Consider the following 569,806-nt stretch of genomic DNA (forward strand, 5'->3'; position numbering starts at 1 on the left):
AAATATTTTTTGCCTTGTTCACCTTACATAGTTGAGAGGTAAGACAAAACCTTATAGTGTCAACAGTTAGTACAGCAAGTCTGAGACATTAAGACAGAATTTAGCATGGTATTGGCAAAGTGTGCTCCAACTGGCAAGCTGAGGATCTCATTATAAACACAGCATGCAGCAACAACAAAAACAAGGACACAACTCTGCCTGGTACTAAAGCTGAAAACTTCCCACTCAAAGATTGCCATAACCAGCAGCCCCAAAATTATCGCCGAGACAGGGTCTGTCCACAACTGCAGTGCAGTACCAACAACTTAAATCTGACTTCCAGTCAAGTTTGAAGCGAAACCTGGCAGCTTCCCTTATGAATGTCCTTGAAACAGTGAAAACTTTCTTTACACACTGTACTAAAACATGTAACAGTTTGCTAAGAAACAAATACAAAGCTGGAACGAGTTATCACATTGCTCAAGTAAAACTTGTAACCCAACTTGTGTTGGAGACAAGCACAGCACTGCATTTCACTACCAAAGCAAGAACACAAAACAATTCACCTGCATTCCTTACATCTGTTTTCACAGCTGGACAAAACTCAAGAGGTTGCAACATGGCCATCAGGAGATAAGCACGCTACTATTACATCAGAGAAAAATCCCCATCCCTCCTTCCCTCCCACACACACCTGCACTTATCCAGCCTAGCCAGCTCTCCTGTATCATCATGTCTTGCTCCATTCAGCGGTACTTAGTCTGATCAGTAAGCAGACATTAATCACAGATATTTAGCTGAAACATGGGGACCAGGGCTGGCATAACATACCCAAGAAGCATCAGCACCCCTACAAGACTTGGTTCAAGCACTCCAGACCACCTAGCATGAACGAGGGCAACCTGACTTTGAGACAGGAGAGTGTGCCATACTTAAAGGAATGCTTCCACAATAGCTCCAGCACAGAACAGCTTCACCTGAACTGTTCAACCTGAACTATTCTAGTGTACTTAAGCTGCAGGCAGGCCAACAAGATGGAAAGAAAAGAATCCAGCCTTCCTCAGCCCTACTCCTGCTTCCAAAAGATTCACAGCTGAAACATCACAGCGCTCTGGCTATTATTTGAGAAAGCACTGTAACATCATGAGTGGCTTTACTGTAAACTAGAATGTAACAGCTGTTAAACAACAATTAGTAATGGTACAGGAGAAGTTATAGGCTTCTCCTGTTACACATTTCCCTGTAACTATTCTAATCTTGCACACTGCTTTATTTCATTGTACAGAAAGCTATTCTACAGGCATGAAGGGATCACCCATATCTTTACAGGCAGACCCTGTCAGTTATGTTGTTCCATTCCTAAAATACCTAAGCAACTTAACAGTGACATACTCTCATTTCCCTCATTAATGACACAGCGACCTTAAAGGCCATTTATTACAGGTGCACTGGTACACTTCTGACCCTGACCAAGTTAAGCAATAACCTAATACTTTAAAGATTATTAAGCCACATATTGCTGAAAACACAGACAGAACCATCAAATAAAATTCAGCAGCACTAGGAGCAGAGGAACGGAAAACAGAAAAACAAATACCCAAGCGGCATCACGTTCTCAGTTCCTCTCTCGGTGTCTGGCAGCATCACAACATTAATGAAAGAGCTCAGTAGCTTTTGCCTATCCCTTCCCTTTAAGAAAGTCAGAGCAGCAGCTCTGCACCTGCCAGCTTACAGCACTGTCAGCCTTCCCAGCTCCTAAGTGGCTTGCAGAAGAAGCAGTTTGAACCAATACTGCCACATGGCATCTGCTAACTTTGTTTAATCATGCTTAGTTCCACCCTTCTGTTTCCAAATAAAGTGCGAGTTGTTAGAAGTTGTTCAGATAGCTCAGCGTTTGAATGCAGCACTAAAACCTGATGCAATTGAGATGTGCATTTAAGCCACTACCGACTTTGCAAACCCCAGGTTCCCCATCCAGGCGATACTGCAGACCTACACTCTGAAGTTTAAGCCATCCTTGAGAACTAACCCTATAAAATGTATATATATTCAAGGAGAAAAAAAATAAAACCCACACTGCGCAAACTCCAGCCCATCTGAGGCTCAGCCCAAGCACAAACGCGTCCCATCGCTACCAGAAGACGCGTTAGGAGCGAGCAGGGCGCAGGGCACGGGCTCCGCACGGAGAACGGCCCAAGGCTGAGCCGCTGCCCGCGCTCCCCCAGCCCCCGGCGGCCCGACGCCAGGCCCGGCCGCCGCATTCCCGGCCACGCACGCGGCGGCCGTACCGTGCCGTGCCGTGCCGCAGCGGGGTCAGCAGCCCCCAGCCCGAGTCCGCAGCCCCTCTCCGCTCCGCAAAGCGCCGGGCCCGAGCCGCGCGGGCAGAGCGCGGTCACCGCCACCGGGAGCGAGCGGCGGGCCGGCTGGGCCGGGCCGGGCCGAGGGGACGGCACTCCGTCCCCCGCCGCCCTCACCCCGCTGGGGCTGGCGGCCGCCCCCGCCATTTTGAGGAGGGGGGAGAACCCGGGGCCTCCCCCGGTACCGCCCGCGGACAGTTCGCGCCGCACGGCCCCGGCGACCTCGGCGGAGCTCCCGCTGCCGGTCCCCACCGCCGCCGGCTGCCCGGCGGGCCGCGCTACCTGCCGGCTCGGGCCGTTGGCGGGCCGACCCCGCGCGCCGCGCCGCGTCCCTTTCCGCCATCTTGTCCGGGTTTAAAATTAACTCGCCGTGACGTCAGAGCTCCGCCGCGAGACCTTTATCGCCCGGCGGCGGCGCGCGGGGCGCGGGCACGGCGGGTCCTAGCGCCTCCGGCTGCACGCCGCAGGAGGGGCGGCGCATGCGCAAGATGCGGCCCTGTCGCCGGCGGACGGGGAGATGCGCATGCGCGGTTTGCGCTTGACGGGTGCCTAGGTGCGAGGGGACTGTCTCGCCACGAGGCGGGCAGTGCCGTCCAGCTGTGCCTCAGCCGCTGTTCGAACTGGCGGAAAAAAGGCTTTAGGCCTTCGAGGTTGCCCCGTTGTAGAGGTCATGTAATACGTTTGAGTAGTAAATCAGTACGTAAGGTGGGCAACAGCCTTACTGAAACCCATCTCACTGCAGCGATGCTCCTTGTGTAGATGTTGCCTTTCTCAGGGTCCTGAGCTATGTGAGCTGAGACCGTTTCGGGGACACAGATTCTGAGTGGCAGCAAGCTAAAAACACCAGTGCCTAAACAGGTGGAAGGAAAAGTCAGACATTAAACACCAGTGTATTCTATCATGGCCCCTGCGAGCACTCCCTGAACCTGCGCTCCCTGCTTTCAGTAGGGCACAAGAGTCTTTGTGTCATCGGGACCTGTCACACTGGCACCAGACCTTGCCTCCAAGTGTCAGAAAGAGATGGCATAACTATACAGCTGAGGTCTGCAGAAAGAAAACAGTGGCTTGCATAAGTTACATATGCAATACTGTAAAGCTGACAAGAAGAATTTTACTATGCTGTGTATTTAAGTCAGCACAAATGGAAGCAGAATGCCAGCTCTGTACAGAAGTGCAGAGGAAAACACTGCCATCGGTCTTCTGCAGTTTAATATCCTCCACTTATCTGTGGCAGCTTTCCATAGCAAGTGAGTGCGTCATTGCCTGTCCTTTTCACCTCAGCCCAAGTCAAAAGGCAAACTTTCCTTGACATCAGAAAGAAACCAGAGCATACTCTGCAAGTTCTGGATTTGTGACTTTTAAGAAAGGAGGGATTCAGGGGTATTTCAGACACATACAGGTCAGGCAAATGGAAATACCTTGAAGTAAAAGACACTGAAAGCCAGAAACCCTGTTATGAAAGACAGAGTTAAGATTCAGTAACTCAGTATGAATCTAAAGAGCTGGAAAAAAAAAATAAAATAAAAATAAACAGTAGTTTCCAAGTTCTGTTGCTTACAAGTTGATTGTAATCAATTTTATTTCTGATCAAGTCAGAACAGTTCGCGCAAAGAAGAGTTTGAAGTACTGCATATGCAGATGGATAGATTTCTATTCCATGCAGTAGGATTTACTGCTGCTGTAATGTGAGAACAGAAATTAAGAACGCAGAGGTCAGAAAGCCTAACCTTAATTCTGCCCTGTTCACATGAAGAAAGGAGACATTTTCTGAGCTGAGGATTTTGCCTCCAACATATTGACTCCTGCCTGCAAAGGTCCCCAGTTCCACCACTCTTCCAGTTGCTTGCCACTTGTCACTGACCTAGGCTAGCAAGGACTTAGTAGTGAAGCTGCTTAAGCCAAGCACTGATTTGATACTAAGAAAGCCCAGATCAGATTCAGATTCTTTACACTTTAACCTGCATGCTACTGGGTTTAAGGCAACCTGCACGATGACAAATCAGCAAGCCCACCACCCACCTGAGTCACTCCAAACACCATGCTGGCACTGGGGAACAGTGCAGTCTCCCATCCTGAAGGGCTGAGGGTCCTGAGTCAAGCTGGAGAGGTTTCTGCCAGAGGTACTGAGCTTAGCTATATCTTTCCTCATTTGCTTGGGGCAGTAGAATCCAAACGAATGTTAAGGCCAGCTTCAGCCTTCCCTCCAGGCTGCAGAGGGGTGCAGACAGAGCTGAGGAGAGCCAACTGTGAGAGAACAGTGGTTCTTCTGGCAGCCCCCTCAGAAACAAGGCATCTCTGGGGAGTGGCTGCTGCCAGGGGAGACAGTGGTGAGCCTCTATCTGACCAGAAACCACTGAAGGAGCCACGTCACTGAGATTTCCAAACAGTCTCCCATTAGGAAATCCACCCAGATCTCAGGCGTCCTCAAGGAGTCAGATGTTAGCTAGAACAAGCCCTGCAAGACACCTTGTATTCCTTCTCCACGTGAAGACCGCCCAGGCTACAGATGGCTCTGTAAGAAGCCATGCTCCTGCAGACACACACTGCCAGGTTATGCCTGAGCTGTCTGGCATCTGCTTCACCACCTCACTGAGGATTCCAGCCCCACAAACAAGCTTGGCTTCCAATGCATCTTTTCTCACCAACATTCAGTTTCCCATGATGATCTCTCAAAATGAGGGATGTCTGCAACCATCGTGCAGGTGACCTCAAACTTCTTGTGTCTCATTTAGAGTGCTCACCACAGCCCTGGGCTTGTACCTATTTGTGTGTTTGCTGCGATGAGTAGCAAGCACTTGGCTTGGGGTTTGCCAAGGTGAGAGCAAGATTGTGCTTAACAAAGATCCATACGTGGTTGGATGCTTTCAGCAGAGTGCTGAGCATGGAAACAAGGGATACCAACCCTACCTGGGCAAGCAGCTTCCCTGCAGAGAGCTCTGAAGAAGCAGAGAGACTATCGGGAGCAGAAAGTGAGCTAGGAAGAAAAAAAAAAACAGTTCACCAGATCTCCTGAACCTGCAGCTGTTCTGCATGCTCAGTGGAAAAGGCATTGCAGCTGGCAGCAGAGCACACACTTAAAGGCAGAGAGCAGCCCCTCACATACCACTCATTTATAGAAAGCCGAGTGGGAGACACATCCCATCTCCTCTGGTGATGATTCAAGAGCTGCTCCTCTGGGGAGGAAGGATGAAATAATGTTGAATTTTAGCTGCTGTTAGAGTAGCTCAGAGCACGTTGCTAGGCACCAGCTGCAGGAACTGCCTGCAGGTGCTTTCACAGGAGGGACTGGGCCACTTTGCTGGTCTCTCCTAAGACAAAACTGGGATTGCAGCCTTTGAAACAGGACATAATCCATTTTCAGCCTGAAGGAATTGTTGCACAATCTTTCCAGGATTAAGGGCTTACATCAAGGGGCTGTGGCACTGCCAGAGGAACAGACTCCAGAGTAATACTCTGTGAGGTGGTGGCAATCAGAGAGGTGAAAACAGAGAGGGAGTCTTCGGCCCTGTCCTGCCCTGCTCTGACTTATCAGCGTGGTTGAAGTTTTCAGAGGAGTGAATAGCTATGTGGTTTACTTCTGCTGGTGGAAATGAAGATCTCTAACCAGATGAAGCTTTCATGTGCAAGCATTTTCTCAAACCAACTCCTATCATTTGGGTCTCTATAAACACGGTGCCATTCCCATCTCACTGCTATGCAAGAGCATAATGAGATGAGGACACTTCAAAAGCCAGGGCTACAAAATGACTCCCTTCGAGGCTGCTTACAGAACACCAAAGTACCTGCAGCAAAGAGAAGCCGCTCTGCCTACAGTCAACATGCTTCCCTGGGCCTCGCCCTGAGGATGTCTGCCTTCATTTGTGACTGCCTCTGTGTTCAAAAATGACACCAGCCTGGGAGTACACACATGTTAAATGCCAGCATGATGCCAGCTTTTCCACACGAGTTTTTAACTGTCTTTTCTCACCTGATGTGGGCCTCTCCACGTACCTCCGGGGTTCAGGCCCCTTTGTTGGCATTTCCTAATGGCTGCTGAGCACAGGAAAGCCCCCACAAATAAAAGACTTCTCTCCATAATCCCTAATCTCTAGCTCCCAAACCTCTTGTCTAGAAAAAGAGGAATTTCTCTAGCTGTCAGTGTGATGCCCATCAAATATCTTGCAGGTATAATCAGTCCAGCCACTGCACCCGTAGGGCCTTTCTCCCCAGCATAGAGCTATTTCTGCTCTGCTTAACACAAACAGCAAGACACGTGGCTCAGGGAGGGAAGGGACCCCGGTGGTGACTATGCAGTGGGTGATACCATGCTTCAGTACACACTGCTAGTGCTTTTCCTGCATAAAAAAATCTGGATACCAGATCCAATTTAAGATTAAAGTACTCCATCATCACATGAGCATCAGTGTCAATTCAGAGTCTCATTTGAAAAAAAAAAAAAAGCTTAGTAGACATTTTATTATTTAGTATAATACACTAAAGACCAATTGCTTAGTCTGCTGCTTTTTTTTTTTTCTTTCTTTTTTTTTTTTTTTTTTTGCTAAGAAACATTCCTATCAGCACAGGCTGTAACTTTTAGAAGAGGTTATTTGTCTTTGCAGCTTAACTGGTCTTTCGTACCACAAGCTAACTCCTCTACCACAGGGAAAAGCATCACTGTGGTATTGATTTGAATGAAGCGGTGCAGCTTTATTCCTGGGGAAGGTATTTCATATTGAGCCCTGTGCAGGCAGACCTGGTTCCAGGTTGTTTGCAAGACTGAATGCGACTGCCCCACTGTACAAAAGGTGCTCATTACACAGAAGAGTTTATTTGCATCCTTCACAGCTACATGACTCAGGCCCTGCTGGGCGAGATTTACAGGTCTCTTAAGAAAGTGGGTGGTTTATTCCCAGGGTTTCACGTGGTTTCCTTGCCTGCAGGTCCAGACTGGCTGCATAGTGATGAATTAGTTCAAAAGAGGGATTCTTCTGTGAATTCCCATGACACCAAAGAAGCTGAGTTGCAGCTCTCATGATCCTTTCTGAGGAGGCAAGCTCTCACCAGTTCTGTCCCCCATGTTTCCATCCCCACACCCTTGAATCAGACTACATCAGCCCATTGCCCACATCAGGGTAGGTCTGGATGCAATGCAGCCACAATCCACTGTGCTCAGCTCTCCTGAGAGAGAGAAGATTTGGACTGTTGTGGGCTTCCTCACCAAAGACACAGCTAGCAAAGCCTAAGCCTCAAAAATGTGGTGGCTGCCAGCAGGAGCTGGTTTGAGACCCAGGAACAACAGTGCCTTGCTCTAAGAAACTTCCAAAGGCACCATGGGCCTATGACAGAGTGCCCAAAGCAGAAACGCCCCCCAGGAAAGACAGATACCCAAGCTCTGCTTTTAGCCAGGCCCAAAGCTGAGGCACGGTCCTTAATACACCAGTGAAACTGCCTGGATTCGATCTCTGGCATTAAATCAAACCCTGGGGCTGAGACTAGACATGAGACATCATACCTGCTTTACCATCTGCATTTCCAGATTCAGTCAACCCTAGCCCTTCCCCAAGCCTAGGACACAAAGCAGAATGTGCTGTTTAATCACTCTGGATTAGCATGCAAATTTAATATACTTTTAATGAAAACTAGAATACACCCCAGAAAATAGCATTCAGTTTTTCTCCAAGTATCTTTCAACATGTCTGAGTTGTGGGCCAGCACCATGGCCACAGGCACATCCTGCCTGGACACTCTTCTGTGTAATCCACTCTAGGGAGCCTGCTTTAGAAGGAGAGTTGGACTCAAGGATGGGGCTGAGATAAGGGTCCTGTTGCCTTTGGCTTCATACAGGCCTGATGGAGAGGTCCTCCTGCCTCAAAACCTTTGTGTGACAAAAGAGAGAGTGGGAAGAGTAGACCACGGGCAAGGCACAGTCACAGGGCAGGTACCTGTCAGCTCCATTCCTGCTCCAGTATCACCGAAGTGAAGCACACAGAAGCACAAGTTTGTTACAGGGGACTGCTTATTCAGAGCGTGTCTCCAGAAAGACCACTTTTCCAGAAGCAAAACAGACCCAGCTGCCATCCTTGGCATCTGCTCCATGTCAGCTCACTCTCTGCCACAGAAGGCACAGCATAACACCAGCTTTGGTCATATCTAGGGAGTTTGACAGAAGTTTCCAGAGGCTTATCACAAGAGAAGAACCAACACAGAATCATTTCAAAGTATTCATCAGGGTGATATCACCTATTTCAAGCAGATAAGTAACGTTAACTTAAGTGAAAGAGAAATAGATGGAAAAGGAGTTTCATTCCTTACCTGATTCTCCCCTGGCTAAATGCAGCCTGGCTGCAGTAGAGGGCTAGCTGCCCAAGCTCAAATTCATTTGAGATCCAGAGATTAAGATACAATCATTTGATCTCAGATTAAACAGTGGATGAACACTACAAAGGATAGCTTAAAACATTTGGAAAGGTGTTAAGGAAAATCAAGCAGGATTAAACAACAAAATAGCAGCATTAAGCCAGAATGCCTCCCTGGATCATGAAACTAGGCACCAAAGAGCACACTATGTGCCACAGCTTTGCAGCACTCGGGTGTTGAGCGATTCACTGTAAAGGAGAAGCAGAACAGCCTGATGTGAGAGGCGGGTAAGCTGCACGTGCAGTGCCAGTGATCTGGCAGCTTGGGGTCCCCACTGCCTCTGGTATAGAGCAGAAGGGATGGCAGGACACCCAGCCTATGACTCCCACCTGCTTTGTGAGAAGTGCTGCAAAGGACATGAAGGTGAAAAGTGCTTGGCATCATCCCCAACTTTGTTGTTCCAACATCAGCACACGCTTCCAATTCCCAAGCCAGTTCCTGGCATGGCCCTGCTGCTTGCAGCCTTTGGATCTCAGAGCAGAGAGAGGCAGGGCAGCAACAGGTAAAACCAAGAACCTAGAGCATCTTGTTCCTCCAGCTCCACAGAACCACACTGATGGCCAGTTCTGCACCTACTGATGCAGGATTTAGCAGGGCACAACACGACTGAGGGATAACTCAAGCCACCTTAGTGCCATCCAGCCATCCCCCAACATTTCTATTTCTCACTCCACAAATTGAAAACAGGGCCTGGCAAATTCCTACACCAGATTGTTGAAGTGCCCTCCCTCACCCTCAGGGGAGCACAGCCACTTGCCAAATATCCTCCTTAGGAAGAAAATATCCAGCAAAAATAGGCTAACTAGCTGTAAATATGTGCTAAAGGACAGCAACCTTTTGGCAGTAAAGCTTAGGCTCAGAGCATAGCATGACCAGTTTCCAGCTTTGCTTTGGGACCTTTCCCCATGCCACAAGTGCAGCCTCTCTCCCTGGATTTGGCCTCTACTTCCTAGGACAAATTGTCACAGCATCCTGGAGACTCTGCTTGTTTGCAACTAAAACAGATCACCTTTGGCCCTTCCTACACATTTCCCAGTGTTTTCTATTTGCTTTTTTCAGCTTCTTTGTTCTGCAGCACGTTTGAAATCATTAGCACGGTGCCATAAATGAGACCCAGTCCCAGATGGCCAGCAACAAACAAAATTGGTGCCCGAGAGTGTGACACTGGCCTGGGCCCTGTGTGCTGGTAACTCTGGAGGGCTCATCCTCACCCAGAGGGGTCCCAGCCCCAGCTTTTCCCTCACTGCAGCTCTAGAAGACACAGAGAACAGCTCCTTGCTGCAAACATCATGATGCTGGGTTTGCAAATAAGTTGTGCCACTTGAAAGGCTGTTGTGCCACACAACTGGAAATCCCCAAGGCACAGCTAGAGAGGGCTCGAGTGTGGGATGCCCCAAAGCACATAACTGTTTTTTTCTGCTTCTTGTCTGGGGATCTGAGGTCCTGCAAAGCACAGCCTGTTTTCCAGGCAGCCCTACTGCCAGCAACAGCCACCTGGCAGGCACAGTGGCCCTGAACGATTATTTAACAGCAGATTGTATAACCGATGTTACATTTCTGTCAATGACCTCAGCCCTGGGACATTTCCCACCCAGAAAACTTCCATCTAATCTTTCAGTCTTGGGGGGAGCAACCTTGGGCATCTGACACCATCCCTCAGAGGGGACCCAGAGCTGCCTGGCACATCCCAGATGCACAAGGAGGAGGAGGAGAGGGATCTTAATAATCTACTGAAGGCTCAAGGATAGACCCACCCGATTCAGACCCATCTCATTCTGTAATTGATTAAAGGCAGGCTATTCTGAAGCCTTATTTCAACAGATGCAACAGGGAACTTGTTTCTGAGCTTGGCTCCAGGTTGTCTAAACTCTCATCATGCCTTCTTAGCTGGTCCCAGTGTCTGTGGGCATCTAACCAGAATATAAGCAGGGAGCTGCTGGGAGGATGGAGAGCATGCACAAGCTCCTTCCCACCAGTACTTCTGTAAGGCTGCAATAGACTAGATGGCAATTATACACCAGCTGAGCTGGAAATAAAAAAAAAACTCCTGCTTTTAGACATACTTGCCAATTTTTTTTTTTCAAACGCCATTCATAAAACTTCCAAAGGTGAACCTGCTCAGGGATGCAGCAGCCTACAGAGGATTTTGCAGCAGCAGTCTGACTTCAGGAGCCTGCAGTTTACAGCAGAAGAGTCACAATAAATAAATGACTCAAAAGACAAAATCTGATTAAAAAAAATCCATTACTCCTTCCACAGTTGGTCAAGGGAAACAGCTGCTGCAATGCAATTAAGTCTAGCCATTAACCAAGGGGCTGGAAAGGCACAATGCTCATTATCAAGCCTAAGGTCAGCACTCAGAGATGCCTTACAGGTAGGTGTCAGTGCTTTTGAAGAAGCATGCTGGTTCTTTAACCCAGAAAACTTTGAAACAGTTTCAAAGCCAAACTGACCTCCTGTAGGCAATCCAAATCTCAGCTAGAGGAAGCAGCTGCATCTTGCTAGGAGTAATTTGATTTTGCAAAGTTGTCTTGCTCCATTTACAGCCCACAGAAATCAGCTTTGAGCTGATCTTTGGATTTTAAAAGCTTAATATGCACACCACAAATCTTTGGATCCTGGGTGTGCTGCAGGTGAGCTCCCCAGACCTGCACTGCTCCTGCTGGTTGGCACAGCCCTTGCCTGATCTGCACCCCCACTGATGTGGTGCAAGACTCACACTTTGCACTTTGCCCCTCACAGGAAGCAAGAGCAAGCAGCAATCCTGCAAGGGATGCTGGGCATAGGAGGCTGAGGGCACAGAGCACTTGTCATATGGTTCACCTATCAGCTCCAGGTAAAGGGTTTGCCCAAGCAGCATATCCAGGTGTGTCATTCCCTTATAACATATTTGCAGGCTCTGTTTGCCAGGCTGCTCCACAAGCAGGAGTTTCTACACTGCACAAAAAGCCATCACTGCTTTTGCCATATGATGAGCACACTGATCCAGAAGCATTTTTAGGCCTTCAGGATTTAAGCCACAACATTGCACGAGAGTAAGATTCATCAGGTCACAACTATTGGAGGCGTCCTGTGGCATGGAGAGGGATCCATGGTTCACTCCTGCCAGCAGGACAAATGTCGTGGTGTTCAGTACCCGCCACAAGCTCCTGGGAAAGGGGATGCTGGCAGCTGCCTGGCTTTGTCTGTTCACTTCTGTCCCCAGCAAGGCAGCCCCAGGGCAGCTTGTGCAAGAAGCAACACAGAGCCTGGAGGCAGAGGGCTGCTAGAAATGACAAACTGAGCTTTCACAACTATTACACAAAATCCATGGCCACGTGACCTCTGGACTCAAGCTGCCCCTTAGGGAACACATGCTCTGGACAAAAGGAAAATAACAAGCACAAATCCAGAAGGAGAGCGGAGCAGGGAAGAGCTCAGGTTGAATCCAGGGAGTGCAATGGCACAGCTCAGCCAAGGTGCACATTTGTGCAGACATTGTGCAGCGTGGTGAATAACTAACACCATTCTGAAATTCACGCTGAAGCCAGCCTGTGTTACCTTTAATAAGGACGGAAAACAAAAAGAAGGCAGAAACCTTCTCAAAATAACCACGAGTTGCATCATATCGAAAAATGTGGGGGGTTTTGGGTACACAGTACCTGGCTCCAACATTGCAGCTGGTCCCAGTCTGCCAGGAGCAAAAGGCATCATGAAGGAAGCTAGGGAATAAGTCAGAGCTTGAAGCAAACAGATGCTGAGACCAGCCTTGGCTGAACTGCTCTCTGGCCCAAGGCAGCCACCACTGTAGCATTCATGTTCCTCTCCCAAGAGCATCTTCCTTCTGCAGTCCATCACAGCAATACATCCCCATACCTCTTCACCAGAACTCCATCCATTTAACAATTAATGGAACTCCTCTGAGGTCCCAAGGCCACTGCAGGCAGTGCTCACACATTTGGTTACTAGATCCATTTGCATTCTGTCCCCCTGTGGGGGACCTATTTGTCTTGCATTTGTTCTTCCCAATCCAGGCTGCCATTTATCCATTTTCACTGAAATATCAAGAGCATTTGTACACAGTTGGAAGCACATCAGCTCCCTTCAGAAAAAGGGATGAAATAAACTACCGGGCAAGGAAAGATGGTTGCTTACACAAGAGGAATCAAATCCAAATTTCTGAGTTATCTGGTGGAGCTCTTTTGCAATACTGTTCTGTAGGAGAGGGGTTGCAGAGACATCTTAGCTCACAAGCCAGAGCTTGCAAGGCTGCAGGAAAGATTCAAACACTGTGTTTTCCAACTTGGATTCTGTATAAGCCAGAGAGGATTCCCAGGCTGAGGATTGGTTTCTGCAGCTTAAGTCGTATGCGCTGCCCACACCAAAGCATAACAGTGTCCAGCAACATATGAGCTTGCTGCCCATGGCATGTTTCTTGCTGCAGTCTCTCTTCTCTTACAGATGTTTCAGAAAACTGCCCCACATGAGCCAAAGTGGCTGTCCTGCCAAATAACAGAATCCAAACTCAAGCAGCTGGGAGTCCTTGTGCACATCTAACCTGATACAGAACTGCAGAAGAGCATCCCATGACCTCAAGCAGCCTACAAGCACAAAGCAAAAGCAGCATAAAGGCTACGTAACTTCAAATGCCACCATCCCCAGCCCAGTAACAAGCCTCTGGCTGCAGACCCCTGCACACAGGTGAAGTCTCAGGAGAAGTCGATGCCCCTAGCACTGAACTTGGGACAAGGGGAGCAAATTCCTTGCTGCCACCTGCTGTTCTCCACCAGCAAGGCAGGCTCTGCCCCACCATCTGTGAAGTATCAGAGACCCCAAAGCCTGGCCTGCAGACCCAGAGACACTGTACTGGAGAAACAAAGCCCATAGCTTACTTTCTTAATCCTCCTGGTCACATGCCTCAAAAGCGTGTTTGATGGAATTGTTGAGCTTGAATTTCATGCCAAAATTGGACCAATGTTATCCAGACTCTAAAGAGGTGTTTTATTTGCATTCCTTGTGCAAAGGAGGCTGAGAAAAAGCAACATGAGCACATGTAATTCAGAAACAGTGTTCCTGGATGCAGGAGCCAAGTAGGCACAGCCCAGCTGACGTAGTCTGGCACCAAGAGAATGTGAAAAATACATACTGAAAGCAGTTTTTGCATGTTCTTTATTAAGTACCCTATCATTTATTTATAGGCAGAACTAGAGGCCCTGAAAGCAGCCAGGAGAGGGATGAGAGGCATAACCCTATAATGGGAAGTCTGCAGGGAAGGATTTGCAAAATGCAGTTGTGGTAACAGCTCTGTCCCTCCCTGCCCTCACCTATGCACTTTCACCAGATTCCCAGCAGATATCAGCAAGTCCTCACCCTCTAAGCCCATGCAGAGAGAGGTTCCCACTGCACCTGCCACACACACCAGAGCAACTAGTCCAGTAACATTCCCTGCAGTGCCCTGGGCCTCCCTGATCCAAGACAAGAGCTGGCAGAAGGGAAAGCACCCTGTCTGTGCCTGTGAGAGCCAGTATGTGCACAGTTCAGTCAGCCACATGTGCCCATGAAGGGGTGAGCAGCTCTGCTCCACCCTCCAGCAGGGAGCCATAGAGAACTGGCAGGGGGAACAACAGGAACATTCTGCTGCACAGAGTTGGGCCTCATCTGTTCAAGACAGGTGCACAGAGCTATCTTATAGTGCCTAAGCCACCTAAACAACACAATGAAATGCTTCCATTTTACAGCAGTCAATGCTCCAACCACCTGCATGATCAAAAACTAACCACCATTGCTCTGAAAGCTTTCTTGCTTTCCAGTCTAACAGCACGGACATTCATGGCTATTGTGCACTCAGACTACTGGCACAAGTAGAGTCAGAGGTGTGCCAGTGTTTCTCTTGGCCAGCTCCCAGCTAACCGGGCAGATAAGAGCAGTATCTCCCAGGTGAGTGCAGTATCAGCCTCTCCACTTGCCCTTTCTTTAGACTTCAGCAGCGAAACCTGGACTTACTTGGAAAAGACACAAAGCAAACATGCTGCTTATCATCTAGGTCTCAGTGTTGCATAGCCTCAGCCCCAAAGCTGGCTCAGGGTTATCAGCAGTGTGTTTTGCAAAAGACTCCTCACAGAGCTGCAAGGACAGGTGTGGACAAGTTTCTGAGCTGCTGGTGACACCTGTTCTGGGAAATTGGTGTCAGGGTTTTACTGTGCCTGCCTTGACTCAGGAGCTGGCCTCCCAGCACAAACCTTACATGCATCTCAAATGGAAGAGGCTGAAGCTGTTGGAAACACTGATTTTCACGGTCTCTAATAGGAACAAGAGGTTACAATCATTAGGGAGATGGGAAACAACAGCTCCTGTAGTGGACAATGATAGAAGCAGCCCAAGCTCTTGCAAAATGGCTTAAGGGCAGCTTTGCTTTGGAAGCGACTGTTCCTAAAGCAGTTTCAAGACTAGCCCCTCTCAAATACCAGTCAGCTGTGAGCAGCTTATGGGGGGTAAGTCCCAGGCCAAACCTGTTGCAATGGCAGCATGCTACAAACAAGAAGCAACTGTCCACTTGGAATACAAAGCCTGACCCCATATGCATACCAGAAATGAACATATGCTATCAGGGTTCCTGAACTCCACTCTGCTCAGTGTTAAAAGAGGCTTATTCTTACCAGGGTCCTCACTGGAAAGGTCCACATGGGAGAGTTTCTGGAATGCTGAGTCTGTTTTCAGCAGTAAGAAATGAAGATTGTGCTGGTTGTTGTGGGACCGGTGCTACTGCCCATTCTCTGCCAGCCTAGAAGAGTAAGATTAGTTCTTGCTGACCCTACATTCCTGAATATCCTTGCTAAGTTTCCTAAGAAGTTCCAGAATGTGTAGAAAGCAAAGACAGATGTCTACTTTAGCAAATTCACATATCTTTGCTAGAAAGCTTCAGGAAATAAAAAGAGAGAACTGTGTTTTTGCTGGCTTTTTTGTTTGCTTTGTTCTGCAATGACATTGTCATCAAAGAAACAGATTCTGGAGGTAATGAGAGACAGGAAGAAAACAAATGGCGTATTACAGCCGGTGCTACAAAAGCCACAGAGTCACACTTAACAGTTAACTCAGTGTCCATACCACAAAAGACATGTGGAAGTACCATCACCTCATCTATCTTTGTGGAGAGAAACTTGCCCTTTAGGTGTTAGAGTAGATTTTCATTATTATCAGATAAAAGCTATAGCTGACAAAAGCAAGACTAGAGAGCATATTATTGTGAAACACCTTGGAATAATATCAATAGCACATTCCTAACCTGAAATGCTGTGGTTAGTTCTGCTTGCTTCATGTTCAGAATACACAAAAAGGAAGACTTAGAAGCACAGGAGTCTCTTTCTGCAAAAACAGAAAAATGAAAAACCTCTACAGAGCTATCAGAAAACGTGATAGTAAGTAGAACTACAACGGTTGCTCCAAAAGTAATGCCTCCTATTTCCATGGAAACTACAACAGATACAAAAAGCACTGTAACACTATTTGATAGTTTTGTAGCAGAGAATTTGCTCTATTTTTTAAACACAGTCGCCACCATTAGCTACGCATTTTCACCAGTGATGAACAAGAGCCTCCATGCTGCACTTGTTAAAATCTGCACAGCCATCTGGAGCATGACTTGTCTTTCACATCACTGTCACCATCACTGAAATGCACCACCCACTGTCTCACTGTGCTCACATCCACTGTCTGGTCTCCATAAATGTTCAGTAAGTATTGATGAATTTATTTATTTATTTATTTTGCAAGAAGGAATTCAGTTCCTCTCCTTTGTTTCATATGCACTTCCATGTCAGACACCATTTGGTCAGACTGTCCCCTTGCTGCCTCTTGTCACATATCAAGAAAACGCCATGGGACACTGCTGGGATAGTTCAATTCTCTGCTCCCATACCACCAACATCCACCTCTGAACATGGGCCAACTTCATAAAATAGGAGGCATTCCTTTCAGAGCAGCTCTTTTAAAATATTCCTGTTTAAGATCTATCTTCAGAACTCAAGAATTTGTTTTTAAATTAACACCATCACTCCCTGTCCACTCCCACAAAATAAGTAAGTGAAGTGAATAGGATTCCCAGCTCAAACTAGGGTTTTATGTTGCCATGTTTCAGACAGAAGCTACACAGTAATTTAAAGAAAAGACTACTTAGGTCACTGTTCTCAGACACTTTCCTGAAGCCTTTGGACAGGACGCCTACTCATTTAATCTGGATTTAGCAATGCTGTGGTTAACAGAAGATATAAGCATGAGCTATATAACATGCAAATCCTCACATCAGTGCCTTAAATTTTAGAAGGCCAGAAGTTCACATGTAGAGAACAGGGACATAATCAAGTAACACAAACGCACTTCCTGAAATATCTGAAGCCTGCTGCATTAAGAGCTTAAGTGAAAGAAAATCAGTCCCAAGGCGAGAAGAGTTTTAACAACCAAGCACTTCAATTTTTAGGGGCTTATTTAACTACAACCCACTTAAATTTGAGTGGAGCAGAACTATCTGCAGCTTAATTTTCTTACTAGGTTAAAGGAGGATGATCCCTTTAATGGAGAGAGGAAATGGTGGCAAGAGAAAACAAATAGGTAATGGCTTACGTATAATTGATTAATTACATCCTGCATTCTGCAGCAACTGCTAGCTTCAGCCATCCCCCATGCTATAAACCCATGTTATATTCTGAACACTGCTATACAACCCCTGCCAGAACCAATCTGCACTCCTGAATGCATGGAAAACAGGGTTAATTGTCTTGCTTTTTAATGTGCCACGTATCTGCTGGCTCCTCGTTGCATTCCTGCAGTGCTCATTCCCTTGCATGAAGGTCCATTCAAGTTGCAGCTGCTCTACAAATACCAGAGAAGGAAAAAGTTAAATAAATCATGCCAGAAATTAAGATCTCACATCAGCAGCTGCAACGGTCAAAAGAAAGAGAAGTGAACCTGTCTGAATTAATGCATGGCTCTAGCCCAGGGAGCTGGCTGTGAAAGACCAGCACAGGAAGGCTTGGCACAGGGCAGATACCAAGGCATTCTGAACACAAGAAAAGGGACTGAGGTTATTTCCTTTAGAGAAAGGGAGCCAAAGCACAAGTAATCTGGCTATGCTAGGTTCCTCCACATCCTGTGGGAATCACAGTCCACGGATAAAGAAACCTTTTATTTTTAACAGGGAAAGCACATTATGCATTAAGAGACTTAATGGAACACAAATATTGCATGCTTTTAACTCAGTTACACAACTACCGAGAAATGGAAACTCTGCAAATCAGATGCTTTAGCTGAAGGACTTGGGGCCCTTATCCCTCACCCTGAACAGCTATTTGTTATATATCTCAGACTTTGCCCCACACCAGCTTTAGCAAAGTACCTGAACAGCATGCCATAAATAGCACCCTGCCATGTGAACACAACCCATCACCTTTCTCCACAAGTTCGTTTTAACAGTGCAGCTGAGAACAAGATCCTATTTTACTACATACTTAATACACAGAGTGAAACGGGTAAAAAAAAAAAGCAAATGTTTTGATTTATAAATGAAGGATAACAAGTCTTTCTCAGTCTAGATTTGCTTTGTGAATAATACTAACATTCTTCACATTCCAGTCCATTCCCAAACAATTCCTTACAGAAGCAGAGGTGAGCTGGAAAAAAGCCACGTTGATTTTAAACATGCTCTTAACAATTTTGAGCAAAAATGGCACAGGCTATAATTAACGAAGAAAGCAGCAATCACCTCACTTTCCAGGCACGATGGCCTTGCAGGTGAGATCCTGTAAATCAGACCTCTTCATCTGGCTGCAGTTTAACACCCAGCTCTCTTCCTTGACAGCACACAGCCAGACACGGAGGAATGTGGGTCTAGTGAACTGAGCTCACCCCTCATCCATTTGAGCTCTCTTCCAGAGGTCTCACAGCAGCAACTCTCCCTTGCTTGGCTGGGACTGCTGCTCACTTTTGAATTTCACAACAAGCCAGGTCACACAGCACATACTGCTCACGTGCTCTTATTCAGTGAGGCCTTCCTTGTGGGTCATGGAAGAACACAACCTACAGAAGTACCAGCAGCAAACCAGCACACACCTGAAGCACACTGTAGAGCACCAGGGAAATTATTTTTCTTTCTTTGGGACCACTGCCACCAGGGGAACCAAACTGAGAAGATTTGTTTTTTCGAGGCTGACAGATTTTTGTATTAAGCCACGTAGTCAGAGGGCAATACCGGGTTTTCCATGACAATACAACAGGGCATCAAATATGCAAACCACTAAATGGAATTACTGCAAGGCAGATTTTACAGCAGGATTAAGTTTCCTTTCAAACTCCAGATCCGTAGAGGTAGAAGGTCCTGAACTTCAGCACTGTCACATCCAGTTTAAGGTTAAAAATCAGAACAATATTTTCTGCTTTAAGAATTCTTCACATAAAGTGGAGCCTATATCCAGGTTTTATTTTTCCATGCCTTCTTGATGCTCCTTCTGGCCAGAGCCATGCCAATGTAAACAAGATTATTTGTAATTCCACCTCTGTAATTGCCAAAACAAGTAAACCAAGAGACTGGGTGGACATAAAAAGGTGGATTGCTCAAAACTACTTAAGTATCTACAGATGTAAGAATATAATGTATTTTCAAAAGAAGAAAACCCAGAAGACACTTAAACACATCCCATCCGAGGAGCAGGAAAATATACTGAGAAAGTGCATTCGTGTTCTCAGAGTTCAATGAATTATTTAAAAGAAGAGACTGAACATCTCCTGCTAAGTCATAATATTTAAACACGTTCAAGCTCTGTTCACAAGAAAACACACAATAGGAAAAGGAGCAAGTTAAATTTAATTACAACAAAGAGGGTTTCAGCTAGTTACAAGCCAGCTTACCCAATATCATCCCTTACTCAAAGACAGACTTAGAGACAACATATTAAGATTTATAATTCCTTTCATGAAGTAAAACACACAAACATTTCCTGAATGTTTTCTTTTAAATCTTTTCTTATATCACCTTAGCACACTACCTTGCTGTGGTGGTATAGAAAAATCAAAAAGCAACTCTTCCCAATTCCTGCTTATAAGGGGAAATAAGTTAAAACAAACAAATTAAAAAAAGGTATGGTGAGAGAAGATGAACACATCTCCCAGTATTTCATTTGCTTCCAATGAAAAGTTATTGATTAAAAAATAGAACATTTTTTTTAAGCATTTGAACAGATATGATATATTACAGTGTGAATGCAAGCTGCTTGCAAGCAGGAAGCATGCATAGTGTTGTTCACTATTATGTGCATATGGCTTATGCAAAAGGGACAGAAAAATTGCATTGAGAGATCTTAATACTTTAATTTTAATCTAACAAATACGGTAAGTGGGAGGCTGACAAATTACAAACTTCATTCCTGCTAGAGAAACTCTTTACAAGCTCCACTGCTTTGGCTCTATCCTACAGAGCAACATAATAGGTGAATACAGACCTTATTTCTGGAAGGAGGAGACGAACCTCATTCCTCCCTGAGAACAACTAGCCAGCCTTGTAGGCCAGGAAATGACTATTTTCTTTTTGCAGCCAAACACCAACAAGGAATTTTTCATCTTCCCAACTTTTACGTGGAGGAGATTATCATTTTATGTAGAACAAAGGTTGAACAGTTCCTTAGTCTCTTCTCTTTTTCTTCCCCACATCACAGGCTACTCATTTTGCAAAACAGGGCCTTCCAGCTGATATCAATTCTTCTCAGATACACTTAGAACTACTCTGTCTTCTGACTGATCTGAGTAGTCACAAGAAAGATACTGTTCACCTGAGCTTCTTAGGCACTGAATGCTGGGATCCATGGAGGACATGGAAACATTAAAGTGCTTTTTTTTTTTCTCCCCTAGAAACCTGAATGCTTTTAGGGTCACTTCCTACCTCCCAAAGTGGACCAACAGATAACATACTATTTTCAATGCTTGAACAACCAATTTGACTCTGAAACAAAGCAATGCAACTTATGACAAAAGAAACTGGTATCTGCAGAATATTCTGATGTAAGATAAATTAACAACTGAGAGACATTTTACAGTTAAAAAAACAACATAGCACAGAACATTTCACTAGTACCCAGTGGTAGTGTTGGCAAGTAGCTGGATCTGGCACCCAGCCTTCCAGGCTAGAGCTCACTAGAAGCTGTTTCTGAGGGGGAAACACTAAGGCTGAAAGAACACTAGTAATGCACCTAAAACGAAAGCCAGTTTGCCACTTTCCATACAGGAAGACAGTATTATTCCAAACTCTATACAGAGAGAGGTGTTAAACAGCAGCTGTCCTTCATCTCCCAGTTCAAACACGTTAGAAGCCTGCTCTGAATTCACGAAACACTCATTATCTGAAAGATGAATAAAACGGAGGTAGACATGATGAAAAATCAATTACAGTTGATGAGAAAACCCAAAGGACAGTTGACACATTTTTCCTGGTATAATTACGTGTATTTGTCTTCAAATTAAGAATGAGGAAAATCTAGTCAGTATTTAAAAACACGTGCCATGCCCACAGTCCGTAAACATAATGCAACATGTTCTAGAGAACAAGCATATTGTATTAATATATCTTGTATGGATACAGTTGAAGTCCATAAAGATAGAATGAAGAACTTGTGTGATAAAAGAAAATGTGATGAAACAATTTCTCTTCGATCAGTAAGAGCAAAACTAAAAGAGCACTAGCTACTGCAAATTCAGAAAGGGGAACAAACATGAGGCCTACAGCAGCAGCTCCCAGACCACCTGCTTGGATTCCCACTCCTGAGGGTTGGGCCCAAATACAATGAAGCTCCAGTTCTAGAAGAGAGAATAGAGTCTCCAAAGTGCTGGTGCAACACAAATCTTCCCCAAAGTGAAAGATTTCTCATCTGATTAGTTTCACATCACCTGATAGAGCTGTATTACCCGAACCCCACCTACATCACTTCAGTTTAAGTGAGAGGCCAGCCATTCTATTCACCCTGCGTATCCTTTCATCATCATCATAGAATTAAGAGATATCAGACAAAAGAAAACATTGATATAAAAATCCAGTGTACATAAAATTAACAACCCAGGTTTAAGAGTGCCGTGGGCTTGCTTTTTGTTTTAACTTTTTCCCACCACCTTTGTTTCTATTGTGATCAGTCTTCTGTTCTCAACTATCCAACTTAGAATTCTAAGTTTAATAAGTCATAATAACTATTTTAAAAGATATCAAGAGGATATGTTAACACCAAAGATTTAAATTTAAAGTTATGGAAAATGAGGATGAACACATTGATACAGGCTTGCAATTTTAATTTTAAAAAGGTCCCTATGGGGGGACTAGTTATAGATGGCATCATGCTAATGCAAACAGAAAATAGGTTTGTTTTTTAAAAACAACACTTTAAATAAGTATGAATTCACACCATACACATGTATATGTAATAATTTTCTATGTTAGCTTTTTTTAAACTATAAATCAAGTAAGTCTATACTATTAAAAGTTCTGTATGTGCAACATTAACCTGATGAAAGCATTTTATAAATACAAGATTTTTAGAACTGCAACGTACTTCACTACGTAACATACTGAAAAACAGGTTCTACATTTAAAATTCTGATGTAACAGTTCTATCTGCCCATTAAGACTACAAATGAAAAATACTTGCTAAGCTTGAACATTATCAAAAATGCAAATATATTTCTATTTTGGAAGAAAACAATTAACATTTTGAAGTCTGAATGGTACACTGCCTTGTTTACGCTACTGGATTTTCTTTAGACATCTGAAGATACTACACCAACAAAATACAAACTTAGTAGTAAGCTTACAACACGTACTTAGAGGCAAAAAGAGAATTCTGTTTTGTATTTAAGAATGAACATCCATTTATTATAAAACAAGATAAAAGATATTAGAATTAAGTTGAAACAAGGCAACGTTAGAGCAACCACTTTAGAGCTTTGTGAACGAAGTGTAGTTTCAAACTTGCAAATCAAGGTGAATGTAGCTCTTAGCATGCAGTCCTCTTCTCTATAAATGTGATGAAGTAGAGAAGCAAAGCTTCAAGGTATAAGGGTTAGAGCCATCTGTCGGGAGACAACACAGAACATGCTCAGTGAAGCGCCATGCGTATGGCTCTCCTGCTGATCAAGGAAATCATCTTGCATGATGTGACATGTTTACCACAGAAGATGAAATGCTCCCCAAACCCTCGATGGCCCACAGACAGCAGATGATCTGTAACTAAGTGCTCTTCACAGTCTTATCAGCATTTTTCAGATGGAAAAGCAACGCGATGAATCTGATCACAAAGGAGTGCAGACAGCATTCCAAGATGTTCTATACACCAGAAGACTTTACAGTTATTGCTGTCTGCCTTCCCAGCTGAACTATTTACGAGAGTAGTGTTGAACAGAACTTCCAAGCAGAATGCATAGATATTTAAGGAAGTCAAGATGCAATATGTGGTATTTCCATCAGAGGCAGAGTGACACTAGAGAGTATTTATGCATGTCTGAAGAATAAAGAATAGCAGGAAGCCCAGCACCCCCCCCTTCAGGACTCTCCAGAAAGCCAAGCATAAAACAGTGCCCCTTTACTTGGAAAGGCTGCTAAGACATAGCAGCAGCACATATCTGGGTATTCTCAGATGATGGAAGATGCATCCTCCTCGTTCAGCCAACTTATTAGATTAAGTCTTAACCAACAGTTCTTATTTGAGAAGGTTTTGTTACTGTTGCATTTTTTTAATATTATTTTTTTTAAACTTCCTATAGCTTCAAAACATATTTTTAGTTCTACAAGCTGATTCAAAAGCTAGGAAGAAAGAGTGCCATTTAAATAAAACGTAGTAGAACCCAAACTGCAGAGGATTATATACACTGTATTAGATAAATGATTGTATATAATCATACATATACAGCACATATACCTATAATGAAAAGAATGCAATTTCTGATGCACACCAAGCTGCTGAAACTTCACCTTTTTTATGAAGGCCATATCAACATGAAAGAAAGCAAGAAAAAAAAAAAAGATGATAGCAGTAAGATCAGTAAAACTAACTTACTTGGGACTCTTATCTGGTAGTGATTAAGTACAGTGAGAGCTTCCACTGCATCTGTCTTACATTCCCATTCCAACAGGCCAGAGAGTGTTTTGGCAGAGGCTGTCAAAATAAGAAGGAAAAGAGGGGAGTAGGATCAATAACTGGAATTCAAATAACCCCCCAAACATGTCAAAACTTACTTACGTTTTGGATCAAACACTTTGTATTTAATAAAGCTGAGAACTTCATGATCCTCACATAGCTGTCACAAAAATAAAATAAGATGTAAAACCTCAGCAAAAATGTACATTAATACATTAGCAAAAATCCCAAGTTCCTGGAAGAGACACAGAAAGGAAAATACTAAGTCTTTAAGAGAGCTTCCAAGACTTTATAACAAATAATTATTTCTAAGAAGCATGCTTGGATTGGTAACTCTATAGAATACCATCCTGTAGTCTGAAAAACAAGGCTTCTCTATTTGTGCTTTCCTGAATATTTTATAGGCCCAACTGTGAGAATACAGATATCACCATTTCCTCAAGCAATTCATATTTGAAAAACAGCTTATTCTTCTTGACATTCCTACTTCAGCACAGCATCTCAGAAGCTGCACAAATAAGCACACAACTCACACACCAGAATTAACTTTCAAGACTGAGCTCAAGCAAACGAATTAAAAAAAAATAAAATCAAGTCTCACTGAAGTGAAAAAGAATTACCACTGCCACCACTGCCTGCTATTGCATGTTTTAAGCATCCAGTTTTCATCAAGAACACAAGCATGCAAAACATCCCATGTGTACATTTCACTCCATTCCAGAACATTTTATCAGTCATCAGAATAATCATCTTGGAGAAGACAGTAAAACTTTTGTTGACTGTACTCTTAATTTTAAAAGAAAAAAGATCTAAAAAAAAAATTCCCCCCCTTCCACAAAAACCTCATTAAGACTCTCAGCTTTAATGAGAAACAAGATGTTAGAAGTAAAAAAAAAAATCAGAAAAATATATATAATAGCTGCTTCTATAGAGAGGCTCCAAGAATCAATTATTTTCCAGCTGCTGTCCCAAAATGAGCCCAGTTATTTCATTTTAAAAGTAGCATACCATACAGATAGAATAAGGCCCCAAAACACTACATGCCACAGTAATTTCAACTGCCTACCTTCACAAATGTTTCTTCAGTTACGCACAGGGGAACGTTATAATAATGCAGCACACAAGAGGGTGGTTGGATGATATTCTTGGATGCTTGGCCAGCACTGGTGAACCGATTATTCTTACTCATTGCAAAATCCTTGTAACTACTCGTGCCATCCTCCAGCTCAAATATCTGGCTTGGAACTACTGAATGCTGCTTAGAAACACTGGGATTTAAGGAGATGTTGTGAAAGCTTTTTCAAACAATCAAAACTTACACACTTTGCACAAAGATTATTGCTCTAATTGGAGTAAAACAGACATTTCTTTACAACAGTTTCAAAGGAGAACAAGACAAGTTGGATTTGATATCTTCCTAAAACAGCTGTATAAAGGGTAGACAAAACACATTAGTGAAGACAACTTAGAAACAGCCAGTCCATATACTAGTGAAGTATCTAGGTGTTATAAAGTTGCAGTGATATTAACAGCTGTCACATTCACAAAAACATTTTGGTGAAAAATAATAGTTGTAAACTAGAAATCACAAATCTAACAGTGATGAAAGAAGAATTGGATACCCTGTCTTTGTAACTTCATTACATCTGCTTACTAGCTGACCATTAATTGTATAAAATGTATTTACCAGACGTTAAGTCTCTTTCCAAATAACTTGACGTTGTTGAGATGTGTAACAGCTCTTTCTACAGCATATTCATCACCCATTTCAACCAGTGCTGTACCTGGAATCGTCTTCATAAATTTCACCTAGGGTAAATGAGGAAAAAAGTGACGTTGCAACAAACTGACCAAAATAAGAATGGTCAGGAATGACCATCCCAACGAGACTTCTTCAAAACAAATAACAAGAAAAAAAAAAACTAACAACAAAAAGCCAACTGCAGTAGATTCAGTTTCTCACAGACGATGCCTTACCTTCTCAATGTTTCCATACAAGCAGAAAAGGTTGAAGACCCTTGAACAGTTCATCTTTAGCTGATGTAACCCACTAACCATGACAACTGATCCAGAAGGATTTCCACCATGCATGTATGAGGAGGATGCCTGGGGCAACGGATAAGCAACAAGTTCGGGAGTGTCCCGAGATCCCATTCGGTAGCGATTTGGTAATGGCAACAAAGGACCATGTGAAGGACCTACAGAAATGAAAGATCGCGTTCATTAAAATGGCAGAAAAAAATGCATGACAGCATTTTCCATTAATTCTTTTTCCAATTTTAAGTTAAATTCTTTCACAGTATAGTTTTTATATACAAATGGGAAAAAAAATTGGTCTTTCAGTAATTATTTTAATGATGGCTTGAATTACAAGTTATGCTCCTTCAGACTTACCAGTTTTCTCAAAAATACTGTCTTCCCTGCACCATATCAAAGTTTAAACTTCACTGAATGAATTTGAATATACATGAATATTTAAAAATATACCTAATTACCTTCAGCAATCCTGTCATTCCTACTGATGGTGCTTTGTAGCAAAAAATAAAAAAAGTATTTAAAAAAAAATTACTACAAGGTAGGAAAAGTGAAAAAAGAGTGCAATTTCAGCTCGTGCTCAGGAGAGAAGGTGAATGATACAGCTGTTTTTCCAGAGACACGATAAAGTCAGGAAACTGCCTTCCTACAAGCAACTTATTTGGAAGAAACAGGAATTCTTAAAACACAGCATTCATGCAAAAGAAAACCACCCTGTTTTCCACTACAGGTAAAGTGACAGGTTTCACTGCATTACTCCTTTCTCTGTCCTTGTTCACATTCCCCCTCCCCACCCCACCTCTCTTTTTTTTAAAATAAATGAATTACTAGTATACATTGTTTATAGAAAACATCAGTGTTACACAAGAGAGGATCCCTGATTCTCTGAGAAAATAAATATTGCGAAATTCACAGAGTATAAAGAGCACCTTTTGTTTTGTTCTCCCCATTTAAATGCAATAATGAGGGGAAGAGCACCACGGGAGGATACAAGAACAATACTTAAGGAGAAAGTGTGCATCAAAAGGATGAAAAAAGAAGGGCAGCAACACAGAGCAGAATACAGAAATCCTGATTATTTGATGAGCCTTTGGCAACAGTAGGTAAAAGGCCAACGTAAGTGATAAAAAATACATCTGAAAAGAAAGAGGCAAGACAAATCACACTGTTTTTGACAATTAGTTTCTTAACCCTTTCAGTCTTGACTGAAATCATGAAAATTATGGCAGCCCTTCATTTACAGGTAGTGCTGGTAGTAACTGCAGCGTTTTCCAGCACTAATTCCAAAACGTCATTCTTAGCAAGTCACACAGCTGTACCTTTTCAGAATTAGCTAAATTAAGAGAAACACAAAGCCCACAATTCACAGCTTTGCATGCAAAAACATCAAAGGGCTCTGGGTTGCATCAAACCATTGATCAAACACTGCTGCCACTTTCTGTAAAAAAATGGCTTCCCACTAATTATGTTATTCTCTGTTCACTGCTAGGGCAATAGCAACTAAAAGAAAACATTCTTCAAAGGAATACATTTGCAGAGCTGGATGCTCTCCGCAAAAAGAAGAGTTACAGCAAAAAAGTCACAATATATTTCAGTCCACTGCCATCACTTTTGTACAGACTGACAACACCACACACACAGGTCAGTGTATTACTCATAGTTTAGAGGTCCAGTTATACATTGATTGAATATCTGGAATTCCACATAACACATACAGAAATCAAATCCATCTGTCATCCTATGTTACTTACCATAACTATCATGTCTAAATGACGATGGGTGCTCTCCCAGAATAGCTTGCCTCTGGCGGCCCTTCCCTCTGTCTAACATATGGGAAGGGAAAAAATACAATTCAGTACGGACAAGTATGCACTTGATTTCTCCAGCTAAGACACAAAGCTTCTAGTTAAGAAGCAAAAATGCAATTTGAGTCCTTGTTAATTTTAACAATTTCTCACTGATTATTATTCTAAAACCACAAGCTGTAGCCCTGGGACATCAAAATTAAACAACTGTCATTTGAATAACAAATTCCGTTTAAGTTGATTGGCAGTAATGGCCAATGAGGAGATGTAGACGTTTAAAGTCTAAGGTAATACCCAATAGCTCTCCTAAACAGGCACCACACATTAGTATAGATAACGACATACAGCAGGATTTACCTATGCATCTCTTAAAACAAATTTGAAATGCAGTACTTTTGAAAGACAGTACCTGAATCATAATATTAGCTTCAACAGCAACACATTTTCAAAGTGGGCTCCTTTCAAGAAGTTTCAGCATAAGCCAACAACAACCTGTATTACATGGTTTCATAATCAGTAAACAGAGAGCATTACATACGTGTACATATAAATTTACAGAACACCTACTGATTTAAGGGCGTGCTGAAAGGACTGTACATTACTGCATTATCAGCAGCTCATAACAGGTTGACTGAAGAAAAACATCACTGAATAATGCACTTAGCAAAGGTCAATCCTTTAAGAAAGCCAAGTTCTCTGCGTTATAAAGTTAAGCAAAGGGTCTACACTACTGGAAGAAAGCTGCGCATTACAGTCAAGGCTGCACTTTCTACTCAGATGCACATCTCATGGCAAGGAAAAATCTAAACTGGTCCAGATTTCATTGTGGTAAGTAAAAATTGATGACTCACATTTAGACAAAAATGAAATCCATTCTGCTACACTGAAAAGATGGGGCAAGTTATTTTTCAGTTTAGCACAGATCCAAGGAAATTTAAATGTGACTGCTGAAAACGGCAATTCAGCCTACTGCAGCTAGAGGTATTTCCCCTGATAAAAGAGAACTATTCATGATAGACAGCACAACAGTGGGAAATGAAAACAGGTGCCATTTCTGCTCAGGAATTTGAGAACAGGTTTCAAGTCAGGAATTTACTTCAGAAATAAAGACCGAAGACAGAAAAGTGCTGGCTGCCTTCAACCATATAGAAAGATAATTATTTTTGCCAAGTTTTCTTTTTCCCTTCTTTTTTCAGCTACCAGCTCTGAATCTCTTAGCTCTGGGAAGTAATTACACAGTCAAATAGGATATTTTGAATATTTAACCAGAATGCACGAATCATCTTTCAGAAAAATATTTTTTCACTAAAGTCTGAGGTGTTAAATCAATCGAAAGAAAGCACAGTAATACAGTGAAAGATGGTAGCTTTCAAGTAATTCCAGGATAGCATAGTTTGACAAATATTTCCTCCTGGTGGTGGAACAGTCCACTACCCTCTCCCATCCCCAAAACTCGCTCCTTCCTTCAACAAACTTAACTGTGCCAGCAGAAATATTTTGTGCAAACAGGCAATGAAAATGAGAAGTGATCTGGGCTATAAATATTTCTGAACGAAAAAATTCTTTATAATCTTCATATAATCTAATAGGAGTATTTTTTTTTAAATCACCTCCTTGAGTTGCTGACTAACCTGGTATTACTGCCAAAAAAAATGTTCCAAACCAGTTTGAACTACCTGGTTAAAAGCCAGTACAATGCTAAAAGACAGTTAGGCATTGTTTTTTGGGGGGAGTTGTTTGTTTCAGTTGTTTTTTGCCAGTTCAATTTAATGCAGTAAGGACTCAGCCTCAGGCACTGTTAAAAAGTGCACTGAGGTAAGAAATGCTCAGAGGAAGTATGTAATTAGTTATCACAGATAAAATAACTCTTCAAAAAATAATTAGCAAAACACATATCCATGTCCTAAGATTGGTGGGAGGAATTAAGTTCTTAAAGGCATATTATTAGCATGTCTGCCCTCAAAATGAAATTCCCCTGGGCTATAATCTTGTTTGCTGAAATCAGACCCCTACAGTTTCAGTCAGATTAAGTTCAAAAGCCAAACACTGCTGTAGGAGCAAGCAGAAGCACATGCACCAGAACTCTCTCCAAGCAAGTCCTGGATTACTTCAAGCACACAATTGCTCTAGCTGCCTACTTTCCTTTCATTGTTCATTCAAAAATTAAGATTCTCATTTTCTAGACAAGTGAATGTGGACTGTAGTAAATGAAAACTCATGCTACATAAAAGGAAAAATGATTGGATTTGTACTAAGTGCAGTACAGTGATACAGAGATAGGTATTCAGAGTAACAAAAAAAGAAAACAAAAGAGTAGAGTTCTTGAGAAAGAGCAAGTTGTACCTATCTGAATGTTTTCATTTTCCACTGTTTTATTGCTTGGGGAAAAGTTAGTTCATACATCTCTGCAGGCCAATTAAGTAATGTATTTAGGCTCAACATATTACAAGTTACCCTCCAAACACTCCAATGATCGGAAGATATGAGGGTCAAACCAATCCATCAGATTTTTCATATTCGATCTTTTCTTTTTCTTGCCCTCAAGTTTCTTGACTTCAAGAAGTTGCTTTTTTGAACTTAGGAATTTGAGAAAAAAATTAAATCCTCATAAAAATAGCCACGAACTATAAGCTGCAACCAATACTGTAGCTCCCTTGTTAACTTTTTACAAGAACTTCATTCTGAAAATTCAAGCCCTATGTTTTCAGTTGTACAACAGTTTTACAAACCCGGTGTCTTGCAGAATTACTTTGAAAGTGCATGTCACTTGAGATGGCCAAAGCCCTGGCTCTCGTATAGCCTTTGAAAAGTAGATACTCTGACTTGGACATCTCTTCACTTTTCTAACTTTACATTGCACGCATTACTGTACAAAAGTTACTGAACACTGCACTCAATTATTACACATTATTATCACTTTAAGTAAACACTTTACAGGAGTCAGGCTACACAGCAGTTTGTCTTTACATAAGTAGTCATAATTTCCCACTGACATGAGTCAAGGTTTGGAGATAGTTACAGCTGAATACTGAAGAGGCAGTATGCCTGCATCAATTATGAATCTCCCTGTTTTAATACTTAAATATAACTGAGGGGGCCTATCTGTCATCGCACTACTCAGTTCCAACTATCTATAGATCAGGGTGAATCTCTATTCTCTGCTACTAGACAATATTAACACTGTTAAGACTGAATGCAACTCTCACATACAGCAAGTAATAAAAAAAATTACAACGTCAATGATATCAACAAGAGAGGTTCTTAATTTTGGAGGCTCTCAACTTTTCAGTTTTAATTTTAAGGGAAATATGACCAGCATACATACAAACTTGAACAGAATGGGTACAGTCTATCGTGTTATTCATCCCATACAAATCTGAAGTACTGAAAGTGTCCTCCTTTTAAAAACTTGTGGAGTGGTGCATGCAGTATGCAGACAAGGTGAATTGCAAGTCTGAGGTTTTTCAGAGGGTTTGGTGTTTTGTTTTGGTTTTGCTGATGCCGATGTGGTGCATGAAGAAGTGTAGAGTCAGCCTGCTGAAGTCCTCTATCCTTCTTAATGCCTCGTCCAACATAGGGGAAAAGAGTCCTTTCGAAGGAGAAGCAGTGTGCAAGTTTGTAGTTTGTAAGGAATAGTCTGTATCAGGTTTCCTCTCCTCCAAAGAGAGAGAGCTGCTTGGAGAAATGCAAGTCCTTGAGAACTGCGAAGGTGCTTGCAGGTGTGGGCTTCTTGTTGAACTAAGTGTCTCAAGCACACGGCAGTAGGGGGCACTAGGGCTCAGGGTTTATTTCCTGGGTTACAGGTTGGCTTGCGAACACAGCCTTCAGCAGCTCTGGCTCGCTTTGAAATGTCTATTGAGATACAGCCTGACCACGTATAAAGGATTGTCATTAGTACAGTCACACATCTACAGCAATAACATAGGAAAACCTACCTCGTCGGCCCAGATACGGCTTTGTGTAGTCCCAACTATCGTTGTCGTTTCTAATGACATTAAGTCGAGTTGGCTGTTCAAATAAAAGTAAAAGTGAAAGATGTTAAGGATGGAGTATGTGCGTTTTGCCAGTAAAAGTAAGAGAGAAGGTCCAAGCATTACCCTTGCGTATTCAATTTTTAGTGTACAGCATCCCGCATAGATATCCGCTCCATTGAGTGCTGCTTTCGCCTTCTGGGCACAAAATACTGATTCAAACATACACATGTTAAGGATTTTTCCCAAGGTCCCATCCATGCCCCTTTCTTCTGAAATAGCTTTCTTTTTTTAGGCTGTGAATATTCTGCCATAACCAAATCTTACAAGAACTCTGAACAGACTTCAATATAAGATTACTCACAACTACACATGGGTTTACTTACATTAAGCACCTAATTTTGATATGCAAGCGGTACATAAGGTGAGCATTCATGAGCAAATTCTTCAAACAGATTCATTTTTGACAGGAATATTCTGATGGATTTAGTAAATTTAAGCAGAGGACACAAACTGTCAACAAGCCTTCAGAATATTTGGATCACAATCAAAATGGAAAGGTCAAGCTGCATCACTGGGAAAGAAATGGGAGTCAAAGGGTAAGAAGGCATGACTTAAGACAATGCATCTATTGTAAAAGCTAGCATTAGCTAGACAAATGTGAGCAGGGAGTCTCATTAACTCAGTAGATACTCTACAGTGAAAAGACCTAAAAGAGTACATTCTTTTAGGTGAAGAAAACCACAGAACCAAAAGGGATGCTGTGAATGAACCAACAGCCAACTTGCATCAAAAATACAGTAAGGAGATTAAATCTATTGTCCAGGCTGCAACAAACAGGTTATTTCATACCCTATGCATACCAAAGATTGGCTCTATTACTAGCAGAAAAAAAATACAAGAGCCTTAGCTCATGGCAATGCATGATCTCATAGTCAATAACACTGCATCAGACAGCCCAAACCCTGTAACAAACCAGATATTTTTGTGCCATCATTTGATATAGTTACATGAAATCTTGGAAGTGCTGTAGTTAAGATGATTCTGCATATTTTACTATAACCATGCAACCCAAGTTCTTCCACTGCAATGAAGGTTCACAGTAGAATTTTTTAACTGACTTGAGACTGCCAAAGGTTAGAGCAAGAAAAGCTTCTCACACCTCTAGGAAATCGTCAGATGCTGGCTAGAACTGTGGGAACACATCTCCAAGAGTGATGTGTAATGCTACTATGGGAACTGTTCCAAAAGTAATGCCTCTTGTTTCATTATGTTTGCCCGCAACATCCGAGGAGGACGGTGGTGGTGTGGCAGTAGAGGTTGAACCTTTCCACTCATATTCCATTACATTTTGTTGCCATGCGACAGATGGCAGCAGAGGGGCAGTCTGACACAACGGCACCTGATGTGGAAGTGTGCATGGAGCAAAGGTATGCAACTGAATTCCTCCGTACAGAAATACCTGCATCCACTGATGCTCATGGAGACCAAACAGTGGATGTGAGCACAGAGAGGCAGTAAGTGGTGCATTGCAGCAGTGGCAACAGGTAACAGTGGGTCACCTCCACTGGTGCAGAACTTTACAAGCACAGCACACGGGCTCTTGTTCTGTGCTGACAAAAAACACATAGCTAATGGCAGCGACTGATTAAAAACAGCATTCTATAGTTGAGAATTTGCTCTATCAAACAGTGCTATTGTGCTCTATATATCTGTTGTCATTCCCCTGGAAATAAACAGGAGGAATTACTCTCAGAACAACGTACATAGCACTGAAATTTGAGTGAATTTTGGAAACTTTCAGACAAGTCTTGTCTTGAAGCTTCCCCCAGCAACTATTTATTTATATTGCTGCATTACTTTGCTTACGTTTACAAGTTTTCTTTTAACTGCTGGTTGTATGGTGGGTTTTTTTTGTTGTTGTTTTTTTGTTATTAAGTAAAAGCCACATTGTATAATTTAATTCAAAAGGACAGAAACATGGTAGTTTAGGGTCATCCCACAGCCACTACTTAAGTTATTCATATGTTACAGAAACAAATGAAGCCTGCCATGTGGAAAGCATGCAAAACATCACAAAATAGTACTTGAGATTTCAGTACAATTTTCTTTGAATACCATCTACATAAAGGGAAGGTAATCAGTCTCCAGGAATAGATCTATTCAAGTTCTATGAACTAAGACTTAATCATAATCAGACTTTGGACTCCGCAAACAACAGTAACACATTAACAGCATTCACACAATGTACAACTTAATGCTATAAATACAATAAACAGTAGGACCTCAGTTGGTCACACATTTTATTCAAGTCAGAAAAATAAGCCAAACAGTATATATTAGAACTATTTTAGAAGAATTTGAAGAAGTTAAACTGTACCTCTCCTTACCAACTCCTTGAGAGTCCACACAGCTAGAAATCACAAAACATTTTTGCCCAATGTATTGCCAAACTCGAGGCATGTTTCAGGTCAGTAATTATTAGCTTTAAGGTCACTTATAATCATGATGATTATTAAGATCATTGCTGACAGCATCAACTCCCTATAAACATCACATAAGTTATATTTTCCTTACAAACATCTGAAACGACAATATTTTGGATATAAATTTTAAAGAGATTTTTGGTCTCGAAAATCAAGTAGTATTTTCCTGACATTCTCATATTAAATCCATCTGCAGTTGAGAACCTACAGGAAAAAAAAAAAAAACACAGTCTAAAAAGGATATTCGACCATAGCTTGTATTCCATTCCTCTTGAATATAACAATGCGCTGAACTTTTCCAACAGGGTTGCACACAGTATATAAGACATCCTAAGGAAGAAGAAAAACTGCTTCTATTAGAGCAAGAATTCAAACATTTTAGGTTTACAGAACATTTTCTTACATTAGAGTTTAAATGCTCGTTAACTTTTAATTCACAATTTTCTCTATACAATTTCTACTTTTACAGTTAGCATTTTTACGGGGTAGTGTAGCATGGGCAGTCAAATCTTAACAAAAGGAAAAAAAAATATCCAAGAAATTACTTATATAAATTAGTATCTGTAAACAGTGTAAAAACTCAATACTTGGATGCATGTTTCAAGACAGCACTCCCCTTTCATCATGCATGTAGAAGCTCTACCAAAGGAAACAGAGACATGATGATGCTGTAGTTACAGCACAGTCCATTTCATAAAGGCCTCATAGGTGAGGTTTTGTTTTTGCTGGTGCTTTGTAATAGTTCCTAGTGAGACATACCAAGCACACCTGACTTTTTTGTTGGTACTTTACAGGTGCTGAGGGGCATGGTTTAGTGGCACGGTGGTGATGGGCTGACAGTAGGAGCAAGTGATCTTAGTGGTCTTTTCCAACCTTAACAATTCTATGGTGAGCACTGGAACAAGTTGCTCAGAGAAGCTGTGGGTGTCCCATCCCTGGAGGAGCTCAAGGCCAGACTGTATGGGGCCCTTGGCAACATGATCTAGTGGAAGGTCCCCAAGCAAAGGGTTGGATACGGATGATCTTTAAGGTCCCTTCCAACCCAAACCATTCCAGGACTCTACAGAATTGCCCTTCCTAGTTGCTACAGACTCAATTAGTCTGTACTATCTTTGATGAGCTCTGGTGCTTTTAAAGTTATTCTGGAAATACACAGTCTTCTGCTACTCACTGGTATACACTAGACAGTCAGGAGGCAGCAGAAAGGAAAAGAAGGGGGGGCTTTGGTTTTTCTAAAGAGCTGCTGTACTAGTAGTTTCACATTCGGAACTCTCATCAAATACTCCCAGCCAAGAATGATGCTTCTGCTTAAACAGCTTATTCAAGCATCTGCATTGATCTCGGGAGCTTTTACAATCCAAGTGTAAAATGCATTAATTAAATAGCTTCCAAAAATCTGTATTACGCTTACATGCAAAGAATAATTCAACTTCACCAATTAATTTGTTCACACAGATTGAGGCAGGTCTATTTTTAAACCTGATTAAAAAGTCATGCCTTGCCATGCTTTTCTATAAAGAAAACTTTTGAGAAGAAAGCGAATTCACTATCTACTAATGAATCAGAAGGCAAAAAACTTATCTACATTCACAACACAATGAAGCAGAAAGCGTGATACAGAACCAATTGTTTGTAATTAAGTAATTCCAGAATTGTTAAGCTCCAATCAACTTGCTAACATAACATATTGCACATAAAACAGAATTGAATACTAAAGTTGCATGGCTCCACACAAGCCAAATGCTTGGAGTGGTCCCTACTATCCAATATCTACACATTTCTCTAAGATTAACTAACTTACATATATACCAGTTTAACAAGTCAGCTTTAAGGAGACATGCTTTCATCTCCCCCTTGACCTATTCCCGAGTAACTTAACATAGGCTGTAAGTCTTTATGAAAAATATAAGCAGATATTCCATGCCAAAGTTATTACATGTTCTTTAATACTAGCAAAAAAATATCAGTACCATTAAACAAAACTGCAACTGTATATCAAACAGATACTGAAAATAATTTTATATATTTATATATTATAATCTATAAATATGTTTAAACAATAATTTTATTTGGGCATCAGCCCAAATAAAAGTGAGACAGATTCCACTAAACTAGAATTGATAATCACAGATCAAGGTCTCAGCTTTCCGCAAAGAAAACACTTAAGAATGAATGACTGACTGCAATAAAATAACGCTTTCTTACTGGAAAAAAAACAAATGACTTGCTATTTAAACATACCCCCCTCAGGGCATAAAGGGTAACAACATTCAAAGGGTAACAACATTCCTGATGTTATGGCAACATATTTGAAAATATTTTTCAAGTATGTAGCAACTTAAACATTACAAAATCTTGACCACTGAAGTCTTCAAATGTATTGCAAAATATCTGCACACCAGGACTGAACCATCTTCAAAACAATAGAAAAAAAAGGAACAAACTTTTTTTCCAGAACCTGAATTACACTTACATGAAGATCATATAAAGATTTGATAAAGATTTGGTAGATGACTAATCCTCAACTCAAGATTAACAGTGTAGAATTTAAACAAGTATGCAGGTTGCTCCAAAAGTAATGCCTCCTGTTTATTGCCACAGAAATAACGATAAAAATAACAGTAAAATTATTTGATAGAGTAAGTTCTCAGCTACAAAACACTATTTTTCAGCACAGTCACTATTAGCTATGCATTTTTGCAGTGATGAATGTGAGCCTGCATGCTGTACTCAAAAATCTGCACCAGCAGAACTGATCCACCACTACTGTCACCACTACTGAAATTTGCCACCCACCACCTCACTGTGCACACATCCACTGTCTGGCCTCCATAAATGTTTAGCAAGTGCTGATTAATGCCAATGGGTGAAATTTGCTCTGTATGGCAGAATTCCACACCTTTGCTCCACACGCTTCCATGCCAGACATCATTTTATTAGACTGCACCTCTGCAGCCATCCACTGCACAGTAACAAAACGAAAAAGGGATACTGGCAAGAAGATTCAATCTCTACTGCCAAACCACCAGCGTTTTCCACTGGTACTATCAGTTGACACCATAAAATAAGAGGCATTACTTTTGGAGCAGCCCTCCCACCGCACAACGGAAATAATGTAATAGAGACTGTCATTTCCCAGTGTTGTATTACTAGATAAAGAAAAATAAAGATAAATATACCACTGTGATTGGGTAGAGAGGATTCTGGATTGACAACAGGAGAACTTTATTTCCGCCAGATGGGTCATCGGTGTTCCCCGGCCGAGTGATCCTTTTACTTGTAGAGTAGTTGAAAAAAGCTTGCTGTCCCGCAATGTATACAGGTTCATCTGCTGCAAATGTCACACATTTCTTGGCACTTTCTACTTTTTCAAACTCTACCAGAGCCTGACGTTTAAACGGCATCATCATGACGTAACTGGTGAGAGAAATAATGTAGTAAATTCTCCCATCTGCTTACTCTGAAATTCAGCAAGTCATACGTGACACGTTCTGCTTTCCTACACAAGTCCAAACAAGGACATAAAAGGAAGCTAGGTCTTTTGTGCTTCCCAAACCTGGTCACGCATTTCTAAAGCACTCACATAGAAGAAAGAAATGCATTTACCAGAAAAGTAACAAGGAGTTGAAAATTTATGGAAAACGTATAATACATAAGAACATTGAACCAGCACCACAATTAGGTAATTATTTACTAGGATTACAACTTAAAAGTTTTAAAAAAGCTCATTAAAATCATTTATGACATAGAGGATTGAAGTAAATGCCAATTACAAAAAACATTAAACCTTGATACACTAAACATATAAATTCAAAAGATTATTTTTCTCCTGACACAAAACTACTTTGGAAGAAATAAACAGGAGCATTCTAGTTAACCAAACTTTTTTTCAGCCAATTTCTTTTTTGGAAAAGGTAAATTCTCAGGCTAAAATGTACCTACTTGTACTCCTAAACAAGCTTCTGACTACCTCATTTTATTTAAGACATTAATGCAAGTGCTATTCAGTTAGATGAATATTTAGAGAATGAAAAATACCACTGTACTACTTCCAAAACTTATTTAACTTTAATAGTGGCATATAAATGAAAATAGATGCATGGTTCTAAAGTAAAGAGTTCAGGATAAACTTGCTCTAACAACTCACTTTTACTGCTCTGCTTACAAATGCTTTGACATGGAAGAGGCTCTCTCTGAATAACCACTCATCATAAGCACTCCCTGCTCATTCTGTTCTGCAGTTCAGTTTCGTTACAGTTCGTACTTCAGGCTAAGACTATCAACTGCAGTCTGACAGCAGATACTAGAGCATGCAGACAAGCTAACTGCTTAACCAGATTTCTCACATGTACAAAAATAGAACCTTCACACAGCTAGAAAGTTGTTTTCTTTGCTAGCAATTAAACTCAAGACTTGAAGTGGCCATCATAATATATTTAAAGAGATCCAAGTGATTTTTAAATAATGCTTCCAACTTGTCAAGGGATGTGACTTTACAATGTGTGACGTACCATATGGTTCCAAACTTTTCAAGAGCTTCCACAAGATCTGCTTCCACAACTGATTCACACAGCCCTCGGACATGGACGACCGGAGAAACAGAGACTTTGTGGTGACTTCCCCCTGCATCCTAACAACAAAGCAACAGTTAAAATTCAGAACAGAACAAGGAACATCGATATCATTGGCTAAAATTATTTGGCAGACGCTACATTGGGTCCCAAAGCAGCCATCTAAATGTACAAACTAGAAGTACATTAAACAATTCCACTTTTCTTTCCAAACAGACTGCAAAGTTCAATCGCTGAAGCCTACTTAAAATATCTTGCAGACTTGGTTAATGTGTTTGCCTAGGCAAGATTTTTCTAGTATAAAATGTATTCTAAAAAATTTGCTTGAGTTAAAGGTCTTCCACAGTATCTGTTCAAAACAGAAGACGACATCTCAAAATGCACAACACCCAAAATATTTTTGACACCCTTCCTGTCTGTTTATGACAACGTTTGAGAGAAATCTTGTTTCCTGAAGAGGTAAAGCAAAAAAGCAGCAACAAACAAGGCCCAACAATAAACGCAGTCAAAACTGGCTACTTTCCTAGTATGTGCAGATCTGAGTCCTCTGGTGCAAGAAAATAACAGCTCAGTCCAGCACTGGAAATAAACCAGCACTCCCTTGTAATTTAAGTGCTCCTCACATACAGAGATCAAATCTTTTAAAAACATACAGGTGGGCACACTCTTTCTTGTCACCTACAGGCTGACCGTCATCAACATTTCAGCCCTTGTACACAGGCACACAGAACTGCCACTATAATGTTTCTCACTGAGCTAGCAGAGCTCCCGTGAGACTCCATTCTGCCCAACTGAATGATCTGGGCAGAGATCAGTTCCACCTTCCTGTGTGAAGCCTGAAGCAGGGCTGAAATGCACTTTATTTACTCTAAGCCAAGAGGAAAATAAAAATTTAATGAAACAATATTAGGCAATCATGAAAGAGATATGCAAAGGAAGACTAGACAGAACGAAGACTGCATGAAATACACTGTACCTGATAACAGGCAGATTTAATTCAGGTAACAGCAATGTCAAGATATTGTACACAAATTCAGCTACCATGTCAGTGTATCTAGCAAGCTGAATTTTCACTTTTTTTGTGTTAAGAAATACAGCATCTACTGGAAATCAAGAGAGAGATTCTCATCTGCAGTACAAAAGAGCTTTCAGCTCCAGTAAGCACACGCTACACGCATTCCTCCCTTCCCTATCTTTTTAAATAACATTTCCCAGGTAATGATAAATGGAGTCTCCTGCATCTAATACCTGGGTTCCATACACAGCTCTCCCGAAACAACTATTTCCTCCCTAATCTGAGGATTTGATCATTCTGTGTGAACTATAAACCAGGCCGTGGGATGTTGTCAGACTGCAGAACAACCTGCTGCACAGTTTTTTAGATCTTAATTCACTTCCTAGCCATTTGCACTATGGAAGCATTTTCAGTAGCAACATACTTCTTTGAATAAGAGCTGAGGCAGCTGTGAGTAAACACAACAAGTGGTAGTTACATAATCCTAAATTAACCACCCAAGGTCTGGTAGCAGCGATCAAGTGACTAATAAAGGTTAAAACTTTGAACTTCAGGTACTCAGAAGGAACAGAGCTCCACAGATACTTCTATTCTCAACTTCTCTCTTCTTTACCCACACAAATTTCAAAGCTGAAAGAAGCACCTGAAGAACCCTTCAAGAGAAAACAGTAATTACCACTTTTTCCTGCAAAGTCTAGCGCTCTAAGATGTTAAGACAGCAGGTAGCTTTACTTTATTTAGAAGTCATTAAATCAATTATTCATTGCCCCACATACTTGTTACTGTATTAAGATCCCTGTTATTGCTATGAATATGCATTCCCTTTTTTTTCCTTCTTTTAATGCATTCAAGAAATTGTACCTAAAAATATTTCATTGTATATCAGACGGTAAACATAGGCAATGGTTTTCTCACTGAAACAAAGGCTCACTAAAAGGAGCTACCTTACTGAATAAGCACCCCATACAAGCCAAGTTTTCCCAGAGTATGCATCCTAATGGTATGTTACATTTCTCTCCTTTCCAGTTCAATTCCTGCTCTAGTTCATATTTCTTTGTCATGCATTTCCTTTTGTATTTGCATTTATTAACTGTCATTTAAGCTTGCCTACTCGTGATATAAAGCTTTCTAGCAGTATTACAAACATTTACTTCTATGCTTGCACTCCTGAATCCATTGCACATCAGTTACATGCATGTTACATGCACTGCAACTGGAATGATTCTCAGAACCATCTGCAAACAATCTGTTTTCTTTTATAGTTAAGATGAAATTTGGCTTAGAAGCATTTTTCTCTCATAATGCTACAGAGAAAGCATTACTTATTAGGATGTAGTACAATAGGAGATTAAGCAAGAATACATCATAACACTGCTGCTATTGTAGAAACTTACACAAAAGCTTGAGAAGGCAGTTATTTCTTTTTTCTTTTTTTTTTATAACAAAAAAAAAAGGCGTGAAATCTCAGTAACTTGCCATGAAGTTGAGGCTTGCCTGCATAACATTTCTGTGTAACTGTCTCATCACAGTGTTTACACAGATTAAAGCAGTGAAGGTACAAATGGCTAAAGCAGAGGGCCTCTGCTCTCCTCAAAATAGCCTCTGGCCAGAAGCAGAGGAACATAAGAACGAAGTGTAAGTCAGCCTGAAGCCAGGAAGTCACAAACTGACATTCACAGAGCATATTGCTGAAAGACACCAACATGTGCTACTGGCATATGTTTGAGTGCAAAAAAGTATTCACAAAGGCAGACACGTGTACTATCATCAAACAAGTTTTGTAGCTACCAAGCTGCAAATCTACAGCAATCCTTGATTTCCCCTACAAGGAAAAATAAGGTCACTAGACTAAATGAAAATGCAAATGTGTCCATCAGCGTAAAACACCTTCGCAGCTAAGGGCAGAACTCATCCCGCTGCCTGCCATCATCTCTTTCCACAGATGAGAAACACAGGACTTTGACCAAGGTCTCACAGTCACCCTATCTTGAGAAGTCTACACATGCTACAGCTGGCACAGAGAGCAGCTACATCAAAGCACCTGCTCACACACAGATGAGCCAACGCCAACATTTCTCTGCTTACAGAGGGGTCTTTCTGTAACTGCATTTTTTACAATGGCACAGGAGCCCCATGCCTAACACTAGTACGATGCCCTCCAGCAGAGCCAGGAAACAGATCAGCTTGTGTTACTGCTGTGCTTGCTAAATATATATTGCCTAGGATGTCTTCCGAAAGCTCCGTAACCATTTCTTGAAGAATCATTAGCCGGGCAGACAACTCAGTTCTTAAATAGATAATGGAAACTTCCTCTAAGTGCTCAAGACCAGTAACAAGAACAGAAAAGGATACCTCGGAAAAACAGCTGCCAACATAATGTGTAACATTGAAACTGTGCTTCCAGGGGAGAAGGAAGCGCTACAATAACTGCACCATGCTTCATGTGCTTGCTTATTTCATACACACATGGCTGTAATGGAAGTGGCTCCAAAGAACAACTGCAGCATTTTCACATCATCCCATTACTGACCTACATACTCCTAGGTGACATTTACAATATGTCACTGGTGTCTCGCTAATAAATTTTGATTCATTTATTCCAAAAGAAGTAGTAAAGGGCTCTAACTGTATGAAGTCTCTTTTGTTCACTACCTCTAGATCAGAGAACTTTGCACTATTTGAAGAACACCTGTTCTTCAGCCTTTCTCCAGACACTTTTCTAGTCAGTATGTTCATCTGAGTTCATATTACTTCTGTTGGACCATCTGCTTCTTTACTGTTTTTCTGCTCATCTCTTCCATCTCTTTTTACTGCAGAAGGATGCTATTCCTCCTTCACATTCTCTCCCCTAGGTACCCAGATACCCTGCTCTTTAATTTCTCATCATTCACATCATCTTGTGCACTCAGCTTCTTCCTCTCACTCCCTCCTTCTTACGTGCTCTGAAGTTGCTGTTATATTTACAATGGCAACTGGAGTGAGTTCAAAAAGGTTGCTTATTTTGAATGTAAGTGCCTAAAACATCGTTAATGCCTAACTGTGGACACAGCTGCATTCAACCTCCTCATGGGATGTCAAGGGTGGCTCGAATTACCATGCTATAAAGGCAAAGTGAAGGTACACAACGCATTCCCCAGTAATGTCAGCTCTGCCCATTGGAGGTGATGAGATAGAGAAAGGGCTTTTCTTAAGTACATGCAGCACGCATTTCCTGTACACTCTTCAGATACAATTCTATCATTATTTTCCCCTCTTCTCAGCACAATCCAAATACGTCTCTCAAAACTGAAATAAAACAAATATCAAGTATTATGAAGAGTCTGTTATCAGGAACAAATACCTGAGGTGCTGGAAGAGGAACTAGCCTGAGTCACCTTCTTTTGGAGGACGTTTTACACTTAGATGGCTCCATAACAGACTTCTAGGCTCTGAACCCATTGCTTTCTAGCTACTGTTACTGCCTGTGACAGGCATGAAGCAATTTATTCCCAAGGTGTGCTGCTTTCCATTCATTGCAAAGCAAGAACATTGCACATCCGAAGTTACAGCAAAGCAGCTCAGTGTAAACTTGCAGTGTCTATCTAAACTTACGTAAACATAAAACCAGGTTTCTGCATTTTTACACATCCCACTTCCCCAAATGTAAGAACCATCCTTACCTATTCTTCAGTATTTCTATAAAGTATATGAGAGACAGTGAGGCAAGTGAATGCTGCAAAAGAAAGTTAAATAAATATGACACTAACTAATTGAAAAAAATTACGTGAAAAAGAGAGCTGAAAGGCCCTCCAACCACCCTCAAACACAGCTCTTAACCCTATTTCCCACCCCACTTTCTCCCTGGGTCCTGACTCTCTGCTACAGCCCAAGTCTCCCCACCACACAGCACAGCCTCTGCAAATGTTGTTCTTCCGAATCTCACTCTCCCCCATAGAATACCACTACAAAACCACTTCTATTCCTCTCCATCAGCACCCTGGTCGTGGCTCTCCTTGCTCCTCAGCACTCAGATAAGCCAACAGTATCTGAGCACACACCCCTCAGCTGTGTGCAGGGTCCGTACTGGTGGAGAACAGAGAGAAAGAACATAAGAAATATTCTTACCCATCTGTAACCTGTGTATCAAGAAAGACTTCTAGGTACCCATTTGCAGAAATACAGAGACAGTAAGGGGCTCCACAACTGACAAAGCAAACCCAGAGGAATGGGAAAATACCACAACAATAAATACAGCCCAGCAGGGAGATCCTGCCAAGGGGACAACTAGCAGGTTCCTCTACAAAACAGCTTTTATCTCACAATCCACATGAAACTGTGGATGATTCACCACTATTTTAGGACACATTAAGAGAGGAAAAGCATGAGGTTAACAAACTCCAACCACTCTTCCTTCTCCAGTCACCCATTTTCCCATTTCTCCTTCTTAATTCCTCATTCCCTACTGCTCTTTGTACTTCACATGTTATTTTCCTGCTCTTTTCTGAGCAGCCCAGCATACCTGCACTTATTCACTCAGCCTACTCCTATTTTGTACATCTTCACCTTGAATCAAAACTAACCTAAGAACATTTGTCTGGGAACAAAATAAGGATGGTATGTCTTAAGGAAAAAGAGAATCCATTTTCCACACTTTTTTTTTTTAAACCAACAATGAGAAAAAATAAAAATTCACATGAACAAACTCTAGCTTACAGATAGTGGCATTTTTCTCTTCCAAGCTCCAGACAGAAGTGCCCAGTTGCTCATTTTTCGCATATCCTCTTGATGTTACAGTTTGCTCTTAAGAGCCTAGTGTGATCTCTATTATCAAGACAACTGCTACCTCTCCAACAGTAGAGCTATCAATACAGCTTTGCCAACAAACCATCATAGAGCATTTAGAGAGTCAAGAGCCTGTGACCACGCACCCTCTTGAGGCACACTGCAACTAGCACAACACGCTGCTTAAAAATCCTTCTCTTCTAGACACCTACGTGCTTGTTTCGGTCTCTCTGCTCACAAAACACAGCCAAAAGCCAAAACGTCAGGCTACAGACATACTTTATCCTCTTGTTACCTAGCAGGGCAGGGCTGCATGCCCTGTGCATTAACCAGAGTAAACTGAAATACTACGGTCAAAATAAAGACAAACAAAGCCAGAACCCAAAATGAAGAGAAGTTAAAAATAATAACTGCCTAATTTCCAGAAACACCCCAGAAAAGAAGAAAGGTAAGAGGAGTATCTTGTTCCTACTTGGAACTATCTGTGTGATGTCCAGCTCTCCTGTATGACAAAACATTGCATTACAAAACGTTGTGATAATTTACACAAATGTAAGGATTTAATTCAGATCCATCCTCTAAGGGTGCATTAGTAAGGCTTTGTTGCAACAGAGCTGATGCTCCATGACAAGGTATAATACTTAGAACTCAAAAGATGTGACCACTACAGTTTAGTAGGGAACTCTTCTATGCATTCAGCAGGTAATCACACTCCATCAAGAGCTGATGTTAAGAAGGTAACAGAAAAGGTGCTTTCACTAATTCATCCCGTTGTTAAGCAAGTTCATTTTGTCACATCATAATACAGAAGTACTTTCAATATCAAGGTCTGCCATGGAATCAAGCTTCCATCGATCTTGCTTTTTCAGGGACAAAGTGCCATCAGGAACTGAAAAAACAGTTCAAATCAAGCGGGCAATTTGGCGAAGAAACGCAGGGTCGACACAGAAGTGCCGTTAGCCCAAATGGATGGGTCTCGCTTGATACTTCGACACGAATACACAAAGAGAGAAGCAAAACAAGCACAGCGAACTATAAACCCGGTCCTCGGCGGGGGAAGCACGCCAGGTCCCTCGCGAACAGCCTCACCGCCGAGCGCTGCCAGACAATAAGGGCACGCAGCCGGATGAAAGGAACCCTCCGCCCGCTTTCTTCCCCCGCCGTACGTTTCTATAGTTACACTCAGCAACAGGGCGAGCGCAAAACTTGTCACGGCGACATCCAAAAAGGCACCGAGCAGCAGCCCACCGAGCGGCGGCAAGCCCCACTCCTCGCCACGACCCACCTCGCTCCCGGACAGCCGCCGGACCCGGGCCCGCCCCGAGCCGGCAGCCCACCGCCGCGGAGCCGGGGGGTGAAAGCAACGCACCCCCCGCCCCGGAAGCAGCTCCGTGCCCGGGGGAAAGGGCCAGCGGGTTGCGGCCTCCAGCAGGCCGCGGGGCGGGGGGTGGGCACGGCGGGAAGCCGCCCAGAAGGCCGCCCCGAGCCGAGAGGCCCCGCTCTGCGGCCCGGAGCGTAGCCCTGAGTGGGGGGCTCATCCGTCCGCCCCCACCCTCCTCCCCGGCGGCTTGCTGAGGGAAGGAGCCCTCACCCCGCCCGAAAAGCCGCCTCCGCGCGGCGGAGGAACCTTGTCCCGCCGGCTCTCGCTCTCCTCAGCGCCGCTGTACTCGATCTCGCCTTCCTCAGCGGCCGCGCTGGGCTTCAGCCGCTTGGCCTGGCTCTCGTAGGCGCCGTCCTCCTCCTCCTCTTCTTCATACCGATCCCCGGGCGACGGAGACGACATCGCCGGGGAAGGGGGGGACGGAACGGGCCGGCTCCTGGCGGAGGGCGCACACGCGAGCGGGAGGAGGAGCGGGTACGCAGCCCGGCGGCAGCGAGCGCCAAAGATGCTCTGCGCTCCGTCCCCCCGCACGCCCCCTACCCGCCCAGGGAGCGAGTCACGCCTCCCCGCCGGTCACCGGCTCTGCGATTGGCTCCGAGCCGGGGAGGGAGCGAGGACTCCTCGGCTATTGGCTATCGTGCACGCCCATCGGCCGCCGTCGGCGCTGCGATTGGTCGAAGGGCGTGCCCGTCACCGCACAGCGAGGCTCCTCGGTGCCGCCCACCGCGGCTCCTCTCCATCGCTCTTTGATGTGTGAGAGCCCGGGAATACGGCCCTCTCCTCACGCGGCCGTCTCCTCCCGCCCTCACCGCCGTCCGCCTTTGTTTCCCTCGCGGCCGATAAGGGAGCGGTGCCCCATACTACCCCGCGTCTCCTACCCCAGCTCTTCTGGGGACGGCGTCCCGCCAGTTGCAAGGTCACTGGGAGTCTTGCCTTGATGTTCCTACTTCGCACCCAAGAATTTACTTACCATACGAAGTAAATGATTTTTGTGTGCTTAAAGCTGTAGATTTTAGCAGACATTTACGTCACACCATTGCAAAAAAATAACAGCCTGAGAAATCACAGAACATACCAGAGTTATGGTCAGAAAATGGCATAGAAAGGCTGTGATAATTTTTGTACTAATTAAATGTGCTTTTCCCCTGTGTATTCGTAATCACGTTTCTGAAAATGAAGAAGTGACTTACTGTTGGACAAAATCTATTTACTGAGTGTTCAAATAAAAGTTTCAGTATGTTTCAATGCAGCACATAAACCCTGCTTTGATGACCTAATGTTGTATTTAATTATCCTATGGTGGAGATATTAAGATATTTTTCATATTTCAGTTACAACATTGAAGCATCTGCACCAGGATACTGTGAGCAGACTTGATCCAGTTCTTTCCTCTGTTGATGCTTCAAGTACACAAAAGGCAGGAGGAAATATGGAAATACATCCCTGTTATATAAGTTTGCAAGTATCTGACTCAGCAGTCGATTTGGTGTTATTTTTCTTCTCATATCTCCTCCTTTTGTATAAAACAGAGAGAGGGGGGAAAGCTGCCAATACCATCTGAAATAGGTTTTTTTCATACCATTTTTATTACCTGGAGCTGATAAACAGAAGTCATGGTTTCAGTCCACTACCCTCAAATAAGAAAAGCAATTATTGTTATTTACTTACTACTACATAGTCAAGTACAACCACATAATTATATAAAGGCCAAAGCAATGACATGAAGAAAAATCCTCAAGCCCTGTAGAAATGTAAACCACCTAATTATGAACATAGTTTGGAAGCACATGTTTTTACCAGTACAATTTTCCTCCTCTCCTCTTCTCCTGCTGCCTTGTATTTCTTACATTCTGTGCTGTAATTTACATTGCATTAAGCTATTAGCTCATTGTAGCGAGCAGTGTTTCTTGCTGTACTAATATATTACACATCCATTACTAAGATTACTGTATTTAGGTACCATGGAAATGCAAGTAACAGCCAGAAGAAAAATGGGAAAAGGTTTTTGTTTGCTTGATCATAAGTGAAAAACAATTAGCATTCATTGATTCAATAATGGCATTTGTAGGGGAATGTTAACAAGAAAGTACTACCTAAAAATGGTCTGAATATGACTTTCAAATCTGAGCTGAAATGAGTGCTTTAGCCATCACACAATACAGAGTGACTTAGGAGTGATAAGACACTGAGACCTGATCTACAATTTTCTATTGGGTAAAGAAGAGGTAACAGAAAAATGGGTCAGACCACAGATAAGGCAGTATCCTGTCCTGAAGAGCAGCAGGTGGGCACAGCAAAATGGAAAAAAATTGGATGTATGGAGTCAGTGTTCTCACTTTGTATTTTTCAGCAGTTGCATGTTTAAGGAACTTATGAGTCAGAAGCCACTTCCATATATTTCTGTTTAGTAAATACCCTTGAGCATGCTTTTGTCTACTTTTTTGGGTCCCATTTATATTTTTGCCTCCGTTAGGCATCTCCCTCAGTGATCATGTCTCTGATTTACAAGTCACACTGGTAAAAGGTGACTGTCATCCATGGAAACACCCACTGGAGGTAAGGGAGACTTTACTGCCAAAGGTTTCATTCTGCAGTTCTTGTTCACTTGAAACTCAGCTGCTCTGACCATGTAAAGCCTGAAGAATGACAGAAGGTTTGTCTTGTAGGGGTGGATGACAGCCCCTAGAATAATCTGCACTGCTAGACTCCTCATATTCAAGGCTTAAGGTCTCCTTTCCAACGATGCTGTTTAGTGTAACTTTCACACATTGGTCATTTCAACTCATACCCTTTGCCAGCAGCTTCAGAGCCCACTGAGGGGTGGCGGACTCACTCAATTATGTGTACAAGATAAACATGTAGCATGCAGGTTGAATGTGAAATCTGCTGTGTAGCAATGAAGGGGATAGTTACATCAGTGTTCATTATCTACAGCTGTGGCATGAATGTGCAGGGGTTTTGTTCCCTTTTTTGCTTTTAGTCTCATCAGCGTAAGAAGTTGGTGTTCTGCCTACTCCCCGCACTGGAAGTTACCACTGCCTTAGCTGCAGTGGGATGGGGAAAACACCATTGTGTCTGGACAACCAGAAAATTTTGTTTTTATTTTTGCTTACTTTTGTTTGGATTTATCCATGCTACCCTCTAGGCTGTAGAGCTCCTGCGATCCTCTTTATTTTCAGTCCAGTGACAAGTTATAGATGTCTAATTTGGGGAATTCATTGCAAGATTTTAAGTCAAAAAAAAAAAAAAAAAACAGCTGCACTAACCACGCCATACACTAGTTACTGCCAAGAGAAACTATGCCTGCTCAGTGTGTTTGATGCTGGCTTGAACACCTAAATTGATGTGCACTTGGGTCAATAAGCAGCTGTGGTACAGGTAAGATCCAGCACTCAATAACTTGCCTTGCAGAACAGAATTTACAAGCCTTGCACTATCACCAGCACTTTCAAAACAATCACAGATATGATATTTATTGTTTCTCAAAGTATCAGATTGGAGTCTGATGGTCAAAAAAATTTACTTTTGTTTTGGAAAAACAAAATTCTTTCGCAATTTAAAAGCATAATTCTTAAATGCACCAGTACTGGGGGCAGCCCAACCCTAGTAAGATCACATATAGGATCCATAAAAATCTTACAAGTAGATCTCATGTTGTCTTTTGGCCTGACAGAAGATTTTCAAGTGTTTTAGTTTGTTGCTGCAGTTTTATTTGCACAATTTAAAAGTGCAGCTGCTGCTTGCTTTCTCCTCAGACTGATACAGCCACTTAAACGAGTTACATCGTTCACTGTTTTTAACTTGTTTCCTGACACCTGAGCTAACAATCTCAGAACTAGTATTCAGACCTGAGTACAAAATAAAATTGCATTATCTGTGGCGTCAGGCCCTAGGCATTTCAAACAGTCCCTTGAAAAGCACTAAGAGCCACCTTACTAGTTGGCCACCTGGCTGAAAGCTGTTTGTGTATCCACCCTCCACAGGAGACCCTGTTCACCTCTCATGGCAGCAACACACTTTCCTACAGTAGTAAAAACACTGAGAACAGGTCGGTCTTTGAGCAGTGGAAGAAGTGAGGAACGCACTGCAAGGATTGCTGGGGCTCTTGTGCAAGTGGTAGGAAGGCAAAGACAGAGCTCTTGCCTGTAGCCTGTCCAGTGCACCAAGGCATGCTAAGAGACCTTGATGAAAACAAGCCTTTATCGCAAGATAAGCATGGGAAGAGAAGGAGGGGGAGGGACAAAATACGATTGCATTTGTATCCTGGCATTTCATATTACTTACATTTTTGTCTTTGCACACTATTTTTATTTTGTAATCTTGGCATGCACGTTCTTTGCCAAACAGATAAGCAGACAGCCATTCTGTGGTATTCCTCAGATGCATGTGCACCAAGGGCACAGCAGCAAGCCAGAACCATGCTTGCTCACAGGCCTCTGGCTGCGAGCTAATGCAGCAACACCAAAGATAAAAGTTCTGGTGTCACAGCTCTAGCCTGTTTGTATGTTTGTTTGATTTTCACCTTTATTGTTTCTCTGGTTGGCAGTATTCAGTCTTGGATGAACAGTGAAACGTCTGCCTCTTCAGTACTTCCTGTCTCTGCTTAAGATCACCTTTCTCTGCGTAAACACAAGATACTGCAAGTTCTCCAAGACACTGTAATGGAACTTTCACATCCCCATCTGGGATAAGTTTTCTGGTTTTGCTTCTTCTGGGCAGTTTCAATAAATAACTGCAGTTCTGAAATCTCTTCCTTTTGCTATCAAGCAGCCCATCTGTCAGCATGTCCAAAAGAGACAGGCAACTCCGTCACCAGTAGAAGAATGCTGTCTATGCCTCAAAGCATCCACCCCACTCTTTGCAGTAGCACAGGGCTCTGGGGTAGCTACGCAGAGCAGCATAGGTGTGACTGCCTTACAGTCCTAGGAAATTTCCTTGCAGAGCTTCTTGCCCAAAATACTCTTGAAGCAGTTTCTCCTGCAGATTAAACATGCAGCTTGCCCATCGAGTGGACACAGTTCATGTCTTTAGTGAGGCCTAGCTCTAAATGGCTAGCTGTGGGCAGCTGAATAGCCAGCCATGGGCACACAATCCAGGCACCAGAAGAAATATTTTTTGGTCCTGGGTGTTGCAATGCCCAAGGCAGAAAATGTCACAACACTGGATTTATCTTAAGCAACAGTTCCCAAAAATGAGCGGGGTTCAATTTGTGAAGCAAGTTGTTTCCCAGAATCACTGTTCAGTAAGCTCCTGTGAAGATCTACCAGAAAGGATATGCACTTCTAAAATAGGCATTCAGTGATGTTACGTGGTTTGTGTCTTGCCCTTTGATGATGAAAACTTAACTGGAGCATTAGGCTCAGTGTGTAAGTGAAAGAATGTCTGAGAGTCAGGTGCTTTCCCACAGGTTATTGGATTTTATTTCTAATCTTGCTCTCCTTTGTCTCCCTTCATCTGGGATGAAGCTGTGTCTTTGGACTGCTTGGCTTGCTGTGGCAGGAAAAATCAGTGATGGATACTGAACTGACTAATAAGTGAGATCGTCTATGTGATGGGCAAGGGTGCAGAGCAGAAGTTTCCCCACTCAAGCACTTGCAGAAGATACTGCCTTCTCTGCACCAACCAATATCTTACAAACTTTATTGCCTGGGCCTCCAGAGGGACCTGATTTGCATTACACAGAGCAAGCTCTTTGTAAACTCAAAGCAGCTCTGCTTAATTATGCCATTGTGCTGTGTGTGATATATGAAGGTCCCAAAGCAACACAGTAGCGCATGGATTTTATCTCCAGGAAAGGGAGGGGGGGATTTCACAGGGAAGAAAATAAAAGAAATCCCATATTCACTTTGCCCTAACTGACAGCACCTAAACCCATGTCAATAAAATGGCTGCTGCTGCTGGCAGCAGATGACGACAATGTGGTTGAGGTGGAGAAATCAGCCAGTCATGGTATGCAGACACATGAGATCAGCTTTCCCCTTAAACAACTCCAGCAAAACTGGAGTTGTATGCACAAAACCTACAAACATGCAACATCTAAATTGGGAAGGAGGTAAATCCACACGTGTACATGTGTGAAACAAGTTCTTATCACTCACTGCCTGTAAGCCAAGTGCAGCTGCCTCACATCCGAAGGCCCAGTTTTGTCCTGTGGTTTCCCCAAACACCCTCCTCTCTGCATCTCTGTATGCTGCTGCTACTCAGACAGGAACTGTTTGAGTTTGCTGCCTTTAGCAGACTCTGCAGTTCTTTTATCTCCATTGGCATCTCCCTGCCAGTTGCCAATGCAGTCATGCACACATCTGAAAGCGAATTTTCTAGGACAGCACAGAGTTTACGCTGTGATACAAAATATTTTCCCTGTTAGTTTTTTCTCTCATCCAAGCTCCTCCTGCCTCCTCTTCTTTTGCTGCTCCCTGTCTGCAAAAGCAAACCAGTGCTCGCTGCTGCTGGTTGGACCCTACGCAGGCCGCGTCCCGTGAGTCACAAACCTGACCACCATCCCAATGCTTTTTGAGGCAAGTGCATCTGATGGTTTCTCAAGTCTCTTGCTCCTGCCACTCCTCTGCCTCCTTGGCAGACAGCAGAACTACCATGCCAACCAGGCCTGGAGCCCGAAACTATCTGTAGACCCACTAACTTCTCCAGAGCTGCAGGTCCATAGAGCACGTTCTCCCCGCCCAGTACTTTCACCAGTGAGAATATGTGGAATGAAACCGAGCTGGCCTGCTTGTCACCTTCCTGCTTGACTTGCGTAGGTGCTTTTAAAACCCTGTAAAGCCCCCACATGTTGCTATGTAGTGTCTCCAGCACTAAAATTGGTCTCAGTGTGAGCAGTCCCACAGCCTGTCAGCTTTCAGAAGCAGAAATGGAAATGGAACTCAAATCTTCTTCGCTCCCATCAGAAACCTCAGACGCAAGTTCATCCTGCCATTTCGTAGGCAGTTTTGATTTCTGAACCTTTAGACCTGTGACACATCCTCTGCAAAGCTTAAATTCAAAAGTAGCTGCGTGAACAGAGAAAGGAAGGTCTGTTTCAGAGTATGCAAGCATGCTCCCCAGCCCCCAGTGCAACATGGAAGTGTCTCTGGCTCCTGGCAGCCCACACAACAGCAAGTTGCAGGAGCTGCAAGCTATTATTTTAGCTCCCAAGAAAAGTAATTACTATAGCAACCGGCACATCCGAATGGCTCTTTAGCTGCTGCTGAGGCACAAACAGCTCGTGCACAAAGGCACATCTGAAACGTGCTGTGCGAGGAGTGCTCTTGGGCGGCCGTGTTTTTTGAAGAGCTTTCTGAAACACGTGTAACTGGATGCTGATAAACGACTGCTAGACCAACAGCAAGCCACAGTCCTAAAATAACCTAATCAATGCCTCGGTGTGTTTGCCTCTGAAGAGATGAAGCTCAAAGCAGTGCGGGCTCCATTTTAAGGCTGTGTGCAGCAAAGCACCCAGCAGAGCTGAAGACGCACTTGATAAAACAGGCAATAAGATGGAGGAGGGGAGGTCTCCCCTTTTGTTCTGCTCACAGATGGAAGCTCCCTGCAGCTCCAGTATTGGCTGAGCTCCATCAGCTTACACAAAGTTTATCAAAGAAAAGGATTTAATTACAGGCTTGCAATACTGAGGAGGTGTAACAAGTGATGTGTGCCTTCTCTGCTGTGTCTATGCAGCCATCAGCTCCAGCAGAGCTTGTCTCTGGCTGCAGTGTTAGGTTCATTGCTGTTGTCACCAGCAAAAAAGGAATATCAACAATAACCTGAGCTGTCCTTGAGGATTTTTTTGTGCTCGAGTCCTGAAGTCTTGCTCTGAATCCCGCATAAGCTGAACTAAAGACAAAAATATGGAAGTGTAGTAATGTAATCTATTACAGAAGCATCTCAGAACTGACCAAAACAGGATCTTGGGCAGAGGGTACTGCACAACAGTGGATAAGAAATAGCCTCCATGTCCAAAGAGCTTCCAGTGGCCAGCAAGGGAAACATGCAGGAGGATAAATGACTGTGTCCCAGGGATGATTTTGCTGTGCCAGGAGTCAGTCCTGGCAAGTGCATGGCTGCACCAGCTGAGTGTGTGTACTGTCAGTAATGAGGTTATTGGTTTTCATGTGGTCAGCTTGGCTTGGCCGTGCTTCCCCCGTTTCAGCTCCCCGAGAACCACACTGCTGCAGCTTCTCCTCATCGAAAAAAAAGGTGTCTGCAAAATGAGAGCTCTGTGGGACTTCCACCTCTGTTGTTGCCTGTGAAAGTCATACAGAGAATGGTTTCTTAATTGTTCCAAATCTAGCTGTGATCCGTGGCTTTGTGATATAAAACTGGTGCTGAAGTCTGGGCCTGAAGTGTTAAATCTTTACTGAGCTTCATTTTGACACTGCTGATAAGAAGGGATCTTGTAGTTCGAGTTTGGAAACACCTTTTTCTTTTTGTTAACTGTCACCTCTTAAGTAAAGTCACTTTATTTTGGATTAAAACAAACAAACAAACAAAACCCACAACATCTAAAAAAAAAAAAAAAAGAACAAAACTAAAGGAATCCAAAGGAAAAAGCACAATCATATGTAAAATGATGCCTCATTTCTGCCTTGCAACGCTGTAACTCCCCTGCAGGCATCTGGAATTTCCAACTTGCCAATCTCAGAGAAATATCTGTAATTTTTCTCATAGCAAATTTATTTTTTGATAGTGCACAGTGCAGTAAATGGCTCCCTCTCTGAACAACAACAACAAAAAAAGAATATATATAAAAGTGCTTTTTAATGCTATGCATTTTTGCTAGGATTTTGGTAGAGGAAAGAAAGGAACAACCACTCCAAGACTGAATTCCCAGTTCTCCCTTGCTACTGAAATCTCTTGCCCAGATTAGAGGAGCTGGACCATGCACACAGCATGCCTTCATGTCATGCCTAGGTCAGCCTGCAGGGCCACTTACGGTGATGGAGCTGATAAATCATGGAAGAACAGAATCATCTAGGTTGGAAGAGATTTCAGGATCACCAAGGCTAATTGCCTAGCTCAAATACTGAAGGCTGCTTTTCTCCGCTCCGATTCTCTTCCATGTAAGATGTGTCCTTGTGCATGCTGGTGTCTCTTCTGGTTTACCCACCAGCTTGAAAATCTGGTGCAGGGCTCATGAGCAGATCTGTCTGTGGTATCAGTCTTGCACCTGCACAGTTTTAGATGTCGGGGCCATAAGGGTGTGGGAGGAAGCACCTGAACACAGCAGCCTGTGTTTTACTGCAGGCAGAAGGGCAGCGCCGGCAAAGTACAGGCTGCACAGCAGCCCCATGGAGGCTTTGTTTCTCGGGCAGTTTGAAAGCTGTGCTGTCTTGCCTGGGGGGAAACACTTGTTGGAGATAAATGTTTAGAGACTGATCATCCCCACTCTCTGCCCCCAAACAAACAAACAAACCAACCTGAAAACAGGCACTCAGAAGAATGCGTGCATTGATTACTTTCATATTCCTGCGTTTGCTTCTCACTGAGGTTGCTTGCCCAGGACAGTGGGAAGCAGATATTTCAAAACATAGTGTGTAACGGAGCCCAGACCATGGGCACGCACCTCCAAAAACTCATTATCCCCTCAGCATGCACCCAAGCCTGCCAGGCAGCAACTGCGCGGTGTGACTCCTCCCAGCCCTGCCACGCTGGAGGCAATCATGTGATTTTTGGGACTCTGCTCTCCGTAACGCTCTTTGCTCCACTCCCGGCCACCCTTGCTTCCTCCCGGACTTCCTCCCCTGCAGCCGCGCAAGGACAGTGTTTGGGGAGAGATGGTAGAGGTGAAGAGAGAGGTTTTCGGCCACATGCCCCCAGAGGATGGCGGAGGGGAGGTGGAGAAATTTGTGCTGCAGTCAGACAGCGTCAGAGTGGAAATCCTGTCCCTCGGGTGCATTATCACCGCACTGGAGACAAGAGACAGGGCCAAGCAGTTTGCGGACATTGTCCTGGGCTTTGACAAGCTAGAAGGTGGGTCTTAATCTGTTTCCTTCCAAAAAAAAAAAAAAAAAAAGAAGAAGAAGAAGAAAGAAAGAAATCAGACAGATTCCTCTATTACTCCTACTCTGTAATCTGCTCCTGAAGGTAGCCCCAAATAATGGACTGTATAAATAACAAGTCTTGCTCCCTGTCCTGGGCTTAGCAGTGGATGTGGGGACACCAGTGGCCCCAGGTTGCAACGTGCCCCTCTAACAGGTCTGCCTCATTGAGCTTTTCTCCCAAATTTGTAAACAATGCAAGTTTCCCCCCCTGAGCTGTTTCAAACACAGAAACACAGCATCATCTGTGTTGGCAAGCAACTTCAAGATCACCGAGTCCAACCATCAACCTGATTTACTGAGGCTTAGCACTAAACCACATCGCTCAGTGCCACATTCACATGTGTGCAAATGGTGAGCTGTGTGCCCTGTGAGACACTAGGACTGCAGCCCCTGCATAGTACTGGGAGGATGCTGAGAGGGAAATCTCTGAGCACAGCGGGACATGTGAAGCACACAAGCACACCTATGCTGCCCTGCTCCTTCCATGTAACAGCACACTGCTTTCTCCATGCAGGTTACACAAGGAAGCACCCCTTCTTTGGAGCTGTGGTAGGCCGTGTTGCCAACAGGATTGCCAAGGGGAAGTTCACCATGGATGGAAAAGAGTATCAGCTGTTCCTTAATAATGGGCCCAACTCACTGCACGGAGGAGCCAGGGGCTTCGACAAGGTGAATGTTGGGCTGGTGGGTCCCATGGCTTTCAGCACACAGCCTCCAAGGTTGTGGCAGGGATATGATGTCTCCCCTCCCAACCCTGCAGGACTTTCTGGTGGTTATTGAGTTGGATCAGCTCCCTGAAAGTGCTGCACGTGCAGGAATGAGGGGAAGACAAGATTGTGCTGTTTCAGCAGCCACAAACTACTTGACTTGGGTCAAGAGAGTCTGGAAAAGTGTTACTGTTGGGCAGCACCATCAACACAGTGTGATTAGATTAATGTCTGTGACCTGGCATCAGACCAGGATCAGACACCCATGGGCTCCCACTGGATGCCTTTCAGTCAGGTGACAGCCACCATGCAGCGGCCTGTGGTCAGGCATAGCGCAAACAAGATGCGATAGCTCTTGGCTGTGACTATCTTGGTCATCTTCTCAGTTTTTCATTATCTTGCAGACATCAGCGATCAACATGTGGCCTGATGGTACATAGCTTGTAGCCATGCTTTGTGTTGGCGATACTTGATCGTGTTGCCGGGGAACTGGAAAACTTAACTCTCCTAGCTCTAAAAATAACAACATCCATGGGCTTATTGACCATTAATAGATTTCCTTTGATGAATTTAAGTAGAAACTCAGATATTGAACCACAGAGTCCCAGAGCAGTGGGAAATGCAGCTGAACTGCATTTGGTGCAGTAGCACTTAGCAGGAGCTGCTCCACAGCCTGGTTATCATATTTGGCAACCTCAGTTCCTGTGCTGGATGAAAATGTTGCATTTTGATGAGTCCCCTCCGCTGTGACCTCTGCACAAGGCATGAGAGCAGTCATTCCAGAGGTGTGATCCTGCTCCTGCCTCTAGATCTGTCTTCTTTGGCTAGAAGTAACTATCCCTTAGCTGCAAACGTCCAGGCTCAGTGCCATACATCAGGTACCACTTAGCCTAGCACAATTTATATTTACATTGCTACCAGTGCACTAGAAACCAGCCCTGAGTTAGCCCAAGAAAGGCAGCAGCCTGATGAGCTGATGTTGCTCACTGAAAGGTGCACAGGAAAGGGAATAAATCCAACTGCAGAGCAAAAGTCAATCATAGTGTGGACCCTCTGAGGCATGGAGTAACAGTGTTCAAGAACAGACCCCCCACCAGAGCAAACTGCCTCCTCTCTTCAGTCACTCATGGAAAAGCCTGTTTTCCTTGGTCACCCAGAGCCAGCAGGCTAGTGTTTGTGTTTTCTACTACTTCAATTTTTTTTTTTTTCATCAAGGAGATGTTGTTTTTGTTTTTTTTTTATTTCCCTAGGAGAAAGAGCAGAGAAGATGATCAACAGAAACCTTTGTTTCAGTGCTCACTTCCCTGTGTGCCTTTTGTTACAGCCTAGGGAAGGACAGAGGGGCACTACTCTTCCTAACACATTGTCCTTGCAGGTTCTCTGGAGCCCCCAAGTCCTCCCAAATGGTGTCTGCTTCTACCGGCTCAGCCCTGATGGCGAGGAGGGCTACCCTGGTGAGCTGAAGGTCTGGGTCACCTACACACTCAATGGCAGTGAATTGGTTATCAACTATCGAGCCCAGACCAGCAAGAAGACACCCATCAGCCTGACAAACCATGCGTACTTCAACCTGGCAGGGCAGGTAGGTATGGGGAGACCTAACCCCATAGAGGGGGTGGTGCAGAGGTGAAGAAGAAGCTCATGCACCCATGGGGAAGGGCTTTGTGTGGGATCATTGGGACCAACATGGTGGCCTCAGCTGTCAGGTCCTGATGGCAGGAGAAAGGGTAAGGGAAGCCAGTACTGACTGCTTCAGCATGTTCCCATCATCAAGCATACAGGAGTGTTTTCAGCAAAGGAGAAGAGGGAACTCAGAAAGGTGATGACTCATGGGGACAAAGCAATGAAGGGTGTCCGAGCCTACAAGCTGCAGCAAGACCTCATGCAGATCTCAATAAGAGCTGCATTATTCCAGTGCTTTGTGGACAAAGTGACCCAGTTATGAATATTACCCCTTCTTTTGTTTGCAGCTGAGTAGTTTTCCCTATCCTGGTTGTGGACTCTTGAAGAGATTACACAGGAGGTGTAAAATTGGCATCTGCTAGTGTTGGACTGGTATTTCTTAGCTGTCCTCTCTGAACTCCCTTGAGACAATGCACTGAAACCCCTGTCTGGAGGGTGCAGCTGAGACCAGACAGTGTAGCAGCTAAAGACCCAGGTCAAAATGGGAGAAGCAATGTCCTAGCAAAGGGATGTGATATGGCCAGAGTTGCACAGTGGAGCATCAGTGGGACGTAGAGCAGACCCACATTGGTTGGCACTGCACTTTGGTCTCCTGCACCTTTATATTTATAACTAGGGTTGGAAGAAAAGGACCTAGGCTATTAACTATTGCTGGGCAAAGGGCACAGGGCAGGAAAGCATGAACAGAGACCTGTGAAAGGGTTAGTGAGAAGCTCTTCTCTGCAGGTCTGCTCATGCTATAGCCCTAAAAATGGCCGCGCAGTTGTTAACTTATTCTCAGATTGTCCTCCCAGCCATACAGCAATATCAACACCTATGGAATGCAGCTTAGGCATATTTCCAGAGGAACAGGAAACCTTTGGGCATGAAACTGCTGCTCAGATTAGACAGTAATGAGCAGGTTCAGCATTCATCCTCTTCCTGCCCAGCAAGTCCCTTGCCAGCATCCAGGGAAGAAGAGGAGCATGAGACACGAGGCAGGAGCACAGGCTGCACTTCCCACCGTGCTTACTTCCTTCCCCTTTTTGCCTGCTGCTGTACGCTAGCACATTTAGGCTAGCCAGCTGGCAGTGTGTTGGTGCTGGGCATGGTGCAAGTTCAGGCTGATAATCCTGTGCAGGAGGTCCCACGCAGCCTCTCACCTGTGCTGCGCCTTGTTCTCTAATGAGACAAGGTGGAAGGATGCCCAGGAGGTGTCCCAGGCACTACCAGATCAGCTGCAGCATACCACACCTGGGCGTTTGAAGACCCCTGCAGGAATCCCAGCATTTCCCTTCTTCCCACAGGGCTCACCTGACATCTACGACCATGAGATTTCTATTGAAGCGGATTCCTACCTGCCTGTGGATGACACCAAGATACCAACCGGTGGGTGGCACGTAGTGAAGAGAGCTTCACAGATGGGGGTTTGTACAGAGTTTGGCTTTACCATACTCCTATACTGGGATTTTCTAATGGGATAATGCAGTTGTACTTCCACAAATCATGTTCCTGTAAGATCAGCCCGTGCCCAAGCAGGAGAGCTCCTGGTATCCAGGATCCTATGTGAGCTGAGCCATTTCACCCATCTCTACAAAGAGACAGGGGGCTAGCACTGCTGGCTGGGAGCCTGGGTGCACAAACCCAGCACTTTCCTTTCCTGTCTTTAATGTTCAGAAAGAGGAAAGCCTGAGAAGGAAGAAAGCACATTTTGCATGCTAAGCAGGTTAATTCAACGAGGGTGACATTGCTGTTTTCTCTGGCCTCAGAGCACAGAAGTAGGCTGGCAGCTTCTTGTACTCCATCTTGATTTAGGGATAGAAAGGAGAAAACAGTTTCCTAGTTGTTTCTGTTTTGTTCTGTTGGCTTGTTTTTCCCACCCCTGTTTCTCCCTGTGAAAGATCCTGCCTCCAAGTTAAACAATCTGAGCAGGCTGAGGCAGAGCATGCATTCCTGGTGCCCGCTCCAACACCCTCTTGTTGTGCTGTGCAAGCAACCACGCTCAGCTGCAGCAAGAGCCAACCTCTATGCAAAACAGATCTAACACCAGGTTTTATGTAGGAGGAGGCTGTTTTTAGGAATCAGAAGTATTATCTCACAAAAAGGAAAAAGAAGCATCTAACTATGAGACAGAGAAGCTTAAAAAAAAAGTAAACGACTTTTTTTAGCTCAGGGGTCTGTTAGAAGAAGTGTTATGCCCACGTTTACCACCGTGCACTTGGAGGAGCGGGGCTGAAAGTTGCAGCAGCTTTTGCTCAGCCTGCTGTGTTGTTAAGCTGGGGAAAAACTCTGCTGTAGCAAACCCGCTGCCCTGCTTCTCCCTGCTGCTTCTGTGGCAGAGCTGTTTCTACTAGGGCACTGGCAGATTGGTTTCACAACGGTTGCTCTGGAAGGTTAGCAATTACATCTCTCTTTCGCATCTTAATTGCAGCTAGTTCTCTCCCCAGCTTTTCACAGTGCCTGCTCAAAGCTTTGTGTAACCATAGCCCTCGAGGCTGATAAAACGGCGTAAGGTTTTAGCCCTAGAGGCTAAGACAAGATGTGTACAACTGTTAGACAGAATGCTTGCATGCAACGGTGCGCTTTTAACGTAAGTGCCTAAATGGTGGTGCCTCAGCCTGGCACAGCAAAGGGCTTCTAGTGTGCAGGGGACTGGGTGCAAGCATTGACGCTGCTGCTCTCCTGGCCTAGGGGAGGTGGCTGCCGTGCAGGGCACTGGCTTTGACCTCCGTCGGCCGGTGCAGCTGGGGAAGCACCTGAAGCAGTTCCATCTGGACGGCTTTGATCACAACTTCTGCCTGCCACTGGGGCCGGCTCGGCGCCTCGTGGCCAGGTAAGGCTGGGAGCCCTGAGGGTGCCCCTGGGACACCAGCACCCACCCACCCACAGCATTTTCTCTGCAGGGCTCATCACCCACCCAGTGGCAGGACCATGGAGGTTCACACCACCCAGCCTGGCCTGCAGTTCTATACTGGGAACAACCTGGATGGCTCCCTGAAGGGCAAACACGCTGCCGTCTACCCCAATCACTCAGCTTTCTGCCTGGAAACCCAGAACTGGCCTGATGCGGTCAATAAGGTGAGCTGCTCAGGGTCTGTGGCTTCTGGGTCTGTTTGGAGAGGTGTGAGAAACACCCAGGGTGGGGAGATGCCCTGGAGTGCTGCTCTGGGAAGGCTGCAGGGACACAAACCTCCCTGGTGCCACCACGCTCACCAATGCTCACCACCTCTCCACAGCCTCACTTCCCCAGCCCCCTGCTCCTGCCTGGGGAGGAATACAACCACACCACCTGGCTCTGCTTTGGTACTGCCTGAGGAGAGAGGCCAGTTCCTGCTGCAGGAGGGGGTAAGTATCTCCAGCAGGTTCCCTAGAAATCCCTGCAGGTGACAGACATTGCTTTGGAGCTGCTCCAAAACCCACTTGGAGGCTTTCTTCTTCCTCTCTGCATTCTTTTTGCTTTGACTCTACTGCTGTCTAGTCTCTACTGCCCCCCCCCTTCTTCCCAGCCCTACTGCTGCACAACAGGTTTTGTTCCATAGAAAATTGTTCTGAAAACAGCAGTTCTCAGCCAGAGCTCAACCTACAGCAGGGGACTGATGAAGACACTGCTCAGCAGCCATTAGTAACAGCATCAGCTAGTCCCAAAACAGCGCTAGAGGCGCCAGCTGTTGCTTTACTTAGCCTTGCAGAATTGCCCTGTTACTCAAGGTCAGCTAATCCAAGGGTGCCTTGCAATCACATCTGATGGCAGTGTCCCACTGACACATGTACAGCTTTGAGGAGGGAAGGGGTGCTGGGATTATTTTGGCTTGCTGCCAGCTCCTCTGGCTCAACTCCTGTTTTGAAGCCAACAGCAATAACTGCACAAGAGCATATTCCACATACCCCGGCTACAGAAACGAAACAGAAGCCCTGGAGATGACTTGAACCCAGAGAGGCAGCAGAGACACCCTAGAAATGTCTAGTAATGTCATTTTGGGGCATGGGATTTATTGCTGCCCCTTCACGCCTCTGCAGTGCTGCCTGTCCTTTGCATCAGGTCACAGCAGCCAGCAGAGCTGCCCCGACAGCACAGCCCTGTCTCCTCACGCAGGGATCTGTGCTCCATGGTGCCTCCGGGTACTGAAAAACAGGTACCAGTACAGCTGTCGTGTCAGTCTGCAGGTTTATTGGGGAGCAGGTTCACCTCACGAGTACAGAAGAGAAAAAAGCTGATGAAATTCCAAAGCACCAGCAGCATACACGTGCTTCTCACCAGCTATGCTATGAACTGGGCAGGCAGTACACAACCAACAAGCATTCCAAGCACAAGTCACAGGCTTCAGGTATTTTTGTCAAATCATTGCAGGGCAGTATTTGTGCCACCTGCTGCTCCTCTGGCAGCATGTTATGAGTATTGCTAGAACGTCCATCACTGCACCTGGCCAATGAAGCACTGCTAAGCACCACTGCGGTGTCCACATGGACACCAAGCACACCAGGATGACGGATAAAGGCCAAAGCCTGCTGCAACACGACAGCACGTTCAGCACCTGTGCCATGAACTTGTTAGTAACAGGAAACCAGATTAAAAAACAAACAAACAAACTCCACAGGTTACGAAAGGAGTGACTCAATTTTGCCATTTTCTTGCACGTAAGAAGCTCTGTTACAGCACACAAAATGAAAGCAATCTACCGTTAGAGATCCCAGAAGCCCAAACAGGACTCGCTTTGTCATTTCAGTGCTTTAGGCAGAAATTTGTAGTTCTTCGCTTTCCTTTACCGCCAAAACTGGCATTTGTTTCTGGTAGATCTCTCATCACAGTATAAAAAAATAAATGAATAAAAAGTCAGCTTTTTTCCCCTCCACCAAATGTTAGTTTGCTCAGCGTAATGTTGTTTCGTCTTTTGCTGTGATCTGTGTCAACAAAGTGCCTTATCATGCAACTCTTGACTACAGAATGAGGACAAGTACAGAGTGACAGATCTATATACACATCATTAAACCTGCACGTGTGCAGATGCTGCAAGAAATTAGCTTAATTAACACGAGCGTCTCCAGGATTTGGGCTGCTTTAAGCCCATTCCCATTCTGTGCAGCAGGACTGAATTCCTGAGGTCAGCTGTGAGAATCTTTCACTCAAAAAGTTAGAGCCAATGGCAGAAAGCCTCAGAACACCTCCTTTTGGTCTCCCAAACACAATCCTAGGTTACTTCAGAAAGTAGGTCAGACCACCTGACATCGTCCCCCACCACAGCACATGCTTTGAGACATCTGAGGTTTGCTTTATACTGGTAGATGAAATAATTCAAAATGCAACAAGTCAAAGAAGCACTCAGGTTATCACTGCTGTATGTTTAGATGTTTCTGCAGATGTTACTCACTTAAAATAAGTGTTTTGAACAAAAGCTCACTGTTAAACTTTTGGAATCTTGTATGACAACTCCTCGGGTGCCAGAATGAGCTCAGCAGAATAATTACATCAGTGAAGAAAACTACTGCCCATAAAAGCCATACAGGAATAAGAAAAACATATGCCAGTTTTTAAACATCTGCAGACAGAGGAGATGAAGTTCCATCCAGAAACCAATGCCTTCATCAGAAATGATCCAACAGTAAGTGCAAAGTGACTAGTTTGTGAGATGCCAGTATTAGTCATCCCTTTAGACATCACCCATCCATGTCACACGGCACAGCTAGAATTACCCAACCCTTAAGAGAAGCAGCAGGGTTACTACAGAGAAGTTTTAGTTAAAAATACACATTTTATTTCAATGTGCCAATAAAAAAGTCCCACATTTTCATATCACAGGAAGTTAATTCATACAATAAAAAGAGACCTGTGCTAGTCTATTGGTGCGACTAACTCAGAAGACCCAGATCATGCCAAATTTTAGTTGATATACTCTTCTATCTACATTCTTACATTTACAAAGACACCACAAAATCCCTTATAATAATGTAAGCAAAATAACTTTCTTCCTAAAAGGTTAAATTCATAACTTTAATCCATTCTTTCAGGGCTTGCACTTCTCTGAGGGCTTCCTGATGGCGAACGACTGAAAGGAAAAGAACCTGCAGTTAACATTTCAGCAGTGATCTGGGATTCACAAACATGGGGAAAAGAGCAGAAGGATCCCTGCACTACTCAGGAACCCCTCAGGCACTGTGTTTTTGTTTTTTTTTTCTTTTCTAAATCAAATAACCAATTACATTGGCAAAATACGTAGGCTAATGATGAGACAACAGATTTTTTTCACTTCCACCTTTTCCAAATTTCTCTGTTATTTTTGTATTGCAATGTAAATGAGATCATTGTGAAGGCACCAGAACTGTACAACTGACAGTGGCTTTCACAGAGGGCAAGCTACATCGTTACACAGCAAGATGCCAAAACCTTTTAGTGATTATGTAGATGTAACAAGGGTTTATTCAATTCACCTGTAACTATGAGGTTAGAACTGATAACTGAAGTTAATTTTATTTTTTTTTTTTAAAGCTGCCTTGGGAGTTGTAAAATCATGTAAAAATGATTTAAAAATATAGCTGCCTATTCTGTCACTACATACATGTCCACAGATGGAATTATTTCCAGCACTGTTTTTTTTTTTTTTTTTTTTTTTTTTTGAGGGAAAAAAACCAAACAACAGCAGTAAAATCAACATGCTCAATGTTCCCTTCCCAACTGATACCCGAGGTTATTCCACTCTACCTTCCCAGTCTCACCGCAGCTTTTAACAAGACTCAGAGCTCATGTTTATTCCATGTTTCAAGCTCACTGTGCAGTAAAGAACTAGTGAACTCTGGTTAACACAGGAGCAGCCAAAGGCAAAGCATCTAACCAGCACACTGAGGAATTCCTTGTTACCACATATCTATTAGCACACAAACCACAACCACGTTATCTCTGGCAAAGAGATCTCAGAAAATACTTCCCAGTATTTTCCTACAAGCAGCAGTCATGCTCCTCAGCAAATAGCACTGCAGATACTGAAATGCCAGTTCTACAGTCTGTGTTACTAGCAGGGGACCAACATACCTTCTCTTTGGAGACGGTGATCGGGACTTCGACCGACTGCCAAAACAGAACACAGTTGTTGCAGTATGAAGTTAAAATACACACACTCACATATGCAAACAAAACAACCAACAAATGTAAGAACCACAACAGCACAGCAATGGAATTATTATGGGATTCTAGATAGAAGCTCCTGAACATGACAAAGCTTTCTGATCAGCTTTCACACTGGGGGTGAATTCTCCATTCATTTAGTATGTAGACTACATTTATGCAATCATCTTCAGTGAAGAAAACAGGAAAACAAGGGGTAGTACTGAGGTGAGGCATCAAGAAAAAGAAGTCAGATTCCTTCAGGTGTTTTTTCAGCAGCATTAATAAAACCTCTTATCTGATGGTTGGGAGAATAAAACAGAACTGAGCACAAAACAAGCAAGCAAAGGAGTGCTGTGCTAGAAAGTGCAAAGATCTACTAGAAAACAGAACGATGGATAGAGAGCACATTCTAAAGACCTGCAGAGGGAATTTTACAATCACAGACATATCTGAAATTGATTCATTGGGCACTCATGTTCAAGGGATATTGCTTTCTCTGAAGGACCAGAGGCATTGTTAATCACGAGAAGACAGCACTGAATTCTAGCTGCCACTGTAGGCTTCACCCCTGTATGCTCACCTCTTAGCTGGAGAGCCAGATTTCGATCTGCCGTGAGACCTAGACCTACGACAAGAAGAGAAAACAGCTCAGCAAGAAAGCCAGCAGCATGCCTATCACCACATTCGAGAGAGCAAGATTCACACTAAATATGTAACAGCCATAACACTGAAACGCAGACAGAATGCTGGAAACTCACACGGCTTTTCCTAACTAACTTTCACAAGAATATTTCAAATGGATGCTGAACACATTACTCTGGACTTTGGTCCCAGGCTGTAACTTATGTATGCAGATGCAAGTGGCAGGGAATATACACACCACCCAAGTTCAGACCAGCATCTTCATACAGCTCCTAAAACAACACACTTTAAACTTGCAGGTGTTATGAGCTTTAAGCAACACCTACCACCATGGCTGAAACTAGCTGCAGGCACTATGCTCCTACTAATGTCTGCTTTCCAGGGTACTCCATCTTCTGTATGCACCTGACAAAAATATTCTTTCAGATCTGTCAAATTTAAGCCCTGTGAAAAGACTGGAAAAAACATCAGCTTCCTTGAGATAAAACTGCTGCACCAGAACGCTAATGTCACTTAAAAGAACTGAAATGTGTAAGTTCCCAAAGGAAGTGTTCTACTTTCCATATCCATGCCTTTCCGTAACTGCTTCCAGATGTATGCTTTGATGCCATCAGTCCAGCAAACATCATCTAATACTTTTTCAGTCTTTCTTCCCTATGAATCAAGAGCATGCCTGCAGGTGTTTTGCATTCCTTTGATTTCTTCAAGACAGTAATTGTCTTTCAGCTGCCTGATGTGTAAATTTAACAATGACTTCATTATAAATTAAACACCAAAGTTTTATCATTTCTCTGTACTTCCCTCCACCTCAATCGCTTAATTAATAAGAAATGTGTCCCAATACAGAGTGCGAGCAGCATCCTTTACACTGCAGAAAGCAATCCTGGTACTAAAAGGAGAAAATAATGGTAATAGCATCAAGAATTTTTCCACTTGAGGACCCACTGGCCCTAGCTACTTTCTGCTCATCACGCTCAGTGAACAGTGAGGAGCCACAGTTAAGTCACGCTGCAACACCTGGTATTAAGATTCAACACATTTTAGCAACAGGGAGAGAAAAAGTGCATCTGATGAATGCAAAAGCATCGCCCAGATACCTCAGGCAAATTCCCTTCTCTTTTCACTAGATTCTGAACCATTTGTGTGACTTTCTGCTCCTAGTTGAGCCATCTTCATCTCTCCATCCCCTTAGGAAGTCCCGTTACAGCTCTCTGCACCACTCCTCAAAAAACCCTCTACCACAACCTTTCAGTAATGAATTTTTCATCCTCAGCTGTGATTTTTTCATTTACTTCCCTTAGCTGAAGACTCCTTTCTTTGCTTTGTCTCTTCACTGCTGTGTACTACATTTCTCATGTCTAAGAACAGTCTTTAAAGCAGAACAGCAGCCCAAGGAGCAGGCTGGGCAAAGAGCAGTCGCCACTGAAGGAGAACCTGAGCTTCCTCCTCTTGTCCTACAGCAGTGATCTGCAGACATCCCGTTCACCTATGCCAGCCACGTTCTTGATAAGCACTCAAGAAACATGCGCTGTGCTCACTTAGCATGGATGCAATAAACCACAATAAGGAGCATTAATGGCATCCCATGCTTCTTTCAAATCTGTTATCATTCTAAAGGTACACTGGATGGTACAAAATAATTTGGCACTAGTTTATCACACGCTTAATTCAGCAACTGCAAAGTGACACTTTTGAATAGACAAGTACTCCAAACAGTTGTAACGAGACTAGAAAGTCCTTCAGCAATTTCCAGGTTACATGCATTACATACACGCTATCAGAAGGGCACCTTAATTTCTGACAAGCAACTGGAAGAATTCAGAGATTCCTATGTGCTATGTAGAGCAAAAGAAAAAAAAAATCAGATAAATTCTAATGTTTGCTGATAGACAACTAATAATGCAAACTAATCAAAACAGTACTTCTGATCACCATAAGGACCTAGATATCACCAGCGTGTTAAACACACACACACAAACAAACCAACACTAAACAGACCAAACAAGACAAAGGACAGTCTTCTGCACTAGTCTGTATAAGCTTCTGTACCCTGAGATACTAGAGAGAGCGTTTGCTTTTTCCTGAAAATTTTAACAGATGCCAGAAAAATTCAACAACTTTACTATGCAACCCTCAGCTACAGCAGTCTTACCTGCTTCGGGGCCACGTAACCGATCTGGACCTCGACCTGGACCTTGATCTTGACCTAAGAAGAAAAAAAACCACAATCAAAGTCAAAGACTATTACAGCACTACATAACATCCATATGTTGAAACATAAATCCTGCGTGAGTGTTTGGCATTTTAGGCATCAGAATTCAATGTGGGATATACAGCTCTTTAAGGTCTCAAAAAATTAATAAAGGATAACTAAAACTTTAACTAGAATTATCAGACTAAGAATACTTCTAGAAGTTTCCGAAACAGCAAAAACAAAACCGAAAGCTTCTATGAAATTATTGCTTACCTTGATCTCTTCAAGGACCCTGATCGAGACCGACGGGGAGACACAGACCTAGACCTACGAGGTGAAACCGACCGTGACCTACGATAGGAAGCAGACCTGGACCTGCAGAAAAGGTCAAATAAAATTATTGAGTTGCAGAAACAGTCCTAAGCCAAACAAAGAAGCAAGAAGAGGCAAACGTAAGCATACCTCCTACCACGACTTCGACTGCGTGAGCGAGAATACCTTCTTCCTCGGGACCTGGAGCGGGATCGAGACCGGGACCTGGTTTTAGGTTAGAGAAAACACGTATCAGAAAACAGCCTCAGCCAACAGTGCACGTGAGGCCCTGCTGAAGTCAAAACTTTCAGACAACTAAATAACTAGCATCTGTCAGTTGGAAAAAATGCCTGGGCCTACTCGTCTTGAGCAATTTTACTACCTAGAAAAATGTTAAAAGCTGAATTACATTGCAGAATTACATTAGAATAAAAAAATACTGTAATGCGTATTTAAAATAAACCTTGCAAGTTTGCAGGTCGACCCTCTTTGGCCCAAGGTCTAGCAGATCTAGACGATCTAGAAGTATCTATAGCCGATCGCTGCATCTAGGTGTTCTCTTCAATTTAACGACGATCAAACTGACAGCCCAATGAGCCAGGGTGAGGCTTGATTGACGCAAGAAGATTTTTCTAGCTGGGAATGTGGTCAATCTGGTGTTCCTCTTTCTAAACCGGAGGGGGGGACCCCAATTGAAAGCCAAATTTACTGTTACGGCGGTCACCGTCTCAAATTTTCTGCCCTTAAAGAATAAGGTGGAGCTAGGAGGAGATGGCTCGAGGGGATCTGGCCTCTTATGCTGATCACCTCAAGGTCTAGGAGGATCTTAAGTGTCGGATTTGCAAGGCGCCTCAGCATGAAATCTTAAGGCTCGTGACATTCTGAATCAAGGCGACTGACTCAAACGAAGAAACCTGAAAGGTTTTGACCAGGTTGATTATTAAGATAGCAACATTGGATAGAAATAGCAACATATTGTAATATACACCTATACATTTATTCTAGATTTAAAGTTTAAAGAAAACTGGTGTAACGTTCTGCTCTTTGCTAAGAAGCGCTACACAAAGTGAAGCGGCGAAGCAGCCCCGCCGCTGCATCCCGCCCGTACCTGCTCCTCCTCCGGCGGCTGTAGCGATGGCAGTCGTAGGCATAGTGGCCTTTCTCACCACACTCATAGCATCTGTCGTTGGGGTCGAAGGGGCGGCGTGCAGGAGGCCTGTCGTAACGGGAGCGACGGGGCATGCCCGTCGACACCTCCACCCGAACCCTGGAGCCGCAGATCACCCTGCAACAAGTCCGCGATTGCGGAGTTAACCGCTGCTGCTTACGGCAGAACGACGGAAAGGAGAGGAACCAGCGACCAAACCCCGACTGTCTGTCCCGCCGATGGCACCCGCAACGCGCACGTACTTGCCATCGAGTCCACGGACGGCATCCTCGGCGTCCCTCGGGTCTTCAAATTCCACGAAGGCGAACCCCGGCGGGTTCCTGGCGATCCACACGGTTCTCAGCGGCCCGTAGTAGCTGAAGGCTCTCTCCAGCTCGCCTTTGCCCGCGCCCGTGCCCAGGTTCCCCACGTATACCTTGGTCTCTGCGGGCGGAAGCGAGCTCAGTGCCGGGGGCCGCCATCTTGTCCTCTCCTCCCGCTCCTCCCGCCCGCAGCACGGCGGCGGCACGCGCTGCTTTCCCCCCGCTCCCCGGCGGCTGACGCAAAATGGCGGCAGCGGCGGAGGCGGCAACGGCGGCCGCCTCGCTTCTCTCTCTCTCTCTGTCTCTCACTCTCTCTACCCCCGTCCTTCCTTCTTTCCTCCCTCGCTCGCCGCCGGCTCGGCTCCCCTCGGTAACTCCCGCCCTGCCGCGGATCCCCGCCGCCCCGGGAGCTCACCGCCTCCATAGCGGCCGTAACGCGACATCCCAACGGCTGCTCCAAACCGCCGCTCCGCGCCGCGCACGCGCCGGACCTCCCGTCCCCTCTGAGCCCACGGCCCTCACACGGCGCGCATGCGCGCGGGGCGGCGGCGGGTGCCGGAGGGCAGGGCGGGAAGCGGCGGTTGCTGCGGCGACGGCGGTGACGGCCGTTATCGCCTGAGGGCATCGTGAGAAGGCCCAAAACTCCCCCTTTAGCCTTGCACAGTATCGAATATCTCCCGCTACGCGTCCTCAGTTTGCAGCCTCGTGTCTGTCATCCATGAATCTCGCTCGCAAAGCGCTCCGGCTCCGAGCGGTGCTCGGGCTCCGTGCTTTCTAACGAGCCGCGGGGTCGGGCTGGGCCAGGAAGCGGCCGCGAGTGGTGGCGGATAGGGCTGGAAGTGCACGGAGGAGCCTCGCTCTGCTTTGACGTGAAGGGCAAAGCGAGGGGGCTCGGGGCTTCTGCTTGTTGTAGCCGACATGAATGAGTGGCAAAAGAAAAGCCCTCTAGACTGGGAGACCTACGTGAACAAAAGGGTGAAAGTTGCAGCAGATGAGAAAAATGAATATGAAGGATGGGTCTTAACGGTTGATCCGGTGTCTGCCAGGTAAGTATCGAAACTTATGTTTTCATCAAGCCGAGAGAGAATATTTCAGGAAAATAAGATCGCAAGACTGAGGCAACTTAGGTGGAGCACAGCGTGCTTGTTGATGCTCTGTGTCCTGTGTGTTTAGGTGGCAAGGCCCACGAGAAAAAGGTGCTGTAGTTGATGAGTCCCAAATCCACATTAATTAGAGCACTTCTCCTATGAAGACAGGCTGAGGGAGCTGGGCTTGTTTAGCCTGCAATAGAGGGGGCTCTGGGGAGATCTCATTGTAGCCTTCCATTGCTGGGCGGAGCTTACAAGCAGGAGGGGGACTGGCTTTTTACACGGTCTCATAGTGACAGGAGATGGAGAAATGGCTTTAAACTAAAAGAGGGGAGATTTAGGTTGGATATCGGGGAATTTTTTCACTGAGAGGGTGGTGAGGCCCTGGCACTGCTGCCGAGAAGCAGCAAGGCCCCGTCCCTGGACATGCTCCATGCCAGGTTGGGTGGGGCCCTGGGCAGCCTGAGCTGGGGGAGGCAGCCCTGCCCACGGATGGTGGTTTTTAAGGTCCCTTCCAACCTGAGACATCCTATGATTCTATAATTAATCTCATTCAGCGGGCTGATAAGTTTGGGGATTTAATAGTACCTGAATTCAAGCTGCCTTTGTTGCGGATCTGGCATTGTCACTTAAAAGTGCTATTCCCTTGTTTAAGAGTGCCTTTAATAACATAAAATCCTGCTTCATAAAGAGAGCAGGAGGACAGGAACATTCTTAAATGTGTTTGGTGTTAAACCTCTTATCCTCTGTCCAGAATTCTCATGTCAATGCTCTGCTTTTCCTTCCAGCAGACACCCATGAGGTGCAGTGGCTGTAGAACAGGAAGCAAGGATAATTACTAGAGGTTGAAGCAGAAAGTGGTAGCACAGGTCTCTAGCATCTCAAATGAGCAAGAAAACAGGGCTTTAATCGCACCGGAGAACAGGCTGAAATTTGTCTCCTTGATGTCAGAGGTTTTTCTTACCTTTTCACTTGGAAGCTTTCTAATATGAACACAACATAGAAGCTGGAAACAAAGGCGTCCAGATCATGACATGTTTCAGAAGAAACAGTGGTTTCAGCTATGTGGTAGCTCTCACGTGCTTATATTCTCATGGAGATGCTTTTCTTTTTGATAGGAAAGGTCTGTTAAGCTGTGAATGATTTGAGGGATAGCTCAGGCTGAAATCAAGCGTATTTCAGTGGATATATCACAGAAGGTCTTTCTCTCCACTAATGATGGCAACAGCATAAATGGCTGGCTTAGAATTCTGCAGTTTCTCTGTCCATGAAAGGAAGGGAACGTTTTCTGATTCTCTTCTATGATATATGAGGCAACTCTAGAAGTATAACAAGTTCTTTTCCTGCCTGTGCTTTAGGACTTTTGGAATATAAATGCCATTAGGAAAAGACCAAGAAATGGTCTTAAACAGCTACACCATGAGCCTGTCCCTTCTGCAATACTCGAGCTATAATAGTTAGGAAGCTAACAGAATTCATTAAAAGAAAAAAAAAATATTACTATTAGGTCAATAATTAAATATTAATCTTTTAGGTTCTGATGTGACACTGTTAGCTGCCCCATTGCATTATTAGCTTTTAAGTGACTGTATGAAGGTACTGTTTCTGAATTTTTGAAGACTTAAGCAAAGGTGGGAATGCTGCCCACAGATATTAGATTCCCAGTCCAGATTGTGATGCAGACCTCTGCTTTTTTCTCTCTTTCTCCTTTAATGTAATGTTTTGCTTGTTGGCATTTAGAGTAGTTTAAATTCCAGGCCAGAAATTACCCAAAGCCCCACAGCTGCACTGTTTCAAGAAACAGTCAGTTTTTTAAGACAAATGCTGGGTTCTCAGTATTGCCTGATCACCTAGATTGCACCAGAGATTCTAGCGCTCACCTCCAGGACTCTGGGGCTGGGTCTGTTAGCCTTCAGCTCAGCACAGTCAGTCACACATCCTTCTTTCCCTGACAGCATCGTCCTTGCAAACTTCCCAGAGAACGAGCCGGTGTCCATTGTAGTTGTGCTAGGCCACGCCATCCAGGAGGTGGACGTAATACAAGATGCAGATGATGAAATGAAGGCACGGCTTTCCTGCATATTTGAGCCTGAGGAAAGCAAAGCTTACAGCCCAGAGCAGCTCGACAAGAGGAAGAACGACTTGAAGAACTGGCTGGAAACAAACCACATCCCCGTAACAGAGCAAGGCGAGTCGGGAAGGACGCTGTGCGTGGCAGGGGTGCTAACCATCGACCCACCGTACGGCCCGGAGGAGTGCAGCTGCTCCAACGAGATCATTCTGTCTCGGGTTCAAGGCTTGGTACAGAGCCACCTGGAAAAGCAGCAGTGATGTCTGCCTAACGCAGCACGGCCTGCCTGCCCCTCATCGGGAACTGCTGTGCTGTGCCCAGAAGTGCTGGGTACGGCTGCTTTTAGAGAAAGGACCGCAGTAAGGGACGCAGACAGAGCACAAAGCACACACGGTGATTTTGAGTTACTAAACAACAAATGGAAACTGCGTTTAACTGCTGTATTGCTGTATTTTTTCAGTGTTGTAAAAGGTGATACATGACAAACACGAATGGTAGTCCCCTGCCTTGGAGCTCATTTCCTTACTTCCCTAGTGGAGCCATCCTCACGTGTTCATTTGAGCAGCATCTGCAGTTATCAGAAAGGGTTCTGATGCTTGTGCTTCCCAACCCTAAAGACTGGCTGGAGAAAGCTTTTTTCTACAGCATTTTTATTGTAAAAATGTGAACTTTATGGCAAGGTCTGTGCAGGTACTCGAGAAAGGCAGCAGCAAGCAGCAGGTTTTAACAAGGCTGTTCCCTACCTGCTTTCACCATTGGGAGCGGCAGCACTTGGCAAGGCCTCGCTCCTTACAGCCTGCAGCTCAACAGCTGCTGGTTCCTCTTTAGGCTTTGGCACAGTTTAATACTAACACGTGATGTAGTGATTACTGTATGATTAGTACAGAAAAATACCAGCGCAAACAAACACCTTTAGAAAGCCCAGTTAGAAGGCTCTCCCCATCCCTCCTGCGGCTCATTAAGAAGTATTTCGAGTCAGCGAGCTTCCTGCGGCCGCTCAAAGCGCTGCCCACGCCGCGCCCCGCTCAGCGCCCGGCAGCTGCCGCCACGCAGCGCCTTCCGCGTCCTATTCGGACGCGGCGTACGCTGCTGACCGCTAGGCACCGCTCGGCGCATGCGCGGCATCGCAGCCGTTGCTCTCGCGAGATCCGCGCGCACGCCCGAGCGCTTGGATACTCCCGCCCCGCGTTCCCTAGCGACCGCGGCCCCGCCCCGCCGTGCGGCCGTTGGGGTGCGGCGCGCAGGCGGCTCCTCTCTCTCAGGGTTGCGCTTGGGGCTCGGCCTGTAGCTGGGACGATGTCGCGCTACGGGCGCTACGGTAGGCCGGGCAGCGGCGAGGGACGCGAAGGGACGGCTCAGTGCGGCGGAGGGCGGGCGTGGGCTGCCGCTGGCGGCGGGCATGGGCGGCACAGGGAGGATTGCCACGAGCCGGGCCGAGTGGGGAGGCGGCCGCTCTGGGGCGGAAGCCGTGAGGAAAGGCGGCTGGGCCGCAGAGCGGCTTTCCGGCGGGGAGCAGGCTTGAGGGGGGACGGGCGGCGCGGCGCTAGCGGAAAAGCAGCAAAATGGAGGCGGTATTAAAGATGGCGGCGTCTGCAGGCCGTGGGGGGAGGGGCCGCCGCGCCGCGTGCGCGTCTCGTGCCCGGCACTGCGCCTGCGCACTGTCGCACTGTCGCACTCGGACTCCGCTGACATGGCCGCGTTCCCCGCAGAGACCAAGGTGTACGTGGGAAACCTGGGCACGGGCGCGGGCAAAGGCGAGCTGGAGAGAGCCTTCAGCTACTACGGGCCGCTGAGAACCGTGTGGATCGCCAGGAACCCGCCGGGGTTCGCCTTCGTGGAGTTCGAAGATCCGAGGGACGCTGAGGATGCCGTGCTCGGCCTCGATGGGAAGTACGTGTGTGCTGAGACCCCTGTTTGTCCCGCGGCCGTCAGCAGCGTGAGCTTCTGTGAAACGGGAGGAGGGAAGAAAAGCGAGTTAACGAGCGCTGTGTCTTGCAGGATAATCTGCGGCTCCAGGGTTCGGGTGGAGGTGTCGACGGGCATGCCCCGTCGCTCCCGTTACGACAGGCCTCCTGCACGCCGCCCCTTCGACCCCAACGACAGATGCTATGAGTGTGGTGAGAAAGGCCACTATGCCTACGACTGCCATCGCTACAGCCGCCGGAGGAGGAGCAGGTACGGGCGGGATGCAGCGGCGGGGCTGCTTCGCCGCTTCACTTTGTGTAGCGCTTCTTAGCAAACAAAAAGCCAGTTTTAACTCTTAATGTTGTAAGTCAACAGGTGTATATCACAGTTTGTTGCTAATACATATCCAATGTTGCTATCTTAATAATCAACCTGGTCAAAACCTTTCAGGTTTCTTCGTTTGAGTCAGTCGCCTTGATTCAGAATGTCACGAGCCTTAAGATTTCATGCTGAGGCGCCTTGCAAATCCGACACTTAAGATCCTCCTAGACCTTGAGGTGATCAGCATAAGAGGCCAGATCCCCTCGAGCCATCTCCACCTAGCTCCACCTTATTCTTTAAGGGCAGAAAATTTGAGACGGTGACCGCCGTAACAGTAAATTTGGCTTTCAATTGGGGTCCCCCCCTCCGGTTTAGAAAGAGGAACACCAGATTGACCACATTCCCAGCTAGAAAAATCTTCTTGCGTCAATCAAGCCTCACCCTGGCTCATTGGGCTGTCAGTTTGATCGTCGTTAAATTGAAGAGAACACCTAGATGCAGCGATCGGCTATAGATACTTCTAGATCGTCTAGATCTGCTAGACCTTGGGCCAAAGAGGGTCGACCTGCAAACTTGCAAGGTTTATTTTAAATACGCATTACAGTATTTTTTTATTCTAATGTAATTCTGCAATGTAATTCAGCTTTTAACATTTTTCTAGGTAGTAAAATTGCTCAAGACGAGTAGGCCCAGGCATTTTTTCCAACTGACAGATGTTAGTGGTGTGGTTTTGTTTTTGGTTTTGGTTTTTTGGTTTTTTTTTTCTTAGTTGTCTGAAAGTTTTGACTTCAGCAGGGCCTCACGTGCACTGTTGGCTGAGGCTGTTTTCTGATACGTGTTTTCTCTAACCTAAAACCAGGTCCCGGTCTCGATCCCGCTCCAGGTCCCGAGGAAGAAGGTATTCTCGCTCACGCAGTCGAAGTCGTGGTAGGAGGTAAGATTCCTACTGCTGTGGCATTGCTCTTTATTTTACTCTTCATCCCTTAGTGTCCTTCATGAAAAACACCTTTTGGTATTTTCTGTTCTTTTGTGGTTTTTTTTGTAGGTCAAGGTCAGCTTCCTACCGCAGGTCCAGGTCAATCTCTCCTCGTAGATATCGATCATTTTCACCTCGCAGGTCACGTTCTGGCTCTTTGAGGAGATCAAGGTATGTGCTGCCTCTGATGCTGTGAGCTCACAACACTGCTGAAAGGATTGTAATTGCTGGAATTAGTGCTAAGTTTGCATTTTTTGCAGTCCATAGTACTAATAGGAAGCTTCAGGGAGCAAAATCCCAGAGCTCATCTGAATGTTTCTTCTGGAGTTCAAAACCTGCACTTGTAAATTAAAAACTGCAGTTTCTGGTGTTTTTTTCCATGCTGCACTGAAATTAAGGGTGTGAATTTCATCTGTGGCTAAGGCTTTCTACCTTTTCTTAAGCAAGACAGAGTAATGACATTTAGCTAACTGTGGCAGCAGGATTTCATATGTGGGTGATAGTACTGGCAGAATCTACTGCAACTTTCTAGTAATATTGCCAGTTTTGTGGAAGTAGCTGAAGTAACTTCAGTTATTTGTGTTACACTGGTGACTTCAGAGAACCATACAGCTGAGATCCTTTGGCACAAGTCACACAGTAGCTGATCTTTCACTGCTCTTTTTTAGATCTAGGTCCAGATCACGGTCAAGGTCTCGATCTGTTGTATGGCCACGAAGCAGGTAAAGTGCTTGTTCTAATTTCTTCTAATTGACTGCAGTTGAAGACTTCTCTTGCTGTTTCTTTATCTTTTTCCCCTCCCCTGGAAGGCATTAGAAGGTTGTACAGCACCCAGGTTATAGGGTATATGCACTTATACACCTTTCTACAGACCATAGTATCAATGTGCAGTATGTGACTGCATCTATTTATCTTAGAACCATAAGCAAAGTATGCTTGTGATATCTTTCAGTGGAGAGAAGTTTAGAAAGCTATTTGGTTATGCTTGAACTTGCACCCTGCGAGAAATGTTGGCATAGTTTTTCTCTTGTATTTTTCCCAAATGCTGAATGGAGTGGGTGAAGAAGCGAGGCATTCATTAGAGGACTGGCTGCTTTAGGTCTTGCACATTGAGCCTTTAAGGGATGGTGGCCGTTGGTTACATCTGGAGCTGGGCTGACATGCTGCTTCTGTGTGGTAGCGATGCAGGACATGAGCAGCCAGGTGCAGCTTGCTGTGGAGCAGGGATGCTGCTGTGTTGCTTGGTGACTTCTGCTTCTGGAGTGGTCTAGTTCCTGCAGGGAAGATGCTTAACGCTTTCTGAAATGCTGATTTTGTATGTCTGCAGTTGCAGAGGTGTAGCTGCAGGCTTGAATTACAGAAACATGGTGAAAAGGGTAAATGGTCCTGCTTTCTAGAGCCTCTGATTGCAGTGCTCATGTTGATGTGCTTCCCGGAATGAGGGTTTGCTGAAGTTTGTAGTAAGATAGTAATGCTCTTCTGAGTTGCTTTTGTGTTACTAACCAAAGGAAGTTGTGCTGGTGTTACAAAATCCACGTTCTGGGTAGATGTGAGGAACTCTGCTCTGTGGACCCCAGAGGGGATAAGGGGACTGCTGGTTACAGTGTTACTACTGATACAGATGATAGCTCAGTAAGAGGAGTGTGAAGGTTTAAAAAGAGTTGTACTTAATTATTTAACTTCGGCTAACAGTATCCACATAGCACATCTGTAAAGTAATAGGCAAGGTAAAAGCCAGGGTGAACAGCTGCAGGCAAAAAACAAGAAAACAGTCTTCCTGGGGAGTCAGAATTCAGCAGTGTGATATCACTGAGTATTGGAAAGCTTCACATTCCAGTTGTTAAAAAGAAGCAGCCAAAAGAGCACTATAATGCTCTTATAATGCAGTGTAATGGAAAGTGTAATGGAAAGTACAGCAGAAATAGCAGGGTGACACAATCCTAGGCTGCAGCAAATAAAAACAAGCCTGACAGAGAAATGAAAAAAAATCTACTTACCTTTGGAAGGTCTCCAGCAGGCAAGGATCTCCAGTGAGATCCCTTGGCCTCCACTGCCAACCCTTAAATAAGGTCCAGGAAGGGGTGTATCCTGGCTCCACCCCTTCTGGTCACTCAGGTACATTGCATGCAGCTGAGCTCCCCTGGGTTGGCCCTGCCTTCCCACCAGGTGCTCCATCACTGGTTCAGGCTGTGACTCAGCATTTCTGACATGTGAATGAAAATTGTATGCTAAGTAGCATAGAAAATACTTGAATGCCTATATAAATGTGCAGAATGCACGAGGAAAGTGTGAGGTAGATCTCAACCCATAAGATAACCCAAGAATAGTTCACAAATTATGAAGTCCTTGTAGCCACATATATAACACAGCTAAAATGCTATTTTAATTGGGATAGTAAATGAAGACTGTTTACTTTACTTGAATAAAAGTGGCATTGAGAACTGAAGGATGCATCAGCTCTTCAGCACGTGGCTGATTCACGTCCTAATGCGATGCTGAATTAAAATCTTACCTTAAATGGCACTTGTAACTGTTCTTCCATTTGGGAAAAGGATATGGGGGTGGTTGGGGCTTCTGTTTTATAGAAGCGGTGGGCAAAGCTTTGCTGGGGAGCTTCTGGTGTGTATTCTGTTGCTTCCTGAAAGTGGAGTCTGGAATAAGAGCTAAGGCATTCTTCAGCAGCATCATGAGGAAGGGCCACCAGCCCAGAGCAGAGCATTCCTCTCTGGTTCGTGATGCTATGTAGCGTGGAATTGCTGTTGCTGGTTAAGCTAACTTTCACTGTATGTGCATGCCACTGGCTGCTTTGCTGAGCTTTATTTTTCTCCTGTTGTAGGTCTGGGTCCCATGGTAGATCTAAATCTGGCTTACCTGCTAAAAGGTGAGCGTATGAACACAACTAGCACTCTTTTTTTTTGTCACGATTCCAGATCCTTTTGGACCAGTATTCCAGTTGCATGTAGAAGAGTCTCTTTAATTACTGTTTTTTAAACATACCTTTAATATATATATTTTAAATTACTTTAGTTTCTGTAGCTGATTTTTGCGGGTTGGTCCACCATTCTTCCAGAAGGATTGTGGATACCTAGTGAGCTGTCATCTAACCCACGACAATGATGGCAAAATATTTGGGCAGGATTTGGGGCACATCTTGCCCTCTCTCTGTTGTCAGTCCTGTCTTTTCTTCACTCGTTTCACTACTCCTGCTGTGCAGGATTGCTGCTAGCACTTTGTAGCTGCTTCAAAGCTATGGTAGCTTTCTGCTGAGGGCTTCAGCTTTCAGCAGTTTTCTCTCGCAGCTGCGGCTTCTTGCTTAAAGTAAGCCTCTACATTGGGCATATCAGCAGCATTAAGGTACACAAAATATATCAGACAGTTGTTACTGCTCTAAAATGGTCAGAAACATCTTGAGTGTGTGGCAGTTACTACATGAAGACTTACATTGCTTTTTCTTTTTTTTTTTTTACAGTCGCTCAAAGTCCAGATCACCATCTCCAAAGAGAAGGTAGGAATAAAAAATAGAGCACACCATACAATTACACTGAACTGTAGTCTGCAGTGGTTGCTATATAGGTTAACTTCTGCAAAAATCATCAACTTCTTTCCTTGTGAACTGTTAAAACTGGAATTTGCATGGGTGCTTTTCTTCTGTGACTCAGAAGTTTATAAGAAGGCTGTTTATTGAGAACGCCCGTGTAGGTGTTTAGTGTCCACTTACTGTTGTTACTTGGAGTCCTCTAAGGTAACCTACTTCAGTGAAACTTGGAAAGGAGAGTAGGAAATGCAGGAAAATGTAGCAAGTAATGGAGGAAACAAGATGGGTCTGAACACAGCTGGAAAAGGGGTGATGAAGTAGGAAGGAAACCATCAGTATTTAGCAGGATTCACATCTTGCTGAACCTTCAGAGTTAACTCTTAACTCAGGCGCACAGCTGCACACTGAAGTAAGACAGTAATAACCCCCTGGTTATCCTCGGTGTAACCGGGGGATGCAGACAGTGGGATTTCAGTAGCCTGTCCTACACACTCAGGGCTAGCTCCAAAATGGAGATGTGTAGATTACAGCCCACCTTCACCTTGGCAGGTAAGAGTCCACCTGTGCACGGTTGGAGCCTTACTCCTTTTCTGTTTCTCTTTCAGTCATTCTCCATCAGGAAGCCCTTGAAGGAGGAATGCATGTCTTAAAAGAATGGATTCAAGTTAAAAGGTTAAAGTTTAAGAAGAAGATTTATTTTGTTTACATTATTACAAGGGATTTTGTGGTGTCTTTATAAACGCAAGGGCTTAGTCCTAGAAGGTTGTTTCTACTGCCTAACAACAGGCATGAATTTGGATCTTTTAAAAGTAGACTAATGCAAAACTCCGGTGTTGTGTTAATGTTCAGTGATCTGGAAATATAGGGCTTTTTGTATTTGGTGCATTGGAATAAACAGTGCATTTCTAACTAAGAGACACCTGGCACTAACCCTGCTGTCCATTACTGGTTGGGTGACTGAAGCAGGCTGAGAGCCGAGTGCAGAAACACAAGGAGTACACGACTTCTGGTCCTTTCCTCTTGATTGAAGGACCAGTGAACTCAAGGTAACTGGAATAATTCTGGATGTAAACTATTGAAGTAACTAGCTTTAGAGTTCTTGTTTTGTATTCCAGTTGTCCACACAGTTAAAAAAGTACTGCTATTTTGGAGGGAGTGATGTTTATGATAAGGTGCGAGAGCCAGTGCAGAAGAAAATGCATCTGGGTAGTCCTTTTAGGAGAAAAAAGCTTTTCTTCCAGACTTCTTTGCTCCTCTGCCTGGAACTGGTTGGGAAGCAGCTCCCATGAAAGAGGTTAGTGGTGGAACACTGTGTGTATGGAAATGGAGCACTGCTGGAAGGGGGGAGATGCTCTTCCCAGTCACTAATGCCAGCACTGCTGCTTCGTTCAGAGTCAGTCACCTGGATTTCATGTGGTTCATGTCCTGTTAGATACTGACCCCTGAGGAAACGTGGATGCAGCTCAGTAGTAGCGTGGAGTTTGTGCTTCGGGGGGTGTATAGCAGCTGGGCTCTGGCTTTTCCTCCTCCAACTGTGTGGGGAGTTGGAACAGCTTTCCTGCCCTTGGTGTGCTGTAGCTTTTCAGAACAGCTGTAAACAGTGGCACTGGGGAAATAGAGACGTTGCACAGAGGGGCAGTGGTTACCAGCATACAAGTGTACCCGAGATGCATATGGTGTTGAAAACTACTTCATTGTGTATGTGTATGAATGCCCTAGGTCTCTGTAAAAGTTAAAAAACAAAACCATAAACTGAGTTCATGCTTGAAAAAAGAAGTCACTGCTTCGCTCAGATGAAGTAAATTATAGTGTACAAAGGCTTTAGCACGTCCACACATCAGCCCCATGCAGACACCTGCTAAAGGAAGCAGTAACAAGTGCCCCAGCTGCTGGAAAGGTCAGTGCCTCTGTGCCTCTGAGGAGCTGTCAGCCTGGGGGGGGACGAGGAAGGGGCACTGCTGCATTGAACCCCTCCTGAAGGAAGGTGGCAGGGCAGCCCAGGGGTTTGTGAGGAGGGAAAAAAGGGTGGTACCTGCTCCCATCTCCTGATTGCATGGATGTGCGTTATTCTGCCCCGGCTCCATTTATTCTACCACCATGCAGGGCACTGGGATGTTCCCTGCGTGCTCCCTGCCCTGGGTCTGATGCTTCTAAATACAGCCTGTAGCATCTACTGCTGCCCTTGTCCCCATGCCTTTGCTTCAGGCAGAATTCAGCATGAAATGGAAGACTCCTGCAGACTAGTTCCCATCCAAAGCACTGCACTCGTTGATGGCTGCAAAATCCTTTTATTGAAGAGGGATACCATTTTGAAAGTGTACAAAAGTCCAAAGTGAGAAATGGGGTCCGTTCCTATTGCACTGTACAGCCAGCCTGTATGTAGCCACTGTCTGACCCTGCGCAGGAGTGACTGCCACCTGCACGCAGAAGCAGCATGGCTTCTGACTGCCACTTCACACAGCTAATGGCTGCACGTGGTCCTGCACACCAAGAGCTCCTCTGAAGTGCTTTTAAACTCCCATAGAGTAGTTAGGTTTTAAAGCAGCTCTTTGCCAGCCCTCAGAAAAACCAAGCAGCAGCATCCAGGTACACAGCTGCAGAACGTGGTGCTACTGCTGACGTGTTGTCTGGCTGGCATCCGCAAGGTGCAAGGGGAAGTACAGGAGAGCCTGTCCTACTGTAGCAGTAGCCTTGGTACAGCTTTATGCCCTTTGTCTTCCTCACTGCTTCTACACTTTAACTGCTCTCTTGAGAAATGCCTGCCTGCCCTCAGCTCGAAGGTGGCAGAGAAGCAGCCCTAGAAGCATTTAACAACCAGCAGGACATTCACCCAGCAATGCCATTTTTAGTGGGCTACGGCAGTCCCTCCCCGCTGCGTTCTGCAGCTCAGGAGGCCTGAAAGGCCCTTGCAGGGGAAACAGCCACTTTTTCCTGCAGTAATACATTTGAGGCACAGCATTTTGTGCTGACACAGTCAGGCTCCTGCTTTGAGGGCTTTGGGTTAAACTGTAAGCAAATCATTTCCTGCTCAGGCAAAACCAACTGCCTCAGTGAACTCACCAAAATGTAGAACCGAGTTCAAATCAATTAAGAGCAGATGCATTCACAGATTATTATTAAAAGCAGCAGCTGTGTAGCAGTTTTGTGACCAGAACCCCTTACTGCCAATACACGGTTTCATACAGTTGGTTTCTATTCCTCCTGCAATATTTGCCATCTTTCTGCCTCCTACTGCAAGGCATGCAGTAATCAACAGGCAAGCTCTCTGCAAACTCAGAATACAAACCCACACCAGCCAGCAGCCAACGTGGTCTTCCAGAGATGGGCACCATGCTCTGAGATATAAATAAGGACACGGTGTTACCTGCCGTGTTCTCAGGCTGCACCGACTCAGACAGCGTTCACAGAAGGCCGCCACGCCTTACTGCGTGGTCACCAGCTTTACAATCATGCCGATGATCCGAGACCCACGGGGGCACATGCACAAGTCCATGCTGGGATTCTTGATCTTATCCTGCAGCAGCTGGTCGAGTTCACAGCGCAGCTCTTTGACCAGCTCCGCCACCTGGCACGCACAGCACAACACAGAGGTGAGCACGCAGCTCCTGAAACGCACCTGCCCCGCCGCAAACACGGCGCCCAGCATTACCCTTGGTGTTACCTGGTGGGAGGCTGCCACAAACCGTATCCACCCGTCGTCCAGGGAAATGACAAACTCCCCCTTGTGCAGCTGCATGTGAACCTGCCCGCCTCCCAGCAGGACCAGCGGGTACACCGACACCATGCTGCAGTCCCGGATGAACACGCGGCTGGTCTTGATCTTCTCGTGGTACACCAGGTAGGGGCTCTCAAAGTGCCTGGTCTGCAGTGGCAGAGCCCAGAAGAGCGTGGTTAAATGCAAAGAACCCATACACGGCCCCTACAGCTCATCTCTGCTGCAGCCCATCTGGGCAAATACGGGATTGGCTGCTCCTCATAGGGCTGCAACAACAGCAAGCGTGCCTGCACATTTCACAGGCTGTTCTGGCCACAACAGCTGCCATCAGCTTCCCCAGTTAGCCCTGCTCCTTCCCACTGCAGTGAGCACATCACCAGTCAGCTCATCACCAACTTCACCTCACGGCCCCCAGCTCTCCTTTCCACACCAGGGAGATTTGCACATGCAGACTTGTTATGCTCTTCTAAAAGCAGGAGTGACTGAACAGCTCTAAGCCTTTACAACCTCATTTTGCAGTTAATGATGAGAACCCCAAACTTGAAGCAAGTAATTTCTAGCCTGGAAAAGCACAGAGTCATCAGATATGAGGCAGACCTCATTAGACAAGTGCTACCCTCTATCACAGAAACAAGAAGAGATCTTATCCAAAACTGACTGTTAAGTTAGAAGGGAATAACAGTTCTGAGGACCTGTGAGGAAAAAGATCTGAGTATACCCATGGATTATTTATCAGTACACAACTTTTCAGCCTGAGGAGTGGTTGGATCACCTCTGTGTATGAAGGCACTGTGCGCGCATCCCATCTTAATAGCAGGGAGAAGCCAGGGAGCTCCACAGCTGCATCTGTGTGTGCAGCTTTGCAGACACCCCAAAACATTGATGGGGGTCACTTTGTCTCCTAATTCTATTCCAGAGGGTGCAGTTCCACTCTGTGCCCAATACGCCATTATTTAATCAACAGGGACACTTCAATCATAAAGATTTTTTTTCTTAAGCTTCAAAAGGGACCCTCACTTCTCATGTGTTCACAGAAAGGCAATTTTTTAATAAAAAAATGAAAAAAAAAAAGAATCCTGACCTGATAATTCACTGATGAAGGGTGAATGTGAACATAACCATCGTTCTTTGTAACAAACTTCAGCTCTTCTGCTTTTGGTTGCATTTTGACAGCCCCTGTACTGGTCTTGTGGTATTTGCCCTCTGGCTTTTTCACCTGTGTGGTGTAAGACAAACAGTTATAAAAACCCGCAGTACCAGAACGCTAAATTCACTTTTGGAACTGTTTTAGTAGTAAATGACTCAAGCCACTTGTCAAGAGACAGATGCTGTACTGAGCTGCTGACTGAACACTGAGTTCATTTCTAGCCACCTTCACCTAAAAAGTTGTCATTTATAGTAGGTTCTTAAACATTTGCTGCTGGCATTCACACGGCACTAAAAACCTGTAGGAACAGCAGTGGTATCGAGCCATGCAAACAGGAGGTGGGTGACCTGGCTCCAGCACAATGAGCACCAAGCTCTGGCAACCCGAGCAGGCTGTGGCCTGCCACAGCTAACCACTGGCAGTGAGGACACACTGAGTAACAGCAGCATTCTTAATGGAAAGCAGCAACTTCCAAGGGGGAAAAAGCATTCTTTTACCTGGACAACGTTGGGATACAGCGCAGCACACAACATAGCTGAGATCAGCTTGATGTTCTCTGCGTTTGAATTTGCCTGCGAAATTAACAGACACATTAGGTATGCTATAGGTATAACACTGCTTCTGGAATGAATTTGCTGCTGAAACTGGCTTCCTTTCCTAGCTGCACTGTTTACAGAGAAGGAGCAGTTGGTGGTGTTAAGGTCTCAGACTAGATGCAAGTGATGCACGTTGTCCCACTGCACAGGGAGACACTACAGCTACCAAGCCCCTGTTGCCCCAACATGTAGCCCCAGGAGATCTCTGGCTCAGCAGGTCCTGCTTTCTGAGGACAGTCTGCAATGCTGAAGTATTTCACTGCCTGCCCTGTAATGCAATTCCATTCCCAAAAATAAAGCTTGCACTAGTGCCAGCATTCAGCCCAGTCCATGAATCAGACCTGTCTTCCCAGCACTCGCTGCCACCACGTGTGCCAGGCCAGCAGTGTTTCACTTTCTCAGAACATCTCCACACCTGCTCCTGTTCTTGGGCACATAAGGTGTCAAGTAATTGAGGCTAATACCATACAGGGAGGAAGGTCTTAACAGGCAGGAGGCGGTTTGTTGCAAAGCTGTGTCCAGAAGCACACCAGGCCAGAGCTCCCAGCTGGCATTCAGGCTGCATCAAAAGCTGCAGCATCTGCTCAAAGCACCGACATGCTGCAGATTACCTCTTCTCCTGTGGCATCCAGGACTCCATCGCCTCCCTGGGACCACTTCCTCTCAATGTCCCTGGCTCTTAACCCCTCCTTCACAAACCCAATGTCGGAAAGCAGCTCTGTGAACTGTCTTTTCAGACTGGCAATTTCCTATAAAGAAAGGTCAGTGATGAGAGACCCACAGAGGCAAGAGAGCCAACAGCTTGCTCGGTCCAGGCACCAGAACTCTGCCTCGGTGTCCTCAACCACTCCCTGCACATGGCCACAGAAACAGACTGACCTGAAGAACTCTTCCCGATAAGAAGTTCTCCCTGCAATAGTTGTAGCTTGCCTGAGAGCCCTCTTTGGTGCTTAAACGCCACCCCTAAAGAAAAGACAAGAGCAAACCTTGAAGTATCACAGCTAGAATTTCAGTACATCACAGATCTGACAGGCTAATCATTTTTAGCTCACCTTATATGCCTGGAGAAGAGCCAGATAGTCGCTGTTTCCTACTGCAAAGTCCAACTTCTTCTTGTTTGCTTCTTCCCTTTTATCCCATGGGGACACCTGGAAAAGCAGGAACAGATCAATCTCACAATGTAACTGCTTCTTACACTCGCTTCCAGCTCTTACACCAAAGCTGGACAAAACGGACTGGCTACACTTAACATTTGTTAACTCGTAATAACTGCATTGTTTCTATTACTTATAAATAATGTTTGTGTCACTGCTGCGTGATTTTAATCGTCTGCTTAATAACCACTCTTCTGATGGGCACTGCATTAAGCACATAAACAAGGGAGGCTAAAAAGGAGAATAAAAGCACTTGAGTGAAGTACGCTGCAGCTTACAGCAGCATTCCCTGCTATATGAAAACGTTCTGCTTCCAAAGCTGGCAGCACGACTAACAATACTTACAAAGGGAGACTTAAAAGCCAGACTGGCTGCGATTGTGAGTGCAGGATCCAGGCAGCGGAAGATGGTGCCAAACAGCATTAGTTTGCCAATCCTGACATCGACAGGCAGGGAGGCCAGGTGATATCCCAGAGGGGTGAGCTTTTCATCTGGAGTTAAGGCTCCTAAGTCTTGTAGCCGCAGCTTTGATGCCCGCAAAGACTCAGTTCTGGGGGGCTCAATTAGTTGTGATAAGACAGAATGAAGGCTCTGCGCAGAAAACATCTCCAGAATCTTAATTCTTCAGGAGGGGACAAAAAAATTGAAAGAAGGCAGCTTAGTTCCACAGATGTGATGCCAGAACAAGCGTTTCTCAGAACCACAGAAAATCTGTTTTCAAGAACACAGCCCCTTGGAGAAGTTCTGTAAAGCATGACTAAAGTCAGCACAGTCAGGAAGAACACATCCTTACTTATCACACGGGGTTTTAAAATGAAGCTTTTTCTGAAAAGAATCTTATTTCCTTTTCATTTAAGGGGACACAGAGTGAGGAAAGAGCAAGAAGGCCTCTTCATTCAGTATTGGTGGTGTTGTGCTGGATTTGGGTTGTGGATTTACTGCACTGCATTGCCCAGCAACTCCAAGGGGGAATTTAGCATAGAGAGAGAAACATCTGCTGTGGGTCCTGAGCACAGGAATGCAAATATATTCTCAGGGGTGAGAGAGCTTTTTCTTAGTGCCAAATAAGAGCTAAGCATTGTACAAGTAGGGAGAGCTGGGACACAGCACGATTAGATCTCTGGATACTTAGACTGTGATAGCGAGATCAAGAGAAGCTGAAACCTCCAAAGCAAGCTCCTAAGTTTTGTGATGCTACTGAGGGAACTCAATTCCGTAACAAGGGCATTTCGGGTGCTTCCTGCTGGAGAGAGGATGGTCTCTCAGGTAGTACAGAAACAACAGCTCACCTTAGACAAAGCTGCTCCAAGGGCACTCTCTGTATTTCTGGTAACTGCTCTTTTATGAGCTGATGGTTATAGTGGTGGCTACTGAAAAGATGGAAGCAGACACCTGAGGCTACGCGGCCTGCTCGTCCTTTCCTCTGCAGAGCGTTGGCCCTGGACACAAATGTGTCCTCCAGACTTTCCATTCCTTTGCTTGGGTCATATCTGCAGGGGAGCAAGGAACAGGCTTAGATCCGTGGGCAGAGTATGAACAAGCTGGAGCCGAAGCAGACACATGCTACCAACCTCCGTACGGCCCTGATTCCCACCCCTGCAGCTCATGTGGGTCCAGACTGGCCCCCCACCTCCTAGCAGCTTTCTGCAGATGAAGCTCCTTCAGGTTCTTCCCAACTCTTTGCACAGAGCAGGAATGAATCCCAGTACCTTTTCTCTTTCATCTTTCCGGAGTCAATCACATAGACCACATCATCAATGGTGACAGATGTCTCTGCAATGTTGGTAGAGATGATGATTTTGGTAACTCCTGCAGGAGGCCGGAGGAACACAGACTGCTGTTCTTCACTGGACAGTGAAGAATGAAGTGGATAAACAACGCACCTGGAGGGAAGAGACGAGAGCATGCTCAGCACAGCTCGGCTCTTTCCCTCCTGGGAACACTCTGCCTGGATGCACTTTTGCACTGCTAGCACCAGACACTGCACACAGCCATTCCAATTTAGGTAAAAGAACAGCAAACCTCTCTGCCTATCCACTTTAAGACATGCTCTAAGGGAAGGAGGAGAAGTTTGCAGAAGGGACAGGTCTCAGAATGGAGCTGAAAAAAAACACTGGTTCCCGTGGACAGTCTAAAACATTCAATTCACAATGCCAGACTGGAAAAGATCACTCCAGTCAACTTTGTCAAAGGCAGCTGTGTAACTACTGTTTAGTCAAGGAGATCCAGTTCCATCTCCAAGTAGCAATCTATCATCAAATACAACCGCAGCAACAGCTGAAGGCTTTTCAGGAGACCTTCTGAAAGAGAACAACAGCTGAGGTGAAGTTTTCAACAGTCCACTGGGTCGTGTGGAGTGCAAAGTGGAGAAACTCATCACTAGGATCTCTGAGAACTACAGCAGCTAACAAAACTGACACCTTTCCAACTTCTGAGATGAGAAGAAAAACCAAACAGAGCCTATCAGTGAGACAGTCGAGCAGGAATTACCTTGACTGGGTCACATCACATACTCACACATCTAATAAACTTAATTTGTCTCTTGATAAAGACAGGAAGCTGCTCTTTAATGGGTTAAGACATCACTTGGGAGTTTTTGTGCCTTACCTCTTGCTGTGCCTGTTATTAAAAAGGGCGTTTGACTGGAGCTGCTCGTAAAGCATCTTGATTTCTGCTAGACCAGGCAAAAATATCAACACAGCACCTAAATATGTCAAGTCAGAAAAAAATAACAATCACTCAACAGAAATAACAGTAGGATATGTAGTTAACGTGCAGAGGGCCCAAGGCAAAACTCCTACTACGTGCTGCAGTTCTTGTAAAAAAGCAAACAGGCTGCAACCATTTCTCACCAAAGACTTTTCCAAAGTAGGCAGTTCTTATTTTCCCCATCCTATGCATACTGGGGTTTTTGTCACTCAGAACACAAAACATTATCCTGAGGCTGTCTACAAGGGCACAATCTCTGAGAATCTACTTCTGTTCATCTCCTACTGTGAGATACCTGGGGGGTACGAATGTTTGCCATCAACTATCCACTCCAGCAAGGCTTCAATTAATTCCAGATTAACTTTGTCCAAGTCCATGACAGACATTGTTTTCAACACTGCCTTGTTAACCCCTGAGGGAAAAGAAAAACAACACAGTTAAGTTCATCTCTCTTAAGTACACGTGCTGGATATAACCAACCAGAGTGGCTGCATAAACACACACAACTCAGCCTCAGCAGCACCTGGTTTATGCCAGGCAGAGGCAGCCTCAAAAGTCACTGTGTTCCAGCTTTTCTCATACCTTATCAGGGTTCACATCTGCCCTGTATAGAACCTAGACCAGGATTTATCTGTGAGCTGAATAATTCACATCAATGGAGGGATGGCAGGAGGGAGAAGGAAGGGATTGTCCCTTCCTCTCCTAGGAAGAAAGGCTGAGGGAGCTGGGCTTGTTTAGCCTGGAGTAGAGAAGGCTCCAAGGAGATCTCACTGAGGTCTTCCAGTGCTTGAGGGAAGCTTCTAAGCAGGAGGTAGATCTGTTTTTATGTGGTCTGATCGCGATGGGACAAGGGGAGATGGCTTTAAGCTAAAGAGGATATTTAGATTAAATGTTTAGGGGGATTTTTTTCCACAGAGGATGGTGAGGCCCTGACACAGCTGCCCAGAGAAGCTGTGGTGCCTCATCCTTGGTCAGGCTAAGAACAGACTGGATAGGGCCCTGGGCAGCCAGGCCCACGGCAGGGGGTTGGAAGTAGATGATCTTTAAGGTATCTTTCAATCCAAGCCATACTATGATTTACTGATACCTTCTTAGGCTCTCTCTTCTCCCTTCCAATGTTTCTTAACATCAACTCAAAAACAGACGAACCCCATTCTGAGATGCTAAACGTCCAGCAGGAATATGAAGAACAACTGAGAACAATGATCTCACTCACTGCCACAGGGGAGCTCACCACGATGGTGTGCAGCAAGGAATTATTCAGGACAAAACACAGGGAGTATTTTGATGTTGAGGGAGGGGGAAGTTAATGGAAAGGTCTGCCCACTTCATTAAGCCTTCCACAGTGACATGTCTTCTTAGGGAAGGCTTGTGATGCTGAAGTGATCTTGATCCTCGAGGCAGATGCATGCTAAGCATTATATAAAGCTGCTCCAGCAAGAACAAGTAAAGAGAGGAAACTCCAAGTCAACAAGCTATCCAGAAGGGGATGGAAATAGACAGCAGCTGAAAATCACTCCTCTTCAGACACTTAAAAACTGCTTGTAGTGCAGATGTTCATTATGGTTTAAGAAAATGAAAGGGCTTTTTTTTGTTACTTCAAAGCTTACGAGAGGTTTCCCATCTCATCTAGAAAGCAGCAACTTGCTTAGCTTCACAGCCACAGAATTCCAAATTCCACACCTGCACTCAACATGCAGTACTACCTTTTAGCTAGCATAACATGTTGGCTTACCAATGCTATCTGCAAACCTACTAGATTTAAGAAAGGGCTCACCTTTGTATCGTTTAAGTAGCTGCTTCAGAGTTAATTTTTGGTCTGGGTCTGAATCCTTGACAGCTGAGTCAGTGTCCTCCAGCAGGCCAGCACATCTCAGGTCCTCCTCCACCTCTTCAAATGCAGTTCTTTTGTGTCTTGCAGTCTGTTTGTTTTCTTGCTTTGTCTTGCGCCTGTAGGGACTGCTGTCCTCTAAAACATACCTGAGAGCAGAAGAACCTTCAGTGGCACAGAAAGAAGCCCAGCAGTCTCCATCTCATAATTACCAATAGAGACAGAGTATCAAAACTATGCGAAGTTCCTCTCAGATTTGCATGTCATTATATTTCACACTTAAGGCAATTCATGGCTCCAACTCCACTGTAAGGACAGGTGAAGCAGTACTTCTGAAATAGGTTCAGTTTTACTGGTGGAAGGGCATGGCAAAGCAAGCTGTTAGGCCCCAGCACAACTCAAGTTATTGGGTAACACACTTTAGTGCAAAGGAGTTCCAGAATAAACTATGGCCAAGGAAGTGCAATCACTTGCACTACGACCCTTCTGTTCCACGCTAGCTAGTCCTCAGTGCTGAGAGTTTTAGCCAGCTTTGGGGTGAAGGGAGAGGTGTCCTGCCATACTGGGACACTGGTCTTTTAGATGAGAAATACCCAGAGTCCAAATGTGACCTAAACTAAGTGAGCAGCTCAGAGCAACGATCTGCATTTAACTTAAAACAGCTGATCCATTTACTATGCAATTCTGAGCTGCTGTGACTCTCCAGTAGCCACAGCTGGTAGCAGGAATCTTTGTCTCACCTGCTGCAGGGTAGGGATTACAAAAAGGAAATATTGCAATTTTTTACTTTTAGCGAAGCAATCTAACACCTTATATTTCATTTGCTTGCCAATATCTTACCAGCACTGAAACAAATGAGTGGATGAGGAGGTATGTCAATACATGAGCACTAACAAACTCATCATGGTAAAGTTCATCTCTTCTTGAGTACTGACATGGTCTCTAATGCAGAAAAGGTTGTTTTGGCATGGTACTGTACTCCCTGCAGCACTATAAGACATTGTGCTGTAGCAAAACTCTGGGTCTTCAAGCAATAGGGATATCTGAGAGTATCTCTTTTTCATTATTTTATTTATGCACAGATGCAGTGCAGTCAACAGTGCAGCTTTAAATGTCAAATACATCCGGGACAGTTGGGCAATTTTGTACCTTGTCATTGCAATCACGTCTTCCAGAAAAAATTGATCCACAGGAAATGTTCGACCTAAAAGGGAACATAAGAAAATAAATCTACATGCCACAGAAGAGGGAAAAGACAAAAGATGTCATGCTGCCTATGATTTCACAAACTGGCTTCACCACTTTCATCCCTAATCCACCTTTGTGACCTAAAAAGCATAACGTGGGACTCATCTACATCCATCTGTGCTCTTCAGCCATTTCTGTCTAAAACAAACAGCAGATGTTTTCCAAGCATGCTTTGGAAACACACACATACACGGTGGTCAGAGAAGGGCTGACCCTTACAGGAAGTTTGAGCTGTGGTGAGATGAGCTCAGGGAACCATGACATGTATGTCATGTCACCTTCAGCTTCTGGGGAGGGAAATTCTGGCAGTTTAAAAAAAGCATCAAAAATAGTCCACTTCCAAGACTTTTCTGATAAATCTCATCAGCGTTCCTGTTCAAGGCCCTGTAATTGCAGGTACTGTAGAAACCCACATCTGGCAACTATTAGAAAGTTAGCTCTTTGCTTAGAACCCAAGTTAAAAAGATCTTCTTCCCACTCAATACTGATAATACACAGAAATACAGAAACACTTCACACGCAGAAGAAACAAAAGCAAACCTCAAAAGCAACAAATACTGATGAAATAAAAATGACTGCTTTCACCTGGTATGTTAATAACTGGACAGGAGTGAAAGTACTGAGAAAAAAGCTCTGCATTCAAGGTGGCACTCATTAGGATAATGCGCAGGTCCGGTCTCTGAACCATGATATCCTTCAAAACCAGCAGTAAGAAGTCACTGAAGAAAACAAGCAAAAAGACATCTGAACTTCTTCAGTGTTAGTTTTCAGATCTCTGTCTTCCCACCCTACTCCCTCTGCTTTCAGTAGCATGGCACTGGCATCACCATTACAGCACGAGCTTCTTACAGCAGCTGGAGGCTAACAATGCAGAGAGTTACTGGAAGCCAACCTACTCAAGTAAGGACAGGCAGTCAGCAGATAGCAATGCCTTGAACCAGTTTCAGATGAGACAAGGAAGGCAGTGATCACTGTCATTTTGCTTCATTTTGCTGATAGGATGAAACACAACCCACCTTTCTTCTGTTCTTTCATGAACCTCATCAACAATAACGTGTGTAATTCCCTGCAGAGTCAGATCACCTTCAAGCCTTCTCAGCAGCACTCCTGTAGTGCAGTACAGCAGCCTGGTAGCTGAGGACTGGAAAGGTAAAACAAAGCACTCAGATGGACAACTTACAATTAAACCCAAACAATCTGCACAACTTAACACAGTTCAAAGAGTACGTGGGGCTGCAAAGCTTCCTGAGAGCTGGGTGTGATAGAAAGGAAGCGAACAATACTTGATGGAGACAAGTCTGGACAAGTTTCCTTTGCTGATTAAAACTTAAGAGCACCTGCTTCATACCAAGGGGGCACTGCCAACTGTAAGTGGTAAACAAAGAACTGCTTTTCCTTTGGAAGCTGCTTTGGGATAACCAACTCCATCCCTAGAAAGATTTGGTGAATGTGAACAAGCAGTTCTAAATGTTTATTGGAAAACTGGAACGCAGATAAAACGTCACTTCTAGGACAGCTGCTTACATTCAACTCCCCCTTCTGGCTCCACTTGGAGATGAATGGAAACAGGCACAGAAATGAAGTCAGTAACCTCAGATAACCTAGAGGAAAAGTATTCCCAGTGCTGAGCCTCACGCTCTCAGACCCTTCACCCACTGTCTCAATAGAGACAAACAATACAAGACAAAGAATTGCACTCTTTCTGTAAATGGACTGTGCAACTTGGGGTGAAATAATTTATATATATATATAAAATAATATACAATATGTTGATACTGACTTGCTGAACTCACTCTAAGGTGGATATAGGACAGAGATTCCATATCACAGACATGCACTGAACACATTTCAATAGAGCTCAATGAAAGCAAACAAGCAAAGCATACACACCTTTACACTTTCTAAGCGGATCTGATAGCCAACAGTAACTCCAACCCTTTCTGTTCTCTCTTTGGCTACACGTTCAGCCACAGAAATGGCAGAGATCCTGCGGGGCTGAGTACAGATGATGTTTGCAACTGAGTTTGGAGAACCTTGCAATGAGGCATCCAAAATAAACTGAGGAATCTGAGTGGTTTTCCCACATCTGCATGACAAAAATCAGGCATCAATTAAAACACAATGACAAAAACCAAAACTCAACAAAAGGCACACACCTTTCATCCACAGAAACTGGCTGCATTCCACCTGCAATCTGCTTTCTTCCATTAATGTCATATTTCACATGGACTTCATCTAAGATTGCTGCCACTGGTCAGGGATGAGTGACAGCCCCAACCTTTTCTTCCACATAAACTTTCAAGCAACTAATTTTTGAAAAGGCATAGCAAGAGCAGACTTGAATCAAGTACAAACAACCTCTTTTGGGGCACCACAGTCTGGAAAGGACATAAAACCATTACCGAGTGTCCAAAGGAGGGCTACAAAGGTGGTGAGGGCTGTAGAGGGCAAGGAGCCCAGAGCACAGGAGGCTGAGGGGAGGCTGCATGGCAGCCCATGCCTTTCTCACAAGGGGGAGTGGAGGGGCAGCACTCATCTCCTCTTTCTGGTGACCAGTGATAGAACCCGAGGGGACAGCATGAAGCTGTGAGACAGCTGGATGTCATGAAAAGGTTCTTCACCAGAGAGTGGTTGTGCACTGGAACAGGTTCCCCAAGGCACTGCTCATGGCATTGAGCTGCTGAGCTCAGGAAGCATCTGGAAAATGCTCACAGACATAGGGTCAGACTTTGGATGGTGCTGTGTGGAGACAAGAGTTGGACTCAATGGTCCTTACGGGTCCCTTCCAACTCAGAATATTCTATGATTCCATGTGTTTCATATTCTGTGTATCGTTGATTACATGAAGTCTGTATGCACAATCACACTCTTACCCTGTCATGCCACTCACAACAAGAACTTGGTGGCTCGTCAGCAAATCAAGAATAGTTTCTCTCTCTTGCCATGCAGGGAGCTTCTGCCTTTCATGCAACATGGACTGAAAGTGTCTAGAAGACTGAAACACAAAAACAATTAAGAAAGTGCTATTTGTGGTGTCCTAGATTCAACAGTATTGGATATTAGCAGCCCTTTTGACCTTAATGAGACATTCTGCATACAGTAACCCAGTTTTTTTTCTTTCCTTGCATCAAACTTTTCTATTAAGTAGACCAAAAGGATATTTTCTAAAACTCCAAACTAATGCTGCTGTCATTCTCTGAAGTATTTGATGTATCTAAGCATGCAGAAGCAGACTGAGCAAGCTTCTTCCAGGACAGGCAATCTGACAGTCAGGTGAAGGGTCCCAGATATCAACTACTATTGATTTTTCCCTTCTCATTATCCAACAGTGGTGAAACAGCTTGGCAAGATTCCCTGCAGGTTGCTCAAAGGCAACAGAATCCTATCTGATGAACCAGCAGCTGAGAACAAGATGCAATTTGTTTGTAAACAACTAACACAAATAAATAAACCTAGTCTGTATCTCTTCTGAAACAACGTTTGGCACGGTGTATTTCATCCATTCTCTTTCAGGGGAAGTACACAACTGGTGACAGATGTTAGACACGTTGCCTGCCAAACTAATGGAAGATGAGCAACTTGGAAGGAACAAAACAAAAAGAGTGACACAGCAGCCCACTGTTTTAACTGCATGCATGAAAAGAGATATTCTGCTTTGTGCACTATACCTTTTTCAGCCGAAATTGCATACAGATTTTAACGTTTTCATTATACAGAGATTTTGAGTGGACATCATACTTTCTCGAAAGCTTTTTCTTGAGGTTCACATAACTCTCATTCTCCACAATGACTTGTTGGGGCTCATCTTCCTCCTCTTCTTCTGGCACCTCTTCCTCTGGAGGCTCTGACACTGCTGGGGCTTGAAACAGAGAAGATACATTCAGGTATTTTCAAGGCAGATAACTCCATCAGCACAATAGAGAAGAGACATACATTCCAGTAATGGCCTCAGCAAAGAGCCTTGCTAGACAGAAGAGGACCTGTAGGACAGTTTTTGACATGCATTCAGTTCAACAGCACCAGCAAACCTCCCCTCACCCCATCAAAGCACAACTTCTCCAGCTCCATCCCATTTGTCACATCGTGTCCCAGCTGTGCCATGCAGCACTGTGGTCTGTGTGGCCATGTGGCAAACCTGACTGGGAACTGGTCTGCTCCAATTCACTGCACAACTACTGGTATGCAGCACTGTGATGGTAACACCAGCCTAAACTGACTAAAACTACACCGTAACATTAAGTGGTAGGCCACTGACAAGGACTTCTAAGCCAAGGCTGAAACTGGATGTGACACTTTGGTACTTAGTGCCTAGCAATTCAAATAGGATTTGCTCACACAGTAAGCCACTCCTCAAAAGCTTCAAGGCTGCATTTTTCAAAGCCAAGTGTTTTATAACACAAGGAAATTTCTTTGAAAGCTCTGATTTCCATTTCTGAAACAAAGCTATTTTTCTGAGGAGCTGTTAAGAAATTGTTTAATCTATTTTCCTATAACAAAATAACAACAAAAAAGCCAACAAAAAACAGGCTGATGCTATTCAGGTGCTCTAAATTGTGATGACATTATTCTTGCAAGGTCTCTTTAAGAAAATTTACCTTAGATAAAACAGCTTTGGAGTTGGGAGTTGGAAGGTGAACTATGCCATGCAGTTGCTTGTTACTCTGCCAGAAGTGACACAGGGTCACAACTCTCCCCATGATATTTCTCTAGCTGCCACGTGCTTGCAAAAGAATAAAAAAGAGGTACCTAGAGAACCCTTCTAGATTTGCCTGCAACACTTAGTACACGTGAAATCCAACTTACACAAAATTAGTTTTGATTTTTTTTCCCCTAAAAAGATGTTGCTGTGTTGATGAGCAGCAGATTTGTGAAAGCTTATAAATAACCCTCCCCATTACCTTCCAAACACGCTTCTGAATGCACGCCAGGTCAGTTTCAAGTGAGCTCACACCACATCTCTCCATGGCATTTTACCCATTATGTCAGAACACAATGTATGTACACTATCAAGGCATTAGCTGTGCACTCCTTTACCTCACTTGCAGCCAACAGAAAACCCTTCCCCTGCAGCTCTACTAAGCGACTTCCTGAGGCACAGATTATGGACCTGGCTCCCCACATGACCCTCACCTCCAGAAATAGATTTGGAACAGATGCCAGAATTGTGCTCCCTGCCTTCTCTTTCTATGCCCAGAAATCCTAGATGAAAATGTGGTGTACCTTCTGATATCTGATGTGAGCCAGGCGCAGACTCTGTGTGTAGCTTTACTGGAGGTGGTGCCAGATGGGAAACAGGAGGAGCACTGTATCTGTGCTGTGTGTTCTCAAGTAATTCACTTATTTCAGATTCATCTTCTAGGGAAGTCACTAACGCATACACCACCGGTTCATTGGACTCTGCAGCTATTAGAGCCTTTCCAAAAAGGAATTCAGCAATGTGCAGACGACAGGCAAGAGGTAGATTCTCATCGGTGGTGTAAAATGCCACAAGAGGTGCCTGGAGTGGATACTTGTTTTCTTCAGGAAATCTTACTTCAAGTTCATATACGGGACCATCGCTGTTAGGTCTGAGGTGAGAATCATCCACGGAGCTCTTGGCTGATCTCAGTGGGTGGTTTGGAGGGAACTCATGTCCAAATCTGCATTTCGAGCCAAATCTGCAGCCTCCTTGGAGATAAAACTTGCATATTTCTTTTGAAGACTGCTTGGCCGTGTCCCTTGCACAACCACCCTTTTGTTTAGATTTGCTGAGCCTGTTTGTTAGGTACTCCAGCTCCAAACTAAACGTCCAAACTCTGTTCTGAATTCTTTCTACGAATTTTTCTCCGTAGATTGATCGTAGGGCAAAAGCTTCTTCTTGTCTCTGCTCTAAACATTCTTCTCGACTGGTCTGAGCAGCTGTTGCAGAAATCTGCATCTTCTCTCCGTATCTCTCAGCAAAGCACTGCAATAGCAAATGCTCCAAAGATGCCCCGATGTTACCATTGCAGGATCTCAGTACGGCTCTGCAACGCTCACTGTCAAACCCATACCTACAACACAGAGACCACGTGGCAACAAGTCAGTGACAGAGTAGGAATATATAACAGCAATGCTGCCTCAGCTTTCCCAATGCTTGTTTCATTATCTTAGAGAAAGAATCAAAAATTGTACTACAAAAATGCCAGAACTGTTTAATTTCATAAAAGCATTATTCTAAACTCACCCACTTGAGGATCAAACTTTGAGGATCAGACTTAGAAGTTCTGAACACAGACTCTCCCTGGAGTCAAGTGGAATTCCAAGCACTGGGGGTTTATAGCGCTGAGACAAATAACTCACCTCCTCAGCATACAAACGAGTCACTGAGAATAATCACCTGGAGAGTTTGTGCACAGCAAATGGAGACACTTCACTTTCAGCAATTTTGTGCGCAGCCGCCACAGCGGAGGACCGAGGTGTCACGTCAGAAACCTCCTGATCTGTTGACCAGCACTGCTCATCATCGAGGTAATCAGGTTCATCGTCTTCACCAGAACTAGCTACTCTGATAAAAAGTGACCAAATCAAAGCGAAACAAAATTATACTGCTGAATAGATACAACGCTGTGTCCCTGCAATTTCCAATCCTCCACGTTAACGAGGAATTGTACCTTCCCTTTCCCTGGGTTAACATCATAGAAGAACAGAGTAGATTCAAAATCACATGACTTGACATCAAATTAAAAGTGAAGGGGAAGAAAAGAATACCATTTATTTTTCTAACAGTGCCCATTATCGCATTTAGAAGGTTAAACTAACTCTGATTCAGGAGCCAGATCCTGCCCTTGAAGCTCTCGAAGGAGTTCCTTCACTCTTCTCTGATTTTCTGTTGTCATATGTATGGTCTGCAGAGGCATTTTGGCTTCAGGTCTTTGTTTCGTTTGCCCTCCTCTTCTGGCAGAGGCACTTGATCTAAAAATTAAAAAAGAAATCAATGGCTTATTTGCCTGTGGCTACTAACATTGGCTGAACAGTGTGAAGCTGAACTTCAAGACTCAACTGAACTCTAAATGACAAAACAAGAAAACCCTGTACTTCAAAACAGACACTCCCATTACCAAAGTGGTGTGCACCTGGATGAATGAACACAAGAATGACTACATGACCACGATGTGTGCGCCTGTGTCACATCCAAAGTGATTTAGGTATTCTCAGACTACAGTACACCCAAGTATTTCAAAGCTAGACAGGTCACAATAGTTTTAGGATACCAAATTCATCCAATTGCTGCTTTGGGATACAAATAAATAAACATCCTGTGCTTGTGAGCATCTTCTGATCAAATATGTTTTGAAATTACTTCATGGGCAAAGAAGAAAATCAGAGCTTCAAACCTTTTAAGAACCTTCCTAGCTATAAAATGCTAAGTTTATGGAAAAAATACAAGGAAAGGTTGCTTCATACTCGAAGATACAGTTTCAATATCCCTTCACTCTTGTACATATTCAAATGCACCCAAAAACACGGCTCCAAATCATCCCCCAACACTTCTGTATTTCCAAACCCACAAATAATGGAAGGACCTGGTTTCCAGCCTCGGTTCCTCGAAGAGACAAAAATCATCTCCATCATCCCAAATTTTGGTTGAACATTTCCTATTTCCACCAAGCTGAGGTTTGTTTGAACGGCCGCTGCTGCCTCCTCCTCTTCCACTGCTGCCACCTCCTCCTCTCCCTTTTCCTCCTCCTCCTCTTCCTCTTCCTCCTCCTCTGTTGGGTCTTCCTCTCCTCTTTGCTCCTGAGCTCATTTTTTTTTGCTGAGGAGGAGGAGAAAAAAAAAAGAGCCCTTAGTTATGAAGGTGACATAGTACAAAATAACCATCTGGGTGCACGCTGCTCTTCCAAGAGAAAAACAAGAGAAGCTCTCTTCTCAAAACACAGTTAATCACCTGTGTGCTCACACACTTACATGCACCTGAAGCAAAGCACATTCCTCCAGAATACTGTTACACAAGTTCTGTGGTTTTAGAGCACAAAAGAGATCCAAATTTTTCTCACAGCGACTCTAATTGCAGGTCCTGAGAAAACAAGGTGAGCATACCAGCAGTGCTGCCCAGCCCCAGAGCCTCAGATCTGTCACTGCGATGGTGTTTCCTTGAGTGTGGGAGTGCAAGGTGCAAACCTCCGTGGGACATTTCACAGCAGAGACCTTAAAACCGCTCCTGACCTACCCGTTCTAAAAAGAGCAGCCCAGACAGCAGAGCAGCCAGGCAGAGGGCTGGCGAGGGAACCCTCCTCACAGCAGGACCTTCAGCAGCTCCGAGGAGAGCCCCTCAGAGCAAAGCAGCTGTTATCGCTGACAGCGGAACCCCCCAACATCAACATGTGCCCCAGCACCGCAACCCTGCGAGGTTTTTTTTACAAGGGCACGTAGTAATAGGGCATGGGGGTTGGTTTTAACTGAAAGACGGCAGATTTAGGTAGGATACGAGGAAGAAATTCTCTGGCATGAGGAGGGCCCTGGCACTGCTGCCCAGAGAAGCTGCGGCGCCCCATCCATCCCTGCAGGCGCCCATCGCCAGGCTGCGCGGGGCCGCGGGCAGCTGAGCTGCTGGGAAGCGTCGCTGCCTACATCAGGGCATGGATACAGGCGGTCTTTAAGGTCCCTTCCAACCCAAAGCGCTCTGTGAGGGCTGCTGCAGGGACAGCCGAGCACCTCAGTGCCCCCGCTCCCCTCAGCCCAGGTTCCCGTTCCCGTTCCCGTTCCCGTTCCCGCTCCCGCCGCCCTCCTCACCGGCCCCGCCGCTGCTCGCCTCCACCCGGAAGTTGCCGCCTTCCTCTTCCGGTCCGCCAACCTGCATAACAACGGCGGACACTTCCGCGTGGCAACCGCGGAGGATGCACTATTCCCCCCCGACCCTTCCTCCTGCTGCTCTTGCTTTCTCAACAGGCGCTGCCGTTTTTAAAGCGTCTTTCACGTTCCCATACAAAACAAAAACAGGGCAGAGGAATAGCCCCGCGCTGCTCCAGCCAGCTCTGCTCACCCCACGGGTCCAGCTGGGAGCATCCTGCCTGCAGGAGATCCAAGAGGTGCCCTTCAGGAGCTCATAGTTGCTCTTTTGTTGCCCCAGTGATGTTTTAACAGAAAATACCCCGCTCTTTTCCTAGAAGGGGCATGCAAAAATACACCTGAGGGTTTGTTCCAGTGGAACCCGGAGTTCACACCAGTTCCAATGGAGTGATGCTCCATTGTAAGTATTCGTTCATTTCAAACTTTGTCTGGGCTTGGAATGTCCCACCTCACCCAATCCTAGATGCATGGAAGGGAAAGCCATTACCTGAGAAGGACTAGATCAACACCAGGCTCTTCTTCCACTGGGGAACCTTATCACAGCTCAGCCAGAAGACTTCAGACGTGGAGTATTTGGACATCTTGCTGCCTCCTCAGGCTCCCACGGATACACCAGTCACTGCTGGCCCTGCTGAAACACCAAGGCAGTGGTGCCCTGCTAATGGGCTGCGTGTGCACAGTGTGCTGGACACATCCTACCTGTGTGTATATGTACCCCACACACACCTCCTTTAACCAAACAGTACAGCTCTGGCCATCAATAGATACACCACTGTTTTTGGCTGTCCTTTGTTGAGTTCTCCAGATGAATTATTAAATACACAACAGCTTCTTATTTTCTTGATACTGGAGACATCTCTGAAATGAGAGAAATAAGAGACAGAAGTTAAGAAATGGCATCTTTATTAGATTTAGTCTGTCCTTTTCTCACTCTTATTCAAGAACATATGCTACAAACATGGCTTAGTGGTCGAGGCTGAATAAAAGAAAGACTTGCTTTGCCTTGATTCACAGAAAGAAATTCCAGAAAACATAATTAACCCCTCAGGCTGTCAGCGTAGATGAGTTATTTGTAGAGCTGGGGACAACAATTCCCTGCTGCACAGATTGTAAAGGTCCTGTGAGATTATCAGCAGAGGAAAGATTTAATGGATGCTTGGGCTGGCTAGAAACTCCAAGCTGTTCTCTAAAATGCTTTTAGAGGCAGGAAGCTGTCTAAATCTTAAAAACAGTCACTTACCTGAATAGGACAGCAGGCTCACAGGGGTGCAATCTGAAAGAACACTGCCATAAAAGGAAATAATACCATAAACATAAACATCAACTCTTTATCCATCATCTCTAACTAAATGCAGGCGAATGGTACTAGAAGACTAGAACATCCTTCTGGGGCTGTTTATGAAGGTGAGTTCAAGAACAGCATGTATCACAGGGCAGGAACCTACACATTTCCAAGTGGAGCAAAGTACATTGGACCATTCCATGAAAACAAGTACGTTTGAAGTGGACGTTTTTTTCTGTGAGTTTTGATTTCATAAGGTACAAAGTCAGCATAAAATTGATCCAGAGGGGAGTATGTTTCCCTTGCTACCACTGAAGCGTGCACTGGCTACCTGTGATTGTGGATCCCAGCTATACCCATCTCAACAGATCAGCTAAAAGCCAGTGACCCGATCTCAGTTTTCAAGATTGTTATCACAGACACCCACTGTTTGTTGTGTTACCAGTCTCTGAGCTCAGGCAGAATTCAGAGGAATAGAACATTTCAGGCCCCTTTCTTTCAAGCTGTCTGCCTATAGACACATGCAGAAATACAGAACAGTTCTGCCCTGATTGTCAAGTTTTTGCTTACTTTTTGAGGTAAAAAAAAAGGCAGACCTTTATTTCTATCTCTCAGAATTAAGTATTTTAGTGTCACTCATATTAAACAACATTGAGCTAATTTAATTTCAATAAGGGTATTTTGATTTGCAAAAATGCCATATATTTTCCTAAGAAATTTATACCCGTTTCATAATCCACAAAACAGATTTAATGAGAAAAGTAACTGTAGAAATTCATATGAGAATGTTCGTGTTTATTCCCCTGCTGACCAAAAAAGAACTGCCACAGTAGTACAGAAGTATGGCTAATTTTTTAATAATTAGACACTAAAGAAATTAAGCATTTGCAGAACATGCCCGAATACAAAATGGGAATCTGTTATATTAAACTCAAATTTCTGGTGGAAAGTTGAAGACATTTTTCTCAATTACCTGGCATGGTAATATTTGCCACAGAGCTGCTGCCCTTTGTGGTCACACTGAATGTCAGATGTGACATCTATGTGAAGCCTAACACTGCAAATACTCATCACTGTAGAGAGGGCATTCAGCACCAGATCACGTGTGTAGCTTTACAGTTGTTTTCTTTCTTAGGGTGGTGGTTCTGTCCTCGGGATCCAGCCCAGCACAGAAGGGCCAGCACAGTGCTTGTTGCTGGCAGATGACCTGCATGGAAAAAAAACCAAACAACACTGCTTCAAACCTGTGATTTAATTTAATTAAAATCCTGCTGCTGATGCACCCTGCTCTTTCTTTCTTGACACTGGTTCCTGATCATTAGAACATGGTGCTCCCTGGAAGCCCGAAGCAGGCTCTCTTGCCAAGCTTCAGGATTGCTAGTTTCCACCTACTCACACAAGCTGGGAATCACTTCACCAGATCACTGCAGCTTTCCTAAGAGAACACAGATAGGCAGCACCAGGAACTCACTGTGACTACCGGGTGTCTTTATTTTTAAGGGAAACAAATCTCCAGTAATTGGTTTTAGAAGTTATTTCCCCCTCATTTGCAAGCAATACTGATACATAGACATTTCTTTATAGTAGGTCTCAGGTATAACGATGAGCTTGGTCACAGCCTTCAAAGATCAGAAGAAATATATACAATTTATAAGAACTCAGTTAATGTGGCAGTTACTCTTCTTTCCACTGGAGGCTGTAAAACCTTGTGCTTTGTCATAAAAATACATAGAAGGACAGGTTAAGGTTAGGAGAAAATGAATTTTTACAGCAATAGGGTCACACCACAACTGGCTGCATGCACTTAACATACCTTTAGAATTCCCCTGCTGAAAGTCAGAGTAAATATGACAGAGTAAATATTAATACCTGTCCATTTCAAATCACCATTAGGAGTACTAATTTTTTTTTCCAGTACAGGCTATATGCTGTCAAGATGTTGATGTAAATATACTTTTGCAAAGGAGTATGTTACTTGGCTGTAACCAAGCTCACCTGCGCTACCTATGTGCTTCATAAGTCTTAATAAGTCATAAATCATAAAGTCTTAACCAGTCATAAATCAAAACTTTTATATGCTACTATGTAGGAGAAAGTGAAGGCATGTATTTGGCCTAGACTGCAAGCATTCTGATTCCTGGCAATTTGCTTATCCAGATTGTGCACAGATCACCCTGCTGCCACAGTCTGACTGCATGCTTTATCAACAGGCTGGACTTCTGTCGTTACTGGATGGAAGGTGAAGGAGACTTCGTAGATGAAAATGGAGTAGAGTGGACTGGCACATTCAATTGCTCAGCAGCAGCAGGACTGAAGCAGAAGCTGAAAATGTAGCTATTTGGGACTGTCAAAAGCAGCCCCATTTGATTTCATTCTAGGTTCAACAGCTATCACTTATTTCTTCATGTATTTATTAAAAATAACACCTAAGGTCACTTGTAAATAAAAGGAAGTTACTTTTCATTGCAGATTGATCAGCTGAAGTAAACAGAAATGGGGTTGAATAGGTTAAATTTAGAAGTAGAGCAGTTGATGACTGCAATTCTTTTTTTATTTTAACTTCACCTAGAATTTCTTTCTTGGTGGGTTTCAAAAAACAAAAAACAAACAAAAAAAAACCAACCAAACAAACAAAAAAACTCTTAGCAGGAAATTAATCCTAATTTATGCTCAACTTCTCCAGTTTTTTCCCTGGAAAACAAACCTGCCAACCCACAGAAGCCTTTGGAAACACAGTGCTCGTGTTTGCACTAAGCCAGGCACCACGCAGTGGGGGCAAGACAGAGAGCAAGCACAGCAGCAGCGTGGCAGCTACTCCTCCCAGGTCAATCCCATAAAACCCAGGCTCCAGCAGTACAATGCTCAAAAATATGTGCCAAAGCTAATTTTCTCTGTGCGGGAGGGGGAGTGGACAAGTGAGCGCACAGAGGAGGCTGACTGCTGCCACTGTTCCTTGCAGAAGATCTAATGCAATAAAAGAAATACACCTCTATTTTTGTTTGGGTTTGTACTTCAAAGCTCTCTTCGCACTACAAATCCAAATACTTTGATATAGAAAGAAGGAAAATTGCTTTCCAGTTAAAAAAAAAAAATAGCACACCAGCATTGTCATGAAAAAATATGCATTTAGTCTTTGTTTGCCAGAAGTTTAGTGGAGCTTTAGTAAATACCTGCCCTTGCCTCCATTTTCAGACACAATGGACAAAAGGTATTCCTTCACATATGCCTTCAAATACTCAGCACATTTTGGTATCATTTGGAAAGCCTTGGGCTTTGTAGTTCCTTGGCAGAATGAAAAAGCCAGCACGTTATCAGCACACAGAAACAAAGCTGCCCACTGCTCATGTTCACAATATAACCCCTTGGGTTACACTTACAAGTATTCTTCAAAATTGCCATTTAGTTGTGCTCAGTTTTATTGTGTTTTGCTCCTGAAATAACCAGGTCCCAAAAAAGAAACACAGTGCCACTGAATTAAGCCCTCAACTTCAGAGGTAGCAACATCTTGCACAGAGCTTCCATGAACCCGTTGAGTTTGTCCTTTCAGCTCCTTAGTGAGGACTCCCTATCACCTCCTTTTATCTGTGCTGCACAGTAATTACACTAACTTAGGTTTGCTGTTTCATTTTCTGCCTGAAGGATATCTTTTAAGCCAATATTTGTCTTTCAGTGAGAACTTGTTCTTCCTCTTTCTACTCTATCCCCTCTTTTGTGCCTCTGTTTTGGATTAGCCCATTGGACTACATCAAATCTTTTCCTGACACCTCTGACCATGCGTCACCTGCTTTCTCCCTATATTTTCTTCGTGTTTTCTCCACGCCATTTGGTGCAAAAAGCCCTACAGGACCTAAGTGAATAAATATAGACATGGAGGGCTGCTGCCTCCCTCTACCCCTCCTACCCTTTCTTTCCTCAAAGGAAAATTGTCATGATCTAACAAGAAGCAGAAGATACACAAGTACTGGTGGTTCCTGATCCCCTGCCCTGGCTCTCAGCCCAGAATGAGAAAATGCCCGAGCAAGAAGCTGTTTTAGCCCTAGCATCCCTAATGAGGCCATGCAGGGGAGGGTAGGGGGGTGAGGGTGTCAGGGGGAGCAGGGAGGAGCTGATGCTCTGTGTTGGCTGCCTTGCTTGGGTGCCATGGGAGGTACTTACCAGCCTCTGAGCTCATCTAGGTGGCACAGACCACACCAGTACTCAGCTCACACCACACAGCCATCTCAGCCAGTCATTTCACAAGGCTTCTCACACTCCCTTTGCAGCAGTTCTAATTAAGCAAGAAAAAAGTATTTTCCCCTTCCAAGTGCACAGTCCTGATTTTTGCACGGGGATGCAAGGATGTGACCCGAAGATTATATAATTAGAAGGCATTTGTTATGCCTGCATCTCAAATCAGTGATTAGCATGTGACAGTCCCATCCTGGGAAACATCAAGCCACCATTGCTCTCTTCTCTCTCCTTTCTCACACAGCGTTAATTCCCAACTCTGGCAACCACCAGTGCTGAAGGCTCTTCAACTAGCCTGGGGTAAGTTTAAAACGTATGCGGCATGGGATGAAGCATGGGATTAGTAATACCATTTTTCATATTGCTGGATAATGAGTGAGCTGCAGGTATTTCAAATGCATGTAAAATGGTATAGAAAATATTTTCTATCTTCAATGCCCAGTTGTTTCCAGCTGATTTCTTCTAGGACTGTGAATGGAGATCCAGCTTTAGCATGCTGGAGAATCTTGTGAGGCTGCATTTACACTAAGGGCTATAGAAAAAGAGGTTTAAAAGACCTTTTCTGCTTTTATTGTTCAAGAGCTAAACTGGGGTCTCTTGCTAGCTTGAAGTATTTGAATGACAAGTGTGTTAGAATTAGCTGGAAATAAAGCATGAGACTGATGAGAGTAGATTAATGATTTTTTGCTTCTCTAAGAAGGACTGGAGTTGTTCCCAAAGTGGGATATTTAAAACAGCAATCTCAGCTGGCAGGATTGTGAGACAGTCCCCAAGAAGATGCCAAGCATTTTTTTTTTTCGGAGATCTATGTGTGTTTAGCAGTATCTACAGAAGCAGCAAAAGTGCACATGGACTCTCCTGCACTGTTCCTCAATTCATGATTCCACGAGCAGAGTGGGAAAGAAAGCCAAATGAATAACTGATGTCCATCAAGGCAAAGCTGTTAATTTACCTATCTGTATGCTGATGCTTGGAGCATTTGGTCTTTTTAACAAGTGATCCTATGTGCAGTTGATTATTTCTGCAAGTTGTGTCATTCCATGTTGGGGGAAGCAAGTGAAGGGGGACCATGGTCACACACAGGCTGAAGGACCTGCTTCCTCTCCATTGCCCATGCACGCAGGGAGGGCTCTCATCCCTGCTCTGTCGTAGTGACAGCTCTCTCCTGTCTTTGACCCTGTGCTTTGGGCATAATGACAGGTGATAAATGGTCCACCCTCACCTTCTCCCTTGGGGGATCTCATGGGAAGCAGGTTCTCACTCAAGGCTCTGTAGACTTTCACGTGTTGCCTGCTCTCTGGCTCCTGCAAGATTCCAGGGCAGCATTCTTTGCTGGACAGTGGTGGACAGAGTCATGGGGATCACTGATGGAGAGGTGGCACTCAGCTTTGCTTCTTGGGCTTAGCAGATTTTTGTTGCTGGTGAAAGATAGGGATCATAGGAGAAAATACTTCCTTCAGCTACAGTAGAGCAATCTGCTGGCTTTAACACTCTGCAGTTATTCAGGGGAGATTCAGGTCGGATATTGGGAAAAAATTCTCCTCTGAAGGAATGGGCACTGGAGCACCACTGGGAGGTGGTGGAGTCACCTAGAGGTGTTCAAGGAATGCAGAGATGTGGCACTGAGGGACATGGTTTAGTGGGCAACATTGGTGGTAGGTGGATGGTTGGATATGGTGATCTTAGAGATCTTTTCCAACCGTAGTGGTTCTATTCTCTGGTCTTGATGAGCAGCATGGAAAATGAGTTTTAATGCTCAGCTCTGAAGAAACAAGTATCTTTGTAGTTTCTTCTCCCTGAAGTGGGGGAGACGTGGGCTTAGGTTGCAGGCAGGCTGCTGACAGCTTTGTATGTTAAGCCTATCCAAAAGAACACTAACATCTCTCAGCTACTTACTGATGAGGAAAGTGCCCTGTGATGGGCTGGCATGCCAGGCAAACCATGGATTTGCTGTAGGTAAAGGTCTGACAGGGGTTTACAAAATAGCCCCACAGAGGATAAGCAGGGCTTGTGCTCACTGCTAATGTGCACATGCATTCATGTATGTGCATAGGGGAAGGGAAAAAAGGAGAGGGGTTTGTTTGCTATTGAGAAAAAAAGGTGAAGGGAAGGGATACTCTTGCTGCTTTTAGCTGCCTCAAAGAGGTCATAAAGGAGCTGAAGTCCAGACTCTTCCCAGACAGGGACAGTGAAAGGACATGAGACAAGTGACACAATCTGCAGCAAATAGGAAAGTCCCAGTTGGGGATAAGGAAAAAATATTCATCTCTAGTGTACTACTAGAGGACCAGAGAGACTGCAAGGCCTCCAGAGTGGGAGATACTCAAACTTCACCTGGACACAGCCCTGAGCCACGTGATGTAGCTTGGCATTAGCCTTGACTTGAGCAGGAAGCTGGACCAGGAAGGAGGCACCTGCTCACCTAGGTGCTGTATGAGCTTAAGATCATCAGGCTGAAGATTTAAACAAGCAGCTCACACGCAGGACCTCAGGGCAAACGCTAGTTCTGTTTTCCAACCTTTCTGGCCCCCTTAAGGATCAAATGAGATATTGCTTATCCAGCTCAGGCTGATCGAATCCTTTGTCCCAGGGAGGACAGGGTTAACTGTGGAGGAGACTGAGGACAAGCACTTGCACCAAATCACAGTGAGGTCTTGTTTGTTTTAATGCTGAGAAAGGACTGACTACTTTTCCTCCAGCAATTCAAAAGGAACATGGACAGACAGGCAACTCTGTATATTCATGGAGTCCAGCAGCGAGTCCTTAAATGCTGGCAAGTAGCCAACATAAGGCAATTATTTAATGAAACAAAGAACCAGGGAGTGAGTCAGGAAATTGCAGGCTGCAGCTAGAGGACACATGAAAGACAGTTACTCTAGTAAAGTAAGGAAGATTTTTCCAGACCCGTTTAACCAAAGTCAACCTACTTTGCAGTGTGGTCATACAGCAGAGCTCCTGGTGGTGCCTGGAGCAGGAGGGCACGGTGGCATCCCTGGGGTCCCAGTTTCAAAGCTTTATTCCTGTGCTCTGCAGAGAACAGAGACCATGCTCAAGCACTGTCCCTGCTTGCATGAGTGTGATGTGGATGCTCCTCAGTTAGTTCTCCATGGTTCTTCCTGCATGGAAACTGTTTTCAGCTCCTTCTATAATGAAAAAATTCTGCAGATACCAGGAATCCACAGTATTTTTACATCCCAGAAGATAACATGCAGTGGCAACAGTTCCCCTTCCAGTTCTATGTGTGACTGAGTTGAAAACACATGAAATCAGTCGATAGGTAACAGGGCAATGACATGTCCTCATAAGAGCTGTTCATCTACAAATATTCCTTCTCTCTAATTAAATCTCCAGGTAGGTTATTTTTCCCCATATCAGAAAAACCTCATTCTTTATACTGGAGCCAAGAGGTTGTGGGACATTACCTGTAGCATATCAGATGGGGGGATGCCTCCTGTGAGTTTCTTCCTCATTAAGTGCACTGTCCCTAATGATAACTGCAAGTTTCCTTGTGTTACTGGAGGGTCACCGCAGACCTTCTTCACATCACATCCTTCACTCTGCATCACTGCTGTGAGGTTGACTGCATAGCTCCTGCTGATCTGCTGGGGCAGAAGTGTGACCTAGACAGAGACACAAGCATTCTGAGGCCTCAGATGACTAGGAGGAGCTGGCCTAAGAGAAGAGGCAGACAGAACATGGTAGAACAGATTGATAGTTTAATTCTGGCTTTTTCTCACCTTGGGTACCCAACATTGCAAACTGTTTATACATACTTTTTTCATGCATTAGATTCCCCTTTCCTTTCCTGTTTAAAAATGTGCAGAAGCATGGGTCACAGTTTCTCCTTTTTGTCTGTTTGGAACTTTTTGGATACACTTCCTTGGAGAAGAAAACCCATAAGAATTCCCTTGTGTAGTGATACAGATAGCATATCAATATAATTAATTCCATACTAATTGATTACTATTAATTCTTAAGAGTTAACTATTACATACTATTACATATTGCTACAACTGGTACAGTAAAATACTAATAATTTAATAGCAAAGCCATTAAGAATGTGGGGTTTTTAGAAAACAAACAAACAAAAAAAGAATGTCTGGAAAAAGCTGTTTTCACTGAAAGGTTTATCACAGAGAAGGTTTCAGTTTCCTTCAGACCTGTTTTGCCTTTCTAATTTGTTCCTTTTCCCTCATCATTGCAAAAAAAAAAAACAACAACAAAACAACCCTGAATTCTGCAACCAGTTCCTGGTGTTAAAGCAGCTGGTGTTGGTTCACTGGCCCAAAAACAAAACCCTCAGGAATTTGCTATGGTACTGACTCTAAACTGGCAAAACGTTTAATGACAATCATGCTATCAAACAAACTCCTACAAAATTGAAGTCTGGTTCACTCAGACATCAAAATTTTGTGCCTTCTTCTCAAGACTACGGAAGGAAGGGGTAGTTACTTTAAAAACAACAGTATATTTGTGTGTTTCAGAAGCAAATAACATTCTTGCTGTTCCTCAAGAGTACCATATGGAAACTTAAATCACTTTTTTTCCCTGCTAATAAGGGCCAGAGCACAGGGGAGGCTGATGGAGTCAGAACTGTTCAGCTTGGGGAAGGGAAGGAGACAGGCTTGTCTCATGGACACAGTGAAAGGACAAACACAAGTCAGGGGAACATCTGAGCAATCAGCTGCGTAGCAAAAAGCTGGTTCCTTGATCTACAGCACCCATGCCAGTGTTTATGTGCATTTCACTTTCCAGTATACATCTCATTTTGCTTCTGCATTCAAACAGGAAGCCTCTTGATGAACAAATGGTTTCTGTGGGATTGCATAGTACTTCAGTCACCCATCAGCACAAGCACGAATGGCCTTGGGCTGGGAGGGAAACATTTGTACCAGCAGCCCAATCTGCTCGCAGAGGCTCTGTGAACCCAAACAAACACTTAGGATGCCTCGTTCCCTCTCAAATCTCTCCTTCTCCCCTTGTTTTCCGAACTTTGAGCAACTCCGCTCAATAAATCCTTTTTACATCTTTCTGCACTCAGGGTTCAGACCAGCTGACCCATCGCAGGGCTCACATGTGGGCAGCTCTAAGCCATGGGATGTTCCCAGTGACCAACCAGAACCCTCCAGTGTGAGGACAGAAGTCCCTGCGAGGACGCACACCTTATAGCAGCCATGGACACAAACAAACAAGAAGGTAAAACATCGTCTAATTTCACTTCTTGATCGTGTGAGAGATAGGAAGAGAACTGCTTTCGTAAGACTAGCTCCAGGAGAGCACCTTTTAGCAACTGCAGGTAAATGCTCCCTTCTTTTAGTTTCGTAGAAATACTTGGGGTTTGAAGTTTCTCCATCTTGTTTTAAAAACACCTCCCTCTTCCCCTCTGGAAAATTATCTCATGGCATAAGTAAAGTGCCTTATGGGAAGTCATTCCCCTATCTTACCTTGGGACAAACTGAGACCTTCAGCTGTTGAAAGCTGCATCTTACTGCAATGAGGATCTGCTTCTCTCCCTTGCATGCTTTGTTGCATGGGGTTCTTATACACATGAGTACCACAAGACAGACTTCTCTGCCAGTCCTGGCCTCAAAAGCACCAAGATGTAACTATACCACACTCCCTGCACGCAGAAAGTCCTGCTACTGTCAGCAGCGTTTCTAGGAATTGTGGTTATTGGCTTAAGGTGCTCTTCTTGGAGAGGACTGTGGGCCTGGTGGTACTTGTTTTTCACCCCAAACCACTTGTAGGACCGTGCTCTGCCTTGCCACCTGAGAAATGATTGTGTTCATATGCTGAGGAATTCTTCAAACTATGAAGAGCAGAGGGGGCAGCCTTCAGGAGTGCCCACTGCTGTCAGCTCAAGAGAGCCTGGACTATCTCTCTTCCCCTAAAAGATGTTGGTGGTGCCATGGCATGGGTAATGGAAGAGTTAATTCCTCTGTTATTATTATAATAATTTGACTAAATTAGGTCTGCATACTTAGGCCCCTGCACTGTAGTACAGTCTGAAAAGGAAATTATCTCAAAGATTTTTTCCAATTAATTGGTATGCCCCCACGGGCGGCAGATGTTCACTGCGGGAAGTGGGAGGTAACCACCAAGCCCCTTGCTTCCCACAGAGCGAGGGAGCCATTCTCTGCTCCAGCTCTTGGCAACGACTTTGCAAGGTCGACCTGGGTAGGCCTGAGTACATACAAGTTTTAGAGAGTACTTCTGCCCACACCCATGGCAAAGGCGGGAGGTAAGAGCACAGAGACAGAGATCCTCTCCATTCTTCTGGCCTTTTTCAGTAGCACTTCCCCACTTGGAGTGCGCTTGAAGACATTACAGACTGATCCATCTCCAAACCCAAATGAAAGATCAGTAAAAGTTTCTGCAGGGCTGGCTCAAGCCCTCTGTGTTATACATTAGCTTGAAAAAGACTGAAAGAAAACAAGAGAAGTGAGCGACCATGGCCCTTCCTCCTTGTTCCACACTTCCACTTGTCTCTTCTAATTCTAATGCTAATTCAAAGCTCAGCATCCAACATATCCAATACTTTGCAAAAACAACATTTCCCTGTCCTCCCTGTTCTTGATTCACATTGTGCTATTTATTAATAAATATATCCTCTTGCTCTATTCTGATCAGTCATTACCACCCCACAGTAAGGCTCCAGCATTACCACTTAGACCAGAACACACTGGCTGCTTTTTCAGGCCTTCACTTTCTTTCCAAAGAAAGTTTCATCATTCATCAGGCCAAAAAAAAAATTGGTTTCAGTACATAGGGTTGAATTAAAAAAAAAAAAAAAAGAAAAAGAAAAAGAAAACAGACCCTGGAGGACCAAAATATACAATAAAAACAACCTGTCATTTAGAAGATGAACCTTGGCGCCTGATGAGGGCTGGCTGGTGATTTTTGACCCCAAACAGCTGACAGTTTTGGTGATGGCTACCTCTCCCAGTCTGTTTGCTGTCCTGTTTTCCACAGGAGAAACCTTGGGGCATATCCCCTGGAGGGTCAGTGTCTGACCCTAAAACAGAAACCCATGGCTGTGAGACTGGCCAGCACAGGGAGTAAGTGGCACATGGACAGAAAGGGGCACAGGGCCTCTCCTCCTCTGTTTCTCACTTCTGTGAGTCACTGGGGAATTTGCTTACATTCCTTTGAATCAGGGCAACTCCTAGAGACTAGAACAGGGCCAATGTGTAGGTGCCCTTGGCAGTAGCCAATATTCCCCCTCAGGGGCAAAGTAATCAGAACGTAACTGTGCCTTGTATAGCTCTGACTTCTAGACTTCAGCTTTAGTATTTAATGTATTTTCTAACTGTTTAGAGCTCTCCCTGCACACATTTCAAGCCTCTGCAACACCAAATTTCTCAGGTCCTGAAGGCACAGGTGGGTAAGTGACTGAGCACGTGCAGCCAGTATAGGAAGAGGGAGCCTGGCTCCCAGAACTGAGCACAGGGTCACTGGCCACACTGGTGACTGACAGCAGAGAGAGATTAAGCAGATTCTTAGAGGCAACAGGAGACTCACCGTGGAAATTTATGTTGTCAAGAGGAGGCAATGCAAACAAGGAACTGGGTGGGACGGTGTTTTCTGGGAGGTGAAGACCAGCCAGCCTGATGTAGAGAATAAAACTTGAATTGATGGCAAACAGACTGCAATCCCCTCCAAGTGTCACGGCAGTGCAACCAGCACTAAGTTCTGATGGATAACTGAAAGGTTTATGCAAAGAAGAGACAATGTTATAAAAAAAAATAATAAACATATTCTTTTTCGATCAAAAACCCACTAATGTCTAGAGATTGTGTCTCTGGAGTGCCCAAATGACTTTTGTAAATCAGATACAAGCTCCTCCGTGAGCTAAGTATCTTTCAGAAACATTAAGCCTCACTCCATTAAACAAAATCAGCTGGGAATCACAATGCCACAAGAAAGCAGGAATTTGAAACTAATGAAAAAGATAAATATGTATTTGGCATTAGAAAAGATACCACTACTGCATGGAATGTGTTTTGACAAAACATAACTCAACTCTCACCCCCTCATATGGACCAGCTCTGGACAGAAACAGGGCAGCAAATGAGGTGAATTTAACATCTGGTTTAGTTGAGCCGTTCCCATTTTACAACTGCAGTTTATTTTACAAACTATATGGTGTCCACCCCTTCTACAGTGAGACTTGAGTCCTTTAAAACTGATTTATACCTCAAGAGGGACTTTAAACATCTCTGTTCCAGTTATTTATAGCAACTATAATAAGTCATTTTAATTGACTGAAGTTCTTTATTCCCACAGGAGAGACTGAAAGTGTGCCTGTGAGTACCCCTGCAACACAGATTTCCCAGGTAAAGATGAGCAAAATGCCCTAAATAACTCTTAAGCTTTTAAAGATTTACTAATGGATAAGTAGTAGTTACAGCTAAATTAAGTGGAAGGAAAAATGTAGGCACTAATGAGGAACATGACTAACTGTAAATGGCATCTAAAATACACAATACTGCATGAATGTGTGTCACACACATCACATCGAGGGTCTCATCTTAAAAGACACTTCAGTAATATCTCTGCTCACAACCAGTTAGCTGTGCCTAGACAGGTGATTTGTGTGCTCAGCTAATTAACTAACTGGCATCATTAGCATCAATTAGAGAATGTCTGTTCACTGAGCCGGAGGCAGATTTCATGGCTGAGCTCAAATGAACTTTCACCAAACCCATGGAACCACCCCAGGAGCAAGGACACACTGATTGCCACAATGAGGGGAGAGTGGGGGGTCTTCCCTAGCAGGAAGGAAGTCTTCTGGGGGCTCGAGGTGATCCCAGCAGCCTCATGGCTCCTTGGACCATGGAGTGCTATTGCCTATTAGACCAGGTCAGCTGGGCAGACCAGAGCATCAAGTCTTGCTGCATGGCTCCCCAAGCTTGGAAACCCTGTATTTGACTTCATGTGGGCTCAAGGTGATCAGGATTTCCAGAACTCTGAAGTCTCTTTGAGTTGGCATTCTTGCTGCTATTAGCCACTGTGGATATGATGAGATTGTATCATGACTCAGGAGCATCGTTCCTGTAAGATGCAGTTTCAGTGCTTCCAGAGTGATGTTTCCTAGGCACTTCCAGTCTGCAGGAAACACAGTGGAGTTTTGAATGCCTTAAACCTTGATGCAGTTTGATCTGGAACTGTATCTAGCAGTTACACATTTCCCTGAACTAGAAACCCTGGCTACCACTAGCCTTGTCACCACAACACTAAATGCCCATAACTGCTTGTAAGAGCACCGTGGCAAGCAGCTGCAGAGTTATGGGATGCCTCTTGCCATAACAGAGAAGGTACTGCTTTCCATAAACAAATTGGTGCTTGTTTTTCTCCCATTCAGATGGCTCCAAGCCAGAGCTGTGACTGGGCTGCTGAAAGGCCCAATGCAATGCATGAAAAGTCTGTGCACTGCAGGTGCTTCCTAAATAATCCTTTAAAGTTAATAGCTGGTTGTCCCCTCCTGCAACGGCCCTATGGACACTGCAGTGACCAAAAAAAGGACTGCACGGCTGTGAAATGAGCTGAAATGTGCTTGCAGCCTGCTTTAAATATATTCTTCTTTTCTGTCCTTACCTAACTGCTTGCTGTTTACTCCCACCGTCATTAGCTATGAATGTAAATAGTTGATATTGTCTTAAAGCCAGGCTGTAAATCAGCACAGCTCTGTTAACTTCACACTATGAGGCATTCCAGGTTTTCCTAATGATGGGCCATAGTTGTGCTGCCTTTACTAGCGGTTTTGACAGTCTTCAGCTCAAGGTCTCTAAGAACAGGAGCAGTGCTAGTGTAAGATGCCTTAACAGCTGCCAAGGGCTCTTTGGAGAAACAGAGTCCTGGACAGCTTGGTACTGTCCAGCTCAGCCTGGACTGAGGGAGTCGTGTGAACACAGCTACTAATGTAAGCCCTTGCTTCCACGTGGACACCCTCTGTAGCAGCCAAGGCAGTAAACACAGCTCACCAAGGCCTATCATCTGCTCTCCAAGGCTTTTCTCTGTTTTGCATCCCAGGTCATTTAATCCACAAGCCATTTTCATCTGATCATGATGATCCTCCTGAGGCTGCCTCAAAGCGTGAGCAAAATTTCATGCAGCAGGGATGGTCACCATCTTTTGCAAACAGCTCAAACTGCTGCCACCTGCCAAGGGAGGATGGGAAGGCTTTGAAGTTTCGCTGCTGCTTCTGCTCCTGAAAGCAGCATCTATTCATTCCACACTTTGGGGCCAGCACAGCAGGTGAGACAGGAGTAGAGGCTTGGCAACGATTTTTCAGCCAATACACACCCACTCTAAACATCTAAAATCAAAACCATGCTGAGAAATGGTTCTTGTCCTCTGATCTCACTTTTCTCAGGCCCCCCTGCCACCATTACTTCCTCATGGTCACGGTTTCCCCACTCCATGTTGGTAAATGCTTGCTCCACTGACCAGGGGCACTTCTACAGAGAGTTCATATTTCCACTGGGTTGTAGGTCAAGTGAAAGTCACAAGGGACTGCTGCACACTGTCCTCTTGAATCATGCAAAGATGAGAAAAGAATCCTTAATTTCCCCATGCAGGGCCACTCACAGTGCACAGAGCATTTATTTGATCTTGTAGAGATTTTACTCGCAGTTGTTTTTTTCTATCTACAGCTGAAAAACTTCAGGTAGGCTGACAAAATGGGTGCATAGGCCCCACAAGAAGACAACCTGCTACAGATGCATAGCACTGGAACCCACACTGCACTGCTTTGTCAGGTTTAAAGGCCAGATTCCAAGTGCAAGTGTGGGCTGAAGTTTCTCTCTCATATTAAATTATTTAGATGCCTAATTGCTTTTTTGGAACAAGCCCTTCTCAGTTCTTGGACAGGTTGTAAGGATGTGCTGTGACCATGCAGATTTATTTGTCCTCTAAGCATTAGATAGTTCAAATTAACTTGCTAAAGTGTGTTTCTCTTCAGCTTCACTTATTCCCATGAATAGGTGAGCCATGTAACACGTTACAGTCGAACTCTTGCCAAGTTTCCATCCTGGGATAAAATCTGGTTTTTGTTTTGTTTGTTTTTGTATATATTGCACTATAGAACCCTTAGAAACACTGAATCAGCTTAATTTTCCAAGGGCTCACAAAACACTGAATGCTCTCTCATCTAGATGATTATGCTTGCAGGATAAGACATACACGAGATGATGCTTCACAGGCTTCCATTTATTGCAACAGCCCATGGGATTTAAAGGAGTTCCCACCTTTAGAAAGGAGCTCAGACTAAAATTCAGTGCTCAAGCACAATTATGCACTCGGCAAGAATTCTAGGATAACGTGTTGCTCCTACACCATCCACTTAAGTTTGGATGAAGCTTGTATCCAATGCTGCAAGGTTGTTCATGCTGCTTCTCTATGCTCCAAGCACTGTGGGCAGCAGAAGAGGGAGTTCCCAGGGTTTCAGCACTTCATGCAAGCTCTGGCAAGATGTGGCTGACGTGCTGCTGCTTTCATCCATCCAACAACAAAGTGAAATGCGAGTATAAGATGCATTTCTGTATCTGAAATGACCATAGCCAACTGCATGGGGCCAAGAAAGGATATACCAGGCAGGACAGACACCCAGAGCACTATCCTGCCGGATACATGAAAAAACTAAACTAGCAGAGTGACTAGAAAAACAGAGACTGGCCAACAGTGAGCCTCAAAATAAAAAGTGTCTGTCTGCTCTTACATCCATTTGCTGAAATGCAGGAGATAATTTGGTCCAGTCTCTAGTCCAAATCTCTCTTTTGACTACATGAACTCTGGTTTCAGTACACACAGACACTGAATTCTACATAATGGTCCCTGTTGGGCTGACTCTGCTGATGCCTAGCAGTTTTGGACTCTGAATGTCTGTCACCCCCTTTCTGCAAGCATCTCAGGATAATGCCAGGCTTGTGGGATAAAGCATTTCACTTTGAGCTTACTCTGCCCAGACTCAGATACCTCCAGAACCAGCTTCCAGACTGCTCCACTCCTAGTTAGCACAATGCGGAGTTCTGAAGCAGATCTCTAAAATGGAACTGATGAATCATATCTTTTAATTCTAAGGAAAGCATAAAATGCCTAACCTCAGTGCAGGCTAATACAGAAACTCTGCTTTGGCAACGTCAGCTTAGCATGTAAGGGATTGGCCTGCACCAGTGAGCGAGGTCAGGAATATTAACATTTTGCACATTTGCAGTACTTTATGATTCCACACTTCTCCAGGCACATACGATGTCTGATGATGCCAGGCCCCACTAGGTGCTGGTAAACACACAGATAGCAGAAGCAATGAGGTCTGCCTCCCCTCGCAGCCATAGAACCAAGCAGCCCTCTCAGTGCTCACAGAGGGACACTTCCTGTGACATTCCTGCATCACAGGAAAGTGGTCACCATAGTACACTGCAAACAGGCTCAACCAAGGGATCTTGAGCTCCAGCTGGCCTGGGGAATCAAGACTGACTGCCTGAGGAGGGGAGATTTTCTCTGCTCTCCCTTCTGTTCCCCCCTGCCTTGTTCCAGCTCTTGTCAGTCCAGCTCTTCCTGCCCAGGCTGCTCTGGGAATGAATGGGGGACCATGGGGTAAGCAGTGGGGTACAGGTGGGGAAATCAGGCAGACATCCTCTGTAAAGACACCATTGGTCTTGATCAGAGGAGGATGGTGCATGCCATTGCCCCGAGGTATCGGAAGCCATCTCTGCTCCATTTACAGGACTCAAGCGCCTGAGTTCCCCGGGGTGGCTGTCCTCTTACCATCAGTGCTCCTGGTTTGGACTCAGTTTATAACCAGATGTTAGGCCGAATTTCTGTTGTAAAGGTAAAAAAAAAAAACAACAACAATCACTGGTATCAAAGCGCCTTGTGCCGCGTCCTCACTGTGGGCTCTGTGCAGGCACGAGTGCCTTGCTCACAGCAGTGGGGGCAGAGTTGAGTTGACAGCCCGAGTTAACCCCAAAGAGGGTGTCCCTACTTGGCCCTCCACAAGCTGCCTGCCTCCCCTCACTGCCCACCTCCAAATGTGCCTTGTCTGCTCGCTGTGCCTGCCTGGCTCACCCTGCTCTGTTTCCTGCTTCGCCCAGCTGTCAACCAGCTGCCTCTAGGTTAGGTCATGAGTTCTTCCAGCAGTGCTAGGGCCTCTAGAGAAAGAGAACAGGGAGACTGGGCACAGTGTCTATGCCAGAGAAATACCCCCCAACTCCTTTCCCTCCAAGAATTAGAGAGCAGTCTCCTTCCCTGGGAAGGGCCCTCTGAAAAAGAACAAAGCTTCTTCACAGCCCTCTGAGAGTGAGGTGTTAGGTCTGTCTAGGGAGAGCACCAGCCCCATCAGCATATGCGAGAGGAGGCTTTGCTCAAAAATGGCCTTATTCTTGATTGCTCAGCTGCTTCTGGCATTGATAACCTGGCTGCTGTTATTGCAAAGTGCTTGGCATGTTTCAGGCTGTCCCCTCCTTCTGGAGACAGACAGGCTGCAAACCTGCCACGGAGCCTGGCAAAAATCTGGGTCCAAAAAGCGGCCCACCGATTGCCCAGCACAAACACTTCCTACCACGTGCTGCGGCTGCAGCAGGAACCAAACCTCCCCATGCATCCCAGCCATGAAAGGAGGAGAAAGAGAACAGCACCTTACAGGAGGGGATGCCTTCACGCCAGTCTGAACCACGGGTGACTCCTGGGGAGACAACCACCTTTCTCTAGGATGAGAAACTGTACCGCTGTGTTTGTGGTTCCTCTAGTTGCAGGCATTAGCCTCTGAGTTGAAGGCGGGTTTCACAGAAGCGATGCAGGAGTTGTCGCGAATCCAGCATGGCGAGTACGCCTTGGAGGAGAAGGTCAAGAGCTGCCGCTGTGCCATGGAAGAGAAAGTGGCTGAGATGAAGAACTCCCTCAACACCTTCAAGGTAGGAGTGTGGTTGGCAGGGGGCTGCATATGTGCCCCGTTATCTTGAGTGGCAAGGAGCTCTCCCCTGCCTCCATCAATCCTTCCTGTTCACAAAGAAAATGAGCTGCCAATCGTTTCAGATGTATCTGGTGCAGCTCCTTTGGCTCTGCGTCTCTTTCCAGACCTTGAGCTCCAGCCCCACTGTAACCTGTGCCCTGGCCTACTTAGCCTTCTCCAGGAGCACAAGTGAGGCCGCAGCTCTCCCTGGGACAGGTCTCTTGCATTTCCTGTGGGAACCAAAGCTGCTGGGGAGCAGGGCATTAATACGTAACACCAAAGCTTTTGAAGTTGTTCATTCCCACATGGCTGGGAGGAAGTGCTGCCTGGTTTGATCCAGCCCATGAGGATTAGAAACAAAGGACTGGGGAAGAGTGCCTAGCAAGAGGGCTTGATGTGTGCTTTAAACCAGCCAGCATCTCCATGCAGAAACTAGACAACTGCCTGTGAGGAGGCAAGCTGAGGAACTGCTTTATTGTTTTAATGGTGAATTTTCCCCGTGGGGTTTTCTTAAGTCAGTAATACTTTGTGAAGTGAAAGAGGGCTGGAAAAGGCCTGTGAGCATCCCTGTGGATGGGGGAAAGATGGACAGCACCAGGCTAAAGGACCTCTGCTGTCCCTGCTGAAAAAAAGCACAAGGGCACATGGTAGAGAGCAGACAGAAGCAGGGTTATCCAAAATATTGTTACAGGGGAAAAACAGTTTTAAAATCCAGATACAAGGAGTTATGCAAGCAACAGGAGGTGCAAAAGCTGACCTTCCTCTGCCTCATGCCTATGCTGACTGTCTAAACATTAAATGACCAGTGAACTCACTTCCTTGCTCAGGGGAAACCCTCTTTCAGCTTACAAGAAACAATTTGAGTCTTGATGAAACCTGCAGGAACTTCATGCATCAAGAGAACTCTGTGTATGTGTACAGCTTGGGTGAAACGGCCTGAGGGAGGATGTGCTGACAGTGAGACACACACAAGAGGATAGAGCAGGACTCCCTTTCTTCAAAAACCACAGTAGAAAGGCAGCTTCAAGGCCCTACTTCAACTGGTAGTGGATGAAGCCCTACATCTTTATCTTCTACCAGTGTCATAACCACATATGATCTTGCAAAGGAAAATCACAGAGACACCCTCGTGAAGCACCCTAAAGCACCTCCAGTCCACACCAGCCAGCATTCAAAGCTGTGCTCTGTAAGGTTGATGGGCACAGCTGGAATGTCTGCACTTTTGCTTGTTTCTCAGGAGGAACTCAGTGATGCAAAGTCAATGATTGAAGAAATCAGTGCCAAGCAGGAGGAAATGCAGCAGAAAATTGAGCAGCTGCAGCAGGAGAAGCGTCGGGAATCACGGAAAGTGAAAGCTAAGTAAGAGCCTGAACTCCAGAACTCCAGAAGTAATTAGTGGCGGTGTTCATTTTGTTTCCTTACAGTATGATCTCTTAATCTTTTCCTGGTTGGACGTATGTATAAACGTAAATAATTACTGGAAGCTCCAGCCTTCAGTTCCCTCGTGGCTTTTAGACACTCTGACCACAGTAGATATGCAACAACATCAAGATAGCTCCAGCATATTTTGGGGAAATCAAGTCCTGGTGAAGACCTGCTCTAGGGATTTACTAAGGCAGGAATCGAAAGTCAGGAGCCCTCACTGTTGAAAGCTACTGCTAAGCTGACTCTATCCAGACAACAGCACTGCAGTTTTCCTTCCCTTCTCCTGCTGTCTAGTGCACAGGATTCTGAGTGATCCTGGCAGTGCAGTCATGTCTTGCTTTCCTATCCCCAGTCTTTTCTTCTTGAAGCAAGGATACAGCTCATATCTGAGCACTACTGTTACTGTGAGTAGATGGACTGCTCATCCACCTTGGCCCTGATTAGCCTCTCTCAATGATGGATGTACAGCTGCCTTGATGCAAGCACTTTGCAAATCTAGGCTAGCCCCTTAGCTAATTAAGCCATTTAATTAGATGAAATACGCTCGGCAAAAGAACAGAAATAACCTACTCCTACAGTCAGTGAAATTACATCCATAACACTGTTCATGAACTGCATGCATAAAAGCCAACTCCTTTCCTCATCTTCGCAGGAGCTGTACTTTTTCTGACTGCTTGTACTCATACTGGTGTCAGCCACGAATGTAGCATAGTAGCTTCTCCTGTAGCATTCATGTTTTCCAGCTGTCTCATTCTTTGTGTTTGTACAGAAGAGCACAGAAGGACGATCACAGCTCACAGACAGTGCCTACACCTCTCCAGGGCAGCCCATTTCGATCCATAAACCTCCCAGAACCTGTACTGATCAATGAAGATTTTACAAGTCTTTTGCACAACGTGACTTATGAAAAAGGTAGGAAAGAAAATAGGCAAGTGCAGTGCCTTTCTTAGAAAAAAAGTCCAGGAAAGGTTGTTAGATTAAGAGGGCACTGAGTTTTGCTCAGGTCCCAGCAGCAGAAAGAGAACGGGGATGCTCCCTGTAGCAGCACGGCTCCCAGGTCTGTGCACACACATCTATGTTGTGTCTCAGGAACTCAAGCATGGCTTTAACACTGGCCTGGATTCAGGAGATGCTGCTCTGTGAAAGTGACCCCAAAAGCCATTCCTTGCTTACTCCAAGGCAAAGGGAACTAGGCTGGATCTTATTCCCTGTAATGCTAGAGGCACACACACAGCTGAACAGAAGCCCTGATGGAAATACTACAATCTGTCGAGTTGTTTTCATGATAGGGAGCAGGGCACAGAGGGGAGGATCACAGGAACTGGGTTGACAGAGAACACCTAGTGTCTTTAGAGGGACACTTGTGGTTGATTTGATGATGCGTTGTAGGAGTTGATACATACACACACTACTAGGGGTATCACTGCTCTTTGCTAGCTATGGAAGCTGCTGACCTATAGCAGCATATATACCTATACACCTTGCTCCAGGAAAATAATGCCAACTGCTAAATGCTTATAAAGTGTGGAATGAAGGAAAGGTGATGACCCGGTGCCTTTTTATCCTATAACTAACTTGGAGGGAAGGGAGACTGGATGGAAACCATGTACTGTTTTCTCCTCTGTTCAGCTCACCATCTGGACAGTCACCCCCCTGTCTTTCCTTGAGCCCTCTCCCTTAAGACTCTTGCTGTCCCTCTTTCTTTCCAGCCATCTCAAACCTCCACTCTTCAATAAGCTCTTTATCACCCCCAAATAGCAGCTGTGTCTGCATCAGGTATCCATCCTTTTGTTCTGCCTGCTGGGTGTCACCTAACAAAGGGCACTTCCTGAGCAAGGACAAGCCAGGACTACTCAGGCTCCAAGGCTGAAGCACTGAACATAACTGAAGCCCCACATTAGCCTGCCTATAGATGCCACTGACACAAAGACTGAAAGAAAAGCCACAACAATAAGGAGCAGCTTTCTTCTCCGTGCAGGATCTAACAGGGATATTTCCACACTGAAAATGTGAAAGGGTAGAAGATCTAACCATACTGACTGGGTTTGGAAGGAAGAAGCTTGTTCTACAACTATATTCTCTCATGTTTTCCTTTTCTCTTCAACAGTGTCTGACACCAGGATCATGCCGATAGGAGAAGGAAGTGTGAAAGTCATAGGAGGTCCAGGTAGGAATAAACTGAACTGTTGAAAAACAATGACAACATTTGCTTTACTTTCCTTAAGAAATGCTTTGAGGAAAGCATTTCTCAGGAGCTACAGTTGAAATGTCAGGATAAATATGCATCCCTGAAGTGCCAAATAACTGGTGGACAATGCACAGCACTGACATTCAGCAGGAAAAGCCTTTCTGCTGCTGCTGTTTTTGCAGGTTTTAAGTGCCTCTGCAGAAAGAAAGAGTGGAGGCTTGCTGATACAACAATAGTTGGAAAGCCATTCTGCCACTCGGGAAGAGATAGCCTTTGCAGTGACTACACACTAGTAGATCTGTTGAAATTATTTACCCATCAGCTTCCAAACGGACTTCTCCTAGACATGCCTGAAATAGCAGCAGAGAAATTGCTCAGGCAAAAAGATAAACGAATAATTAGTGAAGAGCTTAGTAAGGACACAGTTCTGGCCAGCAAAAGGACACATGATGCCTGCACTGTTCACTTGAAGCATTTGCTGTTCTGCATAGCTCTTTTGCTTGAATCCACTTGAAGGAAAAAGAGAGAACAAAAGATACAGAATGGTTCACTGCAACTCAAATTCAAACTATTTTCATTAAAGCAATTCCAGACCAGTGACACTGATGTACCCTCTCCTGTACATTCTCTGTGATTTAATAGCCTCAGACTACTGCTTGCATGATCACTAATGAAAACTTTAAAAGCTGTGACAATGTACACCCATTAAGAGGGACACTTAAATTGAAGCACTGAGAACACTTCAAATTCCTTTTCCTTTAGATAGATAATAATGCAGGTTTACATACTAGCTGGAGCAGAGTGAGCTAATGTCAGCTGTCACACTCCATACAACTGTTTGTCATTGCAGGAGCAGCCATAGAGACAGATGACAGCCACAAGCCTTCACTGGCTGCAGATGGTCAGACAAAGGTGCATCTGCAATCAACAGTATGGAAGCAGCCCAAAGACACCAAGGACTGGGGAGATGAATACATTTCCAAAGAGCAACCAGAAAGAGGGAAAGACGTGGGCCAAAGCAGATACAGCTCAGCAGACAACATCATATGTGAACCCTCTTTGGCTGGTAAGGACAGAGGCTCACAGCTGCACTCACACCTGGCATGAGCTGGTGATCACCTTTCACAGCTGGAGACATACAAGGCAGTTTTCTCTGGTTGGAGGAAATGCCTCAGGGTCTCACTTCTCCATGACTTCTGGTCTTTCCATTTGCTGGTTAGTGCCATCAGACAACACACAAACGTGCTCTGTTCTCAGTACACTCATGACCCCTTCCAAGACCTGCCAGGTTCAGAATATTAGTGGGGCTATGGACAGTGTAGCTAGTAACGTGGGTAAAAAATACAACTTGTTTTGTGGGAAGCTGGATCTGAATCCCTGGCATGAGTTGTTTTGCCTTTGATGACTTGCTTTTGTTTTGTTTTTTTTACTAAGATCTTGGAGGTAAACTAGAATTCCTGGGGCAGAACACATTTGCTTTGGAGCTTTCTTAGTGAACAGTGTGACTCCAGTCATCACTGGGGCACACTGTAGCATGAGGCTAAAAACTTGGTATTCTGGGTAAAGCTGACACAAACACAAGACATTGATCTCCTTTTCAAATCTTCATGATTTAATGCCAGATCCCCAGGGGAAATGCACTCCACCATGAGGGAGGCTGTCCTTTTTTAAATCCTACTTTTTTAAACTTAAACATTATTTTCTGGAAGTCAAAAGGCAGAACATCGCTTTGGAGCTGCTGGAGTCAGAGAGGAAGTATGTCATCAACCTTTCCCTAATCCTGAAGATCAAGGCCACGTTGCAAGGGCCAGATGTGAAAAGGAGCACCAAAGATAGAAGGTACTTCCATTTAGTGTGCTCTCTCTAGGGGATTTTTTTCAGTCTATTCTTTCTGATTCACCCTCTCTCCTGCTTTTCTTTTATCCACAGAGATCTTTAAACACTTATAGCTCATTTCTAGTTAAAAATTGGAGGACTGGAAGGTTTTTGCTGTGATTAAAGACTTTCCTGTCTGTCCTTGCATCCCAAGCCCTTTTACTACCACTTCAGTCTCCTGGGTCCGATCAGTCTCCTTTTCCTCCTTCCCATTTGTCCTGCCTGGGTGGGAACAAAGCTCATGCATTCACTGCTTCTCCCAGACCACAGCTCCAGTTCTACAGGTTAATGTAGGTGATAACCCCCTTGCCAGTAGCTGCCATCCATCAAGAATCAATACATATAGGCAACTCACATGTACTTACGTAGAGACACAAGATCTGTGGGACGCACCCAACACAGCAGTTCAAAACATCATTTCCCAGAAGGAGACAGTTCCTTCAGTTGTCCCCATTCCTCAGTTTTGGCCAGGGAGTTCCCAGCCTGGAGCTCTCTTTTTCTTGTCTCTTTTCACCAGCCCTAGGAATCATTTGACCAAAGTCCACTGTGGAACATGTAGTTGATGTGGACTCAATTGACAGACAATACAAACTGAAACATTATAGTTTCAAGTTCATTCTTACTTTTACTCTTTTTTTTTCTCCTGGGAACTTCTCATCTGGGAAAACATATTTGACATCATCCTGATTATGGATGAGATCAGGGCAAAATAACAGAGAGGAAGTAGGACATTTTGAGCAGTACTGCACCAAAGGGCTTGAAAATTATGTGGTGCACAAATCTGGGAAGCATTCCTCCAAGCACTCTATGGGATGGCTCACAGTCATGGTCCTGCTCCATCAGCCACAGAAGCTTGGGCTTTTCAGTTCTGCAAATTCCAGCCTGTTATGCAGAGCAATGGGGAGTCAGTCTAAGAAACCTTCTAAACATTGAACAGTAGTCTACCAGAGAGGGTATTTGTATGTACATAGCAGCCTGGTGCAGCCTGGTACAAAACAGAGCTTCCCAGTGAAGGCATGGAAAGCAAGCCCATGCTGACCACCCATGAATGCAACCTTCAGCAGTGCATGCTTAAGGCTGAGCTTCTGCTCTTGGTAACTGGTTTGATATCATCTCCCTACAGTTTCTTCCCCAATTCTTTGCGGTACCTGGTCCAGCAGCACGTTGATTTACTTCACGCTCTCCAGGAAAGAGTCCTGAGCTGGCCACGCCAAGGAATTCTAGGAGACATCTTCCTGAAGTTAACAAATGATGAGGTATGTTATAAAACCTCTCGACTCTTCTGTTGTGATGCATGACACTGTACTGATGTCCCACAGGTGGGCCAAGACAGCAGGACAGCCGAAGGGCAGTACTGTGAAGCTGCGGCTAAGGCAATGCCTTTCAGCCAGCCCCAGGACACAGTAGCCCCCTCTGGTTGCAGCTCCTCTTGGTCAGAATATCCACATGCTAGACCCACCCAGAGCCCCACAGGGACACAGCACAGTGTGATAATGATAATACATTGGTAAAGATGAATATTTATGTATAATAATAATGCACAAAACCCAGACCTGGCTGGAGAAGCCACATGTGAGCCTTGAGAGCTTAGGTGACTGTACACACAGTGGAGGTGTGAAAAGAGCCTTGATTTTTCAGACATTCCTCTCCTCCAATACATTTTGCTCAGAGTTTTGACGAGCAGGTAGGCAGGTTTCTCATTCTATAATGATCTGTAGCCCCCAGTAAAACAGCCCTGTCACTCTAGTGTTATGTTGTCTATTTCTTCATAGGCTAAGCACCTCCTTCTCAAGGTGAAGGGTCTGCCCAAACCATAGCATGACCTTTCCTAGAAAGATATGTTAAAAACTGCTCTGGTGCTCTATGAATTTTAAGAATCATAAGAAAAGCTTCTTTCTCACCAACCTCCCTGCCTCTCCTGCCTGCTCTGATGTTTAACACATTGTGCTCCACAGCTGATCCATGTTACTAAATTGCCTCTCTTAGGAAGTCCCTGAAAGCTTTACATAGTCAGTAGCTCTGCTGCATTCATGAGCTTCCAGAATTAACAGAGGGGAATCATCAGTTTATTATGCTGGCCATCTCAATGACCAAATATTTCTCTTGATTTAATTTGTTCTTTTGTTTCTTTTTTTTTTTTTTTTCTGTTCATAAGAACAATTTTCTGGACTACTATGTTGCTTACCTGAGGGACCTGCCAGAATGCATCTCTCTGATCCACGTGGTCATCTTGAAGGAGGTAAACTTCCTGCTCACTTCACAGACACATAATGGCAACGTGCACGCCTGGCTCTCTTCCTGTTCTACCTTCCCAAGACAGGACTTTCCTGACAATCCAGTTGTTCTGTTACTGACAGTTTCCTGAACATTTCTTTCCATGGCTGACATCACCTATAAAAAGTAGCTTTAACATGGTCACTGCTGTGTGTAACATAAATTGTATTTCCACTGAGACATGGTATCTCAGATCAAATGTTATAGAAAGCTTAACTATGCACATGCTATCCAGATCTGTTTTGGCCAAACAGAATGTCTCTGACAGAGGAACTGTCTAGATAGGGACACCAACACTAAGGTTCTAAGTGCTGAAGCACTTCTTGAGAGAGAAAACAGTCTGAATGGTTCAGCTTTAGACATCTGACCTCACATTATTAATTCTTGGTTTAAAATAGGGAAGTTAAAAATAATTAAAGGTAGTCCAGGAAGTAAACCATACTATCTTCTTTCCAAGACGACTTAAGAAGTCAATCTCGTTTAGTTCAGTTCTGTTTGGGACTTCATTCTGAACAGCAGTGTCTACCTAGGCCTTCCAAGAAAACTGACTAGCATGTTTCAAATATACACCCCTACTTAATTATGCTGAGTGTCTCCCACAAATAATCCTCTGGTATTGCTTGTAGAAGTGTGAAGATCACTGCACTATCACAAGCAACCACTGCTTGTCCGCTGCTCTTCTGTGAATCACTCTAACTACTTTATGGTAAAGCACTTGCTAACGCCCAGAACTGGAAGCAGATGTTTCATAGATGAGAGAGATTCTGAAGCTGCTTTCTCTATTTCAGGTAGAAGAAGAAATCAAATCAGATCTCTACATTCTGTTCTTCCATATAGTCCAGCGAATCCCTGAATACCTAATTCATCTACAGGTATGGCCCCAGGATGGAAACTGTTGTATTTAACCCTTATAACAACACATGACTTAACTCAGATCTGAGACACAGGTCTCTACAGAGCTTCTAGCTAACTCAGTGGGCTCTTATAAAGAAAAAAAAACCAAAAACAATCACCATCAGAAACAAAAGGAAAAGCCAGCTGACAGTGTCCAATTTTCATGTCTTACTTGAAGCTTTTTTCTGTTTGTCATTTTTGACCTGACAGAAGCAGCGCTTCCCTTGAGAAGCCAAAAGCTCAGTAATTAACTCCTGTAAGAGAGCTAGCCTCTTTGCCAAGCTGTCTACATGCCTTTTAGCTTTTGAGGACTAAGGCTAGGAGTGAACTATGCAGAGCTTGCTTAAAAACACAGTTTTGCTTCACAGGAGGATAATCACAATTGTACTGAAATATTTCAGACAAGGCAAATGTCACAGAACCCTATAAGAACCAAGAGACTGGTTTATTTCTCCAATGCTAAACTCAACCAGTGCATCACCCACATCTCCCATGATTACATTTATGGTGGTCACTCATGTATTTGCACTGTAATAGTAGATTACAGGACCTGTCCAAGTCGCACAGAAACTGGCACTGCCTAGAAAAGCTCCCACAGTGCATAGAGCAGTGCCACGTGTGCTCCAGAGTGTCAACTCACGGTCCCAAAGAGCACCTTTTCTCCAGTAAGGGTTAGGACATCCCTCAAACTGCCTGCTCTCCTCTGTGCCCCAGAATGTCCTGAAGTTCACGGAGCAAGAGCATCCTGATTATTACCTGCTGCTGGTGTGCGTGCAGCGTCTCCGGGTTTTCATCTCTCACTACAGCCTCCTCTTCCAATGCAATGAAGATCTGCTTATACAGAAGAGGAAAAAACTGAAGAAGTAAGCACAATATCAGCTCATTTTTTCAGTTACCAGGGAAGGGGAGGCGTGAGGGCAGCCCAGTAACATGGGGCTTTTTTCCTAGATCAACAGACACATTACTCCACTGAAATAAAACTAAGCCCTGTGCATAACAGTGCTGGAAAAAGCCATTTTTCCTTCAAACAGAGGTCAGATTTGCTGTGAGCCTTTCCACCTAACTCAGAGTTAAAGAAAATTCAGTTTAACCTTTCTATAGCAGCCAACATGCATTACCTTACCTTTGCTTTAAGGGACCAAAAGTTGGCCCTCAGTGGGAGAATACATTGGAACTTAGCTGCCTCAGCAGGTCAGGGTATTGATGAATGCCCAGCCTGTGGCCTGTAGCCTCTTACAAGCTAAGCAAAAGACTGAGAGAGAGTAGTGTTTTTTGTGTTTCCTGGGGGAGGGAAAAATATTCCATAATTGCTGGGGAGGGACTGTTTTTAAGGGAGGGATTAATAACAGGACAGGAAGCAGGACACCTTGCTGATCAGGACAGACTAGGTAGAACAGATCCATCCTCAGGGTGGGAAGAGGTGCATGGGAATATTAAGGACCCTTCCAGCCCTGTTTACTGTGATCTTACTTGCTCGTGCTCATTCCCTGCCTTATTTCTTAGCACGACGATGGATTTCTCCTCCCTCAGGTCATCCCTGGTGAAGCTGTACAAAGGTCTCACTTCCCAGTGTACGAGCCAAGAGGTTTCTCCAACACCCAGCACAGCCTCTATCCGTGACAGTGGGATTCACTCTGAAGAGGCAATGCAGCCATTCCAACCAGCACCTTCCTCTGGCACAACAACCCCGTAAGCCATATTGTCCTAGCAGAAGGCTTTCAAAGCAGGCTGAAAACTCTTTCCTCACCACTATGCCAGTGACACTATCTAGCAGTCTGTCATTTGCAACACTGCTCCCTGTGTACGTGCAGAGAGATGAAGGGCTGGCTCCTTCCTGCCATCCCCTGCAGGCAATGTTTCAGAACCCTACCCACAGTTGCCAGTGCTTTTGCTAGCTGTCTGCACACTGGGGAGGACATGTATTTGGTAAGGCTGGCATCAATTTGCATAACTGCACTTTGTGTTATTCACTGCTGTCAATATCACAAAAGGACACGACCAAGGACTCAGACAAGTAAAAAATGTGCCTTTCTATACAATGGGACTCACTATCACAAGATGCAAATCCACGTAGGTTCAAAAAGTTACAAGAATAATTAAAATAATCCTGCATTCTTTGGCTATTGAGAGTTGCCAGCAGAGACGATGAATACTAGCATGCTAAGACTTACGTATTTCTTAAGCAAGCAATTTGTGGCTGTAGTGCTTTCTTATGTTATTTGACATTAACAACAGTTTGGCTCTATCTTTCTCAGTGCCTCTCAAGTTGTAGTGTTATTAGATCAAGCTTTAGACTCCTTTTCCCCAGACTATCCAAACCAATCTTCCTCCAGTTCACAGTCACTCCAGGCTCCGGCCTTGGGAGCCTCAGGTGACACCTCCCCAGCTTTCCTATATGAATCTCAAACCAGGGACCCAAATGGGACCTCATCAGCACTGAGCAGATGTGGGGAAAAACAGCACCCCAGATGCTGCTGGACACACAGCTCATAACACAGTTCCAGATCAGATCTGCATCCCCTGATGCAAACTCTCTATAAGAGCTCTCCAAGTACTTTCAAAACACTCCTGGGGACAGAGTTGAGAACCTTGTCCCCTCCTGGGGACAAGAGAGGAATCTTAACCACCTAAAAAGAAAGTCAGAACACAGGAAAATAAGACATAGCTGCTACATTACAGAAAAAGGGGAAGGAGAGTAAAAATCCAGAATGAGGATGAACAGGAGAAAGAAGCACCAGTTGGCATTGCCTCTGTGTTTTTATACATTTTACAGTATAGAGTAAAATGTCAGTGAAAGTCCTTAGACAAACAATCCTGCCCATGCAAGTTTGCTCCTGCTAACCCAGCTATGTGATTTCTAGTAGCAGCAGCAGCGTTACTCTTCTCCAATATATTAAAACATGTTGGGGTCATAAAGCCAAGAGAACTGGGTGGGAGTGAGATGGGGAAGAGATGTCTCTGTGGTCCTCCAGTATTCCACTTTTTTTTCTGTTTTCTTTCCTTATTTTAAGGCATTTGATGCCTCAGATGAAGAAACCTCAGCCAACTGTCCTGGAGAACATCCAGGCTGTAAAGCCCCCTGACTGGGAAATGGAAAGTAGAAAACATGAGAGGCCAGAGAACATCCTTGCATCCTCTCAGCTCACAGAGCAGGAACTCAAAGCTCTGACAGCTCCTTTACAATCCATCCCTGAAATGGAATATGAAGCACCACCCGCCGACGCAGTGGGAAACCCAGAGAGAGCCATCAGGACCTCTGTGGAGCTGCTGCAGGATGCGAGGAACTTTGCACCAAGCTACGAAGAGTTTGACTACCCTGGGGAAGTCTTCACCATGCCAGGTCCCTATGAGGACGATACTTTCCAAAACATCGCTCTCTTTGAGAATTGCTCCCCAGCCTCCTCAGAATCCAGCTTAGACATTTGTTTCCTTAGGCCCGTTAACTTCACGTCAGAACCAGAGAGGACAGATCATGCCTTACAACCATTGCCTAAGAGCAGTACTCCTGTCAGCAGCAGCACTTACAAGCGTGAGATGTTCCACAGCAAAGGCAAGCAGCTGAGCAGGTCTCTGAAGGAGCTGCCAAGGAGCGCCGAGGGCGTGAGCTCCAGACTCTACAGCACACGGAGCAGCAGTGGGAGCCGGCTGCAGCAGAAGCAGGAGAGGAATGTCCAGCCTCACATGATCTCAGCCTCATCTCGAAGCTCCCAAAGGAGCTACTTCCCCCCACAGAGAGGAGCGGGTGAAAAACCAAGCTTTTTGGAAGTAAGGAGGCTTAAATAGGAGGAGGAAAAAAAAAAAAAGCACGTGGTGGTGCAGAAGCAGCGACAGCAGCAGTGTAAAGATCTGAGATACAGTTAGGGCTAGCCAAACTAGCTTCCAAGTTCACACATTCAAAGCCCTCATTTGCATGTATGTGCCCAAGGGAGGGAACAAGACACAGAACAGCTCCTTTTCACACACATCTTCCCCAGGGACAAACATGGGCTTGAGGCACTCAGCTGGCTGAGTGACAGTGAGAACACTCTTGAGATGCATGAGCCTCTCATGCATCTCTAGCTGTCACTGAGCTTCCCCCATGAGCAAATGTTCTACCTCATCAGGGTCATTAAGCGTGAGCAAAGCCATTCAAAATGAATTCTAGAAGGTGGCACCCAGTTAAAAAGGTGACTTCTGACCTTCTACAAGGAGAGCTGGGTGAAGAAAACTGACAGATTTAGTATCAGATCCTCAGCTGGTACAAACTAGGATGGCTCTGCTGAGCTCAGCCCACCCATTTATACATCTAAGGATCTGGTCCATTGGTTTTGTTGCACCTGTGTTTGCTGGTGAACCATTAAGCCTGAAAAATTGGACAGGGCCCAGCAACCATGTCCTCATCCCTCAGACAGCCACTGACATGGCAGGGAGCACTCCAGCTCATCCAGATCTTGCAGGAACAATATTTCTGTAGCTTCCAGTGCCTGCTCAGTCAGTTTTGGGCTTGTGCATTCAGACCCTGAATGGACATCCAGGCCCCATGACCTCCACCTTTCATTGAAAAGAGGCTGAGAATGCTGTGATGTGCTTAGTTGGCTCCCTCAGTGCCACCTGGAGAAACACCTACCTGTTCAAACAAGATAAGGTGCAGATAAGGCTGTAAATGCAGATGATGACAGAAGGAAATTTCCAACAATCTGACTGGAAAGGAAGTAGGAAAACCTCAAAAGAGAAGAAAAATGAGTGAGTGAAGGAGGTGATAGAACAGGGTGGATGAGGAAAAGAAGAGCCAGGGGGACACAGCCCACTCAGAAACAACACCCTGTGAGCTGCCTGGCACCTACATGCACACAGCTATGCCCCACAGCAGGGTGTAGATAGGGAGCAAGTCCCAAATCACAGGTCATGCTCACCCCCACAGAGCAATGGAGACCACTGTGCAGTGGTGGACATAACTGTCCCCAGAGCAATGCTGAGGGGAACTCTGCTCTCTCTTGAAAGGGGAAGAGAGATTTTAGTGGTGCATTTATCACAATGTGTGTGTGCTACCAAAGCTTCCTACACCACAGACGTAAAACCAGGGAGCAGCAGAGCAACAGAAGAGTCTTTCACATCGTATCAACTCAGGAAGCTTCCCAGTCCTGGGGTAAAGAGCTCATGAGCAAGAAGGGGTTGGGAAGAACCTGCTCCTTCAACTCCTCATGCTGGCTTGCACCCTTGTTGGAAAAAGAAGGGGCTAGTAAAACCACCTAAATCAAAATCTAGCAAGGAAGGCTCCAGTTCCCTCTAAGAGTGCTTCTCTCCACTCCTCTGCCAATGCCTCAGCTTCAGAGCCAGCAACAAGCTCTATGCAGAGGTACCAATGCTGCTGAGGCCCGAGTGATGTGTTGTCTCCCAAACTTGCCAGCACCTCCTGACCCACCAAGTCCCTCCTAGCAGAGAGTGAGAGTGAGAGAAAAAGAGAAGGGGACAAGGATGTGAGGTTGCAAATGCTGGTTAAATTGTCTTTTCCCTTTTAGGAGCTCCATGCAGAAGACAACACCAGGTTCTGCCAGAAGGATGACAATGAGCAAACATCCTTCAGCGACCACAACCCACGGCACGAGCCCAAAGGGGGTTTCCGGAGCTCCTTCCGCAAGCTCTTCAAAAAGAAATAAGCAGTCCCAAGAAAGGCAGGCCACAGCTCAAGTACGACAGTACTTCCCTTGGTCCCTAAGAGTGGAGACAGAGAGCAAGGTCCCGAGATGTCCCCTGACTGACATAATAGGTGGAGGGGTGGGAGAGAAGACTGTCACAAATGCATCCTGCTCTTCCTAGCACAGGGGAGGGCCAGGCTATGGGGTTGAAGCAGAGCTCAGCCAGCAGATCCAGTAAGCAGAGGAATTTGCTAGCTTTTACTCTTGCCTGACCTAATTTTCTTCAGAGTTTTGGAAAGCTTGGGCCATATCCATCCATGTTCTCTTCCCTCTCATCCCCCCACAACTGTTTTTTTCTGTCATACATCTTCACTCTTCCAAATTCTAGCCAGGTCTCATTCAGGCTCACCCACAACAGACAGGTTGACCTTGTAGCCTTGGCATCATGGCCAGAAGTCCAAAGTTCTCTTCTTTCCTCCACTTCCTGAAGAAAAACCACTCACAAAGATGTCTTCCAGAAGGCCAGCCCTCAGTACCCAGCTGGTTAGAGAAGGTGTAATAAGCATCATCTGAAGCACCTGGACTTTGTTCTGCTTAACCAGCAGTGTCTTCTCTTTTGGACTGAAATCCTCCTCCACCTTTTAATCAACATGCTGTTTCTCAAACTGCCTCCTACAGTACAAATTTCTGCTCTTGCTGTTGGAATTGCCCAAGTCTCCACACAGGGGACACAGGCTGAGCACAGGGCCTGTCACAAGAGACAAAGACTCTTCTAGATGCTACACGTAACATGGATCGATGCAGATTATCAACACGGTCAACTAGCATCATGGCTCCTGGTCTGCAGTACATCTTAAAACACTCTTGACTAGCTCTCTTTGACCTGACATCACTTTACAAGCCCCAGCACATGAAGCACCCTGCTTTGGAGCAGAAATTCCAGAAAAAAAATTGAGACACTAGGGCAGGAAAGCTAACAGTGCTCCACTTTTAAAGTCACAGCATTCCTTCAGGTGCAAGGACACTCCTCCTCCCACAACAAAACCATGTGCATGTCACATCCACATCTCCAAGGACAAACCCATAGCAGTATTCTTCTCTGTGTATGCCTACAGATTCTGTTACAAAATACAACAAGGAAAGGGAATCAAAGCCCTCTGTCTTATAGCTCTCCCACAGTGCATACCATCTTCTTTCTCCTCCTCTGCTGAAGGAGAAGAGGTGGCTGGAAAAAGGGTCATTTCAGCTAAAACAAAAATAATCTCTTATGGCAATCAAAGTTTTCTCAACATTTCAAGAAAGTGAGCACACTAAAACTACAGGGATTCAAATGCTTCAGCCTATGTCCGCCTGTTAGACTTTACTGGGCCCAAACTGCTCCCAGAAATTCAATTCACTTTCTGAAAGGCAAGAAGGGGTCCTCATGTTTTTTTCCTTTATCTTTTGCATTTAAAAACAAAACAAAAAACAAAAACCTTCCCAAAATAGTTTCAAGTTTTTAATTACGGAAAGAATTCAATCTCTTTCCCTCTCCTGCATATCTTCATTATGAGTTCTTTGACCTCTCCCAGCCACAGCAGTTCTACACTGACCACCCACTTATATCACCAAGACCCTCCTAGGATTTTACAGGTCTCAGCACAGACAGTGCATGCACTAGAAAGAGAGATGTAAGAAGAGACAGGTTCTTATAACTGAGCCATCATCAAAGCCTGTTTGTTTTGCAAAGAAACTGTGAGAACTGCTGGTTATTATTTCTATACACAGGCCTACTTGTTTGTCCATGGAACCAGAGTTTTATTGCTAGGGATGGGTTTCCATTTCTACCCTGCCCTGTCAAAATGTAGGCAAATATCTCAGGAAAGGGAATGAGGAAGAAGGCAGACAGAAGGCTGGAAGAACATGAGCAGATGCATGCATAGTCTAGGTAGCTAGAAAAAAGAATGAGGTGATGAGGCAAGCACAGCCAAGTGCAGCTGCCCATCTCCACCCAGAGCATTCAGCTACAAGCTCTGGGGATGCATACTGTGCCTATGCCTGTGCCAGTAAGTGGCTCTCAAAACCACTGCTGAGCACTTTGCTGCCCAAGCCACAGGTGGCTACTCAGGCCACTGATGGGAACTGCTACACATAACTAATGTAGCCTGACTCTCCCTTTTCTGTACAGACAAAAGCAAAGCAATTAATACTTTTTGTGACACCTGACACCCCTCGCCTCCGAGATGACTATACAGTGCTAGATACTGTTTAAAAGAGATGGTGGATTTGGAGACCCTGGTAATCCTGTGTCGTGGTTTTGTGGTTTTTGCTGTGTTGACATCATGACATCATGGCGCAATACAAACATCCCAAAGTATTCTTTGGATTTTAAACTTTAGGCCTGTAATGCACTAATGCTCTCTCACGGGCTCTGATTCTTGTGTCTTTGGGCAGCACACAATGAGATTTCTATTCCACACAGAACAAACTTGCTCCTCCACACTTGCCAGGCAGTTGTCAGGGCAAAAGAGGGCAAAGAGGAAAATCTATGCTCTAAAGTTGTCTGTGTAAGGAAATCCTTCCAAAGTGGCAGACCCTTGCTTGTAAAATGCATATGGATTTTAGCTTCTGTTTTAGTGATTTAAGGCATGGTCAGAATTGATGGTTGTTATTCCCGATTCTGTTTGAGTTCCTACAGATTTATACTTATCATTTGAGATATCCTGAGTATTTCCTTGTAACTGCTCAGAAACTATAAAATGTAAATAAAACAAACGAATGATGCTCAGCACCATAAAAGAAACACAGCCTCTTCCAGCATCGAACCCAACTTCACCTTTAGCACATGTGCGCTCTGAATTATTTTAATTTCTGTGCCAAATAAATGTTGCTTTTAAATAACGCTGTTCTCTTTTTTTTCACTCAGCTGTAAGACTGCATCCATTTAAAGGAGAAATATACATTTCCTTCAGTCCCTTCCTGAGGCAACATTACTGACAAAACTCCATTCCTTTGTGCAGCACACAGTCTCGAAAGGAGACTTCTCCATACACCTAATTTCAAGACGGTTATACCCAGCACTCAGCTGAAAACCTCTTGCTCCCTCTAAAGCTTCCAGTCAAGATCTGATTGATCCCATTTGTTGGTGCAACCCTGAATGACATTTCTTCATTGCCACTCTTCATCTCTTTCTGCTGCTTCTGTAACAGACACAAGAGCCTTCACAAAAGAAATCCCACAGGCCTCCTCCACTGCTATACACATCACTGTAATTTCAACTACCCATCTCAGTAAGAGATCTTAGTGTAATCCTGTATATCCCAAGCTGCAGTGTATCATAGCTTCTTCTGTGTTCCTAAAGTCCTTTCACCTCAATACAGGTTATGCAAATAGTTATTGGTAAACAACATTTTCCAAAGGTGACAGTTGCTTTTTTTCATGCTGCTTATAAAGTATTTGGACTCTGTTCAAATCTGAACAGGAAAGGGAGCTAGGATACACACACAGCACCATCTTCAATCTCTTTGTGATTCAACATGGAGACGAGATAGAAGCTTTTATATGAAACCAACAAAGACCTTCATACAGTAAAACAAAACTGACAGTATTTACCCATAGGCTGCAGAACCTGTGTAACAGAAAGCCACAGAGCTGGAGCAACACTGACAACAAAAAATCCCATAGCATAGAACAGTTAGAAGATGCCATCACCACCAGGAAGCCATTCCCCTGCTGCACACACACCTTGCCTTTTACTCCATAGAGCTCCCCTGCTCTGTAGTTACTGTGTATTTCACAGTTTTTCTGCCTTTGAACAATGCCTAGGTTTGAAGCAGACTCACAGCTGTCGTCAATGTAAAGCACGCAGTATTAAATTTAAGGCAGCCCATCTCGGATTACTAAGACTTTCAATGTACCTTACATATTTAAAAGTGTACACTCCTAGGAGTACATAAGGCTCTTTTATTATTTTTAGAACACGTGTTTTAGTGCCAAAAGGTAATAGCCACTATTAAATTTGCACTTGAATGCATTCTGAAAACCACTGCAGACACAGCATGCAAAGATCCCTTTCAGACAATGAGGTACACAGGCCATCAGATGTGCCCGAAGAGATTTACTTTGCTTGTCCTGGACTGCCACAGCTTTTAACATTCACTGATTTTGGCAAGTAACCATGTCAGTAATCGAAGAAAAATGGACACAGATGCTGGAGTAAACAAATATAGTGGAATCCAAGGATCGTTCTTATGAAAAGAACAACAACAAAAGGATAATTCCCAAGTAGATTTGAGTAAATTTGTCCAAAACAAATCCAATGACATGCACCTTCAATTCTCTACCTTCCGTTATCCTTCTTTTTAAAAATATCACTGGTGTTCTTTAACAAGAGGCACATTTGGCAGCTACTGAAACTGTCATGCATCTGGCACTTTGCACACCTTTCACTCTTTCGGGCACCTGGTACATCATTTCCCATTTGCTTGCTAGGAAGTCAAAAGAAGCAACTCTACTTTGTTTGCCTGATATTGCTGCAGAGTTGGCTACTTAATGCACTGGTTTTTATTAAAGGCAAAAGGGATATTTGCCCACAGTTGACAGAAAAACGCACTTAATGCGCTTGCAATAGAAATTAAGGCACGGGATTTACAAACTAAGTTAAAAGCACTTTAGGCTTTACAACAATATTGGGCTATATGTTTCTCTCCTTAGGGAACAACAACTGTAACATCTCCAGCTCACCCATCATCTAGGTGTGGAAATGACAACTCAACAACTAAAAAAGGGTATTTCAAGGCAGCAAAGACCAGCAAGATTTTTCAAACTTTAAAATACCATCTTAAAACGTCATTCTGACTAAGCTGCATCTTCCTGTCTGGAAAAGACATTAGCATTCAAGAGAAAGACAAGGAAGGACCTTTACATGCTGCAGCTAAGCACATTGCTCACAGCAGCAAAGCTTTAAGAAACATTTTGTTTCACTTGCTTTTAATTTGTAAAATAAACATTCATGAATGGGGCGTTCTAGCAGAGCTGAAATGGCAGTAATGCTAGAAATTACCAGCAGTAGAGGCTGCCTTGATAAAATGCCACGCCTCACAACTGGACAACAGCCACAAAGTGAACTCATGCTTCTTATGATGCAACACAGCCTGCTGGGATGCACATTTGATCAAGCAGCTCTTCAGCTTGAATAAAAACCCTCCCTTGTGTGCAACAAAATAAAACCCTGTATCATAAGCACAATAGTCTACTGATTTCAATAGTAACACAACTGCTTTTGAATCAAACCCATAAGAGAAAAATAACTATGACAAGAAAACTATGATGTCCTGCGGAAGAAAATGAACAAACCCAATCGTGGTTCACTGATGCACTAGACTACACATGGAGACTTTGAGGAGATACAGCACAAATGAAGTACCACACCTCTAAATTTTTTCTGACCTCTCTAACCACTTAAACACTTCATATTTTTAAATGCATGCCTACACAATTAGCTGCTGTTTCAGCCAACTTTTACCCATGTGTAAAGCACTCCAGATATACAGCAACTCACCTGAGCCAGTGACTAGCCTTCAAGCAAACACAGGTTCATAGGTTCAAACATGTTTCTTTATCCAGAATGTCATCAAATCAGACCATTCCAGAGTCATTTTAGCCAACAGCCACATAACATCATCAAAATGACTTCATTTTCCATGTGAAAAGTATTGTCAGTAAAGCAAACATCAACCAAATAAAGTTATTGTAGGTTAACTAATTATTAACACAAAACTGCCATGAGACAAATCAGAGGCTTAGAAGTTGTATTCAGAACTCCCACCCTAAATGCCATAGGTTTGGTTCTTGCTCCTTCTTGTCTGTAGCTGAGTCAACACAATGATTAGTGCACTGCATGACTGACCTGTTCTGCTGGGTTCCCAAGTGCTAAACTGAGGTTCTTGCACGACTACCATTATTGCCTACTGTCCAAGTACCCCACCAATAAAGGAATTTTATCCTCAACTGCAGGGATGCAAGTCAGCATCCTGCCCATTTCACAAAGGAAAATAGAGGCCTACAGACAGCCAAGAAGCCTGTTGATTAACAGGCTCAATGTGAGGTCCTCCCTTCTAGTAGGACCTCCTCACCAGCCGAACATTCCTTCTGCCTGGTCTGCCTTGACTACTAAATAGCACAGAAGGAGATAGATCTGAAAGTCTGAATTTAAGGAGCTTTTCCTGATAATCCATGGATGTGCTAATACTTTATATGACGTTTTCAACATTATGCTCATCAGGTTGTTCATATACAAAGAACCAATAATCTAAATTACACCTCCTGTAGGCTTGAGTGTTTCTTCCAAGCTCCCATGTAAGAACACTCTCTTCTGAAGCCAAGGTATAGAGATTTTCATTTTTCTTCTTTTACCAGAAAAAATGTTTCAAAATAAAATTTAAGACATCAAAAAAAGAAAACAACTGACACATTACAAAATTTGTCCATGATGAAAACTGCCGTTTTTGTTGATGGGATCAAAACACTTTCTGAAATGTAAAGACCACACAAAAAGATAAGGTGCATTGATCAATGGCATTGCAGAAAGCACTGAAGAGGTAAGCTTTATCACCAGTCTACAAACATCATCCCTAATGACAAAGCTTTTCAAGATGCTGAAATGTATTCTTCCAAAGATACAAGACAGAATTTTACTTTGAATTTTACTTTACCCACAAGCCTTATTAACTGAAGATGAGATACTTCACAAACGTACTGTAACGATGACTATAGAGCTTTTCTTCAACAGCTGGCATGCATTACTGTATTATCTAGAGTTAAAAAACAGTGCACAGGTTTATGGATAATCCATGTCATGATACTTATGCCAGTATATGTTCTGTCATGTCCATTTCAGACACAGCAAGCTTCTGTAAAGATTAATATAAGTTCAAATTTCCCTAATATGTGACATACAAGAGGTCTGAGGAAATCTTACATAATAATTCACTTTGGGATTAACCTATCCTCTGAGACATTACTTTGATACACATGCCAAAACCAACTTCTTTTTAGACTCCTATATCTGAAGTACAAAGACTGAACTAGGAAAAATGTACCACGAGATGTGCTTTCATACCCTCCAGTGCTGAACTAAAAAAAAAAAAAAAAAAAGAGTTGTAATTTGTCCAGGTAATAATTTAACATATGTCAGCCAAACATCTTTGCATCTTTATTTCAATTAAATTAAAAACAATCTGCAAGTATATTTATGCAACATTCACTATATACACATGATTTATGCAACTGCAAGGCAATTCTATGTATGCTGATTAATCTATTGTTAGTAAAACATGACAATAGCTATGGAAGTTGGCCAGTGAGTGCTCTTTCTCACAAGTGACTCTTTTCATGGCATGACCAAAAAAAATAGCTACTAGCCATGAAATGGATTATCAGTAAACCTTAAAAAGAATGTGACATAACCTAGCAGAAATTAACAGTCTTCTAAATGTAGTAGTATATTTATTTCAGATGATAGTGCTGCCTTTTAAAAAAAATTTGCTGTCATTGTAATGATGTAAGACTTCCATCTGCTCTATCTAAAGAAAGCAGTAATTAGACATTATGCTTTCTGGCAAAAATTTATTTTTGAACTGGCACCACAATATTTCAGAAAATAATAATAAAGTACCTCTTTGGTGAAGCCTAGGTACCCCCTACTACTCATCGTAACAACTTGTAAACAGGACGCAATACAGTGCTACGCCTCGAAGTCTAACTCAGTTAGGTACCACAGATCTTCCTCACAGTCCTTCTCACAATTTTAGGAAAGTATTTTAAAGCAGGGAGTAAAGCAAAAGAAAATTAAGAAGGATATAAAGTTCCCTGTTTGAGATTTAAAAAAAGTGCATAATGTTTTCATTCCAAAAACTGTGCCACTGTATGGAACTGATGGATACAAGACTGTTTTCCTTCCTGTACTGGACATTATAGATCGTTACACAAATACAGTCTCTGCTCATTGGCCAAAGAAGTCCCTCAAGTCTGTTTTCTGGTACAATCAGTTGTCCAATTATCTTAGAACAATGTCCTGCATACTAAAACAAGAATAGCAAGTTAACCAGTTTTTCCACTCGAATGTCTGTTTTTGCAATTCCATTTCTGTACACTGCATTTCCAATTTATTGGAGAGTTTTTAGTGTTTGGCATATACACATCCCAACTCCTTGGCACCACCAGGTTCAGTGCATCCATTGCCAGCAACAGACGTAGCACCAGGAAAAGGCAACTCCCAGCGCAGGGGACAGTTCAAGAGGAGTGGGCATTCTGCAGCAAGGGCGGTCCGTCTCGATGCATTGATGGGTGTGTGTGCTCCCTTTTGTAAGTTTTTGGAGGAAGCTTTGGGATATGTTGAGAAGTGCTTTGTCGTGGAGGAACAGGTGGTCCAGCGACAGAATGGAGGTCCGCATCTTGTTGTATCAAAGGCGGTGAAGGAAGATGCCTCCGTGCTACATGTGGAGAAGGTGTCTGAGGGGGAGGGGGAGTAAATGGAGAGGGACTGTTTGGGAAAAAGGTGTTACCAAGTTCGCTTTTTCTCCCCAGAGGTGGAGGCTGGAGGTGTAGTGGTGAGCTAGAGAAAACATCTGGAGTTCGCACAGGTTCTCGTGGTGGTAACACGGGAGGGCTTTCAGGGGGGTCAGAGATGCAGGTCCGGTCAGGCACCGAGTACCTTGGTGAATACACTTTAGAGGTTGGTTGCCTAGGAGGGATTGCTGGCGGGCTGTCCAGGTGTGCAGAAGTAATCTGAGGTACACAAACATTTCATTTAATACAAGTGGCAAAGAACAAGACCCTGGGGTGAAATGGAAGCAGAACTCCTACCCTGCAGATTGATTTATCTAGTTAAGCAGAAGACACAGCAAGCAAGTGTGCAATGAAGATGCGGAGTAGCGAAGCAGTCCCTGAGAAATGAGTTTCTCAGCATGATGCACATAGAAAAGACAAGCAGAGTGGATGTGCACCAGGGGAGAGCACGGGTGTATCAATACATGAGTTAATAGCTAGGGATGCAGGGGATGAAGATGGATTGAAAGGGAAAAAGGCAAGCCAAGGAATGATCAGAGCAACATGCTGGTTCCAAATCTGCCTGCTAGGTAGGTCTAGGTATCTTCCACTGCCTTCCCAGTAACAGGCACCAAGGATGGATAACAGCACCAGATATTTCTCTAAGAAAATGAGGAACAAAGATGGGCAGACGGTGCTGAACAGAGTTAAAAAATAAATGACGCTCAGAAGATAGAGCTAAGTAGAATTATTGAAGTCAATAGTTCCCAAGCTGCAGTTCACAATCACAGGGTAATTAGTCTCCACAACCCTAACATGTCTGTAACATTTTCAACTGCACTTTCATAGGAATGTGACTCATTAAAGTCTGCTGGCTGACAGCACAGTCACAAGTCTGAAAAGGACATCTTGCTTTAGAGGTACATAGAAGCTCTCTTGAAAGCCAAAAGACATATATGCTACAATGGAATTTTGAGTGGGGTCTTCAAATGCATCCAATTCTCTGTAGGCATCAACCAACTCCCACTGAAATCAAGAGAAATTTAACGCTGTCTAAAAGAGAAGCTAGACTGGCTCTCAAATGCAAAAGGAAAAAAGTAGCAATGGCTCAAGCAGGCAGGAAAATAGGACAGGCAATCAAAAATGAAAGCAACGAGCACCACAGCATCCAAAGTCAAATATTCTACTGAATTATCTCAGGTGACTAAGGAGCGTTTATCACATTCCAACATTATTATTCTTCAATTCTTTACCCCAAACTATACAACCTCAAATAATCTTATACAACAATTACGGCAAGCAGAAACACCTGTCTGAAGCTTTAAGTTCTTATAAGGGCTGATTCAGAGTGAATCAGCGGGCAGGGTGGTGATGCTGAGCTCTGCAGGCCTGAAATACATGGTTGCTTACTGTTTCACATACAGTTGTTCGAAAATGCACGTACTACCTTAAAAAAGTTTCTTTTTCCACCAATAGTCTCCTCTTTTCTCCTAGAAAAATGTCCTTTTTAGCTGTAACTTACTTTTGATGGGGAGGATTCAGCTGGGGCAGACTCTGGTCTTCTTCGTGGAGGAACTGGTGGGGGAACGTGAGCTTCATCTGAAGTTTTGGTAAAGTTTATGGATGACACAGAAGCAGATCCTGGTGAACACAGAACAAACATTCTCAACAATGAGTTTTTGTTCAATACAGCCTATTTCCTTTATCACACCAATAAAGCTGCTATTAAAGTCAGCGTACCTTTACTTCAGTAAATTACTTGTTCATAAAAAGCAGCGTGAAGCAGGAAGGTGTTAAAAGAAATATACCACTGAACAGCCATCTAACTTGAAGATTCCCAACCGCTTTTCTGAACTGCAATAACCTCTGTGACCATCAATTCTTGCACTTATGTAAGTAATCCCCAAGACCAAAACCCACATCACAAAGCTGTTCTTGTATCACAACAGCACTAAAACCATATCCTGAGCTTGTAGCTGATGTGTCAATCCAACAATGAAGAAATATTTTCTTATGAAGAAGCATTCAGGAAGCCAGCCTGGACTCAGCAATGCCACTGCACTGCTAAGCAACTTCTGTTTTTATCAAGTTACTTCACCTCTTTGTGGCAACCCACCCAACGAGGGACTAACCCAGTATTTCCTTTGAAAGCCCTCATACATTACAGGGCACTGTGTCCTGTAAAAATTACTGAAAGCACACCATAAAATATGCAACGTATCGTGGATTGCATGCTGGTGAAGAAAGAAGAAAAATAGTGTGATAGGTCTTGACTGATTTAAAGCAGGACAGCATACATTTTAAGTTATTCAGGAAAAACACTCATGTGCCCTGAAACTGACTTGTAATGGCAGGCAGCAGACTAAGACACCTGCAAAACATCCATGCCCATTCTCACGAGTCAACAAGAACACTCACCAGGTACGTATCTGGCAGCAAATGCTACAGTGTTGGCTTGGGACATACAAAGAAGATGCACAAATGTCTTTCTGTTTTAACAGTTTCTCCAAACACCCAACACGGCTAATTCTGTCCAGTTTTTCCATTTACAATAAGAACTACTAATAAAAATGCACTGAAAGAGTAGCAAAATGCACTGAAAGATTTTCCTGCCACAAGGAGACAAGAAGTGACTACATTTTTATAGTCACTTAAGAAGACTAACCATGGTTTTATCTGCTTAAGATAACAAAACCTAATACATAGCCTTTGCAGACTATCTATTACCACCTACTTGCATGAAAAGGACTTGAAGGATCTGAGTCAAACACACTACAGGCATCTGTAGTACTTGAAGTAGCAGAAGCAGGGGGTGGGGTCAAAGGCGTTCGTGGAGAGTTTGGTGCAGATGCTGTAGCTTCTGTCTCACTCTCTGGGATGCGGCTGTAACTGATTTTTCTTGGTTCCTGCTGCAGGGGTGTAGGATGTCTCATGGTACCTGGCCTTGGATTAGATGGCCGAACACCTGGGGACTTGAGAGGATAGCTGTACTTTTTGGGCTGAAATTAAAAAAAGAGAAAAAAAGACATATATATTTTCAATAAATTGAAAATACAAAAAAAAAAAAAAATCACTGGAACATAGTTTTACATTTATTAAGTTAGAGACCTAAGATGAATTCCATCTTTGGAAGACAAACAGGGGGGAAAAGAATACAAATACTAACAAATCTTGGTGGAGGCTTCACATTTCGTGGCTCTATCTCTAGTGACTTGTTGAACAGATAATCTGTAAATTCTGTCTCCATGCTGCTTCCCATTGGATTCAGGTTTTCAAAAAATCTCTGAAATACAAGATGGTAAATAAAATTCACATCAAGTAAGATATACAGTGGAAGCATCACAGAAATAAGTGATCCCAGCTGTTCCACAGAAAAAACACTCAGGTCAGTAGTGAGGATAGATTTTTAAGTTACAAGTTTAGTACACTGCCAGCACTCTGTTTGACATAGTTAGCACTGTGCCTGGCCTGAAGAACTAACTGTGCTAGTACCCTAAACATTTTCTTCAGTGCAAAAATTAGAACAGATTAGTCCAAACACCTTCAGAAGTTGTTGTACACAGTCCTTCTCTACACTGATTCAGGGCAAGATTGCTCTCTGAATGATTTTGTCAAACTCCAAGGCAGAAAAATAGCAAGAGAAGATGTTGCTAAGTCTCTTAAGTCCTATGGCTCTTTCAGAGTATAATGCTGTGAGCACGTTTAAAGAAAAAGAAGAAAATAAAAGAGGATTGCTTACAGATGAGCACCACAGATCAAGCAGCACAAACACAATCTGAGACAACCTGAGACATTGTGAGCATCATCACCACCAATACATGAAGTAGGTAAACTTGAAAATGTAAAGGAAATAACGAAGGAAGAAAAAGACAACTGGGCTCACTGCAAGCATGTGACTGACTAAAGACAATAAGAACCTGGTAGTTTCTGTTCCTCTTTAGAACTGACCAAGATTTATTGACCAGAACCCCAACTTTTCTCCAGGGGAAATTAACCCCCCAAACTCCTTACTCCTTCCCCCTGAAAAAAAAACCCAAAAAAACCTGCAAGCACTGAGATTACTTCCCTTCTTACACACTGGACAGAGATTTTAATGAGGGCCTTTTGCTCATTTCTAATGCAGTCCATCCTTATGGCCTATCAGCTGACATAATCACACACAAGTACCTCAGTGTGAAGAAACATGGAAGCGATGTCACTTACCCTAATGTCAAATTCTACTCTTAAACAATATGGCTGGTTCTGGTACTGCTGTATCTCTCCAGTTATTTCAGCTACTTTTCTTCTCTTGCTGAAATTTATGAGTTCTTTTCCATGTCGCTTTAGAAATTCAGGGTTGCCTTCTTCTGTCTTTAAAATGTTGGTTAAGTAAATTCCTGAGAAGAACACAACAGATTCTAAATATGTAGTACAGAATAGAGAGGAAGGAATACGGATGGAATACAAAGAATTCTTTAATAACAATTTCTGTATTTTAATTACTTAGAAAAATTCTCAGTTGGGTTCTGTTAAGACTCAGAGCTCATTTTCAAAGCAATAATTTAAATATGTTCATGTTCCTTCTCCTGAAATCTGCCTTTTGCATCAAAATCTTAAAGCCATTGCAACTTTCCACAGTTCAGGAATGTCACACAGCTGAACATTACTACCATTCTGCAATACCAGAGTACAATGAACTGCTTTCTTTGAACTATTCTTGCCTAATTCAGCCCTACTACACTAGAGACTCCAGCTAAGCTCAAAAAATATTTGAATGTTTTATTCTTCTGTTCCATTCCTTCCTTCCTAATTACATCAAATTGTGATGTTAAAAGGGAAAAGAGATCTCCCAAGTCCATGAATGACCTATGGAGAACTGCCATTATGACCCCTCTGAGCATAGCTTAAGAGAACCATAACTCTTCACTTGTGGTCCTGCTAACCTAACCTACTTATCTCTGAAGCAGAACAGAAGTTTTCTTAGTTGATCTCATCTTTGTTCTGCAGAACTCTAGAGTATATCTTCCCAAAGTCTCTAAAAAGCTACAAAAGCTATTAAACAATTTTCTTCCAGTTTTGGCCTGACATCTACGCTGAACAAGAGCAATGTAATGTGAGAATCAGAAATGATCAGCAACAAATGTCCAAGCAGCTTGCTACAGAACAGAAATGCTATTTGCATAATTCTTTGGACATGCTGAGTATTAATATTTCTAAAAGTGCTCATCTTCCACTTAAGGCAGTTATGATCACAACACAGTTCAAACTGCATTTGAAGTAAAGAAAAAAAAAGAATACAAATATAAGTAACATATTCCAGATAAACTTATTTTTCCCACCAGTAACATCTGTAATTAATAGTCAATTTAACATTTCTTTCACATATTAATCACCAATGATTTCACTTTCAGTCAGTCTTGTTTCTAGTTTAAGCAAGCCAAGGAAAATGCTTTGATGTCTGAGCAGTTGAAATTCAAACCCGAATATCCTGTTAAAACTGACTTCTCACTATTGTTCACAATACTTTCCAAATGTTCACACACAATACAGCTCATCGAGAAACAAAGGTACATACCAAAAAAAGGCACACAAGGAGGATTAATGGACCTGAGTTTTGCCAAGTATTTCTTATAGTGATCCTCACTCAGTTCGTAAGCTTCTTCTAAAATCTTCTTCTGACGACTTGGAATTTGCTAAAGAGAGAGGTGAAACAGGTTCCTTGTAAAGACACTGTAATGGCATAGGCCAGCAACAACAATGACAGTAATGGTCTCCCAATGATGCTTAAATCAGTGACCAGGAGGATAGTGCCCCAGCATCTCAGGATCTTGTTAACGTTTTCTATCTTTCTTAAGCACAAATTGACTTATTGCTTCTGAAACCAAGAAAAACAAAACAAAACAAAACCCTCTCTCTTACATCCTAAATGATTTTTTTTTTTTTTTGGGGGGGGGGGAGGAAGAAAGGATTTCCTTTCCCAGCTCCTTCTATGAAGGACATGCCTCACACAGGCTTCTAGTTAGCTAAGGTGTACTGCATTACCCTTCCATGCCAAAAATGGAAAACATTTCACTGTACCTCAAATGTGTGATCCAACCTATACACTGCAGCAGAGTTCATAGCACTGACAATCTCAAGGACACCATTGAAGTTGTTTAGCTCTTGAAAAACTTGCAGGATTTCAATTATTCGGCTCACTACAATTACTCTTTCCTCTAGGTTTTCCGTTTCTACAATGCACCTAAATAAACAAAAATAGTTGGTTTTGTACTGAACTGTTCTTGAAGCTGGTAAAAGCAAATACTAATTTGTAACAAAAAACAATAATGAGAGGTGTATCAAATTATTCGACACAGTCTTGAACATTTTTTGAATAAGAACTGTTTCTAAGAAAACAAAGCTGAGATAACTATGGTAGAATTCTCTCAGTGATCACCCGCAGCATCTAAACACTACTTAATCTAGAATTTTTCACAGCATACTTTTGAATGTACTGTAAATGTTCAGTAATGAAGTACGTGCAGATTTAAGAAGGTCACTTACTTTTCAAACCACAAAGTAAGATTAGTTGTATGCCTTATCATTTTGAGAAGATTGGGAGAATTAATTTCTTTATCTTCCTTCGTCCACACACTTCCAACTAGTTCAGATGGCTGCACAGCTCTAAGAAAGTAGATGCATGTATTAAGAAAATCTAATTACAAGTATGAAAGATATTTTTCCAACCCTTTTTACTTCCAGGGAATCTGAAATTAATACTTGGAACTGAATTCTCAAGGTATTACATCCATGATCTCAGGCTCAACATGTGATTTGGGTGAGTGGTATTTTCATGTTTGGTTGTTTTTTTCAGTATGTAAATATTTTTCAGTTTATATGGCTGTTAACCACATCTCTTCTAAATAGAGAATGAAGTCCACATCCCATTCGCCATAATAAGACGTGAGCTGCCAACACCAGAACAACCTCCCACAGACATCTGATGAGATCTGACACGTTCCATAATTTATTTCACAAACTAGGATATGAAGAAAACTGATTTAATTCATGTTCATACTGCTCAAAGACTGATCTGCTTGGAAAGTATCAGGAGAAACCTGCAGCACAATGCAGTTAAGAGTATGCATCAGATACTGCATGTTGACTTGGAGAGGGTAAGATCTGGCTTTCAGAGAGTGGTTTTAAGACTTTTGTTTTCTGAAAAAATAACAAATTAATACACAACACTGGCAAAGTCCCTTGACCTACCGTGGGGCTTCACAGCAGGGGCCCGCAGAAACAATTTCATGCTGGAGGACATTTTGTGTTTTGTTTTGTTTTTTTTGTCAAGTGTTTTTCAATGGAGGAAAGTTACCTGTAAAAATCTGACTCAAGTAAAGTGAGCTGCCGAGCAATTTCTATTGGATGCAAAGTGAGCAAGTCAAAAGTCTCTGTGTGTCCTGGTTTGCTTATGTGCCATTCAATTGCAGGAGGTGGGCTTTCAAAAGTAATGTTGTGACTTGGCCCAATGGCTTGTGCCTGCTTTTTCCGGTTGATTATCTTTGTGATCGATTCAACCCATTTCTTCATTGCTTTCCCTGGCAGACAGAGACAAAACCACATTATAGTTATTCTTTCTACTGTTTTCCCAAAGATATCTGTAATAACTGGAGATTTTCAGTGAAACTCCCTTCCCCAGTACAGCAGAGCTATCCAGTTCTTTAGAATTGCATACATGATATTTCCCCACATCTCTCAAAACTTTCAAATATATAAAGAAGAATCCCTCAACAGCCAATGTTAAGCACGACCACTTTATTTTTCTGACTTAATGATGAGTTTATGGAAAATATCTTTCTTTTGGACAAAGCGTGCTTCTGTGAAAACCCTCAACTTCACACTTCTGGCAAGAGTACTTGCTAATGTCAGATCACAAAGGACAGAAGAATGAAGAAGGAGAAGCTCAGTTGCATTTATCATCAAAACCGATAATTAAATCTGAAGGGCAAATGCCCGTTTAGCCCTACATGCTGAGAATTTTACACATAGGGTGGCAAATTCATTGAAAATTTACCAGTAATTGACATCCAACTAGCTGGCTCATTCTCTACTTCTTCAATGGCTTAAGAAGCACTGAATACTTCCCCAGCCCAGTCTTCTCCTACAAACTGTTCCTGTAGCTGGTCCAGTCGTTCTTACAAGGGAACAGGAAAGACCTGTACAAGATGATCTACAGGCCTGGCATGAAGGACTGTGAAACAGTTGAAAAATCCTTGTTTTAACAAAACAGTGCTTTCTACAGCCAAACGTGGCCAAAGCAATTATTCTATCCTGAACATCACTCAATTCCCATTATTTTTTCATAGGCTTCAGTCACGTTATTTGATAGAACTTATAAGGATGTAAATGCAATACTGTTTCTTCTGAACACAAGCCAGACTTTCAAGACTAGGTTCAAATATTTAATAAGAAGCATGTTACATTTTTCTTTATCCAGACACTGAAAGGAGAAGTGATTCCTTTCTGTACATATGCTTTAAGAGAAATACAATTAAGATGACATAAGTACCTCGCACTGTTCCAATGAATTCCTCCAAACGTTGCAGAAGATCAGCATCCCTTTCGAAGTCATAGAAGTGGTGCTCTACCCAGTGTCGACATACATTTAATACTCTGCAAAAATAAAGAATCAATCCACAACATGGTCTATCTTCACATCTAGCATTTCAGAAACTTTGCAAGTCAAGGGTTCACAGAAAATCAGAAACAGGAGATCAAATGGAATAATTCTACTGTCCACATTTCACCAGCTAAAAACATATTTTACTTTAAAGAAGTCACAGCAATGATATCATTCATTTAAAAAAAATTAAGATGTTTTCTACATAATCTTTGTGGGAAAGTTATGCCTTGCTGAAAGACAGATTCTGTAAAAGCATAAAAGCCAAGACTACGTACGCAGTTTAATACTCAGCAAAAGAGTTTACCAAGGCCTTTCATGCCATGAATTCAAATTCCCACCAAATTTTCAAAGTGCAAAGCCAAAATAGCTGACTGACCCCTATGCTGCCCATTAAAGCATCTACAAGAAAGGCTATAAAAAAAAAAACCCCGGCAGCCAAAATGTGGAATTACTAAAACTTAAAAGACACTTTTGCTCACATTGCTACAGTACTCACCGTAGCTGCACAGGTTGAATGTACTCCTTCCTAAATCTTTTTAGCTCAGCACTAAGAGGCTGGTCTCCGTTCTCCATCGCAATACGATCAGCTTCTGTTGGCTCAGGTTCTGGAATTTCAAATCTAGCACAGAAGATGGGGATAAGAGCCAATCACATCACCTATTACAACTAACCTTGCTCATATGAAAAAATGTTGATTAAGATAACTTGAAATTCAGATGAAACTCCACGTCAGGATCTTATTTTTTGGTAACCACAGGAAAATTTCCTAAATTCAATAGCAGTACAGATTTCAGAGACAAAATAGTGCTGCCCAAATAATCCTAAAACTTCTGAGTATAGCTTGTGCATTTTATCTGCAATCCTTGGTACCCTTGACTCTTCGACATCTTCTTAAAAATTGTTTGGAATGGAACAAAGCCAACCAGAAAAAAAAGAAAGTCTTACAAAGTCTACATCAAGTCAAAATTGAAACAAATAACACACTCCATTTGAACAATATCTTAACAGTGGCATACCTTTCTATTAGCAGACTCAGCAACTCCTGGGGTTTACAGAAGGATCTATATGTTGTGAGGAAAGTCCGAACAAAGTTGGGATCTACAAGAAAGAATAATTATACACTCACATCAGCAATTCTCTAGTGTTTTATACTTACAAATAACCTGAAGTCAAATCGTATCCTTTAAAATTAAGGATGTTAGACTCCTGTATTTACACCAAAGACAACATAAAATAAAACTGCTTTGGTAACAACTTGGAAACACTTAAAATAGCAAAAAAAGCAGAATTTAAAAAGTAATTTTGATTCTGTTTGAAAAACACGAAAAATGACTTAATTTCCCTTCTGTTATAAGAAGACTGGATTTCTTTTGAAACACTTTGAAAATATTAAATAGATGAGTTTATGATTCATCAAGTAAACAACTTTCTTTTCAACCAGTGTCAGGATAAAATAACAACTCAAAAGACATAGCAGGTAAATTTGCATTGGATAGAAATGGCGTAACTCTCTGGCATGGAGATTGTTTTCTCCAGACTGGTACAACTTGTGCCCAGCTCGTGTCTGCTAAGGAAGATGAGGTATTTTTTCAGCTATACCAAGTTCATTTTTCTTCAAGAAAACAAATATTTCATATATACAGATTACATACCACTTTAAAATATTCAAATTAGTTTTAAAAACAAAGTAAGTATTGAAAACAGAAAACCAAAGCATTTCCCTTAATTACAAAAGCAAACCCATTTGTTTTCGAGTATGAGGAAGTACAGTGACAGTTTGCTGGCACTACACAGAGCTGACTTGAAAAAGGTTAACACTGCTATCACTAAAAGTTAATGAGCAGGTTGCAATGGCTTTGCACATTAAACACGTACACGGATTTTATAAAAACAAAACCAAATGGGTTATTTTTCTCATACAGAGTGGGTGAACAGCATACTGGACTTGAAACAGGAGCTCCTGCAGCCTGTTATGCAAAAAAACAAACAACAACTCTGCATTATTTCACCTAAGTTTATACATCACAACTACACCATCAAACTTGTTTCATGACCTTGACAAAAATCCTCTTTAACTATTCATGTTGTCCAACACAAACACTCAACCTTTTCTGAAACCCTGCTATGCTCTTCATTAAGGCAGCAGTCTTCAGTGACACGTCGCACAGATTAGTCATGTTTGTGCCATCCAGCATTCCCTCGCATTTCTGTTGTATGCTTACTCCTATTTCTTGAATGACACCTTGGCTAGTCTGCTTTAACTTCTTTGATTCCTTCATTACTCATTTGTTCTTAATGTGATCTCTCTCCTACCTCTTCTTGAAACTGCACTTTTCAAAGGCCAAACTCCAAATCCTTCTGCATAAAGAATGTTCTTTGTGTCTCCAACCTCATCACAAAAATGCATGATTTTTCATGCCCTAAAATCCAAGTGCATAACTACAGTCACTCACATTTTCACAGCTTGCTTTCTGTAGACTTCATCCACCCTAAATGGTGTTCTTCTATGTGAAAGAGAAGCAAGCTCTGAGTCTGGTCTGTTGTAATTTACAGGTAGAGTCAGCGTTTAAACCCACAATACATACTGAATGTCAAATGAAGTACATCAGAAAATCAAATCTAACCTTGTTATCTCACGAGCAAAATCTGCAATTCAAAACTGTGTACAATATGTGAGCAAGTGTTAAAAAAAAAAATACCGACAACACTAGTCAGTCAGGATGTCTGCTCATGTGATAATTCTCTCTTCAATACAGCCCATTTTAAAGCTAAAAAAGAACAATAACTTGTTCTACAAGGATTTATAAATAATCACCCTTGAATTCCTTAAGAAAGGAAACGGACACTATGATGACGCACAAGTGCTCTTAACATATCAAAGCTTTAAAAATAGAAGAGCACTGCCCTATAGATAAAAAAAATGCCCTGAGTTTCCAATCTTGGTACCACCTAGCCTAGCTGCTCTTAAGCAAGTATCAGGAAAAGGAGGAGACCAACAACACAAGAACACACTAAAACTAGTAAAATCTACCGAAGTATGCAAATGGAGTGAGAAGCTGAATTTCCAATGGAAGGGCAGCTTCCCTCAGGTTGAAATTCAAGGAAAGCTGCTTGTGCTGAGAAGCCTCCTTCCCAGCTTGGCTGCTCCAGCCCAGGACTAAGTGGACTCTCTTCTACAATGAAACAGAAAAATATCTGCTGAAAAGCAGTTTTGTGTCTCATCTTGGAGGTGAGGGAGGAAAAGCAAAAGGTCGAACGCTCCTCTCTACTGTCTCCCGTGGATCTTCACACTGGACAGAAAAGCTGATATACGAGCTACAAGAACATCTTAGGAAAGATTCACAGCTACTCCAAAAAACTGACTTGAGACAGATCCAGGACTAGCATAACCACACTGCATCTGAGACAGACATCAGAGAAGTCAGGGCTTGCCAGTGTGGTGCAAGTCAATACTGTTATTTCAAGATTAAGATCACATATGCACAACCCTATTGTGGAGCAAAAAAAGAAACAATGACAATCTGCAGCTATTTGGCTATGTACCACAAGGATAACCATTTTCCTACATCTCAAAGCAAAAGAGAAGCTCCACACTCAGTTGCACACGTACAGAAGAACAGCTAAAGGGTTACTATGGAAAGTGGCTGACCTCCTCACTGCATTTCACCAAATGCGACAAAACACTGAATGATTTATGTAGGAAATGGACCTCATTTCCCGTACATGAGCCTCTTTTGCTGAGTCACTAAATCTCTATTCCTTTGTTTCCCTGGAAGAGAACAGCAAAGAAATGTGGAACGACTACATTTCACCCCTGTAGAAAACCAAAAAGAAGGCATACAATGGAAGATAAGGATTCAGAGAAATGAGAGACAAACTAGCAATTCAGCACCAGATCCATGTATGTCGTACTCACATCTCTAAGGTTAGAAAGATGAGCTAAATTCACCATAGGATAACCCATTTCTTTTCTTTTTCAGGGGGAGAGTAGGTTAAAGTGTTTCAAACTATCTCGCAGTATCCATATTGTCGGGTCACATCACACAATGGTTATGTTTCAAGCAACCTATTCAGGCTTTATTAAATAGAAGCTGTTCAGATCAGGGATTTAAATGTCTGCAAGAACGAGTATATCCTGTGTGCAAAGTGCAAAAAGCAACACAAGAGATCTATTTCAACAAGCCACGTTCTTAAAAAACAGGCATTCCTGCTGTATAAGGGAACTGCAGAAGACAGCTCACAGCTCGCTGGACAGACAACATGTGGAAAACACTGCCAGTGCCTGAGCCAAGGGTATAGTGAGAACCCTCTGCACCCCTCAGCGGGATGCAAGCTGCCCAAAGCAAAGGGAATGCATACAAGGGCAATAAATGAAATACTCCTCCTGCTAGCTCACTGCCAAACACAACTTTAGCTTTTTAAAATAATCTTTGTCCTTTCTCTAGGGTGGAACTGCTCTACTTCCAAAAAAGATCAAATTATGTCATAAATCGTGCCTGTAAAATTTGAAGCCAACAGCCAAACGTTGATAAAGTTAAAAGAAAATGAAGTCAGGCACAAAACTGCTCTAGTAAAAACTGTCAGCAAGATAATTGCATTTGTGTTTCTAATAGGTGACACAAAAATTGTCACTGAAGGAAGTGTGGAAAAGTGCAAAAAAAAGCAGCAAACAGATTTATTTACAGTTGTCAAAAATAGAATAAAAAAAATATAAAAAATCCCACTAATTATATTCTGCTTACTCCAAGCTTCTTCTAAAGTAATATTCCTGCTTTATTCTGGAATGCAATTCCATTGAGATTGAGCTGCAGAACCATTTGTTGGAGTAAGGATAGACAGAAAAAAATGCACAGCTGAATAGGATAAGTACCTATACCAAGATGCATAAAGGTTCAGAATCACTGCTTAGAAAAATCCTGGAAAAATTATGAAGAAAGACTACACATGCTGAGGTTGGACTGGATGAGCCATTTGCTTTCACATAAATGCCATTCATCACACATAAATGTGTCTTCAAGAAAGGCAGAAACCTTTAAACAAAATTTCTTAATTCAAATCCTCACTTAAATTCTAATCAAGGTAAAAATTTACACAAGCGACTGCTTCAAGGAAGCTGTTATTTGATCTACTTGTTACATGTCAATGTGGACATAGGCAGAGGCTCACAAAATACAACTCTTAAGTGAATAAACTGAGCCCACAGCTCTCATCTGCAGTGCCAGCCCCATGCGTGCCACCCTGCCTGAGAAACATCGAGGGAGGGCAATTCTTGTAGCCTGGGCCATACAGGAAAAAGTGCTGTCTGGAGCTCAGTTCCTGCTGGACCCTGCCCCCCACCATTCCATGCATGAGAATAACCAGATGCACATGCAAATCCCACTACGGTCAGTCAAACTGGATTCATATTTTCAGCTGCTGCAGCTACACAAGCGCAAATTTTGAATTCCAAATCTTAACTCAAAAAGCATTTCAAATACGTACGTGGCAGAGCGTGTTTGTTTTCTACACACAGTATGCATTTTGCTGTACTTAAAATGGAAACAAGAAGCATTAAGTAGTCATCACCTGCTCTGGTTACGAAGTGCCTCACCTGCATACATGTGGTAAGTCAGCCTCTCAATAAGTTTGACAACAGTTCCCGCCTTGATGATGGGGATTCCAGATTTGGGCTGCATGTTTTCTTCAAAGACAATATTCTCTTCAGAGTCAGGTTCTGCAAATCTGTACAGTTCAGGATTTGGAAATCTCATCTGCTCCTCTTTTTCTTCCTGCAACATCGTTACATCCAACATCCTTTCCAGCGTGCTTCTGTATTGCAAAGATATCAACGCTGCCATCCAGTTATTTTTCTCTTCAGCTGATTTAGCAGCAAAAATAACACTGTTCTCATCTTTTAAGATGATTTCAAAAGCATGTCTGTACTCATTAGTGTCGTCTTTATCATTGATTTGTACCTTTCGCATGAAGAACTTTTCCTTTAGACGATATTCTGCATTGCTAGCACCAGGAAGTCTAGGCTGGCCGTGATTTGACTTGCAGCAAATCATCAAGCCATCAAATAGAAATATGTGTCTCTCATGCTTTGCTCCTACACGTGTGAGTGTTCCTTCCATGATGAACTCGTTGCAGCACTGTCCGATGTCCTTACCCTCCCAACCATCAATATTTTTCTGGATTTCATTCATTTTCTTAATTGCTAGCTGTTTCCCCTTCATCTGCTGAGTATAGAATCGGCATGCAGATTCACTTCAGTGCAGGATGGGAGAAAGGCAGCTTATTAGTATACACATATTTAAAAACACAGCCACCATAGCAACAAAAGTACAAGATAATCTTTCCAAGTGGTGAAAACCCCGCTGAGAATAAGCACCCAGTATCAGGATCTTCTCCTGAAAGCACCACTACAAGGCTTGACAAATTAAGTTCTCCATTTTACCGAGTTTTTAGCTTCTGTGCAACAGACGTTATACCTAAATGCAGACAGCCAGAGCAGGAAAGCTGTCAGTGCTTCCTAGTCTAACACATCGCTCATTTCCATAGCTGACAAACTATTTGAGAATATATTAATTTGAAAGAAGCACATTCAGAGAAAGTAAGTTGCTAAATTCATTTGTGTCCAAGCTCAAAGATTACACTTTACAGCAGAGAACTTGTTTAGCAAAGAAAACGCTGAAACAATTTTCAGAACAAAAGCAATACTTACATAACAGGTTAAAAAAGTACTAGCATTAAATCAATGGCAAATAGTAAGATCCAATAATTTACTACAACAGTTCTACTGATTCTGTTATCTGTATACCTATTTCCATTATCCAGCTATAATCTTAATTAGCTACTGCATATAAAGCTCTCCAAATCACTTTAAGTAGTTTCAAACTCAAGAACATTCCCTTCTAAGCAGACATAAATGCTCTTTAAAAATATTCTTAGATTGGTATTCATTATCTGAGTATAACTAACCTGCAAATGTTGTAGCTTTCTACTTTCAAGTGAATTTTCAGAACGTCTCAACTACGAGTATGGAAGGACACACAGAAATTTGAACAGTTTTAAAACAATAACAAATTATCTTGGCTTTGATGTCACTTCCTCTGAAAAGCAGGCTTGTCACAAACTATTTTGTTCATTGTTTACTAAAAGAGGAAACTGGGAGCCCTGGATTTATAGCAAAGCGCTAAGAGCAGAAAGCAGGAAAAAATGGAACTGTGTTTACCTAAGCCTTCGTTTTGCAAGACTTTTGGAGCATATCCGTTCCATACTGCTTTGAAGATTCAGTAGGGCTGTTATTGCTTGCTTTAAGCACTCTTTATCCTCTTCATCCTCACTTTTTTCTTCTAGTTGCTGTGAACATTGAAAGTCAGACACGTAAGTATGACAAGCATTTTGGTACGTGAAAATCCCAAAGTTTGACCTAGGAAGAACAAATCCAACCACCTGATGATTTTGCACATTCCTGTTTGCTACTACAATTAACAGAATAACAGGTGCATTACTGATACAGGCAAGAGAAACAATTCTCTAGTAAGAGCTCAATCTCAGTTAAGACAAGAGCAGAAGTCACCAGTTCCCCATGCACAGACAAACTAAGGCACACTTTTCTACCTCAAAACTACTCTGGTTCACCTTGCATCCTCAGAGACCCTTTAGAAGCACCACCCCTCTTAAAAGAAATGGGGGATGAAGGAGATTCACTTCTGTATTACCCCGCAGCATGAGATAAAACGTTGTTTGTAACAAGTAAGTGGAACACAGCCAACAGACCAACAATTCTTGTTCCTCCTCCACTCTGTAGCTGATTAAGATTTTCCTCACTGACTTTTAATGGTGGAACATGTGAAAGCCTATGAGAAGGGACCACTTCCCTCAGCCACACTGCCCACATGCTTGCTAGTGCAGCTAGGGATCCAGTTGTCTGGCTTGTGTTCAGCTTGCGGTCCTCCAGGACCTGTGACTTGTTCATGGAAAAATAAAGGGGAAGAGATGGTAAGAAATAACCAGAGGAATGGTAGGCTGAAGTGTTCTTCCATTATAGTCTGCCTGCTCATCAGAAAATGGGCATCTAACTATGGCCAGCTTGTAAAACCAAAGTACATAAAGTGTCCGTGCAATTAGACAACAACACTGATGCCTCTATTTACTAACAAGAGTGTCCTTAAAAGGACAAAGCAACACATTTATAAACTAAAACTATCGTAGGAGGGTTAAAACTAATATTTTGTACCTAACTGGCTACGACGTGAGTTGTGCAGAACAAGTTCTACTATGTTTTTATACTTGAACATTTATACTTCCATTTTAAATCATGCAGTCTACAGATTAAAGTGTTTCGTGTTATAGTCAGTGAAAAAACATCACTGCCTACAGCAGCAGCTTAGATGTAAAACCTTGTTATCCCTTCAATTATTTACAGGATTAATTGGTTTCAGACTAATACACCACCAAGAGTTGGCTCCCCAGTACTTATTTATTTCGGCAGAAGAGGTAAAAGTAAAGTGGTATACATCAGATTAACAGACATCTTTGGAGATAGTACAACTGTACCATTTGCTACTGAGGGAAACATAAGAATAGTCCTCTAAAATCCAACTAAATACAACAAACCCACTACCGACATTTGAACGTGCCAGCTAATGTCATTTTATTTTTCCCTGACCACAGTTCATTATTCAGTGCAACAGCTGTCAATGCCACACCATGCTTTAGTTGCATTTTTTAACGTAATAATAACCACAGCATTTATTTTAGGCAGCTTTGGTTCACGAGCACCATCTGCCATACTTTCACCCTGAACAGCATTAGCCATGAGGGCCTCATCATGAGACAAGCACTAAAACAACAGAACAGCACAGTATTTGCTTCCAGAAAGGGAATATATCACTCTAAGCAGGAACAGTCCTCCTCCATTGTATCTGCTCTCTGGATTTAACAAGCAGGTATTGTCTTCCCTTCAGTTGTGTGGACCACCTGAGTAGAGAAAGGATCTCAGACAAGTGAGGTAGGTGCAGCAGTGAAAGCAGAAAGCCTTAAAAAAAGCTAAGTAAAACCTCGTTTGAGATTTTACACCATTCCCATTCAGGAGTCCAAAGAAGGCTCTCTGTCTTGAGCAATGACTTAAATATCCCAATCCAACAGGGAGAAGAGAGTACCCTAGCATAAAGCAGAATAAAAATGGTCCAGGTTGGATATTAGGAAGAGTCTCTTCTCAAAAGGAGCAGTGAGGCACTAGAACAGGCTGCTGAGGCAGATGGTGGACTCACTCCCCTGGAAGGGTTCAATATGTGGAGATGTGGCACAGAGGGACGTGGCTAGTAAGCATGAAGGGGATGGGCTGATGGATGGACAAGACAACTTCAGTGGTCTCGCCAGTGTTAGTGAGTCTATAATCCTATATTCCAAAAAGAGTTGGAGGGACCTTTCCTACATCCTTTACACATTGAAAGAGCACCCTCAGATCTTCTCCAGCTGAACAGCCCCAGCTTTCTCAGCCTGTCCTCGTAGAGGAGGTGGTACATCCCTTGGATCATTTTTGCAGCCCTCCTCTGGACGCACTGCAGCAGGTCCATGTCTCTCCTTACTGGGGACCCCGCATCTGGATGCAGTACTCCCAGTACTCCTCAGTACTCTGAGCTCTCACAGCTCAGAGCAGAGGGGCAGGATCACCTCCCTCACCCTGCTGGTCATGCTTCTTTCGATGCAGTCCAGGATACTGTTAGCTTTCTGGGCTGTGAGGGCACATTGCTGGCTCATGTCCCAATTCCCATCTACCAGTACCCTCCAGTACCCTGCGTTTTTTGATCTGAAGAGCCCAGGATTGGTATTTCAGATGGGGTCTAAACAGGGCAGAGCTGAGGGGACACAGCCTAGCAGCATCCTTATACTCCTCCCTGGGGACCTTTCTCTGCTCCCACCGCCTGTGCATTTTTTTGTCTCCAGTTCGACCAGCAGGTCCCAGTTCAGCAATGCTGATCTCCTGCTGTGCTTTGCTGATCTCCTGCTGTGCTTCTACACCTGGGAATGGAAAGCTCTTGTACCCTAAGGAAAGCTTCCTTAGAGATCTGGCCAGCTCTGCCCTGCTCCCTTGTCCTTGAAGACAGAATCCCAGGGGATTTTATTGACTAATTCCCTGAAGATGCTTTTTCAAGTAATTTTCTTCTCTTTACAAAGATCTTGGTGCTCATCAGAGAAACCCAAAAGTAAACTGTATGTGTATAGTAGAAAAAGAACTGAGAAAAAGCAGTTGATTTAACAACACTTCTCCATCCTGAGCCAATGGAAGTAACTTATTTTTCCAACCATACGTACAAACTCAGCCTAAGTCCAACTACGGTAATTATACTCCAGGTTTAATATTTAGAAAGCAGCATGTTGAAGCATGAATTATGGGCAGACTAACACAAATGGCAAATCATAAGGTGCTTTAAAGACATTCCTCTGGAACACAAAAATGAAACCTCAAAGTTTTATTTTCTGCCCTTATCTAATTACCATGAAATGCCATCAAAAACGGTTCTTAGTCAAAACTAAGCTAAAATTGCAGCTGCCTTTTACCTTACACTGACCCTCAGACACTTGGGAAAAAAAGGTTATAGAAAGTGAAACAGCAACACAGGATATGCTTGCGAACTACTCTGCAAGTATCACTGATTTTTCTGTAGATGTGCAGTGCCCCCTAATGAATGAATCAGGTAGATGTTAGCAAGCACAATTTTCTTCTTTTAGTACTGTCTCCTGTGAACACATTACAGAAAAGAGGAGTGAACTTCTGATTATCTGGAGTAGTACTATTAAAAATGTAATAATGGCTATAATCTCATAAGGGAAGTATTTGCTAATCAAAATTATTTATTAATTTTATAAGCATAGTAGCTGCTCCAAGCTAATCAAGGAAAACAAGGTTGAAAAATAGACTGCCTATGGAAAATGTCTAATAAAGATAAGCAGACACTGAAAAGATATCAAGAAGTGGAAGATGAGGTATTTTGCTGCATAATACAAGAACTAGATGATATTTATAAAGCCAAAATAAAAGGAAATTCCAAACAGATACAAATGAGATCCCTTTTCTACACTGCAAATACAGACTACTAAGTCTTTTCTCTTATCTGTCGGGGACACATTCATGCAAAAAGACAAAGAATTAAAAAATATCTACTTATGATGATAATATGCAAATACAGCAGTACGAGTGAGTGTCGTAAGAGGTATAAATGCTCGTAATTCAGGGCTTACCTCATGATTTAGGCTGCTGCTTCCCTAGGAAACTAATCTAAATCACTGCAATTTGTGAACTACAGGTTCCCTGATTCATCTGAGATGAGACACCACATGTAAAAGACAACAGCATAGACAAGACAGGCAATGTGAAGCCCAAAGAGACTCAACAAAACATGTGGAGAGCTGGCAAAGGAAACCTGGTCTGTAGTGCCACCCCACTGCCTTCTCTGTAGTGCAAAGCTGGTAAGTGAGCAACGTGACATCCATGGCAACTTGAAGCATGCTGACATCAGTTACTCCAGCTTCTGTTCTAGTGCCTCATCACTTTCTGCAGTGTTCCACGAGAATGAGGGACCGACTGAAAGGTAATCCTGAACCAGATCTTTTATGAGAAGGGATAAAAACAAACAGGGCTTCTCCTCTTACAAATGCAGGCTGATAGATTTGCTAACACTGCAATAAAACAATTCAGGAAGCCAGTTTTCCTAATAGAACTGATTTCCTGAGAGCTCCCTGTCTTTACAATTCCTCCAACTGCAATTCAGCCCAAAGCAGTAGCATTCTGGGAAAAATGTACTTTCAAATCCAGAGATCTCTCTAGTATTTAGATGAGAAATCATCTGCAAAATCAAGCAGGGAACATCACAGGTGACACTACATTTCTGGAAAAGGCAAACGGTCTACAAGGCACTTCACAGTTAAAGAATAAAGGAAACTCAATACTCCTGAATGTGCATCCATCTGCTGTAATGTACTGATTTCAGAAGTCGTTTTTCTTTCATATAAACCCAGACAATCTTGAGCACAGTGCAATAAAAATAGGCATACATGTAACTTTATTTAGATTTGCATTATAGTATGAAGCTTATTTCTAATAACAGTGGAAGAACTTGACAAATTACCAAAATAACAGTAAAATCCTTTTCTCCTCTCAAAATTTATTAGTTTAATCTAAGTTTTAAAATTAAAATGAGAATTCCTATGTACTCTTACATAAACATGTCCAACATCAAACCCCAGATACAAGGTAATTATTTCCAAAAATTCCAGCATTTTCTTGGATATATATATCTTGATAAACAGAAGCAAAGAAGCCCTTATTTCACATCAAGTCTTAACTCTCAGTGTTAACATGTGCTCAGCCCATTGATTAAGTGTGAGAACAGAGGAAAATCAGTTCAACTTCTGCTACATGTGTCCCGACGCTTGCACAGCTGGACTACACGACTTAAAGCAGGTCTGCAAGGTATGTGGAAGGTATCAAACTCCACTTGAGTACAAAAAACCAACACCATTCAGGTTAAAGAAAGGAGTAACAGAAAGGAATTGCTGCTTTGTTTACTTAATATGGATGCTCTTATTGGAGCAGGGAGACAGTGTGTAGGAATTAAAATAAATCCGCACCAGGAACAAATTACACTACACTGAAGTGTTCTTTGTCAAATTAGGATGGCTGCTGAACAAAAGCCAGGAAGAGCTATTCAGAAACGTACATCACAGAGAAGTCTGACAGGTGATGCTTCTCACCAGTTCAACATTTCAGTGCTCCCATAACAGATTTCATGTGTCAGTCTGCCACCAGCATTCTCATGAATGGGTAAGGCCTGTTAGAAGACTGCATTTCAGATTAGATCTGCTCAAGCTTTATTGCAGTCTGCAATATTTCAGTGGAGAGCTGTTCAGCTGGAAAGAGTAAATTTTACTTTGGGGTATTTTTATTTACTTATTTTAAAAGGGCAAAGGAAGGGTTTCATGTATGTGAGCAGTTCTCCTTACTGAGCTTACATGGCCAACATTTACTTCAGCAAGGAATATATATGAAAATTAAGCCTTGTTTTCATGCAAACTTCTTGGTGTTCTTGATTTCCTAACCATACAGGCTTTCTGTAGGCAATTAACTGCCATATATGCACTTTAAATGCCAAAATTTTGTTACTTGAAAAATGCCTACCTGTTTACAGAAAGCCTTCTGAGACTACACGTGCTCTGCATTCTCTGAAAATATTTTTTGCATATGCTATCTCTTCCAGAGTTGATTCATTATCTTTCTGCAATAAATATACAAGTCCACACAAATCCTTCCAGAGCTCTCATGCTTTGTAATTCTCTTCTTTCTTACTGTCACTTCAGTTTGTCTCATAATTACCAGACAACATGCAAAGTACATTAGAAAACTAAAAACAGTAATTTAAGCTGATAACACTTAATCAGATCTGTATTTGAAATACCAGAAAATATTTACCTATGTGCTTCCACACTTGTATTTAGCTCTCCTACTTTCTTCCCCAACATTTTCCATCACAATAAAGGCAATTTAGACTGAAAATATCTTACTTTCCTCTTTCACAACTCAAAAGTAGACTGAATTCTACTTTCACTGCTCCAACACAACTTAAGTCTGATCCTTGCCAGCTAAATCTGCAAGGCCATGAGCTCAACTACATAGCACCTCTCTCTGCATTAAAGCCTATCAAAGCCTATTCATTTTTGAATGCCACTCAGATGAATTCAGTTTCAGAGATCATTCTGGGTAGGAATGGTAGAACCTTGTTGATTTATTTAAGAAAGGATTAACAAAAAATAGCAGAGGAAGTGAGGGACAAGCAAGACTCCATCTGTTGACTTAGTCCATAGAAACCAAGAACACAACGTGCTGCATTATTTGTTTGTTATTTCTTACATCTTTCCATCAACTTCCACTGATGGTATCAAAGCACTGAGAGAAAACTTCAAACTTTAATACTGGAGAACTACAAGGGCTGCTCCAACAGTAATGCCTCCCATTTTATTATGTTAGCCCATAACGTCAGAGGCCAGAACACCCAACAGTGGATGTGAGCACACTGAGGCAGTGGTTGGTGTTTTTCAGCAGTGGCAACAGCACATTTGTACAATTTAGAAGTAAAAATACCAAAACTTGCTTAAGTTCCTATAATACATTTGCCTAGTCTCACAAGAGCTTGGCCATGGGTATTCAATTTGAATTTTTGCCATGTATGATGGAGCTACCTTACCATCATTAGCAGCGGTCACTGAGGACTGAGAATCAATCGTCAGCTCCAGAAGGCAGTCTGCCCACTACAGCTTTCCTACTTTCCAAAGTTCCAGGCAGATCTGCCCTGCAGGTACTGGTAGAAGATGGACCAGAATGTAGGGCACTGGAATTCTGGATGTAAATGTGTAATTGAAAAAAAAGTCAGCAAGTAGTTAACATTGCACTTGACTTCTCCAAGGAGGGCATCACCTCGATAAGGAGTGTCTGGCCCAGAGCCAACCTACTCCCTGCTTCATGGGACCAAAGTGCACCATTTGCTGGTCTGGTAGCAGAACGGCAATAACACTGCACAGGCAGCACAGCGCAGGGCAAAGGGAAGAATTTTTACCTCTAGCTCTTCTGAGGTTTCATTCAGCTTTTGCAGTAAAGCAATTTTAGTAGAATAATAGAGAAAATACTCTACAAGGTAATTCCTCCTCATTAGAAAGCTTCCTCCATAATAGAAGTCTGCTTTTCAAAAGCCCAGAAGCATCTAGGACAAAAAAACAACACCAATACAATAGAACATCACAGCTTTATTATACGTGGCTGTCACCAGCAAATGAAGTGATAAGGATGCCAACACATGAATCTCAGATACAAGATCCATCAGAAATACCACAGCTAAATGGACGAAAAATATATTCTGGGTAATTTTTTCAATTAGGAAGTTACCTCAGAGAGACTAATTAGTAACCACATTTGTGGGAAAACTGTGCACACGCATAAGACAAAGTTTTACTTTTCCCTTATCTTCCTCCCTTTGGCTGTTATGCACACAGCTGACTTAGAGGCCAAGCTTCTGACATTTAAAGGAGAAAAGCAAGAGAAATGTTATCAAGAAGAAGATTACAGAAGAACTACAGAACCTCATTTACCTGCATGCACCTCCAACTCCCACCACTGGAACAAGTTCAACACATGCATAACACTGCAGAATTTAAGTCTTCATTGTACATTAAGTCTCCGTAGCTTCACAACACAAAGAAGTTGCTGAAGTTTTTCACCTACTGCTCCATTCCAGGAAGCCACCTCAAAACTGAGACCAATTTTGACATCATCCCATCTTTTGTCCTCCCGCTCATATGCCATGCAGACCCTAACAGTTTTGTCAAGCTACATGTCCTCCCCAACAGGTCACCAGCTGTTGCAGAAACACAAATCTGCACATTATCTTTAATAGAAATAAAACAAAGCCATTCCCATCTGCAGTTAAGTATACAAATATATGTAAAACAGTAACACTTCCACTCTTACTTCTACTTTCAAAATGACACTGTGCATACAAGCTACTGTGCTTGGAAAGAAGCACATCAGACTACAGAACCTATTAATTACACTGCCAGCTCTAAATATAAGCAACAAAGACAATATTTCAGGACGATCTGTAATTGCAGACATCGTAAAAACTCAGCAGACTGCCCAAGTTCAACTATTAGGAGTCAGTAATTCTCCACACTAAGGTAATCCAAGCCCAGATACAGACTGGATCACAAACCAACTTCATTATGTGTTATCACAGAATTGCTGAGGTTGGAAAAGACCTCCAAAGTCATCTCATCCTATCCAACTGTGCACCTCCCACCAATATTGTCCACTAAACCATGCCCCTCAATGTCCTTCTTGTAGTGAGGGGCCCAACACTGAACACAGCACTTGAGACAGGCCCTCAACAGTGCTAAGTGACGATCACCTCCCTGCTCCTGCTGGTTGCACTGTCACTGATATAAGCCAGGATGCCAATGACCTTCCTGATCTGGGCATGCTGCTGGCTCATGTTCAGCCAAATCACCAGCTCACACCCCCAGAACCTTTTCCTTCACACTAGAGGATGGGTGGCTTCTTACCTTGCAAGACCCTGCCAAACCAGACCATTCTTTTCAAGTTATATTAATATAGTGAAAGAGGAAGACAAGAAAAAGTTTAATTGAGGAATACTTCCACTCAAGCTGAGCTGACAGCCAGTAAAGAGTAGCAAGTTATTTAAGAACAACATTTGGAAAAAAAAAAGTAAAAAACACAAAATGTTATTGTTGAAATGGAAGCATTCTGCAAATTTAAGCCTATTATAGATAGAATTCAAGGTTAAAAATATTTGTTAAGAGACAAGAACTTTCCATTCTACAGTCACGGTAGCCAAGTCTGTAAATATCTCTCTTGTCTTCTAGACAGTATTATTTTAACCAAAGTCTATATATGCTTTGAGTCAATAATTAGTTCTTGAGTAATCTTCCATTTAACCAAAAGGATGGAAAGAGAATCGCATCTGCACACACATTTACAGCATCTCAAACAACGCCCAATTCAATTTTAAAATCTTGCAAGCATCTTTAGCAACCCGAGGTCATGAATACAGCAGAATCCATACTGCTCCATATTACAGCTACAAGTCCCTGTCTAGTAAAGCCTATTCAAAGTATCTGCAAATTTGCACAAAGGCACAGTCCTCACAAGAAGTTACTTTATATGCTTCATTTCTTACATAAATGTTTGGGGATTTTTAGGCTTTTTGAAAGAGTGCACAGCCCTTAGTCACATGCTAATTTTTCAACAAAGTTACAGCAAGGAGCTTCAGCCAAAAATAGAACATGTATTTGTGTGCTCCTGGTGCCCTGCCAGACTTCAGGAGGGCTTTAGTTTCTAAATATGATAAACATCGGTGGAGAGAAATTGTTTGTTTTTTTCTGTAGTCTGCCTTGCTTGCAGGTAACTTTGAGATGTATTTTAAACAAGTAACTTCAAAGCACGTAAGGGCAGACAGCACACAAAGAAAAATGCTAAGCCCTTCATCCTTCAGAATTTCATATTCAAGAGAAACCTCTTCCACTACATACAACATTCTGCCAATATTCTGTTTCCTTGTCTCTAGAGATCCCTTTCTGTACCATGTAATTCAATTATTCATAGATACGCTTACCAACGCTAAATCAGGTTTCTTACCATACAAAACAGTTCAATACAACCATGTAGGCAGGATTATACACCCAAACAATCCCCCGAGTACCCTTCTGCAGCAATTTAGGTCATTTTTAAATACAACCAAGCTGGAATCTGTCTGAAGATTCCAGATGTAAGAACCAAAATTGCCAGAATAAACCATTTGAGGGAGGTATTCGTATGCTGTTTGCATATATGTACTGACAGATTACACTACTGCCATGAAAGCTACTGTCTCAGCTCACATGCACTTATTGTCCATCACTGTCTATCACACGCATCTCATGTGGCAGATCACAACAAAGAAAGCCTGTGAAGTTATTACCACACGCTGAACAAAATCCAACTCAACAGTACCACATCTACTGGGGGTAAGAGGTGAGAAGGGAAGAATTTAATATAAAGCAAGGGTATGGAGCTGTGCAATGACCTTCCAGAGCTGGGCTTATTTGAGAACCCAGTTTGCCCTACAAGAGATGAAATATGAGCTGTTCCTCCCTCCTTCCCTAAGCATATTCACCCTCTCTCCTCTGTTGAATTCACCAATGGCAAGATGTAACACAGGATGCTTGTGTTTCGGGTAGCATTAATTTATGCCATGTCTACTATATAAGACAATGCCACATTCATGTAGAAGCATGCAAAGCAATGAGGTAGTGTGCTTTAAGACTATACAACAACAACACAAACAGAGGGATCTTATCTGTGTAGGCCTTTAAAATACAAAATAGAGACATGCTGCATCACACCTTCCCTTCCAATGAATAGTGAGAAAAGGAAATGTTTCATATGTTAAAGATATCTGAAAAACTGGAACAAATCCATGAGCTAGACAAACAGATGAAGCATAAGTTTCAAGAAAAAAACCAAACTGTTAAGTTACATCAGATGAGCTACGTGCTAAAACTGTACTTTTAGACCTAAATTAGTAAAGGTGGTGTTGAGACTGTTTTAGAAATGACCTACTTGGTTATCTCTCAAGACAACCAAACACACATTCACATTTTCCTTCTCACTTCTGAGCCAAGCTACCTCACATAATTAACATGAAGAAGTTTGGAACACCTCAAGAATTTAAAGTCAAGATGGAGATTCTTCTTGAAAGGTTTACTCATAATGCTCTTAAGACTATTTTTCAATGCTAATTAATAAATCACTCCTAAAAAACCCTTCTATATCTATTTCCTATACATGTGCATATTATCCAATCTTTACTGTTAGCATACCAATGTCAGGGCTTATTTCAAAGAATTTAACCAAGCCTTCCTGGGCTTGTACACTTGTATACACTTGTATACCCACCTATCACTGCAAGGTCACCACTTCATGAGTGTAAAGTCTGAATAAAGAAATCTTACGGCAGTCTTAAACGTACAAAATGACAACTTGAAAAAGTCTTGAGCATTTTCTGTGATACAGCCATATGCCATTATCTTTCACCACTGTTTATCATTCCAAGAACATTAATACCTATATCCCTATTGATTTCTGAATTAACGGTGACTTGATAATTCAACACAAAAAGCATCAGCAGACATATAACAGTTCAAGTACACACAAGAATATATAGCTGTCCTTTCATTCAAACTATTTTCACTCAGTGGTAACGCACTGGAATGGGCTGCCCAGAGAGGTTAAAGATGCCCCATCCCTGAAGGCATTCAAGGCAAGGCTGGATGTGGCTCTGGACAGCCTAGTCTAGTGGTTGGCAACCCTGCCCACAGCAAGGGGGTTGAAACTAGATGATCTTTGAGGTCCTTTTCAACCCAGGCCATTCCGTGATTCCATTTAAAGGTAAAAGGTTTTACATCTAGCTGATCTCATAAAGCTCTTGTATCCAACACAGAGAATGATTAAAAATATTGAGAGTGATACAATGTTCTTACTTTTAGTAGCTCAAAATAATGAAGACAGTGGTAAACAGGGGCAAGGAGCAGCCGGGGTAGAACATACTGAACAGCTTCTTTAAAGCCTTCACCTATTGACTAGAAAAGAAATAAGTTTCAGTCTTAAAACAACAAATGTATTGAAGCAACAATATAATGCAAGAAAAAAATAATATAAGTACAATTCTTGCTAAAAAAGAAAGTTACCTGTAAATAAAACGCTGCTCCTGGCTTTGATAATTGACTTAGAAAATGATCGTGAAAACCAGGTCGCAAAATATCTTGTGCATACGATTCGTAAGGATCAAATGCTAGTTCCTATGAAGAAATAGGAAACTTATTTAATAACTAAACTTATCTCTGAAAGAAAATATGCTGGAGAGATTTGTCTGTCTACTTATTCTAAAATGTAGAGATGAATCAATACTGTTAAGCACTTGGCTTTGCACTTGAGTCTCATGAGGTTCCCCTCAGCCCACTGTTGGAGACTGTTTAGGTCTCCCTGACTGGCACCCCATCCACTGGGTGTGCTGACTGCATCACACAGTTTGGTGTCATCCTCAAACCTGCTGAGTTTACACTTAATCCCACCACTGATGTCATTGATGAAGATGTTAAAGAGCATCGGTCCCAGTACTGAACTCTGAGGGACACCACTTGTCATGGATTTCCATTTGGACATTGACCCACTGTCCACCACTCTCCGGGTACAATCTCACAGCCAGTTCCTCATCCACCTAACAGTCCACATACCAGACCCATATCTTTCCAACCTGGAGAGAAGGATACTATGGGGGACCTGCCAAAGACCTTACTCAAGTCCAGGTAGATGACAACACCTTTCAGTGACCTATAGGAATCTCCTGAGCTACTTCAACCACAATAACTGGTCCTCCCAGCAGATGTCAGCACAGTTATTCTCCCAGAAACGACAAGGGTCTGTGGTAATGAGGTAACTACTTGCATAAAGAAGGCTTTGGCCAGATTTTGTTTGGTAAATCTTTACAGGAGCAGCTCATCCACAAGATTCCTGTTGAAGACCTTCCTCTGTGATTTTCTCCATCTGCAAGCTTTGGCCTTCATCCCCTAGCAAGCCTAATGTAATAGTCCTCACCACCACTTCAGGACACCTGCTGGCAAAGAAGCCCTTGCTTCATTTTTCTGTTGAAATCTAGTCACAGGGTTGTTGTTGGTTTTGTTTGTTTTATTACCCTCTGTGCTAACTAAAGATGAAATAGCCTACAAAGACTGAAGAGTAAAGATTATAGTCCTTATAGACTTTTGAATATACATATTCTAGAGTGAATGGACTCTAGAAAAATGGGCTATCTACTTACAATTGGGGGAAGGTTACAAGAAGAAATAAAAATCTAAACAAAGGCAGTTTGAACCTACCTGCACTTCACACCTACATGCAAATCCTTAAGATACGTGTGATTAGCAACAACAACAAAAACATCAGTACTCTCTTACCTCAGCCATATCTTCAAAACAGCTGCCTACTAACGGATGAGGACTACCTTCATCTGTCATTTCAACAGTGTCTTCTATATGACCCAATAACTTTACGCTAAGTTCGTGGATGTCTGATATACGACTAAATATATTTTCAACATCCTGCAAAGCAACAGCAACAGATAAAAATCAACAAGGAACTGGACACAATTTGAGATAAAATGTTATCTGCAAAGCAATTCTGTTACAAGAAACAAACATTTCCTTAATCAGAACATGATTTTATAATCTGTGTTGTGTAACTTTTGATATATAAAATCATAGCACTTATTTTTAAAGCAATGACCTTGCGTATGTATGTATAAAAGTATAAACACTGACAATGAATTTAACATAGCAGAGAGCATCGACCAACCTTAAATTAATCCTGCAAGTGAATATATAAAATCGAATGGTTTCTTCTATAGAAAGACGTTTCCTCACAAGGATTCCTTTGCAATTCACATTACAGGACTCAAGGGAAGTGGTTTCTCTGCTTTGGAGATGTTTAACTTATACAAATACTCACCTAGATTTGTCATAATATTACATATATACATATACTTCTTTTTTAAACACAACACTTACATGAGATGAAAATAGTTTGGAGTTGGAGGCATATGGCTCTCTAAAGACTCTGATAATGAGATTAAGTTCCCTTATATATTGCCGAACCTCTGCCATAAATGACTTCACTAGGTCATAATAGGTTTGCTCCCCTGAAGTGGAAGGCTCCTCATCAGATAAAGTTAGTGCACTTAAATCTTCTACATCTTGATGGAACATATCCATTAACACCTACGCAGCAAAGAGGGAGAAAGCCATCAAGTGACACGAACTTATTTTCAAGATCTACCAGTAACTCATCAGAAAATTAAATTATTTCCACTAAATCAAACTAATCAGCAGCAGCAGTGTTTGTACATATTGTTCTGCAACTGGTTGAGCATTATGAAAGCAACATGCATTGTTACGAATTTGCAAGTCATTATTTGCAGTGGAAATTTCTGCAGAATCCTGTCACTCAGGCCAGCCTCGGCATGTTTCAGAATATGTCCTAAAAATCAATCATCAGTCTAATAGTTCTATGAAGTACAGAGATGTCAGCATTTAATCATGTTCTGTAATACTGAATTAGCCTACACAATCTAAGATCCTGAAGATGTAATGTTATTAAGCAGCATGTGCATTTTGGCTCTTCACCTCTGGCTTTAGCAGAAAGCCATAAGTGATTTTAACTCGGAACCCCGTTATCTGTGATGAATATTGGCCTGCCCAAACACTGTTTTGATTTCTGTCCCTAATAGCTCCTCAGTTTTGTTGAATTGGACCCACAAGGAATGGCACCAGATTCAGAAAAAGCCTGCGGTTTTCTTGCAGAACTACACAGACAAAAGGATCTCAAGGACTACCAGAAGCCACAATTAATATAAGTGAAGTTTATCAAACACAAGTAATTAGTAAATCAAACTTTACAAGTAAAAGATTAAATGGATCACTGTACACTTCTTCCAAATGTGGTATCTGAGTCAGGAGTTATTAAAGTGACTTAGCAAGAGGCAAATGGAAATCACACTTCTGTTGTCTGTAACGTGTGAAGGACAACTTAAATGCAAAATAAACACGTTCCCTGCACATTAGTAGAGGCATTCGAATCTGATGTATCTTTGGCAAAAAGAAAATCTGAAGAGTCCCACACACAGTCTAAAACAATGCAGCCTAAGAATAAGCCAGAAGAAGATGTAGCTCAACATGCAAGATGACTCTGCTCTGGTGCAGGCAGATAGGACAGTACTTATAAACAAACCTGCTGCCCAGAGCTACACCCCTTCCAGGAAGCCACAGAGCCTATCAAACAATCCATGTGAACTCCAAAATAAACTAGAACTTAAGAACTGGTTCCAGAGTCCCTTCCCAACAGATGGAGGTGAAGTCACAGCAAACTACGCCTGCTGCTGCAGGCTGACATGATAGCAGTCACCAAAAAGTTGGAGGAAAAGACTGCAGTATCAAAGCTGCAAATACTTCAAGTACGAGAGAAGCCTAACACAAAAAACACTAACTTGGGTTTTTGAAATGTCAGAATACAGAATGAAAAGTTATTTCTCAAAATAATTCTGGGGAATGGATCATCACTACTGTGTGCCATTACACTGAGTAATGCAAGTATTCAAGGAGGCACAAACGTTTATACACTTCACAGGTGCTAGAAGATTCCAGACTGTATTAACAAGACTGCATTTCTCTTCTGTGAAAACCACAAGAACTAAGGAAAGCAACTATATCCCAGATGCTGAACTTAACTTAGAGCAGACAAACACATAAAAATAGCCTGCATTGTAATGCAGGTGATGGGTTTTTGAGTGTGGTTTTGTTTGCTCTGTGAGTTGTTTGGTTTTGTTGCTCTTTTGTTAAGCAAAGTAGAATTTTTCAGATGCATGGGTGGCACAAAGAGAAGGGTGAAAGTGTTTGGAAGAAGAAACCTAAAGAGACAAACAAAAACCAAGCAGAATGTGCACACTGGCAGCAGGAACCTAAGGGTTCTTGACCTGACTGGAAAACAAAACATCTTGTGAATACCGGTCAACACCTTGTTCTACTGAGACAGTAAATCAGCATGCCCACTTCAGAGCTTCCAAAACTTTCTCATATCTACATACTAAACAGAGTTACTCCGATGTACGAATGCCCAATGCAGTTTCCAAATTAGCCTCTTCTATGCAGCCTGCCTACGATTAGGCACACACAGCAACAGCACTGCTCCTATTCTATATTCAAGCACACGTCTGCGAACGCTGCTGTCACAACCCAGGAGGGTGCATCCAAAAGCAAAACCAACTGACCAAGACAACAGTCCCGACTAAGAAATAATTCACCCTTTGCAACCTCACACAACCCCTTTCTTTCCTCTTGAGATGAAGATAGAAGCAAAATGGAAAAAAAATGCTAGCATGAACAAAACAAAAGCACTCCCTGAAGTCTAGACAAGTCCAGCCAAAGATGCTGACTACCACAGCCTTAGACAAAGCACCAACTAGACTACAGAAGGATGAGCATCTCTCAAGTCCCATCTGCTAAAGGATTAACTTCAGGCTTTGATTTTTTTGAACAATGGAAAGCTTGAGATGCTGATGAGGTGGCCACAGAAACTAGGGTGTGATGGCACTTGAAACACAACAGAGACAGCTCTTCAGCAGTGTTGGATCACTGGGTAAAGAGGTAATTGCTGTCTGAATCTAATGACTCCTCTGAAGCCACAGGAAAGGCAGCCTGGTGGTAAAAGTATGGATGCCTATTAAGAAACAGAGATGCTCACGTAGAATCTTTTTTCCATCTGTTTATCTATTTTTAACTACTTGACCACAGAAGCACTGCAGTCAGTCTTATTCTGGGAGAATACCCATGCTTCAGTTCAGCTATTTTTTTTTCCAAGATACAAACAAGGAAAGAAAGCTCTATTATTACAGCCAAGGAACGCTAAATTTTGAAGTGCCGCTTCACAATTTTTAAAGCATTTACACATTAATGAGATTAGGCAAGCAATATCAAAAGGAAGAGACGTTTAGCTGTAAATAAACACAAGCAACAGCTCTGTAACTCAATTAGCATTTCAACAGCTTTGCTGTATCACTGGAACACTATTCTACTGCAAAAGTTTCTTCTTTCAAATGTACAACACCGTTTACTCACTGAGGAATAGATATTGTCCTCTCTAAATTCAACTAAAATGTTCTTTTAACACAAGAATCAAGAGTTAAGCTTACCTTATCAGCACACATTGCCACTTTAATATCTTGTTTTGTAATCTCATAATGCCTTATATTTCGTACATAATTCCCAACCAATTTTAGTATGTCTGCAGAAATGTACTCTAATACTGCCACTATGTAAACAGACACTTGGTGGTCAATTTTGTAACCTAGAACTTCCTGAAAGGAAAACAAACAAACAAATATTCCATGTTATTCAGATATTGAAATATACGATTTGTGGTTGTAACCTGTGATGTGAGTTTAAAACTCAACATTCACAACATACACTCTTAGTAATAGTAACTCAATAGCCCTTAGGCCAAGTAAACAAACAGCATCATTGCAGATGCTGCTCTATCAGCTATAGAAGTGATAACAGCCAAGAACTGTCCCAGAAACCTTGCCTGAAAGCTAGTGCACTCTCTAGTGGATAAAGAAAGCCACACACTCATTTGCTACAAATTTGGTTACTCTTCTTTTGCACGACTCAAAAAACAATCAAGACATTTCCGAAAATATCCTTAGATGAGCAAGTGAAAGAAATATATGCAATTAACTAAACTGGAAATGTGGAAAATTAAATTACGTTGAAGGAAATGTGGTGGTGTTGGTTTTTGTTTACACTTCAGGCAGCATACAGAAATCACACAAAACAAAGCTGTCAACTTCTAACTGCATTCCAAAAACAAGATGACACTGCTACTTACCTTTAATAAAGGATGGATTTTTTCTACTGGAAGAGATAACGGATTTCTTCGTTTTCGTTTCTCAATGGCAGATTGGGCATCAGCTATTGCCCACTTATCAATAGGATGGGGAAAGCTTTTCTGAACACGATCCTTAAAAAAAAAAAAAGAAAAGGACTAAAGGGTAAATGCATTATCTGAACGACCTGAGCAATATTACTACATTATGAAATTGTTTTCCATTAGTTAACAAATGAATGCCTACTAATGTTAAGATTTTTTACTATAAAAGCTTGAAATCCTAATGTTTTGGGCACATGCTGCTCACTACATTCATGATGCCGTTCCAAAAAATCATTAATAAATCTAGCACTCCAAATTTGAGAAGCATCAGAATTAAGCTGCCTCTGTAGGCACGGTTTCCTCACCAGACACACGTATGATAATTCAGTATTTAAATACAGGACTGTGTTTCATCCTAGCACTTTACTCCCTGCACAGAACAGCCACAGCAGTTTATTTACTCCATCTAGCATTCAACATGCCTGAATATACCTATGTATGCACCGTGCTCCAAAGAGCTCTCCTGCTGGAGCTCAGACATGGGTCTCTGGAGAACCAACGACCTGCCTGGTTGTGGCAGCCCAGGTGTTTGAATAAAGGTGTCAGAAACCTAACTTCTCACATAACTTCTCATCTTATTTTTTTCAGACCACTGTTCCCACTGACTGTTACGATTGCAAGTGATCACTTACGTAAATATGACCCCAATTTGAGCAACCATGAAATGAGGAAGATGAAATTTATAACCACTACAAAGGGCAAAGTACACAAACAAAAAGTTGCCAAAAAACCATATGGGACAGATTACAGCATCATAAAGATAGCACTCAACTCACTGAAGTACAGACTTTTATCTTTTCCAACCCCCCCACCTTCTGCAAAAGGAAAAATGAGATGTCATACAAAAAAAGCCCACAACTAGTTTGCTATCTAACACCAAATCATTCCCCAACGCAGCTCACACTGCTGTCTGAAGAACGAAGGTGACCCGAGGGAAAAATAAATGTGTATGTCCATGTAATTAAAGACAGCATCATCACATATAAACACAAAGGGGGTAAACTGAGGTTGCCTGGTCATCTCCAGTTCTTGTATTTCTCATCCTAAGGGCTGCACTTGGCAATCGTTACGAATCTTCAAGCAACGCTCCACTTAATGCTGTGTTTTAAACAACAGCAACAAAACACTTGATGCAATCTCCCACAAACCTCCACCACTCCAGCTGACCAGAAGAACATTGCAAAACAGAACAGCTGCAAGGGGGGATCCTGACCACCGCTGGGAGTCAGCATTCAGGAAAGGAAGGATGAAATTTATGACCAGCTATTATGCAGTAGGACAGCTCACAGAGACAGTTTTACTGGGCACTGAACAACAAGTTCAACTGATGGGAAAAACAGCTCTTAGGTAATTCAGCACGTTTTATGCTGATGGTTCTGCTATGTAAACATTGAACTCGTGAATCCTGAGCTCTGAGACAGCTCGGTGAATTTTCGGTTTGGCTGTTAGCTCCTCAGCCCCCCCCCACACCTGCCAGCACACTGCCTGCATTTCTCTTCTACACTTTCTTCAGGAAGCAAGGAAGTTGCATCTTGTTCTGCAACTAACCTGGCACATCCCCCAAGTGCCAAACACCAACATGCTCACTACAAATGCAGCCTGCAGCATGGCAGCAGTATTCAAACCACAGCTGAGCACAGAGGGCTACCAAGACATTCATGGGCTTAGGCCATAACTAAATTGGATTGTTTCTTAAAGGAAGATAAGACACCTGCTCTCAAACATCAGGCTGCAAATCTTTGCCAAAGGAATCATAAGAAAAGACATTTCTACACAAAGAAGCGTCCCTTGTCTCATTCTGAGAAATGATTGAACTATTTTAATTTCCAATTTCAGAAGGGGTACCAGCTGATATCAGCAGGTTGAGGAAGCAGCGTGAGGCCTCAGACTACGCAGGTAGAGGGGAGGGTGAAAGTCTTCTTAAAGGAACCAGTTAGCTTTCAGCTTTATGCTCAGAAGTTACTGTTCCCAACTGCCACACAGTAACGTGGATGACAGAGACAGTTTTACTGCCCACTGAACTACAAAGGCAACTGATGGGAAAATCACCTGTTAGGTAACTCAGCAGAGGTTTCACGCTGAAGGTTCTGTTACATAAACACACATAATTAGTGCTTTTCCCTCTTATACCAAGTGCTCTCTTTTACATTGTGAAATCTATTATATTAACTTTTCATACAAGAGCTCAAATTAAGTTGCAAAACAGGGATCAGATTGGTAATAAACACTCTCTGTACCTCTACATCCAGAAAACTTCTCGGCTGGGCTTGACACAACATATTTAGCAACTGGAGAATTAGTTCCTCCACGTACTGTAACGCATCTTCAGTAGAGGAGAGTTTAGGATGGACTTGCACCTGAACCTGAACAAAAGAGAAGAATTTGTACATTATTTTTGCTCTTCCCCAGACTTGCAAATATTATGACAGCAGGATGAGTAAAACAGGTCAGGAAACCCCATCGAGGAACGTGTGCGCTGTCGATAGAAATACAAACCTCAAGCATTCAAACATACCCAAATTGCTGCAATATTTAATGTCAGAAACCACCTAATTAATAATGGTGTTCAGCAGTGCAATTAGGAAAACTCTTCAAATACACTGCCTACTTTATCTTTCCCTCCTAGCTCTTCACACCACAGGCACAGGATATACGTCAGGCACGGCGCTTCCTCCCTTTCCACAACCCACCATGCACCACTCAAGCTACAGCATGATAATACACAGAACTTCTTTCAAAGCTAGAGCCCTGCAGAAATGACCTGAGCAGCATCTAGCCATCAAATCGTGCAGTCCATTCTCAGCAGGCTCTCATTAAGGCTGGTTCAGAAGTTTGCTTCCACGTTCGTTTTGAAGTCAGACTCTAGAAGGAAGGACGGGAACACTTGAAGGCCACAGCCATCCCAGAATTCAGCAGCACTCCAGATGCTTGGAAAGTTCAGTCCCCACACGTTTCCATGTGTGCCACCAGTGCCTGCAGACTCTCCCCGGGTAGACCCATGGAGGCACGCTCCTGCTTGGCTCCACCACAGGGTCAGCTCGGCCATTTATTTTTCCAGATGGCCACATAAACTTCCACAGCCAGTCTGCGGGACAGCTTCTCTCTGCATCTCTGCAGCTAACAGAAGCATGCTTTTAACCCATTCAGGTGAGCAAAGCCCAGCACTCCAAGAGCCTAAAACTGACAGGTGGTTGAATCTCAGTCCTAAACATGGGTGGCAGATAGGATGGCAGAGCAAGATGGCTGCTGACTTCTGCAAGGCTTTTCAAGCCCTGATTTCATCATTTTACCATTCCCACTGCACTCAAAACGCCTCCAGTTCTCCCAATTGCTAACAGAAGGGCAGAACCACCTTAAGCCAAAACCCGACAATTTGTCTCAACCAAATATTAAGCCCACACGTCTATACTCAAATGCTGCAGCCGTAATTATTTAATTTCACAGCTGAGTTCTCGTTCCTATTTGCAGCTATAGCAAGAACTAAATGTTACGAAGTTCAAACACACACCAGCCTCAAATAGAAATCCACTTGCCTGCTAAGGCACTCACTAGTCGAAGCACTTCATGTCTAGGCACAGCCCCGCTGCTCGCAGAGCTGCTACTGAGAACTAAACGTGCCTGATCACGGGCTTAGCTTTTGCAGGCTGCATACCCTTATCCATTATGTCTTAAAGAACACCTCCACCACTGACTGCTTTTTAACTTGAAAACGTGGGCAGAAATAGAGCAGGCGACGTTCTCCCTGACTCAGGGAAGCGATTCAACGATGCCAGAGGTTTCACTTTCCCAGTAACACACAGCAGGTTGCTGGAGGCACCTGGGGAGCAGCACGCCCCACGGTCCCGAGCATGGCTCACCACTCAAGCACTGCTGCTGACATACCGTGCCATCCCGGGACAGTCTCTCATCACAAATTACAGGCTTGCAGAAGAATTCTCTTAAAGATCAAGTGATCTAAGCTGCCTACAAGATGCTCTCGTTCTTTTTTTTTTAGCTGCCTAAAACATATTCACGTCAGGTTATCCCTACGGATTCCTATAGCATTCTGTATTTTGAAAATTCTAAATTACCAAGTCAACCAAGCAGTAAAAATACGTAACGTGATAAACCTCAGCGTTGAGAAATTGCTCCGCTTTCTCCCCTTGCTTAGAAAACAGATGGCAGACTTCAAACCCTTTCTGTCTGTAAATCTATAGGAATAAGAACAAACAAATACCACAACGGGCCATGACCTGAAACATTATCCACAGTCAGCCAAAGCAAAGTCAACAGTGATAACCTATTCCTCGTTCAGAAGATAAAGTTCCAAACATTTTTTTCCTAAGCTTTCATGCTTGGGGAGCGGTTACATCATTCTCCTTGAAGGCCACCATCTTCTGGCACCACTGAGCTGTGCTGGAGCACAGCATGCATGAGGTGCTGTGGGTCACCAGCACAGTTTATCTCTATTAGAGAGGCAGTTAATACACAGCAATGAAGCTGAAGTGAGATTTCGTATCGTTTAGGGTTCAAAGTCGTACCATTCCAACAAGGAAAACGAAAGGAGAGCACAAGGGACACAAAGCATGCCATCTGCAGCACAGAGCCACCAAGGCTGGGCACGTGCCAGCTGAAGCTGAGGACGCTGGTCACCAGGCCCAGGAGCATGACACCAGATGGGCAACAGGCAGGATCTGGTAAGAGAAGGCACCGAGTGAGAACACCTGCCAGAGGCTCTGCCACATGGTCAGGCTCCAAAGAGGAGCTCGCCCTGCTGGGGAAAGGGGAGGAGGCTTCCATCCTCCTGAGGCAGCTCAGAGACCAAATCAGAACAACCCGGCCACCCCACCCCCCCAGAAAGGCCCACCACAGGAGCACACCCGATAAACACAGACAAACAACTTCTGAAGTGTAGTGATGTTTAGATAAGATTCTTATCTACGCATTTCACCTCTCCCTTCAATACTGGCAGAACCCATCCCTCCCTCCCACACACACCAAAACATCTATCTTGTGATAAGGGAAATTACCACAAGAACGGCCTAAAAGCATCTTTTGACAAAAGCTTCAATTCTTTGAGGTACCCAGCACAAGTGAGAGCAGCTGGAAGCCCCTGCCTCCCCTGCCGGTTCATCTGATGGCTTTTTTCTCTGGCCCAACCCAGTACTGAACCTGGTCACAAGGTAACCCAAACAAAGTCTAGGCTGACGTTCAGCAGTTTATTCTGCCCTAAAGAGGCACTTGACAACAGGTTAAGAAGGGAAGGCACACGCAGTAAGTTTCACAAACAGCCTAATACTAAACCAAGCTTCCTTTGCAACAATTTTCAGTTACTCTTCCTCACACCTCCCAGAGCAAAGGCCGAACGTACCCCAACGTGAAGCTGAAGCATTACAGCCTATGGCTGAAAGCATTCCATTGTGTGTATGGAGGCTGTCTAGAACAACAGGGACCTGCCTCCCAACACGAGCAGCAGAAGCCTCAGAAAGGTATGTAACAGAAGGGCATCATCCTAAGCTAAGTAATGAACCAAACCAATCTCCTGCTGGGCAGAGAACACCACTTCCACACCCAGGTAAGACTGCCCATCTACTGGGGTCTGGCAAGAAGGCAACGCATCAACCAAACAACAGCATGTGCTAAAGCACAAGCAGCTTCCCTGCTGAGCAGCGGTACCACAGCACTGCCAGTCTCGCTCGGTGGCAGCTGAAGTGTTCCAAGGAAGCAGCTGAAGGAAAGACACTGTACTGAACAGAGCATCTTGTTAATAAAATGGAAGAAGCCGTAATAAGAAGGCAGACCGTGTAAGGAAAGAAAGAGAGAGCCATCACCTTTCCCTGCCTGCTTAGTCTGCAATTATTCTACTGCCATTGGACAAGGAATCTATGATTTTCATCGCACTATCACATAGTGGAAAGAGGCAAGGCCTCTGGCACTTCTCCCAAATCAAAGATCAAGCTGTTTTCCAAAACACAGGGTGAGACTCAACTGATTAAAAGCATTTTTCTGAACCTTCAAAATACGAAGAGCAGAAGTGGAAAATACAGACCTTGGCAGATAGGTTATTATTAGAAGCAATGTGGTAACAGAGCAGGCTTTTTCTTTTCCCCCCACATTGGTTGCTTTTCAAGTTTTAACAACTTGTACAACCCTTATTTCCACTGAAGCAGCTTTCAGTATTCCCTCAATGACGACAAAACTACTGACAAGCAGCTGCTTATCACTAAAACACTCCAGGATCAAATATTTTAGGGACAGCTTGTGTGAACAAGGGTCGTCCTCATAGCACAAACACTCCACAAATACTGTTTTTTTCTCTTGTACTCCCTGCCTACAGTTGGCAATCCTGCCCATGTGTTGTTGTTACCTTGATTAGTTAATTCAGTAAACTAAACCAAGCTCGGGGGGGTCTTAAATTCATACTTCAGGACCTTAACTTTATCCTGCACAGCCATTCTGAGCACAGAGAATCCAAGGCTATCAAGAATTAATCACGTCCTGCATCTGCAGCAAAGCACTGCCAACAAGAACTACCATCATTCTGAGTGACAAGCAGCTATTGGACTGTCATCAGTTCGAAGAACGAGGTAATTAAGAGTCAGGTAAAAACATTTTTGTCAGTCACAGCTTCCCCAGCACTCCTTGTTAATTGCTCTACAGATTCACAGCGATTTGAAGTATTCAAGCAGTGGAGCATCTGTACGGTAACAAAGTTCTTTTGTTTCTCTAAATAATCAAACTGACCAATCAGTAAGGATGACACTTCCTATGGTAAAAACCAACGTATCAGGGAAGAAGTACATCGTGGGTATGCAGAGCAATTCCTACTGCACAAGCAAAATGAAGCCACAAGGAAAGATGTTGAAGAAAAACACTCCACACTGATGAAGATCAGAACAAAGTGAGCAAGTTCACTAGCGAAGGAAGAAGAGCTGAATGCATCACTCTGCAGGCATCCCTTCTGAGTCTGCCTTCCACAGTGCCCCAAATCCACAGGTCTCTGTCTCCAGCCAGCCAAGAGCTCTGATGTTTTGTACACCTTGAATCTTCGTCTTCATCCTCAGCACCTAACCTGTCCACCTCTGCAACTTCTACTTCAAACACTAGCTGTTATTCTTACTTCTTTTTCTTGAAGCTTATCATCAGGATTGCTGTCTTTTGCCAGCAACTGAGCGCCTCTGTAACACTTTGTCTTCTGATGCTTCAAAATAATAGTGACCAGGCAGAGAAGCATCTTACTGCTCATCATTCCCCTCCTAATTGAGTGCACTGAAGTCTATCTTGACAGGATCTGAAGGAGAATAGGAAGAAAAGGGATTACATTATGATCCGAATGGTACAAAAGCTGCTTTTTGCAAATGCAGCTGTTGAATGCAAAGACAGTGCATTACAGACCCTACTGCTAAGGCCTGTGCCTAATGAAATACATGGCACACATTTGTAAGACTTCAATGATGTAAGAAGTTATTTATTCTTAATATATACACTTGTTTTTATTAATAAAAAACACAGAATCAAAATAACCCATTGGGAAAGAGAAAGCTCTGCAGTTACTCAACAATACCTGGTTTTTAGGAAGTGATTCTAGGGGTGTTGTTTGAGCTCCACGTTACAAGCCAACGTGTAGTTTCAAAGGGGTAAAGGCAGCCTTCCCCAACAGCGGGGAACACTGCATGCTGGTGTATGTGCTTCAACAATGTTCAAACACTGTCCTCCCAACCAGTGATACTAATTCAACATATGTCTTCCCAAATCTCACTTCCAGCCACACAGGAAAATGTAATGATCCTGTTTGTGTACCCAACTGTTTAAAGGAGGAACTCAGAAAGCAGAGTGCTGCCACTACCCAAGAGCGGACACGAGAGCACGGTCAGCTCACTGAGGGCAAGAAGAAGTCCTCAGTTCATGACAGGACCTCACATCAGCACCTGATAACATGACTGCACAGAGCACGTGCTCTGGCAATACAGCAAAGGCACACAACACTGCTCTCCCTCTGGGAAGGTTCTGCCCTTTGGCCTCGATGGCGTGCACTGCCATGCTCTGTTTTACTGGTCCCACACATAGGTGCAAGCTCTGGTTGGCACAGCATGGGGACACTGCTCCTGAGCTATCTGCTGCAGGGCTGCACACTGCACCCATCTCCCGAGCAACAACAGATAGCTGTCAGAGCGAGCCACAGCTCTCCTGGGTGCACCTGATGCTTAGGACAGGTTTGTTACTTTATGAGGCATTTACTGGGACTAAGCACACTAGCCAAGACAACCTGTACACATGTAAGTTAGTAAAATACTCCATTTGGCTTCCTAATTAATGAAGAAGCTTTTAAGACAACAGCTGTATGTTCACATCTGTCATTTGGTTTTCCTGTAACTCAAGTATTTGGCTGTTGAGCAAGGTAGGTGACAATATGGACGGCTTCTTTATTTCTGCATTTACAGGGACAGCAACAGGAAGCAGCAGAGGACTACGCTTCTGGAGCATGCTGGGCAACAGCAAGAGAGAAGATAAGAAACAGGTGGAAACCTCATGAAAGCAGAGGTTCAAAGGACTAACATCTGCTCGACAGTCACACATCTGAGCACTGGGGCTTCAGAACTAACTCCACCTCAACCCAGCTGTCCCACTACCCACAGAGAGCACCACACCATGAAACCAGGACTGTACCTTGCAGGGCCAGGCTGGTACCCTTGGCAGTTTATCTCCATCAGATGCTTTTTATGGCTTCTGACTCTTCTTCCTCCTTTCACCCAAGTAATTCATCCAGCCTCTCCAGTGAGCACTGCTGATCCAAGTGGCTCTGTGAACGGCTCATCCATTGGGACGGAATCCTGTACTCCCGATGTAAAGAATAATTCCAGGCTAAATTCTGCCTTGAGGTCCTCAGTCTGCGTCCTTCTCCAGTGCTCAGCATCAAGCTTCGCTCAAAGTCTGACAAGCCCATTACGCCACAGGATGAGCAGGGCGAGCTCACTCCTGTGCTTGGAGGAGAAGCGTAGCGCAGCAGGCTACGGATGAGACAAGCGAGAAGACTTCCAAGAACAGGACGGGGGCTAAAGCACTGGAGAGCTCAAAGAGCAGGCCAGAAAAATGGGGCAATGCATCGCAAGAGGGAAGAAACATCGTACTGCATCGGACTGCAGCGCTCGAGACCTCCAATCCGCAATGGGGACAGAGAGGTCAGCCAGCCCTACGAGCAGGTCCTTCACCCAACGGCTGCCGCTCACCGCTACGGCTACACACACCCACACGAACACATCGCAGCGCGACCACGAAGCGCTCCGCTCGCGTTCCCAGGCCAGTCCGGGCAGCGCCGTCACACAGCCCCGCTCCTCACGTCCTGCACTTCCCGGGCCCGGCTGCAGGAGGACGGAGGAGCGCTCACCGTTCCTCCCCTCTTCCGCACGACGTCCGTCCGCGCCTGTCAGCTGCACACCCCGAGGGATGACGGGCGTCCTACCGAGGAGACGTCGGCGCTCGGACCAGCTCAACCCGGGGCCGCGAACCCCGAGCGCTGCCGTGCCGGAGCTCCTTGCGATCCGTCCCGCGGCCCCGTGCCGCTCCGCACCCGCAGCCCCGGCTGTCACGGCGCCGGGCCGGGCCGGGCGCGCTCCCCGGGCCGCTTCCGGAGCGGGACTGCGGAGAGGCCCGGCCGTCCCCCCCACACGCGCTCCCGGGCGGTACGGAGAGCTCCCGGTGCGACCGAGCGCCGCTCCCGCTTCCCCCTCACCTTCTTCAGGGCGGGCACCAGCAGCCCCCGCCACTTAGGCGCGTTCTCCTCGCTGAAGAACTCGTAGAGCAGCGGCTGCGCCTGCATGGTGCCGCCGGGCCCGGCCCGCTCGGGGCGGCGGGCAGGGCAGGGCGGGCCGGGCTCGGCGCGGAGGAAGGCCGCGGCGGGGAGGGCTGGGCGCCCCTCACCAGGAGGCCCGGCGGCCCCCCGCCGCCGCCGGCAGGCCCGCAGCGGCGGGGGGAGGCGGCGGCTGCCGCATCCCCCTCCCGGCTCTCGGTGGTCGCCCCGCGGCGCCGCGGAGGGGTAGGGGCGGCGGGAGCGGGGTCACGCGGCGCGGCGCGCGGGCCGCGAGGGGCGGGGTCGGGCGCCCGGAGCGCGAGCGCCGCCGCCTCCCCCGCTCTCCAAAGCTCCCCCGTCCTCGCCCGCACGGTTGGCGCCCGCGGAGCATGCGCGGCGCCGGCCCGCCCCGCGCCTGCGCCGCAGCGGCGCCTCCGCCGCGGCCCTCCTGCACGGCGGAGGTGACCTCACGCCGCCGCTCCGCCCCCGCGCCGCCATGGGGCGGAGCCCTGCTGCGAGCCGCCGCGGAGCCGGGCGGCCGCGGGCGGCCGCGGGCAGGCGGGCGGAGGGGGGAGCGCCTTCGTAGGATCACGCAACCGTAGGCTAGCGAAGCCGGGCTGGAAGGGCGCGTTGGTGTTAAGGAGCCCTTCGGACCAAAGCGACGTGTCGTTCTGTCGCACACAGGGACCTCCATCCAAACACGACGGCTCTCGTCTGCAGATTTGCTCATTGTACCTTCCAAGCGTAATCTGCTTCAGAGGGAGCCACGCTGCGGGCAGGCAGGCCCCAGCTCCCCTCCCAACCGAGTGTCCACGTGCTCCCTGCTCGCTCCGGCCCCAGGCCTTGCTTCTCGCGTGGCCCACAGAGATGCAGGCAGGAGCTGGCACCTGCCGCTGGGTGTCTGCTGGCAGTTCGAGACCATGGGCAGCGCTACGGCTCCTCAGGGAGTTGTTTGTCCTTAGAAAGACACTGACACCTCACGTGGCGTGAGGCCAGGGGTAAATAAACATCCCGTTCAAGCAGGACACGAGCAAAACGAGCAGTCTGAAGACCAGAGAAGACAGTCATCTACTGCTTCCAGGGAGCCTGAGAAGCGTGAAACCCCTGCAGATTGCTCAAAGGGCGGTTTGGGATCAGCTTCCTGGATGGGAGGAGGGTGTTACCCACGCAAGAGTGCTTGGACAGACTGCGGAGTCTTTTTCTTGGAGGGCTGATACCACAGACACCGTCAGGAATGGCATGCACGTGGGGAAGTTTGCTTAAGTACTCTGAGGACGGGAGATTGTCCAGAGCCGCTGAGCAGCATTTCAGTAGGCAATGGATGGAGCTTCTCAAAAGAACGTCTTTGCCCCACACAGCTCTGCCTCAGGTGCTTTTCCTCCAGCCAAACACTGCTGTTTGAAGGAGTCAGACTCCTGCTTTGAACATACTGGGACAGGGATGAAAGGAGGTCTGTCAAAGCTGGTTGCTTGGCCTAGCAGTCTATCAGCATTCAAATCCTGCTATCAAATGCGTGCAGCACTGGGTGTAAAATTACACTCGTGCTTTGCTCACCAACTCTTCTAGGTGGAGATTAACACAGTAGGGTTGTGGTCCAAAATACTGCACCAAGCTGGCTTGACTCAGGCTGTAGGTATAAGGCTGGGGGTGCTAGCCCAGCTCTGCTTTCTGTGAAGGACCTGCACAACCCCACTTCTTTGTTCTCTTGAAGAAGCTCCATTTGAACTGAGATCCAGCCTTAGCTCATGCTCCAAACCAGAAAGCAGCACAGGGAAGGCAAGCTGTCTTGGCTGTAAAAATAAACTTGAGACAATCGCATCTTAGCACACCCTCTCCCCCTCCTTCCCCTTTCCCTGCCTTCCTCGAGTTTGACAAGCAATTCCAGCTGCACCATTCTCAGGGTACATCTTTCTACCAGAAGTATTCAATGAGAATAAAAAGCAGTTTCCTGTAGCTCCTTGGTGCTTGCTCTTCAGCAGCAGCCCAGAAGCCCCAAACTGCAAAATACAGGCCCCAGCTGCTGCAGAAACCCAAGGGGAAGGAGCACGTTTGCACATCGGCTATATTGTACTTGGGTAGAAGTCTGCTACTTTTTGGACACTGAAGTGAGGAATAGTCCACAGAGGCGGGATGGAAATCCCCCTTGGGCAGCAGCAGCACAAGTGAAACACCCAGAACTTCTCGCCTTTTCTGAGAATTCAGCTTCCCAGCACTGAGGCTCGTTACCACCTCTGCCACAGGGCGTATCTGAGGTTCTATGCAAGGGAGCAGATGGGGCCAGCAGATCCAACAAGCTACAGGCATTAAACAAAACAAACCAACTGACAAGAAATAGCCCAACTGAAAAAAAAAATAAAAATCAAGTTTTGCAAGCAACAGAGGTGCACCTGACAGAGGGAGTTACTCTAAGGAAGAAATTAAACAAGCCAGAGTTTGGAAGGACATCCAAAATACATATATCCATTGCCTAAGGGCATACAAGGGCAATACCGCCTACACTTAAGTGCTGCTCTAAATTCAGGGGAGCTCCAGTGGTCTGACCTTTCATGCATTCAGAAACGCCCAGCTTCTGTGTTTGGCACAAACATTTAATAGCAGAACTCAAGACGCAGAACGGTCCAGCAGCAGATTTTAGTCTTACGTGGAAATCAGTGCATGTGGTAATCTACTTGTACAACAACATGTTAAAAAAAAAGTTTATTTTACATTATATACATTAGAGAACATGTTTCAAAGCATTACCGATCACAACAATAATGCAGGCCATAAATCACTTTAAATTTAGTTTGGTTTTAGTGTATATTATCACAATAAAATATAAAAGAACATATACAAAAAAGGAGTCAAATGTGTGCATTTCGCTAAAACTTGGCATTTACATACTCCATTGGAAAATAGCAATCAAAAATACTTCTGATCAAAACTAAGTTCCTGTGATGCGTAGTAACCATTGTATTGTTTGAATGAGGTAGTAAACTAAATTATTTTGGCCATGTGTTAACATCCTAAATCAAAGAAAGTGTGAAAATGGTTATAAGGCCAAAAAAAGTCAAAACATCTTTGAGCCATTTCCACAGTGTGGAATGTTGCTGCTTTTTCACTGTGATATGATGCTATTTAGTAAGACAGACAGTAATAGTAATTTATATATTTTTTATCACTGTATATGCTAGTAATTCAAACACCTATTGCAGTGTTACAGCAAGGTACCACTATTCTGGGACTGACACCCATCCAGAAAGTCTTGTTTTCAAGCATAGAGAAGTAATCGTAAAGAGTTTTAATTAAATATAAAATACAGGTGTCTAACTGGTTTGTTTCACAAAGAAAACTACCCGCGTAAACAAACAAACAAAAAAAAAAAGGAACTCTGAAGCCCAAGTCATATCCACAAAGTCACAGCTTACCTTTGTGACTAAATACATCACATCTCAATATGTTGTGCAAACATGAACACCAGTGTGTTTCATCAAAATTAAAACAAGATTGTAATCTGATTACAGCCTTGGCTACGATTTCTAAAAGTTAAATTTATTTGTATTAGTAAATTACATATAATAAAATACAATAGTGTTGTTAAATGTACTGTTTTTGTTCCTAGCATCCCACTTTATAATAAACACATGACAAATCCTTAAAATAGTACCCCGATTTCATTTTTGCATCCTCAGTGACTTTTACATCTGTACAGGTAAGACACTTGTACTTAACAGGAGGACCACTATCTACAGAAAGTCAGTGTAGGTCTTCACCAAGAAGTTTCACTGAAAAATACTGCATATGTACAAAGATTACATAACAGTAAATTAAGCACTTCTGTGGTATCTTAATGCTTGTCTGTCCATACCACAAACAACTCACGTCTTCCTCTCATGCCATAATAAATTATAAAGTAACTGAAGTCAGGTTACTGCAGCTTTTGTGCAATTTCAGCCAGCCGTGAATGCCACCGCAGGAGTGCTATCTTGCCGAGGGGAGCTGCTGTGCACCATTCTCAGTAGCTGTTCTCATGCCCTGCTAGGATATATAGATTGCTGTTGGCTGTTGGGTTATCTGTCGGCCTGCTTTCCAGCACCACGACCCTAAAACAAAAACGTAACAGGCACAAAGTCAAACTGGAAACATTTTTTCTCGGGGCGTCCATTTGACCAGCAGTCATTTCTCTTTCCCTGGAGGCTTATCGACCAAAGCTCGCTCAAAGTACAATCAACTTCAAATCCAGCTCAGGTGGCTGGGAATCTCATCCAGACATGGCCTGAACATCACCAAGGATCTCCCACAGCCCCTCTAGGCTCCTAATCGACAACCGATCACTCTCAGCATCGTATTTTCACCCTCTGAGGAAGGTCCTACTCCAGCACTCCCTACTGCCTGGGCTGGTGCTTCCCTGGAGCTTTGCAAAGCTCCCCTCTTACACTGAATGTTGTTTGCCTGTTCTTTGCCTGTGGACACGTCAACTGACCAAAGCCCAACTTGTGCGAGCATTTTTAGCCTTTCCCTGAGCTCATGCAAATTATCAAAGGTCACTAAATTCACAGAAACTTCCTCCAGCTCTAGAAGTCACAGACACACAAATAAACATAAGCCAACAGAATTCACAAAAGGAGCATAATTACATGCAGATCTGAACTACTGCTGCAAAGACCACAAGGGATGTCCCACATTAGACCAATCTCTTTAAAGGAGAGAAATGGGCAATCACAGCTTGGTTTCACAAACTGTGAGAAGCTGAATCCGGCAAGAACGGCAAAAACTGCAGAACAAAGCAGGATGCTCATGACACAGTTCTCCTACACAACCTCCGCCAAAAGAGAAGGTGGATTCTGAGAAAATTCAAGTCCATCTATTGAGAATTCAGCCAAGAAGAGAGAGCTTACTTCAGAATGAATGCTCTGCTCAGCATGCTCCACAAGGCATTCCCCGCTCCCAGGAGAAAACATGCAAGCTTTTATCACACTGATATTTTTCACTTTTCAGAACCCCACTGAAGAACTACCAAAGAGAGAGACAATTGCTGGAAAAGGTTTCACAGCTCAAGCAGAAGATATGAGACTTGCAATCAAAATGATGTCTGAAAAAATTCAAAATTAGAGTTTATTGCAGCACAAAGTCTTTAAACATCGTCTCAGTCCTGGGAGACTATTAGTCTAAGATGGAAATAGATGGAACAGTATTTATGAAGGCGTTTTTCTCCAAGGCAATGATTTGCAATGTCATGTTCCATTCTGAAGTCAGACTTGTTTTTAATTTAAGCTATGCTGTCTCTTAACAACAAAGAGAAATGACATAATAAAGCTAAGCTCCATGCACATCTCACTGGCACCAGGAGAATAAAACCCTCAGGTCAGAGATGAGTATTGCTTACAATTACTCATTACCAGAGAGCTATCAGGTATTGCACATAAGGCAGAACCCTCAACCCCCAGACAGCAAAAATTGCCATGAGGTTGCTAGCTGACAAAGCCACGGCACCATTCAGTGCTGTTGATGTTACAGGTAATTATAGGGCTGTGCATCAAGCTTGGACAAGTAGCATATGGGGAAAGCCTCTAGTTGCTGTGGAGCTTATTGGTAGTTCGTAAATGCTACAAGAGAGCAAGTTTCCCGCAAGTAGCCTAAGACAGAGACAATTCTTAAAAACTGAAGTCTATCTTTGCACTGCATACGAATATATTGCAGGTGAAACTGTCAAGCCAGCACTCACTCTCCAGAGACAAAACATTTGCTGCGTTCATGACTGTTAAACTTATGTACAAAACTTGACAGCAGAGCAGAGAAACTTGAAGAAGACAGTGACACTTCTAAAATAGCAGTGACTATTTACAAGCTAACATTTGACTGATGGGTCAGACAGACATACATTTGCATCATGCAAAAGAGACAACAAAGAACAACTACGCTAAGAGTAATGAAGAGCTCTTAAAAGACCTGAGCTGCCATGTCGATAAGGCCTCTTTCTGTGGGTGAAATTGAGATATTGTCATTTTCAAGGTGACTGTTTTTTGGCATTTGTCTCATGCAGCTGAGCATCCCAGAGCAAAAATTTTAGTAAGTTAAAAGAACTACAGTGCAAAAAAAAAAAAAAAAAAAATTGAAAAGCTCCTTGGAGATGTTAACTGCAGCCAATTACAAGCTCCATGTCATGGCTGAGTACTTCTGGAAGCCCACAAACTCTTCTAGAAGAACTTCTATTTTTTTTTAAGAAACACAAGTAAACTTAAAGTGATGAAAGGTACACAGGTACACAAAGTAATGAGTGAGACAGTAAGACAGAATCACAAGAAACAAGCAAAAAGAATTTCTATAAGTAGGTGGGAAACATTTTGCCTCACTTCTACATGCCACATTCACTTTTCCTCATACCTGTCAGATCCCAGAAGCCTGAATATCCTTGTATTATCAGAAATTTCTTGTGTGATCTAGACAAAAATACAACAAGTATTTACATGTTAAGTGCACAGGTGATTTTTTTAATCAACCTAAAGAAAATAATTGACAATGGCTAATACTACAAATCTGCTCAATTAAGGTGGCTAGAGAGTGCATTGCAACTATCGCTCACAAATAAGATCTAAAAGGTTGCTTGTTTTTGGTTTCTTCCCAGTTGCCAAATAATGTGAGCTCCTCTGGGACCAACTGCAATCACACCAGCAGGGCTCAGCATGCACAGCACAGCACCTCAGTTACTGGCACCATTCTCTTTATATCATGACTGAAATAGGTACCTGTACAGCTCTACTTTGTCTCACTGTATTGTAGGCATCTGAAATGGTTCAGGTAAGTCACACATAATACCGATATGTTTTGTTGAAATACTGAATCAGAATGATGTAGTAAGTTCATCTTTTGAAGACTTTAAAAGGGTAACAATCAAATTGTTGCCCATTGTGTAAGGAAAACAAAGTATCGTGACACTTCAGACTAGTGCAATATAGCATTATGTTCTGCTGGTGAATTGTACTTGTAAGATATGTCTTTATGATTATATGAACATCAAAAGCAGCAAAGAAAATAGTATCTTAATCAATAAAGTCATCCAAAGCCCATTGAATACTCCAAAGGATATCATGTCATACCGTGAATGGGAAGCAGTGTTTCAAAGCTCCCTTTCTACATAATCACATTTCATTTTCTGAAGATAGAAGAGACTTTTCTCCCCTTCCTAGATCCTAGTAGCATTAGCTGCCTTATTAAATACACTTCTCGCATAGAGAACTTTTAAAAAAATTATATATATATATATCTAATTCACAGTAATGAGGTTTCCCAATCTAAGAAAGTTGCTACTTGCTTCTTGTGAGGTCAAGTCTACATCTTGGCCTAAATTCTAGTCTTGTCTCAGCATTTGCATGATGTTTCATCCTTTCCAAACAATCAATCACACCACTGTTGAAGGTAACCGTTGAAGAAGGAAAAGGTGAAATAATTTTCCAAGTAGCTAAAATCCTCCCCAATTAGACCAGGCAGTATTAGGCTAGTGAATTAGTAATAATTCAGATTCTACCAATACTTAAGTCTTCAAAGGGAAACGTGCTGCAATGTTAGGATGGTAAAGCTGTTTTCAGGTGTAACAGCTCGTATACACTTCACAATTCCCACAAAGTAACAAAGGTGATCAAGATCCATGTCCAGGAACGCAGGCTTTTCACAGTACCAATGAAAACAGGTTTGTTTCTTTTTTAATAGCTACAGCCACTAGGACAGCCAGGAGCACTAAGGAATTCAAAAAGGCCTGAGAGCTGACCCTAGGTATGCTCCACATAAAAATGTTTGGGGTGACTTTCTATCTGGCAATTGCTCAGATCTGCTGTCTGTATTTCACCTGGATGCCGGCTTTGACTTGGTTGTAACAAACCAAGAAAACAGTGTTCCTTATGTTTTACATAAACAATGTAACACAGCCATTGATGCAGCAGCACTCTGGGGCACGTCCTCTCACAACTGGATCAGAGCTTCTGAGTGCCAGCGGGTGGAGTAACATGCTGAGCTTTGCACAATGCTGCTAGCAGCAGTCTGGAGCTGGACAAGTGCCTAGCGGCATCATCTCCTCCTCACGCTCTGCACTAACAGCACAGGACCTGCAGCTTACTTAACATTATGAGTTCTTGGGAAAAGGACAATCGTGCCTGGTGATTTACCATGCAAAAATACCATGAAGAGCATTTGTAAACTTGGAAACAGAAAACAGTCTGACCAGCTCCCCACACAGAGCAGGATTACTGTCAGTGTAGACTAGGTCAGCTGTAGCTCTGTGCAAATAAATGCAGTGGTGTAACAATGTGGAATATCTAAGTTTGGCATGGTGCGACTATGTGCGTGCCTCAGAATACAACCAGTGGTAATGAACTCTCTCAGCAAATGTGACAGTGATGAACCAGCTGCTGAACACTGTAAGAATTCTTTGAAAAAGCAAATGAAAAGACTCATTCAAATCCTCACTAACACCTGGGCACATAAAATGTGCAGCAGAAGGAGTCAGGAAGGTGTTTACAATGATTTGGTGCAATTTTACACATTACAACGACTGGCAAAGCCCAAAAAATTCAGACATCCACCTGGGGCAGGCTAAGAGGCTACTAGCAATGATCTTCAAAGTAATTTAAGCTGAATAAAATGAACGTAAGCAAGAATTAGATTTGGATACTTTTTATGACATGAGACACGTTTTGAAGGAGACTCCAGTTTCCAGGTCTAACCTAGGAAGTCACTGAAAGGTTTTAACCTTTTTCAGCCCACAGTACCACGCGTTTATCCTGAGCTTGACTTATATTCGGAACCAGAATTTGAAGCAAAATGCACTACTCACCTCATTTGATCTAAAACTTCTTCCTTGCATGCCGTGTTTCCAGAACGCTAGTACACTGTCCTGTAGACAGACTGGTAACAAATAACACTGGAATCAGTTTTCATGCATAATGCCACCTCTTTCCTTTAAGGCCAAATGTATAGTGCTTGCAGTTTTGAAAATTTTATGTGTACATATTATGGTTTCACGTTCTCCCACACAGACTGCAAAACATCTCACAGGAATCACTGAATCTGCAGTAGCTGCATTCATTTATTTAAAAAGCAGGGTTCAAAAATATTCCCTCACACAACTCGGAAAACACCTTTCTGCCCAGGATTTTGTCCTAAAAAAAGTCCTCTCTCAAAAGAAAGTCCTTTTCAAGCCTAATGCTTGCAGAAAATACCAAGTGGATTTTAGCAGGAAAGTAGCAGCAGTAACTTTTGGAAGTATCACTGCAGTGATATGTTTAATTCACCACACACCCACTGGCAAACATGGTCTTTATCCAACAGCTACGCAAAGCTTTACAGAAACCTTTACTCCCCAGCTCTTTCCCTTGTCATACAGACAGAACCACGTTACAGACACCTGCATTCCAATCTTGTGTCAAGGGCCTTCCTCACAGAGAGAGGAAGTATGGAATAATCTGTCCCACCTGCATCCAGCATCTAACCTCTGTGAATCAGGGCACGGGATGCAGGAAATAAAGCAGAGCTCTTTAGAGACACTTTAAGGGCTGAGGAGGACAGTGGCAGCTCACTTATGATGAGCAGAGACAGGACTACAGCACAGGCAGAAGTACCACCAACAGCAAGCAGTTTCAGGTACGCTTGCTCCCTCTCATTCCTAACTAACAGGAGCCACAGAAACAATGTTTTCCACAACACCACTGGAAAATTATCAATATAAATGTATTATATATTTCACAAATCTAGCTCACTGAAATTCTTTATAAGAAAATAACTGGTGTTACTGATGTGAAGTGTGACGTATACTGATTTAGTCTTTGAGCTGCTTTACAAAGACGGACTGCATGAACACACATGCAGGGTGAGTTAGCCATGAATGAGTCACAAGGTTTAAGTAGGTTGTATTAAAGCTTTCTTTTAGAGGCTGAAGGCCTCCGTCATTTGCAGACCATTTAGCCTAACAAGGGAAGACTCCAGAGTTATTACTCTGTTTGGATTGCTCCAGGGGAAGCACGCTATGTAACATGCTAAACCATCCAACACAAAGCGAAACGCTTGAGAGATCATTTCACATGCCACAAGACTTGACAGTTAGCATCTCTAGTTATTTGCTCTAAGAGAAAATAAGCTTATCAATATTGATTATTTGATTATGAAATCCAACTTACCTATTGATTCAATCTGAAAGTCAAATGTGAGCTCTGATGACAGTTTGCGGCTGGATTTTAACCTGCCTTGTAGATTCACTATTTTTATGCAGCCTAGACAATAAATAGGATACACCAACCAACAGTTAATCTTCAGTTAATCTATGACCTAATTTGAAGACATACAGTATGCATGAACATGTATACGTATGTATATATTTAGCTGATACTCAAACTTACAATCCAAACACACCAAAATGGTATCTCTCTCCAGCTGTGTTACATGTACAACACTTGTCTCTGTAGTGTCTATAAAAAAAATGATAGTGTTAGTTCATAAAATAAATTACCATGAAATCTGAAATGGAACTTCTAGAGACTGAGACAATTTAATGGGTTAGTGTGCTTTTATCTGCTTAGAACAGTCATCCTGCCAGTGACATTTCTCTTCCCTTTGAGAGCAACGTCCATTTATCCAACTTGTTGACTGTGACAGGAAAACTGAAGCTGTAACATTAAAGTATGGACTTAATCTAGACCTTCCTGAGCCATATTGCAAAAGCAAGCTCATGTGTATGCTGTATTTCATACACTGTTTTATTCTGTAGGTCTCATTTAACACTGCTGTTGCAAAAAACGTGTACATCTCGGACTATCCACACTAAATCTGAACCATGTTCAGTCCATTCTGCTTCTGCCTCTATTTCGGATCTTGCTAGGGACTTTTATATTAGAACTTAATTCTTACTGCTATTTTTAGACTTTGTATCCACAAATATTTTTAAAATAAATAAATAAATAAGGGTTTTATTTCCTTCTTCAAACCTGTCTTCTGAGTTACAGCTACAGCAGTCTCCATCACAGCAAACAGGGAAATCTGACCACAGATGATCAGTGGACATGTCAACTCAAACGAGAAGTCCTGTTTGGTCTCTTTGATTAGAAAATTAGAATTACACAAAAGATGGCTTTTACTAACTCAGCACTGCTGCAGTGATTCTGTAGGCATTATTTTTTGCAAAAAGTAAAACTCATTACATCTGATGAAGATGAGAAATTAGAGCACATTATCTAAAATAACTAATAAAATTCACGGTCCTGTTGAGAAGTTAAAATCCCCTCACAGATAATGTCAGGGGTGTGCTCCTGGAGATGGCCTCTCCACCATTTATTCTGCTGTTCGGTCTCTTGGAAAATTTACATTAAAAACATTAACAAACTTCTAATGTGTGATCTTAACCAAAGCTGGATATAGCCATGATGAAAGCATGCAACAGAAAGACTGGAAGACATGTGTCTGTGCACCCACATCATGCAATGCAGAAGCTTATGCTGCACTGGCTGAAGCTAACAGGAAAGGGGAGAAAGCAAACCCCTACAATAAAGTCTACAGCAGCTTTTTTTTTTTCCATATCTCCATCAGACATTTACAAACAAAACATCAAACAAAGTCTGAACATGTTAAATGCTCTCTTCACTTAAAAACACAAAAAAAGGTGTCTGATCGCATTACTGCCCTCCTGTCAGCAGAGGACAAGAAGAAAACAACAGAACACAAGAGTTTAAATCAGTGTTAAGCAGGAGAAAGTAACAGACATAACGAGAGAACACAAATGATTCAAGCAGGCTTAAGAAGTATTTTTGGAAAGAATTTTTGGTTTGATTATCCATGTGAATAAAATAGAAAGGAACTGGGAAGGAATTACTGTTCTTGTATTTACATATTGACAGACAATACGGAAAGAACGACAACAAGATGTTATGGCTCAAAGAAATTCTACTTGGCAAGCTACTTTTATTGACTACTGAAGAGACAAAATGGATGCAGGAGTTTGACAATGAAATGCACTAACTCTGAAGTAATAAGTGCATTAATTGTCCAACCACTGATCACTTTGCTTTCTGTAAAAACTTTTTAAGCTTTTCAGCAGCACAACAGTCAGCAGGAACCTTTCCATTGGAAACCACTCCTTAGTGGATTCCACAGGATACAATTAGCCATACACACCTATGCAGCCTGTGTTGGCATATACAAATTCTCCATGGATCAACACAGACTCTTTGGCTAGCAATAACTAAGTTATTTATTCCTTCTATACCTGCAAGCTACAACCAGACTCAGCTCACTACCATACCTAGGTTTAGAGAGATTTTTGCAAACTTTAGAAATGTAATTCTTGGCACACTTCCTTTTCAAGAGTTTCTACTGTTATTCACACGGTGCGGCCTCCTCACTCACACTAGTAACAGACAGGTGCTTGGATTCCTTGTATCAGCAGTCCTAATTCCTTCTTATTCCATAAACATTGCCACTCCTCAGCAGGAGGCCAACAACACAATTCCTAACCATACAGGCCATTATGCCAAAGCCAAACCACACCTACAAAGGCTTTGAAAGAAATCGCTCAGAGTGTTGTTCTATAAAAATCCACTAAGTAAACAGAAATCACAGTGCCAGAGTAGAGCACATAATGGCACAGTGGGTAACAGGCATGCACTGCCTTATTTATGTAAAGTGTAAAAACTGCAACGCCACCCTTGAGATTCTAACAATAATTCAATCAGTTCAATTATAGAAGCATTAAAAAAGAAAGAAAAAAGGGTGCACAAGCAAGCAGGTACAAGGACCCCTTTAAACAAAAAACTTACTTGAATATTTTAAGCTTTAGTTTTGTCAAAGGCATCTACCTTTCTAGTACTTCTATTCAAATAGAAGAGCAAGGAACATTTCTGAAATAATCACAACAGCATGCACAAACCTGTTTCTGTAAACCATGAAGAGGTAGAATTTGGGTTGACAGTCTCAAACTTCACCACCTGGTTGAAGTCTCTTCCTCTACTGACACCAACACAGACTAAAGGGAACTCCTGCTCAGGGACTACCAACATTTCAAACAATCTCAGTGGACAAGGTACGGGAAAATCTATGTGCTGGATTAAGAAACAAAAGTATATATTAGAAGGGAAGCAACTTCAGTCAGAGTAACTATTAGCTATTTAAACTGAATTGTAGATTTTATTCCATATATTTTAAGACTTACTTCTTCAGATAACAGTAACTGAGAGATACAGAAAGCCTGAGTTGAGAAGATTAGAAAGTCTTCATGCTGATCTGGTTAAAATAGATTGAATGTCTTTCATCATGCGTGCTCTGTGCAGCTGTTCACAGAGAACAGGAGTGCTATACCCAGGATTGCTCTCTCTGACTCTGGAATCTCTAAGCTCTACCTTCCCAAGTTACAGCAGCTGCCTCTTTACAATCACATGTCCACTTTGGTTCCACCTCTTCTGATGGCATCATATAGGGAGAAAACAAGCATTTCTGGGCACCTGAAGAGTTACAAAGCACCAAACAAGTGGCTATCTTCTCTCCACTAGGGCAGTAAGCACACTCTTAACTCATGTTATTTCTCCATCTGGCCTTGCTTCAGTCTTAGGGCCAGAGTTTTTTTTAACATGTATATAAATGACAATGCTCATGCAGAGAACTTCACTCTCCTACTGAAGTGGACTACAAAAAAAAAATTCCTATACTTTTAAAGTTAGTAAATACGTATCACAGACATTTGAGTAGTTAACTTCAACATAATTTAACAGAAAGAGACAAAAGCATATGCCTGGAAATTTACTGTTATTTAGTAACACAAGAAACAACTAATACTTAACAAATCATTACAAGATAAACAGAATCAAACACCAAGGAATTTCATCCTATTACAACATTACCTTGATTAACATGAATTTTTGCATTGGTTCAACCCATTCTAACAGAACAATGCTAGACTGTAGTGCTCCACAAAGGTATTTGTGGCCTGTGTAGGGATTTCTCACTGTCAGAAAAGAAGAGATAATATACATAAGTACTATAAGCAAATGTAAATTATAAACTATTTTCAACTAAATAACAGTTCACATATTTCTGGAAAATAATCCCTCCTATTCCACTTTCATAGAAGGAAGCTGCTGAGAAGTCAACACCCATTCTTAGAAAATGACAGCAGTGAGCACGCCGGAGCAGGGCTTGCCTTTCTACCAGGTGTAACAACCAGCAGTTTGTGTCAAATAAGCCACAAAAACTTCAGCTCCCACCCAAGGAGCTCTGGCATGTTTGACATCTTCAACTCAAAGCTGAGTGTCGGTTCCTGAACTGGTAGACAACATTTACTATTTTAGACGGGCTAAATAAGAACAACAGCAATAATAATTATTAATAAAGGTATATGCATGTATGCTGTAAGCATCTTGCTCCAGCATGTTGATTTGCCTAAATTATCTCCAAATCATCATGAGCTGTTAAGGAATAGTTCTTTTCTATGAGACATGGGCAGCAGGAATTGAACAGTCACTGTGGAGAACTGCACAGCTGCAGTTTAAATACCATAATTGTAAGTCTGAAATCCAGGCACTGTATTTCTGATAAGCACTTGCAGGTCAGCATGAAATCCAGTTTTCAAGTGACACATAGTTTCCACTCAACTGCACTTCTTCGTATTTTTATCAGCGTTCAGTTAAAAAATGGAAAGAGGTCAATAAAGTTGAAAAAGTGAGCACTGTGAAACAAATTTGATTCTACAATAATGATAGAATTTAGCTTCTTAGTGGATACATAGGCACAGCTTAAGAACTACCTCCCATTTAATTACACTGGCTCACAATGTCAAAGGCAGATGGTGGTGGTACGGCAGCAGACGTTGAATTTCATTTTGTTGCCATGGGACTGATGGCAGCAGAAGGGTAGCCTGACAAAATGACATCTGACATGGAAGTTCACATGAAGTGAAAGCATGGAAGTGAATTCCTCCATGAGGAGAAAATGGCACCCACTGACATTCAACGCTTGCTAAACGCTGATGGAGATCCAACAAAGGATGTGAGCAGAGTGAGGTGGTGGGTAGTGTGTTTCAACAGTGGCAACAGTGGATCACATCTGCTGGTGCAGATTTGTACAAGTGTGGCATACAGGCTCTTGTTCACTGCCAACAAGAAACCATAGCTAATGGTGTTTCGTAGCTGCGAATTTGCTCTCTATCAAACGGTGTTACTGCACTCTTTTATCTGTTGTAGTTTCCAAGAAAATAAATGGGAACCATTAATTTCAGAATGATCTATCTAAAGATCAGATCTCAAACTGCAGCAAACACATCAGCCATGAGGTAATTAACAACAAGGATCAAGTAACAAGCCCCTAACCCAGAACTATCTACACACATAGCAAATAATGCTCCTGCACCCCCACTGACAAGAAAATCCACTACCAATCCACTGGCACCTTAAACACCAAAGCTCAATTTCATTAATCCAAGTTCTTGTTCACTACCAGTCAAGCCAACTGCACAAGTTGCACTTGCCATGACCCTCAGAAAGGCTGAACTCAGCAGCAGAAACCACAGAACAAGCAATTACTAACACCTGTAAACAAGAGAAAGAAGACCAGAACTTCTGGTCTTTTTCTGCCTCCTACAGCCCTGCTGATTTCCCTAGGCCAAAGAGATCATCACATACACCGCCTGCAGCAATACAGACCCAGGCTGCATGCAGTAAGCAGGGCCCAGGGCAGGGGATCTGTCACCTCTCCCCTTAGATCTGCCTTTTGTGACTCCACACCCCTAGATCACATCCAGTACACACAGGAGTGGGAGGCTGGGAGTATTCTTTCAGCATCCATTAACATTCACAGATAGACCAGGCGCCTCAACTAAGGCAAGGCCTCCACGTACACAGTACGCAATGTTAATGCCCTACCACACCCTTGAGGATTTGTATCCCAGAAGTCAAGTTTTAACAGGCAAACTGGGCACAGAAGTGATAACATATGTAGGAATTTTTTTAGCACAATTAGGGAGATTTTTACTTTTCATCAGGGTGAGTGACAGATGCTCACTTTCCATTCAAAATCTTCCGTATAATTCCTCATACCAAAGTACTGTTACAACTCTGAATGATCTCCTGGTGTCAACTCCCCCATTTAAAAAACACTTCTTAACAGATTGCATATTTAAGTTTTAGGCAGTCAGCACTCCAAAGATATTATAAAGACTTGAAAGATTAAAAAAAACCTCTGTTTTCAGCAACCACTATTAATAATTAGAACTTCTGGTAAGAAGTCAGGCTACTTAACCGGATAACTTCTTTTAAATTGCACTCCATCCATGGAGATTAGTTTCTTTCTGAGGGCTGGTTTAAATTTGATGCATTCTGCTTCCCTGCATTTTCTTGAGAATTGTCTTTATCTTTTAAAATGAAGAGAGAAATGGGGAAGTTTTCACTGCCTAAATGCAAAGGACTGATGTGAACGAGTTCACTGTCTGCAGATGCATAGTTTCACAATAATTATAGAAAAGCCTCTTCTCTGAAAAGTTCTAAGTCTTAATACTGCTACCACTTATACTGTTTATCAGAGCTTATTCTGCAGATCTTTACTTACCGACACAACATTTTTGACACCATTTAGTGTCAGGAATTTTTGTAGATACAGCAAATTTCCTGCAAGATAAACACAGAATTATCAATCAATCAACTAAAATAACTGAATTTCCTTTCAGAAAGTTGCTGCTGTGAGTTATATTTGCCCATCAGAAAAACATCTGTTTTGTCTCTCTCTTCTCAAAACAACATACTTAGAACACACAAGATGATCTCTTTTCAAGCACTGAATTATGCAGCATTATGAACGCAGTTAGAAAAGAATCTGTAACCTGTTACATCTAAGGCGTGTGGGAAATTAGGGCATACTGGGTAGGTTGCTGAGCCACTGTCATTTCCAACTAGCACCTTAAGTTTTCAAAGCTTTTCATAGGCAGGGCAGCATGAGTTTCAAGAGAAGGTCTGAAGAAGGATAGGAAGGCAGCTTTGCAAGATTTTATTTCCTGTGCAGGGCACATTCCCTGAGAAAACATGAAAATAACTGCTTGAAAAATTAAGAAAGAAGCCAAGGTAGATAGTGTTTTTTGCTGGAGTCAGTGCTTCTGAACATACTAGAAGACAACAAACTATGAAAGTAGCCTTGACAATGAAAATTACTGATTTGACTGATGGTTCAAAAAAGACAGGAGTTTGTGGAACAACTGATGCTGCAGTCAAAGCTATGAACCACGAAAACACTGCACAGTATTTCAAATGAAGTTGTACAGAAATGACTAACAACACAGTAGGACTGAGATGCACAAAAATAGTATTAATCACAAATTTAGGATGGGAGAAGTCAAGGAAGGCTTGAAAAAACCTACTCAGGGACGCTCAAAATAAGGAAGCTGGACTGGAGATTTACCACAGACTTATTTTCTGCTTCTGAATGCTTGTCTACCAAGTATCATAAACTGAGCTTCAACCATTTGGCAGATGACCATACTGAAACTTACATAATAAATTTAAATTTTATTTTGCTTCGCATTTTCTCTACAGGAAACTGTTTTTAGTTTACCTTCCATTATTTCATATAGTACTCATCACCATAGTATCCATGACCTTGCCAAAGAATATACTTTATGGCTTGGTAAGGAACAAAAACTGTGGTCTTCCATATAACTCAAATGTAATTCTGGTAGTCTGCCTGGCTAATATTACTACCCTGATGCCTTACAGCTAAAGGATAAGACAACAAAATAGATTATCTAAATGAATCTGTCCTGCTTTTGAATGACTAGCTTGACACTTGCACATTCAGGTTATGCTACATTTTTCCTGGGATGCAACAAGACCAAACAGGAAATCTTTTCCAAGCCTTCTGGAACCTAGGTGAGGTATTATTTCAGGTCAAAAACTGCCTGAATTTGTTCCTTATGTGACCCATGTAATTATTACGGTTATCAGTCCACTGCTGCTAACAATCCTCAACCCAAAGCCACTCAAATGAAGTTAGTTTGGAAGACAAAGGAGCTCAGCTGTTATGCAGACACAAAGACAACAACATTTCAATACAAAACTCTTAGGTAATTAAGAATTCAACCTCTAGGAAAAACACAATTTTTAGATAAGTTTTGCACCATTATGTTTGCAGATGACTGAACAAGAAGTCTTTACCAAATCTGAAATCTTAGCAAGCTGATAGTAGCACTAAAGGTAATCGAGAATCGGGTCTGCTATAATACAATTTCCTAACAAAAAACCCTGTCCAATGAGAAGACCCAATGATTCACTATGCCCTTTAAGAAGTTTCTCTGCAAACTAGGTTAGTGTTACCATCTCCTTCTCTTTGATTTGAATGGGGTCGAAATGCTTGTTAGGCAGCCAGCAGTGCATCCAGTCTATGGGATTTTGCATGCTCTTGCTAGAAAATTATGCTGAAGGGACTGCATACATAATGCACTGTAAGCATCTGGGGACAAAAATTTCCTTGTAATACCTTCCACTCTGGCTTGCAAGAAATGACTTGTCAATGACGAGAGTCAAATCTGCGTTCCAGTTCTATTTTGCCTGGCTTTCAAAACAGCCCATCAGCCCATTCCTTCTGCAGTAAGGGTTGCCTTGATCATCTCCCCAGTGATAAGTTGGAGAAATCCATTTAAGTACAACTTTTTCTTTTTTTCTTTTGATAAAATGGAAAACAAATGCAAAGAGCACATGCAAGTAACTAATTTAAGATCATTATTTCTACTTGCCTGAAATATCACAGGCACAATATTGACCCAAGATTTTGTTTCACAGGTACAGTGACAGCTTGGCATACTAGACTATACCTTCCTAAAGCTATGCCTAAAAACTAAAGGCTTCACAACAACAAGGTGAAATGTACCAAACACCATTTCTCTATTAAGAATATATTCACATCTCAATTCATGTGAATACAGGGGGGGTCTACATTCTGATTAACATCCACATGAGTTACTTAAGGAAAGGTATGAACAGAGCTCCAAATTATTTGGGATTTCCCAACTTTCATAACCATATCCTGGATTCTTAGAATCAAGATGTTCTGATATTATCTGATAAGGAGAACTTACCTGGGAAGTATTCGGTCAGGGAGTTTATGTGCTGGAATAGCAACAGGTAACTTTTGCATTTGCCTTGCATAATCAAAGAGTCCTGGCAGATTATGAGAATATAGCTGAGAAGCTTTACCTGGAAATCAGAAAAAAAACACTTCAAATACGAAAACAAATATATACCTGCACCACCACTCAAAGATGGCAGAGTAACTTACCAGATATAGATAATAAGCAATTGTTCATGACGTATAACCACGTACACCTTCGAGGAAATAGCTGATAAAGGGAAGAAAACCAAACATTTAATTCATTATACACAAAATGTAAACACATTATCTTGATTAATTAACATCTTCATAGACAACAGAACAAAACTAATATTGACTTGCTTTTTATAACAGAAATTAGCTTAAGCCAATTAATATTTACCTGGATTCCAGAGTTAAGTCAAGTATATCTCAGGCACACACATCATATTCAACATAGACATTAACATTTAGACAATTGGAACATTTTATACCCATGTCTTAAAGTATACTACAATAATTGACACTTCGCAGGCTAATAAAAATCAATCAACTCTTTTTCAAGAAAATTTAATAACTACCAGCCTTTCTCCTTCAAAGGAGAAACACTTAACAACATAAGCTACAGTAAAAATAATTTAAAATAATTTAAAAAAAAACAGTCAAAAAACAACACCATTCTAAAGCCTTGAAATATTTAAATCTGTCACTTCAAATGACTTTTTATCTTCATATGATTACACATTTCTCTTAAGTGATCAAGGAACGTAACAAATGGTCAAGGCAGAATTGCTATTTGTCAAATTACCAGACAATTACCAGCAAGAAGAGGCTGTGACTACCAAAACATCCTTTACAAAAAAAAGAAAAATGAAAAATACTTTTTTTCCTCCTCTCATGTAAGTTCTGGAGCTTTTGTCACAAGTGGTCACAGAAATGGACAGTATCAACAGTGTAAAGGTGATTTGATATACTCATGTCCAACAGGCCCATAAATGGATACAAAGGCAAACAGGCAGGGACGTGCTCTCCACCAAACCTAATTCAAGGACCACAGAGGAGCCTGAGGGGAGTGGCCATCAGGCAGCAGCAGGGCTCATAGGCACTTCCTTCTGCCACTGCTGGAAACCGACTATTGAGATAGACCACCTAGCAGGACATTTCCTTCACTCTTTAACAAAAGAGCAGCAAAACAAGTTTGAGGAGATCTGTAAATTAACTGAAAGATTTTTCTGCAGGAAAGTGAAATATCTTGAAGCTGTGGTAACTTCTGGAGACGCATACTACTTTTGCTTTGTCTGTTAGTGAAATGAAATGAAGTAGAAAATAACCAAGAATAAATAATACTTCAGCTTTTACAGTGAGCTGTATCAGACCTAGAGGGTAAGTGTTGTGGTTTTGTGGTTTTGATGCCGGTATTCCACATCAGAGCATCATGCAGCAGTTAAGGAGTTAATGCTGGGGGAGCAGCAGAGGGGCGGAGCTCCGCACCGGATGCAGGCGGCGCTCGGTCTGGGCGCGTTGCTCTGGGCTGCCGTGGAGGTTCAGCACGTGTGCTTCCCCTGCGGGTCCTCCTTAGCGTAAGCTCATAGCTTTTGGTTTGAAAATTTTTCTCTCTCTTTCAATTGTTCAATTTTATTAGATTTAGTAAAAGTTACCGTTCCTTCTCAGATCGTGCCGTTGTTTTCTTGTAGACCCATCTCTTCCCGCCGTTTCCCCCTCCCCCTCCCGGAGCGCGGCTCTGCTCGGGCGGCCGCGCGGCCACTGACGCAGTTTCTTTTTTTTTCTCTCCCCTCTCCCTTCTCGGTTTCCTTTGGGTTACTGTCACGGACAACACCGTGACAATTATTGGTGGAGAATGCGGGCAGTGCAGTATTGGCTCTCCATTGTAAATCTGGTGCAGAGTGGACTAAGGTTTTTCATGTACCTTACAGCATGCTGGCGTCTTTTTAAGCTCCTCGCGTTCAGCACCGGAGTAGTGTGGATATACAGCTACTTTAGTGTGCTGAGGGGGTTACATGCCTCCTACCTAAACACCCTGGCTAACGTGACAGATTATGCGGCATTTGGAACGGTTTCCAATTACTCTTTTCAGGTCTTTACCTATATTCAGGATGTCAGCCCGGCAGTTGTGGCAACTGTGTTATCTGTTTTTCTGCATGCACTCTCTGCAATAGTAATTTACATCATGTGGAGGAAGCTTTCCTCAAAACCAGAGAGTGTTGAATGGCAGGGAAGGTGGAAAAAATTAGGAAAGAAATTAGAAGCGTGGGGACCCCCGGTGTTATGCAATTTTGATCTTGAGCACCTGTGGGACCCTGAGAAATTCAGTGAGTGTTTAGGTAAGGAGTCATGGGACTCAGGACGATCTGAGAAGGAATGTATTGTTTGGGGTCTGGCTTGTGCTTATCGAGCCATAATTGATATTCTGGAGAGAAATGGTTTCCAAACCAAGGTCCAAAGCAAAAATGAAAACCTCGAAGTTAGACCTGACCAATCACAGGAAGCACCGGTATCAGTGTCGGTTGCCCCTGTGGAAGGCCAGAAATGGACACGGCCGTCCTCGCGCCTAGAACGGAAAGAAGAAGAAGCAGAGAAAAAAAAGGAAGATCCCGGCGAGGGGCCCTCCTCAGCACCACCACCACCACCACCACCTAAAAAGGCCACTAAGAAAAGTGAGAGACATGGAGAAGACAGCGATGATGATGGAGTCACTGTTACCACTACTCGTCGGCCCCTAAAGATGACTGAAATACAAGGTTCAAGAAAGGAGTTTGTACGGCGCTCGGGTGAATCTATTGTCACCTGGTTGCTGCGGTGTTGGGACAGCGGTGCCAGCAGCGTGTCCCTAGATGGCAGTGAAGCCCGCCAACTGGCAAGCATTGCCCGAGACCCAGCTATCGACAGAGGAATTGGCAGATGTCTGAATGGAGTCGCTACCCTCTGGGAACGAGTCCTAGTGGCTGTAAAGGATAGATACCCTTACAAAGATGATCTGGAGCCTAAGGTGGAAAGATGGAACACCGTGGAGAAAGGCATCCAATTTTTGAGAGAAACAGCCATAGTAGAGATGCTGTATGATCCCAATTTCGTCCCTAACAATCCACACCAGGACCGTGATCCTGATAGAGTAAGGTGCACACCTGATGTATATCGCAAGCTCTCAAAAACAGCACCAGAGAGGTACGCAAGTACACTGGTAGCAATGTTCCATAGATTCGAGGGTCAAGACAGGAGACTCCCAGTTTATGAATTGACTATTACACTCCAAAACTTTGAACAGCAGTTTCCACCATCACGTGCTTCCATTGCAGCTATAGTAGCAGAAGAAGTAGGTGAGATTAAGGAGACACAGAAAACTATACTGGACGAACTGTCATTACTGATGAATAGGGATGAACCTGTGTCAGTGTTGGAAACACCTGATGAAGACGAGCATGACCCAAAGAATCTGATGAAGCAATTGATCAAACTGTTGAAAGTCTCGGCCACCAAAGGCAACCGCCCCTCTGCACGAGCAAATGACGGCAGTAACATCATGTCACGTGTGGCCATGTGGAGCTTCTTACGAGAAAACGGAGAGGACATGAGGAAGTGGCATAAAAAACCCACTCCTGTACTGCGAGCACGGGTGAGAGAACTACAGCAGAGATCAGCCACCAATGAAATTGCTCCCGTCACTGCAGGTAACCAATAGAGGGGCCCTGCCCTCAGCCAGGGGAGGGAAAGGGATAACAGAGTGTATTGGACTGTGTGGATTAGATGGCCTGGCACATTAGAGCCACAAAGATATAAGGCACTGGTGGACACTGGTGCACAATGCACTCTGATGCCCTCGAGTTATAAAGGGACAGAGTTGATTCATATTTCTGGAGTGACTGGGGGTTCTCAGGAACTGTCTGTGTTGGAGGCAGAAATAAGCCTCACCGGTAAAACCTGGCAGAAGCATCCCATAGTGACTGGACAGGGGGCTCCATGCATACTCGGTATTGACTATCTCAGAAGGGGACATTTCAAGGATCCCAAGGGGTACCGATGGGCTTTTGGAATAGCTGCTGTAGATGCAGACAACATTCAGCAGCTGTCTGTTTTACCTGGCCTGTCAGAAGATCCGTCTGTTGTGGGGGTACTGAAAGTGAAAGAGCAGCAGGTACCTATCGCTACAAAAACAGTGCACAGACGGCAGTACCGCACCAACAGGGATTCCTTGCTCCCCATTCATAACTTGATCCGTCAGCTAGAGAGCCAGGGAGTGATCAGCAAGACTCACTCACCTTTTAACAGCCCCATATGGCCAGTGCGTAAAGCCAGTGGAGAATGGAGGCTGACGGTAGATTACCGTGGCCTGAATGAGGTCACACCCCCACTGAGTGCTGCTGTGCCAGATATGTTGGAGCTGCAGTATGAACTGGAGTCAAAAGCAGCCAAGTGGTATGCCACTATAGACATTGCCAATGCATTCTTTTCTATTCCTTTGGCCACAGAGTGCAGACCACAGTTTGCTTTCACCTGGAGGGGCGTTCAGTACACCTGGAACCGTTTGCCCCAGGGGTGGAAACACAGCCCAACCATCTGCCATGGGCTGATTCAAACCACACTGGAACAGGGTGGGGCACCTGAGCACCTCCAGTATATTGATGACATTGTTGTGTGGGGTGATACAGCAGAGGAAGTTTTTAAAAAAGGAGAGCAAATAATCCAAATTCTTCTGGGTGCTGGTTTTGCTATTAAACGGAACAAAGTGAAGGGACCTGCCCAAGAAATTCAATTCCTAGGAGTAAAATGGCAAGATGGACGTCGTCACATTCCAGGAGATGTGATTGACAAAATCACCAGTATGTCACCACCCACTAGCAAGAAAGAGACACAGTCTTTTCTGGGTGTAGTAGGTTTTTGGAGGATGCACATCCCAAACTACAGCCTCATAGTAAGCCCCCTCTATCAAGTGACTCGGAAAAAGAATAATTTTGCATGGGGTCCTGAACAGCAGCAGGCCTTTGAGCAAATCAAGCAGGAGATAGCCCGTGCTGTGGCCCTGGGGCCAGTTCGGTTGGGACAGGATGTGAAAAACATCCTCTACACTGCTGCTGGAGAGAAAGGTCCCACTTGGAGTCTGTGGCAAAGAGCCTCTGGGGAGACCCGAGGCCGACCCCTTGGATTTTGGAGCAGAGCGTACAGGGGTTCAGAGGAGTGCTACACTCCAACTGAGAAGGAGATTTTGGCCGCATACGAGGGGGTTCGGGCTGCCTCTGAAGTAATTGGTACTGAGACACAGCTCCTCCTGGCACCTCGACTGCCAGTGCTGAATTGGATGTTCAAAGGAAAGGTTCCCCCCACCCATCATGCTACCGATGCCACCTGGAGTAAGTGGATTGCACTGATTACACAGCGAGCTCGGATGGGGAACCTCAACCGTCCAGGAATCCTGGAGGTGATCATGGACTGGCCTGAAGGCAAGAAATTTGGAACATCCCCATCAGAGGAGATACCACGTGCTAAAGAGGCCCCACCATATAACGAACTACTAGAGAATGAAAAGACCTATGCCCTCTTCACTGATGGATCGTGTCGTATTGTTGGGAAGCATCGCAGATGGAAGGCTGCTGTGTGGAGCCCCACACGACGAGTTGCAGAGGCCACTGAAGGAGAAGGAGAGTCAAGCCAATTTGCGGAGGTAAAGGCCGTCCAGCTGGCCTTAGATGTGGCTGAACGGGAGAGGTGGCCCATGCTATATCTTTATACTGACTCTTGGATGGTGGCAAATGCTTTATGGGGGTGGTTGCAGCAGTGGGAACAGGACAACTGGCAACGGAAGGGTAAACCTATTTGGGCTGCTGAACTGTGGAAAGACATTGCTGCCCGAACAAAAAGGTTGGGTTTAAAGGTGCGCCATGTAGATGCTCATGTGCCCAAGAATCGAGCTACTGAAGAGCAGAAAAATAACCATCAGGTAGATCGAGCTGCCAGAATTGAGGTGTCTCAGATCGATTTGGACTGGCAGAACAAAGGAGAGCTATTTTTAGCTCGGTGGGCCCATGAGACGTCAGGCCATCAAGGAAGGGATGCGACCTATAAGTGGGCTAGAGACCGAGGGGTGGACTTAACTATGGATGCCGTTGCACAGGTTATCCATGACTGTGACACATGTGCCATAATTAAACAGGCCAAGAGGATGAAACCCCTCTGGCAGGAAGGGCGATGGGAAAAGTATAAATATGGGGAGGCGTGGCAGGTTGATTATATCACCTTGCCACGAACTCGCGATGGTAAGCGTTACGTGCTCACCATGGTGGAGGCGACCACTGGGTGGCTTGAGACATACGCAGTACCCCATGCTACCGCCCGAAACACCATCTTAGGGCTTGAGAGACAAGTCCTATGGAGACATGGCACTCCAGAGAGAATTGAGTCCGATAATGGGACTCATTTCAAAAATTCTCTTGTGGATATCTGGGCCAAAGAACACGGCATTGAATGGATCTACCATATCCCCTACCATGCACCAGCTGCTGGTAAGATCGAGCGCTACAACGGGTTGTTAAAAACCACGTTGAGAGCAATGGGTGGTGGGACATTCAAGCACTGGGAGAAGCATCTGGCAGAAGCCACCTGGCTGGTCAACACTAGGGGATCAGTCAACCGAGAGGGTCCTACACAGTCCAGCTCCCTACAGACCATAGAGGGAGATAAGGTCCCTGTGGTACATGTGAGGAGCATGTTGGGAAAAGCGGTGTGGGTCCTTCCAGCCTCTGGAAAGGGCAAACCCCTCCGTGGAACCGTTTTTGCGCAGGGACCTGGGTGCACCTGGTGGGTAATGGATAAAAATGGGGACGTCCAGTGTGTCCCACAAGGGAATTTGATGCTGGGGGAATGCAGTCTGTAATTACGTGTGTATGTATGTATATATATATATGTTTCTATGTAACTATGTTTCTATGTAACTCGTGTTATTACTGTTTGGTTATGTATAGATGTGTGTTAAGCATGATGTGATGATGTGGAATAAGGGGTGGAATGTTGTGGTTTTGTGGTTTTGATGCCGGTATTCCACATCAGAGCATCATGCAGCAGTTAAGGAGTTAATGCTGGGGGAGCAGCAGAGGGGCGGAGCTCCGCACCGGATGCAGGCGGCGCTCGGTCTGGGCGCGTTGCTCTGGGCTGCCGTGGAGGTTCAGCACGTGTGCTTCCCCTGCGGGTCCTCCTTAGCGTAAGCTCATAGCTTTTGGTTTGAAAATTTTTCTCTCTCTTTCAATTGTTCAATTTTATTAGATTTAGTAAAAGTTACCGTTCCTTCTCAGATCGTGCCGTTGTTTTCTTGTAGACCCATCTCTTCCCGCCGTTTCCCCCTCCCCCTCCCGGAGCGCGGCTCTGCTCGGGCGGCCGCGCGGCCACTGACGCAGTTTCTTTTTTTTTCTCTCCCCTCTCCCTTCTCGGTTTCCTTTGGGTTACTGTCACGGACAACACCGTGACAGTAAGTAGCAAAGTGAAAGAGGATTCAAAAATACTATTTGAGTTGAAGCCTTTTTCACTGTAATCATAATGAGATTTCAGTTAGATATTAAGAATAAAGTCTTCACTCAGAGAGCAGTGAGGCCCTGGCAAAGCTGCCCAGAGCAGCTGTGGAGCCCTATCCCTGGAGGTGGGGGTCTGGGCAGCCTCAGCTGGCAGATAGCCACCAGCCCACAGAAGGTGAGTTGAAAGTAGATAATCTTTAAGGTCCCCTCCAACCTAAGCTGTTCTATGATTCTACATAGGAAACGGGTAGCACAGAGGGTGCACTTCTATTCCTGAAGTCTTTTCATAACCTAACCACACTATAAAAAACCTAAACCTATACTAATAACTTAACAGTCTGGCTACAACTGAATTTCATTTGCAGTTTCGACTGACATTCTGTAGTTGTGTAAGCATACTGTGATGGAGAGTGTTTGAATTGTATGATATATATATATATATATTGAATTGTATGATATATATATATATATATATATATATATATATATATATATGTCATACAATTCAAACACTCTCCATATATATATATATATATATTTCTTATATATATATAATTCAAACACTCTCCATATATATATATATATATATTTCTTATATATATATATATATATATATATATGTCATACAATTCAAACACTCTCCATATATATATATGGAGAGTGTTTGAATTGTATGACATATATATATATATATATATATATATATATATAAGAAAAGCAGTACTTGAAATGTTCAGGTTGAGTTGTCACACATTTCTCCACTTACACGGACCTGGCTGTCTTGACTAGCACCTCTTGGTGTTTAAATGCTTATTGCAATGTTTCCTTAAAGCCTCATTTGACAATGAAATGTAGAACATGGCATTTAAAGAAAAAAAGATAGACAGCATGAGAGCATAAATTTCATTACATGTTTTCCTTGCCATTTTCCAAAAAACTTCTGTAGGTCTGTTTGGCCTGCAGGGATTACTGTATTAGTGATATTTCTCAGGATATGTTTAACAACTTCAGCAACAGCCAAGTACCTAAGCTAACTCAAGCACCAGAATGATTATGGGTTACATGGAGCTAAGTGCAAGCTATCTAGGCCATCTTCTTCACACAACAGACACCTCTACCAAGTTTGAGCCCTGGAAGATGAACAAACACCAGTGCCTCCAGCTTACAGTGCAAAGGCTGTCCTTGCAAATTCCTCCATCTCAATGGCAGATGCATAGCTCCCAAAGTTAGGGAGAAGGCAGGAAAGAAAACACATCTCTTAGAGATTAACAGGAGAGCTGGAGAAGTCACCATACAGAAAAGCCTGCAATTGGCATTTCCCCCTTCCCAGAATCCCCTCAAAAAAATTACTATTTATGAGATTCCACAAAGACAGAATTTTAAAACTGGGATTCAACTGAGTCTCATCAGCAAAGCTGCTTTTAGGACTGAAAGAATGGAATCTTGTCTATAAAGATCTCACTTCCTTGTAGCCAAAATGCTACCTTTGCTAGCAAACAGTCTACTTTGTAATACAACTTCGCAGAAATCAGAAACTTTCACATAAAATATATTAGATGCTACTGATCAAATCATTTAACTCCAAGATAACACACTACGATGAAATTCAATGTATTAGTATGCGCAGACCTCCTACTCAAACAGGAGTTCAAAGGTAAAGCTCAGTATAACTAGTGACTATGTAACTGCAGTGAAGAGGGTTCTTAGAGACATCACACCAGGTCAACCAGCGGCTAAAAAGTAACAAAGATGGTGGTTTTGGTTAGTTTTGTTTTCTCAAGAATAACAAAACAAATATACCTGCTCCATTGATGTTTCGTGAAGTTCATTAAGGTTCAGTGTGTAAATACCTTCTTCTGCACCAAATATCAAGTACTGATCTGCAAACAAACAACAAAAAAATCCAATACTGACTTAAGGAAGGAGGGTGTTATTTTGTTGTTGTTTTGGTTTTAAGTAAGAGCACTCTGCAAATCCTTTATTAAAAACAGACCTAAAACAATTACACACAGGAAAACTGGCCAGCCTATAATAGATGTTGAAAGCACAGAAAATTAATCTTTCCAAGGAAGCTTACATATTTATGGATGAAGCAGTTCTAAGACTTTAGGTTTGTTTTTTCTTTTTTTGTGGCTATCTATGAAGAAAAAACAGCAGTGACACAACTTTGAGCATGAATTCACATATATGGATTTTTGACTTAAACATTTCCATGTATTTTATGACACATCCATGGCATTTTTTGAGAGTACAACAACAGCAGCATGGGCTGGAAGGCTTTTTCAGTACTTCATGGGTGCCTCACTTCTTGAGTATGATTCACCTGTTTACTGGGATCGCAGTTGAAGTTAATTAATAGCCTTGTTTGCATTTGGACAGCCAAAGAAAGATCTCACATTGAGAAGATGTCAACTGCAAATACTGACTTTCACAACTCCCATTTCTAGAAAAACTTTGTATTTTCTTGCTAAGTAGTTCACAGCAGCATCTGTCTAAACAGTCTATAACCAAAAGATGTAAATACAGTGCTACCAGTTTTCACATTTGTCAGGCTCTTTAATAAACTAATAAAACATACATAAATATGAAGAGATGCTCTAACTCATACAGCCAGGAAGGAGTAGGGAAAAAAAATATATATATATATATGTATGCATCAAAAGAATGATAGAGAAGCAATCAAATTCAAGCAGAACCTCTGGAAGATACCTTTTAAAAATAAATTAGAGTGGCATCTTTTGGACTACAGAGCTGAAAAGATTTGTGAATCATAACCAAAATATGTTTATTTACCTTTAACGTGCAATTTATTCTTTTCTTTTTTTTTATCAAAGTTGAAAACTGTGTCCCATATACTTTAATACAATTTAAGAAAACACTGTACTTGAGACAGCAGTGCTATAATTGAAGAACTTCTGCCTACATAAATATTAAGATATTTTAAAGAGATAGTCTTGCTCATCTAAACACTTCTAAAATCCTAGGAGAGGGCAAAAATGGGTAAAAAAAGTATGTATTATACTACCTCTTGTATCTGGATTTATCCATGATGTTGCACAATGAATTTTTAATGGACAGCCATTGAAAACTTTTGAAAAGCAAGCGCCCATCTGTAAAAAAAATAATTATATATAAATATATGCATATATAAAACAAAAATAAGACATGGCATTTTCAATGACATTATTTTGACTTAAAATAGTCACAAGTTAAGAGTAGACTCGCTTGTCTGAGAATAATCTCACCTAGGCAACACGGAGGCAAACAAACTTGGCTGGGTTTATTTTGCTGTTCGTTTGACTTTATGAAGCACTACCTTTAATCCATACGACCCTTCTGAACAAATATGCCACAAACAGCATATGTGAAGTAGCTCTTAAATTATCACTCCAGGCACAGACTCGCTAAAAATGGGAAAAAGCTGATAAAGGTCCCTGAATTTTGTGATTTTAAAAAACATTCTCAATACTGCAATTTTACTTTCCCACACTTCACAAACATGACATAAAACTTTTAGTCATACAGCAATTAAAAACTTAGTTTAGTTTTTCTACTGATACATTTCTAATGTTCTAATGATACACGTTCTGATACATTTACAGAACTGATTGCTTTCTGAAGGGAAATCTCTAGCAGTAGATTCCAGTCTTTTTTCAGAGCAAACCAAAAAAACTCAGTTCTTCCACTAAATAAGACTCAAGTACAGAATACTATTATCATTCTCTCAATTCACCCCTGAAGGACACACTAGCACTTGAAATATATTAATATATATATGTTTATGCACAATATATATTATATATATATATATGATATATATATATATATCATATTTATCATCAAGATGACTGAGAAGCAGAAGCCAGAGCTTCCTCCTTCCTAAACACCAACATTTATAACTGCCTACACTATTTTGTTATGAAACAGAGTTGATCAGTAGCACTGCAGATGAAAAGAACTGATAAAGTAGAAACAATTAGCAAAGTAGAATGCTACCATTCACACAGGCAAACACAAGAACCACTTGTAAGTGCTCCTGTTACAAATATGATATGGCAGTATCTTCACTTTATATTAACACTGTGAATTATTATTGACCTACAACGGAATTAGCAAATAGCTCCCATATTTGGATATTTTTTGTGTGAACCTTCTACTGACTGAGGATGCCTATACAAATTTCAGTCCCTTCTGAACAGTTTAGTGTAAAAATAAAAGATTTCAGAATTAACATCAAAAGAAGCAGAACTGAGAACCTTTTTTGTGTTTTACACATCTCTCTCTCACACATCACTATTGGGAAGACCATGAGTGGGTCTGTATTTACTGCAACAAGAGAAAAACAAAATTCAACAACAGCATCAGCAAAATGTTGAAGATGCCACTGCACAAATAGAAGAGGAAAGACTTCAGCACTGCATGACTGAATAAGTCTCAGCAGAAATAAGAGAGCTGACTGCTCAGTAGACAGTAAGATGCACCTTCAGAAGGCATAAGAACATAAGTAAGAGATAAGATACAGATGATAAGGCAGGAAAATGAGAAGATACTGACACAGAGCAAACTCAATGTTCTGACAGCTTCCAAGTTGCCAATACCCTTGGCAGCAAGGAGTTTGGAGTGGAGATATCAAGGAAAGTAATACAGGGATCTTTTGGGCTGTTTATGAAATCCTTCTCCCATGTATGCAGGGCTCTGAAGGCACACTGAAAATTTGGATAACTTAGGCAGTGATCTCCCAGAAAAAAAGAAAAGAAAAAAAAAAGGAAAAGCATTTCTGTCACTCCTGTAACCAGCTATGTAATTCTCCTTGATTTCTTCCAAGCACTTGAAAGGGATGCTGCACAGTACAGGGAAGGGCTATGTTCACTGCTAGGACCTAGCTGAGCTCTGCAGTTATGAAGACAACTGAAGAAAAAGGGGGTGGAAATCTGAAGAAATCAATGGTTTTTCTCTGGTCTTTCTCAGTCCTGATCTCTGAGAAGCCTGCAGAGCCAAAATGCTGATGCAAATGCTCTGGAAGGGGAAAAAGAGCTTGGGGGAATAATCTCCAAATATCAAACAAATCCCAAGGATACAACTGAGAATCATACAGAACAAAATATTAAACTGAGTTGCTAGGGGGGAGGGGGAAACAAAAACACAAGATAAAACGCTGAAGCATGTCAGCTTGAACTGCCTGCTGCCATGCAGGCATTCAAGTCTGGAAGGAATTTCAGGAGGCAAGGCATTCTGTCATTGGTAGGATATATGATGTCTCCTCTAAGCTGCAAGCCACCTAAAATAGCAGGGAGAAAAACACACGACCAGAAGGGGTTATAAGAAATTTGAACCAAGTCTCGAGAGTCACAGACAGCCATGCATAGATACCACTGTAAACAGAGTCCCAGTACATCTAGCTATTTCAGAGGGCCGCAACATACTGCAAAGTACTTATCTGCAACTGATTATTTGGCAACTGATGGAGACAGGCGGTAGACAGGGGCATGCAAGTGCCAAATCAGTCTCTAATATTTAACAGGATGGTTAAAAAAAACAACAAACTAATGTGTGTAAAAGGGTATGATGAGGAAAGAAGAGAGGAGAAAGAGTTGCTAAGCACACTGAGGACCTGCAGAACCACAGAATTATTATACTGTGAAGACACATGAACACATGCAGAGAGCAATCTAGTAACAAGGACTTATCTGATCAACTTCAGAAGTTTTTCTATTCATTCAGTCTCTTTTCCAGCTCTATTATATTGGCAGCTGGCAGTCATTCTTTTCCATGTGGTTTGTGGTATGAGTTCAACACAAGCAATAGCTCAAAAAATGAAGCGATATTTTCTACCTTTTTTCTCATTCCATTCACTAATTCACTAACTTCTTTCTCCTTTGCCATGATGATGGGGATCTTCTTGATGCTAAGAGTACTTTCAAACTGCTATCATAATTCCATGTATGCACACCAATGCCACATAGATAGGAATTTAGTTTATCAAAATAGAACTGATCTCAAAAAGCAATACTAAATGTATGAATATGCAGCTCTGGATCAATTCTATGCATTTACACAAGAGATGACAGTCCTAAGAAACGTAAGCAGGACTTCTGCCTTAACCCTTCCTGTTCCCCTAAAATGCTTAAGAAGAAAAAAAGAATCACCGGCACTAACACATCCCTAGCAGTAACTCTATTTTCTTATCTAGAGATGAGAAATTGATCTGGCTTAGGAGTAATGCAGCAAAAAAGGCAGCTTTTAAACACATCAATACTCTACTTGTTTCCCAGGACAATTACATGAATGCACTCTCTAGAATGTAAGAATGAGAGAGGCCATAGCAGAAACAAATGGTCAAGAGTAAGAGGTAGACACGAGCTCCTCCGATAGCACTTCTGGCTAGAAGCACAGTGACAAGTCTGCAACGATGTTACAAGGGCTGCTCCAAAGTAATGCCTCCTATTTTATGATGCTGGATCATAATGTCAGAGCTGTATGTTGGTGGTACAGCAGTAGAGGCTGACCCTTCCCACTAGTATCCCATTACATTCTGTCGCTGTGTGACAGAACTGCGGCAGAGGGGCAGTCTGACGTAATGGCATCTGGCATGGATGCATATGGAGCAGAGGTGTGGAACCAAATTCCTCCGTGCAGAAAAAAAGGCACTTGTTGACATTCATCTACACTTGATCGATCAACATTGATGAAGATCAAACAAAAGATGTGAGCACAGTGAAGGGTGAGTGGTGCCATTTCAGCAGTAGCAACATTGGGTCACCTCTGCTGGTACAGACTTTTTTCTATTTATCTTTTTTACAAGCACAGCATGCAGGCTCTTGTTCATTGCTGGTGAAGATGCACAATGAATGATGACTGCATTGAAAAATATTTTTGTAGCTAAGAATTTGCTCTGTCAAATAGAGTTATTGCACTCTTTGTAGCTGTTAAAGTATGGGAATAAATAGGAGGCATTACTTTCAAAATGACCTACATACAATGAAAATCCAGTTTCCTTTAGATTATGGAAGTGCACACAGAATACCGTAACAAGTTATTTCCATCCCTAAGCCATCTGTGATTACAGCATTCACAAGTTCCAAAATCTACTGCTGCACAGTATAAACTCAGTGCTATTTGCAATTCCTGAGAGGCACCAGCTCCTCAGATCATACAGGGAAAGACTGATCAGTAATTACCTCCAGAGAACTTTAAATTCATTTATGGTGACAGAATTCTTCTTTAGGTTCTAATGATGGAAACAAACAAAAAGGCCTCCACAATTCACTTAGCACAAAATCAAGTGTAACTTCTGAAACAGTACACTTCTGGGTTAATATTTTCAAGAGGCATTTTTATACTTCATTACTGGTACTATTTTAAATACAACAAGGAAATCAGAAACTATGCTTTCTCAGCTTTAGTAAGAAAACATGATCTGCCTTAAACATGCATTTACATGACTCGGTAATACTCACATGTACTTTAGGTGTGGGAGGAAGGCCATTACTAATTGGTTTCTAGAAAATAAAAGTTAAAAAATTACGTTTATACTCGCAAGTGCACATATGCACGGACATGCTTATTCTTCCCAACACTACAGCAAAATCAAAAAGGAAAATACAAAGAAAAGTTTTACACTGCTGTGAAAAACAGGCTGATAAAGAATCAATCATAATTTTATTAGGAGAAAATAAAAAGCCAGTACTCGTATCTAAATAAGGTAGACAGAAACTCTCCCTGTGGATTTTTTTAGACAATGGAGTTGCATTGCATATTTACACCAACTAAATGGAAGGCACGAGGTACCTACAGGGATGCTCTGCTGCGTTTGCTGTCACATACCAGACGTGAAATTTATGGCTGAACTTTGGCTACAGTCCTATATGGAGCACAGATCCTCCTCTCCAACCTAAACTTCCCTATTTTCACTCCCTAGTGACTACAGACCGCAAACTACTAGCATCATTTTCCTTTGCTAAAACCTCTGTGATTCCTTAGTATTCTCCTCTTTGAACTCTTACATCTTCTTACAAAACTTCTTCACATCTTGATGTTTTGCAAGTATGATATATCCAGTAACACAAAGATTAAGCAACACTGCTTAATAGTTCAACTATCAGTGTAAAACTACCAACTAGTACTAAGCTATTTTTTCCACTATTAACACCAATTTCTCCTTGTAACATCACACCACTGAAGATGACTACTCTCACAGGTACACTGCAAGCTTCAAACATACAATTTCAAATGCCAAGCACAAACAGTTCGGGAAACTATATTTTCCAAAGTATTAACACCACTACTGACACTTCTTTAAAACAAACCCAAAATGCTCACTATGCTCCTGCCCTATATTTCTTGTTCACTTCTCACAAAAGCACTCTATATCCAAGCTCATCCTCAGAAGAAGCCTCTAATGGCCCCTCAAACGCTGAAAACTGAACAGGGCTTCCCACCCTATTTTATTCCACACTCCCACTTCCACTCCTAGAATGACTGCTCTAGAAGGTAATCGCTGCTTTAATGGAGAAATTCACTTGGAAGAGGAGAAAGTGATGCAGGATTATTCCTTTTAATCAGGGCACAACTTCATCAGATGGTATAAAACTGCATTTTCTCCATGAGTACAACTTAACATTAGCATACCTGACTCAACTCTGACATTGCACCCAAGCTACTAAAACCCCGAAACCTGATGCCCTGGACACCAACAGGTAAGGAGCTCAAATATCTGGACTCTTCAAATCTAAGTTCCCCATCTTTTTTTCACCCTGACCATCAAAAACACAGTATGCCTACACCATGACAGGAGGACGACTCATCTGGGAACAGTCCTGATGCAGCTCTTTTTAGGAAAACCTGAATTCCCCAGCAAGCCATGAGGTGGCAGTATATTCCTTAATTTCCCCATTTACTTATGCAGTTATTGCTCAGTATAACATATGTTGACATATCTCTCGCAGCCCTCTTATTACGTCTCTCTCAAATACCTGAATACAAATAAGTAAACCTTTTACATCCATGATTATTTTAGGTTTTAATAACTGCTAAATATGGATTCAAACTGTATTACAACTAGATGATCCAGCAGTAACATGCTTCAAATCACACAAACAAGATACAGCTCAGTATTATTCCTATTCTAAAAAGTATGCTATGTGCAATAAACAGTTAAGACAATATTAAAAGAAAAAACAGAAGCTTAAACACTTACCAGTATTTCTTTCTTTTCTTTCCTTGTAAAACTAGTGTCTCTAGCTTCATTCTGTTGATGTGGTGATCCCTCTCTTTCACCATTTAATTGTACAGAAGTGACACCATTACCTAAAAAGATTCATATTTAAGAATGTGTTGTTCTACTTTCAAATCAAGTAGAATCCATGGCTGTCTTGTTTCAGTTGATGCCAGAACGTTGTATTTCTAAAGCATACATGTTCCAAAACATGCACATATAACCATCCTTAATGCCAGGTATAATCAAAGTACATGCTTTTGCTATTAGTGCAACAAATCCAGTGTGGGAGATGCAGTCATGGTTAATAGGAAAAAAAAGTATTTAATAAATCTAAAGAGCAGCCTGGTCATGGATTAACTATTCAATTATCGATTCTTAGTATGTTGTGAGGCATTTCTCAGCACCCCAAATGCAGTAGTAAAGATATAAAGAAGAGCCAGCAGTCTTTGTCAGTGGCTTCACTGCAAGGCACATTTGATCTTGATCTTTGAGAGTTTTTAGCATGCCTTCTTCTATTGCTGCTTAGCTTTAATGCATGCACTAAAAAAAAATAACAGCACCTATTCATGTGTGCACAAATGTAGAAATAATTACACCAGATTGTTTAAGAAATACCTGTACATTTCTTAGCATCACTCTCACCTAAAACATGAGATTTCTGCGGAGGTAACCGTGGTGGTGGTGGCCTTGGTGGAACATGAGATGCAGACTTTGCAGGACTCTCTGACGCTGGGCATCTCTTGATTGTCCCTTGATTATCATTTTCAGAAGAATGAGTTTCTTGGGGGATAAAGATGGATTTAGGCTGAAAAGACACAGTAATATTAAACACGATGAAAAGAGACTCAAGAATACGTATGTCACATCTCAATAAGAAATTTTCACAAGGCATTTTCACAAATGAATTGATAAAGTAGGATTCTGTCACGAAAGTCTGTTAAAAAAATCCATAATAGAAAAAAATTGATAGCATTAAAGAAAAATCTTAAAATTGACAACAAATTCCAAATCAAGTTATGCATTAAAAGATATTCAATATTCAGAAGCATCACTGTTCAGAACTACAGATAACCAAACCAGAAAGTAGAAAATAAACATTTAATGTTATTGCAAGGCTTTGTTTAAGAAATCACAAATAGGAAAGGGAATCACAAAAGAGGTCATTGTTTAGACACTGGCTGCACTGAAGCTGCTTGTAAAATCCTTCTCAGTTACGCAGACAGATGGTACAGGACAGTGAGTAATCACACCTTCAGTTTCTGCCTTGCAAACTAACAGTTATGTGACAAATATATAAATTTTGTTTTGTTTCTTCATTTTGCTGGTATTCAGATAACGTTGGTGTGAGAAGCTTCAGTTACTCTTCAAGACGTGGCATGCAAAACTTAATCCAAGTATACCTCTAAGTATCGCCATTCATTCACTGAGCAGTGCAAGACTTGCTCTAAATCTGACAGTCTACAAACACAGGAATCAATACCTTTGGAAATACAACGTTGCTTAATGTTTGATTAAAGCACCCAATGTCATGGTTCAACTGAGAGAACTGTCAGCATGTTCACTCAGACATTTCTACATTTCCTTATTTTAAAGGCATTCATTTTCTGAGGAACACAACTGCCTTCACTTACCTTTGGTGGTAAAGGAGGTGGCACTTTAGGTTTCATAGTGGCACTGTAAAGAAACAAGATAGGTTGCCATTCGGTATAGTTCTCTGAACCTCAGATTGCACTTTTCAAGAACGTACAGATTTTTTTTATTTTTATTTTTTGAGTTCTACACAAATAACTTTTATACAAACACCATTAACTTTTCAATAGTATGATTCCATCAAAACAACCGTATCATACTTGAATCCTTCCAAACACTTCTCTTATGCCCTGCATACTACAGGTACTGTCAGAAAACTCAAGTAGCACAGATCCTCACTTGGAGAGCTTAAACAATACAAACTGATTTGTTGCAGGTGGACACACTCATACAAAAACAAAAGCAAATGCAAAGCAGGTCTGATATTTACTCTGCCCAGAAGAGAAAGGATAAGTAATGTTACCTACAGAGCTATTCACAAGTATGTAAGGCAGAATGACTTAAAAATGATTGACAACGTTCCTTGAAAAACTCACTTCAGAGAAACCTCACACAAGAGAGCAAAATGTGCAGTGCACAGCTAACCTACTATCATTTTCTCCCTCCTTCCATGAATTTCTTTTTTTCTATATAAATCTTCTGAGAATGACCACTTTTTTAACATAACAACTTGGCTCAACAGTACAAAGTATCAGCAAGAAACAAAAAAGCTGAAGCATCGAAGTAGCAAGGTATCTGTTTGCTTGTTTACAGTTCAATGACTTGCCTGCTTCACATTATTCTTAAAGAGTTTCTGTTCAAGCAACTTATTAGTTGCTAATACTTTAGAGAAGATGGAAGAAATTTTGGAAAATGGGTTACCCAGCGATGAATACTTCAGCCCAAAGGATGGTGGCAATTATCTTTCCTTCAGAACAGGAAATCAAGCTTAAGTCCTCAGAATTAGGCAAGTTCAAGCTCCATTCACAGTTTCCTTCATATCCTTCCCTGCATTTCAGACAGCCATCACTGTCACTGGGCAACCAAGTGTTAAAAAAAATGTCAGTGCCTAGGCAGAAGTATGACAGATGTTTGTACAAAGGAAAGCAAACCCTGGTTTCAACAGCAAGGCTTATGTGCACTTCGCCACTGCTGGCCACACAGGGCAGTGCCCCAGTAATTTCTGCTTTTCCAGCTTCCATTAGCAGAAGTTCTGACATCATCAAATTCGCTGCATGTGCAAAAAAAAAAAAAAAAAAAAAAGAAAATATAAAGACATTTAAATGAAGAAAGATGATTTTATATTATTCTCTGAAGGGTGCAGATTCTCTGCTGCTATGAATCATCCAGTTTTGAGTCATGCAGTGGCATCAGTTTGGAGTGGCGGGGGGACAGCTGCTTCATTGTTTGTGTTCTGCATCTGAGGAAGAAGCAATTGATGTCACATATGCTCTTCAATTGCAGCTCCATCTCACAGAATATAAATCAAACAAGAGCCTTGAATCTCAGTGGGCTCCAGAGAAACCTATCCAGAGACTGAGCTAACGTCCCAGCTCACCACAGCACAGTTTCAGGCTCAAGCAGGTAAAAAGTGCAGAATCTCTCTGATGTGAAGGTTGAGGCACCTGAGGCTTACCCCTGTACTAAAGAGACACTTCAAGACCCTTGCTGTAGGGCAAGAGTACTGGGGATGAAGTGTGAGAAAGAAGCAAAAATCTACAGAAGTTATTCAGAACACCAGCTGTGATTGTGCTTAGGGTCAGACAAATTGGAACCTCTCTGGAAGCTCTGAGGTGCTTTCTCGTTTAACCTGATCAAGAATATTCATGTAAACATGACAGTGACAGAAGCACCTAAAGCCACTACTGCGCCAAAGTTCTGGCAGAGCTTGTGCAAGGACAAAGCAATCAGAGCAAGAATGTCAAGTCAGTATGAATCAAGAGGTTCCAAGTCCTGAAACGTCACTGCAGTAGATGATACCAGCTGCAAATAGAGCTAGAACAGAGAAAAAGATAAAAATGAACATAGAGCTGTACACAAAAAAAACCATCTAGAGATTAATACAGACGGAAGAACCAAGTCAAACTGGCCTGCAGCAGTGCAGATATCCAGAGAGTCTTCAATGAAGATGAGAGGAGAGCTAACAGTCCATAGAGGACTGTTTCCTTCTACAGTGAAGGAAGCCTGACTTACCATAACCAAGACCTACGCAGCTATGAGCTAAGCAGATTCCTAGCTCGGTCCCAATCAGGAGAACAGATCAGTGAGTAGTGTTATCACTCTCTTCCCCTTCAAGATAACACTTGGCAGCTCATATTTTAAATGATAGTGTCTTCAGAAAACAACTTAATGAAATAGTAAGAATTTCTCAGGGAACAAAGGCTGCTAAAAACTAAAAATCATTTTCCTTCTGCAAATGTCACTTACATCAAACAGCAAACATATTTGTGCTTTGAGAAGTTGATCATTAATCAAAGCAAGTTTAATGCCCTGTCACCTAGCTGCCATCAGACACTACAAAGCTCAGCAGCCTTACCCTTCCTGCAGAGAGCTGTCCCCAACACTCGCTGAAGAAATAAAAGCCCCACCTTTGTTACAAGGAAACAGAAGTACAATAACTCAAGAAAATAGTTATTTACTTCACCATAAGAGAGTAAACATTCCATTGATAGATAACGCATGTTTTAAAGGTTTCTGGCATGAAACAACAGCTTTCAGTATTTCATTAACAGAAAAGTAAGCAAGAAATCTGACTCAACTGCATCTTTCTTTCCTACCTTTACACTGGATTTACTTAGGAATGTAAATTTCCACATACTGTTTGTGCATTTTAAGTTGTTTTGGCTTTCATCTGTCAACAGAAAAGGCTCCAAAATACTTATACCAGTGGAATTTAACAGAAGCATTATTAATTTAGTACATACCTACTGACACTGCCTTTGCAGTCACATAAGCTTGTTCCCTCTGTCCCAGAAAACTCTTGGTTGAGAACATGCACAGAATAAACTCAGTCCTGGTTATACATACAGCTCATGCACATTCATGCGCTTTATTTTAATACAGTTATCATTTCTAAAGACACCAGGACAGGGGTCAGACAACGGTTCAACAGAAGTACACTGAGATTTTTGTTCAAAAATGGAAGACAAAACAACAACTGTATCAAAAGAGGAACAAGAAGTGCTTTTCTCCCCTTAATTTACCACAAGTTCATCAGCACAAAAAGCAAAATTCTGATGATGTCACCTAGAAAATACATTAAATACACATCTTGAATTGAATTCAACCTTATTTTCTTCTTTTCAAAAACCAGGCTTTGAACATGTATATTTTTACAAGAAGAAAAAGTTACTTACTGTTTAGCATCATCATCTGCATCATCATCATCATCTTCTAAATGTGCCACATGTCCCCTAAGAAAATGAACAAAGTGCTGTGGCTGAGCCAATTTTAATAAAAAGACTTTGGCTACTATGAAAAACCCTGAGCTGAGGGGCTACAATGCTTTTACAGATTTTTATTTCCCTTTTAACTTTTGTTACTGTTATTTGTTATATTACTATTTAAAGTATAGCTGCAATCTAGACAGCTAAGCCTCTCCCACATCTTCTCAGCATGTACAGGGTCAAACAAGAACTAGTTGTGACAGACATAAGAAATCAATGAGCGAAACACGAGAGGAAAGAAAAACAGAATTACCGCTGATGCAGTTCTTCTTCAACTGATTTTAAGAGACTCCTTCAGCATAAATAAGAATAAGAAGACAGTTTAATTATGGCACACAAACTTTAATTATCAAAAGCCAGGGCACATGCTCCCATGATTTTGACAGTAATTAACCCCAAACATGTTATTTTAGCTGGCTTTCAGAACATCAATCAAACATGTACATACAAACAGAGCTGCATTTTTCAAAGTTACACAACATGCTTCCGTCCACATTTAATAATGCACAGCTATTAAATGCAAAACAAGGGCTTTTTTAGCTTGATCCACACTATCCAAGAATATCAGTGTCAATAAAAAAGCTAGAGTGATGTGAACGTTGAGCTACTGCTAAAATAAATCTATTTCACCCTAATTAATTTTGGTAACTTTCTAAACTTCATTTTTGTGACTTAAGAAACAAAGCAGGTGAAATGCAGGGACAGGAAGCAATGATTACTGAAGGTTATGGTATTCAAATTTTCCAATCTAAAAGATTTTGCAAAGCAGCATGCTTAGATCTTACACATTTTTTAAATATGATTTCATTTAGCGATGCAAAGGTAAGCATGCTAATTCTGACACACATGAATGGAAATTAAGAAATTTGGTGGAAAAGAATGATTACATCGAAAACTACTATTTCTCTTGACAAACACAAGAAAATTACTAAGCCTATGAAGTTAAAGGGCTTTGAAAAAGGTAAATTTTACTGAACATTCCTAGTGCTCTGTAACATGAAGAAGGGGCTTACAGAGCAACTTTAAGGAGGAGCACCAGTAGGTATGAGATGGAGTTGAGTTGTGCTCAGTGGCAGCTACTGTTAACAAGCAGACCAAGACTACAGCTCAGCATCAGAGAGGCAGTATGATCAACATAGCCTCAAATACCAAAAAGAGTTGTTAATTCTTTATCACTGTAACTACAATTATTATATAACTATAGAGTTACTTTGGAATTTTAACTGATATGAACAAGCACGACATTTTACTACATCAGTTTCAGCTGAAGCATTTAAATATATGTTTACAAACTTCTAACAGCATTGAGGAAGCATAAGACAAAAAATGCCATTGCTTACTCACTTATTTGCACCCAAGAAGTAGCCACCCTGAGGACCATGACCATATTCTAGCTGCAGATCCTACAAATATAAAAGAATGAATCTTTAAATGAAATGTGAGCAGACACGTACCCTACACTGTGCTGCTGCCACTTTCTCCACAGCACCTGGGTATGGAACAAACTAGTCCCTCTGGCCCTCCTGGCCCCTTAAACTCCTGTGACCCAAAAATCTCCTCTATGCCAGTTTGCATTCCCTCTAGAACTGTTACTATCTGCTGTAATTCCTTCTAACACTGTCATTAGCCTCATCTTAGCGCACACAGATCCTTTACTCAAACGAGTGAGCTGCAAAAAAGGAAATGAGACTTTGTGATGGACCAAACCCCATCAAAGTGATCACAGTGCTTTTTACAGAACCCTGCCATCCATCCCTCTCTGGTACATTAATAGCACTCCTTTCAGATGGGGAGTTTTTCTGGCAGAGAGCCTGAAATACCTTTAGCACATGGGGATGTGAAAAAAATTGAACAGAAAAGACAGTGTTTTTATAGCTCTGATACACATTTTAAGGATAACTCTACACCCTCATGTATATTTTAACATTACCTTTCATACTGAAACACCCACAATATTAACAGAATGGGCAGCAAAGCCAAGCACTCAAGCAATCATGGAGGGCAGGCTACTCTGAAAAAGAACTGCCAAAAGGCTGCAGGCACTGCTATTCAGTAGATGTCGTATGGCATACAAATTTAATTCATTAGGCAGAATACAGAGAACATACTGAAGCACCATCAGCTTTGCATCTGTCAGGAGAATACTGATATGATTGCAGGGTATTTACTTCTTCCGATGGATCACAATCCATGCAAACCTGTTCCCCCCAAAAACCGCTGTGTGCATTCACCATGAAAAATGAGTTACTCACCACCTAAGTTAGCAACGAATGACACTACACAAATGATGGTACACAGTTCCTATACGGGGAGCACTTTAAAGGACCCCTAATACCTCCTATACAACAGTCCTCTTACAGCTGCAGTCTGTATCAAAAACACTCAGAGCAACGCTCAGGTATCTAAGCTGTAAACAATAAACTTGGACTTGACAACAATTCAGGGGCTGATCTTCCAAACAATATTTTAGAAGTTCAGGGGAAAAGTCTCATGAGATTTGTCAGTGCTCCAAGACAACACAACACAAGCCACCACTGCTTCCAATTACAGACCAAAGGGCCATCACTTAACAGGAAGCTATGAAATATTGTTTTTTCTTGGCAAAGAGTCCCAGGTCTTGCTTACTGCACCCTCAATTCTGCTCTCTAAAGCTAAGTAGTAGTTTCCACATGTTTCTACCACGGCTGTCAGCAGCACGTGATTGCTTCCATGACCTTTTCTATTTTCCCAAGGCAAGTGGGATATCGTGGAAACAAGCAGTATATAATTATGTGATGTAAAAGAATGCATAGATCAGAGGTATGAATAAAAAGTGCAGAGGAAAGCCCACTGCAGGCATTTCCTGAACCTTGAAGAGACTGACTTCTCAACCTTAGTACCAAATTTATTACATGCCTTTTTGTAGAATTAAACAAAGAAACCCAAAACTACCAACAAAACCTATGTCCACCCAGCTTCCAACTGAGACCTCTGTCAGCTGAGCCAGAAAACAACATGACAGGAAAGAAGAGCTCGCAATCAGTCCCACAGGTGGGGAAGAAGACTCCCTTCCCTGCAGGGCCATGTCCTCAGCCCCACAAGGCAGGCCTCAGCCATGGGCACTACTAAAACACCATTCTTTTTCTTCCTTCTTCACGATCTCATTTTCCTTTTATACTTCAACAGTCTCCACTACCCATGAAAGGCCATCCCCAAGCCTTCTGCAAATTCAGCCTCTTCATTAATCTCTGAATCTGTCACCTTGCCCAGTCAATTCCATTAACCAGTTAACGCACTCCAATCCACCACACAGACACACTGATTCAACTCTCCTGAGAGGATTTAATTACTTCTTAAGCCATCTCCAAAAATTCCACAGATATCAAATGTAAGCACAGGTATTTGGGGATTCAGGCACTGAGAAGAAAATAAGACTGGAAATATAAGATGTCAGCAGGCTCCCATACAAGGAGGCTAAGCAGGCAGCATGAATCCACGTGAGAGTATGCCAGAACAAGGGCTGCTGGAAAAAAGCAACCCCAGATCAGGGTATTGAAACCTGAGATTTTCAGCTTAAATGACAAGTGTTTTGTCTACATGTTGCAAAATCACATTAATCAAAAACAGGAAACAAAAATCTTATGCTACACAGAGTCAAAATGATCATCCAATTTAATTTACAGACCACGTGCTTGACTAATATATTATTCAGCAACACAGAGAAAACTAGTAAGAGAAAATAAGCAAACCCCCATAAAACATGAAGAGCCCTTATCTGCCACCTAACCTCACTGGAATTCTCTTTATGAAAAATAACATCTGCCAGAATTACTTATGTTTAAATGCTCTAAGAGGACAAAAGCTGTTTTTTATTCAGCTTACTATTATACTATCAGCATTTGACTATGATTATAAAAAAATATGTATATTTTTCACCTCCTATCCTTAACCAGGCAGTTTTCTTGCCAACTTTTAAAATACTGCTCACTGTCAATCACAACATGGGGTGAAGCAACTACAGCTAGGGAAATTTACCCTTCTGTACTCTTGAAAGATAAATGCACAGAGCTAGAAAGCTTTTTGAAACTGCTCAGGTTTTTTGTACCCTTTATTTAAAATATATCTTGAAATGACAGTTTCTTAAACCTTCTAGCTATCTATTTAATACACAAATATAGCCAAGTACTGCACATATCATGCAAAGCCTTCACAAAGCTGTTGCACTTTACTGAAGCAACCAATATAAGCCCATTTTAAAGTCTAGTTTGGTTGAAATGCGTTCGTGTTAAAGTATTATTACATACAGATTCCCACTTGGAAGAATAGAGTATCATTAATTGCTAAGTGATGGAAAAACTGACTTAATAAAGGCTATTACATTCTCTACATCTTAAAGTAGCCCAATGACATTATAATCTCCATGAATACTCTCATTTAAGATGTACACAATGTAGATTAATTAATTAAAATGCTTTTTAGATCAGACATTCATACTAGAAGAATCTGAACGACGAGACAGACATTTACCAAAAGAAGCTCAAGGCCTATATCCAAGTACAAACGAGAATACAGTCAATAACCTTGCAGTTAAACTAAAGATGCAGCCCCAGATACGTCTGCAAACTCAGGTTATTAAGGACTAACTCCTGAACCAAGGCAACCACATACAAGAGAAAACGTTATTTGCAGATGACAATCTCTTTGGAAAAAAAAGTTAATGCAAGGAATAATCACTATTTCTTCACACAATTTTCCAGTTATTAGACATATAAAAAGACAAATCACAGTGTAATCTACTGTGCAAAGTAACTGATGACTACAAAAGTATAAACATTTCTTCAAAGCAAAGGAGGGCATGGTGATGCTATGAAATTCCCCAGGAATCATCAAAACTATAAGACCTTCAGTAATTGAAGATTCCAAACATGATAATCAATTTTCTGTAGAATTTCATGATGAATCATTACTTTAACTTTGACACAGTGTTCCTAATTAAGATGTTTACTTCCCATGGCCCAGCTGTACTAAAAGGAATATTTTCAGGTATTCAGTCTTAAAAAGCAAAACTGAATGTATACAGCAAATGAGCAATTCAGCTACTTCCCCATCTGCTATTTCTGAAACTTCAACCAATTAAAAAAAACAAGATCATTTCACAGAATGGCTTGGGTTGGAAGGGCCCTCAAAGATCACCAAGATCCACCCTCCCTGGCCAGAGGCAGGGTTGCCAGCTGCTGGATCAACCACTAGATCAGACTGCTCAGGGCCACTTCCAACCTGGCCTTAAACACTTTCAAGGGATGGGGCATCCACAACCTCTATGGACAGCCTGTGTCAGCACCTCACCACTCTCTCAAAGAAGAACCTCCCTGACATCTAATCTAAATCTGCCTTCCTTCAGTTTAAAACCATTCTCCCTTGTCCTGTCACCATTCTCAAGTAACAAAAATTAAGGCTTTAAATTCCCAAAAAGTGCTGGGAAAAAGAGTCTGAATTCTGAAGACTACCAACCATCTCAGAACTACTAACTTAACAAGAAAGAACATACAAATCTCTGCTTCTCAATAAAGCAAAGACATTGCAGTTCCTATCATGTTGCTTCAGAAAAGAAAATGCTTATTTTAGCACACTCATTAATATCAGAATCCTCCTAAACTTTTAATGCCTTCATTTAGTTAAAAAAAATGCATTCTTGAATTTCTTTGGATGGTTTAAAACACCACAAAATAGCTGTTTATACTGTTTTTTTAAACCTGAGCGAAAGCATGACCCTCTGACAACTGACTGAGGTTTTCCTGCACACTGCTGCTATGTAGCTAGAGTTCTCCTTTTCCCTGTTTCAGTTTTCTATGCATTTTCCCTGTGAGTATCCACTTCACACAAACAGCACTATTTCACACCATGTAACAGAACACTGCTATATAACCACAGTAAGGCCTCAGTGAAAAGGGCACACGTACACTACATTTTTAAATTGCTTCCTAGCATTGAAATTCAACATATCTTCTCAATTATTTGTGCCAAGTATCCAAAACATACGGGGGGAAAAAAAGTAAAATAAACAAACTCAAATTCTCAACCCCTATGCACTTCTACCCTGACTCGTATTTTTCTTATAAGGACCACACATTTTATTATCCAAAGCAGAACAAAGCTTGAAGATTTTCTACAATCCATTAGTAGCTATTGTAACTCTAAAATAAAGTATTGCAAACAATTAGGAATATAAGTCTTTGTGGTTTTTAACAAAGGAAAAATCATACGTATACATGTAGAGCAAGGAGAAAAATGACAAACTAAAGAATAAGCCTACTGGGCAAGGGTCACCATCTATGTCAGTCAACTCCTCTGTAATTTAACATTTCCTACCAATATTTCAATTTCTATGCCACAAAACATGAACACAGGAAAGCTATGCTGAAACACCTCATTCTCAAAATTAACTGTTGCCAAAGACTAATAAAAATGATTACATCCAGAATATGTTCAAAAGCAAATAAATATAAATTAAATAGGACCAAATGTGTCAGTGCATTTGGCAAGCACAACAGCGAGGACTGTACGGTAACAGCAAAATCCTTACTAGCTGCTTTGTCAAACAAGTCTAAAATGAATGCCAAGTTCATAGCAACTGAAAACAACTTCATGTCAGAACCTGACATACCCCATCCAAGTTCTTTCCAACTTCTCTGTCTCCACTTCCTGAAGAGGTAGGACTCAACATGTTTCAATGTACGCTGAACACTCTGAGATTAAATAAAGTCCAACACAGAATCACTATTTTTTTCTCCAATGCAAAGAAAAACAGTGGCTATAGTATTGTCAATCAGTTACTGGGAGCAAGTGCACTGCATCCAGGGTGCTGAGAGAGTTGCTGCACCATTGAGAGTTTCCTCTCCATCACTGTTGCATGAACTGAGGGAGAGCTCTGCTAATTAGTAACAGGCGCATTTTAGATCTGCCTTAAAAGAACAGGCTACTAGCTGAAGCGGGCAACAAAACCTTACGGAGTTTAATGAAAACAGAGTCAAAAAAATACTGAATAACTGCCAAAAATATTGTCAATCTGAAACCTATTCTCAAATTCCTTTATCATATTGGAAAGCACGGCTGCATATTTTTCAGTGTTCACAGGACTGTGATTAGCCAGCGCACCACACTGCATCCAATTATTTGCCATAACTTCAGCTTGCCATAATTTAGGTTCCATTTTGAACACTGCTATGGTATGAAACATAGAACAAATCAGTTTATCTTCACCTTGAAGACACAAGTTTTGCTCATTAAAATGAACAGTCAAATCCACCAAATATGCTGAATCTGAGCTACTTTTCATCTTCAAATTCTGGCACAAATTTTCCTTTTGATTCCATAAATGACTTGTTTTCTTTTGCAATTCATGAACTCTTTTTCACATTTTACCCTGTCTTAGCCATCTTTCATCAGGTAAGTAAAAGATGTCCCCATTATCAGCATTCATACTTTTAAGGAACTCTTGGGACTGGAAGTGATTCAAGCCCTTGGGCTTCACAGCTTTGGTGATGATTTGCATGACATGATCCATTTTTAAAGCTTTCACACAAGTTTTCTTGACGTACAATGCAATGCTATTTCATCAAACATGAGTTGCTGGCAGCACACACATCACTTTCTATTAATTTCATAAGTCCTTTTAAAATTTTTAATTAATCAACCATTACCAGGGTGCCTATAGCTATACTGGATGGTCAAAGGTCAAAGAAAGTTGCATCAATGTAATTTTACTGCTTCGTACAAATAAAGAGATTTAGTTGTGTCTTCTAATGGCACCAAAGATACCATTTCTTCAGTGCTGTTATATTTGTTTTCAACGTCTCTAACAAACATGGCTACATACACAGCTTAACTTGCCATCAGTACTTCCAACTGTCACCAAAACATAACGTTTGGCATAAGCAGCTTTACTCTCCAAACTTCTTTTGATAGATTTTCTTTCTTCAGTTCACCTGGCTATCAGTTTGCCTCTCCAGACTTATTTTAGAAAAATCTGGGTGTTTTTTTTTTGTGGTTTGTGCGTGTGTGTGTTTAACCAGGACAAATTATACCTGCCACACTTTCCACCCACTGCTTTACAGTCTCACCATTAGTAAATGGTCTTGATTTTTTTTTTTTTTGCAAAAAAAATCTGTGCCCAGAAGCCAGGCTCTTGTCAGCAGTACCCAGCGCAGGTCAAGGGGCAGTGGGCACAAACTGGAACACAGGAAGTTCTAAGCAAACAAGCAGGCAAAACTTATTTCCTGTGAGGGTGACAGAGCACTGGAACAGGCTGCCCAGAGAGGCTGTGGTGTCTCCTTCTCTAGAGACAGTCAAAAACCTGCCTGGGGACACTTCCCTGTGCTATCTGCTGCAGAGAACCTGCTGGAGCAGGGGGTTGGAGCAGGTACCTCCAGAGGTCCCTTCCAGCAGCCACTGAGATGGAAAAAAATAAACTGAAAGAAGTTGCATGTTTTTTTTTCCTTGAGATGTTATATACTTGAGGCTCGCCCTGAACACATTCTTAAATACAGCAAAAACATTTTAAGGGCAGTAATTGGTCTTGCTATGCCCTCTCATGACTGCAACATTAGCACTTAATTGGCTCCTGTAAAAGGAAGAAAGGTTGGTCCAGTTGGGAGGCATGTTGTCACTGGACCCTCAGAGCCACAGACTCCAGGTTAACACCATACTAAACAACACCAAAAGCAACATCAAAAAAGCATCAAATGAAAAAAAAAACAAAGATTAAAAAAAAAGGAAGCCAAAAGAACAAGAAAGCATCCCCAGTACTAAAGCAGTTGTACAGATGTTTCCACTACACACAGAGAAAGCTAAGCTTCTATTTCAAAATAATATGTGAAACATTTTTCAAGCAAAACTACATGAAATTCCTTCCGAGAACGGAAAAGGCAGAGTCAAAGCTCTCAGTAATTACAGTACTGGAAGATACAAGGCACATCAAGCCAACTGATGCCAAAAACAGAAATCCAAAATAAAAACCATTGCAGTGGAAAAACAAAACAAGATATCCCCATACAGCTCAGTTTTCCATTTTGCCCCGTGGTACACTTATGTTAAGCAGCTCAAAATTCAAAGAAAGCCACTAGAACAATGCTCTTCATCTAACACAAAGCTTTTTATTCCTTTTTTTTTTTTTTTAAACACAGCATAGGAAGATGTTAGAGTGAAAAGCACTGCTTTTCTAACTATGCCGTGCCAAAAGAGCAAAGAAAAGACAGAACCCACTTTCTATGGCAATTTTTGTACTGCAGCATTAACAACTGGGTCTTTTAGCAGTGTGGTAGCAGAAAATTTGGAAAACGTATCAGAGCAGAAATGGTGCCAAATGCCACTGAAAACACTTAAGACCCTGCAGTCTGTTACTTGTATTAAGTTTATATTCATTCTGTAACCTAACTACTATCTGGAGAATTTGGGTATTTAGGTTTATTTAATTTTATAGTCTTTCAGGGGACTATTTAAAGGAACTACCAAACAAAGCTACCAAGATCACCACATCTTTCCTATTTTTAAATCACTCTCTAAAAAATTACTGCTAAGCACCGTGAAGTAGTTAAATAAATTGGAACAACTGCATAACACTTCCATAAAAGAGATTCAACTAAACATGAACGTGCATTAAACACAATACTACACATTTTAAAAATTCCCTCCTACGTTACAATTGCTTTTACACAAATGAAAACACCAGCACAACAACAGGACGAGACATGAGCTTTGAAAAAGTAAAACAAGGACAAAAACAACACTGACACAGAAAGGCATAAGATGAAAAATACCAGGTTAGATCTTGCAGTGTAGTATATGTCTTCTGTATTGTCCAAAAAATCGCTACTGTCAGGCTGTTCATTAGATAAGAAATCAAGAAACTCAAGTTATTTACATTATCAGTGAAAGTCAGGCATAGATAAAGGGAAATTTTTTTTGCTAAAAAGAAAAAACAATTTGTTAGTTGAAACTCAAACCATGTTAGAGCAGTTCAGGGGGGATAGAGCACAGCAAAGGGTATTGTCCCATCATCAAACACTGCTGAATCACACCAAAATAATGACTTCTTGCTCATCACTTGAGCTGTGGTATGTATATATATACATATATATATATATATGCACCTCAGTAAGAGGCATGTATGCATCCACTTAATGTGCATCACCAACAGTAACTCATCACACAGCAGTTGTCCAGTCCTTTGGCTTGTGTACTCATACTCTTAGGTCAATTAGCACAAAGATTAAGCATGTTCTAGCCAGACAAAAGCAAAAATGTCAGAAGAACTGCTTTACTTAAAACAGATTGACATTGTTATTGTTGAAGAAACAAACAGTGGTCTCCATCCATTCCTTGAAATGTTTCATGTGCTTCTGACATACCAGTTTGAGTTTTCCACTGTTTCCATGTCAAACAACAAAATATGTTTTGTCTTTCATTTCTAGTCTGAACATCACTGCTCTCAAAATCCCAGTTTCTCTCTTGGCTGACAGCAGCTGTAATAATCAACACAACTCTCTCAGCTCTCAGTCCACAGTGGCAAGAACAGCTACCCCAGATACGAATATTTGACATAGCAATTGTTATTTCCCCTCCCCAGGGCTATCCATCTTGCTTGCAGTGGCACTTTTAGATATGTCACAGTAATTCTGTGGCAGAAGAACTGATGACTGCTCTATAAATGAGCAATCTCTTCCATTCACGCTTATAGTGAAAACATCTTGAACACCAGTACTAAAGAACAACTCCTGCCAGGTCATCAGACATAACGTATTAATACTTTAATATAAAATACTTAAAAATAAACACATTTTTATCTCAAAAGGGCAGATGTTGTCTGCTTGCTTCATTTCAAAGTGGGCAGCAGGACAGTTAATCTCCATCTTCACAAAGACCCAGACAAGTAGATAAGGAAAGTTCTTAGAACAGATTTGAAATGTGCAAACACCGACAGGAATACAAAATATTAACATTTCCAGAGTTAATCTGGACAGTTCAAGCCTCTTCTTGCAGCAACAAGGGCTTCCAAAAGGTCCAAAGTGCAAGGGTCCTGTTTGCTAACACACACTGTGGGAGAAGGTCCAGTTTCCCCTTTCCATGAATATCTGCCAAAGAAGTGTTCTCAGAGAAGTGCTCTCTTTAACCTCTGGAGAAAATCTCTACCTTGTTCAACAAACACATCCAGAGCTAGGACCTCTAACGCAGTTACATCAATATCTAAATACTGTTATCTAAAATCACTGTGACGTCCTGAATGCAACTGGGTAAATTGTTCTCCCCCACCTCAATCAGACTCCAGAAACTGCAGACTACCTGCTCAGCCAGTTGCAGAAGAGCAACACTGTGCACAACCTCATACACACACAGGCACCTGGCCCACTGACGAAGGGCAGGACACTGCAAAAGAGATTTAAGCACAGCTACAGAGCCATACTAAGGCAATAAGCATCAGAAATCCCATTCATGGTCTGCAGACTACGGAAAAGGAAGCACATTCCTAGGTACCAATCTACTCCTAGGAGTGACCATAACCTCAGGAGCTGAGCTGATGTCCCTCTCACCTAAAGTACTAAAACAACTTATTTATATTAACACCTGCTTTAGATAAACACAGAGAACACAGCAGTCCTCAGTAAGGAAGCAAAGAAGGCTTTTTAGCTAGGAATGTGAAGAAACCAAAGTATACAAATATGGAAAGCAACAGCCTCCACAGAAAAGAGGAAGTTGCCATAGTGGTGTGACACAGAACAAACACCTTTACTCACACTGCCTGAGTTCTCATACACCGTGTACTGGCAAATCCATAGGAGGAAAACATCAGCAGTATATTGTTATACAAAACAGCAACTACCAGACTCAGTGTGTTTCAAGTGTGATTCAGGGCAACAAAAACTTTGTTTGCATGGGAAAACAAAAAGACAATAAAAACCTATTTTCAAATGCATTATATCTCTTCCCAGGATCTTATTTTTATAATTACTGCTGTTAGTTATCATTATCAATACGAGCAGGAGGGAAATAAGCATCTGAATACACACAGAGAACAATTCTACAATTGAAACAATACGGGAACTATATACTTGGCAATGAAGTATGAAGGACAGAGGAAACCCAAAGTAAAGGGCTGCTGTTTAGCATATACATCTCACCTGGCAAAGTTCACAAATAAGAGGTCTGGCTGCATAGTGTAAAGGCACCAAATAATTTTGGACTAGAAGCTGGGAAAACTGCTACAGATTTTAGTAGTGCTAAGGAAGTATGCTATATATGTTTAATTTTCCCTTCTTCATGGATTTGCAGTGAATAATGTACTGTGCATTGCACATCTTGCTTGTTACTCACAAATTCATGATGTGGCTCTGTTTCTTTCCTCAAGGGTGGATCAAATTTTACTTGACCAACTATAGAGGGGAAAAGGAAAACAAATTAGACAGCAATTAGACAACACTTAACTCCAAAGGTTAACAAAAAAAAAGAATTCAGTTTAATGAGTATATCATATGTCCACTAATAGAAACATTTGACACACAGACACACCAAACTTGTGACTGCTAGAAAGTAACAGGCATAGAAACTACGGTCCTACAAGGGAACATCATTAGAAGAATCAAGGAAAAGAATTCAGTGCATAGGGCAGGGAAATGCCTTCTTTAAAGAAGTAACAGTTTAAAAAAAAAAAAAGGAAAGAAAAAGGCATCAATTTTGTGAATTCACTCTTGGATCTGTTCTTCTGGAGTCTCATTAGCACTGAAGAGAAATGATTCAAGTTCAGGGAAAGCTAGTAACACTTTCTCTTTGGCAGGTACACTTCCTCTCTATTTTAGCTTAAAAAAAGAAAGACAAAGCTGCCAGTAATGCTTTAATTTAATTTAAGCAAAGGAATGACTACAATTTGGGGATGAAGTCTGTTTCTTATGGCCAGTTAACAACTTCCTCCATTCCTGATTCATACATGTCTGTTTCAACTCAAAACCCAAAATGAGAAATATACTAAGTTAAGGAAGAAAAAGCTTTCTCAGACTGTGTTTGTTATAATCTGGCACCACACTGAATATCCTTGGTGGTCTGGGACATGGGGCTATACCAACCAGCTCTAAGAGCTCAGGTTGCATCCTGTTCAATTAAGATGAGACAATATTGAGATTTGTTAAAGTGCTGACAAGGGTGTATTCAAATACTTTACATAAATATTTATTTTGCATAGCCATCTGGAATTTTAATCTGTAGGTAAAAGATACATTTTTTATATTATTGCTTATCAATGTTTCTAAGTATGTAAAATACCCAGAAGAATGATCCAAATTTTCATAAAATCATAAAATTGTTTGAGTTGGAAGGGACCCTTAAAGGCCACGTAGTCCAACTGCTCTGCAATGAACAGGGACACCTACAGCTCCATCAGGTGCTCAGAGCCCCATCCAATCTGACCTTGAGCATCTCCAGGAACTGAGCATTCACCATCTCACTGGGCAACCTGTGCCTGTGCTTCACTGCCCTTACTATAAAGAACATTTTCCTTACATCTATATCTCTACAGTCTATATCTCCCCTCTTTTAGTCTGTAACCATTTTCCTTTATCCAATCACAAGAAACACCAATAAAGAGCTTGTCCCCTTCTTTCTGACAGCCTTCCTTTAAGTGAACAACAATCAATTTAAGGTCGTCATATACATCTGCTTACAGTTTATTTCAGAGCGCGTCTTCTCTTCTCTCACATTTCTGCTTGTCGAATGAATTCTATGAGGCACAACAAGAGGCTAGAAAACAAAAATAAAATACTTCAAAATAGATTTCACTTGAAATAATAATGTGCACAGTTTTTTTAAGCACATTACTTTAGCATAGTATTAAAAAAAACCAAATAAGTGGGAGCCAAAAATAATTGGGTTTTTTGTATGTTCAAGTTAAAATCAGTTGGAGATATTTCCCCTGAAAACAACTTCAATTTCAGTGAAAGTATTTTTAAACTCTGGATTTGAGCAAGTAAAGACAATACTGACCAACAATTGGTTTTGCTCATGCAATGCCTTCTCTTTGTGCTTTTCAGTTTATTGGTATTGTCAGTTTCCAAAATAAGCATTGATACTAACTCAGACTCGTTGACAGTATTTTCCTTTGTTTAGATATTTCTTCCATGGATTTCTACTTACTTCTATTTACAGAATGAAGTATCATAGACTTTAAGATTTCACTTGCCTTTCCTCAACCCTGTTGGATTTTCCCTCTTCCCTTCACATTCACTACTGCAAGTTCTTTAAAAAAACATAACATAAAGTTCTTTAGCAAGACTGCAAGACCAATTGTCTGCTGTGCACAATCTGGTCCCAAAATTAGCAACATAAATCCTGAAAGTGTATTCTCAGAATATCTTCTGTGAATAAGTCTGACTCTCAAGGAAAAAAAAAGTTACTCTCCATAATGTCACCACAAGTAATCTATGAGAACTGTACATTTGGTACGTTTCTCTTTTGAATTTGTGGCAGCAAAACAATTTTTAATAGAAGCAATCTGACATAACAGTGTCAAATTTCATACAAACTTTGCTTTTATAAATATGAATTACCATCTTCATTTGGCAGCTTTTACCTACAAAGCAAAGGAAAAGAGCTTTAACTGGTTCACAAGGAGTTGTGAACAGCTCTACAACTGTTTGACCATGAAATATTACCTGAAAGCATTAATCACTTCCTCTTTTCATCGCACACAACTTCCTTGCTTTATAGCAGAATCTTACACATATACATTGTGTTTCACATCACTTTTACATTCACTTTTGTCTTTTTTGAAACTGGATAGGTTTCACAGGACTAAGGGTATTTCTCTCCCATAAACCTCACAGGCACAGGTTTGCTTTTGGAACTTGTGCCAGTCCTCCTCCAGTTCCAGTTTGCCCGTTTTGCATTTTGAAAATGGCTTGACAGATATCTCAAGATGCAGTTCAAGGTCTGATGTGATTTTCCACTTGAATATTTCGAACACAAAGTGCCAAAAGGTTGCTTACTCATAATCCCTTGCTGAAAGGCACTGCTCACTGTGTGTGAGCGCTTGTAACACCAGTGTCATGAGCCAGGTTTTAGTAGGGGAGACAGGCATTTCTGCCTTTGCAGTATTATTTTGTAAGTTCCTTGCATCCTGCCACAGATGTTCACTGATATTCACACTGTACTACATTCAGAACCTGCCCTCACTCTTCCTTTTCCTTGACAACAGAATTACTGGAAGTAGCCAAATCCTCATTGCTCTGTCATGAGGACAGAGTCCCCAACTCACCTTGAAAGACCTACACTAATGACAGAACAATAGAAGCAGTAGGCATCCCAACTGCACTTGAGGACAAAGGAACGTAAGTTAGCTTCCAACACAACTGCCATTTTGGTGCAAATTTAGGCTAGGGACAGATCTCAAGAGCAGTCTTAAAAAATAATACAGACCTTGCTCAAGATGTCTTGAATAATTTATCACAGAAGCAGATTCTAGACTCATTTATTTTGTAAGGAAACATTTACCCAAACATACATCTCAATTCGCAGGCAAATGAAAAGCTTGAATGGAATATTATTTGGTAATGTGACATCTGAGTTGCCTGATGAAGATGATCCAGTGTTAAAAGTAGCAGTGCTTGCAGCTCACTGTGAGCTCAAGGCCACGTGATGAATGAAGATGGAGAAGATAATGCCTAGCACTGAAGTCCATGAATGCAGCAAAAAAACCAATCCCTCAGCCACATAGGAAAACAGCAAATGAACTAGTATTTGAAAGAATAAAATCAAGACATGCAAGGCAGCTTGCATATCCTGAGTATTATCAACTCACTTAGTGAGCTTTAACATGGTGAAAACAGGCACCATGATCTGATCCCTGCTCTGAGATTATTATTTTCTCCCAGACAAGGCAAAATTTTTTCTTTCTATCAGGCCTCATTATGCAATAACTGATAAGTAATACATCACACAAAGTAACTCTTCTTAAAGCTAAATCAGAAAGGATGTCATAGTGAATACCAATTTGAAAGCTGCAGAAAACTGTCAGCAAGATGTCTGTGGGATCACTTCTGAACACAAAGAGAAGAGATTCCCCATCCGACCAGCCCAAAGCAAAGGGTGAGATTTGTGGAAAATATGTAGAAGTGACACAGGGAAATATCACATCAGTGATTCAGTACAATTTCCAGGAAAGCAGTGAAGCTACTCAGTGCAAGCTTCTCTGATCTGAACACTTCACTAATATGAAGCATGCTATGAACAGCTATCTTTCCTCTTAATGACAGAGTATCAAAGCTCCAGTTACCTAGTTTTCACAGAAATACTGCTTTAAGCAAGTCTCAAGAGTTCTCTGCCATCACGAAATAGATGACAATTAAAGGACCCTTCATCTTCAGAGCTTAGAGTGAGCAGATCATCTGAGTTCCTCAATGCTGATTCTCAATGGAGACAGAAACCTTTCTCTTGCAAGAATCAAACATGGTAAGAATTTTCTCGTGTGTTTGACTTTCCTTTTTTTTTTTTCCTTCCACTTATAACAGCTTGACTACTTGGAACTGCTTTCAAGAATACTGATTATTCAGTCCTTATGCCTTCCTCTCCTTCCTCACTCACTTAGAAAGTGCTTAAACACTGCTCTCCACAACAGATTTCACCTACACTTCTTTCCACAATGGTTCATTTCAATTTGTAGGGAAGAATGAAACAGACTCAGCACATGACACCTTGTCTCTGGCGTTTTAAAAAATTGTAAAGCTCACTTAAATCTGAAAATGAGTATATTGAAGTAGATGCTTATTTTGAGCTATTTTTATTTGAAGGCATTTTTAGGCTAGTTTAACCATAGCAGGGAAAAAAAACACAACACAAATCCAGAAACACACGACACACACAAAACACAAGCATGTAATTCATGAGTCAGTGGCATTTTTGTCTAAGGAATATCTTTTCCCTGAAAGAGATAATCAATTAGGGTACTGTCAATGTTAGGAAAATCTTCAATAACATACAATTAAATATGAAGATAAGATGCAATGCACAAAATATCTGCTTTCTCTAATTTAGGCAATATTTCAGCCCTGCACTTACATAAGCATGCTGTTTTTTCCCTGCTGTTAAAGCAGAAAAATCAGAGAGTTAGACAAAATAGTAAGTGAAATCAGGTCTGATATTCTAAGGCATAAAAGAAAATCTGCAAGACACGTATAGCAAAACGTTTGACAAAAACAACCACTGGATCATTCTCATAGGAAAGTAATTCAGAGAGTAGATTAAGAGCTAAAGAACAAGTTCTACGTGTGTATGAGATGGTTTTACGAATATCTGCTGTGAGATTTGGAAAACAAATTCAATCTGATTTTGTAGTTATAACATATTCTTACCTCAGGATCATCATCATCGAAGTCATGGTAAGTGGAATGATCTGGATTATTCATTTTATCCAAAAGCTCAATAGCAAGACTTCGATTTAATGGCTGGGTAACAAAAGGATGCTGAAGACAGAACAAAGAAGAAACAGATTAAAATTCCAAATAGCCATATTAAGTGCATTTTCATTTTACAACTTACAAAAAAGAAGAAAAAAATAAAAACATTTATACCTGTAGTAATTTTTCAGCTGTAGGTCTTTTTTTAGGATTTTTTGTAAGTGCCATTTTCACAAAATGATGGAAACTATTGGACCTGTAAAATGAAATGGTAAACATTAGTCCAGTGAAATACATGAACATTATCTACTGAAGAAGAGAAATGCTTACCATTTCATTTTGTCCTTTAGTTTAGGAGGCTGGAAGTTGCTTTTTGTCATTAGAAAAAGTGCTCTGAAAGGAAAAAAGCAACAGATACATACATGCACACACACACAAATTTAGTATAGGCATTACTTCACTGGCAGCAAGTCTGCCAGTTTAAGGGATGCTACCATAACCACATTGCTTATTTAAGCTCTAAAAAGATTGTTAATTGCTATTGTAGGAGGCATTCCCTGCAACAGACATGGAGAAGGCTGAAATACTTGGTGAGTTCTTTGCCTCAGTTTTCACTGCAAGCTAGGCTTCCCATGTCTTCCACATCACTGAACCTCTACATAGGGGCTGAAGGAGAGAAATCCCTCCCACTGTAAGAGAAAAGCAAATTTAAGACTGCTTCCTGAGACTGCATGTGTATAAGTTTATGGGGCCAGATGACATGCATCCTGGGGTCCTAAACGGACTGGCTGATATGGTGGAAAACACCCAGAGGAACCTAGTGAGGTTCAACAAGATCAAGAGCAAGGCCTAGCACCTGGGTTAGGGAAATCCCAAATACATTTACATTCTAGGAAAATAACTCACTGAGAATAGCTCTGCCATGGACTTAAGGGTCCTGGTAGATGAAACACTTAACATGAGCCAGCACAGTACACTTGCAATCTGGAAGGCCCCCAGCAGGGCAAGAAAGTGGACTGCCCATCTCTATTCTGCCCTTCTGAGGCCCCACCTGGAGTACTGCAACCAGGCACGAGTCCTCCAGCAAAAGAAAGATGCAGAGCTGTTAAGAGTGGCTTCAGAGGTGGCCATGAAGGATCTCATAGGGCTCTCATACAGATAAAGGCTGAGGGAACTGGGCTTGTTCAGCCTGGAGAAGAGATGGCTCCGAGGAAAACTTGTTGCAGCTTTCTTAATACTTAATGAGAGCTTACAGGACAGAGACTGACTTCTTTGGTTTGTTTTTTTGTACTGTCTGATAGAGATAAGACAAAGGTGAATCTTTTTAACCTAAAAGAGGGGAGATTTATATTATATACCACTGGAAATTTTTAACTGAAAGACTTGTGAGGTGCTGCCAAGAGAAGCTGTGGATGCTTCAGCCCTGGAGGTGCTCAAGGTCAGACTAGATAGGGCTCTGGGAAGCCTGATCTGCTTCCTGATTGCTCATGGCAGGAGGGATGGAACAAGGGGATATTTGAGGTCACTTCCAACTCAGGCCATTCTATAATTCTCTGAATGTCCTCTGCAGTAGCCCCAGACACCACAACATAGAGAGCCAGCTATTCCAAATGGATTATTTACAAAGCTGTATTTACACACCAAACTTTAACCCCTTACTAACCTCATTGGATGCAGGTCAAACATGGGAGGCTGAAGCTCAGCAAGCTCTATAGCAGTTATTCCAACTGCCCACAGATCACAGAGTTGGTTATAGCCACCTTTTCTTTCTACTGCAGCAACTTCTGGTGCCATCCTACATAGTAGAAGACATTTTATATAAGATACACTTATCACAAATTAAACATCCTTCTGTATGTAGCCATTTACTTCTAATTTCTCAGCAGCTCTCAACACGCTGCATATACATTTACATGTGCTTGTGTCTATATATACATGCATGCACACAAATGCATATATATACACACACACTCATGTATGTGTGTGCATGTAAAAGATTATCTAATATACACATTTACTGATTTTAAGCTTCAAAAATTTACCCTGTGGACCACGCAATTCAGAAAATATCAGCATTTTCCCTAGTTCTCTTTCTTATCAGTGAATGAACACATTGTGGTACTTGTGCATTCAGCTCAGAGCAGAGATAGGTAAATAATTCCCAAGTTAGAAATCCTCCTTCTCTGTAGCAAGCATGCAGTGTTCCTCCATAACCTTCCTGTAAGTAAACAGGAAGGAAGTGGATGAAACCAGCCTGCCTTGTACTTTTGCAGGAACACAAGGAATCTCTGGACTACCAAACAGTTTAGAGTATAATTAATCAACAAGAATAAAATGCAAACAGTATCTAAATACACACACTGCCCCAGAAAGTGACCAACTGACTCAGAAGAGAAGAATCAACAACAAAAAAATATAACAAAATGAGTTGTTTTTTCTTTCCTTCTGGAAGCAGAAGACCTGTCAGTTCATCACAGGGTACTCCTTGTCCACAGTGTCTGGTTTACTGTAATATCAATAGACCTTATTTAGGTTCATAAAGTAACTTCAGATCCTCAGGTGAAAAAAAAAATTAAGAAACATAATTTACACAAAGAATACCTAAATGAAATTATTCACTTGGAACTGCTGTGAGTTTTGGATTGCCAGAGGAATTCTGGATCTGACTGCACTATGCAGCTGTATCAAATGCATTCAAGTCTTTAAGCTTTGAACTTTGCTAACTCAGATCACCTGAAAAGGACCAGTGGGATAGGACATATAACTCAAAATAGATAGGACAGAAGAATGAAACTTAAGGAGTGCTACAGTAAAGCAGTAAACAGCATTACTCCGAAGACACCTCCAATGATGCATTATTTAAACACAGATATCCTTAACTGTACATCTGAAGATGACATCAAATTTGGAGGTACAAACACGAAATATTTACATAAACTTTCACGTAGAGTTCATTAGAAAAAACAACACCAAATCAAAAAAGAAGATACTAAAGGTGGAAGGAATCACCAACGTAGAGGAGAAACGTGAACTAACTTTAGAAAGACTTTAGAAAGACACAGAAGATAAAAAATGCAAGTGTAAATAGTGGGGTTACTAGAACTGATAACACTGCACAGCAGTTTTGCCTTTCACATCTCCTCCATCCCACCACTGTGCCCTTCCCTGCTCAGACACCTATAAGGATCACTCACACTTCACACTGATTATAAGTCCTCTACAGTTTCAAGAGTCTTCCTTACTTGCTTCTACTCCCAAATCTGAGAAGACTTGCTATGGAAAAGCAATGCATTTTTATAAGTATTTCACTGATGTAATGCTTTCAAACTATTGTTTAAGGTTATGGCATGTCATTTAGAACCCTGGTGCAATTTGGAAGTTACACAGTCACCCAGGTCAGGACTCAAGCCACCCAGACATCTTACTCAGGAAATAGAGCCACAAATCAATTACACAATCATGACTGACGGGTGTTTGTGCTGCTCAAAAAGGGAAGTGAATCTGTGCCTTGGCGTGACTTATACTACAGAAAAATGCTAAAAATGCTGTGCTTGAATCCATTTCAAAGACTGAATATTTGAATGTGGCTTTTTACTGTTCATACGTTTTCCTTGTATATACTAAGCTGCCACGTAACAGAGCTTTGATTATCTTTCTAGGAAGCATACAAAACTGCTGCTTTACAGTGAAGAATGTATATCGCATACTCCAAAAGCAAGAAGTGAACAATCACTTTCAGTACAAGGAGAGGAGAAAATAAAAAGCTGAACTTTAGAAAATATAAATCACACAAACCAGTTTACTGAGAGAAGAATAAAAACATAGTACAGGCAATAAAAATTCTGTATTCAGGTTTTTCTTTGCTTTAGTTTTTGCTTGAAAGCAGCAATAAAAAAAACCAAAAAAACAACCCATGGCTTAGGCAAGTCATTTCACAAGCAGCAAAAGAATCCATGAAGACAAACAACTGAAACTCGTTATCAGCTGAAGAGTAACAGAAATGACTTATCTGGGCTAGAGGGGAGGAAATGTAAACCATCAAAATGGAAATTGGGATAAAAAAAAATTTCAAGACCACAGTTAAAAACATAGACCTGCAGACAGACTTAAAATCAGACTAACCTGCAATCCATTAGTCAATAGTAATAGCAGCACACAGACAGGACAGCAATGTTTTGGAGCATTTGAATGATTTCACTAATGCTCAGCTACATTAGAATACAGCATTAAAGAAAGAGACCCAATCCCAAGTACATCCCACTTTTTAGTGTTTAGTCTGCCCAGAAAGTACGTAGTGAGCTCTGAAAATACATTTTTCAACAGTATGATGTGTGCTACATACATATTGATGACAAAGCGAAACACAATTACCAATATGGGGTGCCAATGAATGATTTCCTTTTGGCAATTGTAGCTGTTATCTGCGCAGACACTCCAAAATCAGCTTTAAAAAATAAAAAAGATCATTAATAACTACTCTGATGTAACTCTTTTTATTTTAAGAACATGACAGTTTGATTTCTTCACTGAATGAGTTCTTAAATATATGGGAAAATAATAAATAAATAAATAACAAAAGCAAATAATGGAAACTTGATGAAGCTCAGATACTTCTGATTAATTTGTCTCAGCTGCCTACCAAACATGGAAGCCCCCCTCATTAGGGCAAGAAACCAAAAGGATAGCACAGAATTTCCAACAACTGCAAGCATTCTTTCAGTAAGATAAAAGACATCATTTAATATAATCTAAGGGATTATTTCAGGCAGTTTTTAAAGGTCTATTTCACATTTAAGAACTCTGGGTGGGACATCTAGAAGTTTTTAAAAACACTTGATTTAACTTTCACATCATCTTTGCAACCTCAGAAAGTTTAACCTCAGTGTTGCAAAACCAGACTCCAATTACTCCTAAGACAATAATCTGGTGCTGCTGAGTTAGATATTACCAGCAAGTGAAAAAGAATTCTGACATTTGCTAATTCCTTACATAATGAACCCTTACATAATCAGACATAATCAGTAAGGTTTTGTTTTCAGACTACACACAAATTAAGAGTTATTAACAGATTGTTTATTAACTTACCTAATTTTACATGTCCATTATCCGTTAAAAGAATGTTCGCTCCCTTAAAAAAAAAGCTTGAATTAAAACATGCAGATCTTTCTGATCCTACATTAAATCCAACCTTTGTGATATCTGACAGCAAATCAGTGGTGAAAAGATAAAAGGAGGACTTATGTCCAAGAAATCTGTAGCATTAACAAGGAAATGTCTGTGAAATTAGTAACTTGCTATTCTATAAAGGAACTCAAATATACAGTATTTCTCATGAATTTTAAGTTTAGTATTCTTTAGCCCATGGTATTACAAAGTTCCCCATTGTACACAAAGCCCTCTCAAAGAGCAGAATTCTGATGATTTGCTTACGAAGATGAATTCTTACTTTCTTTTTTCTGTTTACACTGACTGAAAGGAAACAGGAACTTTAAAGGTCACAATGGAAGTAATTTGATTTTTCTTTTCATATGCCGGAGCTGGTCTTGTCTCCTTTCAGACACACAATAATTATAGCCTTAAGGACCTCCCTTGATATTCCAGTGTTTAACAAAACTACTTCCGTCTTTACGCAGTGGAGAATCCCTTAGCACTCACTCTGAAGAGCACAATGCTGCATGGTTACATGCACCACTTCCAGAAGCAGCTCAATAACCAAAGGTACCATGAATACACCCCAAGAAAGGATTGGGAGCAAACTTGCTCCAAAGGAGGCAATCAGCTCCAGGCAGTATCGAGCAAAGGTGGGATCTGGCCAAACACACAGCTGAACAGTGCTACAGCCACCAGCCCAGACCACAGGCAGGGCAGAACGGCAGCAGGCAGGGCTTTCCAAACAGCAGTGTTCATACAGGTAGGGGGCTGCATGGGGCAGAAGTGAGGCCTGCAGTCACGCTCCAGCTACAAGGCTTACTTAGGCAAACGCTGCACAATACAGTTAATGAGCCTCATACTCAGTGCTGGGTAAATAGTGTGACGGAGCAGTTAACATGCTCTTGACCTCTTTCACCTTTTAAGACAAACAGGACAGATACACTAAATACATAACTTAGCTACTGAGGGAAGCAAACACAACTTCATAGTCAGGAGAGCGGCAGATGAAGACAGCATTTTCCCATGCTCACATTTGCTAATTTGTTTTTTTTTTAAATAACCCCACACACCTCAATGTTTTCATCAGCACAGTCCTGTTTAGAAATGAGTATCTATGCACTGCAGCCATACAAGCACCATTTCTGATCCTATCCAGTATGATGAAAAGCATTCAAGTTTAGCGTCCAAATTAATCTCTCATTCAGAAATTGTTTTCCTGGTGGCACAAAACCCAAGTATCCTCCCACAGACAACAAAGATGACTCGGAGTTCACCTGTACTAAAGCACTACAGTTGAAGAGCTACTATGCATTACTGCATCCCTAATTTGGAAGATACACAAAAGCTAGATGAACAAAAATGCATGCACAACACAAAGGAATATAGTAATTTGCTGACATATTTCCAGGAAGGTAGCTTGCCAAGTTAAACCTGGAATCTGAACAGGGAACAGTTTGGAAATGCAAACAGTTGGTAATAAAACTCCAGGGACAAAAAGTCAACAGGAAATATCAGAAGGAAACTATTAACAGAGAATATAATAGTACGAGCAAACCACCTTTGATACAGCTTTGTTGAGATGAAGTTTTAAGGAAGTCAGTGCTAAGAGGCTGATTTGTGGTGCTCTCTAATTTTAGCATGTGAAGGAGGAGACAAGTAGACTATAAGGAGCACAAGAAACAGCAGCCACTGTCCTGCAATCTGCTCACTAAGAAAAGAAGCAAGAAGCCAAGCAACAGCCCTGTTTACTCCCTGCTTCAGTCAGAAGGGTACATCAAGCTTCTCAGAAAGGTGTAGAAAAGACCAAGCCTTTCCTTCTGCACAGAACACATCCTTTTGGGGATCTGAACACAAGCTGTACTGGATGGTAGCTGAAGATGAAATTCTACTGCACTGAATGAAATAAGCCTGTGGCTCAAATTAAAAGAATAAATGATTCCCATGCACTTTAAAGATAGATTTTTTCTTCTGGTGGGCAGAAAATACTGTAATTAACAGAAAAACCTTATGTATTTAGAAAGCATCCCCAAAACTGCTCTGTAACAGTAAAGACCCTTATGAGGTGATGATGTAGATTATCCTAAAAGCACCAAAATTCCATTCAGTTTTTACGCACCTTTATGTCTCTGTGCATTTTTCCTTTACTGTGTAGGTAATATAGCCCCTGCAAAAAAAAAAAAGAAAAAAAAGGATAGTAATTTAGTTCAATATCTTTTTTTTAAATATACATTTCCTATTTAATTAACAGACTTATTTAGTATGCAATTCAGTCATCTAAGTGACTTTCTGATTGAAGAATGTTCCTCTATTTCAGTGACTCTTTAATGTGCTTGCAAATTCCACATATATAGTAGCATAACATCTAGACACAGAGGTGGAATGGAGGAATACCAGTTGCCATCAGTCTATTGAGAGGAAAGAATTTTCTGGTTAAGTTTTCTACTGGACATGTTAACCGTCAGCTTCTCAGAGCAAGTTAATTACTTTTAAATTGCCTAACAGGGTTCTATTCAGCAGTCTGATCATCAGATATCTAGCTCAGGGATCACCTATGCCATTACAGGCCTCAATTAACTCTAGCAGCACGCTAACAGGCAGCTCCTCAGGGCTAATGCTGTGGTTCAACTTTAAGTCGTGCACTTCTGCGGGCAGTAACAGTAGTGAAGCATTTTAGGACTCAGTGCCCCAACATGAGACCTAAAGTAATTCCATAAATACAAGGAATCACAGGGCACACCACTTTTGACACTTTCAGCTTATCTCTAAAAGTCCTCTTTCATAAGCAAGCAGCAGGTAAACATCTGTGGCACTCCGTGCTCACCAGCCTCTGTAATGACTACCATTTCACTGGAGATGTCCATATCAAGACAAAAATCTCCCAATTAGTTAATACAAGACATCACATACTTGATTTCAAAATTAATATCAGGATTCTTTTTCCATTATGAGCATCTTTATGATGTTGCTAGATATACCAACAGGAAACATTGGGAAATGCTAGCTTACAAAACTTGGTACTTGAGATTTTCAAGTGAAATTTTCCAGATTTTCTTTATATCGATTGATGACAGCACTGCTGGAAATGCAGTTTGGAGCTATTTTTTTATCAGTTCATGGAAATCCAAATGCAATATAAAAGTACAAATTAATGGTGAAATCCAACACGAAGGGCTCAATGATGTTTTAGCACAGGTTCTCTGGGGAAAACAGCTAAAGATACCCAGACAGATCAACAGACTTTGTGCGTGCACACTGCACAGATGCACAAATTGTACTCAATTTGCTTTTGGTAGAGGGCACAATTGAAGCATCAACCTCACAGCTGCAACAACTGGCATTACCTTCAAGTGTCTCACATACACTCTTCACATTTACATCCCCAGATGTCAACAGCACAAAAAAAAACATGATACCTCTTCAATTTTACCACTGCCCATGAAGAATCTGATGGTTACCTTTTTTCAAAACTGAATGCCTGGAGGAAGGTCCACATTTCAGTACCTTTAGTTTCAGAATCAGTATCTCTGACTCCGCTCAGAACTGATAGCAACTGTTTTTCTGTTGTTGGATTTTATTTTTACTTTTATATTTTAAATGAAACCACTTAATGGGTTTTTAAACATGGACCTCAAAATCTAACTTCAAGGTTCAAAAAAACCAAGACGCTCCCGCATACCAGTTAAGTCAAGACCTCACTGTAAGAAAATGTCACGTCCTGGAAGTCAGAAGACAGCCATCTCTGGCACAGCACAGAGAAATGGTCAGTGGCATGCAACAGAGCTGGCTCAGAGACAGAGCTATCTTGAGCGTGACAGGCTCTCAACTAATGGCATTAAAGAGCTCTGCGTTCAGTGAAAGCCAAGAGCTGCTCTCTCACATGGAACCAAGACATAAAACAAAAGCTGGTTCTTGTGACATTTTACTGGTAAGCTAGATGTTTAATTTAAGAAATATGAAAGTTAATAACCTAACCATAATGAGAGACAAAAGACCATAATTAGAACATCTTAAGCATACAAGTTCCTTCTCTCTTCTCATTGGCACATATCAATCAGATAGGCAAAACCGAGTCATTAAAATTTTCCTTCACACTTGCAATAACTAAATTACAACACAAATACAGACAAATAAGTGAACTGCTTTTTATCCCTCTTCTGAAACAAATGAACAAAAAAAAAATCAACAGCAGAAAATAGATGACAATTTTCTTCAAACGATCCAGAATCATTTAAGGTCACGCAACTAAACAAACCAGTTCCAGGCTATAACAGAGGACTTTCTCGTCAGAGAAAAATGCTAAGTCCTTCCAACACTGCACTTTCATGACAGGACATGTATCTGTAGCTTTTACTTTCAGCTTTTAATGTTTTTACATTACAGTTAAATGTATATAGCCACAAGAACCTGAGTACACTACCTGTAGTGTTTCTCTGCTAACGTAGGCAATCTGCTGTTCTGAAAGTGGTCCAGTCACTGAAATGGAAAAAAAAAAATCCTCAAAATCAGGTAAGATATTGTCCTTTCCAAACCTATTCCTCAATTAATTTCCACTCACACTGAGAGGATCTTATTTCAGTAGAAACACCCAGTGAACAGGCTTAAACCTTCCCCCAGATGGAACACCACAACTACTACCAAAAGGTTTTCAAATTCAAAAAATCATCTTGTCCCACTGGAATGGAAATTGCTTGCTTTCCAGATATATTAATCTCAAAGCAGTCAGGAGGAAGGAAAAAAAGAAACAAAACAACACAATAAATATCCTACAACAACAGAAGTGGTGATTCAAGCAAAATTCCTTCCCCTGCGTAAACCCACTGTGTCCTGGATTTCAAAGCCCCCCTGCCCTTACAACCTGCTCTCTGCCCCCTGCAGCCACATGATGAGCTCTCTGAAGCTCCTCTGCATGTTTTGCCAGCATAATTGCTCCCAGGCCTGCCACACCAGGCACCTTTTCACATTCTCTCCCTCTGAGCAGTCTCAGTAGAGTCTTCCCTTTGCTCTAGGATCCCACCTCACTCAAGCCTCTTAAAATAATTACATTTGGAACAGGTATGTGAAACAAACACCAAACCACAAGCAAGGAACAGCTTGCGACTCGTCCTCAGTCACTTAACTTTGATCATGAAATTAAAAGGTTTTATGATCAGACATGCAGTCTTCATTGTTTTCCAGGCAAAACCTGAGAAGCTTGCAAACAGAACAGTTGGATGGGGTTTCACAAAGGAGTAGGGAGTTAAAAATTAAGAATTGAGCACTAAACTACACAGTTTCTTCAAAACCCGTGTTTATTTTGAGAAACTAATATTGAATTAACTTAAATGACTGTTGAGGCCTATGGTTCAATTGGAGTAAGGACTCCGTAACGTAATTAAGATCAGAAAAGAACCTTCCACTCTAGCTGCTACTGGCAGAGAAGCCAAAAAATCAGCTGCGACAGGAAACAGTTCCTGGACAACATCTGTTCAGGCATTTAAGCCACATGAGCTCATTTCCTACTCTACAGGTGTTCCACAAAACAAAGCCTATCAGGCACCATGCTCTGATCAACACCGGTGAAGATGTGAGGGATCAACAGGAGCACAATCAAATGATTGCAGTGTGAACACAGTGTGAATTTGTGAATCATTGTCTTGTTTTAATTGCACCCAAGTTAAATGTAAAAAACACATGCAAGCTGTTTATGTACATGAGAAGGATGTGAGGAACCTAACATGGAAAATCTTCACCATTCAGAATCTGGATGGATTTCCTGACTGAAAAACATCATCTCCCAATCACAGAGCCATCACATATTTGTAGCACATCCATTTCCTAAGCAAGTCTTGTTGCCAGGGAAATAAGAAAACTCTTAAAACTGACCCTGCCTGTCAAAAACTAGCAACCAATTGACTAATGTGGACTGCATGCAATAGAACTACACACGGTCCTTGTTTATTCAACCACTCACTGCACTCAGGTCTAAAGCAAACACGTAAGCCACCTTTGCTTTTCACGTGTCATGCATTGACAAGGCCCTGTGGGCACTACTGAGTTACTAGCATACTTAAGGTCACTTCTTAGAAAAGACAACAGCAACCGTGTTAATCAGCCTGTTCATCCAGGCATCTGTAGGCTGTGCTATTGACTGCATTAGTTCAAAAGCTCAAAAACGAGATGACTATGAAGTAAGACAGCACACCAGGACACAAGCTTTTGTTTTGTTTGCTTTTGTTTTTCCACTATAAAATATAGTCTAATTTTACAATCTTAGAAAAGCAGTGATTGGTATACGAACTGATGAAGGAAGGAAACAACTTCTGTTACTCCACCCTGCTGCAGTTCATTGTGTTTCAAAAAAGAAAAAGACAACGTATTACATAAATACTTAAGTAAGCTAAAATTGACCTTCAGTGGATTATTATGGATACTAAATTTAAAATGCATCCTCTTTGATTCCAAAACACTGTAATCATCTCCATTTTCTTAAAACAAGCTTTACTTAGCTTTTAAGGAATTATGGTTTTGACGTACCATGGTAAATATCCTGTAGAGAGCCACCTCCACAAAACTCCATGCAGATCCACAGCTTGTCACGTCTAAAAAGTGAACAAAACCATTCATTACCTGAATGATTTGAACTATATCTGTAAAATATGTCAGAAAACTCAAGCATCATAAAGCACAACACTGCGAGCTCTGTATTATGAGAATTATGAGCTAAAATGATTTAATCATTATGTGACAATTCACTGTCAAAATAGCTAACAAAATAACCAAAAATTCCAGCGTTTATTAGAGCAATAGAACTGTGTGCAGAAAACATCGTCGAAGATGTACACTGAAAATGAAATGTTTTTATTGAGAGTAAAGAAAATACAGTGGGTTCTTATTTTTCCCTTCTTTTCCCTTCTCCACATCTTTCAGAGCAGAAACAAAACAAACAAAGCAAAGAAACAAAACCAAAATGCAGAAAGCGCGAGGGACATCTTTCAGCTCAATTTCCTTCACAACAAAGGCAGTCAAACTACTGCTACAGCCAAAGCTGGCCAGAGTGGAGCCCGCTGTGGTTAAGTGACTACTCAGATGACTCTTCCCTCAAAAATACCTGTGGATATATTTGGTGGCAGGGGGCACACGGTAGCTCTTTCATTTCTCTGACAGAGGGAGTGAATTGTTTGATTCACTGTACCACAGTAAAAGGTGCCTTCCAAGAATAGACAACAGACTGAACGATTCAAAGGAACAGTAGAGTACAAAAGGTATAGTTATGGTTTTCATCTTCCATTTTCACTTAGTAATTTTCACTGGTAAGACAGATGTCACAAGAGCAGATGCAGAGAGGCACTTTGCAGAGCAGAAAATCTGGGACACACCTGGTCATTCCCAGACGTCAAAGCACACAGGAGAGAAAAAATCATGCTCAGCCACAGCAGGGCAGATTGAGACACAGGACAGCCAAAGAGAAGACAGCTGACTGCTCTGCAGCTTGCTTATGACCCCTGATCCAGGGTTTGTTGCATTCATTAGGCTCTGTGAGAATAGCTTAGACACTCCTGTGGGCAACGTCAGTGCTCTTGGAAACATTTTGCAAGGCCACGACCTTATTCCCTACCCTTCTAAGTTGCTTGTATTTCTCACCATCAGGTAAAAGCCAAAACAGGCCCTGTTCCAAGTCCTTTACAAATCTCCTCCTTCTACACATCCATCCTCAACATGCTCCTCAAAACAGTGCCCTAGATGCTTCTATTAGTGATAGGAAAGGTACTGTTCAAGTGTTACAAATGTTTCATGTGACAGAAGTCACAGTTACATGCAGTTCTAGGAATAATTAAAGCACTGCTACTTTGAAATAATACCAAGACATTTCACTGAAATAACATCAGACACAGAAATGATGTAAGTACTTGTGAAAGACATTAGAATACTCGATACCAGCAGTGGAACAAGAGTGAAAAGGTAACCTTGAAGAACAGAAAGACATGTCTTGTGCTTGTTCCCTACAACAACACAGGACTCAGATGGGGACACAGGGCTCTTGTAAGCCACCCTTTCCCTTGCTGTATCCTGTTTTGACGCCAGCATGGAAATGGGGAAAAGATAGGAGAATCTCAGTAGCCCTTGAACATCAGAGTGCCTGCACAGCAGGAAACATGAAAGAATTAGATGCTCTAAATTCACACCTTCACTCACTAGACACTAGCTTCCCAGTGTGAAGAAGTTTTGCAGTAAAGATAAAACTAAGAGCATGAGAAGAGGAGACTGTGTTTCTGACTCACTAACCTCTTCTTACTGTGCTCAGGTGCTCTGAGACAGGTGAAGAGCCACGTAATCAATAGTAACAGCATACACATACAGCTGTCTGAGCCTTCAGAGCAAATGGCAAGCACAGCAAACAAAACAGAGACAGGACCAACAGTACCATTTGGAGTCTGCAACCTAACACCTACAGACCAACAGCAGGGCAGAAATTCAACCGCCAGGGAAATCCACACATAAACAGAAGAAAAGCACAGGAACTACACAAAGTGAAGTGCCAAGCATAGGATGATGGTTTTTCTTAGTGCTGAAAAATATTTACAAAAACAAAAAGTCAGATAATGAGAGGGTTGGGAAGGTTCAAAGGTGGCATTCAACTTCCCAGACAAAAGAGAAGCACTATACCACGTGGGAAAGGGACCAAGCAGGAGTACAGGAGCATCAAAATACATACTGTACATACCAGAAGCGAATTCCAGGTCTGCCAAGGTATGCCTTGATAGCCTATGACCTGAGGAAAACTACTTTTTTTTCCCCTCAATACAGAAAAAGCATTTCCAGCTCAAGTTTCACAAGAGGCTTCAATTAAATGTGAAAACTCACCCTGAAGTGAAATCTAACCATTTTGTAAATTTGTAACATGTTTGTTCGCAGTTTTTTTTCACATTAAATCTCAAAAAATCCAACAGCATTTTACTAGTTATCCTAAGCAATCTGTTCCCACTGTGATTGGTTAGACAACACAGCTAAGGTAAGGCAGCTGGATGCACGTGTCAGTGTCTCTACAAAGCAAATAACCTCACCTCCAGAAACAGCCAGGAGTGGAACAGGCACATTCTTGTCACAAGTTCAAGCATTAGAAAAACATCTCAAGGTAACTCCAATAGCACTACAGAGTGTAAGACCTCCCTTCTTCCATTTAATTACTTCTCTCTTGTAAAATTAGCCTTCCTGAAAGGTTTATAACAACTACTTGCTTGTTCAGGGAGCGTGGAAGACTATGTCAACACTGACATGGCCTAGTGGTTGGCGACCCTGCCCACAACAGGGGGTTGAAGCCAGGTGAACTCCGAGGTCCTTTCCAACCCAGGACATTCTATGATTCTACAATCAAATAAAATGTCATCACCACTTCCTTTCCAGGACTGCAAAAAGGCATCCCTTGTGGAAAAGGACATCTCAACATATACGAAGGCATTCTCTTGCCAAAGAAAGGTAGGCTTTGAGGTTCAGAAGAGGATTAAGGAGGTACAACCAGAGAGTGGGACAGTATCTGGTCCCAGCCACACATCTTTTAGACCATGCAATTTTCATTCAAAAAGCTTAGTCACCATAACACCGACCTTCCAAATGCTCTCCTTAAGAGGTCACAATATCCCCTGCCAACTTTATCACCTGACAAGCTGTTAGCTTGCTTAGCATCAGCTTACAACTCCACAAATTCTCAATACAAAAAAAATCTTTAATGTGACTTCAGGGTACGTATCAATACTAAGACTTGATTATTCACGCACAGGAAAAAGCCTGCCAGAGCTGCACAGAAAGCAAGTAACCTTCAAGTTATCCTCAAGCAGTCCAAACTGAAGGACAGACACTTGCAGTGGAAGCCTGGAGAACAGAGTCCCTACATGCACATACTTTACCTGTACACAACCTCACACAGACCTGTGCGTAACACAGCTCACAGACCAGCTCAGCATTAAAGCACTCAGGCTGCCAAGACAAACACCCTCCGAGCTATGGGATGCCAGAACAGCACGTCTTGTTGATTTTATAATCAGATTTCGCTCCCTTTGTGTGCCTGAGAATACAAGCAGTACATAACCACTTGCTCTTGGTAACACAACTCCCTGCCTCAACCAGCATACAGCAGATGATGCTCACCTAAACAGCACACTGATGGTCTGCTTTCCTCTTTGTTCATATACTTTCAGCATATTTCATCTTACTCTGAAAACGTTTTCCTTTTGGTCACATCCTCAATGCACAACTAACCTATGTCAGTGAAGCAGGTTTTCCAGTACAACTCTTTTATATGACTACTACATGGATATAAATAAAAACACAGACCTGGCTGACTTGAATCACGTCTATGCATGCCATACTTTTCACTCATCTAGTAACAGCTAACGACATACTAAAGCAGAGTACAATGCAATGAATCCCTGCCCGTGATAACACACAGTTTCAGTGAGCGTTCAGGACACTGAAACCAGGAGGCAGGGAATACAAACTCCCTTCAGCGCCTCTGGACTCTGTGCTCAGCACACGACAAGTCCTCACTCCTCTTGTGCTCACCACAAGACCAGTCATTTGTTGCCAGATCCTTGTCTCCTTCCCAGTGCTGCCTCCCAGAGCATTCAGGCTCAGCTTGGCCAGCCACAGTTTGCTGCAGCCACGCAGGCGCCCAGCGCCAAGGTCACCACCAGCACAAGGGAGCATTCCATGCTCTCTGCTTTAACATTCCATCCTGGATCACCCAGAGCAAGCCAGGGAACGCCTCATGAGGGCTGAGTGAGCCAGGGAGTGCACGTTCAGCTTTTCTGCAAATGTGCACCAAGCCTGTTGGCAGGAAGGAGAACAATAATTGGGATTTCACAAGCCCTAACAGATCTGGAATTAAGGTAAAAGAAATATGGTATTTCAGATTTAAATAGAAAAGGCACACACACCAAATGCAGAAGCCAACTTCCTTCTTCAGGGATGGTAATTTCAACAATTTTCACACACTCTTGATTTTTCCCCGTGCTAACACCTGTATCCTCTCTAAAGCACTTGGCCAGTACTGCTGAAAAGCTTTGTCTGCAGCAGATGATCATCATGGAAAACTTCAGCTGGAGCTGCTGAAGGCTATTAAGCACATGAATACCTCGACCTGGCATCCTCCCTCTAGGAAGAAAGCCTAGCAATCTTGACAATATGCAGAGCTATAGTGTCCCATTCACACTGTCCCAGATAAAAGATGTGTAAATACCTGAAAGCAACCAGAAGTCCTTCCATTACAAAGCATTATATCACCAGTACTCTTATGCAAGGTGAAAACAAAAACAAAACAAAAAGAAGCTAAAGAATTATGGTTTGTTATTTCTCCATGATACTCAATTTTAAGTTCTCAAAGACAATTTTACATGACAAGAGCAACTAAGGCATAATATTTCCAAAAACTCTCTATTGTGCAATACAAATGCTTTTAAGCAAAAGCTCATTTCCAGTGAACAATGACTACAGTCGCTGAAAGACTTTAATAGAAACATTATTTATAGGAAGGTACTGTAGCAAAGTGAACAGATTTAACAATAAAAGGGAAAAAAAGTATAACGAGATTGCACTTATTTGGTAAATTGTGTTTTGCCTATGTCACCCTGTGGACCTATCCTTTTCAAGTCAATACTGAGGCATTTATAAGCATGCAAAAGAAACAAACCGCACCTGAGATAGCTGCCAAAGTAAGCAACGATGTTTGGATGTTTACAGTCTTTCATCATAATGATTTCCTGCTGCACAACAGCAAAATCTTCTCCTGAAAAGTAGAATGAATATTATCATTGGCCTGGTCCATATCTGCATCTCAACTAGACATTCAGTACGTGTTTATTAACAAAGCATTTTGAGGAATTAAAATTAATTATCTGCCAGTTTCACATGCTTAGAAAGCAACTGTAAATCAATGCTTGTTAGCAATAAGGAACAATATTCTTACAAATAACAAATCTCATTCTGGGCCACACAGACCTCACCTCTGAGGATACTTCTTAGGGTGTCACATCTATCTCAACTGTTTGCCCTGAGGCCCCACTGCGTCCATCTGCACATACCCTGCCAACACTCCAGGTTCCTCAAATATGACAAAACTATGCTATTTTTGGCCATGCATCCAACACACATCCCATCACCTTCCTGAACAAAAGCCACTCAACAGTTCAGATGCATTCACTGAGACAGGCGTATACAAAATGGAACACCTTGAACTGTTCTTGAGACATTTTTGTTTTGGTGGTGTTATGCAGGGCTTTTATAAGCAAGTTTAGAGAAGGCGAAAAGAAATCAAGATGCAAGACAGTATCAATAACATATTTGACAGCCTTTTTTATTTTTGAGGAACACATCGAATGTTTCCTTCAGTAGCATTCCCCTGAAATTTCTTAAGTCATAGCAATTACAGCTACTCTGGTATGTTGCTTCTGAAGAATTTCTTCTGAAGTTTGCTAAGCTACCAGACACACAGTACAAAAAACAACTCATTCTTCCTGGCTTCAAGGACTTCATACCTAAAATAAGCCCAAAGCTCTAAAATAAAAGTTGTTCATGAAGCTAAATGGTTAAGAGACAAATTCAAGAAAGATGAAATCCAAAGGACAACAAAACTCTTTTTGTCTACTGCTACAGGACACTTCAGCAAAACTCAAAAATTAGATTTTTATATTGGAGCCAAAGCCATTGACTAAAAAGCTTAAGACAGACAACAAGCTTCTACTTATCAGTTGTCACAACCCAAAATCACTTATCAAATACAGCTGTTGATAAGCTTCAAATGTCACATAGAAGATTCCAGTAGAACTGGCGAAGTTATTATCTAAGTAAATATGGCTTAGTTTTCTCCCATACATTAACATACTGGTCACCTAACAGTTTGGTACCTCAAATCTCCTATTCACATACATTTTATTTGCAGAAAGCAAATTTGAAACTGCAAGCTGCAAGGAAACTTCATAATCAACTGCATATTGCTGATGGCTTGCTGTATGCCAGCTCTCCCTTTAACCAAATACTCCAAGCAAACACCGAAGAGCAAAGAAATTATTTTAACACAGAAGCAGCTGTCTCCACAAAAGGACAACTCCTGTGTAACCTACTCCAGGAAACCTGCTTTAGCAGGGGGTTAAGACTAGATGATATCCAGAGGTCTCTTCTAACCTCTATGATTCTGTGATTCCCGCAGCATTTAAAGGGTGCTTTCATTTGCATCCAAAATATGAAAACAGTATAAGAATCTAACATAACTAGCCCTTAATTTTCACATTGTCCCCAAGTCTGCAAAACTTAGCAAGTAAACCAGTACTGCGCTTCTGGAATGTGGGCACTTAGGAAGCTGTGAGTCAACTCTCTAGTCCAACTAGGAGTGATAATTATGAAGAGAAAAGCTGAGCTCACTAAGCAAACTGAGGGTAACTAAAGCTCATTTTTGTACTCCTCTCAGCATCCAAATGCTGCCAAAAATACTTGATTCAGCTGCAAGATGCCAGACACTATCCCTGCCAGCACAGCACAAGAGCAAGCTCCCTCAGCAGCAGTGCATCCTCAGGCTGCCTGCTGTTCAGATAATGTGCACAGTGTAATTCAGCAAATCCCACTCTGTGTAACAAGCCACTCTGTACTTCTGGAAGAGTGGAAGGGGTCAGCTGAGTAAAAAACTGCATTATGTGAAAGGTTGACATTGTCTTTTTCATCTTTCTCCACGATGCAAGTCTCCTTCCCTGCTTTAGCCTTACAGCTCCACGGGGATACGCAGCCAGCTGCAGAAAACCTGCAGTACACACAGCCACTACTCCAACAATGGAAGCCCTTCTAACTAAAGCAGCAGAACTTGACAAGATCACTGGATTCAATCAAAGGTTTCTATGAAGAGCCGTGTAACAAACATACACTTTTGGAACTACTTTGTAATATGTTCTATCTTGAATTTATATTTTCAAACATGCATGCACTGTACATAGACAACACTTCTAATAAATACCAGAACCTAAGATTAAAAAAAGGGAGAAAGCAGTAATTCCTTCCAGTTATTGGCTGCAAGCTTTGTAAACAACAAACCAGGTAATATTTAACGTACTCCAGCACCCACTTCAACAACAACCTTGAGATGGAATACCAATACCTAGTGTGTCAAACAATAAAGGTGGACAGTTATTTTTTCCCCAAATTACTGTACTCATGCTCATTATATCTAGCCACATCAACAGAACAGCACTTACCAGCCTGCAACAGAAATGCTGGGATATGCACTTATGAGCATGGTTCAAGCAAAAAGCTATCATATAATAAAGCTTCAATCAGAATTGCCAGAGAACTACAGGAAATTTATTCAGTTTCTAATACTCAACTAATGCTCACCTATTATTTCACCCTTCCTTCTTATTATTTCTCCAGGGTAATTTTCTGTCTTCCTCATTTGTTCTGTTCTATGCAGATTTTCATACCACGAGTTGAAAACAGTACTTAAAACCAAAAGAACCCAACTCATGCTGAAATTTTAATCAGCTTTCCTTTAATCATTCTCCAATAATGGTTTTACCTCTCACATCTTGCTTGTCATGCATGTTAGCTTGTGAAAGTGTGTTTTCTCCTATACTAAAACAAACAGTGATTCTCTTTTTTCAATGCTAAATAGATAGATTTTGCAAAAATGTACTTTAAACATGTAAATATTTTGTCTCAGTGGCCTATTACTTCACTTTAAAAGGAAACACTTACCTGGTTCTAGTTTTATTACTTTGATTGCTGCTAGCTCACCCGTGTTGACATTTCTAGCCTACAAAAAAACAAACAAAATCAGTATTTAGAGAGCAGAACACAGCAATCGTTTCTGTGCCCTCCGCTTGAGATTCTCTAACAATGCAGAGCCAAAGTGCAACTGAGAAACACAAGAGTCTAAAACAATGAAATCATTTGTTGGGGTTATTTTGAAGCAGAACAGCCACAGAAGGAGCCAATAAATTAAAATGCCTTGCATATGTATGTTGAATGTGAGGTTAGACTTGTAAATACAGCACGTATTTATTTTTCATTGAGCTTACAGCACATACTTCCATTAGATAAGCTTAGAATAACCCATGCCCATGCTTGATGACTGAGCCAAAGACAATTCTGTAGCTAGCATGTTCTTCTCCAATATTCTTCTCCAAAACAAATTTGTAGGAAGCGTTGTTCCAACAGTTCCTCTCATACTAAATTTCTTTTCTGATGACAAAGTAAACTATGTCATGAACACATTAAGCAGCTAAACTGTATCACAGAATGTCCTAGGCTGGAAGAGATCTCAAGGATCACTATGTTCCAAACCCCTGCCACAGGCAGAGTTGTCAACCACTAGATCAGGTTGCCCAGGGCCCCATCCAACCTGGCCTTAAACACCTTTAGGCAAAGGGCATCCACAACCCCTCTGGGCAGCCTGTTCCAGCACCTCACCATTTTCTCAGTGAAGAACTTCTCCCTGATATCTAATCTAAACCTCCCTTCCTTTAGTTTAAAATCATTCCCCCATCCTATCACTATCTACCCGCCTAAAAAGTTGATTTCCCTCATGTTTATTAACTCCCATTAAATACTGGAAGGCCAGAATGAGACTTGTCCACAGCCTTCTCTTTCCCAGGCTGAACAAGCCCAGTTCCTTCAGCCTCTCTTTGTAGAAGGCTCTCCAGCCCTCAAGTCATCCTCGTGGCCCTCCTCTGGACCACCTCCGACAGCTCCACATTTTTCCTGTGCTGGAGACCCCAGATCTGCATACAGTACTGCAGATGGGGCTTCCCAAGGGCAGAGTAGAGGGGAACAATCCCCTCCCTTATCCTGCCGGCCTCCCCTCTTCTGATGGAACCCAGGATATCCCCGGCCTTCCAGGCTGCAAGCACACACCACTGGCTCACATTAAGTTTTTCATCAACCACAACCCCCAAGTCCTTCTCAGCAGAGCTCTGTACCGTGCTCTGAAACTGCAATATGCTCAGGAAGCTCCGCGCTGGCACACAGCAGCTCCAAGTTATGCAAGTCCTTGATTGTGCTGTACTTCGCTGTTAAATTCCAACAAGTTGGCCACCGAACTATTGCTTGAAAAGTAATTATGCTACACACAGATCCCAAGGCAGACAAGCAGGGCCCAGGGAGCATCACGTGCTCCCACCCTGCCGTGTGCAACTACTTCTGAGACTCCCAAGCGAGAGATGCAACACGTTCTGCTCCTGTCGCTACCACCTGCCCCTTGATCCCTTCTCTCATTCTGCGACAGCTTTCTCCCTGCAAGGGTGTGAAGACGATATGCTGGCAAATGAATGAGTTAGAAGGAATTAAAATAGCCTTTCCCTTCCTTACACAGCACCTCCGCAACCGAGTGAACAAGGTCGCTAAATGTTTAAAAAGCCATGGAGAAGAAACATAATTAACAATAATCCTGACTGCTCCAAAGGATGCTCAGCTCCTGCCTCCCCTCTCCTAAGGGCTGCCTCACTATCCAGAGCTGCATTGCACAGGACAGTTGCTGGCTGCACCTAACGACACACACCGTGCCCTACACAGCCCAGAACACAAGGCCTGTCGTGCTTTTGCTTGTTCCCCATGCACTTCCAAATCAAAAAGTGCCAAATCTGTGGAAGAATTGCAGAACTTAATGACACAGAGAGGCCACCACCTTTAACTTGTTAATCATCTTGGTTTTAAGTCACTTAGCAGCTCAGAGGCTTGTGGTTATTAGGAAATTCCCCTTCACATACATTTTACAACAAACTTTTCAACAAAGAAAGCAAACAATGATTCTCAGTACTGTTCTGCAAGGCCATGAGACTCACTGAATGCCGTAAGGCACTGACCGAACAGCAGCTTGAGAGCTGGCTGATGGCTTTTCCATCACCGTAACTGATGGAAAAGAAGCAAGACACATCAAAATGCTATGAAAAAATAGCCAGCAATACAGTCTGGAAATAAATGCAGCATGCGTTCCTGCATTTAAAGGTCTACCCATGTAGTTCCTTGCACAGCTGACCTCAGACCTCTCGCTGTTCCCTATGGTGGCTGTGCTCTCCTTTGATGCCGAGAGCACAGGCACTCAAAAATATTCTGAGGGCAGATGGTTATGAATGGATCCCGAGATTAATTAAAAACCTACAGAAGTCAGACAGTAGTCCAAACAACAGATTAGAGAAAGAAGAGTTAAAAAACAAAATCTGCCTGGCAGCTCTTTCCCTGTAAGCCATTATTTGTGTACTCTGATGGCAGTGGCGTCTCCGATCATCACTTTGCGGCAGCAACAAAGATGCTACAGACACTAAAAATAGCAAAAATATCAGCTCCTTTCATCTGTAAAAGAGAAAGGAGGCAACTCGAGAGAGAAAGCAGCACTGCTGAAGTATGATTTTTATTCCTTTCTGCTTTTCCCTAATGCCTACTTTCATAAGAAGCAGAGACCAGATGTACACCAACTGAAAGTCAGTATACTTTTAGCCTCTGAGATTAACAAGAAAGATTAATTATGCTTTAATGAAAAGATAAGATTATCTGCGGGTCTCATTAATCCTAGAAGACACAGCAAGATAATCAACAAAACACCGCTGCAGTGGGCACAAACAATGAGATCCTGGAGACAGGCATCCCACATTCAGCTGGGGCATGCAAGCAAAGCTGGCTGTTCACTGCAGTGGCTTAAGGGATGCCACCAGTCAAACAAAGACAACAAACTGCTTGGTAAACCCTCCCTACACACACATGTCATACTGTGTCCAGCCCTCAGGAATTTCTAACTACAGGTCACTGTGCTCAGCACATTACGGCAACCAAATCAAGATACAAGCTGGGTAGGAACTAAGGACAACTATGAAGCAAATTTTACCAGATAAAACATTGGAGGATTGTAGCCATTATCACACAACAGCAACACCAGAATAATATTAACAGCAGACACACAAATCCACAGCTACAGCCATAGCAGGATATGCTTCATCCCTACCAAAGGAAGAAGTGCTGAGCAGCTGGCAGCCTTGCCAAGCCTGCACTCTCCACACCCTGCGGCTGATGCCATAGCTCTTGTCACAAACATTTCTCTTCTTTTCAGAATACAATGTTGAAGAACTGTGGGCGGGAAAGAACAAATGCTGAAGCTGAAAAGACCCAGCGTTCCCTACTTTCTCCAGCACGAGCAGTAAGAGGACTCTTGAGCCAGCTCTCTCAATCACTATCTTCTTGGAGACACAAAAATCAGAAAGTGGGAACGCAATCTGATTTAATGCGGGTCAGCAACGCCCTCAGGAAGAGCTGACTACCAACTGCTTCAGGGCATGAAGTTATTCCTTGAGACAACATGACCTGAAATCAGCAACCTAAATACAGTAGCAGCTTGCATCCTATTCCACTTGGATTATTAACACTGAGAGTATGAGCATCCTGACTGCACTGGTACAAGGGCTCCTCACAAAGAACAAGGAGGAAGTACCCCAGCAAGCATTCCTACATCTCCTCAAATCACTTTGGAGACATCTGTTGGAGAACAGTTCCCTGCCCGAGCTCACGTACACCAGAGCCTGGAAAACATAGAGCATTTCAAATTTTCTCAGCTCTCACTGAAAATGGTTTGGGCTCCAAATCCTACTGGAAGAGCACTTGTGTACATACAGTAGCTCAGTACGTCGAGGACACTGCTCTATGCTTTCATTTAGCATAAGCACAGTCAAGTTGCCAGTTACTTACAGGTTTTTAAATTAGAACCTAATTAAGGCACAGCTGGACAAAGAACAATTTCAAACAAGTGCTTTCGAGCCAGAGAAAGACATCAAAAATTTCAAAGACTCGGGGTCTCTGTCAAAAAAAAAAAAACCAAACACTTTTCTTGGGGGGCCAACTCCTAGCCCTCATGATGACAAGGCAACAGCAAATGACTAGCAACAACAGCAAACACTACCTGTTCACACAGAAATAATTACTAGCATCTCTGTGATGACAGTAGGCAGTCAGATCAAAACGCTACCTGAAAAACTGCCACTCGTGATACATGAAAGATAGAAAAGTCTATTTTTTTGTAATTGCATTACACAAAATTCTGTTAACCATCACTATTTTAACGGACTCCAACATAGAGAGCAATGGCACAGCACAGCAGTCAGACAGGCTCTGAGTGAGCTCTGCTTAGCCAAGCAGAGTACAAGCAGATGTGTATGGGACGCGTCTGCAAAGGAAGAGGAATGCTTATACTCAGTACCGCACCTAACGCATGCCACAACAGCTTACGTATAATAGGGAGAGGCTTGTGCAGTACAGCCATAAAATCCAGGGTCCAAAGAGGTAAACCACTTGCCAGCTTCCTATCTGTCCTTCAAATGAAAGCTGCTAACATCAAGCATACAGTGCTACAAGAAAAACTGGGCCAAGAAGCAAAGTCTAAGACAACAATTACAGCGTGCTTCTGGTTTCAACTACTTTACACACTAACTGCTGACCAAAATGTGGACAAGCAGTTTCTAAACAAGTTGCTACTTCCTAGGATAACTCATCCACAGCATAGAAAGACCCAGCACAGTTCTGCCACCCTATGCACTCCCCAGGCCCCTTGCTTGAGGCCTTCTTGAAGCCAGGAGCTGAGCACATGCTCATCTCACAGCAATCCACCTCCCTCCTTTTTTGGTTCCTTTGCTGCACTGAGCTCCAGAGCTGATGCAAGATAAGCAGAGAGAGCAGGCTAAGGCTAGGAATAGGGCAGGGAATCCCCTGGCTCTCTGGCCATAGTAAGACCTGATCTGATGTAAGAGCTTAGGAGGAAGTCACAGCTGTAATTAACCTGAAATGAACTAAGAATTACAGTAAAAATAAATGACATTCCACATTCTGGTAGGAGGCACAACAGCAAAGCCTGACAGAGCTACAGTTTTAGAAAGCAATGCTTTGGTAAAACGGATATTGCTTAACAACGATATCCCGAAGTAAAGATCCTTCAAAAAGGATCTTTATCCTTCAGAAGGAGTTTGAACTGTAAGGTACAGAAGATGACTAAAATGTGCATCAAAAGCACACAAGTAAAAGGCACTGTTCAAATATGCCCGCATCTTCTCTGCTGCTGATGGCTTACTGGATCACCTCAGGAAAGAGAAGCAAAGAAGAGAAATGAATCCTGCGTATGACTCTGCAAAACTGAAGACTCTTCGGGTGCATCTGTTCTGGACATAACCTCCTCCAGCAAAACGTAGCAGCGCTATCAGAAACCAAAGACTGAAACAGAACCTGAGCGTTTCGGTCTCAAACAGTTGAGGTGGTAAAGATGACTTAACAATACCCAAACCAAAGGGCCGGAGAGCAGACAAATCAGCCTTCTTCTACTCTCAAATGAGACGTTCAGCAAACGAAAAGAACGGAGGTGAAGTAGACCTGACACAACCAGTACCTCTGCAAAAACAATATTCCAGTCTAATTACCGTAAACACAGCTCTCAGGAAAAGGGAAACAAGATGCTGAAAAGCTTTGGAAGGGTCCACCCACAGTAGATCAGTGTGACACATGTGGAATTTGTAACCCAAAACCAAAAAGAACCTGGGTACAGGGATAATCAGACCTGCGATTTCATACCAAGACCAAAAAAAACCTTTCTAAAATCAGAGATGAAATAAAGTAATTAAGCAATCGCCTCATTTCACTCTAGAAAATAATTTCCCAAAAGGGAGCAGGATGGGGTAATGCTGTTTTGGTTGTGAAAAAGACACAACTCTTCCGCCATGCTGGCCATGCCACGCACTGAAATTGTTCTTCACAGTGAAATATAGAAATACAGAAGACAAAAATTACTGCATGGCAGCAGAACAGACTTCCGCCCTCTCTCACAGGTCTCTTTATAGATGAGAAAATCCAACAGAACCAGAAGGTGAAAATAGGATTTTTGCTGACATGCAACTGCAAAAAGAAAAGCAATTTTGCCCTCAGCTTCATACAAAGTCTGCTTCAGAGACTATTACTTGACAAGTATGTTTATTTATTAAGACACACGAAATCAGACACGTGCAAAGATGATACGCAAAAAACAGAGGACTACTCAGCTCCAAGAAATCACTTACAGAAAATCATCCATGCTACCAAGGTAGTAACGTGATTTTGCCATTAGCTGACTTTACCAATCTAGACAGGAGACATCACTGGACAAGGGAATCAATTTTCCATCCTCCAGTGTACCTAAATGCCTACCTAATGAGAGCTTTGTAATATTTTTATCTATTGTGGCAATGTATTTTCACTGACATATTATTTTTTAAATTTTCTAGATGTCTTTCAGACCCTCTCAAAAAACAGTATTATGTCCAGTGTTTATATATCCCTGGGATATCCTAATAACTAAAAATGAGAAAACTAGACACAACTTCATCTCCTACAATAAACTTTGGTTGGAAGAGATAATGTTGACCACGCATATCTGATAAAGAGCTCATCATGCGAAAACACTGCCCATTGCTTTTCTTACTTTGAGCTCATTAGTTTATTCCATGCCACCAGCTCTTCTAAATTCTAAGACCTTCAAAGCAGAGACATTATCTGCTTTGTTATTTAAAGTGCTCCACCTGTCTAACAGTAGGCCTGTGCATTTCCATAGCTCAGCTCAACGAAAAAGGATCAAGGAAGTGGCCGCCAGCCTGCTCTGCTTTCAGCTCCTCCAAACTCTGCCAGGAAAGCAGGTTACAGAAAGGTCAGCATACAGAAAGAACATCAACACAAGGAGACCATCCTCTCATTAGGGCAATAACCTGTACCTGCTAACAGCAGAAATACCTCCCTGCACGGCTCTGTCTCCCTGCCATAGGGGGCAAAAGTGAAGTTCTCAACGAATAGTTTGAGGTCATCTGAGTACACCCAGTACCTGGATCAGATCTGCTGAAATCCTACAGCCGATGAGCACCGTGTTCACACGAGTAACCTCAGCTCCGCTCAACTGCTTCACTGACCACAAACTTCAGCCACAGAAAGCAAGACAAAAGAAAATCAAAGAGGCTTCAATATTAACCCTCTCACAAATTCAAGATAAAGGCCTAGTAAGCTCACATGTGGGTGACACATATGAGTATATTACTTCCTCTTTGTGACATTAGAAGTAACCATGCCTCATTACGATTTTCAGGCTAATTTCACATTCCTCTTTGAAGGCACCCTTTGCAGCACCTCAGCTCAAAATGAAACAGGCAATAATCCCTCCAGGAGAAAAGCATGACTCATTTTCCCTATGCTGTCCACAACCTAATTGTAAAGTAAGAAAGTGTTTATCTCACTTTTGTCAACACTAAATAAATACTCTTAAAATTAGCCCAACATATCCTTGTTCTAATACATCACCTTTCATCTCAGCTGTCACGTGGAAATGTGAAACACAGACAAATCCATCCTGGGAGAGAATGAAAAGTTACAAGCAGCGAACCAAAGGTGACAGCAATGTAAACACAATAATCACCAACAAAACTATGACAAATTCAACAGAAACTAGCAGGTCTCACACACAGTGGTAGTGTAAAAGGAAATATTCAACCTACATTTATAAGTAACAACCTTAGAATAAAACCGTGGACACAGAAGACAGAATTTGCATCTGTCAGTCGCATACAGTGCACTGAGCAAACCTGATCAATAAGGGATGGCGGTCAGTAGGCCGCTTTCAAACCACGTTAAACATCAAGAGAACAGTTTGCAGAAAAATAATAAAAACTGAGTGTGAAGCAAGCAGGCTTGGATAACTGAAGCATCAGCACAGCGCACTAATACTCCAAACTGGCAAGGTAGAGGAGACAACACAATAACCCTTTTCAATGAAGCAATTAATCAAGCTTGGGGTTAGTGCACTAAGAAGGTAGGTACGCAAGGACTGAGGTCCTGAAGCTTTACCTACATCCCAGGAAAACAGTCAGAACTAAAAGCTGCTCTTCCCCAAACAAGACGTCACCCCAGGGATGCTCACTTCGAGGCACACGTAACATCAGCGCTGCTTTTAAGCGACTGACCCTGCCATGGCAGAATCATTCGGACACTCCTGCACAGCCCTGCCTACCAGAACCCACTTCGTTAAGCAAACAAACAGCGATGCCGCCTGGGAAGCGCGCGGCTGAAGCACCGCTTGCATTACAGCGCCCTTAAGGAAGCGGCGGGCTCAGTCCTCCCACCGCCACAGGTACGGTACGGTACGGTGCGCTCAGGTGCCGGGGCCCGGCGGCTGCCTCTGAGCCCGCACCGGGCCCGGGGCACGGCTACCCGAACCGGCACCCGCAGCCCGGGAACCTGACGGAAGGCCCGTAACGCGGAGCTGCCCCGCAGGGCCCACCGCACGCGGGCCACAGGTACCGGGGCCGCGCCGGGCCGAACCGCGCTGTCCCACCGTCGGGCCCGTACCTTGTAGACGTCGCCGTAGGTGCCGCTGCCGATGCGCTGGATGAGCTCGAAGTCCTCCTGGGGGTTACGCCGGGACAGGTCGCACACCCGCCCGCCGCCACCGCTCATGGTGCCGGGGGAAGCCCCGCTCGGCCGCAGCCCCGGGCAGGGGAGGGCAGGGCAACTGAGGGGAGGGCGCGCAGCCGCTGCGCTCACCGCCGCCCCCTGCCCCGCTCCGGCAACATGGCGCTGCGCCGCCACAGTGCGCATGCGCAACGCCCCGCCCCGGCACGCCGGGCATGCGCGGCGAGCGGCGGAGGTGCCTTCCTGCGCACGCGTGGCTGCAGCAGCTCCGCGTGAAGCGGTGGAGCCGCGAGGCCCGGCGGGGCTGGGCCATCGCGACGTGGGTCATCTGAAGGCTCAGCTTCTTCCCTGCCTGCTTCCTCTTTAGATCCAGAGGTGTGAATCTGTAGCTAGAGAACCAGTGGTTAGGGGAAAGTACTGCCTCACCGGGGACAAATGGGAGGGAAGGAATCATGATTCCACATAATAGGAAATGATTTCTGATGCTGCCAGACATTGGTGATATCTGGGCACCGGGACCGGTACTGGGAGGAGCAGGGCAGAGAAGGACTGACAGGAGCCAGTCACAACAAGAGCTGGCTGCAGGGAAGGGGAGCATTACCAGCACCGGGAGGGGAGACCAGAGCACCTCTTGTTCCTCTCCAGCAGGTATCCCTCAGAGGTGCATCAACACATAGCACGTCTACCAGCCAATAGGTATACTTGTGCAACAACCCTTTCAAGGATGATCCAGCAGGACAAATGTCACCTGCTCCCTAAGTGATCAACACAGCTCACCCTGTCCACTTCCTAAGAAAAAAGCAGGAATGAGATACTAGCTTGTGTAGGAACACTGCCTTTCCCCTTGCCTCTGCAGGAGTTAGCAGAGCTTAGGTTGGAAACCTGCATTTCAGCAACTCTGGAGGATATCCAGCAGCAGATGTTTCAGGAGGTGATGTCAGAAGTCACATGCTAAATAATTATGGCAAAACCTGTCTGCATGGAAACTCCCCAGCTTTCAGAAACTGGAGCATTTACATCCATCCAAGTTACTTTAAATTTATACTCAGGGATGAAATAGAGAACAAAGTCTATCAAGGTGTGTTTGCATAAATCCACGCTGCACCTGAATCTTACGTGGCTGAAGCTATATGATTGTATATCACAAGTGAAACTGGGAGGTTCATAGCACAGCTACAATACCACTCATGTGCAGCAGTCTCATTGGTTTGATCCTAGAGATAATTATTTTCTACTTACGGGCACTTGTAGGTATGGAGCTGCTCCTACCATGGGTCTGCCTGGCACCAGCCTAAACATCTCTACCCTTTCTCCTGCAAGGGAAGGAATGTTCACTGCAAAACTTAATTTTTATTTCTCTGTTTTGGTGGCAGCAGACTTTCAAAAGAATCACCATGTTTCCAAGGCACGTCTGCAGCTGATCTCTGCAGGTGCATCATGGCAGCAACCAGTTTCTTTGCAGAGGAAAGCCTCACCCAGCACATTGCAGGTCTTCTGCACTTGATGACAGGTAATGGTAATGCGCCAATCTAGCCAGCTAATTATGTGTGAAGGCTTCCCCAGGTTTCCCTTAAGTAGGCAGCATGTGATGCCAGTAAGTGGAGCACACCTTCTCATCTCCAGTTATTGTGCCTTGCATGAAGCAAGTCACTTGCACAAGTGGAATAACCAGTAATTAAAAAAACAAAACAAAAAAACAACTGAGAAGCGTTCTAGGCCTCATGCAGAAGGACCTTGGGACTAAAACAACTGCTCCCTCTCCATCACACACAAAATAATATCTTTTCTCATGAGCGGAGCTGTCCCTTCCTAGAGCTTGCAGTCGTTGGTGTTGGATCGAATGCTTCATGTTGAGCTGTAACATTAATGGCTATTTACAGAGGGAGAGCTAAAGTCTGCTAACAGTAATCCAGTGTGAGTTTGAACCGGCTATGCACAAGGCTATGCACAAAGCTTTCTCTTATGCCAAAGGAAATATTTTGCATCTGTAATGCACAGGCATAGCTTTTTTTTTTTCTTTCCATTAAAGTTTACAAAACTATAAGCCTGAGGAAAGGCTTGCTGTCATAGCTAATCCTGCAGCTTAATGAAAAACTCAGCCTAATGAAAAATGCCTAATGAAGAGTGAGCCCAGGCTGGGAGGTGAGTGCCTGCAGACAGCTGGGGACAGACTTACCCCCCAGCCACCCTCTGCAGAGCTATGCCGTGGGAGGCTGCTGAGGGCCACCCACAGAGGTGGATTACCTGCTCTGTAACCTTCAGATCAGATTACACACAGCACATGCAGGACTATTTTCCTGGCTCCTTGGAGGCGTGCAGTGGGCTCTGCTCCTACAGAGCGGATTCTGCATCACAGCTGCAACTTTTGCTCTACATGATTTAGCCACATGGGTCAAATCTGATTGTGAAAGGAGGCTTTCACTATAGAGCTCAGTTTGAAGGGGCAGGCGTGACTGACGTCACAGGGGGGACTCCTTTATTTTTAAAAGTAATAACCAGGAAGTTAACTGGAAACAGTTCACAACCACAGTGCAGCAGCTCAGTCAGCACAATTGGGTAATACAGTAGGACACGAATAGCAGTAACTATAACCTGTGTGCTACTCAAGATAACTTGTATCAACAAACTCAGTGCAAGGTATTTGATTACTGAGGCTTAACATTTCTTCTGTTATTTGCACTCCGCTGCATCTTAGAATATCAAAGCCATTATTTCATTTGCAGCACCATTTCTATTTTCAAGGATCAGTAAGTAAAGAATTAAAGAAAAAGTCATTGTTGCCAGATGAATCCTAGACAGGATTATATCCCTTTTCGCAGGGCATCTTGTGTAACGTTGTGATTCAGTACATTTTGCATATGATTTTCAAGATAGGGTTTGCTGCCCCTCCTCACTGCCCAAATACACCTATTTCTAAAACTAAAAAAGTATGTGCCTGCATCTTTTTATATATCCCTTGTATATGAAGTTTCTGCATAATTTGTAAATAACCAATATTTCCATTCTGAAGCTGCACTGTAAGAAAAGATTAAATGACTCCATTCCTACACAGTCTCTTCCTGCTGAGGCATACCTGCTTCTGTCAAAACATTTACAGCTGCAGTGTCAGAGCTTAGAAATGGTCTCTTGCAAAGCAGAGAGTTCATAAACCTCTGGGTCACAGCATGGTTGGTGCTTACACCGAGCATTCACTACAAGCAGTGCAGCAGGAAGTTAGAGCACAGAAAGCCTCTCCTGCCTGGGCAAAATGCCACCCTCAGCAACAAATGGCGAGTGCTAGTGGGGAGAGGCTTTGCATTTTTCAGTGCTTAATGGAAGTGACAGGTGAGTGAACAGATCAAAGCACCACTCTGATCTGTCAGACAGCACTCAAACTGACAGTGCCAGTCCCCACAATTAAAAGACTTCAGTGCTACGTTGATGCACCTGTCACAACTCATCCAAAACTACACTCCTCTGCCGTCACCTGAAAGCCGTTGTTGCTCTCAGTGCATAGCATCTGTGCATTCATTACTGGAGTGGTGTTTCACACGAGGTGTGCACGGGCAAAAAGCTGGCTGGACTTGTGGGAGGTACCCTAGGCTGCTTCACAAGAGGCATGGGAACAGAACAAAAGAGGAAACGGTGGAGGTAAACAAGTCACGTGTATTGTGAGCATAGGGCCAGGAAGAGAAGGGAGAAGTGAGAGAAAAACAAGACTGATGCTTCATGCAATAACCATCAGTTAAATAACAGCAGAAAAAGTCAGTGGCAAATTTGGCACACAGTTGTACAGAGGAGACTAAAACCCAACAGACCAAAAAACTGAACTCGGAGTCATCAAGACACCAGGAAGCAAGGGCAGGATAAATCAGCATCAGAGCTAAGCACAGCTTTGGAGCTTGCCTTCCCTGCATTTCTGCGCTTGGCTCTACCACTGAGCCAAAAGCACTGTTCCTCAGTAAATACTTCAGGTTGTGTTAGAGCCATATTTTACCTTACGTGCATATTTGTCTTGGCAAAAGCAAATGGATGCAATAATACTCTATCAAGATGCTTATGCATCTAACAGATGAGAGTCAGAGTCCTGAAGGAATTGTCTGATGTAGTCACCAAGCCACTCTCGATGATATTTGAAAAGTCACTGCAGTCAGGTGAAATCCTTGGTGACTGGAAAAGACGCAATGTCACACACATTTGGAAGGTGTAGAAGGGATGAACAAGAAAATTACTGACCTGTCAGCATTACCTCAGTGCTGAGGAAGATCATGGAACAGATCCTCATGGAAGCTATACTAAGGTACATGGAAGACAGGGAGGTGATACAGGACAATCAGCATGGCTTCACCAGGGGCAGGTCCTGACTGGCCTTCTTTGGCAGCGTACCTGAGTCAGTGAACAAGGGAAGAGCCACTGATGTCATCTGGACTTCAGTAAGGCCTTTGATGTGGCCCCCATAAATCCTTCTCTACAAATAGGAAATATATGGACTTGACAGGTGGACTGTTTGATGGACGAGGAACTGGTTATGATACTGTACTCAGACAGTGGTGGTCAATGGCTCATTGTCCAGGTGGAGGGAAGTGGTGATCCTCAGAAGTCAGTACTGGGACCAGTGTTCTCTAACATCTTCATCAATCTCAACAGTGGGATCAAGTGCACCTTCAGCAACTTTGCAGATAGCACCAACCTGTGTGGTGCAGTTGACATGCCCAAGGGATGCAGTGCCATTCAGGGAGACTTAGGCTCCAGCAGTGCACCCAGGTGAACTTTATGAGGTTCAACAAATCCAAGTGCAAGGTCTTAACATCTGGGTTGAGGCAACCCCTGCTATCAGTACAAGCAGGTCAATGTAAGGATGGAACGCAGCCCCACCAAAAAGGACCTGGGGGTACTGGTGGATTGGAAGCTGGACATGGGCAGCCACGAGCCCCTGCAGCCCAGAAAGCCAATCATATCCTGCACTGCATCAGAAGAAGCGATTCACTGTGAAGAACTGTTTCCTCCTTTGCTAGCCCATGCAACCAGAAAAAAGGAAACAAAACAAAAACCCAGATACACACGCGGATTCTAACCGTATCTCCATTCTCATCATGGCTGAGGAGCACAAGGCACAAGTCCATCTCAACTTGCCAAGTTGCAAATTCTTGTACAAAGTACCATCTGAAAGCAATTAGCAGTAATTCTCCATAGAAATAACTCACTCAGATCAGCAAGCCACAGGAAAGCTCTGAATTTGACTATCATCCCCCAGAATACCTATTGCACAGGCAAATCAAGACCTCTCCCTTTTCAAAAAAAGAAAAAAAAGAAATCGACATGCTTCTTTGCAGACAGAAGTCACTTCTAATTGTTAACTCATTCCGCAAGCTTTTCTGCCTTCTACACTATGCTCTTAGAGCAATGTTATCAAGCAAGGAAAAACATAATCTTGACAGAAATAAGTTTTTCACACTAAAAGCTGAAGCATTCCTATGACACATGCAAACTCCACGAGGAGTTAATACTGAAAATAATTTATTTTCCACAGCACGGTATCTGAATAGTGACAATTCAAATTCATCATAAGATAGCTTTAAAATAATACAAGGCTGCAAGGCACGTAGTAAGGCTCTCCGTCCAGTCCTCAAGAATAGCTGGAGATTTCTTAAGAAGCACTTTTAAAAATATTAATGGAGGTGAAAACCCTTTTACATGTAGTATTACCTCATTTTTGTGGTACAGCATTTGAAGTCTTTCTCTCATGAAGAACTCATCCTGACATTGAGAGGATTTATCTAAGCAAAGATTCGAGGGCTCTGTCCTGTTACAGCAGTTTATATTAAAAATGTTTGAAACACAAATGGGTATCTTCCATCTAAAAGCCAAAGTACGCTCAAGTAAACTGAGGTGAGCTAGCAAACAAAGGTTTGCAGTAGCAGAGTTACACCAGTTCACTGCCATGCTGCTTTCATGTCTGTGAGGATTCAAGTTCAACTTTGGCACAATGCACAGAAGCTACTAATTCCCAGCAGTAGAGATCTTCCTGTATTTGTATATGAAAGCATCCGTCTTTCCAAGACTAACTTCATAAATGCCATCAGGCACCAGAGACCCAAAACACATCTGTCCACAGCTGGGAACAGGTTCTTCAACACCAGTCCCCAAGGAGGATGAATTCCCACCATTATTCAAGGCTTTCACAGTGGCTGTTTCACCTGCACCATCAGAAATGGCATTAAGAGATTCATGTTCAATGTTCTTGGCAATGCCATCCATGCGCTTACGGAGATCTTGATTCAGCAACAGCACAATAATCCCTCCAACACGAAGTACTCTGGCAATTACAGAAAATAAAGGTCAGGTGTTCATCCTGCCTGGATTCACTCAGAACTCAACAACAGTGATACTTCAGACGTCACTTGCATTCAATGAAACCCCTAAATACATTAAGTGAACTGCAAATACTGCTTTTACTGAGTTGAGCCAAGGGAATTTAAATTCACCTTTGTTACTTTCTCAATGAGAGAACTGCGCCCTCTATTGACTTACAAACCTTTCCGCCTTAAGAGTTCTTTCCATTAGCTTCTTTGCTCTTCATATTCTTCCAATTCCAATCAACTTCAAATCCAATTTTTGAGTCTGATTATGAGAAGCAAGACCTGAGTCTCCATCGGCCTGCAAAGGAATAGCTTCCCATTGCAGCGAGAGAGTGAGCTTTCCACACTGGTAAAGCAATTCTGAAGCTTTCCTTTCCCTTTGGAAACATTAAAAGCTCTGCCCCTTTCTGTACTCAACTGACCCTTCAAGTCCGTCAGACACAGGAAACAGGAAGATTAACCAACTGTTGGTAGTTTATTTTTTCTTAGTACATAAAAGAAACACTTCTTTGAAAGAAGAGAAAAAAAGGCTATCCTGGCTCTCACAGCAAGTGCACTCAACAGTGTTACTGGTGGGGCTCTCACGGTAACAGTCCTTTCCTCACCTCTGCCTTCCCAAGAAGATATTTTGCTTAGAATGATCCAACAGAGCAAATGAGACCAGAAGAGAAGAATGTGAAACATGCCAAAAGCAGGACAGTCAGTGTGAGCTGACGTAACACTGCCCTGCCATTCTGTGGAGCTACTTCACTTTCTTTACCATCTTCCCACCATATTCCTGCAGCGCGTGAGCGAAACCAACATCTGCTGAGCAATCCTGAACAAAGGGCTTGTTTTCAGCCAAAAAGGCTAAATTAGGTGGCAGATAGCTCAAACTGCCCCGTTAGAAGCAACTAAAATGCGTATCACCATTTTCCAGCCCGAGATCTTTCCTGCCAAGGCAGTCTGGTAAAAGCTCGACTGTGAAATTAAGCATATGATTTTATACAGGCCTCAGCTGAGAAATGATTATTGTTTTATTTGCCTGTCCGTGTTTTAAATTTTGCTCTGTTACCCTCTTTTACTCTTTTGTCTCACTCATGATGCCACTGTGGCTCAGAAAACAAGCTCACTCCTTGTTAGCTTGCACTGCCATCAGCACTTCCACAGCTTGCAAGACGAGTCACAACAGCCTTTAAAGGGACAAGTAAAGGACTCAGACTCTCACAGTCTGCACAGGCTCATGAGACAGAACTGGAGAGCGTTTCAAACAAAGCAGATGCCGTCAGCTTCAGCTGAAGATCACAAGCCATCATTACATCGACAGCAAAGGCCACACATACCTCTCCATCTCCTGGAGAATATCTGGTAGAAATTGTATGTCTTTTGTGATCTTGAACTTCCTCCCAAATGGAATATCCGAAATCACAGCATCAAAGCTTTCTGAAGGCAACGGCAGCGCTGCAGAGTAAAGGTAGGTCTTGACATCTATCTGCAAAGCCAACAACAGTCATGCTCTTGTTCACCTTACAGAATGTTCTACCAGCTCTTTCATGGGTTATGCCACTAGCTTCACAGCACCTCCTCTTTTTTTCCCTCACAAACAACACTATGAAGTTACCAACCCAATGCAGTGGAGACAAATCCACCAGAGCGCTGCCTAGCGTTCCCTGTTACCAGTGATGGTTTGCTTCAACACTAAGACTTCCCCTGCAGGGCACTGCACAGTTCCAAACTAACTGCTGCTTCTCAGCACACAGTAAATCTTTACAAGCAAAATGCAAAGGAAGAGCTAAGCTTGCAAGTACTCAGGCACCAATGTTTAAATCTACAGGTATTAATGGCAAAAAGCCACAAGTTGGATTCCCCTTTACCCACTCCTTCTCCCAGTAATTACATTACAACCAGAATCACTTTGGGGAAATACTTACAAAATAAAAGCTCTAACAGAATCAACATTTCTGCATCCCCAGGAGTATTTAGATTTCTCGAGCAGCAGTGCACCCTGGTGGTGAAAGGCCAACCACACAGCAGGTTGAGTTGGCCAAGGTACAGGCTTCAGGTGAAAGGGAAGACCATGGGTGCTCCATCCTTCAGGATGCTCAGGATTTGCCAGGACAAGGTGAGCAATCTGAACCTGGCTTTAGGGTTAACCCTGCTCTGAGCAGATGACATAACTGAAGACCTCCAGTAGTCCCTTCCCACCTAAACCCTGCTGTGATTCTGTGCCAGCCTTTCCAGAATTGGATAGATAAGTTTCTTGGACCATTTTGTGGTTGTGAATTTACCATTACATCACTTACTGCCTGAGCCTGAAAATTATTCTACTCTGAGCTTATTCTTGCCAAATTTCAGAGTGGCACACAGCAAATAATTCTGCAGTCACTAGCCAACTATTTATTTTTAAAGACAGCTCTATTACAGACCACCTCAAGAGCACCTATACAACCTATATAATTACTGAACCACAAAAGACTTTGCACTTTGAAAGCCTTTCTTTGAAAGCTTACAGACATACCTTTCACAGAAGCTTTAAACAGCTCAATCTTATCATTCAAGCCTGCAGTCTTAATATTCATACTTGCACCCTCTAATTGTGAATCACTTGTATCTGTACCCCAGTAACAGGCTTCCTGTTCAGAGAAAACAAAAAAGTCTTTTAGACAGTTTGCTGGCTGCACTGTCACACCGACACTTCCATTTCTAGGATAGGCCCAGGCATTCTTAAAAGAGCCACGGGTGGCTCACAAAAGCCCTGCAGACCATCAGCACAGGGCTCACACCACCTGCACAACACACAGGACTCTGCTTTACATTCTTGTGGAGGAATATCTGTACTACGACTTTTTGAACAACTGCCTGCAAAGATTATTTTGGTTCCAGGTTCTCATGAATGGATGTTGGTATAACAACAGTACAGATTTCTTGGTGCAACTACAAGGAGTCTGGCTCAAACCCTTGCTTTTGTGAGATACTTACAGGCCACTCTTTGGCAGCTTCCAGCAGGATGGTTCCTAGCCCACACATGGGATCCAGCACAAAGGCACCCACCTACAAAAATAAAGGGGATGTGACACACTCCTCTCTCAATGCAAAGCATCCTCAGCCACGTACTGATGACTGACCTCCTACTTAGCTGCACTGAACCCAGTGCAGACAAGTCATTGCTTTACCAGGCCAAACATGCTTGTAAGACAAGAGTAAAAAGCATGAATAGTTTTAGCAAACACAATGCATCTTGAGGTCACATCTAGGGAAAAATTCACGACTGGACTGCAGACAGATGCTGCTTACAAAGTAACCCATGGATCACAGTGGTTTCTGTTTTCCTTACAAAAACAACCCCAAACTAGCTTTGACATCTGAACAGTAAAAGAAAACCTTGCAACTTCAACCCATCTGTACAAGGAGTAACACTGTGCTTAGAAAAACATGGACCTATAGAGCAGGTATCTGGTTGAACACCCTGTGACAGTGCACTCTGAGCACAAGTAAGGCAAGCTCTATCCGTGTGGATTCACGCATGGGGCATGGAAATCACCACACTGCTCCAGAACTCCAGCTTCAGCCCTGCCAAGCAGCAAACAGCCTTACTCAGGACTCTGCATCGTTGCCATGAACATTCACTTACACTTATTTCAGCCAGAGATGCCATGGCCCAGGCAACAGTCGACCGCAGGCCTGCTGTTTTGATATACTCTCTGTTTGCCAACGGAAGCCTGTAAACACCAAAATCAATGTAAGATAACAGCACAGCCACCCAGAAAATACCAAAAGATCTGAACTTCCCAGGTCTGCAGACAACCCAGCCTGCTTTTAGCCATGTGCTCACTGCCAAGTCTGGCCTATGTGCTCAGGTAAACTCCAGTCAGACAAGAAAACCGATCCAAAAGAGAAATACAGAGGGCAGCAAGACTATTCAGAAATTATGCCCGTTCTGATACTGCCAGAACAAATCTAGTGATGAGAATGCCTACCTGAAAAGAGGAATCCCCACAACTGAGTGAATGTCATTAAGATGTAGAAAGATCTGAAAGAGAGAAGAATAACACTGGGATCTCTCAACTTGAGACGGAAATAGCTTCAACTCCTCTCAGCCAGACATGGAAGATGCTTCTATGATCTTCCAATCCTAGTTTAAGAGCAAAAATACACACTTTACAAATTTATGATTAATTGGAAGTAATCAGACAAGATAAACTGAAAGCCAGTTCAAGCATTATTTGCTATCTGGGAGAGGATTTTTGTCAGGAACCCATCACCAAGCACTTCAATTTTTACAGAAACCACTTTTCTTTTTAATAATGTTTTTTACCTATAAACTCACTGTAATTAGAGATCACTGATTGCATACTAGTACTCAGCCATTCACTCCCTGCCCTTTTTCATTCTGTTTTTCTGAAAAAAGCAGTGCCACTAAGGAGCATTGCAGCTGGAAGGCAGACACAGATACTCCTTCCATGCAGCTTGGGGAGATCAGCCTCCTGCCCCACACAGAGTACCCCCAAAAGCTCCTCAAGAAGCACTGCATGACTGCAGCCCATTCTCCAGGAGGCCCCAAGTGAAACAGGATGCTTTTGAAACTCTTCTAAGAGTCAAGACTTGGGAATAGGTTGCAACTCTGCACCTCCTCCATAAGAAGCAGTCTCAATGAGTTCCTCGAAAACATGACCTTGCTGCTCTCTCTCTACCCCTGCAGAGACTGAAGGAGAATGGGTGAGCTCCATTTTCCACAAGTGGAGAACCAAGCAGTTTATATGAGTGCCAGATCCTGAGACATCTCCTGCATGGATCCTCCCCAGTCAGTGCAGGCCCATGCTGGCCTTTCCAGTATTCGTGACTGGAGCTAAAAGTGCTCTGAAAGTTGTGCATACATGCCACTGAAAAGCTCTGTTCAGCACTACCAGATGATTTCTAGTTAAATTCAGCAGCAGAAAGACAAATGGGCAGAGGCTGTGGTACTGCAAACAAAAGGAACAGAGGAAAAAATAAAGGACTTCGGGGACAATTCTGAGTGAAGCACAGACCACCCAGCAGACAAGTGCCCTACCTCCAGGTCAGGGGCCCGCAGATCAGCCCGCCATCCAAACTGCTTCCTTAGCGCTATGCCAACCGCTCTTCCAATCTCCTGCAAAGGGAAAGTCCAGGAACAGGCAATAAAAAAAAAAAAAAAGAGGATTAAGAAAGCTACAGATCACAGCCCTGACTATGCAACCCCCAAAAGTATCTAGGAAAAGAAGGAGCCCCTCTTTATCCATAGAAAACAAACTGTACAAAGACCAGAAAAAGTATAACAGGACAGACTGGCAGATGTGCAGCACCTCAGAACAAAATGGCTGCTGCTCACCTGGAGGGTGGAAAGCTGAAATTCAAGCTCTGCCCAAGCTAGAACACACAGCCGTAGTCATTTCAGGGTCACATATCACACGCAAAGTATTTTGCATGACTGTAAACTGGACCACCTAAAGGAAAACCTACCAGCGTGTAAGCACAGTTCTCAGTTTTAATGCTTTTGTCACCTGTGGAAGGCTCTGCCTTCAGACTAAGAGCTCTAACACACAGCACAAATTTAAGCAAGCACTGGTGCCGGCAGCCTCACGTGTCCCATCTTCCCAAGGTACCCATGCTAGTAGAGGAAAAAAAAAGCTACTGATAACTATAGTTATCTTCAAGTAAGAGAAAACTAAATAAACTGCAGCTACCTTTATTATTATTTTTTCACAGTGAAAATACAGCACAGCTGAGAATAGTGCTGGATGGAAAGCACCCCCAAAGGTCTGTACACCACTCTAACAGAGGTCTGGGGCTCAGCGAGGCTGAGATCCACAGCCCAGAGCACGAGCCAGGGATGCACCACTCTCCTGGGAAACAAATTCTTTGAACGTCCAATCAGCTCCCTTCCAAACTGCCCCAACTGGAAGGCACTCAGCTCCTCTGCATTGCAGCAGCCCTTCAGGCAGCTGCGAGCTACATGCACTTTGCTCTCAGGCCACCAGGCTTCCCCCACCCGCATACTCAACCTCTTACCTCTACCAGTCCTCATTAAAAGGCACCGATTTGAAAAACAAACAGGGTAACAATGTCCTGAAGTTAACAACAGCACTGGTATTTCCACTTGCTTAAGGTAAATGTGGGTTTTAAGGCTTTTGTTCTTCTTCTTTGAGATGAGACAGAAAAAGTCTAGATCAGTTCTTTACTTCAAAACAGAATTTAAGTAGCATATAAATTACATATCTCCTTTCACCTCTGCTAAAATCTTTTAGAACACGGACACTTTATCATACCTGTGAAGTGAGTATCTTGGCAATTGCTCCACTGCAACGACAAGAAACTCTGAAACTGAAGTTCTGCTTCTCATTCTCAATAGGTTTCTCTATGCTGCTTATGGCAGAGACTTCTAGAGAAGCCTTGCTTTCAGACTGGCAGTCCTGATTATTCTCCTTCGATACCACACAGTTTTCTCCAGCTCCTGCTTGACATTCTTCAGACACAATCTCTCTTACTTGTTCTGTTTTCTGTCTTTTAGATGCAATGTTAATCTCTTCTTCTGGTTTTCTCTTACAAGGTAATGGGTTTTCTTGAGAGACCTCATCCTTTTTCCCCTCGTGACTACGAAGCTTTCTCCAAGTAGTGATAACGTCCAGACAGGACTTGGGTTCCTCAGTGAGAAGGGTTTTAATCTCATGCAGCATTTTCCCTGGAAGAAAAACACAGTTTCAGGTTATGCAGTTCAATGTCAGCCCTTCATTCTCTTACAGCATGAGAACAGCTGTCAACGGAGATCATATTTAGCTGCCATTAAGGTGTGAATCCAGGAACGGGAGCAGCCTATACCACAGACAACTCTCAATGCACGTGTACTCAGACCCAAAGCTGCAAGTTTATTCTTTTTTAAAGGGAGCATCTCCTTGATGTTCAACAAACTTCTGCGTCTCCATTTTTCAAGGCTGAACAGACCCAGTTCACTTAGCCCTTCTTCATAAGGGAGGTGTTCCACGCCCTTCACCATCTTTGTAGCCCTGCACTGGACTCTTTCCAAGAGATCCCTGTCTTTTTTGTACTGGGGAGCCCAGAACTGGACACAGTACTCCAGGAGAGGCCTCAGCAGGGCAGAGCAGAGGGGGTGCATCGAGCGCGGTACCTTTATTTCCACACACGGACAGCGGGACGCGCTTCTTCAGCAGCAGGAACAGCCGCTCTCCCGACTTGAGCTCCTTCAGCTCGTCCGGCTCCGCGGCGGTGGTGAAGAAAACCTTCCCTAACACATAGTCCACCTTAGGGAAAAAAGCAGACAGGCAAACACACAGGGAAACGCGCTTTCTGCGATCCCCGCGGGGTACGGGGGTGCGGCCGCCCTCACCTCGGTGGCGCCGAGCCGCGCGCGCACCTCCCGCGCCAGGAACGGCTCGAGGCCGCGGCCCGCCGTGCAGAAGTACCGCGCGCCCGCCGCCATCTTGGCCCGCCCCTGGGGCGCAGCGCAGGTCACGTGTGAAGCGCCTGTGGGGAAATGCGAGTGGGGGGGGGGGGGGGCTCACTGCGTTCAGTGGAAGGGGCAGGTGATCATATTTGATCTCAAAAACGAAGCTGAGTGCTCCCTCCCTCCCTCCCAAAAACCACAGCTTGCACACTTGTGAAGGTAGATTTCGTTTATTTTGGAATATACAAAAGACAGCTTCCAAGTATCTAGTCATTACTGTTTGTGCAGGACGAACTTCAAATACTAAAATACGCAAGGCAAGTTGAAACCAAGCTGTTTCAAACTGCTCAGAGGTGCAAGCTCAAGCACGTATCTGCAATGGCTTTACTCTGTACAATCGGTTCTGTGTTGCAATGACTGTATATAAAGATATAGTACACACTATTGTTTTCATTGTCAATTTACAAGAGAAAAAAATAAATATTTTTCCATTCTTACTATACATTAACACTTCAGTAGAAAGTTACAACTGTTGTGTTGGCATGACCTACAACTCCAGGAGGAAAAAGGACATGCATGTGTACCTACTAAGAATCCTAAGCTATGACTTTGTAATAAATTACAAGGGATAGGTATCAGCCAACAGCATACAGATTATCTGAGTTCAGAACATTTGTGATTCCTGCTCTAAAAAAAGAAAAGTAGCGAATCAATATTGCAAAATACAAAAGCTAGTGGCTTCTAATATGAAAAAGCCAAACCATGTATGGTGTAGCTTTTTTTTTTCCCTCCTCCGAGTGTTTGTGAATAACAGGCTTGTGGTTTTAGGCAATAAGATGAAGTAGTTCAGTGAGTCCTTGCACCCTTCACACATAACTAGCACCGTGAAGATGCAAGGACCTCACACACCTAAATCCCATGCTTATTAACTAAAGCATGCATTTCTAGAGCTTGTGCATTCATACAGATTTTGTTTATTAAGGTTATTGTGCAAAAGATTATCAACCACTGAAGGTATTTCTGCAATTCTGTTAAAACATAAGCAACACTTCTAAAAGTTCAGCAGGTTTCTGTGAGATAAACGAGAGGTGTCACACGGTTCACCCCTCACTGCTACACACAGCACTCGGTTGGCAATGAGGAAACTGGCAGCAGCCTGAATGTCCACTGGAGGGGAAGAAATGAGTTCACGTGCATTGCCATTTACTTAAAGAAAATACACAGATGTTTCTAAAATGGCACAAAGCTTTGTACGCATTGATGTATCAGTGCAAATACATACTATATATATGTATACATATGAGGTACCAATTTATTCAGGCCAGATTATATGTGCCTTACGACCACGCTTCATTTCCTGTTGTCATGTACAGGCTGACGAGCTGCAGTATTGAAGTAAAATTTAAGTCAAATCAATATATTTTTTAAGCATTTTCATTCCCAGATCATTGTAATTTCTCTACAATGTAGTTTTTGAGATTCCACTCCTCAGAGTGCTTAACTTATTTTTAAAATACACTTAGTGTTAATACTTCATTTCCTGTTTTCAAAATTTGAGACTTGATTATGAGGAAGTTAAAAGTATGTAAACTGGAACAACAGCTACAGCTGGCTCAATACTTTAGCATCCTTTCAAACTCGAAGTACTGTCAGGAGGGAGGAACACAGTTATTGCTATTTGGGAAACTTAAACAGACGTGAAGGCATGGACAGCACTGCTTCATGGTCAAAACTGAGCAGGTACAAACCAGCATTCTGCCTAGAGTCCGTCCTTCTGTATTTGAACGCTCTGCAAGTTGTCTACAGCTTTCTCTTCCAAGCAACTATGATGGCATTTACATGGAGATATGGACTTAAAGTGGCTAACAGTGGGACACACGCAGCTCTTCAACTCTGGTAGTTCCTTCTTTAGACGTTCCAGTTGCTCCACCTGGAATATGTTTGGTTGTTCGGGATTTGAGTCGTATATCCTAAATAAATGAAAAAAGATGACAACAGTTATCAGTGTAACCTGACAGTTCACAGAAAGACTAGATTATTAGGGTAAAAAACAAGCAACGGCTTAAAGTAAACCTAATAAAGTTGTAAGCACCCCCTCCCTGGAAGCATTTAAAGCCAGGCTGGACGGGGCTGTGAGCAGCCTGGTCTAGAGGGAGATGTCCCTGCCTATAGCAGAAGGCTGGAACTAGGTGATCTCACAGGTCCCTTCCAGCCCAAACCATTCTATGATTCTACTTAAAACACTAGCAAGTCTATAAAAACAAGATGCTTGAGAGTGTTTCCTTAAGTCTTGTCTCTGTTCTCGCAGTATAAAATCTTGTGCCTTTTACACAGTGGTTGATTTGATACACTAAAAAGTATATACTAAAATGTTACCCACTGATATTGACTGTAGTTACTCTTCTGAAATTATATTTTTACAGTTGACACAAAGCAGCAACAAACAGAATTTTAGGCTTCAAACCCTAGAGCCAAACAACATCCTGAGTTGGAAGGGACCCACAAGGATCATCGAGCCCAACTCCCAGCTCCACACAGCACCACCCAAACTCAAACCCAGTGTGACAGAGGTGTCCCAACATTCCCCGAGCACTTGTGCCCACTGCCCTGGGCAGTGTTGTTACAATGCTTTTTTAAAGCTACTGTTACAATACTAACTGAAGAGTGAAAAGCCAGAAAATCACACCTAATGCAGTCAACTACCTACACTGTTTTAATAGCACATTCTCTTTTCACGTTCATGTTTTTCATATGTGGAAACAAAGCTGTAGGACTTGTTAACACTGTACCAGACTATCCAAATCCAAAGCATATTTTATGTCAGACAACACACACATTAAGCATAACTCAAATACTATTTTGCTGTAGCGCATCATAAGGCAAAAGTGTTCACATTCCCATAAACATTCTTTAGGAACAGCTTCAGAAGTAGATGCAGATGTCCCTCCTTAATTTATGTTATCAAAATTGAGTAAAGTATTTCTTGCCAACTTTGGCTGGAGCTTGATCCAAAAACGAGTGAAGAAGAGACAAGAAAGAAAGTAATGCCTCCTATTTATTTCCACAGAAATGACAATGGATAGATATAGGGAGCACTTTAACACTATTTGAGAGAGCAGATTCTCAGCTACTAAATACTATTTCATTCCATCTCAAGGCAAACTCAGGGCTCCTGCACAGTTCAAAATGCAGGAAAGGCTTACCCTGCCACCAGGTAATACCTCCATGACTAAGAAGCAGATTCAGTTATAAAAATCAACCTATGCTTGTTAGCTTCCTGAATAGATACATGCTGTTATTTAAGTAATGCTCAGTTTCAGGCAAATGAAGTGGCACATATTTAAAGGCATTTTTAGTTTTGACAAGTTTAAAAAATGCTTCTGCCTTTTACTGCAGGTAAATTTGTGTTAGTTTTGGAAAACAGAACTTAATGCGGAGCCTGCCAACTGAGCATGGAGCCATGCTGAAGCAGCATGGAGCCAGTGTTCTGAGGGCAGACAAATGCACCCAGGTTGCTCAGCAGCAAGCACAGATCTCAGTATGACTGGCCTCACCACTTTCATGCAGCTGGATGAATTACTGAACAAGCGAAACTCTGATCATACAAAGAATAAAAAAAAATCCCATAATGCAAATGTAAGCTAGCAGCCACCCCCCCTTCTCCACATCGGTATTTAATACATAACCAACTTCTTGCAGAAACTTAAGGCCATTTTCTTGTTATGGAAATTCAAACACAGAAGGATTTCCTGCACTATTTACAAAGTCTTTCCAGTAGAAAAAACACCAGAGTGCCCCTCCAAATTCCTGCCTTAAAATACATTATTTTCCCAAGAATTCTTCTACACCACATTCGTATTTCCTCTTTAAGTAAATCTATACTTCAAACTAAAATAAGTAGTGTTTTAAAGCATGATATTCAGCTTTTAGTGGTAAAAGAAGATGCCCAATCACATCTTTAATGCATTTTTCAGGGCTCAAATAGAAACCAAGCTACTCTGGCAAAGCTGCACCTTCTCTATAGATAATCCTGCTAACACAAGTATTTCCAGTATTTTAGGTGTTAAGATTGTTAAACAAAAAAGCAGAATATTGTCCTGTGACTGACACAAGACCATTCATTTTTGGCTTAATGACAATGGGTATGTCTAATAATCCATCGCCCGAGTGGAGAAAGGAGTGGATGGAAAAAAAGTCTTCCCCTTGCACCAGTGATGTGGTTCCTTAAACAGCACTGGCATTTGTAAGCTTCACAGATTTAGTCTTGCAACTTTCCTCCATGCAAAATGAAGTCAGACTCCCCCCCCTACCTGCATAATTTTTTGCCCGACACTTGGCACCAGCAACTTCTGGTATTCAGGACAGAGTTTTTCTCCCATCTTCACAACAACATTTTTGCTCATCTTTACATGGAAGACTAAAGTTCAGAAAAACAGTGTATAGAAATTATCTCTATCCAGACAGCACATGAGCTTTGACAACTACCAGATGCTAGTGAAAGCAGTAACTCGGGGCCACATCCAAGCAAGCTAAATTCACTGCAATCCTTGTAGTCGCTAATATTCGGACAAACACCATTTAGAAAGATGGTTCAGTAAAGCACAAGACATACCACCCAGGATTTGCAAGTACCAATCACATTTCAAAGCATCCCCACCTTAAGATATCTGAAACAATTTTCAGAAAGTGCCGTGTTCCCTCTCAGGGATATACATTATATTAAATTCTACTGTACACTTTAGAGAAATAATGGAGGATTAAGGAACTGACATAAACTTTGTGGAAAGGTGTAAGCAAGGTGGAAGAAACAGTGAGGGAGTAAGAGATGAGTACTATTAAGAATCTATATGGCCCGAACAGTGCAGAAGGATAAGGATTTTTTGTTAAGGCAAATCCACCAGGCAATCCAGACAATGAGCAATTACAAGGAATGTGTTCACTCAAAACATGACGTGAAATGTGTTCTGCTACCACACTGAGCTTAAACACTCTAAGCAGTAAAAGAGACCATATGACACTTCACAGAACTGTAGCCCTGACAAGAATGCAGTAATATTTTGGTGGAGTTGAGCAATTACATAGCCAAAGATCACTTACAAATCTCAAGTGGGGAAAGCAGCACCAGGGCAGAAATAAAGCTATCACCTATTTTACCTCAGTAATGCAGATTTAGTGACTACTCCTGGAATCCTAGCTTGGACTGGATTAGCAGACCTTAGAAGAGCAGATATTTCCTAAGAACCATTACTGCAGTACAACTTGATTAAAACAAAGTACCTGCCACATCTTTTCTCCATACCAGTCCAGAGATCTTTTTCCAGACACTGCAAAGCCCTGAATTTTGAGTCGTAAGACAGACCTAACAGTGCTACAGCCAGGAAGAAGACTTAAAACTTCAGTGATGTAAGTCTGAAGCTGATCCCCAGTGCAAAAATCTTGAAATTCCTTTTTATCGTCCATGAAAAGGTACAGACTTAAAACAGAACAAACAAGACCACTGACAATCCAGATCATCACTGAGCCCACCTATCTAGAGGTACTCTCAGTAACTGATTAGGGATTGAAGAGCGTTAACTCTTCCTGCATTGAGTGCATAGGACTGCAAGAAATAGTGTATTTGTCTTTTTCTCTCTATACATCTTAAGCTGACATTCAGTTTTCACTTGAAAAAGAACAGAGGAGAACCCTTGACAAATACTTAACTTCCCTTGCCCTTTTTGTTCCCCTAGTCCAATAATGTGCAAAACATTTCCCTTAGTAAAGCAAACAGCCTGATGGCTTGGGGCTTGTCTCCAGTTCAGTGTCTTGATTATACTTAATCTTTTCCCAATATTCTTTGTTTTAGATGTCCTGCCAGAGAGGTTTTACCTTTTCAAGTTCAAGATTCTTCTTGTAATGCAAATTAAGCAATTTTGTGCACATGCAACTACTTGCTACTATTAATTTTACATCTTCTACAGAAAAGGACTGAAATTTCTGATTTTTCTGAGAACCTGAAGTAATGTCTTTGTTTACCACAGACATTTGATGTCCACCTGAACTGCACACATCTACTAACTGTTTCTTCAAGTGATCATTTTTGGCAGCCTTGCCCTGAGAGTCCCGCTAAACTAATTTTGGTACAGAAAAATAGCACAACTTCACATTCGGGGCTTTGAAATGCAGGTAAAGAGAATGCTGGGGGAAAAAAAAAGTTACACTGATGAATTTAAAAGTTGTGTTAAACATTTCCATCAATGAATGTACAATGCCAGGAATTTCAGTCAGATGGTTCAACATCGTCCTCACCACATCGGGTGTAGTTGTCAGGAATGTTAATTGCTTACCCAAAGTGTCTGTTATGCACTAGTTCTTCAGAGAAGCATCGTATTACGTATGTATTTGCTGAGCCACAGGATAAGTAAAAATTATTTTTATTAGTATACACAGCTGGATGAATATTAATCAACACGTGTCTCCTTAACTAGGTTTATAGTCTGGTTGGATTCACAGTACTAAAGGAATGATCCTCATTCCTTTTTGATTGATGGTGTAATTCAGTACAGCACAGTTTCACAAGTTTTATTATTATTATTTTAAGCACAATAGATAGTACCTGTCATATATTAGCCCATGAACACCATATTCTCTCAACTTCTTCCTGTTATCTGGGTCATTTGCATCATCGCCCCACGAGAAAATAACTAAGCCTTTAGATATGGCTCTTTTAATGTAAGATGGATTCCTCAGTAGGTCTTCAGAGTGAACATTAACACCCTGAAATACAAGAACACCTCTTAAAAAAAAAAACAAATTACCTTGCTGAAAGTTTCTCACAAAAGCATTTTTTTTATCAATTGACATTTACAGCTCCTTATAATTTCACATACAATAATACAATTAATGAGTTCACTGATATTTTTTAAGTACTGTAGACATTTAAAGAGATATTCAAAATAATGGTCATTATTTGGGCAGTCGTTCACATTAGTATGAGTTTGATTGCAATCTGATGTTAAAATTGAAAAAGAGATGGCTCAGTAGTAATTTAGTTTCATTTTATTGCAGAATAATGCCAGAACTTGTCAGCTTACCAGCAAGTTTTCGAACTGTGCAAAAGTAATGGCAATTGGAGTTGTACGAGATCTAAGATCCATAAGTTCAGGATAGAGTTTAGATTCTCCTTGAGTGAGAAATAACACAGGATACTTATTTTGTTTGTGTCGAACCCTGTAGTAAAAAAAAAAAGTTTTCAAGAAACAAGTTGTTTGAAATCAAGGAAATTCTACTTCACTGTCTAAAAATTTCCCCTTCAATGCACAACCATTTAAACCCCATCTGGTACATCAAGATGATACTGTGTTTTCTTAACAAACTATGTGACAAACTACTCCAACAGCCTGCAGCTGTCACAGGTTAGTATACAGTTAAAGGGAACTGACCCACATCCTCACGATGTTCATATAAAACCCTTACAGACTATCCAGTTCAGTAATTTTCTTCTTATGTGCATAACAGAGTAAAATGAAAACTCATGATAAGAATCATACAATAACTAAAGTTGCATTTTTCAAGTTGAATAATACCAGTGAGGTGGTAAGAAGTGAAAGTAGATGAAAAAGCTTTGGGATTAGTGAGTTTGTTTGTAAATTAGGCTTGCATACCTTTTAAGTGTGACTGAAAAAAAAAGAGTGTGATATCCTAAGAAATCTTGGCCACTTTTTGTTGCATCGAGAAAGACTTCAGTATTCAGGAAGGCACCTGACAAAAGGTACCCACTTGAACTTCATTTTCCTATTTTATTTTTGGCAAACTCGGATGGCAAAGGGGTCTAACATCTTGCTTCCATTGCCCACTACTTTGGCACCCAAATTTTACATCTAAATCGAACTTGTTAGTTTACTTTTGAGTATTCTTAAATCCAAAAATACAATATATATTAAAAGTTTTCTCTCTTCCTAACTTACATCGTACAAATGTCTGCATTAAAAGAAGAAAAAACAATTCTCCTCCTTCCAGCATTCATCAGAACAGTTTTCAGAATAATATCTAAGAAGAGGTTCATATCAAAGTAAGTTGACAAGTTGCCATCCCACTGTCCATCCTGTAGAAAGAAGGACAAGTTTCAGCCATTTTAAGTAACACTTAAAAATTATTTTAACAAGCTACAGTCTCCTGCAAACAGAAATCTTGTTTTGCTTAGGTTAGAAGTCTGAATACATCAGCAACTCTTTCACCATACTGAATGCCAGTTACAGCACTAGAGGTCTGAAAAGTGCAGCTGAATTCCAGTTAACAGGAAGATTCACTGAAGAATCCACCATCTCCCCATCTAAGGGGAAAACTGCCACCAATTCTTTTTTTTTTTTCTAATTTTGAAAACATATAAGAAATCCATAAAAGATCACTATTATATATATTCTGCTTAATATATCTGTCTCTAAAGTGAGCACTAAGTAATCCAACTGAGTCTATAATATTCTTTTTCCTGCACTGTGTTGTAGCTGTCCTTGCACGGGGCCAGGAAAGTTTGAGTTTGCTCCTTTTCCCACATGCAGTATGTCTCACTTGTGACCTATTCGCTTGCAATGGGGTGTTCCAGAAGCAGTCAGAGCTGCACTACGAGCTCAGTCCTATAAATACATCCTGTCACTTGCAAATTATGTTTGCATATGATCATTTTCTCCATTTTAAAGATAACAGGTCGTAAAAACCCAAACAATTACATTAAAGCAAAAATGCTTTTTTGTTCATAGCTTATAAAAGTAAATCATTTATTTACCTTTTGTTGGCAGATCCATTTTATTTCTATGTTGAACCCAACATCTTCAGAAACTGAGTCTAGAACCTGAAAATATTTCATTATGAACAAACTGTATGGCAAAGAGGGAGAACTAATTACTATTAGGGTAATTACTGAGATAATACACTGGAATTTAACCTCAATGGAGTCTAAGAGATGATGAAGAAGTTCAATTTAAAGATAGGAAATATATAGAAATTTGTCAAAATTTTGTCTTTAAGAATTTAGTCTTCAAAATGGATTAGGTATAAAAGTAAATTCCCCTTAACACCTACAATTAAGTACATTTGTACTCCTGAAAAAAAAGGTTTGTACTTCTCTAGAAAGTTAGTTTTTTGGAATGCATGAAGTATCTTCAGTAGAAGATAGTTCTTGAACCCTTTAAGGGTACACAGCCTTTCTTACAGTAAGAAATCATCAAAACATATGTAGGAATTGAGCACCAGTAGTTAAATCTATTACACAAAGTTCTTTCTTATGTGAATATTTTGTACACATCCTCACCTAGGTATTGAACACATTAACAATTAACAAACAGAATGCAGTACTGATGTACAAAACAATTTCTTAAAGGTCATGTTGATGAACAGTCTAGACACCAGGAAAAACCATCAAGTGGTAAAAACAGCAATTTAGGAAACAAATGAACAAATTTATTGCAAATGACATCAAACCACGTGACAGTTGTTCCTGGGAAAAAAAAGGCAGTACAAAGATCACAGTCTGAGATCACTACAAAGGGAAACGTACTAGAAGTTCTCTTGTTATCAATCACACCAACTGTCAAAGGCCCTTCTTTCCCTCCCTGAAGTTTAAGGAACAACTGTCAGTGCACTAAAATGCAGTGTCCAGATGTTAGCCAGCTGATATCCCAAGCCATGCAACTGGAAATCCAGAATGAAGAGCTTTGAAAGGTATATAAACTATTAAGTGCTGGAAAAGCTCCAGTAGCCAAATAAAACCTAGATTCTCAGTTCCACCTTTGATATTGGATGGTTAAATCAAAAATGAGCATCTCTCACTATGTGTTGCAACACTGAAAGGAAAGTGCATATTTTGTCCCAAAATATACAGTGGTAAGAGATGATTCGTTCTTACTCTCTGCAGGGAAGGAAATGGTTGGGTCTCATACTCAGAGTTTTCTTCTTCTTTAAAGGATGCTGAAAAGAAATACAAAATATCAGATCAAACCAGACTGCAGCACTCCTAATTCTAGTAAGAAAATAATGGTTCAGCATCACAAGGTCTATAAGAACAAAAAAATGCAATAATGTCTGTCTACATCTGGATTGTCATACTCCAACAACAGTGTTGCCAATTCTTGTTTTGACAGTGGAAAAGCAGCACTACATGCAATTATCTTGCTGTTATCTTATTATTTATAATTACATTTTAGCTATATATGCATCTTCTACCCTCCTGCTCCCTCCTTCTCTTCCTAGTGAAGAACTCCCATCCAGGTATTTGCATCCTAGCAGAAAAAAAAAATCACACACACTAACTGTATAACCTGCACAAAATTAAGGTAACTAGTTTAGTAGTTAGAAGTGTTCAAGAACCCAAATGTGACCAGAACAAGTCACTGCAACCATCCAGTGTCTATTATTAACCCCAAGACCAACTAGTACTCACTGTTGTGATCTTTTACTTTCAGGGCAGTCACATGAGCCAGCTATAAGGCATAAAAAGAAGAAAGTTACAGGTGTCCCACCCACCAAGATCTTAATACAGTTAAGATGCAATTTTTGATTTTTCTTTTACTTGAAGTTTGAAGTTCCACTACAGACACAGTTTATGTAACTGGAAATAAAAGGAAACATGATTTGTAGTTCAGCAATGTATTTCCCTGACGAAGGACAGGCATCTCAGCTTGGTTTTCAGTGGCAAGTCTTTTTATCCAACCCCTTTTTATGTAGGAAGTCCTTTTCTGCTTGGAAGATATAGCAATACCCAATTGAAATAATATAGTTAGTTCTAGCCATTCTGTTTAATCTGTAGTGTTGAATCAGAGGCCATTCTAAACCTTCACATGGACCTCCAAGGAGGAAGCTGACAATCTGGATCTGCCTTGTTAACAGGGAAATTTAAGAACTAGACAGACTTGGCAAATAGGATCTTCAAATACTCCAAAGCATTGGCTTCAAATGGGCCTTACCACCACCTTTCCTTCTTTTTTCTTATCTAAAAAAGATAACATCAGCATAGACCCATGTAACTATTCAAGTTGTTAGGATGATATTTCTCAAAAATCTGAGTAGTGAAATATAGTCAGGCTATAATGATGGTACAGAAGTGCTATGCTTGGAATTAACTACTTGTTCTACTTTCACTATTTTTAAAATATACACTATCCCACATAACCTTACAGCTACACCAGAAACCAAAACTACAAACCCCACACCTGGCATACCACAGCAGCAAAGTAACAGTACCTTCAACAGCTGCAGTTGATCAAATGTGAGCTCTTTAACTGCAATCTCAAACAACTCCAAGGGCTCTGTATCCAGTTTCTTTGAAGAGAAATAATACGTAATAACAATCGCTGAAAAGTATAAAAGTCTGTATTGCTTTTAGTTGCCTTTAATGTTACTATATTAAAATTTTCTGTTTCATATTGTGAAGATACAAGTCACGTAATAAGACAATTTGTTATCACTCAGAAGCATAAAACAGGCATCAGTTTGAAAACCAAAATTTGGACATGTATGCAAGTCGCAGGCTTCAACTCTCTTTCATGAGAAAAAAAAAGTCAGTGGATTTATTCTGTAAAAACTTGATCAGTTATTTAGGGAGAATAAAATAAAACAAGAATTCCCAAGTCAAATTCATTAAAATGCTCCAAGGCAATTTTGTTTATCCTTACTTATCCAATTTCTCAGAAACAAGTAAAGAAACAAGTGTCCTGGTGAAAGTGAAGCAACCCTCTCCCGCTCCAATGATCTGAAGTCCAAAAAATTGTCAGTACAGTTCTCCTCTCCTCATTCTAAAGAAATCTGTGCTCAGTAAGACAATACCAATTCAATACATGCTGTGAATGTACTTCTTTCAGAGTTCCATTCCCAGAACTGTCCAAAACCAACTTGCTATGAACTGCCATATTGCAATGGGCATGAGGGTTTGATGACAATGAGTCAGCATAGAGAGCAAAGAGAACACGCTTGCAGCTTATCTTGCTATGCTGTCTTCATTTTCTTGCAATAGTAGAGAACAAGAACAGAACAGAGTCTAGCCTCTTTGCACTGTGGCCGAGTACATGAATTCTAGTCTCGATAAAAAAAATAAAAACTAGAAGGAAAACTCTCAGTGTTTGAACTAGCAGCCCTTATGCTTCTGTCTCGCTCATTATTGAGAAGCATAATGTCACTTTATAAAAACATTCAACTTTTACACTCCATAAAAATTGGATATTTAAAAAGGTATTACAAAAGAGGTACCCTGAAATCGCTTAAGGAAGAATCTGTGTAGATGAACAGAGTACATTTCACTACTTATGTTACAGCACTCTCAGCACTTACAGCAGAAAAAAGTTTCAGTTAACAACTTCAGCAGCTGGTAAGTTAAGCAAAGAAAGGAACAAGACACTTGCTTTCATGACCTGTTCTCCTGCTCCTAGCATTTCATTTAACTCCCTTCCTTCTGACCCATCAAGCAGTTCAAAGCAGTTCTTCAGCCTCGCTTACTGTACCTCACATCTTGTGGGACATCATTTTCCTGACAGTTAAAGGAAGACCAAAGTGTGGAGGAAAAAAATAGGATCAAGAAAGAATGAGAAAAATTAATGAAAGACAAGCCATTTGTAGCTAATGCAATTGTTCAGCGACTCCCTAAATAAAGGAGATCTTTGTTTCTTCCAGTGCTTTGCTTTCCATCCACTGGTCACTACTATCAAGCAAGGCAGACATTGGTTTGACCTAATAAGCATTTATAAGAACGTAACTGCTTAAGACAAATACACTATTACGTATCAGCAGAGGGAAGAAATCATGTTGAGAACCATACTGACTACCTCCCTCCAAAAGAACACCAAAAAACAACACAACCCACCTAAAAAACCCCTCCAGAAGGTCTCATTCCTGACACTCTAAGGAGTCCCAAGAGGTGTTACAGAATACAGTGGAGTACTCTAGATTTTTCTTTCAAATGACAAATAAACAAAAGCTAAATTGTAAGTTGGAGTTACTCCTTGACTGCATTTGAAACGCTGTTGCTACAGCTCAACTCCCCAGCTCAAGTTTATGCATATAGTAAAGCTACATTTCTGTTCTAATCCATTCCTTAGATATCCAGAATCCTTTCTATGAGAAAATATTTCAGTTTCTGAAATGTTCACACTTAAATTACATGCATCACCCTCATCCTTACCTTTTTCATGGCCATGCAACAAGTGAGATCGTGGTACACAATAGGCACATGATCTTTAGAAAGATGTACGTCAAATTCCACATATGCTGCTCCCTAAAGAAAATAGGGAATAGACACATTAGAACAAATAAAACCTTAACTATTAATGCACAAGGACTACAGAATGGCAGAAGACACAGAAGTACAAGTTGCCACTTGCACTTCACAGGTCCTGGACATCAATCAGAAGTTGAATGCAATGCTAGTCATTAACAATTGCATCATATTCAAAGGATTAAAGAAAAAAAAAACAGTGGAGCAGTAATACGTAGCAGTATGTGCAAGAGCAGAAACTGCTACATCCAGCATTCTCTGATCCTCATGAAACACATGTTATTTTCTGTTGAGCCTAAAAAGGAACAAAGATAAGACAAGGACTCTAAGTATAAGGGTGACGGAGCAGTGGCACAGCTGCACAGAGAGGTGGTAGAGTCTTCTTCTCTGGAGACATTCCAGACCCACCTGGACACCTACCTGTGCAACCTGGGCTAGGGAGCTGCTTTGGCAGGGGGTTGGACTAGGTGATCTCCAGAGGTCCCTTCCAACAATCTATAATTCTGTGATAATCTTTATGGAGGTGGCCATAGGAAGAGAGAAACACAAAAACTTTTTTTTTGACAGATTTTGACAGTCTAATTTTATTTCTGAGAAGAATATTTTTCTGCAGCAGTGGCTATAAGCCTTTTCATTTTGAAAATAGTTGGAAACATTTTTGGGGTATTAATGATTATTTTATAGTTAATTTCTGAGTCAGCATACTTTCTGTGGGCTTTTCAAAAAGCGTTAATTTCTGGCTTCAGGTTTATAGACACGAACTGTTTGAACAGATTCTTCAGTAACTGCAGTTTTTATTTGCTCTGCAGTCAGTGTAGGCTTCAGGCAATATCTTCAAATTGTACTCCAACTCTCACTTGAGAGAAAGTTTCCAGCCATGATTCGTGGAGAGTTGGGAGTTAAGTAGTCAATAAGTATAATACTTGAGACTCTACTCCCATCTCTTTAACATCTTCATAAGATGCCTGCTAAGAAACCACATTAGTGGAGACATACCTGAAAAGTCTAAGGAACCTTGGAAGTTAAGCAGAAGGTGATCTCATAGTCACAACTCAAGCCATTCTGCTATACTGTCTCGTTGTTTCTTTGCCTAGATCAGTCTCACCACAGATCACTTCAGTGACAGATCTCTGAAAGAGGCAGTCAGTTTTTTTTCCTATCAGAGAATTTAAGAACCTGAGGCCAATATCTCCAAATTGAAAGTCTCACCTCAGAGGTCAAATTCTTCACTGTAACAGCTACAGGAACAAAGAATTATTGTATTCCAGAAACTCAGCTCCTAAGTCCTGTTTTGGAGTCCAGATTTAGAAACTCAGCAATCTCCAAAAAAATAATTTTGCTGCCTGAGACTATGCTGACTGACTCCAGAAGAGCCAAGATTTCATACAGGATGATGAATAATTTTGAACAAATATGCTTCTGCAGGTTTGAAGTTAAATTTTATCTGTATTAGAACATTAGAAGGTCATTAGAACATTACATAGGTCATCATTTATTTCCATGGAAACTACAACTGAGCAAAGAGAACAATAGCACCACTTTATAGAGCAAATTTTCAGCCACAAGCATTTTTTCAGTACAGTCACCACATTAACTATGTATTTTCACCAGCAGTGAACTAGAGACTGCATGCTGCACGCATACAAATCTGCATGGCCATCAAGATCGTTATTTGTCTTTCAGGTCACTGTCATAACATACCCCACACCACCTCACTGTGCTCACACCCACTGCCTGGTCTCCAGAAATGTTCAGCAAGTGGCAATAAATGTCAGTGGGTGCGATTTTTTTTTCTGTTCACATGGAGGAATTCAGTTCCACACTTCTGCCTCATACATGCTTTTCCATGTCAGATGCCATCGTGTCACACTGCCCCTCTGCTGCAACGTGTCACACAGCAACAAAATGTAATGGGCTATTGGTGGGAAGGTTCAACTTTTACTGCCACCACCAACAATCACCTCTGACATCATTGGCAAACATAATAAAATAGGAGAAGCCACTATAGATGGAAGTTTCTTTGACTAACTTAAAGACAAGATTTTAATTAAGCTATTACTTCCCTTCATATTTCTCCACAGTGCCTCTATTACTTGATGCCTTTTTTAATAAAAAAAATTCAGCATATTCAACGTTCATTGTATTGAATCATGAAAATCAAGCACAGCAAGTTACTTTCAGTTATTCAAGTACTGTGGTCACACAAATGTGTACAAATGTGTACATACATGACTAGCAGCATTCCTCAGAGAAGCTATGGTGTTCTCTTGAACTTTAGCAAGCCTGAAATAATAGCAAAGATTTTATTAGATGCAGCATGTCACAAGTCCACTGAAGCAGGAGAAATACAAACAAGAAGTCTTTGGTTTACAGAACACTCACATTTGATACTGTAGAGACTTGAAACGATTATGAGTTATAGTTTATAATATTGAAACTAGCTGCTTCCCCAGATGATACCCATGAAACCAAACATTAAAGAACAAAATAAAATCTCAGAACACAAACGAACTTACTTAGCTGTTGTTGTAGAGTTTCCAGCTCCCCTGTGTCCAACATCAAGAGTTGTTCTTGGTTTCCAGTATTTTGCATACGAGGCCTTCATATCACATGTGTATCCCTGAATTGGCTTAATGATTATGTAGTCCACTACAAGGAAAAACAAGAGCTTCATGTGTCAAAAGATAACTTCACTGGAAGTCACTTGTTATCTACATTTATTTGTATCAGCTGTACCTCTAACTTTTCCAATGGTCTTCCTTGGATTTCTGCCCATAATAGCAAGTGTAAGAATTCCAGCACTCTTTCCAGATTCTGCAATTGTGGATGACAGGAGGCAGGCAGATCCTACATGACCTGGGTGCTCATCATCTTGCACTACTTTCTCACTTAAATCTTCCTGGAAACAAGCAAACCGACCAAAACACTTACTGTTATATGCAGGTGAAAATACTAATAAACTCTTATTTCATTAAAACCATCTTCTTCAACAAGAAAATCACTGATGTAAGCAACCTCCCACATGTTACAGAAAACATTTCTGGCCTGAAATGTAATAGTGTTGCAAGTTATGATCAGAAATATGAAATTGTTGGTGGCAATCTAGAAAGTTACATATGCTTGCTTTTGAAAACTCTTGGGTATGGTAATCTTTTCAGAGCACAACTGGACACAAGGAACAGGCTCTCTTCTAAAGCACCCATGTTACATTCAGAACAAAGATGTATGCATAATATATGGAAAAAAATCTACTTTATAATGTATATAAAATATTATACATGTATTTCATATATATTTCGTATATATTCTTTTAAAAAGAGCTTTGTATTCATCCACAAGGAAGGAGGTACGTAAGTAGCACACAGAACAAGCACTTGAGCAAGTCAAGTTCGGGAGCTATATCATCACTTCACAACGGTAAATGATGGGAGGTGCATTTTTAATCCAAACATCTTTCTAATGTATAAGCAGTATGAGAAGATGGATTTTTTTTCCCCCAATTAAAAAGAATTTTGAATATTAAAATATTTCTGGAAATGTATTTCAGGTAGCTTGCAGATGTAATAGTGAGACTCTACATAAGCACAGTTTTAATTTGTGCTAGCTACTCCAGAGAAATCTGTCCTAAAGTCAAGGTGGAGTCGTTGCAGTTTAATTAGTCCACGTACATACTGTTAGGATTCAAAGGATAAATAGAAATTATCTCTGGTAAAGGACAAATAGCAACCTAACCTAACTATACACAGTACCACACACACTGATTTGTATTAAGTTCTAACAAGCAGAAAACACAAGATCTGTGGTGTAATACTGAGACGATCCAAACATCTCTGTAAAATGGTGCAGTAGCAAACTGTATCATAACTCACTTATAAAAATAGCATCCAAAAGATCAATTATGTCAGTCAGCAGCTCAACCTAACAGTGAAACCTTGATGCTAATTGACTCAATTAACTCCAGGATTTAAGACCAGAGTTGCTTCTAAGCGCTGAAGTGACATACCTCAAAAAAATCAAAGATTAATTCCAAGTTATCAGGCTCCATGGTTTGTATAGTGTATTCTAGCCATCGATCTGACTGCAAAGCATAACCACAGTCTGGCTGAGAGTGGCGGCATTTATATTCATTGTTGCTTATTAAGGAGAACTCCACAGTGTTTGCCATTTTCTGAGGAACAGTAGGGGATGTTTTTTCTTGGCCCTCTTCATCATCATCATCTTTCTCCAGGCCTTCCAGAGTCAACTTCACTCTATTCAATCAGAAAGAGAAAAACTGTTGTAGGAAGAAATACTGGGGAATTAAAAAGAAACTCGAGCAGAAGCTACAGGAGAACACAAGAATTATTCTCAACACCACCAGCAACAGGAAAGCAGTGCATACAGTGGGCCCTGACAAGTTTAAGAGTGTGGAACTGTTGCTTTCTAAACCCTTTTTTAGTATGACTTAAGTGCTCAAATCACTGCTAATATAGGAATGTAGGTATACGTGAAAACTGTAGTGATGGTCATAAAAGCAGCCCTCTACCAAATCAATCAATGATTTGGGCTACCAAAATAGACAGCTTTTCTCCAAACACTGATACCCATAACACTGGGAGACTAACCAAAACCACTGGAAATAGTCAAAGAATCATAGAATTGCAAGGGTTGGAAGGGACCTCTGAAGATTGAGTCCAACTGCTCACTAAAGCAGGTTCCCTACAGCAGGTCACACAGGTAGGCATCCAGATGGGTCTTAAATATCTCCAAAGAAGGGCACTCTGTTCCTGTGCTCTGTCACCTTCACCATGACAAAGTTCTTCAAGATCAACACTGAAAGTTGATGGCTGCTGGTAAGCACGTACATAATTTTAGTCTCTGAATATAGATCACAATAGAAGATACTCTGTATCTTTAAAAGTAAACAGAATTACTTTCTGCAATACCATGGACCAAGACTGATGATCCTCTCTCCAAGACTCAACTCAAGGGCAAACATTCCAAATTACATCCAATTTCACTGATGTACAAAATCAAATACATTAGTGATGGGAACACATCTAAGTAATCTTCTAAGTCATCTTAAAAGCAGACAGGGTCCAGGGTTATTATTTAGATGGCAACTCACTGAAATTCCCTCAAAACAATTACAACCAGAAATCCTTCACACAAATTTGACATTCTGAATATCCTCATAGAATAAGACATCACAGTGCATTTAAACATATTCTACAACCTTGAAAAATAATCTCACCAAAACAGGTGACAGCCACAAAAAACTCTAACAGGGCAGAACCAGCTCTTTTTAGGCAGTGTGGAAAATGTGAGGTAAATTGCTAAATGAGACGAGCAAGCTCTTACCTAAACCTTGATGTTTTGAATTTCTTCTTTGATATCATTACAGGGGACTTCTCAGAATAATGCAGACGTAATCGTATTTCTGTTTGACAGGTCAGCCACCCAGCATCCACAGTTTCAATACCATCTGTTAAGAATTGAGCAACAACAATTAGAAAGGCACCTCAAAAACTTCTTTAATATCTTAAGGAGAATCTAGATAGTTAAATATAAATACAGTTCCTCTGGCATCATCTTCCAATCCTTCCCTATCAGCTTTATTCAATAGTATTTCCAAAGCAATTTCTGCATACATCCTTTCACCTGTCTTTTGTGAGCTACCTTGATCAGGCAACAGATACGTAGCTGTTTGCTGACTTTTAAAGGAAACAAATAGGAACACCAATCCACACCAACTTCGCATGTAAACTGTTTGAAGGAAAGCAGTGAGTGTTTCAGTATTGATTGTATTTAGGGTAATAACACCTATGTCTCCAAAAGTACACAAAACAGTCCCATGTCCTGGGATCTCCCAGTACACAAATGACCACTGACAGAAACTGCAAGTTCATAAGCAACTTGAGACTTCTTGTTTCAATTGAGAAAGAAATATAATCACAAGCAAGGCCAGTAAAGCAGCATAAGCCTGGAGGACAGAATACAGCAACAGATACGATGGGGAAAAAGCACATAGAAGAATCCTCAACCTCACCATCAGAAGGAAAGTCTACAAAGGAGGATGGCCCAGAAGCACAAGTTACCAGACCAAGTGCCAAAGTAGACTCCATAGTTTTGAACAGTTCCTAACAACAATAACTTTGGCAGGGATGTGAAGGGAAACAGAAGAGCATTAAGACAAAATGTATATATGACACAACAAAGAGTTAACACCAGCGCCAAGGGACTGGGCATTAAATGAGAAGAGGGTTTTAAATGCAAAAGCAACACATGTACACACAAGAGCATGAGTTTGAACCTGAGTTTTGGCAGTTATGTACATAACTGAAGAGGCAGATGGTGCACATTTTATGTGATTCTTCTACTCAGAAAGACTTCCTCCTACAGCTACTTTGAAAGAGAAGGCTAGCAGCAGCCTATTCTGTAGTTACAAAACACACACTTAGAGTCTAGAGTTCACAGATATCATCTAACACCAGTACTCTGACAATCTTTCAGTTCTTTGTTCAATAAAGCAGAAAACTCATGCCTAAAACTCAGTATTTCACAATGTTTTCAACTACAATGCTTAAGCTTGTCAAAGTTAAATACACAGTGAAGATCAATATATTTCACTTACTATGAATTCCGAAGTATCCATCGTCAATGGTCATTTCATTTTCTAGAATTGAAATGAGGGGAAAAACAGAATGGAAGACACTAATCAGCATTAACACCAGCAGGAATCATTGCCAAGTTAAACTCTACTTTTCCACTTTGTTTCTAAAGAGCCTAACTAATAAAAAGTACAAGAATTGAAACAGAAAAAATAAGCATGTTTACTGCAAACTTCTATCAAGTTTTCTCCAGCTTCATGCTTTCTTAGGTTCTGCAAGAAAAACCTGTCAACCCAAAAAATGCCCTAAGATTTCTGCTTTGCCTGAACTAATCTGAACTGAGAAAAAAATAAATCAAGAAAGCTGCAAAATTTCAGTTTGCTGTAGTAGTTTGCTAATATCTACATCCTACTAGAACCTACAGTGATTTTTTTTGTTAGTGTCCAAGCCCTTAAAATTTCTGTCAAACATAAGAAAGCTGTTCTCCTGCACATTTACAGCTAAAGCTTATTCATCAAGTTAACCACAATAAAAATGCTTATTCTGTCCACACGACAGAAACCTATTCTAGGATGAACTAATCAAAACACTCATTTCACAGTTACTTTCATCTGTACTGTCTCCTAAGTTTTAATAGCTGAAATCTTTAGGCACTGTGTGAATTCACCAGCATTAACATAACTGCAGTAGCATACACAAACTGGGAGTTTCTCAAAAGACTGAATAAAATTTTGTTGCTGCAGTCCTTAACCCTAACTTTTTCTAGGAGGAATCAGAATCCCATCCTCTTTTTTTAAATAACTACCAACCACCAATTTAAGGTCATAATAACTAAGTACTAACATTCTAGTTTTGCTGCATTTTCTTAGAGACTGCTTACAAAGAAAGCCCCTATTCCCATGGAGATATGGTAAATCTAACTTTGGTGATAAAATCCAATTTAAACTTCATGTTCCATTAAAAATAAAGAAGTATTATGCATCCTAACCACAGAATTCTGCAGAAAATGTTTTTGACATGAATTCATCCACTAAGGAGACAAAGAATATTGAGTATTACTTGGAAAAAAAATCCTTATTGTATGGAATGAAGTTATCTGAATTTAGAGATAAAGTGTAAACCCCAAGAGAGGGCAGACTGTTTCCCTAATTAATTATTAACAAACTTAACAAAATTAACAAAAGAAATTATACCAGAAAGCCAACAGTGATCATGCATTATTCATTATAAACAGTTTGTTTAATATCATCTCCTTTATAAAAGATGTATTCTTTCAACTAATCAGAAGATATATAATAGACATATACTCTACGTGGAGAAGCAGGGAGAAAATGTTTCTCATATTCTAGAGGGAACAGTGCATAGAACATGCCATTCTAAGCAGCATAAGGAATCTCAATTATAAGCTACATTCAAAGGTTAATACTTAAACACCGTCAAGTCACCCCAATTCTCCCACCTTAGAAAAGCATTAGGAACTTATATGCAGGTCTGCATGCCACTCTTGCTTCCAGCAAAATATAATTTTTCTTGCTAAATTGCCATATAAATTAATTACATTAATTTACTTTAAGAAGCCTGATTTTTTTTTCTTTAAAGCTTCACTGGTGATATAATACTTGAAAACAATAGTGAATTCATGCCCTCCCCCTCCCCACATTCTTTGGGAGGGAAAAAGAATATATATATATTTTAAAAATGGATCCTTAGTCTCAAAGAATTAAGCTTAGAAAAAATGATTACATTTGAAGTTAAAAAAAAAGCAGTCTGCACCATCTTAGGGATGGCAGCAAAGAATTTCACACCCACTTCATTTTTAAGTCATTTATACATATACAGATTATTTTTTTTTTTGAGAGTAAGGTCCATGGTTGTGCAAAGAAAAGTTTATATCTCCGAAACATTAATAAATAAAAGTATTTTATATCTATCATTATCAATCCTCTAAACCAATGTGCAGCATATTAGCAACCTTATGCATATGCCTCAAACAGATGCAGTTTGTGCCCATACCTAAAGGGGTAATTGATCGTGGTTGTAGATGAGTCTCCCACGTGTGAACTATGACTTCGCAGGGACCATCGATAGTCTGTAATTTAAAAGTTAAATGTCTACAATAATTTCTTTTGTCATATCTGATTTTCTACCCATGAAGCTCTTTGGGATGGTTGTGAACTTAAATTACAGATTTAAAAGGACAAGGAGAGTGAAAGAGAGAAAGAGAGAGAGAGAGGGAGAGAGGGAGGGCGAATGAAATAAAGAAAAGACAGGTCAGGCTTAGCTCTTCCCCTTGCAACTGCTGCTATCTGATATGTCAGGTCACACTACATACGGCAAAGTTTGACAAAAGTCTGACAGTGGTGATGTTAAACACAACTATTAAAACTTTGCTGCTTCTAACTACTATTCCGGACTACTGTAGTCTCCTTTGAATACAAAGCAAACAAACAAACAAAAAAACCAACAACCAAAACAGTGTCTGTGAACTCATCACGTGAGTCTTCTACTGCCATGACAATCCATAAGCAGAATTCATATAAGCCCTGTCTCCACAGTTTGAAACTGGGGTTGGTGCTCCCCCAGGATGTACTCATCAACTAATTCCAAGTCTACATAAAACAGTTATTCCAGCTATGGTGCAGAAAAACAAATTATCTACCATCCAATCAAAGCTTAAGTAACTGAAATTTGGCTGCTACAGGAGGAAAAATACACTGATACTATGCCATCGACCTGCAATGAAGCTGCAGGTCTATGTTTGAAGCAGGATAAATTTGATTATTTCACCAAAAAATTACTCTGTTGACAAATAGTCCAGACTTAGTAAAATTGTAAATGCTTTCTAGGTTAAAATCTCAGTGTATCCAATGGCTAATGACAGGAAAAATGTCTGATTTCCAGCTCAGGACATCCTAGGAAGTTGTGCCCCCTAACGTTGCATGGTTATTACTATCCGTAAAAACTACTGACAAACAGCTTCAGAGTTTGTCTTTTCAGTGGACTGGGACTAAGCAACTCATTTCCAGAAAGACTAGCTACTATTGCCCACCTGACTCATAACAGCTTCAATGCCAACTTGTCCAAGCCCTGCAGGTTCTTGCTTAAACAACTTTCAGCTCAAGAGGCACATCCAGATAAATTTCAAACTCAACTAAGCATTCCAATACCCAGATCTGCTATCTTACAGCCCACTTAATTCTTAAGCACGATGGACTCTCTTGACCCATATCAAATGCTTTTAACCTAACCACAGTTCCTAATGTTCAGGAGTGTGTATACTTAATAGTTAAATCAGAATAAAATGCAAGTGTTTACATTTTTGCTTTAAGGACATGATACACGTAAGTATAAATAACATCACACTATTGTTCTGTTTATTGCTGTTATGGGGCTGTTTTAATCCCCTTTTCTCTGCCATTGCCAGAAGACTTGTTCTTATGGACTTGTAGAAAAGTTAGGACGAGTAGGGATTTGATTTAGTAGTTGGGTAGGGATAGTGATAGGAGGATGGTTGGACTAGATGATCTTGTAGGTCCTTTCCAACCTTATGAACCTATGAACCTAAGTTTCTTCCATTTTTCACAGACTCATCCTTGTAAATCAGTTTCCATTTCCAAAGCTGAAACCTCTGTTTGCCAGCATTTCCTAGCTAGTAATGCTGCACTCCAGCAGCAGCTCCTATGAACAGTTGCAAAGTTTGCAGTTTGTAGTGCTGAGGAATATAAACCTGTCCTAACATGCATTAGGCTGTTTTCTACAGAAGGCAGGCAAAGGCTTCTACTTGCAGAAGCAACCCAAATGTTGTACTAAACAATGCCAGCTTATTTCTGAAAGGGTAAATACGCTACTGTAATTCCACATTTTACTTCTAGGTACTAAAATCATTAATGAGAATTTGAGTAATACTACTTCCAGAACAAGCACAACACACTGGATACAGATAACTAAATGTCAACCCCTAACAGGGATACAATGGGATGGTTACACATTTAATCCCAGAAACTCTCAATACTTTCCATACTAAGAGAAGCCTAGCAAACCAGCAATGAATGGGCAGAGACACAACTGCACCCTCCCACAATCCCTGCTCAGACCTGGCCTTTAGCTGCAATTTATTGAGATGTCTCTAAGACGTTTTAATTATACCTAACATAAGTCACAATTAGAGTAAGGTAAGAGTAATGATACAATTACAGTTATATACAGTGACATCCGAACTACAGTTCAGTTTGGATCAGCTTACAGCAGCAGTTAATGATGTGTGATCAGTATTCACAGTATGAATACGGTATCTAAGAAGTCAGGTTGTCCAAGCTTAAATGGCACGTCCCCAGGTGACACTTCAAACATCCCTGTGGGCAGTACACTGACATACAGAGCAGCACCGTACTGTAGGGACTATCTATTAGCACATAGAAAAAATAAAATGGCAAATCCTTTTACTATATAGTATCCTATAACTATTTTTAAAATAGTTACTTTTATTTAATGAAAATTTAGGAGGCCAGCCCCAAAATTCCTGATCCAAGAGTACACAACAGAATAGACATTAAGAAAAACAAGATGATCTTAGAACAGAACAAAATAGATCCACAAAGGAGATCACAAGAACACTTAACCAGATGCACTTTATGACTAAACTTCTTAAAACTGTATTTCAAGGAATTAATCTAGTTCAAGAACATGAAGTCATCAAACAAATTAGTCTTAACTCCCAATGCTGTATTTCTGGCAAAAGTATCTCCAGATTTCTGTGCTATGTAAGATACAACAATTAGGCACAAAACCAGACAACCAAAGCTTTACAGCCAATGACACTAACTTTGCAAGGCAACAGCATCTCCACATCACCTGCCATGGCATCTTTGGCAAACTAGAGATCCTACAGCTCTAATACTTCCATTAATACTTAACACTCCATCTTCCACCTCAGCTCAGTCCCAGCAGCAGTGCTCCTCTGTCACCAACAAGTTAACCATGGGTTAATCACCTGACAAGAGGTCTTCTGAGGTACTTGGCTATTAAAGAAATTACTGAGTCTGGATCTACATTTCACCCTTGTTACTGCACTCCAGGCACCACATGGACTTGACTTGCATATACTTCAGACCAGCTAGCAAGTCTCATTAGAAATATTTTCCATCGAGTAATACTCAGCTGTGAAACACATTTATCAACATGATCTTAAAAGTTGTCTTACACAGGTAGACAGTTATTTCTTCCTGAATATGCAAAGAAAAATTTTAATTAACATTAAAATGGTTTTAACATTAAAAGCTCTTGGTATTTAGGAATCAAGACTTGTACCAATTCTACAGTAACACGTTGTTTGTGCATACACTCATTTATATGGACTCACAAATGAGTCTATGCATTCCTGTATTAAGTATAAAAATGATACTCTGTTTATATAACCATTATGTTAACATCAAAATGCTTCAATGCAAAGCAACCAAGCTTCCCATGCATTGTACTACCCTCCAAGCAAAATAACTGACAGGTCATACCTAAATAATGACTATTTTATAAAGAGAGGTGAGAAAAATCCTTCCACTCAGCCAGCACACACCCATGAAAGTGTGATTCTTCATCTCAAGCATCTTCAAAGATGCAGTTCTTAGAGAATCAAGGGGAACAGTAACTAGAACTTTGTCTGCCTTTCAGCACTATTTACAGTTTCATGGTGTCCAATTCACATTCAGACCTTAACATGTAATTAAAACTAGACATATATTTAAGTTATCCAGCTACAGACCATGACATAGAACTGCACTCACAAAATGCTAACAGGGGCTGAAGGACCACATGCAGCAAGCTTGAGAAATTAATCACATGCTATACATAATAAAAGACAACCACTGAAATAAACATTCAGAATAATTTAATTTAGAAGTATCTTATCCTTATCAGGGTTCTCAATGATGAACACTCCTACTGACTATCTTACTTGGCACTGTGTTGTATATTACATTCCTGTTAGAATGAAGGAACCCTGTTGTTTTTTTTAAATATAGTTCTACAAATAACTATATAAAGATATATAAGTATGCATGTAGGAGAAGGAAAACACTGAGGGGCAAAAATACCAGCTATAGAAAGCTATTTCTTATAAAACCAAGTCCTGGTACTGCACACTTAATGGTTACAGGTTAAAGACTGCTAAGTGGGTGACCATGCACCCAGGCAATTCACATACTATTTTGTAGGGTGTTTCAGCTTCCTTTTTATATACAGTAGCTCTTTACACTGTTATTCCATAAAATTCATACTTACCTTAGCAGACTCTGCATCACACGGTACAAAAAGCGTGCACGATACAGAGCACCTACTTAAAGAAACACACTCACCAATACATATTGTAAACTTTTTCAAATGTTAAAGCAAACTATTCTCTGTGAGCGCATTTTGTGCCAATTTGCTCTCACTAAGGTACTTTTTTCACGTGGTATTGCTTACATTTTAAACTTATGGGCATTTACAAGAGATAGAGTCCCATCAAAGCTGGTAAATCATGAAAGGGCTCTACTTTGGGCCTCAAAAATTAAACAACATAAACAACTATTACTGACCTTCCCTTCTGTTCCCTCAAAATAACAAAGAAAGCATGACTTTCAGATCATACTACTGTACATGCTGTAATGAAAAGCAGAACCGTCTCACATCTCATTTCCAATCCGTACCTTTCACTGAGAATTTTCATGACACCTCCATCAAAGACTTTTTCAGTGGAAGTAAGCTGAGTCTACCTGACCTTGAGCACTCTTAACAGTAATATAAAAAGCAAACAAAGCACAAAACCAGATCATTCTAGAACTCATTTTCATATTCAGCTTAGCCTTCATAAACCTGATTTCAAACAAAAACTGATGACGGTGAACAGCTACAGGACATTCACAGAGTAAGACAGCAGATATATATATATATATTTTTTTTACAGTTATTATTCATTATAAAGCAAACAGGTGAAGAACAGCTGCCTCTTTTTCCTGTCAGTCTGACATTTTTTCTGGATGCCATTCAGTCTCATCACTAGCCTGAAGAATAAAAAGCTTCATCCAACTACTGTATCTAGAGACCAGTGTATTACCTGACACATTGAACTCACGTGCAACTTGGACATCCATACCCATAATAACACATCTGTATCTCTTTGGTCAAGTCATGCACATCACAGAATCGAAGGAAGATCTGGGTTGGAAGGAACCTTAAAAATCATCTGGTTCCAACACTCTCCACCATGAGCTGGGACACTTTCCACTAGAGAACATTCTGCTTAAAGCTCCATCCAGCCAAGCCTTGAACACTGTACAAACACCTATGCAAACTCAGAGATAAAACTGGGATTCCCCATCTATCTACTCCAAGAGATAAATGTCTTAATTACACAGCACAAAAGCAAGTTAATCCAACTCACATTTCACCAAAAAGCCTGCAGTTAAATTTTAAAGCTGTAGTAAGTTAAACCTGCTCACACTTTCTACTGCTATTGGTTGTTTTCATTCAGTTTTGTGCTGCTTAAGCTATACAATAGCCTCAGGCATTTCAGTATCCTTGGAATTTTCAAAAAGCACTAACTATGGGTAAGGATAAAAGATGTTTTCACTAAAATAAATTAACCAAAAGCAATTACATATCTCCTGAAGTGAGTTGCTTGCATTTCCACAAGTATTTTGATGTTTCATATGTTGCAATTTGAGATTTATTCCTACAATCTGAGATTTAACTCAGAAAATCCTTTTTACTCCAAATGAAGAATTTTTTTTCCACAGAAAATGAGTCAAATTAAAACAGGAAAGGTTGTACATACCTTAGGCTCTAAGAAGTACCCTTTAAAATATCGATACTTAACAGGAACTCCTCTAGGAAGCTCTATAGTAGCTTTCCACAATTCACTGTGAAAACAATAAGTTCAAATACTTAAGGGATTAAGTTCCCTGATGTTTTATCCAATGTTCAAAACACTGTTTCAGTATAACAGCTCTACTATCATCTAAAAACAAAATAAAATGTTTATTACTAGACACTGAAAACATTTGTTTGAAATACAGCTTTCCTTCCCAAGTATGTTTGTAGGTTCTCAAGTCTTTTTTCTTTAAAATCACTACAATAATCCATCCTAGAAATAGCATAAAAGTAACACACAAATACACTGGTATTTTTCGCAACTTTTATGACAAAACTGAGTTCACACCATCATATTCAAAACAGTGAGGCTTACAGCTTTTCACAGGTTACTCTGCATTCTGATTCAGTATTACTCACCATATATCATTCAGTCATTCTCCATTCTAAATAAAATTGAGTGTACTGATGCACTAAAGTTTTTCAGAAGTCATATTTGGAACAGAAACCTCACTTTTGGATCTCCAATCTGAAAAGATCTACAGGAGCAAGTTCTCTCATTTTCATTTTACAGATAGGGAAAACATGATATAATTCAGGAATTCATCTGACATCACATATGAAGTCACTGACAGAATTACAAGTACATCTGTTTCCTGCATCATATAGGCAAATAACAGCAGTAAGGGCACCATTTTAACGAAATACTGAACTCCTCTACAGTGCTAGACTGTCTTCATATGCACTCATTTTCATATAAACATAAATCACACGAGTTTTAGCATTAAAACTATCATTATCTTCCCACCTTCCTACAGGCACAGTAGGAAGAAGCATCAGCTTGCTTCTTGCATAGCTTAAGAAGAAAGTAAACACCTCCCACAATTTTGTGTTTGCATCACTACAAGACTGAGAATTATCCTTAGCAATCTCTTATTGGAAGCATCTACAACTGTGTTTCTGCAATGCATCAGAAAAGCATACCAAAGTTAAACATTCTCTTAAACACATTCTTACGTAGCCTGACAGCTGACAGTCTCAGAGCCAGAATTGATTTGCTGTTCTAGGTTTTTAAAGGAAAAAAAAAACAAAAAACCTACCAATCATCAGTCTGGAGTACCACTGCAGCTTGTGGATTCCAACTTCCCAACGCACTGCAGCTCCCACATATTGCAAAAACCTCTCCTGAAAATGAACAGAACAAATTAAAAAAATAGTTATCATAACTCAAGCCTACATGGAACTACTACATATCATCTACAAGGCTAAACATTTGAATAATTTTAATGTATGCAGCAGGCTCACCCATCCAAACTTCTTTTTAGTTCCAAAAGGTCTTTTCCCCTCCCGCTCAAAATTATAACAGTATTTTCACTTCTATCAAAGATACCACTGAGAGGCACTACAAACAACCCAAACCCCTAAGAAGGTCAGTACCCAAATTTTCTCTCATTAACACTGTTCAAAAAAGTCTTTGGAAATGCAGAGGGCAAGTTTTCACTGGGAAATATCTTTTGTAAAAATTGAAATAATTACATATATACACACACACACGTGCACATACATGTATGTATGTACATATTCACACAGGTACTAACATCAAAAACAGTAATTTCCTGAAATTCCTAAGAATTCATATAGAAGCAGATTAAAAAGGAGGTTGGTAGCATTGCTTCCAAGACAATATACAGCTTCATTCCTGTGAGAAATAAAACTATTTTTTGTCACCGTGTTTTCAAGTTTTATCAGATAAATAGGTTTCCATGCAAAAAGTATTAGTCACACCTTAATACATATTACATGCACACAGAAAGAACAAAAAAAAGACTACAGCAGTGTAAGAATGCTCAACTCCAAGGAATCCAAGAGATAAAGCTAACACTGCAATTTACCCTCATTTCTTAATAGAAAACCAACATGCGGGACTGTAAGAACAAGAATAAATAGAATTGGAAAGGATAAATTAGTATTTGGGTTTTTACAGGGTTTCAACAATATTATTGTACACAAGAACAACCTGTTACAGAAGAAGGAAATGTGAAGTTGTAACATTTATTCACCATCTGCTGACCCTTTTAGTCTTCCCCTGAAAAGTGTAAGAACCACCAAAGCATTGGAGCCACGTACATAGTAAAATGTAACTTAAAAAAAAATGACCTCAGGATCTAAATGCAAAAACCAGACGAAGGCATTCAGCTGAAGTTACAGCTTTGAGAAAAATGGGAGTGAGCATCAGATGCTTGCATGCTTCACCAGTAAGAAAAGCAAGCAAGGAACAAAAACACTGCCCAGAGGGTAGTGGTCAATGGAGTTAAGTCCAGCTGGCGTCCTGTTACGAGTGGTGTCCCCCAAGGGTCAGTTTTGGGGCCCATCTTGTTTAACATCTTTATTGATGACCTAGATGAGGGAATTGAGTGTACCCTCAGTAAGTTTGCAGATGACACCAAGTTGGGAGGATGTGTCAAACTGCCTGAGGGTAGGGAGGCCCTTCAGAGGGATTTGGATAGGCTGAACAGCTGGGCTGAGCTCAATGGGATGAGGTTCAATAAGAACAAGTGCCGGGTCCTGCACTTTGGCCACAATAACCCCATGCAATGCTATAGGCTTGGGGCAGAATGGCTTGAAGAATGTAGAGAGGAAAAGGACCTGGGGGTGTTGGTTGATGCTCGGCTCAACATGAGCCGGCAGTGTGCCCAGGTGGCCAAGAAGGCCAACGGCATCCTGGCCTGTATTAGAAATAGTGTAGCCAGCAGGAGCAGGGAGGTGATCATCCCCCTGTACTCAGCTCTGGTGCGGCCGCACCTTGAGTACTGTGTTCAGTTTTGGGCCCCTCACTACAAGAAGGACATTGAGGCCCTGGAGCGTGTTCAGAGAAGGGCAACAAAACTGGTGAGGGGCCTGGAGCACAAGTCTTATGAGGAGCAGCTGAGGGAGCTGGGATTGTTCAGTCTGGAGAAGAGGAGGCTCAGAGGAGACCTTATTGCACTCTACCACTTCCTGAAGGGGGGTTGTGGTGAGGAGGGGGTGGGCCTCTTCTCCCTGATAAATAATGACAGGACGAGAGGGAATGGCCACAAGTTGCGCCGGGGAAGATTTAGATTAGACCTGAGGAAACATTTTTTCTCTGAAAGAGTGGTTAGGCACTGGAATGGCCTGCCTAGGGAGGTGGTGGAGGCACCGTCCCTAGCGCTGTTCAAGAAGCGTTTAGATGAGGTGCTAAGGGATTTGATTTAGTAGTTGGGTAGGGATAGTGATAGGAGGATGGTTGGACTAGATGATCTTGTAGGTCCTTTCCAACCTGATGAACCTATAAATGTATAACTGACCATCCTCTGAGAAACAAGCACCAATCTTAACTAAAGCAAGATGCAAGTGTTTATGACTCGAGCTCATGTTCTCACCCACAAAAGCAACAATACTGGCATTGGAGCTACAATAATCTGGAGACACAAGGTGTACACAACAAAGGCATACCATCTTTTATTAAGCCAAACAACATAGCTGGAACTTCAGGTCTGAAATAAGAGTTCTGAAGATGTGCTTAGGGCTCTAAAATAAATTTTATTTTTTCCAGGTATACAGGTTACTCTAATATAGGAAGAGTTTTGTTTGTGAAAGAGACCACTGTAGAAAAACAAGTGAGAAATGAAAAGGATTTGATCTTAAAAACTGCTACATAAAATAATTTGAGATCATTAACTGCAGTTTTTTGCTTTCTAAATAAGAATTTCCTGTTCCAATTCACTTTTAAATAAATAAGGCTTTTGCACACTTATTTAAGGATATAAATCATCCAAGTATACAAATGTAGACAAGATTTGATTGTGTATTTATAGTGCAAATTATTGTACACAAGTGTCTACAGCAAGTTTTTCACCTTTCCTACTCTGTTACGGCACATTATAGTGCATTACATTGTTTTTTAGCTACAAGAAGGAAATGAAGGAGGAATACATTTGAATACCACAGTAAAAGTTTCTGACTGGAGATGTTAAACAGTTAATTTTTTCCTTTTAATATTCCTCTACAACAGCATTTAGTACACCTCTGTGTAAATACCAGCCAAGCTCTCCAGCACAATCTAAGTTGTATTCCTCTTAGTTACACCCAGCTACAGTAGCTTTTCAGCCTTCTTTAAAAGCAAAATCCCCCAGCAACGTGAACATATGGTAAACAGGTACAGCAAGGTACAATGCACAAAAGGCAACAGTGAAACAAGATGCAGTCACACCTCTACCCACTTCACAGCAATATGGAATGGCTGCACCAAGATTAGTAAAATTCTGATGAAATTATTCAAAGAAAGGTGCACAACACAGAAAGTGGAACTGTCTTTTCAACGGCAATTCTAAACTCTGTGAGTTTGGGTTTGTTGTTTGATTACTTCATGTTAGCTTATCTTTGATCACCTGCCTATCTCCTGCCAGGGGACCGCCCCAATGAAGACCTACACAAGTCACACCAGTAAACAGTGACAATCTTCCTCCCACTAGGATGAAGTAAAACTGAAGCACTTGATGCCAGGAGCTTATGCCAGTGTGGGCACTTCATCAGAGTGCTGGCTCCAGAAGTGGTCCAGCTAGAGGGAATGGGACAGGGCACTATTCCTGGGCTGGGGATGCCCTCTTGCCCTTCAGCTGAAACCAGCAGAATCAGCACAAGTGTGAGTGATGTGGACACAGCACCTCAGCACTCAAGGTGCTACCAACTACTCACCATGGTGATCTGAAACTCAGCACAGGCTGCTTATAAATGAACTACTACCACCACCACATATAGCCACCTCTGTTGATTAGCTACCAAGTTGTTCTTGTTGCTGATAACTTGCATTCCTCATTTAGATTACAGAAGTAATCTTACACACTTTTGACTAATGGCTTTGATAACTAAGTTGATGCTAGATTTCAATGAAAACAAAGAAGCACTTCCTATGTTCCAAATCCAGAAGCAAGAAACTCCTCAGCCAAGTAGCAGTTCTTCCATTTGCTTCATCCACTCAACCCTCACTCATTAGCTCAAGAAGTCAATGGTGGGCTTCTTCGAAATCTAGTTTTATGAGTGTTAGGGAATCTCTCTGCATTAACAACTGAGGTCAAGTAAAATTTTATTGCTCCAAATTAACAATGTACAGCTGAATTAACATCTTCAAATCAAGGTTTCTATTTAGTATCAAAATTCGGAAGAACACAAATATTGCACCACCACTGGTGGCTCAGGAGACCTTACAACCTCTGAGGAGTATTATGTGCTGATAATGTCCTACTGATGTGGTAGTGCACAGCTAAAATGATTTTCTTCTCCTGTCTTACATGCTGCTATGACAGATGGCAATAGTTCTGTACAGCTGATCTTTATATCAGGAGGATGTAACAAACATGGGCAGGTAAGTAATAGAAGATCTGACGTGGCACTGATAAATGCAAGGTAATAATTCAGAAGGAAGAATTTGAACTACGCACACATCTCAGCAGAACATGACATTATATTACCCAAGCAAAAAATATTTTTTCCTCATTATAACAAAGCAAAGAGTGACAAAAAGTTACACATATTTAACAAATACTCATAATAGAACATGAAACATTTTAATTTTCCTATTCTAGTCAATCATTGGTTCTGCATTAGTCTAGCTCTGATTCACCATTTCTAAAGAACACAGCTGAAACAGGAGGGACCTCAGAGAAAAATCCAGAACTGCTCTGGAAATACTTCTATACTGTAAGGAACTGAAAACGTTTTTAAGCTCAGACTGGTTTTCAGTAACAGAACTGTAGCAGTGCTTAGTGAGATTTATGAGGTCAGTAACAAACAAATAAACATTCTTTTCCAAAAGCCAGGAAATTTTGCTGAAAACAAAAGAAAGCAAAGTTATTATCAATAGTTATTCTGTGAATTAAACAGGGGCTTGAGCCTAACAGAACTTTCTACTACCAAATGCTATTGAGACACAGAGCTTATCAACTTAATTCTAAGGTAGTTTTGTTTATATAAAAGCATCTGCTGTAACATTAAGGAGAAATACAGTATCAGCCTGTATATAATATATACATATAATTAATATAATAATATAAATAATTACATTATCAAATATATAATTATATTATTAATAATTAATGAATATTAATGTATTAATAATTATATTATTAAATATATAATTAATATAACAATATGAATAATGTATATAATATCAGTATCTTATGCTTCAGGATGCAAGGCAACTGCTAGGGGATGAAATTTAAACAAATCTGAATTATGGACAAGTGACAAGTTGTTATCACCTGAAGGACTGTTAGATGTTTCATTTGAAATATGTAAGGTAGAATATTGAATTCAGTTGCACATTCTTCCTGCCCTTAACACCTAGTAGAGGTCACACCTCATTACACAGAATGTTCAACAGGGAGAAGAGTAATAAAAAGTAGAATAAACATGTAAATGCACACCCAACTATCACAGCCCAGAATGTAAATACTCCTAATTGAGTAAGAAGCTACTACAGACAGAATGCTAATTTTAAAGTACCATAACTATTTGACTGAACAACAACATCATTTCCATGCTATGAAATTGTTTGTATTTCTATGTGAAATTTTACAATACCTTAAGAAATAGGTAAGTTATTTTGATACTAGAAACGCCATGTTCCTTTACTCCTGAAGAAAACAGAGAAAGCTTCTGAATATTATTCTGATCAGTTTTATTCTAGTTCTACTATGCCAAAAGGAAAGCTTATGATAGGCATGATTGGAGTACCTGGTACTGACGGCCCTCTCACTTCAAAAGTGACTTGAGATGAGGTCATGCTTGCAGATTTTTTGTCTTAGGAAAGTTGAAATCTCCTATAGTGTGAGAGGGGAAACAAAAAAAAAACATTTCAGGAACAGCATACTACATCTCTCGCTCGTTCTATGGAAGAGGAAACACGCACAAAAAGACCACTGAAACAAACAGCATGTGCAAGTATCAGTATCACGTAACACACAAAAGTCTTGGGATTTGAGATATATATATATATATATATATATATATATATATATATATATATATATATATATATACACACACACAGGCACACAAGTTTATCACTAACTCTGCTCCTAAACAGGCCACCTCATTCTGCATTTAAGTTCCACAAGTAACATGGCTGTAAATAAACAATCCAAAGTACTGATGATAGAAGTAAGTACAGTTCAGAAGTAGCACAAGGAGCAAACACCTTCTATGGACTTTGTTGTGCCTGCATCTGTAGGTCGTATGTGTCCAACCTTTCGGCTTGCCTATGCTGCACACAGGGAAAAGGAGTTGTCTCGGGCCACATTTACAATATATATTTTATACTTATATAAAGTAACAAAGCCTCTTTTAGTTCTTAATATTTCTAAATATAAAAAGAGGGTAGCAAAAACAAAACTAGTGGGATATTTGATCTTATTTTTGTGATCTAACAGAACAGCCCATCTCAATGGATCAGATTGCAATTCTTAGTGAGTTCTTGGGTGTTTGTCAGATTTCTGATGACATTTTGCTCTTCCTGCACCAGCTGCTCTTAAACACACATACCAAAAACTTTTTTTTCAGCAGTCTTGAAATCTATTCTCACATTCTTTCAACAAAACAGAAAGCACAGCTGCATATTTTCTTTTGCTGCTCACCAGCTAATGTATCACAATGCACACAAACATTTGCAGAATGTCCAGTCAGGTCTGCCCTGCACCCTCCCCACCTGCAGGTTTCAGCCCAGCCTCTGCATGGCTGCTGTGAGTGACGGGGGCATGCCCAGGGCAGGGCCACTTGGTGGGGCAGAGCCCCTGCAATGATGGTGCAGGGCAGTGGGATCTGTGCTGGGCAGCAGAATGGACGTGCCTGCATTAGGTGCTCTGTACATTAACAGCAACACGCTCTAGTATTTATTTTTGGCAGCTATTTATAGACAGGGAAAGGTTAAAATGCAACATGCTTCAGTGCCAAAAATGAAACTGAAGTTTAAAAACTGGCTCCGTGTGACTGACTAGCTCATGGCCCTGGCTGGGTTCACCCACTGTCCTTGCACAGACACCCTTTAATTGAGAAGAGCAAAAGGGGAAATGAAGCAGGCAAAAATGATTTGGCAAAGGCTGCACAACAGGCAGATGTCAACTAAGGCCTGAACCCAATTCCCCAAAGCAAGAACAGACTTTCACCGTTTAAAAAAACCTATCTCCACAGCTCGTGCAACGTGACTCAAAATTCAGCTTGACAACAAAACAAAAACCAGCAAGCCTATCCTGCTCCAAATTAATTATCCAACCATTCTTAGACAAAATCTGAATCTGTTACCAAATCTATAGTGTTTTAGTCGGTGTCGTAAAAATTATGTATACCTACTTAGAGTGTATTTGTGAACTTTAAAAAATGACTAACAGAACAGTATTACTTTTCTATGCAACAGGAACTAACTGTAAGGAATTCCAATGAACTCACTTTGTAAAGTATTCAAAACTCTGCTTAAAAGGCCTTGTGTCTGCAAGGCCTGCTCAACTGCCCAAGGGATGCACATCAGGAGAAGAAAGCTATAGGTTCACACCACCAAACTCGAGTATGAGTTCAAGCCTAAAGCACTGCCTCTCATTTTAAATAATTCGTTTTTTGTTAGTAAATCAAAGCTGCTGCATATCGTCATGCACCAACAAATCATTCTGTACTTTAACAGGATAGAAAAAAGGCTTTAATTTCAAAAAGCACAAAGGTTTAACTGTCCAGCTATGACTGCTCCCGGGAAGACAGCACTCTATTCCTAGAGGGAAACAGCAAGAAACCCTAGATGAAACATTCTGATTCTGTGACCAGTGGGTGCCAGGCCATGATCTAAACCCTATGTGCTTTCAAGCCCTCGGTACTGCCTTGCTAAAGGCGAGAAGGAACAGCAAAATTCTCTACTCATCTACAGAGGGACCGCTGGGGAGAACAGAAAGCTCAGACAGATAATTACTGTCCATTCAAGGGAAATGTAGTAAGAACTGCTTTGTGAAGCAACAAAAAGACCCTGTAAGTTTCCTAATTAGCAAATAGTAACCAATTCAGCCAAATAGATTTATAAACAGTGCTTCAGTGCTCTCATCAACCTTTGAGCTCAGCTCCATTAAAGCTGAATTCACATTTGCAGTAACCACACGACTCAACACCAGCTTTGGGTGCAAACAACTCTCCTGTGACCCATTCCCTCCCTTCTGCTGGTTTTTATGGGTACTGCAACTAACTCCTTACGCAGGGGAGCCACGAACAATTGAACAAATCTCAACCATTTACTCATGGGATACACAAGTCCAACCCAGTATACATTCACACAATCCTACCAGCACTTCACAACAAAAATGTGTTTCTTTACCTCGTGATTCTTGCTTTTACAACAGAAACATGTTCTTTTTTGCACTACATCACAGCACTACTTCCTCTGATCACCCTCCCTTTTTGCAAAGCAACCTTGCCTTCCACAATTTCTGGATGCTTCCCAAGGAAATGGTGACTGCACAGCAGCAGTACTCTGAGGCCAAAGCCAAACTGATCTGCTTTCCAAAGTCTGACTAAAAAAAAAAACATGCCCATCAGTCAACCCCACTATAAAACAGGCTATCTAATCTGCAAGTCTTCCAGGGCATGGGCAAGATCAACAGCCCGGTGGTTGTGTGCAACCTTGGTTCCCTTCCTAGGAAACAAAGTTCTCTTGGAACCAGGAATCTTGCAGTTTCAGAGAACTGCTTACTTTCCCTAATGCACCCACATGAAAGTCAACAAAGGCTTTAAGCCCAGTAATCTATACTGTGAATGGAAAAGAAAAATTGTACTTTTTGTTCTGAAATAGCCTGTAAATATTTCCTCATGGACTCCCAAAGGAATATAAGAGTGACAGGAGGCAGTGAACATCCTCAAATACAGTCTCCAGGCTCTCCTGACCCCAGTCTAAAGGCTCTCTACTGGAAGTGACAGAAAAGCTGCCAATAAAAGCACTTGGAATAAGAGAAAAATATAACATTTAGTGCTCTCCTTCTAGAATAATACAATCAAATATTAATGGATCACAAAATATACCTTTCCTCTACAAATGAGGTAGCAAAGGTTAGGGGTGTCATCACAGATGGGTAAGACAAAGATAATATTGAGCTGTAGTCAAAACATTCCAGAACACACAGTTAATTTAATAATTCCAAGTCTGAAACTTATTTGAGCCTTCTGGCTTATGGTTCTGGAGCAGACAAAGCTCTTCAAAACTCTTCAGCTGTAGTAGATGTAGTAGCTGTAGTAGGGCTTGCTGCCACACCCCCCACCACTTATTTCCTTAAGCTTTTCAGTGAACTCAGAGCTGTACACATTATTCAAATATTTCAAAAGGTTCTGGCTGTTTGCCACCCCATATTTTACAGTCAGTATTTCAGGCTTTCACAAACATACACCAAGTAATCTGGGACAGTCCTGAAACATAATACCCTAGCTTACAAATACGGAACAAATTTTAGACTCATCAAAATTCATAGCATTCATAAAGCCAAATGACACGCTCTCTCAAGTAAGATTTGTAATAACAACTCCAATGGGAGTGAGAGGCTATGACTTCCAACACCTGTGGGACAACAAGACAGGCTGGAAGGATGATGTGATCATCCTCCTCCACCGCCCCCTCCCAACCCCCCATTGAGGCCTTCAGGCTCTACGTTACTTTTTCTTCCACCCTTGTATTAGACAGGAAAAATTTTAGGCAACTGCATTAACAAAGAACGAATAAAACATTGACTTTATCAACCATGATGTGTCTGTAAGGACTGAAAATGGTTGGGTACAGTCAGAAGTAGCAGGAAAAATACATACTGAAGTCTTTGGTTGAGGCAACCCCAGACATGAGTACAGACACAGAGAGGAACTCACTAAGGGCAGCCCTGCAGGGAAGGACTTAAGGGTCCCAGTGGACAAAAACTGGATACAAGCCAACAGTACACGCTTGGAGCTCACAACACCAACACCATCCTGGGCTCTATCAACAGAGGGGGGGCAGCAAGGAGGGGGAAGGAACTGTCCCCTCTGCTCTGCCCTTGCAAGGCCGCATCTGCAGTACTGCTTCCAGGCCTGGGTCCTCAGCTCAGAAAAGATGTGGAGCTGTTGGAGTGAGTCCAGAGGAGGGCCACAAAGGTGACCTGAGGGCTGGAGCACCTGTCTTACAAACACAGGCTGAGTGAGATGGGCTTGTTCTGTCCGGAGAAGGATCTGGAGAGAACTCATTGCAGCATTACAATACACAATGAAGACTGACGTTATACATGGGCTGACAGTGAGAGGACAAGGAGGAATGGCTTTAAACCAAAAGAGGGAAAATTTAGGGTAGGCGTTAGGAAGAAATTCTTTACTTGGAGAGCGGTAAGGCTCCAGCATTGATGCCCAGAGAGCTGTGGTGCCCCATCCCTGGAGGTGCTCCAGGCCAGGCTAGATGAGGCCCTGGGCAGCTGAGCTGGGGGGAGGGGGGGGCAGCCCTGTCCACAACTGGAGGCTGGAACTGCATCATGGGCTTTAAGGCCCCTCCCAACCCAAACCACTCTAATAGGGAAAGAGAGAAGAGAGAGACCAACTCTCTGGAAAAATCAGCATCAGCTTTCTAAATAGAGGGGCGAGGTACAAATGAAGGTTTTTTGTTGCAAATAAGAACTCAGAGAAAAATCTTTAAGATTAAAGCAAAATGCCGTTCCTCCAGTGCACGAGGAGAATCCAGCTTCGTAAACTACACTCCCTTTCACGCATCTAATGAACCATGATCCAAACCAACTTAAGTTCTTAGATGCTAGATGACCCAGATCGTATGACTCTTGGACCCTTCACCATGACTTCATGCACTGAAGATAATTTGTACTTGGCAAGCTAACAATGAGAAAGCCAAAGCAAAGCAGACTTATGTTGAAATACAGCGTGATACCTCTTCCCACCTCTCCTTGCAGACCCTACCTAGTAAGCTGTGCTACTGGTAGAAGTGTTTGACATAAAGCTGTCATCCGGAAACTCTCCTGCATAACTTTACATTTGGATAACGCAGAACGTACTTTTTCCCCAACGCAAGGATAAAATACAGCAAACAAAGTTGCTTCTTAATGGTTAATTTAAATAAATAAATATATATGTATATTAGCCATATTTAACTTTTTACATGGGTACTTAATGGGATTTTTCAAGGGTGTTTAGACGGAAAATATTTAAATTAGAGAGCTAGGTACCACGATAATCCCATAATGTCCTTTATCTGGTCCTTAAGGTAAGAATATTTTTAAACACTATTTTATTGAATTTGCTTAGTAGAACAGCCAATCCGTGTATAAAGAGACTCCTTCACACAATTAACACACATCCCCTCACCAAACCAACCAACGCAGGCTAGTGTAAAAAGTGAGCACACGCTCAATTACTTCAAGATATCGTCACCGTTTCGCATTACACGGAGCAACAGAGCAAGATCCACAAGGCTGTGCTATCTTTGTATGCCTCTTGTTAAAAGCGGACACCCTCCACCTTAAAAGTACACACTGGTGAGACTGATCAAGCCAAGCAGGAGTCCAGCTCCGGCTGGGAGCAGGGGAAAGGTGCCCCAATCACAGCCAAAGCTCCCCGACAGCTGAGCGCACATTGGCCGCAGCGGGGTCAGCGCAGGGCACTGCAGCCCGGATTTGCACGGCATCACACAACTCAGTTTTCTTACGCACCTAAACAAAGCCAGGACTTCAGAAGGTGAGACAGCACGCGCGTCAAGGTGACAACGACCGGATGAGAGCTTCACAAACTGCCTTAACAGCTCCTTCTCGTCCTCCCGCACAGCCAGCGGGCCCCTCCAGCCCCCGCAGCACGGTAGGTTACGAACTCAGCGGCTCTCTGCTGCACCGCCGTACGAGCAGCGGGCAGAACTCAGCCCTGCACGGGAGATGCCCGCCCCCTCGGTCGCCCCCGGCCGACCGCTCACCTCGCGCCCGCCGACCGCTTGCAGGGGCTCGCAGCGGGCGACGGAGGCGCGGCGCGAGGCGGCGCAGCCCACGTGACGCCGCGACCGCCTCGGCCCCGCCCCGCAGCCGGAAGCGGCCAATGAGAAGCCGGCAGGAAGGGTAGAGGAGGCCGTGCCCTTTCCTCGAAAGCCCCGGGGGGCGCCGGGCCGCGAGGGGCCGGGCCCCATCTCCGCACAGCGAGGCGCCGGCAGCCCTCGCTCTCCTCTCTATAGACGCGACGCGCGCCCGGCTCTGTCTCTGACCCTAGCGTCCGCTCCGCGGCACGGATCGGCCGCGTCCTCCTCCTCCTCCCTTGACTGACCTGACCCGGGCGCCGCTCCAGGCTCTCCACCCTCTTTGTACCTTCGCCGCCCGCGCTCCCTGCCCCTCCTCCTGCCGCCGCCGCTGCCCGGGGCCGCCTGACAGCGCGGGGCGCGGGGGAGGGGGTGGGGCGGCGGCGCGGCCGCCAACCGCTTCCAGCTGCCCTCCGCCGCAGCGGAACGCGGGGCCGGGCGGGACTGCCCGCCTGACGTCACCTCACCGACGTCCGCGTTCGGTCCGCTCCCTGCCGCAACCAACGAGAAGCCGCTCAAGTCCGGGGGGCGGGGCCAGAAATGGGTGGAGTCTGTGATGGAGGCGGGGCCTGCTGAGGGAGGCGGGGCCTGCTGAGGGAGGCGGGGCCTGCTGAGGGAGGCGGGGCCTGCTGAGGGAGGCGGGGCCTGCGGGGGCTTGCATAGTTTGCTAAGAAGATTGCTTCTGCTTTGTGCAGCTTGTGTCAGTTGGTAAGGGAGCTGCAGTTTGAGTAGGCTGAGAAACCGCTCATCCTCTTTGTTATGCTAGGCGATCTAGTGCTGTAATCGGCATGCTGCTCTGCCGTCCCAGCTGCTCCATGAATTTCCACTCATTCATCCCCTCCAGCGTGTTTGTAAGCAGTTTCTGGTGTAAGACCTAGGCATTGTAAGGAAAATGCTTCTTTGTCAGAATTTACCTGACATCACTCATTTCTGAGTTGCTGACATCTTTGTGTGAGCACTGCAAAATCAGAGCGCCTTGCTGAAATAAACAAAAAACAGGGAGAGATAAGCATTCAGAACATTACAGCTGAATTATAGCACAAAAGAAGTTATAGCTGAAAGCACTTTGTGCCAAAGGCAAAGGGCAACGAAGAAATAATTCCTCTGGGTAAGGAGGTACAAGGGCTGGTGAAGTGTTTATTGGGAAGTAAGGATAAGCGAGGACTGCTGTGGTAACAAACCCCCAGTAATCTGTAAACATTAGGAACCATCACTTCTACAGCTCTAATCAACAGCGAGCTGAAGGAGGAGGGAGAACAGAGGGAGAAAGAGAAAATACTACTTAAAAAGTTAATTACCTCCTTGGTTTTTTTCAAGGTTTATCTAAGTAATTTGTTGTCCAGCTGGTGGAGATTGAACACTTCGAAACGTGCTTTGTTGTGTTAAACTTGTTAAGTTGGCCTTTTGATGTGATGCCAGCATCACGCTATGAAATGGTGCTGCTGAACTTTTGTTGGCAGCTAGAAATACAGCACTTAGTGTCTCCCAGCTATAGTATTTATTCCAAAAGTATCCCTATCCTGTCAAAGCTATTACTGCATTTTCTACAATAATTCAGTGTGGCCAAAAATTGCAATTTAAACTCAAAATGGGTTCAAGAAACATTAATGTATTAATTTAATAAAGACCGTATATCCCTTCTAATACAATTCAGCGCAGTTGAAATGGTTTGAGGACTTTTTTCTTCCTTGTAAACTGAAGTGGTTGATTGCAGCTGAAAGCTGACATTCTTTCAAACAAACCTTTTTTTAGTTCTTCAGATATCTTCAGTGGTTTAGCATTCTTTCCAAATGAATAAATGTAGTAGCAATTGTTTTGCTGCATTAAGAGAGACAGACGATTCCAAACAGCATAATTTGTCACGACAACTTTGAAAGACTAATTTGCTTTCTGAAGATGACTCAAGCTGTCAAAATCTAAGATGATGTTCTTCATTCTGTAATTAATAAGGCTTTTCAAAGGGAAGAAATTTTGTTTAGCTTGATGATTAATTTCTCTGAACAATTAATGTTACCACCATTGCGTCAGTAGATTTGAGGCAACCCATGTACTCCCTTTTTCTCAGCCTGTGAGATCCCTATCTTGCCTTGCTCTGAAGCCTTTCACTGAAATATAATTTTCAGTAACTTTATTCCTGTAAATAATTCCACTATAGTGCTTCATGGCCTTCTTGAATAGAACAAAACCAATTAATTAAGAATGATTATTAAGCTTGTACTTAGGTTAAATTAAAGCAAAGAGGTAAGGGGTGGAATAGGAAATGTTGTCACATCTAGGCTAAACATGAAAGAAAACAACATTTTGTGCGTATTTCCTCACCCTCCTCAGGAGCTGCTGCAATGTGATTGGGTCAGATAAGGTTATACTTTGCTGTGTCATGGCAAAAAAGTCCCAGCCACTCCTTATGATCATATAAAACTTTCGGAGCACATAGATGAGTTTTTTGAACTTAAGCACCTCTTCAAAAACCTAAGATAGGTACTCTGCTTTTATTACTTACCTAGCAACAAAATGAAAACAAAGGAAATGGGGTTTAATGTCACAGAGTCGTACGGGTTTGTGGGGAAATCTGGGGATCATCAAGTCCAACCCGCTGCTAAAGCAGATTCTCTACAGCAGGTTATGTGGGAAAGTGTCCAGGTGGATCTGGAATACCTCCAGAGGAGACTCCACAGCCTCTCAGGGCAGCCTGTTCCAGTGCTCTGTCACTCTCAAAGCAAAGAAGTTCTTTCTCACATTCTATGGGACTTCCTGTGTTCCAGTCTGTGCCCGTTGCCCCTTTTTCTGTTGCTGGGCACTACTGAAAAGTGACTAGCCCTATTCTCTTGACCCTTGTCCTTTAGGTATTTATAAAGATTGATAATATCAGAATGCCTGAATTTAATCAAGTTGATGTTCTCAAAAAATCCTAAGGAGATTCAGAAAGAGAAAGGTACAAGATCTATTTGAAGTGTGCAAGCACAAGCTGTCTATCCACATTTCTGTACATACCGAAAAACTTGTTTTCTCTTTCTTCCTCCCATACTTCAGGAAGTTACTAGAACTCAACAAGTAGTGTGTGGCAAGCCACTTTGTTCCTATTATGATGCTGTTGTGAAGAGTTCTCTGAGCAGTAGTGAATGAGCTAAAAGTTGCCCTGTGCAAATCATCTCCCTGACTCCTGCGGAGCTGACACTAAAAACTGCGCCCTGCCCCAAGGCATGACACAGGGTGTGAAGCAGGGCTGAGCTGAATATCAGTGGAGCCTTGAGGCGGTGCTGATTCAAAAGTCCAAGGCCACTTGTGCAGTCTGTTTTTGCAAATATTGACAAAAGCCCAAGTGTGGGAGGGAAAGGTCTAATGTATAGAATACACTAGCAAACTTGTACTAAATAGGCAGTGGGGAAATGCCTCTGAGGTTTAATGTACCTCTTCCCCAGCCATTTCTGTGGCCTACATAGTATTTTCTGCTGCTGACAGAACTTAAGATTCCACCTACGAATCAAGCTTCATTCATAATATAAGCAGTTATAAAGATTTTGAATGCCAAATTATGTGTGCTCCCTCCTTCAATTATAGTTTGCATTATTAATTCCAGAGAACTAGTTCTACTGCCACCAAGGCTTGCAGCTGATGAAAGCTGTGGACATTTTGATGAACTGTAGTCCTTATTTTGTCGCAGTCTTCCTGGGTTCCTGTGAATAAAAATAGCTTGTAATATTATGCAAATGGATACAAAGAATTAGGCATGGAGTATCCAGTCAGAAATAATGCTATTTTTTATCCTTATTCTTGAAAATTCCCTTGTGACCTTTTTCCTGGTACTGAGAATATTGCTGTACTGTTATCTAATGTGAAATCTGGACAACTTAAAGATACTAAGGAAAAGTGATGCTAAGAGACTGGAAGGTATCAAGCAAGAATGAAAACTGCAAGATTAACATGACAGAAAAGTAGAAAAGTGTCTGATTTGCAATTGCAATTTTCTCTGTAACATATACTGTAATATTATGCAATATAGTTTGCTCTGTAGACAAGTTAGCAGTTAGTCAGGGAACACAGAACCACACTGGATTAGTGAGTAGTAAAAAAAGAGGAGTGTTTTAAGAACTTTTAAACACAACGGGGAAAGCGAGAAGTTAAGCAAGAGGTGTAGAGGGAGTGGAGGAATGCTCTGGCAGATTTGCAATAGCTCAGATTTCCCTTTGGTTATGGGAAATTATTGTTGGCTAGATGTGCTGGTGAGAAACATGACAGTGTGTCAGAAGTGTGGAGGAGAGCATCCCTAAATATAAAATGATAGAAATATAGGATGACTAAATTCAAAATGATACACTTGTGTGTGGTTACTGTTAAAAATACCAGATTTATGTGATGGTAGAAAATACAGCTATCCAACTTTCCCCTTAAGAAGACTCAGTCATTTGGAAATGATGTTAATTTTTGTGTAACATTGTCTACAACTGATTAGAGATTATACCACAGAAAACTATCCCCTGAAACCTCATATGCTAATAAAATACTGCAGAAATGAGATTTGGATTGGAAATAAGACATACTGGGATCTTGTCTCAGCATGATTTCCTTCTTGATCTAAGCTATTTGATGGTTTCTGGAATGAAACACATATCAGTTTTATTGTGAAGCTTTCAAATAAAGAACGGAAATATCACACCATCAAAGCACCATATCTGAACTGGCCAAAACTGATTACTAATATAATGCTTTTTTGTTTATAAATAAATAAATATTAAACAAGTCATATATTACACTTCATATATAAAACATCTATTTAATGTATATGTAGTATTCTGTTAACCCCAAGCTCTGCATGCCGACTACAAACTATTCTTAAGCTGTATCTGTAAAACCTTCCTGTGTTCTTGCATTCTCCATCTGTTTGACTGAAATTCTGCTTAAGAGCTGCTGTGCTCATTTTGCCAGCAGCTCCTGTTTCACTGTGTCAGAAACAAGGGTGGCCAACAACTGTAGAACGATGCCAGTTGTGGATATGGAACAGATGAAGTTAAGTGGGTTCATTTGGTTTGGTTTTATCTCGAGAACAGGAGGAACACCTGCCCTAATACAGGTAGAGACTGGTTTCCTGTCACAACAACAGTGTGACTCTGCTGCGGCTCAAAATCCACTTTCAAAGGTCATGTTTGTGCTTTAAATGAAATGTGTGACTGAATTTTGTGCTTTGACAGATAACAATAGTAGTGATGCAAGTGATTCCTTTGGACTCTATTGCTCAGGGGTAGTGATAACGCTGGGTTGCCATGTGCCAGTGCTCTGTGCTCCTCAGGGTTAAATAATTCTGATGTTCCCAGTGCCCACATGAATACCAAGGTGTCCAACAGGGGTAGAAATTTGCCAGTTCAAATTGTCCATTGGAACCGCCTACTTTCAGACTCAACCTCTCTCGAAATAATGCCTTTCAGAAATTTATTTATCTGCTGAAGGTATGTGGAGGACCTCAAATTCAGAAGAGGCAAGTTAGCATTTCCCACTCTCAACCACTAGTGTTCCCCATCCACGTGCTGCTCGTAGCAATGATGAAAGACATAGGTGCTTAGACTGAGTTTGAGTTGTTGACATTAAACTCTTTAAAAGCACAGATTCCTGCCTGTGACTGATCGTGTTTATACTCATTAAATAGGTGCCAGATTCTCGTGCAGTAACACTAGGGTTTACTGCACTGTTGTTCCTGGGAATGCAGTCATACCCTCCACATGCAGTTTTTCCTACAACCAAAACTCAGCATGTGGAGAAGCTGAGGCTACGCCTGGCCTATGCCTGTACAACAACTGGTTGCAACAATTTGGCTTTACTACACCTGTTATTGTACTTCTTCTGGCCCTAAGTTAACCTTTCCCTGAGTTATACCATCTCTCTGCCAGAAAGTTTTTGCTTTTTTATTTAGATTAGTTCTGTGTTGGGTTGGTGGGCTGAAACAATTCAAAACCAGTCTGGATGAAATATAGACCTGACCTAACACAAGTGGGGAAAGGAGCAGAGAGAAGTTTCATCAGCTTTAGTTGCTGCAAAGTTGCATGCTGAGACAATGGAGTTGAAGAAAAAGCAGTCCAGAGACAGGAATCACTTGAGGTTTAAACGAAGACAAGTATCTGTAAACAACCTGAAAGGACTTGAGCAGGAAAAGCATTCCTACCTCCAACTTCTGCAGGTTTATATAGATACATATAAGTTCAAAGATGACAACACTGCATGTTTTTTTAATGCAGATTCACCTGTGACAGGCTGTTGCTCCAGCTGTCTGACAGTTCTCAGTGTGCTCACATGAAGCTGTTCACAGATCTGATGTTTACATTTTAACGAAAGCTCTAAAAATTAAGAGCAACCACTATCAACAGGCAGGGCTGGTGACTAAAATGACATGCACAGCTGAACAATGCACAGCCTTCATGTGACAGCAGCAGAAACTGGTTTATCAGGTTGACACCAGGCATGTAAAGGATGAAAAAGTACAAAAAAAAAAAAAAAAAAAAAAAAAAACAACACAGAAGTGCAAAGATCTATTGAAATATGAGCTGTTCTCACCAAACAAAAGAGTACCATGTCTAATGGTAGCAAAGCAAAAGCTATGAAGTCTAGGCTGTAGCTGCTATGAGGTAGTGAGATTGAGTTAGCTTGTTAACTGGATGTGATCACCATTTTTTTGTGAATCTCAGACAAGGACTGTCAATCTTTCTGTCTGTTGTCAGCCATGAGGCCAAAAGGGATCCAGGTGTGCCAGAGTACTGGCCTGATCTCATGCACAAGGGGAGCATGGATGGAGCTGACTGCCAGGCTACAGGCAGACTGAGAAGCAATTAACTTAGATGTGTGAGCATCTGCTTTGTCTGTATGGCAGCTACAAAGCTCAGTCGCTGTTCACACTCCAGGAAAGCTAGTCAAAATACATTCCTGCTGGCCAAAACTGGAGGACAGGGGCTCAGTCCTGGGGCACTGTTTGGAGATGCAGCCATCAGTCGCTTAAAGTTGCATGAATTACTCTAGAAAACCATTTGGACAAATATGTATATTCTTTTTTTCATATATATTTTTCATGTCTTTATTGTATTGCTCTTTCTCAGGGCTGCAGGAAATCCTGCTGGTTTGAGAGGAAGTAATGTAGGGTTTCTACCAATTTTGTTAGCGATGACTTTGGGCTGAGACTGCAAGTTGCAGAAGGGCATGCTGCTCTGTAAACAGCAGCCACCTACTTCCAGAGTGGAAGCATATTTGCCTTAAAAATCTGCTAATGTTGAATTGTTGTCAGCTATGTATTGTAGCATGAACACTCACATTTTAAAGCACAAATAAATGTGTTACCATAAGGAATAAAGAGAGTTCCAGGTCTTGCATTTGATCTATTTTAGTGTTAATGGTGACCCTGTGTTTTTTACCTGCTCTCTTCCTGGATAAGAATCAGCTATAATTATCTCTATGCTTTCCTGCCAAAGTATTATTCAAATTGATTTTTGACACTATTAGAGCAAAATAGTGTGCTAGAGTCCTGGGGACTCAGAACATGAACTGTATTAAGGGATAATATAACACTCAAAAGACTTTTCGGAGGCTGAACCTTCACCTCTGCTGAGTAGAATTATGTAGATTAAAGAAAGCTGAGAATCAGAAAACAAAAGCAAATGTGATCTTTCAGCAGGCTCCTCTTTCGGGGCCAGGTATTATAGTGCATACACATGGTCAAAATCCTCTAAGGTTCTTACACTTTGGATTGAAATGAGGAATGTATCCATTTTAGGGTATAAGTGTTGAAAGGCACCTCCAAAATCCAATTGTTTCTACCCAGGGACTGAACTACTGGAAAGGTTCTGAACAGAACAGGCTGGTTCTAAGACAAGGGAACTGCCTTGCCTCTATGAGCTGTTACATGAGCTTTCTAATTCTTTCATCTCACAGATATTCTGCAAACGATCCTGAACGAAGCCAAGGGTCAAGCTGAATTAAATCAAAATCACAGAAAATACAATAAATGAACCACGGTTGGGCATACTCTGACACACAATTTGTGACTTGTGCATTGGGATCACCACCTCCAGCTGCCGAGCTGAGATAAAGCTGAATTTCTCCAGACTTTCTGAAGGATTGAAGGGAATGGATGACTCATCTAGAGCTGAGGAAAAGGGACAGACAAAAAGTTAAAAAATAAACAGTGGAGGATACAATGTAAAGCCAAAGCAAGAGGAACTGACCTTTGTATATTGTAGATACTCGGCTGTTTATTTCCTGTCTAATTCTGCAGTGTGCTCCAGACACTGAATATTTTCTAATCTAAATAAAGGGTTATGGTTTGTTTTGTCAAATAACTTTACCCAAAGCAGATGTTCTTGCAAAAATGCACATTCAGAAAATGCTTTTTGTTTCAACTGCCACAGAATTTTGGAAAATATCACAGAAACTAAGCAAAGATATCCTGTTTTTTCAAGACACATAGTTACACAAGATGTCTACACTGCTCAGAGTTGTTGCGTTGTTGTTTTTCTTAATCTCTGAGTTGAAGCACAATTTTTGAATTATTTTGAAGTATTTTAAAATGAAATTTTACAGATAGGGAGCCGAAGGAGTCTGACTGTCAGCATCTCTTTCTTTCAGTGCTGACACATGTTGGTGTCTCTCCTGTCCTGGCTGCACAGCTTATGTCCTAGGGCATGTCAAGATCCTGTTATGCACTGGGAGGGGTGAGAGGGAGGGAGTGCAGGGCTCGTTCCAGGTCTCAGCAGAAAACATCCAACAAAATGAAGCAATAAAATAGCTGTTACAATACAGATAACGAGATAGCAAGAAGCTTTTCATGCCCTCAGATACTGGGAACCCAGCTTTCACACAGCATCAGGCTCCAGGTGGATTTTCCCACGGCATGCCGTGCAGTTCCCCCTAGTTGTTTGCCTCCTTCCCATGCCATAGCGTCTTTTGCTTCATGTTCCAGTGAACCCATGTATCTTCTGCTGACACACTGGGCTGTTATCTCTGCCTCAGCACCTGGCTGTGCACAGCACAGGCTCATATGGGGCCCTTCAGCATATTCCCATGCAGCAGCTGCTTGTGCATCAGTACGGGCTGCTTGAGCCCAACGTGCAAGACCTGGCAGGATGGGTATGGTCTATCCATGGTTGCCTGCACCCCAAATACAATGTCCACACAGCTCCCAAAGGCTCTCACCCCTTGGAAAATAATTTCTGAAAGTGGTGGGTGTATTGGGAAACAGGAAGAGACAGATAGATAAATATAAACACACAGCCTAGCCATGTAAACCTCTATTTTCTTCGGAAGCTGGACTTAAACAAAAACAGCATGTTAAAAACAGAAAAACAAATTTGGCACTAAGAAGATAAAAGGAAGAATGACTTCCACAGAATGACACCAGGCTTCTTCAAAAGCTTTATGTCCTGGGGCTTCAACGATGTCACAATCTTCATTTGCCCACTCACAAATGTGAGTCTCAGCTGTAACTTTTCTGAAAGCAGCTATATTTAAAATTAAAACCATAGGTTTGTGTTAAGGAGTCGTGTTCATAAGCTCAGGAAGCAGTGAAACATTGTGACTTATGGCCATCCTGACTTCATTATCTATTTCTAAACATTAATTACTGGCTGTAATATCTTCCTTTGTTCACTCTGTATCATACCTCAGAACTTCATCCTGCAGCCTTTAATCACGTTGTAATCCTTGTTTTCAATAGGATTGATTGCAAGAAGGAGGATTATTTGTGTAAATAAATTATTTACTGGAGAGCATGTGTACAAGTCCCCACGAGTAGACTACTCAGCTATTCCCAATTCAAGAAATAATCAGTTATTTGCTAGAGGCCTGACCCAGCATCCGTGGATATCAGTGGATATCTGTTGGCTCCAGTGTGCTTAGTTTGGGCCTTAGTACTGTGCTCTCTTGTCCTTTGAGACCTGCTAATGACTATTCGAGCAGGGAGGTTGTACCACATGAGCTCCAGAGATCAACAGTACTGATCTACCTCAACAGTACTGTACTTCTATGATTCTCTGATCTCTGAGGTGGCTGTCAGAGATTTCCCTTTACAGAGGAAAACTTTCAGCTGGTTCATCAAGCCAGAAACATGGCGTTTTTTCTGTCTGTGCCCACACTGTGCCATCATGGGATCTGCTTAGAAAGTGAGAACACATGGGAGATGTGGAATAGATCTTCACTTCACCAGCTCCCATCTTTTATACAGTTACTTGGGGAGGTGGTACCACTCCTCGAGAACATAGGGAAAAACAGAAGTTAACTTCAGAACATGGTTCAGACAAAGCAAGGATGGCTTACACGTGGAAAAGCAGACAGAGCTAAATGTCCCCACTTTCACAGAATGCAGGGCTATAAGAATGGCTGTTCCCAGATTTAACACTGGCATAAGGCATATTACTGATAATTAATACAGAAAATTGAAACAACGTTCCATTTTTAGATCTTAACTATTTTCTGTCTTTTGGGTGCTTGATGCCTCAGCTTGCAAAAAAATAAGCTGGTTTATGAACAATTCAGCATCACTTTCATTGCAATTGACTATTCAAAAGGCAAGAGGAAATAATTATTATTGTTTACAACAGCCACTGCCTTGCAACTGTTGTGTTAAGAGAACATGTCCTAGGATAATCAGTGTTGTGTAACAGTTTTTTTTCCTTCTAAAATGTCTGATCCTTTTTGTTCCTTCTTGTGGTGCTATGAAATCTAGCACATAGTCAGACAAAATCTTACAGCTAGAAAATAGGATCGATAGAGCTGAAAGTTTGAGGAGAATCTAGAAGAATCCATTGTTGTCTTCTGTCGTATTTGTGTTGCAACAAATAAACACGGCTTTGTTATTTTCTCAGACAATGCCACACCATATTTTGAATTTCTAAGTTATCAATAACACTATCCAGGACAAAGATAGCAAAAGAAGCATGGGGTATGAAGGTTGGTTGATAAGGGAAGACCAGAGAACAATGACAGAATGTTCTTTCAACAGAAGAAGCAGGTTGTTTGGACAAGTTAAAAAAAAGGTCATGAAGTTGGTCTTCCCACCCATGATACAGGAACATTTCCTTCACTTGCTCAAGTGTTGAACAAGAGGTAATTTTGATTTTGTAATGTATAAAAGATAACTTGGGAAAAAACTCTGGAAAAAGAAATGACATGTCTCAGACTGCATATTGTGCTTTTGCTTGGTAGATAAAGAATTGCAAAGTAAGTCAGATTCACAAGGGTAATGTTTTCTACCTTTCATCCCGGGGCAAGATGAGATCATTTGAGATCCCAGAGCTGTGTCACAGCTCACATACTCAGTACCAATTTAAGGATGAACAGAAGTGCAAGTCATGCCCTACTTTTCAACATAAAATATGTATACTGCCATGATTGCATCATAAAAGTGTAAAAGAGCATGCTGTTAAGGACTTCCATGCTAGTTTCATTCTTTTCATCACAATTTTATTATTTTCATCTTATGGTCAAGCCTGTAAACACCCCTTGGCCTCCCCTGTCCTTCCAGAGCAAGGATGTTGATAAATAAAACAAGCTCTCAAAAAAGCAAACATAAAATGGTAAGAGGAAAGCTGACTTGGCAACTCTGGCAGCTTTTAGTCTCTAATTGTGGTCGTAAATCCCAGCCCTCAAACACTGCTTCATAAATGCAACACCATGCTAATAGTGCCTCTAACAGATACACCTGAGGAACTAAAATAATGGTACTTGATTTCAGGACTCAAGTGTAATATTAGCACAGAAAATTTACATTCAAATGCCAGGAGCAATCAGGTGCAACACATCCAAGATCCTTTAACTGCAGGAAGCAGTGCTGATGACCAGCTAAGGGCAAAACTGAACACGTGCACTTTTATCTTCATTTCATCTGTTTCCTGTAGTGTTTCTAAGTTTACCTACCGTGAAAGTTACTTTGATTTTACAGTTCTTCCTCATATATCCCAACCATGAAATAGTCATCTTTTAAATCCCTCACCCAGGGTATAATCAACTTTCTACTGATAGGCTTGTAATGAGCAAAAGATCATAGCTTTTCTGGGGGCTAGCTGAGTAGCAGAAACCATCTCTAAACAGAAAGCAGATTCCTGCATAAGTGTTGCATAGAAATTGCTACGTGAACATTGTCAAGGTCTGGTAGGTGTTACTTAAGTGTGATAATAGCTGTGAGTGATAAGCATCTGGGGCTGTGCAGTGGAGCCTGCTTTGGATGACCAGCATTCCACACAGGAAACCATGCCCTGCGTTCCTGGAAGCTGCCTATGGAAGTTTTGATGTGTCTACCAGATAACAGAAATGACTGTATTTCTTAAAACCCTTCGTATGCTCTTATTATTGCCTTCAGCTAGAGAGCAGGGAAAAGACTGCAAACCTGGGACAGACCACTTCATTTGAGGAATGTGCAGCACCTCAGGGTGAATTAAACAATTCTTTGTTTTTTTGTTCCCACCACACATAACAAAGGTAGCTAGATTTATAGATTTTGCTGTCCTGATGGGTGATTTTGTAACTGATATCTCTGTTCCTGAGAAACAGCTGCCAGCTGTTTTCCTCCCATTCTTGCAGAGCAGAGGAGGAGTGAGAGCCTGGTCGGCAACTTCAGGAGAGGAATTGGAGCACACACCCAGGTCAGTGACATTCAAGCCACTGGTTATAAATATTGTCCTATCCACATATTTAAGGAAGCTGTGACTTTTATTCTTGACCAAGAATATCAGCTATAATTTTCTGAAGCCATGTGGTTATTTTACACCTCTCAGGCAAAAGAGCCTCAAGCTGGCGTTTATGCCACCAGGAAGACCACTTTTCTCCCAGGGATGGCACAGAGCACAAAAATCATTTTTCCTAGGAGGAAAAGGGGTGCTCTGAGGAGTGAAGTTTGTTCCACTGCACATAACAGCCATCTACAGTCAGACATCTCCTTTATCTTCCCTTCCTTGTTAAGGGAGGAGAAAGCATTTTCAGAGTAGGGTTATCCTAAACTATTTAGACGTTTCCTTTAGGATGTAATAAGGAGAAGTGCTTGCTGCCTTCTACTGACTGAAAATCTACTCAGCTTAGACCCAAAAGTCTGTGCTGTTGGCAGACTCCTCCATTACTCCATGAATTCATATCTAAACTCATTGCACTGCTGTACGAGTTTGAGAGCACTTGTGAGAACTGAGAGTGGCCCTCTCTTACCCAAAACTCCCAAGTCAAGCCTGAATTCAAACTTCTCCAATTACACCTATAGCATTGCAAGGTGCTCAGGGAGACAGTTTTCAACAGGAAGGCTGATAGAAACTGGCCTCTATTTTAAGGAGATTATTTTCACTAAAGATCTGTGAAGCAGAAGTGCAGCCAAGAGTGAAACCGAGGCCTGAGTTCCTATGTTGTTTACCTTCAGAAAACCTAAGCAGGACAAAAAGGATCTTTGCTTACAGCTCTAGCAGAGCAGGTGAGCCTTAAGACATAATAATCCATAAATAATTTAATCCCCAAAAGCATAATTGCAAGCAATTATATTTTATTTTTGGTGCAAAGTAGTAGCTTAATATTGGTGCTGATTTTAATTAACTAGCCAATGGAAAGCAGGATGTGCTGATGAGAGAATTCATGCAAAAGTTAATTAACACTTCAACCTAGTTCAAAGTGCTGCCTAAGTGAAAACTGGGGGGAGACATACACGAGCCAGTTATGGAGCTTTTAGCACTGGTAATCTGCATTACCGGTCAGATAATGAGGCTGTCCTTAAGTGCAAAGTCCTCCCATGTGATCCACCAGCACTTAAATTAGCATCCTAGAAGAAATAAATCAATACGGAAGACATTAGGAAGTAATTTCTAAGGCAAATACAATGCCTTCTTCGTGAACACACTGCAGTTAGAACAGCAAAAAGGTCTAGCTCAAGGCAAGCACCAGGTTCATAGCTGTGCTGATCTCGGGGCAGGAGCTGGCTGGCGTGGCTCCGGCTGCCTGCCCAGGAAGCACATCTGCACAGCATCAGGATGCAGTAGCAGAGCTCTGATCCTTAGCTCAGTGCTACTTGTAGACCTGTACTCATGCAGGACAGTGTCTTATACACTGTGGAAAAAGAACTGAGATTACAGAAGTATCTTGATGATAACTCATTATCTCTGTAACTCTGGGTTTCTTTTTGTTCTTCCCAGGTCTGTTTCAATCATACATACCTCAGATTATTGACTTTCATGTTGACTGACTTTTTCATCAATAGAATAAGACATTCCAGGAATTTATTTTATCTTATTCTATTTGGAAAACAAAAGCTTATTTATCTTACTGATCATTCATAAATTCTTCATATGAAAAAAAAATTCTCTCGAAAAGATCTCCAAAAACCATGACCCTCTGTTATTCTCACCTCGGGTGCACAGATATTTATAACTGCCAAGTAATTTTTGCAAACCAATGCCAATGAATGCAGGACATTAAAGACATATAAATAAATACACTGTAGGAGAAAGGAGGTTTTAGTTCACTCTGATTTCACAGGCAGGGATCTGAGGCACGAGGACATTAAATTACTTCAAGATCATGCAAGCACAGGGCCAAACAGTCCCATCCTTTGCCCATTCCTCAGCACTACATTGTCTTTCTCACAGCTGAAGGGAAGGCTGGCAAAGTGCAGTTGGGTCTGTTGTTGGAAGGGAACCGACAGACATAACTGCAAAATTAGTGTCTCAGTTTAACTAAAGTCTTAGAAGAATCTTTTCCTTTTCACAAACAACTTGTTCAAGGTGTCTGGGAGTCAGATCCTGAACTCAAGGCTTGTGAATGTTGACTCACTGACCAAGCAGTTCTGTTTTAATGACTGAAGCAAAATATTATCAGGCAGCTAAGAATCACATCCTTGTTTAGGTCACTCCATTGCTAAGCAGTGTCTTATACACTATGCTAGTGGAGCCTCACATCCTTTTCTAAGGTCATACAGCACAATCCCAGACTGAAAATAAAGCTTAATATCTTTCTGAACCCTATTAAACTTTTTGTGTTGAAGATTCACTTAATACCTTTTTTCTCCTTTTTCTCTTACATGCATAATGCTTTTTAATAAGGCATGATGTCTTGTTGGGATTCAAACCAAAAGAAGACTGAAAAGCATTCATAAATTGTGGCCCTGCCTGCGGTAGGTGACTTTGGAAGGGGTGGGTTTTCTAAAATGCAGTTCTAGTTGTTCTGATAGCTGGCAGCTGCACTCAGAGGAGGTGGTGTATCTGCCATAGCACAGCCTTATTGGGCACAATTCCTTCTGGGGGAAGATCTTGCTGTTGCAACCAACCTCAGAGCAAAACACACCTCACCTGCCAGGTAGATAAGAATGCTGCTGAGATGTCTTCTCCATAGGGCTGCTGATACTCTTCTTTGCATACCTCCTATTTCCTCTTGCCTGCATACCTTGCTACTCCTACTCTCTCAAGAAAGGAACCCCATGAGCTTTGTCTCAAAGCCAGGAAGCACTGAGCCATGGTGTCCACAGCCACTGGGGAGCAATACTCTCCTTGCCTCTTTCACAAATGCTTCCCAATCTCTGGGTTTTTACCACATCAGGTTGGTGCTGAGCTGTACAATGGTCTCCTCTGACATGCCTTTCACCAGGTTTCTGTGAATATGGCTGAGCAGAGCAGGACCTGTGCAGAGATGTGCTTCAGTGATGCTTCTTATCTTCATGACATGCTTTCTATTTTTTGTTTACTAGGTGGTGATCAGTGCAAAGAAAAACTACCTCCCATCTGTGAAGGATGTGGGAGAACTGAGTAAGCAGCTGTTAAGAGATTCCTGGGAGAGGATCTTGCACTTGGCACCCTAACCCAAGGCACACAGTCACTTGGCTCTGTCTGTACACACCCACTTGCATAGATACTACGTGGCATGTTTGTAAAAACAGTGACTACAACTGAAAGGTGCCAGGTGCCCACAAGAATCCAGCAGGAACTTGTTGGTGACTTCCTCAGTGAAGAATGTCCCATCCTTGGTGCCAGAAGCAAAGTCCTAGCATGACCAGGAGGCAGAAGAACCACATCATAGTAGATCTCATCCTCTTGGAAGGCACTTGAGAAGATGACAGAGCCAAGCTCTTCTCAGAGGCAAATTCTTCTCTGTGGTGGCAAATGGTGTAACAAGAAGTAAAAGACACATACTGTAGTTCAATGTGGGTGCTGGGGAAAATCTTCCTCCTGGGGAGGATGTGCAGCCCTGGGACAGGCCACCAGGGAGTCAGTCTTTGGAGGTGTTTCAAGAATTAGTTAGACAGAGCTGTAGGTGACCTGGTTTGTCACTGGCAGTCACCCTCCTCTGAGCAGAGAAGGGATCCAAACTGGAGATCCCTTCCAGAGGTTCCTTCCAACCAAATACTCATCTGATGAACAACACATTAGACGATAAATAAATAAAATTCTGATCTTGATTGTTGGCATGTGCTGCAGGAAGATGTAGGATAGGGCCTCTGGATTTCCAAATACCAAGTCTGACAAGCCAGTGCAGTGGGAGGAAGAGAGTAGAGGAAGAAAGAGCCCTGAACTTAGCAGGTATCAGTTGCTCCTGGAGGACTTGCATGCTGTTTCACCAACTAGCAACCCTTCTGTCTTGCTCTGGATGTGGGTCAGTTGCAAGAACAGGTCTATGCTCTGAATCCTTTGTAGTCTGGGATGCACTAATGCTAAGAGTAGACATGAGATATTTGGCCCCTGTCATGAATAGAGGAGATGCAGAGGAGGAAAAGAGCTGAATAATGTAATGACTGGGGAACTTGACTTTCTGTATCAGCAAAAGATAAATGCACAAGTCCAAACGTTGATTAAAACCAACCATATGACTTTTACTCTCCCTGTCCATATCTTATCCAAGCCTGTCCAATATCTATGCATGTGTACTGGCTTAAAGTCTGCACTAACACACAATGTATTCATCTCTGTTACTAGTTAGTGCTAATGACTGCAAGTGTTCAGAGGTCGTACTACCTATAGGGATGGTATTGCATTTCTGGAGGTACACAACATATTATCCAGAGCCTATTGTTGGCTTAATTTTGTCCAAAAGTTTAACAGAAATGCATTTTTAAAAAACAGCTGTAATACAATCTCATTACAGAGAGTCTCTGGCATTCATTATCCACTAAAAGTCAGGTTTTTTTCCTGCCCCTCCAGTTTTGACTGGAGGGCAGTCTTACACATGACTTACACAGCGAAACATGACTGCTACCTGTAGAGTGGGTGCCTTCCTTCTGTTTCCATTAGGGTTAAACTTTGATTTGAGTGATGTGCTCCCACTACATAGGTGGAGATCTCTTACACAGAAGGCCTTTTAAGGGGCATTAGGAGTTTTAAATAGAGCTTTCATTCATTTCTGAAGCCTTCTTTATACTGAAGCCCATGAATCATGCCAGCTGATGCCAGCTCAAGTGCTGATGGCCAATGGCATTTGTGTTCCACTTAAAGCTCTGCAGAGAAGTCCCATAGATTTTTAAGTTTTATCTAATTTTTGTCAGTTTTCACAACACCTTAAGTGGATTTGATTTTTATGTGGATACAGAGGATAAGTATGACTTCTGTCCCTACCATCTCTTCTGATCCAGTCAGTCTTAGATTTTGAACCATCTAACTGTTGTTCATAGACTTCTGGATGATCTAATTAGGCAGGATTTCTAAAGGGAATATTTTTCCCACTGTCACCCATTACTAATAGGAAATTTTCAGAAGGGATATTCCGTAGATATTTTGCATTTTTCTGCTGCTTCGTGTCTGTTTTAGTTGCCTTTCAGCCCCTATTAGTTCCTCAAGTTTGTGATTAGAGTCTCATTTAACATCCTTTGCTATGGAAACTTGTAGTACTGCCAGGGTACTGCTAAACAAATGCCAGTGCAGAGTTTAAGAGTGGGAGGGAAGCATCATGAGCCATGATGTTTATGAGAAAAGTGGAAGGTAGAATCCCTTTCATGTATAGCCAAAAAGCTCTATCAATGTTTTCATTACAAAAAATTTCCCCTCCAAATCTTTCTCAGGTTTATTTCCCTTTGCACTTTTGTCCCTCTTTGTATCTAAATGATTGTCCTAATGTATCTGAGAAACAAGGAGCTTTTCTGAAGGAATAATGAGGATATTATAAGGACATAACACTTGCTTTGCAAATGCTATCCTCTTCATGAAAAATTGGTAGACAGGGCATGGAAGGCAGTAGGGTAAGTGAAGGAAGGAAGAATGTATGCACTGCCAGTGCAACTTGCAAGAATCACATAACTGTCTTAATTTCTGTAAAATTAAACATGCTGTAGTCTAAAATGACAAGCTTTATTTCCTATCAACAGGAAATTGCTTTTATTTTGTAGCTCCAGGTTCTCCCGATGGTGAATTGCTATTAAATGATGTGAGTCATTGAAATTACAGCTCTGTGGAGATCTGGTCTGGTGCCCAGCCTCCATGTTCGTGCATGGCACACACCTGCTGGGCAGTGCTGGGAAGCTGCAGGGTTGGACGTGAGGCAATGGGAGAAGGGGGCTGTCTAAAGTAGCTGTTACTTAGTCTTTGTGACAGATCCCACAGAAATGTTACGTATAACACTGTGTCAATTACTGATGTAACAGGAAACTTGGAAAATACCAACCCAAGCCTTGTAAGTTAAAGCTATATGTGCTCTGGCTGTAACAGTTCTGCCACTTAACCTACTGCAGTGTCACACTGGCTTGCTTTGTGAAAAATATCGTGACACTAGAAAGGAAAGTCACAGAATTTCACGTGAGCAAATTAGGAACTGGTTGATCTCTCCCAGCTTCAAGCGACTTGTGCTGCTGTGCGTGTATTAGAACTCCACCTTGAGAAGTAAATGAGCACTTGTTACTGTAGGGTAAATGTAAAATGAAAGGTACACTGGTTCTAGTAGTAAGAAGCCACAGCAGGAGTAAAAATGGTTGCTGTGTTAAAATCATTTAAGCACGTGCTTTCTGGATTAAAAATATAAAGAATCTAAACTTTGCTTTAAAACAAGCTTCAGCAGTGATTTGGAGGCCCAAGTGCAGTTAGGTCAGTCTGTTATGTTACTGATTAGTTCTTCACTAGTCTCCAGAAACACATTACAGGAGTCCTGGCTTACTGCCCAATGATGGTGCTGCCATTGTGGAGTGAACTCTTGGCTCAGAGTTGTGGCAACAATTGTGATGGGCAGTCCCTCCCCCTTTTATGCTAAGCCCTGGGTAAGTGGCCAGAAGAACAAGACTTGCTGGGTCTTCTGCACTATAACCAAGGCTTTATTTTCATTTCTTGGTAGTTTTTTTAGTGAGATTCATTATTAATGCTGTAATCATTTTTAGGAGCCCTTTGTATGCTTTTCACACTTTAGCTGATTAGCAAAAAGCTTCTAAGCATGCCTTTCTCAGGTTGGATATATATACCTCATATATATGAGTTCTATATGTAGAAGTTCATCTACTCTAATAGCCACTTGAAAAGCCACAAGCATTCCTTTTAAATGTTTGCCTTCAGCATTTCTTTTCAGTCCAGTCATCCTTGGAGTTGGGAACATTTGGCTTTGATGCCTTGGGTGGGCTATTAAAGCTTTGCAGTGCATAGACACAGTGACTGGCAGTGTGGTTTGGACTCTTAGGTATTCCTAGGCAGGAGTTTGGTCCAGAAGAGGCAAATATCTGCTGTGTTCTTCCCCAAGAAGGGAGGTTTGTGTGAAACTGAGCACTTGGGATAGATAGAGGATAAATCTCTACTTGGGATATACTAGAGGATAAATCTCTACTGATGGAATTTTGTGGGAATGGAGTAAGCCAGTATTTCATGAACATGGGGATTTTCTTTGCTTAGATAGCTGAAGTATCCCATCTCCCAGCTGTTTCTGTTGCCTCTAAACTCAAATATCCCAAATTGTCACTGGAGAGGAACTGGGACTTGCCAACTTCCATGGTTTTGAACACCTGATGGAAGCAGATAGCTTCAGAAGAGAGCAGATAGCACCTCATCTTTGAGGCTTCAGTCAGAGCTCCATCATTCTTTTCCTCCCGAATTGAAAACAAAACAAAACAAAACATAACATAACAAAACAAAACAACAGAAAGCAGTAACATAGAAACAAAGCATTAGAAACATTTGTTTGGTTGCTGACTTGGGATCAGGGACTTGGTGACATCAAATGGAAATCTTCAACAATGTAACACACGGGGCCGGGAGATGCTCCGAAGTGGATGGTGCTCAGAGCTGCTGACACTGGTCCAGCAGGATGCTGGAGATGCACTGTAGCTTGTTTCCATCCAGCAAACTGAGATTTTGAGGGGGAAACAAAGGGTTCTCCCTGCGCTTCATTCCCCTGCTTTTTCAGAGACTCCAGTTGAAAGTACAAGAGGAATATCTGCCTGTATGTCAGCATAATGTATCCCTGAGGCATGTGCCAAATTTCACCTACTGCAGGTCTGGTTTAAAAAGCTCTGAGAGGCCAAGATTCTGCATTGCATCACCCCATTATCCCCAAAAGAGGCTCCGCCTGGGGAGTCGGCTTTGTTCCCAGAGAGTGAGCCAGTGATTGAATCACTGCAGCTTTGATTTCTATTAATTCTTTTTTTTTTCTTTTTTTTTTTTTAATTTGAGGTGTTTGTTACCATGTCTGCCCAGGTCTAACCCTGACTGTGATCCGGCTAAGTAGAATATGAACTGGAGTGATACGACCACAGATACAGAAGTGTTCGCTACTGAGAAATAGGAGCATCAAAAACCTCAGAGTAGGTGTAGAGTGGGCATCAAACAGCCTCTTAAAAACAGCTAATCTAAAAATAACAGAGATTAGGGAGGGAGCTCTCCCTCAAAGCAGTTAAGAAGCTTATGTCTGGAAACTAAGGACAAAGAATAGGAGTCTGTCTGATCTTTACCTTTGCTTTTAGATCATAAATAAGGTGGGAGGGCAGGGCCTCTTCTCTACTTATACATAAAGCCTAAGGCAGTCTTAGCTTGGTGCTGACCCAGGAATTTGATGCTTTGTTGAACATGAGGAATTCAAGGTCTTCTCCAGCTGACACAGAAGCAGGATGTGTGAAACTGTGCTCCAGCAGGACAGAGAAGTGTCCTGCAGAGCTCTCCTTCCTGGGGCCAAGTCCATTGCTTTCTTCTTTCTTCTCCTGAGATTTCTCAGCACTGGGGGGTGGAAAAGTAGGCAAAACTCCCTGTGCTTCAAGGGATACACAGGGGTAGGACAAAGACTAAGTCAGAGTGCAAGTAGAGATCTGGGTCTGCACTGAGCAGCAGTGAGTATGTGCTAGCTCTTTTGGAAAACTGCACAGCTCTTTCTGCCGATGTGCCTCCAAACATTTACAGGTTGGGCTCTCCATAGTAACTGGAAGTCAATAATAATTGCTGCTAGGTGGACATCAGAAATAATAGCATAAAGCCAGCAACAGGGATCCAGTCTGTTTTTTGATAAAGAAAAAACACTCGGCTCAAATCTTTCGTTACTAGTGGGAACTTTAAGGAACTGTGAGAGTTGAGGCAGGAGGTGGGCATAATAGCTTGGTGTTCCCTCTGAGGTGGTCATGTAGATTTATTGCATGATAACATGGCTTACTTGTGACACAAGATCAGGGCAGCTCAGGTGAACACTTGCAAGCAAGCACAAAGGTGCCACGGACAGAGGGAAAGATTATGCATTAATGTATTGCTGACAGGTTTAGCTTGGCTTTCCTCTCAATCTCCAGTCTGGGGGAGAATTTCCATTGTATTTCCATGCTGCTCTGCTTGCAGCTTCAAATAGGAAGGCACAAAACCACCTAGTGCTGAATAACCTAAGGCGAAAAGGTAGTAATGAAGAAAAGTCTTTCCTTGACTGATAATTGCTGAGACTCCCAGAAAAGTCAGGACTTTGTGAGCATTTCAAAGCTCAGGCTCTGAATAATAAGGAAAGAGCCCTGCCTTGACCAGCTGGAGTACTGGAGAAGAGTGCTCAAAACATTTTTATGGCACTTTCCATCAGCAGCACATCTCTAGTTCTTCAGTGCCCCTTTCATGCCGGGGGACTGATGCGTACCTGGCTTTAGTCCTTCAGCTGGGACTAAGCACTTGAAGCTGGACTTCAAGCACTAGAACTGAACACATCTTGAATGGACCTTAGAGAAGACCTTGGCAGCCATAACCTCACAAAAATCACAGGAAAAATGACAACGTAACAACTCCAAAAGAGCCATCACCCAAACAGTTGGGATGACAGGTAATAAGACCATTGTCTCAAATGAAAATGCACTGAACCAGAATAGTCTGGAGCCTCCATCATAAAAAGAATCACAAAGATGCTCTCCAAGAATTGATGGGTATAATTAATACAAAAGCTCTTGTCAATCTTATGTCTTATGAATGAGAGTCTCAGTTAATTAAAGTAAAACAATATGCAGACAGCTGCAAAACCTAGTTAGAAATTCTCCAGGGCAATACACTGAAGAGAACTGCCAGGGCAGACAATGCTGGGCGTACATAGAGGGCAAGTTCTTCCAGCACTCCCTGCTCTCTGGCCTTTGGTTTCCCTCTATTCACCATCACCCCACTTACAGGAAAGCAGTCTTTTAGATGAAAGACATGACTTTTTTATTTACTTTTAGCTTAGCATCCAAAGGAAAGAAAGCCAGTGTGTTTGTGCTGATCTCAAGTTACTTTTGAACTCTGATCTAACCTGATAAACAGGTAACGGTCTTGGAACTAATGTGCTTGCTGTAACAAAACTCTGTTACTAGACAGAGAGACCTTACCAGTGTACAAGTCCAGTGAAGGCAGCTCAGCTCTTGAGCATGGGAAGACTCACAGTGACGTGCTGTGAATGGTGCTATTGACGCTTCTGTTTGGACCTCCTAATACATCAGGCACTGGAAAATCCAGGCAAGAAGACAACCTTTATTTCCTGTGCTCCTGGGACTATTTACTTCAAATTAGGCTGGAAGCATCTTTTGGAAATTCCCTGGAGACCTAAACCATGAGAACACGACAAACCTTTAGGGATATTTCTGCATAAGTAGGTCAATTTGTAACAGTTTCTGTCCAGATTTCTGGGAATACAAGATCTGGAAATTCAGACACATCCTCATGCCAGAGTGACAGCAGTCCTGTTGCTGACTGCTGTGTATTGTAGGGTTTAGAGAATCTAAGAAGACATTGGAGTTCACTAGGTTCATAGAGTTAAAATGAGAGTGAAATGGGATAAACATCAGATCACTGATGCTTAAAGGGTGATTTTGCTCCAAATGGAGAATGAGAGAGGAGCCTAGGTAAGATATTTCACTCCAAATGTGTCTGCTTTTTCCATGATCCTTTATCACAGCTGCAAAGAGCAGGACTGCCATCAGACAGCAGCTGCACACAGGCACTGAAGAGCAATTAGAATGTATGAAAGCACTAGGAGTAGGAATGCAAGGGAAGAGCGTGGGTGCTGAGACTAATATAGAAATACATTTCTGGAGGGAGAATCTGGAAGAAGCAAATAAATACTGGATAACACAGACCAAAGTTGTGTTTGGGTTCAAGATGAGAGCATAGCTGCAGTGTGCTTTGTGTACAACTTCCCTTCACACGATGCTTTTGTTTCATGGTTAGCAAGATGCAGAAAGGCTCCTTTGTTGGGAGGGAAAGAGGCCCCACAGAACCCAAGATCTGCATCTACTGTACAAAAAGTTTTAGCAGAAAAAGAATAGTGTTAGCATCATAAAAAGGTTTCCTTCAAAGTTGCTTCAAGATACAGCAGATGCAAAGTGGGTAGCACAAAAGAGGTCAACAGTCAGAGGGGCAAGGAGTCATGCTTCCTGCACTTAATCCATCAAAAGTGGGGGACAGGATTTGGCAGGGGATTGTAAGTAATAGGTTTGGCACCCTATTTTCTGAACCTGATAAATCCCTCAGAGAGGCTTCCAGTGGAAGGATGAAGACATCTTCAACAAGCACCAAAGAAAACTTTGAGAGAAAGCAAAATACGGTAAGGACAGTCACAGAAACCAAAGGAGAGCAAAGATTCAAGAACAGCGGAGCAGCTGATGGACACGAGCACGGCTTTTATTTTGGCACCTTGTCCTAGCAATGGAGGGCTTTGGTAAGGGTCATTTGGATGAAATGCCAAAGGAGAGACTGGTTCAGAGGTCACGACTGGTGTTGGCGAAGAGGAATTTGTGAGCAGTGGGAGTAAATGGCTCTCAGAAGATCTGCTATTGCCATAATTAAATGTGGTGAGGGGCTTCAAAAGACAAAAGGGGTGAGAAAAGCAGTGAAAAGGATGTTTCCGTGCAGAGTGAGGTGAATGAGGAGGGGTGATGAACTATCGAGGCAAGCAGAAATGCTGGGAAAGAATAACAGATCTTGCAGGTACTGTAACAGGATAACAGAAAGGGTGTGAGGCAGCTACACACTGCAAACTCTAGTTGTTCTTACATTTTCTACAGTTTCAGTAGAAGAGGATTTTAAGAATGAATCAGAAGTAAAAGAGGACTTATATACATAAAACCTTTTCAGGCTCTGAGCTGCCCTGATGAGGCTAACACTGACAATCCTGAGTGCTCTAAAAGTTTCCTTTCCACTCTTGATTGTACTGAAATATCCTGAACATTCAGTTTTTCAAGCTTTGCCACTGAAAACTATTTTTATAAGAGAAAGCAAGTTTCTCCCCAAATCATAAAATTACAAAAGACAGAATTAAGATGTGGGAAAAACGTTAGCTGTCTACCACCATGAGTTCATGCCTGGTTTTGAAGTGGCACTGTAAAAATTCTGATATTACTTGCAGTTCCATAGCAACACATTCCCAGGAAGGAAAAAAAAAAAGGAAGTCAATTTACTGGCATGTGGTACAGCAGAAATATAATTTGGTCTTTGAAACTTCCTGTACTTTAGGGTGTTGACTGCAGCACGTAAAAGGCTTAAACTTCTCATTACTGAAACAAGAAGCAAAAAGCATTATTTATCTTGCAGCCGAAGAAGGCCAGGACAGGCTGAGTGTTTCGGATGCTTGGCTGACCCTTTTTTTTATAATGCAGGGGATTGCTTGCTGTTAGTAACTTTAACATGTCACAAAGAGAAGTATTGGAGTCCAGTTCATGGGATTGGGATAATGCATTAGACTGTCATAGTTCAGTCTGAACTCTGTAGAACATGCCACACACATCAATCATCATTGTTTAGAGTCTGCGATAACAATATCAGTGATACTTCAGTTTAAGTGGAGCTGATTCCCTGGAGGGAGGCTTTCTGCTTTCACTGATTGTTCTGATGTGGCAAAACAATGAAACACACAATGTATTTATGTGGTCTTGGATACTGTCAATATCCTTTATCTGATGAGCTAAAACAGCTGGACAAATCAATCAGTTTTAAGCTATGGTGAGCAAGCAAAGGGCACAGCTAAAGGTGAAGAGATGATGATCGTGAAAAAAAATTACTAAAGAATGACACGTGACTTATTCTTTTTGGGTGGTGGAAAACTCTCTTCTGACCTTCCTCTTCTCTTTCCTGGCATAACTGCAATAATTTTGTAGAGCAAAAGTGTATGAAGTGCTGTCTGTAGTGCTTGAGAGGGCTCTTCAACAGAAACACAGCACAGTCTGATCCTCCATCAATTTTAATAGTAGACTCCAGAGCTGGGAAGCAGAGCGCATGCAGAAAATGGATTTAAATACTGTGAACATGCTTTCAGTTGTGAGAACAACAGATCAAACTTTGTATAATTCAATAGGGAAAAAAAAATCAGCCTCGTTGGAACCCTTTTCACATTCCCCCTGCCCTAGGCACTTCCTGCTGAACAGCAGCTGTTCTGCTATTGTCCTGTTTTCATGCACTAATTTCACGTCTAGCTATTGGGAAATGAGGAAGTCTTGTCAACAGGGCTGCTCCTCTGCGGAAAGGAATGAAAAACACTAAGTTCCTAGGCCTGCTGTTTACGAATTTATTTTTCATCTTATTTATTCTTAAGGCAGTAAGTCAGCAGATACACATTAGCTTCAGCGACAAGAAACTGGACAGCTTAAAACTAGTCTCAAAACTGCCAACGCTGAAAATTCCCATTGCGACAGAGCTGCAACGGTCAGAAAGTATTTCCTTTTTCCCATGCACGCCTCTCGGTTGATCTTCGCAAAATACCAAGCACGAGGCTTCATTGCGTTTCTCGGCTCGTGGGCTCGCCTTAACCAACTTCAGACGTGGCGTAGCTCTGTTGCTAACACGAAGGCACCAATAAAAAGGAGCCTTACGACAACCCTCACCCCATCCCGCACAAACCACTCAGCCCACCACCCTCAGCCCTGCTCTGTACGTCCCTCCCTCTGCATTTTTCTCCCGCCCCTCTGCACGCAGGAGCCGCCCCGAGCCAAGATGGCGCCGCCCGCTTCCCCTTCAGTCTGGCCGTGTCGCCGCGAGCCCGCTCAGCTGCCTGCGGGGAGCTGAGTGTGATGAAGGGGGAGTAAGGGCTTGGGCCGGGATGCTCTAGGCCTACACCTTATCAGCATTTTGTTCTGGCCCGATTTTCTTCTCGGTGGCGAGGGGGGGGAAGCTTGCAGCCGTGGCTCCCGCCTGCTCGCCCGCACGTGGGGAGGAAGGGTATCGGCTGCGGCTTGTTCCTCTGCTGAGCGGCTTTTGAGTGAACAGCAGCTTCTTGTAAAGAAAGCGTGGGCTTGATTGTGTACCGAGCCCTTTCCAGGAGCTCTCCGTCATTGTCAGGAGATTCAAGGGCATTACTAGATGTGCTGTTTCTGATTCCTAGAAAAAATCTCTCTGTGCCAGCCTTGACAAACAGCAGTACATGGGATAGCTGGCTGTGGACTTCAGGTGGTGTACGTATTTTGGAAGGTCACGCTGTCCAGTCAGCCCAGTCAGATGATGTGAAGCGTGTAACAGGCCTGTTTGTTTCATTCCAGCGAGCTGAGGCTGACAAACCGTGAGGGAAGGAGAGGATCCTGAAGCAGTGACAAGCTGTTTGTGCCTGGCACCTGGCCCAGAGGACTGCTCCCACACCAGTGTTGTTCCTAGGTATGGCACAGGGTTGACAGCATGTCCCTTCCACGTGTCTGAAAAGCTAGGGATGAGCTGAGGTCTTTTTCATCCTCACAAACACATCTCCCCACCAGTTCTAGGATTAGGGTGGCTGTAACCTTGATGTAAATGTCCTTTTATGGTCAGAATGCACTCTGAAGTTGCTGGAGCAATTGACAGCACTGATTTGAGGGGAATACTTTCCGAGAAAAAAGAAAGAATAGGTATTAGTTTCCACTAGGAACAACTGGTTGTCTGGTTCTTATAATCATGTGGCTGCAGACGTTACATCTGTTGTGGTAACGTAGGGAGAGGCCAGCACAGTCTGCTACAAAGAGGGCCAGGATTGCAGCATTCTACCTATGTCAGTGTTGGCCTCAGGCTGTTCTGCTGCTGTGCCAGTGTTTCCTCTTACTATAACCTGCTTGCCCATGGTGGGATTGCTTTGTTTTGTTTTTCAGACCAAGAACTGAATTGAACTGTTCTGTAAAGTATTTATGTATTTAAAAAGTAGCACAGAGGGGGGAAAAAAATCAAGGCAGAATTCTCGTTCTCTGTTTTCCTTATGCAGAGATACTATGATTTGTGGCATAACGTGCAATGGAAAAGGACTTTTGTCTGTGAAGAAACTGGGGATCAGGATTGTGCCCTTATTGTTTTTAATTTTCCACTCTGTTTTCTGTGGAAGTTTTCCATGAATACAGTGACCTTGCTTGTCCCCCCAAGGCAAAGCAGCTGGTCTCCTGCAGCATTCACAGCCAACATTTTTCCTCTGTTCATTAGCAGTTTAGTCTGTGTTCTGCAAAGCTGCAGCTTAGTTGTAAGTTTCATCAACACAGAAACACCTGAGGAGTGAAAGCTTAAAAAAAACCAACAAATAATTTGGGGGATATTTACTTCATTTTTGCAATGCTAGTTTCTTCTGGGATTTCTTTTGCCCCTGTGATCATAACATTTGTTGCTGTTACAACCCAACCTCTCTGAGGTAAGAAGGCTCTTTATAAATGAGGAAATAAATGTGGATCTGCAGGGTCTCAAGCTACTGCCTGTCCAGGGAATCTGATTTCTCTGACCAATTGCTCTTCACCAAAATAGCAAAAGGACACAGCTGGTGGAGAGGGCAGCGCATAGACATAATCTGCTGTTCTTTATTGTGTGTAAGTAGACAAAATAGTTGGAGGAAGGAACTAGGGCAAGCTCTCCTACAGCCAATTTAAGAGTTGGGAAGTAAACTCAGATCTATAATGAGAGTCCTTTGTCTGTGGGTTTGCTTTTTTGTTGTTTGTTTGTTTTTCCCATTAAAGGCATCATTCATTGCTAAGTGAGGGAAAACATGATTTCAGCTCACGTTTACCTCATTCAATCTCATTGTTGTTTCAGTGCTGTTTAATTGAAGCTCTTGTCTGAATGTCCTGCTAGCATGAAGCCTTGAAGTCATATTCCTCTCTATTTAGTTTGCGATGAGTTTGAGGTTGTTGGAGTGCAGCAGTGCTTTGCAGGGCCTGCACTATTTATGGAGAATTTTATCTGTCTCAAAAGTGGTTGTGTGAGCTCCTGGTGGCTAAAGGCTAGTGACTGAGATGTTAAAAGGAAACTGAGGATATTATACAACTGTATTTGGAGCTGCTTGATGGGAACATTTTAGTTCCATTCTCTACAGAAAAGTTTCCTAGTCTGTGTGATGCTGAATGTGGAGCTGGACAGTACCAGCTCTGCTCTCCACTCAGCTCTGTGTTTCTCTCCTGGTAAATTGGTTCAGAGTGCTCTGAAGAAGGATGTAGGGTGCTTCTGCTGCAGCTTTCCAAAGTGCTGTGCATGGTGTATACAATTCAGCTGCCCTACTGTCTTCCCACCAGAAAATCCTTACTATGCCTACAGGATGAAATTGCAGCGATGTTCTTACCTTCTGCTATTGAGAGTGATGAACTTTATGAACAGAGCCAGGAGAGATGTTTTTAACTTATCATGTTTAGGAGCATAATTGGTGAGGGTAGGGTGGGATCCTGAAGAACACATTTCCTTTCAAAATTACACACATAATATACTCTGTTGTGAATTTACTCAGTACTGTTCTAGTGCTGGGACTCGATTCTGTAATTCTTGGAAGTCTGTAGGAAAATCTGGTTGCCTGTGGGCTTCTAGTTATCATTAGGGTTAAGTGTTGTTTTCTGTGGTTTTTGATGTTGTGTTGATATGGGTTTGTAGTGGTGGTGGTGTTGTTTTTTAATATCTTTCTCTTTACTTAAATCAAGTACCAATATGCTGAAATGGTTTCTATCTGCTCACAAAGTGGACTGAACAGTTACACAAAGAATGCCTGAGTTGACTTCTGCTCAGATTTTCATGCTAAACAAATTTGACTGAGTGAGGTTTTTGTGTCTACAGTGGGACCATGGAAGGAGAAGAGACATCACCAAGTCATCACTCAGAGGAGAGCAGCATATTGGACCTCCCCTCTGTCTGTGACCTAGCAGAGGGCTTTCTGTCTCCACACAGCACTGAGAGCAGCGAGGAACTTTTGAATTCTGTGGATACTTTTCCCTCTCCACTCACAGGTAGCAGCTTCTGCCTTTTTTCGTGGCCTTCCTTTAGCCAGTGCATTATCTGTTTAGGCAGTGTGTCATTTAGATGAGTAACAGAGGTCTGATCGTGGTACATTTGCCTTGTCTTAAAGTACAGTTTACTTTTCCAGCTTGACAGATGCAGTGTGCATTGTAGGTAGAGGAAATATATGAGAGGAGTTCAAAGGGCGCTCTCAGCTTTTAATACTGCTGCCTCTTCATGTTTAGTGTGATCTTGGAGGAAGAGAGTTGCTTGAACAAGCCCACAGAACAATCCTCCAGACATCAGGAGGAAACACTGTCTCAAATTACTGTTATCAGTAAGAACTTTAGAATCATAATAAAAAGAAAAAACCCTATTGTTATGTTCTTGGTGTGCTCTTTGTATCATGCATCTTTTATGAAAGAACTCAGGATGTGGCCTCTGCAGCCTGTTACTTGAGTAGTACAACAGTGAATGTTTGCTTGTGTTAAGACATGAGCATGGTAAGAGTTGCTTTCTTTCAGCTCCTGTTGGGTAGTATTTTCCTCATTTTCCTTGTAGGAGAGCTGTTCTCTGCAGAAATAGTGTTTTGGAGTGTCCTCTTCTGATTCGTAGAAGTATTAGCATTCCCAAGAAGATGAAATGATGGCATGCTCTGATTGCTATACCTCTCAGCCCAACTAATGCATGTATAAGGCAAGAAGTGTTAAATCAAAATGCAGTGGCCCAGAGACACTTCTTGTCATACATTGATACTGGCTGGACTGAGGGTTGTAGTAATTATATGTAATGTAGCGAGGAGGAAAAAAGATTTGGTCACAACATAAGGAGCTAATTTGTCAAGGCAAATCTGCAGGCTTATGATACTTCTGATTTCTTTGGAGTCTGAAGTAGCATAAAAGTATAGTCTAGCTCCTTGTCTTCCACGGGCACTGGGTGGCATATTTTTGGCTTTGTAGAATAATGAAATCTGTTTGGAATTAGACGTGTGAGTGAGGATACTGCTATTTTGCATGCTGAACAGATAGGCAGTGGGATCTACCAAATTAATCTTGCCTAGTTGATGTTAATGACTTGCCTGTGTAGTTGTCCTCACCTCTAATTGCGACTCATTCAGAACCTTTAATGAAACATGCAGATAGTAAATATCAAACCTGACTTGGCTTTCCTATGCAGGACAGGAAGTCACACATCTCAGGCTACTAATAGCACAGATCTTCTAATGGATGTTCTACTAAACCACGATCCTTATCTTGTTAGAGGAATAATATCTGCTTTGAGGTTTTGCATTAGTTTTTGTGAAAACGAGTGGTGACCACCTTTACAGTGTCTGGCACAAGCCTTTTTCTGCTCATGTGAGAGGAGGATGGAGAAGTTCTGATGGTGGGATGGACTGGAAGGCTTTTGTCTACTCAGATTTCACAAGCCCAGTGCTGCAGATGTGAAGAAATTCTGGGAGCTATGAGGCAGTTCTTGCAGTGTGTATAGGGTGGCTTAATTGCTCAGACACTACTTAGTATGTCTTGAGGGATCAGGGCTTGATTGCATTGATGAATGGGGTGCACAGAAAAGCTTTGTGACCACTCAGACTGGTCTGAGGCATAGCAGTGGTGACATATGTGGAAATTAAGATATGCAGCCCTAAGCCCAAATGATAACATTGGGTGATTGGTTTGCAATGCTCACGTAGAATAGATTGCTCAAGCTTGGTACCGAGGTATGTTGTGACACTGGGTCCTGCCTCCTTGTTGCCTGCAGCACTCCTTGCTGTTTTCAGGGATTCCAGGTATTCTGAGAAGGGCAGAAAAGACCTGTGAGCCCTCTCTTTCATCCTTTTTTCTTTGAGGTCCTTTGCAGCCAGAAATCACTTTGCAGTAACAGCAGGACACACACTGTAGGAGAGTTCAGTAGTGAAATAACCAAGTATTACAAGAGACCCATTTCATGCTCTGAACATCTTCCTTCCTTTCTCTGTATAACAGTATCAAACTGATATCCTTACTCATTTAAACTTTCTTTTTTATTATGACACTTCAACTCAGTAGCCATGGAGTTTGGTCAGTGTAGCAGAAAAGGCAGAAGGAATGCTCTAAAAACAGTATGCTTTTGTCAGATTTTCTTGGGCAGGCAAATTCTGTCAGCCATGTCCTGTGTGGCTATAGCCTGCACCACACCCCACGATGGGCTTGGACAGTGTGATGATGAGTCTTCCCATCAAACTGGAAAGAATTTTGTTAAGGGTGGCATTCCTCTGATTCAAAATCATTTCCCAAAGACCTCTGAGTCTCTGGGAATGTGACAGCTTCCTTAGCAAAGAAGCAGACTGACAGTGCAGCCTGTCTAATCTGATGTTTGTCATTTGAGCTGGACTTGAGTCTGACTAAAATACTGTGCCATCCCAACCTCAGGGTTCGGAAATGAATGTGTGGTATTCCTAGTGCCTGAGTCACAGGTCTTATTAGTCTAGAGAGGCTAAGTCAGGTTTAATAGCAGAAGATAGTACCCATTAGCTGTGAAAACAGGGACTCATGATGGTAGGCATCTCTTAGCAAGAAAAGGGTAGTCCTGTAGAATGTTAAATGTCTAAGCCATGTATAAAGTAACACTTCTAGGATTTGAGTGAAAGTGAGGGCTGTGCTCTTGTAGCAGGTGTGTACTTTCTGTTTGTCATCACTGTGAGTTCAAATGTTTATGCAGCGGCAGACTGAAAAAATTAAACCACCATCTATGGGGTTTTAATCAGTCTGCATTGAGTACAGTGCTGCAGCATTACCTCACAACTTCCTTTAAACTGAGAAGAGTGGCCAGCAAAACTTCTTACTTGACAGTGGCCAGGATGGGAGGAAGACCTTTAGTTATTTGGTTTAATATTTAAATGACAGCTAATAAAAGCTGTTTATATTGGAATAAGCCACTGGTGTTCCTTTTTCTTATCTGGTCAGAAACGGAGTGGAACAAGGATGGTGGAAGCAATCTTTGCCTGGAAAATTCACAACCTAAACAAGGGTTAGAGAATGGATTACAGGTGTGAGGCTGTGCTTTGAGGACTATCTCTGTCTGACACGTGGTCAGAGCTCAGTGCCATCTGCCTGTATGGCTTTTTTGAGAGCTCCCAACCTTGGGAAGAATTGAGCCGCCCTGTGTGTCCTGTAGCTTTTCTGCCAGTCTCCTTTTCTTTGTCATGAGAAGTTAGGAAGATCTATCCTGAATAGGATGGGTGGGTAGACAGGGTCATCCAGTGAAAGGGGAAGATGTATGGAAAAAGTTGCATTGCAAAAACAGAGAAACTAGAGGAAAGATGACAGTATAAGGATGATGCTGGAGTGGCTGGGTGGAGCTGGAAGACAAAAATAATTTACTGTGTGATTGGAGGGACTTGTATACGTCTAAATGCCAGCTTTTAGAAAAACATTGGTTTGGGAAATAGAGGCTTTCAACCTTTAGTTACCCTTTGCAGAATCACTACTTCTGTTTTTGCAATTGCTTTGTGTTTGAGCCCAGACTTGGTTATTGTCCATGGACTGCTGTTACCCCTCCAATGCAGCAAGTGTTCCAAGCTGGCCCTGCCTCTTATTCCTGCTTTATCCTTAGTGCTGGCACTGGTACTTGGGTGGGGATGCTGATGTGGGGACAGCTACTCTTGCTGGCTGCAAAAGGGGCTGGTATCAAGATACAGAGGTCTGCAGTGTGTTCTGTCTTTCTTATGAAGTTACCATTTTTCCAGAACAGTGGCTTCTGGAAAAAGTAATGTTAGAACATAATTGCTTTTCCTTTGTGGGCAGCCAAGCTGTAAGTTCCTTTTGATCGATGGTGTTGTTCCTTCAAAAAACATGCTGTTTGTAACTGCTAGTGAGGGCCTGGGGGAAGTTGAGCAGAACCAAAGAGCAGTTCTCTGTGGCCTGGAGCCAGAGAGGCTTGAGTGAAGTGGTGAGTTGCCCACAGCACTGCTGCTGATACTGCAGCTAAAATCAAGAGGAGACCTGGCCACAAGAGAATCCTGGTTTAAACCTAAAAGTTGTCATGATTTTGGATTGTTTGGGTTGCTTTTTTCTTTTTTTCAGTCAACCTAGCAGCCTGCGTTAATCAAAGCAGAAATTTCCAACCTGTTAACACACCTCTCAGTTCTATAGGCAATTATGATTTCTCTGAAGAAAATACTGCACATACCTACTGAGTTTGCATGCTTAATTTTGTAGTGGCTTGTTTGTTCTCTTATTAGCAGCTGAGGAGTCACATTAATGTCAGCATGTGTGATTGGTCCTTAAATGCTCTCTCCTGTTTACCATGTCCTCTCACTTGTCAAGAGTTGCTTAACCTCTTGCAGAATTGGGTTGTGTTTACTGAAGTCTGGCATGGCTTGTGCTTTTTCCATATGGGAGTTGTACACAGGTGCTGATGTAGAAGCTGGAAGCAAAAGGATCAGGCTGTACTTCTCATGTCAACAGTGACCTTTCAGGGCTGGCACTTGGTGGGTGCTTGGAGCTCCAGTTCAGCTCTGATCTGAGCACATTCATTTATTATGTGCTGTAGAAATTACACTTGGCTGTTTGGGCTTCCACTGCTACCAAAAGTAGCAGTTTCTAAAATATCATTTTGCGTGGACATGCTGGAGACAAGTAGAAGACTAAAGATCTTATGTAAGGTCTCATTTAAGAGGCCCATGTTAGCTTTGTAAATGTGAAACACAGATGCTATTTTAAATCACTTTGAGAATGAACCACAGTTGAGCTAAAAAAGACTTAATTTCTGACTGCCACAGTTATAGAAACTTCTTTACCAAAAAGCTAAAGGCTGCCCAAAGAGTATCTTATTTGATTTGATGTGAAGATGAAGGCAAAAGTACAGTAGAAGAGTTCTTAGTGCTGATATGAAGAATCTTTTTGGACTACGGGATGATAGCATTCTCCCACTTGTAAAGCTCATTTTGGTTTGATCTGCGATCCCAAGAGCCTTTGGAAATAACTGTCTTTCTATTTAGTGGGCCTGTGCCTAGCTGCTTTTGACTTGCTGAAGATTGTGGCTGTTGTTCAGAGAACTACAGGGGTTTTGGTCTGTTTCCTGCTGCCCTCTAGTGAGTGATGTTGCTCGTTCCTCTTGCTACCAATCTTAGTGGGTTGGTGAGTTTTCTGTTTTTCAGCTGGTGCAGATGTGTGTCTCCATACTGATCTCAGTCCTGATAGAAACGATACTAGACAGTTTGCAAGTCTGATGCAGGAATGCTTCTGGCAAACGTTGACTGCTCACTGTTCAGTGCGTGGATTGTGGCATAAGGTAGCTTATATTGCCAGTTTTGTGGAGGATGCATATGTTTTTGTCTGGGAATATCCTTTCTGTATCTTCTGTTACAATTACAACCACACCAAGATCTCATTGTGTTATGAGACTGAAGTGTCTTTAAGTATAGGTTATTTTGCTTTTTGAGGTGCAGCCTGTTGTTTCCTAACCTTCCCAAAGGTTCTGTTTTTAGCAGCTTTCCCTTCTTTTACCCCGATGCTGACGCAAACATCCATTCATTTGTCAGGGCAGAAGATACTTACAGCATATCGAAAGCGAAAAGGCACCTATTGTCAAGCAACAATGTGTATATTTCATGAATGATATCTAATAAACTACTCTCTAATATCATCAACATTTGATTTTTTTTAATACTTTAATATTTTCAAGAGGGGAAAAAAAAAAGATGAAATGTCACCAATCCTAAGAATTTTGTGTAGACCTGGTGATCCAGTAGGGCAGATACTCAGTTGAAGTGAATTTGTCCAGCTCTGCAGGAGGGATGGCCAGTCCCTCAGGTGGGATAGCTCTGTGGCTTTGACAGCATTAAAATTCCTAGTGTCTCTGTGGCACAGTTGTGTTGAATACTGAATGAAGCAGCAAAGTGGAATTCATGCCACTGTGCATAAAAGAAACACAGGGAAATGTGCAATGAGAAGATAAAGCACTCAGCACCCTGCTCCATTACTGAGGAGCTCTATGTCTTTAGGAAATCAGTTTTTCAGGTATGTATTATATAAAGCATCCAGCCAAAAATAAATCCTTGGTGTGAAAAAGCCAATGCTTTATTCTTCACAGACTATTTTAAGGTGAATTTGAGCACCATACTTACAAAGTAGGGGAAGAAACTGGAATGTGCAGCATCCCTTTTAGACTTTTTTCCTTTTCCTTCAGAATAAGAGGCTTTGTAGGTTTGCTTTTTAGGCAGATAGTTTCAGCTGCAGTACAAATCAAGCTACCAAGTCTTAGGACATAGAAAGAAGCCTTTTTTGTGTTTTGCAAGTTATCCCTGACTCCTTTAAAAGTGCTTGCAAAACACAGAATTTGGAATTTGTGTACTTGAAGGCAACTTGCACAGATCAGAAGTGTTGTTTCTTCCCCCTCATCTTTTTCATGTGAGCATGTAGATTAATTCCTTGTCAGCCTCTCTATACAGGCAGAAACAGAATGTGTTGATTTTCATCTTAGAATACTCCCACCAAACTTCAACCATCAGAGCTGTAGGAATGTTGCCAGAAGTTTTGTCTCCTTGCTAACTCCAGTCCTAAGTTGTGGATCACTTTAACAGCTGTTTGCTGCCACCTTGTGCTGAGAATTGCTGCATGATGACTGCAGAGCTCAGAGCTTATCTGTATCCCTCAGTAGGAGCATGCCTGCCCTTAAGGAATTGCCATTGCTTAACAGATCACCTTTTGTCACTAAGTGCAGCAGACTATAAGTATTTGTTGAAGGTGATAGGGGTGCTGGTGTTTTTTTGTTTTTTTTTTTGTGTGTGTGTATTTATAGCTCTAGACTTAGAGAGAACTTACATGCATGGACAGGGACCAATTAAGAGCTCTGCATCTCCCAGCTAATGGCCACTAAAATCTGTTAGGGTCTGCAGAGCACAGCTCTGCAAAAAGCTGTGTGACAGTGTTTCCCTTAACTGCTCAGCTCCCTGCAGGACTGAGGATGCTCTATGCAGTGCATTGAAACAGGCAAAACATCTCTGCTTTCTAGCACTGAGCACTAAGCCCTGATGTGTAAGAGGGGTTGCCTGGGTGTCTAAAGTGGGTGTTTCTTAAGAGTTGCCTGTTTGTTAATTAGGAAGTAGTTTAGGTAAAATCTAATGTCAGAGAACTGATTAGATCTGTGGTCTGAGCCAGGCATCTGGAGAGAGACTTACTTTTCTTTTCTTGAAATCAGAATATTGAAAAGGTGCTGCCCTGTATATAAAGGGTGCCAGTATGCCTAGGATGCCACATTCTTTCACTGATGGTTAATGAGGATAGGCTAACAAATTTGCTATACATTCAGAACTGATTATGTTTGTTCTAAGCCAAGTTATCCCACCTTCTCAGTCCTTTTCCAGTCACACTGACTGCTACTGGTCTGCTCTGTGGTCTTGAATGTGTCTCAGAGAACACATTAGGCCCATTCACCACTGAGAACAAGATGTGTTTCTGAGGTAGTTTCTATCTCTATGGGTTATTTTCCATTTTAAATGTGAAGTGTATGGTATGATGATGATGTGATGATGTTGAATTGGTTGTGGTGAGCTGTATGATCTAGAGTCCTAATACTGAATTGTCAAATATGCTTGTACAAAGCAAGGCATACAAACTGGATGCCTATTTCTGCATCCCTTACACTACTGAAAGATTTTAAGTGATGCTTTTGTTTTCCTGTGTGCAAAAGTGCATGGGGTTATTTTCTTCTGACACTTTCCATTTAGTAGAAATTTTTCTTAAATGATTCCAGCTGTTCCTTTAGCAGGTCACTTTGCTAAGAGGGCAGCATGTGTCAGAGTCTGCCTGACAAGGCCTCTGTAGCAGAAATACTAAGTCATGGCTTTTTAACAAGTGATTGAGCATCTGGTGGGAAGGCAGGGCCAACCCAGGGGAGCTCAGGTGCATGTAATGTACCTGAGTGACCAGAAGGGATGGAGCCAGGATACACCCAGACCACACTTAAGAGTTGTCAGTGGAGATGAGGGGGATCTTGCTGGAGATCCATGTGTACCTGAGACCTTCCAAAGGTAAGTAGTTTCTTTATTTTTTGTGCCTGTAGCTACTGCATTTGAACAACTCCTCACTTGTTGTAGCCTAGGACCTTGCTACTCTGCTGTCATTGCTGCATTTGCCATCATGTTACAGCCTCACACAAGCAAACTTGGAATTTATGCATGTCTGTCGGTTTTAGTTGATGGCACAGCATCTTCAAAGCAGAAAATGGTGGGCAGATGAGCATGAGTGGTCAGAGTGGAAATTGGTTGAGTGGTGTCATCTTCAGCAGCAGGTACTGGTGATGTTTAAAGAAAGACCAGTACAAAGTGCGAGCCCGTCCCTGCAGGCTGTCAGCTTTCCAGGACTTCTGATCTGTCTGTCTTGGATGGCACACCGCTGTGTCCCTAGCTCCTGGTAAATGGTCCTTCAAGGATTTTGTAGCATTTTTTCCAGGCTAAAGAAGTCTACTATGGGTTTTTTTTTTTTTTCATTTATTTCATAGAACAGCCATTATGGGATGTTTGGCCACCTTTGATCTGTCCATTTGTGCGTCCCTGCCAAATTTTTTGATGATCTTCTAGGCTTATGAGGGTGAGTTCTGTGCGTAGTACAGTGTCTGTGACATGGTTCAAAGCGATCTGACAAGGAGCTGTAGTCCTTGCTTTTAGTTCTGTATATGTTTTGCTTGTTGTTTGTCTGTACCTGCCATTGATGTTTGCTCAGTTTGTAGTCCTTGTGTTGTCTGAGGTGCTTTTCCAGTCTCTTCTGGTTATAAGGCTCTAGAGTTTGGCTTACACTTGGAAATGGCAAAGCTGAGATGTGCAGATGGAGTGTCAGTGGTTTTAAAAAGATCAGACAAGTCTAAGAGTTGGGTTCAGTAGTAATTACAGAAACTTATTGAATTGGAAGAGAAATCATGTATCTATATGAAATGTCATGGTAAAAGAAGTATTTTTGGTGCTCTTTTCAGAAAGGAGGCCACACAGAAGATTCTGTGGGTGTTCAGGCTGCCATATAGCTTATTTCCTGAACCCAGTATGTATTTGTATGTTTTCTTAAAGCTCCATCTACTGGAGATGAGCAACTATGGATGCTTTGCCTTGTGCCAGTGCCAGCAGTCTGGTTATTAACTGTACAATAGCTAATTCATGAAGCTCTGAAGAGGGCATGCATGGCATATAACAAAGATGTATAAGATCTCATTAATCTTTTACCAGTTCACTGGTGTGAGAGAAGACCTGGCTTGCTTGCTGGCTATAACGGGCTTGCTGTTGGTGCCAGTAGCATGTCCTCTAACAGACATGTACAGCTGTGCTTGCCCTCTGGTGGGACTGGGATAATTCAATCTTGCCTTGCTCTTTGGCTGCAGTATAACAGTCCCCATGGGCCATTTCTCCCTTATCTTTACCTGAGCTGTCAATGCAGTTCTGGGCTTTTATTCCTCTCATTATAGCTATCTGTGTTTGTCCACTGCTGTGACCTAATCTAATTCAAACTGCAGTAATTTCATTATGGCAACTGTTCTGAAGGTGGCTGCAAGGCAATTTTGTACATATTTATGCCAATGCTATTTTATCTTACCAGGCCAATTAGTAGTCTGAGCTGTTTAAATAAGAGGAAATTAAATCCTGTAAATAAAAGACAGAGAGCAAGACTTTGTTCCATTCTTTATGAATCATTTTCTATCCTCTGAAGTGCAAATGTGGACTCCTTTGACATGGAAAATTGTAGACTGGGAACAGAAACCACATAAGCATGTGAGAATGCAGGAGAGTGATAGACAAGTTCAGGCCATGTAAAGCCTATGCCTTTCACTTGTCATTTGTAACTACCACGTTGCTTTTAAATATTGAGATCATACAAGAATTTCTAAGACAGTAAAAGAAGACCTCTGGAATTCTTATTGAGTGAGGTGAACTAATATCAGTAGATCATGCTGGGGCCTGGTATCTTTGGGTAGTCAGATGCTACTGACTGTGCAGAGCTGCAGAATATTGTGCAGACATGGCCAAAAAGCTGTTCTTTCTGTGGGTTTCTCTGAAATGGATGATTCCCTGTTTGGTAGTTTTTACTGAGTATCCAGCACAAAGCTTCTTCTGAATTCGAGGGGGTTGGTTTTGTTTTATTTTGTTTCAGTCCTTCTCAGCTTTGTCAGAAACATTAATTCTGTTCTTGTGAGTCATCAGTGGAGGTGGATGTGTCCTGGAGCAAGTGGTTGCTGGATGTTGGCAGTGAACTGATACAAAGGGAGCAAAGTGCTTACTGAATTTAACTGTCACCTGTAGACTAAGGTCTGCTTGGGATGCCTTACTATGCTGAGCTCCTATCTGAAATGAGTTTGGTTTTTCTTGTCTTGTATAGCTCACTGAGCGTCTGGCTTGTCACAGGCAGGGAGATGAGACTGGAGATTCATGTTTCTCCTATGGCATCTATTGCAGTGCAAAACTGTGATGTAATTGCTTTGGTTTCCAGTGGTTTTTATGAGAGATAAATGTCTTGCTTTGCTTCATCTTCTTGGTCCTGGTGGCTGTTTTTACTCCCTGCTCCACGCACAGGTGTTGGCTTTGAGCAGTGAAGGAGTGCTGCTTGCTTCACATGGTTAGGATGACAAGCATGGGCTGCTTCTGCTGAGAAGAGCCTTGTCTGCATCCCAGCTGATTCCCTTCCCTTCTTCAATGTTGTCGAAGCTGTGTTCAGATGCATAAGTGTGGATGGAAAGGATGTGCATTGAAACAAAGTGCAGGATTCGGGATAGGGAAACTGGAAATTAAAGCATGTGAAGTTTGGAGAAGAGGAAGAGCCTCTGGAAGATAGGTTTTGTTGTTCAATCTGTCTCTAGGGTTTTGTTTCATTTTGTTGCTGTTTCAAAGCAAAGGAGCACTAGGAATGATCACCAGTGTTACTGTGGGGTTGGAAGAGTATGGAAAGAGGTCTAGCAATGGTACTGATGGAGGGAATATTTCAACATTTGGGCACTGGACAGCATTTTCTCTTTACCTTTCTCTTTGAATTCCCATTTTAATTTCAGGGGAAAGGAAAAAATGAACTGTAGTTACTTTTTTGAGCGCTGAATTCCTAGGTAGCCTTCAGTGGCTATACTTATTAACATTGAGAAGTCACTGTTTAGATCCAGCAAGTGCCCTACCTCTCATTTGGGGATATTTCTGTCTCACTAAAAGTTGGGTTGGGTTTTTCATGCTGTCTGAACAGGAATAATAGGAGCCAGATCTCATTGTATGTCCCTGTTGCAGGGAGGAGAAAAACAAAAACAACCTAATTAAGATAAGGGGAGGTAATTAATTTACTACAAATAGTAAAAGGATGTAATATATTGGCATAATAAAGTGAGTTTTAGGGAATAAATAAATGGGAGAGAAGGATTTATTGACAGTGCTGCTACCTGCTGCCTGTAAGCTAAGAGGCCAGTTCACCCCTATCACTCGGAATGGGAGATCCAGCAGGGAGTGCTGGAGACTCCTGGGAAATGTAGTCTGCCTATTCTCAGTCTGTCTTCCTCTCAGAGAGCCAGAACTCACATAAGAACAGCTGATACTGCCAGTAGCTAATACCCAGGAAATACAAATAGCAGAGACAGCTAGGAGCTGCCTTAGGAAATGCAGCTTCCTGGCACTTAACAGCTTGTGTGATGTCATGTTATGGAATACTGATAAAACCAGGACAAGCATGCTTTGCAGGAAACAATTCCAGTGAAACTCCAGTTTTCCTAAACGGCTGGGGAAGAGTAGACACAAAGCTGTCACGAGGCCTGCAAGCTGGGGTACATGTTTCTTAATAAAGCACAGCAAAGGCACAATAACACCAGCTGTGAAGCAAGCTGTTGGACACATGAAATCTTCCAGTTGCTTTGGAGTGCAAGAACTGCTGTACAACTGAAAGCCATGAATCCTTAGGCCCATGCAATAACTGGGAAGTTTCTATGGCAGCGTGACTGTTCCCGTTATACTCGCACTTGTCGTGTGTTCTTTACATCTGTTAGTTACTTCTGTGGGGCTCCCGAGATTTTAGTTCCTTTCTAGTATAAAAAAGCTGCTCTTCACTACTTGGCATTGTGGTCTTGTTGCAGTGCAGATACTGCAAAAATGACTCAAGATAGATATATGCATTTAGCAGCCAGCAAATGGCAAAATGAATGTGATAACCTCATTATGTTAAAATGACATTACTGTTCCATGCTGTCTGCAGATTGTGTTTTGGTCTTCCAGCTTGTCAGGCTACATTGCTTAGATGTGGGTGGTAACATTCTGTGAAAAAGGCTTAAAAATCCTGATTTAAATCATGGAGGATGTCTGGTTAGGACGGAATGATGAGATGGAGCAAATTGGTTTGGAAAGCCATGTAGAGGCCATGCTGTGCCAGCTAGCCAGCACATTTCTCTCATAGCACAGCACTGTGTGGATCACCCAGCTTAGTTTGAGAATTTGAGGTGCAGTGAAGCTGCATCAGCCTAAAGTCCAGCTGTACCCAGGGCAGAGATCCCCACGATGATGCTGCAGAGCACTCAGTTTTCTCTGAGCTTTGTGCAGCACGTTCATTTGTTCACGTTGGAGTGTATCACCTCAAAGTTTTAAGTAGTGTTTGTTGTTCAGAAGAGGTTTAATGTTCTGGTAGTATAACACTTAGGTTAAAAAAAAATGGACAACAATTTTTAAAGAGATTTGAAGAGTCGCATCTTCTCTTAAAATTGCTGGTTTGCCAGCAGTGACTTTCATTTCTGAGATTCCCAATTGTACACATCTTTGATGGAGATGTCTTATCTGCTCTACACTTAGCCTTTGTGCTCACACTGCTGAGCTTTGCCTTCTGCTCCACTCCATGGAAGGACAGTGGTTTGCATCGAAGCACGTGTTTGAGCATTTCTATTTGAGTGTTCCTCCCACTCTGACAGTGCTCTTATGTAATCCATCATAGCTACTGCTGAGATAGCAAACAACCTCCTGGAGCTGCATAAATAAATAATCAGAGATGTTCTTTTATTACCAATTTGCAAGGATAGCTTATGTAAGTAACATGTGCCAGAGCACTGTGTACTGAAATACTGATGTCTCTTGAGCTTGTCTGAGTGTCACTGAGATAAAGTGGTGTGTGAGTACCTGCACAGCCTAAGCAGTGAACTTGTTCAGTAATGAAGGCTCCCTCTCTCCTCATTACTGTGTTAGCAAGATTTTTATTTTTTCTGGTTTGAATCTAAATGTAAAGGTTCTTGCCTTGTAAATTATCTGTCATGTATCTTGTTACACAAAACATCTTGGAGATCCCTCAGAGGACTTTGTATGAAGTTCAGCCTTTTCTAGGCATCTGTTAAACAACCATTTACGTGCAGCCTGACTTTCTCCTTTCTCTTTTTCCCTGGAAGGCATTCCCTGCACATACCTCTATTCTTGAAACCTTTTCTCAGAAATATAGCGTGACTGTGTTCTAGAAAAATGATCAAGTGTGTCAGACCTGAAAGGCTACGTGCTGAAAATTGTCACTGACGTGCAGCAAGAGAAAAGAAGATATGTCTGCCCTTATTGTTGTGGTCTTAATGCTTCTGAATTTATTCTGTGACTTTGAAGCTTCTTTAGATCTTGCTGTGAATTGGCAATAGAGAAACACATCTCAGGGAAACCTCAGTGGCTGGCAGCAGGGAGGAGGAGGAAAAAGGGCTGCTGGCACTGTTGAAATGAGGAGCTGTCATCCTCAGTATGCTCCCTGGACTCTACTTAATAGGGAGGCCAGACTGCGAGAGGATGCAACTTGTTCCAAACCAATTCTGCCACAGGAAATTTGGAGTAAGAGGCAAGCAGAAGGCTGCAGGCATGGATGCCCTTTTTCCCTGTGTGTGAGCAGAGCTTCCAGCAGATTCAGTGTCTGGAGCATTGCAGGAGGTGATCTGTGGCTGTGTGACAAGGTAGGGTGTAGTGGTGCTACCCAGACAGTCATACCAGCTTCTGATGTGTCCCTGCTTTCTATAGTGATGTGGCTGGATCAGTCCCAGGATTATGGGGATCACTGTGGAGTTGGTTCCTGCTTTTTCTGTGTACTTTTTCAGTCCCTGCTTTTGAATTCACATGCAGCTCTTAACGTCTTCTTGCTTCTGCTCTGTGACGCTTGGCTTGTGCCATGTGGATGAAATATTCCTAGAGCCTCACAGCACAGGCACCTATCACAAAAATAAATTATAAAAGTGGGCAGTCTGGCATTGGTTTTGAACTAGTTGTGTGTGTCTTACTCTAGGCCTCATTTTTTTTTTCCCATTTCCGTGTTGTACTTAACTGAGCTCATTGGTGTGCAGCTGACAAGGCTGCAGCATGAAAGCACATAAAATAGTGACTCATAACCCTTTAGGAGCAGACTGTGAGTATAAAATACAGCACACTTTCATCATCCACAGTATTTTTTTAACAAAACAACGTAGCCCTGTGACTCAGCATCAGCGTGGGTTAAAGTGCATAAAGTGTTATCCTGGAGCCTCTTGCCTCTAATTTCTTCCTTCATTTCGTTAAGTCTAACAGCTGCCCTCTTCTTGGTGTTGCATACTGTAGATTTCACAGTAGCAAGTCCCTTTTCTAGCTTACACAGGCATATGTATATATTTCAATAAAATCTCCACAAACAGATGGAAGGCTTTTAGACTGAGCAGTGCTTCTGTGTTTACAGTGAACCTCTTTAAGGTTATACACAAAGGGTAACAGGCAGCTGGCTATTTATTACTGTAATAAGTGCTGGCAAGCAAATGGCAGTATTTTGTGCTGCTTGCTGTTCTTTTTGTCATGTTGAAGGTTTTCTGGCTGTGCTCTTTCATGTTCATTGGTGAATAAGTGGTGATTTTTTTCCAGGTTGACTTGTGTTTTGTGAAGGAAATACTCCCTGTGTTCTACAGATACTCTTACTCCATAAGTTAGTTGAGTTTGTCAAGAAAATAAATTGTTTGTATTTCTGTTACCTGTAATTGTCCATAGGCTGTTTTTTACAACTGTAATTATACTTTGTGTGTTAGTTCTAAAGCTGCTTTGTACTGCAGGCTGTTCATACTCTATTGATGCCTTACAGGATTTTTTTTTTATCTGGAAGGACAAACAAAAAAGAACCAGAAAAGAATATAGGAGAACAGATAAGTACAGCGTAACATCTACATTTGGGCTCCAGCAGTGTCATAGTGGTATATTTTGTACTGGCCATTTTGTATAGAGGAAATGATAAGTCCAGAAAATACTAATGATCTAGAGAGGAATCTGAATGTTGTTTCTGCACGGGTTAGAAGATGAGGAAAAGGAAGGACAGGAAAATCAATATTAAGCACTTTCTTACACAGCAGGTAATAAGATTACAAAACTTACTGCTGCAGGAGGTTATTGAGGCTGAGAGCTTAGCAATGTTAAGAAAAGGGATTATACACTGATTTGGATGATAAGAATGACCTATGTCAATTTGTTCTTGCTGACAAAGACACTGCAGAGACATTGAATATATAGGATGGTATATAGTTTGTACTAATTTCAGCCTAGTTAGAAGTGTTGTGTTTTGGGCGCAGCTCCTTATTGCCATGTAGAACAGACCACAAGTGGAAGGGATGTAATGCAGAAACAACACTTGCCTGGAAACATCTTCCTTACCTTGTTAGAAAGGTGGAAGATTTCTCTTGTGCAGGTGGCAAGGCTATTATCAATGTTCTAATGGGCACAACTCCTGCTTTCAGTAGTCTGTACCTCTCAAGTACTTCCTTGGATAACCTGCCTAAAAACAAAAGCGAGAGGGGAACGGAATGAGGGATTTGATTAATGGTTAATGTTCCAAGTTGAAAAATTTAAAATAAAATCACAGAACTGCAGAACTCAAGGTGTTGGAAAGGACCTCTAGAGATCATCTAGTCCAACCTCCTTCTAAAGCAAGTTCTCTAGAGTATGTTGCGCAAGGGAGTTTCTAGGCAGGTTTTGAGTATTTCCAGAGAAGGAGACTCCATGACCACCCTGGGCAGCCTGTTCGGTGCTTTCACAGTAAATAAGCTTTTCCTCTTGATCATGTGGACCATCCTGTGTTCCAGTTTGTGCCTTCTGCCCTTTATTTTGTTGCTACATGACACTCAAAAGAGTCTGGCTCCATCCACTTGGCTCCCAGTCTGTAGATGTTTATGAGCATTGATGAGATCCCATCAGCCTTCTCTAGGCTGAGCAACCCCAGGTCTCTCAGCCTTTCTTCATTCAGGAGATGCTCCAGGCTCTCATCTCTGTGGCCCTCTGCTGGACTGTCTCTAGGAGATCCCTGTCTTTCTTGACCTCGGGGATCCCAGAACTGGACACAATACCTCAGAAGTGGCAGCACCAGGGTGGAACAGAGTGGGACGATCCCTTCCCTTGACTTGCTGGCTACTTTCTTTTGAATGCACCCCAGGATGCCATTGGTCTTTGTGGCCACCAGGGCATACTGCTGGCTCCTGGCCAACCTGTTGGCTGCTGAGACCCCCAGGTCTGCCTCTGCAAAGCTCCTCTCCAGCAGATCAGTCCCTAACCTGTACTGAGGCATGCAGTTATTTCTCCCCAAGTGTAGACTTATTACACTTGCTCTTGTATACGTATGACTGCAGATAAACATTGTTGTCTTTACTCCTGGTCATAGTGTGGCACAAGCTGGGTCTGCTTCAAGATGTCTTGTAATTTAGCAGTAATTTCTTGAAGAGAATGAGCTTTTGGTTGAAGCAGAAGCTGATTAACAAATCTTCTATCTTCAGTCACTGCTGATTTTAACATTGCTCTGCATTGCTTCTTCTCTGGGTGTCTAATGAGGTTATTCCTAGGTTGATTTTTCTCCTGATGCCACTTTTAATTAAACATAGTGAAAGCAGCAAAATACGAAATCTTGAGAAAGTCCATACTGCACCAGTGCTTTGTGATAGGATGTTTGTTATTGCTGCTAATTATTATTTTAGATGAGGTGCTTGTCTAATAGCATGTGTGAGTGCGTGAATCATCTGCAGAGCCTGTGGCACCATTCCAGGAGTGAAGTTAACTCCAGTGGCTGAGTCACTGAATTTGCGCCAGTGGGTTTCATTCCTGTGCTAGATTAAATGAGATGAAGTTTCAGTGTTCTTCAGACCAGCAACCTTGAAATATAAAGAAATATACTTCTGTACTGTAAGGATATCCTATATATTACCCCTCAGCAGTCTACTGTAGCTATTAATTTTTTTTTTCCTCCTAAAAGAGAGGTATCATTTTTTGCAGAAAATGAAAGCAAAAATGAGGTTGTAAGTTGGATCGTAGATTGGGAATTCAAATGCTGTGCTCTGTAATTAACAACTCTGAGATGCATAACCACAGAAGTGAGTTAAACTGTGTGGTGAAAGAGAGCGAACGTACGTTGTTGGCAGATGTGATTCTTCTCAGAGAAAACCAAGTGTTGTTTTTGTCCATGTTGTTCCCACACACATGCACAATACATTCAGCCACTTAAATTCTTGTGAATTTCTCTTGCATTAACAATATCTGCCAAAGAAACATTTCTAAACAAGCCTTCCTGTTTGATCATAGGTTAGTCAACTGCTGTCTCTTTACAGTGTGCTAAGAGTTGGTCGTAGAATGAGGTGATATAAAACCTTATGGTATCTTTTAGGCAATAATCCAGCTTTAAAAAATGCACATAGCTGGTTTTGATACTTTGAAGTCGTAACTTGCATTGTTATATTCTTAATTTGCTGATATCTTCTTCCCTTTTGCACATAACAAAACTACTGTGTTGTTTCTAGATACTGATATGTCTGCATTTGCATTGTAGTGTTGCAGGCTGTTTTCTTGTATTATAGCAATGCTCCCCATGACCCTTTCATCACTCTTTAAAAAAAATAATAGAATAGCAAACCAGCCTAGCCACTTCTTTAAGATCAGCAGGAAATCCTGAAAGGCTGTAGCAGGAGCCTCTGCTACCAATGTATCTTTTGTCAGCTGTGCTCTAAAAACAGAACTTTCCTTTCCAAGCTGGTACTAAACAAATGAGTGGTGGTCAAACAGCCAAATTCTCATTGCAGCTAAGCTGTGGGGAGGAATATATAGCATTTCAGTGAATAACTGCTGACCATCTGATTAAATATTACAATTCCACATGTCTTAAGATCCTGCATATCTCAATTCTTGTGTAGTTTTGGCATAGACCCGAGCAATCCCAAGACTGTGAGAGAAGGTGGAAAGCTTGGTTTGGTACAGTAGCCTCAGTGAACAGATGTCTTTGAGGATTTTTGAAGCTTTCTATTTTTGATTTTTGAAGTTTTATATTTCTTGCAACCAGTAATGTTTGGAGTTTTCCTTTTGTACAATGTTTATTCCTGGTAACTTGAAAACAGGTTGTTTGTGCTTCTCACTCGAGAACAAACATGCTTCTATGGTTTTCACTTCTTTTCTGGACACTGTGATGCCCCTAATTGCCCTTGTAGTTAATAAATGAACAGCAGAGATGACCTGTACTTAAAATCTCAAGGTAGAGAGTTTGAATATTTATCTTGATAACCCTATGTATTGGCTCTAATACTGTTTCTGCCTGTAATGAGAGAAAGGAGCAAGCAATGAAGCAGAAGCATAGCCCATTGTCTTCAGGGCTGCAGGGGTCAGACAAGTGCTTACTGTGGGTGAATGCTGCAGGCACCCTTTTTGCTCTGCTTGCCACGCATTCAGTATCTGTCAGGCTTTTCCTCTGTGCCTTTCTTGCCTTCACAAGGAGGAGTAGCACTGTGAGTATAAACACTGTAGAATTATAAAAGTGCATATAATGGGATTGCAATCAACTACCTTGCTTGGTGTCCAGTGATTCTGGACCTGGGAGAGTGTATTCTTTTATCTCTGGCAGGTTTCAGCAAGCCTTAGCTTTGACAGTAAGGCTGTGATGGTGAGAGGAACTGAGATGGTGAAGGAAATGGTGTGCCAAGTGGCACCTTTTGGTCTCTGCTTCCTCTTTAGAAGGCTGGAGTATGGCTATGGCTCTAGATGCTACTCAGACTTACCAGGTATACTGCTACCATTACTGCATGTTATTGCAGAACACAAGCTTTTGGGCCAGAGCTAAACTATTTCTGGAAGTGAAATGGTATCTAGGGTTATGAGTCACCAAGACTTTAATGTCTCTGTCTCTTCCTACAGCTGTTAAGTACCTTGAGAAGAGGTTAATGTCCTCAATTCTGCATCTATTAGGACATAATCTACATGGCTATGTTGATTTTACTCTTGTTCTTTTCTATAATACTTTGCACAAAACTGTCTTTGTTTTCCTCTGGGAGTGTTTGCAGGAACATCTCTGGTTTCATCAGTGTTCGTGTGAATTACTCCCTGAGGCTCAGTATGCTCTTTAAAATATACTGCTGTCCCAAATGTGCCTTGGTGCATGTTAAATCCTGTGTAAAGGCCAAAAAACATTTAAGACAAAGGAGGTACTGTAAACCATCTGTTGTGTATGAGCTCTATATTGATGCAAAGAGCACTTTTGGAGCTGGATGACATACAGCATATGACACCTTGAAGCGTATGTGCATCTGTAGGACAGCATGTAAGTGATCACTAATCACTTCATTTTGAACAGTCAGTGAATGCCTCCCAAAACCATACATCTCAGTGTACATTAGAGAGGACCTGCTATGGATGGTGTAGTTATTGAGTGGATTAATTTGAATAAGTGAAACCTACTGAACTTTTCCTACCCATCTGTGGCTCCAGACACAAAGTGTGTGGGGAACAAGTATGGGTATGGGAGCTTGGAGGAGGGCTTCAAGCCTTGCTTGAGAGACGACTCATTTTTATAGCTGATAATGTATTTGAGAGTGGTGCTCGTACATATCTAATGCTTTTCTTTGTCAAAACTGCAGGAACCAGTGTGTGCCCTGCTTTGCCTTGAGCCTTAGCCCTTTGCTTCAGAAAGATGGTGGGGACACAGGTTTGAAGAGTAGCATTTTATGCAGTCTGCTTGAGAGGTGCTGTATTGATGAGCTGTTGGCTAGTGATGGGAGAAAGGGGGATGCAGTACAGGTCTAATAGCCCCTTTGCCTTGGATTTATTCAGTCTCTTCAAGGTGATATCAGGAATAGATGTGGACATTTCTGTCTGAAAGTATAGTTGGGAATCTGTCCAAAGAAGGATTCCTTTGCTTTTCTTGAGACTCTTATTGTAATTCTGCTCAGTAAGGTGGGTTTTTTTTTTTTCATTCATAGTCAAGTCCTGTGCAAGCAGAGTATGGCAAGTTCTTTGACTGGGAGAAGTAGCTCTCCCCACACCTCGAGGGCTTAGAGTTGCTTGTGGGTCTGTGCAGTCTCAGTGCTATACAAATAACTGGGCTACTCCAGTGGTTCGTCACAGATGCTGCTGAGTGTTGCCCTACATGAAATGCAGAGCAAAGAGTGCCCTGAGAAGAGGAACACTCAAGATCAGAGTGGCAGCAAAGCTAAGGGAATTAAAAGCTCAAGGCTGACAGTGGGGTAGCATCACTGGTCCACGCCTCTGTACTCTTCTACACCCCTGTTCCAGAGCACAGGGGGAGTTGGATGTTAGTGCTAGAGTCTGCAGCACTCTGAAAAGTGGTGTTGAAAAAGTTGCTACAAAGATGTTGGTGTCTGTTGTTGAACTGTCTTCCAAATCTGTGGGTTTATAGTGTAACAGAATATTGCTCCGTGGATGCTCTGCTCTTTGGGTGAAACTGCAGAATGGACAAACAAGTTAGCTGTAGGAGGCTGTTTTAATACATCTTAGCTTGTTTCCAGTAAAAAAAAAAAAAGTTAAAAATAATCTTTCATATTTTCTCAGTAATCTGTTCATCTGTTCTTTCATCTTTTTAATATTTTTTTAATATTGGAGTTTTTTTTAAAGGAAATTGTTTTCAGCTAGGCAGCTTTCATTCAACCATTCAACTTCTGTAGCATGTCTCTAGCAGCAGAAGATCCTGATACTGGGCTGTAATTGAGTTTTGGGTTGTCTGAGCAAAGTTCATCTCAAAACCCAAAATTGAGGAGAAAAAATAATTTGTGCAGATGGTCTTCATAAAACAAAGACAGATTAAATCTAGAGCTGTCACAGAAATGCTTTTACAGATGCATCTTTTGCAAAGTAATTACCTCTCTTGAGCCCAGTAAGTTAATCAACGTCTTGTGTTTGTGTCTGCACTGAAAACAATTAAAAGCTCAACTCCCATTTTTAGGTAAACTTACAGATTCTCTGATTTTTAGGGGTAATTAAATTTATTTTGATATGTATCACAGTCCGCAGTGTTCCTGTTGTCCAACTAGCTGTCTGTAATATAATTTACCTTTAGCCAGGATGTAATTTGTTTCCAGTCACCTTTTTTTTTTTTTTTTGCCTTAGGCTGTTTTTTTGCTTACGATTACAAGATCCTTGTGTCTCCTTTCAAGTAAATTAAATTTTAAAAGCTTAGGACTTTTTTACTAGCAGCTGACTAGCAGAACAACTGCTGTTATTTGCATTTATTTGTAATTTTCAGTAAATCAGTGTTTCGCAACAGGAAGGAGAATTCTGTAAGGAGAAAACAAATGCTTTGTTGTTTGTAATCTCTGGAAATCTGCTGACCTCTCAGTCACAGGGAGGCACAAGTAGACTCCTAGGTGATGTGGAACAGCTGGCATCCTGCACCTTCAGATGCTGCTGGTGATCAGTTGACTAAACAGCATGAACAAGGCCACAGAGAGGGAGGCTGGAAAGCTAGCTACTTCTGTTGATAAAGTTTGCCTGTTTATCTCTGAGTACTTTAATCTCTGATTTTTTTCAGGTCTGTGCTACAGCAGACTGATCTCATTATTTTTTTTTTATTACAAAAGATGAGTGACAGTGTCTGTGGGATGGTGGGACACTAGAATCACAGAATTGTTAGAGTTGGAAGGGATGTTTAGAGGTCATCTAGTCCAACTCCGTTGCAGTGAGCAGGGGCATCACAATGAGATCAGGTTGCCCTGGGCCTTATCCAGCCTTGCCTTGTAAGTCTCCAGGGATGGGGCATCCACCACCACACTGGGCAACCTGTTCAAGTGCCTCACCACCCTCACTGTAAAATACTTTTTCCTTATATCCAGCCTAAATATACCCTTTTTAAGCTTAAACTATTCTCTTTAAGCTTGAGCACTACAGGCACAACAGAGCCTTTTTGCAGACAGGTCTTAAAATCATACAGCCATAGGTTTGGGTTGGAAGGGACCTTTAAGATCACCTAGTTCCAACCCCCTTGCTGTAAGCAGGGACATCTCCCTCTAAACCCAGTATTTGTTTTAATTCTCAGTGACCTTTTATTATATCTAGATTCAATTCCTCACTCGAGGGCTTCAGCCTTTTTTTTGTCCCTTTAACACATTACATATTCTTCCAGCAAAAGGAAGCTTTAGATTGTATCTGTTTTGCCTTAAAATTAATGATTAACCTTCAGCTGTGAAAGTGGCTGGGAGGAGCTGGAAGAATGTGGAAGTGGATTTGTATGTGGAGTGGACAGACAAAATGAAGAGCTGTAGTGCTGTGATAGGTTTTAAAGCTTTAGAGCTGAGCACCCCTTGGACGTCAGTTTTATTTTGAGAGTTGTTCCTAACTTAATTTCATGAATAGATTATGAACTTACTTGCTTAATTTGCAAGTTAATAATGTTGTCCATATCCAAGTTGTTCTCGCAGTCACAGAATAGAATCATTAAGACTGGAGAAGAGGATTAAAATAATATAGTCCAACCATCTGTCTACCACCAGTATTGCCCACTAACCTGTGTCTCTTAGTGCTTTGTCTCCACATCTCTTGAATACCTCCAGTCATGATAACTCTACCACCTTTCTGGGCAGCCTGTGCTGGTGCCTCACTGCTCTTTTGGACAAGATTTCCTGATAGCCAAACCGAACTTGCTCTGGCACATCTTAAGGCCATTACCTCTCATCCTATTGCTGTTACCTAGGAGAAGAAGCCTGGCCACAACCTCCTCTCAAGCAGCTGTGGAGAGCAATAAGGTTTCCCATGAGTCTTCTCCAGACCGATCCATCCCAGTTCCCTCAGCCACTCCTGATAAGACTTGTGCTCCAGACCCTTTACAGCTTCATTGTCCTTCTTTGACATGCTCCAGGGCCTCAGTGTCTTCGGATATAAGCTTTTTCTGGCATGCTTCCATACCTGTATCTACACCATCTTTAAGAGACATAGGTGCCCATACAGCCTGCAGGAATACCATCCCTCATGAGGGTAGTGAGGCTTTGGGAGTAGCTTAGGAGAAAATCAATCTGCTGAGAAAATGAAAGATTAAAGAAATGGGTTGTCAAGACAGCAGAATACATATTCATTACTTTTATCCTTGAATTCCACATATTGTCCACACTTGAACTAAAATAAGCATTAAGTAGACTTTGAAGACCAGTTTCAACATGGGTTGAAAATGTTCACTGAAAGCTTTTGCTTCTGAATTCCTTGCTTTATTTACAAATAAAACAGATGTATTTACTACAATTACAGAATCCAATCTGTTTGAGTTATGTTATCTTTAGACCGTTTAAAACAAAATTATTAAGCTAATCATAAATAATCATAAATATTGGGGGTAAAAAAAAAGCCACACAAATGTCTAGAGCAAAATCACCGTGTATGATGCAGCTAAATTATCTGGATTGTCAAATCCCATCTCACCAACCTTTCTCAAATTAGAACCAGAAACCTTTAGCTTACATCAGAGCTCAACTATCAGAAAAAAAACTTCACTGTGTATAGGAAAGCAAATGCTGTAAAATTTGCAAAAAAAAACAAAAAAACAAAAAAAAAACCTGTACCCAAAATAATGTACATTCCACTGTCATATCATCCTATGTACATCATTCAATTTGGCCAAAAATGTCCGATATTTAGGCATTTGTTGCTTTAAATATTTGCCTTTTCCTTTCAACTGGTGAAGTGCTACATTAATGTGATGTACTGTATCAGTGTTTCCCAGGAGGAATAAGTGGCACCCAGAGAACCAAAAGTAACTAAATATCATCCTGGTGTGGGTTAATTTGAATATGTCTCTCCCTTCTATTTCAGTGTAGACTTATTTCAAAACAGGTTTTCTTTTCAAATTGCTTTTTCATGTGAGCAAACATTGCAAAGGTGCTGAAATTTTCAGTAAGTAGAGCAATACTCATAGACATGCCAACCTTCCCCTTGCAAATAGGGAATGCAATTTGCAATACAAATCCAATGCAAGATACTGAGTTGCCTCCACTGATTGAGAACTGATTGAGAGATGGGGGGTGGGAGGGGAGAAAAAGAAAAGGGCTTTGAATAAGGCTATCACTATGAAGGAATTTGTTGCTTCTAAATGAGTCCCATTGGCTTGTCTAAGGATAACTGAATCCCAAATCTGATTCCTGCAGCAGAAAGCTGTGTGTGCATATTACAGGGTTGCTCTTTGTGTGCTGTCATTAGGAATGTAATCTTTATGCATTTAGCACTTGGACTGCAGCCACTGGGTGTCTGCACCCATAACCACCAGAGAGCTTTCTTGTCATTGCCAACTTGTTCAGTTTTACTCATGTTCATTTTCAACATTTCTTTTTTTGTCTTTTTTGCTTCTGATATATTTTTAAAGGGAGGAGTAGTTGCATGCAGAGACCCATGTTCTCGTATAGAGCAAAAGAGACAAAAGTGCAGTAGAAATTGCTAAATGCCCCAGTAATGTTGGTTGTTTCATGTTTGAAATATAAAACAGGCTCCTTCGAGATTCTGATAAATTGACTACAAGTCCTAAGCTTACTGCTGTTTCCCAGTATCTGGTTGTCTGCTTTCCCAGACCCGTACCTGGGGAACAAATTCTAAGCAGCCATATTTGTAATTCAACACACTGCTCTTGTGCAAGTCATACAGATGTTCTCACGTTGCCTGGAAAAAGGTTAAGGCACTGCTCTTGACTATTTTTAAATTCTGCAGGTATTTACGCAAACAAATATCAGATGGATTGTGGAAAACACATTGCAGTGTTTGTAGACCCATGCTGCTTTTATGGAGGTTAACCTGTACCCTAACTGTGATGTTTTTAGAAGAGTGTTGTTTTGTGGGTTTTTTTTTTGCCTTGTTAGTTGAGTGATTATTTTTGAATGAAGTAGCTAAGTTCAGTTATATGATCTGTGATTGGTGAAAAATGCTTTCTTGGGTAAAGGAAAAATTGAATTGCCACAACTTGCTCTGGCCTATCTGGCCTTTTATTTATTTTACTTTGCAGGAATTAATTTCTGTTCACAAGTAGTCATGTAAATATTTTCAAGCTGTGTGCTGTAATGCAAGATCTTTACGTGTCTGGATATTGTTCTGTGGCTTAAACATCTGTGTTGCAAACAGAGTGGAAAAACATGTTGTGTTTGCAGTAACTATCACTAACCGTAGTCCATCAGTAATTGAAAATGTTACTGAGGAACTACCCAAGCAAGTGGTTCTCACCCAGCCTCAGGCTCTTGTACAGCCTCTTAGTAGAGATATCCAGCGTGGAATTGCTGCTGGCCAGCTAGACAGTGCTTGATACAGCATAGGGGATGTAGTCTTCTGCTTTGTTGGCTTTTAAAACAAGATCTGGACTCTCAGTGACCTTCGTAGTTTACAAGTTGTGTGCATGAATAATTCAGTTGAAATCTTCAGTTTGGGGCAGAAATGAGGGGTTTGAGTGCACAGAGTTGCTCGTGGCTAAGAAATCACTGTAAAATGCAGGATTGATCAGTAGGCTGTGGAGCCAGCAAGGGAATGCAAACAAACCTGATGTGAGGAAAAGCTTTTACTCATTTGGCCTCAGAGGACAAAGCTGTTACAGCAGGGGAGCACCAAGCCTTTTTCATGGCTGGCTGAGAGGACGAGGTGAGAAAATAGGCAAGTTGACTGCTATATTCTATAGCTGAGTGACCTTTCTTTCTTTTCTTCTAAAGTCAAATCATACTCCTCTTTAAAGTCTTTCTTCCTTATGCTCTGCTTTTCTGATTTTTAGTCTGTTCAGAGGCATATAGAGCCACACAGCCATACCACTGCCTGAGAAGTGAAGCTTGAGAGGTGAGCCAGCCCATTCAGGGCCTGAGGATTCACTCCTAATGCACTTCTTACCTGATAACCATTTCCAATTTCAGTTTGCGGTTGCTTGCAGAAATTCCTGCCAAAAGCTGATAGATTAAATGGCAGAGCACTTCTGTTCAAAACCCAATTTTCTATGGTTCTGATGAAGAGACTGTCAGCGATTTCTGGCAAGAACTGCAGATAATTGAAAATGTAGCCCTTGTGGTTCTTGTCTTCCAGTATTTGTGAATGGCCTATAAATGTGCCCATCATTCTAGTCTAATATTCTCTTTGCTCAATACTTGCTTTCACGTAATATTGCAGGAGGACTAGATGGCTTGGATGTTTATACAATCTACTTCTAAATTGGTGAGCTGAAATGCCACAGACTAGTGATGAACAAATACGTCTGAGTTATTAAACTTGTATATCTCGCTTACTTTTCATTTTACTCTGAAATTACATTTTCTCCTCTTGAAAATTTCTTGATGACTCTTTGATGTATCTGACTCTTTGCTTTCTTCAATATGAGGATGTTTTTTTTAGGCTGTGGAAAGCTTATAAATGGAGATTGGTATCTTGTTTCTGTACGGAAATAAACTTTTTCAAGTCTTTTTATTTTTTTAAATAATAATAATTTTATTGAATATCTGATGTGCAGACATTTTTTGACAATGCATTAAAAGCAGGTCCCATATTGATGCTTTTGGCCTTAGACAAAGATGAAAAAAGGAGGACTTCCAAATCTAACAGCTAAAAACACCTGTCTTGTTTCTCTGTTGTACATTGTGTATGATGAGCTGCTGCTGCTAAGGAATTAGTAGTGTTCAAGTTGTTAAAAGTGGCCTTACCATCTTCCAAAGAGCTGAAATCTCTCTGGCTTCTGTGAAACTTAATAAAGAGCATCTATGTGCTCAGAACTGATGAAAATCAATTTACTGATTTGGGATCTGAACCTAAATAAGTTGGAAGAAATTTGAACAAAATAACAGATATAAATGAGTAACAGACATACGAGTGTGCAGACTTTCTGTTTGCCACAATACCAGGCTTACGTGTGCCCTGTGGTACCCAGGCATCATTTCCATAGCAGAATTCAGACCTCCAAGGCACCCATTTAAGATGAGTAGTGATAATATTATCGAGTATAAGTTTCTTGCTCTCAGAAGTATGTACAAGCAGTATAATTTTAATGACTATTCAAGAAGGGTGCTTAAAATTATCTTACTCTGCAGTATTTTCTTGATCTAGAAGCTGTCTGGATAAAAAAAAAATTGGTATTCTCAAGTTGCCTGTAGTGACAGGAGCTGTGCATATGCGGTTGGAAGGCTAATCTGCTTCTGCTTTATCTGGATGTATAGTGTTATATTCTTGTGTTATTTTTTCCAGGAAAACTGTCGTGTATATCACTCTACAGTGAGATGCGGAGAGTAGAATTTTAAACTGATGTTGAAATTTGAGCTATTGGTCGCCAGTGAGAGCCATCTGCTTGTCTTCTTGCCAAAAGCATCAGCTGCGAATTGCTAGCTTCTCTTGAGTGCTGAAAATGTGTGTCTGAATGAAAGTATTTAATATGTCAATGAAGGATATTGCTTTGGGCTTTGTTTTTAATTCTTGGAACTATAATGGTACTGTGTTGCCTATTAAGTCTTGTTCTATAGAGTTGCTTCCTGTCATTGGGAGTAGTCAGTGTTGGAATAAGGGATACTTTTCCTTATTTCATCCCCATCTTCCAAAATGAGTGTCTGTTCCCTGTTGGGATCCATTCTTGCCTCTAGCAGAGGATTTGTTAAAGAATGGGATTTAATAACTTTTAGATTTTTCTTTTTTGCCAGGCTCATGTATGATCACTAATTATCATCTGGATAGATATTTGAGTTCTCTTTTAATTTAAGCTCCCAGCTTCATCAGTTCTGCATGGCAACATCAGCAAGTGCAGTATCTTTTCCTCATTATGTGTCTTGCCAGAAATGGAAAGTTTTTTCCTGCTCATCTTTTACCTTAGAGCTGTGAAAAACGATGCCTTTCATCAGTCCTTTTTGCTTCTTCAAGAGGTCGCCTCAGATGACTCAGGCTCCCCAGTGACTTGCTCACGTCCTAGACAAGGAGGAGGGCATAGCAAATCTTCCTCTCAGTTCTGGAGTTAACTAGCTAGTAACCAGGCCCATGGGCTGAATAAAAATTCCTTAGCTCTCAGTTATTCTTTTAAAAATTCACAGTTCGTGAAAAGCTTATGGAGTCAGTTGGAAAAAGGGAATAGACAAGACTGGGGTTTTATAATCTCTAGGCTGGAAGAAAATACAAAGGGAAGCAACTCCATTTGCTTCAGCTGTACAGTGATAGTGAGAAAGCTTCTTCAGGCATCATAAAATACAAATCTTAGTTTTCTTTCATAAAACTGCTTTTGAATCTTATGCAATGAAAATAATGCAAGCAGAATTGTTTCTCACCAGATAGAAAAGTACAGTCTTATTAATAAGAGGTTTTTCCCATGTCACAGGAAGAAAGGGGTCAGACTTGGCTCAGGTCTCAAAAGGTGCAAATTCTCCCATGGGCAGCATTGATGTGTTCACGGTGAGGATGGGACTTCACATAGGAGGATGCTTCTTTCTTTCACTTTGGAGGCTTGGTTCAAGGTTGTTCCTATTGCATCTTGTCTATCAAATACCCACTGGGATATTTTGCTGTGGCTAAGGAGAGACTGATCTTAGCACAACATTGTTGTATCTGTGTCTGTGAACATGCTCTGCCAATGCCTGATTGGAATCTGAGCAATTAGCTTAAGAAGCTTTGTCAGAGTTTCTTCTTGGAAATCAGTGCCTTTAGCATTACTTAGACAAGGTGAGTTTGGTTGTCATTTCTCAAGACATTGTACGTAATAGGAAAGCAGAAAATAGCTGTGGTTTTAATAAAGCTCTCGATGGCCTCATCTGCAGGATTACTTCAGTAGTTTTCAGCTGCCTATTTCTGCTCCAGAGAAGGATATTGTTGGTAGTAGAATCTTTAAATTTCAATCTTAAGAAGCTGTATTTAATCAGTTGAGTAGTTAATCACTTTGAGACAGTTAGGATATTCTTGGATTTTTTACTGGCAACAGAGCCTCTCTAAATTACTTAAGTGAGAAGTTGTTAACTTTGCTATTTCTATTCTTAAAACTTAGAACAACCTGTTCACAGGCAGTTGCATCCAGTGCGTGCTGCTGAGGATAAATCCACACAAGGCTCTTTCTGGGGCACAGCTGTATATGAAGGTATTTATGGTGTTGTCACTGTTTCTGCCCATACTTGCTGCCCTGGACCATGGTGTTTGGTTGCTTAGGAACTGGCTTGTGAGATGACAGCTGTGCTAGTGTCTTAGCTTTCAGAGAATAAGAGATGTTATCAGTTCATACTGTAGCTGACTAGCTCAGTGGTTTGTTAAATCCAGTGTGTTTAACTAGTGCATCCTATGAAAGGCTTTGTTTACCTATTTCCTTCCCTGAATTTTCCAGCTGTCTTCAAAGCACGGTGCAGCAGGCATCAACTGTGAGCTCTTGGGGCAGGGTAGAGCGTAATACCAAGTGTGACATTTGAAAGAGTGTCTGGGGGATGAGCTATGCCTGCTTATTGCATTTCTGAAGCACTTTACCATTTGCCAGGCTTTTTCTTCTTGAATTTCTAATTCCTGGGGAGTTAAACAGAGAGGAAAGGTTTATACTTCCCCAGAATAACTGCTTATACCTTATCCCCACAGAAATTAAAGATCCTTCCTCCTAGCTTTTCACACAAGCGTATTGCAAGCAAAAGAGAAGGGCAGGGAGCCTGACTGAGTTGTAGGGGCTGTAACCAGTGCTACTCCTTCATCACTTCTTCCCCTTTCTATTTCATATCCCAGATTCCTCAAGCTTCTTCCTTCCCTTCTTACTGCTGCTGTCCTTTTCCAGGTCTCCTGGCAGTGCTACCAGCATTTGCACTGCTCCTTAGCATCAGACATAGCAATGTGTGCCTGTCCCCTAGGCTGGTGGATGGACAAAATAGCTGTTTGTGTCACATGTAAATCAGAAGCTCAAAGATTAGATGCCTTGTGAACTGTAGCCTGCTGCACAGTGTGGCACGAGAAGGCTCACTTTTGTGTCATCGGGGAGATGGCGAAGTAGCAAGGTTTATTATATTCTTATTTTCACTTTCAGTTCATGATTTAAATACCCACAAGGAGCAAATTTTCTCCTTTTAAAATGATTTTTTTGAACGTTTATGTCATTGAAAATTCCATTTTTGCCTATGCTTTAACTACTGGAAGGTTTTTCAAACAATGATACAGGAAGAAAACAGCTGTTTTTTGGCAAGGCAGAGGTTAGTGCAGAGAAACTGTAACCTGCGGTAATTCTTCAGTACTGTACTCAAAAGGCTTTGGGATCTGTCAGCTAATGGAAGTGTTGATAGGTGTTTGTATGGCAGATGATAGTAAAGGGCCTAGGCTTCATATTAGTTTTTTGATGCTATTCCAACTGAAATGTTACTAATGGAAATTATATGAAATACAATACAAATACGAGCGTATTCCAGTCCGCAGGATCACAGAATCATAAGAAAGGACCTCTGAAGATTACTGAATCCAGACCTCAGCTACAGCAGGTTTCCTACAGCATGTTGTACAGGAAAGTGTCCAGCTTGGTTTTTAAAAATATCTCCAGAGGAGACTCCATGGCCTCTCTGGACAGCTTGTTCCAATGCTCTCAAAGTAAAGATTTTCCTTTCCTCACATTCACGTGAAACTTCTTGTGTTCCAGTTTGTGCCTATTGCCCCATGTTCAATGTTCATGTAAAGGGATGCAATCTGCAGTTCACACGTGGATTTATTAACTGCTGTAATCAATAGAGATTCTGTTAATAGAAGTCAGGACAGTTGGATTTGGTCACAAAAAGTCTGGCTTCACAGCTGAGCACTCTCATATGGGATTACAGCAAGCTAAGGTGCTATGTGAGATTGAGGTATAATGAGATCCTATGAAATTCTCCCTATTTTTTTTTTCTTTCTTCCTAGAGCAGAGAAGAATCATATTACCTCACTTCCACTGGAAATCAACCAGATTGGGGTGGGGGGGCAAAGTGTTTTCTGTATAAGCTGTCTAAAATGCTCACTGCATATAATTTGAAGTGCATGGTCTGGTAGGTAGTTCTGCAGCAAGGTGAGACCTGTTCTTGCTGCCTGTGCTGTTAGCTGCATCCCTCAGCCTTTATGGTTTGGCACAGGTTTGCTGCCAGTTGGGAGCTCTGCTCAAGCTCAAGCAGTATTGCCTCTGTCTGAGGTTTCCCATGCATGTGCCCATGTCTGATGGAGAGGCAAGAAGGGATTTTCTAGGAGTGATAAGAGGGCTGTACCACCTCTCTGGCATGGTGCATATGTCTGGGTTTGGTGATTGTCTCAGGAGGGCAGGAAGGTCTTCCTCTCTGATGGAAAGTTTGGGAGCATCAATTAATTTTCTGATGCAGTGAGCCAAGAGGTAGGATCTAAGGTCTCTTGCAGAACTTGAAATTGGCATAAAATCATAGTAATGCCTCAGGCAAGGCAGTATTTTGAGCTCTCACGTGGGAGTCTGTAGCTGGAGTTCGTCTCCCCAGCTAGGACATGTCTCCTTCTTCTGCTCTTCAGCAACTCTGGAAAAAAACTGTATTTCACTTATGCTCAGCCCCATTTGCTCCCAGGCAGAGTTGACAAAATGGTGATGACCACTGGGTTAGTCCCACCCAAGGAAAGTTTTTATCTCTATCTAGCTCTCTTTTATGTTTTTCCTTTCTACTGTTGCATTGCTCAGTTCTGTAGTAATCATTGTTCAAGGACATTTGCTCAATTGAGCTGATTCTAGTGGCCTTTTCTAGCCTTCAGAGCACACTGAAGCTACAGAGCACACTGGCTGTAGTGTGAAGCAGATGTTTTCTCAGTGTACCATCTCATAGTTGAATGTCTAAGTAATCTGTCACTTTGCTTTACAGACCTATTGTTGACTTTACAACATAGAGAAGTACTCTAGCATCTAACCAGTGTCTAGTTGAACTTCAGTCACCACTGTGAATGTAAGGGAGATTTGTGTCATTAACTTAGTTCTGTTTAAGTAAATGTTTCACACTTCATAATCCTGAAGTTTTCTTGGTACTTATTTAGGGTGGTACCTATGAGAAGTACTGCCCTTGCTTTGAGTTATCCACGCTATTTGACTGATCAAATTGCTGAAAGATCAAGAGCTTGAACTTCAGGAAAAAAAAAAACAAACCAAACCCAGTCCCAGTAGCATAGCAGCCCTCTGCATTTGGAGATGGGACTTTCTGTCTTTGTTGAACCTGACTCCTCCTGTAACTTGTCCTGATGCTCTCGGGAGTTACAGCTTTAAATTTCTTTCCCTGTGAAGCCAGCAGTATAGGAGCTTTGCTGTTTAAGGGATGTTTTATTTTATAGCTTGACTGTATGTGCTTCAACGCAGTTAGACAAACAGCTGCATGAGCTACCTTTGTAGAAGTGCAAATAATGATATTGCAGAACTGTTGTACTGCTGGAAATGGCCCATGTCCAAAGCAGGTTGCGTGCTTCCAGCGGTAAGGTTATGTGCTTGTACCAGATGGAGACTTTAAATTTTCATCATCAGGTTTGTAAATACAAAGAATATCCTTTTATCAGCCCCCAGGCCTCATACTAATAAGCTGCGAGTGCTGATCTTCAATTAATGTGGAGTAGGGGCACAGATGAAATAATATACATTTGTCCTGATGATTGTCTATCATGTGAAAATGAAATCAAGACATGAGTAATGACCTGTTTGTTTATTTAATTATTTTTCCTTCTCCTTACAACACCTTTTTGATACTACCAATGAGTAAAAATTGTTAACAATTATTTGGGGTGTGTTCTCTAGAGAGGAAACTCCATTGACTACTTGTAGATGTTGAGCCAAGCCAACACAAAGATGTGTTAAGTTTGCCATAGAAGGACAAACGTAGAAGTCTAAGCTTTGCAGCAGTGCTGCTGAATGTCATTAGAGAATCCCAGCTTTCTTAGTGGGTGCAGAAGTGTGGGGATTGATCAGTAGAATACTGCCTTTGCCTTGAGCAGTGGGGCACTCTTGTGTACTGTGAGTCTAGCTGAGAAGTTCTTTCTGGACCTAGCAGATATCCAGCTACTGGTACTGTGCCCCATGGTTTATGAATATTTCAGTCTCTGAACATAGTTTGAGATGGTACCAGGAATTCTGCATCTGTGTTTTCTTGTCTTGCTTTAAGAAGACTTTGCTGGAAGTGTAATTTACTGAGTGTAGGGCCTGTGTGGGAAAAGAGACCTGTGTAAGTTCGAATCAGTAAATGAAAGAAAATATGGACTGTGCTTCATTAGAGGGCAGAGCTATATATAGCTCCGACTCATTTATAATTGCAGAGAAAGCCAGAACAGAACTGCAAAGATCTTTCTCAGTATTGTGAAGCCAACAGAACTTTGCTTTCCCTGGGTTATATAGTAGAATTGAGATATGTAGCTAGAGGCAGCTGCTGTTCTTTTACAAAATATGACATCAAGCTGAGCATAAGAAGTAGCAAGAAGACAGCACAGCACAGGGGTTTACAATTGTGACTGGAGTCTGAGCACAAGTGAAACTTGATTAAGTTATCAGAGATGCACGATGCTTCAGTCCTAATTTAACATAGGCACCAAGGCTGAGAGATTGAGGCAAAATAGGCTGTTCACTTTGATTAGCTACTGATTTGCTGCTCTGATGCATATATTCATGTTAAAAGAAGACCCCTAAGCTTGTCTTTATACTGGATCAGCAATAACATTGCAAGAGAAGTTCTTAAAACTGCAGAATCAGACAAAGTGAAAGAAAAGATTAAAAAAAAGTATGGAGAGGGAGAAAGTGCCAATGTACAGTATGGCTGTGCAGACATCTTAATTTCATTTTAATTGAGCACTTGGAAAGGGAGAGAAGCTCTTTGTATACAGGGAGGTAAGGAGCAGCCTTCTGCCGTAACACTGAGTTTTCCTTGAACATCATCTCTTAATGAAATGAAGGACTGCACTCTGCTTTGTATTTCACAGAATTAGGGAAGGTCAAGCAGTGTGCTGATCCCTTGCATCCTTCTTATGAAACTTGCAGATGATGGATAGGCAGCCTCTGCAAAGTTTTCCTGTTGATGACTCAGGTGCTTGGCAAACAGGCTGGTGAGGTGGGCTTGAGGATGAGACTGTAGTTAGAGAGACTGCCTGGGTACCAGAGCTGAAATCCATATCCCTTTAGGGAGGTCTGTTATACTAGAAACTCAATGTGGCTTCTGATCATCCTGGTCATGCCATTGCCCAGTGTTTTTTGTGCTTCTGGTGTACTAATTATGATATGTACATCCCCCATCATTGCACTAGAGCAAAAGAGAACCAGAACTCTGACTGTTACTTAGAAATGCAGGTCAGCAAAGGAAGAGGAGAAGAACTGAGCAAGGGTGAGAACTTGGCTTTCACTGTGAGAACTTCAGGATGTGGGAAGAGTGACTAGTGTAGCTGGCCTATGAATGTGGAATTTCATGGGAAAACATGAGGTCCTCTTTTATCGATCCCCTTCACAAACTCTGTGCAGTCACTATAACAGTGTTGGCTGTAGGTCTGGCTCAAAAATGGAGTGAAGAGCTACAAAAAGGGAAGGATTAAAAAGAAAACAGAGGGAAGAAGAAAAGCAAAGCTATTTCAGCTGCAAACTAGACTCTCGTGTCAAACCAACTGTTGTCTTTAACAGTAGGAGGTCCCAATTTCCACGTCTTTGAAAGTGTGAGTGAGAGGAACCCAGAGGCATGTACCATCCAGTGACTGCAGGGAGATAAAACTGGGACATTTATGAGATCCCCAAATACAAGATTTATCATTATCAGTCTGAGCAGTAAGCCCTTCTAGCAATGCAGCCACATTTAAAACAGTACTTAGCTTGCTCCAGCACAGAGCCTGTTTGTCAGACTACATTGAGGGGGAACAAAAAAAAAAAAGATTTTGCCACAGGGGTGACCTGGTGACTAATGAGTTTCATTGATCTTGTGCTTGCAGGAGAGAGCAATCTACCCTCTACAGTTCCTGCAGGCTTTTCTGCTGGAGGCTCTGAGAAAGCAAATGTGAGATGGTATCCAAAAGCCGGCATGTGTGAGCACACTGAGCCTGGTGATGCTGCTCTCTCAAGTATGTATGAACATGATAATGTGGAAGATGCAAGCATCAGAAAATCTCTTGATAACTTCTACAAAACATATTGCAAGAAAAAAACAGGCAGCACTGATCCCACCTATGAGGCTGCATCACAATGTCTTTTGAAGAAGATTTCAGAGCTTTCAGACCGGGATGGTGCCAAATATGCATTGCGTTGTGTGCAAATGGCCCAGGTGGTCTTGAACAGAGACGGATGTAAGATCTTTCCAAACCATCCCACTACAGCATGTTTCTCAAAGCCACCTGAGGGTGAAGTCATGCTAGAGGACAGAAAGAGAACACCTGGACTATCGGATGATGTCCTACAATTCCTCTTGAAACAAACACAGACAGAGCATAGCCCTGATGTGCTGCATGAGAAGTGATCAAAATTCTGGTTGGTGTCAGAGTGACTTGACTTTCACACAGAGAAGAGGTGACTTTCTTGGAAAGACACTGTTCCTCTTAGCGCCTCTTTTGAGAGCCCATGTTCAGTGGGGAAGAGTTTGTATGGAGCAGACCTTGCCCACCTGGTTTCTGCAGGGTAGCACCACCTAAAGAGTCTCTATGGTCCAAGTAACTTAAGATTTTGTTATGTACCTGACTGATACTATAAGGCCTCTGTCTCCAAGGTGGTGGCTGAAAGCTGGTGTGCCTACCCACAGACATAAGATCCCACAGACTGTTGTTGCGTGGGTGAGCTTCTTCGACAGAAAAGACATACACATGTGAGACGGAGGAACTACTGCTTCTGAGTAGGCTATATTTTTTACAGGAGGGAGAAAAAAAGAGAAGGTGAAGCGCAGAATTAGTGTTTTGCTAATATATATGAGCTTTTTTAAAGAAGAACCTGAAATAGCTGCTTGAGCTGGAACTCTGCAGACATGTTCATAGAATCATGTTCATAAAGAAACTGAGGAATTGATGCCAGCTGTTCTGGTGTGTCTGCCTGCTGTGAGATGCAGAGAGCCTAAGAAAAGCAGAGATCATATCTCAGCAAGTGCAAGACTGTTGATTCTGTAGATTTGTTCTCCCTGCCCAGCAGCTACTGTTGATTTTTGCTGTCATGAAGCATGACCCTGAAACTTTCACAGCTAGGAAGCCAATCTTCAGCGCTTTAGTACAGCCTGTTATCTTTGTTGACACTGCACAAAATCTCGAGATTACTTTCCTACTGTGTTGATGGATGAAGGAAAAAAGTTATATATAAGTTTTGAATCATGGGGGTGTTTTCTGTCCAGTTAAGGATCAGCTGGCACTAGTTGTCTGCAGAAAAGACTCATTTCTAACACAATCTACTGCTGCTTATACCCAGAACATTCTTGCTCTGGTTTTAGTTGGCAATGGAAACTGGCTTAACACACTGGTTTCCCAGCCTAAATTGTGATGACTCTGTCACTTACTGTATGATATTAAGAGGTGATTTGAAGGACTCATTCCCAGCAGTTCTTTTTCATCACTGCCATCTGGGAAATTTACAGAGTTCTGGGTGTGATGCATCACTATGGATTTGGCAGCTCTAATTCTCCTTTTGCTTTGTGCTTATGGAAACCAGGGGTGAATCCCAAAGAAAACAAATTTATGAAGGACGCTGGACTGATGAAGCTTTGGTGGAAGGGTGCTGCTGTAACATGGGGCTGCAGTTCAGGCCCCTCTGCTCAGCACATGGGAGTCCTTTGAAGTGTTCATTCAGGAGCAGAGTTCCTGATCACACTCTGGACAGGTAATCATGGAATGGTTTAAGTTGGAGAGGTCCTTAACAATCATCTAGTTCCAGCCCCCCTATTAATGATTAAAGTTATCAGTCATTAAAGCAGCAATTATTATTATAAATATGCTGTTCTTGAATGATGTCTCAGGCTTTAAAAGATGCACTTTAAAAGAACAATGACAGTTATGTGGCAGTTCTTACTGGTGTTACCAGGCCCACTGCTTCTGTAGCTTTTGCATTGCTTCACAGTTTTCTTGAAGGGCTTGCTGGAGAAACTGTGAGTTTTGTCTTTATCATTAAGTTTCATAAAAATTTGGAAGGAAATTGTTTTATGACAGATTCTCATGTTTTAGGTGCTTGAAGAAACAGAGCAGAACTCATCTGAATAAAGTAAGCTTCAAAATGCCATTATTTTTAATAATAATGAAGTAAATAAATGTTTAGGGGAGGCTGACCATCATGCCAGACACCTAATTGTGGTGTTAGGAGCCTAAATACATTTGAGTTTGGAATACCTGTTGCTACTACTGTGAAGTGAATATCTCAATTTTGGGAGAAACACTTAATTTTAGGAGATGTTTTACTGGGATTTTATAGTTCAATCACTGTTACTAAGTTTAACAAAACTGCTGCACAGAGAATAACACCCATCACTCCTTTTCCCACTCACTGCTAATTAATTGTTTACAAACCTGTGCTGGAACCTGCTGTATGTATTTCCAAGTCTGCTGAAAGCCAGATGTTTTGCATTACTTATTTGCTTGATAAACATCTCAGTTTCTTCAAGACACGGTGAGATGAATGTGTCCCTCCCCTTTATTGCATTGTCCAAATGAGACTCCCAGGTTGCTTTGGTGAGAAACACTCAAAATCAGTAGTTTCCAATCAGGCGAAGATCACTGTGAAGCAGCAGAGTTTTCATTATCGATATAGTGGGTGTGCACCCCTTCATGGCAAGGGAGAAATCACATGCTTAATCATTGAAATCCATGCTATTTTATACCTTTTCTCCAACACGTAACATCTCTCCTGTTGCTCGTTGGCTGAACGTGGTAGGCTCACAATCTACTTGGTGTGGTTGCTAAGGTACTCTTCATATAAGGTTTTATCACTCAGCTGTTGCTTTTGATTTTTCCAAGGAAGACAGTGTATAATAGGCTTTCCCTATCCTGACTATTTGCTGTAGCTAGTTTATGTTTCTACCCACCTGGTCAGAATGTTCTGAAAATCAAAATACCTGGCAAACTCACTCTATCCTGTACTACGCCCTGCCTCAACAGCTCAGGGTGAACAACAAACCCTGCAGATATTTAGTTAGAAAGTTTAGTGAAAGCCTATACTTAGTGCTGAGAGTTGCCATTGCAGAAAACCAATGTAACTCTCACACTTTTAACAGACTGCACTTGAAAGAAGCACAATCCTATTTGGCATTTCACGATGCTGCATAGAAGGAATTGTGGTAATGGTGCCACTAAGTTGTAGAGTTGTAGTAGAGGAGGCTTAACTGAGGTCAGTTAAGACTGAGATAGATGTGTTGTATAGAATTAACTTCATTGGATTTATTTTTTCTTCTTATTTTCTGGATTCTTTGCTTTTTTTTTTTTCCCCTCCATATGTGTTGCTTTTGTAACTTTTCTCAGCTGAAGTAGGAGGGAATCTTTTCTGGCAGTTAAGACTTACGTTAAGGATCTGCAAAACTGTGATTTCGTAGAATCATAGATTGGTGTGCATTGGAAGATACCTTTAAGATCATCTACTTCCAACCCCCTGCTATAGGCAGGGACACCTCCCTCTAGAGCAGGTTGCTCACAGCCCCATCCAGCCTGGCCTTGAGTGCCTCCAGGGAAGGGGCATCCACAGCCTCTCTGGGCAACCTGTTCCAGTGTCTCATCACCGTCACGTTAAAGAAATTCTTCCTAATGTCTATTCTAAATCAACTCTCTTCCAGTTTAAAGCCATTTCCCCTTGTCCTATCACTACACGCCCTTATAAGAAGTCCTTCCCCAGCTTTCCTGTAGGCCCCTTCAGGTACTGGAAGGCTGCTATCAGGTCCCTTCAGAGCCATCTGTTCTTCATACTGAAGAGCCCCAGCTCTGTTCCTGTAGGGGAGGTGCTCAAGTCATCAATTTCCCCAAATGTTACTCTTCTCCTTGCAATGAAGTTGGGCTGTCATGGTAGGGATCCTCTGTCATGCTGATGCTTGCCATTGAAGAGTGAGGCACCTGTGTTAAAAGTTCCACCTGATTTCCCACTGCTGCAAACCCATCTTGATGTCATCAACAGAGTGACAAATCCATGCACAACCATTTTGGATCTCTCTTGGAGGCCTTCCATCTCCTAGCTCAGTGGTTTATTTGCTCTTTTACTCTCTGTGCTAGGACAATGCACTTTCATGCATGTTTTTTACCTTCTGACTTGTCCACTGGGAGATGGCTTTCTGCAGTGATGTTGCTTCTGACTGGGGAGGCCATTCCTTCTTCATCATGGATGTGTTCAGTGAAACATGGACAGCGAGAAGGGATGTGCAGAAGGTGACAACATTTGGGTAAAGAAGAAAGAGCAGTTGGAATCTCAGAGGTTAACATCAAGATTCCCAGTTAATGCAGACATTCAGCCTTGAGAAAAGAGGACTCAGGGGATCTGATCCATGTCTATAAATATCTAAAGTGTGGGAGGCAAAGGGATGAGACTGGACTCTTTTCAGCAGTGTGTGGCAATAGGATGAGAGGAAATGGCCTAAGAACTTGTTCATAGTGCAGGTGATGGAGCACTAGCTGCACAGGGAAGTGGTGGAGTCTCCTTCCATGGAGATGACCCAGTCCTACCTTTGCAACTTGGGGTAGGGAGCTGTTTTGGGCAGGGGGTTGGACACAGTCTCTAGAGGTCCCTTCCAACCCCTATGATTCTGTGATATTCCAGTACGGGCACAGTACTTGTATGGGTTTTAGCATCTGATCTCTTTGGAGATGGCTCTTACCTTGCTAGCCCAGCTGCTGGGACCTCTTATCTGTTCCCTTTCCATGCTGGCTAGATCCCAGTACAGATATTTCTTTCATGAATGTCAGATTCTGCACTGCAGTTTCATGAAGAGCTGCTGTTCCTGTGGATTGGTACAGCTGCTGTGCTCTGCTTTCTCAGCTGAGGCAATGAAAATTGGGCTCTTGACTTTAGCCAGAGCAGGAAGAAGCTCTGCTGGCCCAGCTGGCTGCAAACTGTGACCAAGATGATTGGGTTTGGTCCGCTCTCTGTGCAGATAGGTTTGTGCTGGGATTGTTTGGGTTTAGGTTGCTGTCCTTGAGTCATCATGAAACTAAGGTGTGAGGCTTCTTGATAGTTCTGCTTGATTTGCTTTAGCTGATTTTATGGTGAGGGTGCTGCAACTGCATGTATGCACAAAATATCGGAGCAGACCTTCAGGTGCTCCCTTAGCTATATAGGTTTATAGCACTAGGAAAAAAAAAAAGAACTGAGAGGAGATCTGGCAGGTGAAGGAAACCAGTTAGTTCTGTGGTAGTAAATATATCCTCCTAGCAGGTGCTGTCAGAATCTAGAGAATAGCATCCTGCAGACAAAGATTAGGGAGGAGGGCAGTATCAACTGCTTCAGCAATAGATATAGTTGGAAAAAAAGTAAATGTACTCTTGAGTGTGCTCTTGATAATTAGCCATCCCTGCCAGCTCACATTGCTTAACCACTGCAGATCTGTTGCAGCTACAAGGACGTTCATACTGATGAGTGTAGGCAGCTATTACTGAAGAGGTTCAGTGGGGAAGGTATTCATTGTGAATCAGACATCAGTTATAATTTTTGCCTGCGTTTATGATGTTTCACTGTGTTAAATGAGATGCCACATAAAGCAATTTAACTGGCTCTTTAAGACAAATAGCCTCACAGAAGGAGAGGTGGAGAAGCCAAAGTCAAAGCATCTGAACACCTTTATTTGCTGGATTGGATTTGGTGATAACTTGGTGTGTGCTATGAACTAGTTCTAAAAACGCCTGGTTTCTTATTGAGGTGCTTTTAAAGCTAGTTGTAAGAACAGACCAATTGTATCTCAGCTTCTGCTTCAGCTCCTCTGGGCTGAAGTGACCACTGCCTTCAACCTACCAGCTTTCTCATCAGAAACTTCTGATGCAGCAAGGAACAGGATTGTAGGATGAATTTCTCTTCAGCCTTCCAGGAAATGAGACGCAAGTAATGACAAAATAGTTGGTTGCTGAAAGAGCGTGAAGATGGATATCAGCATAGGAGAGCATGAAACTCTTTGATTTGAAAGAGTGACGTAGGCAGAGCTGGATGCAGTTTAAATACTGCAATTATGACTGACATTTACAAATCTTGGCTGGCATCTCACAGAGGACACGGTAAGTAAGCTCTGTGCTGCTGAAACAAGCAGTCTTTTGAAAAGTTTGTACTTTTCATTGTCAGGAGCACCTGCAGTTCTTCTTTGCGCTGTTTACTTCCAGATACAGTGTTCAGCTGATGCCAATATGCCTGCCAAAAATAGATGTATGTCTCACACCGAGACAGAAGAAAGGGCAAAACAGAGCCCCTTGGAATAAACATCTCTGGAGAAGGTAATAAGTTTGACGCAGATCTTGTCTAGAAGAGAGGATGTTTTTTCTTATCTGTATTGGATTCCTTCTCTGGAGTATGAGACTTGTTCCTGTGTTCACAGTTCATGATTAAGTGCATATCTTTTGAGGAAAGTTAAATTACTTACAAGGAAAATGGATAGGTCAAGGAGATCCAGGAGCTACCTCTTGGTTCAGCTGTTGATTAGGTGGGTGTTAACCTGATATCCTGGGATGTGGTTTGGAAATAGTTGGCCATAGCAGCAACTGTGAAGAAACCTCTGTGTTGTTTGAATGCTTGCAGGGCATCTTTTGAACAACAAAGCATTTCCAGGTCACTGACTTTGTAGACAAAGCTCCACACTTGTGCGAAGAGAAGGCTAGAGGAAACTTGAAGCCTTTGTGAGTGAAACTAGAAGTTCTGTCCTTGAAGCTCCTTCCTAGAAAACAAGTGACAGCTCATGTAATTTCAGATAAGCATCTTTGGTTTTTGCAGCTCAGAGGAGCCCAAACTGTTGTCTTCTTGGAGGCCCTTTGCTGTGGTTCCTTGATTGATTTCTCTCCATTCACTTTGTTTGGATCTGTGACCGATGCCATAGTTTTATTTTTTTCCTCTGCTGAATTACATAAGACTGGAAATAACCTGTTCTCCTGGAGGTGAGAAACCAGTTGATGCTGAACTGCTTTGTATTCAAACATGCTCCATTAGCGCAGTAAGTAGCTGGGCTGCATTGGTTCAGCTTTCAAAAGCAGACTTAGCTATAATCACTGAAGATAGAGCTGATGGGCAAAGAAAATGCACCTAAAGTTACATTCTCTTTGAAACTTTTTTTTTTTTCCAACAGAGGATATCCCTGTTGGACATGCTGTTTCTCCCCTGTTATGAAACAAGCATGACTTGATATTCAGAGTGGTTGGTTGCATGACCACAGGGCAGAGCTGTCTGAAAGGGCAGTCCCAGGCTCTCTCAGATACCTCCCACCCTCTGCTGGTTCTATAAATGCTAGGAGGGAATTTTCCCAGTTTTCCTTAAATTGTTCTGCTACAGCTCTGCCAATTTGAAAGATGAGAGAGCAGGGTCTCTTAATGTATAAGTTGCATTCGTCTTCTCCTGTGTGGCAATAATCCTGCCACTTTTCCTCCACCCATCTTCCCTCCTGTTTGTTCCTGTGTGCGCTCCAGTAGTACAGGGAGGCTGCTTTGGTGAAGGCATTTGGTGCCTTCCACTGGAAAACAAATCTGAGGATTTTCTTCTGCTTGCTCAAGATCTCTTGGCTTGCAGCAGAGGAGCAGCACTCCGAGCCTGGATTGAGACAACACGTAAAAAACACAGCATTGCTCAAGGTTGAGTGTAAACAAGATCCCACGAGAACTTCAAGTGAAACATGTAATTGAAATAAAAATCAGGAATAATGTTCACCTTACAGGCTATAACAAACAAAGCCAAAATTGGCCCTTTTTCACCAATCAAGAGGAACGCAGGACATGGTGAGTACAAGACAGCGAGTGCCCTTTGTCCTCCATGCTGTACAGAAGCAGGTCTGGAGAGATTATTGACCAGGCACATCTCGGTGTTTGTGAGTATGAGAGCAGCATGAGTGAGTAAAATCAGCTTAAGGACGTTACAGAATGTGCTCTGCCTTCCTTTCCTCCAGCTCCTGTGTGGATTTGTTATTTGAGTTGTCTGCAGTGTGTCACAGGGACTCAGAGCTTGGCACCAGCTCCCTGCTGCCACTCAACATGACACTGAGCAAATCCCAGGTCATGTCAGCCCTGCAGAGACCATCTAAAGCCCACCTGAGGTCCTGGGGCAGGGCTTTCATTAGGGATGCTTGCTCTTTGATTTGGGTTTTTACCAGCTGAAGAGGACTAGCATCCCTTGCTGGGGTGACTCATGCTGCTGCAGGCACAGATCCCCTTGCCCATGCGCACCAGCCGCCCTGGGACTAATCTTCGGACCGAGTCTGGCAGGGTGTTGCCTCTCTGTTCCCACAGTGAGCCTTATATAAATGCCCGACTCAAATTATTTTGTCATCGTTGACAAATCCTCCTGTTATTAAGTCATTCTCCACTTTCCTCTGCTCCTCCAGGTTGTTCAGTATACATGGCCTCTCTGATGCCTACTCTGACAGAATTTTTATTTTCCCTCCCACACGGCTTCTAAGTGGGAGGCACTGATTCATGCCAGTGACCTGCTGATACTGGTGCTGAAAGGCAGGGAGGGAGCTGAGCTCCTGTGACAGGCAGGCATCGGAACAGATCCTCAGCTGTATCAGTGGAGTAACTCCCAGCCACACTGTTTACACCACAGAAGATATTTCATTAGGAGCTTAAGATGTTTTGGTATTGTCGCGGTTTGAAGAGTTAATCACCCCACATGTGTGGGTACATCAGGACATGTGGTTTCTGCAATGAGAATACAACAAGCAGTGTACAACCTGTATACAGAGATGTGTCGATTTCATTATTCAGTGTAGGTGCCTTTGTGTGGCACATGTGTTTTCCCACAATACCAAAGTTCATTTTTAAAAATACCCTCTTCTGTAGGCTTTCCCTAATGACTATTTTCCCCCACATATCTATTAGACAACAACACATACCAGCGTTTCTTCCTTAAAAGTAGAAACTGACACAGAATGTGAAATAGCAAGTAAGATGTGATTAGTCAGTAGCTGGAGCTTACCAAAGACAGAAAATTCATGGCTGAAAGGTCAAACCTTTATATAAATTGCCCTTGCAGTGGTTCTGTGAATTAAGAGGGAAAGTCTTGTAAATGAGGGAACATCTGGTGTGGAAAATCTCACCTCAGTTCAATTTGAGCAGAGTTTTATTGGCAATAAAAGGCAGATTCTTGTAATGGGAAATGTCAGTCACCCTCACGGCAGGTAACCCTATCCAGTGTTATCTGCAATGATGACATTTCTGGTGAAGATGCAGTGCATGGGCAGGGAATGCTGCTAAATGGATGCGAGAAATCAGCGCCTAAATGCGTCCAGAGAAATTGGAATATATCTGTGATTAAAGTACTGAGATGGGAATATGGCAAGGTTAGGTTCAGTGCTGTGCCCTGCAATCCATTTTCTGCAAGGCCTTCACAAATTAGTTAATTCAGTATTCCCTGCAGCTTGTTCTGGACAGCAGAGCTTCAAAGGAGGAGGGAGAGGATGGGAGTTACTCCCACGTCTTTGCCCAGCAGCAGTTTCCCTATAAAGGCTGCAGTTAGCAGTTGAATTATCAAGTAAGGTTGAATACTGTGAGATAAGAACCTCATGAGGAGTGATGAGAAAAGCATGTGTACAAGTGAGTCTCTTGTCTGGGTCTTTGACTCCTTGAACATTCATGCTGGTTGCATGCCCGTTTTACATGTGGGGCAATAACAGCACCAGATTGCTTGGAAAAAAACCCAAAACAAATGTGTGCAAGGGTATTCATAATCTTAACAGACAGCACTAAAAAAGTACCCTGATGACCAGTTTTTGAAATGTTACAAATGTTTTGTGGAGAGTTGTTTCTCCAAGCCTCTGCTGGCGAAGATGTGCTCTTGGGACCTTGGTCTTCAGAGACTGCCAGAAGGAGAAAGAAATGAACCTGGTTAAATACAGATACTTCTTGTTCAGTAGTGCAGCAGGTACTCTTAACACCCTTCTCCTCCAAGCAGGAGTGATGCTGCTAATGTTGTTAGCCTTGCTTGCAAGACCCTGTGGAGCCCAGCAGCTCACAGTAAGGATCTGTCAGGTGGCTGCCCTGTTTGGGCTGGGTGCAGTGAAAGCGCCTCTGTCCTTAGCAAGGAGGAGTTGGCTGTTTTGGGCAGCAATATCCACTAGGCTGCAACCAAGAGCAGCACTGCTATGACTTGCTGCAGTGGAAATGCTAAGCCACCACTTGAACCAGTGATTTGAGTACCTGGTGGGAAGGCAGGACCAACTCAGGGGAGCTCAGGTGTATGAAGTACACCTGAATGACCTGAACAGGTGGAGCCATGATACACCCCTTCCCAGACCTCATTCAAGGGTTGGCAGTGTAGATGAGGATACCTTGCTGGAGATCCATGCATACTTGAGGCCTTCCAAAGGTAAGCAGTTTCTTTATTTCTGTGTCCACGACTGTTGCATTTGAGCAAATCCTCACTTGCTGCCACCTAGGACCTTGGTACTTTGCTATCATTGCTGTGCTTTCCATCATGCTACACTTGCTCTTGTCCAGCGTAGCAGAGATCTCCTACAGGGTCATTTTTTTCTGCTTATTCCACTTGGTTTGCCCCTTCACCCTGCAGGGTTATAACTGGATACTGGGCAGCACAGGTTTTTAATTAATTTATTTTTTTTCTCATGGAGTGTTTAAAATACTTTCTATTCTGGCTTTTAAGCTTTGTGTGGACTGCAAGTCACCCGAGAGCTTGACTGAACAGCTGCCAGTGGAAAAGCTCAGCAAACTCAGAGGCATCATTAAAGGCTATGATATAGAACTAGGCCCAGGGCAGCAGGTACAGCTGGTGATTGGAAGGCCAGCAGAGACTGCACCAAGGAGAACACCCCATGTGTAGTTTTTCAAGAGAAAAGCCTGAGGATCTGGTTGTGCCCAATACAAAAGGCAGCAAATGTGCTTAAGAGCCTGGAGAGGGCTGAGAGCACCCCTTGCTGTGGGAGGCAGGCTACCAGTTAGTGAAGACTACTTTCATTAGGTCTGGGAGGAAGATGTGGTGGTAGCTTCCCACTGTAATCTCCCTAGATAAGAGGTAGATAATACTTATGGCATCTACAGATTTCCACCTTGTGAGGACATTTAATCTTGAAAGAGCTTTTCCTCTATATTCCTTGGCAGGCTCTGTGTTACTTCTATACCCCTGGCATAGGGCCCAGGCTTCTTTGCATTTTTTTTTTTTTTTTTGCTGACAGGCAGCAGAGGCAGATGTATATGATGGTATTTTAGGCATCATGAAAGATAACCATTGCTCTCTGCCCGGTTCCACTTGTGGGCTGTTGGGTGCCAGCTGCAGTGAGCCTCTGTTGGTCACAGTAAGTGCTGCTCTTGAAAACTGGAGCTTCTCCAGGGAGCCTGGTGTTTGCTTTTGCTTTCTGGCAGCTACAAAGTCATACACCTCCCATGGAGACTAGCTAAGGTGGATGGGATGGTGGGCAAGTGCCAGGCAGCATGAAGGTAAGACATCTGGTGTTTCTCCCACACTATGCTCCTCTCCCCATCTATAGAGAGACCTCTGGGGAGGTAGCCCTGGACTAGGGCCATGGAATCAACTTGCACTGTCTGCGCTTTGAGTGTTTGTGTGCTGGTGCCACCAGGCTTAGGTAGCAAAGCCAGAAATTTAGTAACCATTTGTGTTTGAAGTGAAGGACCTAAATTAAAATTATTGCAAGTGGATAGAGAAGAGAGAACCCAAATTAAAGCTTCCCTGAGGGAAAGGCAGTTAAAGTCACGTCCTTTCCATCCTGCCAGCCGGTCACTCAGCATGCATCCTGTCAGCCCTTGTATGTCTCAAGGTTGCACTGTGCTCGGCCAAAACTGTTGGGAAAAGAGTCTGGAAGGGGCACTGGAGCCAGGTGGCTGTCTCCATGGGCAGGAGCAAGCTGGAAGCCCTGGAAGGAAAGCAGAGAAGAGAGAAGGCACAAAACTCACGGAGTTCCTGTGTCTTAAATTCTGCCTCTTTCAGAAAGCAGTTCTACTGTGGAAATTTTGTGATTATCCTTAAAAGGGTGTTTTTGGTTACAGCATGGGAGGGTGGGGAGGTTTATTTTGCATTTGAAAGCCTTCTCTTTTTAGGAACAAAGTTCGAGCACTCTTCTCCAGCGCCTGGAAACTCATGTGTCTGTGGCAAAGCCTAAAATTATAGGTCAGGGATAAGCTCTCTGGTCCTGGCTCTCAGGTGGTGGCATTTGAAGGCAGTCTCCAAAGTCTCTGGAACTAGACAGGTTTACACTGTCATACTATTTGCCAGGTAAGTTCCCGAGGCTGCCCTTAAACTTAAGTCCCTTAAGCCTTTTTTATAAGCACTCAGCATTTCACTCAGACTGCCTAAAAGACTTTAAATGATGGAGAGAAAAGAAAAAGGGTATTCTCCAGTGGGAAGAGAGCTTAGCAAAGATTCTTCCTGGATTTTGTTGGTTTTGCTTTCATAGGGTGTTTTTGTAGCTGGGCCTCTGTTTTTAGTGCCAGTGGCAGATGAAAAATATAATTGATTTAAAATTTCTTTGATAGTGTGAGTGTTTAAAATTTCATTTTGCTGTGTGAATGTTAATGTCACGAGCTAGATCTCAGCACCATGCTTTTGGTTTAGAGCTTTGTGCAAGGTTGTAAGGAGATTTTTTTTTTCAGTACATAGCTAGCAATGAAGTTTATTTGGAAAAGGTTACGGTCTGTTGCAGAAATCTATATAATTTTGTCTTACAACATTGAAGTTTGCCTCTGAAATTTCCATGCCACAATCAACCACAGTACAATATTATTCTTACCAAACAGAATTTGTGCTGGGAGAGTAAGAGCCATAAATATTTAAAGAAATGAATTACTAAGGCAAACTAGCACCCCAGTCTGTAAATATTAAATGGAACATATGCAGTTGACAAAACGAAGGCAGAAACACTGAATGGGTTTGTTTCACTGCCTAAATGTAGTTATTTGTAGTGCAAAAGCAACTGCAAGTCACTTTTCTTTAATGACAAGCAGCACTTGAAATACGAGGGCTTAAATCAACATGCAAGTTGATAAAGAAATTTCCATCCTGTTTTATGGGAGCTGCACGGGCTCCAAACTTCTTCATCTAGGAGGTTACAAGCGTGGTTGATTGGATGCTTAAAAAGTGTGGATATATACATATTTTTTTATGGCATCATATAGGTGTGTTGTTTGGGGAGGGGGGTTTGAGTGTAGATGTTGCAACTTTAGCATGCCCAGGACCAGAGGGTGAGGTGCCCCAAAGCTCTCAGGCTGCTCTCTGGGCAGTGGCTGCCTGCTGTGTGCTGGGGGCTTTTGGGAGGTACTGCTGTTTGTTGTCTGACGCTCGTCTCCAGTGAGGAGCGTGCCAGGTTTCTTCTGCCTCCCTGCCTATAGATGTGGCTGGGGCTGCAGAGGTCATTCCTGTTACCATTTCATTACAGCTGGGGCTGGGAAAGGCTTTAGTCATAGCCAAATTCATAAAGCCATGATGAGTCATCATTTAAGGCCTTTTTGGGCTCTGGTGGTTTCAGTGCTGCTCTTTAGCTTGATGATCAGTGTGTCAGGTTTTGACTGTTACTCCAGTATATTGTTTTCAGGACAGCAGATCAGGAATTTATACCAAGGTGAGAAGTGGCAGTCTGGAGAAAACAAAGAGGCTTGTGACTAAGTCCCAGTGGTGCGATGGTATTAGGCAAATTCTGACTTCCTCTTGTAGGAGGGCAAGAAGCGTGTCATTTTGTATCAACATCCTATTTACCTTGTCTGCCAATTGCAAGAGATAAGTTACGTTTACTACCTAAAGCAAGCAAGGTAGGCAAATTACTGTCACAGGATCTAGGTAGTGGCAGTGCTGGTGTTGGTCATGCAGATGGTGCAATATGGAAAAACTATCCTTGTTTCTGCAGCCCCAAAGCCTGCTTTTTATTATATTTTGTTGTGTAATCCAGCGTAGCCTAACCTTCTCTCTGAACTGACAAACACTGAAAGAGGAGTGATGGGAAAGGAGACAGGTGTGTGTGAACACTGTACATGTGGGTGTCTGTGTAGAAAACATGAGATGTGGGGGAGATAGTTGTGTTTAGGCAAGTCCTTCATCACCTTTGCCTGTGGTGATCTTTTTTTTTCAACCTGATATTATCTTTACAGCTTCAGTAGAGCTTTAGCTGGCAGACTAAAGCAGTGTCTGTCCATGTGCTTTAAAATCCCCAAGTATCTATGTTGTATAATAGGCATATTTTAATATCTCAAAAATACCTTGCTGGAGGCAAAAGATGTGAGGTTTTTAATTCAAATTGGAAGCTGGTTAGTGTGTTAAATGTAGGCACAAGTGTCTTAATATGTCCGTACATTCAAGTAGTTTGCATCCCATAGGCTGCTATGAGGGCATTTTTGAATTCTGTAGTGTTTGGGTGATGGAGTGAGATGAATGTGCAAACTGATGACCTTACAAGCAGAAAATTGTGGAGCCCTAACCTACCTAAGCACAAGCTGCTGCAGGATGTTAGATGTGCCTTATCTAATAGCAGTATAATTTCAATCTCCTGTGGATTTAGCTCAGGCAGACACTGTTCCTGGTGCCTCTGTCCCTGTTATTTGTCAGATTCTTCTATATCTCCACAAGCAAGCTCCATTCATCAGCATCACCATAGTACCTGTTGTGCACTAGTTTCTCCTCAGAGAAATGGAGGAGGTCTGAGTGCAGTCTGCTGCTTCTCACAGAGGCTTTGGCTGGAGGCCTGTAAGCATTTTTTGTATGTGTGCAGGCACGTGCATCCACGAAGCATTGTCACTTCTGCTTTGCCAGGCCCCCTCTCTGGACTTAGCACAGATGAGATCTACCTGAGCCACTGACCTGTTTGCTCTCCAGTTGGGTGTACCTGATGGATTGTAAGCCCCCTGAAAAGGGAGATAAACCAGGCACCTGATTCTCCTTTGTTGTAGAGGTACTAAGGTGGTCACTGAATTCCTGGGGTATGGTGCAACTACATGCTACCATGAGCTATAAGCCACTCTAACAGTTGGTATTAATGAGTTATGGGGCATAACAGCAGCAAAGGCTCAGCATCCATGCAACCCTTTATCTGCTCTGTTGCAATCAGCATTGCATATACCTCTGAAAGGATTTCCAGCACCATTAAGGAAGCTGAATAGATGTTATTTGAGGTGCTGGGGTGTTCAGGTTTTGTTTGGTGTCTGTTTTCAGATTCATCCTCTTAGCAACTTCTGAATGAAAGAGATGAGTATATTCATGAAATAAGTTACAAGATTTTCATTCCATGAAAACTAATTGGCATCCAAGAATGAACATAATCCTGTTAGCACATCTAATTAGAGGATAGCAATTCCTGTATTCCCCAAGCAGTTTCCTCTCAGCTTAGAAGGATCTCAGACATAGAAATGCGCGTGTCATCCTCTGAAGTTCTAGCTCCTAGGATGAGCCAAATGTGTATTTTTTTAAAACGCTTGTATTTGAGAGAATCCAGCAGGGTAAATACTGTTTATTCATAGAGTGAAAGATTGTCACATCATTGAGGCATGTACATATCACTGCAGTGGAAGTTCTGACACATCTGAGAAGGGAGGTTGGTGGGGTGTGCCATTCACAACCCATCCAGTGAAATGTGCTCCCTGCTGCAGGTTCTGCCTTTGTGTACTTTTCTTCCTAATCTGAAGGCAAGTTTGTGCCAGCTGACACCTGACTGAGGTCTTGTCAGTTCCAATACACATCAACCTACCAGCAAAGAGGGGGCAAAAAGTAATAATAATAATAATAAAGCCTTGAAAAGCCCCAAGGATTGTGGTTACAGTGCAAGGGATGGATTAGAAACTGTAGGAGCCAGGAGTGTGGCATTTTCTTAATCCTGGTCTTACAGTGTCTTTGTTTGACTCTGAAGGGAGTAGTGGGGAAATGTTCAGAACGAATCGGGACAGTTAGTAGATTTGTTGTCTCCCCAGAGCAGTGCCGGAATAAATAGGGGGTTTGTGTGGAGGTGGATGCTTAGAGCAGTGGTTTTCTCAGTAAAAGCTCTTGAGGAACGGTGTCATTCACTCGCTGGCTGACAGAAGCACGGAGAGCACTTTCGAGTAATGCTGTGCTTCTGGTGCGCAGCAGGAGCAGCGGTTTGGACGGAAAGGGACCAAAACCTCGCAGGGAAAAAATAAAATAAAATGCCTCGGTAGCTGGAAAGGCTTTATGAGAACTAATGCAGCGCTGATTTCTGAAAGCTGTTCCGAAAGGGACTGATCGCTGCACCTCCTCCCTGCCCTGCTTGCGCGTAGCTGATGCTCAGCATCCTATGGATGTGGGAAAGACCTGAGGATGATAGCGCATCCTCACGGAGGGAGGAAGGGGCCGGGGAACCCCCCCACCCCCGCTCCGCTCCTTTCGGCGGGGTGGGCGAGGAGAGCTTTGCCGTAGGGCTGCGGTAGTAACAAAGGGAAACACCCGCCCGTGCTGGCGGGGAGAGCTGCGGGGCCGGGGCCGCGGCGGCGAAGGCGGCGGTGCTGGAGGTGATGGCGGCGCCTCCCCCGCCGGCCCCGGGGGCTCGTGGTGACGCAGGCTCCCGGCGGGGCCCCCCGCCCGTCTCCTCCGCCCCCGCTCCCCCGTTTAAATAGCGGCGAGCCGCCTCTCGGAGCCGAGCGGAGCGGAGCATGGGGGCCCTGGTGCTGCTCGGTCTCCTGGCGGCCGCCGCCCTGGCAGGTGAGCGGGGCCGCGGGCATTGCCGGAGGGGAGGGCGTTCTGAGAGACGGGGGGGGTCCTCGCCTCGCCGCGGGGGAGAGGAGGACCGAAAACCCCGGCAGGAGTTCATTTTATTTTTACGTATATAAATATATAGGGGATGGGTAGCTGGGAATAGTGGCGGTCTGACTGTTCGGCTCCCTCCGCGGTGAAGCCCCCGCTGCCGTCGGTGCGGTGTAACGCCGCGTCCCTCCACCCCGCAGCCGGGGCTCACCCCGAGCAGCGAAGCGGGCTGGGGGATGCAATTGGGGGAGAAACAGCCGATGCCCGAGGTCCCCGGCGAGAAAGCTTCACGTTTTGATATTGGGAAGGCTTGGGCGTTAGCGGTGAGGAGAGGAGAGCAGGTGGAGTGCCGTGATACTTCGGTACAACGTTACTCCAGCACTACCGCTGGGTTTTGTTAGCCTGTACATGCCGTCAGCAGGCAACTTTGAAAGGAGCAGGTCTGCAGGTTTCATTACTGCTTTCATTACAAAACTGTTGGGGTTTTGATGGACGTGTTTATTTATTTTTACATGCAGCAGTAAATATTGAAACCGAACTGTGAAACTGAAATTAAACACAATAGGGTGGCGGCAGTTGCTTCTCCGTGTCGCTTTTGGCTCTTGTGTTGAATCAAACCTCAGCCAATATCAACAAACTAAGATGCTTAGGGCTAAGGATAGGTGAAACACTAACTTCAGGAACTTTCTAGCAGTCCCTGTCCAAAGCAATATGCCGAAGTTTCTGTGATCTTTTTGCAGGAAGGATTCTTCCTGAGATTTTGATGACCAATGGCCCTGCATTGAGTGAAAAGATCTGTGTGAGCATTTTAACACAGACCCACCAAAAGCTCTGTCCCAATTGAGGAAATGCAAGCAAAACCCATGTGAATTTGTTCTGTGTTATTTTCAAGGGTGTAAATAGTCTGCGTTCCTCATCCTCTTCAGTGATGTTCAGCTCAGCGCTTTTGCAAAATGAGATAATCTGATTGTAACTGCCTGGGCAGATTTGGTTCAGGAAGGGTAAACTTACCCAGAGCTGCCTGTATGGGCAGGGTGAGGTTTGTGTTCTCAGTGTGTGCCCTGACTTTTTCCTCTGCACAGCCCCGCAGCAGTACCATCTGCAGGTCCCCGCACACTTGGTGGGTGAGTGCTCTGCCCCCCAGCCACATCAGCAGTGCCAGTGATAGCTTTGCCCTGCAGTCTGGGCACACGTGGAGGGGATGGTGGAGGTGCTAGATACCATCTACAGCTGGCAGGAGGCCCACAGAGAGCTCTCGCCAGCTGGCACAGGTATGAAGTGGGGTGTGCTGACACCCTGCAGGCTGCCTCTCTCAGCTCTGGCAAAGCAGCTGCTACGTTCCAGGCCCGGGAATGGCCTTGTGCGTAGGCTAATGTGATGTATGTCCAACACTTTGTTTTTTTGTCTGATACTGTTAAAGTAGCCTGAAGCAGCTCTTTGTGCAAGTCAGCTTTCACCATTAAACAAGCATTTGCTTAATGGTTATTAATCTCGCTGTAAATCTCCTTGGAGCAATGACTTTGGAATGACAGAGCAAAGGCAGTCAGCACAACCTGACTTTATATTCACATAGCATTGACGTAGTGCATGAGAGGCAGCCTGCAGCTGGCATCTCTAATAGTAAACAACATTCAGAAGCTTGTCTGTTCCTGCAGTGCCATGCCACAGGACATCACGCCTCACAGGTGGACTGCTTCGAAGGACAAAATCAGGTGTTTGCCCTTGTACGTGTCCTGATTTCTCACAATGCAAGGAGACTCCTCAAGAAGAGGCAGAGTGGCAGATCATCCCCTCTGCTTGTCGTAAGAGGGCAGTGTCTCCAGCCCTCGAGAAATGAGAATATCTTTTTTGTGGATAACTTACTCTTTCAGTAGAAGGGACTTTTCTCCCCTTCCCCTGCCTCATCCTTGTTCTTCGTGCTCAGATGGAGAAGGCAGGCAAATTAGACTGCAACGGTGTCATCAGTGTGTAATGCAGTAGTTATTTGCATAACTGGGTTAGTAAATAAAGTAAGCTAAAACCTGCCTGGTTCAGCACTGAGTGCCACTAACACTGGGGGAGTGGATTGGCTCTGCATAGCACCATCTCCCCCATACACCACCTGGTGTTCTGGGAGAATGGCTTGGTTTGGTTAGGGATGCAGTGCTATTTTAGGGAAATCCCTTCTGTGCTACGGTAGTGTGGGTTCCCTTTTTCTGCAGTTGTATACTTGGGCTGGAGAAGCACATTCCTACATAAATGTTTCAGGGAGCAAAAATAGAAGACGGTTGGAATATCAAGAGAGCTATTTGTGTAGTGTTCATTTATTACACACAGAGTCAGTGGAGTCAGTGTTCAGTCTCTGCTTCCTCTGCAGATGGAAAAGAACAAGGGTTTTGCTGCTACAAAAGTCTAAAGCTGCATGCTCCTCTCCTTTGCAGTAAACTTCCTGGGGACAGTGTCAGTTTTACTGGCATGAGTGTCCAACGTTTTGGGTTGCCTTGGCTGTGCTGAGTGAAGGGGAATTTTCTAGGGCTGCATCTACAAAGGTTGCTCCAAAAATAATGCCTCCTAATTATGTAAATGAAAACTACAACAGGTGCAAGGAGAACAATAACATTATTAAATAGAGTGAATTCTGAGCTGTGAAACACTTTTTCTACGCAGTCACCACCGTTAGCTGTGAGGTTTTTTTGCCAGCAATGAATGAGAGCCTGCACGCCTCCCTTGTAACAGTGTGCACTAGCAGAGGTGACCACTTTTTGCCACTGCTGAAACACATCACCAAACCCTCACTGTGCTCACATCCACTCTTTGGTCTCCAGAAACATTCAGCCAGTGTTGATGAATTTCAACTGATGCAGGTTTTTTTTTGCATTGAGGAATTCATTTCCACACCTTTGCTTCATATGGGCTTCCATGTCAGATGCCATTTTTTCAGACTGCCTCTCTGCTGCCATCTGTCACGTGGCAACAAAATTTCATGGGATATTGGTGGGAAGGTTCAATCTCTACTGCTGTACCACTGATATCTGCCTCTGATGTCATGGGCCATTGTAATAAAGCAGAAGGCATTACTTTCAGAGCAGCCCCACTGCTGCATATTTTTTGCTGTTTTCAGGACTGTGTTTAGCCAGTATTATAAAAATTCACAGACTTATTTGCCATAACTTGAGCTGCCACTGCACTGAGCCCCGTGTCTTGGTTTCATCTTGGATGGAGTTAATAGAGCATCGATGTTCAGTTGGTTCTGAGGGGCCAGACTACTTGGCATGGCTCATCTGCTGTCACGATGGTGTGGGGCAGGGGCTGGGCTGCTTGTGGCCCATGGGCTGTGGGTTGGACATGCCTCCTATAAGGTAAGCTAGCTTCTATTGTCTCTGTAATCTTTGTGTCCATCGGGTTTAGAAGATCTTGCTATCCTACCCAGGCAGTATCAAAGAGAAGTTGGTACTTCTAAGAACCCTAGAATTGCACCCTAAGCTATGTGTTTTATGTATGGCAATTTTAACAAACGTAGTAAGTCTGCAAAACAGTGATACAATAAGCCTTGCTTTTACATACTCTCACATGGCTGTCAGAATTGTTTAACTTCAGCAAATCTCTAGGTGGATAAGACTTGACAAAGTTTATTAATGCACAGTAGACAAGCACATTAGCCAGCTGGAGACATAATAAGCAAGAAGGGGAGAAGCTCTTTAATGGGCTGTCTTGTGATAAGGGGAAGTGGGTTCGAACTAAAGTGAGATTCAGACTGGAGATAAGGAAAATGGTTTTTTACAGTAAAAGTAGTGAAGCATTGCTACAGGTTGCCCAGAGGAGTGGTGGGTGCCCCAACCCTGAAAATGTTTGAGGTCAGGCTGGAGGGGCTCTCAGCACCTGATCGAGATGTAGATGTTCCTGTTCAGTGCAGGAGAGTTGGACTACATGGCCTTTATGTGTCCCTTCCAACTCTCATGATTCTATGGTAATGCAGTAGTGATGGCAAAAGCAAAGCAGCCTGAAGGTTTCATTTGCAGCAGCTTCTTTCCAAAAGCACGGACGTTGAACTAGCAGTAGAACTGATGTGGGGAGGTATTAATTACCGAAAGTGACCTCGTGGTAGAGAGGAGTTGTACCACTTTCTCCTAGAGTTGTTTTTTTTTTTTTTTGTTTGGTTTGGTTTTTTTCCACTGATATTCAACTTTTTGCTCATTTCTATGAATAGTGGACCATACTGTGAATGGAAGAATCCAGGTGAGACAGGATTCCTTGAGGAGGATTAGGGCAGTAGTTGCTTTTCATCTTTCAAGTGATCTCCTGCTGGGGGAGATGGTCATGAGGCAAACTAAGCCCCTGCAGAAGGTAAAATAGTTCTCAAGTTGGAGCCAGACCTTATTTGTTTCCTCTTTCACCACCAAACAGGTACATCTGCATGAAGACCCAGCTTACTGTTATGCTCCTTTTTTGGAATTTGAGTGTTGCTTTCTTTTTTTTTCTTTCTGCTTTTATTCTTCTTGTGCTAGAAATGTCAGTGTGCCACTTCTCTCATGCAAAGGTGGAGCTCTAAACTGACTTCTCATTTGGAGGAAGAAAAGATAAAATGCATCTGGTTTACTTACCCTACCAACTCAAAGTTCAGGCAGACTTAATGTGCTGAGAATTTCTGTCAGTAATATTTATGGTCCTGCTAGGACTAATGAGTCTGTAATAATTTATTTTTCTTCCAGGTGTCAATGCAGTTCCAGTGGAAAAAGACCATATGAAAGAGATGGTGAGTAGCTTTAGGTCAAAGTAAATTTCAAAAAGTATCAGTCACATGCTTCCCAGTGTTCTGGCTCCTGTTTTCATTTTAAGTTCTTGGGAAAATGTTTTGCAGCTGTCTGAAAAATGATCTAAAGTATTACTTCATAGTACGTGTAATTAGACTGTGAAAAGTGAAATGACAAATTAGGAGAGAAATGTAATAATAGAAAATATCTACAGTTATTATGTAATGGCCTTTCTAACGCAGTCCTTGCTTGTTCCTTGGAAAGAGATTCTTAACCTGTTTGATTAAATCTGCTGGCTGCTCTCAGGATTTCTAATCTGACATCAGGCCCTCTCTGCTGGTTGATAATGTGGTTATTTACATTAGTAAACAGGCGTAAAATAACTAAAAGCAGGGAAAAGATAATCAGCCATACGTATATTCTCTTCTCCTCCCATCCAGTCACGCAGGCTGTCAACCTAAGGAGTGTCTTGGATCCAAGGATCTGAGCATTGCTCACAACCAATAACTCCAAGCTTGAAAACCATTTTGAATGAGCTTGTGCATAAGTGCTACTTTGGTGGGCAGTTAGGATTAAAGGTGTTTGTGCCATTTTCAGTGCATTTCCTCAGTGTTCAGAAGACTCTCCAGTTTAAATGCAAAGTGCAAAAAGCACATACCCGTCAAAGAGGACTTTGATTTTCAGAGTAAACTCCTGAAATAGTATGTGTAACGTGTCACTTATAAAGGCATTCTTTAATTTACCCACAGTCCAAGCAATATCTTTGCTTGGTCCTTGTATTTTGGGTGTATTGTGGTGGTGTTTTTGCTGTTGGGGTTACCACATGTAGTTTGACCCTTTTGTACAGAACAGGATGTTTAAAAACATACAAAAGGAGTCTGTTAAATGTGCGTACAAAGGAGGAGAATAAGTAGAGCTAAAGACTATTCTCTTACTAATATATGAAAGAGCAGCAGAGCACTTTGTACCCAAATGCACTGGTAGAGCTGAGGGTTCCCCAAAACTCATAAGTAGCATGCTAAGCTTATAAATGTTAACCATGTGCTATAACCCTAGACTAGCTTCCCTCACCGACTGGGTCAAAAGCAGGATTTCTGTTTCCACCATGATAATTTATCTGATTTTGTTTCTCCTAGATAACAAGGTGCATAGTGGAAGTTCTATCCAATGCTCTGTCTAAGCCAAATGCCCCACTAATTAATCCTGAATGCAGAGAAGTCCTCAAGAAGGGTAAGTAAAACCTTATCTGAACTTGTGAAAGAATTTGGTAGTTTATAAACAGGTACTGCATTTTCAAGAGATTAATGATTTTAATTTCACTTGTAAGAATAATGTCTTGGAAGTTAGATGCTTCGACTTATTAATCACGATGTGGCAGTCTTATTGTCTTGCCTTCTGTAAGTTCATCATCTGAATTTAAGTTCAGAATGTCTTAGTTTCCACGTGCAAATAATGTGAATAGTCAATTATTGTTTTTTCTCCCCCAGACTTAGAACTGTTTCTGCTATGGGCATTGAGTGATTTGTTTTCATTTCTAAAACTAACGTGGAGTGATGAGGACAAGTTAGAAATGTTCTCAAAAAAGAAATGTTACAGCATTTTTCAACATGTTTTCAGCATTGTTGGTAATACTGAGAAAACCAACTTTCAGATGGATTCTGTCTAGTGTTGGAGCTAGTGAGCTGTTAGTTCAGCTCGTGTGAATCTGTTGCCACCTAATTTCAGTGCCCAAATTCCTATTTCCCTCTCTTAAGTCTTTCTGGCTCAAAGAACAAGTGATCTTAGCTGATAACAGTCAGTGATTCAGGGATTCTTAGCTGATGTGAGGCTCTGCTTCAGCCACCCGCAGCCTCTGGGAGAACTTGAAAAGCTCCTATCTAGCCTGGGAAGTCAACGGGTGCAGCCTGGTTCCGATCAGCTGCTGAATGCATCCCAGAGCATAGGAACTGGCTTCAGCTAACCTCCTTTTAAATCAACAAGGTGCCCCGTGGCAACTGAATCCATGCCCAGCTCAGCAGGACTCTCACATGGGCTGTAACCAGCCCAGAAACCATTAAACTTGTTGTGCTGATTCCAGAGGACTAGAGACGTGTGCTGAATACTCCCTTTGGAAATCCTCATTTCTGACAAGCTTGTTCCTACAGCTGCCTCAGTGCAGAGGTATAAGGCTGCATGTGAAATGCGGATGGTGCTGTGACAAACTGCAAAATGGATGTATTTTTTTCTGCCTAGTGTATGTTTATTTGACTACAGAGCAATAAAAAGGCTCTTCGAACTTACCTCCCAGCAAGAAGCAGTAATGAAACTCATCTGTCTCATGCTTGTTTATAGAGGAAATATTGTGTAGCTGTAATACATTAATCAGAAAAGGATGGCTTTTTGAGCTTTAGGAATACATCTATTGGTATCTCTCTCAGCCCCGATGATCTGATTAAATTGACTATTGCAAAATAACAAATTTATTTAATTTATGTTCAATCAGCTTAGTTTTACATTTGCTAAAAGCTTATTTTTACTACTATTCACATTTTTTTCTATAGCATTAAATAAATATTGACCTTTTTTGTCAGTAAACATACCTGATAGCTATGACCTGACATTCAAAGGATTCCAGATCCCATTGGCTTTTAGTGGGAGTGAGAGTTAGTTTAATTCTAAAAATGCAGTCATGAATAAACAAAAAAGCCAAAGAGGAAAAGCGATTCTGGAAATTTCCATAGGACTTTTAAAATGCTTAACTAAATAGTAAATAATTAATATTTTTCCAGACAGACATACAAAATAGATGAAAATAACTATTTTTAAAAGCAGAACTTCTATCAGTTCTGTCCAAATCTTGCTACTTTGTGGAGCCAGTTATCGATGTCAAACGAAATAGCGTTTCATTGGAGAGTTATTTTTTTCATTAGGCTGCTTTTGTTGTTGCAGGTGGTAAAACTGACAGAGAGAGAAGTGAAGACAAACAGCTTGAAGTGAAGCATTTGAAAGAGCCATCAGAGTTTGAAAAAACACACTCTGAAAGTGTGGAGAGGGAACAGAGTCAGGCAGAAGACTCTAAAAAGCACATGAAAGGAAGTGATGAAGAGAAGCTTCATCCTGGGGAAGATAACAGCAAGGAAGAGGAGGAAGGACACCACATACCTGTTCATGAAGAGAAACTTCACACAGAAGAAAAAAAACAGTATCAGGAAATCAGAAGAGAGGAGAACAGCTACCATAGTGAAGAAGAAAGCAAAGAGAGCAAGCAAAGTGATGGAGAAGTAGAGCATGCTGTTCTCAGCAAGAAGTCCCACTCTGCAGCCAAAAGCACAGAGGAGTTCACTGAGGAGAATGATCAGCGCCCCGTGGATCACTGGCATTCAGAGGAGGGAATGCAAAACCCTTACAGAAGAATTCATGAAGGTGAAGGAGGAGAGGCAGAGGAAGAAAGAAGCGAAAAATACCACCGTGAGTCTAAGGGACGCGATTTCTCCCGACATCAGGAGCGTGAAGAGTCTGATGAGAATGAAGAAGTGGAGAAAGAAAAGAAGTCCTACAAAGCAGAACGTTATCATGGGAAGCACAGAATGGGTGATTCCTCTGAAAAGAACAGAGGCCATGGTGCTGAGAAAGAGGGACTGGCTGAGGAATCAAATGCAGAGGAGTCTCATCTCTGGGACAAAAGAAACCACCGTCAGAAACACCACCATGAAGAATCTGAGCAGCAGCATGAAGAGAAGAGTGGCTATCGTGGGAGGCATGAGTCTGAAGGTATGGAGGAGAAGAGGCATGCGGGCCAGGGAAGTGTGGAGTACAGAGAGAGATGGCAGCAGAGTGAAGAGAAGAGCCAAGAGGAAAATAAACGGCATCACCACAGTGAAGAAAGTAACGAGAAATGGCATGAGGAGAGGAGACAGCATTCTGAAGGAGGGGTGTATGGTGGAGGTGAAAGTGAGGAAGAGCTAGACAGGTACCACAGTGACAGCAGCGAGAAGCAGCATCATGCTGGAGGAAGCTACCGTCTGTGGGACGATGAAGGTGAAGAGACTCAAAAAGCATACACTCAGGAGCACAGAGGGCAGGCCAGAACATACACTGAGGACAGTGCAGAGCAGCAGCACTACCCTGGTAACAGTGATGAGGAGGAAGAGGAAGTAGAAAAGAAACATTACAGCAGTGATCAGATAGAAAATGAAGAAGAGAATATGGAACAAAGAGGATATGCAGAGAACGAAGAGTACAGAAGCCATCTCCCTGCAGAGAATGAGAAGAGAACAACAGCATCCTACAGCCCTCTATACCCACTTCTGTGGTGGAAGAGCCGGCACTTTGAGAAAAGGAACAGTGCAGGAGAGAGGCTTCCAGAGAGCACAGAGGAAAGCAGGCCCAGCTTCAGCCAGAAGAGTCCTTTCCCTGAATACAGTGACTATGACTGGTGGGATAAAAAGCAGCTCCTGAGTGCTCTGAGCCGTGGACGCTCTGAGAAGAGGAATCTTAGCAAAATGAACAGATATGATATGAAGAGGCAGTACAACAAGATGGATCAACTTGCGCAGCTTCTGAATTACAGGAAGAAATCAGCTGAATTCCTGGAGTTGTACAATTCTGGAGAAGACATGAAGAAACGTCACATAACCAGGAATGACAAAGGAGCTCTGAACCAGAGGCCTCTGACAGAGGAGGAGGTATGTGTAGAAATATTTCTCAGAAAGGATAGGGGAAGCTGATTTTACATGCACGTTTCTAAATCCATTCCCAAGATGGCTGGTTAGCTGTGAGAGGAAAGAAGACAAAGAAAATTAAGTCACATTATAAGCCAGATCTTCAATGGCTTAAAAATGTTGCTCTCTTACAATGAACTTAGTGGAGCTACCCCAAGGCACAGTTTATAATGTAAAGACATTGTGCTTCCTCATTAGCTTCTGACTGCTTCTAGTCAGGGAGAGAAAGGAAATTCTTCCTTTCCTCTAGTGTCTTTATAGAATGAAAGGTGCCCATTGCTACAGGAGCAGGGAGTAATTAAGCAGGCACAAAGTAAGTTTTACATATATTGAGATTCAGGGGTCTGTTGTCTTGATGTTCTGTCTGTAATTGCACAGCACAACTGAGCTCACACTCATGTGCTTGATTAGTGCATGTAGTTCCCTTGTGCAGGAATTTCTTTCCTGTTGGGTGTTCTGTTCTGCTTCAGTGTTCAGGAAAACTGAGCCTGCACCCATCAGCAAGCTGCTCATCTTTTACATCACTGTATCTGTTGCACAAAGCTGAATTGGTCTGAGAGCAGTGGAGGTTTGACAGGAATTTATGTAGAAGTTCAACCACGTTTGCAAGTTATCACAGTAAACAAGAACTGACTGCAGAACTGTTTTTTCCCTTCCAATCTGTCCATTTGGAAGATTTCCATCTACTGCACACTGTGCTTGCTGTGCACCATAAGCCAGCACCACTGTGAGCATAAGGCTGTGGTCTCCTAAGGACCGAGGGGCCTTCAGCTATGGAGATGTGACTTCATGCTTTAGGAGTGGCAGCTGTGAGGCAGCAGGAAGTCGCTGCTAGGTAATGGTGTCTACAGCTGAAAAGATCAAACTGTAAATCAGTCCAGCTCTCAGATTGAGTAGCTTTATACTGTTCCCAGCACTAGTTCAGTTAAAAGCATGGAATTGCACAAGTCCCTGAAGCATGTGCTGCAGTACCATTCACTTCCCCACCGCACAGCCTCTCCAGGGACCCGGACATAGCAGGAGATAATCCTCAGAAAGCTACCCTTGTCTCTAGTTTTTATGCAGCAAAGCATTTGCCAACGTTAATTGATGTGTTCAATGCCCTTTTTATTTTCACAGGAAAAAGAACTGGAAAACCTGGCTGCTATGGATTTGGAGCTGCAGAAAATAGCTGAGACATTTAATGAGAACAGGAAAGGCTGAAGATGATCTGCTTTGGTGTTTCAAAGCTAGGTGTAGCTGTACACACAATACCTGTATTTTGTGGTAAATTCACTGCCACTGGATTGTTGTTTGCCCTAAAAAACAATAAATACTATTTACTGTCCACTATAGTGTAGTGATTTATACAGCTGGAGATGTCTTTAATTTGCTATTTTGCTATTGAAATTTGAATAGCGTGAATTTTAATATTATAACCTTTCATGCAAGGCAGATATTTTTAATATGCTTGTGAAAATAATTGTGTTAGTGTTCTTCGGAAATGTATGTCTGAGTTTGAGATAATAAAAAGCATTGATTTTGGAGCAAAATTCCTCCTTGCTTATTTGACTCACCGGGTTACTTCTGTCTAAGCTCTATGAGGTGAATAGGTTGTGTGCAAGATGATGACTTGTGGTTCACTGTTATTTTTTAAAGTTACAGGGAGTCTGCCTATTTCTTTTATTTGCCAGTTAGCAGGAGCATGAAAGGTAAGAAAACCCTGCTTAATTTGCTGTTGTAACTCAGAAATGTCCTGTGAGTAACTTAGTTCTGCAAAGTAGTCTTCAAAGAAACAAAAAGGTTGCACCACCACCTAGTATGTGGTAGAAGCAGATAGTGCTAACAGTGCTACAGAGGCTGTGTGCTGTGTTAGTGATGCTATTTTTGAACAATATGAGTATCTCAGCAGCAGTAAGCTGAGTACAGGGTATGTTCTGTATAATAAACTGTACAGAATAATAAATAGTGTGTGTGAAAGGAGTAATTTGGTGATAGTGCGACATTATGAAGCACTAAAAGAAACAATACCATAATTAGTTTTAATTACCTCAGATATCTGGGGCTCAATTTGACTCATCCAAATGTTTTGGTTTTGTTGTGTTTTTTTTTGCAGACGTTCTGCTGTGACAATGCTTTTGTATCAGTTGCTTGTGTAACACTACATGCAAGAGGTGCTATACAAAGAATTCAGCTGAGCAACGTTCAGTAAATGTGCAGTGTCTCATCCCACCTTACCCCATTTAGTCCACCTGCTCATTAAATACAGATGCACTCTCCATTTAATGGTAAGGCAATATGAACTGAAAGTATTCCACGAGATGCTGATCTGTGAACTGTCTGAGCACGTCTGTGTATAGGCATTTTGGGAAGTGCTCTCAGGTGTTTCATTTTGTTTGGTTAAGGTATATGGAGACTGCAACATCAGAAAAGTTGGTAGAGTTTTGACTTCATAGTTTGACTTCAGTAGGACCACGATTTCACCAGGCAATTCCAACAACAGCAAGGAAAGTTGGAATGTGTCCCATCTGCAGAAATACATTGTCGTTTTCAGTGTCCAAGACTCTCTTTAAAAATTTACAGTACAGTGGATACAGTAAATATTGCAGAATGGTCTTTTTTTTTTCTGAGCTGGTGCAAAAGAAAATAGATCTGTGCATGAGAAAGAGAACACGTCTGTGCAAGCTTTGAAGCAAAACTTAAGTTGTAAGAGAGAAAGCTTTCTAAAATTTTAAGTGTTTAATTCTTGTAACGATTGTTTTTTAAAAAAGCTCAGCTTATACAAATATACATTCATGAATCAGCCATGTTCTGCTTAAGAACTTACGATGTGAAAGAGGTTGCTTTACAACCAGGTGTCGTTTAATGGGTTCCCTTTTAGCCATCATCTTTCTCTGTTCTGCTTGAGTTGCTCTGTGGGGCTGACACCACTGCAAGCTCTGAGAGTCAAGCAGCTGTTCTGGCTGCTTGTGCCTGTTCCATGTCTATCTGCACATTTGCATTGCCTCTTCAGAACTCAGAGTAACGCTAGAATGCTTTTTATTTTAAACAGCCTTCCAATACCATTTATACTAATTTACTTTTTTCAAAAGGCCTATTGTATATTACGGGCTTTGAGGCTGAATGAATTGTATATTATGGGCTTTGAACCTTTCAACAAGTGAGTAAGGCACAGAAATGTGTTCCGAATCACATGAAGCAGAACAAAGTAGCTTTGGCTTCTGAGTGTTTTCCAGCTCCTGGTGCATGTACCCCTGGGAAATAGTAAATCTGATGTGTGGTTCTAGTAAAGCACAGCAGTGGAAGGCTTGGTGACTACTTTCAGTCTGCTCATATTTTCAGCAAATTTACACACAGAAAGCAATTCTGTAATTGAAGTAAAGAGTAGAAGCAGCTACTGAGTCCTGTGGCAGTGATACCTTTACCAGACCAGGTCCTGACCCTGTCAGATATTCTTGCTGTATTATAGAAGCTGAGGCTTGAGAATTTCAGTTGTATTTTTTGAGACTGGACACTGGCATCCAATAGAGGAAAGCTGAAGGTCCTCTGAGGTTTAAACAGCACCTGGCTCTCCTTTGTCACCTTCACTGTGCAGAGTTCAGCTTCAGGGACTACTTTAGGAGACAGAAATGCAGGCAGATATACTAAATGCCCTTATTTCCAGACACCAAAACAAGCTGCCCCAGTTCAGCTAAGCTGAACATAACCACAGCCACGATGGTTCTGCTGAGCACACTCAGCAATTAACATAATCCAGCACCTCAGCAATGGCTGTTCATAGAGCACATATGACTGAGAGCGATGGAAGTCTGTGTGCAAACCAAGTTCTCTACCTCATCAGAAGGATGTCTTCTGCAGAACTTAATGGTCAGCTTTAATCGAGCCATCTTTGATCCAGTATCCCTGACCTTTCCTCATTCTTTACCCATCACTGCCTAAAATTGAATCAGAGTAGTTTCCTTCTCTGGAGGCACAGAACATAAGCTCCCAAGTCTAGCAACACGCGTTTCTGAGCTGTGCATACAGGTTATTCAACCGTCACCTTCTTTTTTTCCTCTACTTCTCCTTTTGTCTTGGAAATGTTCCTTTCATCAGTGTGAAATTAATAGTTTGAAATGTTTTACAGGAAGTGCTTGGTACCTGGTTTCTTTCTGTTTCAGTGCTAAGGCACTACAGCACATTTTGAAAATGCAGGACATTATTTGACACTGAACAACTGTTAGTGGTAACACGTGAAATGGAGACAGCTTGTCTTTGATCTGTAGTAAATTTCCAGCTGTTAAAATACTGTTTTTCTACAATTTTTTTTTAATTATACTACTAAAACATCCAGCAGGTTTTCTCAAGTTGTTAATTTGTCAGGTTACACATGATAACAAGTAAGATTTTAAACGTGGTGCTGCTCAGCCCTGACTTCTACCGTGCAACATTGTGGTTCAGTGGCACCCAAGTACCAACCAGCTCAGTGCAGGTGGCAGAAGAGTACCTACAGCTGCTTTACAGGTAAGAAAACTCCAGCAGTTTGGGTTTTTTGGTCTTTATCTCCTGGCTTACAGTGATTTCACAGTATAAAAAAAGATTGGAAGTTTCCAGAAAAACAAAAAAGTTGAAGATGGGTACACTGTAGCTATTCACTCAAGAAAACTGCAGCTGCTTTACACAAAATTTAACTCATTTTTATTTTAAGTTGAGCTAACAGTCTCCTAGAAGAGCATTATTCTTATTAATATAGAGAATTGTACAACTTTATGACTTGATCCCAATGCTCCAAATTCCAGTCAACCACTACAGTTCAAGAAGGAAGCCAAATCCTGCTGGCTCTGAGTTCCCACACGTGCCTTGGGCTCCCAACCAGGGCTTTACCGCCAAGGGCATTCTGTCCCTAAAACCTCTCCTACACCTTAATTTTCCCTCTTTTGAGAAATAACAAGCAAATCTCATTAGGAAAAATATCCCACAGTTTAATTAAATTGTCAAATGCAAAGATAAAAAAAAACCCAAACAAACTACACATTATGAAAGGACTGTAAAATAAATATATATATATATACATATGGCAGTTCTCAAAGCTGTCACAACTTAAACATAAAATAACTACCAGGAAAATGACAGGCAATACCACCGAAGACATTAAGTATTTGGTATTTAACTTACTAACATATGCTTTCCCCTGTATTTATTTCAGGAAACATTGAGTCATGATATTAAGGTCTGGAATTCACGTTCTCTTTTTATTGTTCCTTTGGAAAGAAAAATACTTTTTTGTATTAATGATTTTTGCTGCTTATGCAGCTTCCTTAGATTAATCAACACTGCATGGCTCAGTGCCTGAAGAGGGAGCAGATCACTACACAGAACATTTTACCCTGATTTTGTTCTAGGAAAATAAGAACCAAAATTACACGAGTGAATTCAGACTCAACATTTAAAAAGCTATGTCATCCTGTCCAGTTTTGGCAACAAACAAGAAGAGCACTTTCACTGATGCCTTTGTCTTTTGTCCATGTTAACTTCTCAGCCTGACCATCAGGTCTTTTTTATTTTTATTTTCTGAAGTTAGTGTGCTTTCAGTGTGATGTCTGACACAGGTTTGCTTTCAACAGTTTATCTTCTCGTTCTGACCACGTAAACTGTTCAGGAGAGACAGTTCTCCCTACCACATAATTCTGCTTTTTGTTGACACACACATGACAGGTACTATTTCTGTGCTGTCAAGAGCACGGAAACTGTACCTGTTATTTTACTAGCCACGTATCTCCTGAGATCTGAAAAACAAATCAATTCTCCAACTGTTAACAGTGAAGGTCTTGAACTTTGCATCTTTTAGATGACGGCTCTTCCATCGTCAGTGCTTCTAAATTACTGGAATCAGATTTGCCCTTATCTAGCACAACAGTTATACCAGATAGCAGGTATCCTCCTCCTCCACTCATTGTCAGTTTTGGATGGCTTCGATCTGGTAGGACCTTTAAAACAGGACAAAGAAAAAAACAAAACAATGAAAAACCAAGCATCTGTGAGGAGTCATGCTGTATGTGCATGTCAAGTGATGTATCTCAGTTTACAGTATTTGTTCCAGTCACAACGGACACCTGAGAAGTGCAAGTCTCATTAACACATTTAGAACTCATGTAGTTTGCAAGAAACCACAATGGGTCTAACATAGCAGCAACCTTTACATATCTGCTATTACTGTAAGACACAGCAGTGAACCAGTGCTTTCAGCTCTGCTATTCTTTTCTGTAAGTCTTCTCCTGTTTTGCTTCCTCCTTCTTCTGACCGCCCTCACAGGTCTGAGCTGATTTATCTGGTTTCAGGAGGTGACACTGTTGTTCCTAGCTAGGGTTTCCTAATGTTTAGGAATTACTATCCCTGAGCAGAGCAAGCCTTGCCAACCCTCACACTGGTATCCATTGGTCTCACCATCATTCTTGACTCGGTTGTAACAGCCAGTAACTATGGCCACCCTTGCCTTAAAGTCATCCTCTATATAATAATTCCTTATGGACTCCAGAAGCCTATGGGTGAGGAGCAAGCCAATACAATGCAAGGACCTCTCAGAAGGGGTGAGCTGCTTGCAAATGAGGTGTGCTTCTGCTCTTCATAGCTTCACATGTATATACACCTTGTCCAAACAAAGTTAAGTCAAATCAACATTTTTCACCGTGGAAATGTTCCTAGGCCTGAAATTCCTCATTACTTCAGTTCCAGGAAATGTGTTATGTGAAGACGCTGAAGTCACCACCATTTCTGTGTTACAAAAATCTTTTAAGCTATCCAAAAAACTAGCACTCAATAGATAATTTTGATATTTTTGCTCTATTTTCTGTATTATATTGGATCGTCACTTAGTTATTATAACCCCTAAAGCAGCACAGTTATGAACCTCTTTCAGTGTGCTGCCTTTGGAAGTAGAAAAGGAATTAATTCCATTCAAAAAATATTGCCATTTTGCATTAAAATGCTTCGAAGCATTTTCTTGCTACTGTCATATAAACAAATGCATGAGCTTGCACATGATTTCAATCAACCCAGAACACATTTTGCTTCCCTCAATAGTGCAATCCTTACCTGGTAGCTTCGTAGCCACGTTTCAGACAGCTTTAGGTTAACAACACCACCTCTCTCCCTCAGCTTTGTGTAACACTCTAATAAAGGCTTAAGAAAAGAAATAACAGGTTATATGGCAAAGTAGCCTCCAGCTCACAGTAATAACAGAGTAACAAACTCCATTTACCTCTTTGTACTGGCAGTAGACAACAAAAGGCCGTGAGGGAGCAACAAACTCCAGTAAAGACAGTAATAGAGGAGTGGGATGAAACTTGCTGGCTACAAGTAAGCTGGAAAAGAAATTTCATGCACATTAGTAGTCTTAAATCCTATTCATCAAGTGACATTTTCTAGTTAGCACAGTGCATCAATTACAGATGAATGTTGCTCATCAGCCTGTTTTCATGGCTCTAACGAGTCCCCAAATATAAAAACAAATTATTATTTCCTACTTGCATTATTAAGAGGATAAAAAGCTATAAAGTACAGCATATTAAACACATTGCAGAAGCATTCCTTTCAGCTATTTTGAACTCTGTAATAATTCTGACAACCCCAAGAACTTTAACACTGCTTTTCTACCCTCTGACTGTCAAAATGTAACTTTTTTTTTGACTGCTAGTTGTTCCTTAGAATGAAGCTTCAGTTGTGATTTTTTAAGCTCTGCAACCTTCATTAAATATACGTTGTTATTTAAAGAGGAAACAATTCCTTAATGGGCATGACTAGAAATGTTTTAAAAAGAATTTATGTCCTTAACAACTTAAAACCTTCATATTTTATTCTTTACCCTAACTTTCATACCACGTGTATCTTGTATTTACAGATGCTTTGGGTTCTGTACAGAAAAAGCACAAATAAGAAGTGAAAAAGTTATTTTGCAGTTGTTCACATTTTGGTTTTCTGCTGGATAAAGCCTTTGCAGGCTCCAGGTTTCCCTCAAATCCACATTGCAAGATGTAATTAGCCAAGTGGATCATGAAGAAATAAGACTCCGGCCCATATTCCAGAAGGTTCTGAGGACTGCACTGACACTGAAAGGAACTGTGCCAGACAACAGGAAGGTAAGAGAGAGATGAGGGAGAATGTGAGAATCAAGTTATGTTCTCTCATATGGCAGCACACATTGCTGTCAGCAGGCAGTCTGCTCAGTCTCAAAATTAACATAGTGGACAAGAGGGGAAGAGGTGGAAAAAAGACACAGAAGGTACAGAGGCTGTGTGATCTAATTCTGAACACAGGGAGCATCTATAATCCAATTTCTACTTTTATAGTGCCAGAAAAATGTGATGATCCATCACTGCCTACTCCTCTGTAAAACAAAAACTGCATCCTTTATAGTTGTATCTTCCACGTGAAGTAGTAAATGTTGCTAAAGTCATGGTCTCAAGCAGTAATCTCCTAAAGCTGGTGCTCATCTTTACCTAATTACCAGTTTTCCTTTAGTCTGACAATATCTTAACCTTTCTCCTTATCTGCAATGTTACAACCTCTTACCTATCCTTTTCCCATTTCTCTCTTGCAAAACAAAGCAAAATCTGGACTTCCTCACCTGCTATTACTCCCATGCCAACCGAGTCATTAGTTTGAAGCATTTGCTTTACTTTATTAGATTTCTCATAAGGAAAGATTAATACGAATGCTCTTAAATAAGCATTACTTAATTAACTCAAATCACCTCAGCATTTGCTAAGAGCATCACGAGAAAGTCACAGCCTCAAAGCACTCTCATATTACTGTGATGTTGAACTGCGAGGAATATGTTTATTACATTTCTTCTATGCTTCTGATATTAAATCATCAGGGAAATAACTTATTGGGGAAAAAAAAATTACAGCTAATGCAGATAAAATGAAATTATGTGTTTTTTGCTGATGTTGTGAAATAAATTACTTTCTTTTAACAAGCATTGTTCTAATACAGTAAACTCAGGTCCCCAGGACCTCAAGTTCTTTTGTTACTGAAGAGAATCCTGTGATATTTATCTGCAATCATTCTACCTGGATTCTGTTTACCATAAAGTAAAATATATATATATTTAGGTGTTTACTCTTAGATTTTACTCAAACACTTTAAATGACCAAAAAAACCATGAAAACCAGGTGAGAACCAAACAAGACCCAAGACACATCTGGGTTGACTGCTAGCTACTAAATATTTAAGGATTAACGTATTTTTTAAAACAAAGCTTTTACTCATTTCAAAAAGCAGTGATTTTCCATCAATGCACTCGAAACAGAACAGCTTTCTGACTCACCCATCTGCATTCTTCTCTCTTAGCAAAGCAGCAGCTTCTATTAGCTTTTTCCTTCTCTCCCATTGTTTTCTTTGCTTTTCTCGAACCTTTGAACAATAAAATGTTGTGCTTTAACTTGTAATCACTACTGCATGAACTGAATTTTCATTTTTTGTGCTTTAGGCAGCTCAACGTAAGGCAAGTTTCAAAACTCCATTTTAAGACCTAAACAAGCTGTACTCCAGGATGTCTGAAATCAGCAGCGTTATACTGACATTATGAAACTCAAATAGCCATAATCAATATTCTTACATTTTCTTTGTTTTCTCTTTCTTTGTTCTCTTTACATTCTGCATCCTCAGCATTAATGTCCATTGCTTCCTGCTCTTCTGTTTGGTTGATCTCCATAGCTGATTCAGCAGAAGATTCCTCTTCTGTTCCCTGTATGGAAGTCTGCTTCCCATCAACAAGTCCGTTCGTTTCTTCCTCTGCTACTGCAGCTTCTTCAGGTTCTGAAGGCAGAGTCTCTGTAGACAGTGTCCCACAGAGAAGGCTATCCACTTGGCTGAGAGGAAATTCATGAAGATTACTGAAAAAAAGTTTTGGAAATCCAAAACAACTGGTGGCAGCTCTAACGGGTCCCCCTCCTGGATACATCTGAATAATGGATCCGTAGCCTACAAAAGCCAACGAGTCAAATATATTATAGTCATTAGAAAGCCAGAACTTCCAGGATCAAGAAGCATGCATTTAAAAATAGGTATGTTGTCTGCTCATCATCAAATCTAGCATATTCCAGTGCAGAAATCTTTATAAGAAAGACAAGTTACTGCAGATTGAAAAGACAAGGCAACTCAAAGACTACACATGTATAACATGTATTTAGGACCTGTATAGAGCCCACAAACAGTGAAAAACTGCTAGAAAAACAATTTAGTTTATAATTAAAATGATTAAATTTCTACAGTACTTAATTTGTTTATCTATCAAGCTGTTTTGTTAAACAGTAAAAGCTAATTTAAGCAGCACTAATAAAGAATATCTTCAAGGCCCAGACCGCTGCTTTACAGGAAAAGGTGTCACATATTTAAACACAGCAGAAATAGTTTTTCAGTAGTTGTACTGGAATAGCAGCTTATTTACTTCAGAAAGTAACTACATGCAAAAAAAAATTCCTGCAAGGAGACAAATCTATAGTATAACTGCTGGGGTGCTCTCCAGTCAGCACATAGCATTAGGTTCCTCTTCCCACCTTTCCTGGCTTCCAGGATACAGCTGACACCTCTGCCTAGTGTCTTTGTTTTAGGATGAAACTAGGTAACAGATTGAAAAAGAAATGCAAATAGAACTTGCATTTGAAATGTGAGAAAAAATACTTTTAAGTAGTTCCTTTCAGAAGTATCAAAACGGAGTGTATTTCTTAAGTTTCAAATAAGCCCTCGTTCTCTGTGTTACTGTGTTACTTACCTCCCATTCTCTCCATCACAGCGCCCAGCAGAAGGCCAGCACACGTTTCCATCACAACCATCTTGTTGCCAGCACGGACGTTTCCTAAAGTAAGCATCTGAGCTAGAGTGTCATAACGCAAATGGCTAGAAGACAAAGGGTTTCAAGAAACATCAAATTTATTTCCTTAGAATCAGACGCCTAGCTCAATATAAAACAAGGAGGTTGGGGAAGGAGAAGGAAAAAGGTTTGAGAAGCCTTGGGTAAAATAAAAAGCAGGTAAAAGATGTGCAGAGAGCCACTGCCAGAGGGGTAATTAGCAGAACAGTGGTGGCAGGGAATTGGCAAAAGCTGATGCTGCATGCTAAGGAATTTTTTTCTTCACTACAAGAGCACATGGATTCATTTTCCATATCCCATTATTTTTCACCGATTTACAGTCTTTCTTTTAACAAGAAAAGGAATGGTAGTATGCACTCCAGAATAATACAGATACTTTGAAAAAATATTTTAATACCTTTGTTACCATTCAAGAAGAGAAACAAAATAAAAACTTACTTAATTTTGCCAGGTTCCCTTGCATAATACATTGTTGAAAGAATGCGAGTGGATGGTTTTACAATTGTAATAACTGCCTCATATCTGTAAGAAGTACACAGCAATAGCCTTACTTGAAGCTCAACAAATTCAACTACTACTAAATATTTTCCACATTTTAAGATTCACTTACTTTTTCTTCTTCTTCTTTATGTATTTATCTTGAGCAAATTCTGTTTTGTCTCGGAATGTTGTACTGTTCTCTATTAACTGTTGAACAATTTCCTTAAAAAGACAATATGTATTTATTATAGCTGGTATGTATTTGTCATTCACTTTGTATAGTGGGTGGGTTTTTTGTTTGTTTTTCTAAACAAGCACCAGAAATATTACATACATTCCTTCACTGGAAGAAAAAGCTCCATTGACATTAATACCAAAGTAAAATTCTACTGATCAGCCAGGCACTACTTCAGCTCTGTGAGGCCTCAGTACCTACACATTTTTACCTCATGCTGAACACAAAGGAGACTACCCTGCTCTCTGTAGGTGATTAGCTGTCTTTAGTCACGCTGTATTTAAAGTGGGGGCAGGGTTATGTCTATTAGCAGTCAGTACAGAACAGTTAGCATATATTCCGAGTTCTCAGTTTAACTTTCACCACTGGGTACAGCCATGTAAAACTGTTACTACATCCTCAAACAAAAGAAGGATCCAGATGTCATAAGCAGTATTTACTTGAATCTAACTCCTTCTCAGGGTCTCTGACTTCAGCATCTCTGTCTCTGAGGATATCTTTTGCATATATATATATTTTTTGTCTAGACTGCTTTAGTTTTTCCTCTCAATTCTGGCTATTTATCAGGTATCTCCCTTAATTTCTTCTGCCTTTCAAATTGTGCTAGACAACTATACCAGTTCCTTGCATCTAATTGTTCACCTTTGCTATTTCCTACAGTATTCCTAGTACTTCTTCCTCCTCTACCTTCCAGATTTCCCATTTTTGTTTCCAGGTCTTGTTCTAATTTCTTCCCTTTGCCAATCCAACTCTCATTTCTCACCCTTTCCAGTGACAGCTGGAGTGATCATTAAGACCTCCAGCAGAAAACAAACAAACCAACAAACCCTCTCATAGTTCAGACTTGTCTTCATGCCTGCCACATAATAATAAATGCTGCACAACCCTGTTTTGGTTGTTGTGATCAAAGTAGTTGGACTGGCAGAATTCTATGATCCTATTCAACATGGATGAAGAGCAACAGTGTAATTTGGCCTAATAGGAGTTTGGAGAGGCTGGTGGTAGGAAATGATAAAAAGAGTATTTTAAGTGTGGACAGCATATCTCCCACTGTGCTTTGAGAACTTAGTCCAAAAAAACAGCGGTCCAAGTAGTTCTCACTTGCTACTTTTCAAGCCTTTGAATGCTAAAGATGTACTATTAGTAGGGTGAATCAGTGAATCTTTCCTTTTTTGTTTTATTCTTGAAAGAAGTTAAACATGGTATCTACTTTTTTTTTTTTTTTCCCAGTAACATTTAGTGAGGAAACCAGAGAATATTTCTGTAGGGTAAACATAACAAGCCAAAGGCAAGCTGCAGCACTTGGCAGTACCCCAGGGATACTGCAGCCTAATACCACACACCTATCCCACAGGATATGGGAGGAATTTTGGAAAGTGAGGGGAAAAATCCAAGTTTTATTTCACAGAGCAACTGTCTCTCAAACTAAGCGTGCATCACTAAGCCTGCAGGAGGGGGACTGGTTTTACAGTCTGTTTTACACAGCCTGACAGTGACAGGTTAAGGAGGAATGGTTTTAAACTAAAGAAGGGGAGATGTCGGTTAGATGTGAGGAAGAAGTTCTTCACTTAGGGTGGTGAGGCCCTGGCACAGCTGCCCAGAGAAGCTGTGGTGCCCCATCCCAGAAGGTGCTTCAGGCCAGGTTGGATGGGCCCTGGACAGCCTGAGCTGGGGGTTGGGTGAGCTTTAAAGTCCCCTCCAACCATTGTGTGATTCTGTGGTGATGACAAAGACATGTCATTCACAACCACGAATTCAAATTTTACCAGACATTCACAAAAACTAACTGTTGCTGCTATTGTAACAGTCTAAACTGAACATCAAAAAACCACAGTTTACAAAGCAGACTATTTTAATAACCTAAATTATCAGTATGTACGTGGCACAGACATGCAGAGGACATAAAGAGGCAGAGTGACCTTCTGCCACAGAACTAATGAGACCTAAACAGAAAATGTCAAAGCCATCAGACTCATTAGTACATTCTTATCAAAGAGAGAACACCAAGAACACCACAACCATGGAAACAGGGGAAATGCCATTCGTTAACTCCTTGGAGTTATTCATTATTCAGGAGGCAAAAGCAGAACAGCTACTCTGAACAGCAGCAGCAAACAGCAAAGTGCAAAGATGAGATGAACTTGATGTAAGTATGAGCAATTCCTTATCTTTTATGAGAAAGGATAAACCAAAGATGAGAGAGAATTTTGGCTGACCATGTTTGCAGAATAGAACATGCTGCAATGGTATCATACCATTTAAGAAGACCTCACTTCTTGTGGGTTAAACATGGGGTAAAAACCAACAACTTTTCTAACAGACTGATCTCCTGGGAATATTTTTAGCTTTTGAGGTGCAGATAAAACACTGTTTGATAGGCACCACCTACATGCACACCAATAGCATGCTTGTTACATAGTGTTATTAATTAATATGTGTTTGTCCATAATCCTTCACTACTATCTCTGATAGCTTTTTATTGGACAATTTTAATATAGAAATAATATTTTTAATTTTCTAAGAAAAACTGAAAAAGTGATCATGTGAATTATATTTCCTTAGTGGTTTATATTTATCTTATTTATTTTTTATAAATAATACAGTAGACATTTTCTATGCCTGTTATGACTCTTAATACAGTAAAAATTCATACTTTGCTTTCTACTGATAAAGTTGTCAACCTTACATGAAGTTTTCTCTGAAAACAGCTTTTGCATTTTTGTAAAAACAGATATTTAAGAAAAACACAACTCGAGCAGAAAAACAAAGAAAAAGCACCGAAGCCTATGCACCATTAAAAAGAGTAGCCTGTTCTGTAAACTAAAAGATAACCATCAAGGTAGCACAGAAATGACATCAAAGCCTTATTTTTACCTGTCCTTTAATACCCTTGTCCTTCAAAGCCTTTATGTCATCATGAGTCAGTTTCTGAGACTTGCCATCGTCAACTATGTTACGATTATCTGTACCTGCTTCTTTTGTTTCTAAGGGAAAAGGATATAGATCTGTAAAATCTAGTTCTAAGTACTTTTCAGTTGGAGAAACATGATTTCACAGAAAGCAGACCTCTCAGCATTACACCCACATGCTTTGTGCTCTTGCTAAGTATCGTGTAAGCAATCAAATAACACGTAAGATGCATCTTTCTATGTTCACCCAAATTAAGGTTCAAGTTTTCTCCCATATTAAGAAGTATTTGTTACGGGACAAGTGGAACAGCAGGTCAAGGCAAAACCATGCACTTTTATGACAGAAAGAATATAAGAAACATAACAAATGGTTAACAGAAAGCTCTCCTGTCATCTTTGGTCTTAACAGAGAATAACTAGTTAGTGCCTTTTTTCCCCAAGCATCAATCAACCTGCTGCAATACCTGTGGTAGTCTCTTCCACCTCTTGCTTTGGCTGGAGGTTTCCATCACTTGTTACTTCAAACGTAGTTCCATATACATGACCAATGGCTTTATCCAGATAGAACCCCTGCTTCTCAAAAATAATTTTTCTGAAAAAATAAAAACGTTAATGCTATTTAAAGCATTATTTTAACCATGTCTGAGAGACCAGGTGACAGGATTTGGAAACCCCCGATAGCTGGAAGCTAACTTAATATATGCCTTTTTAAGCTAAGCCTTTGAAGCAAATCAAGACAAGCATTAAAAACAAAACACTAACTACTGTTAACCAGAACAGCACATTATGCTGAAACTGGTTAGGAAAAGAACAAATTCAGCATACAGCACGACCAATGTGTTTTCAGTTCACAAGCACTCTGAAATGAGAACTAAAACATAAGGATACAGAATTGTACAGCACCATTTCTGACACAAGAAACAAAGTGTCCAACCGCAGCCACTGCCACCTGTTCTCAGCCTGCCCTTATTCTCATCAGATTACAGAAAGTAACAAATGAACACAGAAGTTATTTAATTCCCTATAGCAGTATTTACTCTTTATTTATTTATTTTAATGATGGATGCTTAAACAAAACTGAACACATTAACTGAGATTTGCAAAAAGGGATCTGACAGCAATGTCCTGGCCATGCTCTGCAGGCCAACAGAGTAACTATAGGTGCAAGTGCTAACTGAAAAACCCCTCTGATGCCCTGCTCTTCTGCTCAGCATGAAGCCTCTCAATAACCAGCACTCCCAGCTTCACTGCCAAGACCTCACTCAATTACAATACAGTCTACTAAATCAGATGTCTGGCCATTATACCCAACACTGACTTCTACACAGAGGTCTACAAACTCGTCTGCTGCACTGGGAAGAGCAGAGGGCTGCCCCTTGACTACAGCATTTTGTGCTAGGATGCAGGGACTCCTTGCTACATCAGCAAGCCTAGAAAAAAGAAGCAGAGATTCACGGCAGCCACTGAAGATGCTCAGTTGACATCCCTTTGAAAACGACACCTCAGCTACCTTTCAGAGGCGTTACATCTTCGTCAGAAACGCACCTAAATCTTTCCTGCAGTCAGCCGCAGGAGGTGAGGCAGAACTGAAACCCCCTCAGGTTTTTAGCGAAGGGTCCGACGACCTGCTGCAAAAGGATCACAGAAAAACATCGAAAACCGCCCACCGATCCCTCACCTCCGCCGCAACACGGGTACAGCTTTGAAGACGTCTCCACGCTTCAGCACGGCACAGTCCCCCTCACAAATTAACAAATTCCGACTCCGCTCAACCGCCATGGCCGCCGGCGCGCTCACCGGAAGTTTGTCCTCCCGCCGGAAGTGCCCCGCACCGCTTCCGGTGGCTGTGCGTGGCAGTGCGCAGGCGCCGCCGAGACAGCGGTTTCCCGCCTTCGGCGGAGTGTGAGGGGGTTTGCTCCTCGTGGGGTCTAGTGCTCTCTTCGGAGCTTTGGCCTCAGCGATTTCTGTTAACCTTGTTCCGATGCGTTTCGGTTTCCTCCGCTCCGATTGGCGCCACAGCTGAGATGAGCAGGGACCTCAGGGGCAGGGGATGTCCTCGGGGCCGGGGCTTCCAGGGCTGGCGTGGAGGCTGGCGGGGAAAGGCGCGAAAGGTGGAGTGGAAGAGGCCGCCTGAGCCTGGTGAGCCGGCTCCTCCCTGCTGCCTGAGGCCTGTTCGTCACGGCAGCGGCGGTTTCTTGCCTCCTGGTGCACTGAGACTGATGAGGAGGTCTGTGAAGCTGTCATACCCACCTCGTTTTAATCTCAATCTCTTTCAGCAAGATCTCGGCTCGTTCAGTCAACATTGGACCAGTTTATTCCATATAAGGGCTGGAAGCTTTATTTCTCTGAAGGTATTTTTAGACTAAAGTCTAGCAAATATCCTAATCACTTTTCTCTAAGTCTAGTTACACGTAGAGGGGATAAAAGGAACAGAAAGCATCTGGAATTCATGTTTGTTGTATGAGAGGAATGAAGTCTTGTAGTATACTGTATATGAATATACTGAATATCTGTGAGCTCTGAACCTTGGAAGGGAACTTTGAATGGTATAAAATAGCATATTGATAAACATGGTGATAAACACGTTCAGTTAGCTACATGAGGCATGCAGTCTGTTATGCTGGCACTTGGCACCTCTGCTGCAATTTTACATGCTTGACCTCTGTCAGTGTAGACAGGGTTCTCTTTTGTCAGAGATCTTGTAACAGAACGTTAACTGTGATATTGTAGAGAGCATCTTCCTCTGTTCTGGAATGCAGAAAAAGCATGAAACTGCCTGTTTATGTATTTAGTGAAGTGCAAACAATTGTTTCTGCCACTTACTAACACTGTGTGTTTCTGGTTAGCTTATGCTGACAAGTCACCTTTTGTCCAGAAGACACAAGCCTTTGAAAAATTCTTTATGCAACGCATTGACCTTTATGATAAGGTAAATAAATATATATTTCTTTGTGTATGTATGTACCTATCTAATGGTATTGATGCAGTAGCATATATTTTAGGTGTTTGCTCTTTCAAAGATAATCTCCTTCACAGTTATGAAATGTTTATGATATGTTTTGTATGTCTGGTGCTTATCATTTGAAGAGTATTTTATAACTTGAAATGTTTCACAGGATGAAATAGAAAGAAAGGGAAGCATCCTTGTGGATTATAAGGAGCTGATAGAAGATAGAGAATTAACTAAATCAATACCAAATGTATCTACTGAATTACGGGATATGCCTCAGAAAATACTGCAGTGCATGAGTCTGGCAATTCATCAGGTAAACTTGAAGTTCTGATAGATCTGCACATAACTGTCATGATCAAATAGAGTCAATCAAATTTAAAGGCAATTATTTTATTAAAAAAAAACTTCAAATTCCTGTGCTTCTCTCAATAATAGAAATCTGCTATTTATTCAAAAACTCAACAGCCTCCATTTCTACACCCTTTCTGTATGACCTACAAAATCTTATTTTGAAAATACTTTGGTTTATTGCATGTTGTATATGCATCATCAGACCAGTTGGCTAAAACTAAGTAGAATTCTAATAGATACACTATAGAGATGTCTAATGCCTGTTTTATTAATGTACTGTGGGCTACCTGGGCAGTTTGTCCCACCTCATGCAGTGGAGCCATTCCTGGTGGATGGGTGTGGGAGGAGGTGCACGAATTCCTGGGTCCGTTCATTGTCTCCTGAAGTGTTTTAATACTTGTTGAAAGGCACATTCTCAGACATTTTTGTCAAACAACTCTTCACACGTTGACCAGGATTAAAAGTTATTGTATATTTTTCTTTTAACTAAAAAAAACCCCAACAAATGTGATAATTTTAAATTCCTTTTATAATGAGGGTTAGAACTGGACAGAAACAGGAAAACACTGTAGCAGGAGTCACTGAACAGTCCCTAATGTGACTGATAGCAATCAAAGAACAGCCAACTGAACCCATGTCATATGATGTACCTCATTCATGTTTGCCCTTCTGTTTTGTATAGGTGCTGACCAAGGACCTTGAAAGGCATGCTGCAGAGCTGCAGGTGCAGGAAGGGTTACCACTGGATGGAGAGCCTATAATAAACGTTCCTCTCATTCATGCCAGGTAATGGGTGTTGAGTATTTGTTCTGTTTGCAGGAACATCTCTTAGCCTCTGTTGTGTGGATCATCAGGGTCCGAGCATGGTGCTGAAGGCTTACTTGTTTTGTTGAGGGACTTCACGCTGTGAAGCTATTTCCAAAACAGTCTGCTTTTGCCTTCACAGTGACATAAGCTAAACTGTCCCTGTGAAGGAAAAAGAAATAGCAAAAGAAACAACGTATAAAGTGTGAAGCTGAAGAAACAGCTTATAAGTAGAGAAACTACTATGTAAAACATTTATTAAAAAGAGAGAAATATATTTACATATTTGCTCTTTATTGAAGGAATTAGGAAAGTATTCAAAAAGGGTCAAGCCTTTTTGGTTAGCTGCAGTGTTTTTGGTTCCTCAGTTAAGTGTGGTAAGTTTTCAGAGTATTCTTGCTTAATCTCTTTTGTAGACTGTACAACTACGAGCCACTAACTCAGCTGAAGAATGTTCGGGCCAACTGTTATGGGAAATACATTGCCTTGCGTGGCACTGTTGTACGTGTCAGTAACATCAAGCCTCTGTGCACCAAGCTAGCCTTTGTATGTGGCACGTGTGGAGATGTTCAGAGCGTTCCTCTGCCTGATGGAAAGTACACTCTTCCAACTAAGGTAAGTTAGAATCATTTAACCTTATATTTTTCCCTTTTGCATTTCTGTAGGGTTTTGAAAAGTAGCAACACTGGTAGTAGTTAAAATAGGTGGATGTGAGGGGAAGTAGTGCAGATGTTTAAAGCTAGATTAAACAACGAGCTGGCTGTGCTTGATAGCTCTTTATTGTGGATCTACATGTTAATTTGTAACCCTAATTTAATTTAATTTTTCCCCTGAAATTGTGTTTATAAATCTTACTGTTTTGCTTACTTTCTTTTTGGAAAAAATAAAATAAAATTAAAAACTAAAGAGATTTGAGAATGAATTAGAATTAATACTGTTACAGTGCCTTGTTCCTGAGTGCCGTGGCCGGTCGTTCACACCTGACAGGAGCTCTCCTTTAACTACCACAGTGGACTGGCAGTCTGTTAAGTAAGCTCCTTTCCCTTCTGCTCAAAAATGCAATACAGCAGGGCAGTCAGGAAGTGATAGAGTGGCTCACTCCATTTTATACTGTGTAACGTTGAGCCCTCTAGAGGTCAGTTTGGAAAGCCCTGTTAAATTACATCCATCAGCTGTGACAGTTGAATGAACAAAATGTAAACTTAAGGGCTAAAAATCCTGGTTTCAAATGATACTGATTGTATCTCCAATACCTTCTACACTCCGTACAATGCTGGGCCTGCCCATTCATCTGCTTTTCATGTCTAATCAGCAAGTATGCCTAAAGATGTTAGAATGTTGCTAGGGGGAAACATGTTACAGTTTCTATTTCTACAGAAACGTAACAGTGTTAGTGTAGCAAGGTAGACAGTGGATTTCTTACTTTCTATCCCCTCACTTCTACTGTACCATCACTACTACAGACTGTTGTTCTGTGACATACATTCAGGTGAGCTATTTCTTTCCCAGCCTTCTGCAGCTACACAGAGTGAGCTACTGTTCTTGTTGTGGTCTGATTTAATTCTTGGGCTTGGATAAGGTTAAAATGCCAGTTGTGCATTCATTGGGGCTGTAATGTCCATGAAGTCCCATCTTATTTCACATACTGTACTTATTTCTACATGAGCATGCTCACTGGTGCTAGCAAATGTGAACTTTGTTTATTATTTCGAGAGTTCATTGTTATTGCCTTCTTCGGTTTGATGTATAATATATTCCCATTTGTTTAAGTCTGAACTGAAAAATACTGTTTCTCCAAATTCAGCACTGCAGTTCTAGTGTTGATCAGGACATTTCTCGTGCCTCCCTTCTCAGATCAGGAAGGACTGGTTGAAAGTTTGTGCCTACAGAGTTTGTATGCTGTAATTGAATTGGCAACGTTATGCACAGAGTTTGTGTGGTATGGGTCTGCGTGTTGCAGGGTTCAGGAGCTGATGTCAGATGATCAGCGAGAAGCAGGCCGAATCCCTCGCACAATTGAATGTGAGCTGGTTCAAGACCTTGTGGACAGTTGTGTCCCAGGAGATGTGGTCACAATTACAGGGATAGTTAAGGTGTCCAGCACTGAGGAAGGTAAGATGTATCCTAGAAGACTTCTTTCTGCGTGTGGGGCTTTTCTCTTGATTATATGAGATAAACAGCCCTTGAGCTTGCAGAGTTGTGCAAGAATTAAGTGTATATCTCTTCAAAAGTTCCCAGAATTTCACAGCAAGATGTCATTTTGAAAGCAGTGTGCTTTCCTGTTTAAGAGGAGCACTGTCTCTAATGCGTACTGATAGTTGGGCTTTGTCTTCTGCAACTCACTGGTCTGTGTGTCGTGCTAGTTCTGAAGTGGCAGCACTGATGTGCAGTGCTTCATAGTATCTCAACTGGTAGAAAGGTTACCTCTGAGCTCATAATCTGAGGAGGACATCCTTATTTCTTAGTTCTCACTAACAGTCATTCTTTGCTTAACCTTTTCCCCTCCATGTCTCTTCAAAGGACAGGAAAACCATCCCTCTACTGTGAAGGCATATCATCTTTCTCAACATAGTCCTCCCTGGGGAAATCTTAAACTTTTTTCCCCCAAGTGTAGAACTGTGTCATGCACAGCTGTTAAAAGGATGAAGGTGTTTTCTGTGTGGGAAAATTATACATGTTGTTTTTTGTTTGTTAGATCTAAAGTGTCTGGAAAACATAATTCATGTTGCAAGAAAATTCTATATATACATAAATGTATGCCCCCCTCCCTCCCATCCAGAAAAATATTTTGTGTACCTAAAGGCTTGGAACTTAATGAACAAATGTAACTAGAAGCTGTAATGCATTTTACGTCAATTTTTGAGGACTGTAGGTGTTGATTATTTAAACATATATGTACCTTTTATTTTTTAATTTCCTTGTGCCATTTGTAAGTAACGTTGGTACTTAGGATGTAAAAGTGATTCCTTAATTGTCTGTCAATCTTCCTACCAGGAGCATCTAAAAGTAAGAATGACAAGTGCGTGTTCTTGTTGTACATTGAGGCGAATTCTGTCAGCAACAGTAAAGGACAGAAAACAAAGAATTTTGACGACGAGACTTTTCAACGGTCATTCATGGAGTTTTCACTTAAGGACCTCTATGCTGTTCAAGAAATTCAAGCTGAGGAAAATCTCTTCAGGATTATTGTGAAGTAAGTCATGTCAGACCTAGGCTAGGCGTGACCAAATTCGGTCCAACATGACAGCTGATCTTAAAGCTATGAGGTGTCTGAGGCTTGGACAATGTCTAGTCTACAGATTTAAAACACCAAAGTGGGCAAGGGGTTCCAGAGGAAGTGAAAGTATTGCTGTAGGGAATGCAAATGGAAACTGAGGGTATTAGAACTTTGAAATAGAGGAAAGTTTAGTGTTTCAGGTCAACCCTGAGATAGAAACTCACAGGTAAGTAAAGCAATTCATTCATTTCTTCTCCTCAGTAACTAATTTTAACTCATGAACACTGTTTTGTCGTCTGCTCTGCTTTTGCACTGCAGAGGAAAGAGGTGAGAGAACTGATTAGAGAGTTTTCTAAAGACCCTCAGCTCAGATAGAAAGGTCCCTGTCCAACTGGACCATCCCTCAGCTCCTCCCAGTGGAGGACAGAAGCTGTAGCACCTTTAGAAGGGAGTTCCAGGTAGTTATTTGATAATAATCAGAATGGGTGCAGTAACCATTGGGAAACTGGTTCTCTGCAGTTGTGCAAACTGAAAAGAAAGGTTTTTCTTATTGCTTCAAGTATATCTGGTTGTATGAAAATTTCAAGAGGTTCAATTCAATACTAAATTTAAACTGACTCTGAGAGTTCAACAACTAAACAAACAATGTTTGTGCTTATAAAAGTATTCTGGGACAAAGAGACAGAACAAGTGATTGTTTAATATTAACGTGAGGTCTGTATTCCTCCTGGGTCACAGAATGCTTTGTTTTTCAGCTCTCTTTGTCCTGCAATCTACGGCCATGAGGTATGCAGTTTATCAGCTCTGCTTCAGTTTGAAATGCTTGTGCCACACTGAACTCTTGTAGGTTGTCTTAAATTTATCAGAGGTGCAGGGAAGGGGCGGGGGCTGTATTTATGGGTGACTTCAGTGTTGTTCCAGTGTGTGAACTGATGAGGCAGCCTTATACCCTTGGAACTTTCTTAGGGGGTTCAAGTTTTTTCATTCAGAGGGAAAGAGTTATTACAAACAGGTCTGGGGAGATGGCAGTGTTGATCAGCAGGACTGAGTACTTACTGGAGTTTGTATGTACCACTGCAGATTGTAAAGGCAGGCTTGGCCCTGGCCTTGTTTGGAGGATGTCAGAAGTTTGTCGATGACAAGAACAGAATTCCAGTGCGAGGAGATCCACATGTTCTGGTTGTTGGAGATCCAGGATTAGGAAAAAGTCAAATGTTGCAAGTATGGGTTTATTTGCTACTGCTGTATAACTGTTTTTTTCCTGAATTCCTTGCTACCTTACCTAGCTGGAGAGTTTGCTTCACGTAGCATCCCTTAGGTATAGTATAGTACCCAAATGGCTTTCCTGCTGTCCTGTCTTTCCAGAGAGCCTTGCAGAAGAGAATCAGTCTGTTAAAGCACTCATCCAAGCAGGTGTACTCAGACAAGCCTGCGAGATTTCAATTACTGTGTAGGCTTGCTGTCTTTCCCTTGTTAGCTCATTTCACTAGCCATCCTCCCTGGTGAGATGTTCTGCTCCTTCCTATCTTCTTTTAGCTGACCTTCTGTCAAAAAAAAAAAGTACATTCTTAGAACTAGCATGCCACTCACCTTCAGCAAGGTGTATTTCCATTCACCTGCCCTATTTCTATATCGCTGACTCAGATTTGTGTCCTTTGGGAAAGGGACCTGCTGCTACTTATGTAGGAGTCTTGGTGGGCGTTTTGGTATGACTGTAGGAAAGCCAGCTGCTAGTAGAATTTCTTCCTCTTAAAAATTCTTTTATATTATTTATTTCACTGAATCAGGAAACTCTGGCATCAGAAGAAATGCTCTTATTCTTCATGTCTTTCCTAAGTTACAGAACATCATTCAAAATGAGCTATTAGTCTAGTTCTCCAATAAGACCCTGAGAGAAGGCTCCTCTCAATCACCACTTTCTCTGGGACAAAAATTGACAGAGAGGAAAACAAAGCTGTGTAGGAGCCAGACTGTGGTGGCTTTTGTTATTGTGATTTTTTTGTTTGTTTATTTAACCCTGTAGTTGGTGCCTGTCATATCTGGCACTGAGCAAATATACTCCGGGTGTTATCTTTTGATTAAATTTAGGCATTAGTAACTATAGAGATTTACTAGGAAAATCCAGTTATGGTAACTGTATTCTAGCCAAATTTAGCTGCTGCATGTCTGTGTTTTGTCAGTCCATTCAAGTTATAAGCTGTTTCTGGATGCTAGGGGCATAGAGAAAGACCAGTACTGTCTTTTGTCCCTTAGCTCTGGGGCAGACTGTGCATGCTTCCTCTGAAACAGCTTGTGCTGAGTGCTCAGGCAGGATGTTAGTCTGAAGTGACCTGGGGATACGAAGGCACAGAAACGTATCTGTGATCTGGTGATTTTTGGATGGGAAGTTACCCAGCATTTTGATATGCTTTGGAATGTAAGTGTTGTGCCCCCTGTCCTAGCAGTTTTCATAACACAGTGGTTGGGACTCTGTGCCAGGGGTGTGACAGTAGTTACTCCTACTATTTTACAGAATAGGTTCCTTGGGACTGAAAGGAGTTCAAACTTGACTGTTGTGCCACATTAAATGGAAACAAACAGATTAATTTTGCTTTGTACTATTTCTCTAGAATAAGGTTTATGAAATTGTTTACCTTAGGGAGAGAAAAAAAGTCCTTCCTTCTCTTCTAGGCGGTGTGCAACGTTGCTCCTCGAGGTGTGTATGTTTGTGGTAATACTTCCACCAGCTCTGGCCTGACAGTTACGCTCTCTAGGGATGGTGCTTCTGGAGATTTTGCCTTGGAAGCTGGTGCTTTAGTGCTTGGAGATCAAGGTAATGTTACAGGCTTAATATGAACAAATAGGATGGGGTGAGCTGCTGCCGAGTCTAAGACAACACTGCAGTGCTTGTGTGACTGGTTGAAAATGTAAGTTTGGAGTATGGTGCTGGCATTCCAGATCTGGGAAGTTCTGAGCTTTACCAGAAGTGGTTCCTGCTTTCCTGGGGCTCTGGTTACTTATAAACTCCTCAATTTCTGCAGTTCGCATACCAATCGTACTTAACGTGTCAAAGATGGAAGATTTCCTTTTTGAGAAATCTGACATAAAGTCAGGTACTGGATTCTTACTGCTTTTGAAAAATAGCTTGCTTGTGAGTTTTGCCATCTTTTTCTTTAAAAAAAAACAAACTTATTTTGTCATCTCAATGAGAAACCAAGACACTGCTTCTGCAAGCCAGGCCAGCTGCAGCAACATGGAATGGAAATGGATGTTGCTCAAAGGAAGGCTTGGTCTAATGTCTCCTGCAGTATCTAGAATTTAAGTTGTGTTTCTGACACTGCAGGATTGCAGCATAGGTTTGTCCATCAGTTAATGTGTTTTCTAATAAATCTTTGTCCTCTGCTCATTGTTTCCAGGTATTTGTGGAATAGATGAATTTGATAAGATGGGAAGCCAGCATCAGGCTTTATTGGAAGCCATGGAACAGCAAAGTATCAGCCTTGCCAAGGCTGGTATTGTCTGCAGTTTGCCAGCCAGAACTTCTATTGTTGCTGCAGCAAACCCAGTTGGAGGGCATTATAACAAAGCCAAAACAGTGTCTGAGAACTTAAAGTAAGCACTTCTTTGAAATGCTGCTTGTATCGTTCACTTTCTGGAGCAGGAGCTTCTGCCAGTCTTGTGTAAAATTGACTTCCAGTTTTCTAGAGCTTGAACACAAGCTTATAGGAATTTCCTGTGCTTTTTGGGAGACAAATTGCTGTTGTGTTTTACTCGGAATGAAATGGACAGGATTCTCTGTCTTTGTGGTAAAGCAGAGTTGCTGTATCCTTCCTCTTATTACAAGCATTGTAATTTTTACCTTTTTACTGTAGAATGGGGAGTGCTTTACTGTCAAGATTTGACTTAGTTTTTATTCTGCTGGACACCCCAAATGAAGATCATGATCATTTGCTGTCGGAGCACGTGATGGCAATCCGAGCTGGAAGGCGGGCAGCGTGCAGCACCAACGTGCAGGACCGCTCTGTTCTTGAAGTCGTTTCAGATCAGCCTCTGCTCGACAGGCTAAAGGTAGTGCTCATCCTGTGACTCTTGCTGTGTCTGTTCTGTGGTGCTCTTTGCTGTGGACCTAGCAGCCCTGACTTGCTTGATGTCTTCAGTCTCCCACTCTTATAAGAATTGGCTCTGAATTAAATGAAAATCACTGAAGGCTCCAGTTCCTACAGCTTGTCTGTTGTAGCTAACAACATGGTGAAGTTGCTAAAGTTGTGTCAACTCATACAAAAGAGAATTTACCAGCTAGGCTGCTTATTTTTTTAATATATTTTTGGGGTAATTGAAAGGTATTTTGCATGCAGATGCTCTAAATCAAACTTACTGATTTCAGTAAGGAGCTACAGAACTAGACTGGTATCATAAATTGATGTAACCTGATATGCTTTGAAATACCAAATGCAAATAAAGTGCTGTGTAAGCAAACACTTGGATGTCTGCAAACCAACAAAGACGTTATAGATTATGGAAGGAAAACTATTTTTTTAATTGAATTCTGTGGTCAGTTTGGCAGCTGCCCCTTGTGCTCTTCAAAACGAGATGTCAGGAGTGATGGCTTAACCTTCTGTAGAGATGTATCTTGTAACAATTAAGAAATTGGATTTTCTCTTTTTGAAAAAGAACTCTTGATACGGTTCGATCACATTTGACACTAAGGAGTGCAGATGACCAACTCCTGCTTTTTGTGAACTGGGCAGGTCTGTTTAATGAAATCTAAACACGGCGCGTCGACTTTAAAAGAATATGGCTCATATATGTAGAATCAGAGCCCTTAGAGAACATGTTCAGAGCTTGAGAAAGATGTCACCGGATAAAGCATAGAAGATGAAAAGTTTGTTTAAAAACTGGGTTGTATTCTACAAGCTTCTGATGCAAGGTCAGAAATCTAAGGCCTTTGTTTGTAACTGTGTCAGATCTCGCCAGGAGAAAACTTTGATGCCATTCCACATCAGCTGCTGAGGAAGTACGTCGGGTATGCTCGGCAGTATGTTCACCCAAATTTATCTCCAGAAGCAGCTCAGGTCCTTCAGGAATTCTACCTGGAGCTTCGGAAACAGAACCAGGGAGCAGGCAGCACACCGATTACTACAAGGCAGCTGGAGTCGCTGATTCGGCTTACAGAGGTAAACTCAAGCTTTAATACTTGAAGGACTGAAAACAAAGAGATTATTCCTAAGTGGTACCAGTACTGCTGTGGTATCCTTTGTGTGTGGGGTTTTTGTTTGTTTCTTGGTTTTACTTTTTTGGTTTTTTTAAAGATGCTTAAAGAGTCTAAAGCCTGTCATGAAGTAAAACATCCTTAGGTTGTATTTCTAGCTCCTTATCATGTTTTCCTAAAGGCAAGAAAGGTACTGGCAGGGACAAGCTGCTGCCCACCTTGAATTGTTAGTTTTCTGTATCACTGCACCTTTATAACATTATTTGTGATGTGCTACTTCCTGAGAATGAGCTGTTAAGAAAAACTGCAACCTACATCCTGGTATTGTGTGTATGAAAGAGATGATGTTGAAATGCTGACAGATTAGAGGACTTATCATCTATATTCTGTAGACTCACATTGTGTCTTTGTGCTCCTAAAATTAGTGCTTGCTGTATCATTGCACGTGTGGGGCAGGGCAATAGCTTTCTCTCTCATTGGGTGTAATATCTTTAATATACCTTTCTAATATACTTTGTTTTAAGGCACGATCAAGGCTGGAATTAAGGGAGAAATGTACCAAGGAAGATGCTGAGGATGTAATAGAAATAATGAAATACAGGTAATATGCAGTGTGTACCAATAAAGCATTGTGCTGGTATTTATTCACTTTCTAGAACAGGTGTGCAAACAGTGAAGAAATGACTTCAGCAAATGTAGGCCCACAGGACCAACATTCAGTATTTTTAATTCCTGTTCAAAAATTGACAGCAGCCCTCAGTTGAATACTACTCCTTAGAGCTTTAAGCTGTATCACTGCAACAGTTGTTAATATCAGTCTGCAGTAATTTAGAAGCTGCCAAAGGTTTTCCTCTAGTGTTACCACTCTCTGTTGTTGCTGTTGGACAATTTAAGTTCAGAAGTGATTTGGACCAATGCTTTTTCTATGTTCCCTAGTTAGAACAGCATCCCCTAGGAAAAAGACACTATCTGTCCTCTGAAAACTTTGCATCTCGAGTGGTGGTGTTTCAGGGAGGAAGTTCACACATTCTTACTTCTGGATCCCATTTATTTTTTATATGTATTGTAGCATGCTGGGAACCTACTCGGATGAGTTTGGAAAACTGGACTTTGAACGTTCACAGCATGGATCTGGGATGAGCAATCGGTCTCAAGCAAAAAAATTTGTTTCTGCCCTCAACAGTATTGCAGAGCAAACTTACAACAATCTCTTTGATTTGCAACAGCTTCGACAGGTTGCAAAGGAGCTACAGATACGAGTAAGTTTGGAAATCAGACATTTCTTTATCAACTATAGAAGCAGTCAGAATTACTTAGTGTCTGTTAATTCAGCCTGCTGTGCTGTCTGCTCTGTGCAGTGAGCTTTCTGCTTGACCTTCAGTGGCCTTTTAGGTTTTCATTTCTGCTTTGAGCACCCTCGTGCCATAGTGTGGTGGGAACAACATGGCCACAGATGTCTTTTATCCCTGTCAACGGTTTACGGGCAGGTTCGGCCCGGTTCCGTGACGATTGGTGCGGGGGACCCACGGACCCACGCCCCAGGAAAGGGGAAGGGGGAAAGGGAAAAGGGAAAAGGGAGATGGGCCTAGGAACAAAACAGCGGCAACGATCTGAGGAGGAAAGCTAATTTACTAAATAAGATATCAGAAAGCAAAATAACACAATATAATACAATATAATTGGAATTAAAGCTAATAAATCAAATAAAATGAGCAAGAGAGAGTGTCCGATAAACCGAAGGCCTTACGCTAACGCTGAAGGCGGACGGCAGCGAGCACCCACTGCTGAGTCGATCCCAAAGGAAAGAGAGAGTGTCCCGTGACCGCAGACAGTTTTTATCTTTCCCTCTGAGCGTAAACACGTAAGAACGCAAAGCATCGCAAAGTCCTCTGGGGAATGGAGTTCTTCTTCTCTTCTGAGACAGGTATACCTGGAACTATCGATGATCCACGGAGCTGGAGCATTAACTCTTTAACTCTAAATGCACTACATGATGTTATGATGTGGAATACCAGTACCAAAAATCATAAAACCATGACAATCCCATAACAGTTCACTTTCCATACTTGAGAGTTGGGAAGTGCTGCAAGACTAGATTTGATGTGGCTCCCATCTGGCAGAATATGCTGTTGCCCTCTCTTCTCACAAGACCATTCATTTATTCAACAACCAGTTACTTGTAGCTAAGAGAGTTCTAATTTTGCCTTCGTATATTTAATGCAGAATATTGAACGGACAAAAAATGCATCATTAATAAAAATAATAAATCAGTGAGGGCTGTAGAAAGTAGACTTCAGTGCACTTGGTTGATATTTGTGTTTCAGAACTTGGGTTTCTACATATGTTACTGTGCATCCTTTGTGCCATTTGTGAACAGTAAAGCTCCAAAGGGTGCAACTGATGGTGTGTTACCTGCTTGTAGGTCATTGGTTTGTGAAGGAAACTCAAATCTAGCTCAATTATAAGTAATGCCTGAATACTACAGTTCTTTTAAATCATTTGTGTTGCTTTTTATCCGATGGAATTCATTTTTTTTCCAGTTTGGCATTTATGTTTGTCTCTCCCCCCCTTCCTCCAACTGCAGGTATTTGATTTTGAGAGCTTTATTGAATCCCTGAATGATCAGGGTTACCTCTTGAAAAAAGGCTCGAGACTTTTTCAGCTTCAGACTATGTGAGAAGAGCTGCTGCAATTAACTTTGAGACGGAATTACTGTATCTGGGCTGGACTGCTGGACATGCAGCAATAAAGCACCCCGACTTGCAGCCCACATAGGACCACGTCTGGCTCTGATCCTGTTCAAAAGTTGGTAATGGCAGTGGGCTTCTGGGTTGTGTTTTTTAGCACTGCAGTTCATTTGAGGAATTTAAAGTATAGATACGTTTCTAAAAACCTGGGAACTTTCATGTTGAGGTGCTGCAGCTTTATGGCTGTGAGGATTTAGGTTTTTTGATTTGCAACTCTATTTATTGGTCTTCCTAAGAGATTTTATTTGAAGTGCAAGTCTAATTTATGAAGGTCTCCTCATTACTGTGCTTAATGTGTAAAATGGGAATTGTATTTTTATTTCTCACTAAATATGATAAATGGAAATAATAGTAATGGTGAGCACTTGTGTGGGTGTTAATAGCTATTGCAGAACGTGTTACATACTGTGTGTGTCTTTGAACTGCCCTGCCTCAGAAGGCTGTGTGACCTCATGAAACAGTGCAGCAGCATAGCAGATAAGAAGCTTTGCATAAGGCTCTTAAAAACGATCAAATGCACTGCTGGAATTGCTTTTTCCCCCTTTTTATTTCTAAAGATGCATGAACTAGAAGAATATTAGGTTCAGTCCCTAACCTTTTTCGTTAAGTGATTTTTTTTCCCCCACCTTGCACAATCTGACCCTGGGCAGCGTTGTGTAAGAAATAAATAAAACGCAGGGCTGGAATTTCACAGGTGGGGTTGTGCCTCACCAACCCCTGCTCTGTGCAGTTCCTTCCCTGCAGAGGCAGTGCCAGGTGTGTGCCCCATGTGCTAGTGCCTGGGGCTGCTCCTCCTCCCCCTTGCAGGACTTTACTCCTCCCCATGTTGATTGTGATGTGGCACTGCCGGGAACAGGAGTGAAAACATGTCTCCTTCTCAGAGGTTAATGGCAGGGGGTAAGAGCAAGTCAGTTACTGCGGCTGGAGAACTCAGCTCTTACACTTCCTCGAGCCAAAGCAAACATGACCGAGAGGAGCAAGAGGCCAAGGACCGAGCACGAGAGTCCCTTTGCTCTCTGAGAAGCCTTACGGCAAACCAACCACCCACTCGCTCCTTCAAGGACATGTGAACGAGCGTGCGGCCCGTGAATTTTGCCCCGCTCGTGCCCCGCTCCAAGCTGCCCGGCTCCCGCCGTGCGGGAGCGCCATGGCGGCACAGCCGCAGGTAGCGGCTGGCGGGGGCCTGCCGTAAAGCGTCGCAAAGCGTCGCCCCGCCTCCCCTCGCTCCGCACGGGCTCAGCCCGCGGCTCGTCCCCCGTCCCCGGGCCCCCGCGGCTCTGTCGAGGAGGCGGATGGCGGCGGCGGGCGGCCGCTCGCTGCGGCGGGCGAGGCCGCAGGACGCGTAGGGGGCGGCGGGCGGGCGCCTCGCAGCATGCTGGCCGCCGCTTGGCTGGGCAGGGGGTTGTGGGGGCTGCTCCGCGGCGCGGGACGGAGGCGGCCGTGCGGCGGGGCCAGGCCTCTGGCGAGTCGGGCCGAGGCGGGGGGGCGTCGCCACGGCGACCGCGGCGCGTTGTGCCTGGCCGGGTGGGCGCGCGCGGCCCCGTGGAGCCCCCTCGGCGGCGGGACCGGGCCGAGGCGGGCGGGGAGCGGCGGGCCCGAGCCCCCACAGTCCCCCCGGGAGCGGAGCGTGGCCGGGCGCTATGCCGAGCTGGTACGTGAGCCGCGGGAGCGGGGCCGGGGGAGGGGGGCGAGCGCGGGAGCGGGGCCGCTTTCCGTGCGCAGAGCCGGGCTGCTGCCGTCGCGGCCGCCTTGCAGCGCGGGCCTGCCGAGCCGGGTAGCTGGGTGCCACGCTGTGCCCGGCCCGACGCGGGCAGCGCTTTGTGTCCGCCGCAGCTGTGCGCTGAGTGAGGCCAGGGGCCGCCTTCCCGGCCTGAAGTTTTTGTTTTCTTGCTTTACAGTATGAAAACCCGTGGACGATCCCCAATATACTGTCAATGGCGAGGATGGGTTTGGCGCCGGTTTTAGGCTATTTGATTGTGGAAGAAAATTTCAATGTTGCACTAGGTGTCTTTGTTTTGGCTGGCGTAACAGATTTGGTACGTTGACGTGAGTTTGGAAACGCTCTGGGGGTAGTGTGGGTTGCAGCGATCCCATTGCTGTGCGTTGGAGTTTAGAATCTATCTCGCATGTGAATTATACTCTGTAGGAGGAGACAAAGTTTTTATGTTACACTTGTGGCTTTGTGGCAATGTGACATGCATCTGTTGGGGACGTGGTGCCAACCAGGTGGGCGCTGCCCGCTCTGTGCTCGTGCACTGGAGGTGTGCAGCAATACTTGGTGAATTTCAGATTGTGTGATGTTCATGAAACCCCTCTGTAACAGCAGCGTTTAGAACCTGCCCTTATTCTTAGCTTATTAACACAATATTATTGAATGTTGTCTTTTCTAGTTGGATGGGTTCATTGCACGCAATTGGGCTAATCAGAAATCAGCTTTGGGAAGTGCTCTTGATCCACTGGCTGATAAAATTCTCATCAGTGTGCTCTATGTGAGCCTAACTTGTGCAAATCTTATCCCAGGTGAGAAAATGTCATGGTTTGCATGCACTGTATTAAAAGCTAACCTAAAGTAAGTTAGTATTCCTTGTGTTTCTGGAAGGAAGGCCTTATTTAGCTCACAGCTTGTTTTGCCAGTTGTACTTTGCTATTTGTTGCTCCTGAATACTCAAACAAAACCCAGCTCCCTCCCAGCCTGGACAGAATGTGTTGTTGCTTTCAAGTGTAATTTCTTCAGAGCTAGCTGTTACACTGAAAGATTTAAGATTTCTTAAACTGGTTTCAGCTGTCAGATGAAGCCCTTTCAGAAGTCATCTTAAAAAGGGTTGTGCCTGAAACTGTTTCAGGAGTGGACAGTGGTTATTTCTTGCTTCACGTTTTGTGTTCCTTTGTTGCATTTTCTTCTTAACCTTGGACGTGGTTTGTCACTAGATCCTGTTGGCTTGGTTTTTCAGTTTCACTGACCTCCATGATCATCCTGAGAGACGTAGCACTCATTGCTGCTGTTTTTTATGTGCGATACAAAACTCTTTCTCCACCGGTGAGTGTGTGAGCTCCGACAGAAGGTTATGAACACGCAATCTTTTGTTTGTATGACTGAATCTTTTCTGTGTGCTTTTACGTGTGTACATAATGAATAAACATGTAACACAGCGTAGCCAAGAGACCTTCCAAATTTGGGTGGATAGCTTGGTGCTTGCTGTTGTGCCAGGTTTCTCAGAGCTACTTGTAACTTTTTCTCCTTCTTCTGTACGATGGTGAATAGTGCACCTAAGGGCACTAGCAGTGTAACTCTCCTGTACTGGAACTGTTCTTTCTGTTGTGAAGATGTATATCAAACTGAATATGATGTGTTTTTATTCCCTCTCCCAACAGAGAACTCTCAGTAGGTATTTCAATCCCTGTTACGCTACAGCCCAACTAAAACCAACGTTCATTAGCAAGGTAAGAGTAGCAACATTGGGAAAGATCATTTCTGCTTAGTTGAGGCAGTGTGTGGTTTGGGGGGAGAAGCTGTTTCATAGTACTGAATACAGTTCTGAGGTAGTGTTGGCTAGTTTGGAGGCAACTTGAATCCTGAAGGATTTTCAGCGTGAAAACCACTCAGGACATAGGCTGATTTTAAGACGTTTTGTTAAATGAGGTTTTAAAATATTTTTCTAACTTTTTTTTTGGGTAGTGCACAGACTGGTATTTAAATAAGTAACCAAAAGGTGTGCTGGTATTCCTCGTGTAACGCGCTTCGTTTTGCTCGTGCTTTTACTTTGCTTTCATCAGATGAATACAGCGGTTCAGCTCATCCTGGTGGCGGCTTCTTTAGCAGCTCCTGTCTTCAATTACGCAGACAGCGTGTATCTGCAGACGTTATGGTAACCTATCTCTTCATCTTTAATCTGTTTACTTAACATCATTTAACGTGCTAATTAGGAAATGAGTAATTGAAGTTGGTCTAGTTGTGGGAAACAAAAAGGCGATGCTCAAATGATCTCAGACTCCTGTGGGTGAATTTCTACGTGTTTATTTGTAGCTGATGTAGCAACTGTATATTTATTGGTAATTTGTATGAGACTTGTTAAGGCCTGGGAATAAGTGAAGAAGGAAGACTTCAGAAGAGCCACAGTGTACACAAGTGCAGAGTGGGTATTTAGATTGGTATAAAAGTGGGAAGTGAGGCTGCACGCGATTCGTACCGTGATTGCCCCTGAGGAAGACATCTTGGTGTCAGTAAAAGCAGACAGGAAGTATTTTCTTACTTCCCTTATACTGTACCTACTACCCTGGAATCGAGATGTCTGAAGCCTTTTTCAAAGTCAGCGATTCCTCCTAGACTGCAGGAGGGAAAGAGGCATCACTTGAGAACAGGCCTAGGGAGTGTGCTTCAGATGCGCACCTTGCGTGTCACTGCCATCACTGGGGACCTGAGCAGCTGATTGTAACTGATGGCAGGTGTTAGGAGCAGCAGTATTTCTCCTAAGGGGTTAGGTCAGAGTTTACACCCAAGAGGCTGAACTGCAGATAGCAGAATTACATAGTCACTGAGTTTGGAGTAGTGGAAGATCCAGTATTACTTGTCTTTTTGCAGAAGAAAAAAAAAGTCACTAAAGCTTTTAAAGGAATAAGGAACCTTTGTCTTAACAGTCAAATGTGTTTTTCACCCCGTTGGAAAACTGCAATTGCATCTGTGAAAGACACACCTTGCTATTCTGGACTTTGCAAGAGTTACCATGCTAGTGAAGTAGTGTAGTAGTAGTGAAGGAGTGTGTTTGAAGGAATGCTAGGTGTGGCTTAGCAGGGTACTGTGTGAATGCTCTAAGAATAGTGCAGGTGAGCCTGGCAGCGTGTTGGCAGAGGGCACCTGAATGGTGCCAGCCTTTGACACAGAGAAGCACTGCTAATTTGGAAATATAGTTATTACCTAATGTCTGGGAAAAGACCAGAAGAGCCTGAAGCCAAAACTCGTGCTTTAGCTGTGGAACTTGTTAAAATAAAGATAAGTTCAAGTCTTCTGTATTTAACAATCCCCTTTTATGCTACAAAGGGATGGTTTCTCACATCAGTCAGTTCTCATGCCAATAAAAATCATGGGGCTACAAATATGGAAGCAGATTTGTTGTCTTCTGTCAAACAAGTGTTAATGTCTACTGTCGTGCTTGAACACAGATGGCTTACAGGAGCTATTTTCTTCCAAGGTGCATCACTGCTTTCACAACGGTAACCTCTGCATATAGCTATTACCACTACGGCCGAAAAACAGTGCAGGTGATAAATAACAAATGAAGTATTCTTGAAAGGACCTGGCAGCGAGGTTTGCTGTACTGAAGAAGATGGTTGTAATGCAACTGGGCTCGTGATAAAGAACTATGTTTTTCTGCTTGAACCATGGCATCGCAGTGAAATGAAGTTTGAACGTGTACTGTGTGTATATATAGAGACTTTTCAATGTATTTTTAATTTGTTTAAAAATAAGGTTCTTTATAAAAAACAAATAAATAATGTTCTTAAACACATGGGTTACTAATTGCTGCCATACACGTTTTTAATAATTTTATATTGGTTTTGAAGTCAGAAGTATGCACTTTTCACCAGCTTTTTTTGGCATCTTTGCACAGTACGCTGACTAGATCTGAGCAGAAAAAGCATTTGTATGAATTTGTCTTTGTACCTCAACCTCAGTCAATAAAGTAGCGTTGCTTATTAGGATTTATGACACATTTCAGCCTGCAGCAGAACAAGGAATGTCATCAAACAGAATCTTCAAAAATTTAAATGGGAGTGATAGCAAGCACTGTTTCATTTTCTGGGGTAATATGGGCAGGCCATTGAAGAGTTGTTTCTCTCCCCTGTCCCTTTCTTTTATTTTTGTTTTTGTTTCGTTTTTGTATACAAGCAAATGTCAACTGTACTCACCAGAGAAGAGTTTTGAGTCTTGGAATGAGCAGCTGTGTGCTGAACAGTCTCTCCAAACGAAGTGGGCATTACTGGTGATGTCTAGTGATGGAAGCAAGCTGCAGCCCCAGCTGCTTGACCTGGGCGTTTTTGACCCTTGGCATCGACCCCCGTGATCATTCTTTCCTGCTGTGAAAGCAGCACAAGCCACTTCAAATGGAAGGTCACTAGAGTGTTCATATTTTACTTCTGATCAATATTCATTTCTACTTCTGGTTACACGTCCACTTCCATTCCATTATGACTTCTGGTTCCACTCCCACTTTCGCTTACACTTGTGGTTACAGTTTCCCTTTAACTTCAGGTCATCACACTTCATCTGTTTCTGCTTACGTAGCAGCTGCCTTCTTCCCACTTCTAGTGGCTTTCTGCCCACATTGCAGTCTTCTGCCTCAGTAGCAGCTCTCTTTGGCAGTTCCTATTTCTCTTATCACAATTTCGTTAACTTCTGGCTGCACTTTCATTTTGTTTTCCAGATGTGGTACCACCCCCCACTGCGCCTTTACTTCCGTTACATTTTTACTTCCGTTTGCAATTACACTTGTTGATTTCTGGTTCACCTTCCTTTCCCACTTCTGGTTACAGCTTTCCTTAGCAGTTCTCTTTTGCCTCGATGTAAGCCTTCTTCTTTGAAGTAAGAGTGTGACAAACTCTTACTTCAGAGTTCCACTCTGAAGCTGGCAGGGAAAGTGGATGTTGAAATGAGACCAGGAGTGAAAGTGGAGCCAGAAGTGAATTTGGAACCAGAATCATAATCAGAACTGGAAGTGGGATTATAACTGGGAGTGTAACCAGAAGAAGAAGTGCAAATAGGTGCAGAAGTGGGATGGAATTGTGATCAGAAGTGAAACAGGAACTTTCAAAAAAGGTGGCTGCTATGGAGGGAGAATAATGATAGGAGGCTGGAAGGCAGCTGGTAGGATGCACCTTGCTGTGCCAGCCTGCCCTGGCACAGCTTGGAAATGGTTGCCTAGGATGAGTTGGGTCAGCGAGGACTGGCAGGGCTTGGATTAGGGTGGGCCAGCCTGTCACAAGTCAGTGTGGCATGACATGTGCCTTGCAGTTTGGTTCAGGTCAGGGCAGCTGACCCAGCACAGGGTGTGTTGGGTGGGGTCAGCCTGGCACAATTTAGAACAGCTTGGCTTGAGTTGGCACAGCTTGTCTTGCTACCATAAACCAATTGATCATGAAACTCTCCTAGAACTCACGTTGGAGTGCTAGGAAGCAGGCATTCTTGGCACCATATGCACAAGGGGATCCTGCTGTCTAATTGCACACCCCTAGTACAAAAGATCTTATGCAACGGTTTTCCTGAGTAGTACGTACATACTCAATAATTCCCCCCACATCATTAGCATGGGGCTCTGCCTTCTTTCACACTCAGTCTTTTTGTGGTGGTGGTTCTGGGACCATCTGGATGAAGTCAGTACTCCTCAGTGTGTTTGCTGGTTGAACCCTGTATGGGAACTGTTAGCTCCTGACCTGAACCAGTGATTGAACACATGGTGAAGAGGTGTGGCTAGGAGCACAGGTGCAAGCAATCCACCTGTGTGACTGGATCCACCTCTCCCTAAACTTATTTAAGGGCTGGCAGCTGAGAAGGGAACATCTCTAATTGGAGGTTGCTCCTCTCTGGAAGGTTCTGGTGAGCTCTTACCTTCAAGATGGGGTAAGCTATTCTTCTGTACTACCAGCCTTGTGATTAATACCTTTCATGGGTCCTCCTAGAACTGGTTAGAGGCAATTTGTTACCTCTTGGCCTGGTACAAACTCCATCTTCCTGCAGTCTCACTTAGCTCCTTGCCTTGACCACACAATACTTGCTTTCACAAAATTAGCTGATTCAAGCAGATCTTCCTCATCTGCTTGGCCCAAGGAGTCCAGTATATCATCGTTACCTATTTGTTACAAGGGCAGATTCTCCCTGTTTTCTGAACAAGTGACTGGGCTGTCCATCAGTGAGTGTTAACAAGCTTAACATTACAACTTGTATCAGGCTCAGATTGGAGGTTGGCCAAGGATGGTTTGGACTGAATCGGTTTGGCTTGTGGGATTTAACACCATAGCAGTAGGATGTGTGGAGCACTGTCCCTGTGGAGTTTTGTTGTGGCAGTACATTTAGGTCTACCCCTGTTGCAAGTTGCCATAACAGGAGAGGATAACTCCCCAGTTTTCTACTCACCACTCTGTGTCCCTGACGTTTGGTATACAGCACTTCTGACCAGAATGCCAAAAACTTGAGAAACCCTTATAAGGCAGTGCATGAAATTGAAACAGGGCTCATAGTTAGTCCTCAAGAGTCATGTACAAGATGAATTTGTGACTCAAGCGCAGAAGACGCAGAGTTCTTAGGAGGGCTTCCACAGAGCACACAAAGCAATGGCCACAGTCCTGAAACAAGCAGGTTTGCTACTGTAAAAGACAAACACTGGAAATAACGTTTTGTGTTATGGGCCTCCCTGTGGCTCTGTACGCAGGGATAGGAGAGGAGCAGGGAACCTATGCAGAGAGACTGCCCAGACTTCAGAAGGAATGGCCCTGTCTCACTAGCTACAGACACCAGTCTGCGCAAGGATGGCTCTGCCCCTCAAAACTCTTCAACCTCCTTCCTTCCACGTGGGGGTCAGCGTGTGAAGGGGCTAGCGGGGAGACTCGAGTGATGCAGGCTGTAGGGAGGCAGATGGGATACCGGGGATTCACGTCGCGTGGCTTTGCATACTACGAAGGCTATTTCCCTCCAGGACGCACAGCACGGCCCCGTTGTGCTGCTGCAGCCCGGGAGATGGCGCGGCCGCACCGCCGCTGCTCCCCGCTCCGCGCTGAGCTTTTCCACGCGGCTTCGTTTCCTTCACTCGGAGTTTTTCACGCACTCCCCCGTTTCCATTCGCCGTGTCACGCTTAGCTCTCGCTGGGCTTGAAGCCTCCATCCTCCTCCACGCTGCTGTGGCTCTCCCTTGCCAACGCTCTCCAAAGCGTACTGGAAGTGCAGTATCATTTCTGGGATCGTTTGTTCTCTCATAGCTTAATTAGGGCTCATAAGTGTATCTGAACAGCGTGACTGCAAGGTTTCTGAGAGAGTACGTACACAGCTTGCACTAACCCTGTTTTGCCCCCAGGTGAGCTCCAGCTGCAGAGATCGTGAGCACATCTGGATTGGCGCCTGTGGGGTCGAGCAGCCCGGGAAGGTGTGTGTGGTTGGGAGGGGGCTGCTTTCCATGTCCTTACCTGCATGTGCAGCGTGCCTGGCGTGGAGTAAAGGGAGGGGTCATTGCTGCTCTTGGATAGTGATAGCCAGAAAGGGGCTCTTCCTCAATCCAAGCACCCTGTTGTATTTTGAAGGGCTGCCAGCCCTGTGGGACCTGGAAGCAGAGCAGCATTTTGTAGGAGAGCTCCCCTGCTGAGCCTGCACCCTGTCACAACCCCACCGTGATAACTCATACCCTCCCCAGAGCCCACCTGCCCGCTGGCTGCAGCTCACGGATGGGAATGTGATCAGAGTCATTTCAAAGTGCAAAGACTGCAGAGAAAACCGAGGTGAGGCAGCACCCACCAGCTACAGGGCTGGCTTTGCTCACGCTGTCACAGCAGTGCAGAGAAGGCTGCACCGAAGCGAGGACACCAGCCAGGCCTCTGCTGCGCCATGGGAAGAAACCTCATCTGAATTCAGGCCTGGTGGATTTTCTCTGGGCTACACAAAGAGAATGTGTTTCATTCCAGCTGTACGGCAATAGAATATATTTAACTTAAAAAAAAAAAAAAAAAGGGAGAGAAAATCCACAGTATCAAAACACAGCACATCACAACCAAACAGTTGGAGACATCAGTGTACACGCAAGCCCTCGTCTGTGACAGCAGGGGTCGGGCACCAGCACAGAAACAGAATGCAGGCTGAATGTCACCAGCACCAGCTCCATATAGGGAGCAGACGAGTTCCCTCCTGGTACCAAGGGAAGCATACCAAGGGAGTGCTGCTGCCCTTGGGCGAGTGCAGGGAGAGGTCACAATTGCAGATGATGGGAGGAAGGATGGTTGGTAGGTGGTACAGGCTCCTGCTGAGCTGGTTGCAGTTATCCCAGCTCATCTGGTGCTGTGGTCACTTGGAGTGGTACGCAGGCAGACTGGAAATGCTGAGTCCTAGGTAGGAGAACCAATCCCAAAGGTTCCTGAAAGTGAGTTGTGTGCACAAATGCAGTGAAACGTCAGCTGGGAACCACAGGGATGCATCGCCACTGAGCGCTTGGGAGGAGCTTCCATTTTAGGCTGGAAATGAATTCCATTTCATCAGGTCTGTCTGCATTTATGGCTCTTCTCAGGCCATTGAAGTGCCAATGAAGTGTTGGTGCTGGCATGTAGAAGGTGTTGTCCGGGCTGAGTAGTTCAAAAAAGAAGAGGACTTGTGGGACAAAGCCCTGTGCAGTGCCCCGTGGTGCTGTGCAGCGGCAGGGCGAGAGGAGGTTCTGCTGGCTAAGCATGTGCATGGGTCATCCCAAAAATGCAACACCAGGATGGAACAAAGCTGCCCCTAAGGAGTATGAGTGCTGTGAGTTCATGTGTGGGCTCCTGGGATGCAGAGGTCTGGGTAACACTTCCTACAGCACAGAGGCTGTGCCCAGGAGCAGTGTCCAGCAGATGCAAAAGGTCTTCAGTGAAATGTGTGGCAGCTGATGCATGTGGGGAGGAACATGCAATTTCTTGGGATTTGGGCAGGACAGTCAGCATTTTCCATGCCCCTTTTTCTGTGATAAGTACAGAACCAGCAACACCACCAAATTCATCAGTGTTTCCACGCTCTCCCCATTACAGTGGCTCAGAGCAAAGCTACACGATGACTTGCCACAAACCAAGAAAAGTGTTTGGTTTGGTCTCTACCTGCCAGTGCTTCCTGACAAGCAGTAAAGCAGCGTTTCAGCCTGGCTGAAACTGTTCCATTACAGCCCTTTTTGAAAAAAAAAAACCAAAAACTGGTTTTCACAATTAGGAAAGAGCAGCAGAAAATAGTTTGTTGCAACTGCTTTGCCACCATCAGCCAGCAGGCCTCGTAACTTACTATTGCTCTTTAGCTGTAACGCTTGCACCTAAAACATTTGTACTCACAAAGCAAAGGCTGATATGGAGTCAGCTCCATGCCACACATCTTAGTTCAGGTCAGGAGCTGGAGCATGTGCAGGGATCAGCAAGAAGCACGGTCACAGCCTGCTAGTGTTTGCTGCACCAAAACCATGAAGGGAGGCAGAGGGGAATGTTCTGGAAGGAGCTTCAGCTGATGTGTCTGGTGAGGAGGGGGCCAGGGCCCTGCTCCTGCAGGCATGTGTAAGACCTCTAGGATGCAATGTGCACCTGTGACAGGGAAGGCATGAAGGTGCTGGGTGATTCTTTTGGCCCTAAAAAATGACAGTGAAAAGCATTGCTTAGGAGAGAGCTTTAGAGCAGCTCTTATACCTGTGCTTTCATTGCATTGCTTTGCTCACCAGAGTGTGAGCTGCAGTTCTTGCTCCTGTGCAAATGGGGATTTTACAGCTCTACCCCATAAATACCTTCTCCCCTTTGGGCAGATCTGCCCATCCCTGTGCTAAAGGGAATTGCAGGCCAGGGGCTATGCCCCAGGGAGATGCAAAATCAGGCTTCACCATCCTCTGAGCTCTGCTGCTGTTCCAACTGAGCTGCAGTGTGAGGGGTGTAAGGACAGGAGTCCCAGGACCCACAGCATATCAGTGGCAGAGCTCAGGCTATCCTGACTCCAGCCCTCAGCTTGTTCCTTGAGGACCACACAACTACTCCCGTGCTTCTGCAGGGCTCCCCAAAAGAGCAGTTTTTACTGCAGCAGAGGAGTGTCCACTGAATATTCATATCCTTCTGCAAATGAATTCATCCTCGTGGGCACCAAAACACATTGTTCCTGGGTTATACTTGGCTGCTTTCTTGCTACCCGTTTTAAACCTTGGGAAGGGCTTCTGCGCCTTAAGAACTGATCTGGCTGCTTCATAACAGCAGGGTGATCCTGAGGAACTCATCCCTTGGCTTTAGAGCAGGCTGCTCCCAGATCCACCTTTCCTAGCACAACCCGCAGCTCATTTGTTTGGCATGGATTCCCAAAGCACTGCTGCTGTGCGCTGTGTCGAGGTGGAACAGCTGTGCTGCCTTTCCTCCTAAGCACACCCAGGCCCAGATTAACAAGAAGCAGTGGTCAGCACCTGTCTTCCCAAGAGCCCACTTCACTGCTGCCTGCAGGTGGAGAGGTTTACTGTAAATAGTTGCACCTGTGGAACATCGGTTTACATCTAACCTGAAGGCTCTCTCATAAATCCACTTTCTCCCTGTTTGTTTATCTTACCCTCTTGCTAATCACGTGCCCAAAGAGCCATAGGCTGCAGACCACAGGCACCACCAGATGTGTGAGCCCCATGCACTTACCCCGGGTAGCAGAGCAGAGCTGCTGTGTCAGTACTGCGGGTTGTGCTGCAGAGGTCCATTTCCAAAGCAAGGAGACACTGCCAGCACGTCCCTTCCAGAGGAAGGGGAGGAAAAGCCTTATCAGCAGGAGCTTTAGGTGACTTGGGGTGTCCTGCCTGCTGCTAGCAGGAACCTCCTGGGGCTGATGGGAGCAAATGCTTGCACGGTGCCAGTGGATCAAAGGAGGGGATGGCCCAACTCAGTTCAGCAGTACAACACGATTTACAGGGAGCACGTTTCTCAAGATGTTTGCAATGATATAGCTTGGCCGAGCATCATAAATACACAGCAGAGGAGGCTGGGCTGAGCCTCTGTTGCCACGAAGCAGTCAAGAATGGCTTCTTGGGGGGAAAAAATTGTACAACTTGTTTGCTTTTACAGACTGTACACGTATCTATTAATAGCTCCTTGGCATTTGATGTTCACAGCTGGTTTTCTTTAACAGCGAGAGAAACAGGAGGCAAAATAGCTCAGGCCACTTCCTGCTGGGAGGGCAGAGAGCACGGCATCTCCCACCCCCTCGGTGCCACTGCCTGCCCGGGGGCCATCTTGCCCAGGGGCCCCCTCCTCTTCCTCCTCCTCGGCCTCCCACCGCAGGCTCGCTGGGGCCCGTCCCAAGGCCCCATCTCTGCTGCTCAGTCAGTGCAAGTCTCCCTCGGGTGCTCGGTACCGCCGCTCCGCTGGACAGGCAGGTGGACCGGGGGCAGGCACAAAACAAAAGGAAGAAGAGAGACAAAGGGTAATGAGAAGGTCCGTGGCCCACAGCTGCCCAAGGAAATCGCTCGCCGTGTTTTTCTGAACATACTTGTCCCAGCCACTACAGCTGCTGTGGGATTCCCTGCTCCTTGGAGCCTGTGAGGAGGGGGGGAAGGGAACATGATTAGTGCCAGTCATTAAGGAGGAACCTTGGTGTGGGCCCGCAGCCGGCTGTACCAAGAGCCTGGGGTACCCCTGTGAGATGTGGGGCTGCCAGCTCCCTGCTGCCAGCAGGGAAACAGTGTGCTGCCCCTTGCTGCCATGGGCGCAGCCACCTGAGCACTCAGCCCTGCAAGTGCTGGCAGCAGGCACAGTGCCTGGCTTTGCTTCTGTGAGGGGTTCCGGGGTGCTGTGAGTAGCCGTGGCTGCAAGGTAAGTAACCCCAGTCTTCCACAGGCTCTAGCTGCCCCATTACCCATCTGCTGTGCCTCAGGCCGGCAGAATGTGGTGCTTTTGTCGGGGCACAGCAGCAGTGGGGAAAACTGAGCTTTTCAGTAGCAAATCCAGTGCACATCATCACCAAGGTGTGTACGAGCCACACCTGCAAGGGCTCGAATGTCCTGTCCTACTCACCATGGCCCCTCAGGGCCAGGGCCCCACTGCTTGCTATCTGTCTGTGGGGCTGAGGGGAGCTGCCAGGGATGGGCAATAGAGAGAGAGTAACCACAGCTCTTGTGTGACACAGGGGTATGAGAATAAAATGGTTTTTTTGACACTTTCCCAGCTGGTTGCAATGACCTGACCTGAACATTTACCCAATTCCCTTATAAGAGAAGCTGGAATTATAACATGACAGGTCTCCTTTTACAAAGAAAAGAATACAAAGGATAAACTGTCCTTACTTGTGCTGCCTGCAATGGCAAAGCTCTTCCAACCAGCAGTCTGATTTTTTTCTTTTCCTGAATCAAGTAATTAGACTGTCATTCTTTGTATTTTGAATTTCAAATAAACCTGAAATTCTAAATCTTAGGAGAATACTTAACTCGGTAAGCATTGATATTTTTCAACTTCTTTCCAACTCCCATGTAAGGCTTTCGTCAGTCCATTAGAGTGTCTGAGCACAAAATACCCACAGGCACCACAACCTCTACCTCTAAAGGTCTTGCTGGTGCACTAAGAGGTGGCCTGGCAAATGAGCTTTGCTGCACACTGGAAAACTCCCTGCACACATCTAGCCTTGGCAGCCTAGATCTCCTGCTTGCAATTACTCGTTTGTGCAGCCTTGCCTTTAATAAGATATGATAGAAATCCCTTCAGCCTTGCCTCTTGGTTTGCAACTGGCTAGAAGCCAACAATGGCAGAGCTTGTATCTCTCTTTACAAGACCAGAGGAAGCCAAATGAGCGCTCCTGTGCTAAATTTAGTTATTAAAAGTTATCTGTCTTATGAAATAGTTTATATGGGAAAAGAGCTGCTTCTCTTCTGATGTAGCAATAGGTATTCTGTGCAAAATAGTGCTCCCTTAGTGTGCCTGTGCAGCAATACAGTTGTGGAGCAGCTTGGTAAAGCACACAGCTCCAGGATCAGCATCTGGGCCCCTGCCAACAACTTAACCATACTCACTTGAAATTGCACTTCTGTAAATCATTACAAACTTGTGTTCGGAGGCAAAAGGCAACCAGCACGCATGCATGCTGTCTTAACAACAGCCTCCCTGGGATTGTGTCCCTGCTCAAGGTTCTCTGAGACCAGAGCAGAGTGCTCAGGGGGTGTCCTTGGGGCACCTGTGGCACAGCCCAGGAAACATTTTGACCTGGCTTTGTCTTTCAGCCATTATAACACTTCTTCTGCCCAGCACCTTGGTGGGCTGCTGCTGGTGTCTCAGGTTTCTCCAATAAGAGCTCAGGCATCCCCTGCTGTGGGAGCACTGGGATTTGTGGGTACCCTGCTCTCAGGCTGGGTATGCCAGCTGCAAGTCAGAGGAAGCATCATTTCTGTGCCCTCACATCCACTGGGACAGCCACGGGACAGATGGACACAGACACACAGACACCACAGGCATGGCTGGAGGTCGGCTGGGAGCAGGTAGCACCTGCCCAGCCAGGTGCCCACTGCTTGCTGCTCTGCGCTGGGGTGCAAGGCTGAGGAGGAGCAACAGAAACAAACTTACCTTGCGAAACTTTGATGGTGAACAAAAGGAGGCAAAGGAACATGAAAGAAAGAGAGAGGGAGAAGTGTAACTGTAGACAATATATCCAAAACGCATGAAGAACCAGAAAAGAATGGATAAATCAGGGCTGTGGAGTAAACAGAGAACACCTGCTCTACAGTCGAACATTCACACCAGGACTAAACCTTGTCAAGACTCTACTTATCTAAGATCTTCATGTTTGAATTAGATTGTTTTTGTTTGGGGTCCTTGTTCAGAGAGCACAGGGGAAACCTCCTGTTTTTGAGGTTCCTGTCCCCAAGCTGAACTCCTCTAAGGCCACGAGGTGACACTGCTTCACCTCAGTGACACTGCCATTGCATGGGCTGGATAGAAAATGGATGGCCTAAGAGATGGCAATGCCATGCACTGCTGGTAGTCCTACAGCCAGGAAATTACACCCGATGGATTCTCTCCAAGTTGGCTGCTAAGTTTGCTTGTAACCACAGGCAACACGTGAGTGCTGTGTACCTTGGCCTGGCTGAGTACTGCTGACTAGGGCTGGACCCAGTATTCATAACTACAGCAAGAATGTACCCTACCGTAGCAGCACTCAGTAGAAGACCACAACAAAGGTTATTTCACCTACCTACCTTGGGCCCAGTCTGGGATGCAGCTCTATTTAGATTAAAAAAAAAAAAATGGGTCTAAGTAAGCAATATGCCCTCAGAATTTGCTTTGTCTCATGGAGGGAATGCTGTTCTCTTCTGAGTCTCTCAAACACTTTCCATTCTCTTTCCTTACCAGTGCAACTGCAGAACCTACCCTAGGATGGGCCCTGTATGGAGGAGATGAGCCTTTGTGAGACATCCCAAAGTCTCTGGGAGCCAAACCTACAGTGCAGTAACCATTCAGTCATCCACTGCTGATGGCAAGGTCTTAAACAACACAATTAGCAAAGGACCAGTGGCTGGTATGAGCACAGGTAATTGATGAGGCAGAAAGGACTCAGGGAGAGCACAGTGCTGCAGTTGCCCATAGGATATCTGTGGCTTAGTGCAAGGAGGTGAGTCCAGCTTTTTTTTTTTTTTTTTTTGGCAAAAGAATTAGGGCCTTCTTTTCCATCTGTCTTTACTTTCTGATACTGGGTAAAACAAAGAGCTGCTCCCAAAGCCATGTGTCTGGTAATGTTTCAGACCATTTCTTCAATTTGTCAGGGTCAGAGAACTGCTGTCAAATCTTTCACACAGACCACGTCTCCTGGCGTGCTTGGAAGAGAGCTGTGTGACAGAATGTCCACGTCTGAAAGTCAAGATGTATGTCTGATTGTCTTCTCAATTCACAAAATGAATTCCTCTGCCACAGAAGGGAATGAAGGCAGTTTGACACAGCTTGTTCTTGACAAACCTGGGCTGACTCTCACTTTATTTCTTTTTATTTCCTAAATGCATGCAAGTCATCCATGTGATTACTTGTTCCAGGAACTGAAGTGCACCTGATTGACTTATAGTTCCTCTCATTTTCCCTCTCAATAAAGACAGACAGCATGACTTTATCCTCAGGGCTCCCCTCTTGGACCAGGCTCCAGCAGGGCTCCCATCTCAGTGGCTGAGAACTAGGGAGCCCTAGGAAGGGAGAACTGCAACCAGTTCCCTAGCTGCTCCCAGTGCTCTGCCAGCCAACAACACAGGCATGCTTTGCAGCACGCGCTCTGCCTGGAGCCTCTGAAAAAGGAACTGATCCCTCACTGCGTGGAAATCCAGAACAAAGGCTCTGCAGCACATTTGTCTGTGATTTCACATGCTTTGCTTGCCCTTTAGCCCACCAAAATCATGCTACCTGAATGTATGGCACCGTCATGGGGTTGCACGGACTCAGGCAATTAATGGTGAGGAAGAGTAGAGGTGGGCATTGCTTCAGTATCTTTTAACTTCTTCCCAGACAAAGGCAGATTCACCTTTCAGCAGTTTACAGGTTTATCCCAGTGCAGAACAAATCACAAACAACTTCTTTCTACTTCTAAGCAAACCAAATGCATCCAAAGCAAAATATTTTGTGTGCCAGTGTTATTAAAAGAAATGTCTTATTTCTTGCACTTGAAACCTTGTTTCATTTTTTAATGACTGTTTTGGTGGGGTTTGATTTTGCTTTGTTTTGTTTTGACATGAAAACAAACACAAAAAATCCCAAACCATTTCACTTCACCCCTGGCATGCTGTTTGATTCAAGTGAGCACAAATGATTACTTCTGTTTTCTGCTTTGACTGAAAAACTATGTTTACTTTTATCCTCCATTAACCAAGAGCTGTTTTACTTATCCACGATTTCCTCTGTATTGTAAAGAAGCTTAAAACAAAACTACTTAATGAATCAGCAAGAAACTGCTGAGGGCTGCAACTTGCTGTGTTATATAGAGCTGGTTGTCACAAAGCATGTAGGTTCCATTTGCCCTTCTCTTCTAGCAGAGGGAACTGGATGGAGCTGTAAATTTTTCCCCAGCAGTGGTCATGGAAAGTCAGGTGGAGCCTCCTCAAAGGCAGCCCCCTGCTCATCACCTGTGTCTATGCCATACACAAACAGGACTATGGAGAAGGGTAAATCAAAGTTTCAGCTGCAGCTTTTTATCTGAACAGGTCCTTGCCACTGCAAAACTGTTCTGCCAGCAGTGCCCCATGTACTGAGAATGTCCAGCAGAGCAGTAACACTGGTGTGTGTATGCACAAGCACTTAATGACACAATTACACACAGATTGGGCAGGTCCTTAGAGCCATTCCACAAATAAGGACTCATTCACATTTTATCCTCAGAAATAGCTCAGGCTACCCCTGACATGCAGGTGTGTCTGAGATGAAACCTGGCAGCTGGTTTGCAGGAGAAAGTAAAGAGTAGTGCTGCATGTGTGCTGAGGAAAGCTTTTTGTTTCTCTGGCACTCAAGTTTTCAACAACCAGTATTTGTGTGGGGATCTTCCTGAACTCAGCCTGCAAATTGAGGCTGGCTCAGAAAGCAGCAGATGGTTTGGGAAGTGGGTTTAACCCATGGGTTTGGCAGTAGAAGATGTACTTGTGGTCTCCTGCTGTCCTTTCAGTTCCACTCATTTCATTGTTTTGCAGAGCCTGGGAGTTTCCTGAGATCCCCCTTCCTCTTCCAACAGATGTCATCAGCAGAGATGACTATGTGGAGCCCTTTCAAATTAAATGGCAAAAGCTGCTGATGAGTTGTTCTCCAGGAGTACCCCTCACTCTGGGAGCTGCTGGTTTCTTTGGGATGAAAGATCCCAGACCCATTCTGTTGGGGCCATGCCCACCTGCCTCTGCCAGCTTCTGGAATGGGAGCAATTCTGAAATGGGATGCAATCAGCAGGTAAAGTGACAGAGTTTGGGTTCTAGAGTGGTAATATGTGGTTAACAACTGGATGACCTAACTTATGTATGTTCAATGCAAGACTCTTCTTCTCCCAGACTGATGTTTCAAATCCTTAAAGAGTGTAGGAGAGTTCCTTCCAGGAATGGCTCAACAATCCTGTTCAGCCTAAGAATTTGATAAAACACTTAAAAAAAAGCCTTTGGTTAAATGGATCTTAGGAAGATGGAAGGTTCTAGAGCATCCCCAGGGCTTTTCTGACAGACTGACATCATGGAAGAGGTGTGGCTGGGGCCAGGAGGAAAAAAGGGCTTTCCTGTTCAAAGCCATGCTCCAATGCAACCAGGGAGGAAGGGTTCCAGGCAACAGAGCTTGCAGCACTGAGGTCCTCACCCCTTCCTGCACTTTCCATGTTTTGGAAAGGAACAGAAGATTCTGAGCTGTGTGGTGGGATGGGAGGCTTCCAGATGTGCAACAGGGCAGCCTGGGTGTGAGTGTCCCTAACCATTCCCACGGCTCCTCTGCCTGCTGTTTCTCATCAGCTTGCAGAGCCCATCCTGTGGCTCCTGCACCATACAGAGCTGTGTGGGGGCTGCAGGGGTACTAGTCGTGTCTCCAGCAATGTAGGACAGATGGAGCAGGGATTGCTCTGTACTTACTTGCAAGAATGACCATGTCCATCCCCCAGAATATACTCATAATCCAGCCAACCATCACAATTGCTGTCAGGATCTGGATCAGCGCAGCAGCAATGTTCAGCCAGAAGACACAGCATATGTGCCTGTCAGGGAGGTCAGTCCGGGCTCCACACAGCACAGTGAAAGCTGACACAAACGTTCCTATGGAGAAAGCAGCCAGAAAACATTGTGAAGCCACAGATTCATGCCAATTTTCTTCCTCTAAATCCACTTTTCAGAGCATCTTGCTCCTACTGCTGTGCTGGAAATCTACAAACACTACACAAGAGGACAAATGTATTTTCTCCACAGAAGCTCTAGTTCTACCCAGACTTACAGCACTACTGGCTGTACAAAGCAGAATATCTCTGATGTATGTCCATGAAAACTGGCAGTCAGATACTGTTCCTCAGTTCTGCTCCTGAAGGAGCATATCTAAAAAAGGGCACTGCAGCTCAGCATAATGCTCCCCTTGTTTACAAATTGATATCTGGGAGTGTTTCAACAGGGTAGGAGAAGCTAAATCGATGTCCAGCACTGAGTCAGGCTCACCCGGTGCTGCAGACCCTGCCTCCACCAGAGCCAAACTTCCAGAACTTCCACACACCCTCAAGATTTTCTAAAACAAATAAATAATCTCATCCATATATGAAAGCCGAAGTTAGGAGAAAGGAGAACACAGAAGAAATTACAGAGATTTTTCCTGAATTGGATGAGCCTGAGCATTTATTTGCAGCTGATGTTCTATTTCCAAGGATAGCTGAGAGTGCAGTTTGGGGAAGCCTTGTAGTGCCCACAGCCAACCTGCAGCAGCACACAGCATCTGCAAACAACGTTAGAAACTGCTACTGACACCTATAGTGTATGAGCTGTTGGATAGGAGATGGCACTACCTGATCTAAGTATACATTTCAACACTTCTTATCATGTCTTTCTATTTGTTTTTAGGTCTAAATACAGCATTGCCAAGGTAAGCTCAAAGGTGTGGTGTGGTTTGTGCTGGATAACTCAGTTCTGTGAAAGTTTCTTTGGTGAATGTTTGGAATTACAAACCCTGCTCAACAGTGGTTTTCTCTTTGCAAGAGCAGGAGCCTGGGGAGATGGGAGTCACTTGGCTTGCCTTCAGGAGGGAGGAAATGCTTAGCTTGTATCTGCCCTGCAGACTGCAGCTGCCAGCCAGAGCAGAAGGTTCTGCTTAGGAGCAAAATGACACTGTCCTGCCCTGCCAGGATAGTGGGACAGATGCTCTCTGCTGCTGCTGTTGTCTCTTACTCAGCAGGTCACAAGGAGAACAGGCAGCTAACATGCTAGGAAGGCTGCCCACAGATTATTTTTAATCTCGCCATCTTCTGCAGCCTTTCAGCTCCAGCATACTCCTAACACCCCCCCAGCTCCCCAAAACCATGTGCCTTCTTGCCACCGGCCTCTCATCCTCCCACCCACTCTGTGCTGCAGGCAGCACACAGCAGCCATGCTGCAGCATTGCAGCCCTGTGGCCCAGCACTTTCATGGTTTCTTCTGACTAGAAGGACTGGAATATTTCCCAGCACATCTGAAACAGTTCTCTGCAAAGTTACACTGCAGCACAATCTGGGATTAAATATGGCAGGATTTCTCAGGCAGGATCAGAAACTGGGTGTTCGTGTTTTCCCATCAGGACACTGTCTTGCCAAATGGCAATGTGTTTCTGTTTTTAAAATGGAAATGAAAATCTTTCCCTCTCACTTTACCTTTGCTCCTGAGATGTGTTAGAAAAAAAGGTTGTAAAGGAGCAATAACTCTTAAGAAACAGCTTCAATTCCTTCCAGTGGAGCTTTTAATATTTTTACATCATTAAAGTGAGGTGCTGAATTAGCAAATAGGTCCCTTACCTACAGCAGTGACTAAGCTAATAGCTAAATTAACACAGGTAAAAGCATTTTACCTGTGTTGCACCAGACCTGGAGAAAATGCACTTCTCTAACCCCAGCTTCGCTTCAAAATGTGAAGCAGAACGAAATCTTAAACATATTTCCCTTCAAGAAACTCTCGTGGCTCCACATTTCCAAATATGGAAGAGTTTGCAACTGGAAGCACATTCTTGAAGAGGAGGAAGAGAAGCTGCATCCGCTGATACTGTGTAACCTCACCAGTTAGGGCATTCACCTCCTGCTGAGGGCTACCCACAGCCTGTACCTTAAACACTTAGTAAGAAAATTGCAACTGGGACTATGTTGGCCAGTTTAAAAAGCTATCCAAAAAGATCTCAGGCTGTGAATGTAACAAGTGAACGCAAACTGCTAAGCTGCAAGCAAATGACAACTGAAAGTCTCTACAGCCGTGCCAGCATAACATGAGATAAGTTATATGAAGCATTTCTCATATCTACCCAACAGAAAATAGCCCAAACCTGGTGCAATCTGGCATTACTCTAAACCATGTGCTTTCTCTATTTAGCTCTGAGTAGGAGCTGACTGCACTAACAGACATGGTTTGCTTTGTTCCATGGGTGAGAAACAACAGGATAACTCAGAAACTGAGGCTGTGGGTAGGCTGAAGAGTTAGGGCCAGGAACAGAAACACCTAGCACATTAAGAGTCGTTTTCTTTCTTTCTTTTTTTTTTTTTTTTTTATCCTCTACCAGGAGAAAATTCACAATGAAGACAACACACCCTGTGAATATCTACACCAGCAGAAGACAGAAGACCCATGAATTGCTGGTTTTCTGGGCCTTGTGCTGACTAGTAAGTGAATTATGCATTAATACAACCTCTCTGGGGTCAGAAGGGGAGGTGGTCGAGAAAGGACATCACGTGCCACTTAGCAAATCTGTTAATTCAGCTGAAGGGCATCAAAGCTCATTGCAAGCACTTGGATGAGCTGACCAGCTTGCCTGGCACCAGCAGTCTGCAAGTACAGCTGGCTGGGCTACTGGAAAGAGGTCAGAAGCAGGTGGGCTTCACCATCCTAAAGCAGCTGTAGACACCATCAAGAAGGCAAAGACAAATGAGGGCAGCACACATAGCTGCTGCTGGTTGCGCTGCCTACCCCACAAAAGCACAAAGACTGGAGCTAGTGAGGGGGTGAGGAAACACCTTTTCCTTTCCCCTGAAGCTTGAGAGCCATAAAAGATCATCTCTTGTATTACTGTGAAGAAATAGGGTGGTAGACAGCTCTTTTTTTTTTTTTTCTTGCTTCCTGAGGGAAAGAAACAACTTATGTTTTGACTCAGGATCTGGAGTAAGGCTCTAGGATTGTACTAGTAAGCAAAGCAAAAGGAGAGAGGACAGGGAGAGGAATATCATCTGAGGTGTCTTTGGGAACAAGGATTGATGGTGGGAGATGTAATTAGTGAGTGTGTCTTTTGTGGAGGAGGAGAGATATCTGTATTGTGCCAGAGGAGTGCTCTGTGTGGGGACATGTCTAACGTGCCTTTGAATTTTTTAAGTAAAATGATTATTACCTGTCACTAAACAATGCTGGCAGGTATATGAGGCAGATGTTGTGGATCTGCTGAAAAAGAGAGACGCTGGTTCTTGCTTGGGTGAGCCAGAAAGATAGCACAAAATGGGTAACAAGCTTTGCAGTTTACTTGGTGTTACTCTATTATCTACTGTTTGAGATATCTGGAGGTCCTGAGTGTCCTAAACTAGTTTTATACTCCAGTTTGTAAGGAATTGTTTCAGCTGGGGAGGCCACTCATCATTGGTGGCACCAATTAAAATCCTCATCTGTAACCCTCTGGATTATGATGAAGGAAAAAGAGCTACTAAAACTTGCAGCTGTCTGTACAGAAAGGACTGTTCAACCAATGTGTCTGTGGTCTTCTCAGCACTAAGTGACCTGGGAGCTCTGAAGCATTCCTGTTGCCATCATGGTCTGGTGTTAGTGATCATCACATACACAGAAATTCTTAACCCATTAGTGGATGTTGGATGAGCTTCTTTTGAAGTCTTGAGATAAAAGTAGAGGTGAGAAGACTACAACATGAGGCTGCAGCATCAACAAAACTCAGGTGCTGCCTGCAGAGGAAATGTAAACCAAGTATCTGTGGCATTCAATAAATCCTCCCCCTTGCAATTTGTTTATGTCTTGGAATTAATCTGGGGGCCAATGCGATTATCCTGTTTACTTCTAGAATTAAAGGTATTTTATCCCAGTATTTTTAAAAGCCTGCATACAGTGAAAAGGGGCTAGGGTGAAAATGGGTGCCTTTCCCAATTTGTGAGGGAAGAGTGGAACCCATGGGCTACTTAAAATAATAGTAGATTTTCTTGGTCCCAGTCATCACCTTTTAGAACTGAAAATCCAAATCCAAAAATTAATAATTTAATAAAAATTAATAGGCCAAGCATAATGAACTACGAGCAAGTAATGCTGAGGCCAAGAGCTGCTGTGGGGGAAATCAATGACTTGCAGACACCTGGTGGCAAAGTGGCCCATTGCAAATGTCAGCTGTCATGGGCAGCACTGCATGCAGAACCCAAGAGTGGTGGAGTAGGAGAGGGAGAAGAGGAAAGAGTGGAGGCAGGCAAATGTGATAGAGCCTAGATGTTGCCATGGAGAGCAGCTCATGAATTTTTCCCCTGTGGCCTGCTATTAAAAATGTGTAGCTGAGCTCCTGTCAGCAAGTTTTTTTTTTTTTTCTCCTTCCATATAGGAAGGACACTTGAATTCTGACTCTGTACAGTCCTTCTGGACTCACTGTGGACAGAAGCATACAGTAACTTGACAGGTAAGAGGTGGTGTTTGCAGTTCTTGTCTCTACAGGGCTTGTTGTGGCTCCGTCTGGATAAGGCAAACTTGGTGAAGGGTTTGCTTTCCAGTATCCATAACTATATGAAAAATGCCCAGCACACCCCAAAAGTTGTATTTTCATGACTGATTATAACTGCTTCACAATGCTGTAGTGCCCTGCTAGTGCTCTGCCTCTGTTTATTAGAAGGTTTGTGTCATGTGGTCTGAACGGACTTGAAGTATTCATGAAGCATCTACAGAAGACAGCCCACATTCACAAAAAAAACCCACAAAAAATTGCTTAAGATAAGCTCTTTCTCCCTCACTGTCTCCTCACCAGAAGTATAATACTTTGCCATGCATCTAAGATAATGAGCTACAAGGAGAAATTTTTTGCCACTCTTGACTTTTGCTCAGATCAACTCCAGACATGTAAATCTGCCACTCATTCCCATCTTCTTCCCAATGCAATGCTAGCTCCTTGCTACCAGTTGTCTTCACTTCCTACCGTGTTCTGGCTCCCATATGGAACACTTGAGAACTCCTGGCTGCCCAAGTAGCACCACAGCTGTTGGGTACACCTGTGCTGCTGCTTGTGGTGGTGCAGAGGGATGCTCTGCTGGATATAAGCAATTTGTAATGCAAGTACAGCCAGCAATTTATCAACAGAAGGTTAAGCCCCTTATATAAGACCTTGGCCTGTTTCTTGTTCACAGCTAGACAGGCATGGTGAAAGCTAGTGCAAGTCTCCAGTAATGCTCTGCATTCTGAGGCATGCATTTGCAGGCAACAGGCTGTCTGCACATTACAGACAGGGAGGTCATGTTGTTTATTCCCCTGACAGGGAAGGGAAGTGATATGAAAAGGACTGAGACAGTGCAGCCTTGCTTCTGCATGAGACTTGTTTTCTTTATTTTGCTAATGGAATTAGGAGAGAATTTTCTTCAATTTGCATCCTTATTAAGTATACCAGTATTGAGAGGAATAACACAGTTGGCTTCCAATTATGACAATAAACATGCAGGAGAACAAAAGGCATGACCAACTTTTATGGCACAGAGCTCTTCGCTATGAGCTCTTCTGCCTTAAGTGGATGCAGTCATGCTGTTCTGTAACTTCACTGAGCAGCTCTATTATGTGGAAATAACTATTCTCAGTTTTTTTCTCTGCATCTTCTGCCATGCAGAAATTCTTGTATTCATGCCATTCACTATCAAGCTGGTTGCTTATTCCACTTTGCACTCCCTATTCTCCCCTCAGCCACGCAGGAACATTAGCTTGTGCTTGGCCATGTCTCCCCTGTCCCAGGCTGCTCTGCACCCACCCACTGCAGGAGCTCAGGATCCAAGTGCCAGAAGAACCAAGGAGATGGAAACAACATTTCACCAAAATCTCTTATTTTAAGATTCACAATTCTCAAGCACCTCCGGGAATCAGTTTTCGGTTTTCTTGATGTACAGCCAAAAACTGAACAAACCTTGAGCCGTTCAGTTTATTGCTATTGATATCAAAATAACTTGGATGTGTCGTTTCATCCAAATTTTACCAGCCTGGAACCTTCAAAAGCAGACCATCTGGAGAGAGCCCCTCCTCATTTCAGAGTGGTCCTGAAAGCTGTAGGGGAAGATTTTTGGTTTTTTTGATATCTTCAGTTCCCTAAGAGTCCTGAAAATAAAACCTATCAGTGAAAAATAACAAGGAAAATGCAATGATTTCACAAGAACTCTGAGAAAGGCTCTCACCAATGGGTTGAAGTTCATTTTTAATTGTCCATACCAGGGAAAGCTCTAATTTGTCAGGCACAGAGCAGAAGACAGGCATCTGTGACACTCAAGTCTCAACTTCTAGTATAAGGGTTCAATCTGGCACTCTTTTACTGCACAAAGACAGATCAGATACTCATTTGTTTTCCTGCCTCTGCCTTCACACAGTTTAAGTAAGTGCCAGGAATGTCCATCTCACGGTGCTTTCATTTAGCAAAAGAAGAGCAACAGACTAAGGGCAGCGTAAAGGTCCCTCTGTCCTGTCTGTCTGCACTGAATCAAGCAGCCACGGTTCAGGGCTAGTCTGCACTCACGTTGCCTCCTCTGCTTTTCTGATAACTACCTTGCAGCTAATTGAGCCCTTTGAGGCTACCTAACAGCAATTGCTCTGCTGGTGGAAGAACAGATTAACTACTGCCAAGATGTACTGAGAAGTGCGTCTTGTCTTGCTGCTATACCCTAGAGTCCTTAACCGTGAAGACAAATCATGTTAATTAGGGACTGCTAAGACATAAAGACAGAATTAATCTTGTTAGAAAGATGGGGAAACAGAGCAATTAGAGGTTTTGCTACAGAACAAGATAACTGAAATGGAGGTGTAATAAACTGCATCAGCCTCCAAAATCATGGTAAAGTAGAATCTTCATTTTAAGTAGTAGAAGAATGTAGAACACAAACATGACACTGGTGTTTGGATGCCTGTGGGGATGATAGGAGACAGACACTTTTATCCAGAAAACTCAGTACGTGTGTTTTGTGAGCTGAAGTGTCTCAAGTGGGGACTTGATGATGTGGTAGAGTTACACTCTATAGGTTCGAGGTATGGTCTTGCTCTCAGGAGCCTGAGATATGATTTGGGAGACCAGAATTCAGTCCGAGTTTACTCAGTCCTGTTCAAATTTACTACCACTGGCTAACTAGATCTGAACCTGTAGTTTTATTCCCGTAGTAGCGTAATTAGGATGTTAATTTTTCCACTTTTGATTGTTTCTTAAGTAAAACGTTATCAAAGAGGAACTCACAAACTTTCTGAGGCTTCTTTAAATAAGTAAGATAAAATGCAATAGAGAAACATCAGTTTTATTTCTGTTTTCTCTATCCTCCTCATTTCAGTTCTTGTACTTAAGAACTAAAGTAAGACTCTCTTTTCCTAGCAGCCATCTCAAACTGTCTTGGTTTCTGTAAGGGAATTGATAGGTCACAGCTTGAACTGGTGATTGAGCACCTGGGGAAGGGCTGTGGTTGGAAGCACAGGCAAAGTGTTTGCACCTGTGCTCCCCACATAACCTGAAGGGTTGCTCCCAGGGTGACTCCACCCTGGTTTGTATAAGGGCCAGTCACAGAAGGGAAAGCATCTCTTGGACCTGGGCTGCTTCCTGAGGAAGAGTGTTGTATGGCCACAGAGCTCCTTTGCTGTTGGGTGAGTTCAGCTTCTCTTTCTGTATGTAACTATTGGCCTACCTGTAAGTTTTTGGCCTGGTATTGCCAAGAACCTCTCAGAAGCAACTTTGCTTCTTTGTGAGCAGAACAGTTTCTTTCTCCAGAATCTTGTACCCTTGCTACCACAAAACTAACAGCTCTTGAACATAAGATGCTTAATGACTTTCAATTTATTCTTGAGGTGCTATTTTCATTCTTAAACATCAGGTGCAATTGTTCCCATGGCAACTGGTACCTCCAAGGAGAAAGTGTGCTTGTAGGTTGCTAATTATGCCAAAACAGGTAGATGTTAAGTACATAACGTCAGCCCTTCAACGTTGCCCCCTGGGTACATGTATGCCATATCAAACAGCTTCTGAGCAGAGCCTCCTCTGTTCTAAGCTGAATAGCACTTTATATCAAAGTGTGTTACTGCTTTAATAGAAATATTTAAAAGAAATACTGATTTGGATAAAATCATCACTTCTGCAGTATCTAGCTACTCTTTTGTCTGAAAGCAAGCTAATGGGAAGAATATTGCTTAGTTGAGCAGGCTGGAAAAGCAGATGAGCACTACACCCTGTTCATAAGCTGATCTCTCCGCAAACAGCCCATGTCTCTCTGCCAGCTAAGATGCCTCCAGTAAGACATGGGTATGCACTTTGGTAGATTTTGCGTGTGGACTTCTCTAAAGATGTCCCTTGAACAAAACAATTCACCTGGATGTGCCCCCTGGGTAACATCATCTCTAGGAATCCTATATTTTCAACTTGAGGAGTTAGCAACTGATTTACTCTGATTTAAGTTATAGGGCAGACTACTTTTCTCCTTACAAAATAACTTCTGATATTAACCATCTAGCTACATGTAGTTATATATAAATGCATATGCTTTTTCAAGGTGTAGCAAAGATCTGAGTTTCAAGCATCTCAATGTAGCAAATAATTATCCTGCTTAAAACAGGAATACCACTGTGTTTTGAACAATAAATCAAGGACATTGTTCTTTGGGGGTAGGGAAGACTTGCGTGGAATGACATATACTGAGGTGTTATATGAAGAAAAACTGGAAATTGTCATAACTTTGTCCTATCTTTTATTGTCTTTTATAATTCTCATGTTGAATAGCTTACAATAAGGTTAAACACAACAGTAAAATATTCAACTCTCCTATGTAAGACTGTTAGAAGCACCTAAGTAAAAGCTAAAGGATGCAGCTGAGATGAGATTTAGACTTTAAAACGTCTTATCTTCTTGAGAAACCATCAGACTGGGGCCAGGGGGCCAATCTTGAAAACCAAGACTGATGTTGCAGCGTCAGACTTCACAACCTAAATGAAGGTAATGCTTTTCTACTCTTAAGTCCTCCAGTTTGATGAACTGGAAATAGCCACAGTTCTTATTCATTTTTCCACAGTGGATTCTAAAATAGAGGCTGCTTTTTCAAGAATTGTGGAATCACTGAATCACCAGTTTAATCCCTGACTCAAACCCACTGACTGCTACAGAATTACACTAGGGATTAATTTGGCTCATTGGGTCTGGTCTAACCCAACCTTGGTGGCAATTCAAAAGTGCAAACACCAGAAACGTTGTTCCTTCAGTTAAGTTACAGGCCATGGAAACCATTGTCTGCTGCTCTATGTGAAGCTGATGAATCAAATCCATACGCTGACTTGAAGGAGGCTACCACAAACGTGAATCCATGCAGTTAAAGTAAAATTAGAAATCTGGTCACACATGCGTGCAACAGCAACATACAAAATGTCAAATCTACCTCCTTTCCAAGCCTTTAAACTTTGTGATGCACCAGAACAGCTCTGCTCTGCAGGGTAGTCTGGAGTTTCACCAGATGTGAGAGCAGTTTTCCAGCTCTGGTAACCCTACAGCTTCCAGGAGCTGATTGTGATTGCAGGCTTCTGCCCCCTCTGCTGAAGCCATGGCCATTAAGGTCTGCAGTGTCTTGATGATTGTCAGGACTTCACTTTCACCTGCGAAGCTGCTGGCTCTTGGCTGCTCTGGAGTCTGTTAAGGGCTATTTGCTCTACAACATCTTGTCATCTGTCACTGTCCTCTCCTACCGAGTCACTATCTTTCTCTGTGTCACAAAGGCACAGATGAGGGTCTCTGCTGTTCTTTTCCTCTTGTTTTCTGCTTCCCTCCAACCGAAACATTCTTTAAACTTCCTCTAAACACCAGCCTTTAAGTGCTATCTCCATCTCTGTGCTGGTGATTCAAACTTCTACACCTTTGTAGGATGCTTCTCCCATGTCTTTTCCTTTCTTTCTGCCGTCTCTACTTGTGCATTCTCGTTTGAGCTGAAAGATGATGAAGTCCACCTCCATTACTCTGCATAGTGAATGCGTCTCACCAATGAAGTCACCAACAAACTTTCCATCCATCAGGCTTGCAAGTGAAGAGAAAAGGAGGGGAGAATTGTGTACTTAACTCCTCCCTCTCCTTTTCCTCTGCATTTAGGTCACCCCAAACACTATTCCTTTTTCTCATGCATCAAGTTCGGTCTTTTTCTTTCCTTACGTTTGCTTTGATCGTTGTGGCCTCTCTCCAGTCACAGTTCTTTCACATGCCATATCAAATGCATTCAATGTCAACTTTCAGTTTCTGTTTGACATGAGGTAATTTTTCGTAACAATTTATTTCTGCAGTTCCCATCTATCTTAGGATTTTACAAAGGCTGAATTCGTTCACTGTTGTGTGATTTAAGACTAATAGGCAGGCCAGATTCCTTTTCTTTTGCATGTAGATAGCTCCATTTCTAACCACCTAACTGCAGAAGGATGTATATTCTGCCCAAAGTCGATGAGTAGGAACTGAAAGACTACTGTTCATGAATACAGCAGGGAGTTCACACTTCTCCCTTTTTCTCCCCAAACCCTTCCTCCTCCTCAAAGCATGGGGCACTAGGTGTTTTCTGAAGGTGTGAACCACTGATACTGTTATCTCACTATTCTCTTCCTACCTCTAATTCTGTACCCCTTTATGCTAATCCCCATGGGTTCCTTAAGAGTAGTTCTGCTCTCATTATAGCTTCCTGCACTTAAGCATTAAATAACCCCACATTTCCAGCTAAAGTAAATAACTTTTCTTCAGTTTTGGGATAAAAGCATAGTTTTTTTAATGAGAAAAACTTCTAGTACAGTATTGTACATAAGCGACAATCTGACATTAGAGCTCTTCTGCCATTTTCTATTGTTCCTGGAATGAAAAAATAAGCAAGTATTTTTAGCTATGTTGCACAGAGCAATTTGATAGCAGGAGCCTGTTACTGTCTTTCAAAGAAACATTTGTTCAAACAGATGCAGTCATGAAAAATCACCTCAAATTTTACAGTGAGTATTTTCTAGACAAAAACGTCTGTCTCACATGAAATCCAGAGATTTCAGTGCATTGGGACCACATCACAAAACAACAGCATCCTAATAAACTTTTCCTTAGAGAGAAGCTGGAACAGGACCAGAACCAGTCTGTTTCTGCATAAGTACGAGTACTGTTGCTTGAGCTCCCCGGTAACTTTGCTATTAGAGGAAACCAGGTAAATGTGAACTGCCATCAGAACTGTTTTAACTGTTGGCAGAGTATTTGGGAAATGGAACAATGTAGGCTCTGTGGAAAGGTTCTATGTGCAAAGTCCGCTAGACCTCCTATTCCTTATCCAAGAGATGGTATGGTTGGCAGCAGGATGTTTCAAGCCAATGCATGTGCTGAGAGCAATAGTTTATGTGGAACTAGCTCTTTTTATCCATCTGGCAGAAAGTGAGACTAGATTTGGGGTGGGTTGAGAATGGAAAGAGGATTGAACAGTTAGATAATGTGATCAACTCCTATCACTACTAATTGAATGAATACTGATTGAAATACTCATGAAAGAAAGGTCAACTAAGGCTGCTACATTACAGGGATGTAGTTCTAACTTGTGGGTTAGAAAGTCAGAGTGTCATGAGTAAGAATGATCTATCAGAATATTATGTGCTGAAACACTGGCTAGCTGTACAAAGCAGAATTTGCCTAGTGCTATGGGCAAGTTCAGTCTACTCATCACAGGCTGAATGGCAAGCTATACAAGAGGAGCAGAGCTGGTACTGTGGACACGAACCATGTATTTCCAGGTCTAGGATGAAGGCAATACAAGTCTGCTAGCAAAGTGCTTTTTATTTTTCATTTAGTGAAGATTAACAGCTTAGCCAGACCGCTCAGTGAGAACACAAGCATAGTTCTTATCTTTCTCAGATTTCTGACTGCAAAAAACTTCTTTCAGTATTTTTTGCATATGCAAATAACTGCATATACTTTTCTGCTTATTCTGTTTTGAACATACTGTCACTTCTCTCCTAAGATACATATTGAGCAACAGCAGCACTTCATCTAGATCATCTTTATCATAGTGTTTTGTCACTATTAATGATAACCTAGCATGAGGCAATGTGATTATGTATGCTATCATTTTCTTCCTTGTGAAGAATGGAAGAAAGGAGGCAGAAAACCTAAAGCATGGACTTTTGAAAAAATTTAGGCACCTAATTCCCACTGAATTCAAAGAATTCCAGCTCAAATCATGAGGTCATGTCTAAAGTCACAGCAAAAGGGTTGTCAAGTACCTGATAAAACTGACACAATTATTCCAGTCTCACTACTCTCCAAAGCTCTTTGTTACAGTGGAAACAAACACAGACTAGGATTAGGAATCTATTCACTTCTGAAAATAAGGTTGTACCAGAAAATGGGGCTACTGTAGTGTTTAAAGTAGTCATGTTTGTCTGGAAAACACCTTTCCTGTGCTGTCATGATTTGAGTTTCTGTTTAAGCAGCACTGATTTGTTTTGTTGGGTGGTTAGTTTGTTGTTTTACTGAGGAAAACAGAACTAGTCTAATGGTGCATTAGCAAATGATTATATGGTGCAACTACACAAGAAAGGAAAAAAAAACAGGCTGAAGAAAAACAGCTGCCAGACAATTGTTTTCTTTTTAGTATAGGTTGTAAGCCAATTTCAGAGTCAACAGAAAATGCATCTGTGCCACAGCAAATCAAGTGCAAAGTCTTATGGAAGCCTACAAAAGCTTAACTTTAGCTTAGTTTAACCACAGCTTTGCTCTAAGATTCTAGTAGATGTTTGCTGCTGCTGCTTCTGCTGTGAGGTACTGTAATTTCACTGCCTCAACCGAGTTTCTGACAAAGTGGGTCAATGCTCCAGAAGGCAGAAGAAGAGTGAGATGGGGAATCCTCCATCAGCCACTGTAGCCAGAGATTGCTGCCAGGCATTGTCTTGGTTAGCTGGAGTGAAGAGAGCTGAGGTGAGAGGAGGAGAGGCAGGTGGCAGTTGCAGATACTCATTTGTCAGCCCAATTATTAAATGCAGTAGCTCTCAACACTGCATAAAGAACATGCAAACATTTCTCTCTTACCTTGTGTACCCTGAAGGGTGCACAAAGGAAAAGAATGCTGAATATTCAGCACATGCTTCAAGGAAGGGATGTGAATATCATCATGTGCAGTGAGTGCATTGAGAGCATTGCTCAAGGTGTTCTATGGTCAACAAAGTAGTACAGCTTACAAGCCATATTAAATGAATTCCTCTTTCACAGCATGCTGTAATAGCATTACAGAAATCAGGGACGTGCAGTGGTTTGTTGGCTTCATTCATCTTCCTCCACAAGACAGGAGGAGAAAATAAGATAAAAAAGCTTGTGGGTCAAGATAAGGACAGGGAGATCACTTACCAATTACTGTCATGGGAAAAACAGACTTGACTCCAGGAAAATTAATTTATTGCCAATTAAAGTAGGTCTGGATAGAGAGAAACAAAGACATTAAAACATCCTTCCCCCTATTTTCTCCCCAAGTACAATTTCATTTCTCTATTCCTGATCCTTCTACTTCCTGACTGCAGTGAGCAGTTTGGAGAAGTGGCTGAATGAGGAATGGGAGGAGAGTGTAGTTAGTTCACAGTAGTTTCTCTGTCACTTTTTCATCCACACACTTCTCCCTTGGTTGATGTTGATCTTTCCATGGGGCTGTAGTCTGTAAGGCTGCAGTCCCTGGCAGAATTACCTGCTCCAGCATTGGCTTTTCATGCCAGTCTCTCACAGAGGCTCTTCACTACTGAAACCTTGCCACCAATGCACAGTAAGCATATTCAGAAAGAGCTAGCAGAGTTACAGGGAAGGGCAATAATAGGAATAAGAGGACTCATGAGAAAGATAGGTCTAAGTTTCAGAAATATACAAATGTATTGAGGCATGATAGATATTCATACATTAAGAAACAGCTCAGAGTTATTTGAGTTCATTAATGACAAGAGGAGATCTAGGAAGATGTGGGAAATGTATGATGTGTTTCAAAATGACTAAACCAAATGTCTTGCTTTGCAAGCCACCTAATGGGTAGCTTCCATTTAACTTCAGATATCTGCAAGGGATGTGTCTCAACCATTTATTTTTAGCTCCCTTTTAGTCAAAAATAAAAATAATAATGATTAAAAAAAAAAGACAGGACCCCAGAAAGTGTGATTAACATAACCTGCTTTACAGAAGTAATGAGTCACATGCTGGTAATGCCTAATTCCTTCTTGCAGATTGTAGTAGCAACCAACTCACAAGTTCGGGTAGATGAATCCCATCTAATATGACCAACAAAAAGAACATCTGCCAGTAGGTTATTTTGAATAAATAATACTAATAAATGTTATCTCTTGATTTGGCGTATTAGCTAGCTAATAAACTCCCTTAGGAGAAGCTTCTGCTACAGGTAGGTTATTGTATTCAACTTTGTCCATTACAGCTCTTCCTCTGAAAATCTAGCACTGGACAGAGCAGAGCAAGGAGTGAGTCTGGAGGGACTCCTTTGCATTCAGTGTAGAGTGCATCATGCTATTATGGACACAGAAGTAAGAGAAGGCTTAACTATGTTTTTATGGTATTCCTGTAACGCTAATGAAAATATATTTAAATGTTGTGATTCTTCCATGTGGAGAAAGAAAAGGCAAGTTCTTTGTTCTGATCAATACACTCTATCAAAAATGATATTGACTGTTGTCTGAGGGCTTTGCAATGCTTATAAAATGTTTTCTTCTTTGCAACGACAGGAAGGCATCCCTTAAATTTGATGTTAGCTCCTTTCATACTGCTTGAGGGTATCTTTTTGCAACATGCATGGCTCAGATGAGCACTGTTGCTAAGAAACAAGTGCCAGCTGTGTATTTAAGTCTTTGCCTTTAAACATACCACTCAAGGAAGTATTTTTCCTTTCTGTATTGTATGTTTCTATCAAGACCTCTTTTAACTGTCATCTGACTCTTGAGGTTACCTATCTACTACAGTCCACTGGGATAAGACCCGTTCTTTTCTCACTGTGTGCAGTGCCACAGTGACCTACACAACTGTATAGGTAACAAATCTGTTTCACAATTGTGCATTTCAAGACCATAGTAAGAGATCATTCTACACTGTGATATAAACAAGAAGGGATACAATGGAGCTGAGCTACTGCAAATAACTGTTAGCACTATACTACAACGCACAGTACAATTTAGCATTCTTTGAAATGGCAAATGTAGAGTGCATCAGTGCTACAAGGCAAACTTAGCATATTTGAGCTGTTGGTTTTTGTTTTGTGCTGGTTTTTGTGTTGAGATTTTTTTTCGTCGTGTAATAACAAAAACATGCTGAAGTTCTTCTCATATACATGATGTGTATTTCACAAGCATAAGGCAGATCACAGGAATGTGCAAGGGTGTGACTAATACCTAAGAACTACAGAATATTGCCTCATCCATCCTTCCTATTGATTGCATTTTCAGTAATGCATGGCACAAACATCTTCTTGAGAAAGTCCAGGAGTGATTAGAGGTAGCTTAGAGAAAACAGTTTCCTGGAAGAGATTAAAGGAAACAAAGTATGCCTGTGTCATCTGAGGCACAGGACTGCAAGAACTCATGCAGATTCTCTTGCCAGTTCTAATGTCACCTTCATTCAGTAAGTTATTTTCCCTGACCTCTCCATTGAGACCACAGACTCTTAAGTGTGGCATGTCTCCCTTCATATTTCTATGACAAAAAAGGCCTCGAGTGTCTGCAGTTTACAATACTACTGAAATAATAATGCACTGAAAGCTCACTCAGCTGCTGTCTTGTTACTTCTTAATCCTATTTGTAGTGGTCTTCCCAAGAAGGACTTAAAATGGAATAAGGTCTCATGTCAGGTATTATTTCTTCACAAAATATACCGAAGAACAGTTACTAGTGTATCTTGAAGTGTCACAAATATTTAAAACCACACTTGTGAGGGAGAAACCAAAGTACATCTTGTGATGCAACAGCCTCAGATTTTCAGCTTTGTTTATTGGCTTTCTGGGGAAAGACAATTTTCACTGGCTGTCCCACTTGTTACTGCAAACCATGAAGAATTTTGTCTGCTTTTAAGAATGTGAGATCTCAGTCCCACAAATTCTCTTCAAAATAATTTTTATTCACAATAGCAACCTCGACAGGTGCACTCATGTTAGTGTTTACCTTTGTGCCCAATTCTCTTGGTACTTTTAAGGTACCATGACACCATGGACTTGTCTCATAAATGTAAAAAAAAAAAAAGCAAAAATGAACAGATAGGAGGCAAAGTGTTTCTAGAGGCTCAATTCCACATTGCTCAGTACAATGTAGAATCAGGGTTTTGACAAGTGAATTTATATTAAAATGGGAATGTTTTGTACCTGTTTTGCACTGGCCCAGGTGACTGTTGCCCTAAACAGTGTGACCCTCAGAGAAATTATAAAGAGGATGTCTCTAATGAGCTCTGTCTAGGCACAGACTGATTAAATGAGCAGTGAGAGAATGTATAGTTAATTGAAGGCACTGATATGAGAGTGGAACATAACATGCACACAGGCTAGATTTTTGGTCAAGCTAGGGCTACCAGAATTTATCCTCCTAAAAGAAGGAAAATCTTTTCTTCCTAGAGTCAATAATACTAGTATGTTTATTCATAGTGGTTTCAGTAGGCTTCACTGTGTAGCTCCCAAGTAACAGTGGATCCTGGAAACTAATACTTGGTCTAAATTCCACTCCTGGTTCCACCACAGATTTCTTCTACCAGCTGCACAAAGAGATGCATCCTGTTTCTAATTATGTTGTCTTGAATCTACTGTTCAAAGTGACTACATTTGATCTTTCATTTTGATGAAAAGGTCAATTTGCCTCTTGGCATAGCTTTATTTAAGGAATTATTTGTATTCAGATGTGTTGGTGACACAGAGTGGTTGGTGTCTACATACAGAGTTCTCCCTTTCTTCCATCTGCATTCATGTTTTGACTCAAGCTCTGCCTTACACTTCAGCAGTTATCTATGTCTTTGCAGAGGATGTAAAAGCATGCTAGCCTTCTGCCACAAATAATATAAGGGAGTTAGCACTTGAGGCACAAAGACCAGGTGAATGTGTACTGATGAACAATGGAAATAAGGTAAAAGTTTGGTCACCTCATGGAGTCACATGCTAAGGACATACAGTCCTTAAAAAAAAAAAAAAACTCTGAAGAAACTCTGCAAGAAATAAATAGTCTAATTCTATCAAAATCAACCTGCCTTATTAGTTCAAGGGATTACTTGCTAATCAAGCCAGTGTAACTGGGTTTAGAAGCAGGATCCTCATCTGCTAGGAGGTATCTCTGCCCATAACAGTTGGGTAATGAAGAAGATTATTTTAAAGGTCTTTCCAATCTAAACCATTCCATGTTTCTATGACTTTATGGGCCATTTAGCACAGTAATTTCTGTGGTGCCAAGTTGTCATCTCCTTTCCCCTGCACAGCATACCACATTAAATGCAGAATATTCACGCATACAAAAATCATGTTTATGGAAATTAAACTGTCATGGCAACAGAAGAGGTCTTGCAAGTATTTTAAAAATAGGGAATTAACAAAACATGTTTATGAAATCTAAGTTCCATTATTTTATGAATGCGCTTAAAAAACATGCCATAAATTGTTTTTTTTTCCTACCTACATAAGGATGAAATCATTTAAAACAGATTTCACTTTGTGATGATGGTATATGTGATAGATATATGCTTATCTAAAAATACATATTCTAAACTAAAAAGTGCAAAGTCCAATTTCAGCTGGACAGTGTTAGACAAAAGTGATTGTCAGGCTTATTATATTTCAAGTACATTATTTTCATATTTTACTTTGTGAAATGAGTGTTTAACATAGTAAGCTTGTAACCATGGCATAGTATAGTTTATTAATTTCCATTAAAAAATTCAGTTCTTCAATGGCTTTCTAAAATCACATACTCATTTGACTTTTTTTTTCAATTCTCAAGATGAATTTCACCATTTAGATTTTTCATTCTATAGAAACTAGCCCATTATAACTTTTACAAAGCAATTATCCACAGACTCAAGCTGACAGAATTTGTAAGTGTTGCGTGGACATTCATCAATGCTCGTATCGTGCTGAGAGATCAGCCTAGATAGATGACAAGCTGCTGAGATGCTGGATAGTTATCTGTGGTATGTTCAAATTCATGTTCACAAAGACTGCACGCTTAGTTCCCTACTCAATGCCTGGTATAAATGTTACTGAAGTTAGAAATGCAGTACAGGTTACATCTCTGCAGTGAACATAACCTTGTTCACTAATTGTGTTCCCAGAGTCCTTCTATTAACCATGTTTACTCTGTCCTCTAGCAATATTTGACCATTATCTATTCTGGGCCTAATCTTTAGGTATGCTTATAACAGTGCTTTTAGTTTATGTTAGTGTACTACCAATTAGCTGTCATCAAATATCTCATATTTACTACTTTGGGTGTTTCTTGATCACAGACTTGAATGCGTAAATGTCTATGGTTTTGTCTAGTCTAATTGAGTCATGAATTAGTTGGCAATAGACCCACTTCATTTATCTAAGATCTCAGTATAATATTGCCATCCTCCAGTGTTTAGAAATCATGAATCAGATTCTTCAATACTGAGATGGAAAAACATGTAACTTATTCTTTCTTCTGCCCTGTCTCTCTCTTTTTCTTGAGAAAGTGTCATATCTTTGAATCCTGCTCCAAAGCCATGAAAGTTACTTTTTTTTTTTTTTACTTTAAATAATAGCTTCTCATCTAATCGAGAGCCTTAGGGGACAGGGCTCCAAGGAAACACCAAATATTGTCACACTCAGGATGGCATTGTTAGGCTTTCTGAGGGACAGTCAAGTAGTTGGAGAGAAACTAAGTATTTGGTCTCTAACACTCTTGGAATGGAAAAGCTGATCTCTGCCCTTTCTATATAATAAAGATGATTATGTTGCTGGAAGAAGTACTGTGAAAACCTCTGAGCAAAAAGATGAAGAGAAAAAGTGTGAAAACTAGTACTTCAAGTCAAAATTTTAAGTTCCATCTACTCAATTTTTCCTTTTTTCTATACGCTATGAAATCTAGGATGTTTATAACTTTATAACAGAAATCAGCAGTGAGGTCAAATTTTCCCAAGGGATTTTCCTAAGTTCTTACAATACTTTCATTCTGTGGTTCCTAGTTAACATAAATATTCAGAAACCCTGAAAATAGCAGGGAGAAAAAAAAAAAGGAAGAGAGATTGAATCCTTCACTTAATGAAAAAGTTCCCAAACTTCTGCAAAACTGGGGAAAGGTGGGTTTGATGTGGTTGGAGTCTCTAGAGAAGCTTGATCAACACAGACTTTTCACTGTCGTGAGAGTCTGAGTCCATGTGATGCCCTGGGTCTGACTCCTGTTTGGTGATGTCTAAGGTTTCTGTGTGATGCTGGATCCAGCTATCTGCTGAGAAATATTACTGCCACACCAGCTTTGCCATATGTGAATCACTATGTAATTGCTTCAGTTCACAGACCAACGTTTGAAAGGCAAGTTGGCTCTGACTGAAGGTTTGAATAAGACACTGCACTGTGAACTGCAGTAGCTACAGCAGAGTATGGGATTTCCTTCTTCTTTCTTTACTGTTGGAGCAGCAGTTGTATTAAGGCACAGATGTTTTATAATGCCAGTAGGGTTTCCTGGATATCTGCCCCAACCTTTGTACTATCAAAATCTTATGGACTGGACATAGATACACCACTCCAACTATACTTAAACTGGTTTACTTCTTCCAAATATAGTCATAAAAGCATTCTTACTGATGAGCAGCTTTATGTACTGCTACATCCAAGGCTATATATGTTCACTGTTGTTCTACTACTGCATCACTTTAAAGACACAGAACTCCTAAATAAAGGCAACTCTCAAGACAAAAGAATCATAGAATATCCCAATTTGGTAGGGATCCATGAGGATCACTGAGTCCAATTCCTGGCTCCACACAGCACTACACTCTGAAAAACCTTTTCCTAACACCCAATTTAACCAATTCTGACACAGCTCCTCGCTGGTCCCTTGGGTTCTGTCCCTGTCACCAGAGGGATCAGTGCCTGTGCCCCATTCCCCTTGTGAGGAAGACACAGAAATATTGTTTATAGGTCAGGCAGATTTTACATCTTGTAGAAAATAAGAAATTTCATTTACATTTCTTCTTCCCACGTTATCTCTGAAAGCTTTCATAAATCTGTTGCAAACTCCAATCTTTTTTACGATTACAAGGACTATTTTAGAAATCCCTTTACCATTCAATCTCATGTCTCTACAAAATGCAAAATTGTATATGAAGTTCATTTTTCTGCTTTATGCCAGCTGCTGCCACCTATTGGAGTTTCTGTTTAAGGTGCTGTACATTATTTGATGGGAAAGAAAGAGGCTGAAAATCTGGGTTCTGCTTCTCTTTTCTCCTTTGACTATCCCACATACAACCTCTCAGTGGTCTTTTCATGGTGAAGAAAAGGAAAGGGCAATAGTTCTTTACTAAAGTTTGCAAACCTCTCTGGTGCTCACTGATTCAAAGCACCTAACGTTTTACCTCTATCCTGTAACGGAGACTAGCCAAAATTCACCTGTGAACTCTCCTCACCCAACTTGCATCTTCAATGAGATCATGAGGTCTTCAGCTCTGTGATTTGCATCAAAGCCCTGCATTTGTTATCCTGGCTGGAGAATCTGATGTTGTTGCTCTGTGTTCTGTTGGGCATGAAGCTTTTTGAAGAAGAGATCTCCATAAAGGAGGAGGGGGAGTTGGACTCAACGATCCTTATGGGTTCCTTCCAACTTGGGATATTCTGTAATTCTACTCCAATTCTTTCATTCCTTCTCTCTTTTGCTGCAGGAAGTTCCAGTTCCTTCCCACCACATCTCTGCTAATGCACTCTCAGGCTGTCCTTTTCTCCTTCTGGGCTTGATTATCTATTTTTCTCCATGTCACACCCTTTGTCTGGAACAGCTTTCCAGAGTCCTTAAAATTCAGTTGGTTCACTTGGCCATTTAATATTTCTTCTCTGCTGTCTGCCCCCACCTTCACTCTTAATCTTCAAGTACATCTGTCCAAATTGCATTAAATTATAAACTAGGCTGCAAGATGCTGAGCAAACCTATCTCCTCTCACATTCATTAAGTAATTAATATATCCACAGAGCTGCTGAAACTACAGCAATGAACAAAAATGTTAATGGCCACTTCTTTTGTCTTCTATTTTGATGAAAGCAAAAGGTGGGGGGAGTGGAGGTGGGGAATTTTTTAGCATGTAAGTTGGTCTGGAAGTGACGCAGTTTAGAAAGCAGCAGCACTAGGTAAGTATGCAGCTTGGCAGTGAAATGAACCAAAAAGTCCTTATAAACACAAGTAGAGCTCAGCAGCAGACTTCTACCAACCACAATGAACAAAGTGTGAAAACTGAACAAACAACATAAACAGTAGTAAATATTTGGACTGTGGCAGAGCCAGTAGTCAAGAACGAGGTGTTGCTGTGCTTGTGCTGTGTATGTTCATAGTTGCATTTGTACATCTTCTCATCATCCTGCCATGCTCTTACTTTACAAGTGATCATACAGGCTCAGTAGATTAACACCAGGAAAGGGTCTGATCTAAAACAACAGAATGGGAGGAAGAAAAAACATATAAAGTATTCAAGTATGTGTGGGCTAATAAAGTACAACTGCAAAATACAAAGCAGCTTTCTTAAAAAAAAAAATAATACTGCAGGGTATGTCATTGGACACTGATTAAAACAGAGGCCATGCCAGAGGCATTAGAGATACAACCCTTGTTGGCTGATCTAACGCATAGGTTGGAGTTGTCTCAAATGAGGAGCTACAAACTTAAAGTAATTTGACATTTATTCTGATCACAAATTATCTGTGAACTAGTTCTGAGTTTTAAAAACTTGTTTGTCATTCTCAAAGGTCCAGACACTGCACGGAACAAAAATATTCCAGACTACTGAGTGCTGGCAAGATCTTTGAGTGGCTGTTCTCTACAATCCACCAAGCAAGTTATATAACACACTTCTAATTCTGACTTAAATCTCTGTTAAAAAGAAAAGGAGGAAATCAATAGCCTGTTCCATGCTGGCCAGAACAGAACCTGCAACAGTAGAAATCCGTAGATTCAGCTGTCCTTGTGCCCAACTTTATTTCTCCATGAAGAGAATGCAAATGGTACCAGTGCTGCTGTACCATGGAACAGTAACTTGTGAAAGCACACATTTTACCATAGGTCTCCTCTCCTGCCTTGTGAAGAAACTACCACGAAGAACTTCTTGATCTTTTCAGTGTATGGATCATTTTCAGCAGATATACAAACTTGATGAGTGAGACCTACTGACAAAAGATTTGCTTTGCTTGATTACACTGTCATGAAAATATATCTTCTTCCTGCAGACTACCACTGGTCTGTGCAACAAAGGCTGAAAGACGCTGTGAGCTACAGAATCTCAGTAGTAAAGTTCATAAACACAAATTCATACAAACACCTGAAAAATCTTTCTTTTCTACATAGGATCTTGTCAATCAACTACATTCATTCATTTGCATTTCCACAGAAAAAACTAAATAGGATCACAAATGCCATAGCAAGCTTGAGGTATACAACAGATAGCAGATAACTAAAAGTCTTAACTTCTTTTTGGCAATGTTTACCTTAGATAAGAAAATGTATTTCTTCTTTAAAGTTCTTTGTTTTGATAAAGAAGACAATGGGTGTTTGCTTGAGGCATCTAGTTACAATTCCAACAACAAAAACATAATGGGAATTGATAATTTTAAGCAGATCTCATTCCTGCAGCTTTCCTGAGTGGTGCTTCCTCTACTTCCCTTTAACTCTTCAGAGAGCTCATTCACTTGAAGAGAGCACTAGCTTCTAACAAGAACCTTCTTCTTGGCTTGTGTAAATCAAGACTTAAAGCCAGTGGTGCCGTTCAGTTTACACAGCTGAAGGTCTAGCCCTTGAATTCTATCATCTGAAGCAGGATGAAGAGATAGCACAAAGCTTGTGATACAAAGGTGATACACTCAGGAGCAGGAGAGATGTACACCACCAAAGAAAAAGGTTGTGCAGGCTGGAATCATCCCTTCTTTCTCTAGATGCCTGTGAGAGGCTGTCACGCGTGATCTTCACCACAGGCTATTTCATGCCTCACAGGTGGCTGCTCTTCTAGGTTGTGCTAACATAATGTTATGCTATGTATTTCAGTTACTCTCTGCACAAAAATAGTATACATGTGTAATTCAGGCTGTGATCCAAAAGTCCACCCACTTCCTGACACGAGAGATTCATCTTGGAGAATACCTCACACTTAATTTCACTTGCTTCTCACATTCCCCTCAAGTTCCCCCCTTCACTTCCCCCCCCTCCCACACACGTGATGTCGAGAGGAGGAAAAATGGGTGGGAAGGAGGGCAAGATTCCTGTGTATCAGCTCAGGGAATGACAGAGAGCCAGATCTTCTCCCACACTGACTGGCACACGGCAGCTCCAAGAGAACACAGTCTGCCAGCTATAGGGCATGGCCAGCCCCTTCGTTCATCTGCCATCTGCAGCACGTACTGGCTGGAGGTGCGCACTGCTCAGTCCTGCAGGAATTGCAAAACAGACCATACCCTGCCATTTACTTCTTCTAGCATCCTTGTCTGACTTCCTCCAGGGCTTGTTGGGACATAACTTAGCCCCAGGGCCTCAGATATATCCCCAGAACCCCCGTGCCACTGTGACCTATGTGTTGCAGTGCTTGTGCCATAGCTAGAACACTGGCACCAGGGCCTGTCCTACAGAACTTACTGAGGACACCATCTCCCTCTTCTCCCTTTCATACCAGCCATTCTTTTTATGAACCTGAACTAGGGACATGCCCTCCCCAACTCACGTGAGGAAGACTTCACTAGACTATGGAAAATTCTGCTCCAGGACATCACCAAGTGGTTCTGTCTATAATAGTGGGTGGAAGCAGTGTGCAATTGATACGTTGTTCCACAAAACAGACCACAAACAGGTAGGCTAATCAGGCTTCCCTAGGTTGTATTTGGCCTGAAATTTAACTTTGGGCAGGACAAGTTTAACACATCCCCTGGGTATGAAACATTCCACCTGGTAACATTTATACAAAGAGAAATGAAAACCCAGTTTACAACGCAGAACTTGCAGCTCTGGGTTACTTCATAAAACCATGAAAATTACCCAAGTTTTTTGTTGAGGAAAAAAAGAGGGGGAAAAAAGGAAAAAAAAGACTATAATCAAAGAGAAAGTGTTACTTCTCCTGTCCAAACAGTACTACAGCAAAACATAAACAGCGTAAGGTCTTTCAGACCACCTGTGTATTTTGTAGCTTACATCAGCCCATAAGTTCTTTCGGGGTATTACTGATTTAAGGTACTGGGCACTAGTGAACATGCACTGGTCTCCAAGCAGTGGAACACTTTGTTTATCCAGTACTGCCCATTTTCTTGACCACTCCAGTAGCTTCTGACCCTTTACTACAGTTGTGTTGCAGAAACTATGGATCAGTGTCAACTGCACGCAAAACAGAAGAGGAATTGAATTCAGGGGTTGGAAAACAGAGAACTTCCATTATCACATATACACAGGCGCACTGTCTACACAGGGAAAACATACAGCAAGCCTGCAAAGCCTTGTTTTGACGAGTTAAATCTTTGTGCTGCAGAAATCAATGGGAATTTTGCCATTTGCTTCACTAGGAGCAAGCTCAGATGCTAGATGTGAATAGTTTGCATCACCACAAATATTACTTGCTTTACAAGTGTTGCTCAGTTCACAGAGAAGGCTGAAGAGATCACGAGATCTCTTTTCATCCTGTTTCTACAAGCAGATTTGTGTCCCTCCTGTTTCCCCTTGCGTGTGGGCTGTGTGATACATGACAGGATTTGGTTCAGATGATAAATAGCTATTCTACTTGCGTGTATTATTGCTGAGTAAAATTTCTATAAGAATGCCCAGAACATTAGCAGCTTCATTTAGAGAACAATTCATTTACTGTTCATTACTGAACTATGTGCTATACTTTGCAGTGCAGAGTATGGGATGTATTTCCAAAGCAAGGTTCTTGGCCAGACAGAGAGCATGCCACAGGAAAGGATTTATTTTGGTGTAGCTTGTTTGTTTTGCTACTTTCACAATGATGATTGGGATGAATGGTGGTATGGACAGCCAGAAAGTACCACTGAAATCAGTGCATCAAATGGGAAATCTAAGACTGTTAAAAATCCAAACTAACTACCTAATAAAATCGTACTGTTTGAGGTGGGTCCAGCCAGCTGGTGACAGTGAAACCAGCATGGCTGCAAAATCCAGGTTCATCTCAAGCATGGGCTGGGAGCCCTACACCCTAGCCCTTAGAAGGCAGCTTGACATACTGCCATCCATCATTGACCCTTTCCATGGGGCAGGAAGCACAGCACTCCGTCTCCAGCAGTCCTGCAGCAGCAAGAGAGGAGCCAGGGCAGATATCTACACCTCAGGGTGACCCTGGTGTGGGGACAACTTATGGGGTTTACCCTCCTAGGATGAGGGAAGAACAGTGGGGACATTCTAAGGCGCTGTCAAAAGCAGCACTGTGAAGCATAGGATTAGTCAGATGTGGTAGGAAGAGTGCAAGGGAAGTCTCCCCTACAGTGTTTTTTTTTTTCCCTCTATGCCTACAGTGGAGACCCAAAATCTTCAGTGCAGTGGGAAGCTGCATTCACTTAACTTCGATTTTGAAAACTACTCTGAAGATGGTGGGAAATTAAGTGCTAAAAAACAATAGCACAAAAAATTCATGAAAGTAACTCAGCCGGGGAGTTTGATTTATTACTCTAGGTTCTTCAGGTGCCTGCACTAAGGGCTGTGACAAAATACACCTGAGAGTACAGCACTACAGTTTTGATACCATTACAGCTTATATCCCAATGCTGTTCTTTGCACGGGAAAATTCTGAGGGACTTAAATAGCAAATGTTTTCCTCTGCAACACACCTGTAGGCTAACAGCATACACACAGCAGTAGCAACAGCTTACACATGCTGCACGCAGCACAGCAGACTGGAGTCACGCTTTAATCAGAAAGAAAGAATTGCAGATTCATTAAGGAGTGAAGCAACCTGCAATGAATAAAGCAGGTGTGGGTGGGGTGAGAGCTTTTGTTAGTGCAGGGTGAGCTCCTGTAGCGGTGCACGGGAGCTACAGGAGGTACAAGGTAGGATGGGATCCTTTATTTTCCGCACTGGGAGCACTTTGCTCAGTGCCGGGCGGCTCGTACCCTGCCTGCTGTTCCACTTGTGTTTGTAAGGTTCGTTCTGCCGGTCCCGGCTGGCCCCAAGATGAGGCGAAAGCAAGGATTTCTTAATAAGCAAGGGCCAAACAGAAATCGAAAAGGAATTACAGCCGCAACTTAAGGATGTGTTATCTGCATCTCTCACCCGGGACTTCACGGTAAGAAAAAGAGAATCCCGCGGTTCCTCGGCACCCGTCCTTCAGGACCTCGGGACTCCAGCTCCGAGCTCCTCTGAGCCGCTCCGCGACCTGCGGGACCCCACCTCCCCCCCTCAGCCCCGGGGCGCGCTCCCGTCACGAAACTTTTCTCGGGGGCTCGCTCCCTCCCTCGGCGACGAAGGAGCTCCTTACCCAGCCCTGGCACGAAGGTGTTGAGGAAGAGGCAGATGACAGCCACGGGGAACGGCATGTAGGGGATGGCTGCGCGCAGGGGGCCCTTCTTCTCCCGGACCTGCACCACCACCCCGCTGGAGGGGGCAGCGCTCCGGCTGGGCTCGGCGCCCGCCGCGCTTTCGCCGTCTTTGGGCAGGGGATCCATGGCCGGAGCAGCGCTGGAGGTGCCCTGGCGGGCTCCCGGCTGCCGCCGAGCGCGTTCCCGCTGCCGCCCGGCCCCGCCCGGGGGCTGGAGCGCCCGCCTCCCCGTGCGCGTTCCCGCCGCCGCAGGCTCAAACCCCTCAGGGGTGCGCGCAGCCCGGCCGGAGCGCGGTTTTACCCTCGGGAGCGTCGGAGCGGTTGGAAATGACACCCCTCGCCTTAGCATAGCAGCTTTCGGGTGCGGGGAAGGGTGCGAGTTAAACCCTGCTCGGTTCTCGTTGGGAAAGAGCTGCTGTGGTGGGGGGTGAATGGAGAGCCGCAAGAATTAGAAAAGCAACGTGCACCCTGGGGAGTTACTTGTTGCTTGGGATGATGCGGAAATGGGTCTTCGTGGTGGTACCGCGAAGTGAAACGTCCTTCTGTAGGGCTGGTGGCTGCTGGGCTGTGAGCTGCTGGGTGGATGCACTCGCCCAGAGAGGGGGTGGGTGCCCGTCCCTGGAGACATCCAAAGTCGGGCTGGATGGGGCTCTGAGCAACCTGATCGAGGTGTAGCTGACCCTGTTCAGTGCAGGAGGGTTGGATCTGATGGCCTCTAAGGGTCCCTTCCAGCTCCAATGATCCTGTGCTTCTAACTTGAGTGAAATTAGTGCACTGAACAAGTTAAGTGACCTGGGTGGCACTGGTGCAGAATGCAGTTCCCAGGTTATGTGTGTTAGCTTTCCAGTAGGTGGATTTTGAACCATAAAAACGTAGATATCCATCTAAAATATGTCGCTCACTCAGAAAGTAATGCCTCCTATTTATTTCCACAGAAACTACAACAGATACGAAGATCACACTAACACTATTACAATAGAGCATGTTCTCAGCTACAAAACACTATTTTTCAACGTAGGCACCACCATTAGCTGATTTGTGTGGATGGGTTGATCGAGCAGCTCTTCCTTTCATGCTGTGACAGGTGTGCATGGCTGTCCAGAACAAAGCTTGTCTTTTGTGTTGCTGCTGCTGAAATGCACTGCCTTACAGCTCTCACTGTTTGGCTTCCATAGATGTTCAGCAAGTGTCAGTAAATGTCAGTGGGGGCCTTTTTTCCTTCATGGAGGAATTCAATGGCACACCTTTGCTCCATACCCACTTCTGTGTCATACACCATTGTGTCAGACCACCCCTCTGCTGCTATCTGTCACACAGCAACAAAATCTAATGGGATACTACTGAGGAGGATCTGCCTCTACTGCCATACCACCAAAGTTCACCTCTGATGTTGTCTGATGTCTCCTTAAAATAGGAGGCATTACTTTCAGAGCAGCCATCATATTTCTGTGGTGGGCTTTGTCTGCTTGTTTGCTGCATTCCTTTCATCCAAATATTTTTCGGACTTCTTTTTGATTAAACACACAGCTTAAATGTGTTTCTGGAACATGCTGCCAACCTGGCTTGACTAGAGGTTATTTGGTTTTTAAAGTGATATCATTAATATATAGATAATTATTGAAATTGATATATCTCCTATACACAAAGTCGCTGGAGGGCCACATCCTTCCTAGAGAAGAATTTGATGGAAGTGTCATGAGCTCTTTCTTTATGGTTGGTCAAGCCACAGCCAGATGACAAATCCTCATGGCAGGAATACTGGTTAATTAGAGCCTGTGCAAAGCAAAATGCACAGCTGGAACGTAATAACTTACAGTGACACGATTCACTAAAGACTCAAGCAGATGATGAGCTAATATTGGTTCTAGAAATGGTGGGTGATCCTCTGTTGCTTAGGCTAAAAGCAGGTGGAAGGCCATTGTGGAGATCTCCCAAATAGAGAGGAAAACACAAAGGTAAATGGAAACAATATTTTGTCAGAAGTACTTAAGATGAGGTTTTTCTTTTATGGGATGTTTCCTTGGAATATCTCGAAGCATTCAACAAATAGGAATTAATTTATTTATTTCCAATAAGATAAGTCAGTGATGTGGTTAGTTACCCTGCCGGTGGAAGTTCCTGTGGGAAGCATATGCTGGAGCTTGGATCAGCATCCCTAGGGTACTGTGTGGCTCAGGTTTGGAAGAATCCAACATGTGGCTCATGGACACCAAGTTCCCAGTCAGAGGGGAGAGTCTCCTGGCTGAGTTTGGGAGTTACACTTGTTCGTGTTGGTCATTAGCTGACTTTTGAGGAGCGATGTTGTGAGATCTTTATAGTGGGAGGCTTTCCTCTTACTGGATTTCAATGGTGGATAACCAAGCTGTATTTCAGAGAATATTTTTTTCTTCTTTCCCTGCTTTGGGAAAGGAAAAAAACCTGCAAATTGAATACCACTGGCATACTTACAGTAAACATGGGTCTGTCTCCGAAACAGACTGCTTCTGAGCAAGCTTGGATCCTTCCCAAAGCTGTTGTCTTACACAAGCATGTTGAGAGATACAGTAACACAAATCAATTGAGAAATGTTATTAACAAAGACAAGGAGCTAAGCAGCACTATTGCTTGCTAACAGTTCCCTGGGGGCAGGAGATCTGCACTCCAATTACATCAAAATAACTCCAGTACTGCACTGTGTGTTGTGTTTGGTCAGCTTAGTTCAAGGAGACTGGTTTTCTCTGAACGTAAGATCAACTAAGTCTATTCATCTGCAGAAGAATAGCGTTCTTGGATCTCAGATATAGTGGTGTAATTAACAAATCTATTCTATCAGATGAAATTGGAGAGCTACAGAAAGAAACATACTTCTGTGCAGTGGTGTGTTTTGTTCACCTGGTACCATTTGTGGCCCATGTAGACCGTTAGGACTGGACTGCAAGGGCACTGGGACCTACACTTATTGCTTACATAGTGCATATGTACATTCTGCACATGTGACGTCACGAAGAGGCACTTTGGACTCCAGGAAGAGCTGTTCCTCTGGCTCCTGCCTTCCTTTCCAGATTACAGCATCACAGAATATCCTAAGTTGGAAGGGAGACCCACAAGGATTGAGTCCCACTCCTGGCTTCACACAGGGCTATCCAGAATCTGGACTGGTCTGAGAGCTCAAACGAAACTGATCTGAGGAATATCCAACAATACTAAAAGTTGCATGTTTGTTTCCTGCTGTTTTACTTTCTCAAGTGCAGTGTCAGACACAAAAGCTTCTCCCACATATGCATATCACTTGTCTAGTGCTCTGTTTTAGAAATTGCCTTCCAGAAGTGAGTTAAATGTCAGTTGTTGTGGAGCTTGAGAAAACAGATGACCTTAACTTAGAGCAGCTGGCTCATGGCTTAGACACTAAAATCTCTAGTCTGTCTCACAACGTTCCAGGTTTTCCAATCAAGTGCTTAAGTGAGATATAGATGGAAATCTGGAGTTCATTCCCTCAATGGTTGCATCCTAGTCTTAAGTTTGGGTCTGCTGCCAATTCAGTTGCTTGTTGCTGCCACAGTCTACTATGTCTTAGGCTTGTCAGTCTGCACCTGTCTGAAGGACTGATTTGGCAGTACCTTTAGTACAATTTCCAAAGATTCCCAGACATTCACTCTGCAATTTACCTGTTACTGTTCCACCTTAAGGAATATGTTAGCCCACAGTAAAACCAGCAACAATGTCAGACAGCTGCATCCAGTGAGACAGAGCAACCTGCCTGGAATCCACTTGTACCTTACTTGCCCACTAACACCAACTGCTTGTCAAATAGGAGTCCTTCCCTCTAAACTGTATCCTACTGGCATTTCTCTGCTGCAGAAGTAATGTTCTTTTTCTTACTCTTATACTCTTTCCTGTCAAAAAATCTGTTGCTAGAAATGTACTTGAGTGAGGAAGTTTAGAAGCAGATCTTAATTCACTTCCAAATATTCCCCATTATCTTTAGAGAAGAAAGGGAGTGAATTATGTATCATGCAAGATGAATAGGGCAAGGACAAACACATTTTTTTTCTTATTTCTGCAATTAAAATAAACACTTCTGGTAAATATCAGGAAGCAGGAAGGCCATAGTTTTATCCTATTGCACTGGCACTTACCAGTGCCATAAGCAGCAGTCTTGTGGCACTGGCTACTCACGTTCTTACAATAACTACTATTAATGTATTTATCCCAATTTTTGCTTATGGAGAGTCATCTTAACTGCTGAAAGAAAATCATTTTCCTCCATAACCTCATTTCCACCTTTTTATGGACCCTTTCTTCTGAGAAACGCACTTAGCACAATCTTCTTCATTATTCATCTAGCATTCCTGTGTGCTCCCACCATGTTCTTTGATTTAGCAAGTCTTTGCCACTCCAGCATAAGCTACTTAGGACAGGCATTGTATGACACTCCTGGGCATTAAAATTTTGTAAGCATGGGCAGGAATGATGAACTTTCTATGAATTAACTGTTGTGATTTTAGTATTCTGTAATCCTCAGTCCTCTCATCCCACAGCTCAGTAGATAGGTTACTGTGGTTGGTAATGCCTGTGGCTTGCTGTTCTGTGGTGGGTTTTTTTGTTTGTTTTTCCAGACCTATTCCTACTCCTCATAAGTAACCTTTTTCCTCATACCTGCTTGTTGCAGTCTCTGCTCAGACAGATCCAGTGACTCCACTTTTCCATTTTTCTCTTTTCCCTTCTTTATAGCTTATCTGAACACTAGAAGTTCTTGCTGTCCACCAAGACCGAATCTTGTTCCTTCTCCATTTGGCTTTAAGACTTTTACTCCCTTTGTGGTGTGATGGTTTGCAGAAGAAGGACACAGAACAGACAGGCCTATTTTTTTTCTCCTCTTAAGCCATATTCTGTCAGTTCAGAACTGCCCCAAGTCTGGTCTGTAATATTTAATGTTCTACTTTGCCAAAATGTACAGCACTTCACCCTAAGCAACCCATTTAAACTAGCATAGCTGTGTATGATCCCTGCTTATACTCAGAAGCCTAAAGTAAGCCACAGCAGAACTGCAGGTAGAAGAGAGATACCAGTCTTTGTGGTAGAGCACTAATAAGCAGCAACAGGTGTCTAAAGTTACATAGGAAGGAAATATCCAGTCTGTTTAGTCAAGCATCTCTCAGTTTGGGTGCTAAAATACTTAACAGTCATGAAAGGTAAGCAGGACTGGGTTACTGTGGGGATCACAGAATTGTAGGGGTTGGAAAGGATTTCTAGAGATCATTGAGTGCAAACCCTCCCTGCAAAGCAGGCTCCTACAGCAGGCTGCACAGGTAAGCATCCAGGAAAGTCTTGAGTATCTCCAGAGAAGGAGAATTCACAACCTCTCTGAGCAGTCTGATCTTAGTGGGTTTAGGTTATCTGAGTTACAACTTGAGCAATCCTTGAGTAGAACAGATTCTCTTATTTGTAGGGTTGGGTTGACCTCTTCAGGGTTGTTATTCTTGGATGTTTTCTAATATGAGTGTGAGATGAGATGGGAGCTTTAATGTACAGGCTGTTTCTCTCAAACTATTTCTGAAGGAATGAAATTACAATCTGCAACTTGAGAGCAACATCAGAGTCTATCAAGTAAACTAATGCAAAGCTGTCATGCTCTGTCTTAAATGAAATTATTCCTCAGATCAGATTTCTTTCCACTTATGACACTTTCTGTTTCTCAATTAAAAACTGGTTCAGACAGGATTAAATGTTATATTTGAAAGAAGGGCTTTTCAGAAAGCTGTGAAATAGAAAAACATATGCTGCTTCCCTTTCTCAAGATTCACTTGAACCATGGTGCTGATCTCGCTGGCATATATAAATCTTGATCTTAGAGAAAAGCACCCATCTATTTAACTATGAGAAATTAAATCTTTTATTTACCCACAGAAGAGCTGTGGAAACACATGCTTTTCTTATACCATTCTACAGGTCATCTGGAGGGAACAATTTTAAAACTGAGTGAAAGTTCAATAACTGAGCTATTCAGTCTTGGTTTCTCTGTTATGGTTTTCCATAGCTTTGTATCATCAACTGAACTGAAATCAGTGCCCACTGTGATACTGGTCACATCTGAACTGACAGAAGGAGTAAGGAACTGCTGGTCAGCTCAGGGATTTCTAGCTGAATGGAGAGTTTTGTATGTGGAGTATGAAGAGCTTTATATTCCCTTATGCATGGCTGCCTGGTTTCTCGTCTGTGGTGGAAGCTTTTGTCCAGCTCTTTGTGGAACAGCATGGTATGGATATTCTCACCATGAGAATTTAATAAGTTTCAACCAGACATGATGAGAACAGATGAAGGTTTTGCTTGAGGTTGCTTTCTTGAGCTTACTGATAGGCTGTGAAATGTAATCATAATGAGGGGGTTGGGTGTTTTTTCTGTGATACAACCCAGTGGACCTCAAGCTTTCCAGTAGAGGTAAGACTCAATGAGCTGTCATCCTGCAAGCTACAGGGGAACAGATCTCATGTTTGGAGAAAAATATATAAAATGTATGTCCTCTTGTGCCTCTCAGTAGAAACTGACTTAATATTTACATATGCATCATTAGGTCTTTTGTTATGCTCTGAAGTTTCATCTATGTGCAGTCAAGAAGTTACTATAATATTAACTTCCTTAGATGCTGCCAAAGGACTTAATTTTCTGGGACTATACTTGCCCCTTTTGTAAATACCACATTGACATGCTTCAGAGAGCTACAAATCATAGCAATGTTGCATGTCCATTAGGAATTAAAATAGGAGAAAAATGGTTTTTTTTCAGCTTGTTCAGCAAAAGAGGAAATTGCAAAGCTTCACTTGAAGTATGATGCACCCAACTAATGCTGGCATAAATTGAGAATGTAAATGTGAAGATTAGCATAACCAAGAAAGCAATAATGACAGAAGCTGTTTCTCAGACAATGAGAGCTGATATTAGGAGCATGCAGAAGGAGTGAATGCTGTGTCCTAAAAGGTCTTGGGGAAGGATGTGGGGAGGTATGCCAGTGACTGTAAAAGAGTTTCTTACACTAACAGGCTGAGCCACAGCTCCCTAAGAGAAACTTTAATTCCTGAGATCTATCCACTTCTTTTGTATCCTTCCTGCTGGAGTTGAAAGATTATTTTAAATTATTTCTTGGAATAGAAAGACACCTACTTAAGTTCCTTTTAATCTAGAATGTGATCAGTGTTGCATTTGCTGATCTCCATTGAGTCAAGTGCAATGTCGACTAGACAGGAAACATTTTATAAGCCCTTAAAGGGTGTTTACACTGCAAGTTATTACATTTCTGAACTTCCCAGGCTATATAGATTCTTGATAGACAGCTCTGGTGAGCTCAGGGAAAGAAAACAGTATGGGGGGGACAAACTCGAGGAGGTAGAGCAGCTCACAGTTTCCCACTCTTGAATAAAACTGCCTGATTTCTTCAGAACAAACTTTAAGACTGTAGTTGTGTCTCTCTCCATCCCAAAATGATTTTCTGCAGCGAAGGAACTAGGAAACATGCACTGGGATCTGTGTCACAAATAGCTGGCAAACATTTCACTCCAGCATACAATTCTCCAGGGCTCCATAGGAATGTTGGCTGGGCCAGCTGGAATGTTTATTAATGGTGCAATTGTAGAGAACTGCCCCAGCATGTCACTGGAGACTGACATTCAATCTCACGTTCTCACTCTAAGCATCCTAGTACTTCATCTGTAAGACCAGTACACATCCCAAGCTCTTCACTAATATGAAACCCTCACTCTTGTTATTTGAGAACCTTTTCCCCTGTGTGCTTGCTTGTTGAGCAGATTTCCACATCGGATTTTACTGCTTTTAAAAGAGCATTTCTAACATCCAATTAAACTGGAAAATCCATGCTCAACAGATTTGTTAAGTATGATTCTCCATCTAGTCATTATCATTAGTGAAGTCATAACTTCCTGAGTGGTTCTTGTGTGTCCTTAATTAGTGCCTCCGTTCCTCATCCTCCCCCTCACTGTGGAAGTCAAGCTGCAGGTCTCTTCCTAGTTCTTGGAACCCTCACAAACCTCCGTATGTACTAACACCTCTCCAGCCCACCAGAGCCTCTTCTCCTGTGGTATCTCTGTCTGCCTTATAACAATCTTGTTCCAGAGGCAGTGTCAGCGTCCCTCATGCTCAGCTACCAGTAGAAAATGAACTGTAGTGTTTCCAGGAAAAATGTGCTGCCTAACACACACAGCATTAAAATGGCTGCAACAGTATGAAGTTTCACCCATGAGAGTCAGGATGTTCCTGAATTTTACCACGTTCTGCGTGGCCTTTTCCTGAGGCCAGCCAGGGCTTATATCCCTCCATTGCCCATGTGAAACTGGCAGGGTGAAGCACGATGGACCCGGCTCCTTTAATTCACATACTGCTGTATTTTTGTAGTTAATTGCTTGATTTTTCTGAGACAGATCCCATCTGGTCCTGATGTTTTGTCAGCCTTGTGACATTCTAAATAACTTTATAACTATTTTTGGTGTGATCTTAACTTCTGACAGTATTTTTGCTTTCTTCCCTAGGAAATGTATGGCTGTCCTTGGCATCTTCTCCGCATTCCCTATTCCTTATAAACACTGTGCAGAAAACTTTTTATCAGTGTCTGCTTCTTCTCTATATGATTTACTCTTCTGAGGCTCTGTCTCCTCAAGCCTGCTGAGTTCTCCAGCTACCTCTAATTTTTCATCAGAGAAAACATTTGTGCAATAGTTCTGTCAGTCTCCACTTGCTGCCTTGCTTGCCAGCTTCTCATGAGTCTCTGATTTCTTTGTATCATGTTACAGATGTTTTCTGACCTCAGGTAGCCTGCTCAGAGCTTTAATCCTGAATTGCCTTCTATCACATGCAAGGGGAACACTTGTGTGGTGACAATCTTTGCAATAGCTACAGATTAAAGATGCCATGTAATATTACCATGGGTTTGGTCCTTAATCCTCCCAAGACAGATGGATCTAATCTTAGCAATCCCTGAAATTGCTTTCAAATGGTTTGAGAGTAGAAAACAGGCCTTCATTTATCCACCTAATCAAAGAGAAGGTCAACAGAAGGTTTGATCTCTTTATGTGAGTATTTATGCAAAGAGATACAATCTGATTACATGGAAGACTTTTGGATCTTGTTCACCAAGGCATAACTAGATGGCTCACGAAGCTAGCAGGAAAGCTTTCCAACCCAGATATTTCTGGACACATACAAAGGTATCATGACATTACCCACTCCCATACTGAATGCTTCTGGTGTGATGTCTGAACTCTGTCCACACATATTCATCACTGACAGCATATTAATGGAGAACAAGATATTTAGCAAGTTGTAGGCTGTATGCCTGAAAGAGGATGCAATAAACATGCTTCACAGACCCAATTATTTTTGCTTCTACAGAATTCTGTCAAGCAACATGATAATATTTCTAAAATCTCCCCAAAACTTTCATGTCAGTGGAATTGTTTTCATTTTGAGCTTGCTATCCTTTCTGTAGTCATGAGCAAATACATCTGCCAGAGCACTGTCAGAGTGAACTCCCGTGCTTTCTGAAAAAGAATATATGATTTGAACACTGAAATAAAATCATAATTGGTCAGGTTTTGAGGGACTTTCTGCAGTAAAGCAGAAATGTACCAAGTCCAGCACTTTGCCACTTACAGGGATCTCTAATGGCATGTTTTTGGTTTGTTTTTCCAAGGACTTGGCCAGAATAATCTGTGCCAAGATACTACCTGTTCTGATACTAGTGGTTTCTCAAAAAAAAAAAAAAAAGTTTGTTAGCAATGGTAATTCATTAATGACATGCCATTTTGGTAGGACTTTTGTATTTCAGATCTTTTTCATTAGTGCTGGTCAATGGGAAGAAACATCCACTAAAAACCTTATGGATCTGATGATAGCAAGCTTGCATCAACTGTAAGAACCGACAGCAACAATGGGAGGAATACTGGGAGCAGGAGGGGAAATTGTGTGGGCAGGGTCTCTCCCTCTTTTCATTTAGTCTCTTAGCAACAGCAGGCCCAATGGGTACTGCTTGCTGGGTGTGTACAGTCCCCTTTGTCAGGAAAAGAAGAGCAGAAAAAAAAATAGCACAGAAAAGATGGGGAAATGAGAGAAGGAAGAGTTGGTGAGAGCACAAACTGTATCACACTGGGACAAAAGATTGTGTATGAAGGAAATCATCACTAACAAATAGGTTATTCTTCTAGTGGTATTGTGATGCCAGTAAGAAAAAAGTGATGCAGGGTTTCAGACAAAAATGTGTGTTGAAAATCATTTGTATCCTTCTCATTTTCAACGTAGGTAGATATTCTTCGCTATAATCTGAGCCCGGCAGCTCACCTGCTGTCTTTATATGATCCCAAAACATCTCTTGTCTCACTGGTGCTATGGAGGACAGTAGTGTAAGCCCTGAGACTTCCTCTTTACACTATCCTGTTGCTATACTGCAGTGCAATGGAAGTCCATTCCTGCAAAATCAGAGGCAGATGCTGAGCTTAGGTGTGTCAACCATATAGATGTCTGAGTCTCAAGTCTTTCCTCTGCATTTCAACTTCTCACTCATTTGGTTTCTGAGGGTCTCTCACAATGTATTTCTTGAGTTTAGTGGTCAGCATGGTACCTACCTAAGACTTATGTGTTGCAATCAAGCAAGTGTTCCTGTGTGTTAACTGTGTGTACAGTAGCAGTGAGCTTGGTGATGCCAAGATGGATGAACGTAGACTGAATCATTAAGCAATTTTCTATATCATTACTTTCCTTGAAGACTGAAATGTGGCTTAAATTTGTTGTCTAGCAGGGGCTGTGCTATTCCTTTATGTAAAATAGTCTCTTAATATATAAAATACATACATCTCAATTGTAGTAGGAAAATACATACATCTCAATTCCTTTATGTAAAATAGTCTCTTAATATATAAAATACATGCATCTCAATTGTAGTATGTAAAATACATACATCTCAATTGTGAAAGAAGAGGGGAGGAAAAGAAGAATATGAGTTAAAAATATTCTGCAAAAACTCATTCCTCCTACTAGAAAAATATCAGCGTGCTCTTTTCCCTGGAACTCTGCCATTAGCTTCTTTATACCTGGAGAGGTATTGTGCTAAAGCCATTACAAAGCATTAGAGGTGGTGATGGTGTGAAAGCAGTGTAACTGTAGCTTCTGAAAAGCCTCTTTTTCACAGTCATCAGTTCGATACTGAATTAAAGTGAATTCAGAATTGAAGTATCATTTATTCCTTACTTGCATGAGTTTCCTTTTCTTCTAATGCTACACTAGCACATAAATCAGAAGAGAAAGGTTCTAATTTTTATTTAAAACCTTGTCTTAGCAGCTGGTATTCCCATTGGGAATAATGTGCAAAGTATTTTGTAAATCAAAACTAGATCTTGAAGTCAGAGCTGCAGCATGAGACCAGTTGGTACGATTGGGCCTCAACTTCTCTGCAAACACAGACTCTGAATTCTCTTCCTGATTTAAACCAGATCCAGTGCTGATCACTCTGACATACCTCATGCTACAGATTTCCTATTCAGTATGTTGACATTTACTTAGAACTGCAAGTTTATCAGCCCTCCTCTCTCATTCAAAAATATGAAAGAGACAGTTTTCAGATGTTTGATACTGTAAGAGAAAATTCTTCACTACTTGCAGCAAAGGTGACAGGAGCTGATCTGATCAACTATCTCCCATATCTGATTTATCTCAGGGGAGAGTGCTCTATAGGCACTGCACGTCTGCATGTGCCATTTACTCTAGGTGTTACTGAGAAAAAGCTGAAGTGGGAAGAGAACTGGTTATTAGCTCCTCTTACTTAGACTGTTCCTTACAAATGAACCATTGATTCTGTGATGTTTTCCTACACTACATTGGTCTGCATAATGGCTAAAATAATGGCTCCCATAATTTTCCTTACAGTGCAAAACACTGCAATATCTGCTCCAATACTAGTTTCAAATTGTTCTGTGCTCAGTTGCTTTCACGTCTTACTGCTCTGTAAATCAGAAAGAGTCGGAAAGCACAGAGCTGAGGTGACCGGCCCACCAAGTAGTAAAAGGAGAAATTAAGAAAAATGAATGTACTGAAAATGGGAGAAAGGATATTTATACATGAACCACTCTCCAAGAGAGTGGTCAAGCAGTGGCACAGGCTGCCCAGGGAGGTGGTGGAGTCACCAACCCTGGAGGTGTTCAAGAAATGATTGGATACTGTACTAAGGGACATGGGGTAGTGGGAAATATTGGTGATGGGTGTATGGTTGAACTGGGTATTCTTAGAGGTATTTTCCAATCTTGGTGATTCTATGAACCTTCAGAAGCAAAGCTTTGAGGGTGTCTTGTAACCTGTTAGAAATGATGGTCTGTAGTAAGAAGCTAAAGTGTCAAAGGAGGTACAGGAGCAAAGCTGGCATCTGGGAAGGCAGTAAAATCCAACTCTACTTGTCCAAAATGTCTGGAGGCATAGAGGTAGACTTAGTAGGAATATATGGGGTCACTTACTAAAATGAGTAACTACTTTCAAAAAGCATCCAGTTTGATCCCCCAGCTGAAAGCTGCTAGGTCTGATGCTGAGAGCACCACGCCAGGTGGCCTCCCCCAAGAAAGCAGGAAAATTGCTTCAAATGCTAACTAAAAGTTAACCTGCAAGAAGCCTAAGAGGAAAAGATAAGATAGGAAAAAATCAGCAAGTTCCTTAAGATGAGATTCACGTCCAATAATTTTAAATAGATTTGATGCTACTTCTAGCTACTTTTGCAAAGCATTTGGCATCATAGAGTTGACATTTGTCTTTTAGGCCTGAAAAACATTGAGTAGAAGGATTATGGAAGCTCGTGACTTTTGGAGCATGACTGTCCCATAATGCTCACTTTGAAATCACCAAGTCTGTATCACAGCAGAGAATCTGACCCACAGACTCATCCCTTTCCTGAGCAACATGTTCTGTCTCTCACATCACCCAGGCAAGAGAAAATCTACAAATAGCGCTGAGCTGACAGTTCTGTTGGTGGTGCCAGAGACAGGACAGAATCCAGCTCATTCCTTCCTGCTCGCTGTTTCATTAGTAGAGATAAGATTTACAAAACACGTAGAACAGATAAACTGAGAAAGAATCCCTTTTATAAACTCAGATTTCTGATTTGCTATTTAAGGTATTCCCAGCAAACTTTGTTTCCAAAGACTGCAAAGGAGATGCTGTCAAAACATCCCATGGCTATTGTATTGTTCAGGCAGCACTGAGAAGGTAAGGACAGTGTTTTCTACAGCTTTGTCATGAGTAAAGAGGAATTACAGTAACATAACTGAGTCGTACAGCAGGTTTGTTTTAAGAGTACGGAAACTGACTTGCAGCTGATAATAGTATCAGGATGGAAAATAACCTTTTATTCATATTCAGCATGTATAATGTCCAGCCCTGGAATCCACACTCAGACAGAAATAACTAGGCAGTTAGAAGGAGGTTCACTATAAGGAGCACAAAGATCTCCTCACTGCAGACTTCCATATATTGACCCACTTCTGACTCTCAGCACAGCTGCATCCTTGCCAGAGTTTTGGTTTTCACATTTGAATGCTCTGCAACCATTCAAGGCTCTTTCCTAGTGTTATGCTAAATTAGGTCAGAGATTGAAGCAGAGCTCAAGATCATGACTATGTGTGCCTAGAAGATGAGTCTAAATATGAACTTTCCATCTAGGGACCATCTCTAGTTTGAGCTACTGTCACAAAGTCAACTCCACTGTGTAACAGTTCAAGGGTACAGATGTTTGTTCTTGTTTTTTTCAACAGTGGAGCAAATATTGTTTACCTTGATGGTACAATCAGCCTGGAAGTGTCTCAGGGGCTATCTGATCTCATGTAACATAGGTCAGCAGTGTGAGCAGCCTTGTGCACATCGGGAGTTGTCTCCTTGGGCACATCAGTGCACAAGATCTACTGTTGTTGCCACACTCTTGAGTTTAATCTTGCTGCTGTAGCTTTCTGTTCTCTAAAAGGAGATTTCTTTAAGTTTTGCCTAAATGGCCAACGTAAGCATTTACATTTCATTCTCTTTCAAATCCAGCAACAACACTGGACCCTTTAAAGTACAGATACTGCAGCAATGTTTAATCTAAATGCCATTTCTAAGCAAACACCCACAGAGTTATTAGGCATTTGCTCAACATAGTACATCTAACTTGCATTAGAAGGACCAAGCTGAGACCCATCTGCTTTTCGAACGTTATTTGGCTCAGTCCCCAAAAACAAGAGTAATAATAATAATAAATGTGGTGATTTGTGATTCTTTAAGAGATTCGTACAAGATAAAATAAAAAAATACAATTTTCAGTGTCATTAAATGGATTTTCATTTTTTAATGGTCATTATTATCTTTAATTTTGGAGCAGAAAACTAGTTTTTATCAAAAGTATCTTTACAAAAGCAATAGCAACAACAAAACACCAACAAAAGCATTAAAGCTTTATGTTTTTATTTTTACTTAAAAAGCAATGAACTCTCTTGAGTAGTACTGAGGCTAGAGGAGTATTTGTGTTCTGGTGATAATAGCAGAGTTGAATTCAAGTAATTTAGTGTCCATCTATTTGTTAATGAAAGCCAAACCTCAGTACCACAAGACAGTACATTTTGCTTATAGAATGACATGCTGTTACCTTTGAAGCTAATGATGATTTTGCTTTGACTGTAGTGAATCAAGTATTTCAGCTACATTCTTCATATGAAATGACAGCACTGTGGCAGAGATGTGCAACTGCTTTTCAGAAGCAAAAGAAAAGTCTGTTAATTTTGACAAACTACTGTTCTTTTTCTCTATTCTCTTTTCATTTTAGGGGAATGTCCAACACTAATTCAAACTCAGACAACATAAGAATCAGTCCATGTCAATGAAGCGTGTCAAAGCTATAAGATGTCAAAAATAAGGAGACATCTTAATTACAACCAATCCTGCCTAAATCTTCCGTAGCCACAGACAGATACAAATTGGCATTTTTTCCTCAAAGCAGGTATTCTCTGAGCAATCCCAGCACACAGCTGCAACAGTTTATTCAGCGTGCTGGTGTGTGGATTTCTCTGCCAGTTGTTCTCAGACCAAGGCAGCTATAGAATCATTTATTGCAAGAACTGTGGTTCAAGGTGAGCTTCTGGCTGAAAGGACAGAAATATTAGTACTTTAAATGGAGCTAAGCCCCAGCTCCACACTTTTGACCCTCAGTCACTGCTGTAACTTCTAATCCTCTCTTTTTCTCTTCACAGTAAGCCCAGTATAGCCCATTTGTTCTGCTGACACGCAGTCATCAGTTTGGGTTTCGTGATCCACTCTCTAGCAGAGATCTCTTTGCATTCACATATGTGTGTTCATACCCAATTCTTAGTCCTTAGTTTCTAATTCATAAGTTAATTCATCATTCATAAGCCACACTACTGGCTTTTTGTGCTTTGTTATATCATTTCCCTGCTTGGCCTGCTCCTTTAGGTAATTTGCTCTTTCTTATTCTTTCATATCAGTATTCCCATATCATCTGCTCTCAAGTTAACATAGAAAACACTTGGGTGCTATAAGGCTTTTCACTCAACAATTAAAATACATGCTAGGAATATTAATTAAATCCAAGAGCACCCAGATTATGTCAATAAGTAGCATGCAGAGATCAGTCTTACCCTGGACATCTTCTCAATTGAGCTTAGCAATACTACATAATGACTTCAGATAGAAAGTAAAGAAATCATAAGTTCAGTTGAAGCCACATGAGATTTATCTGCAAACCTCCTATTTATGGAAGGAACACCAGTTCTGACAGTTTAGAAGTCATCCATTGAGGCTATTTTCCCATCTGGTAGTGTGTCTAATTGCAATGGTAAGCACCATAACTGTGGTTTGACACCCTCACAGAGCACTCAGAGGAAGAAGCTGCGTTCCTGACCAGCCTTTGCAGTCCAAGGAGAGCAGCAGTTCCACACTGCTCTCCAATTTGTTCACAGAGAAGCTGGTAGAGACTGTTTGGGGTTTTTGCAGTGAGAAGTAGAAGAAAACCAGAAAAATTACAAGCAACTAGCTAATCAAGGAGCTAGTGAATAGGCATGCTGCTGAGTATGTTTGCATTTAACTAGCATTGCTGGTTTTTTAGAAAACGAATGTGTTTATCAGACAGGTCAGGGACTGGTACAATGAAGATTGGATTGACATTTTTGTCAGCAATAAATTAAAATGTTCTGATTTTTGCAGCTGTCAGTTCGTCATACTTCACAGAGGAAAATCATAAAAGCCATACTTGCTCAGAGTAAATGTCCATCTGGCTCAGCATCCTGTCTCTGGGCAGTAGCCAAGACAGGATGCCCAGAGGTGAGTGTAAGAACAAGGAAAATCAACAGTGATTCTTCCTCAGAATGCAGCTCAAGCCTTTGTTGCCAGTGGCTGAATAAATTCCAGGCTTACTGTCTCAGTGCATTTTCTAAGACTGAGTCCTATTTGATGTTCTAGGGGAAGAAAAGGGTATTTGGCTTTGTAGATGCTGATGAGTGTCTGTTAGTGATGTTTTGGTACCACACCAAGCCTGTTTAACTTGAAGACAGCAGTGGTTCTCAGCTGTTCTCCATCTTGTCATTTCCCGCATGTGAAGAGCATCTTCCTGTTCAAATACTGGCTTCACTGACAATTTTCTCTATGTCTTCTCTTGCCACCTTTTGACTCTCCCCTTTCTTATTCTCTCCTCAGGCACAGTTGGATCAATTACTTGCTGCACACAGTCCAGGCTAGCTGTAGCAAGTGAGTAGGAAGCACAAGGCCTGCTGTGCTCACAATATCTTTAGCAAGAACAGCAGCAGATCCCATGGGAGCCTCTGCCAGGCCTGATGATCTCCCTAGGGCTGGACAGCCAGAGCTACCTGTGAAAATTATCCGTGAAATTGTCCCCATATTTATAGGTAGACATCCCAGCACAGCTTTCCTGGAAATCTCATGACTACACGAGGTCTATGTGGGCGGCCTGAGCCAGCATAATACTGTTCATTACAGTAATGATGTCCCAAGATTAGAGGCAATCGAAACCTGTAGTGCAGGTGAGAAAATATGAAGTAACCCATCTGGAAGGCATATCGTTTTGTGAGTTTTAAAATTAACACCATGTTACTGTTTCCATAGAAACACTATAGCAGCATTGCAACAGGTAGCTGTACAGCCAGCAGACTGGTGATGCTCTGAATGCAGACTGCTCAACTGCCCAAAACTTGCAGGTGCAACATTGTGTGACTTATAAATAGTGAAACTGGAATGTTGGTGCCTCTTGCAGATGGAGTGGAAGAGCACGTACCTGCAGTGGGAGAATGCAGCCAGCAGAAAAATTCTCAGCTGTGCTGTTAATAGATGGTTAGTATGGGCATAATTTATCGCTGTGCTTCCCCATGGGCATAATTAAAGGGGTGTAATACATCAGTGGGGGCCCTAGAACAAACTTCTACGTGTCTTGTGTTTGATTCAATCTGCTGTCACGCTCTTCATCTTTCAAAAGAATATGGGGCTTACAGGGGGTTGAAAATAAGGCTGCTGCTGTAAAGAGGAGCTTACAGATATACACATGTTAAAATAATACGTGGTCATTCCCTTTGTGGAAGCTTGTCATATCCTCACAGCTGACTGTACACAAAAGTGAGTACATCCATGATTGATATGGGTACTGTGGATGGACTCAGAACTAAGCTAAGAACTGGACTGAGATCTTCCAGCCTTCTCATATCAGTTGCTGAGCAGATGGTGGGCCACCATTATTCATATTTCATATTCCAGCCTCATGGAGAGGGGCTGTGGTGGTTTCTTTTTCTCAGCGTGGGACCAACAGATCTTGAGAAGTCACAACATTATTATTATTCCATTAATCCTAGAGATCTTCTGGGCTTTGAGTTCCTTGAACCTAGTTCTTTGTGTCTTACTATTCCTAGTAAGAATTTATTGTCCCAAACAGTTGAAGTAAATACTAAGCCTGTGAATTGCATGTAAAAAAGATTTAACTGCTTTGTGCTGGTCCCTTTTTGCTGAAAGAGGCATCATTTGCATGCAAGCAGGTGGCTGGAAAGTAATGATCCTTGATCCCAGTTTATTCTGGCAGTAACTGTTCATCACACACTCCTAATTCCTGCCATGACCTGCTGAAAGCGGTTTAGCCACACACATCTTATGTCGTGAGTGCATACAGTTGATTATTGTGTTTGCTGTGGGGCCATTGGTATGTCTGATTCAGGCATGATAACATTTGAAGGTGTTTTAGTGTAATATCAAGCATTCATCTGATGATAACACTCATGTCAGATGAGTACAAAGGCCATAAAAAAATCTTGGTGAACAGTTTATAGTGTCAAATCTGAGCCAAGAAGCTAAAACCACAAGCATGGTCTGTGCTAGACAGCAGGATAACAGAAGCTGCAACAAACCATCCTTATATAATGAAGCAATTACGATTTCCCAGTCTCACAAGTTTTTGAAAACAGCTTTCTCGGGCTTTCCAGTGGTAATACTTCGAGGCTTTTTCAGATAAAAGAGTGATAAATAAGCAGTCACTCTTGCAAGCATGTATCCTATCACCGTCTTTTTTCCTCCAGAAATACCTAATATTTTATAATTGTGCTCATATATTGTCACACTGGAAATAGGACAAATAGCTATATAAATACAAGTCACTGAGAGAAAACCCCTGAAAGAATTGAAAAACAAGGAAGGAAAAGCCATGGTATCTGTGTGAAAAGCAAGCAGACTGGGCTGGCATTCATAGTTAGAAGGGGAACTAAGTAACAAAGATGTCATAGAGTTTTTTCAAACCATTTTTTATCCTAACCTTTCTGAAATATTAAATTACAAGAGCTGTAGTAGCAGGCTCCCAAGGAAAAACTGCCACGCATGCAAATTAAAAATAAATTATGAATGGCTCTGTACAGGAAAAATGTAATTCTTCCTAGCAAAGTATTGAATGAACTGAGGAGAGCATGTCTCCTTTGGCTTGTTCAGATGCTTAAGAAGAGAAGGTTGCCATTTGTCTAGATAAAGCAATAGCAAACAGTATTTGTGGCCTAATTATGTTTTACTTTTTGCAAAGATAGCAAGGCAACAAAGACTTTATACTAATGACAAGGAACAATGAAAATGATCCCTCAACCTGTGTTCCAGGTACAAATGGTTTTTGCATTGGAGAGGCTTGGGATCGAGAGGTGAAACTGCATACTGAAATTTGGCAGCTCAGTTCCACCTCAGTGATAACAACAGAGGACCCAAGAACCCTCAGCATTTGCCATTACACTGAGGCTTCAATCCCAGCAAATGCCAGGAGCACACACAAGGTGCCTGAACCCTGCCTGCATAACAGCCACCTGGGTGTGCAAACAACTATCCCTGAGATCTCCTGATTTTAACGCAGCTGTGAGAAGGAAAGGGTGCTCTTCTAGAGTACTGTGGCAGCAGTGCTCAGCTGTGACCAAACTTCAAAGTCCTTTGAGCCCAGATTCAGAGATACGTTGAGCACCTGCAGCTCCCCTCTATGTTCTCTGCGAGCTGCAGGAGTCCAGACAGCCAGCATCTGGTTCTCTTTTAAGAGCAATTATTCGCAAGTGCTCAGGAGAAATAAAACCTCTGGCAGTCTGTTATTATTCCAGGGCAGCAGAAGACCCAAAATGCTGGATCCAAATGTAATTGCTGGCAGGATTTCCTAAGATAAAATACAACGTGCAAAAGACCTGTGTACATAGTTCTGTTATTCTGGGGGAATTCTGTGTTCCTTATTGACCACAGGTGATAAGAACTCCCTCTGAGTGTATTTTGAATTGATGATAACTGTAGTGACCTTAATAGCTATCAGCAAAGTACCCAGCAGAGCTCCTGCTGTAGAGATGACTCAGGAGTACAGGGATGACTCAGAAGGTGAAATATTTCACAAAGCACATGGGTATTCTGAGGTTTCCATCTAAGGCTCAACCTTCTTCAGGCTATGAGATCTGGCAAGATCACAGTCCTGTAGTCCTGCAGACTGTAATACAAAGTACTGCTCTAATTCATGGATGTTAAATCTGAAGCCTCAGCTGAAATAAACTAGTAATACTGACACGTCTTATGTTCCTCAGCTTCCTCAGCAAATACACTTTAAATATGCAAATGGAGAATAAATCCAGGGAAGTTGAAAATGTGACTGAAAGCACTTATATTAGTAAATAACAGTGTTAGTACTGTGTGAAATTCTATTAAAAGAACAGCACTTACATGTATATGCACCTAGTCTCAAATGCTCTCATAAAAAGTAATTTAATGTCAAGAACAACCACTCCTCTGATAAAGAAATGCATTATCTATTTCTCTGTTTCACAGAGATGCATCAGATATCCAAGGAAGAATTGGTACATTTAGAAAGCAGTAGAGGAGAGGCTGAACCTGGAGTCCTGGTGACCTTTAGGCACCTGGAAAGGCCAGGGCTGTACTGTTACTCTTAACAACTCAGGAAAACAAAGAGACCCTGGCAGAGCAGTTTTTCAGCAAGCCTTTGAGGTGTGGCTCTTACACATCCCATCATCACCACAGTGACAGTAGCATAGACATTGCTTCCAGGAGGGAAGGAACCACGCACCTCTGGGCTGCTATTTCCAAATTGCTGCAGACTTCAGCCGTGTACTTATCCCAGTGTCACACTGCATTGTAACTCACTGGTGGACTACAATTCTTCCCTGCCTGTGGACAGATCCCTAAAATGACACAACTCCAGTTTCTCTTAGCTGGGCAGAGTCTGCCAGCTACCTGGGCTAGGTTGGCTGTTCCTGCCAAAGAGCTGGCTGTGGAGCCACTGCATCATTTCTTTCAGGCACTAGAATCAGGCTATCACCTTATAAGTGAATGTTCATGAACAGGTAGCCTCTCAATCTTATAAAAAATTAAAACAAAAAGTTGTCATTGGTTACAGGGGAATAATTTTGTGATTAGGGCTGTGCAAATAAGATATTTAGGGTGATGCGTGTAAGAGAATGACCTTAAAGGCTTGTGCAAGCAGTTGTCTTTTCCAGCCAGGAAGGTGCTCGGTGGCAGCTGAGCCTAATTCTTGCCTAAAGTATTTGAGCAGTGCCCTGGCTAAGAGGTGCCTGTTGTGTGGCTTCTCATCCAACACTGATTCAACAGCTGCCAGCTAGGGAAGGGGATATTATTCCTTCCTCTAACCCATAGAGAATCATAGAATCATTAAGGTTGGAAAAGGGCTCTAAGGTCATTTTGTCCAACTGCCAAACCAACCCCACCATTCCCACTAACCACATCCCTCGCTGTGATGTCCACACGTTTCTTGAACCCCTCCAGGGACAGTGACTCCACTACCTCTGTGGGCAGTGACACTGCCTCACTGCTCTCTCTGAGTTTGTTCCTAACGTGTGGTCCTATGGCTCCCCTAGGTCTCGCTATGGTAATTATCTGTCCCCACAGAAAATTAAGTGCAGGTAACAAGCGGATAGTGAACCCCAGCTTCACAGAAAAGGAAGAACAGGATTTAACCAGCTCAGCTTTGGGATCTGGCTCAAAGTGGCAACTGGTTAATGGTGAAGCAGAGCTGGGAAGAGATGGAGAAGGTACAGCTCTGAGCAGCAGGCAGCAGTGAAATAACACAGCTGTGTCCTGAAAGCACAATACAAGCCTCTTAGGACTTCTTTTTGGAATTTATTCTGCACTTAAGTTTTTTTCTTCATTTCTTCCTCCAATCAAAAATATTTTATGATTTCAATTTCCAAACGTTTTACTGTGACAGAAGCAGATGTAAGGTCCAGGGAGTAACTATTGCTTTACCTGCAAAGGTCCTGAATTTTCCCTACCAACTCTCTGGTTAGAGAGAATGATGTAGAAATCCATTTTCAGGAGATGAAATTCTAATGGAAGCCTACAGCTCTTAATGAAACATAATTTTGTTATGCTGTGATTGCCTGTGGAAATGTGAGCAGAAAGTCTTCAACTGCCATTGTGTTAGTAGGGTAGGAACAGCTTAATTGCAATAATCACAAGGTGGTTCTCAAAGAATAAAAAACTCTGCAGCAAGCTCTGCCTTAAGCATAGATCACTGTTGCAGTGACATCTCCAAACAATTATTTATAGTGTGAGCAGTCAGTTAGCGTGGGCTAAAGAGCAAAGTGACCCAGCAGCCGGAGCAATTTCTTGCTTTATTTCCTACTCTTCTTCCTTTTTTTCTTCCTCTCTTTTTTTTTTTTTTTTTTTTTGTGAGCGTGTGTGGAGAAGAGAGGAACAGTGTGTGGAAACTGAGATTATGTGTGATAAATATAAGCAAAATGGCTTTTTCTGAATTAATCTAATTCTCAGGAAAGAGGGGGAAGCTTAATTAACGATTATGTGAGACTTGGAATGAGACAAGTATCTCGCTTACAGACTGCCAGCCAAGGTTGCTGCAACTCTTTATCTTCTGAGATCTACGGGGAGGCTTTAGCCAAGTGACTCTGAGCCTCTTGGATCAGCCTACTAATAAGGTGAGGAAAGGAAAATGAGACCTTGTAGTATGGTATTATTCGCTTCAACTCACAGCTGCCCCTTGGGTGGAAATATTTGTCCATCTCATAGGTGTTCTATGGGCTAGTGAAAGGAGTTACTTTTTTATTATTATACTTTTTTATTCTAATTGGATATGTCATTAAAATAAATGCCAAATGTACTTAAATATAACTGTAACATACTTTTCTGGAAACCATATGTGAAAGCTGTACAAGTCAACTAAAATTTCAGTATCTAGTTCAGTGTAGTTATGCAGCTGGTCTCTTATTCAGGCAACACTTGCCATCTACATAAACCTACAGATTTATGTATACTATGGAAAATAATAGTCATTAGGGTTGGAAAGGCCACTAAGATCCTCTAGTCCAACCTTCAACCCATCACCATCATACCACCAAAACATCTCACTCAGTGCAGCACCCTACCATTTTCTAGAGCACCTCCAGGGTTGATGATTGAGTGGTGGTAATTCACACCATGACTACATCTTTTCAGTTTACAAGGACATCTTTATCTGGCAAAAATTCCTCTGGTTTTTTTTTTTTTTTTTTTTTGCACACTGAACAAGTAGACTTCTTGAGGAAAATCTCAGAGGGAGTAGACGTTTTCTATGACTATCCCTCCAGCATGATTCTTTGTTTCCAGGTGTTTTGTTAGCTTTCTGCTTGAACTCCGTGGGGGAGCTGATGGGACACAATGATCCAAGGGGACTTCTGATCTGTTTGGTTTGATCATTTAATTTAGCTATTTATCCTACGGCTGTATTTATTTGGATGAATTAACTTAAAAGTTGTGCCAGTTCAAATACGTATCAGGAATTAGATTTTCTGGAACATTAATAAGGGAATGGAAAATGTATGAAGCCAAACTAATTCATTTCTTCATTCAAGCAAATACTCAGGTAATATATTTGAGCAAATGCCTTAACACGGAACTTGACATATACCAAGGGACTAATATTCATAGATTCTCCTCACAATTTACAAAGCTCCCATAGCACTCTGTATACTCTGAATAACCAACAAGGACATGTTTTAAGTGTATTGAAATAAAATAGAGTTGAAGTTGTGCTGCTTCCAACAGCTGCTGCAGCAACAACTTATTTGCAGAACAGGAGGAAATGTTTCTAAGCTATCTCCTTTTCCACCAGCACCAAGAGGTCTGAACTCATTCTGAATCACTGAAATAGGTCAGCCAGTTCAATAGACTGAATGGAGCCTGAAATTCTCCAACCCTGGGTCTAGCCTGGTTATGCAAGCTCGTTGGAATTCATTGACCTACACTGACTTGACAAAGTTCAAGAGCTACAAAGAAAAGCAGAATAGCAGAATGGATCTTTATATTTTTTGTATCATTGAGCACTTCGTTTTTGTTTTTATATTTGCCTTTACTTTTTGACATGACTTTAACCTGATGTGGGGGATCAGATAGCAAAATGCAAAGAGAGGACTTACCATGCACCTCTCTCACAGGTGTTGGCCCTGTCTTGCCAAAGGGGCAGGAGCTCCTTGCAAAGGGATGGATCAGGTGCTCAGGTGCTGCACTGCAGAGCCCCCTGTCTCCCTGCTGTGCTTCTCCCCCATGGAATGGGGATTGCAGCATTGCCTGTCCTCACATCTAAGGTGTGAGGGTCAGGGAATTCAAGGTCATAAAAGCACAGAGACTATTGCCTGGCATAGACACGGCTTCTTGTTCTCTCATGTCCACTATTCACACAAAACATTTGAAAGACCCTTATTTTTCTCTGTTTTATAGTGAAATATTTTTTTATTTTTCTGTTTTACACTGGAACATCATCCGTAGTGTTCATCGGCAGAAAAGCAATCATAACAGACTGCTGGAGGAAAATTTGATTATACTTATTTATTGTACCAGGAGTTCCATTATTTTGCAAAAAATATAAAAGCTTTTTCACACTTACTCAAACTCATTTCCTTCTGTATTGAATTCAGTGCCTCTCCACTCGGGTGCTAGTTTACTGAGCATACTTCAGCTAAACAGAAGGCCAGAGAGGTCTCGGTTTAATTTACTGCCCTGAAGATACTCATCCTCATGATCCATAATACTGGCCGAACGCTAAAGCAAAGACCAGTCTGCCACTTCTGCCTCCCTTCTGGAGAGGCCTTCTGGATCACAAGGCACCTAAACCTCCAACAGGGATGTCAGGAAAATCAGAGAGTGAACAAATGCCTCCTTAGAAGTAGACAGACAGACTCCTGCAAATGAAGATGTGTCAGTTGTTTTCTGCGCATCTCATTTAGGGGAATTTATACTTGCAACACACTCAGATACCTTTCTACTTCATCCTCTGAGCTATAAGATGACCCAGAGGTAGGCATTTGCCTTGGAAATATTCAAGCTGTTTTGTGGAAGTTTTTCTCAAGTTAGAGATTTCATCTTCACTCTTTCATTTTGTGATATTTCTTCTTGCTCTTGCTTTGTGATAATTCAAAAAGAAATATTTCCAAATGCTGTTTTAGCATTTCTTTTTTAGCAGTCTGAACTTCATGCCCTTTTGCAAAATCAATGACTGTGATATGCAATGGCTCAGATCCATTCCCATTGAATTCTTTTAGAGCGTGCTGCTGAATTTCACCTGACACAGCTGTATTCCTCCACATCTGCACAGACAGTGTGTGAGGGCACTCAGAGCATTGAATTGGATCCAAAGAGAAGGGCCTGGCAGCCTGGGAAGGGTTTTAGTGGGTGCCAAGTTGTCAGAAAGACTTGGAACAGCTGGGCACCTAAAGTTCAGTGCAGAAACAATTTGTGCAGCCCTTAGCCCCTGTGACAGCCTCCTCAAGGAGGGGCACCTCAGCCCTAAGCGAAGTGCAAGGGCTCTTCAGTCCCACAAAACAGCACAAACGCGGTGTCTGGTGTCCTGCACTAAGACAAGGGATCTGGAATGAGTTCTCTGTGACAGCATCCTAATGGAAATGGATGTTAATTAAAGAAAACTTGTTCCTGTTTAGTATGAAGCAAGTGCTAGTTAGGTTGCAGAATTAATCACGCAGGACAGACTGACATTACCCATTCTCTCTTGCTCAAGAGTGGAACCCAATTAGAAGATGATGAATTTCCACTCCCTCCTGCTGTGTTGTCCATCCTTGGGGACTCACCGCACAAAACTGTTCTCTGTGCTGACTTGTTTGCAGAAGGTACAGGGAGCAGAGCTGCGTGGCTGCTTTCTGCCTGGGAAAGCCAAGCAGTGTTGAGACAGCAGCTATAACAATTAACAGAGCACTGTTACTGCTGTGTCTCAGGGTGATCCATCAGATAGAGGAGGTATCTTTTCGCTCTGCTCAGAGGCCATCTCCATATGAGCAGAGCCAGGAACTCTTTCCAAGCTCACTGCCAAGGAAGCTGTTGTGAGAAGGCACAACAAACCACAAACACTGATTCTCCCAGGGACCATGAGGGTGGAGGGGAAAGACACCAAATCCTTGGAAAGAGCTTTTCTTTCCCCTTGTTGTAGATTTGAATGTGCCAAACTTGATTACGGCATTATTAAAATGACATATCAAATTCTTATATCCAGAAACCCTTAGCAAAACAGTTCTCAATCTCTTCCAGTCACATCTCTATTGAGCCACAAGCTCTATTAAAGTTGGTTCCAGCCATGTGTTTTCCCTCTTGTTTACCTCGTGTCCTGGGGCTCAGGTTAAACAAGATGTCACTGCTAAGGAGAGCAGATCTCTCCATAGGGGTGAGTGGGAGCAAAGAGGCAAAGGCAGGAGCCCCTATTCCTAGGGCTCAGAAGTTCTTTATTGCAACAGGGCACAGACTGATGGAGGTTGGAGGGGACCTGTGGAGGTCACCTCATCCAACCATCCTGCTCAAGCAGGGACCTGTAGGGCCAGTTTCATTTCTAGAATTCTAGAATAATTGTTGTCATTTAGGGTAGAATTCTAAAACCTTTCATCCCTGTTATTCACTAAACTTTCAGTTTTCAAATATAAATTTTATCATGACAGAGGTGTCAAGAATTATTTCTGTAGTATTGTTGTCTTGCTTATACAATGTAATACAAGTAAGCAGTACTGGGAGCGCTTGTGTCTTCTTTGGTCTTCAGTTCATCAAATTTGAGTCAGTTTCTTCCAGTCTTCTCTTTTAACATCAGCTTGTTCATCTTTACCATTTTTTATCTATTCCAGTTTGGTTTCATCCTTTCTGAATTTAAGCAAACAGAATTTTACATATGTTTGAAAAAAGGTGTTCCTGTTCAATGAGTTATGTTCATTTTTTACCTAGGAAACATTTCCAGGCCGTGTTTTCACAGATGGGGTGAGCCAGCCTAGTAGCTCATAGCTGCTGAAAAACAGAAGATTTCAGTTGAAAGGGACCTTTAAAGGTCACCTAGTCCACCCCCCTGCACTGAGCAAGGATACATACAGCTCAGTCAGGTGCTCAATGCCCCATCCAGCTTGACCTTGAATATCTCCAGAGATGGAGGTTCCACTGGTCCTGTTTGTGTGAGACTCTTGCACGCATTAACCCAGGGCAATGAAACACTTCATCAGCAGCAGCACTTTTCCCAGGGAAAAAAAATGGCCAGGCAGTGCACAGGGGCACACTGAGGAGAAAAGATTTGTCAGTGTTTGCTGATCTGCTGCATAGAAACTGTCACAGTCAGGTCACAGCCTGAAGCAGTGATTGAGCACCTACCTGCTGAGGGGCGCAGCCAGCCCTGGGAGCACAGGAGTGAGCAATTCAGCTGTGCCACCAGAACCTCACCTCATATAAGGGCTGGCAGCTGTAAGGGAAGGGTCTGTGCTTGGAGACCTCCTTCAGAATTTCAGCAAGCCCTGATCCTCAGAAAGAGGGTAAGTGAGTCCTTCCCTATAACTGGATTGTGATTACTGTCTTTCTTGGGTTCAAAGCAATTATGTCTGTTGCCATCTACTCCTATGCCTGCTGACTAGGGAGAGAAAAGGGCTCTCTAGTCCAGTCCTTTTCATTCCATAATGAAGTTTGGAACTGTATGGTGCTTTTACTATTTTATTTTTTTATTTTTCCCTAATGAAGGGAAAGCTTGGCAAAGCTTCTGTAAGGGCAGAGAGTTTCCTTCCCTTTCAGTTGCTTATTTCAGGAGGACTTGTTATCAGGACAGTGAGTTGGAGGGATGCTGTTTTCCTGTTGCTTACCCCTGAAGTACTTGAACTTTGTCCCTGTTGAAGCCTGCCAGGAGGGCTTCAGGTACAAATTCAGGAGCATTCACAGAAGAATTCTCCTCCCTTCCTGCAGAAAATGCAGCTTAATGTAGCTCTGCCCTAGTTTCAGCTGAAATTGAGTTCATTTTTCCCTCTTAGTGTCTGACATGATGCAATGATTTGGCTTTGGTAGAAAAAGCATTGCTAATAGCAAGCTGATGGCTGGGTTGTTGCTGAGTGATGGGAGCACAGTAGGACTGGGCGACTTGGTGAGGAAGAGCTATTGCCTTTCTGGTGAAAGACCAGAAAACTCTGGGGAGCTGGCTGAGCCATCTAATGCTCAGGGGCTGGCTGGGTGTCAGTGGGTGAGTGGTGAGCCATTGTGTTGGGAGTGAGACACTACTCAGTGAGCAGTGGTGGCATGTGTGAGACTTTGCTCTGTGAAAGCGTGTGTGTATATATATCTATCATTGCTATCATTTTTTTTTCTTTTCCCTCTTTTTTCCGTCTTAAAAAATAACCTTAATCTCAACCCTCAAATTCCAATTTAATTTTCCCCCTAATTTTCTTCCTCATTCCACTGAAGGGGGAAAAAGCGTGGTGCTGAGCTGCTGCCAGGTTAAACCAGAACCACCCTATCAGCAGAGCATCCGGCAGCTGCTTTCTATGGTGATGAAGTTTGCAAGGAGCAGAACAGTTATGTATTAGCAACTCTGTAGCCCTGTTGGCTTGTTTGGGCCTAGGCTCCCAATAGCCTGGCAGGGCAAAGAAAAAAGCCAAGTGCAGACAAGCAGGGAAGCCAGACCTTCTGCTGAAAATAAGCACAGATGGCAGTAATGCAATTGTAAGTACTCCAGGGCTCGCTCCTGATCCAGTGGATTGCTTGGAACAGAAGAGGTAGCAACCCACAGCATACCCTAGGCCTCATATCAAGAAATGATTGATTATCAGAGGAGTGGTGAGCTGTGGCCATTTGAGAGCCCACACGCATTAGGCTTCACATCAAATTTCAGCTGCTTCCAATCAGAATTTCATTTAAGGTGTAGTATTCTCTGTAGACTGTTCCTGGTCTCTCCAGTTTTGTTTGACCCTTAAGCATCCTTTTCCAAATTACTTTTTTGGGGGTTTTTTTTGGTCATTTTTCCACCAACCCAAACACAGAAGGGCTTACAACATGGAACAAAGTGCATGAGGTTATTTCTTCAGAGGTCTTGCTTGCAGCGTGCTATGTCTTCACCCATTTGCTGGTGGCTGTGTGGCGGCTGCAAGATCTTGCAGATTTGATATTGACTACATTATCAAAATGCTTTTCTGTGCAATATGAACCAAACTGATAAGGAAAGGTGTCCCTAGTAGGCATCTTCAGATTACTCTTCCACTTGCTACATGCAAGCAGTTGCTAAAAAAAGCCATATTTTGTCTTGCTGTGAATGATGCACATTCAAACAGCTGTGGGCTTCTCACAAGGCTTCCTGGGGTTACTCAACAACAGAGCAGGCAACACTTGGGCCAAGAGATTTTCTTGGCAGGCTGTCAACACCCACTAATAACAGAAGGGTGGAGAAGCAGATGAGATTTTGGGGATGCAGGGGGGAGGTGAACATGGATGCACTGTGCTGCTGAAAAGCATGCTGAGCTTTGCTGTACTGTGGTCGCTGAAAGAGGGGAGAGGAGCAGGTAGGAGTAGGTTAGTGCTTACTGTGGTTCTGCAGCAGGAAAAGGCATATCAGGAGATAGTAGGGTGTCCCAGTCAGTCTCACTAGAGGAATTATACTAAATTCAACCCATGCTTTCTCTCTTTCCCATGCAGCCTGTGGAAGGGCATCCCTTGATGTTGCGCTTGCTCCCTTACAGCTGCAAGTGTTATCACTGCATAAAATAGGTATGGCAATGATTTTCACAGGAACAAGCACTTCCTTTATGGGGAAAAAGTACAATTCATAAAGTAACATTTATTTATGAGTACTTTTGTATAGTTAGTATCCAAGATTAATTAATGTGAGTGAAACTTTCTGCTTTGCTTGACTCACAATAACAATGAAGCAGGAGTAAATCAGTGTCATTCATCAGTGTAGTTGGGATCTGAGCCCTCCATGGCTTCTTTCTTAGCCAAGTTGGATGAAAGACTAGCAGAAAAATCAATAGTTAGTGAGAGATCTGTCTCACCCACCCCACTGCACACAGAAGGTGGGCCTGGACCAAGCATATCATGGCAGCTCAGGGGAGGGAGCATTATTACAAGTTGTTCTCATGGGGCTGAAACTGCTCTGGAGGGTAGGCTGAGACTCAATACTGACAATACAAAGAGCCTAGGGATATTAGTCTTCACTGTAAATACCTCAGTTGAATGTCAAAGTTAGATGGGAGGAATTTTCATGGAGAACATTTCCTGAAGCATGACTTCTTCAAAAGAAGTCTTACTCAGCAAATTCCTCTGTAGCAGGGCTAAGGGATGCTAAATGAAGCTTGAAGGGGATGGCGTTCTTAGAGGTACAAGGCATATCTCTCTGTGCAGCACAACTGAGCTTCTGGAGGTTTATAACCTAACCCAAAAACTGTGTATTCTGAGGGACTAAGCAGGGAGTGGGCTGCAGAAATTGGCTGGGCATAGGTGTGCTGAGACAGGTGGAGGATCTGGATGCTTGGCAGGGTATTTCTTGTGTTCCTATGGCTACCTGGTGGACAAGATAAATAGAACTTTTTTTTTTTGATAAATAGCGAAAGTAGATGATGTGTTTCATGACTGTCAGATTCAGATGGTTTGTTAAAATTAGAGATGATAGATTTATAGCCCAGAAAGGATTATTACAGCATAAGCACAGACCACAGACTTCCCTCTCTCATTTCTGCATTTGCCATCTTTAGTGCTATCGATGCTTTCCCCTCCAGGGACAAGGTTTTCATGCACAGCCCCAGCATCAGCAGAGATGTGCCTGCCTTGGCCATGGCCAGCATGATGTCAGCAGTCCCAAGGTCCGTAGCCCACTTGAACTTAATGAACCTTTTTCCTTCTTAAACATAATTTAGTTTTCCCTCACATCTGCTGGTAAAATCTGCATCTCCCATTGCCACAGCCCTTTCCTGGGCTTCTCTGCTCTACTTAAAATTCAGATTTCTGCCACTTTTTTAATTGCAGCCCAGAGATACTTAAGGCAGTGCTTGTCTAGTGGGGTGAAATGAGGCACAAGGTGGCAGCTGCAATCTCTCTCATGGTGTCTGCAGTGCATATGCTGTCGTGTAACTATTGCTCTGTTGCAAGTTACACAGTCTCTACTTGCTCTGTATCTGCTTTTCCTTTAGCACTCTTTCCACCATAATTCTATGGGATAAGAAACTGATGAAAATGTACCAAACTGTATCATAAGTGCTCAGAAAAATCCCCGCAGTTGGTGGGTGGCTCTGGAGGAGGGAGTGATTGATGTAAAATGTCCCCTCTCCCCAGGAGATCTTTCTCCCCCACACCCATAATCCTACCACTTTGTACTTATATAATATTGTCATCTTATATGGCACATATGCCATTGATCTGTCACCATCAGGAAGCTCCATCAGAACATGGAGCAGGAGGCTGAGCTGGGTTGTCCGGACCTTTGCTGCTGCTTGCACAGCAGGCTCATGGCCTCATTGCACTGACAGATCCTACTGATGTTTGCCTTGCTTACTGAGTTGAAGTTTGAGTCCAAGATTCCTTGACAAAGCATATTAATTTATTAATGGGATCTTATCTAATGATCAAATTCCTTTCAGTTAACAAATGAAATCCTTGTGCAAGGGCATAATACACTGTTCAGCAAGCAAAATAAAAGCCCTGCCACCCCCCTCCCTCCCCCAGCAGCATTTTCAGTGCAAAGGCAGCCTGCAAACACTGTAGATGTTCCTCTAATCTTGCCTCGAGGCAGCTGAGGGGTGGATCAACCCAAATGCGTTCAGCGAAAGCCTTGTATTTATGTAGCAGCAGAGGAAGCATTAAATCACAACAGTGCCCTGTGGCTGGGATCTGACAGGGTAAGGGAAGGCAGTATTGAACTGGAGCACACAAGGTGCGGTGGTGATGGAGAAGGGGAGTGTGCAGTCACTGAGGGCTGGGAAGGGAGAATTAATTCTTGCTCGCTGTTCAGTTTAGTGTAGCACTGCTGAATTTCAAGTAATTTGAGAGAATTTATTGGCTAAGTGTACACTGGGCTACCAGGAATGGAAACATTTCATTTTAAAATGAGCAGATGCTGCCACCAGGCCAGGCTTATCTTGGTGGTGGGGAAGGAGATGTGCCCAGGACACGCTTGAGGCCTTGGTGCAGTGTCACTGAGGACTTGCTGGTCTTTCCAGCTTTTATGGTTCTCTAAGATCACCTAGTCTGATTATCAGCCAGCGCCTGTGACTGCTATATACCATGTCCCTTGGTGCCATATCTACCCTTGTTTGAACACCTCCACTACCTCCATGGGCAGCCTGTGACAATGCATCCCCACTTGTCCTGAGAGTAAATTTTTCCCAATATCCAACCAGTCACTGGTCTCTGGCTGCTGCTCAACAAGCTCACCTCTTAGTTTTCTAACTCCCTTCTTGAATTGTTAGGGTTTCTTACACTGACGTGTATAGTATTCCTCTGTTCTATTGAGGCTAGCCCATCATTGTCAGAAACACTGGGTCTCTATGAATTCAGCCTGCTTTTAAGCAGAAATTCCTCTCCTCTCCAGCACCACTCCCTGCAGTGTTGGAGCTATTCTTACTCCCATTTGCACACGCAAGGCACACACTACTCATGTTCTTCCCAGCAGGCCCCAGAGGGCAACAGGAACCGCTGTATGATAACTGCCCACAGCCACTGCATCCTGAGTGCATCCTCTCCTCCAAACCTCTGGCATACAATTTCAGTGCGTGACTTAGCAGCAAGTGTGTAATATCATCAAATCTAGCATGTGCTTTAGTGAGTCTAGTTTATTTCTTGTGTTAAGTTTACAGGCAGCAGCCTTCATTCCCTCTGTTCCCTCCTTTCCTGAACTCTGGATCTGTTTTTTACCTATGAGGCATCATCTCTTCAGAGTTATTTTTTGTCCCACAGTACAGCAGTGCTCAGCACTTGTACTGGATGATGAATGAGAAATTTCTTTCTTGGTTAATGTAAAGTACTTCTTCCTTTTGCCTTAAGCTTTACTCTCTAATTAGATGTATTGAATTACAATGGTATCCAATTTTCAGATGCACCATGTTTGATACAAAGAGGAATTAAAAAAAAAAAGGCTGAGATAAAGCTGTAGGTTTGCAAAGGATTATTCAGCCATTAGGCACAAAATTCATGACTGTTGTAGTTATTTTCACAACTCATAGCTCCCCTCCTGCTGAGCTGTGGGACCCAGAAGTCATACCACGTGTTAGAGGAATCTCACCCAGGGATGAAGCAGTCCCACTCTGCTCTCAGCACTCAGAGGGTACAGCTCCCACTGAAGCCATAGTAAAACAGTATTTCTAGTGTGACTTGGAAAAACTCAACTCCTCTACTGCTGGAAGTTGGGCTATTTTTAGCAGTTAGCTGCATTCAGATGCTCCTTGCGTGATTTGCAGACAGCAAATTGCTTGGTCGATTACTGGGAAGGGTCAGCTATTCCTCTGGACCAAAAGCAATGTTCAGTGTCTTCAAGGTAGGTGGACATCTCCACACTTTGTAGTACAGACTGATCCCCTGTTTCAGGATGGGCCATGTTATCCATGGCATTTCATAAAACTAACACTTGTCTCTTGAGGAAGTCTGACAACAGGCTGCCATGGAGTGGCAGGAAGCTCTGATATAGATGGAAGTGTAATATGATCGGTGTCTCAAAATGACCCTGATTCTGCACATATTTGTGTTGCTACTGCACAAGGCATATGCTTTCATGTTAAGCCTGCAGTCCAGGGGCTTGAGCAGACACTCAAAACAAGTTGTAACAAATCTGTTGAACAAGTCCCCCATTTGCTTCCCAGTGTTTAGTACTGCAAAGCAATTTGAATGTCTTGCTTGCTCTGCAAAGCTGGGGAATTATTCAGCTGGAAAAAAGTGCAAAATATTAATTGCCAGCAATTGGCACTTCCCATTTTCTTCTGGATAGGAACAAGCCCCAGGCCTGCCAGCTTCTGAATGAAGTGTGCAATGGCTGCTAGATGCTGCTGCCCCATAGCTCAGAGACTTGCAGGAGGGGCTGGGTGGGAAAATCTCTCTTCAGGCATATGATTACCCATTTTGCACAGCTGCACCAAGACAAATCCTTTTCTGTGTCTTGGAGGGGTGGGAAGCATGGTCTGCCTTTTCTTTCTCTTGACAAGCATCTGTGTGAGTCAAGATGTCCTCTGCAAGCCAATGTGGGAACTTTAATGCCTGACATTAAATGTTCATTTTTAAAGCTGTATTCAACTGGAAAAAAATGTCAAAGTATCTTGTGAGGGAAAGGGAAGAAAAAAGACTATTAGTTAAAGTGGTGACATTTCCTTTTGATAGAAAGTTGGTGTTTCCAAGAGTCTGAGATAAAGGCTAGCAGGCAGTAATCAAAGAACACATGAACTGGGCCTTATGCAATATCTCTTCCATCTGTTCAGCACAGTTCCATGTGATCCTTACCATTAAGCACTAAGATTTAACTTCATCCCACAAAAGAAATATCTTGCAATATGTGATGACTGTTATGTCCAGGCCACAGTCTTTCTTCCTGGACTTGTGGGCATGTTTCCACACAGCTGAGCTAAATTGGAATGTGAAGCTTGTCTTGACTAGCTGTAAAGCTAGTCACCAGCCATAAATGTAGATCTCAGAGTGTCCTGGCTTCAGCTGGGATAGTTAATTTTCATCACTGTAGCTAATGTAGTGCTGTGTTTTGGACTTACAGTGAGAATAATGGAGATAGCACAGTGATGTTTAGTTGCTGAGCAGTGCTTGCACAGAGCCAAGGACTTGGGCAAGGATTTGTCTAGCCACTGAGGAGCTGGGATGGGACAGTACCAGGATAGCTTCCCAGGCTGTCCAAGGGGATGTCCTGTATGATATGGCATCACACTGATGGTGGGGGAGTTGGCTGTTTGGAGGTGGCTAGCATTGCTCAGGGAATGACTGGGCATCAATTGGCTGGTAGTGAGCAATTGCACTCTGTGTCACTTGTTTTTGTATTTTTTTTTCCTTTTCCTTCCTATTAAACAATTGTGATCTCAACACCTGAGATTTAATTTCTTTTTTTTCCTGATTCTTTCCCCCATCCCTCTGCCCAGAGAGGGAGTGAACTGATGTGTGGTGCTGAGCTACCCACCAGACTAAAGCACAACATAGAGCTTGTGAGGATACTGGACCCAGAGCCCCACACTCAAACTTGTCTATAAGATGTGCAAAAAGTGCTGCTTTGCATCTCACATGCTGTGCTAGAACTGAGTTTTCCTGGAGAAGCCTGACCAGCTGGAAAAGTAGAAGCTCTTGTCTCAGTGCCAACAGTGATGCTTTGATTATGCTTGTTAATTGCGGATAGATAAAGCACAGAACACAGCATTCATTCAGTGTGACTTTATTTTTTGATTCCTAAAAGCAGAGCTGCTTGTAAAACATGTATAAGGAACTGCCTTTGTTGGGCTTCCCTCCTCACTCCTCAGTAAGAACCTCTGGAGTTGTACCAGGCAGGCCCATTGTTTCAGGCAGCAGTGCTCTGGCTGTGAGTTCCAGCAATCTGAATACCCAGTATTTTTTTTCTAGTGTTCTTTAGAGCAAACGCTAATTAGACTCAATCAAAAGTAAAGAATCTGATGCTTCATCCTCTGGCACTGCTTGTTCCTTGATTGAAAAGAGACAAGCTGGTATTTGTGTCTTTCTTCTGTAAAGACAACTCAGGGAGAGAACAGGTTTTGCGGAGAAAGTTGCTGGGAGTCAGAAAGCCATGCTGAGGCCAGAGGAAGGGAAGTGAAGGGAAATGGTTGTAATTTTGGCCTCTCTTCAGTGTGCAGCCCCCACATCACCTTTCTGGGTGTGCCTTCTGTTTTTAGCTTGAAAAAAAGGATAGCATGAAGAACCTTTCACCGATCTTTATCAGCCTCCACCACACTGTTATTCTGAACTTGGAAACAGAGGAATCCATACTTGTATTCATTCAAATTGAAAGGGATTTATTTTTCTATGTACTTCTGTGCAAAAAAGGATTTCATACTGGTTCCCTTTCTTATAATCTGAACTTGCAAAATGATGAACAGGCACAGTTCCTGTGAAGGTCAATGCATGTGCTCAGCTATCAGCAGGGTTTGTTCCCTTTGCTTTATGCCCATGTATGTGGTTTATGATTCTTTCTCCTTAGCTAACATGTTACAATGCCATATTGCTCCACTGGTTCTTCACCAGGAACATGAGAATTACTGCTCCTTCAAGGAAGTGTGGAAATGATTCCTTGTTTTCCTGCTAATGGGCTTTGTAAAAGTGTCAGAGATTGAGGCAGATGTAAAGGGACCACTGCAGACCTCTTTTCAAATTGAGTCCAGCAACAGGGTGCTCAGGATCTTGTACAGCTAGTTTTGAATATCTACAAGGATATAGATCCCACAGCCTCCCTGGGCACCTGTTTCAGTTTATCACACTTATTAGGATCTTTTCTTGTTCGTATCAAAGTTAAAATTTCCTGTTCCAAATTGTCCATTGCTTTTCATCCATCTAAATGTAGACCTCTCCAGAGGGTCTGATGCTGTCTTCTCTAAATTCCCAGAATTTGGATCATATAAGGAAAAAAAGAAATGGGCAGAGTGGCAGAATGTATCTCAAGACTGAGACTTCAGATATTTCAGAGCTCCAGGGAGATTAATCAGAGCTGCTGTTTAACTGGGGGGAAAAAAATGGACAAAATTCATATTTTATCTGAGAACAAAACATTGCTCAGAGTCTTGTACACATCAAGGAACTTGAGCATGTTTGTCACTAAGAAGAGCCAAGGGAGAAACTCTTCTTCTAGCAAGTTTCCCACTAGATTGACCAGTTCTCACTTTAAAAAACTTTTAGAAAGTTCTCTGGGCACCCCAGTATTTTGTGGTAGTCACATCTGACATGGCCATTTGTTTTTCTGGTTGGATTTTATATGTGCTATTAAGCACAGATTCCATTCAGAGTGCAGATACCCCTAAAACTGGTTGGTGCCATGTGAAAACCAAAGATAGAGTAACGGGCTGCAATTCTGTCAATGTTTCAGGGCTTCGAGGTCAGCTCTGAATTTATCTCAATTTTCTGGTCACATGATGGCACTGACAGCAATGTGGAGTCATAAAAATGACATCTGGGAAATAAGAAACCTTAAAGAACTGAAAGTAAGATGTCTCTTGGGAGCTGTACTCTTAAGTATCTGTAGAACTATAATAAGTTTCTTCTCTTGTTGAAGCTCATACTTTTAGATGCTTATACTACCTTGGCTGCTGTGTAGAGGCAGTAGGCAGTTGTAGGGACCAATGAGCTCTCCCTCAACTTCCTCTTCTCCAGACTAAATAAGACCAATTCTCTCAGTCATTCATTACACTTGTTTTCTAGTCCTTTCACCTGTCTTGTTGCTCTTCCCCATGACCAGGAAAACTGCTGATTAATAGAAATGATTTTGTTTTTCCCCCTCGGGCCATCACTGACATCTGCCCTTGCAGTCCGCCTTCACACATCACTGCAGACTGGCCATGACCAGCACAGCCAACACCAAACTCCCTCTCAGTGGCTGTGTGCTCACAAGATTTGTGGAGGTGGGAGCAATTACTGGGGCTGCTTTGCACTGAAGTCCTCCTGGCCAGGAAGCTGAGAGCTCCAAGGTGTCAAGTAGCCAAAATGGAGATGCAGTGTGAAAGATGCACCATATGAGAGCTGTTATAAACTAAAGTGCTGCTATATGTATTTTTTACTTCGTCCCAAGACTTGTACACTGTCATCTTCTGGTCTATTTTGGTTCCTGAGGATGTGAATAAAAATATGACGCAGGGTAACTAATTAAGACTAGTTGCAGAGTGATTAAACTAAGCAGTACGTTTCTTTGGAAGAACCGTGAGCATTTCATGCCTTAGATAAGTGATTCCCATATGCTTTCCCTTGGCCAGGAAATGCAAGTTGCTTGCTACATCCCTGCTGGCTCTGGTTGCTGAATTCTTGATGTTACAGAAGGAGATAATGAAAGTTATTATATCTCATTCACTCCTACAGACTTTCTGTTCAGTGGGGAGTCTGAGCATTTCCTCCCATTAGCAGTAATGATAATGGGTCTCAATTAATGAGCAGCCACTGAGATAAATGCACACATGACAACAAATTAGCAGCTATGGATGCAACCCTGGAAAGAAAATGACCATAGGACTCCAGAATCTCTCCTGGAGGTCATTGATTTCTTGGTCACTTAATGAAAATGGAAGATTATCATCTGAGTCAGGAGTGGTCCCTGCAACTCGCTCATTCTTTTAAGAGATGTTGTAAGGTAGGGGTATGCTTTCCAAAAGCAGTTTCTGAAATGTAACTGTAGACCACAGTATTGGATTGATGCAGCAGCTTGGCTATGACCTGAGGAGGCTGAGAATAGCACTGGGGCCTCTGCCAAAGTTGAGGTCTCATCTCTGGGACATGCAGGGATATGCTCTCATATTCAGACAGAGCAAAAGTAGGACAAGGCAAACTACCTGTAAACAAGCACCAGTGTGCCAATGTGGAGCCATCCATTTTGATAAATGCTGTAAAGGTATCCCTACAGCAGCAGCTGCTGCCAGTGCATCTGGGCAGGCGAGAGCTGCTTGTCCTCTGCAGCACCAAACTGTGATCAGCAGTGTTGCAGAAAGTCAGGGCCACGCAATCTCCCCACAGGTCACTGAAAGTTGGATTTATTCAAAAGTAGCTCTTGGCAGCTTAGTGTGTGCAAAGCCTCGTGAAAGAGGTGCCTGGTGTCAGTCTATTTGCAGAAGGGACGTGTTCCCTTTGCAGCACTAACCAGAATGGCCATCTCTGGCTGCACACAGATGTTGCACTCCCCTCCCACCCTACCAGGAGGTCAGCATGCCCTGGAATAAGACACATGGGTGGCAAGACTGGCCCTTGACTGCCCTCGTGCCATTTTTCTTGGCATAAGAGGACTTCAGTTCCCAGGACTGCTAATCCACTGTAAAGTTTACCTCATAGCTGAAGGGAGAGCTGCAGCTTTACTTAGAATAGACATATTGCTCTGAAATGTGTTGCTTTTCGCTGATGTATTTGTCAAGCAGTTGTTTCCATTGCTGCTTTCTCCAATTTATGTCATCACTGCATGGCATGCTTTAACTCTCTGGTGTGCTCTGTGCAATTTGTCTACAAGTGTAGAGCGGATGAAGGCAATCTGATAGTAGCTGGTTTGCACTCATTAGAGCAACACTGAAGAGTTGTCAGTGCTGACAGTGTTCTCTGAGATGAGGAAAGCAGAGATCAGGGTCCTTGGGGTCTGCTTCCAGCCCTCCCTCTCTGTCTGATCATTACCAATCATAAACTGTGTAAACAGGTTCTTAACCAGAACCATGAAAAAATGCAAGACATCTGAATTAGGTGGCTTAATTTGTTTTGGTAAATTTGTGAATGCATCAGATGCCCAGGCAGGTTTGTATCTGAAGGCAACTGGGAGTGAGGCAGAGCCTGTAAGGGGGGTGATGAGGATGTGGCTGCCAGTGTAACAGGGATCATCCTCACCGAGGGCTGAGTGTGGTGATTTATTGAGTAGTGTATTTTTCACTACCACCACTTATTATTTGCATGTAATGAATTAGTAGAATCTGCCACATAATGGGTGCTCAGAGGCCAGAAAGCAGATTCTGCTGTTCACCTGGGCAGAGCTGCAGAGGATCTGAACAAATGCGTGTCCAGTCTTTGCCTGACAAATAGAGATGGTTCAATAAAATCACAGAATCATTAAGGTTGGAAAAGACCACCAGGAGCCTCATGTGCAACCATCACCATCTAGTAAAAGGAAGGTGCTTGGGAACTCAAGTGAGGACACAAGCTTCTGGACAGCATACACATAAGAAAAAGCAGGATGCCCAGGAAGGAGTTTGTTATAGTTTTGTCCAAGGCTGACCAAATGGATACAGGATGAGCCCAGGATTTGGAGACCTGCATTCTGCTTTTTGCCCAGAGTTGTTTTTCCTGTACGTGTCAACAGGAAGCAAAAATCAAGAGAGGACCACAGCTGCCCACTTGGCAAGTGCTCGTCCATCTCCAGCTTACCATGCTGAATGTCTCAAAGGAATGCCCCACAGTAAGACTTACAGTTATCTCTTCCCTCTATTATGTCTCTTCATTACATCATTAATTAGGTAAGAGTTTAACCTTCAAAGTCCAATGTGCTATGTCCCTTTTAATGTTTGCAATTAGGAGAACCCTAAATAATTTTGCAGCACTACTTTGCAACAACACCTGCCCCTGGCTGTAGACTCCGTGATTTAACTAACCTGCCAGGAGAACAAATTTCCTTTTACACTTTTTTAATTTCTCACTCTCTAATTTCATCAAATAGTCATTTTTGTCTCATTTGCTACATGGGGACTGTAAAACAAGGATGATAGCACAGTATTTCTACCTGGAAGTAATGTCAGAGCAAATAACCTCAGCACCTGACAAGCACTCAGATGCCATCTGATCTGCCAGAATTACCTCTCACAGAGTTCTGTGCTCAACTGTAATGCAGAATTGCTCAGGACTCCTGAGGAGGGATCAGAGTCATTAAGGTTGAAAAAGACCCATAAGAACAATATACCCAACCATCAATGCGTCACCACCATGCCCACTAACCATCTCTCTCAGTGCCAGTCAGCCCTAGGCACCAAAATCTCACCCTTGCGCAGGAGCCATGGTAGGATATACATTCTCTCCTAGAGAGCAGGATAACTAACTCCTTTCATTTGTTCTGTGGAAAGAAAAGACAATATCAGTTAGTTGTAGGATGCGTGGTTTTGCATCCCGTTCCCATTGGGGTGATCTGGCTGATGTCAGGGGGTTGATCACTTCCACAAAGAGGGAAGGCACAGCTGAGACACAGCCTAAATGCAGACAAAGTCACACCAGCCATACTGATTGTGTGCAGTATCGTGGAAGAAACAAATCATCCACACGAACAGGGTAACATACATTGAAAGTGATTTTTGTATGAATTTCTCAATTAGTTAGAAATTATCTCCCCCAGCAACAAATCCAGACCCAAGTAGGAAGTTCTGACTCCCCTACAGGCTATATGCAGTAGCATTCCATTTTCTCACTCTGAGATGCTCTACAGGGTGGAAAACTTGTCAGAAGGCATCTTCACATGCATCAGAAATGAAGATCAGAGCAACACAGCGTGGAGGATTTTGTGCTCAAGGCACTGTCAGTACAATGTGAGGGGAAGCACTTGGTCCTGTTACAACAGGGAGGTGTGTTATGTCTTCCTGGAACCTGCTCTCCCAGAATGCAGGCAGGGAGATTGACTTGGATCCATTCTGGCTTTCAGAGCAATCTAATGCAAAACAGACTTGAAGTCAAAACATAATTCTGCTGGGGGTGTCATTAAGTGTAGGTGGAATTCCTATATAATCACATGACTCCAGACAGAGAGGCTTTAAGGGAAGTACTATATATCCTGATATTTCCGATGAAGCCTGCAGATCAGCCCTAATAACTGAAGGATTTTACTCACTGACACTGCTGTGCATAATGCAGGGAGCCCCCATGTGGTACATGGCTTTCTGTAGCAAACACCACACTGTGTGCACCACCAATCAGTCCAGAACCCCAGTATCAGTATTGGACAGTAATAAAACTTAGCTCTGATGATCTGAGGGCTCTAGCCCACAGTTTCTGCTTCGGTTACAGAGAGGGAAAACAAACTGTAGGTCTCACATGCCCTTGTGGCACTTATCCAGCAGGATCCCAAAAGCCAGCAGTCCACTGACACTGGCATGTTGCTAGAAAGAGATGTAGTCAGCCTGCATGAGACCATAAAGATCTTACCCTAACTGCTGCTGCTGCAGCTTACTGTAAAACCCAGCAGCCAAACACTGGGGGCTTCTGAAATACCAAATGTACTTAAATGTAAGATCCCCAAGAAAAATGTCCTTGCAGGCACCGCTTCTCAATGCCACCGGAGCATCCACTGGTTTGCGACAAACCATAGCATCTGCAGCGCTGTTTGGATTACTGAGCGCCTTGCGTGAGGCCAGTGCGCAAGGGATGCAGAACCGACACCCCCTGCTGCTGCTAGAGGGGATCGCCTATTGGGGGGGAGGAAGGAAAGCCCCGCCCCCAGCTCCGCCACGTGACCGCCGCTCCCCTCCCCTCCATTGATACTCCGCGCCGCACCGGAAGGTTCGGGGCGCCGCCAGACGCAGCGAGTCGATGCCCGAGCGGTGGATGGCTGCCGGGCGCTGGGGTGGGCGGGACTCTCGGCGCTCAGCTGGCGCTGCCTGCGGCGGGCGCACGGTGCGGCTCGGCGCGGCTGGGCTCTGGGAGCGGGGTTCGGCGCTCGGCAGCGATGGCGGAGACGGGGGACAAGCCGTACCGCGCGGAGTACGCCAAGAGCGGGCGGGCGTCGTGCAAGAAGTGCGGCGAGAGTATCGCCAAGGACTCGCTGCGCCTGGCCCTCATGGTGCAGGTACGGCGCTGAGCTGCGGGGGGGCCCCGCCATCGTCGACCCGCGGATGAGGAGCGGCGGGCCCGGGGTTCGGCCTCGCAGCGCCGCGGGGCGCCCGCATCCGGCCCCGAGGGGTCGGCTGGGAGCGCGGCGTCGGCCCCGCGCACTGCGCCCGATGGAGCGGAGCGGCGCCGCACGTGGCTCTGCTTCCTCCGCCTTTTGTCTGCGGGACGCCGCGCTGCCGGGCCCGGGTGTGTGGCTGTGGGTACGCGCGGGTTCGCTGAGCGGTTTGCGTGGGAAGGGATGCGTAAGCCCGCCCGCCAGCTCGGGCTGCCCACGGCCACGTCCGACCCGGCCGTGAGCTCCTCTGGGGGTGGGCCGCCTCTCCGTGTGGCCTCGGGCGCATGGATCAGCTCCCTGCGGTGCGAAGGGTAGGCGTGTGCTCCCAGCCCGTGGGGAGAGCCGGGCAGGGTGTTATTAGTGCCTTGGTTGTTTGTGTGCGGTGCTTGGTGCCAAACCGCCGTACCGTTCCTTCTGCTGGGTGCCGGAGCGGTGCCAGGCTGCGATTTAGCGGCTCAGAGGATCCAGGAGTGTCTGGGCTGTGGTGCTCCCCCTGGCATTGTGGGGACTCTGTGGCCCTTACGGGGCGAGGCTGGTGGCCAGCGTTTATTCAGATACTCTTAATCTCTCCCCCTGCTCCACTCGCTTGGATCTCGGCTTCTTGTGCTTTTTCTAGTCGCCTATGTTTGATGGCAAAGTCCCTCACTGGCACCACTACAGCTGCTTTTGGAAGCGGGCACGGATTGTGTCCCACACAGACGTCGATGGGTTCCCTGAGCTCCGCTGGGAGGACCAGGAGAAAATCAAGAAGGCCATTGAAACTGGAGGCCCTGGAGGAGGTAAGCAGAGCTCTCCTGGTGTCCGTGATCTATCTTTTAAAGATGTTGTTGCAGTTACTTAATGGCTGTGTTACTGTGGCAAATGGTGTCAGAAGAACTGCTGTGGTGTCACCTCTCTCCAGGATCATAACACTTGCAGTGTGATCCAGACTGTTTTTTAAAGCAACGGTAGTGTGGAAGGGGGGTGGTTGAAAAAAGGCCAAGGCAGTTGGCAGACATACTGCCAAATATTTCTTGTTATCAAGACTATATTTTGTTTTCGTTTCTTCAGTATTAACATTTTTCTGGCATCGCTTATGGCAGCATGTGCTTATGCTCTATAGAGCTGTGAGCTGATGAACTGAGCTGGGGAGAAATGAAACACCCTGAGTACAGAGCAGACCAAACCCTCCAAGTGATGTAAACCAGGGTTGCTGTGCAGTTTCAAATTGATGTCTGCCCTATGAAATGTATTAATAATTAGAAAAAAATAAAGAAGAGGAAGCTGTCACATTGAAAGAGGACTTTCATTTTGAGAGATGTTCTGTGCTGAAGCAGAACACAGAGGTTTATTAATCCAGACTGCTAACAATCTGGGACATATGGGAAGGAACAAAAAAAGTGGGAGGGTGCCTCTTAGAGCTCTGTATTTACCTTCCCTCTACAGGAAAAGGAGGAGACCAGGAAGGAGGTGGCAAGGCTGAGAAGAGCCTAACTGACTTTGCTGCAGAGTATGCCAAGTCTAACAGGAGTACTTGTAAAGGCTGTGAGCAGAAAATAGAAAAGGTAAACAGCTTTTCTTTAGCTCTCCATCTTGCCTGTTTTCCCAGCAGTCACAGTTCAAACAGTAGCTTCTGTAACTGCATCTTGTATATCCTGCATTTGGAAGGCAGTTGCAGAGCTGCTTTTCTGTGTGTGAGGGGCAGCTGTGTCCTGGAAGACTGACATAAAGGCATCCATCAGGCACTGGAGCCTGGACTTCAGATCTGCTGATGCTTCCTTTTGCTTGGACATTACAGCAGACTGAAATGCTGTTTGCCAGCGTGTTTGGTTAGATTAAAAGTGAGGGAGCAACCGCTGACTGCATCTTTACTTGTTCAAGCACTGCAGAGGTGTCAGCTTCTTCGTCCTCCTTTTTTTTCCTGTGCAGTGGATGAATCTGACAGAAACAGCAATACACCTAATTAGTGATGCTGCCCTGTATTTCAGCTTGTCTTGTCGCTCTGCTTTTAGAGACAATTGTTAAAAGGAAACTGAGCCTTTAATAGGTGAGAATAAAGCTGCCAGTTCTGTATAGTTGGTAAAGACCACGTGATAGTGCTGATATACTTGTGTCTGCACAAACATTGGTGGCTAGGGTGTAGACAATCCCTTCTTGGAGCATGAATACTAAAACCACTTAAACGGAGTACTTCTTTGGTCATCTGAAAAGTAATTTGCAGTGGATGAGATAGTTCTAATGATTGACTGATAAGGATGTAAAGTCAGCTTTCAGAGTCCCATACATGAGGCTTGGTGATGTAATCTTTTTGTATTCTAGTTAACTAACAGTCAGGGAGTTGATGGAGTGAAGACTACAGAATTATCTTTCAAGCGTTCTTTTTTCAGCAGAAAGCTACTTAATAGGCTTTTTTTTAACCAAGGACAAGGTATTAGTGAAAGCAGTGGAACTGTAAGGAAAGGGTTTGGACAATAGTTGCAGGCTTTGGTGGAGGAACCATTGGCATTCAGCAGGTGTGCAGGGAGCACATGTTGGTAATGAGCTTACTAACATCCTGCCCCTCCCAGAATAGCCTAACAATTCCTGTTGTCTGTTTAACCTGCCCCAGGGCCAGATTCGGATTTCTAAGAAGATGGTGCATCCTGAAAAACCACAGCTGGGGATGATTGATAACTGGTACCACCCAGACTGCTTTGTGAGCCGCCGGGCAGAGCTGGGCTTCCTCCCAGCATATGGGGCCACCCAGCTCCTGGGCTTCAGCATCTTGAAAGCTGAAGATAAAGAAACTCTGAAGAAGCAACTACCGGCTACCAAGACTGAGGGGTATGTGTGGAATGCAACAGATTGTGATTTCAAGGAACAGTCACTTGCCTTCATGTACATTTGTGATGCGTGTGTTGTGGCATTGTTATCTCAGTACTAAAAGAATAGGAGGATGTGGTCCTCTTGTAGCATTAGGGCAGGTGACAGTGGGCTGGTTCCCCATCCCTGGGAGGCTGCAGTCTGCTTATCCATATGACTGCATTGGGGAAAGGCTGAGGCCAGCAGCTGTGGCTTAGAGTACTGATGTGCAGTTTTCAGCTGTAAATATTCTGTACATGATACAAAGAGATACGAGCTCTGCTCTCCTTGTGTGATGCTGTTATCAGCCTGGTTTTCTCTGACCTAACCACTTTTTACAGAATTGATTTGACCTCTTATCTACAAGCTGCTGGTCTGTGACAGGCAGAGTCTGATAACAGTGCTTATTGCCTGCATGGTGCTTACGCTTGGATGCTCTTGTTTGCTAAACGTTTTATGATACAACTGAAATCTTATTGCTTTGCATTGAAATTTTGAATAGAGGCTTTTTACAGAAGGTGAACTGATAGAGAAGGCCTTCCAGGTGGCTTTGCTAGTTTTGGTTGATCTTTTTCAGTTAATAAAGGCTTTTGTGCTTGAAGTGGCTTTGCCCAGCATCACGCTTGATAACACAAGCCAGTGTTGCATTTTTCACATGGAGGAGGAAGCATAAAATGTCAATGGGTTCTACAAACAGGGATGGTGTTGTGAGGTGTTGGGTTTCTCCATGTACTTCCTAGACTGAACTCAGCGATACTTCTCCGAGGAGTCACTGTGAAACTGCTCAGTGAAACTGACACTGGATTCTGAAAAGATGCAGTTGTGTCAAATCTGTGCAGCCTTTGTCGGTGTTGGTCCTGTGTGTGTGTGGCTGATGGACATGGTGCAGAGCTTTGGAGTATCTGTGTCTTTTTATGGTTATAGATAAGAGTGGAGCTTGCATAAATCGATCTGCATGTTAAGAGGCTGCTGTTTAACTTGCATGGTTGATTCTTGGTTGGCAAGCAGTTCCAGAAGCATTCAGCAGTAATGCAGATGCTGTGGGGAGGGTTCTGCAGTGTCATGAAGATGCTACTTCGTGGACCCTATTGGGGTCTGCACTGCTCATGTTCAGCTCTGTCCCTTGAGCTGCTGGAGACAGGACCCTTCACACTGTGCTGAGCTATCTGGGACTGCTTTTCCTTCACATAGTATGCACCTTCTTTCTGTGTGCATTGCAGAATATAGTTAGGCGTAACCAAGTTTTTATATATTTGTGGCATTTGGTGTTCCACTTCACCCTGGGGAAGTGAATGAGTTTAATAAGGTTATTAGTGACTATCTCCCATGTTTTCAGCAAAGCACTAGAGATTTGCCTTTTTTTTTTTTTTGTCTGCCCTGGCTCTGCTTTTCTGGGCCATTCTCTGGGTTGATATTCAACATATGTAGGCTTTGCAAAAGATAGGCCACAGGATAGTTTGCCAAGTCACTGTGTAAATATAAGTCTAGAATTGCAGTGGAAAAAAGCTTAGTGTGGTGATACAGGGTAATGTGAACCAGGACCTTATTCCAGAAAAATGGTAGGAAATGCCACCTGTCCTGTTTCCTGAGCACTGCACGAACAAGCCCCTTGCCTGTGGTGGTGCTGACTGGCTCTTGTGAGCCATCACCTTTTGCCATTTGGGCTGTTTGCTTGATCTGAGGGTATTATGGATGAATTGGCAAAGTGGCCATCTGTCTCAGAGCTAACTGTATGAGTGGGAGTGTAAATAAATTGAATGAGTGGAGTGGTGTAGGCGTGCTTCCTACCTGGGGATTATCTGCCAGGAAAGTACAGAGCTCTGAAGAAGCCAAGAAAACAGGTTGGGGAGAAATAGCCCAGAAGCTTGAATGAAATGCAGCTGCCTCCCATTGTTCAGCTTATGCATTCAATCAGGTAACAAGGTATTAATGACAGAAATTGTAGCTTCTTGCAGAAGCAGTATTGGAGCAGCTTCTGAAGGTGAGATTCTTAAACTGATCTTTATTTATCTCTGCTTGTGCTACATCCAGATTACATCTAGTCAGCTGTTTGCAGTTTGGATGTGACATATCTAAATTCATCTGCTGCTTCTGCATGTCTGGCCTGTGCTCTGCTGAAATGTTCTGACTGGGGCTGCTCTGTCAGCCCTCTGTGTAAGAGTGATGATATCACATAGGTGTTGCAGGTGAGTGAAATTGAGACATCAAGCAGGGCTACCTAGAACAGGATGGAAAAATCTCTTCCTTCTGAAGGACAAAAACGGGAAGGTTTCCTGCAAGAGTCCTAGCTTCTTCCATTGTTCATTGCTGGATGAGACACGCAGACCCTCCCTTGCATGGAACTGCTGCTCAGTACAGTAGCAAAGTCTCATTCTGGAGGTGTTGTGAGGCAGCATCTGATTAGCTTCAGATAATCTGAAGCAGAGGGTAAGTACTCATGTCAGCAACAATCTGCAAGTGCTTTACAGAGTGAGGAAGGGGATTCCAGTTCATCCCTGTATCAGGTATTGCTTTGTCCAGGGTTACTGTGACTGTCCTTACGTCTTTGTTTTCACTCTTATGAGAACATGAAAAATGGAGTAGATGGTAAGGAAGCACCAATTGGGAGTGGGCCAGTTCACCTTCCTCATTATCCTCTTTAAAGCCGGAGCAGATCTTGTAGTTCTGTGTCTACCAGGGAGGTGAGAAGTGTTTTGTGTTGTCTGATTAGTGCCAGTCTTCTCAGCAAGCTGTTGGACTGTACCTGCTGAGCATGTAGACTTTCCCTTCCCCAGCAGGAGGAAGGCTGTACTCAGCAGCACCCAGCCACTGTTAGCAGCACAGTGTGTGGTCCTCATGATGGCAGGTAGAAGGAGCATGTCAACGACTGTCTGCTTTGTCAGTTGTTCTAAAATTTGTCATTTTTTGGACAAATAGGAGATGAATTCATTTTTGTCCATCCCTTCTTGAAGCTGTATAAAATAACAATTAGTGTTTGCTTTAAGTATTGAGTGTAGCCAGAAACAGGAGGGAAGGTGAGAAACTTCCAGCTGTATACCTCTTTGCAAACTGTATGATCCCTCTCGCTCTGCAGTTTGGCTGGAGCAGGTATGGCAGCTGTTATGTACAGGCAAAGCAACCCTCTGTTCCCCTGACTCTGAGAAAGTGCCAGAAGTACAAATCCCTGCTGGGACTTGGATACTTTCCCTTGGTCCAGGGGCCTCTCAGCAGGGTGATTGCTTTCCAGTGGTTTGGCTTTCCTCCTTTCAGAGGCAAGTTGCTGCACAGCCATCAGCTTTGGCTTGCTGGAGACAGCCTGGCTCTCAGCCTGCTGAGTAGAGACACTGCAGATGCACAGTGTTTGGGCACCCATCCTAAATACTTGAAGCCCTCTGGTTTGGGAAGGTGCGACAGCGTGTGCATTGTGCTCGTGCTGGTGTGTTTTTTCCCTGATTATTCCATGTGCCTGTGACTTGGTTAAACTTCCAGGAGCTGTGATTTGCATGGTGAACACTTTGTGTTTGGTGCTGCAGCGATCAGTGGATGTTCTGGGCTTGTTCTTTTTGGGGCCTGCAGCCAAAGGGAGAAGAGTGCTCTTGTGCAGCCTGGGGACCTCTGAAAGCATGGCTGTGCTTGTCTTGCATCCGGTCTTGCCTTGCTGTTTGCTGATGACACCAAGTTGGGTTGTGTAGCGGACACAAGAGAAAGAAGAGAAACTATTCAGGGTGACCTGGGCACACTGAAAAGGTGGGCATGTGAGAATCTAATGAGATACAACCGGGTCAAGTGTAGGGTATTTCACTTGGGTCAAGGCAGTCCCAGATACGAGTGCAGCCCTGTAGAGAAGGACTTGGGGGTCCTGATGGAAAAGCTGAACATGAGCCAGCAGCGTGTGCTTGTAGCCTACGAGGCCAACAGTATCCTGGGCTGCATCAATAGGAGGGTGGCATGGGGAGGGAGGGGATTGTTCCCCTCTGTTCTGCACTTATGAGGCTGTCTGTGAAGTACTGTGTCCAGGTGTGGGGCCTTCAGTACTGGAAGAATGCAGTAGGTCCAGAGTAGGACAGAGATGCTCAGAGGACTGGAGCACCTCTCCTATGAAGAAAGGCTGAGGGAGCTGGGATTATTCAGCCTGGAGGAGAGAAGGACCTGGGGAGACCTCACTGCAGCCTTCCAGTACTTGAGGGAAGTTTATAAGCAGGAGAGAGACCGATTTTTTTACACTGTCTGATAATGATAGGACAAGGGTGAGGTGGCTTTAAACTAAAAAAGGGGAGATTTAAGTTGGATGTTAGTGGGGAATTCTTTAAGGGCACTGAGGCACTTAATCAGGTTGACCAGAGAAGGTGTGGATGCCCCATCCCTGGAGGTGCTCAAGGCCAGGTTGGATGCCCATGGCAGCCCTGCCCACGGCAGGGGATTGGAACTGGATGACCTTTAGGTCCCTTCCAACTCAGGGCATTCTGTGATGATTCTATGATAGTCGTAGCCTTCATAATTACCCTTCTTCAGATGTGGAGAGATACACATATGCCTATGGGCCTTTGGAGTAACTATTACAGAATATGTGGCTGAATATGTCTGCAGTTCCCAATGTTGTAGCATTTTATGCACTGTTCTGCCAGATCATAATTATCCTGTGGAAAACCTCAAAGTGTGCCTGATCTAATTGAGGCAGCTGTCATTGCAGAGCCAAGTACATGTCAGTGATGTAGCACTGAAGAATTTTGAAAAGTGGTCTTGCCACTTATTCAAGTCTCTGCAGATATCAGCAGTCAGTAATCTGAGCTGCTTTAACATCTGGACAGGCATTTAAATAACTTATTTTCATGTGTGTGTATGCTCTTTATTTTTTCTCTATTAGAAAGAGAAAAGGAGAAGAGGTAGATGGAAATGTGGTTGTGAAAAAGAAATCAAGAAAAGAGAAAGAAAAAGAATCAAAGCAGGAAAAACAGCTGAAGGTGAGTTTTAGTTGGCTAGATCTTAAAACTGTCTCGTTAGAAGGATGCAGTGTCAGACACTAACTGAAGAGCTGTGGTGCCTGGAGATAAGCTTACCTGGTGCCTAGACAAAGCAGTACAGCTGGTCCTCATGTCTTGGCACAGGAGGTGGCCTGATGCAAAGCCATTGCTGAAGGTGATTCTCCCTGCTGTTGTCTCCTGATGTGCAGGAAGGAACTGCTCTAGGACTTAGGCTTATTGGCTTTAAATGGATTAGGCTGTCTTCCCTCTCAGAGAAGCTGGTTTCATGATCCTTCCTGTTTCATCTGACTGTGGTGGTTGGAGCTCTGATACCAAGCACTTTCAGAAGAGCTTGGCAGCCAGTAAATACCTTGCTGTAAAAATTAACCAATGGTGAAGTGTAGAATTAGGTTACTGAGAAGTCATATCTCACCCTATGAGAAGCTGGGTTCAGTATTTGAGTACAAAGTGTGATAGATCACAGCTTTCTACCTTTTATTTTTGGAATATTGTGGGAAGAATTCCTAATGGAGCAGCAAGAATTTTATATTCGTTAAAAGTTGGGCATATGTACTTTCCAAGGGAAAAAAACGACAAGCAGATTTGCTAAAGCTAACACTTAATGGAGCTGTAAAGAAAATGATGTCATCTGTGTTTTTTAGGATGTTTCTTTTCTGTCTAACCCTTCTACCTTTTCTAGAAAGGCCTAAAGGATTGCACAGGCTTATGTGTACTATTTCAGGTTTTTGATCTAGTAGAAACACTTCTTACACTCAATGCCTTAAAATAAAGTCAGTGTGTACCAGCATTTGTGATTTTCATTTTAATACAAGGCTCTAATGCAGTGACATCCCCACTGTTGGCAGTGTGAACTGGGTAGGTGATGTTTGCAGAGGCTGTTGAGAACTCAATAAGAGTAGAAATATGGTAGAAACATAGGTTCCACTCCACCTAAAAGCTAACTGTTTTAACAACTTGTATCTTTGTGTATGGGGTAGTGCTGTGAAAGTTACTTTGCAGTCTTTCTGCACACATAGATAATGGAGAAGTGTTGGTTTATACAAAATCCCATAGAGCCAACCTTTCATCTGTAATTTTCTTGTGAGAGTGTTTTAGAAAGCTGTCATGTGCATATATATTCATATATATATTCATACTGAAATCCAAAGCGTGTGGCTTTAAAGACCTGATCTAGTTGTTTGGATAAAAAGTGTGGTTCTCCCTTTGGTGAAGCTGCTGGCTCTTGGTGCTCTTCATCATGCTGCAGTTTCAGGGGTGTTCATAGTGACTGCCCACAAGGAGCTAACCTGATGGGTCTTGTCCACAGGAGCAGACAGAGCTGATCTGGGGCATCAAGGATGAGCTGAGAAAGGTCTGCTCCACCAATGACCTGAAAGAGCTGCTGATTGCCAACAAGCAGGAGGTGCCTTCAGGGGAGAATGCAGTAAGTTGGTCTGTAGTCACTTTGCATGTATGCTTGGTTTGCAGTGCCCCCAGCTGACTGGTATTTTTGTCACTGGCTCTACAAAAGCAGATTGGCTGTAATGCTTCACATTGCCATCTTCTAACTGTTGCATTACACTAAAGGAAGCAGAAACTGCATTGTTTTCTGGTTACTTTGTGGCGTGCTTTCTAGGAAAGTGAAGTTTCAGACTGTGTAACTTGCAAAAGGTTTCTCTCAGAACTACATGTCACGTGAAGTGTTTGTGTTTATTAGGGCTGTAGGGAGTGTGGGATGAGATGTGGGAAGTGTCTAGACTCAAAATGGCCAAGAAAATCTCTAGGCAGGAAAACTGGGGCATGTCTGAGCCCACATTCCCACCTACATACTTGTGTTCAAATGCAGTAGCTTGTCTCTGACACAGCTGTCTGGTCAGGCTGTGTGGGAGGTATGCTCTCCTGAATGCCCAGTTTTGTATTGTTTGTTGTTTTAGATTTTGGACAGAGTGGCAGATGGGATGGCATTTGGAGCTCTGCTTCCCTGTGAGGAATGTAAGGGGCAATTTGTGTTCAAGAGCGATGCATACTACTGTTCAGGGGACATTACTGCCTGGACTAAGTGTGTGGCTAAAACACAGGCTCCCAACAGGAAGGACTGGGTAATCCCAAAGGTGGGTGTTAACTGTAAACGTGATGATCTGAAGTGTGCTTCTTAATTTATGCTTCCTTTTGTAAGGAGTTTGGATGAGCAGCAGTCAGTGTTGGATGCTGGAGTACAAAGTGTGCTGCAGTGCTCAGCAGCTGTGACGGTGGGGAATCCTTTGTCACAGCTGCATCCCTCTGGGTGCAGTTAATGTAGGACAAAGTCATCCTTTTTCCCAGTAACACTAAATTAAAAGAGAGATTGCTGATTTGTTTTGAAACCATTCATTTACTCTCCTCTAGCTTTGGTTTCTGAATCAGTGAAATGCATATTTGCCTATCTTAATATGACTGTCTTGGAAAACCTTTGAGGCCTGTGGTAAATGACACAATCTGGCCAGTGCTTAACTTGGCTTTTAAATTTGATAATAGTATTTGTTGTTTTAAAGCTGTATGCTTCTATCCCACAGGAGTTTCGTGAAATTCCTTATCTCAAAAAGTTTAAGTGTAAGAAGCAGGACAGGGTATTCCCTCCTGAGGCTGCAACTGTGAACTCTGTGCCTCCTCCATCTGCTCCTTTGACAGAGACTGTCTCTGCACCCCAAGGTCAGTGGAATTCTGGGTGGTGTGTGATACCACTCCCATTCAAGCAGGCCCCTTGAACAGGCCTGCTGTTTGCTGTTCTCTTCCCCCTGAGCAGTCTGAGCTTTCCTGGTAAGAAGAATTGCACACTGTCATGAGCTTCACCATTCTAGCAAAGGAAGATCCTTTTCTGGATCAGTGGGAACACGTGCTTGGGATCTTGGGGTTTTTTTTGTGTGTGTGTGTTTTTTCTGACAAATCATTTTGTGTACATGGTGTGTTTCCAGTGAATCAGAAACTTAAAGGCCTGTGTCCTAAGTGAAACATGCTGTGAAATACTTTCTGATTTGTTTTCTTGGGGAGCATCCAGATCTTCAGTAGTGTCAGCTTCCATATTCTACATCCAGGGTCAGGTTTTTAAGGTCAAGAAGTTGTTTGAAATTTTGTTTGGGTACTTAGTCTCAACAACTGCTGACTCTCATTGTGCAAAAACAGATGTGCTGTCTCCAGCCTGCAAATTGGCAAATGGCTCTACTTCAGTAATTCCACATAGGCCACTGGAACGAGTTGCATCTTTTACTGATGTGGCTTGTTCCACTAAGAACTGTGACTTCTTATTTGGTTTATTTAGCCCCAGCTGTAGTTTGGGGAGCAAGGACGCGTTGTTACTTGGTGAAAAGAGTGAGAATAATTCTGTATAGCTAATATTAGTAAGATCACATTATTTTAGCAATGAAGGCACTGTAATTTAGTCTCTGTTCAGACTGGCAACGTGATTCCCCTTTCAGTGTGCCCTGAAAGTAAATACGAACTACTGACTAAAATTAAGCCCAAGTTACTTTGTTAGCAGCCTAATTCATTTGTGTCAGGGATGGTGGATGGGGAGGACAAACCCTTCAGTTGGTGAACCAGAATTAATAGCATTCATCATTAGAAATGCAGATAAGCTTTCAGACATTTACTGTGCCCTGGATCCACCTGCATTGCAAGGCTCATTACATCAGTGTTGACACTATGAAGTAATGGAGTCTCAAATTGTTACCTGTTTGCTTGTTACAGGGTTTGTATTATTAAGCCAGCTTCCAACTTTGAACTGTCTGTAAAATCAAGACACAAATGTATTGTAAGGTGTGAGAATGCTCGTTTGAGAGACATACTTTCTCCTGCTCTTCCAAAACAGATTTCTTTTTGAAGAGGTAGGACCTTTCATGCTGTCCAGACATCAGATGAAGAGGGAAGCTGAGCAGAATCCATAATGGACAGTTCTGAAACAGATTTGAAAAAACCCACAACTAAATGCAGGCAAATAATGTGCTCACAAACAGATCTTTTCCAGCCTTCTACTCATTCTGTTTGTTGTGTGTGCTGGGTTTTGTCATCTCCCTTAGAGAATGGGAGCTTTCTCCCACTCATTAGTCAGACCTGCTTGGACTCATCTCCCTGCAGGCTGGGCTGATTGTTCTGAGTGTGTGGGATGCTGTCTCTTTGTGCTTGTTATTTGTGTGGGGACTTTGTGGTTGTCACTAACATGCTGGGTTGTTTCTGAACCCCCAGACAAACCACTGACCAGCATGAAGATCCTGACTCTCGGAAAGCTGTCCAAGAACAAGGAGGAAGTGAAGAGTGTTGTGGAGGAGTTGGGAGGAAAGATGACAACAACAGCTAACAAGGCCACCCTGTGCATCAGCACACAGAGTGAGCAGCCTTGGGGTGGTTGCTGGTAGCACTGGATGCATGTACTTGATCAGAGCTCTTTGTGGGTCAGTGTTTGGATTAGGGAGAGCGTTTGCACACGTAAGTAATCATGTGGGTTGTGCCATAAAGGCTGGACCAGTAAGGTAAAACGTGAGTGTTCCTGCTCTAGTCCAGTCTGCAGCTTTGTATGTGGTGGTAGTGCATCTCCTCAAAGCTTCACAGAGTCCTGTATTGTCAGAAGTAGAGACTAAAGTCTTGAAACCTCACTGATTGCTGGTTTTTTGTTGCTTTTGTTTGTTTGTTTTCCTGCCTGCAGAGGAAGTGGAGAAAATGAGCAAGAAGATGGAAGAAGTGAAGGATGCCAAAGTTCGCGTGGTCTCAGAGGAGTTTCTTAAGGATGTGAAATCTTCCAGCAAGAGCTTTCAGGAGCTTCTCTCTCTACATGCAATTTCACCTTGGGGTGCAGAAGTGAAAATGGAGCACCAGGAGGTGGTGGTGGATGGGAAGAGCAGCAAACCCCCAAATATGAAGAGTGCTGGGAAGGTCAAGGAAGAACAAGGTGAAGAACCAAGTGATTGTTTCTCCAAGTTTAATGTTCTATGTGCACAAAGAAAATCTGGATATAGTCTAGCCTCATCCTCTCCTAGGTTTCTGACTTTTCGTTTTTTTTTCCCCCTCATAGTAAATTTTAAATAATTGAGCTTTAGATAAGACCAGGTTTAAGTGAGTACGAAACTGTCTCCTGGCAGCTTCTGTCTCAGCGGCACTCTTACAATCATAGAAATCATTAAGGTTGGAAAAGACCATGCTATCATATAGTCCAACTGTCAACCTATTACCACCACATAGTAGTCTTCACAACTGCCACAGCAAGCTTGCATTATTCATGCTGGAAAGTGAACAAAACCATTAGATATGCTTATCTTCTTTTCAGTATCCCCACAAGCTTTTAGCTTCTGTCATTCAGTTTTGTGTTATTCCTAAACTAACTCACAGCAGCAGGATCTCCAAGGGTACTGAATGTCCCATATGCCTTGTGAAGTTTTAAAATCCCACTTAAATACAACCCCAAATGTGATTTCTATCTATTGTGTAGATGTGAAAATGATACTGGGGTCAGGAGGAAGGAAGATACATGTTATCCGGGGAGATCTTGGTTTTTGTTTCCTGGTGGGGGAAGAAGGCTGTAAATTAGCTGCTAAAAGAAGGTAAAAAGCCATTGAAGTGTTGGTGGTATTATACTGGGAATCTGATTTGAAACCTCGTTAGGGTAATAATTACGCAAATTGAGAATTTATATCTTGATTCAAGTCAAAGTGTACTGCCTACGTAGGAAAAAAATTAACTTCTTATCCCTGCAGGTCCTAGCAAGTCTGAAAAGAAAATGAAGCTAACAGTTAAAGGTGGAGCAGCAGTAGATCCTGATTCTGGTGAGTGGGAACAAAAACACCAAAGTCTGCAGATGCATGACTGTTTGCAGCATTATTTTTATTCCTTCTATGGAAGGAAAAGGGATTTGCAGTCAATAGTGTAAAAGTTAAGGACTCTGTAGAAGGAAGTGGAGTTCTTAAGGTACCTTCTCTTGCTGTCAGAGGAAGGCTATAGATTGATACTTAAAGTTTGGATGTTCTAGTATATTCTAGTGTACCTTTCAGGAGAACCATTTAAATTAAGGTATACGCATGGTTCAGCTTCAGAAATATGTCAGAGGAATTGATAAAAGCTCATGCAGCAGCGGCCATGGGTCTGGCATAAGCATTTGCCTCAGGACTCTTTGAGCTGGGGCAACTGATGCTACACTCCAAACTGATAGTGTACAGATGCCATCCTTAGAAATCGTACTGCAGCCAAGGCCAGCCTTCATTTTTTTTCAGTCCTTTTTTTTAATGTGAAACCTCCTAAGTTGTATCTCTCTTGAAAATTCTTCTAGCCAGTCATGCAGTGTTTAGTGCTAGACTCTAGGTTCTCCTTTCTCAAACGTACAGTTTTTTTCAAGTTAGGGTTGAGGTTCATTACAGTGTATCTAAAAGCATGTACCTGCAGTGTGTTGAAAAGAAGCTTCAGGTAGTTTTTAATGAGTATGTTACTGCTGTTCTTTCTGATATTTTGTAAATTTTCACATAATTTTGAAACACCTGGGTGAATGTAGGAAAGAAACCTAAATAGTAACCTCTGTGTTCTAATATTATTCCTTCTCCATAGGTTTGGAGGATTCTGCTCATGTCTTTGAAAAAGGTGGAAAGATTTTCAGTGCCACTCTTGGCCTAGTAGATATTGTGAAAGGAACAAATTCCTATTATAAACTGCAGCTGCTGGAGGATGATAGAGAGAGCAGGTGTGTTCAGTTTTCCCTGGAAATGTTTTTGTTATAAGTACTGGATTTTTGGTTTCTACAAAAGCAAGAAATGGGTGAGATGTTGTAAGGACTTAAGGATAGGTATGTCTGTTTAAATAAAATTTTTTAAGGTGAGGGGGAGCTGTTGAATTCTATCTGGTAGCATTCATTTATACATCCTGAAATGAGTGAGGCACATACAATAGATATCTTAGGACTGGGTTAATTCTATTATATGAGGGCTGCAGTGCTCTGTGACTGACAGCAGCCCAGGAAAATATAGAAGGAGAAGGTTTCCCTCTTTTAACATCCACGATCCCTATCATGAAGTCTGTGATGTTGGGAATCTTCCTCATATTCTCCAACTTTCCTTTGTCTTCTAATTGTAGAGCTGTGATCTTGGGAAACAATATCAGATTCTGTCTCTACACAGTGCTACCATAGTTTAGTTCTGACCTGGAGGGGTACTGAGGCTTAGCAAGTTGCAGTGAAGGGGTCAGGTAGTGATTGTGTATTTAGCTTTTCAGGGTCATAAATTGTGGTAGATCTGTCCAGTGGTTACATTTCTGACAGCAGATACAGAAATTGAAAGGTTTGTTTCTGGCTCCTGTGTTTGTACTATACAAATTTGGATCCAGTATGTGGAGAGCTCTCAGCACCTGTGCTATAAATAGCCTGACAAATTGGAAAAATTGAATTGATGGCTGAAGCTTACCCAGGTTAGTGTTAGTAAAACAAACAAATACTACAGTTATTTCTGTTGTCCCAAAGAATCTGAACTCTGTGACTTCGAATCACAGGCTTAAGCATGCATGTTTTGTTTTGTTTTGGTTTTTTTCCCCTAAATACATGGACCTAAAGGTCTGAAAATGTGTACTTGTGAAATATTGACTCAAGTGGTAATAGCCTCTTATTTTTTTTCCTTCCTCTTCCCTTGCTGTGCTTGAGTTTATATTCAGAGTAGTATATCTAGTGAGTTTACAACAGGTGTTCTTTATGCCTGCAGTTGGACATAGGCACTGTGGTGGCTCTTCTGTTGCTCTCCTGCAGAATGTCTTTCTGTAAATTAACGGCATGCAAATGGCTGATTCACAGTTGCAGAATCAGTTTCATTTGGACTATCTTGAGCCAGAGCCTTTACATCTGCTCTTTTCTTTTCACTTCTCTAGGTACTGGGTGTTCAGATCCTGGGGTCGTGTGGGCACTGTCATTGGGAGTAACAAGCTGGAGCAGATGCCATCAAAAGAAGATGCTGTTGAACATTTCCTTAATTTATATGAAGAGAAAACTGGCAATTCTTGGCATTCAAAGAACTTCACTAAATATCCCAAAAAATTCTACCCACTGGAAATAGATTATGGACAGGTAACTGTCAAATTTTCCTGTGTCAGATGGAGCATTGCTCAGCTGCTTTCCTGTAACTCTTCTCTACTCATCAGCACTTTAACAGACTTGAGGGATGAAGTGTGGGGTTTTACTGCACAAGTTATTAATGTAAGCATAGCAGGGAGACTCCTGGGAGGACAATTACTGTTTACTCTGTGTAATCTCACAGAAATTAATTTGAGATGAAGTAAGCAGTCATTTCACAAACTCCCTGCTTTGTTTTATATAAAATAGACACATCTCATTTGTGTTCTGCATTCAGAAACTTCCCAAATGGTGAAACAAACCTCATGCAGCACAATGCTTAGTGTACATGTTGAGCAGGCTGAGAAGGAGAAGATTTGCTAGTAGTAGGATTTGGCTATTTAGACAGCTATGCAAAATAGGAATTCTCCCCCTTCTGCCCAGTGGGAATGTTATGTATATGAAGATATACCCATAACTTGTTTTTTTTCAGACGAAATAGCTGAGTGCTGTTAATAGGTATAGAGATGTCAGAGAAGATGTTTGCAAGCCATTGCATTTTTTTTTTTTGTAGCTGCATTACTGGATGTCATCTTTCAGTGCAAAGCAGTCAGTGATTACCTTTCTTTCTGGAAATTTGAATATTGCAGCAGGAAACTGTTATACTGCAGTGTGCAACAATGCTGAAGCATTTAGCAGATGCTTTATGGATAAAACACTGTGCCCAGGAAAATTCCTAGGTTATCCTGAATGATGATTCCTCATCATCTAACTGATGATGCCTGTACTTATTGATGGCCATTTTTATTATAAAAACAATCTAATTATCGTATCTCTACTTTGTTATAAAACAGTGAAAGAAGAGTTCTTTTTTCTTTTCATGCCATGGCCTCAGCAGCAGAAGGGTTGCAGAACAAGTTAACACTGCTGCTTGAGGTAAAGCAGAGATGCACACAGTTCAATTCCCTTAATTCTGCCTTTATTTTAAAATGCTGCCTCTTGAAACATATCTGCCCAATTACTGAATAGGTGGATTTTTGAAGCCACTTCACTCCAGGAAGTCAGACCAACATCCAACACTTCCTATGAACTTAAGGCTAGTAAAATTATGCGTACATTAAATTGGTTTTGAATTGTTACCATGGCAGCCAGTCTGTCACCTTTTGTGACAGTTTTACTAATTGTGGTACTACATTTTCTTCTCAGGATGAGGAAGCTGTCAGGAAGCTGACAGTGGGTGCTGGGACTAAATCAAAGCTTGCTAAGCCGATCCAGGACCTTATTAAGATGATATTTGACGTGGAGAGCATGAAGAAAGCCATGGTGGAGTTTGAGGTGACTACACACATTCATGTATCTCAGCTGTAACTTCCCTTTCTCTATATATCATGCTTGTGCAGCCTGAAGTAAGTTCTTTGCAATCCAAGGTGTATCATGCATTGCAGAAGTCACTGCTAGTTTTAGATCAGCCTTAAATAAGGGCAAGAATGTGACCAGGGTTTGACAAGTAGTGTATGTAGTAATTTAGGTATGATGCACGTGAATGCGTTCTTTGTTCTGCAGTAGGGAATGTCTGTATCAGATCTTCTGAACTGGGCCAAACTAGGTTTTTTTTGTTGTTGTTTTATGTCTCATTTGTTCTAACATACCTTCTTTTCATCCATTCTTTCCTCCATACTTTTAGAGAACAGTCTGGTAGTATCTCTCCTTGCATAGAAGTTGTTGCTCGGGGGTTGGTTGTTTTAATAGAAGTCAGACTGCTTTGATTCTAAATGGCAGAAGAAAACTGACATCTGTTAACTTAGTTATTTTGTTCTAAGCCTTCATATTTAAGCAGCTTATCTGAATGTTTTCAGATGTATTGCCCAACATTCTGTAGCATTGTAGGTTAGTTATGTTCTTGTGTATATTCAGTGTCTCTTTTGGTGGGTTTTCTAAAACAGTAATGGTAGTTTGTAGCTGAAACTGGCAAGAGGGTCTAGATTGTCTATCAGTGGATGTCATCTGGCTTTGTAGAGCTCTGAAACTTCGTTAATTCATACAGCTGCACATCTGTAGGAGACATGAGAATCACGGTACTCACTTTCTACTAGACTTATCTTGTGCTGCTGCTGAAGAGCTGTTTTTCTTTAGAGGAGTTAATTTTTCTCCTACTCTCGTGTTTCTCTAATGGCTATGTGAAGCCTTTAACAAGCCTAGTGTTGAGCTTTTCATTCTGTCCAGGCACTCTCACTCTGCCCAAACTGTGAGTTCTCATGCATTTTTCTTCCTGCTCCTAATTCAGTTTTTGAGTTTCCCCTCACTGAGCATACAGAGTGTTATTACATTTATCTACATTATTGCCTTGCATGAGGCTGATGGTTACAGGGCAGGCTGTTCCAGTGTTGTGCCCTCTCTTGCATGGGTAAATATCTCCCTTGCTCCTTATAGCAATCTTGATACATGCAGCTCTCACACAGCTAGTTCTTCACGTTGCCCTCAGTGTTCCTGGCAGTATTAATCTTCATATTTGTCCCCAGGACATGATCAGATTTGAAATCTGTCTTCTCTTTTTGTATACATCGTGGCTTTTCTTAATAACTGAATGTATGTGTACATCACTGCAGCAAAAGGTAAGAGCTCTCCTGAGCCCAATACAAGGTGGAAATCTCCATTAAAAAATAATTTCAGGGCTTTTGAACCAGTCTCTGCAGCTCTGAACCACCTTCTGAGTTCAGCTCACAGAAAAAACTTGGTTCTTCACTCTACAGTGAATGAATAATGTAGAGCTTGTTCAGATAGTTTATCACATACGTGGTTTCATAGAATCTTTCAACCTTGAGCTGAATCATAAACTCACCAAGTAAAGTAAATGCTAGTTTCACCTGCAGGGTGCATGATGACTGCTGTAAGGAGTCCAGAGGGTATGTGTGTGAACTTGGTGTACTCCATCAGTGTTTTCTTTTTCTATGTGCTTTTGTATTCAGGCAGCCCATAATCAAGCAAAGACTTAATGCAAATCTGAAACTTGCTCAAGATCCATAAACATGAAAGGAACAACTAATAAAATAAATTAGTAGGTAAATGCAGGCAATCAAGACATCAATTCTGACTTGGTTGTTTTTCATTTTTTTCAGACATGGATTTGAAGTATCTGAAGTATCTTGTAATCTCTTTACATTTGACCATTGATGATTGTAGCATAAAGCTGAGGACTGGAAGAGAGTGTCTAGGTTGTACTTAGGTATACAGAACATCTTATGAGCAAGAATTCTTTCTTAGACATTGCTTCTTTGTTAGCCTGAAATGTATCCTTACCAAAATGATTCAGGAACACCTTTGACACTAGGTTAATAGTAAAATCCCAGTCAGATACTTTGGGTTCACTTTGAGTTTCTCTGCCATGCACACCTAGTCTCCTGTTCTAGCATTGCTTTGTTTATAGGACATCTTTTCTGTAGCAAACACCGTCTTCCTGATACCATTCCTTGATCCACAGAGATTAATACCAAGTCTGAAATGTTTCTGTACTTTGTGTGAACCAATGTGGAGAGATTTGTTCCCTGGAAACCAGAGAGACGATGCTGCAACAGTTTCACAGTAGTGAAATCCTGTTTTTAATTGTTTAAAACTTTATCAGATTGACCTGCAGAAGATGCCACTGGGGAAACTGAGCAAGCGACAGATCCAGAGTGCGTACTCCATCCTTAATGAGGTTCAGCAGGTGAGTGTGACAGAGGTGTTCGAGCAAGTGGGGAATTCAGTTGTTGTGGGCAGGGTGAATGGTGAAGTGTGTGTTTGTTGGAGTTTTCTTTTGTTTTTGCATAATTTAAGAGACAGTGGGGAGAGGGTTTATACTTCTATCTTGAAATAAAAGGGTGTGGGTGGTGTCTCTTTGTTCAAATGTAAATGATTACTGAGAATAGGAGCAGTTGACTCGGAAGAATCTGGCTTGATGACTACCGTATTTATACATCATGATATGGACCATTCCAAGAATCACTGCATTGTTGTGCCTGAAGGAGCTTGCAGAAGTGCATCAGCATATGCTACTGTTCTACTGTTGTTCTTTGTCATGGACACCTTGGGAAAGCATTAATTGAAAAGGAAGATTTGATTTCAGTGTTTAGAGTACCTCACTGGGGTCACACACACACCCCTTTATTTTGCCTTCTGAAAAGCATGATCTCCGTTAGATTTATTATTTTTTTTCCTGGGCAAGCCCTGGGATTTACTACATGCAAAAGAATTGCATGAAGCTGCCCCTTTTACTCCTTTGGGACTTTCAGGATTAACATTATTTCTATCGCTGTTTCTGTCTGTTTGTTCTCAAGTATCCTGTGTGCATCTGTTGCTATGGAGCTGTACTCAGTACTTTTCTTTTGCTGCTTGTTTTCTTGTATAGGCAGTTTCTGATGGTGGTTCTGAATCCCAGATCTTGGACCTCTCAAACCGTTTCTATACTCTGATCCCTCATGACTTTGGGATGAAGAAACCACCACTACTCAGTAACTTAGAGTACATTCAGGTAATTACTAAAAGTAGTATGCTCTTTGCAGGCAACAGGCCTGATACAGGCACCAAATTCATGAAGTGTGAAGAATTGTTTCAACCTCCTGCTTTTATGAGGTTAAGATTGTGGGTTATTTCAGAATATCTTTATCTTTTTGTTAATATACATGTATTTACATATGAAGACTTTATATAAGGTTTTAGAAGATACTTGGAAATAGACGTGTGTGTGTGTATATGTGTGAACATGTGTGTTATATATTTATATATTTAAAAGACTGTCTCGTTAAATGCCAGTGCCTTTGCTTCCCATACATTTTTATAATTTGGAAGTGTTCTGTAGTTATTCTGAACATCAAAGACACAAGTAAAATAACTTATTTAAATTATTCAGGCTAAAGTGCAGATGTTGGACAACTTGCTTGATATTGAGGTTGCTTACAGCCTTCTCAGAGGTGGAAATGAAGATGGAGATAAAGATCCAATTGATATCAATTACGAAAAGCTCCGAACTGATATTAAGGTAAAAGAAATGAGTGACTGACCAGGAATGTATGCTGATGTCTTGGAGGGTTAACAGATCAGTGAAGCTCAAAGTGGACAGGTGTATTGGCATGAGTTCACGAGGGCCACCAGGATGGCTATGGTATTGGACTGCATGTTGCACAAGGTGATGCTAAGAGATGTTCAGCTTTTTAATATGGAGGAAAGAAGGGTTTGGAGGTGTCTTATGTGTATAAATACCAGGTGAAGTAAGGGAATAGAGAACAACACGACAGACTTGTTTTTGTTTGGTGATATCCACTGACAGAGTGAAAGGTAATGGGAACAAATTCAAATTGTGGAGATTTGTTTTTTCTAACTGTTACTGTTGCCCAGAGAAGCTCTTATGGTTCTATCTTTGCAATTTGTGACTGCACTTAGACCATAGCAGTCTGCTACAACTAACCCTGCTTTGAACAGGGCGATTGAAAGTCATGTAGGTTTCCAGAGGTGCCTCCCTGTCTTCAGTGTCAGCAGTTCTCTGGTTGAGTGCTTTCTTTAGACTTTCTCAAATTCTCTAGTTGGGAATAAATTTCCACATAAATGATCAATACAGAGGAAGCTTAAACTGGGGAGCATAGGGTGAATGTCTTCATTTTATAACAAGTTTCCTAATTCGTATTCTAAAGAAATTTCTCATTTGCTTCTTTGCAGGTGGTTGACAAAGATTCAGAAGAAGCCAAGATTATTAAACAATATGTGAAAAATACTCATGCTGCTACTCACAACGCATATGACCTCAAAGTTGTGGAAGTAAGTGTGGGAATACTGGGGTTTCAGATTGTGCGGATTAGCTTTATCTGTCTATTTACTTGCTTATGGCTTCACTTTATTTTTGAGTACCTTATCTCATTTCCCTTGTTTAAGGCATGTTTTGGTAGACTGATTCATATTTTATTAAATAGAAAAGTCTAGGCAGAGATGAGACTAAGCTTTTTTTTTATTTCATCTTAATTTGCTGCATAAAAGAGTAGTCGTCTGAAGTTCTAGTTTCCCCATATTTTTTTCTTCAGAAAGTGGTGGTCTCATGAAAATTCAGAAGAGAGGGTAAAAGATTAATGTGGTCTTGTGTGATCAAAGCCACCTCTTTTGTGAGCGTGACGTAGTGAGCTGCAAGCACTGAAAAACATTTAAATCGATTTTCATAGCAGATAGATTTGCCAGATTGGTTGCATGAAGGTAACGGCTTATTTACTTGCTTGTTCTTTCTCTCCTATCCTGTTTTGAAATGAAGATATTCAGGATTGATCGTGAAGGAGAGAGTCAGCGTTACAAGCCATTTAAGCAGCTTCATAATCGCCAGCTGCTGTGGCATGGTTCCCGCACCACCAACTTCGCTGGTATCCTCTCTCAGGGTCTCCGGATAGCTCCCCCTGAAGCTCCTGTGGTATGTTCAACACAGATTCCCTGCCTGCCTCCATCCTTGTACCCAGAGGTGGTCATGGTCAGAGAGAATAGTCTAAATAATAGGATTTCTCTTTGGGAGGACCTGGTATTATCTCTGAGTGCAAGGACAACGTTCAGTGTCCAGGAGTGGGTTGCTGTACGGTGTCTGCAAAGCTGCAACTCATGCTCTTGCTCTCCGTAGAGCTCAGCTGAGTGGATTCAGTACTGCCATTGTATTACCATTATTGTTCTATGGATTTTTCAATCTCTTTTCCCTCTCTACTCCCCCCCCCTTGCTGCAGACTGGATACATGTTTGGGAAAGGCATCTACTTTGCAGACATGGTGTCCAAGAGTGCCAACTACTGTCACACATCTCAAGCTGATCCAATTGGGTTAATACTACTGGGAGAAGTTGCCCTTGGAAATATGTAAGTAGCTCATGAGGAGTATTTTCTAAACATGCTTTAGGGTGCTATAATAGAAGCTTATGTTAAAATTGAAAGCCTCTTCTTCAGTATGAAAGAAGAGCACTTCATATTTCTTTAAAAACAGTGTTGGCCTTTTCCATCAAATGAGAACTGTTGGGTGGTGTAAAAACATGCTGCAAGTCCAGAATCTTGTAAATGCCAGTATCAATAAAATTAGTCACTGAGATGAAGTAGAAAGGCTGTTGAGTTTCAGAAAAATAGAACTTAAATTAACTCACCACACTCTGAAGCCTGAAAAAAAGTAATTTTTCCTTCACCAAGGTATTTTAAGAAGGATGTCAAATGTTGTTGTGTGTTTGTGCTATCCAGGTATGAGCTAAAGAATGCTTCTCACATAACAAAACTGCCCAAAGGAAAACATAGTGTGAAAGGTAAGTTTTCTTTGGTTATTTGTTTTCGATGGCAATCTTGCTTTATGTCTGTCTCTCTACTCATGAAGAGACCTACAGTCTTTTCATAGCTTTGATTCCTTAAGAGTTTGTGTCAAGTGTAGCATTGTGGTTGCATCTGAATACACGTATAAAATGTTTTGAGATGAGAGTCAGTATACTTGAAAACTTAAAACTGAAGTTTGTGGGCTGTCTGAAGTTCAGGGGGAGACTTTTATTTCGTAGTACATGAAGAACAAAGTAAGGTGTGTTCTCTGCCTTCTTACTCATTTCCATCATAACAATGCAATATGTTTTAGAAGGAAGATGAGAGGGTTGATAAATCAGAGGAATAATTGTTTAGCTTTCAGAGTGCGTTGGAAGCTTGTAGTGAAGGGGAAGACTAAGGATAAAAGTTCAGATACAAAGCTGTTCTCATTACATTTCTATCAGCAAAAAGTAGCAGTATACTGTAATGAAAAGAAAAATGGAAAAAAAAGGCTTCATTCTCTAATTCAAGCATAAGAAATAGTAATCATGACTGCCTTTACAGAGATAGGAAAGATCGATAGCATTCAGTAACGAATGGCTTTTCTTGAATGCTCTATTTTGAGAAGCTTAATAAATGAGGTTTCTAAAATTTATTAAAACACGATCTAGTATTTTTCTGTGCATTCCAACTATTACAGATGTCAAGTTAGATTTGTGTTGAAGAGTTTAAAGAACAAGAGTTGGATTTATTAAAACTTCCTGAAAAAATTTCAATTTACACATGTATGTGCTAAGATATGAGAGCAGTAAGGCTACTGTGATCTGGCAAAGCTAACAGCAACTAGTGAAACTTCTCTTTTGATGTTGCAGAGTATAACCACTATAAGTACCGTGGTGCAGAGTTGAATAAACTGACATCCTTTATGTTCTCTAAGATATTTTTCCTCCCTGTCAACATATGACAATATATGGGATGTAATACGTGACTGGCTGAGTCATTGACTCTATGTGCAAGATGTGTTAACTAATGTTTTTTCCTTTTTTAGGCTTGGGCAAAACAGCACCTGATCCCACAGCCACTACAACCCTTGACGGTGTAGATGTTCCCTTAGGGAATGGGATCTCAACAGGAATTAATGATACCTGTCTCCTGTACAATGAGTATCCTTTGCTGTGATGTTAGTTGCACACTGTGAGTGTTGTTGGCTTGAGCAGGCTCTTGCTGATGGTGGTCAGGAGTTTTGCCACCGTGATTTAATTTTTAGGTCTTTTTTGGAGTACTATTTGACTTTGGTCTCCCTTTGAAAACAACTTTACAGTTGTCATGCTTAAATTGTCATCTTGTTAAAAAGGGAACAGTACATGTACCAAATAGCTGTTGCTCCAGCAAGACTCAGTAGCTGAAGGTATTGAAGTGGGCTATGGATACTGCTAAGTACTTCACACAGATATGTGCCAGGACAAGGGAAGGGGAATGCAGCCTGTAGTTTTGCATCGTTCCAACGTGGTTTCTTCCTCCAGATGCTGTGGCTGGTCAGCTTGACTGGGAGGAAACTGGGGAGCAGGATCACACAGCTTCTCTCAGGTTTCCTAGATCCTTAGCAGATATGAAGATAAACATCAGAACACCTCTCAGGGGTGTAGTCTTTAAGCCTCTTTCCAGGCAGGAAGCTATAGCTTACACGTAGCCTGTGGCCAAGAAGGCCAATGGAATTCTGAGGTGCATTAAAGAGTGTGGTCAAGGGAGGTGATTCTTCCCCTCTGTTCTGCCCTGATGAGGCTGCATCTGGAGTACTGTGTCCAGTTCTGGGCTCCTTGGGTCAAAAAAGACAGGGGTCTCATAGCATCCAGTGGAAGTCCAAAAAGATGACAAAGGGCCTGGAGCATCTCCCTTATAAGGAGAGGCTGAGAGACCTGGGTCTGTTCAGCCTGCAGAAAATAAGACTGAGGGGTGATCTGATTAATGTTTACAAATATCTATAGGAAAGTGAGAGGCAAATGGTTGAAACCAGGCTCTTTTCATTGGTGTGTTGTGATAGAACAAGGAGCAGTGGCCTAAAACTTGGCCATAGGAAGTTCTGTACAAACATATGGGAGAACGTCTTTACAATAAGGGTGACACTGCACTGGAACAGGATGCCTAGAGAGGTTGTGGAGTCATCTATGGAGCTATTAAAGACATTCAGGACCCATCTGGATGCAGACCTGTGCAACCTGTTGTAGGGAACCTGCTTTAGCCAAGGGGTTACACTTGATGATCTCGTGAGGTCCCTTCCAGTCTCTGCGATTCTGTGATGCCAGGTCTGTAAAATAATAAAAAAAAAAAAATGCAGCTCTCAGATATTTTAAGTTACTGTTTTTTAAGTAATTGTTCCACTATTTAGGTTGCAGGAAAGACATCTTGCACTGTCTGCCTGACAAAAGTAATGTTCAAGAGCTACAACTCCATATCTGTCAGTTCACTTGCCTGCCACTTTGAATTCCTGCTGGGCCATCATTTATTCTCCATGTGTCTTTTAGTTGACAGTTTCTAACTAATATAGAATAGTTTCAGATTCAAAGAAAAATCAAATTTAAAGATTCCCAGTTTGAACTGTTAGAACTGTGTAATCGCACAAGAATTTGTATGATAACTTTTAGTTAAACTTCACCTTTGAGCTTATTTTGAGTTTTGTGTGTTTTTAATATCAACAGCTATAATTGTTCCTTAACATTCTTCCTAGATATATTGTGTATGATGTTGCTCAGGTAAATCTGAAGTACCTGCTGAAACTGAAATTCAACTATAAGACATCACTCTGGTGAACAGTATTTAGAAGTCCTGGTAGTTATACTGTAGTTACACTATAGCGTTGACTTCTGACATGCTTAAGCATTGACTTCACTTATCGAGATACTGAGAGCTAAACTGCAAGAGTGGTTACTAAATCCTATTTAGTACAACAGTTAGTGGAAGTTTTTATATAATTGTGGCAACACAAGGACCTGAATTCTGTTGAGAATGCTTAGTTGGTTTTCTTTTACACCACTTCTATTTGTGGGGGTTATCAAATGTTTCTTTTAATTGGCCTGACAAAATGAATGACAACAACAGCAAACAAAACTGTTTTCTAACTAGAGGTGGGCAACAGCAGAGAAGGAACTCAAGGATGTTTGTAATGTTTGCTCTGTTAGGGTTTCCACTTGTCTAAGATTCCCTTTTTCAGTTTCCATTTTGAATAAATGATAAATGTGCATTTATTTTGAGGTTAAAAAGAAAATAAAAGATAATTTCATACTAACAGCTTTATGTTTCAAAATTTCCAAATTGTTCTGCTGACATTTTCTTGAAGATATCTCTCTCTGAAGGTCAAATGCCAAACATTAAAATCTGCAGCAGTCTTACCTCAGGAAGTTATGGTGAAATGAAAATTTGGACTTTCCACTGAGATTTTGTCTGTTAACAGCTGATGTGGTAAACATGAAAAATGAACTTGTAGCTGTTTGGATTTAATGTTGGCCCCAATAAACCTCCTTTAAAAATATGCTTTCAACATGATGTAACTTGGTTGTTGTAGACTCAAGCCTTATGATCTCCAAGTTGAATTTGAGTGTAATGGGGTAAGCTTCACATGTTGTGACCTGGAGTAAGGTATATTGCCACTCTGTGGGTACACTTGAATTTCCTCTCTTGAACTGTCAGTAGACACTATAGTAATTTCATTGTTTAGTGATGGTTATTACTGAAACCAACTCACTTTCAGTAAGTCATTGAGCAATACGGAAATAACTTGACTACAGAGCGTCATCAGCATAATTTCTGTTCTAAAAGTGTTAATTTCCCTCAGCCATGCATCCACAATTTTCCTCTAGTTGTGAAGGGCAAATTGTCTGATCTCCTGGTACAGCTCTGCATGGGCAGTGCAGCTGGTATTCCCTGCAATCAAAGTTCCCTTCCCAAGAAAGGACCATTCAAGCTTATGCTGACTATTAGTGTGGAAACAGTACATTTGTTCCCTAAAAGTTGTGATGTCCTGGTGCCTTTTGAAGGACAAGCTCCAAGCCAGAGTGGTTCCTTACGGTGCAACTGTTTCCAGGATTCTTGAAGGAAGGAAGGATGAAAAGCAGTAGGTGGAAAACAAAAGAGAAGAACAATGGGAAATGAGCAGGTAAGTTGTGTGATGGCTGAACGTGAGGTAATAAAATGAGGGTGCTGCTCATGAGTTCTAAAGGAAGTGGAAAGAGTGGCATTTCTCTTATTCTTCAGTAGCTTCATTGATGACTAATTGTTTCACTTCTTTGGTCTGTGACTTAAATGTAATCTTGTCACACTCTGCAGGAAAATATGTGAAGTCATTCTGTTTACTGAAGGTAGAACTTTCTCCCCAGAACACCAGCTTGCAGTTCAGTTTTGGACCAGGAAGTAAAGATAGATAATTTTGACGTGTCCTCGATCACCTGTACCAGAGGTAGCTCAAAGTCCCTTCCTGTCCTGATATGACTAAACATTAGGCTACATATAAACATTAGTGCAAAGGAGCACCTTATGATGTGTATGTGGTGCTCAGTTTTAATTGCAGCATGAGTGAGTATATCTTGCACTGTCTCTAACTTTGCAATTACAGCAGTAAAAGACGGTAGAGTGATGCCCTTTGGGAGACTGTGAGAAAGCCCCAGTGTGACTGGCCCACAGTATCATCTAATGTGAGGCTGGGGTGCAGGTGCTGTGACCTAGCACAGGTAGCCTCCCCCTAGGGCCTGGCTGAAAGGAGCTGCACAGTGATAGCAGATGAAGGCGTTGGGATGGTGTACACAGAGCAGAGCTGTGTGGAGGGGTAGGCCCACTTATGTCAGAACTGCTTGACAGCAGTGAATTATTGAGACATTGGGTCCCTTGTCTTTCTCTGCTTTTTCTAAAGATGTGTTGAGGAATGACTTCTGATCTAAATGTTCAACTACAAGCAACAATGTATAAATATTTAATCATTTATCTTTATTTAGATTGTCTGAAGACTTCTTTGCAATGGCTTGCAGTGGTTTAAAGTATTCTGTATGTTTATATCAGGAGGGTAAACTGAAGGGTTAATTGAAGGGACCCAGCCTAGGTTCTCCGACTGCTAGCTCGTAAGTTGTGAATTGTCCAATTTCATGAAGGAAAGAAGTGGCTGAGAAATACAGCACGGATTCCCAGCTTTCTATTATTATTCATTTGCTCCAGTGCAGAGGTAGCACCTGAGCCAAATGGCAATAATGGGCTGCTTTCACAGAAAGTGAGATGCAAGTACAGCCTGAAGGCAAGCAGAATACATGGTTTTGGAACTACTGAGAAACCATTGCTTACCCCCTTCATTACAAATTTTCATTGCATAAGGTGGTACTGCCTTCACAAGAATGTCCTTCAGTGATTAAAGAGCTCATTTGTGGCTTCTCCCAGTTATCTCTGCTTTTCTTCCCACTACCAGGGCTTGCCTAGGGTCTATGCTACAATGGCATCCTGCTGCGTCCTGTCCCTGTGCTGTGCTAAGTGAGCCCAAGGCTGTGGGCTCACTGTTTAGGTGGTGGTGTAACCTGTGTTTTAGTGTCATCTGCAGTAATTGAGGAAAAATGGAAGTGGTTTTTGCAGCATTTCAGCACACACCATTAAGGGTAGTTGCTTAACATGTCCCTCTGGGAAAGCTAATAGCATGAGTGAAGCCAATTTAAAGATCTTCCACCACCTGTGCAAGGCAAGTGAGTCAGCAATGCCTAATTACAGGTTGTTAGAAGTGTGCACAGGTGTTCTCAGTCGTGGTGTGTGTCTGTCTGTCTAATTGTGTCATTTCCACATTACCCAAGCGTAACTGCAAAATTGCCCAAATGATATGAAGATGCACTGAAGCATTGTGTATTTGCCTACAGACTGTCAGAAGGCACTGGGTGCAGCTTTGTCAGAGTCATGTTGATGTGGCTTGGAAACAGCATGCACAATAGACATGAAAAACCCAGAATACAGACATGCTGCAGCATAAAATAGTACTGCAGACCAAAATAGCTGATAACAGGAATCCTTATTGCGGAGATTGTTACCTTTTTCAACACAGTGATAATAGCTCCTGTTAAGTGATTTCCAAATCAAAAACTACTAAACTACTAGCAAAACTTCTACCTTGGACTTCCGGAGGGCAGACTTTGACCTGTTCAGGATGCTTGTTGCAAGGGTCCCTTGGGACTTGCTCCTGAGGGGTAAAGGGGTCCAGGAAGTCTGGATGCTCCTCAAGATGGAAATCTTAAAGGCACAGGAGCAGGCAGTCCCGGAGTCCCGTAAGTCGAGCCGGAGGAGAAAAAGACCAGTGTGGATGAACTGGGATCTTTTGTTGAGACTCCGAGAGAAAAAGAGAGTCTATGTCCTCTGGAAGATGGGACAGGCTACTTGGGGTGACTACAGAGAACTGGCCAAGATCTGCAGGCAGAAAGTTAGAAATGCTAAAGCTCAGCTTGAACTTAGGCTGGCTACTGCTGTAAAGGAGAACAGGAAACCCTTTTACAAATATATTAACAGCAAGAGAAAAACGAAGGAAAATTTCTCTCCTTTACTTGATGAGGCAGGGAATGTAACCACAGATGATAAGGAAAAGGCTGAGGTTCTCAATGCCTTCTTCACATCTTTCTTTAATAGACAGAGCAGTTGTCCACAGGGTACTTGCCCTGACCTGGAAGTCCGGGACGGGGCGCATAATGCACCCCCTGTGATCCAAGCAGAGACGGTCAGAGATCTTCTCCTCCATCTGAACTGCCACAAGTCCATGTGGCCAGATGGGATCCACCCAAGGGTGCTGAGGGAGCTGGCAGAGGTGATTGCCAAGCCGCTTTCTGCCATCTATCAGAATTCCTGCTTATCTAGAGAGGTCCCACAAGATTGGAGGCTTGACGATGTGACTCCCATCTACAAGAAAGGCTGTAAGGAAGACCCGGGGAACTACAGGCCTGTCAGCCTGACCTCGGTATCAGGGAAAGTTATGGAACAGATGATCTTGAGGGAGATCACACGACACGTGCATGGCAATAAAGGGATCAGACCCAGCCAGCACAGGTTCACCAGGGGCAGGTCATGCATGTCCAACCTCATCTCCTTCTATGACTGGGTGACCAGACAGGTAGATGAGGGAAAGGCTGTTGATGTAGTCTACCTGGACTTCAGCAAGGCCTTTGACACGGTCTCCCACAGTATTCTCCTGAGGAAACTGGCAGCCCGTGGTGTGGACAGGTTCACTCTTCTCTGGGTGGAGAACTGGCTGGAGGGCCATGCCCAGAGGGTAGTGGTTAATGGAGTTAAGTCCAGCTGGCGTTCTGTTACGAGTGGTGTCCCCCAAGGGTCAGTTTTGGGGCCCATCTTGTTTAATATCTTTATTGATGACCTAGATGAGGGAATTGAGTGTACCCTCAGTAAGTTTGCAGATGACACCAAGTTGGGAGGATGTGTCAAACTGCCTGAGGGTAGGGAGGCCCTTCAGAGGGATTTGGATAGGCTGAACAGCTGGGCTGAGCTCAATGGGATGAGGTTCAATAAGACCAAGTGCCGGGTCCTGCACTTTGGCCACAATAACCCCATGCAATGCTATAGGCTTGGGGCAGAATGGCTTGAAGAATGTAGAGAGGAAAAGGACCTGGGGGTGTTGGTTGATGCTCGGCTCAACATGAGCTGGCAGTGTGCCCAGGTGGCCAAGAAGGCCAACAGCATCCTGGCCTGTATTAGAAATAGTGTAGCCAGCAGGAGCAGGGAGGTGATCATCCCCCTGTACTCAGCTCTGGTGCGGCCGCACCTCGAGTACTGTGTTCAGTTTTGGGCCCCTCACTACAAGAAGGACGTTGAGGCCCTGGAGCGTGTTCAGAGAAGGGCAACAAAACTGGTGAGGGGTCTGGAGCACAAGTCTTATGAGGAGCGGCTGAGGGAGCTGGGATTGTTTAGTCTGGAGAAGAGGAGGCTCAGAGGAGACCTTATAAGTTCATAAGTTCATAAGGTTGGAAAGGACCTATAAGATCATCTAGTCCAACCATCCTCCTATCACTATCTCTACCCAACTACTAAATTAAGTCCTTTAGCACCACATCTAAACGCTTCTTGAACAGCGCTAGGGATGGTGCCTCAACCACCTCCCTAGGCAGGCCATTCCAGTGCCTGACCACTCTTTCAGAAAAGAAATGCTTCCGGAGGTCTAATCTAAATCTTCCCTGGCACTCTACCACTTCCTGAAGGGGGGTTGTGGTGAGGAGGGGGTGGGCCTCTTCTCCCTGATAAATAACGACAGGACGAGAGGGAATGGCCACAAGTTGTACCGGGGAAGATTTAGATTAGACCTGAGGAAACATTTTTTTTATGAAAGAATGGTTAGGCACTGGAATGGCCTGCCTAGGGAGGTGGTTGAGGCACCGTCCCTAGCGCTGTTCAAGAAGCGTTTAGATGAGGTGCTAAGGGATTTGATTTAGTAGTTGGGTAGGGATAGTGATAGGAGGATGGTTGGACTAGATGATCTTGTAGGTCCTTTCCAACCTTCTGAACCTATGAAATGTGGAAATATCTGATGTAACATGGTTTGGAGCTCAGTTTTCCCTTCTGACCTGATAATTTCTAAGATGACCAGTAGGAGATGACTTCAATCCCCCAGACTTTTGGAGCTTTTATCTTTTCTAGTTTTGTCACAAGGTAAAAAGACTGTTAAAGGTGTTTGGGGTTGTTGTTGTTTTCCTAAGTTCATTTTTTTATTCTCCCTGCCCCCTCCCAGGAAACTGAAGCTCTAAAGAGTAGTGCAAAATGTGACTGTGTTGTAGGGGAGGGATAAAACTTCTCTGAAACTGCCTTGTCTTGGTGAGGACTGAGGAGGTGCTGGGTAACTGTCTCTTTCAGTGCAGTGCAGCCCAAAGACAAGGTTTGTAAATACAGCATTGGAAATCTCGCAGTGATCAGTGTCTTTGTGAGCTGTGGAAGTCTGTGTTACCACTCCAAGCTGAGCATTAACATGGAGCTCTTAGAGCAGGCAAACCTTAGCAGAAATACAGAAGTATTAGCGTTAACATATCACTATACACCCAAGCCTGTGAGATCTGGACTGTGTCAAGCCTTTTTTTAGGTGATGGGGGTGTTCTTATTAAAATTGGAAATTGTACAAGGTTTAATAGTGGGTAGTTTTTCCCTCTGAAGTAGCAAAGAATACTGGTTTTTTTTATTATTACTTCTTGTGATTAGTTTATTTGGCGTTGTGCCTGCACTCTTTTGCATCTACCTGCTATAGTTGCACTGTTTTGTGCTCTGCTGTATGGAAAGCTCTCACTGCAGTATCTTAGGTCCTTTGTGGGTGTTAAGGGAAAGGCAGAGAGGGGTTAAGGGGGAAAAAATGTCTGTTAGCACAACCTGGCCTGAAAAAGCAGTTGGAAAAGCATCCTGAGCTGCCTTTTGTGCCTTCATGCACAGACAGATACCCTTTCCCACCCTAGACGTAAGCATTCTGAAGATTTTCTGAAGGATTTTAGTTTTCTAATTTTCTTGGCTTTAAATAG

General features: G+C 42.5%; 20 protein-coding genes across 37 annotated transcripts in view; 10 read left to right on the forward strand and 10 right to left on the reverse strand.

Moving 5' to 3' along the window:
* Positions 1–2,710, reverse strand: part of ATL2 (atlastin GTPase 2) — a 35,989-nt gene extending 33,279 nt beyond the window's left edge. For both annotated transcript variants that reach the window (XM_065731613.1, XM_065731779.1), the window contains exon 1: positions 2,619–2,710. In XM_065731613.1, coding sequence (XP_065587685.1) covers positions 2,619–2,679 — 61 coding nt within the window. In that variant the 5' untranslated portion in view covers positions 2,680–2,710. The remainder of the gene's footprint in view (positions 1–2,618) is intronic.
* Positions 2,711–20,797: 18,087 nt separating this feature from the next.
* Positions 20,798–46,409, reverse strand: HNRNPLL (heterogeneous nuclear ribonucleoprotein L like). The gene is made up of 13 exons (XM_065733776.1): positions 46,104–46,409; positions 38,677–38,795; positions 37,345–37,582; positions 34,410–34,495; positions 31,806–31,902; positions 31,644–31,716; positions 27,655–27,726; positions 25,847–26,067; positions 25,557–25,678; positions 24,936–25,137; positions 23,972–24,029; positions 23,789–23,887; positions 20,798–22,805 (listed from the first exon to the last, which is right to left on the reverse strand). Exons 1-13 carry the CDS (start codon positions 46,293–46,295, stop codon positions 22,750–22,752), a joined length of 1,635 nt encoding a protein of 544 aa, XP_065589848.1. The 5' UTR covers positions 46,296–46,409; the 3' UTR covers positions 20,798–22,749.
* A 9,200-nt stretch (positions 46,410–55,609) lies between these two features.
* On the forward strand, positions 55,610–64,847 carry GALM (galactose mutarotase). The gene is made up of 8 exons (XM_065729452.1): positions 55,610–55,859; positions 56,445–56,599; positions 58,013–58,219; positions 59,607–59,688; positions 60,991–61,132; positions 61,203–61,377; positions 61,536–61,644; positions 64,303–64,847. Exons 1-7 carry the CDS (start codon positions 55,664–55,666, stop codon positions 61,611–61,613), a joined length of 1,035 nt encoding a protein of 344 aa, XP_065585524.1. The 5' UTR covers positions 55,610–55,663; the 3' UTR covers positions 61,614–61,644; positions 64,303–64,847.
* On the reverse strand, positions 64,027–70,538 carry LOC136044296 (serine/arginine-rich splicing factor 7). The gene is made up of 9 exons (XM_065729577.1): positions 70,429–70,538; positions 69,954–70,134; positions 69,652–69,828; positions 68,694–68,768; positions 68,505–68,606; positions 68,190–68,243; positions 65,976–66,020; positions 65,321–65,356; positions 64,027–64,340 (listed from the first exon to the last, which is right to left on the reverse strand). Exons 1-9 carry the CDS (start codon positions 70,454–70,456, stop codon positions 64,286–64,288), a joined length of 753 nt encoding a protein of 250 aa, XP_065585649.1. The 5' UTR covers positions 70,457–70,538; the 3' UTR covers positions 64,027–64,285.
* A 388-nt stretch (positions 70,539–70,926) lies between these two features.
* GEMIN6 (gem nuclear organelle associated protein 6) lies at positions 70,927–73,504 on the forward strand. The gene is made up of 2 exons (XM_065729702.1): positions 70,927–71,059; positions 73,057–73,504. Exons 1-2 carry the CDS (start codon positions 70,932–70,934, stop codon positions 73,430–73,432), a joined length of 504 nt encoding a protein of 167 aa, XP_065585774.1. The 5' UTR covers positions 70,927–70,931; the 3' UTR covers positions 73,433–73,504.
* An 842-nt stretch (positions 73,505–74,346) lies between these two features.
* On the forward strand, positions 74,347–80,822 carry LOC136046548 (serine/arginine-rich splicing factor 7-like). Of its 2 annotated transcripts, XM_065733184.1 has the most exons (9): positions 74,347–74,490; positions 74,882–75,062; positions 75,171–75,347; positions 76,258–76,332; positions 76,444–76,545; positions 77,043–77,096; positions 79,211–79,255; positions 79,844–79,879; positions 80,515–80,822. In XM_065733184.1, the coding sequence occupies exons 1-9, from the start codon at positions 74,469–74,471 to the stop codon at positions 80,537–80,539; spliced, it is 717 nt and encodes a 238-aa protein (XP_065589256.1). In that variant the 5' UTR covers positions 74,347–74,468; the 3' UTR covers positions 80,540–80,822. The 2 variants fall into 2 exon arrangements, with proteins under 2 accessions (XP_065589256.1, XP_065589338.1); XM_065733266.1 differs by lacking the exon at positions 79,211–79,255 and having other exon boundaries at positions 74,350–74,490.
* A 2,488-nt stretch (positions 80,823–83,310) lies between these two features.
* On the reverse strand, positions 83,311–100,078 carry DHX57 (DExH-box helicase 57). Its single transcript, XM_065730005.1, has 23 exons — positions 99,854–100,078; positions 99,090–99,242; positions 98,668–98,835; positions 97,530–98,341; positions 95,978–96,168; positions 95,183–95,304; positions 94,200–94,395; positions 93,326–93,450; positions 92,895–93,028; positions 92,211–92,265; positions 91,008–91,210; positions 89,526–89,642; positions 89,129–89,225; positions 88,231–88,404; positions 87,811–88,011; positions 86,867–87,143; positions 86,420–86,515; positions 86,247–86,330; positions 85,979–86,116; positions 85,269–85,343; positions 84,706–84,840; positions 83,571–83,771; positions 83,311–83,474 (listed from the first exon to the last, which is right to left on the reverse strand). Exons 1-23 carry the CDS (start codon positions 100,075–100,077, stop codon positions 83,331–83,333), a joined length of 4,122 nt encoding a protein of 1,373 aa, XP_065586077.1. The 5' UTR covers position 100,078; the 3' UTR covers positions 83,311–83,330.
* Positions 100,079–100,909: 831 nt separating this feature from the next.
* Positions 100,910–104,736, forward strand: MORN2 (MORN repeat containing 2). Its single transcript, XM_065731667.1, is given in 5 exon segments — positions 100,910–100,922; positions 101,438–101,479; positions 101,482–101,507; positions 102,476–102,612; positions 104,613–104,736. Coding segments are annotated over 5 exon segments (342 nt in total).
* A 7,067-nt stretch (positions 104,737–111,803) lies between these two features.
* Positions 111,804–134,872, forward strand: ARHGEF33 (Rho guanine nucleotide exchange factor 33). The gene is made up of 15 exons (XM_065731355.1): positions 111,804–111,825; positions 114,916–114,965; positions 120,378–120,542; positions 121,818–121,939; positions 122,775–122,917; positions 124,113–124,172; positions 125,044–125,259; positions 125,903–126,032; positions 127,192–127,324; positions 128,224–128,307; positions 129,131–129,214; positions 129,951–130,099; positions 130,740–130,925; positions 132,248–133,001; positions 134,735–134,872. The coding sequence occupies exons 1-15, from the start codon at positions 111,804–111,806 to the stop codon at positions 134,870–134,872; spliced, it is 2,436 nt and encodes an 811-aa protein (XP_065587427.1).
* A 5,632-nt stretch (positions 134,873–140,504) lies between these two features.
* SOS1 (SOS Ras/Rac guanine nucleotide exchange factor 1) lies at positions 140,505–186,959 on the reverse strand. Of its 2 annotated transcripts, none has more exons than XM_065730134.1 (22): positions 186,854–186,959; positions 179,382–179,507; positions 177,043–177,174; positions 176,348–176,512; positions 173,172–173,381; positions 172,563–172,706; positions 171,297–171,407; positions 171,090–171,188; positions 159,232–159,359; positions 157,609–158,264; positions 153,035–153,116; positions 152,515–152,637; positions 151,905–152,008; positions 150,711–150,933; positions 149,900–150,019; positions 149,435–149,597; positions 148,932–149,049; positions 147,581–147,753; positions 146,544–146,660; positions 146,112–146,376; positions 144,900–145,018; positions 140,505–143,617 (listed from the first exon to the last, which is right to left on the reverse strand). In XM_065730134.1, the coding sequence occupies exons 1-22, from the start codon at positions 186,938–186,940 to the stop codon at positions 143,123–143,125; spliced, it is 3,960 nt and encodes a 1,319-aa protein (XP_065586206.1). In that variant the 5' UTR covers positions 186,941–186,959; the 3' UTR covers positions 140,505–143,122. The 2 variants fall into 2 exon arrangements, with proteins under 2 accessions (XP_065586206.1, XP_065586291.1); XM_065730219.1 differs by lacking the exon at positions 186,854–186,959 and adding an exon at positions 185,791–186,042.
* Positions 186,960–189,596: 2,637 nt separating this feature from the next.
* MAP4K3 (mitogen-activated protein kinase kinase kinase kinase 3) lies at positions 189,597–273,854 on the reverse strand. Of its 7 annotated transcripts, none has more exons than XM_065733911.1 (34): positions 273,633–273,854; positions 265,002–265,059; positions 261,960–262,050; positions 256,806–256,870; positions 254,710–254,765; positions 252,409–252,456; positions 250,227–250,269; positions 249,513–249,585; positions 246,805–246,936; positions 245,472–245,534; positions 245,316–245,397; positions 245,097–245,207; positions 241,416–241,491; positions 240,076–240,134; positions 237,525–237,587; positions 229,075–229,133; positions 227,984–228,022; positions 227,641–227,697; positions 224,347–224,389; positions 223,358–223,520; positions 222,695–222,804; positions 220,956–220,997; positions 216,524–216,608; positions 215,299–215,378; positions 206,174–206,234; positions 205,974–206,091; positions 203,459–203,517; positions 200,761–200,864; positions 199,794–199,965; positions 197,275–197,343; positions 197,056–197,148; positions 195,717–195,787; positions 193,274–193,329; positions 189,597–190,992 (listed from the first exon to the last, which is right to left on the reverse strand). In XM_065733911.1, the coding sequence occupies exons 1-34, from the start codon at positions 273,738–273,740 to the stop codon at positions 190,905–190,907; spliced, it is 2,697 nt and encodes an 898-aa protein (XP_065589983.1). In that variant the 5' UTR covers positions 273,741–273,854; the 3' UTR covers positions 189,597–190,904. The 7 variants fall into 7 exon arrangements, with proteins under 7 accessions (XP_065589983.1, XP_065590066.1, XP_065590232.1 ...); XM_065733994.1 differs by having other exon boundaries at positions 205,974–206,085; positions 273,633–273,801; XM_065734160.1 differs by lacking the exon at positions 237,525–237,587 and having other exon boundaries at positions 273,633–273,801.
* Positions 273,855–279,174: 5,320 nt separating this feature from the next.
* THUMPD2 (THUMP domain containing 2) lies at positions 279,175–287,472 on the reverse strand. Of its 2 annotated transcripts, none has more exons than XM_065737064.1 (10): positions 287,373–287,472; positions 287,154–287,286; positions 286,297–286,709; positions 285,063–285,140; positions 283,990–284,042; positions 283,644–283,731; positions 282,992–283,063; positions 282,531–282,645; positions 281,356–281,473; positions 279,175–279,990 (listed from the first exon to the last, which is right to left on the reverse strand). In XM_065737064.1, the coding sequence occupies exons 1-10, from the start codon at positions 287,463–287,465 to the stop codon at positions 279,675–279,677; spliced, it is 1,479 nt and encodes a 492-aa protein (XP_065593136.1). In that variant the 5' UTR covers positions 287,466–287,472; the 3' UTR covers positions 279,175–279,674. The 2 variants fall into 2 exon arrangements, with proteins under 2 accessions (XP_065593136.1, XP_065593219.1); XM_065737147.1 differs by lacking the exon at positions 279,175–279,990 and adding an exon at positions 279,997–280,331.
* Positions 287,473–288,377: 905 nt separating this feature from the next.
* On the reverse strand, positions 288,378–328,587 carry GPCPD1 (glycerophosphocholine phosphodiesterase 1). Of its 2 annotated transcripts, XM_065736362.1 has the most exons (20): positions 328,404–328,587; positions 321,852–321,937; positions 316,199–316,283; positions 315,064–315,148; positions 309,270–309,345; positions 307,280–307,321; positions 306,007–306,130; positions 304,670–304,916; positions 303,403–303,565; positions 303,183–303,315; positions 302,895–302,949; positions 300,574–300,666; positions 298,644–298,721; positions 297,844–297,883; positions 297,310–297,371; positions 296,191–296,256; positions 295,376–295,512; positions 294,503–294,638; positions 294,025–294,185; positions 288,378–289,399 (listed from the first exon to the last, which is right to left on the reverse strand). In XM_065736362.1, exons 2-20 carry the CDS (start codon positions 321,898–321,900, stop codon positions 289,189–289,191), a joined length of 2,043 nt encoding a protein of 680 aa, XP_065592434.1. In that variant the 5' UTR covers positions 321,901–321,937; positions 328,404–328,587; the 3' UTR covers positions 288,378–289,188. The 2 variants fall into 2 exon arrangements, with proteins under 2 accessions (XP_065592434.1, XP_065592516.1); XM_065736444.1 differs by lacking the exons at positions 309,270–309,345; positions 316,199–316,283; positions 321,852–321,937; positions 328,404–328,587 and having other exon boundaries at positions 315,064–315,145.
* A 26,095-nt stretch (positions 328,588–354,682) lies between these two features.
* SHLD1 (shieldin complex subunit 1) lies at positions 354,683–393,245 on the forward strand. The gene is made up of 4 exons (XM_065737385.1): positions 354,683–354,904; positions 354,989–355,100; positions 357,489–357,658; positions 392,680–393,245. Exons 3-4 carry the CDS (start codon positions 357,496–357,498, stop codon positions 393,198–393,200), a joined length of 684 nt encoding a protein of 227 aa, XP_065593457.1. The 5' UTR covers positions 354,683–354,904; positions 354,989–355,100; positions 357,489–357,495; the 3' UTR covers positions 393,201–393,245.
* Positions 393,246–393,633: 388 nt separating this feature from the next.
* Positions 393,634–420,466, forward strand: CHGB (chromogranin B). 3 transcript variants are annotated; one of them, XM_065736732.1, is made up of 5 exons: positions 393,634–394,537; positions 414,199–414,242; positions 415,377–415,470; positions 417,169–418,904; positions 420,060–420,466. In XM_065736732.1, the coding sequence occupies exons 2-5, from the start codon at positions 414,231–414,233 to the stop codon at positions 420,141–420,143; spliced, it is 1,926 nt and encodes a 641-aa protein (XP_065592804.1). In that variant the 5' UTR covers positions 393,634–394,537; positions 414,199–414,230; the 3' UTR covers positions 420,144–420,466. The 3 variants fall into 3 exon arrangements, with proteins under 3 accessions (XP_065592804.1, XP_065592641.1, XP_065592719.1); XM_065736569.1 differs by lacking the exon at positions 393,634–394,537 and adding an exon at positions 399,018–399,102; XM_065736647.1 differs by lacking the exon at positions 393,634–394,537 and adding an exon at positions 409,267–409,468.
* A 3,996-nt stretch (positions 420,467–424,462) lies between these two features.
* On the reverse strand, positions 424,463–435,196 carry TRMT6 (tRNA methyltransferase 6 non-catalytic subunit). Of its 3 annotated transcripts, XM_065734465.1 has the most exons (11): positions 435,074–435,196; positions 433,860–433,987; positions 433,361–433,470; positions 430,382–430,473; positions 430,210–430,293; positions 429,673–429,797; positions 428,518–428,882; positions 428,227–428,312; positions 426,157–426,259; positions 425,991–426,077; positions 424,463–424,885 (listed from the first exon to the last, which is right to left on the reverse strand). In XM_065734465.1, the coding sequence occupies exons 1-11, from the start codon at positions 435,172–435,174 to the stop codon at positions 424,712–424,714; spliced, it is 1,455 nt and encodes a 484-aa protein (XP_065590537.1). In that variant the 5' UTR covers positions 435,175–435,196; the 3' UTR covers positions 424,463–424,711. The 3 variants fall into 3 exon arrangements, with proteins under 3 accessions (XP_065590537.1, XP_065590625.1, XP_065590711.1); XM_065734553.1 differs by lacking the exon at positions 430,210–430,293; XM_065734639.1 differs by lacking the exons at positions 433,361–433,470; positions 435,074–435,196 and having other exon boundaries at positions 433,860–433,983.
* A 223-nt stretch (positions 435,197–435,419) lies between these two features.
* Positions 435,420–449,049, forward strand: MCM8 (minichromosome maintenance 8 homologous recombination repair factor). The gene is made up of 18 exons (XM_065734900.1): positions 435,420–435,534; positions 435,672–435,746; positions 436,242–436,324; positions 436,512–436,661; positions 437,382–437,485; positions 437,920–438,118; positions 438,447–438,532; positions 439,464–439,615; positions 440,498–440,696; positions 441,476–441,506; positions 441,801–441,941; positions 443,391–443,532; positions 444,116–444,311; positions 444,572–444,767; positions 445,664–445,873; positions 446,433–446,509; positions 446,978–447,167; positions 448,493–449,049. The coding sequence occupies exons 1-18, from the start codon at positions 435,420–435,422 to the stop codon at positions 448,583–448,585; spliced, it is 2,439 nt and encodes an 812-aa protein (XP_065590972.1). The 3' UTR covers positions 448,586–449,049.
* Positions 449,050–449,917: 868 nt separating this feature from the next.
* CRLS1 (cardiolipin synthase 1) lies at positions 449,918–454,349 on the forward strand. The gene is made up of 7 exons (XM_065734768.1): positions 449,918–450,306; positions 450,554–450,691; positions 451,046–451,175; positions 451,607–451,692; positions 452,028–452,096; positions 452,430–452,521; positions 453,842–454,349. Exons 1-7 carry the CDS (start codon positions 450,028–450,030, stop codon positions 453,927–453,929), a joined length of 882 nt encoding a protein of 293 aa, XP_065590840.1. The 5' UTR covers positions 449,918–450,027; the 3' UTR covers positions 453,930–454,349.
* Positions 454,350–458,928: 4,579 nt separating this feature from the next.
* On the reverse strand, positions 458,929–495,031 carry STUM (stum, mechanosensory transduction mediator homolog). 3 transcript variants are annotated; one of them, XR_010622284.1, is made up of 4 exons: positions 494,845–495,031; positions 467,915–468,094; positions 461,010–461,728; positions 458,929–459,979 (listed from the first exon to the last, which is right to left on the reverse strand). XR_010622284.1 is itself a non-coding variant. In XM_065737564.1 (3 exons), the coding sequence occupies exons 1-3, from the start codon at positions 495,029–495,031 to the stop codon at positions 461,688–461,690; spliced, it is 408 nt and encodes a 135-aa protein (XP_065593636.1). In that variant the 3' UTR covers positions 460,962–461,687. The 3 variants fall into 3 exon arrangements, 2 of the variants coding, with proteins under 2 accessions (XP_065593636.1, XP_065593721.1); XM_065737564.1 differs by lacking the exon at positions 458,929–459,979 and having other exon boundaries at positions 460,962–461,728; XM_065737649.1 differs by lacking the exon at positions 458,929–459,979 and having other exon boundaries at positions 461,674–461,900.
* A 41,930-nt stretch (positions 495,032–536,961) lies between these two features.
* Positions 536,962–563,998, forward strand: PARP1 (poly(ADP-ribose) polymerase 1). The gene is made up of 23 exons (XM_065735449.1): positions 536,962–537,124; positions 537,840–538,002; positions 538,649–538,767; positions 539,811–540,025; positions 544,887–544,983; positions 546,311–546,427; positions 546,918–547,094; positions 547,536–547,671; positions 549,202–549,342; positions 549,659–549,901; positions 550,704–550,772; positions 551,545–551,677; positions 552,847–553,042; positions 554,234–554,362; positions 556,647–556,730; positions 557,412–557,534; positions 557,913–558,041; positions 558,716–558,814; positions 559,296–559,448; positions 559,750–559,877; positions 560,247–560,308; positions 561,343–561,457; positions 563,020–563,998. Exons 1-23 carry the CDS (start codon positions 537,005–537,007, stop codon positions 563,099–563,101), a joined length of 3,030 nt encoding a protein of 1,009 aa, XP_065591521.1. The 5' UTR covers positions 536,962–537,004; the 3' UTR covers positions 563,102–563,998.
* The last annotated feature ends 5,808 nt before the right edge of the window (positions 563,999–569,806 follow it).

This window comes from Cyrtonyx montezumae, unplaced genomic scaffold, assembly GCF_038088225.1.
Source record: "Cyrtonyx montezumae isolate F1298 unplaced genomic scaffold, pur_monq_1.0 scaffold_0, whole genome shotgun sequence".
In the NCBI taxonomy this organism is placed as follows: Eukaryota; Metazoa; Chordata; class Aves; order Galliformes; family Odontophoridae; genus Cyrtonyx; species Cyrtonyx montezumae.

Bases quoted from the DNA above. Each gene is read 5' to 3' on its own strand.
- CHGB (XM_065736569.1), top strand. From the start codon at position 399,033: ATGTATGTCTCACACCGAGACAGAAGAAAGGGCAAAACAGAGCCCCTT. The intron at 414,243-415,376 runs GTGAGTAGCTTT...TGTTTCTCCTAG, and splicing joins AAGACCATATGAAAGAGATG to ATAACAAGGTGCATAGTGGA. The intron at 415,471-417,168 runs GTAAGTAAAACC...TTGTTGTTGCAG, and splicing joins CAGAGAAGTCCTCAAGAAGG to GTGGTAAAACTGACAGAGAG.
- PARP1 (XM_065735449.1), top strand. From the start codon at position 537,005: ATGGCGGAGACGGGGGACAAGCCGTACCGCGCGGAGTACGCCAAGAGC. The intron at 553,043-554,233 runs GTAACTGTCAAA...TTTTCTTCTCAG, and splicing joins TGGAAATAGATTATGGACAG to GATGAGGAAGCTGTCAGGAA. The intron at 558,042-558,715 runs GTAAAAGAAATG...GCTTCTTTGCAG, and splicing joins AGCTCCGAACTGATATTAAG to GTGGTTGACAAAGATTCAGA.
- DHX57 (XM_065730005.1), bottom strand. From the start codon at position 100,077: ATGAGCTCAGGAGCAAAGAGGAGAGGAAGACCCAACAGAGGAGGAGGA. The intron at 93,451-94,199 runs GTGTGTATGCTT...TTACCTTTCCAG, and splicing joins TCCGCTTAGAAAGTGTAAAG to TCCTCAGCTACCAGGCTGCT. The intron at 86,117-86,246 runs GTCAGTCTGTTT...CTTTCTTTATAG, and splicing joins TATCGGGAAGAGTTCTTCAG to GAAATTGCCAGTCTGAAAAG.
- CRLS1 (XM_065734768.1), top strand. From the start codon at position 450,028: ATGCTGGCCGCCGCTTGGCTGGGCAGGGGGTTGTGGGGGCTGCTCCGC. The intron at 450,307-450,553 runs GTACGTGAGCCG...CTTGCTTTACAG, and splicing joins CCGGGCGCTATGCCGAGCTG to TATGAAAACCCGTGGACGAT. The intron at 450,692-451,045 runs GTACGTTGACGT...TGTCTTTTCTAG, and splicing joins TGGCTGGCGTAACAGATTTG to TTGGATGGGTTCATTGCACG.
- MCM8 (XM_065734900.1), top strand. From the start codon at position 435,420: ATGAGCAGGGACCTCAGGGGCAGGGGATGTCCTCGGGGCCGGGGCTTC. The intron at 435,747-436,241 runs GTATTTTTAGAC...GTTTCTGGTTAG, and splicing joins GAAGCTTTATTTCTCTGAAG to CTTATGCTGACAAGTCACCT. The intron at 440,697-441,475 runs GTAAGTCATGTC...TTTGTTTTTCAG, and splicing joins CTCTTCAGGATTATTGTGAA to CTCTCTTTGTCCTGCAATCT.
- MAP4K3 (XM_065733911.1), bottom strand. From the start codon at position 273,740: ATGAGCGGTGGCGGCGGGCGGGTGTGCGACCTGTCCCGGCGTAACCCC. The intron at 206,235-215,298 runs GTATATTTGTTT...TCCCTTTATCAG, and splicing joins ACGAAACATCAATGGAGCAG to CTATTTCCTCGAAGGTGTAC. The intron at 193,330-195,716 runs GTGAGTAGTGCA...ATTTTTGTCTAG, and splicing joins GAAGTTTTAGATCAAATGAG to ATCACACAAGAAATTTCTGA.
- TRMT6 (XM_065734465.1), bottom strand. From the start codon at position 435,174: ATGGCGGTTGAGCGGAGTCGGAATTTGTTAATTTGTGAGGGGGACTGT. The intron at 430,294-430,381 runs GTAAGTGAATCT...TACTTCTTACAG, and splicing joins ATAAAGAAGAAGAAGAAAAA to ATATGAGGCAGTTATTACAA. The intron at 426,078-426,156 runs GTAAATGGAGTT...TCTTTTCTTAAG, and splicing joins TCTACTGCCAGTACAAAGAG to CCTTTATTAGAGTGTTACAC.
- SHLD1 (XM_065737385.1), top strand. From the start codon at position 357,496: ATGGAAGGAGAAGAGACATCACCAAGTCATCACTCAGAGGAGAGCAGC. The intron at 357,659-392,679 runs GTAGCAGCTTCT...TTGTGCTTGCAG, and splicing joins TTTTCCCTCTCCACTCACAG to GAGAGAGCAATCTACCCTCT.
- HNRNPLL (XM_065733776.1), bottom strand. From the start codon at position 46,295: ATGTCGTCTCCGTCGCCCGGGGATCGGTATGAAGAAGAGGAGGAGGAG. The intron at 38,796-46,103 runs GTGAGGGCTCCT...CTTTGTTGTTAG, and splicing joins GAGGCGGCTTTTCGGGCGGG to GATGCAGGGGGAAGTCACCA. The intron at 31,717-31,805 runs GTAATGCTTGGA...TTATTTGAACAG, and splicing joins TAAAAATTGAATACGCAAGG to CCAACTCGACTTAATGTCAT.
- STUM (XM_065737564.1), bottom strand. From the start codon at position 495,031: ATGGATCCCCTGCCCAAAGACGGCGAAAGCGCGGCGGGCGCCGAGCCC. The intron at 468,095-494,844 runs GTAAGGAGCTCC...CTTTCTCCATAG, and splicing joins CACCTTCGTGCCAGGGCTGG to GAACGTTTGTGTCAGCTTTC. The intron at 461,729-467,914 runs GTAAGTACAGAG...CTGCCTGTCCAG, and splicing joins GGACATGGTCATTCTTGCAA to CGGAGCGGCGGTACCGAGCA.
- GPCPD1 (XM_065736362.1), bottom strand. From the start codon at position 321,900: ATGACCTCATCTCAAGTCACTTTTGAAGTGAGAGGGCCGTCAGTACCA. The intron at 316,284-321,851 runs GTACTCCAATCA...GTTCATTTTCAG, and splicing joins GAGAGGGCCGTCAGTACCAG to GAGAGGTTTTTGCAATATGT. The intron at 306,131-307,279 runs GTAAGTGAAATA...AATTCTTAACAG, and splicing joins TGGATACTTCGGAATTCATA to ATGGTATTGAAACTGTGGAT.
- GALM (XM_065729452.1), top strand. From the start codon at position 55,664: ATGGTAGAGGTGAAGAGAGAGGTTTTCGGCCACATGCCCCCAGAGGAT. The intron at 56,600-58,012 runs GTGAATGTTGGG...TTGTCCTTGCAG, and splicing joins GAGCCAGGGGCTTCGACAAG to GTTCTCTGGAGCCCCCAAGT. The intron at 61,133-61,202 runs GTAAGGCTGGGA...TTTTCTCTGCAG, and splicing joins GCTCGGCGCCTCGTGGCCAG to GGCTCATCACCCACCCAGTG.
- THUMPD2 (XM_065737064.1), bottom strand. From the start codon at position 287,465: ATGGCGGCGGGCGCGCGGTACTTCTGCACGGCGGGCCGCGGCCTCGAG. The intron at 284,043-285,062 runs GTAGGGCACTTG...TCTCTCTTTCAG, and splicing joins TGCGGGCCCCTGACCTGGAG to ATCTTTCTACATCTTAATGA. The intron at 282,646-282,991 runs GTAAGTATCTCA...TTCTCTGAACAG, and splicing joins AAGCTGCCAAAGAGTGGCCT to GAAGCCTGTTACTGGGGTAC.
- ARHGEF33 (XM_065731355.1), top strand. From the start codon at position 111,804: ATGGACACAAACAAACAAGAAG. The intron at 125,260-125,902 runs GTAAGGACAGAG...ATTTTCTGGAAG, and splicing joins ATGTGAACCCTCTTTGGCTG to TCAAAAGGCAGAACATCGCT. The intron at 127,325-128,223 runs GTATGTTATAAA...TCTGTTCATAAG, and splicing joins TGAAGTTAACAAATGATGAG to AACAATTTTCTGGACTACTA.
- LOC136044296 (XM_065729577.1), bottom strand. From the start codon at position 70,456: ATGTCGCGTTACGGCCGCTATGGAGGCG. The intron at 70,135-70,428 runs GTGAGCTCCCGG...TTCCGCCCGCAG, and splicing joins TTACGGCCGCTATGGAGGCG to AGACCAAGGTATACGTGGGG. The intron at 69,829-69,953 runs GTACGTGCGCGT...GACTTGTTGCAG, and splicing joins GTCCGTGGACTCGATGGCAA to GGTGATCTGCGGCTCCAGGG.
- LOC136046548 (XM_065733184.1), top strand. From the start codon at position 74,469: ATGTCGCGCTACGGGCGCTACG. The intron at 76,333-76,443 runs GTAAGATTCCTA...TTTTTTTTGTAG, and splicing joins AGTCGAAGTCGTGGTAGGAG to GTCAAGGTCAGCTTCCTACC. The intron at 79,880-80,514 runs GTAGGAATAAAA...TTTCTCTTTCAG, and splicing joins TCACCATCTCCAAAGAGAAG to TCATTCTCCATCAGGAAGCC.
- SOS1 (XM_065730134.1), bottom strand. From the start codon at position 186,940: ATGCAGGCGCAGCCGCTGCTCTACGAGTTCTTCAGCGAGGAGAACGCG. The intron at 152,638-153,034 runs GTATGCCACTGT...CTTCTGTGCTAG, and splicing joins CTGAGTCTGCTAATAGAAAG to ATTTGAAATTCCAGAACCTG. The intron at 152,009-152,514 runs GTGAGTACTGTA...TTATTTTTGCAG, and splicing joins ATTCAACCTGTGCAGCTACG to AGTATTAAATGTATGTCGAC.
- GEMIN6 (XM_065729702.1), top strand. From the start codon at position 70,932: ATGAATGAGTGGCAAAAGAAAAGCCCTCTAGACTGGGAGACCTACGTG. The intron at 71,060-73,056 runs GTAAGTATCGAA...TTTCCCTGACAG, and splicing joins GTTGATCCGGTGTCTGCCAG to CATCGTCCTTGCAAACTTCC.